General features: G+C 39.3%; 7 protein-coding genes, 3 long non-coding RNA genes, 3 other non-coding genes and 1 pseudogene across 50 annotated transcripts; 5 read left to right on the top strand and 9 right to left on the bottom strand.

Moving 5' to 3' along the window:
• Positions 1-19,968: 19,968 nt before the first annotated feature.
• On the top strand, positions 19,969-80,968 carry SLC7A2 (solute carrier family 7 member 2). Of its 5 annotated transcripts, none has more exons than XM_032468801.1 (13): positions 19,969-20,131; positions 59,369-59,759; positions 60,398-60,553; positions 62,754-62,919; positions 64,076-64,209; positions 65,163-65,385; positions 67,195-67,334; positions 70,317-70,419; positions 72,678-72,883; positions 73,898-74,064; positions 74,872-74,980; positions 75,463-75,683; positions 77,358-80,968. In XM_032468801.1, the coding sequence occupies exons 2-12, from the start codon at positions 59,384-59,386 to the stop codon at positions 75,657-75,659; spliced, it is 1,977 nt and encodes a 658-aa protein (XP_032324692.1). In that variant the 5' UTR covers positions 19,969-20,131; positions 59,369-59,383; the 3' UTR covers positions 75,660-75,683; positions 77,358-80,968. The 5 variants fall into 5 exon arrangements, with proteins under 5 accessions (XP_032324692.1, XP_032324691.1, XP_032324694.1 ...); XM_032468800.1 differs by adding an exon at positions 20,449-20,510 and having other exon boundaries at positions 75,463-80,965; XM_032468803.1 differs by lacking the exon at positions 67,195-67,334 and adding exons at positions 20,449-20,510; positions 67,569-67,705 and having other exon boundaries at positions 19,970-20,131; positions 75,463-80,965.
• On the bottom strand, positions 32,404-32,599 carry LOC116660101 (annotated as a pseudogene).
• An 874-nt stretch (positions 80,969-81,842) lies between the features above and the next one.
• On the top strand, positions 81,843-86,175 carry LOC116660052. The gene is made up of 3 exons (XR_004315406.1): positions 81,843-81,913; positions 83,844-83,971; positions 86,091-86,175. It is a non-coding gene; the product is annotated as an uncharacterized LOC116660052 (long non-coding RNA).
• Positions 86,176-87,948: 1,773 nt separating this feature from the next.
• On the top strand, positions 87,949-125,809 carry PDGFRL (platelet derived growth factor receptor like). Of its 3 annotated transcripts, none has more exons than XM_006192878.3 (6): positions 87,949-88,172; positions 94,629-94,926; positions 117,171-117,322; positions 121,283-121,576; positions 123,682-123,821; positions 125,268-125,809. In XM_006192878.3, exons 1-6 carry the CDS (start codon positions 88,118-88,120, stop codon positions 125,454-125,456), a joined length of 1,128 nt encoding a protein of 375 aa, XP_006192940.2. In that variant the 5' UTR covers positions 87,949-88,117; the 3' UTR covers positions 125,457-125,809. The 3 variants fall into 3 exon arrangements, with proteins under 3 accessions (XP_006192940.2, XP_032324526.1, XP_032324524.1); XM_032468635.1 differs by lacking the exon at positions 125,268-125,809 and adding an exon at positions 124,970-125,197 and having other exon boundaries at positions 87,960-88,172; positions 94,626-94,926; XM_032468633.1 differs by having other exon boundaries at positions 87,963-88,172; positions 94,626-94,926.
• Positions 125,810-128,015: 2,206 nt separating this feature from the next.
• MTUS1 (microtubule associated scaffold protein 1) lies at positions 128,016-273,788 on the bottom strand. 8 transcript variants are annotated; one of them, XM_032468627.1, is made up of 16 exons: positions 273,610-273,788; positions 270,411-270,562; positions 257,562-257,714; positions 219,651-221,886; positions 214,707-214,902; positions 187,238-187,372; positions 184,879-184,917; positions 159,745-159,959; positions 151,572-151,638; positions 136,988-137,202; positions 135,488-135,593; positions 134,403-134,476; positions 134,191-134,286; positions 131,704-131,820; positions 129,138-129,235; positions 128,016-128,626 (listed from the first exon to the last, which is right to left on the bottom strand). In XM_032468627.1, the coding sequence occupies exons 4-16, from the start codon at positions 221,730-221,732 to the stop codon at positions 128,413-128,415; spliced, it is 3,654 nt and encodes a 1,217-aa protein (XP_032324518.1). In that variant the 5' UTR covers positions 221,733-221,886; positions 257,562-257,714; positions 270,411-270,562; positions 273,610-273,788; the 3' UTR covers positions 128,016-128,412. The 8 variants fall into 8 exon arrangements, with proteins under 8 accessions (XP_032324518.1, XP_032324520.1, XP_032324521.1 ...); XM_032468629.1 differs by having other exon boundaries at positions 187,238-187,369; positions 273,610-273,752; XM_032468630.1 differs by having other exon boundaries at positions 151,572-151,635; positions 273,610-273,752.
• Positions 137,643-146,512, bottom strand: LOC116660050. The gene is made up of 3 exons (XR_004315404.1): positions 146,503-146,512; positions 144,331-144,333; positions 137,643-143,951 (listed from the first exon to the last, which is right to left on the bottom strand). It is a non-coding gene; the product is annotated as an uncharacterized LOC116660050 (long non-coding RNA).
• Positions 166,297-166,421, top strand: LOC116660119. Its single transcript, XR_004315504.1, has one exon. It is a non-coding gene; the product is annotated as a U6atac minor spliceosomal RNA (small nuclear RNA).
• On the bottom strand, positions 231,714-231,785 carry TRNAD-AUC. The gene has a single exon. It is a non-coding gene; the product is annotated as a tRNA-Asp (tRNA).
• Positions 273,789-276,605: 2,817 nt separating the features above from the next.
• Positions 276,606-276,678, bottom strand: TRNAG-ACC. Its single transcript has one exon. It is a non-coding gene; the product is annotated as a tRNA-Gly (tRNA).
• Positions 276,679-283,703: 7,025 nt separating this feature from the next.
• Positions 283,704-319,563, bottom strand: FGL1 (fibrinogen like 1). 3 transcript variants are annotated; one of them, XM_014566149.2, is made up of 8 exons: positions 319,232-319,563; positions 300,346-300,425; positions 297,925-298,105; positions 291,949-292,108; positions 291,604-291,701; positions 288,203-288,291; positions 287,840-288,027; positions 283,704-284,071 (listed from the first exon to the last, which is right to left on the bottom strand). In XM_014566149.2, exons 1-8 carry the CDS (start codon positions 319,329-319,331, stop codon positions 283,912-283,914), a joined length of 1,056 nt encoding a protein of 351 aa, XP_014421635.1. In that variant the 5' UTR covers positions 319,332-319,563; the 3' UTR covers positions 283,704-283,911. The 3 variants fall into 3 exon arrangements, with proteins under 3 accessions (XP_014421635.1, XP_006192943.1, XP_032324527.1); XM_006192881.3 differs by lacking the exon at positions 319,232-319,563 and adding an exon at positions 310,801-310,910 and having other exon boundaries at positions 283,709-284,071; XM_032468636.1 differs by lacking the exon at positions 319,232-319,563 and adding an exon at positions 306,736-306,776 and having other exon boundaries at positions 283,709-284,071.
• Positions 319,564-319,731: 168 nt separating this feature from the next.
• On the top strand, positions 319,732-400,880 carry PCM1 (pericentriolar material 1). 22 transcript variants are annotated; one of them, XM_032468609.1, is made up of 44 exons: positions 319,732-320,130; positions 321,719-321,789; positions 322,269-322,365; positions 330,537-330,654; positions 332,244-332,489; positions 333,490-333,759; positions 334,454-334,624; positions 334,809-334,925; positions 336,380-336,568; positions 339,907-340,084; positions 340,251-340,340; positions 343,635-343,744; positions 345,343-345,559; positions 347,788-347,989; positions 348,923-349,096; positions 349,581-349,735; positions 349,855-350,090; positions 353,353-353,504; positions 353,648-353,777; positions 354,769-354,909; positions 355,446-355,636; positions 356,899-357,102; positions 358,426-358,645; positions 358,747-358,892; positions 359,405-359,595; positions 361,650-361,821; positions 364,345-364,703; positions 370,378-370,542; positions 372,816-372,872; positions 375,234-375,406; positions 375,756-375,887; positions 380,051-380,171; positions 381,655-381,834; positions 382,077-382,213; positions 387,262-387,396; positions 389,456-389,653; positions 391,278-391,340; positions 391,615-391,750; positions 392,050-392,210; positions 394,727-394,802; positions 395,347-395,603; positions 397,220-397,312; positions 397,404-397,521; positions 398,884-400,880. In XM_032468609.1, the coding sequence occupies exons 4-44, from the start codon at positions 330,559-330,561 to the stop codon at positions 398,907-398,909; spliced, it is 6,585 nt and encodes a 2,194-aa protein (XP_032324500.1). In that variant the 5' UTR covers positions 319,732-320,130; positions 321,719-321,789; positions 322,269-322,365; positions 330,537-330,558; the 3' UTR covers positions 398,910-400,880. The 22 variants fall into 22 exon arrangements, with proteins under 22 accessions (XP_032324500.1, XP_032324499.1, XP_032324508.1 ...); XM_032468608.1 differs by having other exon boundaries at positions 321,722-321,789; XM_032468617.1 differs by lacking the exon at positions 322,269-322,365 and having other exon boundaries at positions 321,722-321,789; positions 364,345-364,409; positions 364,494-364,703.
• LOC116660051 lies at positions 333,095-339,473 on the bottom strand. Its single transcript, XR_004315405.1, has 3 exons — positions 339,393-339,473; positions 337,979-337,988; positions 333,095-333,104 (listed from the first exon to the last, which is right to left on the bottom strand). It is a non-coding gene; the product is annotated as an uncharacterized LOC116660051 (long non-coding RNA).
• A 3,638-nt stretch (positions 400,881-404,518) lies between the features above and the next one.
• On the bottom strand, positions 404,519-453,627 carry ASAH1 (N-acylsphingosine amidohydrolase 1). 2 transcript variants are annotated; one of them, XM_032468721.1, is made up of 14 exons: positions 453,472-453,627; positions 438,440-438,486; positions 434,596-434,686; positions 434,111-434,197; positions 425,726-425,804; positions 422,657-422,731; positions 421,499-421,544; positions 420,787-420,931; positions 420,183-420,237; positions 419,973-420,054; positions 416,571-416,702; positions 416,341-416,464; positions 415,860-415,916; positions 404,519-407,100 (listed from the first exon to the last, which is right to left on the bottom strand). In XM_032468721.1, the coding sequence occupies exons 1-14, from the start codon at positions 453,547-453,549 to the stop codon at positions 407,017-407,019; spliced, it is 1,182 nt and encodes a 393-aa protein (XP_032324612.1). In that variant the 5' UTR covers positions 453,550-453,627; the 3' UTR covers positions 404,519-407,016. The 2 variants fall into 2 exon arrangements, with proteins under 2 accessions (XP_032324612.1, XP_032324611.1); XM_032468720.1 differs by lacking the exon at positions 404,519-407,100 and adding an exon at positions 413,070-414,645.
• A 15,149-nt stretch (positions 453,628-468,776) lies between these two features.
• On the bottom strand, positions 468,777-485,463 carry FRG1 (FSHD region gene 1). The gene is made up of 9 exons (XM_006192885.3): positions 485,151-485,463; positions 483,115-483,185; positions 477,877-478,002; positions 477,021-477,078; positions 476,579-476,693; positions 474,166-474,270; positions 470,533-470,624; positions 469,900-470,010; positions 468,777-468,873 (listed from the first exon to the last, which is right to left on the bottom strand). Exons 1-9 carry the CDS (start codon positions 485,210-485,212, stop codon positions 468,837-468,839), a joined length of 777 nt encoding a protein of 258 aa, XP_006192947.1. The 5' UTR covers positions 485,213-485,463; the 3' UTR covers positions 468,777-468,836.
• Positions 485,464-576,716: the final 91,253 nt, after the last annotated feature.

Here is a 576,716-nt window from a genome sequence, read left to right on the forward strand (position 1 = left end):
AAGTTTATTCCTAAATTTATACAGAAAGGGAAAAAGCCCTAGAATGGCCAAAACAATTTTGAGAAAGAAGAATATATTGGGAGGAACCACTGTTCCCAGGACGAAGGCTTTCTACATAGCTACAGTAACCAAGACTGTGGTCCTGGCAGATAGATAGACTCATATAAATCAGTGGAACAAAACAGAGACCCAGAAATAGATCTACACAAATATGGATTCAATTTATTTTTTACGAACGAGCAAAAGCAATTCAATGGAGGAGATATAAATCCAATAAATGATACTGGAGCAGTTGGACATCCAGAGGCAAAAGACAAACAAATGAAAAACAAGCATACAGAAAACCAATAACTTAAGCCTTATACTTTGTACAAAATTTAACTCATTAAGAATCATGGGGTTAACCGTAAAATGCAAAACTAAGACACTTCTAGAAAAAAAATATATAAGACAACCTTGGGAATGAGGACTAGACAAAGAATTCTAGACTTGATGAATAATGTATAACTCATAAAAAGAAAACTGATAAATTAGACTTTGTCAAAATTAAAATTTTTTCCTCTGTGAAAGACTGTCAAAGAGATGAAAAATAAAAATTACCAACTGGGAGAAAAGATTTGCAAATCACACATCCAACAAAGGACCTTCTCTAGAATAAATAACTCTCAAAACTGAACATGAAAAAAAATCCAATTAGAAAGTGGGCAAAAAACATAACTAGACATTTCACTAAAGAAGATACACAGATGACAAAGAAGCAATGAAAAATGTTCATGTATTACCCCCTAGAGAAATTAAACCGTAATGAGATATCACTGCACACTTACGAGAAAGGCTAAAAATGTAAAACGGTGAAAACACAAAATGCTGGCAAAGATGCAAAGAAACTGGATCACTCACACAACTGCTAATGGAAAAGTCACATGCCACAGCCACTTCGGAAAACAGTTTGGCAGTGTTTTGTAAAACTAATCATGCAAATACCCTACAAGCCAGCAACTGTAACTCTTCAGCCATTTGTTCCCAAGAATGAACTTATTTTCATGAAGAACTTTGTACACACATATTTACAGCAGCTTTATTCATAGCACTCAAAAGCTGGAAATTAACCAAATGTCCTTCGCTGAGTGAATGAGTAAACAAATTGGTACACGCATACCGTGAAATACTACTTGGCAATAAAAGGTATAAACTATTGATCAATGCAGCGAGTTGAATGAACTTCAAAGAAATTACGCAGAGTGGAAAAAAAAACTCAAAAGTATTGTAAGATTCTGCTTATGTAATGTTTGGGAAATAATACAACTGTAGAGATGGAGAACGGTTTAGTAGTCATCAGGGATTAGTGGTTGAGGAGGAAAGATGGGTGTAGCCAGAAGGGGGTAATAGGAGGGAGTCTTATTATAGCAAAGTATCTTTTTCATTGAAATGTAGTTGATGTACAGATACTAAAGTATCTTGTTTGTGGTGGTGGCGAAATGCAGCTACGCATGGAATCAAATTGTGTAGAGACACACTCATACACACACACACACACACACCCTGCATGTTTAACTGATGAATAAGCTTTGTGGATTGTATGAATGTCAGTTTCCTGGGTTTGATATTATATTAACACTCACTATGGTTACTCAAGATGTTAACATTGGAAGTTGGGTGAAGGCTGAACAGGACCTCTCTGTTCATTTCCTTGAAAATTCCTTTGAATCTTCAAATACTCCAAAATAATAATAATAATAATAATAATAATAATAATAATAATAATAATAATAATAATAATAATAATAGGCAAGATGGGCAAGAAATAAGCGTAACTGGTGCTCTCACACCTTTTTGAGGACAGTTTAAAGAAATACAAGCTTTTTGGAAAATACCTTGGCATACTTTTCCCCCTATTTTACCTAGAGGCCTCCCTTTTGGGACCTCTAAGGAGATCATCCTAAATAAGAAAAAACTATATGCAAAAAGAAATTTCTCATGGTGTGATTTCTGGTAATAGGAAAAATCAGGTGCAATCTAATTTTCCAGCACAAGTGAAAGAATTCATGACATCAGGACCTGTCATCTGCCCTGTCATTAACTGTGGTGGTTAAAAATACAAAGCAGCAAAAGGAAAAATGCATATGTTAACGAAAAGGATAATCAAAATGCCCAATCATACGCATTACATTTATGCAAAAAAGAGGGAATGAAGTATGTAAGTATGACGTGTATGTTATGATGAAAATTTGAGACTTTCTGCTTTTCTGAATTTTTCTATGCCTTTTAAACATAGTTTTCTTTTCTAGCTCAAACAAAACAAATAAAATCCCAACCCAGTGCAATGTTCAGAACATTTATCAGTTTGAGCAGGCTCGAGTGCACAGCTTTGGGACAACACAGGGCTTCGGGTGTTGGTGGGAGGAGTAGCAAGGCAAGCTAGAAAGTGCACCTGTCACACTTGCCTTTTTTGAACGCTGGTCTGGGATCAGCCCTAAATCAGAAGAAAGATACTCTGCCTTCTACTTTCTATTTAACTCGGCTCACAATTCAGTTTAGCTCTGTTAAAAATCATAATTCAGCTATGCTGTGGGTGATCTACACCATGTGAACTGGTCTGGGTCCCTAGTCATCACTCACTACATTGTTTCTGAGCTCTAAATCACCGCCAACAAAATTGGAAAGCCTCTTTGTAACACTGTTGGTGGGATGTGAAGTGGTGCAGCCACTATGGAAAACAGTACGGAGCTTCCTCAAAAATTAAAAATAAAACTACCATATGATCTAGCAATCCCTCTTTGGGTACATATCTTAGGGAGATGAAATCACTCTCTCGAAGAGATATCTGCTCCCCCATGTTCACTGCAGCATTATTTACAATAGCCAAGACATGGAAACCACCTAAACACCCAGCAGCAGAGGAATGGATAAAGAAAATGTGGCCTATACATACAACAAAATCTTATTCAGCCTTATGAAAAGAGGGAAATTTTGCCATTTGCAACAGTGTGGAGGACATTAAGGGAAATAAATCAGTCACAAGAGGACAAATACTGGCAATGCTGCTATATGAGGAATCTAAATAGTCCAACTCATAGAAGCAGAGAATAACGAAGTGGTTGCCAGGGGATGGGGCGAGGGAGGGGAAATGGGAAGTTGTCCAATGCGTATAAAGTTTTAGTTACATAAGAGTACATTCTGAATAATGTATGCCTATGGTTAACAGAACGGTGCTGTGCACTTAAAAACTTTTTAAGGTAGGTCTCTCTGCTAAGTGTTCTTACTACCACCAAAACCCCAAACCAAACCAAACCAAAACAAACAAACAAAAAAGACAAGCAAGAGGACACAAGAAAACAGTTGGAAGTGATGGCTATGTTTATTATCTTGGTTGTAGTGATGATATCACAAGTGTATGCCTATGTTCAAACTCATTGAAATGTATACATTAAATATGTGCAATTGTAACATATAAAGTGTACCTCAATAAATTGAAAAAAAAAAAAAGACAGAGCTCTGCGTTTGCTGGGCACCAAAATGTGACGGCTACAATCTGTCCTATATCAGCAAATCAGAATCTTGCTTATAGGATCTCCCTAGTGGAAGCAGATGTGTCACAGAATCTTCTGGAGGCAAATCTATTGGTGATTTGGCAAGTTTATAATAAATAAACATTAATGATAATGTTAGTCTCTCTTTATGTTAATGATTTGACATGGATCCCACACTCTTTTGTATTTGTTTTTATATGTCTGATAACTACAAGTATTGATCTCTCCCAACATCATAAAAATCAAACATGACTTGGAAGAATAACATGCATGTGACTGCAGCCAGAACCATAAAAATTCACTGGGTCTTGTGAATCCTGGTGTTTGCCTGGAAAATAAGGCAGCTGACTGGAATGGGTGTCTGGCAGTATCCCTGCTTACAGGACTCTACTTTTTCTTCCCAGAATGTTGCAATTTGTGAATACATCTTCATGTGTGTCACTGTTTAATGGCTCTCGCCCACTCGATTTGAAACCCCCAGAGAACACGGTCACATCCTTTTCCTTCACACCACTGTTCAAGTTACCCTAACAGACTGCCTAACTCCCAGTTGGTACCTGCTGAGTGTGAGCTGAGTAAATGAATTTGGCGGTACAGGTAGGTAAGGTGTTCCTCAGGTTATCAGAGTAGTGAGGAAAGCAACCTCCTATTTGTGAGAATCAAGTATGTGCTAGGCGCTGTGTACAATTCTTACTACAGTCCTCAAGCTAGCTACTATAATTGCATTTGAAATAACCAAATTGAAGTTCAGAGAGGTTGAACCATTTCCCCAAGGTTACACAGTTTAAGGTTGATTGAATACTTTGGTTTTTCTGTATCTCTCTGCCTCTTTAAGCCCTTCTGAGAGAAGAGGATGTAATGACAAAATTTCCTTCAGAAGGGACTGGAAAATAATTGTAGTGTCATCTGTGGAATAAGCTTAATGGAGAAAAGACACTAAACTAGTTAAGTATTTTATGAAGTCCTTGCTTACAAGGTCCACGTACCAGGGGACCGTTGCCTGTATGGAGGTGACTCCAGCCACCAGCAGGTAGATGAAGAAGTGACAGAGGAACCCACAGCCCTAGAAGCACTGTCTTTGGACAAGAACTTCTCTCAGGCGGTAACATGGGATGTGACTGATGCCGCAGGTAAAGATGTCCACTAGGTTTTTTTTTTTTATTGGGTGATTCTCCTGAATCCCATTTTGGTTATAACACAGCAGCCAGCACTGAAAGGTGACCTGAAGAACTTCTGATGATCTGAGCATTTAAAATATTTTAAATCTTCTGCAAAACCCAGGATCAGATTTACTGTTATATCTCTATGTTATCCCCAAGCATGTCTACTTAACACAAATTGATTGTCACGCCATTTATACCCCCTCAAGGAGCAAGGAACAAAGGGCAGGGTACCAGTCACCCCGACAAGACCAGCCCTACTCGTCGCTTCAACAGAGTCTTTTGTGATGGGTGTTGGAGGAACGCAAGGTTAAAGAACACAGTCACTGTTTTCATGGAGCCAACCCTTCAAGTAATAGTAAACAATAAACAAACTCTGACCAACATTCCTTGAATAAAAAAAGTCCAGCCAAGAACTAGGAATGAGACTTTCTTGACTCCATAGCTGACAAGCATTACTGTTTACATGACCAATTAGAGAGAAAAGTAGTCAGTTATTTTATGTTCCTTGAGGAGAGAACAGATTGCTCGAGGCAGGTCAGTTCCTTCTGTTTCCCTTGAAAAACAATGGAAGCAAAAAGGCAACGAGCAGAAGGGATAGTAAGGATTTCTCGGGCTAAACTTTCTGTACTGCTTGATCATTTCCAGTAGGTAGCCTAACAGGTACTAAACCACGTGCGAAATTCCTCAAAGAGTTTTAAAATAATTAAATAGTTAAATACAAACCTGACCCTGCCTTTGAGTTCTGTTTCATAAGGACAAAGTAGGAGTTAGAAGCTGCTCAGACTTCAAGAAGCTCCTCCAACGACATTTTGATGACTTGAGTGTAAGTGAATCAGAAACAGATGGAATTCGTTTGCTCTGTGAAGCCTGCGCGCTCAAAACCCAAGCACAACAGTGGTTCTCAAAACATGTCTGGGAAAAACTTGGTACAGTGTTTCTCTCAACCAAACCCAGTGAAATTCTTCGCATTTTGCGTCCTTAATGAATGCTAGTAAAAACTTGGCACGGTGTTGAATTTTATTTTTCTCTATTTTAATGTCTCATTTGAGGATATATAAAACATAAATAAATAAAATTTTATTTATATGAAGTCAACTATTGCGTTGAAAAAAGGAGGTTCAGGAATGTGGATTTTGCTCTGTTACCCCCAAGTTTGCTGAGCAGTTACATACCTGAATTTTACTCTACATATTGATTTCATTCACTATTCTTTCCAGGTGAAAGTTCTTACAAAGATTAAGATTTATTAAATGCCAAATATATGTTAACTGTGCTTCAAAGTAGCATACCATTACATTACCCTTTTCTATTAAATAAAATTTAATTTATTCTTAAAAAGAAACAAATCTGCCTGGGTATGTATCCTCTGTTATTTTTAGAAAGCTCTGCTTTTTTTTTCCAGGGAAGTGTAAAAGCACAATATTCTTTTTTTCCTTTTAGTTTTACTGAGCTATAACTGACATACAGCACTGTGTAATTTTAAGGTAGACAGCATAACGATGTGACTTATGTCATGGAATGATTTTCACAATGAGTTCCATGAACATCTATCTCACAAAGGCACAAAATTGCAGAAATAGGAAAAAATTATTTTTGTATTTAGAACTCTCAGGATTAACTCTCTTAACAACTTCCATATATATAACACAGCAGTGTTAGCTACATTTATCATGTTGTAAATTATATCAAAACACAATGTTCTCAAAATGATGTTTAGACCTTAATCTATGGTCACAGCAGATTAAACATAATTTTTATATACAGACCTTGTAGAGGTGTCATAGCATTCCCTTTTGTACCCATAAAATCAGTTTACTCGTATTAAGATTTAATTTAAGGAAAGCTGTTTGCCCCTTAAAAGTTTCCCTAATTATTTAATGTTAGCTGAACATTTATTTTCAGGATCCCATCAAACTACAGTGAATGGTATGAAGCAGAGAATTTGTCGTCAGTGTGTCCCTGAATAAGACAGCAGGTATCACCCTGCACCACCTCTTGACCATCTGCTGGTATGAAGTGTATTCAGTATGCGGAGAAAAACCAGACTAGTCTCTGGGCATTCCAGCTAGGAGACATTTCCAGTCTGTTTTTCACTTAGGTGTTTGCCTAAGAGCAGAAGTTTGAGCTAAGCTATCAAGAGAATTGCCCAAGCTTGTCAACCAGTTTTGACTCCTACGTCAACACCAGAGAGAAAGCAATGATTGCAGCTCTCCAGCTACACCCCCTCCACACCCCTCCACACCCCCCTAATCACTAATCACTCAGCTGCCAGATGGGACAAGTGAACAATCTAGCCTCGCCTTGTTTTCCCCAAAGTTATATTTAATGCTTTGCCTTTTGTATAATATTCTCTTTTAACTTCACCTCCCCATAGAGGCATAACCTCTCCTAACCACTGAGAAGACGTTCTTTTAATCCCTTAGGAGAAAAATTAAGCAGTAGATTAGAGACGGATAAAGCAATGTTTGAAAATTTGTCTTTTCTAATGATGTACTCCAAGTACTTTACCTTTTGCATTTGTACAGGTTTGTGACACATTTCGTCTAATTGACAAAAGGTTTTGACAAACACCTAGTCATTGTCTGGCTGTCTCTCTAACTACACTTCCGCTCACATCTCTGTTTGAAATCACAAGGTTACAGGACACATTGTCCTCAGTACTGAAATCCTCTATTTGTCTAGTGGTGAAGCACGTCTGAGGCAAGTACTACTCTCCTGCCAACTGCTTCAGCCTTGACCCACAGGACACCTGCCACCTTCGTTACGAGAGCAGTGATGCATTAGTGGTGGACCTCTCCTGACATTTGCATTCTTGCCTGGAATCAAGACACCCAGTTGACTGGGGAAATTCCAAAGAACTCTCCTATATAACACATGGGCACAGTCATGGGACTTGCTTTGAGAAGCAAAATGATAGTGGAAAAATGATAACATTCAGTCTAAGTATCTTCTCCCCAAGCTCTACCGCTAACTAGGGTTATGGCTTTAGGGAAAGACGTTTAAATCACCCAGGACCCCATTTCCTTTTGTGAAGGATGGAATAGCTGCTCTGGGTCATGCCAGAGACCCAGGCAGCTCTCGCTTTCAGTGGTTCCATGATGATAACAAGGTTTACCAATGGGCAGAAAGAACACTGAACAGCGAGAGTACAAATTCCAGGTTCTCCACTGTCCTATGACACCTTGGGTTGCCATTTGCTTCATTTTCTTGGAGGTAATAGTAGAACCATAGCATAAAAGTAATCGTAAGAAGTTATCTAACCCATGCTTGGAAAGATCCACTTATCTGTTCACATAGGCACACAAAGCATATGGAAAATGTTGCAAATTTCATTTGTTTGTTCATTGATCACACGGGAAGTTCAATGGGAGAGTATGGGACAGAAAAATGTGATGTGTGTATAGGTTTATCTTCTTTGATGATTATATTTCTTCTTACAATCAATCATAAAAATGAACTGATTTATTTAAAAGTAAAATAATTAAAACATCTAATTCCAAGTCATAAGTGTAGAAAGAGAACACAGTACATCAGCACAAATGGAGAATAACAACCAGTATGTGCTGGGGCAAATGAATCTGTAAACTGACTCTATACAAGGAGCTACAAAAGAGAAGTAAATAAGAAAGATACTGAAGAACATCTGAAAATGTTTTTATTGGATGAGCGATCCTGTCACCACTATCCCCAGGACACTGTTTATTATCAAATGTTGTCGGTGAGTGACAGAAAGCTGTGGACACTCTCATATCATTAGAAAAAAATGCAATGACCCTCCGGGTGAACCTATTTTTAGAACAAGCACAAAATAATAATACCTTCTGGTATAAAATTGATTAGTTTTATTGCTAAGGATGGAAAAGACCACAAAATACAAAGATTTTGAAAGCTGTACTTCTTAGAAAAAAATAGGTAAGCCTTACAGACATGTCAACTAGCTTAGCAAACTAGCTACAAAATTGAAGGCAAATACTATGTTCAGAGGGAAAACAGAATTATCTCCTCCCCAAATCGCTTTGCTAAATGACACTGGTGACGAGCAAATGTTACAAAGGCACTGGGTCTTATGCAGGGGATAGGTTAGCTAGGGGATCATGAGGCAAAGGAAAAGCATTCCGCTTGGAAATCTCTTAGGATGGTGTCCGGATGCCAAGGGTCTCCACGTAGGAGACAAACAATCTTATTTCAAGATCGCTTTTCCTCCAACACTGGGACAGATCATTACTTGGGTTGGCACTGGGTGAGTTATGGGTTGCCTTTAGAGACCATGTTGTATAAAGTGGATGTACCTTTGAACCACAGAGTCGTACTTGGTGTAGTGGGAGGACAGATCTGTGGGATGTGAGAGCCGCTAAGGAATGAAGCACAGATTCAGCCCCGTCTTGCGCTTAAATACGCTGAGCAGAAAGAAGAGCAGGTGGAACTGGACTATTTGAATTGTTTCTCTCTCTCTCACACACACATACACACTTTGGTCTGTGTATAGAGCTGAATACACCTAAATTAAATGAGCAAATGGTGTAACACTTTTACATCAATGTGTTTCAGAATGAAAGAACAACTCCTATGCATGTCTTCAGATGGATCACATTTCACTTTACAGTTAAACAGCGGATGCAGAGTCCCTGACGTGGATAAGGGAGTGTGTGAGGGGTATGTGCTTGACAACTTTGCTGCAGGAGAGTATACATTTTAGTTAAGCACTATTTTGTGAGCTAGATATCAACATGAAAAAAAAAATGTTTTGAAATTAGTGTTGCTACCAGCAGTATGTGCAGAAAAGAAAAAATTTTGCACCTGAAAGTTAATCCACTGATCTATTTATGGAGGAGGGTTGTTGATTCAAAAATGAAGACAACACAGACAGATGGAAAGATATACCATGTTCTTGAATTGGAAGAATCAATATTGTTAAAATGACCATACTACTCAAGGCAATCTACAGATTCAATGTAGTCCCTATCAAATTACCAATGGCATTTTTCACAGAAATAGAACAAAAATTTTTATAATTTGTATAGAAACATGAAAGACCCCAAATAACCAAAACAATCTTGAGAAAGAAGAACAGAGCTTTAAGAATTATGCCCCTTGACACACACTATACCACAAAGCTACAGTAATCAATACAGCATGGTACTGGCACAAAAACAGACACAGAGATCGATGGAATAGGGTAGAAAGCCCAGAAATAAAGCCATGCACTTATGGTAAGTTAATCTACAAGAAAAGGGGCAAGAATATACAACGGGGAAAAGACAGACTCTTCAAAAGAGTAGTTGGGCAAAAAAAAAAAAAGAACAAAATAGACTTCTGAATCTTTATCAGCTTGATGCTATTTCAAGCTCTTTCTATAATTCCAGTTTCTCAAGTCGCTCATCCCAGTGACATACTGAATATACCCAAACAGACAGAAGCTGCCTCTCACCTCCTGCTTGTGTCTCTGAACTTCCAGTGTAGGATACCAGCCCCTCCTTCCCTCAGGCTTGGACCTTAACTGCAATTCTGAGACAACAGGAAAAAATCCGCATAGCTGCAGCACCTGGCATTCCAGACATATGGCTGTTTTTAACAGCCATGAGTCCTAGTAGCTTAGTAGGCTCCGAAATGTAAGTCTCTGCGGCTGAATTTAACCTAAGCACCATCCATTGGACGGTGGGGGTGGGGACTGCAGTTGTAGCAAGTATTAGGTTTGAATAAAATAGTATTTAATTATATTGGCTTTTAGGTATTGGTGAGTTGAAAGATTCTGCCTATTTATGAGCAAGGAATGTATGCCAGGTCTATAAACTTCAGAGGCACTTAATTGTCCATGGGGTGGAGAACGCTAGCGTCTGGGGTTTGAGGTCATATTTCTCCCCTGAATTCCTTTCTTCTTTATATTGTTTTGATTACTTCTGGAGTAATCACCCCCACACATGGTCTCATTGGCTCTGGTTTGTTAATTTTATAAGCTGTAAGCATAGCTAGAGATTTCAGGGACGAAAACTATGGATTCACTTACAGAAAAGTGATGGATTTTAATCACAAACAAATAAAGAATAACAAGGAATGTTTCCTATCTTTTGGAGCTAAAGAGAAAATCATCTCAATTAATTTAAACCCCAAAGCTAAAAAAGAACTGTTAAACTGTAAGTATAGAAGTGTGTTTGGACCACTCAACCTCTGGAAATCAGATTGCTTTATAATCCAGATTGGTTTAAAAATATGTCTTGACCTTTAGATCAATACAGAAGCCATGAGATAATTATGGAAAAAATAATGGAAATTAAGTTTAGTTACACTATGTTTTTCCAATACTTTTTCCAATTTTATATTGCAAAAAATGTGTTAATTATAAAAATTCAATAAAATCCAAAGAAGAAAATTAAGAGTCCCCATAAGTTCTTATCACCCAGAAATAAGAAGAGCCAAAATTAAATAGTAAAGAGTAAATATAATTCTAGCATCCACTTCTACTGAAATAAAAAAGGAAGGAAGAGAGAAAAGAAAAAAAATTTTTAAAGGGATCATGGTGTATATGCTTTTTAAAAATTGACAGCATCAGTATAATTTTACTTTAATTCAACCAAAGAAAAACTTACCAAAGTAAAGCTGACAGAATTGATAAATTTGAGATTAATATATCTTTACAGGAAAACACGTCTCTTAATAATTGAGCAAAAATTCAGAAAAAGCTAAAATCTTTAAGAGGTTGAAACGATATTTAACATTATAATATTATGATATTCTTGGAAACTTTAGACTTCTTATTTATTCCTCATCATTATTACTTCTTTATTAATATGTATATACTTTAGATGCCTAATGATAATTTTAGGACCTAATTTTGAAAAATGATAACATTAGCACTAGTTCTCACTAGTAGTGAATAGTGTATCCATTCTAACAGCGTAGAACTAATGCTGGTCCATGTGGAAACCATGGTTACAGAATAGAATATGACTGACGTAAACCTTGACAGTATAAAAACATAATGCAGCGAATCAAAGGGAGCCTGTGGGGCGTTAAGTGTAAGTGCTAATGTTATCATCTACACTGTCTCCCAAAGGGCTATGCTCCACCTGTCAACATGACGCTTTGATAACACACCTTTTGTTAGCTTCATTCCCTTCCCTGGCTGAATTCCCTATTCCCTTATTCCTCCCAAATATCTTTCTTGCAGTCAAATCCTTGTCTCATGTTGGTTTCTGGGAAAATCCAAACTAAGAGTCCTTTAATATTGTTTTTCCTTTAAAGACATATTCATAATATTTAAAAACTACCATTGAAGTGGTCACCAGCCATGCACACTCCAAGACCCACTGAGGCGACATACACCACAGTGTTCTCATCATTTGCCTGCTTGTAATCATAACCCAAAGATACAAGAAAATTTCATCTGTATCGTCTCTTAAGGATCCAGGAAGTTGTACACTAATTAAATAAAAACATTTAAAATGCTTACTTACAATTATATACATAAGCACAGATATTTTAAATTTGGGTACTTCAGTGGACAAATTTCTGCTCTTTGAGAATGCAGCTTGTTTATTTCTTAAAACCTCAGTGAGGCTGCTTTAAGGCTGTGTAAATTGTACTCTGCCTAAACCCCAGGGATGCTTTCACACTGATGTCCACAAGAATGGCACCTCCTGTGGTCTTGCAGGGCACGGACTGGCCAGCCCTTATGGGGATAAAACATACAGTTGTAAAATGCATGTTTACCCCTTGGATATTACTGCCAAACTTCTTAAAAACAAAATGATGTGAAGCAGCCTATCAAATTGAAACCCACCCCAGGAAAAGGAAATGTTACATTGTGGATGTTGAAACTACTTTTATTCAGCGCGATGTTCTCTGTCCTGAGCTGCTTTATCTAATGCTGGAATGTACCCATTGACTCATATTTTAAACCGGTATCCTCTATAATTCTATATGAGCCTCAAAGTCTAATCACATTGGAACTAGATAAAGGCACACTGTCAAGTTCAATTTAGCCAAGATTACCTCCTCAACAATACTTCAAAGATTTTATTCACATAATTCATACAGGAGGATTAGAATATGCACTCAGTTAAAAAAAGATTACTCTGCTTTTCTGATGATCTTGCACAATCTTATTGCTAATAAACTCCTTTGTATAGTTTCCCACACGAACAAGTGGAGTTTCTCATGGGAAATATGCTTATGTAACTTTTTGAAAGAAATTTACACTAAACTTTTTATTTATTTGAAAAACAACAAATGTGAAACAGTTCCTTAAGGCAAGACCATACTAGAATAGGGCAGAAAATGGTATCTCCACTAAGCCTATAGTGAATGTGGTTTAAAAAAATAATTTTAACAAATAATTTCAATTGACTGCACAGTTATCTGAGTGACATTTAGTACAGATGTTGAAAATTGGCAGCCCTGCCTGGAGGCCTCATCCAGCCTGCATGTGTGCTCTGCCTGTCTGGCTCAGGGTTTAAATGTTTGCATTTGAATGCTTTCTCAGTTCTTGCAGCCTCCTTTCCCCTACTTCACTGTTGTCTGATGCTCTACTAGATTCGGGTTGTGGTGTTACCTGACTGGCGTTGCTGGGAGGCTGAGATCGCAGTGTTAGGAGTGGGTGTCCAGCAGATTTTCCTAAGACCCATCTTTAGACACATTTAATAACACATGCAAGCATATTTTTCTATACTTTTAACAATTATCACTTACCTCCAGAGGCTGTGACATGACAGAGAATTCAAAATTAAAATGTTGTAATTTCAAGATCTTGTTTCTTCTCGCCTATTTTCCTTCTGCTAGTTATTTTTCACACTAAGTTTCACTGAACTGTAAGGCTAGAAAGAAGTCGATTCACGGGGGCCAAGAGAAGGGGAAGTAGCATGACCAGCAAAATGAAGTCCTTTTAGCCAATTAACGGGTTACGGGTCACAGTCTGGGAATCACTGCTGCTGACATACCACACGGAAGATAGAACTGTTGTTGAAAGACTGTTGGACAGATCAATCTGGCTTAAAAGTGTCAGTTTTTTAAAAGACTTATTTCTTTTGCTTTAATGTAACAGTAAAGATAATGCTACATCACATGGTTTGTATGTATGACAGAATTGAGTCAGATTTTTAACTTTAAATTGCATTTGAAGAGGGGAGGGGATAGCTCTGTGGTAGAGCACATGCTTAGCATGCACAAGGTCCTGGGTTCAATCCCCAGTACCTCCATTAAGTACATAAGTTAATTATCTCCCCCCAAAATTAATCAAAAAATAAATTAAAAAATAAAATTAAATTGCATTTAGAACTGAGTTTTAGACGGATGGGGGTATGAACTGAGGCAAAACCTTAGTGAGTGATGGGGTCACAGTGTTTTAATTCACCTGTGTATCTCCTCACTATTTTTTGGAGAAGTATTATTAGCCTCATTACACAAGAAAAGAAAATTTTAAAAAAGCAATTGAAAACTCTTTGCTCAAAATCATGTATTTTGTTAAGTTAGGAACCAGTAGGATTAGTTTGTGGTTTCTTCCATCACACCTGTATGTAATTGTATCTTTTGAGTTCATGATCTCTCCTCCGGAATTAAATTTTGGGAAAGATCAAAAGGAAAACCTGCAGCGCCTCCCAGATGAGGCCAGGCTCCCGCTCAGGTTTAGCCTGTGCTGAGGAAGGCCTCTCTCCAGATCCACGTAACAGCACAAAAGGGCAAGTTTCCTCTAAAGTTTCTGGAGAAAGCGCCCAGGAGCCCTGCCTAGTGTGGTCAGCTTTGACAGTAGAGTCGAAGGAAAGAGCCATGGCCACGGGAGAGCCAGCACCTGGAACTCTTCTCTGGAGCCACGGGTAATTCCCAGGTGTTCTTCCCTGACTGAGTAAACCAGTGTTGACTTGTCTGAAGCAACTCAGCAGACCAGACTGCTCGTCATTAAACAGACTCCACCTCTCTGTCTAGCACACAAAAGGCAAAAAAGACCACTTAATTTGCTGAGAGGCATCAATTTGTGCCAATCCAAATATAAAAGCAAAACAGGTGGGAACTTTAGAACTATACTCTCTGAAGCTCTCATCCCCTGAGGTCTTTGGGACATGACACCAACTCATAGGGCTTTTTACAGGATAGATCTTTTAAGGGATGGAGCCCAAGCCAGACAGTAAGACATCAAAGTTGTGCTGAGCAAGGAACCAACAGTCTCTCTTGCTTCCCCCTACTGTCAGAGGTTAATTTGCTTTTCATTGCTTGATCTCAAAGAATTTAATTTTCTGATGAGGCTACAGAGAAGCCGTGGAAGGTGCTAGACAGTAATATTTTCCACATGAGTATTTTGAAACCCCTGTTTTGCACCTTGGAATTCACAGCACTGTGCAAGAAGTTGTGACTAAGTGGACACTGGAATTTAGATATTTTTTCAGACTTCTAGGTGGGGGATTCTACTCTAGCTAAGCTTTATGACTATATGGCATAGACGGTATGACCTGAAAGGTTTCAGTTCGATAACTTAAAAGTTTGACCCTATCACCTACGCACTCACCATTGCTGGCTTCATTCCTTTGGGACCAAGAGGCTTCTGAATCATGCAACGCTTTTACTTGGAGTTGAATTTTACTTGGAACTTGGAATTGAATCTGCTTTTCGAATTTCTCATCCAGGTGAAAGCAGTCAGGAAGTCATTCCAGAGGCGACTGAGCGCCTAGAGGCACAGGAGATGTGTAGACCCGCGTCCCTTCCAGTTCCAGCACGGCACTCACCCCACACAACGGCACACACATCGACCCCAAGCCTACTCAGTGCTTCCTACCTCCTCTGTCCCAGACTGCCTTTCTCTTCCTTCCACAGCTGCAGAAAAGTAATCTAGCTGTCCTTCAAGGATCTTCTGAAATTCCGCTTCTTCAGAAAAAGCATTCCTGACCTCTTCTCTCCTTTAAGCTAATTTTCTTCCTCACTCATTTGGTGTTTGCCTATTGGTTGCGTCAATAATTGATTTTCAATGTCTTACCCCTCTAGCAGGGTTGTAAAGGGGCGGGCTGAAGCTGGACTAGTCTTTTCTTTTTAAAAATCGGTTGCATCCTGCCTAGCTCAGAATAGGCTTATTAAATTGTCCAAAGCAGTGCTATCCAATAAAATATAAAGTAAGACACATTTATAATTTAAAATTTTCTAGCAAAATTATGGAAAGGAATATATATAATGTATAAATGAATCACTCTGCTGTACACTAGAAATTAACATTGTAAGTCAACTATACTTCAAAAAAAATTTTTTTCCAGCAGTCACACTGAAAAGTCAAAAGAAACAGATGAAAATACTTCTAATAATGTATATTACTTAGCCCAATATATACCAAATATCATATCAACATGTAATCAATGTGAAAAAATTATTAATGATACACTTTTGCATGGTTTTATTGTACTAAGTCTTTGTATTTCTTCAGCGTCTGTCTATTTTACTCTTCAGTATATCTCAATTCAGATGAGCCACGAATCAAGTGCTCGAGTCACATGTGGCAAGTGGCTGCCATATTGGACAGCACAGGTCGAAATGATGAATTGAGAAGAGGTACTGGTGGAGTCTTTACAAGATAGGAGGCGTTCACTTAGGGTCTATAATCAATGAGAAATGCCATGAGCTGTTGAGAAGACTACAATAACTTGTCTTAACACGATGAGGATAGAGACCGGGGAGAAGGAGATGAGAAAGCAAGAGGAAGGCTGGTTTCTGTGATGCAGAATCAATGGACCAAGAGCAGCAGGACTTTGTGACTGACGAAACATAAAAAAGTAAAGAAGAGACGAATAAACAACAGTTTAAGGTTATTACCAGGACAATATATAACTTAAGGAGTACCAGAAGAATAAGAAGAAGAAAGTTGGAGAGAGAGATCGGTCCAAGGAAGAGACGGAATTTTCTTCAACCACATAATTTCAGGCGCTTGCAAGTTCATCTCATCGGAGACACGGTTTGGAGCAAGGATGAAAGATAAGGTCTAGCAAAGCAGCTTTTGAGAGCAACGCCATCAAGTTGGTTGAGACTTGGGAATGGATGACAACTAAAATTGTCAAGGTGGATGAAAATAAGAATGATTCCAGAATTTGATCTTGGGAGTTCCAGAGTAAGCAATGCAGGACAAAAAAGTTGTAAGGTTGGTAGGAAGAAAAATTAAGAGATTGTGAAAGCCAAGAGAGAAAATGATTTCAAGACAGAAAGGGACAGAAAGCAGAAGACAATTTGAGGTAGCTGAAAACTGAGGAAAGTCCTCTGGACATGGTTAGGAAGCCATCTCAGGAGCAGCGAGAACCTTTTGTCAAGGCTGGAGGGAAAAGAAGGATTTCCCGAGCTCTCTCCTGACCCCATGGCTTTCAAGCCTTGGAGCAAGAGGCTGACTGAAGATGTCTGGACTGAGAAGCCTGACTTTTTCCAGCAAATACAGTCCCAGAAGGAATCCCAGCTGAAGGAAAGAGAGACAAACCAACACAGAACGGGTGGAGCTCTGGGCGATTCTTGATTAATGGCCAATGTAAAGAAAACCCAGAAATGAGCCAAGTGACAGGATGTAGGGAAATTCATAGGGAGAGTACACAGCACCGAAAACCATTGCGAAACCGTTATTTGGTCTTTGTTAGAAGACAAGCAGAAAAATGTGAATTAAAAAGATAATTTGTCTTATAAGAACTTGTATTTTTTCCAATATCTTATTTCTTACCTTAAGGGATGGGCAAGTATGGAATGTGTCCAGTGGAAAGTTGCCTTTAAGTTTTTGCATATTTTTGAAAGGGAAGCGGAGAACAGTGGCCTGAAAGCACTTGAAACTCAAGTAGCCTGAACTCTGATCCAATATTTTTTCTCCTTCAAGCCGACTTATTCCATTATAATACAAGCATCAATATGCAGTATCTAGTCATTTGGAAAAAAAATTGGGGGATTTTAGCTTTGTCTTTGCTGAAATAGCTTGGGGATAATGGAGTCAAAATTAAAACTAATAAGAGTTAAGTCATTCAGTTCTGATAGTTAAGTAAATACCTTATTCATGGACACAAGATTTACTTTGGGTTGTATCTGGCAACTGTCAGAGTACAGGGTGTGGAATTTATTCGGCTACAAAAGTCCCTTGAAATTCCCTGAAATTTCATAAAAACTTAGGAGTTCAGACATGCACAAATGTTTCTGAAATCTTTGGAAGACAATGACCTAGATTACTTCTTGGGCTGAAAATGACGAAGTTGGATTTTCTGTTTCATTCCTAAGGAGGAATTTGACCTATGAAAGTGAAAAGTGATTGGGGTGCTTCACAAAGGGTGAGGTAGAAGGTGAGTGAAAACATTACTTAACTGGGAAGAAGATGCTAATTCTGTTCGTGTGGCAGGAATAGAGTAGTGCCAAAGGAAATGCAAATGAAGATATCAAAATAGCTTAAACCACATCAACTATTTTATTTCTAAATGTTCTAAGTTCCTTTGTCTCTCATGGTCAGTCTTAGAGACTCATACTAGATCTGTCGATGTCCTCTTATCCTTTCTACACCTGGACACATTTTAACAGTTGAAAAATAAGCAAAGATGAGATATGAGATACACAGTTAATCAATAATTTCAAACAGGGAAAGGAATATGTAAGTCCAAGAGTCTAGTGTGTCAAGATATTCATCAGACATCATGCTTGTTAGAAACGGCTTGTTCGTTTTTATCTAGAGATGAAATAGCATTTATTATTCACACGTGTGGACACACATCTCGTTGTTTCAGGAAGTACCAAAATCAGACGGGCAGATTACTAGATAAACTCAAAGACTGGTATTCTGACTAAATTGGCAGTTTCTAAATGTCAAATAGATTAGTTTATCCCCAATCATTGTGGGGCAACCTAATCACAGGCTGTCCCTTCACATTGTTTAAATAAAAATATGTTGGGGGATAATCTCTTAAAGAATAGCAACCTCTAAAAAAAAAAAGGTAAAAAAATGTAGATTGGTTTCCTCACCCTTTGAAATTAGACAAAACCTTGAGTCTCCACTCCTGCACACAATGCCTCGTAGCCTTTGTGGGGCTGAATGAATTCGGTGTCAGAGTGGACACTTCTCATTTTCCTCAAAGCCAGTAGTAATTATTTGCACAAGGATTCTGTTTTATACTGTAAAAATAAGTTTATGTTGACAGAGTCTCTATTACTTAGGGCATTTACCAGAACAGATACTACCCTTGTAGCCATGGTGCTATTTAGGGTTCCAGTTCTTTAATGGGATTCTTAAGGGCTTCATGAGGTACCTGAACTTCGGAAACAGTCATTGAGATTTTGCGCGTGTACCATTTTCTGCAGCCAAACCCAAACCTTTAATCAGATTCTCCAGGGATCACGTCTTAAGAATGACTTAGCATCCCATTAAAAATGTACGTGTACTGCATCAATATTACCAGTAGATGAATAAAGATGTTTACCACAATATTAAACAAAATAAGGTAGATCTTTCCATCAAACAAAAACAATAATATACACTCACCGTTCAATTCAGTGCCAGTGTAAGCCTCCTTTCGGATTAAAATTAACAGTTTCACATTGTGTCTTTAGTCTTATCAGAGGCTCCCAAAGTCAACAGCAGCGCAGTATGGGAAACCTTGGTTGTGTAACTTCTGCTCTTACTCTCTTGGAAACAGCGAATGGCATTTTCTTGCAGCCCACCCCCCATCATCAGAACCACCTATTCGCATCACTGGGATTTTCGAAACAGCAACCAAACACCGTAATAAACGGTGTACGGTTTTTACCGGTGAGGTGGCACTTATTTGACAAAGCACGCCCGTCTGGGTTCTGTCTATCACGACCACTGTTGTATTTTACTGTCATTATTTTCTTATGTACAAATTCTTCTCAGAATAAAGAGTTAGTAAACCGAGGACAAAAATCCCACTTGGAGGAATTCCGCTTAGAAGCCGTCTGGGAGATGTCCCTGACGCCGGGTCCTCCGAGGAGAGCAAGAATCACCGACCCCGCGGTTCGCCCTGCGGCAGAGCCCGGCTCCCCTCGCCCCCGGAGCTGCCCGCCCGCGCCCACCGGCCGAGCCCCACGCCGAGCCCTGGGCGAGCGCACGCCCACGTGTGCCCGCGCTCCGGACAGTACACGGACCCCGCGGCGCTGCGGCCGGACGCCGCCCACCCCGAGGATTGGCCGGCGCAGCCCGGGCGGTCCGCGCGGGAGGAGGGCTCGGGTGGGGGTCGGCGAGCGCGGGGGGAGGGGAGGGGAGGGAAGGGAGGAGGTGAAGGGGGCGGCGCCACACGGCCCGGGCCGGCCCCGCCCCCGGCGCGGCTACACTAGCGGCGCCCACGTGCCCAGCCTGCCTTCTGCAGCGCAGCGACCCGGGCGCTCCTCTCCGCGCGCAGCAGCGAGGCGGCGGCCGCTCCCTCAGCCTCCCCGAGCCGCGGGCCCCGACGCGCTCCAGCCGCTCGCCCACCACCGCCCCCTCGGCGCGGCCCTCGCGCTGCCCCAGTAAGTTGCCAAGTGTCCGGCGGCGCGGCGGGGCCGGAGGGGGAGCGGTGGGGCGGGGGCGCCCAGGGCCGCGTCCAGCTGCGCGCAGCTGTCCGGAGGCCGCGCTCCGGCCCCTCGGAGACAGGGGAGTCCCCCGGGCTGCGCCTCGGCCCGTCTGGCCGCCGTGCTGGGTCGCGGGAGCTGGGTCGCTTTGGCCACGCTTGTCCTCAGGGGCCCAGGGCACCCCTCTGCAGAAGGGCTGGCAGGCTCCTGCCTCTGCACACTGGCGGGCCCCTGAAGTCGCCTGCCGCTCACTTGAGCTTCTTGGTTAAATATAGACCACCACTCGGAGCTCTGGAAGTCTTGTCACAGCGTGACCTGCCCGGGACTGGTGGGACAGGTAAAATGGCCCGTCGTGGTGTTTGAGGGTATTTTAAAGTAAATGGGTGCAGTTTTAACCCCCTTTGAGGTGGCTGTGCTTTTTAAAGCCTGTTTTGTGCAGTCTTCAGCCTTGAACTCCAAATGCCACTCTTGACTTTTAGGGAATCACTAAGCCCGTCAACCCCGGAACACCCGTTCCTCCGGAGAACTTTCTAACTTTTGTATATGCATATCCGATGCATGGAGTAATATAGTCAGAGACTGTAGCTGAAAGAGATTTAACAGAAATCCTCTCACGTAATAGATATAATTCCAAGTGGGAACAGAACCTAGATTTTAGGAGTAGAACGTTCAAATATTTCAAATACTCAAACTTTCAAATATGCGTGCAGAACTGTTTTTAAAAAGCATTTAGGTGACTCGTTTAGGTCTGGTAATAAGATTTATCTAGTCGTTTGTACAGAAACACTCATCCTTTTCATGAGGGGATATGGTCAGATTTTACTCAAGTTGAGTTTTCAGAATCCTGGCCGGGGACCTGAGATTCAAAGTTAGCATGTATGTGGCCTCTGAGTTGATACTTTTTCATTCTTGTCCCAGCCAGTCTTTAAAAATTCTGTCGCTTCTTTTCTCCCTCAGCATCAGTAATAATTAGCTGCTCAGGAAATTGCAAACATTTGTGCTTGTAGCGTTTTTTAAAGGATGTGCAGGGCAAGACTATGCTAATTATATACTTAGGGTTGCTTTCTCCCTTTTGTAATAGTAAAGCTTTTTTCTTTAAATCGCACAAAAGTTTAACATGAAATGATTTCTCAGTGCAGAAGAACATATGCATTTTTTGTTTCTCCCTTTACTGAAAAGTTACCCTGGGTAACTCCGGGAAGCCACATTATTTCTTAGAATTTGCCAAGCTTCTTCCTTTACCCCTCTCTTGGTTTCCACCCTGTGCCTTGATTAGGGGGATGTCATTTACCTTAAGGCATTTTAATCTTTTTGGATGTGCCGTGGCCTTGGAGCCCAGAGTAAAACTGTGTGGTATCTGCAAGGATTCAATTTGCAGAATCCTTGGCCTCGTTTAGCACGCCAGTAAAGCCCTTTTGATTCCAAAGCCTCTAATCCTTATCCCTGGATTTAGAGGCTGGAAGGAGAGAAATGGTAGCTGTTGGAGTTTAGAAAGTCTGAGAACACTGGAGTTTTTCACCTTGTATCCTCATATGTTTTTGTCATCTGGACATATGTGTCTGAGGGATTTTTAAGTTCCTGTTTCTTGGTTTCCCCTGCAGGCCCACTCACCTTCTCCAAGTAGGGGTGCCTGGTCTCCATTCTAGATGACCCACCTCATTCTCAGGCTTCCTGGCTAGTTTATCATTGTTTCTCCTGGAGCCCTTGTCTGTGGCCACTTCTGCTTTTTCAGCCCTACTTTTTTTCAAATGGACTTTCCTTTGTAATTTTCCCTTGGTGACTTCATGATTTAGCCTAGTTTCCATCTTTCCTCTGTTTTGTTACACTTGCTTGCTGTTTCATGTATCCATATCTATCTACCTGTTTATGTATTTTTTTTTTAGTGTTCAGAGCCATCTGCTGGTTTCTTTCTGATGCCCTTCAGAGACCAACTTTCAGAGCAGAACCTTGAAAACAACCCTATGTTGCTATTTGTTTCATTGTTTCTCCAGATACGAGCACACTGATTTCATGGACTGGCTTCTTGAGGACTGTTTACTGCATGTCAGACATTTACAACAAAAGCAACATTTTCCGTTGAATGTATTTTCTGAATATTCACATGCTTAGTACAGTGTGCCTATTTGAATGTTTTGTCATCCAACTGAATACTGAAAAACTCAGTTAACTGAGATTTCAGTTACTTGATACCACGTGTTTAAATGGTTTTGAAAATCTATATGGTTAACTCATTTCTACACCTTAAATCTGAATATTCAAAGCCATGTAGATTTAGCCTTGATAAGAAGAAAAATTATGACATTGTTCTTTTCATTGTCTTCTGTTTAATAGCTTTTCATTCTACCGCCTAACACAGTGTCTGGCACATAACATGTGCTCTTTATTGTTGAGTGAATGCCACTGATTTTAGTGATTTGAGAAAGAGCATCACGTCTGTCTTCAAAAGTCTATTCCTGCGTTGAAAATTACTGAGTACCTACTCTGTACCAGGCACTGGACATCCAAAAGTAATTTTGGAGAGGTTCTGCAGTCATTTTTATATTTGGGAAACCTTCCATTGATGGATTTTAGGAGTAGTTTTTTGTTTTGTTATTTTATATAAAGCAACAGCACCTATAAACAGATGACTTTAATACTGTCTACCCCAAAAAGCCAGCAAGGAACACATTGTCTAAAACATGAAGATGGTTCTACTTACTATTTCATCATCCAAAGCGCATGGGCTTGGTGTTTTTATTTTACTGGTAGTTGCTAATTTGTCCTGACTCTTCTTTTATTTTCTTTCAATGGCCCTGCTGGCTGTTTTTGAAAAAGTGGTGTCTGTGGCTCTGGAAATGTAGATGCTATGGACACAACCAAACCAACAGCCGGGGGTTTATTCCCACCAGGCTGTCACAGCTAAGATTATCAGAGCATGCTTTACCTATTTTTCTTGTCCAGTTTGGGAAAAGTAATTGTTATATGTTAATATGTAGAAGCAAGCAGCACACTATTATTTTTCATGTGCTTATGGGCTCTTTGCAACTTTAAGTTGTGAGAATGGTCTCTGCTGCCATCAAGTTAACCTTCTCATTGGTAAGTACAATTAGTATTGATTGGCTAAAGGTTTGAGTTAATGTGGTTTTTGTTTAAAAGTCTGGATTTGAATATGTGGGTCTTATCTCCTTTGTTTGTGTGTAGACTTTGGATGTTTCTCTTCTGAAAAGTCTCTGGTTCTCAGTTTTTCTGGTTGTTGTATGAATGTGAATACTTGTTGAAAGTTTCAACATTTCTTTCATTGAAGGTTGAATCATCAAGCTGGGGTGTCCTATGTGATGACTCAGTGTTGCACGTGTCATGCACGTTTTTAATTTTATGTCTTCTCCTTATCCTGCTACAAAAAATAAAAAGATTAAACCCATATGCCCACACCTATTCTAGTACTGCATACTAGCACCTCTCTTCAGAACTTGAGCATCGCCTGGGATTCAGCAATGAGGTGGATGATACAAGAATATTTCATAACCTTTCTTCCAGGAGTTTAAAAAAAAAGCCATGACTGTTGTATTCATTTTTGGAATATTTTGTGAATAATACACAACAAAGAACTTCTATGTTTCTTGTTGATTCTTGCTAGTTTTTCCCACAGTTGTGGAGAAAATTCTTTCCTTAGCCCACCCAGGCTTCATTAAGGCTCCCTAGGGCCTTCATACAGTTATACTCGATTCAATGCTGTTCGTGCCGTCAAAGCCTGCTTCCTTCCAGTGGAGACCTAGTGATCACAGAGCTTGATGTCACCACGGGATGTTGAATGATGCTGTAATGAAGATGTTCTCATTTTATACTTCTCCTGTTGCCCCCCCCCCTTTTTTTCTTTTGGTCAGATTTTAAGATAAGTGAATCTTTCCACTTAAAAGTTGATGCTTGTCTCTTCCAAAAGCCAAGTAATAACATAAACCTTCAAGCTCACTTTTTATTCATTCTACTCCTGTGTGGGCAGAAAGATGTTATGTGAGTTGGTGCCTTGATCCTAATTAGAAGAAAAAAGTTAGTTGGTTAGGGTCTTGTCTTGATTTGGCTCTAGATATCTAGCTGTCATCTTGTAAATGATGATAATGATGCTAGTCGCTAGTGTTTATATTGAACCGTAAGGAAAAACATGGGTTATCTTTGCATGTTCAGCCTTATTTGTTTACTCCCTGAATATGAACTCAGGGCAGATTTTCAGAATGCAATTCAATTTCTACTTTTAAAAAATCACACCAAAATCTCTAGAACTGGAAGTATATTTGAGTGGTAGGGGTGGAAGTCATCTCTGTATCACATGCAAAGTGTATTTTTTCAAAGCATATGAATTCTGTGGGTTGTCTTCCCCGCAACCCTGTTCATCCGGTCTGGTTTCTAAAAGAATGTATCCATTTGGTGGAAACAATTGAATTTGATTTTTGTGAATCTAGTATTCAGAATTTATAGTTTTTAGCAATTGTATGTGCAACCAAATTACTGAGTACTGTTTTGATGCATTGGGATTCCCTTGGAATAGGTAATGTGACTTTGATCTGAAGAATATCCTAGAAGATCATCTATTTGGAGTCTTCCATGATTGAAGGCTAGTTAATCCATTTTGGATGAATGTGTGTGTTGTAAATATAGATGGCCCAGATCTAGAGTCTGTGGAGAACCAAAAAATAAATCAGTGACTTGGTCCCTGTCCCCTCGGCACTGACCATCAACAAAAGGGTTGACGAGTGCACACGCCATGGGGAGAGAAGGATAAAGCTGCCGTCGGAGCCATACCCTGAGCTGAGGGATAGTAGCTGAGAGAGGACAGTCTGTACTAAACTTCTCTTTGTTTAAATGTGTGTTGTGTTCCTGACGTAGACTAAATGCCCTGTCAATCACCATCACAGTTACTGTTACTGCTATTAAAACCATGATCACCCTTCCTCCTCCAGTTGCTCTTTGCTGAAACTTGGATCACTTGGACTTAAATGCTGGCTGAGCTTTTATGCACCAGAACTTGCATTTGGGAGGGTGATAATACCTATTAATCATTTGGCAGAATTGCCTGTCATGTATTATCCTGGGACTCAAGAAAATTATGATGTTTAACTGCAAATTCAAACGATTCTGAAGGGTCTTAGAGGAAAGTAAAAACAAATTAGGAGATTATATTTTAGGTGAAAAATTTGAAGAATAAAGTCTTTCCAAAAATGCAGTCAAGTTAAGAACATGGGATTATCATAAACTCTCACTCTGACGGTTGTTACATTGGTTAAGCTTGATACATTTACACACACTTAATGAGTTTAAAACCCATCAGGGACCTTGTCAGGCATGGAAAGATCAGGAGAGGTCTTCAGCCATCCGTTCCACTTTCCCTTCTCCTACAAGAGTCCCTCTGAATATACGGAAAGCGGACCCCAGTCTAGCTGCAACACTAGTTTAATGTTGATTCCAGTCTTGGCCTTCAGCTTAGTAATGGACAAGAGACTGATTAAAAAAAAAAAAAAGCTGGTAACTGAAGAGATAATTTCTATTCCACTGTTAGAGAGGGAAGAGTCCTTTTGGAAGGAAACGCATTCAGTTCAGTGTCCTACCATTGACCTAGTGGAAGAAAAAATGTTTTAAAAGAAACTGTATAACTGAAAATATATTTACTGTCATGTTCAATTCTTGTCTCACTCAGCTCTCCTGTTATGCAAGTAAGGTTTCTGTGAAGACACAGAGCTGGGCACCACTGCTTCATCTTCCAGGTTTAGGGTCTTGTAAATGTACCTTTTGAAAAAACATCTGAGAATTGTTCCTGAGAGCCGGTGGATGTAGGGGAACAGGCAATTGATTTCCATCCTCAGTCTACTAGGCAAATCTATATTTAAAGGCACCCTGGGGTGAATCCATTTCTATGAGGGAAAATCACTTCGCAAGGTTTTTATTTAGTGGACCTCAGATGCTCAGAATTCCATTAACCATAATTCTTTATTTGCAGGACACTTTGTTATGCCATTATTGGCTCACATATGGCCAATAAATATTACCCATTTAAGATTCTTGGGCCGGGTGGTAGGTGGATATCATAGTATTATTTTAAAATAATATATGAATAAATGAAATTTAAAATAAATTTCCCCTAAATAAGTCAGTAAATAAATTTTTTACAAATTCTCTTTAATGTTTTTTCCTTTGAGGAGAGAATATCTGTATTGAATGAAGTTTTCCTTTCCTTCAGGAAGACAGCTTTCTTCAGTGATTTTTTTTTTTCTTCGTAAAATTCCATGATGTTCTGGGTCTCTTGAAGCAAAGGGTACTTATATTTTTGCAGGGGGCTCATAGTCCACAGGATGTTTGCAGTTTGCTTAGGTGCTTGTCCTGATAAAAATCCAAATGAAAACTTCCTGATAGTTTGGATCAACTTGAGTATGAATTCCTCTGGGAAAAGCCTGTGCCCCCCCCCCCCCAAAATTCAGGCTGCTCTATATAGACTTTCTATCTGCTTTAATGATCATATTAAACATAATACAATTTTATATTTGTGTTTGAATTCAACACCAAGTTTTAAGTGATTTCTTTAATTCTGTTGTAATTTGGGCAATTGTTTGGGAGACATTTTCATGAGACTGGGGTGAGCATTGACACCCTGTCCTGAGGGCTCTGGAACACTGTAAAGTGCTTGGGCCACAGTCAGAACTTACCTTTGTTCCCTGGCAGCCTGTGCAGGAAAACAAAGTCAAATTGACTGTGATTACTTAGGCAGAGTGAGATTGCTGTTTCAGTTTTTAGGTTTGACGGTTTTGCATTGATCTGGGCTTTTAGGAAGGGGTTGACAGAAGGGGTAACAACCTTCATCCAAGTTAAAACCTACGGAGAGTTCAGTGTTTTCATCCCTTTGAAATTACATGGCCCTGCTGAGCTTTTCCATGAGCCTCGGTGCCTGGAGTAAATACTGAGCACCAGCTCCACGCCCGGGGAGGCTGCGCCCGCAGTGGTGAGTGAGACGCTGGTGGGGCTCCCACTGTAGTCTCGAGCTTCATGGTGCTCAGAGTTACTGCTTTCCTCTCTTTGGCTTTCTAAAATCTGTATTGTTTACATAAACATATTTGGAGGAGAAAGTCAAGGTCATGTTCTTCTTCATAGAACATATTAATGTTAACAACATGAGGGCAGTGCTGACTGAGCAGTCTGGAAATTTAACTTTGCAACTCCTGAAAGACTGAACGAGTGACTCAACTGGGAGAATCCAACAGATTCAGGTTGAAAGAGAAAAGATTACATCGACTTACTGTCTTTTCTAATGAAAAGCTTCACGACAAGTTCATACAGTTCTGATCAACTGTATTTGAACTAATGGTACTTGTAGTTCTTTGATACACAGAGAAGGTACTCCTCCTCCTTTATTAGTCTTTTTATTCTGATAACATTTCTACTCAGTGGAAGAAAGAAGAACCACACATATGCATGTGACGTGCCCCCACCCCAATAATTTCTTGTAAATTTCTGGGAGTTCAAGGATCCCTGAATTCTAACCAATGGATGCCCAGGGTTTCTGGAACCCAGGATAAAAACCCTGCAATTCAGAAGCCAGCAACTGTTGGGACAGCTATCTTAGGAGGCAATCCTTTGGGGCAGGATGGGGCCTTCTTGGTCATACCTCTTTTCCTCTTGTTGATAAAAGATTGCTTTGGCCTCCAAGGAGGAGCTGAGAACAAGCTCAGGGGTAGGTGTGGTCCTAGGGAGCTCCAAGTTAAGGAGCTTGGACAATAAGGCAATGATGACTGTTCCCATTTGTGTACGGTGGAAGCAGTTCCCTGGCCTCAAAGGAACACGATGGACTTTAGTTGTCACCAGTGTCGAATTCCTCCAAAATTCCCAGAATTCTTTCCTCCAAATTCTGCTGTTCACAGATTTCAATGTCTACCTACGGACCAGGAAATCTGATTCTAAGTTTAGCTGAGATCATCTTAACTGAGTAATTATAAATATGCACACAGATGGGAAGGAAAAAAAAATAAGAATAATCAACGCTCTCTTTTCTTACCTAAAATTGGAGCATCTTTAGAGTGACATTTGAAATCCAGCCTTATGGCTCAATGTCATTCTGATGTGGATCCTCTTGTAGAAATCTCTGGAATTTCATAAACTTACATTTTAATAGAACTACAGAGATCATAGTAAAGACAGAAGCATCACTGCAGAGCCTTGTCAGTTTTCGTTAGTGTAGAGTAACTGAAAGCTTTCCCCTCTTACATGTCACGTCTTTGTGACCACGTGCCTGATGAGTAGCAGCAAGGCAAAGTGAAGGACTGTTAAGTTGGCTTCTGTACTGAAATTCCTATCTTTTGCAAAACTTGCTTTATAAGTGGCTAAGATCTGAAATGTTCTGTTGCAGAAAGCCCTCTTTTAAATGCATTACATTTGTGACCTCGTGGTTGTGTAGGTGGAGCGGGACTTGTGTATGCAGCGTTCATCCAGCAAATAGCACAAAGCACATTTACATGCCATGGAGAAACACAGTGGGCGTTGATAAAAATTTGTAGTACTAGAGCTTTGAAAACATATCCTGGGCTGGGGCCTGTTTTAAACTGTCCTGAAACTTAGAATTTCACCTTTAAAACAAAAATCACTTTTTCGCTAGATGATAATACATGGATAAGGCACAGCACCCTGGAAATTTGGTTAAAAATGGTGAGACACTTGTGATAGCTGGTTTTGTTTTCCATGCTGTAAACTTAACAGAACATGGAAATCTTCTCGTGGGCCATTTCTGAAGCTTTGGAAGCTTTCGCCTCCTCTTTTTATAGGGTAAGAAATTGAGATCTTAAGAGTCATAGCTCATCTGAGGGCAGACATCTAGGGGCAGAGTTAGGACTGGATTTCAAGCATTTTGACTTAGCCAAAGCACTGATTTATATCAGGCCATTCTGCTTTTGTGAAAGCAGGTCATAATCACTATAAAGCACTACTTACATGGTAGGCATTTTGTACGTGGGGCTCAAAATACAATTTTAACTTGAAAGTTTTTAAATTTTTAAGTTTCTTGGAAAGTAACGTATTTGAATAAGAAAGACATTTTAGTAATAGTGAAATGCATATGATATGAACAGTTTTATTAAATAGCATACTTTTCGCCCAAAAATGAAAAAAATGTAATCTTAGCCTATAAATAAAAAAGACTTTACACGTGGGTTCTAAGCCATCTAAAGTCCTTAGGATTTATAGCTGGTAAGTGGTGCTGTTAAACAAGGTGTTTGGAGTGCTGTTGTGCTATCTTTAGGAAAAAAGCTGAATTTTTACTTTTTTCTGATTATCATAGGTAACAGATGGTTTGCACTTAGTTCAGTGAACCAAACAAAAAAAGAACAGAGTTTGCATAAAATTTCTGTTGATAGTGCACTTTATCTCACTGAAATGGATCTTATGAACTTTCTGGATAATGAATAGCATATTTACATTATTCTGACCTTTTTTGCTACAGAGCACACAAAAAAATGTGAAGGACAAACAACCCAGCATTATCATTTTTAAAGTTGTTCTTGTGAGTTATTTAAGTTATTTTTCTCTTCTAACTGCATTGCTAACTCTGGGTATGTTGCGTGCTCTGACTGCTTCTAAAACTGATAAATTGTTTCAGTGACTTTCAAAGTGAAGACACTATTTATCTCCTTGAACTACTGGAAATAGTAGTAAATTAGTTTTTATAAAGATTTTAAACCTTAAAGCCTCAAGAACCCACATCATCTGGCTGATCCCAACTTTGAAAGAACTGAGTACAGTTGCAATCTAGTGTTTGATTGATTCCCCATCACCAGCCAGTTCAGAGTGGTTGGTTAATGCTGGTGTGTGGTGGCGAAAGGGGGAGTTGATGGTGGCATAAGGTGGGCAGGATGGTGTTACTGATGTGGCGGAAATTGACTAGTGATGAATAAAGGTGGCAGCTGTGGCAGTTGGTACTGATGGTAATTGAAGGTTCCAGCCTCTTCTGTTTTAGGGACGGGCCTTTGTCACATAGAATTTTAATTCACCACATAGTAGACCAGAGGAATCAGTAAAGTTGAGCTATATAATTTCACTTCTAACCTTGTATGTGTGAATCAGAATTCAGACTGTTTTCAGGAATTGGAAGAAAAATGCTCATTTTATTGAACTAAGTGTAATTTCTATTGAGTGAGATAAAAGGGGAAAAAAGAATGCAAAAATCTTTATTTTTTGCTTCCCCACCCCCCGCCAAAAAGATGTATGTAGAATAATGTTTAAGGCAAAGAAGGTAATTTTTCTCTAGTATTCTCTTTAACAGAACTTCTACTGCAGTTATTTCCTGAATTTTCCACATCTTTAAAGGTATAATATACGGGTTGCTAGTTTTAATAAATCATGAGATTCTAGGCTCAGAAGAAACCTATACATTTCATTTCAAGCAGAATCATGCCTAACCATTCCTCGTGGGTGTGGGTCACATGTAAGAGTGAGCTGGAGGTTGTATGTATGCTGACAGCTGCAGAGAAATCAAAATTTCCTAACTAGTATCATAAATGACAGTATTTTCTTTTTTTAATTGAGTTATATTCAGTTTACAATGTTGTGTCAGTTTCTGGTGTATAGCACAATTTTTCAGTCATCCATGAATATACATGTATTCATTTTCATATTCTTTTTCACCGTGAGCTACAAGATCTTGAATATATTTCCCTGTGCTATACAGTATAAACTTACATATCTATTCTATATAAGTATTTTCATATTTTAAAAAATATTGGGACTATAACTGTAGAAAACAATCAGCATTTTCTCCTTAACTTCTTGATCCCCAATACTAACTGTTGAGTTTTTTTTTCCCAACTCTTTATTTTAGTGCTTAGGAGAAGAGGAGCTTAGAGCATCAGAAGACCCCTTAAGTTCCTTTCCTGCTCTATAAGAAAAACAACAAGTAGCCCATTCTCAGTTATTTTTCCCTAGGTTTTCCCACCAAGAGCTTCTTGACATCTCTTCTGACCACACCCAGTGTGAAGCCACTCACAAATGCTAGAGGCCCTGATGTGTAGCTGAGAGGTCCTACGGTGGTGGCAGCTGGGGGCTGTTGAGGATAATGCAGTTTATAGTCCAGAGCATTTCTGGTAGGCTCCAGGTTTTCTCCTCCCTCCTCGCCCTCCTCTGCCTTCAGCTTCCTCCCTCCACCTCCTCCCTCCTTCTTATTTTTCTTCTTCTTTTACTGGGACGTGTGAATGGGCACACGATCTAGTTAAACCTGAGCCTAGTTTTCGCCAGAGACCCATCAGTCAAGGCGGACCACGCTCTGGTGTCTCCCTTAACTGGCTGTTGTCCTTGGCATGTATGTTGTTTTCTTCTTTGGACACGATCGGCCTTGAAGAGCACTGCTGCGTGCACCTGGCAAAGGCTTCAGGAGCACAGTGGGGGGTGTGTGTGTGTGTTGTAGAGGGTGGGGACCACTCATCGGCCTCTGCTTTGTGGCACAGGAGCGGAACCCTGCCTTCCTCCTGTCCCAAATCATCTCCCTACCCTCCCTTTCCCTCAGTCCTGACTCAGGATAATTGGCAACTGACTTTAGGATAATTGGCAACCTTCTCAGAACTATGAAAGCAAACCCAACAGTGGATACAGGGAGTAATTCTGTAACTTTTTAGAAAAAGCTGTGTCTTCGATTCATTTGTGGTGTCACGTTAATTTTGCGTGGAAGAGCACTTTGTAGTTACTCTGAAAGAGGGCCACTGTTGTGTTTTCTCAAGACGTCAGCCTCTCTGTTAGTCATCTCTTTTTAGTCATCGCTTTTCTGAGTAACTTTTAAATGGGGCTGGAAAGGGCTCAGTTCATAATCTGAATTAGAGTAACGGAGCTACTCCTTTTTGAAACCCTGTTGTTACCAGTTACTACATTTGTTAGTGTAAAAATTATTCACAGGGTAGAATTTGGTGACTTTGTAGTCAAGTAACACTATCTCTGAAGCATTAATCGTCATGTGTATATTAAAATTATTACACTTAAAAAAAATCTACAGGCAGGAGATATTTTAGATCAGCATTTTCAAGGATAATAACCATTTTATATGGACTTACTGTTTTTTCAAACAAAATTTAATATCTTTATATAAGCTATTAATACATACCTAAATACAGTATGTTTTTAAAATGAAATCATATGTGTATATAGCTGTATTCATAAAGTAAACTAATCAAAAATGATACAGCAGCGATAACAGCAAGTCCGAAAACAAATGAAGATATTCCTCTGAATTCCATGTTTCATTGAGCGTCAAAACCCACCAGCCTTTTAGTCCTTTTCTTGTACTTTGTCTCCACATTCTCTGCATCGGGTTGGATCCTGGATCTTACATCACTTTCTGTGTGACGTTCTCCACAAGTGTATATCATTGGTTGCTGCTTTGGTGGTCGAACATCCTGCTGGATGTCTGTTATCATTCCCACGTAGCACAGAGAAACTTTTATGCTTCCAAACAGATTCTGGCTCGCTGCACTGTCCTATGTGGGCTTAACTGTTAAAAGGTGCTAAACTGGGGGCATTACAAAGACTAAACAAGAACCCTCGTTGTTGAAAAAATTTTCCATTTGCAACTTAGGCTCTGAAAGTTAGAATTTAGAGAGTTGGAACCCATATTGGGGCCACCAAAGTTCATGTCAATCCACCTCTAGACAAACTGTGACATATGGCACCAATTATTTCACGGCATTGTTTGCCCTTAAGGAAACGAAATCTTTGGTTCATTGACCGAAAAATAAACTTTATAATTTTTACCGTTATTTCTTTGAAAATATGTGGCCACTCTAGTTATAGAATGCTCACTCGCCAGGTGCAGAACTTTTCTGTGTCCTTACAGACACAGATTTTTAAAAGGACATGTTCTTTGAGCTCTTGTAACTTACATTCTAGGTCAGGCTTATTGGTGTCTCTGTGCCTAGAGCAGAATAACAAGTGACATGACTTTTCAAAGTCCTACAGACATAAAATTCCAGTATCTGTCATTGAAAAGTACAGTCATCTTCGGTATCTGCAGGGGATTGGTTACAGGATGCACCTGGATACCAAAATCTACGGATGCTCAAGTCCCATAGTCAGGACTCTCCGTCCGAGACCCAGCAACCAACCGTGGATCGTGTAGTACTGTGGTATTGACTGAAATAATCCACGTGTAAGTGGATGCGTGCAGTTCAAAGCTGTGTTGTTCAAGAATCAACTGTAGAACCCCAAGTAGTTCTGGAGTTAAATATATATTGCCTTTCTCAACACTGTTAAAGTGTTGTTGTTTTTTTTTAATTAAAATTTTTTAAATTGTGGTAACTTACACAGAACAGAATTTACCATCTTAACCATTTTTAACTCTGCATTTCAGTGGTGATCATTCACATTGTTGTACCACCAATCTCTCACACTTTTTCATCTTGTAAAACTAAAACTCTGTACTCACTAAACACTGATTCCCCGTTTCCTTCTTTCCCCATCCAAGGCAACCATAACTCGATGAATGTGACTACTCTTAGATACCTCGTATAAATGGAATCATACAGTATTTGTCTTTTCATGACTAAGTTATTTCACTTAACATAATGTCTTCCTTTGTGTTGTAACATGTGTCCGAATTTCCTTCATTTTTAAGGTCAACCAATATTCCACTGTATGTGTACACTACGTTTTGTTTTTATCCATTCATTTGTTAAAGGATACTTGAGTTGCTTCCACCTCTTGGGTAATGCTGCAGTGAACGTGGGCGTGCAAATATCTGAGTCCTGCTTTTAATTCTTTTGGGTATATACCCAGAAATGGAATTGCTGGATCATATGGTCATTTTATGTTTAATTTTTAAAGGAATTCCTGTACTGTTTTCCATAGCAGCTGCACCATTTTATATTCCTTCCAACATTGCACAAGGGTTCCAGTCTCTCCACATCCTTGCCAACACTTACTATTTTCTGGTTGTTGTTTTTTTTAATAGCCTTCCTAACAGGTGTTAAAGTGTTTTTATAGTTTAAAGTTTGCTTTAAACTAAATAAAGCAAACAAACAAGCAAAAAACCAAAATGAGGTGTTTTAATTTCATTCACACAAAAAGAAATTTAAAACCTTGCCTGGTTATTTTTCTGAATTTTTAGAAGTTTCCCTTTGTCTCAGGATACATTGCCTTTTATGCACATCTGCATAATAGTGTAGGTCACAGAGGAAAATCCTGGGCTCATCTCACCTCACAAACAGCGTGTAGATAACAAAGACACTTAATAGTCTTGAGTCTTCCCTGCAGGACTACATGCTCTGCCCTTATGGGATTGCTTGGGAGCAGAAGTACTTGTGCACATGCGTGAGGCTTCCTTGACGTCACAGACTCTCCCACTGATTTTACCCCAGTTCTCTGGGTCCAAGCATGTGATACAAATGAATGAAACAGGTTAGTGCAAGGTAGTAAGGAATGGTGGGGAACTGTGGGCAACCAGAGAGTAATCCATTTTAAAAATACTATGTGCCCCAGAGCATACATTGGAAATTGGAATGAGGGACTGATAAAATAAAAACGTTTATAAAGAGCTCGGCAGAGTTCCTGACAATGTGAGAAAGTCCCATCTGTGGAATTAAGCTGCAGTCCAGAAAACCCGCATTTGTATTCTAGATCTCTTTAACTATGTCAGAACATCCTGGCATATAAAGTAATTCCAAATCTGTCCCTTCTTAAAAATACACGCGGCGAGGAAGAGGTTGGGAAATGGACATACAGCAGCTGGTGATGGGAGGTGACTCCCTGCAGCTCTCTCATTGCAGAATGACTTCAGTTTTCCAGATTCCCCGATTCTCTTAAAGATGCTCTGAGCAGAAGCAGGACTGACTCTTGGTGGAATGTCATTTCCCTGTTTCCTGATCCTACATTCACCTCTTAGGCTAGCTTCACCATCCTTTCCTTCAGCCAAAACTGTTGTCTTGTAACAAGGATCAACTGCAGCCTCGTCTCTGAACAGATTCTACTTCTTCAAATTATGAATCACAACTTCCCTAAGTGTTGGAAGCGGGCCAGTCATGAGGATAAAGGCAGTGGAGACTGACAAACTGCAGAAATGAGAAAGCTAAAAATCTCCTGTTTGTGTATCTGAGTATTCGCAGTATTTAACGCTGTCACAGTCTGGCTACGTGGGTGAATGAGAGAGCTTTGCTTTTCTGGTGCTGTGGGAGATTGTTTTCTGTATGATGGGGGGGCATACCAGGAGAGGTTGTTAATACCTGCTATTTAGAATTAAATATTCCATACCAGGGGTACAGGGAAAGGGGGAGAGAAAGAAATTACAGTTGTTAACACTAAAATAGACTTGTTGCATCAGGTGAACCTTTAAACTTAAGGAAAATTTACCAAATCAGTATTTAATTGATCTGAACAGTGTATAGATATGTAATGGTATAAAACCCCTGGACATTTTTTCCAAAGTCATCAATGTTACGATGACATACTTTGTGGGTTTTTTAATTTTCTAGTCACTGTAAACTTACATGATTATCACTTTTTTGAAAGATGAGGATGTTGAGTGGGGTGGGAGGTTTGGGCAGTATGGACTTTGGTGTAAATGACCTGCCTATTTTCTGACTACTGGTTTTTATTTATGCAGAGAATCATGAAAAATTTAGTTTATCAGCCACAAAAAAGAAATCGTATCGTTAAATCATAGAATCTGAGCTGGCAGATACTTTAGCTAATCCCTTTTGACTAAACCTGGTTCCCCAAATTTCTGAATCGTTCTGAATCACCTGTCCTCTGTGTACAATGACAGAAATCTGACACCTTTGTTAGCAGGCAGCTTCTAAGGGGTAGGAACCCTCTTTATTAGGGCGTTTTCTGTATTTTACTGGGTTGATATCTTACTCTTTTTTATTGAAGTATAGCTGCTGTACAATATATAAGTTACAGGTGTACAATGTAGTGATTCACAATTTTTAAAGGTTATTCTCCTTGTATAGTTATGAAATACTGGCCCTATTCCCTGTGTTGTACAATATATCCTTGGAGCTTATTTTAATATCTTACTCTTTCTGTATTATATCCTTTATTTGTAGTTTTGTCTTCTAGTATAAATAGGGATAGAGTCATTGTCTTCTTACCCCTTGCGATTCACATATTTGAAGACAGCTGTCATCTCTTCTGTAAGTCTTTTTCCCCTGAGAGTAAAAAGAAGCGAAAAATGTAGAAATATGACCAGCTTCTGTTTCTAAAGCCCTTTGCTATTTGCCCAACACTTTTCTTGTTAACTTAAACCCCTACATCACTTCTGTAAGTCTGTGTCAAAGATGGAAAGACCGAGAACCCCTTGACTTGCCCAGATCCATGGCTAGTCACTCTCAGAGCTTCCTGGCTGGGCTCCGAACAGGGTTCCCTCTCTGGGTCCCAGTTACATCCCTGCTTATTGTAGCTGAACACCTGCAATGTCTTTAACTGTCTTCAAGTCATGACATGGTTTCCAGACCCCTCTCCCTATCCTGGTCGCTCTTTGCTGGACGTACTTGGTCAGCATTTAAGAAAAAGAGGGCAGCTACAGCCAAGCATCCATCCACTCAGGAAATATCTGAGTGGGAATCCTCTTTCAGTTGTTTTTCTTTCTCCTCAGAGGATGGTCTCAAGTACTTTTTCCTTTTCCTTTTTCATTCTTTCTCCCCCCGCCCTGCCACAATATCCAACACTACAGGAACAGTATCCTGCAAGTCCATCGATTCTGTTTCTCTTCAGTTTGCTATATTGAGGCGGATGATGTAATCGCTCGCTAACGTTGGCTTTGAACCAAGCTGTGGCGACGGGCTTCTTTCCTTAAGGCGCACGCTGGATAGTATTTCATCTCAGTTTAGAATGTGGACTTCATAAGCAGACTATTTATTGGCAGACGACTGCCTGTGCTTTGCTTTCAGGATATGGTAGTTAACACTTTGCTCACCAGAGTGCTCTGTGTCCTCCAGCCGGGGTTCATCTCGGGAAACCTTGAGCTCGAGAAGACAGACAGACTTCATGCTTGTCTCTGTGGTGGCACAAACCGATAATAAAACTGCAGTGGCTGTTACAAGATAGAAACATTGTGAGACGATTCCATTGCTTCTGTGTCTTACTGTGGAAAGTCAGACAGACTTGACTTTGTATCCTGACTTTGATACACACTAGCTGATCCTTGTCCTCCTAAGCTTTGGTTTTCTCATCTGTAAACTAGAGATAGGAATAGGACCTGCCTCGTTGGGCTGTTGGGTAGTTTAGCTGGGCTAGTATAGGCAGTGCACTTAGCTCACCTCCCGAAACCTAGGATGCTCTTGACAAACGTGAACTCTCAGTAGTAGTGGCGGAAGTAAAAGTCATAGCGGTGATAGTATATTTGTGTATATTTTATGAACGTATCTCATTCCAGGAATTCCCAGAACTCTTCTTAAATTTTAAATTGACGATTGAATTTTCTTTAAGCGATATCACGGAAAGTCTCGCTCTTCTTTTGTATTCCTGCTGCGTTTTCTCTCCCCTGGGTAACTGCAAGTCTCTTGTCTCTGTATCCTGTTTCTTCCAGCTCTGCCCCCCCCAGGCTAGCCTCATCTGAGGAGTCAGCGGGCTCTTCTTTCGCCTCTGACGTCAGTGCTTGTTTCCGATTGCCTTGCAGCTCCTTAATCTTTGCTTCAGACCCTTCAGACTGTTTCTCTTACTTTCCCCCCTGCATCTCCATTCATTTCAAGGTCACTTAGAGAAAGAAGATGTGAGTCTCTCCAGGTCTTCTGAATAAGGGTGGCCAGATTTCTGAAACCAATGTTCACACTCAGTTTGCCAAGCTGACTCTTTCTGATTGCTTAAAATATTCTCTTCTCCATAAGGCCTTCTAGACTGATCCAAAAAGAGCCCCCCTCTTCCTCTTTTAAGAACCTTGGTAATGAATCCAGCATCACTGCCTCCCTGTGGAGCATTTGATAGATTGAAACATCTTATTCTTCAACAATGAATTGGGGGAAATGAGAGTTTTTCTCTAAGAAGGAATTGTTAGTGATTATCATAGTGAAACACATTGTTAGTGATTATCATAGTGAAACACATATATTAATGCTATATTATATTTCATTTTGAATGCTATTTGGTACTGATTTTAGAAATTGGGTTAGTGATAAATGCATTTTAAATCTTCAATGCATTTTGTGTAAAAAAATAGCAAATGTGTTTTAGGAAAGAGTCATCAATGATAGAAAGTTTCTTATTGTGGCATATGTCCCATCAAAGTATATTTCAAAGCAGAGTCATATCACACTTAGGGAGTCATGAGAATGTACTCTTGGCTCTAGTAAATCATGTATATGTATATATACACACACACACTGACATAGACTTTAATTCTTTAACTTGAAGTGTCAGTACTTTTTCACACAGAAATTACTTTCACCTCAAAAAAATTAAAACTATTTGAGCATCTTTTTCAGTTCAAGGAGTGTGTGGTAATTTCCAAAGGGGTCATATGAAGACACAAAGAACAAAGTTTCTGTCTCGCGGGCTTATCAATAACATACGTGTTGGGGACGAGGTGATAAGCCAGATACACATGGTGCCCAGCCCAGGGCAGAGGTGATGGACGCCATCCAGAAAGGTGTCAACAGAGTATTCAGGGCTCTCGAAAGACTGTTCACTTCTGTTTGAGGGGGTCACGAGGAAGTTTCATGGAGAAGGTAGGATGTGAAAAAGATCTTGAGAAAGGAGTAAAGGGTTAGAGACTGAGGTTTAAAAGACATTCTTGGTGGGGAAACAGCATGAGCAAAGGATTCTGAAAAGTATGAGACCCGTTGGCAAGAAAGCACACACTTCTCTTTGACCAAAGTATGGTGGAATGTGAGGGAATTGTTGGGGAGGGGGGAGGATGGGGAGGAGAAGAGGAGTAATAGTAATAACCCTCATTTATTGCGTACCTACTCTGTGCCAGACACTGTTTTAAGCACTTTACGTGCATTAACTGATTTCATCCTAAGGAAGAAAAAGGAGGAAACACAGTTTGGGTGAGAGCTTGGACTCTGAATGATAAGGTAAGGAGTTTGTAATTTGGTTTGCAGGGAGATGTCTGAGTTGCAGCGAAGAAAAGCTGAGCTCCTGTGACATGAGGACTGTGGGATGAACTGAGGTTACAGGAGTGAGAAGGGCGTTCACCGGAATTTTAAATTGAGGTCATTGGACATATTCGAAGTCCCCATGAGCAGTGGTGTTAGTGTTTTCATATTTGCAAATTCCAGGCCTTCAAAAAAGAGGACATATTGGATACATTTTTAACAGAGGAGCATGTTAGTTTATTCTATGCTCCACTATTGATCTGTGACCACAGAATTGCTATGTAAAACTTTTTTTTTAATTAAAAATTTTTTTATTGAGTTATGGTCAGTTTACAATGTTGTGTCAATTTCTGGCATACAGCACAATTTTTCAGTCATACATGAATATACATATATTCATAAACTTTTAAAGTATCTTAAAAGCAGGCCAATTCTGTGGCCTGCTTTAAAGTTACTTAAATTTTTTACCTCAAGCCAAAATGCATGTTCCTGAAATGACCTTCTGTGAACCTATTTCAGACTTAGCATTTTCTAGATACAATTTGATTTTGAAAGAAAACACACAGTCCCATAATGATATTTACTCCCACTGGTTTGTTGACGTCACTGATTAGGCTAATGTACGCGAGGTAACTACATTTTTTCCCTGTTCATCTTTTTTGAACTCCTTGCTCCTTTTTACGGTACTTGGCTTCCAGGAAAAAAATACTCAGAATATGAAATTGTATATTTTGATGGAGGAAAGTCAAAGACATGTTTACATTTCAGAAGAAAAAAAGCAGAGAAATCCTCATAGATTTTAGGCAAGATTTGGCATGTTTTGTGCTTTTCCCACACAAAAGAGCTTGGCCTGCGTTCATTCTTTGTGGTTCATGGACAGGGATGGGGAGACTGGAGGAATTTACGTCGGATTAATTTGACAGGATTCTGATGGCTTCTTGAAGTTTGATTGTCGGCACACTGTTTCCATCCTGTTTGTGTAAACTGCTTGGTTAAGAAATGGCACTGGGGGAGTTCTGCTGTCTGATCCACACTGACTTGCTGAGCCCCCGGTGCTTCTGGAATCCCGGGCCAGGCCTCTCTGTGAGGACAGCCCTGGCCACACTGAGCCTGGAGGAGGAGCCAGTAGCCCCAGAGAGGGACCCTTGCCTGGAAGAAGTGGAGCTGAGCTGTGGCCTTTTTTCAGCTTTTTGGCAGCACGTCTCTCGTCCGCACAGGGCGCAGGGATCCACCACCTGGCTAACTAGGAAAAGCTGAGGAGGAGCCTTGAAGAAAGCCTGGCTCTTTCCTCGTGTCTGCGCCTGGAATGATGCTCTGCTAGCCGGTAGCCAGTTATGAAAGGAAGGAACGCAACCCAAACGCGAGTGCACGTTTCTTAACGCTTTCATTTCCCGATTTAAAATGACCTTCTCTGGCAGCGTCTTTAAGGAGAGATGACCCGGTGGCCATGCTCAGGGATTGTGTTTGGGATTTCTTTTAGTGGAAGCTCCAGGATGTCACTGAGACTGTCCCCTAAAGACCCTAGTGGTTGCAGCCACACAGCCTCTTAGGCAAGGGGAGGAATATGGTCCAGGCCATACTTGGGGTCCAAGAGCTTAAACACCGCACTGGCCACAGAGCAGCAGGGCCGGGCGTGTGTCCTGGGACCTGATCGCCCGTGCACTTGTGTCACCACTCTGGTAGGGGGCGCAGGCGAGAGACTGGGCCGGATTCTTACAGTTTATCCCACGTTCTCAGATGGTGTAGTAGAGAGGGCTGTTTGTCCTCAACATCTGCTTCCGTTTTCACCTGGGTGTCTATGTGAGCACTTGAGATGAAGCCCAGGTTTCGGCTTCCCCTGAAGCATACTGTGGCCATGGGACTAATTCTAGCTGGTGGCAGGCAAAGAGAAGTGTCCTCTGTGACATCCAGGCAGGATCCTTTTCAAGGGTCCTCTCTTCACCCCTTCTGTTATGACAGAATGTGCCCCCCCACATTCACACGTTGAGAACCTAACCCCAAGGTGATGGTATTAAGAAGGGGAGCCTTTCAGAGGTGATGAGGTCATGGGGATGGTGCCCTCATGAATGGGATTAGTGCCCCGATAAAGAGACCTCAGAGAGCTCCCTTGCCCCTTCTGCCACGTGAGGACAAGAAGGCCGTTTATGAACCAGGAGGCAGGCCCTCACCAGGCATCGAAGCTGCCGGCGCCTTAATCTGGGACATCCCAGCCGGCAGACTGTGACAAAGAGATGTTTGTTGCGTAAGCCACCCGTCTATGGTATTTTTGTTACAGCTGCCCGAGCTGACTGGGACGCTTCTTACTTCCTGCTGCTCCCTGACTAGAACGCAGGTGTGGAGGCTGGAGTTTGATGGTTGGCTGTAGACCTTGAGGGAACTGCCATATAGTGAGGATGGCAGGGGAACAGCTTGACGGCCTGCACCCTGGACCCAGTGGAGCCCAGGCCAGTGGAGCTGCAAGATACTGTTCCTTCAGTTTTGGTTATTGGGTTGGGCGGGGAGAAAGAATGAAAAAGGAAAAGGAATAAGTCCTTGAGCCTATCCTCTGAGGACAAAAAAAAAGGAAACCCAATTGAGAGAGGATTCCCACTCAGATATTTCCTGAGTGGATGGATGCTTGGCTGTAGCCACATTCCCTCTCAGAGCAGCCACTGCTGGGCAGCGAGGGTGATCAAGAGCAGCTGGAGACAGAATTTCAGCGTGATGAGTCGCGCGGTGCCATCGACAGAGTGCTGGGCGGAAGGGGGAGGCCTGGATTCTGAGCCAGTCTTGCCAGCTGTCTGGGTGCCCAGAAGAAGTCCCTGGACCTCCGTTTCCTCCTTTAAATCTAGAGCACTGGGCTGGCAGTCTGTTTCATTCTTAATCTTGATTGCTATGTGTCTACAAATATTTTCAAATAGAAGTCAGTGGCTTTTATAAGTGGATTGCCTTTGGTGTTGTAAGACATGAGTGTCAAACACATGTCTTTGGGTCCTTCATTTATATTGTGATGATAAATTAACAGCAGCCCTGCCGTCCATGGAGGGCCTGCTCTGCCACGGGCACTTCACCTGCATTCTCTCATTGGACCCCAAAACCACCTTACAAGAGTATCTTCATTGTACCAGACAGAAGATGAGGGCTGAGAGGCAGACCCCCATCCGCCTGCCTCTGACACCCCAGGTTCATCCCGCCCTGGGTTTCTTTCAGAAATCTGCTTTTATCACTTAGATTTCAGGTCAAATGAGTTTGGATGGTGACATTATCCTTACACCTGATTCTCATTAGAGTTTTTAAACGTGTTTAATTTTGCACGGGGCAAAGCAATCTTAAATTCCTGTTTGATGCCTGGAAGGATGGAAATCATCATGGTTTTGTGGCTGTTGCCATTGAAAAGGGGCCAATGAAAAGCACTTTGTCTGCCCCGTCCCACCTCAGGAATGAGTGAAATAACTGGCTGACGTGTTTATGTATTTATGTCCGTAGTTGTGACTTTCACATCTCATGCTGACTTTTTTTTTTCCTGGTGTGTTTGGAGCAAGGAAAACTATAGAGCCACAACGTGCCCTCAGGAACAAGTTCTTAGCAAACACCATTTATTTCCCTGTGCTTCCTTGGCTGTGACTGGTGACAGCACTTTAACTTTTGGAAGTGGAGAAATTACCAAAAATTATTGATTGGGGCGAGAGTCAAAGGTGACTCAGAACTAGGCTCTATCCCTGCTTCGGGATGAAATTGTAATCTAACATGGAGACATCTTTCCACACGTCTTCTCTGTATTTTTGCTGCGTTTGTGTTCGTACCCTGTCAGCCCACTGGGGAAGTTTCCCTTGGCTTTTCACATTGAACAGCATCTTTCACAGGGAGTCTTAAATGTGCAAGGCTCTCGGCCTGCTCCTTTAGAAACAAGGTTTTGGTTATGAGTATTTCTCTATTTGGAGAAGAAAGAAGTGTTTAGAAGTCTCAAAAAAAAAAAAACCAAATAAACAAACACGCTCTAGAATATGAAACAAAGTGGCCCAGAATCATAGTTGTAATTATTAGTGTTTGTTGCATTTTTGTTCTGATTTGTCAGTAAATTATCTTTTCACTCACAGAAAGCTGTCCTACAAGAAGGACACTGCACAAATACGGGCCTGGAGAACTGCAGGAGTGGCAGGTCCTGGGGGAGGCACAAGTGATAATCCAGAAGGATTTATTTGCCAGGGTTTTAATTTGATGATGAGCCGTTTGCCTTTGAATCATCCTGCGCTTCGTGAGTGCTTGGGTACGAGTGAGCTCGCGCTCCGAGTCCGTTAAGCAATGCGACGACTGCTGGGGCCATGGATGATGAAACACTGTTTTGCTGCCTGCAAACAAGGACGTTCCTGCAAGTGGGATTTGTTGAAACCTTCCCGTGAAAGGTTCTTAAACAAACTCGGTCTTTGTTGACATAAGATAAATGAAATAGGGAGGCTGAGTAGTGAGCGATCAGGAGGTTCAAAGCATTTCCACAAGCTCTACTTTTTGGTAATATTCATAAGATGTTTGTCTTTGGGTGACAGGAGAATCACTTGCTTATACCTTAGAACATTCCCTGCTGACCAGCTAGCAGACTCAATCCACAGTCCCAAGTTTTTAAAAAGCAGACTTCTTTCTAAGTCCTCATAGAACATATGGCTCTAACTTCACGGACTGTATGTGACCCTCAAAGCTACTACCGTTCGGAAAGAAGAAACGACAAATACGGTCGGCCTTCAGTATCCACGGATGAGGAACTGGGAACAAGGCGCCCATGAACAGACTTGAGCATCTGTGGATCTCAGTATCCGCGGCAGGTCCTGGACCCAGTCTCCCACGGATACCCAGGGACGGCTCTACCATCAAAATCCTAGTCAGATGATGGATGCTCAGAGCGAGGAAGGAGAAGGGCGCACACCAGAGAGGCACATCGTGGCTGTCATGGGAATTCCTTTGAGGGGCTCTGACTTACAAGATGGAAGAATAAAGCATGAATCTGTGAAAAATAGCAAAGGAATGTTTGAGTTGAATCCTTATGAAATACTTAATTAGGAAGAAGGGGAAAAGGGGGACCTTAGTGTCGTAGCAATGGGTGACTGAGCGGAGGCAGAGCTACTTTTGTCTAAAGGAGAAGGGGGGCTCTCTGACTAGAAGGTCAGGACACATGACTGACGGGGAACCTGACTGGTGAGAGAGAACCTACTTGCTTCAAACCTCTTTGCAGTTTCAGGCCTGGGTGAATTAGCTCCCAATATTAAAATAATTTGTAGCTGCAAGTGTGGAGTGACCACCTGTCATATTGGAGGTGCCCTAAAGTACAAGACTGGGAGGAGCAGAAAGGAAGGAGGCAGTGACCTTTCTCCTGAAAACAGAGGCCAGTGGAGAGCCTGGAAACCACATGTCAGGGAGCCGGATACAGCTCGCCAGCAAAATTCTAGGAATGTGTGGTGTGTACTTGGAAAAGAAGTGACCAGTTCCGAAAAGGCATCCTGAGTTCACCACAGAAAGTTATGCCTAGCAAACGCCATGCCCTCTTTTTACTTGGGTATGAGACTGGTGGATTTCGGGAGTTTAAATATAATATATTAGCATTTTGGCAAAGCATTTCATACATGCATTGTGACAACTTTGGGATAAGCTGGAGAGAAATGTGAACCTCCAGTTGTTTGCATGATATACCCAAAGAGCAGATAAATGGGTCGATACCAGCTTGGAGGGACATTCTTGGTGGTGTGCCAGGGTCCTCTGTCCTTCACCCTGTTGCGTTTAACAGTCTTTATCACTTACTTGGATTGAATTTGCAGTGACGTGAAGATAGGTAGAATGGTTACTACACTGATGGGTGGACTTGTGGTACACATAATCCCAAAAAATATGAACTTAAAATTCAGAGTCTAGGTTTGAAAATAATCAGCGAAACAAAAGGAAGTCAACAAGACCAGTCAATATAGGGATCTTAGAGAAAGACCTGAGGGTTTACACTGACTACAGACCAAGTCTGAATCATTCATTCACTGAACAAAGGTGTCCTGCACTCCTGTGTTTCAGTCACTGTGAAGACACCGGGAATGCCACAAAGGAATAAAATACAGACCTTGCTTTCCAGAAACTTTTAGTGTCAAGGAATATTTTAGTTTCTGAGGGTTGCCATAAAAAAGTACCACAAATTGTGTGACCTAAAGTCACAAAAATGTATTGCCCTGCAGTTCTGAAACTAAAAGTCCCAGACGGAGGTGGCAGCCACGGTCCCCTGAAACCTGCAGGGGAGAACCCCTGCTTGCCTGCTCTGGCTTCTGGTGGTGGCTGCCAGTCTTTGGTGTTTCTTGGCTTGTGCTGCATCACTCCAGTTTCTGCTCCTGTCATCACATGGGATTCTTCCTGTGCATCTGTGTCTTTACACAGCATTTTCCTCTTCTTATAAGGGCACCAGTCATACTGAATTAAGACTCACCCTAATGACCTCTTCTTAATCTGATAACACCAGCAAAGAAAGATCCTGTATACAAATAAAGTCACCAAATAAGGTACCAGAGTTTAGGACTTCAGCATATCTCCCCGCCCCCTGCCAAATGGGTTGAGCACAGTTCGATCCATAACAAGGAGTAAGACATGTTCATCCAAGTAGTTGAGTATAATTACAATAAAGAAAAAGTGCCATAAAAATGTGCAGTGCTGTGAGAACAAGCAATAGTGACCTCATTTAGCTTGGGGGAGGGCGGCAGGGAGGGTTGGGAGCCATCCAGGCGAAGAGGAGAAAGAGTGACTCTCCAGGAAGAGGAAGCAGCTATGTAGGAAGCCTGGCAGCAGTAAGAGGCTTCGTGTCGTGAGGACGTTAAAAGGAGACCCGACCTAGCGCACAGGTCTGAGGAGGCAGGGGGAGATGCGGTAAGGATGCAGCCGGGAGCCAGATCCAGAAAGCTCTGTACACTGTGTGGAGATGGTTTGAGGTGACTATTCATAACAACAGAAGAGGGGGTGGGTACAGCTCATGCTTAGCGTGCACGAGGTCCTGGGTTCAATCCCCAGAACCTCCGTTAAAACAAACAAGACAAAACCAGGATCATGTGAAGTGTATAGGATGGAGGAAGATGATAAATTAGACCCAATACTTGTTTGAGCACTTGCAACGCTTTGTCCTGTTGGGAGTGTTGTATTTTAAGTTAATGTTTTCCCGTGTGGTCGTTGTACTTTGAGTTAGTGTCTGTATCTGAGTGGAGAGAAATCTCAGGATGATAGCCATTTGGAGTTATTTGAATGAGAAGATGTTCTGTCTCTGTTCTTAGGGCAGAATTAGACCAGTGGATAAGAGTTATAGGAGGGCTCCATGCAAGAAGGTTCTAGCAGTGTGAGCTACACAGGTAGAGGACAGGAGCCCTGAGCATGATTTGCCCGTGGAGGGTGGCCACCTGTCAGAGAGGACAGGGATTCTGCGGTAGAGGGGACGTGGGGCTGTTTTCCTCTGAAATCCCCCGTGCAGGAAGCCTGGAGGCAGTAAAGAGCTCGAGTTCTGGGGATGTTAAAAGGAAACCCAGCGAAATATCCACTAGGGGTTCAGGTGTGATATTAAGATTTCTAAAATACATTGACTCGTACTTTATAATTAAAAAGTAAGAGCATTACAAGGGCTTTAAAATTAAATGTCAGTAGGAGATTATTAAATAACTAAAGTCATTAGAAAATCTTTGTAATACAATGTTATATGTCAGTTATATCTCAATTAAATACAACTTGGCAGAATTATTTAGATGCGCTTGTCTTCCCCGACCCTCTGCTGTAACTGCAGCAGTCATCCTTAACCTCACATCTTGGGTGCAACTGTCTTGTTCCTTTTCCTGTTGCTTTCTCAGCCGCCCTTACTTGGTCTATCAAACTTGTTTCTAGGGATCAATTGCCAGTCATTTATGTTAAGCCAAGTAAATCCTATTTAGAAGGGATGGTATGGAAAAGTGTACATTTTGTTTTACACCAAACAAATCGTTTTACCTTCCCTGGTTGGGGGGAGGGCTGGAGGGCACACGGCCTAAACAAGCGTTCATCCTACCCAGGTGCCAGGGGACCAGACTCTTCGGGGGGGTTGGCTAGGGGGTCATATTCAAAGAACCCTGACCAGCCACCAGAAGTACATTTAAAGGGAATTTCTACATTCACTTGTATCTCTTGGAGGAGACCGGGCTTCTGTCCCACACCACTTCTCAGCCCCTCCCCCCTCTCCTCCCCACTTTTCTCTGCCAGGCGGGTTTTCTCTAGTCTCTTCTTTTGCCCCCAGGCCTTTATTATATAAATCAGTCTGCTGCTTCTTGGCTTTAACTTTGCTAAGTATATAGAGTTTGGGTTGTTTTTTTTTTTTTCCTTCTTTGAGTCAAAAGGAAAGCTCAGAAGCTGACAGGAAGGCAAGAAAGAACCTCCCGGCTGTCTCTGTGGCAGCTCAGAAGGCCGGGGAACCGAGCCTTCCAGAGAGGACAAGGGGGCGACCTGAGACAGGTCGATGAATCTTGTCCTTCTAGGTGTGGACAAGAAGGCAGTGTCCTAGGGGTAGTTGGTGGACCAACTGGACTATGATATTCCTGTGGAGAATAAAAACACGTAAGGCTAGGAAGGTAAGCTGAGGTCAGATGACAGAGGAGTGGTTTTAAAACCCACTGGTTAGAGTTGGAGACATTAGTGGGAAGCCTGTTAGATACGACAGATTAGATACAACAGATTCAAAGCATTAAAATTCAGCTCATTCTGCGTATTTCATAGTTCTGTTCCTTAGGGGTATGCTGATACTTATAAACATTTCCAAGCATATTTTAAAATTTCAGACACTAAACTCTGTTTGACCAAAATAATCCGTCTACAAATCTCTGCCCGGCATGGTTTCATTTAAAGTCAGGATTGGGAAATAACAGGGCTGGCTTCCTGGACATGGCAGGAATCAGAGCCCCGGATCGGAAACTTCTCTCTCTGCATCGTGGTGCCAGATACTCTAAGATCAGATGAAACGCTCTTTTCTTTGCAAAGAAGCAGCAGGACTGTGAGGACGAAGGGAGTTAATCTTTCTTCTTGCTATCTTCTTCTTGTAATACCGCGGGTGTACCACTGCCATCTTGTAATGCAGGGTCGTTACAGAGGTTTTAGAGGTGAGAAGGCCAAGTGACAGTTTTATTTTTGAGTAACAAAAAAATTTAAAATGAATGTTTTAAGTAAGCACTAGGGATGTGATGTACAACATAATTACTATATGAAGGTTGTTAAGAGAGTCAACCCTAAGCGTTCTCATCACAAGGAAAAAATGTTTTTTTCTTTTTCTTCAAAGAAAAAAAAGAAGTTTGAGAAACTTGATGTGTATACATATTTCACATTTCTGCTTAAATAGCAGCAGGTTTTTACAATGCTTTATACTTTCTGTTTTTATGAATCCTATTCCTGGTAGAGCCCACTCCTCACATATTATTTAAATACTTTGCTTAGAAAACTCTTATTGGTTGATGATTACAAAAATAGAGTTTTTAGAAGGTTATGAGATCATTTGAATTTTAAGTTATACAGTAACTTAAGATATTGCTATTCAAAGTTAAAAATCAAAATAGATGTTTCCAGGAACTTCTGATTAAGAATTTACAGATTTATATGATTATTTAAGAATTTGTTACTATTGATTATGGGAATAACTTCAGTTGATATTTTTATACAAAATTCAGTATCTTTTTCCAGGAAAAGTTTTTTTCTTCCAAATAAAGAAAAGGGTAAAAAGAACTTTTGAATAACTGATTTTAAGAAGTGGCTGATTGTATAAACTGTCAATTGAAAAATGAATGTTAAAGATTATGGATATTACTTCTTTCTTAGAAAACTTCAGTGTTGGTTTTCATACTTGTGTTCTTTGCCCTAAGGACGTGCTAAGCACTAGTCAGCCCCCCCTTTTTTTTTCCAAATGAATTCTGGATGAGAGAATGGATAAAGAATCAGATCAGTCATGGCTCCTGCCAGGAAGACGTCCCTGCTGACGCCCACCCCAGCGCCCTGAGCAGGGTGCCCCCTTCTGTGCGTTTTGGTAGTGCCCTGGGCTTCTCTTACCCACAAACACACTCTGATCATGGTCAGTTGTATGTCTTTTTCTCTCTGACCGTATCCCCCTGCCCCTGGAATTTTGTTTAGAAATTGCCTTTAGACCATTTCCTTTTTTTTTTTTTTTTTTGGAATTTCTAAGGCTTGATTTTTTTTTAGAGAAATTGACAGTTGATTAAGCAATTGATAGGTTGAATTCAGTTTATGCAATAATATAAAAACTAAGAAAAGGTCTGGTGAAAACTTAAGTCAGAGAAGTTCTTTGTAGTTATAACATTATTAATAAGTAGAATATAAATGTGACAAGAATGTCGGACTTCAGTTTTAAGGACCTTGCCATTTCAAGTTATTTTAGTTTTTAAAATTCTTCTTAGTTTGCATATCCTAAACTTAAATCTTAGAGGCTCTGGATCATGATGATGAAGAGCTGGCACTGTTGTAATTACTTTCCCTAGCACGCAATAGAAATGTTTTATTCAGATTTATTTGGAGCCAACATGAACTTCCAAACCTCTCAGCCAATAGCAGTGTTTCAACAATCTGCCAAGATGTGAAGGATAAAAATCTCTGGTGATACATTGTTTCTGTATTTTAAGAAATACAAAATCAGAACGGACTTTTCAAAACTGAAAATATAATTTCAAAAATGACCATTTCTTAAGAAATGGTTTCCAGCAAAATTATAAACCAAAAAGTACACTTGACGTGGTATCCATCTAAATTTCCTGAATTTGAATTAAAAACAAATGTGAAATTCTGGTTGAATTCCTTTTCTGCCACAGTTTGATGGAAGGAATTTTGCTTAGCATTGAAACAAAAGTGGTTGAATTCTAACAATTAAATTAGGTAGCTTTTTGAGGAGGGTGCGGAGTAAGTGAATGGAGAGGGTTACTGTGGCTCTGTTTGGAAGAGGAAAATGATGAGAAGAAATCAGAAGGTTCTAAAAGGACTTTTCAGTTCTCTGCCTTCAGGGAAAAAGAGCTTTCTTGTACTTTAATACGCCTCCTAGTCCAGGAATGTACTTCTAGCATCCTTAATTTGAAATTCAGCTACTAATCCAGAAATAAGTAAAAATAAACTTGTTGAGCAATGGCTTTTAGTCAACAAAAGTGTAGGTTCATCCAAGTCATCTGGATTTCCTTGGCCTCTTTGAGAATTTGTTCTAATTTATGTGGACAGTGGATTAAAATCAGAATTAAGGTAATACTGAATATTTGTTTGTTTTCAAAGCATTTCTGTTAGTATTCTTAAATAGTTATAGGTAAAACAGAATGAATCACCTTCTGGTAAGATGAGCAGCTTGTATGCCTGGTACCAGAGCAGATAGCCAATAAGATTCAGTAGCATTTCGGAGGACCACTGAGCAAGACTGTGGCAAGATTTGCTCAACAGTAGTCAAAGATTTACAGACTTGAACTTCAGTAATCTCGAGAGCCCGTTCACCTAGAATCCCTTGTTATTCCATGAAAATGTCATGCCAAAAATTGCCATGTTTCGTTTTCTGACAATTTAAATTGAGATTGACATGGAAACTTTAACTGTATTCTAGAAACATATCTTTAAAGTTCCTATGTGTTTATTTTTTGTGTTTAGAATGGGAGTGCAAGTTTTAAACAGCAAAAACAAAAGCAAAACAAAACCATCCTTGTACGCAGTCATTCTGACATTATTTGTTCAACCCCTTTTACTGCTAATCTATAAACTATGTGCCATATAAAGTTTGGATTTTAGGAGCTGGCCACTAGAATAAGCACTCAACAGTTTACCACCCAGCCTACAAACTGGTCTGCCCCGTCCCACCCTGTCCCCCTTTCGACTCTGAAGGTGGAGATGCCATTTCTCCTTCTACCTAATGGCAGCTTTTCACCCCAGCTCTAATCTCAGGTCTGCCTGTCTCAAAAACCTGGCTTTATCCATTCTCCCCTCTGGATTTTCAGCTTCTCTCTCCCTCCTGGCACTTTCTGATCAGTATCTAAACAGATTAAGTTCCTTTATCAAAGAAAGCTATCCCTCGATCCCATGGACACTTCACATCATTTGCTGGAAAAAACCACCCGAACATGTAGCTTTCATATCCTCACCTCTCATCAGTTTGCAGCCCATTGTGTCGAACTCCTACCCCCACCACCCACAGAAACCTCACCTGTCAAGTTCCCAAAATATGTCTTTGTCACGGAATCCCAAGATCTTACTTTTTTTCTTCATTTCAAGCACCATCTGATGCTCATGGCCTCACTTTCTTTTTTGAAAACTCACTCCCCCTTTGGGTTGGAACTTCTCCTGGTTCCTTCTACCACTCCTGCCTCCACTTTCCAGCTCCTGCACGGGGGAGGGGGTTGTTCCTCTCCTTGTCCTCCCCCTCTCCCTCCCTATTCCTTAAATATGTATACCTCTGATGTTTCATTTTCTTCCCTTTTCATGCAGTCTCTCCCTGGGTGATACTGTTTATTTAATTATCATCCCTGTGCTGATCAGTCCCGGATCTCCTGTCTTCTGTGCTCTCCTGAGTTTTGTTGAGGCCACAGGGCCATTCCACACATTCCTTAAAATCAGAGTGGTCCAAAGGGACCTCCTTCTCTGTTATTCCTTATTTAAATGAAGGGCACACACACCATCCAGCAGCTGTGGGTCCCAAGTCCACACAGTCACCAACTCCTATGTTCTCCACCGCCGAAACAGCTCTGTAGCGCATCCTATTTCTCTACACCCCACTACCCTGCCCTACAGCCAGTCCCAGTCCCTGGTCCCAGTCCCTGGTGCCTAGATTGTCAGTTGTCTGTTTACCTTTCTCCTTAACTCCAGTCTTGCTCTTTCTCATCCCTTCCCCATAATACAACCAGAGCAATAGTTGTCAAGTTGTATCTCTGGCTTAAAGTCCTTCAGTGATTCCTACAGCCCTCAGGGTCAAGTCCAAGCTCCTTGCACAGCCTGGGGGCCCCTCTGCTCACCCCTACTTCCCTCTAGCTCTTCCCCCAGCCCCGGAGCTCTACTTTCTGTGTCCTTGGCATTTGCCATTCCCTCTGCTCAGAGTACACGCCGGATTCCCCATCACTTCCCTCCCACTGCACATGCCGATGGCTAAATCCAACACATCCTTGAAGCAATCTGTCTCAGATTAGACATAGCTGTCTCCAAGAAAGCACCTTGGACCACCTGAAACCCAGTCAGAGTCTGGATTAGGAGCCCCTCTTGTGGGTCCCCCTCCTTCCCTTGTGCTCAAGCATTTGGTTCACTCTGTCGAGCTGGCCGTTGTCTGTGCCGCCCAGTCCACCGTAAGTGCCGTGAGCGGGGAGTTTGGCAGCCTGTTTGTTTCAGTGCCTAGCGATGTGCACCAAAGTATTTGTGGAACTAATAAAATTAGCAGAAGTACTTTTAGGAAAGTTGCACTTTTTAACAAAAAAATAAACCACTAACACTTAAGTCTTCAGGCAAGGGTGTTGGGAGACTTCTCTGACTCAGGAAACTCTAAAAAACCTTCTCCGGTCTGGTCAAATATTTCCAGCGCTTCCTTCACTATCTCTCCCCTCATTAGGTGGATAATTGCTCTACTACTGGCTTGCAAGTATAACTCATTGGTGAACAAAATATTGTAAATGTCTTTAGTAAATGCTAAAGAGCTCTCGTTTGCTGTTTCTGGGGCTTTGACGAGGTGGAGGATGCTTCTTGCCCAGTAATGGGCACTGGAGAAAGAGTGGTATCCAGCACCCAGGTCGGCTGTGTGTCTAAACAGAATAGATTTTTCTCTACCTTATATAAAGCCAGTCTTCTTTCAGGTGGAGGGTGTGTGTCTGGGTGTGTATAAAGGACAGGCCTAATACATGTTAAACTCTCTGATGCCTTGTTGGAGAAAAATCTTAACAAATTCAAGTGATTTCATCAGAACATCTGCTCTCAGAAGGAAGAAGAATGATCAGGACACCCAAGAGAAATGGCAGGAGGTGGCAGGAGACTTGCAGGGTTGAAACTGGGGGAGGAACTGGTGGGGTTGACCTTCCTGATACCACCTTAGCCTTCATCAGTTGCCTCTGGGTTCAAGGGACAGAGACACCACTCAGGATGGCTCAAGCGAACAGGAGGTTGGTTGAAAGGATGCTGAGGACTCTCACACACCCAGCATCAAGGACAGCAGAGCCTGACCAACTTAGTCGTGTTCTTCAGATTTTCAAGAATATTGAGCGACCATACCCAGCCTTTGGGTATTTAACCTAGAGTCGGGTGTCCGGTCCAGTTACCTGTGGCTTTGGGGGTGAAAGGACAGTGCTGTGAGGAGAGCAGCTTCTCTTCCAAGGTGGTCTGGGCCAGCAGGTGATGACGGGGCTTTCCAGCAAGGAGGCAGTACAGCCTGGTGGCTGTGAATAAAATCCCCAAGTCACACGTGCTGGGCTCACCCCTGGCTCCACATCTACCTGCGATATTGGCTGACCTTTCTGTGCCTCAGTTTCCTCACCTGTACTATAAGAGTTCTGATCTTACAGGGATGTGGTGAAGATTCATGAAAAGAATAAATTAAAAGGGCTTAGCAAGCACACAGTGAGTGCTCAACACTCGTTAGCCATTTTTATTAGCATAGCACTTTCTAGGGTAGTGACGGGCATGAAATAACTTTGGAAAGGGGATCTCTTGATGTTTGGAAGGGCATGTGTAGGGTGACTGGGCTTCCCAGAGGGCACTTCCTTCAGTGGTTGCGTGGGGAGTGGGGACAGGTGCTACCCTCTGGTATTTGGAGTGATTTATTAGCCAGAGATTGTGCAGACCTGATGGGAATGGGCATCAGCCTGGGGCTGAAGTGCCACCAGGACTCTTGCTGAGGGCGCAGGGCGCTGACCAGGCAGGGGCTCCGGTTACCGAGCTCCTGAAGGCTCTGCTTTCTTCTTTTCTTTTTCTTTTTTTTTTTTGACTTCCCCTCTTCTCCAACCCTAAAAACTAAAGTTGGGCACTTAAAATTTTAAGATGTTCTGCATCTGCTTGAATGAGACAGCTAGGTTGGCCTTATTCCTGTATTCCAGCCTTTAATAAAGTAACATGGGTTGACATGTTTTGAAGCACCAGCTGACTTTATAAGCTAGAATTCATCCATCAGCTGTTTGTGTTCTTGGATGTCCTTAGAAAAGAGGCTTGTCTGGGTCTAGATTCTGTGTCAGAAATTTTGAAATAGTTTAACTTCCTGGCAGTACCAGTTTGATATAAAAGGCGAAAAAATCTAAGTGTTGCTGCCGCAACATTTGTGACTTTATAGTGGCCTCAGTTGTATCTTTCACTTTTACTCATTTCTACACTTGTGTTCACCTGTAGAGAAAACTTTGGAGGAAGATGTTCAGACATTTTGACTGGGATAAAAGGATAAGTTTTGGACCAAATGTAAATGAAATGTATATGAAGGGATATTTTTGTTTTCCAGGAAAATAAAGATTTTAGGTTTGAATGCAAAAGTTTGTCGTTGTTTGTTTTTGTTTTTTACTAACCAAAGTGAACAGTTACCATTTGTGATTATCTTTTATGTTGCATTATGTTTTTGCTATATTTTTATGAGAATTAATCTCTTAAAAGTAAGAGGAATGAGAGAAAAGTTAGTAATTCCATGATATTATGTCCATATATTTTTCTCCTTTTCACTAAATTATTTAACCTACAGTAAAATTTGAAAATATGTCCTCGAACTTTAAAGTTATAGAGATGGAATTGATGTTGACTTTGGAGATTGCAAACCCGAAAGCTCTAGTGCAGAGAAAACACACATGCACACGATGGGGCAGAGTTCCCAGGTTTATTTGATTTAAGTCTTTTTCCCCTGTCAGTCCAAAAACAGAACGTGCAGATATCTCACCATGAGCCTAGCAACTCAAATGAGGAAGGAAAATTTGGTTATAATTTGGATGAGCTAATTTGTCGAGGATTTGTTGGAATGCCTACCCGCCCAGCTCCCTACAGCCAGTTTCTCCTGTAAGATTTATTGTCCGGGCCTGCGATACTGATACAGAGGATTATGTTTGAAATTTCAACCTTTATTTAGGGGAGGAGGGAAAAGATTCATTTCTGTGCAACTAAATGCTACATCAAACTTTTGAACCGTGAAAATCCAGGATCAACTTTCGGCCGTAATGAGCAGATTTTGAAAGATTTTTCTGGTTAGTTGAAAAGAGGTCTGCTCTGTGGTCTTGTCATATCATCAAGGCTAGGGATTTATTTGACCTAGAATTCTCTGTGGTCAAGTTTACAGCCTGGATTGAAGAGGTTTGAGAAGGAGATAATTCCATTTTGCTGAGGAAGGAATTTCACTCTTTGGCAAGAATTAATAGGGGCCACATCAGGGAGTTAGATATCTTGAAACTGCTGTACTTAGGGTTGGGGATGGGGAGAGGGGCCCCGGGAAGATCGGACTGTATCATCAGGCTCATTCAGTCCTGAGCTATTGCAGATCCCCCCATCCCCTCCGCTGGCTAATACAATTTCGGATCTCAGCTAATATGTGCATTTTTCACTCCTCAGTAGAGAGGCCACTGTCTTAGCAATTAGTACAATAACTGTTTATTAAAGAAAGATACATATCTGGTTTCTGATATCATCTGTGACCTCTTAAGAATGTTAGTTAGAGCTTTTATATTCTGAGGCTCAGGTCAAGGGTAGGAGTGTTGCCTGGGCCTCTTCCCGAAGTCTGGATCCTTGTCCTTTACTACAGTTATGTTGGTTTCATACTCAGGACCAATCCTTGGTCATGGTAGCAATAGCTGACAGTGGGTGTGATGGCATGGGTCGTTGTCTGCTCTCGGAAAAACAGTCTGTCCTCCAGAACAAATAGAATCACCTTCCAAATCCCTGCATATTCTCCCTGCATAGGTATTTGTTGATGGGACAACACACCAGAGCCCAGGCACGGACAGTAAATGCAGACCTGAGTCAAAGAATGAGTGGATTTTTTTCAGCAATGAAAGAACCTTGTGGAAATGAGCATAAGGTTGTCATAAACACTTTACATAAGGAGCATATCTTTTTAAATGCTTTAAAGGAAAAGTAATAAAACTTTTTAAGAAGTAATTATCAAGTTATACCACTCATATTAAACACAAATATCTTATTTTTTTCTCATCCCCCTCTACCTTCATATGTCAGTCTATCTCCACAAAAAAACATTGTACAAAAAAGCACAGGATTCTTCTTTCTTTATTGACTAAGCTCTGTATTCACCTGCTAGGATTTAATGAATATGTAACAATGATTCACTAAATTGACATAGTAGGTTTCTGCATTGCTTTTCTCCCATCCCATTATATTTCTGCAGAGTTGGTTTTGTGTCATAGCTTTTGCAATCAGTATTTTATCAGTTGTGCGTAGTTAAGGCTGTTTGCAAAGGATGTTGCATAACCTGTCAATTTGGAGAAGAGTTTCTGACGTCTGCTTTTCTGTCACTCAGAAGCAAATGAATGTTTCACAAATGGTAGCTTTGTCTTATTTCCTCAGGGCAACACAGAAAAACTGACCGTGAAACACTTCTCATTTTTAATAGGAAAGAGGCAGGAGGAATCAGATCTTATCTGATTAAAGCTATACATTTCTGGAAACAGTTCTGTTCCCCATGTAATCTGGAGTGAATTAAATTCCCTTTTATATTGATGTGATGAGGGTCACTCATTTATTCATTTTGGGTGACTGTTACTGTAAAAGTTTTCACTATTTTTAGCACTTCAAAGGTTTATTTTTTTCTTTTAAAAATTTTTTGTTGTTTTGTGTGTGTGTTGGGGAGGAGAGCTTAGAAATTTCAAAAACAACCACATGACCGTATTACTAGAAAAAAGGATTAAAAACACGAGAGCTCACCCACAGTCCTACCACTCTCCTTTCTTCTTAGTTTTTCTTACTTCCTTCCTTTGTAATAATTGTAGAATTTGTCTTTTATTCGTAAAATTTAAGGTTAATCAGTCACTTTATCAAGTGTTTTATGTATTTAATGTAGTAACTAACAGGTCTGCCTCATTTCACATATCAGTTATTCCCAAAGTTGTGTATGACAAGTCCCATTTTCACATGATCTTAAATCATTACTAAAATTCCGTGGGTCTTCATATTTCAACTGAGCATTTTTCAGTTGGCAGTTTTCCCTAATTCTTGATCTTTGCACGGCTCTGTTGTGTAAAAACGCTTAATGCTACTGAAGGTCAGCATTTAGTGAAGAGCTTCAGCCCGCCTCCCCCGACCTCAGTTGGCCTTTGTTTAACTCCAGCTTTTGACTTGATTCTTAAGCTGAACACTTTATTTCCTTATCTTGTAGATGAGTTATATGAGGAATAGCTACTTAAGGGCTAGATCAGGGTGGAAATTGATACATATTTGGTTTATGGAAGTACTGATAGATTTTGGCTTTGGAAGCACAAATACTGCAAAGTTGGAGGTGCCATCTGTATTTGCAAAATTTTCAGCAAGGATTTGTGAAGTGTCATGCTTGGCACTCTGTCAGGTGGTATGGAAGATACTGATGTGTAAAACTTTATTTTTACATTCAAGGAACTTTTCACTCATTGTCATTTTTCTTTTGGATTTTTTTCTGTATTCTTTGAATCAGCTGCTTGCAGCATTGATGACTTGCATTGACATTGATGTGTGAATGATGTTCGGTGAGTTACCTTTATCTATGAGGCTTAGTCTGAGACTGGAGGATTCATATCCCAGAAATGTCTTTCTCTTATGAGCAACAAGTCATTTAGATTCAGCATAGAACGTTTACTTTATGTATTATTTTTCAATAAAATAAGTTTTCATATTTAATAATAGTTTTCTTTTATAGAGATGAAGGTTGAAAAATGTTCAAGGGTGTATTTTATAGACTAGAAAGCTCTAAGTTCTTTAGAAAAGATGTCAAGCTGTGATCTAATGAGTTTAGGTTATATTATAATGAATATAATGACATTGAAGAGGATAACATTCAACGTCTGTAGATCATTGTGCAGTAGAAGTGGTAAATACGACTCTGACCTTCTAAAAGTTAAATACATTTAATTTTATTGACTGATAAGCTGCATATACTATTAAATTCCCTATTCCTCAGTTATCTTCTAGTCTGCTGAGTTTTATGTCTCTGTAGACAAGGCCATATAGGGACTTTTAATTTTTGTATTTCTTTTGCACATAGGTTGTACAAATTCATTGGAGACAAATTTTGAAACACATATTAGCAATATAATGCATATTACATGAAATACATAGAAAGATCTACTACCCACAGATCATTACTGTTAATATTTTGGTATATTTTGTTTCAGATTTTTTACTGTAATATGTCTATTTTTTTTCCTTATTAAAATCCATACTTTTTTTTTTTTTTCAGTGGTAAGTTGACTGGGCCTGTAAGGTATAGGAAGTGAGACTTTCTGAATACCTTCCTCATTCCATTTAAAAAAGAACATATCATACTTGGCATAGCCTTCAGGTTTATTTATTCATTCAGAAATCTCAAGATTGCATGTGTGTTTCATTCCAAATTCATACTTAAAGCATAATTCAGTAGCAGTTTTATTTAGGAAACTCCAAGCATGTTTTGGGGCAATTTTTTTTTTATTCTAAAAGGCTCCACATGAAAATGGAACAGAATGAAATGAAAACGGAGCTCACACATGTTTAATAAAGCTGCAGAATACATACTACTGGCGTCTTTACCTGCTAGACTGCAAGTCCCAGAAAGGGACAGGACAACCTGTGGTCCACGCCATTCTAGACATCATCTCAGCACAATCCCGGGCTGTCATAAGGCCTACAAAACATGAGCTAAATGAATAATTGAAGAAAGAGAGAGAGAGAGAACCAAAAAGATGAAGTGATTTAACCCCTTGCTTGCAGCTAGGACAAGTGAGCCATCTCTTGGAATGTATTTCCATTAGCATATCTTTAAAAATGGCAGTAACAAAAATGAACAAAAATGGCATGCTTTTTTAATCGCCCAAGCCTCCTATCTCTTTGCTTCCCAAATGAGCCATTTGTGGCAGTCCCTTCTAAAAGGCCGCGCAAGAGTGAGCTCTGAGAATTTCAAGCTTTGGCCGTGTTCACCCTCCCGACGGCTCCGGGCCACACTGCCGGTCACACAAGAAAACAGTTCAGGGGCCGCAGCTGGACCACTGTGGGGTTGACACACATCAGCTCTTACCCGCTCCCTTCTCGCCGGCAGGTTGCGGTCCCCAGGATGATTCCCTGCAGAGCGGCGCTGTCTTTTGCCCGATGTCTGATCCGGAGAAAAGTCGTCACTCTGGACAGCCTGGAGGATTCCAAACTCTGCCGCTGCTTATCCACCATGGACCTCATTGCCCTGGGGGTGGGAAGCACTCTGGGAGCTGGAGTCTACGTCCTCGCTGGGGAGGTGGCCAAGGCTGACTCTGGCCCCAGCATTGTGGTTTCCTTCCTCATCGCCGCCCTGGCGTCCGTGATGGCGGGTCTGTGCTATGCTGAATTCGGAGCCCGGGTTCCCAAGACTGGCTCTGCGTATTTGTATACTTACGTCACTGTCGGAGAACTGTGGGCCTTCATCACTGGCTGGAATCTCATTTTATCTTACGTGATAGGTATGTTTCCCAGTCAAGCTCATTGTATAGAATGGACAGAATGGTAGAAATAGCACCCCTGAGTCAGAGGCCTTAGAGTGCCGTTGCAGGTCCACATTAGCTAGTGACCTGGCACTCAGGGTGTCACTTGATCCCTGTGTCTCATTTTTCTCATCACTAAAATGTCTCCTTAAAAGTAATTGCAAAGTTCAGTGATTCTGCTTCATCCCTTAATGTGCCTCTTAGTGGGTTTGAAAAGCTGTTTCTTAAAAAAAGATAGTTTTTAAATGCAAATAAAGTTACCTGATTCCACAGTTATGGACTTGAGCATTTGATTACTGTTGTATAATTATACAATTATCAGAGCGGGGAAGGTATAGCTCAGTGGTAGAGTGTGTGCCTAACATGGATGAGGTCCTGGGTTCAGTCCCCAGTACCTCCATTAAAAATAAATAAATAAACCTAATTACTTCCCCTTCCCCCCAAATTATTTTTGTAATTATACAAGGCAGTTTTCAACAAGACAATTTTATATGTGATTAAAATGTTCGATTCTGTCTGAACTCACCCAGGTTTATCCCAGAATAGAGAAGCAAATTATGTTAAGTTAATTTTCTCCCGCTGACCTTGTATTCTCTGAACGTTCTGTGTTCTGGAAGGTACATCAAGTGTTGCCAGGGCCTGGAGTGGTACCTTTGATGAACTTCTCAGCAAGCAGATTGGTCAGTTTTTTAGGACGTACTTCAAAATGAATTACACAGGCCTTGCAGAGTATCCTGACTTCTTTGCTGTGTGCCTGATACTACTTCTAGCAGGTAAGAAAACCAGTTACATTTTTCCCTAAGATGAGCTGGACTAGTTGTCCCAGGTAAATAGGTTACCACTGAACTTGGGACCCGCCCCCAGGGCTAGGCAGCATATTTACACACATAAATTGCTGTCAGAGATCTGTGGGCCCCGTCACAAGCTGGGATCACATTTTCTGTCATGTAATGGTTATGTTTCAAAATAAATCTAAATTATTTGGATTTATAGAAATAGTACTTCTGAGTAAATGATACCTGGGATGCACTAAATAATCAGGTAAGGCATATCAATTTTATGATACTCACTGGAGATTTGCAGGAATGGCAGCGAAGTTTCAGTAAGGAAGAATGTAAAAATTTGGGCATTACTTCATCTTATTAGTTACAACTAAGGGTTTTTGCAAGCATACTGTTTCCAGAAGAAATTCTGTCTTTCTAATCATGCCTTTATAACTCAGGCATCTGGTTGAAAAGCAAGCATATTCAAACTGCCTGCCATTTTTTAAATGTAGACATTATGGAGACAAACCCACTTGATAGTAAAATTTTCCCATTTTCATATGTTTTGTAGTTTAGAAATGCAAAGGCATTCGAGTCAGAGTGACCGGGTTTTCAATTCTACTCTACCACTTCCTATCTTTGGAACACTGAGTGACATAATCTTTCCATTACTCAGTTTGCTTATCCATAAATCGGGAATGTCAGTGTCTACTTTCTACAGGCTTCTTGCTTGGTACATAGTAAGCACTTAGATGGCAGGCAGTTTCATTCTGTAGGCATAGTTAATCCCTGCTGTCCCTTCATATTGTCTGAATTATTTGAACATATTCTATTTTGATTGTCACCCCTACAAGCCCTCCTGTTTAAACCCATCAAGGACGGCACTAAGAATAAAGTCCATGTTTGTTCCTACTTCCTGCTTGATAGACCCTTGCTTTCCTGTGTGGTCATATCTCTCGCTACTTTCTCCCTGTCCTTCTGTAATGACATTTTCCCCCATAATATTACACTCTTAAAAAAAACTTTAACCTTTAAAAAGCTGTTAACTTAATGTTTTATATAGGGATAGGGTTAGGGACGTGAACAAAATTTATCAGTCCAAAATGTTTGGCATTTTCCTTCTAATGTCAAGGAAAACTACATCAGTTGTTTTTCAACAGGTGATAGGTTTTGTTTGTTTTGGTTTCTCAACAGCCTAGCTAACATTCAATTAGTTACATCATATTTTATTTAGGGGTGGTTTCAATAACCTTAAATATTCAGCTTTCATCCCTAAACAATGAGAAGCATGTAGCTATGACATAGTTACGATCATTAAATTCCATGGCAAGACTCAGGTGTTGGCCTGCATCGTGCATCCTGTGTTCATCGACCATCATGTCTTTACTTTAAATATAGGCTAAGATTACACGATAACTTTGTTCCAAGGAACTTTGAAGACAAAAAACCTCCTACTGTAATCCTTACTCATATTGCAATGCCAAGTGTCTTGTCAACTGAAGCTGTTGCTTTATTAAAGATACAAGGGAAGCGTGTGCAACATTAGATGAGGTAGTCGTTGGTCTTTAAACTCCTGGCGGGAGGTAGCAATCACAGAATGGAAAGTGCACCTGGGGTATTGGAAAACATTTATAAAACATGGCAATGGCTTTGTTATTTTCCACAGTGTATGGTGCCATTTACTGTATAGTGTATATTTCCAAGGTGTTTAGTGGCTCCTAATCTGACAGATAGTTACAGAGTCAATAATTGTACTGACCATCCAATATAAAATAAAGCTACTAAGATGCGAACTGATTTAACAAAATATGTTTTTGGCATGACAATGGAAGAATTATTTTGTTGAACATATTCAGTAAATATAAGGCAGACAATCTGACTGACCTTTTACTTTCAAAATTTTGCAACCATTAACCTTGAAATGGCTTTTTAGAACAGCATTTCATTCAAATTAAGTTACTTTCCCTCTACCTACCCATTGGTGCTAATGGCCAACGTTGCTAAATTTACTTATTTATTGGCAAGTGTAGGATCTCCTGACTTCTGAAACCACGTTGGTTTTATTCACAGTTAGGTAAGAACTCTCAGCAGAAAGGGATAAATGTCACTTAAACATATGAATGCTGGGGAAAAATATCACTGCCTCAAAATGCTGTTGCCTTTTCCTAAAGTTTAGCTAAAAATTAAAATACTCTTTTTTTCCCCATAGGTCTTTTATCTTTCGGAGTTAAAGAGTCTGCTTGGGTGAATAAAGTCTTCACAGCTGTCAACATCCTGGTTCTCCTCTTTGTTATGGTTGCTGGGTTTGTGAAAGGAAACGTCGCAAACTGGAAGATTAGTGAGGAGTTTCTCAAAAACATATCAGCAAGCGCCAGGTAGAATATTTGGCTTTTTTCCCTCCTATTTTGATTTTTTTTAAATTTACGTACTTTTGTTTTATGTTACCTTTTTCCTTTAGAATAGTGGTTCTCAAATATTTTGCTTCAGAGAACTTTCTGAAGGTCTGTCCTAGTCCAAGGCTGCCCCCGCAAACATGAATGTGTAGGTGTGCTTCCCATTGAACAGCCATTGAAAGCTGTGCAGCTGCTGGTTCTTAGCCTCAGTCTTGGCTCCAGGTTTAGGGGAAGAGCAAGGAGAGAGATCCTAACCATTGGAAGAATATTTTTCCTCCCAAAGGTTTGCCACCTCTAAGTGACAATATTTTTGAGTCACGGATCCTTTAATTCTTCCTTTGGGAACACCATTTGATTCCATTGCATTCTTTCAACCTTGTAGTAATTTTCAGGTCTTCTGGGTTTTTTGAGAATGTTACTGGTTGCCTAAGCAGAATTGTCTATGCATTTCACTTTAAACCTGACAATCTCAAAAATAATTATATATAGAAGGTTTCACCCTAAGATTTATTTCGGCATAATATTCCTATGTGTAAAGAAAAAGATTACAAAAATGTCTATTACATGAAGCGATATACATGTTTTTCTTTACGTACATTGATTTTAGTCATTCTGATGAGGCAAAAATTTAGTACCCTCTGGTTTTTACAATTTTTAACATGTAATAAAATATTCAACTTCAGTATTATTAATCAAGCCCAGAGAATTTTGTTTCACCTTGTCAAATGTCTTCTTAGTAAAATTTTAAAATATGCAGTCTTCCCAACTGTACATAAGAAGAGGAAAGTTTCCTGTCTTATTTCAGATCATGGCTTCATGTATGGTATGGGGGTCTCTGCTCTTGGAATCCTGCCGGGTTGTGAGCTCCAGCCAGAGTGGATCTGAGCCCCCTGCTTATGCTACTGATCAGCCTCCAGCTGAGTGTTAATAACCGGAGAGGTGCCATTGTTGGCAACACCACCACATCCTCTAGGATTAGGTGAAAAAAAAAATCAGAGTTTACTTTTAGTTTTGTACACATCAGTTTCAAAGAGCTGATGAACACATTCACCTTCCGAGGATGTGGTTTGAGACAAATCACTTGAAGAAGCAGTTTTCTATGAAAATGACTTTCCAATGTTCTTCTCCTCTTCCTTAGGGAGCCGCCTTCTGAAAATGGAACAAGTGTCTATGGGGCTGGTGGCTTTATGCCTTACGGCTTTGCGGGGACTTTGGCTGGAGCTGCAACCTGCTTTTATGCCTTCGTGGGATTTGACTGCATTGCCACAACTGGTAAAAACAGCCTTGGCCCTGTGTAGAAGGAAAAAGAGTAATATGGGCTGGTTCCAGAACCACCCGTGACACCTGCTGTATATGATAAAAAGAAACTTAGTGAAACTCTCTGAGCTTTGGTTTCCATATTGGTAAAATCGGGAGAGCAGTACCCACCCCTCAGATGTTACGAAGAGCACCTAAGATATAATGTGTTACTAAAAATGCTTTGAAATCTGTCAACGACTTTATAAATATTGGTCATAATTACTACCTTTAACCTTCCATTGGGAAGTTCTGTCACAGTGCATAGCAAATGATGATCATGCTCTTAAATTGTTTCTTCTTTAATTGGACAAACTGTATCAGTGGTAATTCTTTTCTCTTTATCCTGTACAACAAAGCATCCATGCCACAGTCCCTCTCGTAAGTGCTTCATCTTGGTTCACATTATTGCATGGCCTTATCATTGACCATATTTTGGGTGCTTCAAATGCCAAGTCTTACTAGAAAGATCCAAAGTGTACTGTTTTGTATTGAAACTGGAGTTTAATATAAATCGATGTGCTAGGTAGAACTTTCTCTTCGTAGATATGGAAGCCTTCATGTTTAAGGGCCTACAGGATGCATCATGTGCAGCCTCTGTGGATGAACCATTTTCCCAGTGGATGCAGACTGCTGTTCTACCCCTAAACATTTCATAGTGCTGATGTCTCATGTTTCTTCTTTCTGGAAACGGGACACTGAGTGTCATGATTTCTTGCTTTCTCTTCTTGCCTTTCTGGGCTTTGGATCTTTGTGTGACAACAGAGCACCCTCAGGAAGAGAGAAAACTTCACAGGGAATAGATGGAGCAAGCTGAGAAAATAGAAGGAACAGAAACAGAGCAGAATTACTAGGAAGGAGAAGAAGAATTCATGTCTTACCTGTTCATGTTTGGTTAAATATGGGAATTTGTGTTTATGTTTCCGTAGGTGAGGAAGTCCGGAATCCTCAGAAAGCCATTCCTATTGGGATTGTGACTTCTCTGCTTGTTTGCTTTATGGCCTATTTCGGGGTCTCGGCAGCTTTAACACTTATGATGCCATACTACCTCCTCGATGAGAAAAGCCCGCTTCCTGTAGCGTTTGAGTACGTTGGATGGGGTCCAGCCAAATACGTCGTTGCAGCAGGCTCCCTCTGTGCTTTGTCAACAAGGTACATTGCACTGCCTTTGGGGCAGGGCTGTCTGGGTTACTGCAAAGGTAGTCAGTGTCTAAAGAATTGCTTTTGTATGTTTTAAAAGTAATCCTAATAGGATGAACATGTTATAACAACTTATTTATTCTCTGAATAGTCTGCCCAGCATTGCCATCTCAAAATCCTAAGTGATGAAAACTTTTCCCGCATCAGTTAGAAGTCAGTTTTTCAAGATAGTGATGGTCAAGCTTCCATGGACATACATGGCATTTAAACACATATATACTTCATACATTTTTATGTATGTGTGTATTGTAAACTTTACAATGCTTATACTAGTATGTTTCCCTGCTGGCTTTGGTGTTAACTTGCAGTGCTGTAGACAGTTGAGACCTTAGGTGCAGACTTGACATCTTCTGCCGTCTTTTAAAATAATATCAGGTCTGCATGAGTGGAAGCTATGTGCGGTGGCATTGTTAAGTGCAATGTTCCTTTTACTATGGACCACTGAGACTTCTCCTCTTAGCATTGATCAAAGTGAACTTGGTCTAGAAATGGAAATTACTGTCCTCAAATTAGTGGTGGAAATTCATAGTATCTATGTGAAAAGAAAAGAGTAGTTGAACCTTGAGTGTTCAGATTTTCAGTAGCTACCTATTTTAGTATTTTACAATTAGTTTCTCAGGTTTCCTAAGCTACTCATATTTTAAATTAACATGTGGTCGTAAGATACTTCATTTGAGTTTTATACCGCGCTATACTGTAGATCATTCTTACCAAGGGAAAATTCATCTCTGCCTGATACTAATTTTTGAAGTGAAAATAATTTTCTAAATGTCTGAAATTGGAGACATTTTTTAATATAATTCATCAAAATCACTTTTGTTTTGTATTCAAGATAATATTAAGTAGCAATTAGAAATTACCCCCTTGATTTCTCAACCATCTGCCAGTGTTGAGTTTTATTCTGAATAGTTTCAAATAGTTTCCAAAAATCTGAATTGTGAAGATACCATGCTACCATGGTCTTAGAGAGAGATGGACAATGATTTATTTGTAGCAAAGTCAACCCAGCATTATTAAAAAATGAACAAGATGGATTTTTTAAATAAAATATTTTACTTATTTTCTCTTAAATGGTTATCTTTTTATAACTAATTCATGTATGGAATGATGAAACCAGTAAACACACAAGTAATTCAAGACATCAAAAGCAAAAATCATTCTCTTAAATTTCACTATTACTAACGTAATTGTGGCTACTTCTGAGTACTAAATTTACAGTGAGTTGACTTTTTTTTTGCCTTTTTCTATCTTGATTATCTTATGATGCTGAGAATTATTACTAATTTGATCAAAGATCATGTTATATAAGGAAAAATAAGTGGTAAAAAATATGAAAAATGTGTAATTGAGTAAATGGAGTGACTATACTATAAAATTGTTACTTAATCTTCAATTACATATTAATTTATGACTTTTACTTTCTGATTTATTGCCACTAAAAATGTCTTAATGATATCATTGGTTTTGGCTTCTCATTAAGTCATAATTATTTAGTTTTAATTCATAGGCCTGCACGAATTATTCACAGCGTTGTTCTTAGTCTGGTCATTGTACTGGGCAGGCATCTGTAACAATAATAAGTAGCACCATGGTTAATTGGCAAATACTTTTAAATGCTCAGTCATAATGTATTTTAGAAATAATAAGACTTCCTAATCACAGCTGTGAGGCTGAGTTTTATATGATCACTTAATCTCAGTTCTGGGTTATAATCCTGCATGAATGTGTTTGCCATACTGCATGTGTTTGCTTTTTATTCAGTCTTCTTGGATCCATTTTCCCAATGCCTCGTGTAATCTATGCTATGGCGGAGGATGGGTTGCTTTTCAAATGTCTAGCTCAAATCAATTCCAAAACGAAGACACCAATAATTGCTACTTTATCATCGGGTGCGGTGGCAGGTGAGAGAGAGTTGACTTTTATTAAGTAAAGGGGGATCTTTTTTATCAAGGATTCTGAAAAAAAAAAAAGAAGAAAAAGGAATTTTCTGTTTTGATATATATAAAGATCAATAGCTTTTTGAACTATTTTGAATTTTTTTGGCATAGGTTCTGTATTTCGTGTGTCCTGTATTTACCCATCTAGAATAAGAATTGTAATAACTCACATGTGGATTATGAATTTTTCTGTTCTAGTCTTCTGGGCTCTATGTTTCCTTTACCCCGAATTCTGTTTGCCATGGCCCGGGATGGTTTACTCTTTAGATTTCTTGCCAGAGTGAGTAGGAGGCAGTCACCAATTGCTGCCACATTGACTGCAGGGGTCATTTCTGGTAAGCTTTACAATCATAGGATTCTTCAACATTGGACTCGAGTGTTTTATGCTCATGCATGGACTTATAAAGAGGGTCTGCTTGCTGTGCATGTAAGTTAAGAACAAAATCACTGATAAATTAGGGTATGAACATTGGGATTACATCGGCAAATTGTGCTGGTGGTGGTGGTCTACTGAAATTCATAACTAACCCTTTGGGATTTTTTACTATTTCACTGTCTTAACCTTTGGGGCTTCTAACAAATGTGCAAAGGGTTGTAATGGTTCTTCACTATATGTCAGATATTAAATGCTTTTCAGATTGATGAACAAGCACATAAAATTATATTATTGACATGTAAAACGTTAATTAAAGAATAATTACTTAATTTTTGAACTATTAATTTAAAATAATGATTCAGTATTTTCTTTTATGTCCAGGATTTAAGTTGAATATTGCTAAAGGACTGTAGGAGTTTTGAAAAGCTGAAGTTTACCCATTCTTAATTACATATAAGAAGTGTCAAAGATAATTTATACTTAGTCATTGTTATCACTGCCCTTAGTTGGGTGGCCATCCCCACTTCCTGGGCCATCACGGCTCTCTAAGAGTTACTAACATCCATATCATCAGAAACCCCATTAGGAATCTATTTTTCCTTTCAGCAGTTTTGGTATTAAATCATGTTTTAAAAAAAAACCCAAACTGCAGATGCCTACCTCTTGGCATGTCGTAATATCCGTGTAAAATGCCTTTGGCCGGATTCTTACTCCATGCAGAAATTTCAAAGAAAGTTTGCAGATCGAGAGAATGGACTTAAAAGCCCTGTTACAGGGAGCAAGAGAAGGACTTTAGCAAACTATACAGACAAAACAATCACCACGCTTGGTAGTAGAAATTCAAACCAAAAATGGTAATTTTTTTGAGCCTCTGAATTGTTGGGAAATCAGAGTATACTAATACTTAATTATATATGAAACAGGATTCTTCCAGAGTCAGAATTTGCTCAAACACCTTCACTTCATAAATGGTTCTTAATAAATTTGGTACTTTATTAGATACATGTTGGGAGGTCAAGTCACTTATTTTCTCAGTGCTTAGGTTTTTGCCCCTATAAAATGAAGGTTGCTCTAGACAATTTAAAGCCCACTTCATGATTAAAAAGTGCACTAGGATATTAAAGATAGTTCATAAATTTTGTCAAAGGAGAACATACTTTACTCCATAAAAGCTTTTATTTTTTCCAGTAAGGTCTTGCCCACTAATTCTCTACTATGTATTCAGAATTTTTAAAATGTATCCTTCTTCCGTTAGGAAGATTTAATTTAGCAGCAAAATAAGATGTTGAAATTAATAGTTAAAAGAAGACAATTGTAGCATTTTTAATGCTCTAAAATATTACATTTTTGTTGTTTTGTTGTCTCGCATCTTGCTTTGCTAGTTTTTAACTTAGATCAGAGTGTTTGTCTGGATAATTAGTCATTTTCTTCTGTTTTGGCCACCTTGTCTTGGCTAGCTGTGATTCTTACAAAATATATTGAAAATTTAATCTGCCGTATAAGTATACTAGCAGTGGAGATTTTTCATAGTGAGGCATGAGGTATATTTAAAGAAACAATGTGGTATTTATGGAGGGAGTAAGGGCACGTTGATTCAGCTGGAACTCTGTTTCTACTTCGTAGTTGTAACCTTGCTAAAAGTTAGCCTGTCTATAAACAGAGGATAATAATCCTATGAGGTCAAACCGTGTGAAATTGCTGGGGTTTTGTTCAAAAACAGTCAAATATTGGCCATTTTACATAGCTGACCTAAATAATTTCCCCTGTCTCATAGAATTTTTGAACTGAAGATAAAATTGAGATCATAGAGATATAAAACTTGCTGAGTTATCTGGAATGCTCTCTGAGTGCAGTGTGGTGTTTTCTATTTACTGTGATAAGTGTCACTATTTGGTAAATTCAAGTTAATATTATCCCTATTTTGATGTCTCAGTGGAGGAAAAAAATTGCTAAGCTCAAGTTAACTATGTAAAGTATACTTTGCCTCTTGAGATTATTGAGACTTGGGGCAGACCACAGATTGATCGCTCAAATCTAGTCAGAGTATGTGGCTTTAATCAGAGAAGAATTCATTCACCTTCTATCAGAAACATAATTTAATTGGACGTTATTTTGTATACGATATAATTCAAAATGCAGATGGAAATTTAAATGATTATATAACATCCATAATGAAAGCTCTTCTGTTTGAATTCTTTTATGGTTTTTTTTTTTTTTAAAGGAGCCAGCCAGTATTTCTTGGCATTGTTTTCCTTCTGAAACATCAAAGGAGAGAAGTCTGTTGTACAACATTTTCACTCTTTGTCAGGCCACTGTTTCTTAAGTAATCAAAGTAGATGTGTTTTGTACTTGATAGATAGCTGAGGGTTTTTGAAGTTTTATTAGCAGTTTATAGGACCTGAGGAACATCTTATTAACTGTGAGAAATACACTAGCCATACTTTATTTGACTTATCATTGGTACGAAAACAGAAAAAAATGCACACCGCTTGTCCCTGACTTGAAAGTTATCAGTCATGTGGAACTTTGTCCCAGGCCACTGTCTTCCCTGCTCTTCCTCCTCCCAATAGCTGTGATGGCGTTCCTCTTTGACCTGAAGGCCCTTGTGGACATGATGTCCATCGGCACCCTTCTGGCTTACTCCCTGGTCGCAGCCTGTGTTCTCATCCTCCGGTGAGTTGTCCTCGTGGCCAGACGATTCTGAAGAGTGTGTGTCACATGGGGCCCAGGAATTAAATAAAATTAGGGCTCGCTGACCTTGCTTCCAAGGAGCTAGCAGAGTTCTTCACAGAGGTGAGAGGCCACGGATGTAAAAACATCAGTACAAAGTGTAATCAGTGCATACTTGGTCCTTAAGCAAAGAATCAAATACAGTTGATAATTAGCAATAGATTGGCCTAATCTCTGTGAACAAGTTCTCATAATGCTTAAAAACACTGGGAAATACTGTTTTTAGCCCCAGTGAGCCAACTCGCTAAACTTTCATACTAAAGATTTAATCAAAGAGGCACACACACATATAGGCAAAGGATGTTCATGGAAAAGGTTGTTTACAATAGTGAAAAAACTAAACTAAACTAAATATCAATAGTAGAATAGTTAACCCACTCCTGGGCATATATCCAGAGGGAACTGTAATTTGAAAAGATGCATGCACCCCAATGCTCTATATACAATAGCCAGGATGTGGAAGCAACCTAAATGTCCATTGACAGATGTCTAGATAAAGAAGTTGTGGTATCTATATACAATAGAATATTACTCAGTGATAAAAAAGAATAAAATAATGCCACTTGCAGCAACATGGATGGACCTGGAGATCATCATTCTAAGTGAAGTAAGCCAGAAAGAGAAAGAAAAATATCGTATATCACTTATATGTGGAATCTGAAAAAGAAAAAGGAAAAAGAGGACACTAATGAACTCATCTACAAAACAGAAACAGACTCACAGACATAGTAAACAGTCTTATGGTTACTGGGGAAAAGGGAGTGAAAAGGGATAAATTTGGGAGTTTGAGATTTGCAAATGATAACCACTATATATAAAAATAGATAAAAACAAATTTCTTCTGTCTAGCACAGTGAACTGTATTCAATATCTTGTAATAACCTTCAATGAGAAAGAATATGAAAATGAATATGTGTATGTATATATGCATGACTGGGACATTATGTTGTACACCAGAAATTGACACATTATAACTAATTCTATTTCAATTAAAAAAAATAGTAGAATAGTTAAATAAATGAGGGTACCTTTATTCAGTGGACTCTTCTACAGCAAATAGAAATGATATTTAATTATATGGAGAAATCTTTCAGTTTCTGGATGCAAAGCTTTATGTAGCATCTGAAATTATTTAAGTAATAACATAAATTTACATGAAGAAATGATTTTTGCATACACACACACACACACACACACACACACACACACACACACACATATGCATCTATGCCTGGCTGAATGCTAGCAGTGATTCACACTGGGCAGTGGTGTTATGGGTGGTTAATTTTCTTCTGTATACTTTTGTGTATTTTTTCCTCAGTGAGTGTGTTTCTTCTTTAAATGGAGGACAAATGTTAAATTTAAGCAAAGGCTTCCCAGAGGGAAAAGAGACCACGCTGGGGAGACCGGGGCAGATACTAGGAGGTGAGGCAGGCTGATGTCTTGAGGCCGGCTGAAGAGGAGAAGGATCAGTAACGAAGGCAAATGGAGTGACATTGGGACTGGACGTGCCAGTGCGGGCGACACTGGAGGACTCGGCTGGGAGAGTGGAGGGGAGGAGGCCAGGGAGGCAGGTTGCAGTGAGGCCCTCGAATGCCCCATGGAACACTGTTACTCTGTAGCTGATAGTTAATGTGGCTCTCTGTGCTGTTCTCATAAACTGTACCTCCTTTGGACATAGATATTTCCAGAATAATCATCCTGTGTTCACAGTTGCTTCACTTTAAAATGTGACTCTCTTCTGCATCTAATATACATAACTATCTTTTTTTTAACTCTTATTTTTTATTGAAGTGTAGTCAATTTACAATGTTAGTTTCAGGTGTACGGCAAAGTGATTCAGTTATACATAAACATACATTTTTTTTTCAGATTCTTTTCCATTACACCTCATTACAAGGTATTGAATATAGTTCCCTGTGCTATACAGTAGGTCCTTGTTGCTTATCTATTTTACATATAGTGATGTGTATTAATCCCCAAATTTGGTGGCTATCAGAGGAAATTCTGAGTTCCCCCAGATATTTCACTGAGTGGGTGTGTGGCCTGGCTCAGCGCCCCCTGGGGCTGCAGCCACGAGATGCGTGGATTTACTGCACAAGCTGTGAACGTTAATGTCTCCCTTCGAGTTTTAGGTGCTGGCGTCCTTTGAGCCACGTGTCTGTTTGAGAATTAAAACACAGACCTTTGTTTGGGGGTAGGTACCAGCCCGGCTTATCTTATGAGCAAACCAAATGTTGCCCTGGGAAAGAAGCTCTGGGATCGTGTGCCGACACTGCCTCCAAAAGCGAGTCCCAGGTCACTGTGCTGCCCCGACAGGGCTTCAGCCCCCGAGCCCTCTTCTGCCCCTCGCTCCTGCCCACACGACAATCCGCTTCTCTCGTGAGCTTTCTCGTAGGATTTCTGGGTAAGTCCCCTTCACCGCGCACATGACAAACACCCAGCGGGTGTGGGAGGTGAAGCAGGTGCCATGTACAAGAGGACAGGAGGACATGGTACCACTACCCTGAGTCCTGGGATTTGCACCTGATGGGTCACTAGGCGTTGAGGTCATCTTTATAATAGCAGGATAAATTAATCGTCTCTTGGGAATTGAAGAAGAAGGGAAGAAATTCCGCAAGGTGAGAGCGGCAGAAGTACAGAACTGGTACATTTCATCCGCTGTGAGGGTGCTTTGTGTGGGAAGCAAAGTGCACCTGCCAGTAACTGAGCCAGGACCCGAGGAGACTGGGAGGCAATGTAGCAAATCCCGTTTGCTCACCCACGGTTATGTCATCATTCATGTTTTCTGCAGCATTTGTTGAGGGTCATCAATGTGCCAGGAACTCTGCGGGGCCCTTGGGATAGCGAGGGAGATGGTTCTTGCTCTCACTGGGCTTTACAGATCAGGATGGTTGGTGGCAAACTAAGCACAGTACAGCTTCCTCTGAGAGCACACTGGAGGGACCCCTAATGCAGACTTGATGTGCAGAGAGAGGGCGGGTGGGCGGTGATGTCACTCTCTGAAATAGGGAGGAACGATGCACATCCCATGTTGTTTGTTTCCATTGACGGTCAGTGTTTACAGCAACTGAACATGAACAAACTTGCTATGTCCCATCTGACAAAAGGGAAATATCCACCCCTGACAACAGCCCACCAATCCACGTGACAGCATCTCAGACAGGAGCAAGTAGGGAAGAAAAAGCATGATGGTCGTGCTGGGGTGGGGTGGGGTGTCAGCTTCTAAGGAGGAGACGTTCATGAGAGAGCAAGAAACCAGGGGAAATCAGCCATTTCTTCCCAGAAGGAAAAATGAAAATCTTAGCATTTGGCAAAGTAGACAAGATAAGGAACTTGATGTCTTACCAGAACAGACTATGTGAACTGGGGAGTCTGGGCGCAAGGCGTGTGCTGACTTTGTTTTGCGAATGTCTCGCAGCATTTCTCATTCTGGGCCTGAGTGTTCTGACCACGTATGGGGTCCGCGCCGTGGCCCGGCTGGAAGCCTGGAGCCTGGCTCTTCTGGTGCTGCTCCTCGTCCTCTGCGTCGCCGTGGTGCTCGTCATCTGGAGGCAGCCCCAGAACCAGCAGAAAGTCGCCTTTATGGTAGGTGTAATGAGCACAAGAGACCCTACGTATTGTGCCCATTTCCTCTTGTTCATTAGTGTTTGTGAATTGTTTCTTTAAAAAGACACACGCACGCACACGCACACGCACATACACACACAAGCACTTCTGATGATGCCAACCAGTGAACAAGAGTGTCACCATTCCTTGAGACTCCTCTTTGTCTTGTACGTTCTCCCTACATCGGCTGTCTTCCTGCCCTTTTCGAAAACTTGAATGTCCCCCATCACATTAGTCTGTATGATAGTGAGCCAATTTCTCGTCCAGTACTCTCCAGTGTCAGAAGAATAAGGAGGATAGTTTATTTATCCCCTCTCAGGAAGATTATTTCCCCCAAAAGCCCTTCCCCTGCAAGTGAAATTGTCCTGTTTGAACTAAGAGTGGCATTCAGGTTGAAGAGGGCTTCCTGGAGGTACCCCCCTGAGAAGCCATGAGTATCCAGAGTTCAGAGGCCTGCCCTGCTGACGTCTGAACTGAACCACTAAGCTCGAAACTAAACTAAAACCTAAAACCAGTTGCATCTTGGTGATGATGCAGGAGTTAGCGGGCTGGGAAAAACCCTCTGTTGCTTTGGGCTGCAGTAAACAATGTAAAATACGGTGCCCCTTTCAGTATTCGCTAGATGAATGCTTTTTTTATTCAGGTTGTCCTTTTTTGTAAGAATATAAACTTGCTGACACAGTGTGAAAGTTGTATATGTCAAATTAGTTGCCACCATGTCAGAATAATTGGGGGAATGTGCCTTCAAACTTTGAGTATATTTAAGAAGATGTTTTCCTCTCTTAGGTTCCATTCTTACCGTTTTTGCCGGCCTTCAGCATCCTGGTGAACATTTACTTGATGGTCCAGTTGAGTGCAGACACCTGGGTCAGATTTAGTATTTGGATGGCACTTGGTAGGTGTCTTAATGTTTTCGCTTCCGGAACGTGGGCTCTCTCTTTCTGATGTCATGTGCTGTGGTTAGAGAAATGCGTCCCCTCCCCCTGCCTAGGAATAGTCTGTTTGCAGTTCCTTCCTCTGTGACCGTGATCATCCGCCGCTTGTAGTTAGGGTGTATTTGAGACTTTCCCTCACATACGCTTTTTGTAGTGTTGAGTTTTGAGAAAGTAAATATAATTTTTCTGCAACAGCTGAAAAACATTTATTGAGAGAAACATACACCTCTTTAAGATTAAGTGTTAAAAATGAAGATGCGCATTCTACTGGGAGAACGTTTATCAGAGACCTTTTTTCTGGGATACCCTGCCTTTGCATTGTGTCCTTCTAACGTAGCACAGAAAGAGAAGGCAAAAGGCCATTCTCTTCTATATCAAATTTTCCATACACAAAGTCATCCTTCAACACACCTAAAACATTGATTTTTTTTTTCTCTAACAGGTTTCCTGATTTACTTCGCCTATGGCATTAGACACAGCCTGGAGGGTAACTCGAGGGAGGACAAAGATGACGAAGATGATTATTCAGACAATCTTCATGCAGCAGCAGAGGAAAAATCTGCCATGCAAGCCAATGACCATCACCAAAGGAACCTCAGTTTACCTTTCATATTCCACGAAAAGACGAGCGAATGCTAGTGGCGGCTGGTCCCCCGGCTCCAAGTACGTATCCCACATGGAGTGAACAGTGACAGGATGTCATCTGCACGCTAGGCTGTCGTGGGTTTTGCTGCAGACATGCTTCACCAAGATTTATGCCTGCTCACATGGATGACATCTCCTCACAGGGTGAATTGTGCATCTGGGGAAGCCTGAGCTCTCTCCTCAGTGATGAATTTCCCCCAAATTGTGGGAGAGTGTGTATGTGTGTACGTGTATGTTGGAGGAATATCAATGTGAAAAGTTGTCGGTGTTTTACTGTCACTGCATTGCATTTTTCCGGCATTGTCATGAATTGGTGGCATATACTGCACATACTGAAAGGGAGGTAATCACCGAATAGAAAAGTACTTTTTTCTATGTGCCGTGTGTGGTTGGGGAAATAACTGTTGCTTTTCCTTATTGGGCTTTTGTTAATGTCAGTTAGAACCTGTTAAAAATGCATTTACCCATCCTGGTGTCTGTCGCTGGTTTGGAGTTAAGAGGGGGGCATAGGAAATGAGCCTTTTCTATAACTTAATAGATGCTAGCAGTGGATTTAGTGCAGATTTTTCTTCTGGAAGGTGGGACAGTTTGTGAAAACTTTAGCCAATAGAAGTGTGCGTGTCCGCTGGACCGCGCAGGTCAGGGGCGGCCTCCTGCATCACCACGTGACAGGCACCCCTTCTCTGAGCACAGTGGTCCTTAAATGTGAGGCCTTCACCTGCTGTGAATGATTTATCTGCCCCCCCCCCGCCCCCTGCCCGCAGTCCAGTGAGGGGCTCGAGAGAGGTGCTGTGATCTACTGGGGACCCTTTGTCCTAAAAAGTGTAAGTGGTCCCCAGGACCAGGAGCTCGTGTAAGTGGCAAAGGTGAGGGTATATTTGAAAGTCAGAGTAGACATATGCTTGGATAAGTAGACCCCAAGCATCCTTGTTTTAAAAGTCACTTAAAATAAGCCAGTAGAATCTCCTAGATCACACAGTTGGTGGCATGATTCATACTTTTCCCCGTTACTTCATAAATAATCACAGATTTTTTTTTCCTAACCTTGTCAGGCACAGAATTCATTTCTTTGCTTATACTATTATTTTGTCTTGTCCTAGATATGAGGAGCTATGGTAGCAAATTCTGTCTTTACTATATGCAAAAGAGGAAGAAAGTGAAGAGAAAACTCCCCTCTTCTAACTTTAAAGTGCCTATTAAGATATTAAAGGGCATTTGACCCAGTTTGAGGGGTTTGGATCTAATTTGCCTCTGACGTTCCTTTTGGAAACATTTAAGGGATGTTTTTCTCCCCCCGTCCCATAATTGATTTAGCACTTTTTACTTCCTTTATTTTTAAATGACCACACTAAAGCTATTAACACAAGCTCCAGTATCCTACAAAAACTCATCAGGAGTTGGGAAATAGAGTATTTTGGTAAAATACATGATTATTTAAAACGTCAAGCTGAAAAATTAACCAAAGTGAATTAAAGCCATATAAACACAGTAACCTTTGTATGAATAAATGATTTGTTTTTATATGTGAGATTCTCTAATTACTGTATTTTACTTTATAGGGTCTCTAATAGTGGACTATCTCTCCGCAGTGGGTTTTGCTTCTCATGAGTTATTTTTCTTACAAATAATTATGTGGTTCACTCAGTGAGACTAGCGACTAAACACTTATCTGCGTATGGGTTATATTTCCAGGATGAACATGATCGAGCCCAGGTGACCAGCTTAATCCAAAGGCAAGGAAAACATTGGTTTTTTGTCAGCTCTTCCAAGAGATCCGTCATTTTACTGATGTCATTAAAAAGCAAATTATAATCGTTTTGTCTAACTAAGAGTTTATTGTGATTAAATATCAAACAAACAGGTAGAAAGCCTGGGTTTCTGGCTGCTAGTGTTGTGGCATCGCTTAGAGCTCAGTATGAACATTCCACAATGTCCAGGGTGCACACGGTAAAATCTGAAGCCCAGAATTCTTTCAAGCTGCACGTTTTACTGGAGAGGAAGAGTTGGCTATGCAAGCGGTCACATATCTTTGTAAGCACTAATCGTAAGTCCTTGCTGTTACTGCAATACACTGAGAAGCCCTTTTCCTCTCTAATCAACCTAGAATAGTCCCTTCGCACCGGGAACAGGAAGACTTTCCTATGTGAATAGTAAACCTTTTACTGTAACAAAATCAAGAAGTTTGTTTAGAACGTGACAGGCAGCTAAAACCACTATGCCCGCTGTGTTCAATTAGGAGCAGGATTTAGTTAAAAATTCTTTTTCTGCCTTGAAACACTTTGCAAACACAAATGTCTATGAAAAAATGCTTTTGTTCATGACTATGCTTTTTTTGTGTGTGAAAACTCAAATGTATGTATGTATGCGTGAGTGTGTGTATATATATACACGTATATATTTGTATGTGTGTGTGTATTTCACATGTCAGTGTATGAGTCAGTTGGGTTATGGGGGGCTTTGGAAATGATATTGTTGTCTAGACTTAAAAAACCCAACTGGTGGAGAAAAAAATAATGTTTTATTTTGATAGGTTTGCTTATACAAAAACTTTAGGTTTTAAACTATTTTGTAATAGACAGCGATCTTATATGTATATTTTCTATAGATAGATTCTTTAAGAAAGATATATTTATAATGTTTCTAACATGAAATCACTGAAGTCTAGTGCATTATAACAGGTGCTTGATGATCTGCTGTGGAGCTGGGCTGGGCCTTAGGGAATTTCTGCTTACTTGCTTCTGTTCCATCTTTTCTGGCTTCTCTGTCTTGGTTTGTACTTACTAGGAAAAGCCAGGACTACCAGCTCTTTTACCACCTCTCTGTTCCTACATTTGAATTCATAACCTTTGGAACGAAATATTGTTTTTATTTTCTTGGGATGACCAGCATGTTCTGTATGGATTTGACTGGTCGTCAGTCACACTTACGTAATGTCCTTTCCAGAAATTGAAAGATGCATATACATTTTCTTAATTGTGTTTGAGTAAAAACCAGCTTAAATTACTTTTTTTTAACATTTATTTTATTGTCTTTTTTTTTTTTTTGTAATGGAGGCACTGGGGATTGAACCCAGGGCCTCGTGCAAGCTAAGCATGCGTTCTACCACTGAGCTGTTACCCTCCCCTTTAAGTTCCTTTTCTTGTTTGCACTAGAAAATATGCTCTCTGACCCAATTTCAGTGAGAAACTTCTTAGTATGGCACCTTTATTTTATACTCTTAAAAAAAGGAAGATTTGTGAATAACCACATATAGGCCACATCTGCCCAACATTTAACAAGGCAGCTATGAAAATTCAAGTTAAAAACTGTTTATTAGAAAACTTACATGAGAACTTTTGGTATAGACTGAAATACAAATGATGGCTCAATCACATTTTCCCCAGAGACGAACATCGGGTAAAAGTAAGACCAAAACATCATTTGAGGTATTTACATGAAAGAAAAACCTAACCTCGCCCTATATAAATCTTTGCTATTATCAACCACCGTTGGTAGAAAATATTTGTTGCAGAATTACCTTCCTTTAAAAGACTTCTTTTAATTTTTTCTGAATAAAGGACTTTTTAAACCTCTTTATTTTTAATATTTGCCAAAATATTTTCTAAGTCCTAAGTGTATACAGGGAGATGTTGAAGTCTTTCAAATTAGAATTTTTATTTACCAAATTATTTTCTGAACGTACTTGAATGTTTAGCACGGAGAGTAAGGAAAAGTGATCGCCCTCTAGTGCTGACAATGGCAGAGGGAGCAGATTAGTCTTATTTTTTTTTCCTCTTAGACAGCATATTCTGCGATTATGACCCACATGATAAAATTATGCCAAGATTCCAACTCCCTGTTCCCTGTGATGTTGTTCCGGATGTTTCTGCCTGATTTCTCCTGATGCATTTCAAGCGACAATACTAATCAATCCAAAAATACAATTTCCACAGAATTTTAAAGGATGGGGTTTAGAGTGTATGTCATGGAGTATTAAAAATTCACATGATTAGTGTGAATTTGGGGGGGGTGTAATTAACTGGGCTTTTTTGTGTGTTTTTGTTCTTTGGCTAGTGCCAAAATAGTGCCTTCTTTGTACATTTTCTCCTGAAATTTCCTAACTTGTCCTAAAACATCAAGGGAAAAAGTACCGAAGTTCATGTAGGAAATAATGCCAGCACAGGTCATTTTTCAGTCCCATAGGTGTGAGAGGAAGGTCGCTTGACTTTGTTGCTTGGCTGAGTTTTTTTTCTTTCCCCTCCTTGTATAATTATATTTAAACTTTTTTTTTTTAATTGAAGTATAGTCAGTGACAATGTGTCAGTTTCCAGTATACCATTTTTAAAATGACTTTCATGTTTCTGGATTTTGAGAGGCCTGATCTGTTATTGTTGTGGTTGTTGGTTCAGTGGTTGGTTTCACATTCATTATTGTTTGTGGGTAGATGGTGTAGTTTTGTCGATTTCCAATGCGTTTTTCTATCGCTCAACCCAATTGGCAACCCTGTTTGCTGGGAGCACTGCCTTAGCTTTTATTCACCATGGCTGAAGCCACTGCCACTGTCTCTGGTCTTAACAATCCCTCACTGACCACTGACAGCCCCATGGGGATCATAACCTGGACCCTGGGTCAGGAGCACTGCAAGATGTGAGCATCTCTAGCCATCCCTACTGGGTGGGGTCTGGGGATGACAGGGGAGGAGGTAAAGTGAAAAACTTCACATGAAAGGAAGGTAGTTTGGGGCCCTTAATATCAGCTCCAAATATCCCATGATCCATCAAGGTAAATGATAAGGACCAAGGAACCTCTCTGACTCTTGGAAAGGATGTCTGTTTCCTGGAGCTGGCACTGTAGGTCCTGGCTTACTGTGACATCGCACGAGCATTAACAGCCTTGGGGTGGGGAGTGCATGGGCCAGGGCTCAGTCGGTAAAGAACCTTGTATTGCCAGCAGGGTAGGTTTCTCCGGCCCGTGTCTGGGGTTAACAGGCTCTTCATCTTTGGTGCCCAGTTGTCTTATTGCTTTATTTTGTCATCATTGTACTTAACAGAAAGTGTCGATAGGGCCTAAAACCCTACAGAAATTCTATGTCTATAAAAGCCAACAGATACATTGGTCTTATGCTAATGTAGAGATTTTTGTTTAGTAGGTAATTTTAAATTTAAATGTTCTTCATGATGATCAGTGTCCCTTTTTACTTATAAAGTTGGATTATTTTTTAGAATTTATAATAAATAAAAACTATTGCTGCTTTACCACTGTAAAATATGCTTTCTAATGTGACCATGTATTTTTAAAATAAATTTTAATATGACTTATAATACTGTGGTATGCATGTGTATCATACTTACCTAAAGCATACATTTCACACATATCTAATTTAAACTGCTTTTTTATTTGGGAAGCTTTATAGCTCAGAAATATAGTACCATCTAAATGGAAACAATTATGTCATTAAGGACACTCACCTGGCAGCCTAGAGCCTACTGTATGACTGCCGAGTCCTACAAAATAAAAGAGATGTCTTCATGTATCCTCAGTCCTTGCAGCACATTACAAAAAGTCTCAGTTTCTCCTGCAGCATGCCACCCTGGAACCACACACATGGGGTCCCACCACTTCCACTGCCATTCAATGGACAAATCTCTTCGACATTGCTTTTGTCTGTAAGAAGCTCTTTGATATTCTTCTGACCAAATCATACCTTTTAGTAATTGGTGATCAGTTTGTATAACTAACAAATTTTTTATGGTATAGGGAATAAATATTTTCCAACTTCAGCCTTCTTTACCCTTTGATGGGGAGGGAGGAGTAAAAGAGTCTTCTGACGTGTCTCTAAGTTACTTAAAATTGCAACTCTCTTGAATTAGCTTGTTTAGTTTTGAAATGTCATTGTGTATACACTTAAGTCCTATTGATTCTTATAAATTGGAGGGAACACCATGCTGAATTAAATAAACTTTAGTATCAATTTAGCCTGCATTGAAAGTCAAGCTAAAACAGCAAAGTATTTCCCAAATGGAAACCTGAAACCAGATTTATCTAATTGTTGGCTTGATTAAGATTGTTAACTAGGTCTTGAGGCCCCACCTCTGCACTGGAACCACAGGATCACGTGAAGGAAAGTGATCCCTCGGAGCTGTGTCTGGGCGTTGGGTCCAGCCAGGAAGCCCTGGAGGTAGGAACACTATCTCTTTAGTGATTTTTAAAGAAGGCCACAGATAGACTTCCATTCCAGGAATCCAGTGTATTGCTGAGAAACTGTGCTGGTAAGTCCCCATCTGTCTGTCTGGAAAGAGAGATTCATTTCATCCCATAAACTATCTCCAAAAAATTGTTGAAGGACATACAAAAATGACCAGTGTCTCATTATCTTAACTTGCCTTTTAAAGTAGGGCAAAGTGTGGGTGAAATTGTCTAGAAAGAAAATCAGCTCAATACTGATTTACTCACTTGAAACTTTATTTTTAAAATTTATTTAATTTTAATTTTATTTTTTATTGAAGTGTAGTTGATTTACAATTTTAATTTCAGGTGTGCAGCAAAGTGATTCAGTTATATATATACATACATGTATATATTTTCTTTTCAGATTCTTTTCCATTACATGTTATTATAAGAAATTGAATATGGTTCCCTATGCTATACAGTAGGTCCTTATTTATCTATTTTATGTATAGTGGTGTGTCTGTTAATCTGAACTCCTAATCTATGCCCCACCTCCCACTGCCCTTTCCCCTTTGGTAACCGTTGTCACCTGAACCTTTCTTGTTAACAGTTTCATAGCCCACTGTTAAATACTTTAAGGTGCTGGAGATTTCAAATGTCATAATCCCTGGTAAAGAATCCTTGTCACTCTCTACTAACCCTGGAGCCGTCAAAGTGAAGATGGAAACCCAAGCTGGAGACTGCCCTGCCCAGGTGCACTACACAGCTCAGGGTGGGGCCGAATCTCCGGATGGGGAGCAAGCTCATTTCCAGGCTCCATGTTCCCTAACCCACAAGTACACTATCACCGAGATGATTCAGGTTTCGAGGGTCCCCCAATGGCTGAGTCTCCCGGTCTCCAGAATCTTCCCCCATCTGCTCATTCAGGCCTAATATTTCTTCCAGCAAAAACCGGCGGTTTCACCAAGTTGTAAATGGCTGATAGCAAATGATTTTCAGAAAGTGAGCAAATAGGCAGGAGAAAGCAAATGGCTCGGGAGAGTTGAAGCAGAAATGCAGGACACCGTTGAGCAAAGACAAAGCAAGGATGGGAGAGGATGGAAGTTTTAAGTCACTGATATTTCAGCTGAGAGTTGTCCCTCTTCCCAGAGGCGTTTGGAGGCTGTCATAACTAGCCAAGGGCTAGAACGTCTTGGCAGCATGCTGCATCCCAAAGCTGGGAGAGCCATTTCTGCCCATCTATTTTAAGTAGACCAAGATTCTGGGATCCTTGCCTTGCCCTCTAGGACCATAAAAAAGCTCTGGCATTTATTTTAGAATGAGAGTCTCGGTGCTATATTTAAAACCACTAAAGCTAGCTCCTACTCAAACCTTCAAACACTAATTTAAAAAAAATTCATCTTGATTGTATTTCTACAGTTAATGAAGACTAGTTAGAGAAGATGTCCTATTTTGGGCGAGAGGCAGTGGATGTCCAAAATATAGACCGACATTTTTTTCTTACCTAACAAATCCCGGATGTTATTCACCACCTTGAAGGGGGAGAAAAGTAGAGGGAGCAGAGTAGGGAGACTTTTCAGGACAAAGCAGTCATAAATGATGACCATTATTTAAGATTTATGATGAAAACGCTATGTATAAATAACTCACAAATGAATCATAATGGAAGCACTGAAATTTCTCTTTAGCCTTTGGAAACCGGGAGGGGTTGCTGATACTGCTGTTTACCATCCCTCAGAAACACAGTGTATATACCAGCTTGTGCTTCTGAAGAGAATGAGGAGAAATGTGCTTTTACAGACCTAAGTCTACATGTGCAGCCGGCTCCCCAGCTCCGGTCACACTCCCCCGTCCCCAGTCCCCCATTTCCTGGTTTTTGCTTCTCTCTGCTATTTTCTCTCCAAGTCTCCGTTTCTTATGCCGCCGATGCCACTGGCTGCTGCCCTTGCTCTCCAGACAATGCTGCACTCTCCCAAGTGTGACCGTGGTTCCCTGGACACTGTTTTTAAGAGGCTGTGTCTGTGTTGTCAGGCTCCCCTCTTCCCGCATCAGGAAGCAGCTGATGATTCGGGGGAGGCTTGGACCCTCTGATTTGTTTCATCCCTGAGCCACCACCATGCTTCATGAGGTTGGGGGTCAGTGGATTACAAACACTGAAGGTGAATGCAAGAGTGCGGTGGAGGGAGCAGAGGGTCAACAGCTAAGAAAGAAAAAGTGAGTCTTGCAGGTAATATGGTCATTTATCTAAAATCCCAAGAGATCAATTGAAAACTGTTTGGACTATACTAAGAGGGTCCACTAAGGTGACCAGATACAAGCATACAAAAATGAATCATGCTAGAAACCAGGCTTCATGTGGTGTCTGACTTAGAGCTGTAAGACAATACTTATTTTAATTGGCCATCATGACAGCAGTGGTTGGAGAAAGGATGGAAAAGATGAACACAGAGAATCTAATAATAAAATTCCTTCTCACCCTAGAGACAAGCAAATGGGTTTTTACAGTGAAACACAAGCAGTAAAAAATGCAACTTGGGCAGTTTTAGTTTTCCCGTTCAGAGTCATCCTGTCATGGTCTCATTTGAGGATAACAAGCCTCGTGCTTAATCAGCTACATTTCTTGGAATGCCCTTATATTTCTCGTAACCCTTGCTCCCATCCTAACAGACTGTACGTGTTCCCAGGGCTGCTGCAGTGAAGTGGCACAGAATTGGGTTTGCAGAACTCCAAAATTGTTGTCCTAATAACAACATTAACCAATTAAAAAATTATAATAGAGACACAACAGTAGACTGGAACAAATGGAAAGATATATAACATTATGGCACAATAATAATTAACATAAGATCAATGATAGGGGCATCCTTTGCCCAAACAAATAACTAAACATACTATAAATAAGCACCAATTCATGCAGGTGTGGTATTGTTATAGGTAAAGAGATCAACAGAATACAAGAACTGAAACAGACCCATGTACATATGTAATTTAATCCACACTAAAAGTCAATTTCAAATAGATGGAAAAGGACCAATCATTTAACAAATGATACTGTGCCACCAACCATCCAACTGGAAGCACATAAATTAGATTTCTAACTTGGCGATACCAAAAAAAAAAAAAAATGTATGGGTTGATTTAAAGACTAAACATGAATGGCAAAATTATAAAAGTTTTAGATGAAAATACAAAATATGTAGTTTGATAATTTGCAGCACAGAAGGCCTACCTAAGGAGATACAAAACCCAGAAGCCATGAAAAAAGTTACTGAAAAACGTAATTGCTAAACATTTGTTGTAATTGCTTGAAGCAAGGCACCGTTAGCAAAGCTAAAACACGAGCAAAGGATTAGAAGAAAATGTCTGCCATTTGTGTAACACCCGAGAACTTATTAGCCAGGACATATTAAGATTGTATTACATTACGACAATAATTAAAAAGAGCTCAATTTTCCAAAATTCTCAATTTACAAACGCAGATGGCTAATACAAATACGATGAAAAGCTTGTCCTTAATAAAAGGACTGGGAATTGAAAGAACATAACGAGACCCCCCTCCCCAGGTTGTAAAAATCAAATGGGTTCATCACATTTAGCACTGGTGGGTGTATGAAGAAACAGGTAGGCTCACGTGCTCCCGAAGAAAGTAGAACTGGCCATAAATAGGAACAGCTTTGTGGAACTGGCAGTATTAATCAGGAATGTTAAATATCACGGCCTTGCGATGAATAATTTCACTTCTAGGTGTCTATGTTACAGAGATAGTCATGGACATAGAAACATTTGGATAAGGACAGTTACCGCAATATTTTTTTGTAAGAGTTTAAAAAAACAAGCAAATTATCTATAAACAGCAAAATTTAAACGATGGTGCATCTACTATGAAATATTTAACGGCTAGAAGGAGGGGTCAGGAACATGAAAGGATATTTTTCTTACTTTTATCATCTCCTGTCCTATATAATTCTGTGATGGTTTAAACTATTTTTAAATGGATTAAGTACTTAAAAAGAAACCAGTTCTTTTTAAGACAAGGAAAGCACAGATGGAGTCACTGAGCACAGCTCTTGTTAACGCCAACCGCGTTCACCTGTGGGGCCGTCTGGTCTCCTGTGAACCAGCCGCAGGGGCTTGTGGGAAAAAGCTGCGGCGGGATTCCGGGCGCAGCGCGGCTCCGAGGCTCCCAGGGCATCTGCGCCTTCACGCCCGTCTGCGTTCGGCTTTTAAGAATTCATTAAAATTTTAGGTGTCTTCTCTTAATGGCTTGTTTTAACGCAGCCACCTACTCCTCCCCACTCCTGCAAACGGTGGGGCAGATTGTGTGTTCTCCCGGGAAGGCCTGGCAAGTCTGTGCATCTGGGCCCTTGGCCATCCTCGCTCTCTGCCGTCGAGCCTATGAGGTAAGTCACGAAGTGCTCGCCTCCAGTCTTGGGGGTTCGAGAGGGGCGGCTTTGTGGTCAGGCGGAGCCCTGTATGAAAGCTCTCGTGTGTAGTGATTCCAACAGCTCGTTTTAACAAGTAGAGTGAGGGTTCAACCCGGAGACGTGGGAGTCAGACAAAACCCACATTACAGCTTCCTACCAGTTTGACTTTAGGCGTCCTCATCCATAAAATGGGGTCGATATCAAACACACAGCCGACCCCCTAGGCTTTTTGTTGACAGGAACAACAAGAAATGCACGTTAAGGGTTTTATTGCTCTGCTTGGAACACAATAAGTTCCTAATAAATAATTATTACTTTCCAGAAACAGGTGTTAGGATACAAAATTTAGTAAGACCCATTTCCTGCCCTTGAACTCAGGACTGTGCAGAAGCACAGCCAGACTGACAGCTACGTTCCTCATTTTGTGATAGCTGCTCCCGTGAAGCATTCTACTAGGAAACTGCTTAGCCCAGCTGGGAGGCGGTGAGGTCTGAGCTAAGCCTTGCAGGATGAGTTAGGCCAGGGATGGGGCTGGGGAGGGGTGGCGAGAGGGCAGGCAGGTGGTGAAAGGAGGGACTATTGGGGGTGGAGGGAGCAGGGGAGCAGTGGACTCCCATGGTGGCTGGGTGGGTGGGGGGTGGGCAGGGGGAGTGTGTCATGTGTGTGGAGGACAGGACAAGGAGCCGCTACTGAGAGAGGAAGCAGGAGACGCCAGCAAGGCTGGAGAACTGTTGTGAACCTCATTGGAGAGCCTTTGAAAGGTTTTAATCGGGTTGGATTATTTTAGAGTTGCATCTGAAGATGAATCTGATTGCTGGGGAAAGAAGGATTGAGGTGGACGGCGGGGCAGGGAGGCCCCCTAGAAGGCTGTGGCCACTTGCTGATGAAGATAACAGCCTGAGCAGGAGCAGTGAGGCCCGGGATGATGGTGAAGAGGGGTGGACTTGATGCATGGTCAGCAGGTAGACCTGGCCGGACTGGGCCACCATGTGGAGGGAGGGGCAGGAGGTGTAGACTTAAACCCTAGGCTCCAACAGAGTGAGAGCAAAGTTGTCAGCTTCATGAAGTCAGGAGCTGGTGTGGATGCAGCTACTTGGGTTTGTTTTCTGGCACAATCCCTCCTGAACACCCAGTTGACTCTTACGTAAGGCAGTGGGACTTCGGAATAAAAGAGAAAAGGGGAAGTTTCTCCAAAACCGGACACTGGGGAAGGAGCTGCCTGCAGGACCCTCTGAAGGCACAGCAGCCTCCGGATTTGGAAGCCCCAGGGCCCTAACGTCTCAGCTGCAAGGGAGACGCCAGTGTCCAGCAGGCACACGGCTGAGTGCAAAGCCAGAAAAACTGGGGGCAGTGGTCTCGTGAGTGAGCGCAAGTGAGAGACCTTCTGGGAATGAAGACAAATACTTAAGGGGTATTTTTTACAGATTATTAAGGCTGTACCTGAGCAGGTGGGAAAAGCGCTGGTGACATTTGGACAATTATGATCAATTGTGATCCAATCAGTACCCCCAGGATTAGGCTGGGCCTTCTTGAAGTTGGTAAACTTGGTAAAACGCCTAGAACTGGAGAAGTTCGAAGACTGACTTTTAATTGACATTTCACCCTCATCCCTTGCTCTGTGCCTGGAAAAAGCACTGCGCCTCACGGCTCCGCCAGGGGGCAGGAGAGGTCACATTACACAGAATTAAAAAAAAAAAAAAAAAAAAGCCCAAACTTTTCCCCCAAATCTGTGTTCTTCCTTATGAAACCGAATCCTCCAGCTGTGGCGTCCCAGGCGCCCGCCCCTCGCCCGCCGCCTCCCCTGGCGCCCCTGTCCTCACCCTGCGCTGTCCGTGCACCGCGGACCCGCTGTCCCCAGCGCCTCTGCCCCTTGCCTTGAAGATGAAGGTTTGGCTGCTGCTGGGTCTTCTGCTGGTGCACGAAGCGCTGGAGGATGGTGAGTGACTCTGGGTGCGGGTGCTACCCGGCTTGTGCCCTGACTTGATCCCCGATCCCCCCAGCCCTCGGCGCCCTCCAGTTCTTCCTGTAACTTCTGACCTTCCGAGGCCCGGCCCTGGAGCCACTCCCTGCCCCGTGCACCTGCCCTCTCTTAATAGGGTCTCCTTGCGTCCCTCTCTCCACCTCCCCTCGGAGCCCCTGGGACGCTGGCAGCTGCCCCGGCCCTTAGGCTCCCCACCAGAACCGCTCCAGCGCTCCGGTAAAGCCCTCGGCAGCGGGCAAACCGAGCACCCCCAGGCAGCGCCTGGTCCAGCCCCCAGTGTCAACGTGTCGGTCTGGGAGGCGGCGCGGGCTCGCGGATCGCTGCCACCTCCCTGCGATTTTCGCCCCGGGATTAGGATCTCTGCTTCTGAGGGTGGTGCCGCCGAGGCTGATTCCTTTGCAAAATTCGAAGTGTCCCCCTCCCCTATTTGCAGTCCTAGATTTGTTTCGTGTATCAACTTGGGCTTGAATCCTGCAAGATGTACCTAAGTCTTAGACTAGATATTTCTGTATTAAACCTTTTCAAAACGACTCAAAACCCCACAGCTCTTACACTTCTTCTATAATTGGAGGGGAAAATGAAGAAAATGATGTTCGTACAGTGGATGGGGGCCCTTGTGCCGCTACAGTTTTTTTTTAATGTGTGCCGGTCCTGGGTCCAGCCTGTTGTGTAGACTCAAACCACAGGGCCAGGCTCTTGTGTATGTGCGTGTATTGTTATATTTCTATTATCTGTATTTCTGTTGGCATTTTAATTCTTTTGTTGGCTGCATTATTTATGCGATTGGTGGTACATTTGTACAGGTATGCTTTGCATCTGGTACATCCTGGCATCCTGAAATCTTCCTTGGAATTCCACAGGTCCAGCCACTATTTCTGCTTAGTTTTGGTTGAAAACTAGCTTTTACCGTTATGCAACCTCACGCTGGAGCCAGCTCAACCTGGCCCACATTTTCATCCACTACTCAGTCCTGACCAGTTCCTTTCTTCCCCATGAAACTAGAAGCATTTGCCAGAAAAATACCACATTCTGGTTTGCAGAGTCCAAAGCAGTTGGGGGACTTGCAGCTGAGCATGTGGATCCTGAAGCTCGGAGCCCTGCTGAATACCATATAGGCAGTGCTTCTGCAGGGGGAGAACAGGTCCTCTTCACCCAGAGTTGGCATGAGTTTACGTTGTAAAATGCAATATTAAATTGCTCCTGGCAGGTCCTTGTATGTGACCCGCTGAAGGGACAGAAATGTAGCATTTGGTATCATTTTTTGAATAGGACAAGAGATGGTCAGACAAAATAATTTCAAATGGCCCATTTACTTGCTTATCCAGTTCACCCAAGATGACTGCCTCAGGGGCTCAGGAGGCGGCCTCAACCTCTGCCTCCTTGATCTTCCCTGGCCAATGTGTGCCCAGGCCGTGGGAATGATTACAAACATCTGCCTGAATCAATTGGCATCTGTTTAAGTCTCAAATATAATTCATACAAACAATAAATATTTATGAGACAATGAGAGAAAGTTAAGACAAACTTTCTGGGGGCTGTTTTAATAGTCTGGGTCGAAGTGGATGTCAGGAGAAGAGCCTGGGTTTGGGGTCTGTTTTGAAGGTGAAGCAAAGAGTATTTGCTGCTGGACGTGGCTTTGGAGAGAAAGAAAAGAATCATGTGTGACCTGGAGGTTTTTGTCCTGAGCAACTAGGCGAAGAGAGTTGCATTTACTTGATAAGGGGACACCAGGGAAGGAGCTGATTTGAAAGGGCATTTAGAGGTCAGTGTGGACACGTCCAATTTGAGATGCTTGCTAGCCTTCCAAGCGGCAGTGCTGAGTAAGCAACAGGATATTCAGGTCTGGAGTTTAGACGCAAAGCCAGGACAGGAACTGGGCCGTGCTCAGCACAGAATTGCTGTTAGCGCCAAGCGGCCTGGGTGAGGCCACTTGGAGACTGAGTGTAGGAGACTGAGAGGAGCTGTGAGGATTCAGCCCTTCAGACTCAGCTCAGGCAGGGAAGGAAGATGACAAAGGCCGCCAAACTGACCAAGAAGGAGTTGACAGGGACGTAGGAGGAAAACCAAGACAGCGTCATGCCTGGGAGCCAAGCAAATAAAGTGTTTCAAGAAGAGAGGGGTCGTTTTACAATATATACAAATACAGAATAGTATCTTGTACACCTGCAACTAATATGTCAATTGAGCTGTCAGTTACATCTCAGTTTAAAAAAGCATGATGAACTGTGTTCTAAAAATGTTTGTTTGAGGTCTTTATCCTGAAATAGAAGTATCTAATGCTTAGAAGTTGCTCTTTTAAGAAAATGGCCATTGAAGCCGTTGGGGGGGCGGTTATGGAAGGGAGAAAGGGAAGGAAAGCCTCTCATTGTTGGATGTTTTCATCTCCCTACTGTCACTGCTGCCTCGGCTTCACAGACTGGCTCTTGGGAAAGTGTGTGTGTTCCTGTGGGGTGCTGGTGTTTTGTGAGGAATGGAAGAAATGAAAGAGGGGCACGTTACTCAGTCTGAGGAGCCCCTGAGCTACTCAGCACATTCATAGTGTGGTTTTGATGCGGCTCTTGAGTCAGGTCTTTTGCCTTAACTGCTCACAGGGAGGGAAAAAATGAACAGCTCCAGGTCTTTGATGTTAATGGCTGTGTTTACATGGAGTCCTCATCTCAGCAGCTGCCAGTGAGTCTTCTAATGAATTAATTTTCTCCTCCCGCACAATCTGACAGAATTAGAGAGGTTAATAGTCAGATCACCTTTGTTCAATAAGGATTGTTTGCAGTCCATCCTCAGCTGATGCTGAAGAGTTAAGAGCCCCTTATCCTGATTACTTTTCTGGCTGGGTAACACTTACTCATTCCTTTTGGAGACATGTTTGACCAGCGTCTCCTCACTTGGGGATTCTAATATGTGCCTTGGAAAAGCATTGCCAGCCCTTCCAGGAAGGCTGTGCCCTCATCCTGGGCATCAAGTTCTGTTTGACTTGGAACTCCTCGCCGGAGCCTGGGCCGGCCACACTTAGACAATGGTCCTGTGTGTGAGATTCATGCCAGTGAAGGGCGGCGCTAATCTCTCGGTGAACTGAAAGCAGCAACACGGACCAGAGAAGGCTCCAGACCTGGGTTTCCCCTGCCTTCTTAGTAACCTGGGGCGAGCCACTTGGCACCCGTGGTTTCCATTTCTTTTTCACCTGTAAGTTAGGAAGAACAGTTGCTTTGCCTCCATCAAAACTTTATCGTAGAGATGACCGTGAGACTTCATGGGACAACACAAAGCGATCAGCAGCCGCCCACTAGTGCTTATACTGGTGGGTCAGACACTAGTCTCAGAGTTTTAAGCATGTTAACTGACTTCATCCCCATGACAACCCACGAGACAATCATGAGGACCACGTGATTCTCAACTGACAGATGAGGAAATAGAGAAGGGACATCACTTCCCAAGGTCGCACAGTAAGTCAGTAATGACTTTCTATTCAGGACCTCAGGTCCATACTGATGTTTAATGGTTTGTGGATTTTGCCACCTATTTCTCCATAAAATATTCTGTGCCATAATCTCAAAAATGCAATGGTAATGGACTTTCACTTTTATGTCTACAAGACAAGTTCACATATTTTTAGGCCTTTGGGGAAAAAAAATTTACTTAGTCAAACTGAAGCATCATATTCTTTTAAAAAGTTAGACATGGGATTTGGAAATCGCTTAGTCCTGATGTCATGGGGGGCCACTAATCTGGCTCCTCTAATTTAGTGTCATTGCCATCAATCCATGGGCAAGTCCACCATATGGCAGCTGGACTAATTTATAGTTAAATCAGCTGATGGGCCTGTTTGGTCAAATGATTTTGCACAAGCTGGAAGGCATAACATCCGTAATTAGGTAGTCGATTGTTCTGGAGTAGCATCACCACACAGAATCTGAGGGCTTAGAAGTCAGGCAAGTTGCACGGGCGGTCTAAATTCCCCAGGATTTACAAACAGTTGTCATTGCCGATAGCTTGCATGATAAAGAACACACACCAAATTAGACATCAGTTCGGAGGTCCGTGACTCTCATAGGCACCGTGGGAATAAAATGCTTGCAGGGCACGGATGACTCGCAGGGCTCATGGTTAGGCTTTTATTTTCTGCCTCAGGAAAGAGACAGTGACTTATACTCCGTTGCAACACTGAGGCTTCTGCTTCACAACCGATGTTGCTAGATTAGTATATTTCTGTTCCCAGCGGTTACAACGCCTTCCCTTCTGGGAAGTTGGGGAAATGTGTGTGTGGGCGCCAATGCCCACCCCCATCTGTCGTTAGAACCCTGGGGGTAAATACTTGTGCAGGGCTGGGGGAAGTCTTCACGAAGGGCAGGTTCAGCAGCGGGCATCGGGGACTTGCCTTGGAGGCTGATGCTGGAGGACACAGCCCTGCTCCCTGGAGGGACTGAGAAAGATCAGCAGAGCCTGTGAGCGGGAGGGACCAGAGAGGGGGAAGGATGGGCAGGAAGGAGGTCACAGATGGACCTGGAGTCGTGGGAGGGATAGCTGGGCTCAGGGGGCAAGGCCGCTGACCCCAAAGGAGGCAGCCAGTGAAGGAGTTGAGTGGGGGCTCAGTGGGATGGGTTCCAGAGTCTGGGCCAGGCTGAACCAAGGGTAGAGGCCAAATGGCTTCCATTTCCAAGGGAAACGCGCCCAGGAAGCCACAATTACTCATTGCACTGAGTTGCGTCCTCACCAGTTCAATTTCTGGTACAAATCTTAAGTCTGGCTCCGTGAAATGCTCACACACTGCACCCATGTGACCAGCCCAGATCAAGGCCAGCGATCCCTCTCCTGTCCCCTCCTGGTCATCCCCACCTGCCAAAGAAAACCACCACCTGACTCTTAGCCTCAGAGATTCAGACCTGAAGTTTCTAAAAAATCAAGTTTCTGGTCTAGATAAGTCAGGAGACCTGCGTTTCCACCATCCTCTGAGAAAGCATCTCCTGTAACCCTGGGCATGTGCTCCCCAAAGGCAGCCATCCCTTCGGGAGGGCGCTGGCCACTGCAGGCCCAGCTGGCTCACCCCGTTTCACCGCCTGCCTGGCCCGCTGGTCTAAGAGCTTACAACGCTTACCTGTTTCTATCTCTTGATCCCAATTCAGTGTCTTTGTACTTTTGATCACCCCAAGCCCTTTATACACCAAGGTAATACTAGATAATCAATACGAATGTCAAAGAGGAAAAAAATTATTTCCTTCCAATTTTTCAGTTCCCCATTTTATACAAATGCCCTTTAATTCCCTCAGTTGGCCAAGGCTTGTGTAGTTATCTATTCAAAATATCTACAGGCTGTTTATGTGCATGGAGTGAAATGGGAGTCAGGAGAAATGAGTTTTACTCCCTCATTCTGCCACTAACCAGCTTTGTGCAATTTATTTAACTTCTAAGGCCTCCTTTTTTTTTTTTTTTAAATCTACAACGTGAGAACTTAAACGATCTCTCAGGATCCTGTCAGCTGGGACGTTGTGTAACTCTGGGCTCACATCTAGGTCGCCTTTGGGCTGGTGCAGACAGCAGGGCAGACGAATCCTCCCCTTGGCTTCTCATCCTTGCTGGGTGGACACAGCGCGCGGCCATGCCGGCGGGTGGACAGTGGAGATGTCTGGAGCCCAGAGGCATTCCCATGGCAGGACAGCGTTGTGTAGAGAAGGGGGAAAACAGCAGGAAGAAAATGGACTTGAAGTAGGTCAGTCCATTCCTATTTATCACCATTTGCCAGCAATTCTCAACAGTACTGGTGACACAACACTCCTGCTCCTGGTGCATTTTAAGTTCTAAACCATTGCTACAGTTACCACTGAGTTTGAGTGACGAATATGTGGCTTTAAATGAGCACAGGATTCGGACTTATTTCTTCGTAAGCCTGTGTCCTACATGGATGCTATCAGCCCTGACACAGACGACACTGTGCGCACTCATCCGGGAGGAAGTTCGTGATGGTTGGAAATCTTCTGAGTGTGCTTGCAGCGTCGCTGTGTCTCCACTCCCTGAAGACTACATATTCCTGCATTTAAACAGTAGTTTCAACATGAGTAATGACAGTACTGAGATTGCAAGGACCAGAAACAGACCTTGAGAGGCTTTGGTTCTGCCAACCTGGTGGCCACTTTAGAGCTTGTGAGTCTGAGTGTGCAGCACAAGGAAAAGCAGTTTTGTTTGGGAAGCGTGAATTCATAAAATATTTTGCTGAATTTGAACAAAATCTTTGAAGCTGAAATCTGTTCTCTTTCAGTTACTAACTGGTTTAAAGAATGAACCAAGGAAATATTGATTATACCTGAGAATAATTTTGACATAAGGGGAGAAGGGTATTGAAAAGTGATCTGTTTTAGAGGTTGAACACTCTGGGTGTGTTAACCTCCAAAGCTCATTTTCCTCTCCTCACGTTTGTAGCAGTCACTGGCCAACATCTTCCCAAGAACAAGCGTCCAAAGGAGCCAGGAGAGAACAGAATCAAGCCTGCCAACAAAAAGGTGAAACCCAAAATTCCTAAAATAAAGGACAGGCTCTCAGTGGATTCAACGCCAAAGACACCATCTATAATGATGCAAATGATGGATAAAGGACGCTTCCAGAAGCCCGCTGCCACCCTGAGTCTGACGGCGGGGCAAACGCTAGAGCTTCGATGTAAAGGGAATAAAATCGGATGGAGCTATCCCGCCTACCTTGACACCTTCAAGGACACTCGCCTCAGGTAAGCTTGTTTGGGGTTTTTTTTTTTTTTTTTTTTTTTTTTTGACTTGTGTTGGATCAAGGGTTTGGTTTGCTCCTTCGTGGAACATCGCTTGGTTTCTGACATCTACCATTTTGCTCTAGTAGCTTATACAAGTGGAAGCTCAGTGAGCAAAAGCTCTCGATTTTATTTCCTCACCTAGTTAAAAATAATTATTGCAAATCCTACCAACATTGGTTAAACCAGTGAATTTTTATAGGAAGCTGTATGACAGGTAATTGAAACAGTGGTGCACGGAGATAGAAATTTCAGAATTTATTTTGTAAATAATAACAGACTCGATGCTCTATGTTAATTTTTTAAGTAATTGTAATGAAAACTGAAATGACCTACCAGGAGGTTCCTGTGGCCAGAGACCAACTTAAACTGTGTTTGACCTTTTCAACTGCTTCTGATTCATTGTACTTCCCCAAGTATATAACTTTTATATTCTGAGGCATCTATTGGTAAGAAGGCCAAAGATTTCTCCTATCTGAATAAGTACCTTCAGGAAGCACAGTTTTTGTTCAGGAAAAGTGCTTAAGATGATGATCATGAAAACTATGAAAGGCAGGGAAACAGCGCGTTTCAGAGGGTGCCAGGGAGGGCGAGGGGGCTGTGAGGCATGTGTATCTTTGGGGAAGCCCCCTTCACTCCCTGAAGAATGAAGGGAATTGGACAGTGTGCTTCCTAAGATTCTTTCCAGACCTTTTGTCACATGATACGGGACAGAGAAAAAGAGGAGATGGTCTGCTTGGGGTGAATGGAGTGGGAGAAAGAAAGAACGTGGCTCTCAGACATCCATCCCAAACTCTGCATGTTCAAAATACCTTCCTATTTCCACACAAACACCACCTCCACAGATCTCCATCCGCTTTGAGGACACTACCATCCGCTCAGTTGCTCAGCCTGAAAACTGGGGAGCATCCTTGCCACCTTCCTCCCTCTCTCCCTCCCTACATCCAATCAGTCACCAAGTTCAGTTACTTCAGCTTTCTTAAGAGCTGTAAACCTGTCCTCTTTACATCTCTGGTGTCGCTACCCCAGCCCCAGACGTGGTATCACCATTATTGCATTAACCACACGCAGGCTGGTCCCCCTCCATCCTCCTCCGCAGCTGGAGCCAAGTTTAAAAGGTGCACGTCTGATGGTGTCACCCGCCTACTCAACACTCAGTGGGTGACAAGGTCTAACATCCTCACACGACTCTTCAAGACCTTCCCTGATCCTGTCTCTCTGGAGTCACCCCTATGCCTAGGTTAGTGTCTCTGCTTTCACTGGCCTGGGTCCCCGTGACATCGTCAGACACACCAAGCTCTTGGAGGCCTAAACCCTGCTGCTTTCATTATCTGGACCACTCTGGGCCCTCTTCACCTGGCTGACTTCAGCCTCAGGGTCAGTTTCTCTGGGAAGCTCGTGCCAGGCTTCCCTCGGTTTGCGTCCTCATGGCCCCCTGCGCATCCTCTGTTGAGCATCCTTCATACCTGTAACTCCTTTGTTTTGTTTTTTAAACCTGTTTTTTCACTGGAACTTAGTTGAGTGCTTGGCATTTAGCTTTATCTGCTGAATGATTGGATGACAGACCCCCTGCTGCTTTGTCACACACACACGCCTTGGAGAATAAATAAGTTAATATATTTGTATAAGTAGTACCCCTCTATCTTTCTAACCTCTTGTGTTAAGTCCTCTTTCACATTTTATTCTGAAGATGCCCTTCTGGCTCCATGTGATGACAGTGTAGCGTTTTTTCTGAAGGGTCATCGGGCTGGATGAGGAGTAGCGGGTAGGAGAATGAGACTGTTTTTCCCATTTTTATCTCCACCCTTGATGTTTGTGTGTGTGTGTGTGTGGGGGGGTGTATCTATTGCTTGGGTCAAACCTAGCTGGATTTACTACCAGGTCCCTTTTAAATGACTTAATTTACCAAAGTCAAATTTACATTTTTTTTTTTTTTAAAAAAAAACCAGAGTTGAGCTGATTTAAGTTATTTGGAACAGTTAGTCATTGAATTATACAAACTATCCTAAACCTAAATGATTTGGCCCTTGAAGATTTCGTATTTTCTAGGAGTATTTTCAAAGTTACATTGGCCAAAATATGTTAAAAAAAAAAATCTTAAGGACTCGAAGTGAAGTGAACATGAGTCTGAATTGAAGAGAAATGTCCCAGAGCTGAAAAAACCAGTTTTGACTTAGCATTAAATAGTATTCATTCAAAGCACAGTTAGGGCTTTATAAGAAAGTAAAGACAGATGTGGGACCCCAAGGACTTGATGGAAAAATGTGAAAAATGTGGAAAACATCTAGTCATGACTCCATATCAAACAACGACAAAAATCACGATTTATTCGACACCAGAGATTCAACAAATCGGCCCTTGACAGCCTTCCCGGAACACGGGGCCTTCGGATAGAGCAGTATTCATCCTGTGTTTTCTTTTCCCGTGGAATGAGTTCTTTCCAGTGTTCTGATGGTGTTCTGAAAGTCTGCTCATTTTAAGCAATTTGGGTAGCTTTCCAGAACTAAGCTCGCCTGCTGCCACATTTGTCCACATTTAACCTTCTGACCAGAAGAGGGGCGTGCTAGGGGGCAGAGGTCAGGCTGAGGCACGGCTGTGTGGGAACCCAGCTGCTACCACTGACCTGCAGGGTGATCATTGATCAGTAATCTCCCTAGAACCCAGTTTCCTCACCTGGAGTATGGAGATAATATTATCTCCAGTAAGCGTTGCCTGGCCCATGGCAAATGTTCAATAAACTAACTAACTGTTACTGGGCAACATGTATTTCTCAAGGACAGTAATCCAAGTGATCTTTGGGGACAGTTAATTCTGACCGGGAGTCACACACATGAGGGAACTGTGCACAGCCAGCGTGTCCTCTGATGTGGAAGGTCCAAGAACGTTTGCACCTCCCTTTCGCACTTTCATTTAACTGAGCATGTCTTTGCCATCTGGGCCTGTGTTCCTCTGCCCTCCTGAAAGTGTAAGCCCCTTGAGGGCAAATACCCCATCTGATTGGTTCAGGCTCAGACTCCAGCACCCAGAACAGGGCCTGACATCCACCAGAAGTCAGGACATTTTTTTTTGGTTTTCCCCAAGGGTTTAGTGGCCACATCAGAAGTGTGTTTCTAGTCATGCATTCATTCAGCATTAAAGGTTGTTATACTTAGAGTGAACGTGTGTGCTGTGTGCTGTGGGAAGAGGCAATGGCAAAGCATGGCTGTACCTGGCAGGGGGCTGTGCCCCAGGATCCTGCCCCGTTATCCCCCGCCTTTGTTGCGCGTTGACCTCCAGGAGCCATTAGTCAGTTGACCCCCTCAACCTTCTCCCTCTTTACCCACCTGCCTCCTTCTGTCTCCACTTCTTCCTCTCTTCATCTCAGACTCCAGAGTCTGTCATTTCTCCTGAACTCTTTTTGTCTGTCTGTTTTGCTGGGGGGAGTAATTAGGTTTATTTATTTATTATTTTGTTAATGGAGGTACTGGGGATTGAACCCAGGGCCTCGTGCATGCTAAGGACGTGCTCTACCACGGAGCTGTACCCTCCCCACTCTCCTGAACTCTTAAATGCATCCTAAGTTATTTTGCCCTCTCTTTTCCCTTCATTCCCTCTTGGAAATGCCCAACCCCACACGAGCCTCATTGCCGACCATCCCCGGTCAGCATGTGGACCCTGAGCCCCACCGGAGGAAAGCGTGCAGCTGGCAGGATGGTGCCCGGGGTCTGTGGTCGCCTCCTGGGCGCCTTGCCAAGAAGAACCTGCTGCTCTAGTGAGCTTAATTCTCTCTTCTTGGCCCTCTGACCTGCCCCATCTCTCACTCTCAGCTGTTGAAACTAGCACCCAGTTCACTGAGACGCTAGGGCCCTAGCCCTGCCTGAATGCCCTCATCACATCTCCCGGCCTCCCTGCTCTCACAGCTGCGGTGGAGGGAGGCTGTGGCATCTTGACGGAGGCCAGATCTCCATCTGTGCCCTGGATCTCATCCTGTAGGCCTCCTCAGGAACCTTAAGAATCAGGTACTACCTCCCTGTTCTGCATCTTCAACCCCCCCTTCGCAGTGAGCTCCTTTCCCTAAGTCTCCGTGCTGAGAAACGTCACGTGGTCCCACGTCCCCTCCAGCTGCCCTCCCTTCTCGTACCTTCCCAGCCAGGCCCCTCAGAGGAGTCCCTTTAGTCTCAGTGTCTCCAATCCTCCTATTCACTCTGCAATCATCCACCTGGCCTCTGCCCCACAACTCCACATGCGTTTTATCACCAAGGTCAAGGTCACTCAGTGCAGAGTTCTTTCAGTTCCTTGTGGCTGGCCCACCAGGTCCATCTAGCGGACGGGATCGCCTTCTTGGCTTCCACAAGCCACATCCTGCCATCTTCCTCCGCCTCACTGGCCCTCCTTGCAGTTTCCCTTGCTGGCTCGGACCCTCTCCTCTCCCAGACGTGAAATTCTGGTCCCGGGCCTCTTACCACCACATCCCTCCATTTATCTCCTATTAGAGTAAATGCTTCTCCTGAGCTCGGGATCCCCAATGCCTCTCACCTGCCTGGAGCTTTCATGAGTCTCTCTTGAAACATAGGCACCTAAAACTGAGCCCATGACCTTCCTGCACACCTGGTCATCCCCCTGTGTCCTTCGCTTCAGGGAAGGGCACTCACTCCATCCGGTTGCCCTTGACCAGAGGCCTCGGAATCACCTTGGACTCTTCCCTTTTACGTCCACCTCCCGTCAACCCCCGTGCCCTGCCGACGCCACTGCTCCATGATTACTTCCAGCACCTCAGCACCACCCGTCTGTCTTCCAGCAGTAGTCACAGATCCGGCATCTCTGTACCCGATCTCGAACCCGACCTCAGTTCTCCCCATGGCAGTCAGATCCTTCACAGAAGCACGTCTGGCTGTGCAGCGTTCCTGCTGCAGGCCCTTCGGGAGAGCCATTCCTCTCAGAATACCATTGATGCTCCTCCCGTGGCCCACAGGCCCAGGCATATCCCGTCCTGTTTCTCCCTCCGCTCCCCAACCCTCTTTACCTCACTCACTTGCTGTCCACACTCCAGGCTCCACGGGCTTTTCTGATGCCCGGACGATCCAAACCCCATCCTTCCTGGGGCCTTGGCCCATTTGGGTCCTCCAGCCTGTCTTGCCCTCACTGGAATAGCTGCACCCCGTCCTTCAGATGCGGGCCTGTCACATCCTCAGGGAGCCTTCCTGGCCGTCGGCCCCCAGCGTCCACCAGGCCCCAGTTACACGTTCTCCCTGACACACTTGCCATCAGTGGTGGGATGACTGTTTCCTTGGTCATCTGTGTTACGTGTGTGTCCCTGGCTCGGCTGTAGGCTTGGCAGAGATGGTGTCTGTACGTTCACTGTTGTTTCTGCAGCACTGTGCCTGGCTCCCCGTAGCTCCTCCCTGAGTACTTCAGTGAGAGGAGGGGCTGGGGCAGGGAGCCTGCAGGGGACGTGAGTCAGGGCCCTGTGATCACGATACCTGTGACTGTGGGAACAAGCTTGCTGAACTTCAGAGCCCAAAGCAGTCTTACTGGTTTTCACACATGAGCCCCTCTTTGTAACAGATGAGGAAACTGGCAGTCAAAGGCGGTATATGACTGGTCCAGAGTGATAGACTGGTGGGATGGCAGCCTGAGTCTAAACCCGGGCCTCCCGGTTCCCGATGTAGAGCTGCTGCAGTGTTCACCTGCAGTTCTCAGAAGCATGTCTGGGGGGAGACGTTGAGACTGAAGGACATTCTAGACTTAATGAAGTGGAAGCTTCAGGGAAGACAGATCTGTTGTCTACTTTCCTCCTTCCTTCTTGCCTGCCTTCCTTCTTTTTTAGCTCTTTGGATGCTACATAACAAATCTGATTTATAAGGTTAAGATTCAAAACAGAAATGAAAAGGATATGCTCTTCCAGACTGCTGCATTGATTTCTTGCTGGGGTAGCTTTGAGTAGAAAGTGGTTGAAATTTCACATTGATTTAGGATGACTTTTTGGATATGAGAATGTTAAAACATTACACTGGGCTGTTTGGAAAGGAGAACTCTGTCAGAGGCCCGTAAATGATCCTCCATCCTGAAAGGCGGACTTGGACCACACCAGAGGAGGGAGCCAAGATGACCTGTGCTCTCTGGTGGCTCCTACGGGGCTCCCTTAGAATTGGCAGGTGCATGTCATAGGAAGGTCCACTAGATGGCAGCCTTAAGCTGCGCTACGATTGTCACCCTTTCACCAGTTAAAGAAACACTTCAAATGAGGATGGACTGGGTGAAATAATTGCACACTTTGTGCTTTCGCACAAATTCTTTCATCCTTTTAGGCAACTCGGTGGTCACAGTTTCAAGTTACATCTTCAACAATGAAGAATTCAGTTTCCTAACAAATAGGTAAAAAGAAGGGTGGGCGTGTGTGAGCCTGTGCCCACATGAGGATAAATTCACTGAAGGCTCTGAGTCCTTCTGAGTTGGAGGAATGAGCTGAAGGTTCTGTATGTCCAGGTGCTGAGACCGATTCTGATTTTAATTCCTGACTCAGTCCATCCCAATCATGGGGATCGCCACTCTCTTTTGAGACCAGAAACAGCAAAGACTTTTTTTTTCTTGACAAGAGTTGTTACCACCTTGCCGTTTCCTGACTCCTCTGCTCCCCCTCCTTCCTGTTCTGCTTTTTGTCCATCTTCTCGCCTCTGCCCTCCCTTCATCAGTTCTGTTCCTCTCTTCCAACAACTTTTTTTTTTTTTTTGTATCCATGATATTCAAGCCCTGGGCTGGGCAGAAGCTGGAGATATGATGGTGAGTGAGACACAACCTCTGAACCCACAGAGCTCTCAGCCTTGTGGGAAGACAGGCTACTTAGCAAGCAGTGTTAATAGGCAGCGGTGTGAGTGCCTTGCCAGCAGAAGTACAGGTTCCGGGAGGAGAAGACTCACGCTAACAGGTGAAGGCTGAGAGTTAGCCAGGTAACACAGGGAGAGGAGTGTCGGAAACTTCCACAAGGAAGGACCGGCATGAGGAGCTGAGAGAGTGTAGCCCCTGGAGTACTGAGAGTTGGTTGGGGAGAGATATGGGTGGCTCCTGGCAGGGGAGGAGAAAGGAGGTGACCAAGGAGAGAGGATGCTGGAAGGTGAGCGGGAGTCAGATCAGGGATGATGGCCTTGTCCGCCATGCGGAGGAATTTTAGGATTTAGAAATCTAAGGGCAACTGTGCGTGGTTGACTTAACGCCTTTATAAATAGATACACTTGGGAGGTACAGAGGGATCCACTCCCCACCCCTCAGTGTGAGGGCTGGTCCTCTTCACTGCCTTTAGGAAAAGATACCACTTCCTGGCCTCAGGTGGACCACTCTCCCTCCACGCACCTTAGACCCATTTCCCGCAAACCAGGGTCGATAGATATTCTTGGACCTAAGATTTCTTTGCAAAATATGTATTTAAAATTTTTTGTTTTTATTTTGTTGATAATATAAAAAGCATTAATATAAGAACGTTCTGGACCATGGGCTCAACCCCTGGTGAGTGATCAACACCATCCATTTCTGTCTTCCCTGGAAACACTCTGTTTCTTCAGACTCATCATAACACACTTCCAGAGTTTAGAGCAGAGGAATTCTTGGCACAACACTGAGCCAAGGGAGGACACAAGAAACAGCTTAGCACAAGTGGCCTCGATGATGGCTTAAATATAAATCAGCGCCGGGTAAGAACAGGGAGACGCTGGAGACTGAAGCTAGATTGTTAGCAACGTCACCACTAAAAACACACTGGCTGAGACGGTCATAAAGAAAGCCTGGGCTGCTCCCTGGAAAATCAGGTCCAGGCATCGCCTTTCAGGATGTTTCTGTGGTGTCTGGTCGGATGTTAGCATTTTTCGGTGGAGAACTGTAAGTTCGGAGGAGTGGGTGGAGCCCAGGAGGTCTCTTTGATGGCTGGTTCCTCTGAAAACAATAAATAGCTTCTAGAGAGGAGGGGAGGGCATCTGGGTTTTCGTTTGGCCGAAGCTGGCAACAGCTTACTCCCCCCCAGACAACACAAAGGAGGGTGGGCCAGGAAGCCGCCAGCGGGCGCCGGGCCAGGCTAACCCTGCCTCCCAGCATCATGGAGCAGTGGATGGGGGACGTTTGCAGAGAAGAAGAGAAAGAAGAGAAAGATGTTGAGAAGTGTTGCTAAACAGAAGCAGCTCACTGTTGGGGAAGAATCTGCATGGACTTCGGTCAATATTGTTGGTCATGCTCTGTTTTTCCTTCCATTTATTTTACTTTAGTTTGGTTCCCCCCACCCCCAATTTATTTTATTTTATGTTTACCAAACATAATTTTATATTTGTTAAACACAGCATTTACCATTTTAACCATTTTTAAGTATACAGTTGGGTGGTGCTGAGTACAGTTCATACCGCGGGACAGGTGTCTTTTTAATTCAATCTCACTTTCCTTCAAAGCTCATTTTACTTCACTTTTCTGAGCAGAACAAATGACAATGATGAGGTTCTGTGGAAATCCTGGCTGCTTCCCTTTCGCTTTCGTACTTATCCGGAGGTGCCTTTTGGGTCCAATTTGCTCTGGGAAAATGAAAGTCTGCTTCAGCCAAACTCTGATATTTACCTTCAAATGGATTTCTTCCCCAGAAAACAGTCGTTTTAAAAATAAACAGCGTATCCTTCCCTGAAGGTAGAGCTCTCTCTTCCCAGACTCAGTGGCACCAGGGCCAGGGCGCAGGCATCTCCCCAGAGATGGCTTGGTGGGCGGGGCAGGATACACGACTTCTCCGGGTACTGGATGTTCCGACAGACAGCGTGCAGGGTGCAGAAGTAATCAGAACAGGAACCAGCCTCATAGCTATCAGGATAGAATGAGCTCACACAAGTCGAGCATTGGCACACACACACTAAGCCACCTCAACAGACATGAGCTATTTTTGTTCACAAGACTGTACCCACAGAAGGTAAATTCCAAGAAAACAGCCAGGCTCTCAGGGGTTTTGTTTTTAAAAATTGTTTCAGACACGTATCTCAGTCTCCTACAAACTCTAAATGCCCATGGCGCTGTGGAGTGCTCGCCTCCACGCTCGTGGTCCTGCGATCTGAGCTCCGGCTGTCCCCAGGCTACTCGTCCTCAGGACGGGGCAGTGGCTTGTAGCACGTTATTCAGTTTGAAGGGGGGGGGGGTGTTTTCCCCTCTCATTTTGAAGGAATGTTTCGTTAACCAAAACGTTTAATTTCTTGAGCATTCTACTTGAGTCCAGGTTTGATTATCTCAAGTGTGTTGCACTGCATTAAAATATAGTAAGACGGTGATGATAAAGTCAGGTTAACGCATCAAAGACACCGCAGATAATTTTTTATGATAAATTTGAACTGTTGCAAAATGGAACATTGTGTACAGTATAACAGGAAGTGGTTGCGTGTATTTTATGAGTGAAACCCTGCTTTAAAAAATGTGTACATATGTAGGTGAGGTCTGGGATTTAATTCACAAAAATGAAAACGGGCTGTTAACTGTAGCATGATAATTTGGCTGCAACTCTTTAAATATGCAAAATGTCAATAAAACCATTTTGGAAGGTATGTCAGAGGAGGAAGCAAGAAAAGAGGAATAGAGGAGAAGATATAAAATAGGAAATTTCGTGTCCCCCGGTATATAGCCCTATGGAATGGCACGTTGTAGGAAAACAAAACAAAACAAAACAGCAAAACTGAGATGTCAGAGCTTTGCCTCCAGTTTCTGGGCTTGGCTCCCTCAACAGCAACAGCCACCCACACGGCCGGTTCTAGAGGGGACAGTGCAAAGTCACTGCCCTTGGGAATCTGCCAGAGCTTTGCGTGTCGCCTCCCAGCCTACATTCCCAGCCTGCTCGCTCTGCCCCGGGGCCTCAGGATCCTGAGATCTCATCATGTTTGGTGCTTGTTTAGCCAGAGCCCCTGCTCAGATTGCTTTTCGGACTGGACCCGGGCTTGCCCTGGACCCTGCCTTTCAGAGCAGGTCCTGCTGCCTGAAGCCCGATGCACAACCCCACCCGCCTCTCAGCACGCAGGTCCCCTCTGGTGTCCCACTCGCCATGGAGGGGAGATCACACAGTGAAAGCTGGCCCTTTCCTGTAACAACCTTCTCCCCTTTATGAACTTGACTTAGTCGCTGGGACAAGGCCGGGCTAGGGGACCCTGTGCACCAACCAAAGTTGACACAAGAGAACAGGCTCTCATACCTTGAGTTTACACAAGTGGCTCATGGGATGGCTTGTGATGTGGCATCAGCTGGTGGGCATCTGGGGGAAGAGGCAGAGGACAGGAGCTTTCCATATCCATGCAGATGGGGCGACGGCAGGACGTGTCCCAACTTGAGATGAACAGGCGGAATAACTGTTAGCTTACTTTACACATAAAGTCGGCCCACTAAGTCAGAAAGGTATATGTGAAAAAGAACAGAAGTGGTCCCGACCACAAGTGCCTTACGAGCTGGAGGAATAAATGGCACACACACCAGCCACAGTCACAGAGCAATAACGGATGGCTTGCGGTCAAGTGCGAGTGTGCGGAGCGGTGGGGGGAGAGAGGGGGAGGACAGCATGGGCTGGAAAGGCAGCCTGATTCACTGAGTGATGGGTTACTGACTGTAGGAGACCAGACCTGGAGGAGAAGGTGAGAGATGTGGAGAGAAGAGCCAAGCAGAGGAGCGTAAAACCTCCCCGAGGACTGTGACGTGCAGTCAGCTCGGGGGACCCCCGATCTGGCCTGGACCTTATGTTTTACAAGCAATTAGGTTAGACCCCCAGTGAGGGGCTTTCTCAAGTTGGCACAGCTTTTAGTGAAAGTAAATTAGACTTGAACTTAGTTCCCAGCACCCCTCTGTTCTCTCCACCGAGAAAGCTGTCTATTTCTTAGGTATCTGATGTTTGCTCAGAAGATACACCATGCAAGGGGGCGTCGGTATGGGTGGGCGCCTTGAATATGTGGACAAGGTGGGAGGTTTGGCGCATCGCTCTCTGCTGTGAATTCGTTGTGCTAGGTACGAATGGGGCCGGCCTGCGGCCTGTGCATTCACTATTATAGCTGGGCCACAATACACTCACTGTGGCCGAATGCCAGCCCGTTAGTGCCCACAGCTTGTTTTCCTGACGAGGGTGGTGGCGGCTGGCTCCATTGTCTTCGGTCACTCCTCCTCCGGGGCCTGTTCTTCCCTGGAGATGTGGCCGTGAGCACTCAGCTAAGCAGAGCTGGGGAAAGTTTTTCTCATGTGACCACCCCACCTCCCCAGAGAATGGCTGATGGCCTTACTCTATACAGCGACATTAGAATTGCCAGAAATGTAATAATATGAGTCGTTAACATAAATAACTCCTATACATCAGAATCCTATGGCGGCCAAGTTTAAAAGATGACCTCGTCAAAATTAAATGACAGCAGTGGCAGTGATTCAGTTGTTATTTCTGTGAGTGTGTCTACGTGGCAAGCGCACGCCTGCTAAGTTACCTCTTGCCATCACTCGCAGACTTCCTCCGGGTCACTGATTTGTGCAGGATTTGGTTATGTGTTTGAAACAGTGGACACATGCTTCCTTCTAATGCACCGTGGGAAGCCTGTCAGACTCCTTTCTAGCCCCCGCGGGGATTCCCTTCCCAGCTCTGACTCTAACTGGCCGTGTGACCTTGGGTGAGTCACCTGATCTCTGTGAAATGCAGGATCCAACCAGCTGATCTGTAAGGTCCCTTCTGGGTTCAAAATGATCCTTGTCACTTGTGCTTAATTTGTATTAGATGACGTGGGGGCCAAGGAGCAATACCCCCTTGGACAAGTTATTCAACTCAGTTTCATTGGTTGAATTCTATTCTGTTCTGCACACAGTCACCTAGAACTGCAGTCTGCATCACATTATGCCATGTGGCAGGCGGTGGGGTGGGGGGATACAGGCAAGCATGAGACACATTTCTGACACCAGCTTAGAGAGGGATCATTTCACTAGAGAAATATAAGAGGGAGTTGAAAGGTTGCACACTACAAAGCAGTGTACACACACACACACACACACACAGTGATAAGGGCATTAAGTGCAGGGTGTGAGAAGGAGCTTAGACCAGTGTGTACTAGGGCAGCCCCAACAGCACCTTCACAGATGAGCACTGATCTATGCCAGCATCCGTCTAGGACCTTGTCCATTTATTAACGAACTTAATTCTCATAACCACCCTAGAAGGTAGGGACGATTATTATCTCCCTGTCTCAGATGAGGAAACTGAACACAATAAAATTAAGTAACTTGCTCAAGGTCATAGAGCCAGTAAGTGGTGGAGGCAGTATTTGAACCAAGGAAATCTAACTTCTGAGTGCATGGTCTTAACCATCATTTTACAAGTACCACCAAACATCAAAGATCTTCCTATGAATAGAACTCAGAAGAATAACCAGGTTTAGGTCTGATGGAAAAAGAAGAGAACCTTTCAGAGGCAGAGATGGCTGGAGGGCTAGGGTTGAGATGAGCTGGTATGTCTGGAGTCGGTGAGGAGCTGAATTGGATGGAGAGGAGGGTCCACGATGGAGGTATTGGGAGAGCGTGGGAGTCTGGAATGCCAAAGATGGCGTCATTCAATTCTGTGCACACTGGTCACTGCTCATGTAAAGCTGGAGGCAATAATATGATGGTTTTTAGGAAAGTACTTTTTTTTTAATTGAATGAAAGATTCCTTCAATTTTTTGGTGCTTTACAATTTTCAAAAGTTTCACACACACCATTTCATATAATCCCATAATAACCCTTTTTTTTAATCCCTTACTCCCCTATATTGTCTCCCCTCCCCTCTCCCTGCTGGTAACCACTTGTTTGTTCTCTGTATCTGTGAATCTGTTTTTTTGTTTTATTCACTAGTTTGATGTACTTTTTAGATTCCTCATAGAGGTAATAACATACAATATTTGTCTTTCTCTGTCTAACTTATTTCACTTAGCATAATACCCTCCAAATCCATCCATGTTGCTGCCAAAGGCAAAATTTAATTCTTTTTTATGGCTGAATGGTATTCCATTGTCTATGTCTACCATATCTTCTTTATCGACTCATATGTTGATGGACATTTAGGTTGCTTCCATACCTTGGCAATGTAAATAATGCTACTATGAACATTGGGGTGCATATATCTTTTTGAATTAGCATTTTTTAAAGATACACACCCAGGAGTGGAATTTCTGGGTCATATGGTAGTTCTATTTTTAGTTTTTTGGGAAAACTCCATACTGTTTTCTACAGTGGATGCACCAGTTTACATTCCCTTTTTCTCACATCCTCACCATTATTTACTTGTGTTTTCTGGGGGTTTTTTGATGATAGCCATTCTGACAGGTGTGAGGTAATATTTCATTGTGGTTTGATTTGCACTTCCCTGGTGATTAGTGATGTTGAGCATCTTTTCATGTGCCTGTTGGCCATCTGCATGTCCTCTTTGGAAAAATGTCTATTCAGTTTTTCTGCCCATTTTTTAATCAGGTTTTTTAAAAATGTTGTATGAGCTGGTTATGTATGTTGCATATTGACCCCTTCTGGGTCATATCATTTATGCAAATATCTTCTCCCATTCGGTAGGTTGTCTTTGCATTTTGTTGATAGTTTCCTTTGCTGTGCAAAAGCTTTTATGTTTAATTAGGTCCTTTTTGGTTTTTGTTTTGCTTTTATTTCTTTTGCTTTAGGAGACAGATCCAGAAAAATACTGTTGTGAATTATGTCAAGGAGTGTTTAGCCTATGTTTTCCTCTAGGAGTTTTGTATCATCTGGTCTTACATTTAGGTCTTTAATCCATTTTGAGTTTATTTTTGAATGTGGTGTTAGAGAATGTTCTAATGTCAGTCTTTTACAGGCAGCTGTCCAGTTTCCCCAGCACCATTTATTGAAGAGACTGTCTTTTCTCCATTGTATCTTCTTTGTCATAGATTAATTGACCATAAGAGTGTGGGTTTATTTCTGGGTTCTCTATTCTGTTCCATCGAGTCATGTGTCTGGTTTTGTGCCAATACTGTGCTATTTTGATTACTGTGGCTTTGTAGTATAGTCTGAAGCCAGGGAGCATAATTCCTTCAGCTCTGTTCTTCTTTTTCAGGATTGTTTTGGCTATTCAGGTTCTTTTGTGTTTCTGTACAAATTTTAAAATTATTTGTTCTAGTAGGGAGAATATAGCTCAAGTAGTAGAGCACATGCTTAGTGTGCATGAGGTTCTGGGTTCAATCCCCAGTACCTTCCCTAAGAATAAACAAACCTAATTACCTCCCCCCACCAAAAAAAATAAAATAGCAAAAGTAAAATTACTTGTTCTAGCTCTGTTGAAAATGCTGTTGGTATTTTAATACAGATCGCATTGAATCTGTAGATTACTTCATAGTATAATCATTTAAACTATATTAACACTTCCAATCCAACAGCATACCTTATATCTGTTGGTATCATCTTCAGTTTCTTTCATCAGTGTCTTATAGGTTTCTGAATACAGGTATTTCGATGTTTTTGTAGAGCATTTGAAGGGAATGGAGGAGACTTTTTTCTAGAAGGATCAGCTTATAGGCTGATAGAACGTGAGGAATGAAAAAGAGACGTCGTGTCGATGTTGAGATCAAGATCTAGATAAAACTGGAAGATCCCTCACTGCAGTGTTGACAGGGTATCTTAGAATTTCCAGTGACCTTTTTGTTTTTAAACTGATCTATAGAGTTTCTAACTTTCTAAATTAAATGAGCAAATATTATTTTTGTCATAAGAAAAACTATGAGAAAAGCAAAATGAGTTAAATCACTTACAAAACTGCAGAATGGATGCCCTGTAAATGTATAATCAGGGATGGCTCACTTGTACTTGAAAAATCTGGAGGTGACTTTTATATTGTGTTGCCTTTTTAGCACGTGGATTTACAAACAGCAGGACCAGCAGAAATTCGAGGTTCAGCATAGTGGCAGGTGGAGCTGTGGCTCCATGATGAGGAATAGGGAGGTCCAGCACTGGGGACCAGGTGAGAGGGAGCTGAATGAAACCCAGGGCTAAGCTCAGGGGGTGGCGCAGCCCGGGCAGGGAAGGGCAGGTTTGAGAACAAGGTCACTGCATTCAGTTTTTTATGTTATTTTTTACACTCCAAATGGCAGTATTTTTATTAATCAGAGCAAAATAATATACTAAATTTTTAGACCTCCAGAATTGCTGCTGGTCCTGCCTTTTCAAAATCCACATTCTAAAAAGACAGCACAATAAAAAACTCACCTCCAGATTTTTAAAGTACAAATGAGGCATTCATGGTACACATCTGTCCTGCAGTTTTGTAAGTGGTTTAACTCATTTTGCTTTTCTGATGGTTCTTGTTTACTTTATGAAATAACACATGCTCGTGTAATTTTAAAAGTTAGAATCTTTACAGGTCAAGTACAAAGAAGGAAGAGGTCACAGAAAATTCCCGAGGTATGCTGTCAGCACTGTAGAATAGTTTTCCAGTTTTACTTTTTTTTCCTTAAGGTAATTAGATTTAAAAAAAATTTTTTAATGGAAGTACTATAGATTGAACCCAGGACCTCATTCAAGCTCAGCACATAGTGTACCACTGAGCTATACCCTTCCCCCAGTTTTACTTTTATATATTAAAAAATTGAATCAAAATGTACAAGCTCTTTATTGATTAATTTTTCCCTAATATATCATGAATATTTTTCAATATTATGGCTGTAATACCACAATATGCTTAATTAAGTCTCTATTGTTGAAATCTTAGATTATTTCCCATTTTTTACCGTCACAGTCATGGCTGCAGTAAACATCTAGGTAGCAATGATTTATACCTATAAATGGAATTGTTGGGTGACAGGCTCTGCACATCTTAAGGCCGTTATCCTAGGTGGCCTGACGGGGTGTTCTGTTTCGTTAATCTCTGCTGCATCAGGCCTGGTTTGGGCTTGTGGTGTCAAAGAGACATCCGTGCCTCATTTTCCCAGGATCTGAGAAATCTCTGAAGGAGGAAGATCCTTTGTAAGGAAGCCAGATGGGTTGGCCAGAGAGGCAAAAAGAAGGGATGCTGTTAGCAGGCTGGAAGAGGTGGAGTGAGAAGAGGAAGGGAACATTCTAGTACAGTGGTCAGAGTGCGGTCAGGGTCCAGAAAAGGACCTGGAGGGAGAGAGGCTGGCGGGGCTGAAGGGACATCATGTATGTGAGCTCCTGTGGAAGAGCTGAAAAATGCCTACAGTGAGGTCTTTTTAAACAACACAGAAGAATCTGGCATAAGTCATTGTCGTAGAAAAGACCCAGGTCACATTTCACATTCACTCACATAAACTGTTGTTGGGATAGAAATTCTGCAGTTATATTGCAAGGGTTTTGAGTAGGTCCTTGGATAGTATTCAAACATGGAAACAGATGATGGATGGATGGATGGGTAGGTAGGTAGGTAGGTAGGTAGATTGGTAGTTAGATACATAGGTAGATAAAGGAATTTCAGCTTAATTTCTGACACTGGAACTACATTCACTTTGAAGTTCCTCCATCTGCACATTTGTCTCTCCACTCATTCCTCATACATATTTCTTTTCATCTTCTTTTAAAATCATAAACTATGGACCTTTGATGTGTTTGAGCCAGGACTTGTACTCTGTCGATGTGGCCCCATTCCCGGCATCTGATGAGGCAGTTCTTTTCTGACACATTGTTAAAAGGGGCTTTAGAATAAACACAGGCACTGTACACACACTTGAAACATGACAAGCAAATATGAAATCTTTATCTCCCTGATGCTTGGCACCATTCCTTGTATGTGGTAGAAGCTAGAGAATTAACCTGTGCATGTGACACGAATGTTGAGTAAGGAGGGTGTGGGACCATCTTTCCCCCTCTCTCCTTACCTTTCTGTTGTACGCAATGGAATCATCAGAGTCTGGAATCACATACTTGGGTAGCCTTGGGAAAGTTATTTAAATCGGCCTTTACTTCTCCTGTGGCTTCAATATTTACTTGGAAGGCAGCTGTACTCACCACTATATCACCAACACCTCGTTACAACACTTCCTTGGGAAAGTTACCTAACCTCAGTTGGCTCATCTGAGACATGGGCATATAATGGCTCCCGCCTCTCAAGAGCTGTTACGAGGATCAAATCAGTCCAGACATGCAAAGGGCTTACAATCCCTTACCACATATTAAGCACTACTTAGATTTTAATTACTGGTAGTAGCTTCCTCACCACCGCCTCATGGGATTGAGAGGAAGCCACGTGCACCCTGGGTGCTGCCGGTATTTGGCGGATGCTTAATAACTGGTTGGCTTGCGGCCCTTGCCCTTGTTTTCCATCAGTCACTTGCTGAATGGCTAGGTGTCCATTCAAATAGAAAATGGGGTATTACAAAAAATACTGGGCTAATTTAGTCAGATCTTCTAGAGGTTTGTTTTTTGGGGGAGGTGGGACGGATGTACAACCATATTGAACAGGATTTATGAACTAGATAGAGGCAACATCTCAGTCAGAATTCCTTCTGTTCGTTTCATTTCGGTAGGATGGAAATTCATTCCTTTCCTTTTCATTTATAAACATCCATAACCTGAGTCTGTGAGACACCAGATTAGAAGCTCTACCATTTATAGTTGGGAGATGTTGGCTAAAGTACTTCTGTAAGTTTCGGTGTCTTCATCAGTAAAAGGGGAAAAATCGTACCTCCATCCTAATGTGGTTGTGAGGCCCATTGCAGTAACAGTGTCTGAAATGTGTTGAGCATGTACTCTGTGCGGTGTTCTAAGCCTTGAACTTCCTAGGAGAGCTTAGTGGAACGCCCAGCACTCTATGGTTGTTGTCCCTAGAGTCTGGAGGGGTAGGTTAGCCAGACTGGCAGGCGTGAGCTCTAGCTCAGGAGTCTGAAGGTTGTGGTGGAACTGGGATTTGAATCCTATCGGTGTGGTTCCAGCGTCCATGATCTTATGCCTTATGTGACCACTGCGTCTCACCATAGTCCTCTGCCCACCAGCCGTCCAGTCACACTCCCTTCATGATGCCCAGAACCTGCCTTTGGTCTCCTTTCAAGGGTCTCCTTCCCTTGGAGTGCATGTGCCCTGTCTGTGCGCCCTGAAACTCCCCCAGTCTCAAAGCTTTCCCTGCTTACCCTCCTTGGAACTCCCTGGGTGCTTTGTGTAGGGGAACCTGAGAGCAGGGAACTCTTTGGACATCATTGCGTCCCTGCCTCTCCACTCCAGAACCTCCCACTTGATTTGCACTAATTTAAGTATTTATGGAACCAGTGAACAGATTATCTTGGAACCCAGGGCTCACCTCCTGCGCTTGTCTTGTAGAGTCTGGGGGAAGGGCGGGAGCACGCCCCACCCCACCATTATCACCTGGTCACTGCCCCAGGTGAGATGCACAGTGGTCCCTGACTGTGGGAGCCATCAGTCCCCTCCTTGGTGCCATCCCATGACATAGTCCCCTCCAGGAGAGAGTGGGCTGGGTGACACACAGGAAGCTTCAGTCCTCCACTGATAGGAACTGACTCTGTGTTTGTAAAGGCCAGGAAGCCCACTGGAAGACACATATACACACAGTATTTTGGACACTCTTTGAAACCTGGACTTTTCCAGCAGAGTTCACCATGGGTCAGGTCTGGAAGTGCTGGTTTGGAAGAAGACCTGGGGTGAGCTGATGTGCTGGGGTGTTCAGAGCTGCCTCCAGTTGATGTAAATTCTGCTTAACTATACTTTTTTTTTTTCTTTTGGAGTGGTGTGCAATTTGTTGCAGCACTCTTTTTAAAAGCTCCACTCAAACTTTGCATTCTCCACTTCTTCCATCCCTGGGGATTTGTGAAGGAGTTACAGGAAAAGGGGAGGGGCTGTGGTCAAAGCACCTCTGGACAGGGCTCTGTGCTCTGCAGGGCTCAGTGAGTCCTCATCTGCATCTCCTGGTGCAAAGAGGCCTGACGTCACATTCCAACCCCTCTGACAGCTGGCTGCCTGGACCGTGTGAGGCCATCAGTGGAAATGGATGTTTTAAATCCAGGCATTTCAGCTGTAATCCTGCTAAATAATTTGTTTCCTGTTTTATATTGTTTGCATAGAAGAGGGGGTGGAAAAATCCAGAAATGTTTTCCAGTGCATTTCCTTCCTTCCACCCCCAATCCTGCTAAAGATACAGCCTGGTGGCAGGAGGGTTACCCCCAGTGCTACATTTTTATGTGCTCATAGAAGTTTCTTTCCTGGTAGGAACAGCATCATACACTTTCTGTCTCTACAGGGCTGGTAAATGCTGGGCCACGGAAGTTGCTCAGTACATTTATTATCGACTGACTTGAGCTCTGAGCTCTACAGGGAGTGTTGCCAGATCCTGTGGTCCAGCTGGGGAGATTTTCACCCTGTTTTCTCTCCACCTCTTTATCTTTTATTTCTGAGATCCAGCTCCCTCCTCACAGCTGAAATTGCTCTTTTAGTTGCCAAAGATGTTCGTTCTGCCAGATGAAGTGTGTGTGTGTGTGTGTGTGTGTCTGTGTGGTCATGAATCTCTCTTAAAGGCATCTGACACTGTTAACCAGCAATTTCTTGAGTCTTTCTCCTTGAAGTTCCCCTTTCCTGATTCGTCTTCTCCCCTCGCTCTACCTCTTCCTGCCCTGCTGGCCCCTAGTTTGGCTCCGGGTTTTGTGACAAGCCTTCTTTCTCGTCCACTTTTCCTTGTTGACATCATTGATTCTTTTAGCTTCTGCTTGCACAGCCTGTACACAACTCCCCTAGATACAAACCTAGAGCTGCTTGACCTCCTCTGTGCCAGGCCTTCCAACCACGCACAGGACGTCCATGCTGACAGGACCCACGTCGCATCACCAAGTCAGAATCTTCAGTAGTGATCTGTTTGGCCGACCCCAGTCTCTCCTTTCTCTTGTCAGCGATTCCATTTTAGTTAAAACCCCATTCTTTCCATCACTTGGAAGTACAGATTGAGTGGTCATTACTGATGTGTCTTTTCCCCACCTCTTCCACCCAACCTGTCATAAATCTTCCCTGAGAAAGCACGCCTTGTATTTGCTTCCACTCCACTGCCGGCGCCCCCGCCTGACCCCGGCGCTTGCTGTTCACCCTAGTGACAGCGACAACGGCCTCTCAGCCTCTCCCCTCCCTCCCCTGCCTGCCTGTTCTCAACACTTGGGCCCTGGCTGAGGTGGGCCCCTCGCCTCCCACCCCCAAAACTGAGGGTGGTCATCGCTGCCTGGTGAGTGAAACATGTACCCCTCTCGCTCTTCTCAGCCATTTGCCACGTGACTCCGACCCCTCCTCCACCTCATTCTGTACTTAACACATGAAGTCCCTGAGTCAGTGCTGAGTGGCTCTCCCCACCGGGGACACGGCCGGGAAGTGAGTGGGGCAGCTACCTCCAGGCGAGCCCACTGCCTCTCAGCCCCCACCTCCTCCTTGAAGCTGCCTTCAACCTCTTCAGCCCCAGCAGTGAATCCCTTTTGAGAATCCCCACTGCTCTTGGTGTAAGCATCACTTTACTTGTTCTCTGATCGTTTCAGGTGTATTCGTTTTAGCTCCTCAACTGGACTGGAATATCCTAGCAGTCCACTGGTTTTTATTTGCAGTGATGCAGCCACCCCTAAGGTTGGGGGTGTGTATCTGTCACTGGTGGTGTAGTATTTACAGTAACTGCTCCCAACCTGCAATTCCATGTCATTGAGGTATAATGAGGGTAATACAGTGAGCCAGGCGGGGCATGAAGCACTGTGCATTTTATCATCGAACAAGTTGGTACTCGGTACATACTTCACTGATTTGAGGAAGACACTTTTGCTCAGCTGTTCTCCAGCCGTGGGTCTCAGGGAAGTCACGTCTGCCTTCTGAGACCCCGGTTCCTCATTTGCAAAATTGGGAACTAGATTCCTGCTTTTTAAGTTTCTTTCCAGTTCCAACACTGTTCAATTTCATTCCAATCTATTCGTTTCTGGAGAATCTTTACTGTGTACTGTGCACAGATTTGTTGCTCAAGGGAATATCAAACAAATACGGCACAGCCCCTGCCCTCAAAGTCTTCACCATCCACTGTAATAACAGGAAGCCAGGAGTGTCCGAGGGGTGAGAACACAGAGCCACTGATGTCCCTGGGAGAAAGCGGGGAGGTATCTGAGTTGGTTCTAATTAGAAGCTTCCTGAAGGAGGAGAGATTTCCGTTCGGTTGAAAGGAGGCAGTTGACGGAGTGGGAGTACAGAGGCACCTCCTGGCAGACTGGTGGGCAGGGCAGCTATTCAGCAGTGAGCAGAACAGGCTGTGTTTAAGACCAGCCAGCCAGACGTTTTGCTGTGTGCTAAATTTAAAGTGGTGACCCTCCTGGGGTTACTGCAGCCTGCAACAGGAGATTCTCGACCACATCGGGAAAGCATGTGCATCCCAGAGGGGTGAAGATGCATCCTCAGATTAAAACTGGTTTGGCATCCTCACGCGCTGAGGCTCCTGGGGGTGGTTGTGGGGGGGATCTGTCCCAAGGACGACACATCTGGGTTCCTAACACAATATAATACAATGAACTACCATGATGATTGGTTAATACTGGTGTTCAGTAATAATAAATATTTATGTCTCCTCTCATGTCAAAAAGGATCTGAAGGGGTTTGCAAATACATTCACATCCAATGAGATTAAAAAGAAGAGAGAAACAGTGAGAAATAAAAGTAGAAATAATAGTGCGAGGCCAGAGGAGGAATTCAGGCGCCCCAAAGCTCTAAATACTTGGCCAGAGGTGGGCTGCATGACTGCGGCTCGGCATCCTGGTAACCAGTGCGTATTTCCCCCTAAAGGGATGTTTTTAACAGAATAATGTAGCATCTTGAAAGTTCCAGGCTTGTATTCAGAGACTTACCAGATCAAAGAGGTTTTGCATCCTGGGTAATGCTGTGTGCTTTCATTCCTCTTGCCTGCGGTTTAAATAAACTCTTTAGAAATGAGCACTGAAAGCAAAATGCCCGCCGAGGCTTTGTGGCTGAGTGTGGGGCTGAGTTGCAACACACCAGTGATCTGACTTAAGGAAACCCCAGTTCTGAGGTCCAAGAGAACGTCCTCTCTTTAGAAAACACACTTGTCATTTATTGCTTCCTCCTAGGAAAGGCTTTTCTCTCTGCCTCCCCCACCTCCCCTCCCCACACACTTCTGCCCCATGATACAGTCTTTGATGGGTTGGTGCACCGTGCCCGGGGCCACCGGGGCTCCATGCGTGCGGACAGGGGCAGGGGGGGCGGGCGCCAGGCCCCGGCCAGGAGCGACAGCTCTGCTCTCCCGACAGCGTGAAGCAGCACGAGCGCTACGGCCAGCTGACCCTAGTCAACTCCACCGCGGCCGACACCGGCGAGTTCAGCTGCTGGGGGCAGCTCTGCACCGGCTACGTGTGCAGGAGGGACGAGGCCAAGACCGGCTCCACCTACATCTTCTTTACAGGTAAAAGGTTTGCTCCCTAGCGGAACTCGTCACACTTCTGGGCTTGGCCCGTAGTAAAGGTTCCCACCATCTGCTGCCCATCAAGTAAGGACAATCAGGGCACTCTCTGTTGGCCAGTTATCTCACGTAAGTCTCTCGCTAGCCCTTCTGGGTAAGTAGAATATCATTTCCTTTTTTCCCTCCCAGTGGGAAAGCTGAGGTTTAGAAAGATGAAGTCAGTCTTTCAGGTCCTACTGCACGTAAATGGCTGTACTGTCTGAGTCCAGTCTGTGCCCACATTGTCCAGTATGGTAGCCACCATACCTGTGTGACTATTTGAATGTAAATGGGGATTAAGTGAAAATAAACGAAGTTAAAAACTCTGTTTCTCAGTGGCACTTGCCAAGTTTCGAGTGCCCTGTTGCCCCGTGCGGCCAGGGGCTAGCCCGCTGGACGGCACAGACAGAGGACATCACCATCATCCCAGAGCGCTCCACGGGACAGCACTGCTGCGGACCTTGTCACTACGGCTCAGAATCTAGGATGAGCTCCTTTCTGGAACCTTCATAGTCACAGACACCTGGCTAAAGGCTGCCTCGCATTTGTTTGCATGAGTGCAATTGGCCGGGACCCTTGTGGCTCCAGTCCTTGTCCCTGAGCCTAAGCGAGGTGCCCCTTTGAAGGCGTGCAGGTCAGAGGGGACTCTGCCCATCGCTGCAGGGCCAGGTCTGTGTTGGCCATGTTGAAGCTGCACTTGGAGAAACAGGCTCTGCAGAGTAGGCTGCCAGCCTCCTTCCTCCGCCTAGATGTCTCAGCTCTGAAGTTAGGGGGACGACGTTGTCCAACAAAGTTCAAAGGTCAGGAATCTTCCAAATATCACCTGCTGGTGCTGCCTTTGTCCAAGGCATTTCAGGTGAAGCCAGAAGGCGTTTTTAGTGTCTGGGCAGGGGTGGTCATGAGATTTGCCCAGATCCTGAATCCATCCACCTTTAGACCTTCAGTGACTGAGGCCTGTGACTCAGATGACCTGATGCCCTGGCCGTTAGTGAATGCCTTTGCCAGAGCTCATGCATCTTCTCTTCCTGCCCAGAGAGCAGAGCACTCTGCAATTCTGCAGGCACATCTGTCTCATTTCATTTCCATAACATCTGGAGGAAATAAGTAGAAGCTACTTAATTTTCTCTGTTTTCAAAATAATAATGCTGAGCTGAGATGCAGCAGGGCGAGGAGACTTGTTCCATGTTCCACGACTTGAAGTGTTGGGGTAAAGAGTCAAACCCTGTTTTTCTGATCCAGGGTCCAGTGCTCTTACTGTCTTGACCCATTTTTAAGACACGGTGATAGACAGATTGATAGACACGAGCTAGCAGACCTGGTGCTGTCAGAATTGCTGACGGCTGTTCACAGGCTGTTCTTTCTGAGCCTCATTCTGGAACGTGCCACCCAGAAGGGTCCACCTGACCTTAGTGTTACCCCAGCCCAGGAAGCAGCAGTGGGAGACGCAACTCGTTGAGACTGATGAGAGCCTGTTCTTCCAGGCAAGGACTGAGACCACATTTCAAATTGCAGAATGAAGACTCTTTGCCATGATTAGCGCTGTCATGTCTTCTCCAAATACCGGGTTTTGGAGCTGAGATTTTGAGCTGAAGACCTCCCCTCAGCGGGTCCCATTAGGGTTATAGGCTCTCTGAGTTCTGGAGGAGGATCCTCTTTCTTAATTTATGGAAGCCCTTTTGTGACTCAGAGGAAAGCTAAAGAATTAATACTTAATTGAACTTTCAAGAGACCTGGATCGGGATGTGACCTGACATACCATTTTATCATTCCTCGGCACTGAGTTAAGAGGCCAGTTGGAGTTTCAGTATAGGGTGGAGCAATTTGTCTTTTCAGGCATTGGATGAGTTTGGAAAACCAAGATGGGCTTTTACAGAGGCTGAGCTTCCTGCTATGAGCTCTGGATTCTTTCAGAGCATATGCTTCCCTCAACCCACACAGAGAAATGTATGTTTCCTGGAATTTGACCGCAAACACTAAAGCTTCTTTTGACTGTTGTTAATTTGTGCAATTTTGGATTAAGCAACTGCCACATTATATTTGCTCTTTATCCAGGAGGCTCTCAGATGGTTCCCCCCATAAATTTTTATTAAAGTATAACACATACAAAGGAAAATACAGAAATCAATTCTACAGCTCAGTAAATTATCCTCAAGTGAACGTACACATGTAACCAGCACCCATGCCAAGGAGGACATGACGGTAGGGCTTCCTCAAGGTCAAAGGCATGGGCTCCAATTCATGTATGTGGTAAAACCACAGTAACGGGCACTTTACTAGATGTGGACTCTTATAATTTGGATTTTAGCTTTTAGCCTACTAACGCTAATGCTTCTTGAAATATACGTTTCCATGGGTTTTGTTTTCTTAATGCTGTCATGCATCTGGGTAGATATAAGCATAATTGCAGGGGGCATATATAATCTATAATTTAAAAAATAAACTTGAGCAAACTTATTCTTGGATAGATGAAAACTACTGATTGCAAATACATATTCTTTTCTGTTTGTTAAAGCAACTGGTATGGTCACTTCTTTCAAGGTATGGATTATAGGGCAGGAAGTAAGACCTTGTTTTTCATGTTCTGAAATTCAGATTGTTCACTTATTCTACTGACTTTGCTCATTGGTTCAGATTCCTCTACAAAACCCTAAAACAAAATTTGCTTCTGAATCTGACAATGAGAAGTTCCTTAGATTTAGTGTTTGCTAAAAAGAGATCTTGAATACCATCTACTCCAGAGTCTCCTCTTTACAAATGAGGATGTGGAAGCACAGAGAGACTACATGATTCACTCAAGGGCGCTTGGACTTTGTGTGAACCAGGGGGTGTGAGGTACAACGTTGATCAAGGTGCCCTTGCCCAAACCTGAACGTCACTTTAAGTGGCACAAATCACCTGGCCTGATGTAAAGTCTTACAAAAGACGGAGACTCACTGAGCTGTGATTCTGTGTTAGCAAACGTGGCACTCAGAGCCAGAGAGCTCTGGCCCATGAAGACATTTGCTGCCATGTCCAGGAATCCTGTCCCCAACCCAAAACATCATATGGCACAAAGAAAGCTTGTGAAGGAGGAAGCCAAGAATTGTTTCAGGAACATTGTAAGAAAAACAAGGGAGACAATTTAAGAAATGCTGGGGTGTGATTCAGTTCAAAGATTTCTCTCAGCCACTACTGTCATCTCTCACAGGATGACTGAGAAAACAAACTACTTAATACGCCACGTCCAAAACAAAGAACAACACCCCCAAAACCCAATCCAGAGCCCCTCGACTGTCCTGAGGAAAGCGTGGGTAACCCAGTCCTCATGTCTCTAAGACACAAGTGTCATCATTGACAGCTTGAAGAACGAGCAGGTGATTTCAAAATACGTAGGAGAAGGGTAAGAAACGGGCTGAAGGGCCCCAGCCCAGGGGCGGCCCAGCAGAGCCCAGAACCCGAGACAAGCAGGTTCCTCGTCTGTCCCTGCTTGACTCCCTTCCCATTGCCCTGGCCGGAACAGGGTCCTCAGGGCTGTGAGGATGCCAGCAGCCCCAGGGCCCGGTCTTGGCAGAGCTCTGCTGAGCTGGCCATCCCTCCCGACGGGCAGTTACTGAGCGCGGGCCATGGGGCTGACTTCTCTAGAGACACGGCAGATTGTCGACAGGTTTTACAACAGCTCTGACCACAGGGCAGTCGGTCTCCTTCCCTGCTTCCTTGGTGGGTAATTATGAGCCCGATTTGGGCTTGAACTAATTAATACCTATTTTGTTTCCTTTAAGAAGCTGGAAGGGAGTGTCCTTCTTCCAAAAAAGCAAAAGCATTTTAAAAAGTAGCCTTTTCAATTCATGAGACTCAGGACTCTGAGGATTTTACCAACCCTCTCGTCTCTGGGCCCTGAATGTTTCTCCCGTGTAAATAAGTAAGCCTGTGTCTTTCCTCTTGCAGAGAAAGGAGAAATCTTTGTACCTTCTCCCAGTTACTTTGATGTTGTCTACTTGAACCCGGACAGACAGGCTGTGGTTCCTTGTCGAGTGACCGTCCTGTCAGCCAGAGTCACGCTCCACAGAGAGTTCCCGGCCAAGGAGATCCCAGCCAATGGGACGGACATCGTTTATGACGTCAAGAGAGGCTTTGTGTACTTGCAACCTCACTCCGACCACCAGGGGGTGGTCTACTGCAAGGCGGAGGCTGGGGGCAAGTCTCAGATCTCCGTCAAGTACCAGCTGCTCTACGCGGAAGGTAAGCCTGCTCCCCCTTAGGGCCTAGACTTCAGTCGCTTCCCGCTGGTCAGGATCAGGGACTGCTGCCTATCACTGTGGAAGTTAGGAGGCACAGAGTGCTGTTCTTAAAGGCTTGTTTACAGCACTGCCATTTCTCGAATGTTCTGCATCCTTGCCCATGACCCCAACCCAACACCCCTGAGTGCCCTCCATATCCCTTCCAACGTTCCCTCTGTTACCGCCTCTGTGTGATGAACCAGCAATGGTCCAGTGCCCCCAGCCTCTTCTCAGAACATCCTCTCAGATGAGAATATCATGTTTTAAACAAAATCTGCTCTCTCCTCAGGCCACACTTCCTTCCCCACCGTGGCAGGTCAGAGGTGGGGTTGGTCCCCCTGCCCGACCCTCAGTCTCTCACCCTGTTTCCTCTGCTCCCCTGAGGTCTGTGGCTTCACCAGTGGTCTCATCTCCCCTCCTGTCACCCCCTCCCGGGGTCCTTGTCGTCTTTGCTGCTTCATCTTCAGGGTGATGTCTCCATCCACCTGGGGCCCCCTGGCCTGGATCGCCCGCCACCTCGTCCACTCCACCCAGACACCCCCTCCCTTTCACACGCCTCCCAGCTTTGTCACCCCAGCGCCACCAAAGCAGCTTTGGCTAAAGGACCTCCCAGGCCACTAAATCCAGCAGACTCATATCTGTCCCCATCCTTCTAGACTCTGCCTCGCCCACATGAAACCCCCTCTTCCCTTGCCCCATTTTTTCCTGCTTCCCCAGAGCCTTCCCATGAGCCCTGGCCCCTCTCTGCCTCTCCCAGGTTTTCCAGGTTGGAGTCCCTCAGCCACCTTTCTCCATCCTCAGTCTCGTCCTGGGCTGCTCCGCCATGTGCACGCTCCGCTGTGTGTCTGGTCACTCATTATTCCTGGGGTGTGGGGGAGGCGTGTCCCCAATCTGGGAGTGGCAGCTCCCCATGTCCAACTGTCTACCTCACATCTGCACTGAGATGCTCCATGGGCCTGTCCCTGACCCCTGGGCCTTCCTCGTCCCAGGGAGGGCCCTGCAGCTCCCGGCTCCTCCAGCCCTTCTGACTTCTTCCATCTAGTCACCCAAATCCTGCTGTTTCTCTCCCTCCTGCTGCAGAAAGAGTTCAGCTGTCTTCTCTGCCTTGGACCCATATGCACACCTTTCCAAGTGGTGTCTTCTTCCCCATCTTTTCTCTCTCCATCTTCCACACTGTAGCTGATTATAATTCCAGTTAAGCCCATTCAGTGGTTTTTCTTAGAACCAAAGTCAGAATCTCCTGTGTGGCCTGAAAGGCCTCGCATGCCTCCCCACCCCCCCCCCTCCCTGCAGCGTCTCCCCTCCCCCGAGCCTTTAGGTTTTAGTGCAAACATCCTTAGGGAAGCCCTTCCTGCTTCTCAGACCATCCTGAGCTTCCTGAGCACTCCGGGCTTCTCCTTCAGGCTTGACCAGCACTCAGGTTTTAAATTAACCACAGGATGACATGCTGAGGGGCGACCTCCCCGCCAAGAACAGAGGCCACGGGGCTCAGAGACCACCTGTCTCTTTCGCTGCTGCAGCCTCGGCTCCCGGCACGAGGTTGCTTTGCCGTCAAAGTGACTTGAGTCCACTGAGCACAGTGAAGACTCTGGGCTCCGAAATGCGGGGAAGCACAGGCCCGCCCGCCACCGTCCCTCCGCCGGGGGATTCAGACTTTCCCTTCCTTCTGAGGCCGCACAGTCACGTCCCTGTCTGCTCACCTTCACCCCTTCGGCCGCCCTCCCTTCCTTTCTCTTGCTCTGCCCCCCAAGTACCTTCTCCCTCGACCTGTTCCTTCCCTTCACGTGAGCTCCGGGCAGACCTTTTGGGCTCGTCTCCCAGTCACAGGCGTCACGGCTGGACTGGGGGGATCCGGGTGGCCACCCCGCTCTGGGCCGCCGAGGCGGGGTGGAGGCGTCTCAGGAGACCCCGAGTGGCGGACGGGGTGGGCCTGATGCTCGCCGGGACGCTGCAAGAACGGCAGGAGAGTTCCGCGTGTGCCCAAAGCGGGGAACACCACGCCTGCTGGCCTGTCTCTGCCGTGGGCTCACCGCGTTCACCCTCGTTCCGTCTCCTGCTCACTTCCAGTTCCCAGGGGCCCCCCGTCCACAACCATCTCGGCGTCGGCCAACAAAGTGAAAGGTGGGGATGACGTCAGCGTCCTCTGCACTGTCCTTGGGGAGCCGGACGTCGAGGTGGAGTTCAGGTGGATCTACCCAGGGCAGAAGGTAGGCGAGCCCGGTCTCGGTGGCTTCAGTTCCGGGCTCTTACCCCCCGCCCCCCGCCCCTGCGGTGATATGGACCGTAACTTAGCAAGTGTGAGAAAGGTGTGGGGCTAGGGTAGGGCCCGGGCTTGTTTTCTCATGAGATGCTTCAGTGTATCTACAAACAGCTTTTTTTTTTTTAACAGGACAGGAAAAAAGTGACTGGGTTCCATTACGCAATTCAGTCGACATACCCTCTTCATAACCCTTAGGGAAGGGGACGGGGCAGGGGGGGGTGCTCCTTTCTTCACCTGCAGCCTCAATCTCCAATCTTAATTCTGGGTTGCTTGGAGGCCAATCCAGCCTCCTTCTGGAACCTTCAGTGTTCTCTCTCCCCACAAGCTGGACCCTGGGGCTAGGAGCTCTGAGCCGATACTCACCAAGTGGGCATATAAGCCCAGGCCTTCAAAAAGGTGCTGTGAGGCCAGAGATCATTTTAAAATAGACTTTCCATGAAAAACAACTCCACCACATTTAGCCCCTGTGCCTTCTCATGAAAATAAACTGCTTGCTACCGGCATGGAATAGTCCGTTTGTTGCCAGAAGAGATTTGGCCTCCTAAGATGTACTCAGTAGCCAACACACTTCTGGTTTAAGGGCTGGGATTGGTGGAAAATCTCTCCCTGGAGGATGGTACTTTCCTGGTACTAGGTACTTGTTTTCAAAGTGTCCCGTTTAGAAGACATTAATAATTTTTAGTGGAGGCTTTTTTTTTCCCACATTGTTAATTATGAGAAGCAGAAAGGGTATTATTAAGTAATACTATAAATATTACAATTATGTTAAACTAATCCAGAAAACACTACGTTCCAATAGTCAAAGTTGGAAAAAGCATCTCAAAAGTGACTTACTTTCTAGAAATAGGGGTTATGTCACCCAGCGTATCATGTTATCTGTCCTCGGTACAGCCAGAGTCCATGGCACACTGGACTAATCGTGTGTCTCCCTCTCCCAAGTCTGAATAATTGGGAGGTCTTACTCATTTACGGTGAGTGCTAGGCGCCTCTTCTTGACTTTAAGTTTTGTGGATAAGAACCATTGAGCATAGGGGTGGGCAGTGTCAACAGGAGAGCAGTGGAAAATGTTATCCATCTTTTTATGTCTCATACCAGTCCCACATTCTTGGAGTTCCAAAAGAATAAAATGTATATATTAAGTAGAAACTTACTGAGGAAAATGGCAGCGCGAGAGAGCCACACAGCATAATGAAATTCAAGCCCCTGCTTGGAAAAAAATGCAGCCTCCACGGACGAGACAGTGGCAGGCCTCCCACGAGCTGCGCATACCAAGCAGTCCTTTAGAAGCATGTGTTTTTCACGTTGAAAGGGACACTCAGCAGCGTTCAGTGAATGGGAGCTGTTGAGAGTGGCTTGTGGTCTGCACTTCAGCCTGTGTGGTGTCGTTCGACAGGATGAAAGGCCCGTGACGATTCAAGACACTTGGCGGCTGATCCACCGAGGACGCGGACACACCACCAGGATCTCCCAGAGTGTCCTGACTGTCGAGGACCTGGAAACCATCGACGCCGGCGATTACATCTGCACGGCTCAGAACCCCCGAGGACAGACGACAGTAGCTACCACTGTTGAGTTTTCCTGACTCGGGAAGTGAAGTCTAACGGACTGATGCAAAGCCCACGTGTGCACACAACTAGCTCCGGGGTTCCTCTGACTTCTGCTTTGCCTGAGGCCGATGTCCAGTGCCAAACCCCAGGTCCTGCCTTGTGAGTCAGACCCAGACATCTGAGCTAAACGGAAGTCACCGGGTCTAGTAACAGAAGTGTTAACTCCTCTAACAGAAAGCATGTATTCTGATTGCTGACCTACGTATATGCACTTCTAGTTTTTATACTAAGAAGGCATATATGTAAACAATGTCATATAATCATTTCTATTAAATGAGCAAGTTTTGTAAAAAATAAAAAATGGGCCAAGGGCTCGTTTTTAAAGTTGGCTTGATGCACATCCAGGAGGACTTGTTGGCAGCAACATTTGCATCAATACCTAATATTCTGTTCGATACAACAGCCACAGTGCATGAGAATCTAAAAATGCAGTTATATGTAGTCCAATAATATATGGACTTTGTATCGTATGAAGCTATCAAAAACATGTCAACTTTTTCTTAAACCGCTGTACTCAAAAGTAGTTCTAGATCAGACATTCAGTAAGAACCAGAGCATGTGTTTTTAAAAGGTTAACTTTCAAGGTAAAATTAGATGCACCAATCAAGGAAGAGTCAGCCTCATTTAGGTTTTTTTTTTCTTTACGATCTTCAGAAGTATTTAGACTGTAGCTATTCCAATTCTCTTACCTTGTACAGCAGAAATGATACACGTAGCTTCGAATTTAGAAAAGAAAACCTGAATCTAGCTCCGTGAGCCAAATTTCAGCCCAGGACCAATGCTGTGGTTGCCTTGGGAATTCTTGGGCAGTGGGTTAAGAGGCGGCGTGACGTTGGTTCCTGTGCTGTGAGAAGGGCTCCATGCTGGGTAACACTTCGGAGAGTGACGTACGTCAGAGGAGGCAGATCTCATGTTGAATATTCCAGCATTATTTATTTGATCAGAGTAAAATACACTTTCCATCACTACAAACTGAGCACAACTACAGTTGTTTACACATCCGTATTTTTATGACGTGCCCACATTTTGCAACCTAAGTGAGACATTTGGTTTGAAAATAATCTTAACATTCTGTTTTGTTTCCTATCTTCTCTCCTGTTGTCTCCCATTCTCTGAAGACATTTTATATTAATTGTGTAAGAATGATTTCCCCAGACACCTCAGTGGCACGGAGGACAGCAGGGAAAGTACCATGCTTAAGGGATGGATGGCAAACCCAACTCTGGCCAGTGACGTGGAGAACAACCTGGAAGGGTAAGCAGAGAGAGAGAGATTCCAGGGGGTGGCAGTGAACCTACGTTCCCATTTATCAGAAACAGACATGGAAGGTTACACACATAATAAACTGGTGAAGGTTAAGGACTTCAGACACAATCACTAGTAGAACAAAAACATTCATCAGGACTGTCAGTCTGCTACGTAGTGTACATGTAAGTGATGGCTCGAAGATCCACCTCTGGTGTCCTGAGTCTGTCCTTACTACAGGGGTTGTCTGTACAGCCGTCGAACGTCAGCAACGCCGAGTAGTAAATACTGAGCACAAGGTTGACACACGCAGGCAGAGGAAGAAAAAGCCATGGTTCTTCCTCCCTCCCCCCACCTCCCTGGAGTATGAGAACTGGGGGAGGGAATAAATGAAGTTTTGGAAAGAAACTGAAATGCAACTTGGAGAAGAGTTGTATAAGCCACATTTCCCCTCGTCGGCTGACCACTCCGCCACCTTCCCAAGGACAGGAGGACTGTGTCAAGGTGCACGGTAACTTAGTCTTATCTCGCCAGACTTGCTGTTCTGTTATCAAGGTGACCCTGCTCCTCAGTAAGCACTGAACCCTGTCTTTCTCAGTTCTGCCAGCCAGTGACGACTCCTCATTCTTCCATCTCTCTAGGGTTTCCCAAAATTTGCACTATTGGATCCAGGCCTTGGTTTATTTGGAACGTGGCTCAGCACCCTGAAGATGCGCTGGCTCCGGAAAAGCATGTTCCTTGTCCCCGAGAAAAGCTGGAAGGAGGTAGAAGGTTGGCTTTTGTGGCACTGGAGGGGGGAGAAAGGAAAAGACAGGAAATGGGAATAGTGGGAGAGAAGACAGTTTAAATCACTGAGGATAGCTCAGATCAAGGTAAAAATAAGGCAGAAGGAATACCGTTGGTACTGCCCTTTCTTTATACAGATTTTTAACAGCAAAATTAGGATTCTACATATGCTTATAGCCTGAAGAAATGGACTGTAGTATTTTAGGTTCACATGGTAAGTTAAAAAAAAAAATCTAGCTAGTTTCAACTGACATGGCTGGACACTGAGAGGCTGCCAACAAGTTACTCCAAAAGGACGCAGAGGTGTAAAGTCAGAGCTCGCCCACGTCCACGGGCCGAGCCGAGGTGGTGGTAGAAAATCCTCATTCCAGCAACTACTGCTCTTCCCTCTATGGCTTTTGCAGAGATGCAGACACGGATTCTCACTGGACCAGCACATCTCCAGAGGTTCTCAGCTCCTGACTCAATACCCAGCAAAAGAGGCAGCATCAGACACGTGACACTCGGTTACACCCATTTCATTCACACATCCCCAGTCAGACCAAAATACACATCACAAGAAGGTGTCTGTGGTGAGGAACATTACAAAGGTTATATAAATCTTTTAACAGGCCCCTGAGAGTTTTCCCCTTTACGCGTAGGTGAAAAAGGCAACGAACAAGATCTCGTTCCGTAAGTGCTTTGTGCATCAGCGTCGGTCTGCGTAGATCCGTTCCGGCGACATTTTTCGGGCAGGGTCTCCCGGACCGAGTCCGGAGCCTCGCTCCTGAGTTCGGGTCTGTCTCAGAAGGAGCGGGTCCGGCCATGACGTTCCAGTTCCAGGGCGGGTGGGCGGGCGGGGCGCGTGGGCGAAGGGAGCTCAGCTTCCGCGCTGGCGAGGGGTCAGTCTGTCTCCAGGCGTCATCTGGGTGAGACGCTGGGGCTGGGGAAGGAGCCGGAGTTCCTCGGCGACTGGAAGGGGATGGCGGGGGACGTGGGCGACCTCTTGGGGCTGCACAGGTCCCCGTTGTGCAGTTTCCAGAGCAGCTCCTCATTCTCCATGGACAGCCGTTTGTTGACCTTGGACTCCTTCTCCAGCGACTCCTGCAGGACCGCCTGCTCGGTGGAAAGCTGCCTGGAAGACAGGAGAGGAGAGCCAGAAGCCACGTGGATATGAGGGTTTGTTTTTTCTTAAGTTCAAAAAATTCTATTTTAAATTTGAAAGTCCAAAAAATGACCCCTTTGGAAGGAAAGAAGCTTCAGGGTGTGGGTTCTGGGCAGAGACCCTGTCAAGTGTAACCTGGAGCCAAAGAAACAGCTGCCCTTTGGGATAATTTCACAGGAGGCTGCGTGGGGCATCCGCAGATGTCCTGCAGGTCTTACGACTGTCCTGTGTGTGGGGCTGTTTCCCGAAAAGCATCACAAGACCGCTCCCAGCCTCCATCAGCCGGAACCGCCGGGCAGGCTTGCCCACTTAGGACTCAGCCTCTGGTCCAGGCCACGCTGCTGAGGGCAGCAGGTTTTCCAGACTGAAACCAGAACCTCTTTAACCACCAGCTTCAAGCGCACTTCCAGGGGTGTGGTGAGAAAGGCGCACCCCGATGTTCGAGGTGAGGAGGAGCTCGGGGAAGAAGTTTTATTTTTACCTTGAAATTGCCATGTGCTTGTCCATCCGAGCTTTTAATTCTTCGTTCTCCTGCTGGAATCGCTTCAGTTTGTCGACCAACGCCGTGTTGTTGTCCACCTTGGCGTAAACGAGAGCGCCCACATTTATACGTTAAGAATTAGATAAAGCCCCTCATTTCCTAAGGTAGCTTCCTGCTGCAGGTACGAGCCAGGGAGATTTAATGAAGGGAAGTTTAATGGTATGTTGACCGTCTCTACGCTGATGCACTGCAAAAAGCATCTCCTGCAGGGCAACAGAGCACCTGGAGCCAGGCCACTTGGAAATGGACACAGCCAGGGGGTACCTGACTCATTCCAGGTCACATGGTTTTAGGGTTCCCTCTGAGAATGGGTGCCGTGCCTTTCAGTTTCAAGGTGAAAAAACACAGCAGCAAGGCAGCCAGTGTTATATCAGGGGGTCAGCACAATAGCTACTTACAGAATTTTTTGCCAAACAAAATACCCACATTTGATAAAAACTCACAGGCTAACAGTTCACAGTTCTTGGCAATGTTTAACATGACCTTGGACATGGTTTCCTGGTTACTGTTCAGCACTTACCTCCAGTGGCCACACAGAGCAATCTATGCAGCTCTATAGAGCGTCAAAATAAAGATGTGACCGTCCAGAAAGCCTCCCTCCTCAGCTGAACTAAAGATACATTTGCTGGCCCGCCCAGGCTAAACTTGGAAGGGAAACAGACTGATTGGTTGAGAGATTAAAGGACAAAATCCCAGAAGACATTAAATCGGTTGGATGAAGGGATGATTACGTCCCAGCTCACTTCCCACAGGTCAGATCTTCTTATTGGTTGGGAGGTGACATCACGGCTGTCGGCATTCGTTCCAAGGCCCTGCTGTTGCCACAGGTGACTAAGCTCCTTTCACTCTGGCTCTTAATTTGTGGTCCCACTGTTCCTTAAAGTCTTACCATCCAGAAAATGCTTAGGACAAGCCAATCAGGTGAAACAAGTGTCCAAAAAATGTAAGCAGAGTGTAAGAAAAGGGGGGGGGGTGCCTTGGAGTTTCCAGGAACTAATGGAATTCACGATAAAACTTGAGGTGGGAAAATCCGGAATTAGACTGGGCAGTGATTGGCCTAAACATGTTACCTCGTCCAATTTTACAGGAGAGGAAATTAGCTCCGTGGCTTCACCAGGGCTAGTTATCAGCAGAGCAAGTTTTGATACAGAAGCTTTCTGCGCGTCTTACTTTCTACAACAGCCTGGAGCTTACAGATAAACAAGGTAACAGTGGCTTGACCTGCCATCCTGTCAACACATTCTTCTGCATACACACCATACAGCGCTGACTAATATCATGACACCTCTCGGGCAGGGCAAGGCACAGAAATACTTGCGGACCAGCAAAAATTCAGACGTGTGAGTAATTTTACAGCAGAGTCTGTTCTTAGTGCACAGGATGATTTGAAAAGTTCTGATGCGTGAATGGCATAGGGGGCAACAAATTATTAACAGGATTATCTGTTGCATTACTGACGGCCAGGTTGGCCATTATCAGACCTGATATCACAGGATGACCTTTGGCCCGAAATGGTATAGATGCTAGGTTGGGCCCATTAATGGTTCATGAGTTCCTTTCCTTTGAATTACCCAAAACTTCCGGGTAATTCAAAGTGCGCATATACATCCACAAGGGGGCTTAGCTCTTCCCTCCCTTAAGAGAGGTAAACAGTCTCCTATCTAGAAGAAAACCCAACTGAATACCAAAACCCAGACAGACAGACAGACACAACTAATGAAGAGCGCCTTCCAAGGGCCCTGTCATCCAGGGCTGGCTGGGGCTGGAATGAGGCACTTCTCAACCCTGAGTCACTCAGAATCAGGGGGCGAAGGGACAAGCAGTGGGAGCGGCTGGCACAGTCCAGAGCGGTGTACAGAGTACGGCAGGGGCTGCTGTGGCAAACCCTGCCCGCTTGGTTAGACCCGGGCTATTAGCAGGCAGATGTGTCCCAGGGCTGGGCCGAGACTCACAGGCACACGGGGCTTGCCGCTCCCACGCCAACATCAGGCCTCTGCCCAGCGGCCGCAACTAAACCTTAGTCATAACGCTGGCTGCCTGTCCGGCTGGATTGATTTTATTAAGGCGCAATTCTCTTATTGCAGTCTAATTCCCAAGAAGCAAGATGAATTTAGACAGCAAGAGTGAATTGCTCCAGTGGGATTGATTAATTTACTGTTTTGAGCATAAGGAACCCACCTAGAGTTGGTGGTATATTAAAGAGCTGGTTTTACATTATTTAAAAATTCTTATGCAAGTGAATATTGACAGACCATGGAAATTGGAAAAATGACAACAAAGGTCTCCCAACACAGAATGCTGTATGTTCTTTGGGAAGAAAAAGTTCTACAAGGCAACAATAGATAAGCCTTAAGCCAACACAGAATAGAAAATGTAACCTTTTACCTTTCATATGTTTCTAAACACCTATAAATACCAGTTACAACAACTCCACGCTTCTAGTTCAGAGGCCGGGTCCCGTGTCACAGGTATCAGCCCCTGCGGGACGGCCCTGGAGGGAACATACCAGCTTCTCCATTTTCATTAACTTGACGTCCTGTTGGTGCAGTTTCTCATTCTTGATCTCTAACACAGCCTTGAGGCTTTCTAACTCTTGCTCCAGATACATCATCTGAGGGTTTTTCTGGAAAAGACACAGCAGGATATAACTCTGATCACTTAACACAATTACCTAGTTCATTGCTTACTACGAAGAAATCTCAGATTAGACTTAGAAATTAGACAAGGAGCAAGAGACTTCCACCTTCTGACGGCAGTTTTCAAAGAGGTGAAAAGGTTAAGATGTCTTTTATTTCATTCTTATGACCAAAGACTTTGAGATATTTGAAACCAAATATTTCACTCATTTATCCATAACTTAATAATGGAAAAATATTAGAAGCACCAAAGATTTTATTCAAAGAGAAAAGCCACCATAGCTTAGAATACAAAACAGAACCCTGGCTAGAGATTAGGCAATTCCAAGTCCTTCGCTGGTGCCTGGAGGGAGAAAAGGGACCAACAGCCTGCTCTCTCCACCATCAGGAACTGATCAGGAGGGAGAAGGCAGTGCGTTTACAGGACTCTCTGGGAAACAGCAGAAGCAGCAGTCACGTCCTGAGTCTTCTGGGCTTTTTCTGTGATGGGACTCTGTGGGCCTGGCCAGACCTCTAGGGCCATAGTAACACCCCATCATTTTATTTGGTGACAATAAAATGGACACCTACATGGCATAGAGCACATGCACTATGAAGATCCTACCCCAGAGAAATACTGCGTAAAGGGAGAGCACCCTCCGAGTGACCACCACCAGGGTGGCCTCCCTGCCTCCTGGCTTTAATTATGGAAATTCAAGTGAACAGTCCAAAAATGTATGATAAGGGGTAACAGCACAAGAGCCACTGAAATGATGTTTAATGAGGGAGTTTCTCAGACAAGATGTGTAGATTATCAAAACATCCTCCTGGGTGGTGGTTAACGCTCTGGACCACCCTTAGGGAGAGTCAGGGAAGAAGCCATTGGGGAATCAGTGAATCAAACCCCTCACCTCGCAGAAGGAGACAGAGATCCACAGCTCAGGCCACCTCCTCAGGGAGCGGGAAGGTGCTCTAACCAACCCCCAGATCCTCACCTCCAGGGTTCTTCCAGAATCTTCAGAAGTGTCATATTCTGTTATCCTTTTACATATGATTTTTTTTAACCCTAAAAGTAGCAAATCCTATCTCTATTGTTTTTGTTAAAACAGCATAATTTACCAATTTAAAAAAATCAGAGCACACACAGCCTTTTCCTTTTGCACCTTTTCCTTTCCTCTGCCCCCACCCCTCTCCCCCCAGGCAGGCTTAGCCGGGGTGAGGCATCGGATATTCCTGCCTTCCTCAACCTTCCTTCTGCAGTTTTTCAGGAGCGGCTACAGTACCAGGAGGTGCTGTAAAAGCTTTCCCTGAACCACTAAGAAGGTTTACATCCTGCATGAAAAGTCTTACGGATTTCTTTTGCAATCACTGACTTCTTCTAAGACTCTTTTGGAATAAATAGCTTTGAAATTTCACTGACTAGGATCTCACCTAATTGTAGTCAAGTGTCTGGAGGGTCCCCCAGTGACAGTATCAGCAAGAGAGCTCACCGAGAGACCCAGGTATTTGATCTTAAACGGCAAAAAAAAAAAGCCTGACTTCTGCAGCCCAGGCACAAATGTATGGAATGAGAAGACAGAAGCAGCAAAACAAATCCCTTTAAAAAGGGGTTGGGGACTGTGCAGGAGGGAGTAAGGATACAAGTTGCAGGGGACAGTTTTTACAGGAGAAATTCGTACTTTTCAAGAGCGAGGGTTACCCATACAATGAAATATTGTTTGGCCATAAAAAGGAATGTTGTACCTGTACCTGCTACACTAGGCATGAACCTTAAGAACAGAAGCTGAGGAAAGAAGCCAGACACAAAAGGCCCCATACAGCACGATTCCATTTAAACAAAAGGTCCAGAACAGGCACATTCACAGCAACGGGAAGGAGACCGGTTCCCTTGGGCTGGGGAGCTTGGTAAGGAAATGGGGAATGACTGCTAATGGGTGCAGGGTTCCTTTTGGGGTGATAAAAATATTCTGGAATTAGATCCTGGTGACCAAGGCACAACCTGTGAACCGCTCAATTGTTCATTTTAAAAGGGTGAATATTGTGGTAAATTACATCTCCATATAGCAAGTTAATTTTTTTTAAAAAAGTCTTCACATAAAACCCTGATCTTATTGATAGTTTTCTTGTCTTCCTGTAGGTTTTAGCTTAGAACACTTGCAATATATCGGGCTTCATTCATCGGTTACATCAGTTTTTAAGATTTAAAAAAAAAGACATCAGTAAACAAAGAAGCCACTATGTACAGTTAAAACCACACTCCAAGATATGAAGAGGACTGCAAACCCACAATTTCTCTCGCTGCTGAACGCTTCACTGACTAACAGGACAGCTGAGCAGGAGGAGAATTCGGCAGGGAGGGAGAAGCAACTGCCACTTACCAAATTTGCTTTCTCTCTTGATATTCTTTTTTGTTCTTCTGATTTCAGCTTTTCATTTAAAGCATCATTTTCACTCTTCAGATCACTGATTTGTTTCTAAAACACAAACATGAAATGTGGAACATAAGTGAACAAGCAGCCACCAGAACCACACAAACCTCAGAATGACGATTCTGGGCCGGGGAGAAGGGGGGTTCCTGTGTTTCACCTACCTCTAGTGATTCCTGCTGCTCGTAAAGCGAATCCTCAAGTGATTTCTTTTCTATTTCATGGGTTTTCTTGATTTCTGGAAAGAAGTGATCAGTTTTGTGAGGCACTGAATTCTGCAGTCGTTCAAGCGTGTAGACATGAGGGTGGCTGGTGAAGCACTGTGATCACGGTGCTTGTGTGTGTTTGGCACTTTTATATACATCAAACCACGTGTTCTCAAATTAGCCCCATGAGGACAGTCGGGCAGATACTCCCATTTTATGAGTGAGAACACTGAGGCCCACAGAGCATGCCTCCCAGGGGGGGGGGGCCTGGAACACTGGCCTTGGCCGCCTGGCCCACAGCCCCTGTATTCCTTCCAGCTGCTCTTCACGAACCAAACAGAAGTCTCAGACTAAACCCACCTCTAGCAGGAAGGAGGAACACTGTTTACCAGATGTCCACCCTGGGCCAGTCACCTCGACACGTTATCACTCTGACTTCACAAGGCAAGTGTTTTTCTGATGAGAAGGCCCTTGACAAAGGCCACAGAGCAGGTCTCAGCACACGTCCGCCCGCGTCTCTGCAGACGCCCTGGGTTCATGGGCACCTCCAGCTACGTGGGCAGTCACGTTCTGAGAAAAACGGCTTCTTACTCTCTTCCTTCTACTTCAACCCTGCCCCTCGTGATAGAATAACAACAAAGATTTTTTTTTTTATGAAGTACTGTCCTCATGTCACAGCGTGTCACTGTGTGAGAGTGTCAGGGGGCTCCTTCCCCGGGGTCAGGATGTGAGCTGCCACTCTCAACTTCCCAGGACCTCCCTGAAGTAGTCAGGCGTGACTACTACCAAAAAAGAAGGCCTGTAAGTTCCTTAAAAGTTCATCCTATTTCCTAGAAGGCTGGCATTTATAACAATTACTTGCATCCTTGGGGGAAAGGGCACCTGCTCGCAATGAACCAATGCAAAAAGAACCCCAGACCCTCCACGCTGAACACCAAAGGGACTCCTCCAGAGCGAGATGTTATGAATCATTTCCGCTTCAAAACATAGCACGCTGTTCCATGAGATCTCACTCTATTTCAATACCAAAAAACCATTCTTGCCTGAAAGGGAAGTTTCATAGACTTTCTTTAGCAATTCTATTTTCTCCGAGTGGCTCGCTTCAATCTCCAACTTAGAGGTTTCATGGGCAGCGTTTAAGTTGTCAAACTATGAGAAAAAAAAACAAACAACAAAAGTTTACCAATAAAATCAGAAGTCCTAATAAGGTGACTCACAAGCAGCACCACTGGGAGATCTGACGCATGAGCTCGAGTTCACGTTTAAGGGCTATTGGGCACGTGTGAAGAACAACCCGACCGGGGGCTGCCAGTGCCACTGCTCCACCTCGTCCCCTTCAGGAACACAAACACACGAGCTCTCCGGGGTTCACTGATGGAAGCGGCCACATCCCTCGTACGGAATGAGGATACGTTCCACAGTGACAGGTTGTGATGGCCCCTATATTCTCGGTCGTCACTGGCATCTAGTAGGCACTGTGTAAATATTTGCTAAATGAAGAGCTGATTTTAAAAGGGAGCAAGGAAATTAAAGAGAGATTTAAGATATACTATTAATTGAAAAATATGAGTTATTAAACAAATGCCATTTTAAAAAAGAAAAAGAATTGCAAACCATTTGTTTTAGCAGCACACCACCAGGAAGCTTGCAAAGGGCTTATTTCTAGGTAGTAGGATAAAGGGTGGTTTTTTTTTTTTTTTTTAATATATCCAAAAAAGCAAAAACACTAATTTCAAAAGATACATGCACCCAATGTTCACTTCAGCATTATTTACAATTGCCAAGATATGGAAGCAAAGTGTCCACTGACAGATGAATGGATAAAGATTTGATATGTATGATACACACACACAATGGAATACTGCTCAGTCATAAGTGGTTGAAATGCTACTATATGCAGCAACATGGATGGACTTGGAGGGCATTACGCTGAGTGAAATGAGTCATGCAGAAGACAAATACTGTATGTTATCACTTTTATGTGGAATCTAAAAAATACAACAAACTAGTGAAGATAACAAAAAAAGTAGACTCACAAAGAACAAACCAGTGGCTCCCAGTGAGGGGAGGGAAGGGGGACGGGCTATGTAGGGGTGGGGGGTACTAAAAGGTACAAAATATTAGGTATAAACTAAGCTCTAAGGAGATACTCTACAGCAGGGGGAATATAGCCAATATTTTATAATAACTATAAATGGAGTATAACCTTTAACAATTGTGAATCACTATATTATACACCTGTAACTGATATAATATTGCACAGCAACAATCCTTCAATTAAAGAGATCTTTTTAAAGGGTTGTTTTAAATTTTATCTTTCTTTTTTCTTCCCATCTTTTGCTCAACATACGTATATTGCTTTGAGCATTAAAAAAAAAAGTACTTTAAAAAGTATTCATGTATTTAAATTATAAGAAAGTCTATCAAGGGATATCCAAAAAAGAGGTCATCCAAGGAAGCTTGTCATCGGACAATTGGGCAACGGTTAGAATTCAAAATAACAGCCACAGCCAAGAACACGCTCAGGTCCCGAAAGCACCAACCTGCTCCTGCAGCTGGGTTTTGTACTTCTCTGCTTCTTCGATGTAGATGTTCTGAAGCTTTTCGCACTCCCCAGTATAAAAGTCTTTAAGCCGGTTCTCCAGCTCTGTTAGATCAGTCTGGTGCTGCTGGTTTAGCTTCTGGACAAATCCTTCATAAGCTATTTGCAGCTCATTCCTGGCTTTTTCTAACTTCTCACAGGTGGTTGAAGCAGTGACTGAAAAGAGATGAAAAACAAAAAGGGAAGAGGACACTTAACCTGCTAACTGTTGTAAATTCATAACATTCGCACGCAGCTGTGATAACTCTGGAAGCATGTACACAGGGCTCTCAGGGTACTCAGTTCTCTTGGGACCACATTTTCAAATGCAATAGTACAGAAGTGAACGGTAACAGGGAACGAGAGGAAATGCTCTCTAGCAGCAAAAAACCCCCAACTGTCTAGCAAGCAGTAAGAGAGGTCCTTGAGCAGAGCCTGATACTGAAGTGAAGAGCACCCTTTTGCATGGTGACCAATCAATGCAGGGGCCATAAGGAGAGGAGGCTCTGATTGGCGGAGGCATCTCTAAGGCGGGCCCGCCAGTAGGGTGGCAGCTACAATACAGACCGAACAGGTAGAGAACCACAGAGAGGAAGTAAATGGACTTGAAGCTTGTACTTAACTGGAGCCAATGTCAACTTGTTATTCAAAAATAAGGTCATAACAACTAAATATTAGAATATAATTAACACAAATCACCAAAACAGAAAAACTTTAGGAAAAACACATTTGAAAAGCTACAGTATAATGAGAATATATTGGAACGCTAATATTTTAAAAAGGCAAAGTAATTTGATAAACATAATTTGAAATGAGAGCATCCCACCTCTTCACCACCACCACTACCAAAAAAGAATTACTAACAACACCTTACAGAACTTGCACCTAAATACATACCCACACATGCCGTAACAAATCCTGAAAGAGCCCTGTCATTTCTCAGGAGCTTGACTTTGGACTTTTTCTAGTCTTCCTTTCCTGATGTGGGTTAGATGGGGTAAAAGGTGCCACTGTATCTGTGAGGAGGATGCATGTTCTCAACATCCCAGAGTGCCCATGGACTCGTATGAAATGGGCACAGTAATCCTTACCTCTCTTTTGGTAAGAAATCTGTATTTCTGGAGTTTTGGAAGGAAAAAGATTTTTGAGGGCAGAGAAAAGAAGTTTAGATCAATGATTATTTTACCTAAGTAATGGGAAACTGGCTGGTTCCTGGGGTGAATTCAGGCAATGATGAAGACATATTTTCTTGGGACTATGCCACATGGCAGTAGAAAAACCAGTCCCTTGTCCCACATGGGTATTCCTTCAGAGGGAAAATAAGCCACACAGAAATAATGACAAGCACAGTGTTTGCTAAAAGTGGAACCCTTAAAATTCAAATACACACACAAATATTTATCGAAGGGGGAAAGGAACTAACATTAAAAGCAAGAACTACTATGATATTGAGGGTGAAAACTGTATCCCACCATGAGCAGCAGTGGGACACTGGACTGTGAGCCTTGAGAACTGGACCATTCACATGGAGAGAAGACTCACACAGGCAGGTGGAGGACAGGGAGCAGCTGACAACTCAGGCCTTTGGGATGAAATTTGGGAAGTTACTTTTTTTCTTTAAAAAATATTTAGTAAAAGATGATGGCCATGCTGAATGCTACAGAGGACCTTCTTCACATCACTATTTATCAAAAGAGGAAAGAGGGAGTAAACACGTCCACTTCCGCTGACTTTCCAAAATAACACAAATAAAATGATGGGGCCACAAGCCTCCTTGTGTGAATTCCACGTGAGAGCTCTCTATCTGAAAGTATGCGATAGAAAGATGTTTTGCATTCAATAAAGGCATCAAAATAGCTATCCTAGTCAGAGAAATCTTGATTTCACACAGCCTTTCGACTTCATTCCCTTGGAATTTTCAGAGTTCAGCAAAGTGAAAAACAAAAATTCTAGCTTATCTGAATGCTCGTATCAGAGATAAAATGTCTAATTGAACCACAAACCAGGAGAGGCTCTGAGTGGACGTTAACAGTCCACAACACCTGCTGAATTTCCAGCACATCTGCTTGTAATCCAACAACTGTCAGTTTGAATGTGGAACTGTGGTGCATCCAACTTTAAAATCAAATAGGATATATGGAAATCCTCTCATTAGCCACTGGACAGGGTGTTTCCTCTTTAAAAAAAAAAAAAGCAGCAACTTAAATAGTGTTTAGTTCTGTTGGCCACTGTGGGTGAGGTGAAGCAGGGACAGGAGGGGAGGAAGGGAAAGAGGAAAAACTGGGTGGGGCGGGTCGGAGGAGCGGGGGTCCCCGCGGTTAGTACAGCAGTGCGCAGGCAGTGCAGCCGGCCCCAGATGGTGACATCAGCGTGCAGCTGTGGGGAACAGCTGGGCCGAAGCGATGCCTCACACAAAGGGCTCTCCTTTGAGTTAATTGGCCTGCACTCCTGGGGAAACATTTATTTGGCATAAAGACTCATGAAGCACTTTTGGAAAGAACACACATGTCAACACCGTGTCAAGGGTTCTCAGGACCCCTGTTGAGTGGACACACTCGGTTGGGGGTGGGGGGGACGGGGCATCAGCCCGTGGTCTCAGTCCCGGACTTCTCCTTGTACTTAATTACAATTCAGGAGAGGTTTCTATGCCACCCGCACTCGCTCTTACTCCTGTTCTCAGTCTTGTCTCTTCCTTGCTTGTTCTCCAGAGTTCCACTCACTTTCAGTCAATTAATCAGACATGCAACACAGCCAAAGCCAAACATAAATCTTTCAGAATTTGGACTGCGCAAGCGAGGAGTTTTTGCACAGTGTTAGGCGATACTGTTTTCAAGAAGTGATTGCACAACTGCAGGATCCACAGAACAAAGCAGGCCTTCCGTCCTTGTTTTAATCATTCCTTGGGCGACTTTTAAAAAGCATGTCTGTGATTAAGGGCACCAAGAGGACCACCACTGCCTGTAGACGAATTGATGGATTATAATTTTTGCGCACATGTTGGTAAACCGCAGAAGCTGTCTTCAGCAATCTACTAATTCAAGTTGGAGAGTTCTCAGAATTAGGAAACAAACGAAAGAAACCAACTCATTTACAAGATCAGCCCAAAACAGAAGGCTTCATCACAAGCTGGAACTGGACATTTTCACCCTGAGATGTGCCAGGTCTGAGAGGAACTCGAGGCCAGTGACAGAACAGGAAAAACAGAGAGACACTCCCTGATGGTTTAAAACATGGATAACTGAGCCAGGAAAAAATACTTCAGAAGAAGTGATGGGAAGCTCGAAATTTTTCCTTTTCACCTATTTGGATGATATCTAGAGAAGGTCCAGAGCCAGAGTCAAACAGAACCTGGAAAAACAGAACCGGCTTCATCCTGGGTCGTTCAGCAGTTTTCCCTGAGGAGTGAAGTACAGCCATCACCTGTTTTGCATAACTGGCCTTTTCTAAGAGGAAGAAGTCAGATTTTTATTACTTCCATCCTTGGAGACTAATTTCCCATTGGTGACTGATAAACGTGCTGTTTACAGAGAAAAGCATTACACAACTGTGGCCCTAGATTGTTACTGTTGTTTTGAAGTGATGCAGGGCTTTCTTAATCTCTATCTGAGCCGCAGTCTTCATCATGAAACAACTAGAAATATTTTAATTCTTAGGAACATAAATAGATGCCTTAATAGAACAGCGCTAAATACTTAGGCTTAAATCTCAACCACACCACTTACCAGTTAAGTGATTTGAGCAAATTATTTAAGCTTTTCTAAGCCTGAATTACCTTACTTTGAAAATGGAGTTAATACTAGTGCCTTCCCTGAGGAATTAAATAAAATACATGTGGAAAAAAAAAAAAAAAAAAAACCATGTGACGTACCTGGCCAGGTGCCTGACCAGCATAAGTTACACAAGCAGTGTTACTGTTACTACACTGAGCTTCGCCGAAGTCCACCAATTCAAATGTGTTTGAAGAGTCTTCAAAGACATGCTTGGGGGGGGGGGCCTATGACAACATGTGACAGTTAAAAAGAAGTGTTGCTTATCTAATATTCAAAGAAGATAAACGCACACATAAACATGTGGACAGAGGACACACCCACCTCAAATTTTCACTTTCTACTACTCTTGTTCTGGACATTATATGCAATAGAATTTCCCCAACTTTTAGGTAAGTTTATCTAAATTGGACATAAAATACGAAAAAGAAAACTGGGGAGGTAAGGTCACTCAGAAGCTCATGCAGAGTTTCGTGATGCCGTACAAGAGATGGTGACAGAGAGCAAAGGGAAACAGGAAAACACAATGACCTCAGCCCCCAGCTGCACACCCACGCCGTCCCCAGACGCGCCCAGCAGGCCGGCCCTGGGTGACAGCCCTTCCTTGAGCAGAGCGCCCTTCTCCCCACCCTCCGCGTGGGAAACGAGATGCCTGGTCCAGCTCTTCCTGCTGCTCTGCGCCCCCTCAACCTCTCCCTGGCCCCCTGGCCTGCTTTTAGTTCTGGGCGCCTTCCACTCCTTTCTTCAACAGCACACCCTTTGCAGGGTAGACGTGCTTAAAAACAATACTTATAATTGTGGAATAAATTTAGATCAACAGAAAAGGTACAAAGAGAAAGTACCAGGAGCTCCTGCACACCCTTCACCTAGCTTCCCCAAACGTTACCACGCGTCAAAACTACGGTTGTAACATCGGAACAATACTGTTAATACTCTACTACAGACACTTCACTCAGATGTCACCAGTCTTTCCACTAATGACCTTTTTTAAAGAATAAACTTTTTAAGAATAATTTTAGATTTTCAGAGAAGTTGCAAGGATAGAATAGTTCCCAGACACCTCTCAGCCAGTTTCCCCAGTGCTGATACCACAGATTACGATGGGGTATTTGTCAAAACTAAGAAACCCACACTGGCATGTTATTATTAGCGAAACTCCAAACTTTGTCCTCTTTTTTTCTGTTCCAGGCTCCAACCCAAGACAGCACACCACTTAGTCATCACATCTTCATCTTCTCTGATCTGGGAGTGTATCTTCCCTTGCTTTTCATCATCTTGACAATCTTGAACAGTCAGGTATTTTATGGGATATCCCTCAGTTTGGGCTCGTCTGATACTTTCTCTGCGTATTCCTTTGACCCAGCAATTCTACTAATAAGAATCTGTCTTACAGATTTACTCCCACACATATAAAATGAGGGACATACAAAAATGTTCCAGTGAACAGCCTCATAACAGCAGCCATTTCTAATGTAAAACATTAGAAATAACCTACTGTCTATCTAGAAGGAACTGGTTATATTCATTATGGTATATCTATATAATGGAATAGTTTCCAAAAACTAAAATAATTTTACAGCTGCTTAAAATAAAATAGCAAGGAAGTTCTTTGTGTGTTGACCTTTACGACATGTTGAACAGAAAACAAGGTGCAGAAGAGCTGCCAACTGTGTGTAAAAGGGAAGGGAAAACAAGTGTATCTCATCTTACTTCCCCGGTACCCCAGCGCCAGAGCCACGAATGGGGACACAACCTCCCACTGCAGGAGTGTGATTATTTCATAACACTATTCTACAAAGGGAAATCTGCTCCAGACACACTCCCCCGGCAAGTGACCCTCTCTTGTTGGTTGCTCTCTTAAACTGGGGTCTAAGTTGCTTGAAACTGGTGATCATAATATACCTGAACAAAGTAACTAAGAGGCCATTTATTAAAAAGTAAATTGCTACTTGGTGGAGAGGCAGGGAGCCTACCAAAGAATGACAAACGGGTCAGATGCAGCCCACCTGACAGCAGGCATCTGCAGCCTCCTGCATGTCAGTTTCCCGATCCGCCGGGTAGGACTGAATACTGCCCGCTCTGGGGACCTTAAGGGCCGTGAGATACGGTGAAACGGTGCTCTATTTTGTAGAGCGAGTCTTCACAGACTGTCTGTGGGATGATCGTCTATTCATAAGAGCCTCAGGTTTTCTTTCCCAAAAGGTACTACTTTTCATAAGACTAAGAAATTTGGCAGACATGTGGGAGAGACAAAGGTCTTTTTCTAAATTTCAAAATGAGCTACAAATAGATTAGTCTTGGGAATTACAAGAACTGACATGAGCTGATTCAGTCACAACTTAATTAGGAATTTAAGTACTTTCACAGAACGCTTGCACTGTTACATCCATTCTCCCATAAATGATACCACCTTACCTTTAAAACTCAGTTCAGACTTTACGAAGTGCACATTTATTATTTCATGTAATATAATATAATCGTGTCTTGAGTTAATGACTCGGGCATTATCTTAAATCTCACTTTACTAGAGAGGGAATGGACGTGGCAGAACCGGGTCTAGAGAGCCAGCCGCTCGGCCTTTCTCGATGAGGGTTCTACAGCACTGATCACGGAACCTGATCTGAGTGCCTGTTTCCTCAACTTGAGATGCATTAAGAGAGAAGTTAATTCATTCATACAATGGATACCTCAGGGTCCTAGGGCTTAATTCCCCTGTGGAAGCTAGAGAGACCGCAGGGTAAGGCAGGTAAACAATGCTCTTTTTTCCCCTATGAAAAATATTTCCTGGTGAAATCTTATTGGCACGTGGGATGACAGTCTGACTCAGGCACAGATCTTTGCGCAGAGGTGCCAGCTGGGCCTCCAAGGAGCCTCGGGTTCTCCCTGCCAATAAAAGTCAGCAAAGGCTTTGCTGTTCCTCAGCTTTCTCACTGGCCAGCAACGCACTGCAGAACAGACGCTCTGCCCATCACAGCAGCACGCATCCCGCGGACAAGCAAAACAGTTAGGCTTGTAAGGGGAGCTGAGTCAAAAGTCTGGCTGAATAACTGACACAAATGTTCTAAGGTTCCGGGCTGAAGAAAATAAGTTAGGACTTTAAAGAAGTCACATTTCAATCCAAAGAATAAATTTAATGTTAATAAAAAGGTGAGGACAAATCTTATACTATTCTGCCTCTCCTCCCTGAGGATTCATTTTTAGGGAGCAAGGTTCATGGGGGCAGGTAAATTTGCTGGTGTGCATACGACCTGGAAGCCTGTGTATAGGAATGGACTCAATTCAGTTGGCACTATTTGGTATTATTCTCTTACTGTGCTTATGTGAGTCTTAACATGCACACACACACACACACACATTTTTTTTTTTACATAAAAGAAACAATATTCTGGACAGCTAGTGCCATGTCAAAGTATAGTCCAGGGAGCACCTGCATCAGAATCACCTGGATGATCATTAAAAATGGACTCCTGAATAAGTCAGGCAGAGAAAGAGACATACTATATGATATTGCTTATATGTGGAATCCAAAAACTACAACAGACTAGTGAATATAACATAAAAGAAGCAGGCTCACAGATACAGAGAACAAACTAGTGGTTACCAGCGGCGGTGGGGGACAATACAGGGATGGGGGAGTGGGAGGTGCAGGCTATCGGGTGTGAGACAGGCCACAAGGTTCCACTGTACAACACAGGGAATTTAGCCAATATTTTGTAATAACTGTAAGTGGAAAGTAACCTTTACAAATTGTGTAAAAATAAGAAAATTTAAAAATACTTTTTAAAAAAAGTGAATTTCTGGACTCCAGCCCAAGCTACCTGGGTCAGAACTGGGAATCTGCTTTTTATTCTGGCCTATTTTATCACACAATGAAGTTGGAGGACCATCGTTCTGGACAAATGACATGCAATCAGGAAAAACTGAACTTATCAAAACTGGACAAGTGAGGAAGAAGAGCAGGACGAGGAAGAAGACTCAAAAGGCGTTCAGAACAGACATGTTTGGAAATACTGTGCATCTATACTGGCGAGAGAACATGGCCTTTCACACACACATACAGCAGCCAAAATCTAAATTGAGGACAGACAGACATGGATAGAAAAAAAATGAGCCAAGCCTAGGGTGGAATCGACCCCATCTTCAATCAGCTCAGTGAGACAGGGAATTCTGTCCTGGCACACAGTTGGTTTTCATTATGTTAATAGATGTTTCATTAAAGTCCATTTCAAAAATCATTTCTGGAATCCTGCAACTCGAAAGTGACTTGACTAGGCAGAGTTTTAATGTTACTCTAAATATACAACCTTGTTAAACCACACTGTACACAAAACCAGTGACAGAATTAACACGTCCCATCAAGGTGTGTGGAAGCCTCAAGTTCACAGACACGGTGAAGTGTTGATTAGATGGTGTGCACACTGCCTTTTCCCTAGGAGATAATAACAAGATGTTTTAGTCTAGTAATGCTTCTTGAACTCTTGATTCGAATAAAAAGATCCCAGAAGTAGTCATCAATGCAAACTAGTCTTTATACCAAATGATTCCCCGGTCTTTCAAACCGTTTCACGATGCTTTCCCTTTTGTGATCAGCAGTTTGGTGGTCTAGTCCGCCTGGATTTTTATCCAGGTGCTCTGCTTACTAGCTTACTGACCTTAAGAAGGTAACATAACTTTTAGGTCTTGATTTCTTTCTTTCCTCTCTTTTCTCTTCTCTTTTCTCTTTCTTCCTTAAATAAAATACAAACCAAGAGACTTAGAGATGAACCCTGATGTTAGGAAAGAGGAGGCACTCAATGAACGTGACCGCCATACTCATCATTTTTACACACAGAGCGCAAAATCAACTAGGTTTTTACATCATTATTATGGGAATTCCAGGAATTTCTGGTGAATTAAGGGTTAAAATCTCTTTTGTATCAGGACATAGAAACAATCAAGACAAATATATATACATATAAATATGAGTTAGCTATTGATTACTTTTTAAATTATTTTACTTTTAATTTTTTTTGGTGGGGGGAGGTAATTAGGTTCATTTAATTTTGGAGGAGGTACTGGGGATTGAACCCAGGACCTTGTGTATGCTAAGCATGTGCTCTACCACTTGAGCTATACCCTCCCCCCCAGCTATTAATTCTGATGGCCAAAAAAAAAATTGTGGAATACAAACTACTTTTTTCTCCATTAATTTAGATGAAAAAATGTGATCCCGATGATTAAGATTAATTTAAAAACAATAGGAACCCCTAAAGAACATAATTATGGCTCTCTGTTACACCAGCTTGACTCTAGAAAGAATCAGAATGACACATTTATCCCCTATCTCTGAGGCCAAATGTTTGCTGTGGGTTATGTGACCATTAAATTGAACTGTAATTTATTTCAAGAGCTGACATTTTCAAAATGACCTGATTAACTGGGATTGTCAGGCATCACGGAAAATGTTTCCAAGAGAATTACAGCTCATCTTACTTTATTACTTATTTTGAGCAGTTTATAGGGAAATATCTGTGCACAGAAACCACCAAGTATTAGCATATTACAAGGATAAAGCCAACTTTCCCTAGCTACTTTCCCCAGCACTCAAGCCACTCACTCATGTTCTGAAGAACCAAGCACCAGCTGGCAGAGCTACAAAGATGAGCACACCGGCCTTGCCCTGGGAGCACTCCCAGCTCTGGACGGTGAGAAGGGGTCTATAAACAAACACTGGGAAGAGCAGGGGACCTTGAAGGGTGTAGCAGGAGGTGCCGGTAACTTGCTTGAAAGATTTGGGTGAAACAGCTGAACAAGGTGTTTTATCTAGGGCTTTAAAAATGAGTAATGAAGAGCCTGAGAGGCAAAAATCAGAAAGGAAGTGGGAAGAGGAGGGAGCCTTTCAGACAGACAGGACCACGGGTGTCACAGAGCACAGATGAGCCCATGGCTGGGATGCGGGGAGGGGAAAGGAACGAGGCTCAGACATCATGAAGCCACACTGTGACGTCAGGGCCTTCTGGAGTTAACAATCCAAAGGAGGGACAGACAAACAGGAAACTGCGATATAATCAGCTGAGTACAATATAAGAGATACAAGAAAAGAAGCAAATGGACAGGCATAAAGAAATAGCTTCTTCACTTCTGAGCCCCTCCTTGGGCAGAACTGTGAGGGTGATGAGGCTGGTTATCAGAGTTGCTGCCTCCCAACGGTCTGTCCTAGGACACTGGTGTGCTGCTTCTGTTCCTAGTGTTCTTGGAAGCTCTCCGTTATCTACCTCTTCCCTAAACTCTGCACAGTGCACATTTATTGACCCCACTAGATAAGAGATGGATATGGTTTCATATCCTCTGACTTTATTATAATAAATATAAAATTATTAAATTAGAAGGAGAAAAACCCACCACATCATACATGGTGGCTTTAGTATGTCTGGACTTCTTCCCAAAGCCAACACGGAGTCACCCATGTTTGTCAAAAACATCCAGTAGAGGACACACGTGGGGCTTATTACAGGGACAGCCCTGGTAGCGTGTGGATCGGAGAGAAGCAGGCCTGGAGGCGAGGGGACCCCTGGGAGGCATTCCCGGTGAGAAACCACAGGACTCAGAACAGTAGCCTCCAGAATGCTGAGGAGGGAGGGATCTGAGCGGTATTCAGAACACAGACTGGTGTCCTGTGGAGGATGGAGGAAGGGGATGTGATCTCAGTGGGTAGCCTGGGTGGTAAGTGAGTAACACCACCACTGAGTCAGGAAGGCCTGACGACACTGGACTGGCGTGTCTGGACGCCACTCTTCACTGGGAAGAACGTACCTCCATCTTGGGAGGGAGCGGTCTAGCAAAGCAAGTCTGTGAGTCCTCATCCCAGAGGCTGTGGTTGAAACCATGGGGACAGATGGGGAAACAGCTGACAGTGAAACCCTTACTGGAACATTATTTCAGGGCAAGAGAAATTATGCTACATCCACTAGGGAGACTTTCCCAAGTTATTCAACTTGCCCATAGGAAGACTATGAGGCAAGATGGAAAAGTGCTTGACGTAGTTTAAAAGCCAGAGTACACACAATAACATGGAAAGATCGCCAAAGCATGACGTGTGAAAGAAGCCAGACACAGAAAGAATTTATTGTATGTTTCCATTCATGTCACATTCCAGAACAGGCAAAACTAACCTCCAGGGATAAAAATCAGATCAGTGTTTGCTTCTACAGGGAGAGGGTCTACTGGAAACCTAACTTAAAGGTGCAGGTTATATGACTGTATGTGTTTGTCAAAACAGATGGTATATAGTCATATAAACAAAGGAATGTGCAAAAATGAGTTACGTCAGGGTAATGGAGCTATGGGCTATTTCCCTCTCACTCCACAATTTGAGTTAATCTTCACACATTGTTCTTACATAAAAGTTACTTTAAAACCTAAAATGCCCATAAAGGGGAGGGTGTAGCTCAGAGGTAGAGCACATGCTTAGTATGCACGAGGTCCTGGGCTCAATTTCCAGTACCTCCTCTAAAAATAAACAAATAAATAAATCTAATTACCTTCCCTCTCCCTCCAAATAAAATAATTTAAAGAAGTAGAATAAAATGTCGTAAGTATTTATCAATTACCCATGAAAATGGAAATCATATTATACTTTTTTTTCCCCACAGGAGGCAGGGAAGAATCTGTGCAATTAAAGAGCTTACTATCTAATCTAAAGATGAAGGAAAAACACAAGATAAAATAAATGCAGGAAAAAGTAACAAGTGCTCACTGGAGCCTTGTGGTTTTGTTCTGAGGAGACCAAGAGGGGGCTTTAAAGAGTTTTTGCAGAAACAAATGGTGAGTCACTCGGCTTGTGAGGGTTAACAAGTGAGAAGACAGTGGGAAAGTCAGTGGAGGGGACAATTTTGGAGGCAGTTAGACGTGAAGATCGAAAGTGCAGACTTGGAGGGAGGATATAGCTCAGTGGCAGAGCATGTGCTTATTAGCAAGCACGAGGTCCTGGGTTCAATCCCGAGCACCTCCATTAAAAAATGTAAATAAATAAATCAATGTAATTAACCCCCCCCAAAAAAGAATTAAAGAAAAATTTTTAAAAAATTTTAAAAACTGCAGACTTTACTTGGGTTTCAGTGCCTGAGATGATGATTTGTCCTTTACTCTTTGGGGAACCTTGTCTCAATTTTCATAGAGAAGGTAAAGAAAAATTAGTGGGAAAGTGACACCAGCGATTCCCCATCACGTCGTGGGGGAAAGGGGGAAGCCTGGATGGCACTGACAGGGGCAGCTCTCTTCTCTTGCGTTGCCTGGGCTGGACAGGGCTATACTGCTGCTCCGTATGCATCACTGTCTTACTCAAGCTTCATAACAATCCGACGAGATACATACTAACTTTGTATCACCAGTGAGGAAACTATACTCAGAGAAATTAGGTAACTTCTAACCAGGAGCAGATGGACAGTGCAGCCCAAGCACTTCTCATGTTTCAGGAAGGGGCCCTCATGGCTCACTTTTCCATTCAAGTGGGAAGAGAAAAAACAGCCTGTCCCGGGGGACTTCTAATAATATTTAATAGTCTAATATTAATAGTCCAGTTACTATTCCTTTCTGCAGTACAGTCTATGCCTTCACAAAACAGCAAGTGCGATTACTACGCAGCTGTAAACTGAACACATCTTAACACCTACCATTTGGTAGCAGTTAATATTTGGTGGCAGACGCTTTGCAATGCATTACCTCATGTCATCCTCGTGGCCACCCTCGAGGCAGACAGTGACTACTGCCATTTTACAGCGAATGGAACTGGGACAGAAGACGTGCAGTACGACTTGCCCTACGTAGGTCACCCGGCTACCGAAAATGTGAACCTGGACAGTGTGACCACACAGTCAAACCACTTGGTACCACTGCCTCAGATGTTAAAACTGAGCTGTAAATGTTGCTACCTAAATCTGTTTATCTCCATGTCTGCCCATACGACAGTCAATCAAGCTGGCAGCTTTGAGAGCATTCTTCCTGGACTGTTTCATCAGAAGAACAATTTAAAGGGCTTCTCTCCTCTTCCCTCATGGAACCAAAACCCTTCCCAAGACACTGTGCACAGTTACTTGAGCCATTCGATCTGATTGCACAGCAGTAAGGACACCCCTCCTGAGAGTCTAGCCGTGGGTGACTGAAGGGTTCGGACAGGCCAACCGCTGCATCCTGGCACTGACCGCGCAGCAGTGAAGCCACACCGGGCACCCTCTCCTTATCACAGACGGGAAGGTAAGACTGGGCACAAACTGCTACGGCGATTTCCTGTCGGGCTTAAAAGCGACCAAGAGGAGGTGCTAAGTACCCTGGGTCCAGCTGAAATCACTGGACCGCGCTCTCCACTATGAGAGCATCCCCCATTCAGACAGATTGAATGAGAAGTGTGTTCCCTCTGCGTGCTTCTGCCTTCTTTCGGGGAGAGGCTGAAACGTGAACCTCCAGGTGGACTCAGCTCCACCTCCACCAGGTTATAGTGAACCGAGAAACACACAAAAAAGGCCTCTTTCCTGATCTGCTAACCCTATATCCGTTACATTATTTAAGGTACAGACAAAAGCAAAGGAAGTTGGCCACTTGGGTAATCAAAAGGGCGGCAGTCAAGTGAAGTAACCTGGCAGGGAGCCTTGCAGACTCTGAGAGCCGGGCTGTTTCTTATCTGTGGTTTCCCTGAACTGTTTTCCTGGAACTCTCAAGTCTTTGGGGTCCTGAGGTTCCATCTGTCTTAAAATTACTTTTCCATAAAGAGTCCTTCATCAGGTCGGCAGACCGTGGTGCCCCAGCCTGGGTATCACGAATCTGGAGGGGGAGCTGGGAGTTTGGCATCACCCCCATCAGGAGGTGAAAAGAGAAGACGGATCAAGAGACAAGTCCTGACTCCACATTCACTGCTATTTGACTTTGCCCTGAGGGGAAACAACTTAAAAGAGCTCAAGTTCAGCAAATTATACTGACAGTGTTTAAACTCTGGTGTTGTCCAAAGTAAAATGAGCAGTTTCTCCTAGAACTAGAGGAACACGGATCTCATCTCTGGCTGTTGCGTTTGCGTTGTTTACACACATGCCTACACTCACTTTCAGCACAGACAGAAAGCCACAGAGAGCAAGGAACTCAGCCTTCCAGTGAACTGCCCAGCACCTGGCTGCGGGCGGGCTCCCAGGCAGCACTCCCTCCAGCACGGTGGCACCTTCCTGTTGCATGAACCTAGGACTCCTTCAAGGAGAGACAAGAACCAGAACAGAGTTTGGCACCGGGTGGCGGGTGCCACAGACATCAGAAGCACGTGGCTCTCTGTGGAACTGGGTCCTCACTCCCCATCAGGCCCAGTTCTAAGATGAGCACAGAACGTGCCTTCTTCAGGCAGTTACCCCTTCCAGTTTTGTACTCACTACTCACAAACCACCCCAAGGAAGCATCAGATAATTACTGCTGTCACACAGGGCATCTTCCCACCACCCATTGATATGAAAAATGGTTCAGGAAAAAAAAAATTAACGGGAATCCACACAATTACAAAAACCATTCTGCCCCTCTCTTCAGGAAGAGAAACGTTTTGGTCATCAGAAGCTCTGCTGGGCTTACTCAGATCAGTGCCTGGAATTCTGTGAACTTGAGGGCAAGCTGTCAGGGTTCAAAAGCCACGTCCACAGTAAGTGTTTGCACAGATACTGGAGTGAGACAGCGTGCAACTCCAGCCACCATGCAGAGAGGAAAACCAAACTATCCAATTTTCCCCTCGTCCCATAAAACTTAACAAAACAAACAAACAAAAAAGACTCTTACCTAGCTCTCCCCGGAGGTTAACAAGTTCTTGAGATAGGGTTTTGTGTTGTCTCAGTGCTTCCTCCTGCTGCGGAAAACACACATCAAGTTACTCATGTTTTCAAGAGGGTCCCTTTCAGTAAAACACACGTTCGTTATCACCAGGAAAATGAGACTCAGGATCTAGAAGCCAAGATATGAATCACTTAGGCTAACAGTCTGTGTTGTTAAAAAACACAGATGTCCCCTAGTTGTTAAGGAAATTCACGTTTCAAAAATCTGTCTTTTCTCAGGTCCTTGTGAAACTTTCACTGGAGGCACTGAACAGCCCATTTAAAAATATTTACTTTGAGCCAGGCTTCAATGCCGATCCCAGAACCTTCCAGCTACTGCATACTGCATTTAAGACGTAATGCATTCTCCCCCTCCAAGGGCAATAAAGGCCTATCAGTTTAAGATAAATATTTAATGTTCTACACATATGCACTTATATGCACTTTGTCCTGTATCTGCAAATAAAAAAGTTTCCTTACGAGGCCAAGCCTTTACTTCTAAAAGAAAGATGCAAAGTCTGTCACAAAGCCACGGCGAAAAAAAAATAATCCTTTAAAGACAAAATGAAATTAATTGTCCTCAGCTCCACATTATTTTCTAAGGATGATAATATGTTGGATCAGGTATAATTCTAAGGAGGTGTTAGAGAAACGAATCAAAGAAAACCAGGCAGCTGTTTCAGAATCAAAAAAGCAACTAGCAAAAGAGAACAATTTCCAAGTTACCAGCAACTCACAGCAAGCCCACATACACACACGAAGACAAATACAGCGATTAGATACAATTTTTTAAATGCAGATTCCCTACCACCGGGTTGTAAGGAAGGAAAAGGGCAGAATTCAAAGCTCTCTGGAAATGCCCTCCCTGGGGTCACCCAAGACGGAGCTCCCGCCGCATCCTGATCCAGCGTTGCAGAGATCCTGAGGCCGGCCTTTGCAGGCAAGAGTTGCTTGTCATTCAGAGCACTTCCCCCTAACGCCAGACATCCTCCGCCTTAGTCCCTGACATTCTTCCAGAAAAGGACTATAAGCAAATACGAATTACCCTGGTTGCCGCACACGGAGAATAGAGGCACATTTTGCTGCCGGAGCAGCCCATTTTCCAGCTTCTGTCTCCAACTCCCCCCGCCCCCCGCACCGGCCGAGAAGTGCACAGGTGGCCGCGCCACCCACCAGTCCGGTCCGGCTACATTCGCAGCGCGGCCAGGAGGCGCGCCATTGGCCCCGGGCTCGCCCTCCTCCGTCCTGCAGGTTACCGTTTGCCTCCGACGTCCCTCCGCACAGGAGCTGATGCTGCAGCTTCTGCCTCTGGCACCGGCGGCCTGCGATTACTTAAAGCCACAGCCCTTCATTTATGAAAAAAGAGAGCCAGGCATGCGACTGATCGATTGCCACTTACTTAAGTATCAGCTGGTACAGTGGAAGGAAAAACCGACCTCCTCAACGTGGATAATGGAGTTATTTTTAGATTTGTCAGCCTTTTTATTCCCTTCTCTAATTGAGGTCATTAGATTATCATACCTGCTAACAGAAGAGGGAAATTTGTTCTCCAAAACAAATTGAAGTGAGTTATGAACGAGGTGAAAAATGGGGAAAGTGTGGGTTGTGACTTAGAATTTAAAATGACATTGTAAAACAAATGGTGTTTCCCGGAAAACCTAATTGGAATGCTTAGAACGTGGTCCACTGGCGTTTTAAGAAGTGGTGTGACGTGCTGATTGGAAAGTTGGCGATCAGATACGTATTTTATGATTTTTACTTTTTATTTTGCAGTAACCTCTCACTAAAGAGCTAAAGGAGTTAGTGACACACTGGACTGTCATGTGGACATTTAACAGTGACTGGAATTTAAGAAACACTTTCTCAATGGGTACATTTTGGCCTTAATGGTATTCAAAATGCTTGATTCTTAAAATGCAGTGTTAAGTTGTTCTGAAATCACAAATCAGAGAGTCCAGGTTTCTAAAGTGATTAAGTAATGAGTTTTCTAATGTAGAAATTAAAGTTTGGATAAAAAGTTTACTTAAATGCAGTAGCTACTGGATAAAACCGGACGAATATCAAATAAACATACATATGCTATATACTTCCTCTTAATCTCAAATTTAAGCGTCAATTTTGTCTCCTTAATAATCTAGTTCAAGTAAGTACTGGCAAGTTTTGTCACTAAAGTAACAAGAAACCAGAAGTCAGCTTTACTAGATACCCACAGGTGGCCTTGTGACACATTCGGTGACCTTGCTTAAATTCACTCTTTTCCAATAGTAAGCAGCTAAATTGCTAATAGAAGGAAAAGTTGGCAAGAAGATAAATCGTTTTTCAAATTTCCACAAATTTGAAAAATAAGAATTAAAAAATTATGTAGGTATATAATTTCCAGGAGTAATTTTATGAAAACCTTTACATTCTATCACAAATACCTACCAGGTGATCTTCCTGCTTATTAAAGGGCCTTTCAGGACAAGCAATTTCAGTACAATCAAAACCCAAGGTTGACTGAACCTGTGCTGCGGAGCCCGGGGCAGGCAAGGCCCACTGTACTACACCATTTTATGTGAGGGACTTGTGCCTCCATGGATTTTGGTATATGTTGTGGGGGGCGGTGGTTCTGGAACCAATCCCCCACAGATCCCAAGGGACTACTGTGCCCACATGGACATTTCCCTCAGCTCTACTGCCCTCAGCCTTCCTTGATGCCCAGAAGCCATCGATATCTTCCAACCTCTGTCAATGCCAGTGACAGTAACAGGAAAACCGTGAGGTCAGTTTGTGCTCGTCTTCATCTAAATGATTATGCCAAAGTCGGTCAGCTCTCCCTTCCTCACATGTCTTGAATCCATTGCACTTTTTCTATGAGTGCTGCCTCTGCCCTGGTCCTGATACTTGCCAACCCTCCACATTATGGAAAGCCTCCCTCCACACCATCCTGCACAGGGCTGGTAGATTTTTATCCCATATTCTTGCCCTTCATCTGAGTGCAGTCTTCCACTGAGTGCATAAACAATAAACTTCCATGAATCTCAATCATCCAGCTCCTGTTTCGACTCCCAACTCCTCTTCTGTCCAAGTTGCTCGCCATGCATGTCACACTTCCCCAAGCTGGAATGCCTGGTCTTCTGTACCTGACCCATTTTACATACCTTCAGGGAACGCTAACTGTCAATCACAGATATTATCCCCTTTCCCCAGATGCCAAGGCAGGGCATTTATCCTTCTGAGTTGGTTGCCAAGTTATTACCAACCAAAGTACCATTTAACCAAGAACCATTCCAGATGCTGGGAAAAATATGGAAAAAATTTAAGACATGTTTCTTGCTTCAAGAAGCTTGGGACCTGGGTAGAATTAAAACATCCAGGCCAATAACTGAAGGCAGATTACCTCATCTGAGGGGAAGCAGTACAGGATAATGGGAAAACCAAGGGCTTTAAACACAATCCTCTGTGAAATGCTGACCACGGTCCCCATACCATGCACACACGCAGCGTTCCTTTCTACCTGACTCCTGGTAGCTTGCCCTGTAAGACATTTACCCTTTATCTGCAGACGACAAAATGCATTTTGTCACTCAGATATTGATTGCCTGTTTCTTTTTATTTAGCTGCTCCTCTATCAGTGTTTCTGTCTTAGATGATAAACTCTCTATTGTCCAGATAACAAGTTTATTTAATTCTCTTTGTTTATTTAATTCCCTTTGTGTTGTAACATGCAGAATTCCATACAATGTGAAAAAAGAGGGAGGTGGGAATCTGGATGGAAAAATGCTTTTATCCTCATGCATTAAATGTAGGAAGTGCCCCAAGGGGGGAAAAAAAAAGGATTCACCATAATTTAATTAGGAATCCCTGGGACACAGGCACTTAGTCTCTGGCTGTCGTCCCATCAGTGGGCCTGAACTGCCAGCTACCAAAGGGCATCAGCAGCACAGGGGATTATGCAGAAGAGAGCCACGTCAGGTGGCTCAGATGTGCGCCATCTCGGACCTCCTCCCCACCACCACGCAGTGAATCACAGCCACTGTTTTGGTTGTGAGACATTTTTACTTGTAACAGACTGCTAATGTCATTCAAAATTCATCTTTGTTTAGGTGCTACTTTAGGTTAGATTCCACTTTCAAAAACAGAATTGGAGGCTCACTGAATAATTAGTCAGAGGTTTGGGGTGAGCGGTGACCTTGGTCCTGCTCACGTGTACCTAGAAATTCACCCACAGACACTTTTATGAAGAAATTGGGTATTGCCTCCATCAACACTGTCCTTCACTTGGTCTGTCTGTACAGAACACTGTACAATTATGCAAGGATAAGCCAAGAATTAGAACAAACTAAAACCAACAGTCGTGTGTCTTTTGAGAAACAGTCTGGTATTGGTTTCCAGATGCATGAGACACTCATCAGAACTTCTGCTATGTAATGAATGCCATCTGCCGCTACAGTGGGAAAGTTGTAGTTATTAAATGGACTCACAACCAAAGGATAAGTGAGAGTGGCTGGATTTCCTATAACCAACCATTTTTACCCATGATTTAATGCTCGGAAACCATTTAGAAAAAGTCAGCAACAATAAGATCTTTATGTATATATAGATCAGTCTACATCTATAATCTACATTCTACCTGTCTATGTGTCTGTCTATCACTTCTGTAATGAGTATGCAAGAACCAAAGGGTTAAGTAAAAATTTGGAGGAAAAAAAAAAAAGGCCTAACTTTCCTCCTGGTTATGTCTTTCCTTTCCAACTGTTTTATAACCGTGCCCTGCATACATGAGGCAATCAGTAAATATTTGCCAATTGGTTATAAAGAGCAAAGAACATCGACATAAAGACTTTACATGCTCGTCTTACATCTGGGACCCCATCCCCCTCACCCGTCCGTGTGTTCACTGGGATACACTCTGTCTGACTGTCACGTATAAGGCACCGCCATGGCAGCCGGGGCGCCTTCCTAGGAACACACCAGACGCAGATCCTGCTCTCATGGAGCTTCCTGTCCTAAAGACTAAGAACAAGTGCGAAACGGCAATCTCCAAGGTAGAGGGTCAGAGAAATAAAAGTGCTCCTAGAACCCCGAGAGCAGACAGAACATAGAGCTAGAAGGACCAGGGAAGACTTCTTTTTAGAGCATTTGCAAGCTGAATTTTAAGAAATCCAATGGAGTCACAATTGCATGGGCCTTAGGACCTAAACTGAGTGTAAGATGAAATCCCCATGCAGTCCAAATACCCAAAAACTCATTGAGAGTTTGCCCTGCTGTGGACTGAAAAATCTTCTCTCAGTATGCCCAACTCGATGAATGTTTTTCTCTAGTGTTGGACCTAATCTTTCTCCAACTGAGCACCTGATAAAATGTTTGGCTTGTCGTTAGGGGCCAAGTTGTATGGGAGGAAAGTATCTTTAAACACTAGGACCACATGGAGCGTGGAAGGGTCATGCCACGTGAGGTCCTGAGGGCCTGGGAACACAGCTGCAGGAAGAAGTCTCCTGTCCTCCACCCCACACCCACTCCCGGGCCTTTGCTCACTGAGAGGCATGGAAGGCAAGACTGCCTCATCTATTTAATTTGCATTTTTAACTTTGATGGTTTGTATAATGGATCCATGTAAATTAAATCCAGGTAGTACTGTGATGCAACTACGAGAAAGATGTGAACATGTAGGTATTAGGGAGAGGGGTGGTAATAGTATTTGTAGCAGGAAGTTTGTAGGGGATTTTGAGTTCGTAATGTCCTAGACCTGGGTTCAAGTTCTGGTCCTCCTCTTATCAGCTGTCTGATGATAGTCAAGCCCAGTGCTATGCCTCAATTTCCTTATTTGTAAATTGTAACTTGTGTTTTTGGAGAGGATTTTATTGTAAGTAAGAACGTCTGGTACTTAGTAAATATTTCAACAAATGGTAAATCCCTCCTGCTTCTCCTCCATCTTCCTGATGACAGAGTCGGAGCATCTGGGCAGGGAGGCGACGGTTAAAAGGGGCAATTGGTGCCAAATTACAGAGAGTCTTATATTCCAAGTGACATACCAGAGTCATCCAAAACAAATATCATGTGAACCATGTATGGAATTTTAATTTCCTAGTAGCCACACTTCTTAAGTGCAAAAGATTAAACTAATTTAATAATATATTTTATTTAATCCCATATATCCAAATGGTCATTTCAACATCTAGTCAATAGGAAAATTAACAAGATAATTTTACATCCTTTTTTCCACACTGTCTTCAAAATCCACGCGTATTTTACACTAATTGCATATCTCAGTTCAGCCTGATGACACGCAAATGCTCAATAGCTTTGTAAGGCCAGTGGTTGCCAAACTGGACAGATCAGATGTGGACAATGGAGAACCACTGAAGGTTTTAATCAGTAGAGTGGATGCTTTGGAAATGTGAATCTTAGCGGGGCTTGGGATGGATTATGGGGAAGAGGATGCAAGCCTGAAGACTGGTTAAGAAGTTATCATCAGAATCTAGTAGACAGTTACCCAGGGTTTGAACATGGTTGGCATCAGTAGAAATGGAAAAGAGGGTGTGGATAAAGAGGAGAGACACTGGGATGCGGACTCACCAGACATGACTGCTTTCATGTGGGAGATCAGGGAGGGAGAAGAGGCTAGACACAGTCAAATAAATAACTGGTTTGTTACTAAATAGACAAATTAGTTGTTCCCTACACTTGATATTATGTAGTTTCCAATTTACCTTGCTTGGTCATCTTAACCAACTCTCAGATTCCTTTCTTACATATTAAAGAAAAACAAAACTACTGTATCCTACTGTCATTTAAAAACAAGGTAAATGTCTCCATCTCCCTCACAAAAGAACATATTTGGACAAAGCTGTAAAATGTTCACCATATACTGATTCAAACTGTCTGCTAGCTTGGTAGCTCGTCAAAGGCACAGACCAAGTCTCATTCACCAGACAGGCAACCATATCAGAGCAGCCTCTGGAAGAAATGAATAGGTTTCTTGGATGGAACTCAGCTACAGAACAAACACACTGAGATGTCATGTACCCTTATCTTTCAAACGGCGATTAAAAAATACCTCAAGAGTTCAAGTTGTATTCTCATCTCGGTATTTCCTCTTAAATAATTATGATTTTTATTGCTTTGCCAGTAGCACAAGTTCATAGAAACTCGGTTTTCTCAATGAATTCTAACTAGTTCCTGAATTAACATCCCTGTAGAGTATCAGGGAAGAGTAAGTAAACAGAGAAAATCTGTTTTGTGTTTGGTGGACAACAGACTACGTTAGGAACAGATGGAATCCCCAGACCTGTGCTGGCAGTTACCTCACAAGTGTTCTTTGACCCATAAATATCATCAACCTCATTTTTTTCAAAGCATTAAACTATGTGTGACATGGAAAGCTACATAAAGTTTGACCAAAAAATTAAGTGAAAATGTTGATACTGTGAAATAAAATTTTTATTTTATGCCAAGACAAAAAAAATTTAAACACGAAAAAAATTTTCTCTGCCCTCTGGCTCCACTCATCCCTCTGCTATCCATTATGTATCTGGGTGATGCACTGACCTCCCCGTGGGCAGAAATACCTACTCAACCATAAACAGCAACGTTCTTCCAGCATCGGTAAGGCAACTCCTTAAAAGATAACATTCCTTCCTGAGCCTGTAAGAGGTCATATGACCCACCGCTTCATACCTCCAGTGTAAACTGTCAATAACATGTCATCTAGCACACAGCCCTCAGTCTCAAAAACCTTATACAACTGTGCCTTGACTTCTTAATGGGTGGAACATTTTCTGCAATTTTCTGACATGCTGTTCCCAGGTTATAATCCTCAATTTGGCTCGAATAAAATTTTCCATTTCTTTCTTAGATCATGTGATTAACTTTTCGTTGACGTGTATGGAAGTTTAACAGACGATTATCTTTTCACTGTTGTTGGTCAGAGAGACTCCAGAGGGGAAAGGGGAGGCACTAAGAAACGTTTCAACCCCAAATGTCTAGAGAGTGACTCGGGTGTCAAGTGAGTTAACAAAAGCACAACTGGATGAATTATCTGTGATCTAAACAATCGTTAACTTAAAGACAGTCACAAGACAGGTGCGTAAGCACCCCCACCCCCGACCCGCCCTGCCCCACCTTAGTGAGAAGACGGTTTAGAGGGCATGTGTCCTTACCTCAGACAGCAGGTGCTGGATCACCACTGTTAACGCTTCCAACTTGGTATTACCACAGGAGAGAAGCTGCTTGAGCTGCACAATAAATCCACTTTGGTTTTCACATTTTGTTTTATACCGAGCCAACTCAAGTGTTTTTTCAGAGGACAGCACATCTGGAGACGTCTGGGTCTGGATACATAAACTCCTGGGATTCTTCTGCCTGCCCTTTTCAACTGCAAAAGGAATTAATATAGGTAGGAAAATATGTGACTTTGACTTTTATAATCACCACCATCTGGGTTCACAAACGACTAGATAAGCCACAGAAATGCACTTAAGTTATGTTTACGTAAGGAAAGCACATGGATGAGAACGGGGATTACTCAAACATCTAGATGTCTGGAATCCATAAACACAGACGATGGCCTGAGCTCTGACTTATGAAGATTTATAGGGGGCAGAGTACTGGGGGCATGCAACAGATTTACTAATTCAGAAACATGAAAATTGTGTGCAAAGTAATGTGGATCTCACAGTTGTTAACTTTCCAGGTAGACTGACACAGAAACCGGATGGTGACAGGTACCCTGACTCTATCTTCCAATCACAGAGGCTGAAAAGCCACACAAATGATTGGACTTTAAGTGCCTTTCCCTCTTCCTACACTTTTCCTACCAACTTCCCATCCTTTTCCTGCCGATGGCCTGGTCCTTACAAACATTTATACTATGGGTGAGTCATTTCCTAATCTCTAACAGATCATCACACGTACACTGAAGATCTACTCACATTTCACCCCCGATCTCTAATTTCATTGCTAAGAGCATGATACTCTTGACAATACTATTCTGTTTTCTATCAAACACAAGCTTTGTTGTTTCTTCCCCTCCTTAAAGCAACACGGCTTTAAAATTTTTTGTTGTTTTTGTTTTAAGCACATGCTGATACTCCTGATCTATCTAAGATGCCACGCTAAGTGACTATTCCCTTTCTATGTCGTTGGTGCCCTGGGAATCACTCTGCTCTATATTAAATGGGAAAATGGTTCTGTTTTGGAACCATTCCAAATGTCTCAGTCACTTTAAATATCAACAGAATTGGAAAAACAGGAAACAAGCTGCTTAGCTTCTTGAAATAAGTAGGCTAAACAAGCAAAACAAATCTCGATCTGAAGGGGGGAAAAAAACTACAAGAAACTAAAAAAAATAAATGTTTCTTTATTCTCACAGGCATTCCCCATGGCATCCACATTCTGTGGTGACAAGCAAACCAAGGACAACTTTATAAACAGTAATTATTTTCTCTAATTTTTTAGGAGGAAGAAAATAGTGATTTCTTAAAGCAAAGGAAAGAGACCTCAGCATTTGCGTTCTAAGATACAATGGCAAAATACACTCAATACAGACCTCCTGTTAAAAAAAAAGGAAAAAGGCTCTCATCTTCTATGGTAGCTCTCCATGGTTAAACAACTCATATTTGTATTCAAACTTGATAATTTTCAGTTCTAAGATGGCTTAATGAAAGGAGAAACTGTTTCACAACAATCGCCACTTCCAAAGCAGACAGAGATAGTAACCAAGTTCACAGGCATAATATTAAAGTCCTGAAAGGAGAATGGCTTTATAGTCATGTATTAATGAAAAATAATCTACCTATTTTACAATTTACCCAAATATCTGAGATTAGTATTCCTTTATGTCATTTTCTAAAATTTTAAATGTTCCCAGGAATTATATTTGTCAGAGGACATATCATAATGACACGGTGTTTTACTGTTTATAGTGTTTTCTCACTTCCCCTCTCTGCGACCCTCCCGGTCACCCTCGGTAGGGAAGGTGGGGCCCAGGGATGGGAAGAGGCTACAAAGTCTCTGGGACAGACTCAGAGTCAGAACCGAGGCTTTGTTTCCACCCATCCGGAAACTGGAGATGGGGTGGGGATGTGGTAACTAACTATAAACTTTTATGCAATACGCTTAACAAAATGTTACTTTAATTTATCTAAGCCTCTTATCTGATAACTTCATTTCAATAAACCTATATATGGATAAATACCTACATTTTATATATTTTATATAACTTGTGTGCAAACAGAAGAGCAAAAACCATCTTAACTCTTTAACTCTATCTAGAATGTACTGCAGCATAAACAGATTTAAGGTGACCTTCCTGACTGATACCACTGTTACATGTCCTACCAATACTTACTGAAATCTGTATTCATTTATTCTTCGTTTCTCTGAGTTTACCATGTCTTTAATTCTTATCAACATTTCATTCTCTTTCTAGAATTTCTATGCAAATCAATTGGATTATTTAGCCCAGTATCAGTTTTTAAACTGTAAGGTTCTAATTATTTACAAAATCTGAGAGACGAATCTTCTATACGAACATTTTTGGAGAAACCATCCTTTAAGATTCTTGCCTACTTAGCCTCTCAGATGAAATTTAGTATTAACTAGTCACATTCTGTAAGTTATTTCTAAGGCAATAAATTAAACATAAATTAACTTAGTAAACACTGTTTTTTACACTCAGGTTCAGAATATAGGTACTTTTCCTGTAACACCAAAAATTTTTCATCAAATTATCTCTGATGCCAAAGTTAGGCAGTAACTAAGTATGTTTGGCTCCTCTGTAAACTAAATTTTTTCACTGTATTACCAAGACTTTTTGAACTTACAAGGCTATAGGAAAGTATCTGGTTAGTAATACTGTTTGGCTAAATTCCTTGATTACATGTATCTAATACACCCTCCTTTATATTTTATTTATCCATTTTTCTTATTGAATGGTTAATTCCATCTCTAACATTATCTTAAAGATAGGGAGATAGCCTTTTTTTTTTTTTCTTGGTTTAAGGAGATTAACTCTAGTGTTTCTCAATTGGCAGAAAGTAGATTTTAAAATAACATATTTACATAACGCTAAGAATCTTTCAAAACTTTTTTTTTAAGTGTTTAAAAATTAAGAGTTGAATTAGGGTTGCAGCTAAGTGTTGGGGTGTCACCTCCGTCTAACTGGAGAAGTCAGGGAGGGAAAGCTACTGCTTCAGTAAAACCCAGACTGTCCGTGCGCCGCTGCCTCTCCTCTCAAGCTTTCTTCATGGCTGGAGAACTGGAATTTCAGGAGTGGGGCCCCCCACACATCAGTATGGGTTCCTGTGCGTCCAGCTATGAAAAGCCCAGACACCACACCCAGAACTCAAACACCGCTTGGCCTCAGGATGTAACAGAAGCCATCAGATCTGTACGTCAGGGTGCAGTTTTCAGTGCTACAGGTGGAGACTGTCCTCCAAACATTTAAAACAATTCTGATGATGCCTGTCTGCACAGTGTCATAGACTCAAATTGCTCTTTAAGAACATAATACTTGGTGATACGCCTTCTCTAGCACACCCTAGCACACACTGTTGAATTCATAGCTGGTAAGCAAAAATGTATTCTATTATGAATCCCACACGGGAATGAAATGACCCCTATAGAAGGGGTTCCGTTGCAAACTTGTCTGCAAAGAAAAGATTAAAAAAAAAAAAAATCCCAACTGTCCGTAAGTGGAGATCTGGTTAAATAAGTGTACACAGTGGGGTATCACGCTGAACATGGAGGCAGGAAGCTCTCTGCAGTGAACGGAGAAAGCACAGGGAAGGGCCATGTGGATGGCGTGTCCACTGTATATTAGAGCTTTCTTCTGCTTATAAATTCGTAACAAAATTATCACATAATACGTATGGAAGTACTAACAATGTTTACCTTTTCAGAGAAGAGAACAAAAACCAGACAGATGTAAGGTGTTCTAATGCATTTTTAAATACTTTTTAACCACAGGGTAAATACATTACCTATTCAAAATTAAAATATAACATTTTTGCAATGTGGTTAAAGTGAATTCTGAGCACTTCAATCTTTGACACTTAGCCATCAAGCAAACATAGTCAATCCATGTTTCTTCCATGGGAAATCAAGACAGAAATCTAAGTAACACAGCTTCTGTTGTAAATACTCAAAACAGACTCATACTTAAGGAGAAAAGAAAACATTGACATTATTTCTCTAAGAGTACATGTCTTAAATTTTAACCTAAGAGCAAATAAGCCAACAGACTGCCCTTTACCTAAAGCTAGAAGAGCAAGCTGTGACCTCAATCTTCCGCTCCATATACTGTGCTCCCCGAGGACAAACTGTACCACGTGGAGGCTGATGACCCAGTTTGAGCATCCCTTCCTTTCTCCTCACTCCCAGCTCAACAGATCAGAGATGATGTAAAAAATCTCCAATGATGTTCAGAGCCCTAATGCTCACAAATAAACTACTTCACAATGCAAAAAAAAAAAAGTTTCCCTTAAATCCTACAGGATTCATTATTTATAGGAAATTAGCTTCGTACAAACCCAGCTTTCCCTTATGTTCCTTTTATTAACATGTTACCATTCTGATAATGCAGCTTTATTTAAAAGTGTCAAATACTCTGTTCCATTAACAGGACGTCTGATTTCCAAGAATCAATTTACTCACTAAACTTAAAATTAAATGTTAACTTGTACATAGGTTCCGATGCATGTGGACAAGATAATTGCCACTGTCAGGTCTGATCTGACCCTCCTGGGATTCATTCCAATGACACTGGAACCTCCATCAGGAAAACAGAAGCCCTGAATCCATGACATCTGCTCACTTGAGAAACAGCTGGGTAACCCTGTTGGCCATCTTTGCTGTTTCTACTCAGAAACCTCAATTTAATAACATTTAAAACTAGCCTAATAAACTTATTTGTCATCTTAAAGAAAGTAGTTGGGGAAAGACTAGGCCCGTGTTTCAGGCTCAAGTCATGCAGGCACACAGACCCCCAGCTCAAGGCCAAACAGTTTTTGAAAGAGACACTTAACCATTCAGACAGGGACTCACCTATCAGCCGCTGAGGACACACCCATCCCAAGGCAAAACAAACCACTTACTGAATCTGTTCGAATATTATAATCAAGGAAGAGACAAGACCTAGAGAGTTTGCCTTGACTTAATGAAACACATGACTAGACATAGTATTCAGTAACTAACGTTTGTCTAGCTTTTTGTATACCTATTGGCCTATTCATTCACTCACCAAATACTTATCAAAACCTACCACGTGGCTTTGCTGTGGGGCTGGCGGACCTGCCTGGTATGTTGAGGGCGGCAGAAGCAGGTAGAAGAGGGGAGTGCTCTACAGGGAGGCGTGAAGACACCGGGGATGTCCGGGGAACCAGGTTTCTATGGTGTCAATCTCTTCCTGCTCACTCTCACACAGCCATGTATCTGTAAAGATGACCGACACTGGCTGCTATGTGCTTTCCACTACATATGGCATTGAAAATTAATGCTCAACAAATGGGTTAACTAAACGTAGATAATGAACTCACAGGCTCTATTAGCGGCCTGGACAAGAAAACTGATTTCTGTCTTTCTGCCTTAGCCTGAAGCTACACACCCAAAACCCTTCCTAGGGACACCTATCTCTATACAGGTCCCTTCAGTCGGTGTTTCCTCAGCATTTGATGATGGGTGTTTACCGTGAGATATTCTGTGAAAGCAAAGCCTTATGTGAACTACCAGGAAATAAGTGTTCTGATGGGAGGGGCTGTCAAGTTATGAAACGATCACCCAAATAACCACTGGTCATTCAGTGTTGCTGGATGTGCTTCTAACCAACTTGTCCTTAAGGAGCGTTGACGCAGCAGAGACAGAAATTGGCCATCACCAATGGCAATATGATCTGATAATCAGGTAACAGAATTCTGTGCATGGTGTGGTGAGAGGAAAGGTGGAGACACACAGAGATCTGGGGTCACCAAGAAAGGGTCCTAGAGGTCGAGTCTGGATGAACATTTGCACACTTGGCAGGTAAATGAGCAGCAAAGGGCAGAAAACACAAAGGCATCAGGGTCTGGGAGGCCCTGGAGGTACCCCATGCTGAAGCAAAGCACTGTTCAAAGTCAAGCAAGATGAAGCAGCTAGAAACACAAATGGGGGCAAGACACGTGTGCCACACAAGGCTTTCTCTCCAGGGGCACAGAGGATGCTGAGCGGGGCCTGGAAGCCCCAGGAAAGGAGATCTGGGGGCCAAGCAGGGTGGTGCGGAAGGCTGGGGAGGGGAGCTCAGGGGTCAGCAGCAGTGAGAACCGGCAGCAAGGGATTAAAGTGTTTATGAGGCAGATCAGGAAGAGACCGGGAGACCAGATGATCAGGAGGATCCGGGTAAGTCACGGTTTCCAGTAACAGAGAAGAGCAGGTCAGCGTGTGACCTGGGCGCGAGGACTGTGCAGCGCGGGACCGGGAGGCAGGTGTCCTAGCCTCGGCTCCTTCCTCTCCACAAGGAGTCTATTCTAACCTCGCCGGCTCCATCCCGTGGTCCACATGTAATGGTCGGCCTGGGTCACTTTCCCAGGAGCCAGTCAGCTCTATATCTACTTCCCGTCGTCCTGAATGCTGCCCCTGACGCAAGCCTGTTAACACACACTTTTCCGGCTTAATCAACTGAACAGAAAACCCTTGGAAGTCTGGACAATCTTACCAAGATTTTTAAAAATTATTATTCAGTGTGGTACGAAAGGAGAGAAAGTTAGCAGTCCTCTAGACAAGGATGGAAGAGGCCCTCGGGTCGGACAACATACGTATGGTTAAGGTGCTGACACTTCTTTTGTGGCATCTCCCCATCATTTGCATCTATGTGCATGTGTGTATGTGCATGTGGGTATATAAACTTGCGTCATCAAGTATTAGTCTCAATCTATATACACCTTTCCAGTGTTCCTCTCATTACGTGTTTGCTCTAGAAGAGTTAATAGAAATCATCACTTAGAAACCACATATAATATTTCTCTACTTCTAGTGGGTGTGACATTTACTTACTATGGAAAATTTCAAGCTCAGCAAAGCACAGTGTTTTGACTTTTAAAGTTACCCAAGCTAATTCTTTTGGAGGTGGGAGCTGGTGGGTAGTGCCTTAAGACACCAATTAAATTTTTACATTTCTGTATTGTTAGAATTTGCTGCAATAGCTTGTATTCTACGTAAAATGGTCTTACTTTTTTAATTTCAGAAGTCAATTACAGAATAGAAGGCATATTCATATTAAACACTCCTACTTCAGGATAATTATTGCTTAGACAATTTTTCCTGAAAAACAATCCAATCTTGACCTGAAATATTTTCCATGTGGTTGGCGGGATGAAAAGCAGATTTCTCACGTACTTAAAATGGACTTTAGAGAAAAGTTAACAGAAATTCATTACATTCAGAAATAATTTTAAGGAGGTATCACTTCCTTCAGTTTGATGGTTTTCTAAATAACCTAAAACTCCACCTTAATATGTTAAGTTTATGTATTTGTTTCAGGACTGAAAGAGCATATTATAAAAATGGAACACAACAAAAATTTGCAAGTAATACAATCTTAGGGCTCTAACATTGGAAATTCTGAAGGTGCCCGGGGGTACAGCTCAGTGGTAGGGCGCATGTTTAGCATGCATGAAGTCCCGAGTTCAATCCCCAGTACTTCTACTTAAAAAAAAAAAATTATGAAGATGCCAAATGAAAATACTTCTATTTTAATCATCTAACAAGCAAAAATTTCATTAAAACATGAATTTAAGTAGAGAAAAAAATCCGAAATTTTGCATCAATTTAAAATAGGAAACAAGTATCTTCTGTTATACTTGTTGACACTGTGTAAGAAAAAATTGGATACGTCTTTTCTCAGAGCACAAGGAAAGGGATAAAATATATACGGACCAAGTTCCCCCTAATGTGACTGAGGTGCTGTTTCACCAGACAGCAGCCCAGGATGGGCTTTTTTCCCTTTGTTATTGAGCAAGTTACCTAAAATACTTAGTACTAGCCTTCATGTGGACTTTCGTTTTTTTGTTAGTTTGTTTTTGCTTTTATCATGGAGATCATTCTGGCTTAACCAATTTAACAGGTACCTAAAAAGATGCTTGGCATGACAAAGCCTGCTTATACCAAGCAGTGTTTTTGATTCCAGTGATGACGTACACCAAGGTGTCCCTTTCAGTCTGTCGCAGAGAAGAACACAGCACCAAGAGCAACATTCTGTCCCCACTAGAACCGATTCCAAAACAAGAACAGAAGTCTACCAGCCCTTCTCCCTGCCGTACCTACTTCAAGCACATTTATTCTTCCAGAATTTTAAAGGCTGTGTCTTCTGTGACTTTTCCACCCTGAACAAGCCAGCTCAGATGATGCCACCACAGTGCCAGTGAGGCAGGCCCTGTGGGTCAGGGCGCCACAGACACCAGCAGTGTCCCTACACTCCACGGCCACGCTGCAGTCACAGGCTCTTTGCCAAACAGGGCCCCCGGCAAAGCGGCAGGGCTGAATCAACGCACATGCAGACACAAGATCCGAGTGAAGGGAGGAGTCCCCAAAGTGTGCCAAAGTGGGTCAAAAATCTCCTTACTGTATTAGAGATAATAGACTATCTTACAATAGAAACAAAAACTAGAACGGCCGATGAAAACATTCAACATTAGGAACTTCTATGACACAAATAATCAACAAAAAGAGAATGTCATTCTCAAAATACCAACCAGATAAGAAAAAGCCATTCATTGGAGAGAAAGATGCCTAAAACTTAGGTCACCAGCGAATAGCAGGAAAAAGCCCAGCCTCTCACCCAAAAGAAAGCTCTGTTTGTCTTAATTTCCCCCAGAGCTATGTAATTGATGCTTTTTAGAAACAGGACCCTCATGAGCTAAAATAACTTGAAGTATCGTCTAAGCCAAATACAGAAAAATGATGTTCAATTTTGGATACACTTAAAATGTTGTCTTTTTACCTTAAAAAAAAACCAGTAATATGCATATACTATTAGTAGAACATTATCTTTAGTTCTAAAATATGTGTTAGAGCTACCAAAAATATCATAATCTACATTATTCCATTTATAGGGTGAGTCTCTACTATTCAAAACTCAAAACAGCCAGAATATTTCAATGGTTCTAATTAAGTAAGCATTTACTATGTATCACTTGCTATATTCCTCCCGTTTCTCCTGATGAAAAACACTGCTTTAGTTCCCATCCCAAATCCAAATCCAAACCATAAAGTGTGGTTTATTTTCCATGTCTGTGTGAAAACAGCTACTACATAAAAACAGTTTGGCACAGTAAAACTTCAGCTATCTGAAACTCGTGAGATTAAGATACACCAGCTTTCTCTTTCAACAACTAACTTTTAAAAACTTACAGAAATATTATCTAAGTGAAAATTCATTTCGCACGTCACTGCTTTCTTAAACGGACTGCTACAGCTACGAAAGGGTACTTTTTAATGTCACAGCACAGCTGGAGCTGTAGGACTGCCACAGCTACAGGGGCTGATTAACAGTCTATGAGAGCACGCTGTTAGCATAATGCCGTTCACAACGTCAGCTCTTAGTAAACGCCTAGCCACGTGGCAAGTGTGCTTTCAAGGAAGCTGAAAAGACGCATGTGGATTCACAGTGAGATAACAAAGGGGTAGTGGAAGGGTACATCTCTCATCTGTTATCCTTCAACTTGGCTCTTCTGACGGCTTCTGCATTCTGCAAATGATCAAGTATTTTAACTTTTTACAAAGAATCCTAATTAGTAACACACAGTACTTTAATGGAAGCTTTCTAAAATGCTTTCACTGGCTTCTATGTTTTATAATGTGACAGAAACACAAGAGAAATTATAACTTGTTAAGCATCACCTTAATGCATGAATAGGATCCCTACCATAAATGCACTATTAGTAAAATATTTATCTTTTGTTAACACATTTTAAAGATATAAAAACCACATTTAAAGTTGAGAACAGTCTTTTTCAGTGTATTATTGTACAACTGAAAATTAATTCATTTAGGAGATCAAAATCAAATATTAACTTATACGTCCAAACAGAATGACTTGAAAGTGTTTAACTGAAATATTTACAAAATAGATAACCACTACCCAAAAAAGTTCATATCATTAAAGAGAAAAAATGAGGTCTGTTTTCAAGATTCAACTTGTTAAGTGATATACTTCCCTCATCTGTAAGTGGCCAGTAACAACTTTTGTTGAGAAATAACTGTTGTGCCTCCTATGTGGCAGACGCTATAAAAGGACTCTAATCTGTCTTGTACCTGCATGCACTACCGAGACCGGAGAAGTCAAACACTCAATTTCCCAGCTTCCCCTGCAGGTAGAAAGAGCCATGTGACTGGAATCTAGCCAATGAGATGTAAGCATTAGTGATGTGGCACCACCCCTTCCCTGGGTCTTGGTTTTTCCTGCCTGCAGCAGCCATTGTGAGATCATGAGGCAACACTCATGAGGAAATGGCTAAGAAAACAGCACAAGTGTTTATCCTGACATTGCTGGGCCACTGAACAACATCAGAGCTGCTCCTTTTTCAGGTGAGGCAAACAAGCTCCTTCTTAGTTACGCTGTCTTAACAAACTGCAGCTAAAAGCAAGTTCTACTTTACAGTGTCGAAAATGAATACCAAACTTAGGAACATAATTTGATGACTTCCGTTCTAATTAAACACACTTATTCACATTCTGCCTCACTATTACGAAGTATCTAGTCAAAATGGTTCTCTTTAGTGTGGCTTGAAGTAAATGAAAATATTGTGTTCTATTAATACTTCTCCTGCCTTTTCTCAAAATACGTGGACATACACCCCCTCCTCTTTGCTGTAGTAACTGCTTTTCTTCTTCCTAGCCCAGCAAAAAGAACTCTCTTAGTACAGTGAGCTGCCTTCACTGGAATCAATAAGAATATTAACTCTGAGGTTCAAAATGGCACTTTCCATAATAATAATTACAAGTATCTCATCTCCAGCTTCATAGAAAACCCGAGTTCTAATAAAACTGGTGGCAAGGAAAATTTCTACATGGAGGATTCTTTCCCCTCCACTGACACATAAAGTGGAAACTAACACATTGAGGCAAAATTCTGTACTGGACTGAACTGAATGCTTCGGCAAGAGAGACCACTGCCAGCACTTTGGCAAGTCGGCGAAATCACTCCCAGACTTCTTGGAAGATGTTAGCGCTTCCCTAATGCTGAGATCTTCACCCTTGCCTGACGCTCTGGAACATCACCCAAACCCTGACAAATTCACTCTCTTTCCTTGCCCCTACTTGCAGAGGAAATGGCATCCTGGGTGGGACAAGACACTTTGTCAGTGGGTGCCACGCAGTCACAGGGCACTACTGTGCCCGGTCCCCATGCAGGGTGCAGAGAAAGGGCCCGTCTATCTGGCTCCCTGGAACCACTACCCCACTGCAGGCACCTCTCTGTCCGCATTCTACACTCAGACATATGAAAATTCTTCCGCTTCCTTGAAGGAACCAAACTCTCCCTCACCTCCAGGCTTTCACACGCTGATTTCTCTGCCTGGGACACTTTTTGTTTCTTGGCTAATTCCTCATATCCCGGGGTCCCAGCTTAAATGGTACTTGTTCTGGAAGACCTGGATAAAGTTAGCCTCAGCCACCAGGAGCTGCCTGGGCACCTGGTCCCTGTCCTTCCACGACTGCAGGATGTTCTGGGTCTGTCTCCCTGTTAAACTGTGGGCTGTGTGAAGGCGGGGGTCACGTGGGACTTAGTCCTGGCTGAATTTTCAGCACCTAGCATTGGACCTGCCACACAGTCCACGTCTAATGCATATTTATTTATGAAATGAATGAATGAATCCTGCAATGTGAAAGATAGTTTGGAAGCAGGGGAAAGGTTGGTGGCAAAGACCAAAAATATTAAATCCTTCAAAGAACCCCAGAGTATTAGATTGGGTGACACAGCACTGTCAGTATTTGACCATTTTTTTTTACTTCTAAGAAGAGCAATTTCAAATGCTTCAACTTGCTAATAAAGCCTGAATGAGAGTAGACAGAGGGTAGAAACAAACAGATTTCAAAGGATAGAGTCTTAGATTCTTGCAACCAATTCGTTGTGGATAAATGAGGAAAAAGAAGGATTCAAAGGTGACTAAGGTTTGACAAGAGAATAAGGGGCAAAGAATGGTGTTGTGAGAATGAACTCAGGGGTATTAACTGAGCTTGGGAAATTAGGCAAGAACTTGTTTATATAAGATGAATTTTCAGGTGTCAGTAATACACCCAGGGTTTTGTTTTTTTTTTTTTTTTTTTCATCAGTAGACAGAAAATTCACAGAATTTGAAGTTGAAGGGACCCTGGAAATCACCTCGTCTGACCCCTTTATTTCATAGCCCTGTGTGGTTAAATGGCCAGGGTCATTTACTTGGTTACTAGCAGAACCCAAGGCTACAACCCCGGGCTCTTGGAATGCTGGCCAACATCACTGCCACTACAGCAACCAACATCAGGACCACTTCTTTTACTAACAACACAAACACAAGCAACTACTCGCAGGCCATGTGGATAAGGGTAAATGCAGCGACTTCAATGGCCATTTTACTGGAAGAGTTCTCAGACCTTGGAGTTATGTAATATGGATAAGCTCTCAAAAGATTCTTACTGGGGTAAGTAGAATTAAATTCTTTGCCTAATCTTAAAATGCTCCCCACACACAAAACTTTTTTTTTTTTCATCACTGCTATTCACTAGATCTAACAGAATTACAGCAAAATCCACAGCTGGGAAAATCTACAAACCAAAAATTCTTTATAGAGGTCCCTGATTTTAGTCCCATCTCTGCCACTGACTGTGTGCCTTTGGGCAAATTCATCATTTCTCTGGGCGTCCTCCAACTTCCTGGTGTAAAATCAGGTAAACTAGATCAGCTCTGAGTACACTCTAGCTCTAAAAATGATGACTGCAATCGCATGAATGTTTCAAAATATTTTTATGTAAATTCAAAAAATAAAATGTACCCAAAATATCACTATTAGTCAAGTTCTGGTAATAAAAGCCTTGTGTTTTTTGCTTAAGCAGCCTTGAAAAACTGCCTGCTTCACAAAAATAAACAACCTAAAACGTTCACTAATAGAAGACTGGTTAAGTACATAATGGCTCGCCCAACAAAGGGATGTTACCTGACTACTAAAAGCAAAGAGGTAGATAACTATGTTAACATGAAAATCTGCGACATATTAATGTTAAAAAGTGAGCTATAGAAGAGTATGTAAGATATGCTTCCACTTCTGTAAAGTAAAACAAAACAAAAAATCTACACAGGCTTACACAGAGAATCACAAAAGGATATAAGAACACCCAGGAAAGTGGCTGCCTCTGTGGGGAGGACACGGGCCTGGGTAAGAAAGGGGCTCACTTGCAACTGGACCACCTTCTGTGCTGTTTTAATTTTCTTTTTACCTTGGAGAGTGGGTTGATTTTTTTTTAAGTTAAAATTAAAAGCCATTTGGAGCTATCTTAGATTACACAGAATATTGCAACTATGAGGCATCCTTTTATTTTTATTTTTTCACCTTTTTATTCTTTATGGTTGAAAAACTGACAGTGGCATTGAAGCTGGGAGAGGCAGAGCCACTGCTTTCCTCCTCACTTACTTCACCTTCAGCTGTCAGCTCAGACCAACAGGGCAAGGCTGGCAGACTCCAGTGATGGGTCACGGGGAGTTATGAAACAGGACGAGGTGCTGGAAAAAGTGAGAGTTATCCCCCAGGGAAGGCAGAGCCTCTGGGAAAACTAAAAGCAGTCAGCTAGAAGAAAAAAAAATCACTGGGGACAGAGATGGAAAACAAAATCCAAAAGGGCTGGCAGGCGTGTGAAACGAGAACACATCTTCTATTTACACACTCGATCCTATTACCGTTAACACGAACCAGTCCAAACCCAGCATAACAGCACTTCTGTTCTTACAGCATAACATTAACTTAATTTACTATAGCTGCAATTATATCTAAATAAGAGGTGGCAACAGGGGGCAGGTGAATCCCCTAAAAGTGAGCTGGCAGGTCTACATGGCCCTAAAGTACACCCTGCACTTGCGTCCCCCACAGGCACAAAAGATAAAAAGCATATCCAAGCACACACATCGGAGGCAGCCTTTTGTAACTGCAAGTATTTTCACTAGGAAGCTTGGGAAACTTCACGTGTGGTTCATTTACTACCTCTCCACGACCATCAGGACGTTTCACTTCCAGAAACCTTCAAAATCCAGATATTTTTCCCTGCATCACACCAACCCATCACCATCGCACTAAAAAACAACAGAAACCCTCTTTTCATCTCCTTCTCTTTTCCGGGAAAGAGAATTTACCTGTGTCCTAGTTCTAAAATCATGTGAAGCAAAATACCATTTAACAGGTGTTGAATTTGACCGAATTTGTCCCAGCAGAGACAGGGACACCAAGGTGGTGGCTCCACTTCCCACAAAAGACCTGTACATTCCGGCGGACACACACTCACGTGCGGAGACACGAGAGAAACTGCTTTTAAAAAAAAAAAAATTATACCTAGTTCTCTCAGTAGAGACAGCATTCTTTCCCCAATTATCTACCACCTGAGAACACGCCCTCTAAGCCTCTGCAAGTTAATCACGACGTCCCCACTCCACAGTCAACAGAGATCTGGGTGAGACAAACCTGTGTGGAAAATAACGGTGCTTTTCCTAAACCCTGAAGGAAGTCGGAGGTTTCGAAGCAGTCCTTTGGCAGTCAGCCGCACGTGAATGGTGGACAAGGAGAATTTGGGAGACAACAGCATGTCTTCGAGCAGGTGGAGAGATCTCACACACAGAAGGACAGCTCCTCTGGGCTCTCACATACTGTCTGCTTAAACTCAGCACTCTTCTTCGAGGCCAAGAGACGCGGCGACAGAAAACATGCCTACATGGCAGATGTCACCCCCGCCACATGCATGAAAAGAAAAAAGCCCGGAGCGGTCCAAGTGCTCCTGGCTTCCGTTTCCACTCCCAGATGTTGCCAAAACAAAGCTCTTCCTCCGAGTAAAATCTCCCCTCGGCAGACCCAGCCGCAGCAGCTCCGAATGACATCACACTGTACGTGCTGAACGGCTTGTTGTGGTTTTCATCAGAGATGGTGAAGGGGAGGAGCAAGTGGGTGGTCTTAGGAGCTTAATATAACCGCCAGTAACGCCAGCGACTGCAGTGCCTGGGCGGATGGCGAAGGGGAAGGAACTACCTCCAGTGCCTAATGTCCGCTCAGTCGTTAGAAGAAATGAGATTTCATTAAAGTAGCCTGTGTTCTGATTTTAGAAACTTTTAATTATATTTACCCCAATATCACTGGGCATTTCTTCAGGTATTTTATATGTAAAACTATACATAAACCGAATACCTTAGCATGAAAAAAATGTTAATGACTTCAAGCAATAAATGTTCCCAATTACAATTTTCAGTAAAATTTCTACTCTAATATCCAGAATCCAACATAGTGTTTTAGGTCAACTATACTTCAAAAAATTTTTTACTATAATATATTAATGACAGATTGATAGAAGGTTGAAGTTCAGCTTTAACATTCAGCATTCTGAGGACCTCACTAATAACCAACAATAAAAGGTTAATGCAACTTCTCTACCAGGTGTAATATAAGAGTTCCAGAGGAATAAAAATTAGTCAGACAGGCAGTATTTTAAGGACTACACTTATTGCCTGACTGAGTGCATTTATAGAGACAATCAGATGACCTCTCAAAACAGTGATGTTTTGAGACTAGGGCATCAGGAATATGCAATTGTTTATCCTTTACTGGGATCTATTAATTTTAGTAGAGTTATTGTAAAAGTACATTATAATATGATGGCAAACACCAAAAGAGGTTGGAAGATAAAAGACATGGATGTAAGAAAATTATACTTGCAAAATGCTAACTAGTATTGTTAAAGCGGGAATAGCCCTAACTTTTAACATTTTTTCATTTTAAAAAGTACAAGACAACAATGTGTAAAAAATGATCTATGTGTGTTCCCAAGATTTCCTTAAAAAAAGCAAAGACAGCTCTATAACAGAAGTCAGTACAGAAACCGTTAACCGTAAGTAAAGACTAAATGCTGTGAGAATGTGCAGGAAGCAGTTACTCTCTCAGAAACTCTACAGAGCATTTAGGGAGTGAAGAGGGTAGAAGGCCAGCAGGAAGGAAAGTTTGAATAATTCCTTCTCCTTCTTCCCTCAGCCCCCAGCCTATCATCTTAGGGGGTTGTCAATGAGAGACCAGCCCGACAGCCTGCCGTGGGAAAGCTATGGCCTGTTCACACACAGACAAGGGGTCTTGTAAACACTGTGCCCATGGATGGCTACGGAAGCACAAACCACCACGGAATTAAATTCTAGAAAAGCTGCATTTAGGTACTGCCTTTTCGTTGTATCCCAGTTTAGTATTATTTAAAAAACAACCACCTTTTTTCCAGATCTGCAAACTAATGTGCCCAAACCACTTCTCTCTGCTCCTCCACACACACACACACACACACACACACAAAACTAACTTGTAAAAGCCAAGATACTTATTAGCATTAAAATTACAAATAGAAGACTAAAGTTAAACCCTGATATTATCAAAAATAGACGTGACACCATCCTATATAGGATTTTTTTTATTAGTTAAGTAACAGTAAACTCTAAACTATCCTGGTGAAAAGGGAACTCCTTTACCCTAGACTACCCAAAGGAAGAAATTAGCACCATGCCACCAAATCGTCACGGTCATTAACATGTTTACTTGAACTACACTAAGCTATGCCAAATACGTGAGAATGTAATGCTGCTAAGGGTCTTTTTAAACAGAGCAAGACTCTTGCTTCTCCCTGTGAGTGACCCCATGAGGCCCTGTGTGGTTTGCAGTGGCTCCCACCCTCTGGGGAACTCCTCTATCTAAGGCCAAAAACAAACAAAACAAGCCAAAAAACAGCAGAGCAAGGAACTGCAAGAAAAAAGAGAAGCAGTGCCAGGGAGAAGGAAGAATCAGAATTTAGAAGTAGTTCCTGTTTGTACAGCAACGTGTGTATATATACACACACAACACACACACGCGCATGCACGGTGCATGAGATGAAAACCTGACACGACAGCTGAAGGGAGATTTCAATTCTTCCCCAAACACAGTCTGCCCCCTGGTGGCAACTGAGCACAAGTGTGCCAAAGCAAAGGGACAGCCCTGACAATCCATTAACAGCCAACTCATACAATATACTATGTGCCAGGCACACTCCTAAACACTATGTATGCACCCTTTGAATAATTGAGTAAGCAGTTACTGTAGAGTTACAATGATTTTTACATAATATGTATACTTTGGGGGGTTGGGGGAGCACAGATTTAAAAACTGGCTCCGAAAGGTTCTTTGATTAAATATCTGATCAGCTGTGACCACTGGTACATAGTTTCTAAAGTTACATTAAATATAGGAGAAGTACCTAAATATAAAAAAGTGTTCATCTTTGTTATTATACAAAGTCTTAATTTGATTTAAGAGACCATAAGGATCACCAGGGACAGTAAGGAAAAAATTTAAGGAAATTTTGGTACCCAAGATAGAGCAATGTAATTACAGCTATAAAAATGAGCAATAAGATGAGCTTTTATGAAGTACAGCAAAGCCTGTGTTAGGATGTCAAGTTGAAAAACAAAACCGTGATTTAAATTTGTATGTATAGTAGGATCCCACCTTTAAACAAAAAGAGTAACAAATATGGAAGCAAACAAACCAAAATGTGAGCAATGCTCTGGGAGCTGGGGTAGGCATGCTCTTAAAGAGCTGAGTTTCTACTAATGACACCAATAATGAAAAATAATCACATAAGATCTATAGTAAGACTTAAAAAACTAAAGATCTGTCATGGCTGATACAAGTGTTTGGCAGATCAATGTGTTATAGATTCAAACAAGAATCAGATTCCACTGCAATCTGTGTAGAAGTGTGTGTTTCATCAGTGATCTGGTTTTAGAAAACAATGATGTTATGAGTCTAGTGCATGCTGTTCAGGGTTACTTAGATGCTAGGAAATGCATCCAAACTAGGACAGCTTTATTTGTTGTTGTTAATGATCATCAAAAATCTGGAGATGAATATTTAAACCAGTGATTCAAGCATCTCTCTCCAACCGATCTGCCCTAAACTCCAACACAGAGCAGCAAGCTTCACGCTTCTCATTTCCTTATCCCTAACACAACACTAATGGCCACAATTTTCTTTCTTTTTATGCCTTATAATTTTTACCCTCTTTTATGTTCAAATCTCTATTCCAGTTGTAGAAAGTTCAACTCAGGGTCCAACTTTTCCATAACATCCTCTTCCTTAGTAGAAGAATGTCTATAAGATGTATTGTGCATAACTGTCAAAAAATTCACATCTCCAGCCACCCATAAGATTATAAATTCCCAAGATCAGTGGCATTGCCTTTTATTTCTACGGTCTCCCAAAATAAGAGCATTAATATTTTATCCATGTACAATGCTCATTTTTAAAAACTAAGGGGGGAAGAAAAGCACATTCAATGTAGAATTTTTTTAAAATAAAAGTTAAATTACTTGTACATCATACTGCTCTGTAACCAGCTTTTTATTAAACTTAAAAATTTCACATTTATCTTTCTATGGCATTAAATAAGCCTCTATACTGTTATTTTAATGGCTTCAAAAGTGTCATTAAAATGTCAATGAACATAATTTGAACAAAATCCATTGTCTAAATCATTCAGGTTTTTTCCAGTTTTTCCCCCTTCTAAGCAATTCTGAAAAGCAATAAATAATTAAATCAATTATTTTCCTAGAATCAATTTTGATAAATGGAATTCCAGGGTAGAAAGCTTTTTTATATGTCACCAAAGTGCCTCCACCCAGAAAGGTAGTAGTAATTTACAGCCCTCAGTAGCAGGTATGGGGCACCAAGTCCTCACAAATTCACCAACACTGGGTAATATTCTTAAAAACAGACAAGAACTGATAGCACATTACCATCTGTAAAATGTTTTCACGTTTCTTTGCTCTCTATATTCCTTTTTTTGTCTATCCACTTACTTTTTTCTTGTTTTTACCACTTAAAACATTGAAGTATAGTTGATTTGCAATGTTACAGTAACTTCAGGTGTGCAAACATAGTGATTTGATATTTTTACAGATTATATTCCACTTAAAGTTCTTATAAAATATTAGCTATATTCCCTGTGCTGTACATTAATTACATCCTTGTGTCTTATTTTATACCTAATAGTTTGTACCCCTTACTCCTCCTTCCCCTATCTTGCCTCTCCCACACCCTTCTCTCCACTGGTAACCCACTAGTTTGTTCTGTATCTGTGAGTCTGTTTCTTTTTTGTTATATTCATTTTATTTTTTACATTCAGCATGTAAGTGAAGATATACGGTATCTGTCTTTCTCTGTCTGACTTACTTCACTAAGCATAAAACCCTCCATGTGTATCTATGTTGTTGCAAGTGGCAAATTTTCATTTTTTATGGCTGAGTAGTATTCTATTTTATACATATACCACATCTTCTTTATATATTCATCTGTTGATGGACGCTTAAGTTGCTCCCAGATCTCAGCTACTGTAAATCCTGCTGCAGTGAATTCAAATGAAGTCTTTACATTTTCTTCAGATATATACCCAGGAGTGGAATTGCTGGATGATACAGTTAGTCTATTTTTAATTTTTTGAGGAAACCCCAAACTTTCCTAGTGGCTGCACCAATTTACACTCCTACCAACAATGTACGAGGGTTCCCTTTTCTCCACATCCTCGCCCTTATTATTTGTTGTCTTTGATGATGGCCATGCTGACAGGTGTGAGGTGACGTCTCTCTGCAGTTTTCATTTGTGTTTCTCTGATGCTTTTCCTTCCTACGTGCAGCTGTCTTCATCCTGTGGATCTTACAGACCCTTTTTCAGAGTAAACAGGTCACAGATGCTGTCCTGATTTGTTGTTTGATTGTTAATATTGTTTCTTTTTAATTGAGATACAACTGACATATGACATTATGTGCAACAAGGACTGGATACAGGCATAACCTTGTCTCACTGTGCTTCACAGACACTGCATTTTTAACAAACTGAAGGCTCGTGGCAACCCTGCGTCGGGCAAGTCTATCACTGCCATTTTTCCAACAGCATCTGCTCACTTCATGCAACTATGTCACGTGTCATCTATGTAGTAATTCCTGCAATATCTCAAACCTTTTTATTATTACTATATTTGTTATGGTGACTGGGTATCTTCGATGTTACTACTGTAATTGTTTTTTGTATTTTTAAATTAGGATATGTACCTTTTTTTTCAGATACAATGGTATCTAAAAAATAGATTACAGTATAGTGTAAACATAATTTTCACATATACTGAGAAACCAGAAAATTCATGTGGCTCACATTACCATGTGATCTGGAATTGAACCCACAGTGCCTCTGGGGTCTACCTGTATTTGTCCATAATGTGGACTGATCACCAAAACAAGTCTAGTTATGGTTAACATCCATCACCATGTTTGTAATGTTTTTGACAAAGGGGAGGTCTAAAACTTTTGTTTTCATAATTATTAATTTTTTCTTTTACACCAATGTTCCTGGAAAGGTCTTTTCTATCCAAGTTTATGCTCTGATTTCTGTTTTCAACTTTTATCAGTCTGGAATATATTTGTATGTAGTATGTGGAGTAGGAATCTAGCTCCTGCTGAAAAGATAGTCTTTGTCCCAGCAAGATTTACTAAATAATCCATGCTTTTCCCTGATTTGAACACCACGTATAACATGTGCCAAAACAGCATAGGACTTTTAAGTCAGAGAGGAAAGTTATCCTCATAAACCAACACAGAAAGATAGCCTCATACTGACTCTCATCAGAGGAAATGCAGGCCACTCTGGTACGACCTCGTCAGAGCAAGCTTGCAACTCTCACCCGTTTCCCAGCACCTGGAGAAGTGGGTACAGAAAGCAACCCTACCCTCCTGTGCTGTATTTAGCAAGGGGCTGTGGAAGGGGCAGTGCACTTCCCACTTCCCAGGGCAGACACCACAGGCACCCAAGACTGATGATCTTGTGTAAAATAATCAGGGGGCTGGATAGATACAACTCTGCTGCTTTGACATCCCGAACAGCTTTAATGTGCAGTAGAACCACGGTAATAATAGCGCGTGGTATGTGTGACATCTTCCTCATAAACCAAGTTTTATTTAGAGTCAACGTTGGCTAGAATCTTACAGCATCATAATCTTTAAATATATTACAACAGCCAGACCCCATGAGGATGGTTCTTGACTGTCAGAGGTTTTTACTGCTTGCCTTGAGGATTGAAAGTAACTCAACTTCCTGGGAAAGAACTCTACAAGCCAGCACCAGAGTGGCAAGAACAATGACAGGGATTATCCTCAGCCCGTCCCTGGCAGCAGAAAGCAGCTATCACGCGAGAGCTTTTAATACAACAGTTCCATGAGGCCCAAATTATTTCTGTACTGGGAGTTATTCCCCAGTGTTCTTGTCCTCCCAAGTGAGAAAAGTGAGGCTTCGGAGAGGCTTAGCAACTAGCCCAAGGTCAGGACACACGTGCCATGTGGCAGTCCTGAGACTTAAACCAGTACTCAGTGCCTGAAAAGCTCCTTCTTTCTTCTCCTCTTCATGGTCTTACCTGGTAAGGGAACTGTCTTTGAAATAATTGATAGAAGGCTGGAACTAAAACAACTACATAGAATTTTCAACTATTACACTAGTCAAAATTAAAAAAAAAATAATATCCAAGGTTGAGCAGAATATAGTGAGGCCTGCACTCTCTTATGTTGTCAATCATGGTATAAATGGATATGAAGTTTTTGGAAAGCAGTTTGGTTATTTGAGTGAAGTGGCTATAAATATGCATATGTTTTATTTATACTACTTTTAAGAATCTATCACAAAAAAACTTCCCCAAACTTTGAAAGTGATCATTGTACAGATGCTCATCATGAATCCTTTGTGAATGTGATAAGAAGCACCCCGAATATTCAAGAGGAGTGGTTAAATGTTGCTGCATATGCTAAATGTAACTGTCATTAAAAGTGATTACTTATGCTAAGTGACAAAACAGGGTATAAAGTTATCTAATTTTATTTAAAATCACAATTTAAAATTTAAACTAAAGGGTGATTTCTAAACCTTCACATGCGAACATTTAGAACTTAGCAAACTGCTATAATTAAAATTAATTGACTTCTGTCCTAAATTTAAAAGATACAAAGTTGGTCAACTTTAATCTTCACCACTGTTGGTTGCTTAAAAAAAAAAAAAAACTATCTGAAAGCATAAAACTTAATGCTCAGAAGAACATGTCTATATGTGGAGCCAGTGTCTCCTGCACCATCTAAAAGATGATCCCACTGCCAGCAGAACATGAAGAAAGTCAAGGTGCCCTGCGGTCACAGGCTACAGGGCAGGGAGAAACCTTAGTGATCAGTCATTTCAGTTACACAGAAAAGAAAACTAGTATCAAAGAGGTTACATGAGGCACCCAAAGTCACTGGCTGCTGGACACCACTTCTTAGCATCAAAGCTGTTACTCCAAGAGCCAACACACCACGACTTTTCCTCAGCGGACTTATCATAGTACTAGGTTAGTCTCAGGTCATGATAACAACTAACCAGCAACTAGAAAAACCTGAAAAAGTCAAGTTTATGATTTTTGGAACATACATGTCCATACCACATAATCTAGATTAAATCACGATGTTGACCCCTTAAAATACATCTTTTTCCCACTTGCAATTATTAGAGCATTGATTCTCCAGGTGAATGGAAGGCAGGCATCCTCAAACTCTGTCATAAACCCTATTTCCGCTCCATGGTTAGAGGCTTTGCCAAACAAAACCGAAACACAATTCATACTATCCATTTCTCATCTCACTCAATCAGTTGTTAATTTGCCATTCTGATAACCTTTCCTATCAAGGCCACTGGTATGTCAAGGACCAGTGATAGGCTTTGGAAACAAGACATGAAGTCAGTCCAACAATGTGACCAGGGAAAATGACTAACAGTTTCTCTGTGTGTAGAAAGAAGATACATATTGGAGATTATTATTTACTATACCTGTGAAAAGAAACATCTTTTACAATGGTTTATGTAATCACAGACTTGAGACATAAATTAAGGCTGCCTTTCCAAGTTGCATAGAACAGGCATATTTTATTTTATTTAACCAGCCCCTTTACAGTGACCAGTATCAACGGCAGCTTCCAAAGTATAGAAATGTTACACAGATACTTCCCAAACTTTCATTTTGAAAACTACAAAAAATTGTTGAAAGAAGTTAAAGACCTAACTAAAAGGGAAGCCACCCTAAACCCATGAATAAAAATCCTTAATATTGTAAAGATGGCAATACTTCAGAAATTCTACAGATTCAATGCAATCTATCAAAATGTCAGCTGACATCTTTGCAGAAATTGACAAGCTGACCCTAAAGCTCATACAGAAATTCAAGGGACCCAGAATAGCCAAAACAATCTTGAAAAAGAACAAGTTACAGAACTCACACTTCTTGATTTCAGAACTTCTTACACCACAGTAATCAAGACAGTGTGCGCCTGGCAAGGACAGACAGCAAGATCCATGGAATAGATTAAAGAGTCCAGAAACAAATCCTAACATTTTAACAAAGGTGCCAAAACATTTCAGTGGGAGAAGGAACAGAATTTTCAACAAATGGCGCTGGGACAACTGGTAATCTGCATGCAGAAGAATTAAGTTGGACCCCCTACTTCATCATATACAAAAATTAACTCAAAAGGGATCTTTGATCTAAGTCTAAGAGCTAAAAGTATAAAACTCGTAGAAGAAAATATAGGCATAAATCTTCATGACCTGTATCAAGCAATGGCTTCTCAGATATAATGCCAAAAGGATAAATAATGTAAGAAAATAAAGGTAAGATGGACCTCATCTAGCTTTCAGATAAAGGTTATCTGAATTTCTAACATAAAGCCAATCTATAGTGTATTAGCAATCTTTTCTCCTGAATATTATATGAACTGGAAATGTAAAACAAAAGGAAATAAAAAGCTCAATGTGTGCAGAATAGTTTCTTTCGATTTTTAAATTAGCATTTGATGAACACATATATTCAAACTCAGGCTATAGGGAATCTTTAGAATTTAAATCACTCTATGTGGCTGGGTCTGCCCAGCTTTAAGAACCTACAGTAGGTCACACTTCCCTGCCTAATTAAGCTGAGGAAGCCAAACACATCATGGGAGCATCAAGAACTATTAGTCATTCCGTGTGCAATGTTTTGCACCCTATTTTCTTTAATTACTATCTATAAACAGGGGATCACCAACTTACAGCTCCTGCCCAGGTTTCCCTCACTAGATCATCGCCTTTAACAAAGCCTCTCCTAGGAACAAGCAACCCTCCTTCCTAAAACCTATTGCAATTGTGATTTTACATTTGTTTGTGCAATACTTGGACTTTCCTATGAGCTTCCTGAAGACAAGGCCCTTGTTCATTTCTGGTCCACCACTGGTATCCTTAGCACCCAATGCTGTCACAGTTTCCCTGATAAACTGCAGTCTGTGGGCTATAACAATACCTTTTCCCCTTTTGATTTGCTGTTCTAATCCTCAATGGACTTAGAAGCCACGTAACTTACAACTACATATTAAAGAAGAGAACTGAAGTAGTGTGTGGGGCGCTGCTCAGCTACAGATAGAATACAGAAACTGTAGCGGATACAGTTTGTGAAATCTTCTGTGGCTCATCAAGAGACAAAGTTTTCTGATGTCTAGTTCATGTTCAAAGGTTCAGTGGGTGAGGCTGCAGACTGTCTTAGAGATGTGAGTTTGGTAAAGTGGGAAAAATAGAAAAGAAATTTTTAAGCAGCTGAACTGTTAAATGGTGTTCAAACCTGTTATCGAGATTATTTAGCAATTAATGACTACCCAATTTTAAAATAGCATATTTCCTGGAAAAAGTATATTCTACACTTCTTTACATTTTAAATATTAAATATGCTCCACATTTTTCAAACATCATTATTTTAAAAAGTAAATTATCTATTATTAATAAAGTGTCCTTCTGGGTCAGATGGCTTGGCAATCATGCTCACCAAGTTTTAACCCTCTGCAGGCCAAGGTCATAAGCAGTTATGTTTATGCCACAAACCTGAAATTACATTGAGAAGCATACTACTGAAAAATCACTGCAAATAAATTTAAATACTTGTATTGATAACATAACTTTACAAAGATTCCTTTTCTCCATCTGTATTAAATGGTCACTTACCGGCATTAAAAGCTGTAAATAGACTTTTTCTTGAAGGACCTAAAATATAAGAGAAATATTTATAAAATATATATGTTTTATTTGAAATACCACATGAAAATAAACTATTTAAAAAAAAGGCTTCCCCCCCCAAAAAAAATCCATTAACAGCTAAATTTTAGGTTCAGATGGGAAATACTAGAGATTTAATCAACTGTATTAAGTACATTCTATGTTTAAAATGATATTCCAAGTAACATCAAAATGGTCATTTAAGGGTGGTATTACTCATCATCACGAATTAAATATGATAGGACAAACTACAGGATTTTTTCAGTTCAGTAACTGCTGAAATTCAAATTTTACCAGTACTGAATTATACATGTATTATACACTTGAAGCTACTCCACTGCTGAGAGAGCAGGAAGGGCCAGACTCCACGAAAGACAGCCACTAAGGTGTGATTTCTAAAATCACCAAGTATTAAACCCAGTTCCCTCGCTATTCAGCTATGAAGGAAAACCTATTTAAGCTTTTCCTCCAAACTGCTACAACATAAAATACAGCCAGGGGAATCTTTCCACAATGTTTATGTCTTTCAAATCATCAAATATACTATAATTTTATTTGTCGATTATATATCAATACAGCTGAAAATAAATACAAGCAGGAGTGGTAACAGGGACACAGCTACAAAGATAAGTCACTAGAAGAAAACTCTGAGCACTTGTACTCGGCATGATACAGTCATTTCCGGGGCATAATCACCGGCAGGGTGCTAGTTAGAACGGCTGCCACCTTCTATCTGCGGAATTCCAGACAGACGGTAATCTCTTCAAATATGTGGCTGTTATAAATGGAAAGCACTGATTCCCATTCAGGTAAAACCTCTGTGATACAAAAGCTCACCACAATTCAACAGCAAGGCATTTTAGAACAGTGGGGGTTTCTCTGTTCTGTAAAGGTATCAGTGGAATCACGCCATTCTAACTCTCTGAAAGTTATCTTAGTATCAAAGTTCAGTATTTCAGTTACTGGTGTATGTGTAGGTAAGGGGCTTTGTCACCATCAATAAAAACCAGATTCATATACCGATGTCGTCCCAGCAAGGGGTCAGAAACTTAAGACCCTGGGCAGATGAGAACCTGCAGGCATATGGAAGAATATTTTTGGCCAGTGTCTATGCCTGTTTTTTTCCTGAATTGAGTAGAAAGGGAAAAGTGTTGATAAACATTCACTGAGTAATTAACCTCAGGTTACCATGTGATTTTTTTTTTTACATACATGTGTGTCTCAAACACACACACACAAGGGTTGACAAGGACGCAGAGCAACAGACACACCACTTTGAGAGACTAACACCTTTCCGGAAAGTTATTTAGTAACATGTGATAACAATTTCACAAAGATTCATACAGTTTGACCCCGCAATTGCTCTTTTAGGGATATCCCATGGAAGCAACTAGAATCTGAAGCAATGTTCATGTTCACAAATGTTCGTCTCAGTTATCACGTGACACAGTGAAAGTCAAGAAACTGCCCAGGAACCAAGGAACTGGAAAACAGGAAGACGACTTCACGGCCATTCAAAATGCAGAAGCTCTCGTGACGTACTAGTCAATTAATAAAAAGCAAGACACAAGGGAGTGTACATGCTATGCCCTGAGTTTTCTTGAAACCAAAGCAAAACCTTATACACGCAGAGAGAGAGAAAAGGAGGAAGTGTGACAGTTATTCACTGGCTGATGGGATGAAGGAGGATTCCGTGTCTCTGGGCTTTTCAAACACTCACATAAACAGGGGTCACGTATTAGAGGTAAGGCCTCTCATTCACAATCACTCTTTCAGTTAAGCCATCTTTCAGCTCACTAAGCACCAGCTCCTAACGTGCTTCAGACCCACTGTGATAAAGCTGCTTGGAAACATCCCAAACGAAGTGTACACCACATGTGCTGTAGACCTGAAAGTTAACCTTCATAGCTTCAGCGATCACAGCGTGAGTGATACAGACAAGAGACAAAGAACAGAAGGGGAAAAAAGAACATGGTTGGACCAAAGGTGCAAAGTAAACCACACATTTCTGCCTCCTGTCTCTAGATCACCACCTTAGCATGACTTACCTCTAGAAGTCTTACTTACTTTCACCTTATGCCTTTGCTCTATCTGCTGATTTGTATGCATTAAGTTTTAGCTAAAGAACCTACGGAATCTCAGAACCAAAATAGCTCCCTCCGTGTAAAAATGTATTTTGTTTTTATCCAACACTTTTGTAAATAAACGTTCAATATGCCATGAACCTAATTGTCAAAATTTAACTTTGTCCCAGCCAAGGATTTAAAAAGTCTTGTCTTCCTTCCTCCTTCCCCAGTGAGGTCCATACCTTTTGGAGGAGTCTTCAGTAAGTGTGCATGAGCTCTGGGTACCAAGGGCTTCAAATATAAGGCTCCTGATGAACCATTCTGAAATGCTGCTTTTGGAGGTTTTTCCTCATACTTGACGACAGCAGCATTACCTGCTGAAACACAACAGAAAAGTACATTTTATTTTGCAGACAAACACAATATGAATCTTCCATGATCTGTCTTTCCTCCTTGAATCCACACGTGCTCAGTAAGCACCTACAATGGCCAGTCGTTACTGGATGCTGGGAATACAAAGACCGAGAGTCAGGGATGCAGGGAAAACCATAACCGGGGTGACCCCACATCCCAGCACAGCCTACATTTATGCCTCTTGTCCAGGTCAGCTTTCATCCCAGGTAAAAGCTGGGAGATATTCTAGTACCTGTGGGGGTCCTAGACCCATCTCCTGTGGACCCAAGGGGAGATGGTAAGGTGCAAACTCCTGGGTAGTTATAGAGAGGAGCTTAGGTTCTGACCCTCTCTGCCGCAGCAAGAAGCAGAAACGCCAACATCTGCCCTGGAACCAAGGTGCAGAAGCCGGAAAGCTAACGCATAAAAAGGAATTCCACCAAAATAATAAAAACCATCTTTCATATGACATATAAATCTTTCCTCTCTCACTCACATGGGGGTCAGCTCTTTTAGTTTCCAGGCACTAAAAGAATTGCTGACGAAAAGACTTTGGAAGAAAGTCTGATGCTAACCGACTGTGCCTGGGCTGTGATGTGACTGAGTCCACTCCAGGTAACTGGGCTACCGGGCCCCCACAGCAGCAGACCTGCACCACTTCCTGGGAACATCTCCCAGCGAAAGTGAGAGGGGAGAATTAATTGAGCAAATACTATACTTCAGGTATAACATGTCAGTGAGTCCTAGAAAGGGCATCTTTGATTTTGCTACTGTTTCTGACTTTGCTTCTGTTCCTCCACTGGGGACTCTAAAGACAGTCTTAGCACAGGGGAAGACAGTGACATCTTGAAATAAAAAACACAGCTGTAAAAATCTGTGATAATTTCTAACTTGCTGATTTCCTATCAGAACCCAAATCTGAAACCACAGAGAAGCATTTATGACCCAGCCTAAAGTCCATGTCTCACATACTCTTATTTCTTCTTTTGCCCAATAATGACCCAAAGCCCTTGGCATCAGAAAAAAAACTATCTTTCAGCTGTGTGAGACAACTGTGTAAACTATATTTATATGTAAGTTCTTCCAAAATTATGAGTTTCCTCTTCACGTTTATGGCTTTTCACTGGATTAAGAAAATAATTCAAATCTTCTACCGTATCCTTAAGGTTTGTATGGGGCCGGGGGAAAGGCGAAGGGAAAATAAAGGGCAGGGCCTGTTCCCTGCACCCTGAATCAGAATGAGGATGCATGTTCACACTCTGTTTTTGCTTCATGCGTGTCTGCTCCATACGGAGGTCCTTTGACATAGTGCACGTCAGCTGTGGCACGTACAGCTCAGTGGACTTTGGGCTACTTCAGGAATACAGCCACTATCACCATCCTTTATTGTGCTGTGTTCAGCTGAGGGGATCTACATTTTAAAATCTCATGAAGTATCAAAAATTTTAAAGGAAAGGTTTGAAAAAAAATAGTACCAGCATGTTAAGATAAACACCTAAAAAGCTGTTTCTAATTTTATTAAGTGGTAACAAAAAGAGGGAGCGAGGAGATCAGCAGCAATGACTTAATTAAAGGGAAAGACGTCAGTATTTCCTTAACAAAACATCCCAAATTTACACTTTTCCTTTTCGTTCTCCATCACTGAATAACCTTTGAAAAAAATACACTATCCAGAAGCTGAGCTCTTGCCAGGAATTTTAACAGCACTGCTTGGCTCTTCCTAAGGGATTCACGTGTTCCATGCCATGCTCAAGAATGCAGGCACCACACTTTGTCCTCTTCTCTCTGAATCTCAGCGGGGAGAAGAAATCCAAACAAAAAATACTTTGAAAGTCTTATGGTTCTCTGTTCCCATAAAAGTTAATCTTTTTACCCATCTCCTCTTGCAAACCACACAAACTACAGGCATGTGTATGTCACCATATAGTCCCTAGGCCAGAAGGGACATCTGGAGGTTCATTCATTCATCCACTATCTGGTCTCCAACCTTAATTTCCCCTCCAGTGACCCAGATTGGATTTTTTATTGCTTGATTCTATATAAATCTTCAACACCCAATTCTAACCATCCAATTCTATTCTAATACTCAACACTTAAAATCACGCATTTCTTTATTACCAACCTCAATCCTTCCTTCTAGATTCATAGAAAGAAGTGAGATGTCAACCTCATTTACAAATATTTATGAATTTGAAGACAGCTAGAAATGTGTCACTAGGCTAAACGATCCCAGCTCCTGCAACAGCGCTAACAGACGTCACATTCAGACCTTGTAAAGACAAGCTGTCACTCTCCCCTGATCTGTGTCAAGTCCCGCTACAATGGGCCATCTGTTTGATCTTCCTGTGCCCAGATAACACTTCCAACATTAGGTCAGATCAACACAGAGCCTTCCCTCCACTGAACACTTTCTGTCAATCTCTTTCTTTTCAATTCCCTCCTTCCACAGAACCTGGAGGCTTGGTTTTTCCAAGGCTGACAGGGAACTAATGTAAATGATAAAAACAGAAGATACCACTACTATAAAATGCAATGTAACTTTTTAAAGAACAAATGGGGAATTAATTCATAGTCTTTAAAAAAACAAAACCAAAATTTCATAGAGCATATTTTTTAAAAATATTTTCCTATAAAATGGATATTAGGTTTCAATCAACATTTTAACTTTTGCTAAGTCAAAAATCCAAGAAAGGAAGTAAATAATGTTATTAGTCTTAACCATGTACTACAACAATCTGGATTTGAGTCTCACTTTTCTTGACACATTTTACAAAGTATATTCAGCAGCAAATAAGTCACTTATTCAGATTTTTTTAAAAACTGAAATGAGTTTAACTTTCAGCTCTATTAAAAATTTATATGATCCTAAATTCACACTTTTCATCTCTAAGCTTTGAACACAAAGAGCTTCAGTTTCCAAAGAACTCAGTAAAAAGATGTCTCACTAAAGCAAAAGACACATTTCTCACAAGGCACAATACTCCTGTCTTGTTGGCTCTGTCACACGGAAAACAGGAGGTGTTGTCCTGGAAACAAAGTGTCTCGCTGCCAGTCTTCACACCCAATCTTGTTAGCACCAGATCTAGCATCAATCCGTAACACGCGAGGGTCAAAGATCCATATTTCAAGGAAAGAACTTCTGAGTGTGATGCAGGTACAAACACACACACATTTACATTTATATGTGACATATATACGTATATACATACACATACATATGCACACACTCACACACACTCTCTGATCATCAACCACACACACACCCCCACCCTCACTCCTCTCCACTTTACTAACGGTGGGGACAAACTGCAAAGCGGCACACACTTTCATGACCAACACTGACACATCTTTCTCTCAAGTCTCTGAATGCTCTGAGCTGGCCTATTGCCCTCTAGTGAACCCCAACTTGAAGGGTGTACCTCTCTGTGGGCATGATGCCCTTTGAGTATTTCTCCTGCCCTCGATTTCAGCTCCTGGCACGGTACCTGGCTGGGGTCCAGGTGGTATCTAAATTTTCTCTTGTCCAGAGTCACTATATTCAAATGATAAACTCTTCAGTGGCACAAGTTCCAACACAATAAGAGAGGCACATTAGTTTCAGGGAATGGACTGGCATCTATAATATCTGAGTTCTGGCCCTGACGGGGCCACCGCCTGGCTGTGCCGGACCACTTCTTCTCTCTAGGGGTGAGTGGGTGTGAACAGGCCGTATGCAAGCAGGGCATTCACTGTCATGGGGCCACTAACTGATTACGGTACTCGGTCCCACTGAGGCCAAATGCATGCCTAGAATTCTGCTAAATACAGCACTCCAGCGGCCACAACTAGTCAGTGACAGTCGGTCTATAGTCGATGTGTGGAACTGACGTGGTCACCCACGTCTCAGCCAGCTCTAATACACGGTGTTAAGATCGGCCCTGTGCTGTCGTCATCCTCAGTCCTAGCTGTCTCAGTTATGTCGGTATAACAGATGCTCTGGAATCCTTATTTTTCACTTCCACGTGGTCAAAACGTGGTTCGCGTGAAATAAGAGAGAGAGGGAGAAAGAGCGATGCCTGAGTCTAAGGAGAAAGCGAAGAGATTCCCACTGCAGCCCAAGCAGAAGGAAAGACTTCCCTGTTGGAGAAAGGCTTCGGGTTGTTCCCACTTTTATTTGCAAACTAACATTTCATTCTAGCATCTCATTAACATGAGTTTTTGTTTTGTTTATTAAAATACGTATTACACACAGAGCCAACCTTCTGCTCATTTCTTGAATTTTTGGTGGCTCAGTTGATCAGATGCTGCCAAATCATCTGCCCATCTGGCCTGAAATCAAACCACTCAAGTCGAAGCCTTCAAGTTCCAAAAGCAAAATTACCCGGCTTTGTAGTAACAAGAATGTCTCATTTATAGCCTACAAAAGCATTCAATGAATGAAAATAAAATGAATACCAGTCTGGATAGCAGTATTGTCTTATTAAGTATTCCATTCAGATGTGCATGAGTGTTAAGCCTGTCCTGTAGCACGGGGTCGGAGCACATACCGCCTGTCTCTCACCCACTCCATATCCCCGACAGGCATCACTAGTCAAGTACACACTTTTGCTCTGAACCTGGAATCAGCCGGAAAAACTTTCAACACTGTGCTCCGGGTGAGTCTCACCAACTGGCCAGTGTTGGCAGATGAGACAATACCCACTTGCCGTCCTGCAATAAGGCTGAGACTGGGAGTGAGTAAGGTTTTTCCTTCTCCCTGTCAGCTTCATCACTTCAGCAACTCAAAACACCCTCCTTCCAAACTGTTAGGCACCATTTTACTATCTCTTTGTGAAGAAAATAAAAGTGGTCAGGAACATCTGCTGCTGTAAAGATTTTGAAGATGATTGAGGTCTTCCTCCCCATTCATCAGGTGAGAACACTGAGGCTAAGAGTGTAAGATTGTCCAACTTCTATGAGTTTGTAATAACGCTAGGATGAGTGGAATGTCCTTTTCTACCTATCACACTGTCTTCATCAGAGCTGGCCATGAAGGTGAAGGCAGAGAATGCTCTGTTCCTGACAGAACACGTGGTGCATATACACACAATGGAATACTACTCGGCCATAAAAAAGAATGATGTCATACCACTTACAGCAACATGGATGGACCTAGAAATGATCATACTAAGTGAAGTCAGACAGAGAAAGACAAATCTCATATATCACTTACATATAGAATCTAAAAAAATGATACAAATGAGCTTATTTACAAAACAGAAACAGACTCACAGACATAAAAAAATAAACTTATGGTTACCAAAGAGGAAAGGGATACTTTAGGAGTTTGGGATTAACAGATACACACCACTAAATACAAAATAAATAACAAGGACCTACTGCATAGCACAGGGAACTATATATAATATCTTATAATAACCTATAATGGAAGAGAATTTGAAAAAGAATATATACACACGCACACATGAGTCACTCTGCTGTACACCTGAAACTAACACAACATTGTAAATCAGCTATATTTCAATTAAAAAAAAAAAAAAAGATGCTCTTGTTTCTTTAGTTAACATCGCCTGCTCTCCTATTTCAAAGATAGTGCCCATAGCTTTGGGAGGCACCTCTCACACTTCCCCTCACCATCTGTCTCTCAAAACTAAACGTGTTTAACATGTTTTTGTGGCTACACTGGTAGAAGGAAGCCCGTGGACTTCCTACTTGCTAATGTGGCAAAATTACAAGCTCTCCTGGGACTTCCCTCTCCACGGACACAACTTATTTTATCCAGTGATCGTAAAAACTGGACTTGGGCTATCTGAATGTGGAAGAGCTTATAACGTTTAACCTCTAAAAATGAGCACATTTGATACAGGAACAACTGTACAATGTTTCGTGCTAATATCCAAAAGAAAATCAATACTGTAACTTTAAATTTTTCTACGCTTAAAAGAACACACACAAAGAACCTGCTAAAACCCCCAAATAAGAAAGAGTTATTGACTTATCCGTCTTGATTCAGTCACTTTAAAACAGTGATGTTATTACTGTAGGATCCCTAAGTGCAGAGAACCAGATGCTAATTTTACAACAGCACTATGCAATCTCAGAAGTTCCTAAATGATGCCACTATATTACAGCAGCACATCACAAAGACATGAGCAGACCAAACAAGAGAGCATTCTTTAGAAGGGCTCAAATGTTTCACTCGATATGAATTCAAAACACTGGTCAAAAGACTTAAGTTATTTCCTAACATGACCCCTCATTACCAGAAATAGGAACATTTCAGCACAAAATGATTTTTTCCCATGTTTTAAGGTAATCTTTAAAAAAAGTGCACTTTTAGTATTTTCGGATAAAACATAATGAGTAAAATAATTTAAAATGTGATGTTTTCACTTTACTTCCAGGGAAGTATTTTTCTGTACTTGTACAATTAACTCATACATACACAAAAAACTACCAGTTATTTAATTAGAAATGAGACTATTAACTAGTTGGTCTTCGATAAAATAATTTCATGTGCCAAGAACATCGACAATGATGCTGAAATGCATTTAGTCAGATTCCCAAAACACCTAATGCATACAATAAATTGGTTCTATATAGAATCATTTACAATGTAAATATAAATATGCCCCAGAAATACTACAATTAACAAACTACAAGTTACAAAAATATCAAGAGACACTAAACCAATTTATTGAGTAAAATTTAAGCATGCTTACAAAGAAAATCAAACCAGAAATCGTCGACCTACTTCTTTTCCCAGTAAACGTGGCTAACAAAGGAGCTATGCAAAGGCTGTAGGATCCCAGGAGCAGCAGTGTCAGTAAGGTAGCGTCATAGTGCCTCTCAGAGCCAGCCGGCGGGGTGAGCGTGGAGTTGATAAATATTTTTGAAGAAGTATCCGTTTCTGTACAACTGCGAAATCCTCCTGGTATAGTCATTTAAAAGGATCAAAGCAAGCTTAAGCAGGAAAAACTGCAGCCATGTTCACCCTCCTATCCCTCATGCTTGCTCTGGGTGAATTGGAATGGAGGAAGAAAAAAAACCCCGTAAGCTCCAAGGCACTCCACAAAACAGATTAAACCAGCCAGCAAATCAAACTAAGAAAGACACTCCTTGATTTGAATGCTTAATCTGCGACAGGGACACACAGCCACTGGACAGGCTCTGTGGGTAAACGGGAAACTCCTTTGTTCGAAGACAAAAAGGGACTGACAAAAGCATTTCACACCCTCCTCGGTGTCAGCGGGTCCTAAGACGGTGGCCACGTCAACATGGCTGTCAACGGGGAAGGCAGGGCGGCGGCCCCAGCGAACGTGCCTCCCGCCAGGGTCACCGGTCCCAACGCCACCGGCCCTCTGAGAGCACAGTGGGGCTTCTGCTTCGGTAGAAATTCATATTATGAATGGAGAAAGCAGCAAGTGCAAGGACCTTAAAATAAATCACATGGGAACTACCTTTTCAGATGCAAAGGGCATCGTGGGTTACATGCAAACCCTTCTGATCTTCTGCCACAACCTCAAAACTCAAATAAGCAGCAGATAATTGTGCCGCTGAATTTTAAGTGACTTATTTCAGCGTTCCTGGATTCCCGGTATTCAGCTACTTACTATCCCAGGAGACCAGCTACTGTCGCTAAGTGCCCTCTGGGAAACGTGCTCATCGATTCAACGCCTCACCCTCCACAGAAACATTCTCAGTTCTGTCACCTGCTGGCTGGGCACCCTTGGACCAGTGACAACCTCTCTGAGCCACAATTACAGCACATATAAAATCAGGGTAACAGAGTTATTTGAGAGGGAAAAAAGGAAAGACTGTATGGTAATCCTACACAGTGTGCCACAACCGGAAGGTTTAATAACCATGACTCCATTTTGTCACTGTCCCCTCACCAGAAAGAAGAAACTGATCTCCCCTTAACCCAGAAAGAAGGGGGCCCCCCTTAGATCCTGTCTTATCTGCTATTCTGGTTATGCACGCAAATACCGTCTTTCTCCTCAACCACCTCTTAGATAAGGACCATTTCTTTTACCTAATATCCCTCAACTACAGCAGGCACTCCAAAATTGTTCAAATCAGTTAATCCATGAATTATGTTGTGAAAGAAATGAAAAAGGAAACGAGCAAATAAATGCTAAGACCAAACACATCTTTTGAATGAAAGGGTAACTTCATTAATTCACCCATTTTATACAAAAAACGGAATTCACATTAACTGAAAACTTCAAAAATATTCTGTTTAAATTACTTAAAACGAGGCTTCAGGTTATAATATATTACTCCTAATACCCTGAACCTAGCATCCACAGTATAATAGAAAAAAACACATCTACAAAACATAGCCTTTTACAGAGTAAATGAAACTCAAGTTCTTTCTTTTTTCCTGATTTCCAGTTGGGTTCCAATAGCCCTTAGATTGCTTTCTTTCCTTAAAAAACAAACCAAAAAAACAGCATCACATCAAATGGTACACTTTAGAATCCTTCATGAAAAAAAAAAAAGAAAAAGAAAAACAAAACCAAGTGCCTTAACTCATAAATATTTCAGTGTTTCATACATAGCACATTCATCAAAAGTGAATGTCACTGAAAGAATTTTTTCCTGCCAAACACGTAGAGGAATTCCAAGGGAGAAACAGGTTGCATATTTGCCGCTAAATCACAGAATCAAAAATTCTGATTATTTGTAGTGCATGGGATTTCTCTTATAACCAGTTTCAACAATCCCCAACGTCTGACATAAGACTGACTTACAATTATTGCCATAAGTGCTCAGATCACTGGGGGTGCTGGCAACAGAGGAGGTGCTTCCTGTCCTCCACAGCGCAGAACTTTTCAAAGACACTTTGGATTTAGGAAGAAAAGTCTAGGCAAAATCACCCAAAACGGCTGTGCAGTTTTCAAGGATACAGGTTTTCCTTCAGGGTTAAAATGAAAAAAAAAAAAAGGTTTCCACAGCTATTCACTCCAAAAGCTTTCAGCTTGTAATCTGAATTCCTACACTAACAAGCGAGTCAAAATATAAAATGAATATTCTGAATCTCACAAGAAGGGTTCCTATAATTCTATAACCTGAAGTAATTAACTCACATCTTCTGTGACAAAGACCAGAAGAGCCACACGAGAGAGAAGCTTTTGGCAAAGTTGAAATCAAGGAATAAACAACTTGATATGACCTCCCCCATCCTTTTGATTAAAAAGTAAACAAATTAGTGCATTCACACACCAGGCTACCATATAAAAAATAGGTGAACATTAAAAAAAAAAAAAGAAATAGGAAGAAAGAAAAAGTCAATTTGATGAGAAAAACTTCATTTTAAAATGCCTAATGCCTAACAGCAGGTGGTGCTATATTATTAGCATTCTTTTTTTTTTTCATCTTCCCTTTTCATCTTTACTCCCTATTTGCCAAACTTAAATGTTCTTCCCTCAAACTCTCAACTCTTGCTTGCAGCAAAAGTGTTTCTGCTTATTGACAAATCGACTAAATATATATATATGTATGCTCCCTGTTCTCTGGCATCTCTGGAACTGCATCATCTGGATGCTCACACCTGCTACCTGAATGCAAACATTTCCCAAGTTCACGCCTTTGCTCACAACTTCCTTTTCCCCCATTTCTCTAGGAGACCCTATTTTATTGACTGTCCTCTCACCACAGCCCTACATGCATGAATCCCAAATTCTCACCTGAGGCTTTCTCCTCTCGAATCCCAGTGCCACTCACACATTAAAATCCCTGTTGAACATTTCAACTTGGACAATTAGACAACTTCCTACCTACTGATGCTAATCATAACTAAGTTTTCCTTTTTCCCCAGCCTCAAAACGTTGCAGTCATCTTTTCCCCCCATCAGATTCCCATATAATCTAGCACCAAGTCTCTCAAGGCTACTAGGATCATGTAACTGAAGACTATCAAGAGTTGAAAAAGTACTTTGCTGAAAATGACAGTGTCACATGTCACTGAAGGTGCCATAAAGGGATAGTTTTCCCAAAAAGTAATGTTCACTGCTTTGTCCCAGTTATTTCACTTACACAATTCTCATTTTAATAGAGTGAAAGAGCTGAATGAAGCCCCTCAGGTCTGGCATACAGAGCTGCCCTGTCTGCAGCCTAAGCCCAGACTGTTCTTTCACACCCGCGTGCGCTCTGCTCCAGTCACCCCCGTTTTCTCTCTGACACCAGGATGCACTATTCCGATCCACCAGGCACATCATGTCTTTCCAAAGAGGTCTTCCTCCTCCCAATTCAAATCCTACAAATCCTTATCCACTCCTGTACATGTTGCCTGAGTAACTGCATTAGATCCTAACGTCCTGCCCTTCCATCCTTTCCCGTTCTATCGTGTTGATCTCGTGAACGTGAAAACTAAGGTCATGACCCAACCTGAGATCTGTGATTCCCCCGTGACCTGCAGGACGACATTATTTTCAACCCTCTTAATTAATATTTAATTTTAAGGACATAAAAGGCAGTCCTAGAGTTGATTCCTACCAACTTCCATCCCCTTATACTTCGACATGCCCCCCCTCGACACGAGCGCGTGTGCACACATGCACACACCCCTTTTCACTTTTCCCAGACCTTTCACTCTAGTCTTCTGCTGTGCTCATCCCTGTGACTGCAATGCCTCCTTTCCTCCGGTCCCCAAACTCCACCCAGTGAACACAAGGTTAGTTGATGATTCTCTTTTAAATCCTTGCTGCTTATTTGCGGCCCCACCCCAGACCCACAGAATCAAAGCCTCCCTTTTAAAAAGATCCCCAGGTCACTTAAATACACATTAAGTTTGAAAAGTACAGTTGGGAATCACACACTCTTTGTAAAGCCCTTCCTTCGAGGACACTCCCGTCTGAGTGCAACGGACCACACCTTCCTTGACGCTCAGACCAATACTTCCTTCTGTCACAGCACCCGTTTTCAGTATGTCTCTCAGACTAGTCTTTATGGTCCCTGAGAACAGGAGAGCCTGATTCAATTCCACCCCTGAGGACCTAGCAAAGTGTCTAGTGTGGAGTGAGACAATAAATGTTTGCTCAATGAATTTTCTTTTGAGGCCAAGAATTGCGTGGGGGGGAAATAGGGAGAGGCTGGAAAAGGGTACCAACTTCCAGCTCTCAGACGCATAGGGTCTGAGGATAATGGAAGGCACAGTGACCACAGCTGACACACAGCGTCATCGCTGTGTTGAACTGCCACAGGAGAAGGACAATGATCTCACACACACACACCCCAAAGATAAAGATGCAAGGTGATGCTGTGTTCATTAACTGCATGGTGGGAACCCTTTCACAATGTATATGTATATAAATAAAATTTAATACCTTAAAACTGTCAATTATACCTCAACAAAGCGAAAAAATGTAAAATTGTTATGATAGTAATAGTTATTTAAAAAATTTGTTAAAGGCCAAGAGTGAAAGGACAAATTTTGATAATGTCTTCTCTCATCATCTACATTGAAGCATTCAACACTTAACCAAATTTTTATAAGCTTATCCGTCCTTTGCTAACAGACTTTTCAGTCTATTAATTAAAGGGAGACATTTTTCTTTACATTTCTTATGTAATTAGCAAATAATAAATATTCAAATAGCCATTTGATTTTTTAATTTATATTTGGCCACTGGTTTTAACTGCTCTTGGAGGGAAAGATACACAGATTTTTTAGAATATAAATTTACCAAACTGTTGCTCCTTCAGCAAAATCATTCTGATGAGTCATCAACCATTGGAAACAGTAAGCAAGGCTGTGCAAGTAACAGATGAAAATTTCTGGGCCACAGACACAACGCAGTCACGGCTCAGCAAGTTTGGAAAATTAACTTATTTTTCAGAAAGGGATGTCCCACAGCTTTGTATCTGAAAGCATTGAAGGTTTACAGACATTTCTCAGTGTGCCTCGGAATTACTACACCCCTGTCCCCTCTCCTGTTCCAACACACAGACTGGCACCAGGAGCACACTTACCCCCAAGCCCAACCATCAGTGCCCTGACCTGCCCCCTCCCACTGCACAAGTCTCACTGTCACCCCCACCAGGCCTCCTCTTCCACCTAAGGCAAGTTGTAGGCCCAGCCTCTCTTCCTACCATCACCCTCGACTGGTGGGCACTGGGGGCCCAGGACCGTGCCTACTTCACCCACGGATTAGCTCCTCTGAAACTGAGGCTAACCCTCACAGCGCATTACTATTACTATCCTCAGTTTACAGAGGAGGAAACTACTTAAGTGGTTAAATGGCGCACGTGGGTCACACACCTTGAACCAGTGACAGAGAGGCCCAGAATGCAGGCAACTTTCCCTCTACTGTGCCCTGGACCAGAAGGGCCAGACTCGGGAGGCCAGCTCGACTCCTCCCCTTGCTAGGTAGCTGTTCCTACGGTGCAATGCTAAAATCGGTGGGGCCGCAGCAAAAGTACCACTGCTTTACCAACAGTCCTAATGTTTAACCTGACAGCAGAGCTGACCTAGAGGACCTGCAATTGGACCTCATATAAAGCAGCAGTAAAACATACAAATCATAAGCAACATTAAAAGCAAGGTATGGCAACACTGGGCTGAGCGTCTCTGAGAAGCCTAAATACCAAATTCTTCAACAGTGAAATCAATACAGGACTGTTCCGACTTCCAGCTCTGAAAAGGTGACACTTACCGGTTCACTTCACATTGTGTAGCTTATCCCACACGTGAACCGCAAAGGTTTAAGATCTACCTGCAGAGATACTATTGGCCTTCGTGGTTTATTTTAAGCTCATGCTGTTAGCATCAACCTGCAGAGAGACAACAGATTTGTCCTGATTCTGTAATTACAACCATCTTTTGTCTAGGGAAAAGTCTGGAAGGGGTAACATTTTCACTTTGCCTTAGAGAGTAACACAGAGAGTCTACTGGATTCGAAGCAAACCTTCATCAAACAACTTACCTGGAAAACCACCTCGAAAAATCCGATTAAATAGACTGTTACTCAATAACAAAAAATCGTTAAGGAATGACTTACAAAGCTGAAAATCCAAAAGAAAGATTTATCAAGAGGCAAAAAAAGGACAATGCTAATATTATCTTATTTCTTTTAAGTTTATACTTATCTATATACTGAAAAATTCCAGAAGGATAACAGCAGAATTTTCTGGGCCTCCTATGCAATACAGTGCAGAAGAGAAGGGGCAGGAAAGGGGAATTTTCCCTTCATACTTTTCCAAGTGAATTTTTTTTGTTAATAGTAAGCCTATTTTTATAATAAAAACTAAAAGAAATTATTAAAGTCAATGGATCAGATGAAAGATGGTCAAGACAAAGCAGATTAAAAAACTAAAAATGGATAAATTGGATCATTAAAAGTAAGTAGATTCTAATCATCTTTTTTATTCCTGTGCATCTGTAAGTCTTAGGTATTCTTTAATCCTTTTAATTTTACTAGGAAAGAAAAAAGAAGTCAATGTCTTCATTGATGCTTTTATATGGCTATGATGAAAACAGTCACTGCTATTTCCACTACTACTGGAAAATTCTTCACGATACCGTAATAGTATGTGTCCTCGGACTGGAAATTAAAGCCAGACAATGAAATCCTGAATGGTGCTCCTTTGTTCTGACACTCACATGAAATGACCTGCTCTCCCCAAGCCTTCATGAGTATAGACGGGAATCACTCAGCTCCAGTGTGGCCTTCTCCATCCTTAAGGAAAGGCCTGGGACACCGCTCAGAAAACACGATCTAAGTAACGAAAGTGGCTTCCAAAGCCACAGAAACGCCTACCAGTCAAAGCAAGTTCTCATCTCTGAACTCTCAATGAGACAAGAATGAATTCAGCTTTAATACTTTTTTCACAAGGCTATTCAGCATTGAAAAAATGACTCGCTGTTCTTCACATTTGGAAAAATTTATGGGTTTTGAAGATGTTTCAATTAGTTGACAGAACTTGACCACTGTACTAACCTATATCAGAAGACACAGATCCTCTTCACAAATATCTGAGCAATGGGCTCACATGAGGGGCTGTGTTACACAAGCATTCAGCAGTTGCTTATGCAGTGAGGTAACTGCAGGTGGTGAGGGTGCTGGAAACATCTGGCACCTCTGTAAATATCACTGCCAACTGTTCTCAGTAAAAATGATTAACTAATAGGGAATACACTGCATCTCATCATATTAAAATATTTTGTTCTGTGATTTGCATTGCTCGGTAGGAGCACAGGTGTCTTGGGGAAGAAAAAAGAAAATGAGGCTGGAGAAGTGGAGAGTTCATCGCTGGCGTTAAACAGTTTCCAGTTAAAGATGGCCCTAAATGGCGGGCTGAGAACTTTACACTGTAATTGTCGGAGGAGGGGTGCGGAGGGAAGTAGGAGCGGGAGAGGCACTGCAGCTTTCTGGGCATTTGCATCAGAACTGGCTTGTGTGGTACCAGGGTGAAGAGCTGACCCAAGGGAAGAGTTTACAATCAGAGGAGACAACTTCGGAGGCTAGTGCACCTGCCGGGCTGGAGGCCATGAGGATTTTAACTAGACGATGAAAAGAAGATTGCTGAGGACAGTCTGAATATATAGTGTACATATTAATATATGCAATTTAAAACATAAATTATTATATATTCTATGAAGTGTAATAAGTATTATTAAGGCATCCAAGGGCCATTAACTACTAGAGCCAGGAAGAAAGTGTGCCAAATAAACAACATAGGAAGTTAACATACAAAAAATGAGAGTATGTTTACAGATATAATTATAACTTAGGTTCTTTAAACACAACTATATAGAGGAAGTGACCTTCGGAGTAATTATCTACAGTAACTAGGAATTATAATAAAACTAAAGTAAGGTTACCCAAAGGGATAAAAAAGAAACCAACAATAAGTTATGGGAGAAATAAGTTACACATACTGTGAAACTATGGCTGCAGGTTCACTCTCAACTCAAAAGGACCAAGTTCTCTCATTAATACTCATGCAGATGTTACAAAATTTAGCTCCAGTGGTAGAGTATTGTTGTCTAGAAGCTATTTAAATAGACCTGATAATCTGCTTACAAAATACTGTACAGAAAGCAACAGCTTTCCCATGTACCAGGAAAGAAGAGATTTTCTTTGCTTTAGTAACAAAAAGTAGTTGGGCACACAGACATGTATGCGCACACACACTATTTCTATAAATACATGTGTCCAATACTGTTAGTATGATGAAAGAATTATAAAAATCAGGGGCATAAAATATTTGAGTAAGTGGGACATAAATGTTAATTCTTCTCTGAATACATTAATAGACTACTATTTCTATCTAAATCCGTATGTCGTTATTTTTAAAGGGGGAATTGGGAAAAAAAATTTAAAACAATTTAAACTAGTCTAGAGTAAGTAAGAATAGACAAAAAATTTTGGAACATAAAAATGAGGATTATAGCTCAATGCTACCAACAAAAAAAATTTGATTAAAAAATGGGCAAAGGACTTGAATAGACCTTTCTCCAAAGATATACATTGGTCAAGAGGCACATGAAAAATTGCTCAACATCATTAATCATTAGGGAAACGCAAATCAAAACCTACAGTAAGGTATCATTTTGCTTCTAATAGAATGGCTACTATAAAAATGACAGAAAATATCGTCATCAAGGATGTGCAGAAATTAGAATCCTGGGCATTGATCGTAGAAGAGTAAAATGGTGTAGATGCTGTGGAAAATGGTATGATGGGTTCCTCAAAAAATTAAAAATAGAACTACCTTCTGATCAAGCAATTCAACTTCTGGGTATTTACCCAAAACAACTGAAAGCAAGATCTTCAAGAGATACTTGTACACTCAAGGTCACAGCAATATTCACCATAGCCCAACAGTGAAAGTAACCCAAGTGTCTATGGACAGATGAATGAATAAACAAAATGCGGCATATACATACCACGAAATACTCAGCCTTAAAAAAGAAGGAGATTCTGACAGGCTGCAACATGGATGAATCTAAAGACATTATGCTAAGTGAAACAAGCCGGTCACAAAACGACAAATAACGTATGAGTCCTCTTACACAAGGTACCTCGAGTCATTAGATTCATGGAGGCAGAAAGGAGAATGGGGGCGCCAGGGGTTGAGGGAAGGGAGAAGGGGGAGGTAGCATCTAAGGGACAGAGTTTCAGCTGGAGAAGATGAAAAGTTGCAGTGTTGGTTGCACAACTCTGGAAATGGGCTTAACACCACCGGATTGTACACCAAGAAGTTATTAGAATGGTAAAATTTTTATATATATGTATATACATATATATTATTTTATATACATTTATATATGTTTTATATTTATATATTATATATTTTACAAAGTTTAAAAATAGAAAGAAGGAACTTGTGCTACTAGTTATTATAGGATATTATAAAACAGTACAATGGCCTATTAAATGGCATACAATTATATGGGCAGGTTAATAAACTGGTGTATCAATCTCAGAAATATAACAATTCAGAATAAAAGAGATTTCAAGTCAGTGAAGACATTTATTTGTGGTATTAAGATATTTGAATTTAAAAAAAAATTAAAATCTGAAAAGCACCATGGTGTAGTGGTTCAATGCTGACAGCTTAGAGCCAGACCGCCTAGGTTAAACGCAGCTCCGCCGCACACTGGCTGTGAGCAGGTTACCTAACCTCTCTGTGCCGTTTCCTCACATATAAGAATGCAGGTGATTACAGTGGTACTTACTCCACAGGTGCTTGTGAGAGTTAAAGGAGTTTATATTTTTAAATGCTTAGGACAGCAGCTGGCATATCGTGACATAAATATTAGCTACTAGTTTCTCAGCATGCACCAAAAAGTTACTAAAATTGGATCAAAAAGGAAAGGGTTAAAACAAAAGCATACAACTTCATCATAATTAAATACAGATCAGTCTTCTCCTTCAGTAGAGAAAGTCTTGTTAAGCATAAAAACATATGAAAAATAGAAGAAAAGATGTATGTGACTATAAAAAATGGGAAAATTTAAAAATCACCATAAGCAAAATAAGTCATATAGTAAAACACAAGACAAAGGACAATGTCAATTCAGTGACAAAGAATCACACATTTCCAAACAGTACAAGTGAGCAAAAGCTTTAAACAAAAGAGTAAATTAAAATAACCAGTACAATTTTATTTTCACTTTAACCTTTTTTCAATTTAACCTTTTTTTCCCTTCAGTTTAACCTCAACTTAACCTTTAAGTCTAACAGCTTTCCTGGCTCCCCAGCTGTCATTCCTAATCCCCATTTCTGTCTCGCATATCCTACGGAAGGGTTTAAAGAGCCAAATACTTGCATTCCTAACCTTTCTTCAAATTAGATCGCATGATCCAGTCTGTGCCAATAAGACTTAAAGGTGAGAGTGCTGGGGGGCAAAGAGCTGAGTGAGGTCTCTCCTCCCTGGTGAAGGTAGGCAGGCATGTCCGAGAAGGGCACTGTCTGGGACGCTGTCCATCCTTCGTCACAGCAGCAGGAGGACTTAGCACTTGGAACTCTAAGACTTTCTTAACAGTCGCTGACAAAAACAACGTGCCGAGGCAGGAGGGGCAGAAAGATGCCATTACTGGAACTGCCTACCTCTAGCTTGTTAAATAAACACATAACCTTCTGGTTTAAACCGAACTGCATCTTGATCTACCGTATTCTCCATCAACAGCATTTGATGCCGCTGAGTCCTCCTTTCTCCTTGAAAGGCTTTCTCTACTGGGAGAGAACCCCGCTCCTGACTGACTTCCCTCCTACCCTCCTGGCTGTCCCTTCTTGGTCGCCTTTGTGATTCCTCCTCGTCTCTCTAGCCCTTTAAAGCTTAGGACCCCAGAGGTACTTAGGAGTACTCCATGGAGGTCCTCAACATGCCCCTGACCTGTTCTCTTTCTACTCTTACTCTCTGGGCGATCTCATCCAGTCTAGCAGCTTTAAATACCATTGAAATGTTGATGAATCCCAGATTTACCTCCCTAGACCAGATTTCTCCTATGCCCTCTAGACTTGGATATCCAACTCTCTACTCCATGCCTTTGCTTATGTATGTATCTGTGATTCATCTCAACTTGGCGTCTCTACAACTGAGATCCTGATACCCACCTTCCAACATCCATGTTGCCATCATCCTTCTCCATCTCAGCTCATGGCAGCAGCATCCTCCCACTGCTCACACCAAAATGTTTAGAGCCATCTCTGACTCTTCTCTTCCTGTTCTCACCCTCACCCCATCAGCAAATCCTGTTGGCTTTATTTTCAACACATATTTCTAGAACCTGTAGCCCCTCCAACACTTCCACCTAACCCTCCCACAACCCTGGTCCAGGACACCACAATCTCCACCATGATTATAGAGATACCTCTGCATTTATCTTTCTGATCTGGCCCCCACTCCCATTCAGTGTATTCTTTGCACAGCTATTAGAGCAATTCTTTTAAAATAAGTCACTTTGGTTAAAAGCCAAAGTCCTTATAATTTTTCAAGACTGTACATGATCTGGCTCTCTACCACCTGTCAAGCCTCACTGCCTATTTCATGTTTCCTTACGTCATTCCTTGCTATTCCTAGAGTTATCAGTCCTGCTCCACCTCCGGGTCTGTCCAGCTGTTTACTCTGACAGGTACGGTTTTCTTCCAGATATTCATACTGCTAGCTTCCCTGGGCCTTTACTCAAGAGTTACCTCTCCCTCTCTCACCACCTCACACACCCCCACATTTCATATCCCCTCTTCTGTGCATTACTATTTTTTCTCTCTTTAGGACTACACACTGTCAACCATCCTATATCCTGTATTCCCCTGTGAATAGCCCCTCTCTCCCACCAGAATGTAACTTCAAGGAGGCATGTTTTGATCTTGTGTTCTGTACCTCAGCACTTCGACCTTTATATCTCACATGTTTCCAGCAAATATTTGGGCGCCAAGAATATGCCAATTGAAGGGGGTCAAAAAGGTACAAACTTGCAGTCATAAAATAAATCAAGAGGATGCAATGTAGAGTGTGGTAACTCGTTAATAATACTGTATCACATATTTGTAACTTGCTAAGAGAGTACATCTTAAAAGTTGTCACAAGAAAAAAAAATTTTTGGAACTGTCTATGGAAAAAAAATTAAAGAATATGCCAATTAAAATAAGATACCATCTTGTGCTTTCCCAAACAGTGAATATTTGGCAAGAGTGTTAAAAATGTCAACACATGGACTATAGCCAATATTTTATAATAACTATAAATGGAGTACAGCCTTCAAAAATTATGAATCACTATATTGTACATCTATAACATATAATATTATACAGTAACTATATTTTAACTTAAAAATATATATTGGCTAGGGTCATGGGAAACAGGCTTACATACTCGGAGTAGGAGCACAGACTTGTACGTGGTTTCTGACAGGCAACTTGGCAACATGTCTCAAAAGTCTTAAAAATGCTCACGCCCTCTGATTCCACCTAAAGGAATGTATCACAGTAACTTATCTGACCACTTAAGTACTTACATACAAAGTTCTTCAGGGTAGAGTTGTTTAACATACTGAAAAACACTGGAAACAACTTCAAGTTCAAAGAAGTTTGAAGAAATAAATCACAGCACATTCAGATGATGACACAGTCATTTTAAACCAAATTTTAAAAAGTTATTTAAAAATTCAAGAATCTAGGAAAATAGGCACCACACCTTTTAAGTGAAAAAGAAACTTCAATCAACTAATGAAGTGCCTACTGACTGTTGGGGATGGGGTTCCTAGAGCAGCAGGAACTGTTTGTCCCCCTTAGAAATATGTAAGCATATGTGCAAGAGAATATTCAAAAAGAAAAGGCAGTGGACCGGTAGAAATTATGAAGTTAAAGACTATGTGGCATTGGTGAGGTTAAGGGTGTGTTTTTCCCTCTTCTCATTTTTAAAGTGCTATACTTTTTAAACTGCCTACTGAAAAGGGGGCATTGGAAACCCAATGTGATGTCCAAATTAACTGGTTCAATTCAAGATACAAGAAGGTTTACCTTGCTTGGGACAATGCTCCCCACGTTCCTTTCTTGACATGGACAGACTTGGGCTGTGTCCAAACCTCTTCTCTTTGCTGATTGACAGAACACCAATGCCCAGCTTCCTAACTGCCCACCTGCCTTCCTCCATACGGCCATGCCTCCTGCACTGACTCTGTCCTCCGTCTGAACTCTAACTGTTCCTTCATCTCTACTTCCTAGTGTGCCAGCCAAGTCCTGAAAAATACCTTAATCCGTATGTATCCTTCTTATCTTTTATTCTTGGGTCTCAGTGGCAAAATTTAACAGCAGAAAGCATGAACATAAAGCAAGACTGGCCCTTATGTATGTAAGGGCGTACCTCTATTATATGAGAGAATTACCTACATTATTGCAAGAAAGAATGAACAAACTTCGATATTTGTAATCTTACCCTCTTCTGAAATGCTACAGCTCTTTTCTATGGTATTAAAAGGACAGATGTGATGAGGGACAAACTGGCCATCTCCACACCCTGGCTGACACCTTGAGGGCAAGAATCATGTCTCATCCAGCTCACGATTCCTCAGGCTCTGGGGTATAACTTGCAGAATATACACCTTCAAACTGTCTAAGTGAACAGATCTTCCAAAACGCAGAATTTCTGTAACACTTCACATTTATATATTGCAAATGGTGATTTTAGTATTCTGCATTCTTGAATTAGCTAAGGCAATATTCCATTAGTAGGGTACCAGAAACTGGACTCTGCATAACCACCACCATTTGCTTAAATGCAAGAGAAAACTCAAAAGCTAAAGTCACAGCAGTACAGGTGAGCCACAACGGAAACAGCAAGTCTTAAGAGGGCAGTCATTTGACAGAGAAACAAGAACATCCCATAAAACAAGGTTCTCATGATGGCTTGAAACCCAGAAGCACAGTGTTCGTGGGGATACTGTCAGTACCTGTTTCTGCAAGTATGTTCACAGCATGTTGCTGCTTCAGGGGCAGAGTAAACAAAAATAACTTCCTTATTCACGGGCCTGGGAACACGTGTCCCGAAACTGAGGGTGTAGTAAAGTCAAAGACTCGGGTTTTCCCAACTACCACAAAGACGGCGAAGAAGGGCCTTCATAGGTTCGTCCGCAGATCAGTCCGCGTGGTCGTGAACGGGCTCACCCGGCGATCACACCGAGCATCCTGACGCGAACAGAGCGCACGCGCGAGCCTCCTGCTCCGTAGAAGCCAAGGCTCACCAGCAGAGCTACCCTGGACCATCAGGTCACTGAGACTCAGAACTCAACGTTGTCTTCAGTTTGTTTCCCTTCCTAAGGCTACAAAAAAAAACGCCAGTCAAGAAAATCTGCACAAGTTCACCTGAAAGAATTCACCTAACCTCAAAAAAATTAGACAGAAAATACAAAAGAGGAAGCTGCCCGCTATCCATAGGGCTCCTCTCAATCTTCATGCTTCGTCCCCACAATTTAACCTCTAAGTGGATCTGCATCTACACACTTCTGCACTCCTTTATTTCAAGGACCTACTTGCCGGTGCGCTGGACACCTTCTGATGCTTCCCTGGCCTGGCTGGCTGTCACCCTGTGGCTCTCAACCTCGTCCGCTCTTTGACCGCAGGCGTCCTGACCCTCTGCACACTGGTGCTGTCTTAAACCTCAAACACGCGCACGCCCCGGGAGCTGCCTTCTCAGGCTTTAGGCCCTTCGAATTCAACAACCCCCAAACAAAACCCATCATTCTCCTGACTATTCCGCATGTCACTTCATGGCCACCTGGACAAGAAAGCCGAGGAGACACTGGGGACTGCTCACCAATGGAGCTCACCAGGCCCTCTTCCTCCAAAGCATATTTAATATACTCACTCTGCTTTCTCCCCAAAAGCACGTGACTCTCACACATTTGTGCCTAGATGATTAGGGCTGATCTGCTTCAACCTTCCTCAGGGCTCCCCTGTCGCTTGGCCCGACACACGGTCTGCTTGGAGCATGGTGCCCTGATGTCCCCCAACATGCTGTGCCCTGCAAACCTCTACCATTTGCACCCTGGGGAATGCCAGCCACCTCCCTTGCCTGGCAAAGCCCCACAGGCACATTCCAAGGCCAGTTCAATGTCACCACTGTTCCCCAGTCTTCCCTCGGGCTAGGTTAGTGGTGTTCCCTTTACTGTGGCCACAAAGTACTTCACACAAGTTTCCATTCAAGTCCAGCCAGACAGCATTTTTAAACACCTGTTGTGTAATAGGTACACTGTGCTGAGCACTGGAAAATATAAAAATAACTAAGACCTGGACTCTACCCTTATGGAGCTCACAGACATGTAAGAAAGTAATTATAGCACAGTGTAATAAATGCAAAGTACCACCGAGAACAGGACAGTTCGGCTGGGCGCTGAAGAATGAAGAGGCTGCATTCAAAGGATTTTCTGAAATGCCCCTTTTCACCTCATCCTCCAACCAATGAGCTCATTAAAAGGGCAAATTAATCATGTTAATATTCTCTGAATCTAGTGAACCGCCCAGCACACAGTAGGCACTCAGAACATTTCTTGAATGGATAAGTCAGACTGCAGAGTCACACACTAGCAGAGTTTAAGAGTCAGTCCATGAAGCAGTCTTCTCCAGAACTGCTTGCCAAGTGAGCAGAATTCTATGGAGTGCCTGCAAAATGATCAAGAATTCACAAGGAAGAAAAGAGAAGATGCTTGTCTCCTGGTACCACAAGGCCCTACTTGGTTGGCCTCATCCCCACTTCCTGCCCCACCGCACACACACATGACCTCACCCTGATCTTTGCACCTGCTGTTCCCTCCGCCTGGAAAGTCCTTCCCTCTGATAGCCCAGTGCTTCCCTCCTTCTTCTCTGACAGGGGTTGGCTCTAAAGTGTCACTCTGTGTAAAGATCTGACTCCCTTCCCTGCTTGGCTTTTCTCTTCGGCACTGACCATCATACACACTAAACATATGATCTCCCTTGTGTTGTAAGTGAGCGAGGGTGTAAGTGTGTCAGAAGGACTGAGTATGTGACGGACAAGGAGGCTTCGAGGCTAGACCGCCTGGCCTGAGTCCTGTCTCCGCCAATTACTAACTTGTAACTTTGGACAAGCTGCTTAAGCTTTCAAAACCTCAAAATCCCCATTTGTAGGATGGGAAAAATCATAGTATGTGTACCTCATGAGTTGTGAGGATTAAATGAAATTATGGATTTAGAAAGCTTGGAACAGCTTTCATTAGCGCTCAGAACACCTTACTACTATTATTTTTAAGGCAAGAAACCTTGAGATACATTCTTTAAAAAGTGGTTTAATTACATATAAAGACAGAAACATCTTTAAGCAACATACTAAAGTTCGCTTTTGGAATACAGGTGATCATTTCTGGCTTTTAATAATTAACTTCTGCAAATCTGAATACATTTCTAATACTTGCCTAGAAAAGGCCAAAATGATATAAAAGTAAATTGAAAAGATTTTAAATTCCCTTTAACACTACATAAACAAGAAACCAGTTTTCAAAAGCAACTGGGCAAGAAAGAAGAGAAACCTACAAAGGCAGGCGAGTCACTACAGGTCTGGGGTGTACTCCTGGTCTGCGAGGAATTTATTTCATTAACCCACAGTAAACCGAATTAAAACAAAGATTTTCCCTTTTGAAATGGTCTTTAGTTTTCTTCTGGAGAAAGAGAAACAACATCTTTCATGAGGCCTTTCTTCAGGTTCCTTATGATCACACAGGCCCCTGAACATTCTTTTCCTCCAAATCCTAAAGCACTTAAGGACCTTTTCCACACCCCTTACAGATCCCTCTGTGTCGCTCTGTGGTTGCTGCAAGATCCTGCGTTTGGCACCCCCACCCCTCGGGTAGTTTCAAAGGCTGGGAGTATGTTCTGTTCTATTTCCGTAACCCTGCCCGGCTCAGGCTGCTCACTGGCAGGGCACTTACGTGTGTGCACGAAGGAAATGAAGGAACACACCCATTTACAACCTAAAACCTGCTAAGAACTGGCGTTACCGCTCAAAGAGAGTGGCAAGCAGTCTGTGAAGGTGCCTGAGTAGCTCTCTGAGTATTTCCTCAGCAGTTATTCACTCAGCTGCATTAATTTGCAATAAGCATGTAAAATCATGAAGCTTTACATCATGGTAAAGTGATATAGAACGTTAAGCCAAGGGCCTTAACGCCACATTTTCTAAACCATTCAGCTGAGCAAAGAATTTAAACATCCTTTATTAAAATTAAAAATTCACTTTTCAAAACTCGTGGTCAGACTAATAGTGTTTCTTTAGACTAACAATGTGAAAGGGCAGAGCGTGGAGCCCAGAGCCCTGTCACCTGGTCTGCATCTACCTCGGCCACTTTCTAGCTGCATAACCTGGACAAATGACGTAACTTCTCTGTGAGGGCTTCCTCAACTGTAAAATGCGGAAAAGCCTCACAGAACTATTGTGAGGATTAAGTGAACTGACCGATGAAATGATAAAGACAGAGCCTGGAACCTGTAAACATTTAATAAGTGTGAGCTGTTATCACTGGTGTTACAATTATTACTCGAAACAGTTTTCCTTGCTTACCTTATTTAATTGAGTGGTTAAAACACATACATACTCCAAAGAAGCAGAGATAGTTTGCATATGGTATGTTATAATCCCTTACAATCTGGTTTTATCTAAATTTCCAGATTCTTACTTTTTAGTTTCCAGTTTTAATGAGATACCACTGACACACATCACTGTATACATTTAAGCATAATAGTTTGACTTACATGTTTTGTGAAGTGATGACCACAGCAAGTTTAGGTAGCGTCCTACCACCTCATATACACGAAACTGAAAAAACCTTTTTTTTTTCCTTGTAATGAGATTCACTCCTAGGATATACTCCCTTAATAACTTTTCTATGTATCACGCAGCCGTGTTAACTACAGTCACATGCTGTATATTCCAGTGTCTAGACTTTGACAGATGAAATGGAAAAGTTCCACTGGGTTTAATTATAATTCTCATACTCATTTTACAGCTTCAAGAAAAAGGCTATTTCAACCCCAGGTCTGGTTTTCTACTTAGTTCTCTGAAAAGATTTATTGAAAACCCCAAATTGGCTGGAACATTCCTGCTGGTTACCTTTCAGTAGAGTAACTATGTATGTGTACAGAGGATGTCCATTTGGTTTCAATTTTCTGAGACACAAACGCTTCATTGTACAGTAAATGGTAACACGCTGTCCATGATCCAAAGGCACATTGTTTTTTGCTTCTTGATTTTCTGTTCTACTTTTAACTCTGTGGTGATTAAGTTTCCTGTCCCCCACAACCAACGCCTCTCAATTTATTGTGAGCATGCAAACAAGTTAGTTGCTATTAATTTTTTAAAAACATAGCATAGCATAATCCAGTGAGTCCGCCAACCATTAAAATGAAAAAAAAAAAAAAAAAAAAAACTCAAGTGCAAATCCAGAAAATTTCTGGTTACACTATTTTTTTTTCCATTTATATATGGAAAACCACCAGGTTAAATATAATTCAGTTTTTAACTTGGATTGGAAACTCTGAATGCGTGACTTAGAGCTTATTTACACAGGTTCATAGAAGCTCAATAAATTTCCTGTCTTCAGTAAGACTAAGCAGACCTACTTTTCTCTCTTTAAGGCACTGCATTCTGTAGCATACAGAGAAGGGACTTTAAAACTGTGTCACTCCTTGGTGGGATCGCCTACATAAAAGAATCCCATCTTTTAAAATACATCCTGGGCACTGGCCTCATTTCGTAAAAGGGTGCGCGCCTCAGCTTTTCTGGGATTTGAGCACCATGTGGTCCACAAAATCACACCAGTAGCAGCCACTACTCAGAAGATGAGGTGAGCTTCAAACTGCCCCTTAGAAAGCTAAGGGCTGCCAAAGCTGACAGGGCTGCCCCCCCTCAAACCCTCACACTTCACAGAAGCCCAGGGAGGATGAACGACTTGCATAGGTAGCTCTCTGGCACCCCGGCTGCACTAGAAACCAGGGCTCCTCTCAACCAGCCAGCTTGCCAGTGGCCACGGCCCTGCGAGCCCCCAGGTCCCAGGAGCTGCGGACACGGAGCAGGAAGAGGCGCCTCATCCATCGGAAAGTCCCCGAGTGGCAGCATCAGTAAGAACCAGAGTTTTTATCTCACTTGTGCCTCCGCTCCCCAAACTGCGGCGACTTCCCAAATAAAGACTGCTGCTTCTCTCAACGTCTTTAGCACCTCTCCTCTTCCTCCCAAAGGATGAACGCTTCAAGCTGACAAATTCCGCTTTCCCACTCCGCTCCTCGGGGGACAGAAATGGGAAGGCGTGCAGATCCCTCCTCCTCCAGCCACACCTCTTCCTGGGCTTGCTCCTCAGGACCCTCAAGACCTGACGCACGAGGCCTGACCCTAAATAAGTCACCCTTAAAACACATCTGCATGCTATGAGCTTCTCACCAGGGAGCTTCGTGATCGAAAATACTAAGGTGTAGACCAGTAAAGAGGTTCCCCTGGGATTTAGCTGGGTTTGTTAGTTTCTGCAAAATGTTCTCACATGTGCGGAAACATAACTCTTGAGGCACCTTTCCCCCCAGACCATTCAATAGCAGTCACTATTTTTATAAGGGAACCTACTTCTAAATCTATCTGACATGCCTTTAATTTGCTCAGCCTTGTACCTGCTAACATGAGGGTGTTCCCTGCAGAGTGTTCTCAGTCATCGGAAATGGCCAGCAGGCGTTCTGTCTTAGTCCCTGTGAAATGGGCTGACCTTCCCATTTCCTGTCCTGATATGTAACAGAGAGGAATCTGAACCTCTGCCAAACTTCAGAAGACACTGAACAGCTACTCTGGAAGCTCTCGAATTTATAAACCTAATATGACTTCATTACTTCTAATATACAAACCAACATAAATAAAAGTTCCTATTAGAAAAGTTTAACTTTTTAGTCGCCCTTCTATTGCTGAAAATTCGTAATACATCTTTCAGTAAAATTCAAGAAAAAACTAGTCTTCATACGTGATGAGGGCACATTATGAAACTAGTGTATAACACCAGAATAATTAAGCACTTAATCACTGGTAAAACATTTAAAAATGACATAACGTGTATATATACCAGATGTGTATTTATATGCACATGCTTCTGGATAGACTTTAAATTGGTTTATGCACACATCTTTCTCCTCAATCAGCCTTTTCATGGTTCAAGGACAGGGCTCTGTCTCTGACTTCTTTGTCTATCTTCCCTCTGCAGGGTGCTGGCCCACAAAAGGCTAAATGCTTTAGTGACATAATGCGTTAGTGTTCTGTCATCAAAATCTGCCATTCTGCTTCCTGATAGAACAAATTTTACATTCGAGTAATTCATAAGCTGCTCTAAAGCACAGCTGAATTATTTGATTCTTACCAGAACTGGACACCCGCCTGATCCTCTGGGGAGATACGGCTCGATCAGAGTTGAGATTTCTGTTGTCACTGCTCCGCCTCAAACAGGAAACAGAAGACCCCACTTTGGCTTTTGGACCAGGTGTTTTCCTCAAAATGGAGGCGCTGGGCTTGGCTATATTCCTCCCAGAGGTGGTGGCAGTTTTTGAAGCAGAACCCTGTGGGAAAAATAGTTCAGATTTCAGTCCAGATCACACCTTCCCCACACCGCTTCCTGGTGGGGTCAGATATGTGAAAGAAACAACGTCTGTCTAAGCAGATACACCACATGGAGATTTAATGCTCATTTTCACGATGAAGACATTTAAACTCTTCATAGTTTACTCTTCGATTCATCAAGATCTGCCTTTTTGTCCCCATCAGGGAACCTGTTCCACAAGTTAAACTCAAGCTACGGCTCTCAGCCCTTTTCCTGGAGGTCCTCTCTGTGGCCTCCAGCGCCGATGTCTCCATCTTTCTTTGGTGTCTCCATCAGAGCTCTGTCCTGGTACTCCTTCCATCTGTCCGATTATTCCTTCTCTAGACCCCATTCTTCTGTACTTTTAAATGCTGGTCATCGCAAGGGCTCTGTTCTCTTTCCTCACCACATACTCTCCCTAGATGGTCTTGCCCACTGTTTCAACCGCCACCCATACACTCTTGTATCCAAAGTCCTCATGTGCAAACCAGCACTCTCTCAGGTTTCCTATATATTTAGTGTCTTCCTTCATCTGCCCACAAAGCATCCTTCAGGCACCTCTACCCACGATGTTGACAACAATCATATTATTGCTGTTTTTACTGACAAACATATAGCCCTTACAGGATGAACAATACCACTCTGAGTTCGAAATGCACCTATCAACTCATTTAATCCTAATAACCCTACAAGGTTGATACTGTCATCGTATTTCATTTCACAGCAGGAGAACACAAAGCAGTGTCTAAAATCAAACTACTTTTACCCATCCATCTCAAAATTTACCTCTTCTCACATTTACCACCACATGCCCGGGCACCCACCTTACACAATGAAAGCTACTCCCAGGAGCTTCCTTTCTCACCTCCCAAACCCCTCCTGCTAGCATCCCCTCCCTTCTCCCTCCGCCTCAGTACAGGGGCATCGTTCCCCAGGTGCCTGGAACCATGTCCTGGTCTCACCAGCCCCCGGTCCATCAGCCACTCCACTGCTAAGGCAACCTCTCCAACGTCCACACTGGGCTCGGAGGCGTCCCTGTGTCTCCCAGATGTCGACTCTCCTGAACAAGGCACAACGAGCCCTTTTGGATGTGGCAGCCCTGCCACCCTCTTGTTCCTTACTGTCCGTGCTTCCGCACTCCCAGCTCCTGTCATACTCACTACCCGGAGTCTCCTAAATGAAAATATCTTCTCATGTTTCTCCCTCTTTGTACGTATTATTCCTTCCACCCAACACCCTTCCAATTCACAGCTGATCCTGAAGCTTCAGCTAATGAGTAACATGGCATCCCCCCGAGAAGCACCCCCTGACAAGGCTCCCCATGGGCACCGCCCTACTCTGATTGGGGCAGAGCAGTCTACACATGCTCTAACCTGGTGTTCAACAGGCCCCTTTTGCTGACCTTCTAACATGACCCCCCGCACTAGGCACTGGGTGTGGCCAGGGGCTGGGTCTGTCTATCCCAACAATCACCATCACACAGAGCACACAGTAGGCACCCAATAAATGTTCCCACTCTAGATGTAGCAAATGAGAGCCTGAGCCTTTCTCAAAGAACAAATTTCAACATGGTAAGCTATAATTTGTATTCTCCTGTTACATAAAGACAAACTGACCCTGCTGGAGACTAAGTAACTTGTCTGAGGTCACTCTGCCAGTGAATGGATGGAGCTACAATGTGAAACCACATCAAACTCCAACAGCCCGGCTCTTAACCTCTATGCTACACGCTCCCCACGAGCACCCTCATTTCTCAGCTCAGTAAGTCATAAGTGGGTAACTTCCAGCAGAGATACATAAAGCCCCATGCCGAACAGTTGCATTCATACATGAGATGATTTAAAAACTTACATAGGGCAATATCCTAAGAGAACACTGAAAACAACGCAAAATTGGCCAAGAAAGGCAGGTGACTGTACACAAACTAACACAGTTTAGGTTTTTTTTTTTCCACCATAAAACTGGCCAAAGTAATCTCCCAGAGAAAATCTTTTAAGAAGTAAACTAAGCTTTTAACCAACTTACAAAGTGAATCTTCAACAAATCAGACTTGCTCTGCCTTTCAGAGCCAACATTCCACAAAATTTTGAAACTCTGAAGCCTAAGGAGCAGAAAGGGCCAGGATTCAAGTCAGGGAACCTGAGTCTGAATCTCAACTTTACAGCCTACTAGCTGTGTGTTTTAAGTAACCTCTGTGAAGTTTTAAAATACAATGACAATGTATAAAACACTCGAACATTTCTGGGAAAATTAAATGACATAATAAACAGAAGACAGCTGAGCAAAGTGTTTGGCCCAGAGCAGGCAGCAAAAAAAAAAAAAAAAAAAATCAATTTCCTTTTATAGAATTGACCATCCCCTTCACCTAACACACTATCACCAGTACAAACCTCTGTAATGGGCAGCTACACTCAACCTGCATCAAATTAAAATCGAATTATTCCTTCTCCCACAGGAGACCCTTCCTGCAGTTTCAGATAAACCCTGACCAACCTGCTGTGAGGTGGTGGACAACCTAAGGATTCAATCAACTCAAGGCCTAATGCAGGTCAAGACGAACAGAGCACGCTGCAAACACAGTCCTACAGCGGCATCTCATCCCAGACCCAGGGCACATTCAGAGGCGTCAGGTACTGCCGAAGTGACCAAGAAACCCAGGGGTCTGCGCGAAACATGCAGCAAACGCTCACTCACACCACCCTCCACAATAAGCACAAACCCTGTGGCTTGTGATGGTTTGCCCTGCCCCTCGCCCATGACACAGGGAGACGTGGAAGAGGTGAATGGTGAGATTAGAGGGGACTGCACAGAAAACATCATCATGGGAAAAGATGAGTTTTAAATACCAATCAATAAATAAAAGTGTCAGTGCTGAGAATGTGGAAATCCTAACTGCAAGGGTCCTAAGATGAAAAGTGCTTCCTCTCGGAGGGGTGGGTGCAGCTCAGTGGTAAAGTACATGCATAGCATGCATGAGGTCCTGGGTTCGATCCCCAGCATCTCCGTTAAAATAAATAAACCTAATTGCCCCCTCCTCCAAAAAAATAATAAAATGAAAAAAAAAAAAAAGGATCATCTCACTTCCTTTAAAAAATCTTTTTTAAAAAGTGCTTCCTCTCCAAGATGTACTGGGTTCCATTTCAACATAATTCTGTCACTTCACTTCAATATCACATCATGAGCCTTTGAAAAACAGGCCTTCACTCTGTGCATGGAAAATAGAAAGCTAAGACTTACTCAATGTATACATCAGAAAAGCTTATAATTTCAGAATTACATAACCACTTTATATTCAAGACAACTCTTAAAGAAACTTCATGCTAGTTTTTCTGGCAGTTGGAGATCAATACACAATAAAAGTCTCCCATAAGTCAAGGAGAAATAAATGTATTGTTTTCATGGATAATTATCTATAAACACCCAACTAAGAATGTTGCTTAGAATTACCAGAGGTTATAATTTAATTTAGCAAAATATCTAATTAAAAATTATATGAAAAGAACTTCCTAAGTTTGACTTCGAAAGAACTTAAAAATAAAAATCTGAGTTTTGAAATAAAGGGCAGCCTCAGTAGTTCAGATATCCCTGTGGGGTACCATTCTTCCTAAAAAGGAGATTTATTACAAAAGTCAAAGCGTCTTGAAACTGATCTAGCTCAAGAACTATCTCCTTAAAGGACCTAACAATTCCCTATGCAGCCTGAAAGCACCTAAAAGAGCCCTGTAACACGTCACCAAACTCCGGATTTCCTTCCTCTCAGACCTGAGCCCTCCGCACAGAACACTCACACCTGCCTTCCGACCCAGGCGCCTACCTCCACTCTTGGCCCAGAGGACAGAAGCCCCAGGAGAGCCTATGAGAGGCTGAAAATGCATGTAAGTCTCCACTGCCCAAAACAGGGCTGGGGACGAACACACGGAGCCCAGGAGTAACCTGCCACATGTTTCTAAAACTCACGCTGTTGTCAAAAATGTATGCATGTTTCAAGAAAAACAATCTTTGAACTGCACGTGAATTCTTGCTGAAATGGAATCCCCCAATATCTGACAGATGCTGTAGAGAACATGCTGCTTTTTGTATATACATGAAGAGAATGAGTTTTGTTTATTTTAGTACCAGGAAATCAGTACGTCAGGGCTCCGAGAGAACTTACACATCCGCTAGTCCAATCTTTCACGTCTAGGTCTCAAAAAGTCACTTGCCCAAGGTCACACTAGCCGATCAGAGGCAGAACCCAGAACGCTCCTGTTCACAGGAGAGGGCTCCACATCTCCCAGCAGCTTCCTCAACGAGACACTAGGAGTTATTTTTAGGTTAATACTGTTTACCAGCACTCCCTAGCAATTTTTTAAATGTGGTTCAACACATTCGAGTTCATAAACAACAGGGTTTTCTCCCACAGAAATAAAACATAATAAGGTATTTAACTTCAAATAACTAATTACACTAAAATATTAACTTGTTCTTTTAGCTTACTAGTAAAAGCAACATTGCTACTCAGTACAAAGGGTTTTTTTTTTCCCAATATGCAGGTTTCCTATATTGTAACCAATGAACATTCTAAAATGTACTGGCTGACAAGACAAAGAACTACTGAATAACATATCACTACCTGAAGGCAGATCTACACAGCAAGTTCAGCAATATTACTATTATTGGATCACCAATTGCTAATACGTCTCTCCATTTCCACCACCACTCCCTGAAGCAGGCAACAATTTCACTTACCAAAAACAGAGAACTGTAGTCAAAGGTCTCATTCATAATCTCCTTTTTCAGCTCTTGTTTGCCCGCCAGTGTCTCATTTTGTTTTTCACCCTTCTTTTCAGGGCTAATTCTCTCAATGTTGGAAGGACAGGTCATTTCCAAACATTCCGTGTTTTCCATTTTAGCAGGGAGTTCACCTTGGATCTTTTGAAAAAACTCAGCCACGGACCCAGTCTCACATGCCGAATTAGACGAACTTGCTTTGTCAACATCCTCCTGATTCGATTTCATGGCAGACGTTGTTCTTGGAACCTTGTGTGAAGCATTTTTAGAATGAGTTGTAACATGCACAGCCTGGCTCGTGACGAGTTTATTAAAGTGCTGCTTATGTGTTTTGTTAATTAGGATTTCTGCTTTTGTGTCGGCATTCAACTCAGATGTTGGTGTTTTGTTCAAAGTTGTCAACTGTCTTGTGGAGGCCGCTGCCAGGGGTGGTGAGGCGCTGGTTAACTGAGGTCTGGGTGCAGCCTTCGACAGAGCAGGGTCCTTGGACGGCAACACTGGTCTGGAGATCACTTTTGCTTTGACATTCTTGAAGTTTGGTCTTGGGTAACTTATAATTTCACTTTTTCTAACTCTGCTACCTAGAGGGGTATTCATTTTGGTTGTTGATTTTCCTAGATTGGGTTTAGACATGTTCATAGGTGCCCCCTTCAAGTTCGATAAATTTCTAAGCTCTCGATGACTCTTCTGCGCTTTACTACATTTCTCCGTCGCTTCAATAGGTGAAATAGAAAAGGTGGCATTTGTGGGCTCCAGGATTGGCGTGGACATGCAAGCTACGTTGTTTGTACTAAAGATCATGTCATCTGCATCCCAAGTCAGGTCAAGTGATGAAGCCATCCTTTCTCCTGGCGGGCTATTCACTATCAATTCTATGGTACGATTTTGGGTTCCCAAATCCTTTTCATTGTTGGCAATTGATGTGTCTTTAGCCACAGTGACTTGATGTTCAGGGTTCAGCACTTGGGTTTTACTGTTATCAAAAGCTGGCACCAGTAAAGGGCATTCATCATCTGTAAGACAAATGGACACTGTTTCTCTTAGATTTTGGCCCATTTCCTTTTGCCCACATGAGCTCTGTGAATGTGTCTCACTATTTGGTTCATCTCTAGATGAACAAAAGAACTCTTGTAATACAGACCCATTGGGAACATCCATGCCATCAGAAACTGGTGTCAGAGCTTGTACGTCCTTTTCTCTGACCAGTCTTTGCTGTGCCCCATCTGGGTACTCAATGGTGACCTTTCCCGAAGAACAGTGACACTGATTTCCAATATCTGGAACAACAGCATCAGTTTGCATCAGCACATCCGAAAATGCTGCGTTGGTTGTGTCTTGGGGCTCTGATGCTGCAGCTTGAGGGTTTTCAAAGCTGTCTCTGTCATCACTCATTTCTCTCTCAAGGGAAGATGTAAGAACGGAGCAAGATAAAGACGTCCTTCCACCTCTCACGCCAGTTGGTTGCAGGCTTACAGTGGTCTGCAAAGACTGACACTCTCCGACGGTGTGATGCGTTATAAAGGTACAGTTAACGTTATCCACCTTCATGTCAAATGTTTGGTTTAGCTCCAAGGCAGTAGGGCTGTCTGTATAGTTCAAATCATCATCAGTAGGTTTCCACACAAAAGGTAGAGATGTCTCAACATCCTGGTCCTGAAATGATTCTAGGGAATGACCATTGTTATGCAAATACTTGGGTTCCTCTGTATTTACAACATGCGCAAAAGACTGACATGTGGAATCCTTATGCATGTCGAACACCTCCTTTCTAATGAGATCACTTGAAGACTTTTGGTGATCAAGTACTTCAACACACTGAGGGTTTAAAGAAATATTTTCACCAACGTCCACAGCAGAGTTGGTTTCATAATCAACCACCATGTCATCTGGCTTGGCAGAATTCCAACTCACATTAGTGGTTGAAGAGTTTTGTGTAGGTGGTGATTTTTGGTTATATGCATGTGTGTTTCCATCTTTTTCACTGATAAATAAGGACTGCAGATCATCTTCTGTCTTGTCATCTGAATTATCATCATTCATCCTGAATATTAACTTTAAACCTCTGCCATTTTATTTCTTCTCTGAATCCTTTCAAATGAGAGGGAGGGAAAATTTGTCCATCTCCTAAATTTTTTAGTACAGTTGAAAGTTCCTCAGTCTAAGAGGCTTTGAAATTGAAATGATTTGTTGTTCCCTGGAAGAAATAAAATGTTTTGCTCAAGTAAATACTAGAAAAATTAACAAGTCATCACTTAATCAACTTCAACCGCTTTATTGGTACATTTAGAACCTACAACTATGGATATGGGTAATTAAGACATTAGCTAAAGAATCATCCTCTTTTTAAACATACTTTTTCATTTGACGGAATGGGCAGAATGGAAGACAGAGACACTGCTAAAACTGCCCCCTCCCATCTGAGATGCCTCCTCCCTTACTTGCCAGAAGAGGGAAGGAAGCTAAATCTGCCAGAAGCCTTCCCTTCTTTTTAGTTGACAGAGAGATCATTGGTCCTAATTTGCCTAGGACAGCCCCAGTTTATGCCTGCTGTCCCAGCATAATTAGAAATAATGCCCTTTTCTTCTTCAGAAGGGTCCCCTATTGTATCCGTGAGTGAGTACCAGACACATGGAGGGCAGGCACAGCAAATGAGCTAAAGATCAATGAAGATTTAGGGCACTAGCATTTTCTTTTCCTGTTTCCACCCACTATCTCAAACATACTTCATTTCAAAGGTGTTGATTCTTAACGTGCTACTCTGTTGGAAGTTCCTAAAAAAGTTAAACAGAGTTACTATATGACACAGCAATTCTACTCTCAGGTATCTACTCAAGAGAAATGAAAACATACATCTAAACAAAAACATGTACACAAATGTACGTGATTCTTACTAGAAGCATTATTCATAAAAGTCCAAAAATAGAAGCAACCCCAATGTCCATTAACTGGTAAATAGAAAAATGTTGTATACCCATACCACAGAATATATTTTTCAGCAAGACAAAGGAATTGAGTATTGATACATGCTACAAGATGGATACAATGTTACAACTTAAAAATATTATAGATACAAGAATATTATAAGCAAAAGTAAAAAATATATAAGTAAAAAGCCAGTCACAAAAAGACTACATATTATGTGATACTATTTACATTAAATGTCCAGAATATGTCAATCAACAGAGACAGAAAGGAGGTGAGTGGCTCTCTGGGGCTGAGAAGGGGCTGGAGGGAAGGGAATGAGGAATGACTGCTAACTGGAATGTGTTTGTTTTGAGAGTAATGAAAATGCTCTGAAGATTATGGTGATTGCTGCATAATGCTCTAAATATACTGAAACTACTCAACTGCACACTTCAAGAAAAATCATTGAAAACAACCCATGAAAGCTTTCAAATCCAAGGATTTTTGCAAATAACTAAAATTTTATTATGCTTTTATAGTTAAATTGGAGTGCTTTAACAAAAAGAAGACATATCCACAATATTTAAACTACAAATTTAGTTCTAAAGTCAAAATCAGAGCAGTTGAACAAAAATCATCAGCATGTGTTATTGATATATGTTGATATATTCATAAATCTCTACCTCCTATTAAAACCATCCAAGGTAACTAAATAGTTTTACCCCTAAGTGTCATCATAACTACTTACTTTCACAATTCGGGGTTAAATTCTTTAATTAGCTGCTGCTGACAAATTAGATACTTTTCACAAAATCAACCTCCTGAAGCACTGAGTTTAGTAGAGGACATCCCGCACCCAGGAACCAAGTACAAGCATACTTAGTTGTTGGTTTCCTAAGAACATAACAATCTCCAGTGAAGCCATTTAAATAGGAAAAAAAAAATCTAGAATTCGTTTAATGAATTTCAAAATGAAGGCTATGGAAGTTCCACAACAAAGCTGAACTTTCAACTGGGCCTCTTCTGAAAAAAAAAAAAAAATGCAGATTGGTTCAGTAGGTCAGGGGAGAGCCTTAAGATTTCAGCATTTCTATCCGTCTCCCTGGTGATGCGGAGGCTTTTGGCCCATGGTCCATCCTTGGAGTGGCAAGGATGCAGCAGAGCACTGAGAAAGCGCTGCCCATCTAGCCAACCAGGTCAATCCAGTAACCGGACTGTCAGAGCCAGTTATTCTCACGCCCAGCTTCATAATTTGTTACTCAACTGGGAACAGACTTTCCTCACTTTTGAACCCTTATTAATTTAAGCTCTTGCACTTTCCTCTCAGACAGCTAATACCACCTCTATAGAAAGTAACTGGAAATTTGTTTATGGTCATGGAGAATTGCTTCTAAATCCCACTCAAGTTTACTCCTTCCATGTGGAGAGAGTTCAGTTAGTGCAATATTTCTGCCATTTTCTGTCCTTTTACTCATTCCATCCAGAAGCAAGAAAGTGATTTAAGAGGATTCTGAATATTTAGGAAGGACTAGGTGGGCAAGGACTAAGGTGAAGCGAGGGTGGCATTCGCCCCGGGCACTAAATTTAAGACAGACTCAGTAACAGTGCCCCGTGGAGCCCACTGGGGCCTGAGGAAAGGGGAAAGTCAGTAATACTGACCCTGTCTTTATTGTGAATGTTTCATATTTTGTTCAATGTGGATTTTTTTAAACATTTCTGATTTTTAAAAATAGTGCATTAAATATTATTTATCTTGATCACTGAAGGATTTCCGGCCTCACGCGCTTCAGACTAGTCCCAGCCCCGCTGTCCTCAGAGAACACGAGCTCTACTCTATTCCCCCGAAGGAACAGACACTGTCCCTGCAGCAGAGAGGGGTGGAGAGGGGGAGGGGGGCGGGGGTGAGGCCCACCCTGCTTCTACACTGTAGTAACCGGTGGGTAGGTGTCTCTCAAACGCAGTTCTGTCCGTCAAACTCACTTTCCTCTATAACCCATCTATCATTATAGATGAAATTCTATAATTATAGAGTTGGCAATTATAATTCATCTATAATAATCTATCCACCTTACTCTGTGTCTTATTTCTCAAATGATTGATAACCAGATAGAGGAGAAAGGCAAGAATAATGCCCAAGAGTCAACAGGCAATCCTGACCATGTGTTGGCCACACTCTGGACAGAGTCCTGGAGCCACAGCCCCTGGTAGCCAGGCATTTACCTTCAGTTGCTGGATCCGGGGAGATGCAAAAGAGTCCCCAGGAAAGGCTGCAGTGCCTGTGGCCACCCAAGGAAGCACATGGGGCTATGGGCCATGGCTTTTCACAAACTACTGCAGGAGAATGTCTGTACTTTAACCACCAGCTTAGCCACTCTGAACAGCAGTCTGGAAAAGGAGGTATTATTTACTGGGCCCTCTCAAAACTGGAAATATGTTACCCTAGGCAACAAACCATGTGGAATAAACAAAGGGTAAAGTGTGCAGGAGCAAAACACACAGTGGGCAACTGGGGCTTCTGCCATGGCTAAGGAGGACGGCACTGAGGTTCAAAGCATCGGTCAGCGGGTTGATCGCATTGGTAGTTTGTGGCCTCTATCCTGTAATCCAGCTCCCTTTTTCAGCTGGGATGTTGGTTTTACATAACACAGACTGGGCAAGAGGCTTTAAGCCTAAGACTATAGCTTCTTTTGACCTGAGTAAGAAACTCCAGCTCAAGGCAGCTGCACCCTTGGGTGAGTGGCTGTTTCCATGGAAGGAGGGCTGCACAGGTCTGCAGCCTGAAGAAGACAGGCCTGGGCTGCACATCTGACACAAAGCCACCTGGGCCTGGCACTCCTGGTTTCCACAATCCTCCCTATTGATTCTGAAATAAATTATCATATGATAAAGTTATCCTTTAGTATAAATCGTGCTAGCATTAGTTTACTTTTGAGCAAAATAAAAAGCCTAATTAATTGTGACTTTAGAGGCATTTTAAGAATAGTTGACACTGGGTGTCCACTTAGTGAATCTCTGTCAATAAGTTCAGATTTTGCATAGCTGTGGAAACCATAAAACCGGAAGTACATTCTATTAGCAAAAACAGATCTTATCAGTATCAGTCCAATTTTAAGGACAAGATCAGAAACTTAGCAACTGATGAGTAATTCAGTGCTCACAGAGTACCACATGCAAGTACACCCAGTACACAAGTAACCACCAACCTTGATTAGATTCTGAAGAAAAGGGAAAATGTATCAATCCCACCCATCCCAAAGGCCACATACTAGTTCCATCCCTTCACTGGGTCTCTTCCTACTGCTGTAGTCTTTCCTGGGCTCCTGTGCCTCCAAATGTCTATAACTATTAATCTTATAGCAGCCACTAGTAGGTGCTTACTGATTACTCATCCCACTCTTCTTCCCTGCTAGCAGAAACCTGAGTTTGTACAGGTGTCCACCTTGTCCCGTGTAACTTAGGGAAAGATGCCATCCTAGCTCAGGAGTAAATGCTGACTGGTCTAAGCCAGTCGTGGAGGTCCTGATTTTCCATGGAGTCTAGAAAAATCAGTAGATGACCTGAGTCTTTAAGATTTATTGTGTTTGCATTACTATATATAAAACAGATAAATAACAAAGACCTACTGTATGGCACAGGGAACTGTATTCAGTTTCCTGTAATAATGTATAGTGGAAGAGAATCTCAAAAGAAAAAATACTTACGTATAACTGAACTGCTTAACTGTATACCTGAAACTAACATGGTAAATCAACTACACTTCAATAAAAAAATTTTTAAAGTTAAAGAAAGAAGATTGTGTCTGCATGGTAACTAGATGTACTGTGGTGATCATCTTGAAATGTACAGAAAAACTGAATTGCTATGTTGTGTATCAGGAACTAACATAGCGTTGTAGGTCAATTATACTTCAAAAACAAACACATTCATAGAAAAGAGATCAGATGTGTGGTCACGTAGACACGAGGGTGGGCGTGGGGAGGAAGGAGGTTGGATGACTGGATGAAGGTGGTCAAAAGGTACAAACTTTCAGTTATAAGATAAAGTAGTACTAGGGATGTAATGTACAGCATGATAAACATAATTAATGCTGCAGCATGTAACATATGAAAGCTGCTGGGATTTACTCTCACTATGCTTGTACATCTTGAAATTATACAATGCTGCATGTAAACCATAACTCAATAAAAGAAAAAATAAAATAAATAAGATTTATTGTATTTGCAAGAATGTGTTTTAGCATCTCAGTTTAGAATTTCAATGGGTATAAATTTAACAATAACAGAAATCAAAAGAATAGACTCCTACTTAGGCTCAAAGTTTCAATAAAGTCTTTTTATTTGAAACTCACACACAGCTATGAAAGATTCAAATGCCAAATTTAACCCTATGGATGATGCTAGTTTAGGGAAAGCAATGGACACGCACTGTCACACAGAAGTGACACAGAGAGTTGTGACAAAAATGCCAATGAACACAACAGCCCTGCCAAGAATGTTTCATTCTGGAACTAAAAATGGACAGGAACACCTCTCCTTAGTCTCCCTAAAACACAAAGGTCACCCTTGCACATAAAGACTTACAACTTCAGTACAGCATGCTTACTCTTCTCCTCACTTGAGATCACTATCATCAATTTTTTAAAATATTTGTTCACTTGCATAGGAAAAAAATAAGAACAAGAAACAAACCAGAACATCAATACTACGTGACACTTTAATCACAAACCTCAGTATCTGAAGGCAGAAACGACTCATTAGAGTACAGGGAGGTCAAACAAGGTTGCGGAGAACACAGCACACGGTGCAAGGCGGGGCGGGCAGCAGAACCCCAGAATGACCCAGGTATTAGACACGCAAACAGCAGAAGGCGGAGAGAGGGGGGCCTTGAGACAGGGAGACCGCCTGTAATTCCCTGTAAGTACCCACTGAACACCTCCTCCCTCCAGGTACCTACCAACACCCTGCACATTTAGACAACTACCCCCAGACTCAGGAAACAGCTATAAAATCTCAGAAGAAATTGGTGAGACGCTCCAAATTTAGAGCTACCAGGCCACCACAAGAAGGCTGAGGGCGAGGCTTGGGGGTGCAAACAGGGAAATTTAGTGGAATTCTACATACTGGGTGGTGGGACTCCCTGTGCTTGGCCTCATGATAAGCTGATAATCACCAGGCTTATAGGCCCCAGGCAAATCATGAGAGGACTGCTCTTTGCAGAAACTAAATGAAGTCCAGAGCCAAGACCTATAGGCCCTGACAGTAGGGGTCTCACATAGCCCTGCTGCCCACTGGCTGGTAGATCCTGCCCCCAACACAGAGCTTTCCTTAGCTTTTCAGATGCTCAGCCTTAAACAGGAAGCCAAGCATCAACCCAATATTTGGGGACATTCTCTGACATAAAACAGAAAAGGAAAACAAATAAGAAAAAAAAATTCTCAGAGGAAATGGAGGAAATGCAGACAAAACAAAAATTAGAAAATCTATAATAGCCTGAAAGAAATTTCATATTCATGCAAAAACGTGCAATTTTTAAAAATACAAGCAAAAAATAAGAATGTTCAGAAAGTAGTGTGAAGGCCATAATTAAATTTTTTTAGAAGATTAAAGTTTAAGAAACTAGCTCAGTAATTTAAAGCAAAAGACACACATATACAAAGAAGAAGTGAAAAAGAAGAATTTTCTTTTTTAATTAAGGATTCATCCAGGTGACCCAGCATTCAACTTATACAGTTATCAGAAAAAAATTTCTGGTAAAAAACAGTCGAAGAAATAATACGAAACCTTCCTAGAGCTGACAGACAAGTCTCTAGACTGAAGCGGTGCACCGATTGTTCTACACAACAAATGAAGAAGATTTGACCCTTGTATGTCACTGCGAGGTTTAGAATATAGCTAGATTACAGTGACGAATAGCACCCAACATGCACAAAGAGCTGTGCTGAGAGCTTTCCATGACTTCTCATATAACCCACAAACGGCCGTTCAGAGGTACAAAGTACTATTATCCTCATTTTACACATGAGGAAACTGAGGCACATAGAGTGAAATACTCTGCCAGTTGCGTAGCTAGAAGGCAGAAATGCTAGGATGTCTGGTTTGAGGCCCATCTTTTAACAACTATGCTAAAAAAAAAAAAAAAAAAACAGAGGCAAAGAAAGAAAAAAAAAAAGGACTTACAAAAGACCAGCCATTAGGACGACAGGCTTTATTGATACTCAAAGCTAGAAGACAATGAAGCAAATCTCTGCAAGAAAAGTATTTCAAACTCCAATTCCAATCCTGCCAAACCATGAATCGAACATGAGTGCAGATAAAGGCGTTCTTAGGCACGGAAAGCCTCCAACTTGCTGCTCCTACTTGCTTTCCTGGGCATCTACAAGAGGAGGAAAGCCACCAACATGAGGAATGAAACCAAGGAGGAGTATCATCTCGGAGACGGAGGCTCCAAGAGGAAGGAATCCCCGGGGATGCCTGGGTGAGGCTGAGCCCCTCACAGCAGCAGGAAGCAGGAGGTCCGACAAGGACGACTCTGGGGAAAACACAGAACTAGTCAACGCTGGAAAGTCTCAGCCAACTGAAAACCTGAACTGAGAGAAATCCGAGAGTGCTTTTGAAGGATGTGAGCTGTTTCTGCCAGATATTTTTTTTAAGTAAACAGAAAAAAATAGTTGTTCAATAAAGAAACATCATAATACGCCACTTGGATCACAGAAGTATTCACGTAGTCATATTTCGATTTAAAACATGGAACTAAATAAACAGTGAAGAGAAAAGACACATGACCGCCTCTGAGGACAGAGTGGGCTGCTCTCTTCTATAACCATTTTGCCACTACTTAACTTAAACTCTGAGCTATGATAAAAATGAAGGAATTATGGAAAAATATTATTTTGAACCTTGACTATCTATGTTGTTTTCTTCTTCCATTAAGAAAGTCTTACCAAATGAGGCTGGCTATCTTAGTTCCTTTTAAAACCCTCAACGGCTTAGCTCTTCTTGGGTTGGGCCTTTAGAGAAGCCCATGAGACTACAGACAGGGCTCCACTAAGAAACAAACTTGAGCTGTTCCTGAACCCAAAACTAGTGACTTTTTCAGCTGCTGCTCCATCCATCCTATTTGTCCTGCTTGGCTACTAGACCCGGCTTGCTTAAGCCAGTATTCATCCTTCAACATTTTCCTGCTAACTCTGGCCACTTTGAAGGATGCCTATGGACCATCAAGGTCAAATATCAAATTCTGCTGTTAAGTATATGTCAAAGCTAAGAGGCCTTCTTGTAAAATATGTCATCATATCAGAAACATTAAAAAGTGAAAGCATGTATCTTAGAAATGATGAAATACCGTAATTTATCAAGGCAAAGCTCAGGACTTCAAAGTCACTGACTCTCAGGGTTACAAGAAACCTCAGAAGTGATCTATGTAATCTTAACACTAATCCAACATTTAAATCCTCTTAGACTATAATCAACTAAATCTCCAGCCCTCCAGAGAATGGCACCACGTGCTAGGCAGTTCCTACTACCCCTGTCTAGACACACTCTGTCCAGAGTGCCTTACCAGAGGAAAGATGGGTGTACAACAGAGGTAATGAACAGCCCACAACAGAGAGATTCGCCTGCCTGGGGAAGTCAGGGGAAATTTCACGCAGAAATGGAAAGAGAGGCAATGCAGCCAGAAGGGACCCCACTAGCTCTGAAGTGTGAAGGGGCTGGGATGACTGGGAGGTGCTGGAAGGGTAAGAAGCTCAGAGTGGCCGAGGGAGGGTAAAGGGCAGCCGTCGGGTTCGCTCCAGAGTCTGGATTCTATTCTGGGAACTGCGGGAGTCTGCCAAAGCTGTCAAGATGGATGCTAACACTTTGGCTTAGCTGAAGGGTGGAAGACGTCCCAGTGAGGAAAGACCGACGGCAGGAAATTATTCGGATGGATCTGAACTAACACAACAGTGTTGAGATGGAAAGGAGACGAAAAGCCAGATGGAGCTTTAAAAGGTTCACCTCTGTGTTTTCTGCAGAGAGCTTGGCACGTAGTAACTGCCCAATGCATGACCATTGAAATAAACATTATTTTAAAAGACTCCTTCATTTATATTCATATTTTAAGATGGAAGCTACAGCCAATAGGATAGAAAATCTGCACAAATAATTACATACTAAGTAGGAGTTTTAAAATATTCTTTTTCTTCAAACTAATACGTGAGTTTAGGATACGAATTCTGGGCATACTAAGTGCTAAAAGGTTTTTTAACCATTCCAAGCAACAAAGAAAAGGGAGATTCAAAAAATGAATAAGAGATCTAGGTTAAAATGAATCACATATTAAGCACAGAGACATATTGTTTAACCACCAAAGAAAAGGAATTCACTTCTTCATAAAATATCCCAACTTTTAGAGTTTTTAAGTGAAAAAACTACTCAACAATAAACACTATCAGAGCAACTTTGTTTACGCCATGATAAAACAAAATGAGCTCAACAAAAACATATCACCCTCTTCCCCAACCCATGCCCAAAACCGTGTGATGTTTGTATTTAAGATATCTCTAAGACTCTACATTTCACTGGAGTACATTTATAGGAATAATCAAGTATTTCCAAGTGTCCTAAAAGGACCTTACAAAAAACCCCCCAGTTATAAGACCATCAGCAGGTAACAGGGAGTAGCACTGGACAGATGGCAACCAAAGTACTCAAAGCTGGTATAAAACACACAGCAAAAATAAAAGGAGCGTCCAAAGGAAAATAACCATTTTTTGCACTCATAAATAAAGATTAAATAATTAACAGATACTCCCTTTAAACCTCATAGTTAAATAATTTTAAACCTATGGTCACATCTTAATGAGAAGTGACAGTTAAAAAATCATTCCGTTACTAATACAATACAGTTGGCCTTTTCTATTCATGAGTTCTAAATCCATGGATGCAATCAACAGTAGATAAAAACCATTGGAGGAAATAAATTCCAGAAAGTTCCAAAAAAGCAAAACTTGAATGTGTTGCACAGCAGCAACTTTTTACATAGCATTAACATTCTATTTACAACTATTTACATACCACTTACTCTGTATTAGGTATTATACATAATCTAGGTTTTTTTTTTTAATTATTATTTCTTTAATGGAGGTACTAGGGATTGAACCCAGGACCTCCTGCATGATAAGCATGTGCTCTACCACTGAGCTATACCCACCCCCCGTATTATACATAATCTAGAGATGATTTAAAGTATATGGGAGGATGTGCATAGGTTATATCCAAATACTACACCATTTTATATAAGTAATTTAGCATCCACAGATTTTGGTATCTACAGGGGTCCTGGAACTAGTCGCCTCAGATACGGAGGGACCAACGCAAGTCAGTCATTTTTAGATAATTCACACTTGCAATTAAAAGCCTTTCAGGGGAGCAGAGAAATTGAGGCTCTGGCTGACTGGGACAAGGACGGCACCACTGAAGGGGAATCTGCTAGAAGATTCAACACAAAGCCCATTAATGACCTACTGAGGTTCAAGAATTCTGACCTTTGGACTTTATTCCAAAAAATACACTTTTACTCCAAGATTTTCTGACTTAAGAATTTCCAAAAGCCTCAAAACCAGCATGTGGAAGACCCCACACACTCACAAGCTCTTAAACTGCATTCCTGAAAGCTTAGGCAGGAATTCTACCAAGTGAAATGTTTTTAACACTTTCCTTTTACAAGTAACTGTGTTTCAGGACATCCTATACTCTTTACACGTATCACAAAACAGCATAAACAACAAAGTTGTGCTCCTGCTGTCCGCCTACCTTGTTACTAAGACAGCGTGAAAGTCAAATTGCCAGGTTAAACATGCTTAGAGCATTTTAAATCATAAACATGCCAGTAGTTCTAGGCTTCTTCCACCCCTCCCTCCCGCTCTGCCTCATTCACTAACTCTGTTCACTCACACACACACACACCCTCCTGATGCTACAACCAGAATCACAATGCAAAGTTGACCAAATAACCAAGGATCTAGGCACTTGAGATGATAGGGTAACTCAAGCATATATGGAATCATTTCCTACCACACTCTATGCTATTGTACATGTAACCATAAAGTGACCATGGTCAGTTGTGACAATATATATAAATTTCACATGTTGTCTAGTCAGAGGTTTTATATTTAACAACTTAAAAGCAAAACACAGCACCACACTAAACTCTTTTTCTTTCTAAAAAGTGGTCAGAGTATATTCACATTTGTTCATAATGCATAATCTTTGTGTTTCACACATTTGAGAATTTATCCTGAAATAGGAGTATTTCAAGACCAAATACCACAAAATGTAAGGAGATGAAAAGTATATATGACTTCAAAGGAATTTTAAAAAAAAGTATTCCCTTCGAAACGTAATTAACGCTAGCATTTTTGCTTAACTTAAATGCCCCAAATTGACTATGTCGAAGTAACTTACCTACATTTCTCAGAAATCAAAATCAACAGCTATCAATATAAGCAAGCGATGTCTTATTCAAGTTATTTGTCAAAAAAAAACCCCAAAAAACAAAAACCTGCTCCTGGTTGTACCTTAGGGATTGTTTTTTTCATACAGCAATGCAGAAACTTCAACTAAACTAAAAGAAATCCGAACACCAGACTGTACAATGAATCCTCTTAAGAGACCACAGTTATTCAAAGACCAGCTCAGCCTTGCAGCAGTAATACAGCTGAGCGTCATGACTTTATTTTTTTTTCCCAAACCAAAGAATTTCCCTTGGAATCTCTGCCAACAAAACATCACAGACTTTTCTAAGTCTTCGAGGTGGAAAACTTGCACGCAGATGTGTCTTCGTTACACTGTACCTCACTTAACAGTAAAACTCAAAACAAAAATGAAATGTTCCGTAAAGTAAGTAACTTATGATACGGTCTATCCAGACCTTCTCTGAAAACAGGAGGGACTTTTGCTTGTCAGATTAAATCAGCATTCACTGTTGCTGGGTGACTGCTCCTGGATTAAAGGAACCAGAATACCCCAGTGACTTAGATAACAAAAAAGGAAAACAAAACAAAACAAAACAAAAAAAACCTGAAGCAAAGATGTTAAGCAAGCATCTACATCTAGGAAAACTCAGACTTAAGGTATAATCTTTATTATTCTATCTACTTTTATTTCTCATTTCCTATACTAATAAATTCTTAGGTGTTTCACATCCTTTAAATGTAGGAAGTTGAGTGCTCAGAAATTCTCAACTTAATCATATCTGTGTCAGGGAAAGTTCTAGAAAGCTAAGTACTATACCATTACAATAGTTCATCACCATCCCCTCAGGAAGGGATGGCAGAAGTGTGGGTTGTGGTGGAGAGACCTTCAAGTTATAAATTTGCTTTACACATTTATTTTATTGTTTAAATATTTATACTTAGAATTACTTTTGGGATTTTATTTCAATACCAAAATATTAAAGGTATATTTATGCTCCATCAGAATAAAACACCTTCTTGATGGATTGTACTTTTTTGATCAACACTTCTTTCATATAAACTGAAATTAAAAGATCTGGAAGTCATTTATTCAGAATCTTGGACCAGCGTACCTGCTCTTCGTGACATGAATAACTACTATCATCGAAGATGCCACAGATCTTCCTCAACTTACAGGGTTACGTCTTGATAGATCCATCGTAAACTGGAAGTAGCATTGAGTTCAAAAAGTTTTTTATACACCTAACCTACTGAACATCAAAGTTTCGCTTAGACTACATTAAATGTGCTAAAAACACTTCCATTAGTCTATAATTGGGTAAAAATGTCTAACACAAAGTAAGATCCCATGTAAATGACCAAAAACTGTAGTGAAAGTGAACAACAGAACAGTTGTCTGGGTACAGAAAGGCTGCAAGCATATCGGTTGTTCCCCCTTGATTGTGGCTGATGGGGAGCCGCCATGGCTGCTGCCCGGCCTCATGAGAAAGGCCTGTACCGCCCTTCACTAGCCCAGGGAAAAAAAGCTCAAAATTTGAAATATAGTTTCTAATAAATGCATAGTATTTTTGCACCATCGTCAAACAGCCACTGAGTCAAGGAACATCTGTACTTTATAAAATAGTCAATGTAGTCCCTAAATAAACGTCATTCAAATTCCAACAACAGATTGTCCAACTCAGTCACCTGAAATACATTCCAAGAAGTCTTGCAGCAGGCAGTCTACATGTGAAGACAAAACACTACTCTTATTAACAAAGATAATTTTACTATTCTGCAAATGGAGCCCATTCATGGAAGAGGGGTTGACTAACACTAGTGATCAGCTCATCTTTCATTGCTTAAAGTGTCTGAGTTCGGTGAATCCAACCTACTTCTTCTACATGTAAGAAAACTGCGGTCTAGAGAAAGTAAGTTATGACTCCTAGCAGAGCCTGTATTGTGTAACTTTAGGAGTCACCACTCACACCACATTCTGTGAAAAAGAAACCCTGGGGGTACCAGTTATATTCAAGATGGTGGTAATGGTGCGCTGAGAATCATGCAGTGTAGCAGCCCTGACGACTTCCAAGTTCATACAACTATTTAGAGGCAGAACCAAGATTAGAAACTCTTATCTCCAGTGCCTTTGGCTCACCACCATCTTGCCTCAAAAAAGCGTGGGGCCGGGGGAGCAAAATTTAATGGTGCATTTAGGATAAAACCCTATCCTAGACTGTTATCCTCTTTAACACTATTTAACCACCTTAGGTGAAATGGCACAAGTACCACAAACGAATCCTGTGTTAAGAACATCAAATATACTTTTTTTTAAAAAAAGAAAAAAGCCTGCAGAAACTAGACACAAGACTAAAGAATAAAACATTTTGTAAAAAATACTTAAAAGATGTTCTACACCAGTGTAACGTATTGAGTGAATTGTCTGTATCCCAAAGCTATGGGTGAAAGCAAGAGTAAGTATTTCACGTGTATCATCCAAACCTGAATCCCTATTGTTCTCAAGCTCCCACCGACTACACCAAAGAGGAGGTAAGCAAAGGGACTCCTAATTACAACTGTCCTGCACACCTGCTAAAACAGAATGATCTGGTCCTGCTTCCTAGTAGAAGAGGCCAGTTCCGCCTGTACTGATGTCATACCAAGGAAGTACTTTTGGCTACAATTGCTGATGCCAATTAAGATAAGAAAACCAGTACATTCAGTACTGGTCTCAGAAGCAGATTAAATTTTTCTACAAAGAGAAACTAGGCCAAAACCAAATACCATATGTTCACCTCTTTTCTAATCCAGTATGACTCAATGATAAAGAAGATCCAGGACAAAGTTAAAACATTTCACATCGTTATTTACTGAATAACCAGAGTAGTTCTTCCAGGTTCTGAAACTGCACAGCCACCTGTGAGGCATCACCAGGAAACAGAGGGACAAGAGGTAGGGAGAAACGAAATGGACATAAATCTATGAAAAAGTAGTGGCTTAGGAACCTCATGAAGACTATTTAATCCATGTAAGAAAATCAAAAAGATTAAACCTCCAAAGATATGTTCCTAAGAAAGAGAAACTACCCACTATGAACTGAATTATCCTATCCTACCAGTTTGCGAGCGTGTGCAACAAACACGCACACATAACTTTTCCCTCCTTTCCCCGACTTGATTTGAAAAGATAACTTAGGCTGAAAAAAATTCTTTCTTTTTGTTCCCTGAGACACCAGTAAGGCTCTAAGAGAAATAAAGGTATACAGTTATAGGGGAACAAAATTGGCCAGCCCCAAATGTCTTTTTGGCATGCAGATTATTTCAAGCTGAAAACAATCAAAACCCAAAAGAATCAAAACCTCAGGAAGAAACTGTGACCTTCCCCCCAACTGCCTAAAGGAACAGAGAGAGCGGACCTGTTGCAGGAAGGGAGCATCAGCATGGATAATCTAGTATGAACTACGTGTGCAGATGGGAAAGAACACAGCAAAGTCTGTTTGTTAAAATTCCTCTCTATGTCCCATTATCTGTGCCCAGCAAACATTTATTTACCAAACTACCAAACGTTTGCTTTTCCACCTCCATGTCAATTGCCTTCCTCCCCTCTGAGGTTCCAAACCATTCTCCCCAATACCTTCTTTTGTCTTCAGCTGAAGCAGGTGTTTACAGCGAGGGTTTCAGCCATTTGGGTGAGTTACTGAGATTGCTGGGTCTCTCAGACGTATCCATGTTATAAACTTCTGTGTGATTTTCTCCTGTGAACCTGTCTCGTCTCAATTTAATTCTCAGGCCAGCCAGAAGAACCCAGAAGGGTAGAGGGAAATTTATTCCTCCTCGTATTTTATACAGGAAGACTAGAAATCAGATCCCAAGGGGAAAAAATAATGAATTAAACATTACTGGAAATTAATGTCTCTGAACCCAAACTTTTAAAACATTTTGTGATGCCTCAGGTCACTGAACCCAAATGCAACAGTAGGGAAGAGTCTGCAAGAGCCGAGCCAGGCACACAGTCAGCAGAGACAGCCTCAGGTGCTCTGGGGTTGCTGGAGGCTACTCAGAAAGCCCAGGTCTGCAACAGTGGCCTTTGTGCGCAGACTCAGGGTAAGAAGGTGCACTTGGATGGAGCACTGAAACCCAGCAGGGCAGGGACTTCCCAGGAAGAACTGTCTCACGTCTCTCTCAGCACCTCTGTATTTGACAACCGGCACACAGACATCACACCTAAGCATGCCTGTATCAGCAGCTAGCATTTCCAAAGCGGGAACTCGGGCTCAAAGCACACAACAGGTAAGTGGGACTCAGACGTACGCCTGCTCATTCCAGAGCCAGTGCTCTTACCCTGTGTCCCTGCGCACACACCCCTCCTTCAGCTCCACTCACCTCATCACACAACCTTCAGCTACTCTGCTGGAACAGGCAGTTCTCAAACTATAAGCAGCTTATCTTTTCCAGTTCATTTGGAAATTCGTTTTAACTCAAAGCTAATTTTCCTAGAGTGATGCTATTAATGGCGGCTAAGTTCCTAGGCTGGCCCCCAAACTGATACCCATTTAACTTACAATGTAGGTACTAATAGTTCAGAAAGATCTACTTAGCCCTTAACTTAAGTATGAAGACCAAGAAGCTGAACACACGTTAGGGTATTGCTTCAACGGGAAAAAACGCATTCCAAGTCAGTAGACAGAATCAAAGAAGTTACTTTCTCTACTTGACTCTGGCTACCACCTTCAGTCTCAGGCCTGAGAAGAGAGTTGGGGCTGGAGGAAACAAAAATTGGAGAAAGTTTTCTCCCTTTCTAAAACATAAACAAAAGGACAGAGGGAATCTCATTCTCCATCCTGCCCCCTCCCTTTACAATCCTAAGTAGGGGAAAAGGCCTCAGGCCTTCCTCGCTTTAGTCAGGCAGGTGGAGTGGCCCTCGTGCTCTGTGTGTACAAGAGCCAACTTGAAGATCCTAAGAGCAAATTTCTACTTCAAGAGATAAAACCTGTAATATTTCAACATCGTCCACCAAAACAGAGAAAAGCTTCCCCCCCACTTTCAATCCAACCTTCTTAAGAATACATACATACATGTAAGAGAGCTAAAATACAGGACCGTGAAACAAAGCTAAGGAGCAGAAAACTTAACTCAAAAGATAACCCCATATGAGCAAAGGACTTGGAAGAGGCATTTCTCCAAAGAAGATATGCAAATGGCCAATGAAAGGATGTTTAACATTATCAATCTTCTGGGAAATGCAAGTCAAAACTATGAGATATCATATCACATGCATTAGTGTGGCCACTGTCAAAATGTTGGCAAGGATGCGAAGAAACTGGAACCCTCTTGCATTGCTGAGGGGGATGTAAGATGGTGCAGCAGCTGTGGAAAACAGTTCGGTGGTTCTTCAAAAAGTTAAACACAGAATCACCATACAACCTTGCATTCCACTCCTAGGTATATAATCAAGAGGAATATCAGGGACTCTAACAGATATCTGTACGCCCATGTTCACATCAGTATTATCCACAGTAACTGAAAGGTGGAAGCACCCAAGGTTCCATCGACAGATGACTGGACACACTAAATGTGACAGATAAAAACAATGGAATATTATTTGGCCATAAAAAGAAGTAATATTTTAATACTAATTAATGCTATAAAGAGACCTTGAACACATGCTAAATGAAATAAACCAGACACAAAAGGACAAATCTGGTATGATTCCTCTTACATGAGGTACCTAGAATAGGCAAATTCAGGGACAGAAGGTAGAATAGAGGTTACCAGGAGCTGGTGAGAACACTGAATGGGAAATTATTCCTTAATGATTTCAAAGTTTCTGTTTGGGATGATGAAGAATTCTGGAACTAGACAGTGGTGATGGTTACACAACATTGTGAATGTCCCTAAAATGTCACTGAATCATATATTTTAAAATGGTTAAAATGGTAAATTGTGTTATGTACATTTTACCATATTAATTAAAAAAAAAAAAAAAGGACAACACCACAAACTAGAAGAACCAGAGCTAACAGCTTAAGTTCATTGCTATCTCAACTTTCCCAAGCTACAGAATAGGAGAAAGGTACTACACCACGTACCTTAGACCTTCGGGCTGCCAAATCTGAAACGTTAAATCCACAATGGAGGGGTCTACACTACAGCGCTCTCCACCACACCAACCACTGTGCCCCCCCACAGCTGCCCAGTAGTTCTTCCGAGCCTGACAGTCACAGAGAAAGTAGCCATTTGTACCTATAAAGAGATACTCTTAGTTTGCAAGCTCTGTTGTTAAAATCTTCATTTAAATTCTCACTCTAGCCACATTAGAGTCATAAAAGAGATACATGATTTCAGAGAAGGGTAAAATTATGATAGTAACCAGGGCACAGCTGCTGACAAAGATTTTTAGATGAGGTTGTTCGAGATGCAGACGGCGGCAACCAGGACAGACATGCAGACCCACAGCCAACAGACACTGGGCAGGTCCCTGGAGAGCTCAGGTGTGGACTCCAGGTGAGCAGCCTGACCAACCTCGGGGACTCCAGCCAGGGCCTAAAGCTCACAGTGAGCACAAGACACACAACCCGACACTGGTCATGAAACTTAGGAACAGTCCTCTCGGCAGACCTTTCAGACTTAAATCCGGGTGCTCAGGTTCCTACTGGGGCCCCCAACCATCCAGCACCAGTGTCAATACTGTTTCCAGACAAAGGCAGACGCAACTACCTCTACGTGGAGTACTCCCACTCAAAGCCCATGGGATAAGCCACTCCTTCTCTGCGGTTAAAATAATTTCAACTTGACTCCATGTTTCTGAGAATAAGCACTTCCAATAAATTTCATTGTATTTTAAAGAAGTCTGGGGTACCATGCTTACACAAACAAAGCAAGTATTCAATAAACATTGACTGTAAGTCAGATTTTCTCAGCTGTTCATTAAATATCCCTCATAGGTAATGGAGCAAAACAAAGAAGTGGTAAATAATGATCTTTAATATCTAAACAATATAAAAAACAGATATGTGTACCATCCCCACGGACCCCTCCTCTTTTAAGATGTAAATGTAATTGCTCTCTTTGGACAGTAATTTCAACAGTCCTAAAAATGCCCTTTATGTAACCTTACTTAAAATGGAAAACCTTAAGGGTGGGCTCAAGTCACCCCCTTTCTCTGACCACAGCCCCTTTTACTCCCTGGGGTGGCTCCACTATATGAACTAGCCCTGGTGTAGACGCCTACCTCAAATGGGGTCAGATTCTCTCTCCCTAGCATTTGGATTCAAAAGAGACACCTCCTTCACGTGGCTTCAGAGGCACTATCTTTATCCTCCGAAACTCACAGGCTGCATCTTGGCAAATGCCTCTGCTGGATTCTTCCCTGACCAGCCTCCAATGTGGGGAGCAAGGCAGAGCTCAGCCCTTAACCCCTTCTCTTCCTAACTCGTTGTCTCATTATAAATACACTCTGAGAACAACTCCCACAAGCATATCTCTAGCCCTGATCTTTCCCTAAAGCTCCATATTTTAATATCCAACTGTCAATTCAACACCCATATGTGCATGTACCTAATAGGTACCTCAAACCTCCTGCACCTGGAAGAGAACTCTGGGCTTCTAGACCCCACCAGCTTCCTTCTTGCCCCAGTGCTCCTTACTCTCTGTGAAAGACACCACGAGGCACCCACAACCCAGCTGTCAGCCTGTTGCTTCCTCGCTTTCCCTCTCAACCCAGCAGCTCCTACATAGGGGCTACCTTCAAAACACATCCCAAATGCAACCGTTTCTCACCTAGGTCCCAGCCACTACTGTCTCCCCGCTGAAGAACTAATTGAGCCAATTAGCCTCTTGCCTCCTTACCGTACATTCGCCACATTGCAACCAGAATGACCCTTCTGAGTGTAAGTGAGCTCATGCAACAACCCTCATAGCCCTCTGATCTCTCATCACACTTAGGAGGACAAAAACAGACCTACTGGTCTAGAACAACAATTAGCAACAAATTAGCCTTTGTGCTAAAAGTGACAAGAAATATCTTCATAGGCAAGGGTGTTCTCGCCGTCACCTCCGAATCAGACGATGGTGCTTAAATTTAACAGTCAACTCCGAGGTGCAGTGAAAGAATCCTTGAAAATAAATGACTGCCCATTTCTCAATCAATGAGCATGTGATCAAACAAAATACTCTCCACCCCTCAGCCACTTGGACCTCCACAACCACCTGAAGGCTGGGAGGGAAAAGAGCGCTTTTGGCCTTGTGATCACTGATTGTTTAAAATTTCTAATATAAATAGAGAACCAGAAGTCCCTAAAATAAACATTAAGTTTTGAATAGGTTATACCCAAACAGAAGACAGCCACCTTTCTGAAGAGATTCTTTTGTGTCTGACTTTGAGCCTGAAGTTTCTTCCAGCCCACATAATTTCAACATAAAATGTGCACCATATGTATCCAAAGAGTTATTAATAAGTGTGTTAAACAATGCTCCCAGGGCTTTGTTTGAATGACCTGTTGTCGGCAAGTTTTCGAACAACGCCTCCCTTTGTGCTCCCAGGCAGTATAGTAAACAAGGGCCGTTACTGTTTCCATTCCTCACACCTACCATGGCTCACAGTAAATACAAAATATTTTCTTGCACATTAGAAACATCTAGACGTATATCCCACCAAGCCTCATAAAAAGAATAATCTCCAATATTTACTTCTACTGTTTCTAAGGTTTTCAGAAAGTCAATCACTGAAATTGTTACCTTCCCCTCCATAAGCCGGGAAGAAAATCCTCAGGCCCCCTCCCCTGTTCACACCTGCCTTCAGACACAGCTTCCTCACAGGACTGCCTCCTTTGGCAGCGGACAGCCTCGCAGAGGCCATGGGCCATTTGGGCCCTCCTCCTAAACTGAGACTATTTTTAGGTCAGTGGCCCCTCTCTGATTGCAAACTTGGCCCTGGATCATCATGAGGCAATCTTTAGAGAGAAACCCTTCAGAAGCCAGGCAAGTCTCAGAAGGATTAGCAACACTCCTCTGCTAACACAGCAAGAATCTGCCAAGGGCTGCGAAGCAGAATGCCCTTCAAGGACAGGGGGGTCAAAACCTTCATGGTGCAACCCACAGTGCCCGTGGTTTCATCAGGTTAAAAAAATTTTTTTGAAACATTTCCTACTCTTATGAGAATTTTAACCCATGTGCCAGGATACTTTAAACAACTCTGGGATGACATTTTTTTTTCCTGGAATATGTCCAGCAGCAACTTTGAGATTTCAGATTTGTGTTGTAAAGAGGTAAGTATTCATAAAAAGAAAAATTCAAAGAAAATTTTAGTCACCTTTCAAAAAAAGAACAGCATACCAAGTCAGTGTAGTAAGTTAAATATCCCCTAGTGCTATTTATAAAAATAACCATACTATACTATAACTTCTGTAATTGGAACAGGCCCACCAGAAACACTAAATATATCCTATGTCAAAAGTCTGCACCATCTACTGCTACACCTCTATAAAAGACAACTATAGTAACAGGAATTTCAAGTTAAATGTTTGATTGGTTTTTCCATCTCACCACTCAAACGTAGCATAAGAATCTCAAACCAGATTTGAATGTTTTAACAACTGAGTAAATATCAAGGGAGAGCACATATCAAAAATACAGGGGAAAATAATTTGCATATTTCGTCTTACACCTTTCCTCCAAAGACATCACGCCAAATCAAAACTGACCTCTTTCATCCATCCCCAACTTGGATTTTGTAAAGAACTGTTCAAATGTTTTCTGAACCAACAAGTTTACAGCGTCAAAAATATTTGCTCTCCAGGCTTCTACTGATAACATTAAATGAAGACCTCATGAAAATGTTGAGTATCACGTAGGCTCCAGTATTTGAAAAGACAAGTTGGCTTGACTCAGAGCTGCAGATTCAAGGAATAAAGAAAATTCACTCAGTGGTCCTGGTCGTATCAATTAGCATCTGCTTACTGGGAGCCCCCATCCCCGGAAGGCGAGTACCTCTCAGCCAGGTAACCTCCCCTCCATCCACTCTGCAGCTTCAGGAAGGCAAAGGAATACAACGTGGAGCTCAGGCAGCAAGAAATCATCCAACTCCTCTCCTTTACCCTCGTAAGCAGAACAAAACCTCACTCCTCCAAAACTGGCTATTTTTTGTATTTCTCAGATAGGAGTGTAGGAAGAGGAAGTCTGTGGGATCTTAGACTCTTTCCTCAAAAGACTTGGCGGAATAGATGGTGTATTAAAAAAAAAAAAAGACACTGAATATGATTATTGTTGTACTATAGAAGAACTTGGAAATCCACAAATTGGGCTCCTATAGCTTTATATTTCTAAGGCTAACGTGCTTAATGCCAAGTTTTTAGCTCCATGAAAATGGCCTAAATCTGGCTCCTAATTGAATGACAGCCTGACTGTGACAGTCTTTAAAATCATTTGTTTATGAAAGTCAGTCAATTATATATAAAACAGATAAACAACAAGGTCCTATTGTATAGCACAGGGAACTATATTCAATACATTATAGTAGCCTATAATGAAAAAGTATGTGAAAAGGAATACACACACACACACACACAATGTTTCCCACTCTCTAGGAAGATGGAGGAGGACCAGAGAGAAAGCCATAGGCAAAAGGAAGTGCTGAGACTGCCAACGGATCAGGAAAGGCCCGGGACACATCGAGGAAGGGTCAGTGTATGCTTGACCCCTCCCCTGAAGTGGAAACAGACCACAGAAGCCAGCACACACTAACAGCCCCCTGGGATACACATGCCAGAGGCACCTGAAGACCAGCCGTGATGAGCAGCCTCAGCAGAAGCTCTGGAAGGCAGCACCTGGCCCAGACCACCCTCACCCACTGCTATGATGGTATGATGCTTACAAAGCTCCTCCAGGACCCGGGAACCATCCCAGAAGTGGTACACAGGGCAGGGAGGAAGACAGTCTGAGAGAACAGCCCTGGAGAGGACGTTTGAACTGACCAAACGTAACCACACACAGTGGGGACGGCTCATCTTCGGGAACACGGGAAGCATGCGAGGAGAATTCAGCGCAGCCTACCACACGTCACCACAGCTCTTGGCATTACTTAGGGACTCACCTACCTCAAAACAGTGCAACCCATTTCATATCAAGGTCCACTTTTCAGAAAGAAAATCGAAATAGAATTCTATTTAAAGACTCTTTCCTAATAAAATTGACAAGTGTCGTGGAGCGACACTGACCTAATACCTAAAAAACTATCTGAGGCTTCTGAATGTCAAAAAGACATTAGAGATACAACATTGTAAAATGACTATAACTCGATTAAAAAATGTTAAAAAAAAAAAAAAAGGTGTTAGAGACAAAACACTGTGTAAACACAGTATTCAGTGCACCTAGACACTGACAAGGCGGGGGCTGCTGTCAGGTCCCAAATGCCTGCCCAGTCAGCCAGTGCGAGGGGCCAGGATGGGGAAACGCACCGTGACCCCTTCCACAGACACGGACAACATCAGCACATAGCACTTCAAAGCCCACGAAGTGTACTCACTGTCATCCTCCCTAGGGGACAGACAGGTCCCAAGACAGCCACCTTCCTCCCCTTTTAGATGCTAAACCCGATGTTTCCAGAAATTCGGTACCTTATCCAAGAAACAGAGTTAATAAATTGCAATGGACATTAACCCAGTTCAACTCTCCTCTTCACAGGAACGAAATCAGCTACCATCTGGTGGCTCTACACAGCTACAGACCCACGGCTGCCCGGGCACAGAGGGCAGGCATTACTCACGGAGCTCCCGCATTTACTCGGGAACTGGGTTACCCACCTTGCGCCAGCCCAAAATATTCCTGGCCTCATTTTTCTCATATATATAACAGTAACATTCCATCCCATAGGATTGTTTTCAGACTTACATGAAATTTGGGGGAAGTTTCTAGCTCACACACAACTGTTAGTTGCGATTGCAGTACTGTCGTGTAAAACGAGCATGATTATAACCCTCACTTTACTGCTGACCAACGCTAGCAACTTGTTCACATGATTGAGAGAACTTTTCTGGACATGTTATTACACAGATGCATATTTGTCAAAACTCGTAACTGTGCACTTAGGCGAAAGGCATTTCATGGTACTTAATTTTATCTCAAATTTTTTTCCCGCAGATCACGTGGCCTATAAACAGCAGTATGTATTCCAGAACACATCCATTAATTCAGGCTGGAACCTAAAGCTGTTTTTCCTGGTTTTTGTTCTGTAATCCACTTTCCAACTAAACCTTCCTACCCAGCTGAAAACATCCGTGGTGACTACACCCACTACCATTTTTGTCTGATCTCATGGATATCAAACCTGCTCTACTTACTTGGATTTTTACATTTTACTGTTACCTTCTGAGTATATTTACCTAGACCGTCCTAGAGGAGTAAGTGTCTGGCCATGACCCTACAGGGCACTATAGCCCCAGACCTAAATAGTCACCTTGAAAAGTAGGTCAGGACCATGTACTGGGAGCCTACAACCCAAACCAATAGACTCTCGAGAATCTAAAATATTCTCTTGGTCTGAGTCAGCATTTCTTCAACTTTTTGGAGCAATTAAATATAAAGCACTCTTCTAGGTCTTTCTGGATAAGGGAAGTGAACAAAATTAAATTCTTGCTTCTGTGGATATTATATCACATTGTAGATAATTTTCAGAATTCCATTAAAAAGTAAGACTTCTCATGAAAATCAGTTAAAGAGAGAGAGAATCACAACAGTGAGACTAAGTTCCAGGATGGCACTGAGCCAACACCGAAAAGACTGTCTCCATGAAGGCAAACAACTAAAACCAAACCACCATTTACACGCCATGCCTGTCAAAGGCCACTGTCAAGTTTGTACAATTGGGCTAAAGAAATGGTCTGATATAAAAACTCTGCATTCTTTTTGTTTATAAATGATGTACAGCTACTTAAAGAAATTATCCAAAAAGCAGCCGGGGTTCTTTGAGGGAAATGGTGATAGACCAGGTGCGCAGCGCAGAGTTCAAAGCTAAAATAAAATCTTTTCCTGAAGGTGTAAAATGACCATGAGCAGCTCCTTGTTCAGTATCTTTCAGACACTTGCCATCTCTCTCCAAAGTCCATCTGGCTAAAAGGAAATAATTTTCCATTTGAATCATGCCAAGACCAAATGAAAAATGTTACTATGTATGTGTGGTTATGCAAGTTGGCACCTCACAGTGTATCTCCCAACCTTCATTAAACATCAACTTCCTGTAACCTTTACTTAAGAATGATTATCTACGTTAGGCTTTCCACTAGCAAATAAGGATGTCTTAACAGAAGGCCCATGGAGGTACATATCTAACTCATAGGGGCAGCCCAAGAAGAGTCACACACCTTAAAGAAGCCTACTTTCTAAGTCTTAACACCATATATTCCTTAGAAGTCACTTCGGTAATAAGAACCATTGACCCTTAGGGCTAGAAACCATTGCTGATACCCAGGGTGTAACTGTGGTTTTATGCAACATTCTCTTCCCAGTTGTGACTGACAAGAGGCCTCACCTCCAAGTTAAATTTCTACCTGGGATAAAGTCCATCTGCCCAAGAACTACCTGCCTCCATGAAGCCTAAAATAAGGAAACAGGATTCAAAATTTCCACAGGAAATGTTTCAGAACAACAAATATTAGTCCTTATTCAACATGCATGACCTTGGACTACTATCTGTAAAATGGGTACATTTTACAATGTATTGTACAACCAAATGATTCAGATGATTGTTCAAAGGCATCTTATTAGGTTCTTTTTGAAAAAGCAGTCTGAAAACAATTAATTCTTACAGAAATGTAATATACCATGGTAATGATCTGTAACTGTCAATTTTCCAGTTTTGCTACTAATCACAATGCTTTACAAGATTTAACATTCTGTTTTATGCTCTGTGGTTAGAAAATGGGAAAACAACAAACCATAATTCTAAGCTAAGTCATCTGAAATTTTAAATGTCCAAACTACTGCATACCTTTGATCCCGTCTCAGCACCACTGTGAAGAAATCCCTACCAACAGTAATTTATTATTGCTTATGGCATTAGAAGTAGTCAAGCAACAGCATCATATCTGGGGTAGGGGATGGACGAAGAGGGAAGACCTGGGTCCCACTCCTGGTACCTTAACTTACTCATCAGAATATGAAACATTTATCCAGAGAGTTCTGGCCCTCAATTTCCTCATGTATAAAATAGAACTCTCACGAGACCTGCCCTGTCCACCCTACAGGGTTGATGTGATCATTGAATGAAAATGTCCTTAATGTCATACTTACAAGGCAGTTTCCAGACACATATGGTGTTATTATTTCACCTGGTCTGAAAGATGAAAATTCAGAATTGCCATCATCATCATCATCATCATCATCATCATCATCATAATATACATATACATATATATATGAATGGTAACATTTTAAAACCAAAACTCTTAAACATGAATGTTGTTGCACTAAGTTACAGGTTGAAAATTAGAACAGAAAATGGCAATACTTTAAAATCCACAAGTGCTTTACTGGTTCAAAGTGATGACTCAATTCTGAGTGCTTTTAGAATGTGCTGACAACGAACTGGCAACATAATTTACTGACTTCAGTGAAGAAGGAAGTATCTAATTTAAAAAAAAATATGGCTCAAATATAACAAAACATCAGCAACTCAACTAAATGCACAAGAAAACCAAGAGGTGACAAAAGTGGAGTCAAAGAATAAATCTCAACTGGTATAAACCAATTCTTTAAGGATGAGGGAAAGTTAGCAGGATCCTGCACCTGGAATTTGGTTCCTGACAGAGCACCAGAGGATCCAAGCAACACTCCTGAAGTTGAGTGGAGAAAATTAATGAAACTTCCTATCCCTGAATCAGAAGAGGTTTAAAACAAGAAACAAGGAAGATGATTAGCATTTACGTATACCTTGCATAACTTTGGCACTGTGGCAGAATACCTCCAGGAGACAGGACCCCCACTGTCCTGAGGAGGCAACTGGGTTGCAAAGGCAAGGACATAACTTATCCAAAGCCTCGCAGCTAACACTGAAGAGCTCAGACACGAACTCAGCTTGGTCCAACTTCAAAGTCCACGTGCTCTCTACTGCATTCTGTACCAAATGCTCTGGATACCAGTAACATTTTCTCCAGTTCTACGGCTAAGTATGCCCCCAAGGTTTCATAATGGACCTCAGGGTAAACAAAATCTAGCTCAAGGTTGAAATACTTCTATTTGTTTTATTATTTCCATTTTTTAAAAAAGTTGGAGGAAGGAGAGGAAAAAAAGCAATATCCTGCCTTGGAGGCTTCTACTTATACCGCATAAGTAGAAAGTAATTTTCATTTGATTGAGTACCTGTAAGAATATACATTTTAAATGTTTAGCAGAAGATATAAACAACATTTTCTAACATAATAGTCACATCTGCAATATAAAATCATTTAAAGTTTTTTCAGAAAAAGAAAAATACAGAATTTCTCCACTCCCTAGACACACTCTTCTTATACTGGAATTAAAATAAATTAGTAAATCCCTCTTCATAGCTGTCATTGCATATCTCCATAAAGAAACATCAGAAAGTTTCAAGCATTAAACAAAAAGTCAATACTTGAGGGTATTTAATCAAATCCAATAACCAGCAATCCGAGTGAATCATCAAAAAGTTCTACAGAAATGCAAAACTACTCTGAAACAAATCTTATTAAGTGTAATAAGAGAAAGAACAATTCCCGACTGAAAAGTCATCTAAATCCCTTTACAATGTAAATAAATATTTCTCCAGACAAGAAACAGCCCGTCTCTATTCATGAGAAATTGTCGACTTGTGACTGTCTGCCCAAATGGAGAATGTAATAATTAAAAAAAAAAAATCACAAGTGGAATTAATTCTGTACAAGTACTTGCACATGGGCACACCAGATGAATGGCACTTCATAACAAGACAGAATTCTAACTCCAAAGGAGCCTCACACCTTCCAGCTCTGTTAACCTAACTCCTAAAGGCACCAGCTTCCAGACAGACACGAGGCCACGGGCTGAGCTGCTTGCTTAGTACATCACAATGGATGGTGGGGAGGGAGCACGAGAAGAGGACAAGGGGAAACGCAGTAAGGAAACTAACATCTCTGGCTTAAAAGACCTTCCAGTAGCCGTGACTAACTGAAGAAGGAATTTCAAACTCCCCTGCCATCACAGCTCTGGATGACTTATTCCAGACTACACCTGGTACAAACAATTATTAAAAGTACAAACGTAGCAGCATCGTAAGGTTTAGACCCCATCCTTAAGAAGCTCACAAGATGTAACAAAAAGATATGGGAAAAGGTCATTTAAAAGATTACCCAGAGAAAGCAAGTGAAACCACAGACTGCAGTGCCAAGTATCTTGCTTCTCAATTCCTTTGCTGAGAAGGAAAAAAGTAAGAGTGATTAAGGATCAGGAGACTTGAAAGAACCAAAAATGTTAAGAAGGCTTTATGTCTAGCAAAGTTTGGTGAAGGTAGTGGGCAGAATTCCCAATGTGTAGCACCATGATAATGACCTAGGAGAATATTTCTAGCAGCCTGAACACTTAACATTTCCAAAACTGTACACTTTCTTCATAACAGTTAAGGCTTTTCTGGCTGACTCCCTGGAGAACCTGGGAGAAATTTTTCCCATTAACTGTGCCCTTCCACCTTGCATAGTTTTTGGCTCATAGGAAATGCTCAATATATGGTATGAGGTGGATAAAAATTAAACAAGGTCCCAACAGCAAGGAGTGTTTGCTATACATGCCTTTTATTTACCATTTAACAAAAAAACATAAGCCTAACTATACACCCTGTATAAATGGCTTGGTTCAACATACGGGGTCTAGGTGGAGGAGCCAATACAAGTGTGTTTCTCTTGGTAAGTAGAAAATGTTACCCTTTGTAACACATTTCTCCAATCACTTCTACTCTCACCAGCAAGCGAGACTTCCAAAATCCTCATCTGAATTGTAGACTATTAAGTTAGGTTAGTAGAAATGTACAAATATGGCTTAATTCTACAATGTGCCTAAGAATGAGATGACTATTGTGTAGACGTTTAAATGTATAACAGAAAACGGACTCTTCATAGCACAAGGAGATTTAACTGGTAGTTATTCAGGTAAATACAACTCAGTCAACATGACACAGAGGTAGGGGAACTGAGTGAGCCATGAATGAATGTCATCTCTTGGACTGCTTGAATCTATACTGGCTTCCATTTCTGATCCACGAAGCTAGCCAAGGGAACTGTTTTAATAGGACATGCAGTTTTGACTTGGTATCATTAATTGTTACCAACCATCAAAACAATCTACAAGATAAACATAAAAGAGAATTTCTCATTTGTCACTGAACACTGCTAAGCACATCATATGACCTGCTTATCTGAAATAAGATGAGAAAATACTGGCTTTTCCTTCAGAACTGGTACCCATGTAAGTGATGCCTGAGTTAAATATTACCAAGTTTCCAATGCAGAAAAAGCATAGAAAAGCCACCAACTAACAAACATGAACATTGCCATAAACATCAACTAAGCTATATGTTATTTACACAAGAATATATTTTTACACCTCTCCTTCCTACTCTTTTGATAAATGTGACACTCTCCCAGAGGGACTCCTTCCACAATGCCAATGTTGGACCCAAAATGTCCTGAAAGGTTTTAGTTAACTGCAGAGGATCAGGGTAATCATGAATGACTGGCCCTCAGACTAAGGACTATCTTTTCTTTGTATTGAACTTAAAGATAAACTGACATGTTATAGATATTTTAAAGTATTTAAAAGCATGATGAAGCAACTGAATGGTGTTAAACCCTCCTTCCATGGCACTTTATCTAGAAGATGGATCTGTTCCCAGCTGTTTTCTTCCCAGTCTCCACTCTTCCTTTTGCTGTGTGCACACAGTGGGAGGCTAGCCCGGCCTGCCCTTCTGCTCAACCCAGCTCTTACTGAAATGTGGAATCAGTACAACTTCAGGCAAAATTATACTGCCTGGAAGTGGTTTCCTCACAACCACTTTGCTCTTTCCAGATTACGACCCACACTTCATCTTCCTTCACTGCCCAAAAAGAATCTATTCAACCCCATTAAAAAAAGGTAAATAGGTTTCCTTAAAAGAAACTTCAATTGACTTTAAAACTATCTTTACATAATTTTTACAACTTCACAATGAAATAAAACTTTCAGGTTAGACTAAAGATGGTTATACCTGTGTACGTATATATATATATACACACACACGTGTAACTGAATCACTTTATTGTATACCTGAAACATTGTAAATCTACTATACTTCCATTAAAAAAATCAAATCACACAATAAAAAATAAAGGTAGGATTGTTATTTTTTTTTCCACTTTTACTCATATAAGTAATGTGCACACAAAAACACTCATTAATTAGATCTGGGCCTATTAGCAAAACTCAAACACAGCTTATCTTTAAGTAAATACATTTTTATTTCTCGTCAACATGGAGCTTAAATTGAAGGCTAAGGAATATCTATTAGTTTTATGGAACAAATAAGGTTGTTTTGGAATCAAAGATTTATATGCAAATATGTACTCCTAAATGATTAAAAGCTATTTACTTAAGCAAAACACTGCTAGGTTCAATCTTATTTACACTCCAAATTTGTTGAGCAAACTCTTTTTTTCTCTTGGTTGTGTAAAAGACACCAGGGGAGTGAACAAATGGCAAATTTGCTTATAGTATATATGAAAATGAAGTTTTATTGTATCCATCTACATAGTAAAGATTAGCCCCCAAATCTTTCAGCCCTGAAATGGAAAAGTCTTTTTCATCTTGAGCCAAGTGAACAAGAAAAAGTCATTCATTTATATAATGAATAACTATCCATATAAAAGAGTAGTAACTGCTGATTTCAAAGAATATTGTAGTCATTAAAAAAAAAAAAACTACCATGAGGATAATCTTTTACAAAATTTGTTTAGAAATAAGTTTTTAGAAGTTGCCAGCAAAACTCAGTTCTTGGTTATACTGGGCTGTCCCAAGCCAAGTATAGAGAACCGTGCTCAAAGTAGGCTTTTCTGAATGACATTTTAGGCTGGCTAAGGTCACACCAAACATCCAATTCTTCTTTTCCTGCTGGGCAGGATCACTCATTCTTGGTCAATCTCTGCCTCTTGTGGAGGCCACAAGTCACTGCTGCCAAAGTACCTGCCAGCGAAGTGGTGGTGGTCGCCTCTCATAGGCTCACCTGCCTCCAGAGAGTCTGGACCTGTTACCAAGTGCCTCCAAACACACCCAGCAAGTACCAAGCTCCTCCTCACGGCTCATATGTGGTCCCAAGGCGTATTCTTAGGCTCTAAAAGATGGGGAGTGAAAGGCAGGGACTCCTCATCCAGGCTGCTACGGAGAGCACTTTTAGGGAGGTCTTTAAACATCCTCAGGGTCTATTTAAGTTTCCATAGTGTGGAAAGATAACCCAAGTCTGAGAAATCAGGAAGACTTTTTTTTCCCTTCTTTAATAGTTTTATCTATGAGTAGTGTTGAAAATTAATTTGGGAAAAATTTTAAACTGCATATACATCTGACCAGACATCAAGAAAAGACTCATATCAACAATTCAGTATGAAACTACAATAATGAATATAAGAATTGTGACAAAACAATAGCACAAATGAACTACTAAAGACACATAAATTGTGAGCCTAGTTTATATAATCACAGAACAGATCTGAAAGACTCACTGTCTGAGATTTAAAACTTTCTGTTCTGACTTCAAAGAACATTGTTCCTAATGTTACATACCATGTGCAACTATCTCTCAACAACAATGCACTCTGCTTTGCAACAGTCTCTGTTCCAGGATATGGAGGTTCTTATAATGGATTTGCAAAGAATTCTGAATTTTGGAAGGAAATTCCTTTAAAAGTCATCTTGTGCCATTGTCATATATAATTCTTAGGCTATGACCCAGAAGTGTTAAAATTTTTGTTTTTGAGAAAGTCAACAGATTTGGCTAAAGTATAAAACTTCTATAAGTCAAAACCATTATAAACATGTGCTAAGTGTTTGTCTTTATAAGACAAAGACAAAATGGGGGGGTGGGGAATATCTGCATTATGACAGGCAAAAGTTTTACTATCAATCCATAGAAGGCTCTTATGAATTAACAGACAAATACTAATATCCCAGGAGAAAAATTCAGCACGACATTCAATAAAAAGGGAATTAAAAAATGGAAAATAACTAGAGATTTTTTATATTCAACATCACTTGTTATCAAAGAAATGAAATTAAAATACTGAGATAGTGCTGCTCACCTATATGACTGACAAGAATTATTTTCCCTTTTAAGGATGATTTCCCTTATTTACAAAATTACAGTGATACAGATAATCTCAGAGTGGGAACAAACTTTGGTAAAACATTTTTTGGAAAGCAGTGGTCAATCTCTATCAAGAGATCTTTGAACCATCAACTGTATTCCAGAGGACTCCATCCTAAGGAAATATGCACTGCAGATAAAGTTTTATAAAGAATATTTGTTGCATCAGTATATACTTAATAATAGTAGTTGGAAATAAATGTAAAGTTCACCTATAAGGAAATGGCTAAATAAATTGTTATATCTGTACAATGTAATATTATATAGCCACTAATATTATGTAGAACCATAATGACATGGGAACTTTTTCATATGTTAAGTGGAAAAAAATCAGCATGCAACAATACAACTACAGTTATACAGTTTTATATAAACTACATAATTGTAATAAATAAATCCATTTGTAACATACTAAGAAGTATAAAGAAAACATTGTGAATATCTTTGGATGGTGGCGTTATTTAACTCATACACTTTTTCTGGTTCTACCAATTTTTATACAGCAAGAATGCATTACTTTGAAATCGTAACAAACAAGGCCAACAGAACAAGGCTATTAAGTGACATGCTTTTTAAATGCTAAGGTCTAATAACTGCAGTTTCATTTCCAAGAAATACTGAAAGAAATCTGGAATTTTATAATCCTTTGAATTATTGATATGTAAGTTAAAGATGCAGGTCTTCCTCAGCACTATTTGCTCCACATAATGCTGATTTTAAAAAATAGGTGGAAAAGTTGGTGCAAGTTAAATAATTGTATTATTTTAAACAAAATTCCACTCCTAAGCATTTTTTAAAGGGTAAGTAAGTACTTCTAATCATTTCTTTGCATAACTTTCCTTATGGAACATTGTACTTGAGAAAAAAAAATCAATAAAAGCTCTTTATACATTGTAAAGCACTATACAAACAAGGCATCATTGTTTCAGTTTAAGTTGTCCATCATTTCCTGCCCTAATTATCCCTGAAAAAGAAGTTTGTCTACAGAATTGCAATTCCAACCGTGCAGTTCCTTTTAGGGTTAACCACACACTGTTATCAGAGTGTATCTCAACTCCTTAAGGAGGTCATAGGTTCCCAGGAAGCAGTGACTATTTTTTTTTTTAATTCCTCTTGCTCTTAGATTGTCTTCCTCCTCCCCTCCACTCTCAACATCTCCACCCCCACCCTCCAGCCCAAGGCTGAAGATTTAGTGTGAAGGTGATTGAATTCCTATCACCTGGCAAAACGCAAACGCTTTCATCTCCCCTGTTTTGCCTAAGACTTTATTCAAACAAACAAAACACACTGATTTCCTTTCCTAGTACACCGACTACTTTAAAGAAATAGTAGTTAATAGAGCATGTGAAACTTCGTACAACCTAAATGAAGAATTAATCTCTTCATTCCTACTTCAAAGTAATTTAGTCCAAGTCAAAATCAACAACGAAAACTTAGTAGAAAATACGTCTGGGAAAGAAGACGAAGATTTATTTAAGGTAAGTAAACACACTAAGTCCACTAATTACTACAGAGTAATCAATCAGGTGACTTTAGTTGAGAGCGGATTTTTCTAAAGAGCTAGAAAAAGCACCAGCGAACCGCAGGAAGTAACAAGACACGGACGAGAGGGCCTTGGGAATTGCAGCAACCCCATTAATGCCATATTTTCAGCCCTGCCTGCTTATGCTGAGAATGGGCCCAGGCGAACCGCCCAGCGGGAAGGCTGACTGCTGGGCCCAGGCGGGTCAACTGTCCGGTGGGCGGCTTCCGGCTGAGGGTACATGTTTACATGTTTGTCAGTTTGCGTAACTGACTCTAAACCCCTTCGGTCACTTTCAAGGTGACAGCTACGAGAACCGCATCGGTCCCTTCCGCACGCGCTGCGCTGCCCCCACGTGACACCTACCCTCCGCAGCCTCTCCATCTCTTCCCCAACTTTGGCACCCAAGGTCCCAGAATACCCGCCCCCTCCCTTAAAGACAGTCCAGTCACTCTGTGACTGTCGCGTTCACCCTGTCCTCTCCCCACCCTCACCCAAGATCCCACCGCACACAGGCTGGGCAGGGGCAATCGACTCAACTCCGCACTTACCCGCAGCGCCTCCAAGCCAACCTGGATCTTTCTGGGGAGCCAAGACGCAGAGCAGGCCGACATGCGCTCCGAGCCCGGGCGCCCTTTGGACCCTCGGCAGCGGCGCGCCAGGCCCACCCCTGAGGCCCGGGGTGCAAGCAATGCCAGCCCGGCAGCGCCCGCACCCGGGGTGATGGCTCGTCCCCCACCCCAACCCCACCCGCAAGCCGGCCGCCAGGCGGGAACCCGGAGTCCCGGGCACCCCAGCTCCCCGCCTCTCGAGCCGCCGGGGGTGGAGCCAGGGCGGGGAGTTCAGGAAACTTGTAAATAGCAAAGCTGGGCCGCCTTTGCCCCCCTCGCCCGCCGCCGCCCCTGACTGGCGGCCCCAGCCTGCGCCTCGCAGCGGGAGACAAAGGCCAGGGGGCGGCCGGGGGGCTGCGCCCGGAGAAACTTGAAAGACGCGCGACGCTGTACCTCGGGACGCCAGCCCCCGAGGCTCCCGCCGCCCTCCGTTCGTGCGCTGCTCGCCCGTCGACTCCCTCTCCTCGCGCGCGCGGATCCCGATCCCGAAGCTGCGCGCGCTCGCGGGCTAAGTGCCGACCCGCCCCACGCCCCTGGCGTTTGCTCCGGGCTGCTATGCACCTGTTGCCACGTGCGACTGGGCGCTCCGGGCTGCAGCCTGCGCACCTGGCTGACCCGCACGTCCCAGACCACAGAGGTCTCTGCGGGAAACCGGAGCTCGGCAGTGCCTAGAGCTGGGGCCCCAAACCTGGCCGGCTGCCGAGTGGATCTGCCTCCTACTCCCCTCTAGCCACCTGTGTTCTCCGCGAGCGCTTTCTGGCTTCTCGTAAGCCTAGCCGTCGGGCAGGGCCGTGAGGGCGGGCCAGGGTGGGGGCAGGGAGTGGGAAGGTGCCAGAATTCTCTGGGCGGAGGTTTGTAAGGAACCAGTGATTGTTTCTTTACAGTGTCCGACTCCCGCGCTGTGTTACCGTCCTGCTTCTAAGAGGTTTACTAGCAAACACCTATTAAAGGTTAAAGAAATGAGCTCCAGCTGTTAGATCTGCGAATACAAAGTGGAAAGGAGACGACCACCAGGGAGAGAAACGAGGCCCGACCCACTTTTCTCTAAACACAAATTAAGTCCTTCCTCTGCTAAACTGAACAAATTTCAATCTTAGCTGTCTATTAGGCCTATAAAATACTTTCTTCTATAGACATACTTTTACTACAAACGTTTTGCAAAGCTGCTAGTCCACCTTTGAGAGATATAACATTATTGAACCATTAAATGTCAGGCAACCTGAGTCCAATTTTTTTTTTTAATGTTTAATTACCTGGTTTGGATTTGCTAAAAGCTTTTGAAGAGAAGTAAGCTTTTTTCTGAGAATTAAGCCGAGGATGTTGTAATTGACAAAGTTTTATATACTATCAATATCAGATCAACTAACAGGTATATTGCCACTTACAGTTGTAAAGGCTTTTCACGTGCACAATGTTCCATTACTTCCTCATCTAGACCCAGAGGTATACAGGTCAGATTATTACCTCCATTTTTCAAGTGAGGAAATAGAATCTCAGAAAGGTCACGCGTGACTTGCGTAAGGTCAAAACTTGAGAGGGGCAAGTGCAAACCCAACCCAGCAGACCTAACTCCTAATCTTTTCTTTTTATTTCGTTATATGAGGACAATTGTTTGTGATTATTTTTAAAGAGATGCAGCATTAAACATTGAATGGTTCTCCCTTATGTGAAAGCACCAAAACACAAAACAAAACAAAGCACTGACATTGTTTCTGCAAGTCATGAGGCAAATACGCTAATTAGCACCATGCCTCTTCCCAGAGCAGAATGCTCCTAGTGTTAAACATATCATTTAATCTTTATAACCCTCAGGTGACCCAGGTGACTTGGTCCAACCCCTCTACCACAGTTCTATTGCGTGGCTTAGTTATATCTATAAATATAGAACCTGTTTTACTTCATTTTTCCATGGTATAGATTGAAAGGGGGAAAAATAACCCAAACCTCTCCTTAGTATTTAGAGGCAACTTTTGCCACCATTAGGGAATCTGAAACTTAGCTTCTAATTTCATTCGCATAAATACAGAAGTTACCTTGTAGGGACATTATCTGGGACTCCGTCAAGGCAAATATGCTTGAAATGGGGCCTGCTGAGTTTTCCTTCCATCTTGGTTCTGGGCAGGTTGCCATGTTCTCGATCTCTGAACTCTCATGTTGACCTGCTGCAGACTCCAGGAACAAAAGAACTAAAAAAAAAAAAAAAAAAAGTTTCCAGATTTTTTTTTCCATTAGAAAGATGCAAATTAAAACTACATTGAGAAATCATTTTTTCACTTATCAGATTGACAAAGTTTAGAAAGTTTGGTAACCACCATGTGTTGGCAAAAGGGTGGAGAAACAGGCAGTCACAATGCAGAAATGAATGTAAATTAGAATGACATCTGTCCAGGGTAATTCACAATACCTAAAAAAAAATTATAAAGGCACATATCCATTGAGCCAGTAAGTCTTCCTGTAAGAATTTACCTTGCAACACACATGAGAAATGGCAAGTGTGTATAAGCTTGTCCATGTCAGCACTGTTTGTAACAAAAGATTGGAAAAAGGTATACTGATTAATAAAATACTGGTAAATTATGATATGGCCATAAAATGTCATCCTATGAAGGCTTAAAAAAAAGAATGAGAAAGCTCTTTGTACTTTTGTGAAATGATCGCCAAGATACATTATGGGCACAGCTTTAAAAAATGTTAAACAATTATGTAAGTGCGTTATATTTTCTATTAAAAGGAGAAATTATATAGAGTTGTATGTATACATATATACGTATGTTTTGTTTGTAGAAGCATAAAATGCCTCTGTAAAGATACACCAGAAATTGGTAAGATTGGTTGCTTCTTGGGAAGGGAGCTGGACAGTTGGAGGGCAGGGTTTGAAGATAAACTTTGCCCTAGATATAATTTTGTATTTTTTGAATTTCGAACCATGTAAATAATAGTACACATTCCAGAACTTAAAATTTTTCACCACCTGAAGTTTTGCCATCAGGAATGGCTCAGATTCCCTCCCTAATAATTTCACTTATGGATGAAATGAATGGTCAGAATTCTCATGCATTAAGAGGGGAAAAAAGCAAAATGCTCAACAGATGCTTTCAAGTTCTCTATTCTCTAGTTTATCAAAAAAGGAAGACTTTAGTACATAAAACTCTAACTATGCTGTGATTATGGTGAAAATGGTGAGTTAGCAAATTTCTTAGAATTTTATTAACATTGACATCTCCCTGGGGCAGAGCTTCCAGCTAATTTTCCCAAAGTACATTTAATCAGAAGAAGAAAAAAAAAAGGATTCCAGGCTTAATTCCCAAGAGAGAAACTCTAGTACCATTGATTTGTGAAGGGAGGAAGTAATTCCATGGGAATCCCATGGAGTTGTTTATTTTATTCCCAAACTTGATCTCTCTCTCTTTTTTAATTTGGTATTGACATATACTTATACCACCACTTCACTAAACAAAGGATATGAGCAACTCAGAAAGACATGCACAGTAAATTTTTTAAATATTTAAAAATAGAATCCAAGTATAAAATAGAATCCAAGCAAAAAGCATACAGGTAAGAGTACACATACCACTGAGTAACAAATTAAACCAGTCAGCCTCTTGGTAGCCAAACGCCCCAACCTGTTACATAACTGCCATTTTCCAAAAGGGGCTGATAGTTCCTTAAAGGAAGCAAAAACTTTTCCTAGCGCCAAATTCAAAGAAATAATTTTTTCACTCATTTTTCCAGCCAAGACTACTGAATGGAAAACAATATATTGCTGATAATACTGTCAGGTAAACTTTACATGGTTGTTTTTCATAGTGGCTTTGAATAAAAACCCGAAGTATTATAATAAAACTCAGGTTGATGAAGGTATTCACTCAGTCAGAGACCAGGCCAACATCAATCAAACCATGTAACAGCCTAGTGCGAGCTGAGTTGACTATAAATAGATGTGAATGGCTAACAGTTCCTTCATATATCCTTCAGAAAGTTAAATATGCTCATGGTAAAATTCTAACATCTCTACAAATCCCTGACCTCAGAGATAGAAGCAGTTGCTTTATACAACATTTCAGAAATTTTCTAGTCAGCCAGCTATTTGCTATGTGCTGAAGAGTTGTTAGAAGTGTCAGAGACCCAGAATGCTAGCATTCTGTGATACTGTTGATGACCTTTTTCCTATTTTTGTTAAGAGAAAATGTGTATTACAAATAACCATATGACTTTTGTTAGTTGTATCCCAAGATGGTGAGACAGGCATGATCAATCAAATGCATAAACTGACCCACTGTAGTACTGATGACATAGCAATAAAACAGCATCAGAGCAGTGAATGGTCTTGATTTATTCACAAATAATTCCTGGGTCTCTAATTATCCGTTCTTCTTAGTGGACTTGGAGACTCAAGTGGACTGTCCTCTCAATGTTTCAGAATGGTGACTATCAGAGTAGGGTTATTCTTAGGCAGAAGTCTGCAGATTTGTAAACAAAGTATCTCAAGAAAGAAAGTTTCTTCTAATTCAGAGCAGTAGCATTTATAATAAGGAAATATTGCTTCCTCTTATCAAAGTGACCTGAGAACATCTGAGTTCTTCCATTCCCCGCACTGTAGAAGGCATCTTCTGCAGTCCCTCTATTCCATTTATAGACTCTGTAGAAGGAATCATTCTTACACCATGATGCCAAAATTATTTTAGCTCACACACAAACAAGTTGTTCTGTAGTTCTGCTTTGACCACTTCATATTAGGAAGAAATTAAAAAATATATAGGCACCAGCAGTTTGTTATGAAACCACTTTGAAAATGTTTACGTTGACTGCTTCAAATGTCATGACTAAAGAAACTACTGTTCTGCATAATCCACTCTTGACAGTGAATCATAAGTGTGTCACACTTGGACTTGCTTAGCCTTTGCTCTGACCTGATGGAGTCTTCCCTTAAAAGGGGGATGTATATTCAATTTCAAAGTATTTATTGCTTCATGACAAGTATAATAACAAGTCTGTGGCTTTGGCGTCTCATATCTTTGAGATTATCACAGTCTGCTTAGAATTTTTGAATTTGCTTTTAATTTATGCCTCTGGCCTTGTTTTCTTTGCCAAATGTCTCTCTTTAGAGAGCTGGAGGCAGCCTTCCAACTTCCCCCCATACCTCTTGGGCCTTGCTAATTGATCAGTGATCACCTTAAGAGTTCAAAGACTACAAACCTCTGGAGTTTAATGGGTTCAGTGATGCTGCACTGTGACTGGAACCCCGCATCCAGGCCTAGTCTACAGACTGATTTTTGGTTCAGTCCTTTTACAACTTTTGGTCTTGATTCAGAGTTACTGATTCACACTTGACTCTGAGATCCTCCCTCCTTGCAAATGACATATAGTCAAATGGGCCTAGTGCTCTAAGTTCTAACAAATGTTTGCAAATCATAATGATGTAGGAAGAGCTGTATACTAAATGAATAAGAGCAATTAGCCCTCATGCTGTTAGATAAGCGTTCCTCAAAATATAATCACTCTTCTAAACATAGGTTGGCAATTTAGGAAAAGAGCCACTGAAAATATCATCATTATTTCCTCCATACACAGAGTACAACTAACACTACGTGTGCTTAAATCCCATTGTCGTGTGCAGACATTGTTAAGTCAGTGCCTGGTTAGTGATCAGAAAGTAAGATAATCTTCACTTTGGGTTTCTAGAACACTGAGAAGTCAGGTTAGCTAATCCAGGAGAGTAACTGAACACCACTAAAAGTTATCCAGCTTGGATGAGTACACTTCTGATCTCTTTTTGAGTACCTATGAAATTATGGTTAATATCCTCTAATTTACAGTATGATTCCAAAAATACTATATACTATATATATATAGAGAGAGAGAGTATATAATTTGTTTTTTAATCCAGGAAAAAAATTTTTTCACTGTCTGCAAATCTTAGATAGGATTACAAACAGCAAAAGGTATCCATTATCACTCCAAAATCAGGGGCACAAATTGGAGTTAGAAGATTTAGCTTTGACACCTAGATATGTTTTCATTGATTTGATCTGTTTAGATCTCAGTTTCTCTTTTATAAAATTAGTTTGTTAGCTCTCATGGGGTTGTTGTGAGGGCAAAATAGAGGATACTATTACTCACGTTCTTATGATTGGTGTGTGAGCTCATGTTTGCAACTGCTGATATCACTCAATTCCCTTCCCACTGGCCTGTGAACTTGAGGCCAGGGAAAGACTTACTTTCCCAAAACATCATTCCCTCGGTCCACCAAGGCCTGCCATCCCTCCTCATGTCAGCCTTTCAGTTCACACCTGAACTGTTCGATGAGCTGATCAGTGATCTCTCAACCATTCCACTTGTAATCCCCTATCTATTAAAAAAATTGAGTATGCATGCCTAACATTTATTATAAATTATATATATATGTATCTCATCAGAGTGCTGATACATTACAATAAACTATACACAAAATTAGAAAAGGATAAGATTTTAAAATAGACAGAGAGCTAGATAGAAGTTCTCATTTCTTTTCCCCGTACCCCACCACATCCCCTCTGGTGCCAAGAAACAACCCCATTCCTCTTAGTGGTCTTTAGTGTAAAAGAATTTTCTATTGCTGAAAAGTTAAAAGGCAAAAATAAGTGCCACTTTTATGTACATACCTAGAGTTGCCTATTTTAACGATTTGGCCTTCTAGGTAAAGTATAAGGTTTCCATTGAAATGCATGTAACCTGGAAGCAACCCTTTAAATATTGATTTAACTGGTTCATTTCATCCAGAAGGATATGGATGAATTTTTTTTAACCATCTACAATGTGCTTTTTCCAACAGAAGCAATTTAATTCTCAGTGAACAATGACTGGATGTCTTACAAATTTAACTCAGTTCTTGGTGTCAGACCCCAGAGGCTGAGCGCTCAGTCTCACAATGCCTCCCCCATTTTGGATGCCAAACTCAGGTCCAGGATGTTACCTGTGTTTCTGACCAACCGCCTATAAATTGGAGGTTCCCACGACTCCCTCGTTGGGTTTGATTAATTCACTAGAGAGGTTCACAGAACTCAGGGAAATATTTACTTATGTTTATCAGTTTATTATAAGGTTAGGTTATAAAACTCTTTTAAATGCAAAGGATGACATAGCTAAAAATAAAAAGCATAGGAAAATTTTATTTACTAAGATGTAAAAGTAGTGGATTTAATAATAGAGATGTTACCATCAAAGCAGGCAATTCAGAAAATATAGAAAAAGACCCTTGAGAGGTTACTGATTAAACAGCAAAAAAATGTTAGCTTGATAGGTAGCATGGATTCCAGAATTTCTTGGTTAAAATTCTGAGTCATTAAAATTAATTATGATGATTATAAAAATAATAATACCAAACCCTGATTATATACTATGCACTGTTGTAGGCATTTGATATTTTACATGTTATTTAATTACTCATAACAACCGTGTTAAGTAGGTATTATTTTACCCATTTTATAAATGAAAAATTGAAACCCAGTCTGGTTATAAATATGCCCAGTGGCACACAGCTAATAAAAAGCAGTATTAGGTCAATCTGACCTCCAAGCACCAAACAACTGTACCTTTGTAACTCTTCATAATTCTTTGTTAGACTTACTTTTGTGTTCCAACCCCAGACGTGTAGCTCAAAGGTAATACACAACTGTAAAACTAAAGGTAAGTTTTAAATGAAAAGGATCAGGAATAATTTTATAATCTGTTGTTCAAGATCTCTTAAGGAAGAAACACTAGAGTCAGGTCACACTTTAGTCAATTTACTTTAAAAAAAAAAAAAACAGAAACATAATGAGGTAATTCTGTTACCATATCACTAAGTAGAGAATGTAAACAAGTCTACATTTGCATATTATAGGATGCACGCTTAAAATTTCAATAGAATCAAATAAAAATTAGTTATCATATACAACTAGAAAACAGCATTCATTATATCAACAAATGCATTAAATACCTAGAAGTAAATTTAATTGAAACATGGTCTTTTATGATTAAATCCTAATGGGAAAAAAATTAAAAACAAAACTAAAGAACTAGGCCAAGTGTTTTTTCAGAGAGACTAAATAAAGACATCAATATTTTTTATTTTAATACATAGATTTGTTACAGTACAACTAAAATTCCTGTGAGAAGTGGTAGTGAAAAATAAATGGATCACAGTATCAGAACATTTTCATAGGTAATAAGGGTGGATTCAGCCCAGCAAATTTGGAAAACTAAATGCACTGCAACAATGATCAAAATCATATGGTAGTCTGAAATATGAACCTGACCTATAACAGAGACAAAATAAATACAGGGCAAGAAATAACCACTTAATACTTTGTCTCTCAAATAGTTGGAGAACAAGTTGGAAGGAATCAACTTAGATAAACACATGAGACCCAAACACTACAATAAATTCCAGCTGTATCAAAGAGTAAAACAGTATTTTAAAAACTGAAGAGTAGCTTATTTATCCCAGATGTGGAGAGAACATGCACTTCTACTCACTAGAGAAATGAAGGTTGTTATCAGGAATAAGACAGTTGGTTGAATATGCAACAAAATGTGAAATTAAAATTATAAAAGAACACTTCTAATACATAGAATAGATCTGTTACATAATCTGATTATAGATTTCTCTCAAAAATATATGAGGAAATAAATGATTCTGTAAGTTAACAGTTGCTTTCCACTTGATAAATGGTCAAAAAGTATATAGTCAAGAAAATATAGACTAAATCATATTTTTTTTTAAAAAAAATCACAGTTGTATTAAAAGTGAAATTTTAAAAAAAAGACAAATCCAGCCAACTTGATGTTTCTCTTACAGACATATTAAACTGGAAGAAATTTAAAAATTCTAAAACTTTATCTTGCCAAGTCTCTGGGGAGAGGCAGAAGGTAAACTTTATACATTAATGGTAGAAATATATGGTAAAATACTTAGATCTTCCTGGAGGGCAATCTATAACATGCTCTTTGACCCATTACCCATTCCCTCTCTTTGAGAGGGGTAAACTAAGTTATATTGAAATTTTCAGTGCAGCATTAACTACAATAGGGAAAGTTAGCAACAGTTCAAATGCCCCAAAATATTTAAATGATAAGTGAGTAAATCATGGTGTATTATGATATACAAATTAAAATGACAAGTGGAAGATGTAATAGTGGACATGTTTATGTGAAATAAATAAAACAACTGAACCCAAGATCATATTACAAAATTATATAGTAATGTATGAATATAATTGATCTAGATCAGAAAAGAATTTTGATGGATATAAATGGCATAACACTGTTCATTAGATTTTTTTAAGAAAATGCAATTATAGTTATGATGTAACATTTATAGAATACTTGCTATGTGCTAGGCAGTGTTCTAAGTGTTTTATGTGTATTTATCTCATTTGATCTTTGCAACAACCCTTTGTGCTTGGTACTATTTTTAAGTTACATTCTATAGACGGAGGAATTGAGATACAAAGTATTCAAGTAGATTACTCTAGGTTTCACAGCTTAGCTTAACTGTTCCAAAGTGATAGTGTCTTCAGAAGAGCTTAGATGACTTCTATTAGCTAATTGCTTTAACTTGCCCCCCAGTCTTGGGCCTTACATCCCTTGTCAATAACCCCATTCGTAAGAACTGAAAATCTCTAAGAGTATTCCAGTAAGTCAAAACAATAAATTATTGAATATAGAATTGGAAAGGAGAAAATAGAACCAAACCCCCAAAAATTAATTTAGAGGACTAAAAATAATAATGATATAGTAAACATATTCTAGGATTCAAATGAGAGCCTTTTCCATAGCCACCTCCCCTACACACACACACACACACACACACACACACCCCAACCCTTCATTCCCTGACTCAAAGACTTGTACAGACACACCCACTGGACCCCGATAATTCTAAGGCTTTGAGAAATCAAGTGGCTCCCTCTGAGGAAGAGGTTAGGACCTCCAGCAAAAAAAAAAAAAAAAATCCTAATGGAATAAAAGGACTGGCCATTTCATCTCTGAGGAATGGACTAAAAAATCCATTGCTTTTAAAGGGCAAAATTTCCCCCATTAGATTGATTTCAAACTTTCTTGTAGGTTGACTGTTTCCAGGTAAGCCACCCATCAGACTTCTTTGTTGCTGCTTGACTGTATTTTTCTGTATCTTTCAGAGACCAAGGTGAAACGGTAACTGGGAAGTCTCTGAAGTGATTTTTTTTTAAATACTGTAGACTGTTTTTATGTCTTCTGTTTTGTACCCCAGGTAAAAATGCTAAGCCAAGGGAAAGAAATAAGGTAAATTCAATCTTAGACTCCTGGACCCAATTTGGGTAACTATAAGTATGCATTATCTGCGTGCATGTGGTGAAGCTCTGCAGACCATGAAGAGAGAGGATTCATAACAGACCCATGAGTAGCATTTCAGGACAACAGCCATAAAGCAGAGACTTAAAAGTTCCATCATTAGACTAATTGTAATTCACTCGATCCTCCAGTGTAACAGAACCCTTCTATCTGCTTTCCCAAACCATTATTCCTTCCATTCAGCATATTGGTTTGTCTATCATTAAATATTCATTTGCTACAGAGCTTTTTTGGAAGGCAAACAAAGCAGTCACTTTACTGCTTTGTATTGATTCCTGCCTGAGTTGTCCTTGGAAAAAGCTTTCAAATAGGTTCAATCGCTTTGAAAGGTATTTAGGTTGACTCTGTGATTGGTAAATATATTTTGTTCTTAACCTCGAAAATGGAATCTGAGAACTTAGAGCTTTATTTTTTCATCTACTCTATTCTCTCATTATTAATGAAGATCTTAAATGATACTGAACTGTGACTAAACTCTATCTATTACAGTGTTATAGTAGAAGACAGCACCATTTGCATGCTTTTACCAGACATGATTTTAATTGTTTTAAAAGGAAGCTGTGCAACTAGTGAAGAATTTAGCCTTCCGGGAGGCCTGAAGCTAAGGGCTTCAGGTGTATTTTTGCCTTCTTTGGGGAAGAACCAAATAGTTTCATTTAACTGAGAAGACCCTTTACCAAGATTTACTTACAGCTGTTTTAAACCTGAGCCTGTGATTTATAGAAGCTTTCCAAGAGGCCTCAGTGCCTTTTTACAGGACAGTTATTGCAGATTTATCTACGTTCTGATCAGACTCTTCTTTGGCTTGAGTGTGTAAGGTCTTATCTTCCACAAAGTAGATTTAAATAAAATAGTCTTATTTTATGTTCATTACATATTCGATGTGGTAAACATTTAAGAGGGGCCAATTATTATGGAAAAAAAATACATGGATACATGTAATAGTCATTTTCTTTTTTCCCTAGCTTTGTTGAGATATAATTGATACATAACATTGTATGAGTTTAATGTGTGCCATTTCCTTTTTATTACAGCGAATCCAAAGATATTTATTAAATAGACATTATGTTCTCCATGCGCTTTACCATGTGCAGATACTCTAAAAGATCCACTGTACAAAGTAAAAAACAATGTACAAAATGTAGTTCCTGTCCTAAAAGAGTTAACAGGTTATCATTATTTGAAATTCATATAAAACATTTTCTCCCATTTCTTTATTACTTTAATTTGCTGTTTTGTTATTTAGACTTATTTAGAGTGGCTGGTTTATATGGGTTACACACAATGAATACGAATTCAATGACTCTCTCCTCCCCTCACTCCCACTTGCATGCAGACTTTATAAGGTCAGCATCCTTGTCTGCTCTGCTCATTGTTTTAGCCCTGGTATTTGCACAATTAGTAGCAGATGCTGAATCAATATTGGTTGAGTTAATAAGTGATTTGGGGCAATTTGCTTAGCCTCTCCAGGCCTCAGCCAGTGTTGCAACTTTATGCTTCCCAACTTTTTCAATAGAAATAGTACCAACTTCAGAAGAGAAAATAAGTTAGCCCCTAGAAGTCTAGGGTCGACTTTCTCTGGAGTTTCTTTGAAATTTCAAAACCAGGCAGGACCCTGAGGGGCCCTCCTGGGTACAAAATCCCTTCCACGTCCCCTTTTTCTTGTTTGTAGAAAAAGGCTCTAGACTCCTAGGCCTTCTCTGAGTTCCAAAGAGCAGACTGAAGCAGTTACTAATTAGGGAAGTGAGGGAATGCAGAAACAAAAGAAAAGCAGCTAAGCAAGAAAAGTAATGATAACTTCAACAATAATCAGCAGCGATAAAACAGAGTCCTAGTTCCTCCTCAAGGAATAGACAGAACAATCTGATGCATATCTTTGAGTTGTTCTGCAGAGACTAAGATCCCCTCCCAGGTAGAGGATGGTGACTACATACTGACCCCAGACTGGTTAGAACAAGAAGGTTGATGATTAAGGTTCCCAAAACATCACCCTGTTACCTCACCACCAACCAATCAGAAGAAAGTCCATGAGCTGCAACCCTTACCCCTAACATTGCCTTTTAGAAACCCTCCCCTGAAAGCCACTGGGGAGTTTGGGTCCTTTTTTTTCCCCCTAAGGCTTTTTCGTTTGTTTATTTTTTGTTTTTTATGTTGTATTAGTTTGTGGTGTACAGTATAGTGATTCAGTTATACATATTCTTTTTCATCATAGGTTACTATAAGCCATTGAGTATAGTTCTCTGTGCTATACAGTAGGACCTTGTTGTTTATCTATTCTGTACATAGTAGTTTGTATCAGCCAATGGAGTTTGGGTCTTTTGACCATGAGCTGCCTATTCTCCTTGCTTGGTGCCCTGCAAGTAAGTGCTGTACTTCCCTTCACCACAACCCAGTGTCAGTAGATTAGCTTTGCTGTGTGGCAGGTGAGCAGACCCAAGTTCAGTTCAGTAACAGTTTCACATGTCATCGTAGAAACTTGTTTCCAGTTTCATCTTAAAACTAGTTTAAATTTTGTATTCCATACCATTATATATCGGCACTTATTTAAAACTAAAGTAATTTTATCTCAACTCTTCTAATGAAAATGAAGGCACTGCGCCCATTACCCACTAGACCATACAAACCTCAAAACTTCTGAGAAACACAAGTATTCATTAAGGGATCTATAAGGCTCCTGTCTTGCTCAAAGTGTTATCATTCTTTAATTATAACAAGTCAAACAACTAATATTTACTGAGCTCCTTTCCTGTTCAAGTCACAGAGGGAGAATACAAGAAACAATCAGATAAACTGCTTTTAAGGAGACTGAGCTGTCACTATAAATCACACGCATGTAAAGAGATAGTATTATGAGGTAGTATAGAGTGAGTGTAAAGTGAGTGGAGAATCTTGTCAGTGCAGAAGAGTTCAAAAGAACGATTAAGCCCTCTAAGCCTCAATTTCCTCATTTGTAACACAGGATAATAATGCTCACACCTTTTATCTCAGAGGGCAGTTGTAAAAATAAGATAAAATATGCCCATTTACGAATAAGAAATAGCATCATTAAGAGATCAGGGGCATCTCAGTGGCTTGGTAGAAACTTGATATATGGGTTGCAAATAGGTTGAAAAGCTAGCATAGGAAATGGCCTTCATGAGGTCGTGGAAGGGGAAATACACCACAAAGATACAGGAAACTAAAAATAACATAATCTTTATTGAGCTGAAAGCTCAATTAAGGGAGATGTCTCTGAAAAAGCAGAATATTGCAGGCCTTGAATTCTAAGCTAGGGAATTTAGAATCATTCCTGTAAACTTCATTTTAAAAAGATAAGCCCCTTGGTATAATTTGGTTCATATTTTGAGATAGCTGGAAACATTTTGGCATAGACCAAAGGGCTACTTCAAATGTTTCAACTCCTTTAAAGAATATTAAAAGAAGAATTGAAGAAAGCAGATAATTGCTTGCAGAGATCAAATGCCAGGATTGCAATATTCCTAAAAGAATAAAGAAGGAGAGTATGGTTGTATTTTTTTAGTCAAAAGTGAACTGGCATTATGCCAAGTGTGGAAGAACAGAATAAAAGTAAATTCAAAAAGGAGTTTCAATATAACTCTTGATGGGAGGCTAAAAGCAAGTGGCCTCCAGGATAATTTGGAATAAATTCCAGCATTATTGAATGAATAACACATGGTTCAAATCTTAATCTGAAAACCCAATCAGTTATATGTGATGAAACCTTGACATCTGTAGAAGGCTGAGCTTTTGGGGCATGATGTAAGGGAAACAGTACCTGGTGATGATGATAATTCTATTTGATCATTTAAACAGGATATTTGAAAATCAAGTAAAAAGAAAAGACATTGTTAGTATACAGCATTAGAGTTTGTTTAATGGAAGCATGTGAATGCAAAACACATCCCTATTTTAAGAAGTTTCTATAGAGCATACCTTCTTTTGCAAAATTTAGAAAAGGCCACAAAACTTAATATTGGAGTCATATACATTTGAGTGCAGTCCCACACTTCGTATAGAAAAAAATGACAAAAGAATATACCTATTTGCTGGTGTATATATATATAAGATAACTCTGGAAGCATACAAAACAAACTGTTAATCTTGCTCTGCCTCTAGGGCACAGGAGTAAAGGGGAGAAAATTTTTGTATGCCCTTTTACAGTCTCTACTTTTACACCAATGGTAGTGAACCTTACACAGTTACACATTTTTGCTTTTATCACATCCCATATCTCTAGGGTCATTACATATAGAGCTGCCTGATGATGATGATGATGATGATGACGATGATGATGATGATGATGATGTAATGCAGGTACTGGGGATTTAGTCCAGGACCTCATGCACTCTACCATGCAGCTACACCCATCCCTTTTTGTATGCCTTTTTGTATTTTAAAAATTTGATTCATGTTCATTATGTAGTCCAATAAGCAGACAGACAAATCAAATGACTGCAAAGAAAGTGGTTATCTTTGATATAGTTTCTGAAGATTTGACGGTCAACGTATTAATAAATAAGTCAACTTACATCATACAGTCAGACAGGTAAGACAGTGCTCCTTCTCCAGTGTATTTTTCCCAAGCTTTAGCATGCATCAGAATACCTTCGCTCAACACGGAACTGACACGGTAGTATTACACTTGACCCATGGTGTTATGTGCAATGCATCCGCGGGACATCTGGGGGAGAATAATGAATAACTTAATATGCAATGAATATGCCTTCTGTTGAGTAATGCTCGCCTCTGATTGCTTTAAATCTGTGACTCAGAAACTGGAGGAGGAGGGAGTGGAATCATTCCCTCCCTTTTCTCCCACACGGCGCCCCTTACTAACCGCAAATTCTTGGCTCTGACTCTTATTAGGGGTTTTCTGTCAGACTTTATGGTTTTCCACACTCTAAAATACAAGTTGTAGAAATAAATGACACATGCTTCAGGCCCGCAGATGCCTTTAGATGTTTCCAAGATTCCCTGTGGGTCCGTTCTCCTCCTTCCTTCATAATGGAACACAGATTGGGCATTTGGACTTGAATTAGAGGCAACAATTGAATTTTCACTCTGTACGTTCACTTGCCCATTGTTGTATTGGTTCTGGGTGGGGTTTGATTACGGCATAGCCCACAGGATTGCAATAAACAAAGTCTCAGAAACTCTGTGAGAGGTCCCATCTACCAAAGTAAAATTTTCTATGATGTCTCTATGAATACTGACAGTATGTTGGTGTGTCATGTGCTTCATTCTGTGAAGCTACCCTGGACTGTATGGCAGGTAACTGGTAAAGGTAGGATTCAAGCAGCTCCTACCCTCAGGTTCAAGGATACACTCTGCCAGGTAGGCAGAAGGGAGAGGCTGAAGTCTCTGCATAGCAGCATAGATTAAGGTACAATAAAGAATATTTGTAAGCTCTTCCCCTTCTCAACTCTGACGGTACCAAATTTAAGGGGAGAGAAATATCTAGGGTCCAGAGAAAGACTGAGCATCACGTGATCTTTGTATACAGCTGGTGCCGATTCATGCTTCTATTTTGGAACAGTATTTTGAGACTGTAAATATTCCTCCACTGCTCACTTCCATTAATGATGTGAAAGACATAACGTTTTCTAACTGCTGTCAGTCTGAGGATGCCTGAATCCTCCTTCATCCTGCCTGAGTTTGGGCTTTGACACATGATTAAGAGATGCTTTCTCCCCTTTGTCTCTGTAGAGAGGAGAAAAGGGGATCCTTTCTGGCTTTTATCATCGGGAGGTTGGGTCAGATTCACAGGTCCAAATGCCAAGTGGCTGAAAGACATTCAGAAGTCAATTTGTTATAATGATTTCTAATGAGGAGAATTAGAAATGTGCTAAGAAAACTTTTCCATTTTTCCTGATTGTAAATAAAATATTCATGTATAACAGTTATCTACCTTTTTTTAAAAGTAGAATTTAGGGAACTGAAATTGTTAGGTCATTTTCCCCTAGGCGTTTTCTTTACACACTTCCTTCTATCCTCTAATACTCATTTTTTCCTTCTTCGCCTAGAGGCATAGGCGTTACACAGGCATTAAGTGTGTGAATTCAACAGCCAGAGTACTTGGGTTTGAGTCCAAGCTCATTGCCTATTAGCTGTGTGATCTTAGGCATTATTACTTAACCTCTCTGTGGCTATGTTTATTCATTCATCAAAAGAGAATGATTTTTATAAAACCTAGCTCATAGGGTTGTTGGGAGAGCTAATGAGCAAAGATGAAGCACCAAGAACAATGTCCAAGTCTCTTCCAGAAGTGGTGCTGGGAGAGTCAGGCAGCTGCATCTAAATTAGTGAAATTGGAACACTCCCTCACACCACACATAAAACTAAGCTCAAAATGGCTTAAAGACTGAAACATAAGACACCATAAACCTCCTAGAAGAGAACACAGTCAAAACATTCTCTGATACAAATTGTGGCAATGTTCTCCTAGGCCTAGCTTACTGAGGCAATAGGAATAAAAGTAAAAGAAAAAAACAAATGGAACCTAATTAAACTTACAAGCTTTTGCACAGCAAAGGAAACCATAAACAAAACAAAGAGACAACCTATGGAATGGAAGGAAATATTTGCAAATGATGGGACTGACAAGGGCTTCATTTCCAGAATATATAAACTGTTCATGCAACTCAATAACAATAACAAAAAACAAAACAAACAAACAAAAACCAACCCAATCCAAAAATAGGCAGAAGACTGAAACAAACATTTCTCCAATGAAGATACACAAATGGCCAATACGCACATGAAAACACGCTCAATATTGCTAATTATCAGATAAATGCAAATCAAAACTACAATGAGGTATCACCTCACACCAGTCAGAATGGCCATCATTAAAAAGTCCATAAATGATAAACACTGGAGAGGGTGTGGAAAAAGAGGAACCCTTCCACACCGTCGGTGGGAATGTAGTTTGGTGCAGCACTATGGAAAACAGTATGGAGATTCTTTAAAAAACTGAAAATAGACTTACCCTAGGATCCAGCAATCCCACTCCTGGGCATTTATCCAAAGGGAACTCTAATTCAAAAGGTACATGTACCCCAATGTTCATAGCGGCCCTATTTGCAATAGCTAAGACATGAAGGTAACCTAAATGTCCATTGACAGATGACTGGATAAAGAAGTTGTGGTATATACATATAGCAGACTCAGCCATAAAAAAAAAATTATAAAATAATGCCATTTGCAGCAACATGGATGGACCTGGAAATCATCATTCTAAGTGAGGTAAGCCAGAAAGAGAAAGAAAAATACCATATGATTTCATTTATATGTGGAATCCAAAAAAAGAAAAAAAAAGAATAAAAGGAAGAGAAGAGGACACAAATGAACTTATTTACAAAACAGAGACAGACTCACAGACATAGAAAACAAACTTATGGTTACCAGGGGGGAAAGGAGTGGGGAGGGATAAATTGGGAGTTTGGGATTTGTAGATACTAACTATTATATATAAAATAGATAAACAACAAGTTCTATAGGAATGGCCTATAATGAAAAATATGAAAAGGAATATATATATTTTATATATATATATAAATGAATCATTATGCTGTACACCAGAAATTAACACAACATTGTAAATCAACTATACTTCAATGAAAAAAAAAAAACTCCACCCCCCAAAACAAGAATAGTGTCTAGCTCTTGGTTAAATATCACCTTAAGTGTGAGCTGTATTCCTGTTCTGGTCAAGGGACATTCTTGTACCTTTTGCTCCATGGTTTGCTTCTTTGTGATGCTGCTTTTCTCCTAGTCTTAACTCTTGCCTTCACTCTGCATCAACTTGCTGACTTCATTTGTTTGTTTCTTGGTGTAGATTTTCTCCAACAGTGAAGAATCATAAGATTCCCCTGGTGGTAGAGAATGACTTTTGTTATTGGTATAGACTAATACAGACTGTCACTTGCTAAGTGATTCATTTATCACCCACTACTGTCATGCACTGGTCATAAGACAATCCAAAGGCACAGATTATAAGAACACTCATCTACTTTGTTATGTTTTGGAAATAATGTGTAACATTAAAACACAACTCCAAATCGTACAATCCAAGATTTGGGAGAGACCAAAGAGATCACTTAGTTAACTACCCAGATGATGCTTGTGTGCATTTGCAGTATTTTCTAAAAAAAATTCCAGCCTCAGTTAAACCCTGAGATGATAATCTTATCAACTCAAGGCAGCTTATATTATCTTTTAGGTAGCTCCAATTCTTGGGAGAGTCTTCCTAATTTAGTCAAAATTAACATATATGCAGTTTGCATCCATCACACATTTAATTTATTTATTTTGCTCTTGAAGTCTTGTGGAATAAATATAATACATCTTTCTACAAAAACATTTCCGGTATTTGCTGACTGTTAGCATGTTTCTCTGGGAGTTCTCTCTGGGTATCCCAGTTGAGCTAAATATTACTCATGTTGTCCACTGTGAACAGTCTTTTCTGAATGAACTTACGGTTTCTTAATATCCTTTTAATTTTGATCCCAAATTGAACCCAGTATTCCATATGTAGCTAGATAAGTCCAAAGTAGTTATTACCTATATTTACTATTCTGCATTCTAGATATTGTACTTCTACAAATGGACCCCAAGATCTTATTAAGCTTATTTTTGGTAGCTACATCATCTTTGTGAAAAATATTGTATTAATTCTGTCAAACTAACTGTCCCAATACAGATCTAACTAGCAGCAGCTCATTCTTTGGAGTTTCCATGGCATTTTGTGTAGACTGCAATTATAAGATAAAGTGCAAAGATATTCTAGTTATTTTATTAGGTCTTGAGTCTAATTGCTTCTAATTATTTTATTGTGCTCTTGCATTTGACTATGAACTCTGCATAGGTTAATTTTTCATCATTTTGTTGTAGTAACTCATAACTTATCTGTTACTCAAAACATGTTTGTCGAATAAATGTTGCATTCATCTTTTTATAGTGCTTTAAAAAGGCACCTGTAATTAACAATGATCATTGTACTATAAAGTCACATGAAAATTTTGATAGAAGAGGCCCACAGACATTAATAAACTCATTTCTTTTCCTAGACGCCTGCTTATACCAAACATGCAGGTGTATAACTTGAGTCTAATGAACATCAGGAAAAGGGATTATTAAACTCAATAGCTTAGCCAAGTGTCTGCCTTATGCATGCCTCCAACTGTCCAACCATTGGAAACACCGTGTAAGATAAGAACAGATTACTATGCAGAGTCAGCACCTACTATGGCAAAGTAATCAGCTCCAGAAGACTGAAGGCATGAGTAAACCTGTTCCAAGGAAATCTGATGCTGGAAACTTCCAGTGAATTCTGCTGCCTTGGCAGTTATATGACATCCAACGGTTTGGACCAAGAAAAGTTATTTAGAGAACAGCATGCCTTTCAGGAGATTGCAATGACTCTGACCTTAAACCAAACATAGGGGCCTGGAAGATTATGGTCTATTTCTGTTGTTTGTGTTTTTATATGTCTTTCATATCCTTTCTTAATTGGCCTTTGGTTAATACACATTCTTTGTTAACAGCTGCTCTACTGAACAGAGGGACAGCTCCCTCAAGACCTTAAATTCTACCGGATTTTTACAAACTTGATATACAATTTCCAGATTAGCATTGATAGCAACGTTTCCAAGTGATAACTGACAGAAAATGTTGGAGTAGGGTCTCCTGGCAGTGAGGCCCTAAGTGCACTGAGGACATGTGGAACACTGAAAAAGCAGGTGTCCGTGTCTCTGATGTGATGATTTACAGGGGGCATCCAGTCGCAGCTCCCTTCCTTTCTGTCCAGAAATTCCCATCAGAAGTTACCACCAAAATAAATAAAGCTGTTGCTTGACTACTGAAGGGCATTTCCATTGCCTGAGAAGGGACAGGCATTCTAGCCCTTCCTTGTTAGCGCCTCAGAGGCCCTGGTGAATCAACACCTGAGAAGATAAAACAGAGGACATACCTGAGGGACTAGGTGCCCCACAATCAGTTCCCTGTGACCCAGTCCATCCCCAGGCCCACACTCAGTCTCTCTCTGAAGACCCTGAGCAGCCCACAGCAGAGAATGCCAAGCAGCAGTAAGGCGTGAAGGCCTCGGGTCAATGTCTAGGGAGTTTACTGGGCTGGTGTCTTAGGGAGGAAGGACTAATGACAGGAGGGGAAAAAGCCTGGATTTCCCTAGGATTCGATCTGTGAAGAAAGTTGTCTGTGGTGGTGCCCTTTGCCTCTATTAACTGTGCAGGGTAAGCAAAGCCACGTTCTGAATTCACAGTACCATCCAGCCCAGGAAGTGGACCCACAGAGCTGCCTGTGAGCAGGTAGATGGGGGCAGTCACTCTGCAGAACGCACCCTGGGCAGGCAGGGAGCAGAGGCCTGACCTGCAGGCCATTCCACAGACAGGGGCCACAGTGTCTCACCAAGAAGACGGAACGCAGGTCACAGCTGCCCTGCGAAGGGCCTCGGGTCGGGTATGCCTACTCCTGCCAAACGTATAAGCACAGGAGAGTCTCCATATCCCGCCACTGCTGGATCTTTTTCCACCGACCACTTCACAAAACCCCCTCCTAAGGCGGAAGGAGGCTTCCTGTGTTTTCTGTTACTTTAGGAAGTTTGAACAAAATGTTTTCCAGGTAAAATATTTAAATTTTTATATCCTATGGGTTTTTTTTTGGGGGGGGGGTGATTAGGTTTTTATGTATTTATTTATTATCTTTAATGGAGGTACTGGGTATTGAACCCAGGACCTCGTGCATGGTAGGCACACACTCTACCACTGAGCTATACTCTCCCCACTAAACTGTTATATTTTAAAGCACTTTCTGGCCCCGAAAGTATTTTGAACTGTCTTGTCAACATCTTAGAATGGAAGGCTGTGTTTTGGCAGGCTTTATTTTTGGATATAAGGGGGAAAAAAGAGTAACTGAAGTTGGTCAAGTAGACTGCTTCACACTTTGCAAAATAAATAAATAAATAAATAAATAAATAAATAAATAAATAAATAAATAAATAATTTTTTTTTTTCTTTTTTGCTCTGGGCTTGTGTCCAGAATGGGAAAGTTTTAGTCTCTAAACAGACTTTTTTCAGGAAGTTTTGGATGACAGTGAAGGGTGATATAAAGAGAAGTGGTATGACACCCTAACTGCTGCCCTGATGCATATTTTCTTATGCAAAAACTGCAGTGACCAAAGGGCTCCAGGGATCAGTACTTTGTTAAATCATGAAACAAAGAGACAGCTGGCACTCACGCCCCTTTGGCAGGTAGTCTGGTCCAGGCTTGCTGATTGAAGGAATGAGTGTGGGGAGTGCACCAAACTGTTTAAGCATCCTGGCTCGGGACATCTGATCCTCAAGAGGCTCAGGAAGGATCTCAGGAGACCCCTGATAGCCACCTGTGTGCTGTGATCATCACTAAGGGGCTGCTTTCTTGCTTTGTTTCAGAAACTGGACGAGACTATAGGGTTGAACTTTTCACATACACTTTTACCATGTTGAGGTTCATCCTGGAAGCTTATCTTTGAACTAAAACTAAGATGTCAAAGGGGGAGGAGTATAGCTCAGTGGTAGAGCACATGGCTGGCAGGCACGAGGTCCTGGGTTCAATCCCCAGTACTTCCATCAAAAACAAAAAAGAAAGAAAGAAAGAAAGAAAAACTAAGATAGCAAACTGCTTAGCTTCTCTGAATGACAAGAGTATTGAGGAGCCACACCAAGGACCTTTAAACCTCGCGGTGAATTAGATTTGTTTACATAACTTGTTAAAAAGTAAGTGGCCCAGGCCAACAGCTTGATATTAAAAACAGCCTTGAAAGTAAAACACATGGTCCTTCCAAACTCCTAGTTCCTCGGAGTTACACACCCTACTACATGCTGACTCACATACAAACAATACGCAGATGTTCTTTGAACCTAGATTTCAAAAGATCTCTTTTTAGAAAAAGTTTTTAATCATATTCACCAAATTCCTTATATATTCTGAAAGTTTTCAGAATTTTTTCTCCTGGTGCTACTGGTCTCTGAGTCAACATGGAACTCCTGTTAATATTTCATTCTAATTTGTCATTATTTTGCATAATCATTGCCTAGATAAAAGTCTATCAGCTTTTGATTTTTCAGAAAGTTTTTTTTTTTTTTGAAGTATGTGATTTCCTGCCTCTTCAACATGAGTGAATACAGGAGGATATAATACTCTTACAAACCACAACTGTTAGAATAGGACAAAAGTTGCAACGGAATGATGATTTTCCACCAGTGAGCCAATTAGCATTCTTTCAGATTTAACTTTCTCCTAACTAGGGAAACATTAGTTATTTTTAATCTTTTTTTTTAAATTAGTGATTAAAAAGCTGATATTATCTCTAAAGGGCCTTCTTTGCAGAGTATGGGATTCCTAAGAATCTCAATTAGTTAGCTGGTCACCAGAAAAGGACAGAGAAGCCTTTGTAACTAGCTGACTTTTCTGAGGTTTCATTTTACATTTCAAGAGCTGTGTTCTAGCATCACTCAACTGAAAAGAGATACGGTAGGTGTAATTAAAGGAGAAGAGTGAAAGAGATGAAACAGCTGGCATATGGCAGCCACCTTTAAGAGCTGCAAAACTACCTGGTCTTCCAAAGAATTATGACCTGCATGGTCATTCCTAAGGGTATAATCATTCCTTCAGGAGAGAAGCCACAGAAGAAGCCAGAGTGAGCTAGTATCCAACAAAAGGGTATCTGTTTAGCACCCTGAAGGAAAAAAAAAATCAAATTACCCCTAAATCTAAACTGTTTAGTAAGGTCATCTTCCAATAAACTAAAAAGCCTAGTACTTCTAAGGTACGCTCCTGGCCCCATTCCAATTGCTATATGACCTTGGAGAAACCTCTTTTGAAGTTTTCTGTGTCTGTAAAACCTGGATAATAGTACTGTCTGTCCCAGATGGTTGGAATTGTGTGAATTAATTAGTTCAAGCTGGAAAGGTCTTTGATAATGCTAAGTGCTGAATATTGTTATTGTTAGAGGTGCAGGTGGAGGCAATGTTATACAGCACATCTATGATTAGAAAGGCCTAGAAACTGCGAATGGTGCCAACACCCCAGGAGTTAAGGATACAATACCCTGTATCATTTTCTGCATGAGACAAAGTTGGCTTGTTCCGACAGAATGCCTAATTCCCTCTGTTATTCCCTTCGTAAGGTTGCAGCTCTTCGTGAATTTGCCCACCATGGAGCATAGTTTTTACTGGGTGCACAGGCTTTTTAAGGCAGGGTGCTAAATAAAGTGCTGACATTCATTAGAACACAAGGTACAGTCTTGGGTTTAAAATGCTTGTTTATTCATCTGAGTCAAGGGAGTAAAGAAGTCCTTCCCCAGAAATACCTGTCCTCTGAAAAATGCAGAAAATGTCTTCATCTACAAAATGAAGAGGTCTAAACCATCTTTTAGAGATGAAAAGCTTTCTTCCCCCCCCCCAAACAAAAACATAACACATAGCAAATTGTTATATGGAACCCAAATACATAAAATAGATTAAAAAAACAGCTGTGTCAAGTGAAAAGACAGGGGAAAGCTCCCTGTTCCCCACAGTGACCCTGAGGCATGTCATCAGGCTCCCCAGAGCCCATTTAGAGAGCATGGGACCAGACTGTCTGGAAACCAGGTTTCATTCTCTAATTTTTTAGTATTTTCAAATCCAGTAATATTAAGAACCTGGACTACGGAGCTCTTAAACAAAGCGTATCCAGAGTCATAATTCATTTTATCCGTTATCTTGCCTGGAAAACCTTCTCTGACCGTCTGCCTGCTCACACCTTCAGCCCTCGGTGAACATCACGCAGCACTCCAATTCCCCATTATCACGTGCCCTTTTTACCCCTGCTTCTTCATCAGCACCACCACTGCCAACATCGAATATTCACGCAGCACTTAGTATGCACCAAGCACAGTATTATCTCATTTAATCCTCAAAACACCACAATAGAATAGCTATATTATTATTCATATTTTAGAGATGAGAACGCAGCACAGAGATGTAAAGTAATTTGTCGTCTAAAAAAATGCAAAAATAACATTTAAACTCCAGCTAGTCAGACTGCTGTCTTCTTGGGCAATAGCTAAACATTAAACCATCTTGTCTATCGTTTGGTACTGAGTAACTGCCTATATGTCGTCTTGTCTTTCTCCCCAACTAATTTTGTGCTGGCCAAACAATAGATTATGGGCTGTATGCTTGGATCTTGGCTTTCATGATTTGCATCCTCTCTGAAACTGTAGATCTTTGGAAGTTCTGTGAAGTTGGTACTTTCAGGAACAACCCCCCGCCTTTTCTTAACAATACCATTTGTCTCTTGGTAGAAACCTCTTCTGTAACGATGTCAGATATTAAACATTCTTGCATCTTCTTTATATTTTGCTTTTCCTCCACCCTTAATGGAGGTACTGGGGGTTGAACTCAGGACTACCACTGAGCTATTACCCTACCCCCACGTTTTCTTTATATTTTGTTTTATTTTTTAGAAAAAGGACTCATGAGTTTGTTGGGAATAATGCATAATCACTTAATATAAATTAAAAGTATATTTGCATTTTAAAAAGTGGTAAAGCCTGAAAAATAACTCTCTAATGGTAAAATTTAAGAGGGATTTGTTTCAACTGGGTCTTCCGGATGTTGTGACTTCAGGTAAACTAGTCCAATTTCCCTCTCTCACATCTAAACTCCTCCAATGACCTATCTATTCTCTCCAACTGCTTTTATTTCCTGCACAGCTATTCTCCCCACTAGCCCACTGAAGTGGGCTTAAGGACACAAAAATCATTATTACTAAATCCAAAGGTCTTTCATTAGAACTCTTTTTCTTCCATATTTTTATGGCATTAAAATTCTTTTTTCATTCTTTCTGCATTGAAAAACTATTTTATGAAGATTCATGTAATGCTATACTGTGTAGCTCCCCTCCCATTTCTCTGTAAAATCACTTTTCTCCTTTAAAAGCTTTTCTTCTTTTGATCTAATTGCATGAGGTCTTCATGCTACTACTTGAGCAAATAATACCCATATTTAAAATTGCCACTGGTGCCCCATTATCTCTACCTTCCCAAAGTGTGATCTATGGAACTATTCCCACAAGATTACATTATTTTAAAAGTTCAGAAACCATGGCAAACACTTTTCTCACCTGTACATTCTAGAGACTATAAAATTAAGTATTTTTGTTCATAACCTTCCAGATAGAATAACTACATGACATATTTCTGGCCAATAAGGCATAAATGAAGCCTATTGACCCTTCACCATTCTTCCTGCTTTCAACATGGACTCAGAGCAGGAGCTGCAGCAGACAATGTGTGATTTTGAAGGAAGGGCAAAGTGAGTTGCAGAGATATCAGCTTCCACACAGCAGAGGACTGAACCTAGGCCAACAAACTCCCGCCTCCTGAGTTCTTGTTGCATAAGATGAACAAATCCCTATTCATCTGGACTTCCATAATCAGGTGATTTACATCTTACAGCTGAACACACTCCTAACCAGATCTAAAAATGCAACACTGGCTCCCCCCAATCTGTGGGGAATATGTTCAAAGACCCTCAGTGGATGCCTGAAACTGCCGACAGTACCGAACCCTGTATTATACTGTGTTTTTTTCCTATACATACATACATACCTACGACAAAGTTTAATTTATAAATCAGGCACAATAAGAGATTAACAATAACTTAAAGTAAAATAACAACACAGTGTAATAAAAGTTATGTGAACGTTGGCTCTCCATCTCTCAAAATATTTTACCGTACACGTTTAATGCCTTTTCCATCTTTACTAAGCACACACCATGCGCTGTGGCTGTAACTTTTGCAATCTGAGGTGTGACAGCAAAACACAAATTTCTTTTTACTTTTTCACTATTTCACGGAAAGGAGACATGTTCTTACCGTGGGTCTTATTAACCTCAGCATATGATTTTTCTCCTTTCCTCATTAAGTCCAGCGCTTTCACCTTTTTACGGTCTCTTTGGTGTATCTGAATTGCCAGCGTCGCCACTCTTGAGCTCCAGAGCCATTATTAAGTAAAATAAGGGTCGCCTGAATTGCAGCACAAGCATTGCGGTGCAGTACACAGAGAGTTGATCTGATACTGAGGTGGCTACTAAGTAACAGGTGGGATACAACGGATAAAGGGAAGATTTACATCCGGTGCGGGTCGGAGCAGGTGCTCGCGAGATTTCACCACGCTACTCCAAAGTTGTGTAATTTAAAACTTACTTGTTCACTTCTGAAATTTCCTATTTAAAATTTTCAGACCATGGTTGACCGAGGGTAACTGAAACCTCTGAAAGGGAAACTGCAGATATGAGGCGGAGGTGGGGTGGGGAATTCTCTCTTGGAACTTAAGAATGCACGTAAGAATATAAAAGGACCCAAGACATACTCGAGAGAAGAAATCTGTTGAATTTTGTTTACCACATCATCTCCTAAACTCATTTGATCAAGGAGCGCTTTTCTTCCTGTATTAACTATTAATATCCCCAGAAGTACAGTTCCCTACATGCTTATTTTTCGAAGTGTGAGCTCTAGACCAGCAATATCTGCATCATCTGGAACGTGTTAAACTAGACTCTTAGGCCCCACTCCAGAATCATTTTAACAAGATGCCCCGGTGATTTGTATGACATTAAAGTTTGAGAAACACTGCTTTGGGAAACACTGTTTAGAGGTTAAAGTACAACTAGCCTTAATATCTTTATGTGACTCATTGTTTCAAGACATCTACTATAATTGCCCCTTAATGCCAATTCACTCATAATTGCAGCAAGTTCTTATTGACTGCTTACTTTGTGCAAGGCATTATTCTAAGTACTTTACTCATATAATCCTTCAACCCAACCCCATGAGGCAGGTGCTATTATAATCTTTTTACAGATGAGATTACTGAGGCTCAGAGAAGTTAAGTCGCCTACCCAAGGTCACACAGCTGTTAAGTTGCAGAATCCTTGGTTTAAGGATTGAAGGATCACTAAACTTTATTACCCCTCTAAACTGTTTTTGTTTTCATGCACTTTCCTGCTCTGTGTATTTTACACAAGGGTTTCCCTCTGCCTGCAATGATTTCCCACATACACCTAGTTAAAAGATTTCAGCTCAAGAAGTTCTTCCAGGAAACTTCTCTGATCTTCTTCCCCCAAGACAGGTGAGGTCCCGCTCTACATCCTGCAGGCACATATTTTTCCTTCATACTTACCAGCTTTTAGAATTATTTATTTTTGTGATTTTCATGGTTAGTGTATGTCATTATCCAAAAAACTGAGCTTCGTGTGGGCTTGGAGTGTGTCCTCTGTGCCTGACACATGCCAAAGGAAGCTGTAGCATGGGTGCAAAACATCTGATTGAGCATCAGAAGACTTGGATCTGAGTCCTTGTTATCCTACCTACTAGCTTTGTCACTTTCAGCAGTCACGAAATCTCAGCTCCACAGATTCTCAGCCCGGGGTTCTCATTCTAGGACAGCTATGACAATTAAAATGTGGCTTCTGAAAGAAGTGTATAATCTACATAAACAACCTAAAAATAAGAGATAGTGTTTTATAGTGATTAAGGTCCTAGGTTGTATTTAAGAGTTCCAGCTCTGCAGTGAGAGACCTGACTTCATTTCCAACTCATAATACAGTTGATTTAGCAATCCACTATCTGCTGGATTTTTTCATGTGTTTTTTACAACTGCATTCATACTCAATTTATTATGCATGTATGCTGTATTATCTCCCAAGTCATGAATGTACTCTATGCTTTTTAATTTTAGTTCGAACATAATCTCTCATCATAGCCCTTTGCACACAGGAATCTGATAAATATTAACATAATCTATATTTATTTGGTGAGTATCACATATTTGCTGTGCTGGAAGTACATTAAGTAATAAAGGCAAGTAAGACTGAAAAGCAGTTCATGTACCATTTGTCGTCATCACACATGTAAGTGTTCAGAATTACTATTTCTCTAATCACTAAAGCCAAGATGAATTGCAGAAGCAAAAGCCCAACAGGGACAATTAAACAACATTTGGAACAAAATCATTTGGCCTAATTTTCATAACCACAGATTTCAAAGAATACCACCATCCATGCCAGGTGTGCCAGACAACGCCATTGTCCGTGTTAGCTGTGTAGGGGCCGCTGTGGTATAAACCATTCAGGTTTGCAGAGTGACACCTAGTGGGAGGAAAAATAAACACAGAACAATCAGACTAGAAAAACATCCTTCGAAACGCTTTTATTTTGCTAGCAAATGATTGAAAACCTTTTCACTATGAAACTCTGCCATTTCTAGAAAAGGGGATATTTATCAGTTTACAGAAGCCACGAGATTTCTACAACAGATGAGTTTGTTAAACTGGTGGGTTTCGGTGCCATAACTCTCAGGACACAACCCAGGTCACTTGTACACTATTGACAAAGAAGCAGTTCTATTCTTAACAGCCTTTAAACAAAGAAAGAAGAAAAAAAGAGAGAAAAGCAAGCAAACAAAATCCCGGCTTGTAACCCCGAGCCTTGGCAGCGTGGTGCGGGTGACGGGGCCCAGGCGTGGCACTCTGCTCAGGGGCCGGCTTCCCCGGGTCATTTACCCTCATAGTGTTCACCCCTCTGCTGCCACGACTTAGCTTCCGTCATTCAAACTCCTTCCCTCCCCTCTTAAAAATCACTAGCATATCAATTATCTGAACCTCAAGGATAAGAAAACAAAACATAAACCATCATTTAAAGTCTTGCCAGCCATCAACCAATAATCATTTGTCTGAGTGGCTGAGTTAATTTTTTACATATACTGCTCCCATCTAGATAACGGCTAGGTTAACCCATGGTTATGTTCTCATACATTTTTAAATGGCATCTTTCCTCCTTTGGAATCTGTAAATTTTGTCCCTGATATGTATAAAGTAAGAGTAGGTGATAATTTTCTGCGTACTGTTGTGAAAGGACTTACTATTTCTCTACTGATTTTTTTTTTATTGCTATAACTAACAAAAAGATGTCAGGCATTAGTACAGAAGGAGAACATTCACAAGGCTCAGTTCTGAAAAATCTATGGAAAGCACCTAAATTATTGAATTTAAAAAAGAGTATAATTTACCCATAAAAGCTGAGTGGTTGGCTTGAATCACTTACCAGCCGAGTGATTCTCTCCTGCTAACCATCCTGCCAGTCCTTTTAACTAATCGAAAGCATGCATGCTGAATCTGCAAGTGTTAAGAACCTACTGTATTTTTTAAATTGCATGGAAAGTAACATGAAAAGAGAAAACACCCTAAATTGGGCCTCCAGAATATATATTCTGACATATCACTGTCTTACTAGAGTCATCTATTACATACGAATCCCATTAGGAAACTGACTCTGGTCAACGTAGGAAGCATTAGCAATTCTAACACCAATCTTCCAGCATCTTCCAGGCTCTAGAACAGCCTGGACTTGAAGCTAGACTAGGGGATGACTGGGGCGCCCTTGGTGAAGAAGGATCTGTGAGCATGCATATAAGATGCTGCACCAGCAGAGAAGAGACGACATCAACACTCAGTGATTGGGGTTTGCTGTGTGGAGAAACACCTTCGTAGGTGGGTAATATTTATGAGATGCCAAGATTTCACGTAAACTGAAAGAACTATGGTACGGAAGAAAAAATAATGAGGAGGAAGAGGATGACCAAGGTAAACTACAGTAGTAGCAGGCATGGTAGAAGCAGCACTGAGCCTCTGGAACAATTGACTTTTTTTCCCTAGATTTTCTGATTTTTTCCAACTGCACAGCCTTAACGTTTTCCTTGACTCCAAGGATGATGCAGGCTTCCTGGGTGGCTCCATCTACTGAATTGCCTTTCTTTGTCCTCCATGAAACCCTGACTTTAAAGTCAAGTAAATCACTTAAATTTCCCAATGTTAATATGTGTACTGTTGTTATTCAACTGGGTAGGTTCATGGTTTTGATCTGGTAATATGAACCAATGTGGTTGTTATTTCTGTATGTGGAATTGTGTTCCAAACCAAACATTAAGGGGGGCTTGCAACTTTGTGAATTATAGATAAGTTTTACCTAATGCTGATAGTTTTTACAAATGCTAACTTAGAAGGACAGGGGAAGAAAAAGGAAGAGGATGAGAAGGTGATGAAGATGGCTTTTTTTTTTTTTTTTTTTAATATAACAAACCCTTGTGTCGAGGGCTGACTTTCAATAGGAAGATGGCTTTTAAGAGAACAGGAAAACCTCTAGGGAAGACTGTCACCATCTTTGATTTGCTAGTAGAAAAGATCATACCCTTTCTCTGTCCTCTCTCACTGCTGTATGTGCTCCACTTCCCTGACAAATTACCAAAAATTAAATGAACTCAAACTGCAAAAAACAAAACCCAGAGAAGACAGTATTTTTAGAACGAGTTAGATTCAACCTCACACACCACACTACATACAGATAGCTCTATCTCCATCAAAGCTACAGCTGTAAAATCAGCGTATCACATTAATGGACGATGGTCATAGTGAGGGGTCTCATCATTTTAGGGAAAATAGACAGATGTCTGGTATACCTCCACTTAATACAATAGAGGATTCTTAAGTGCCCTAAAAGTACTTATATAATTTAAAAAATGTTAAAATTTGGATTGTGGAATTTAAATAATTAGTCCACAATTACATGGAAAACTCGGCACTCCAGAAATACTCGTTAAAGATTATGTAATGGAAATTTAAATATCCTGCTATTTTGAGGTGGTCCCTGCCTGCTAAGGAAAGGGGAAGATGTTCAAAGCTCATGCACTGCCTAATGGTTTGAACACATCTGTTTTGCAGACACAGCAGGCTTCTCAGGTTATTTTTAAGAAAGACTGTATGAATTTTCCATTCCTGCCTTTATTTTGTGACTGCAACCAAGGGAGCTGTCTGGAAACCACCTTGGGTGGAGAACTAACTAGGAAAGAGCACTACCCAGCCTTGAGAAGAGAAAGTATTGAGGAATAATACAATAAGCATCTTCTCATCCAGCGCCTGAAGAGTTATGTTGAAAAGGAATCACAATTACTCTGCAGCTACTGAGGGGAAAAAAAAAACCAAACTGGGAAGTATTAAGAAGGCAGATTTCAGGTTAATAAAAGGAAAAACTTGGTGCAATCAAAAACGGATTGAGCTTGCTGATAAAGTAACACTGAAGTATTCAATCAGAAGGTGGGGTTAGGTTTCAGGAATGTTGTAGAAGAAATTGGAGGAGCTTGGATTCAATTATTTAATAAAAGTCACAGTACTTGAAAAACAGTATTACACAGAAAAATTTACAATAACACGGCCATTTCATATGCTGGGAGAAGGTGAAGAGCTTCACCCTCCGTACCCTGGAAGGCTGAAACTGATGTTTATCTTCAACAAATTTGCCCTTGATAAGTGGTTTTTCAGTTGTTTATTTTAAATGACATCAATCTTACACATATGAATAAAGACGTTAACTCCACAGGACATTTTAGGGTTAAATTATTAAGATGATCATTCTTTTAGTAGTGTCATATTTGCAAATTTTTTAAAGTTTTGTGTTTTTTTTAAGTTTTGGCCTTTAATTTTAAATGACTGATTTTAAAGTGCTGACTGAATAAACCCTTGAATAAGAACAAAATATATTTTTTAAAACGTCAAAAATGCTCTCTATTTCTTTGTGTCAATTTGTTAACCCACTATGTATGAGAACTCACCATAATTCAGTTTGCAAACAATCTTTGTAAAAGCAGTAATTTGATTTATGTCTGTGATATGTCTTTCAGGCTTTACTAATGTACACAATGAACAAATCTTCAAAACTACTTCATCACTGAAGAATTCTAATAAGGATGATTACTTAATAATACCAGTATTACAAAGAAGACCTCATTACCTCATATATTATAATTCATGCCCATCAGTGAGATATCATCAATGCCATTACAATTATGTTTGTAAAACGTCAAACCTGTTAAACCACCAGCCGGACTGATCCTCTTTCGCACAGTTCCCTTCGTAGTTGTCATTATCTCTGTCCCATGTGCTGAATTTCATTCTTTGGTGACTAGCCCACCATTGCACCTCGGGATGAAAATTCCCTGCAAGGGAGTCTCCAGCTGTTCCAGAATATTCCCCAAAATGCAACTCATAGGAATTCTAAAGGAAAACAGGCGACTTCCGTTATCAGTTGTCACCATTTTTAAAACAGATTTATTTATTTTAAACAAAAAAATAGGTTCTATTGTGCACTTTTGTTTCCACTGACTTCAGGTCTTATATTGTACGTTTTACACATTAATTCATGGTGTTACTTATTTGAAATTTTTAGTACCTTTTCATCTCCAACTTTGAAATTTTTATATTGTGCATAACGACTATTTCTTTCAAAATCTGCAAGGTCAATTTTTAACGTGTAGTCTCCTGAAAAAACAAACAAGAAATCATAGTTTTTTTGGTTTTTTTTTTAACATATGAGATAAAATTGATTCACTGAGGCTTAAAAACAATCTATGGTTCTATTTTACTTAGACCATTTCCTTCTGCCATGAATCAGTTTTCAAAGAATAAACAGTGACTCCACTATATTTACAACAAGAAAATGTTATTGTGTATTTTACTTGAAAAAAAATTAAGGATGCAATATTAAAGACAGAAAATTTCTACAGGATCCATCATAGGTTAAAAATTAGTGTCATTCACTTGGCAAAGAACAACAGAAAACAAGTCATTATTTACTTAACAGATTAAGAAATCTAATAATAAAAGAACAGAAGTTTTAATAAGTTTAAATATTTATCCTCTTTTTCTTACATTTGATTAAGAATGTTGATCTTAAATATAAATGACTGAAATAGTTGAATCGTTAAATAATCATCTTTTCTTCATTGTCCCATCATTTGCAAATAACAAAGATTATTTTTTTCAAAAACAGAACTATCGTCAGGAACATAAAAAGTTACAAATCAAACTAAATGTTAGATAATATATGTTGTATCCTCCTCCTTTGATAAATAAAATTTCACAGTGACCTGTAAGACCAGATTTGAATTTAGAGTCTCAGTTTCCTTCTAGCTGCAAGCTGGCACGTGGAGGCCCATCACGCAGGCCTAGTCTGTGATCTGCCCCTCTTCTCTTCCCACCCCCATATCATCACACACAGCAAGGGGCCTTGTCCGCATTTGTAGACATTCCAGGCTGTACACTCACGTGCTGTTAGGAGTGGTGGGGTTTTTTTTTGTTTTTTTTTTAATTGGAGGTACTGGGGATTGAACCCAGGATGTAGTGCATGCTAGGCACACATTCTGTCACTGAGCTATACCTACCCCAACCCAAGCTCTGTTTACACCCCCAATAAAAGCTGTTCCTTCACCTCCCCTCAGACTTAGGGGCACATACTCCAGCTGCACAACTTTCCCACAGGGGGACAGATGAAGAAGAGGCATGAACTGGTCCTGGAGACAAGCTCAAGGCATCTTGAGCAGGGAATGCTAGATTCCCCATCACTGGAGAGAGTCTAGGAGGGCTGTGGGCTCCTGTTGGCCCTGACACTTTGGTCCCACAGATTCCTTGTTTCACAGAACTCTCTAAAGTGGAGTTCCAAGGAAGAGGTATCCTTAATCTGATCAAAAGATAGTAAAGGTTATGTGAGCTAAGGCTGTGAAGTGGATGGAAGCAGTACATAGAGATAGACTAAGTCAACACTCCTAAAAAGTACTTTGTATTATAGAAGAGATTCAAAGTTCTAGGTAACTATCTAAATAGCTCTTTGGTCAAAGAATAAATAAAAATGCAATTACAGACCATTTCTAAATTAACTTTATTGCAAACACTTCCAGCCAAAATTCATATAATGGGGATAAAGCTATTTTCAGAGGCAATTCCTTCCTTAAATGCTCTCTTGATTAAAGAATGCAGAGACAAAGGGACTGTTTTTCCTTGGGATTATGTGATATGCAGTTGTGAAGCCTGGAACTGATGAATGCATTTTTGCTACCATGACAGTAGCCAGCCTGAAACACCAATCAAAACATGAAGGGGAAGCGGATGTTTTGGCAAAGCATCTGGGTGAATAAACAATAATAATTTGAAAAATAATAAGTTTGAATTTTGTATGTTTAGGAGAAGTCAAAGGTTACTTCCTGGGGTTTTCATAGTTTCAGTAGGAAACCAGATGCATCTTAATGTGTGAAAGAAACAGAAGCTGGTATGGTAAATGTTATACATCTACCATAAAACACTTCAAAGTAGGATAATAAATACATTGAAATTCAGAGAACATTGATCACAAGAAGGGCAAAGACAGCATTAGACTCCTAGAGATATCTATTCTCTCTACTTTACTACTCTAGTTTCTCAAAGATTTCTATAATTATACTTCTACTGACTACTATGAATATAGAAACACTAATCATTTTCCTTAGCTTGGATGGAACAAATAAATCTTTGCTGTTACATTTAGTGCCTTTTCAGTGTGATATAGCATGCTTTCTTGAGCAATACAACTGCCTTTTATGAAACATTAAGAATCAGATTTGAGTGGAACTCTCTACAATTTCAAATAGCAACTGAAGTAAGGAAGGGAATGGATTGGAGCAAAAGAACATGGGAAAGAGAAGCTTGGAAAATCTGTTAGTGAACTAACGATATTTCAGATAAATACTGAACTCTAGTTAAAGATATCCATGCAAAAGCACATGGGGGAATTGTACAGTGTCTGCAGTTTACTTTGAAATGTGTCCAAAAACAGTAGATTGATGATGGATAGATGGATAGATAAGCAACTAAAATGTGAATGTAAAATCTAGGTGGTAGGTTAAAATTTCTTCCAGTTTTGCTGTATCTTGGAAATTTTTCCATACAAAATTTGGAAGGGGAAGGGAACAAAAACCTTTAGTATATTATGGTATTTGATTGCAAAATCAGCCCTAATGCCCCAGAGCTCTTCTCCTTTCCCTTTGCAACATGACTTTGTAACTAACTCCCTCCCACTAAGTCTATTTCCTTTCCCCTTACATCTGAGCTAGTCCTGTGACTTACTTTCTCCAATAGAAGGCAGTGAAAATTACTGTGTGCCAGTTCTGAGTCTGGGTCTCAAGAAAGTTATGTGCTTCCACCCTCTTTCTTGAAACTCTGCCTCTGCTTTAAGAAGTCCAGACTAGCTAGCTGGAAGAGGAGAGACCGTGTGGAGCAGAGCTGAGCCATTCTATCTGAGGCCAACCTAAAATAGTCAGCTTCCAGTTGACTGGGAAGTTGATCATGAACCCATGAGCAAGCCCAGCCAAGATCAGCAGAGCCCATCCCTGATAAGCAAAACCACCTACCCAATGTGTAGAATTTGTGAAAAATAATAAATGGTTGTTTTAAGCCACTACATTTTTAAGTGGCTTGTTACACAGTATTATTGTGCCAATAGATAACTGATGCAATATATATGTTTTGAGGCAGTCAAGGCATTAAAAAAAAGGATAATTATGACATTAGATTTCCATCCTAGAAATAGAAAAAATATGTATGAGAAATCCTCTACCCACAACCCAGGTCTAGTTTCCTTTCCTCCATTCCTAGTTTTAAGCAGCCACATTTTACAAAGGGGATTATTGACCAAAAGGGATCACAGCCACCTGTAAATCATAGTAATTGCCAAATTAGATACATTGCCTAGAATTCAGTGAAAAACATTTTAATGTTCTTTTTATCATATTTCAAATGAACTTGATATCAGGCAAACCTTACCTTGTGTGGTCAGTAAGTGAAGATTCTTATTACCCAGCCAATATTCACCATTTTTTTGGACAAAATTTCCAAAACCATTTTCATAGTCATTCCAGTCTCTAAAAAATTTAAAGTGAAAGCTGACTTTAATGAAATCCAAATGCACCTTTGCAGTACCCAACGTGAGCATCCCCCACTCCCATCCCTACCCCCAATATTTTCTTGATTAGTTAATGTACTTTCACTATTCTTATTTAGAGTGAAATTCTGTCTAATTAATAGACTTCAAGATATAAGAAGGCTTTAACTTAGTACAAATCTCACATTTCCTACTCCAAATAAGTCCTTATGTTATAATTAGCATACCTGTTAAAGTTCTCACTGCCATCAGATCGCCTTTGAATCACAGTCCATCCTCCTCCATCAGACATGTCACAATAAACAGAGAATTCCACTGGGCTCTGGAGAGGTTTGATTTTGTAAAATCCACTCTGCTTATATCCATCATTGAAAATCTCTGAACAATCTGTTTCCAAAACAAGGTAATGTGAAATTTGTCATGTCTTTTTTTTTTAATAGGAGTCTCTGCCTGAGATTACTCAGTACTAATGGAGACAGATAAAACACATGATGCAGATAATCAGCTTTTTGAAACTGAATCTCGTACGTCTTCCAGTGGATATTAGGAAATTCTTATCTGTTTTTCTAGCATTTAGTATTTAATTATCATCTGAGTTCTTGAAATGATCATGGGGGGAAGAAAGGAGGGAAATAGGTATCTGGTTCCTCATTTCTGATTTTTGAAGAAAACATTTAAAGATATCTATGTTTCAGTTAATCACAGAATATTTAAGTGGAAATTACAGCTTTATTAGACAGAACAGTGGAACTTTTCTCTCCTATGAAGCTAAAATGAAAGTAGAAATATAACAGCAAACAATTTAATATGGATTGTCTTTACTTAGAACATTATAAATCATTCTGAACATCTGGAAATGAACTCAAAATAGTAATCTTGTTAGATTCTTATAACCTCCCAGGCTCAGCAGATTTTTTTTACTAACCCACTGAAATTTCTAACAGTCCATGCATTCTTAAATGTTTTTGTTAAGAACTGCAAGCTTCTACTATTTGACCCCACAGTCTTCTTTCCCGTGGTATTTCTTTAACCACTGAAGCAAACATAGCTACCAATTTGTCACCAAAGAGTAGTATTTGTTTCTTAAACCACTTGAGGCTGGGATAAATTAATACCCACTGGGTCTCATCTGGGCTGATCTATACAGACTTAGAGAATATGGCAGGTATGGACTCACTGCTATTTAGTGTCCAGGAAGCTCTGTTTTAGGGTGGTTGAATTCGTGGCCACTATAAAGAGAGAGCTGCAAGGATACTCAGTCACAGCCTTTTGAATAAAAACACTATAATTTAACATCATTAACTTTCAAATTTTACCCATATCGTTTCGTTCATTTCCTTCCTTTTTAAAAAAAAATATTTTCTACAATTCTATAACCAGGTATGGTGATGGATGTTAACTAGAATTACTGTGGTGATCACTTCACAATATACAAATATCAAATCATTATGTTGTATACCAGAAACTAATATAACGTTGTATGTTCAATTATACCTAATAAAAAATTTCTCTTCCTGATTGGATAATTCCATTCTTTTAGCCTATTTTTGAGTTTTTTCTTCAATTTCATTGTTTTGATACCAAATTGCCTATAACAATTTTGTTACAAATAAAACATACTCCACATTAGATTGAATAGGCAACAGGAATTACAAGAGAAAAGAAAATAAAGAACCATAGTCATTTTCTAAACTTACCAAGCTGAGACCAATCATATACTACTGCTTTGGTGAGATGTTCATCTTACTAATGATTTAGGCTTTATTCATACATTTATTTTTGAGATTTAGAAGCCAAAGAGTTCTTTATATATGCTGGATTACTTTTTTTTTTTAAAAAATCCTATTTTGGCCATTAAACAAGAAGAAAAACAATAGGAAAATGATTCTAAAATTAGTTCCATGCTGTTCAAAAGCTTACATCTTACGGTCAATTGTACTGCACACTTTTTCATTAAAGTAAGCCCATTTTAACCTTGTTAGGAAAGGAGCTCTTTGCTTGCATTTAATCACCCACCAAAGAGCTGAACGGTACAAACTCAAAGGTTCAGACAAGCAAATGTGGAAAAGATTAGCTATAACATTTGCCTCTGGAAAACTCCGTGAATATGGAGTTTTCAGCCAACATTTACTACTTGTTTTTATTTTATGCCAACTCCAAGTTCGTTTCAGTTTTTAAAAAAATTTTCTTCATCCCAGAGGAAAATGCCAAACACAACTCAAGATCCAGCAGAAAGCTTTCAACTGAAAAAACAAAAACAAAAACCCGACAAATAAATATCAAAAAAGTGCCAGTAGCTCAATTGCTTATAGCAAATAAGTAGAGAAACGCGCCTTGGGTAAATGTGACTTACAGTGTGATAGAAACTTCAAGCAATGTAGGGTTTACAATATCAACTAGATAGTTAAAACTATGATTTTTCAAAATGTTTTGACCCACTCACCCCCTGGAGAATAGGCAGGAGAGGAGCAGGGTTAGAGAGCCCTAGGTTCACGGGAATTAAAAAAAAAGAGAGGGGGGGGATTTTTGGATACTTACATAATGCTAGAGTGAGGCCAAGGCTTCCTGCTCTCTGATGGACAAAGACTGTGCTGAACTGGATACGTGAATACTATCCCTGATCATGCAGGAAGCAAGTCACATTGGAAGGCCCAATGTTGACGCTTCATAAAATGAAATGACAGCCTGCCAAATGAGCTTTTTCTTCCTGTTTCAGAATGGTAGCTGAGCCCAAGGCTGAGAACCAAAGGCACTCGGTCCCCTACACTCTAAACTCAAGAGAAAGGCCAGCCTGAGTGCAGTTGCCACTCCACAGAGCATCCTGGGAAATGCCAGAATCAGCCCTACCACTGCCATCCTTACCCTCAGGCAACATAAGATGAAACTTTAAGAGGAGAGAGAGGAAGTTGCAGTATTCTTGTAGGGTAGGGTAGGGTAGGTGGGGATCTCTCTGAAAACAAGGGAGAGAAGGTATATGATAATGTAGGTAGAGGGCTGATGTTCATTGAGCTATAAATATGAAATGCTTCTGTAATCATGTTACATGTGTTAACTCATTTGATCTTTACAACAAAGAAACAGTCACTCTTAACTTTCCCATTTTACAGATGAGGAATATGAGGCACACAGAGGTCAAGTAACTTTCTCAAGGGCCATGGCTAGCAAGACGGACAGCTGGACTTTGAACCCAGGCTTCAGACTCTTGACCTTAACCACTACACATACTGCCTTGAGAAACAGTCTTATAAACACTGGGAGCTCCTGCAGAAGGGAACGTGGTTAAACGAGTGGTCTTGGCAGAGCAGATGTGATGCCAAAGGCTATTGTGATTGTCACCAATTGTGAATTCGGTACTGTAATCTTTCAATGTAGGCACGTAATTCCATCACACCCAAAAGCTTTAAAAGTATATTTAATTACATGTTGCATAAAAATCATGTGATTTATGCATTGTTTTCAAAAATTGCTAGGTTGTACGTAATTAGGTGTTTTCTACCATGAGTTGAATTTGAATGCAGAAAATAACTGATTTAGTAATAATACATAACTTGTAAATAAGAAATTTATTTCTATAGACATAGACATGAATATTTAATTTTTTTTAAATTTACGGAGACCAAAAACATACACTTCGGTGTGAGCAAATTTTTACGTATTTTATGTAACATTATATATTATGTTAAATATGTTTTTTTTAGAATTTATTTTATATATTTTATTTATAGAGTGTTTGGCCTTGGTAGGCTCTCTAGCACTATTTTCCTATATGCTGAAAAATAAAGTACAATTGAACTGTATCTTGGGGGGACACAATTCAGCCTATAAGAGTGATCAATCAAAAGGCCTTTTGACCAAGCTGTTTACCCTCTTCTCTGTGTATCACTTCTGTCCTCCACAATGACCGACCAAACTAACCCACTGAGATCCTACCCTCCAATATGTGTCTTACTGATACTTTCTGCAGTCTCAGGATGGGTACCTGGAGCCTCCTGGGTGGATATCTGAATACATGACAACCAGGTCCCAAACACCCAATAAAAAGGATACCAAACCGGCCCAGGATCCCACCTCCTACCTGAAAAGTAATAAAGCCTCCACTATGTGACCTCAGGGGACCTTGGACTTTTTCAGCCTGCGGGAAGAAATTTGGTGAGAAGCCTGGTCTGGTTCTGGTCTTGAGCAATCTCATCCATACCTGCAGGGAAAGCACAAATCCTTTCCCCCCACTGGAGGCATTACAACTTAATTGGTCTGGAGTGGAACCGAGGGACTGTTTGTAGAGTTTTCCATGGGTCATTTGCATTTCTGCACATTTTGCAAACAGAGCTTATGTTTCGGGGATTTTTATCGAGGATGTTTGCATCGTGAACAGCTTTGAGAAGACAGAGATAGTGGCTTCGCTCGGAGCAGATGGAAGGTTTGTTTGCTGTCCACTATATTAAAGATAACTTCTCCCTCTGGGAGAAGGCTGGGCAGATTTGCTCATAACTTATCACAAGAGACTGAGGTTTCCTAAGCTCAGGGCTCCTCAGTTGTGACATAGCTCACTGCCTGCACATTTTCCACCTGGATTATTCCACACCGCTCCCTTGGCATTTGCAGGCAGTGGACACTGGTGAACCATGAAGCTCACATCTCTGACTCAGGAGTCTGTTGTCTTCTGCCAGCATCCATGAAACTTTGGCAGCCCATCAGCATTTTTAAAGGTCACCAGGTGATTCTTCTGAGAATCACTGTCTTCAAGGAATCACTACTGATTCTCTTCCTGCTCAATTGCTTTCCTGAGCTTTCTTTCACTGTCTTGCCTAATCTTCCCTAATTCTCATCTTAGGTTCCATTTCTTGATTCTCTGCCCCGTGATTGCTTCGGTTATTCATTTCTCAAGCCCATTTTTAACCTGAGCAGTTCTTGGTTCCTCTCTTTCCATGCTCCAGAGCCACAGGCCATCCTCACTTGTATCCAATCCCACTGCTGCAGGACAGTGGCTCTGGACTCCTGTTCCCTAAAGGTGGGAAGGACTGTTGGACTCTAAGGATCAAGGGCAAAGGATCAAGTTGCTGGACAACAGAGAGTCAGGAACCCAGGGCAAAGAGTCTGAGCAAAGAGAGATTAGGATCTCGGTAAAGAGAGAAAAAGGGAGCATCTTACTGAAGCATAGGTTCTAAGATTCTCACAAGTCTGATATGTAACACTGGTAAGTATATTTAGAAACACAAAATAAAGATGCTTTTATTTTCATCGGCTTGGCATCTCTTTAGCCTCTACAGGTCCTCAACTATAGTCAGATATAGTTCGCAATTTAGAGTTACTTACCTTGCTATTCCTATCTCCATTATTACCTTACTTTCATTCATAAATATGAGGGTCTACTATATCCCATGCACTCTGATGGGCAATAAGGAGGAGAGACTGCATCAGACATCATCCCAGACCTTATTTAAAAAGTATCCAGTTGACTGACCAAGATAGACTCATAAACAGGGAAATCTTAATACATCCTGGTAGTGGCTACAGTAGACACACATGAACAAAGTGCTCCAGATGTCATTCTCACTACTTCTGACAACTGTTTCTTTACTTTAAATGATGCCTGGAGGAAGTCAGGTGGATAGTTTTCTATAGGGAATAATGATACATGCAGTGATAAGTGCAATGTGTTAACAGTTTAAGATCATTTCTTTTTTCTAGGAAGAAACATTGGCCTAATCAAAGGGAAAATGGCCAAACCATACAATATACACATACAACAGCTCTTTCATCTTCCTAAATAATTCTGTTTCTTTCCTGTGACCTGCCCTTTTATTCTATTATCTTATTTACTATCTTAACCACACATTAGGGTTTCAGAAGGGAAAAACATATAAATGTAACAAGATACGATGCACAAAAACAAAACTCAGCTATAAAATTTCACAAATAGAATCTGCCATTTGCACACTAATATTTAAACAATCCATTGTCGTCATCTCATTAAACTACGGAAATTCTCAGATACCTAGCATTGCTATTAAATGCCCCCTGCAGAGATAATAGAAAAAAGTAAAATATAGGAGGAGACATTTAAATTTGGTTTAATTCTTCATGTTGCTTGTTACTGGGATAGGAAAGCTCTTTAACAAAACCGCAAGTGATGAAATAACTGGCACCGTCATTGCACATGGCTACATAAGTCACTGAGACCCTTAGGAAAAATAGACTCTGACCTGCGTATTGCCTCTTGCCTCCAAGGTCAATGACACTGTTCTCCTCTCCTTTATCGAAGAACTGGAGTTCCTTCTCATGCAAAAGCTGCGCGATCTTGACCTGTTGCTGTTTGACCCGGGTCTCAAGCAGGTACACCTGGGTTCTGAGCCGCGCCTGCTCCTGAAGGCAGTTCTCGAGAGCCTGCAAAGTAATGCGTGTCTCATTCTTACAGAAAATAAACACACTGCATAACTTGGATAAATTAATGATTCAATTTTGTCCCCAACTCCCATTTCAGAATATTATTCTAACCAGAGTGGTTTGTAAGTTCTATACTAGTTGTTATTTGAAGGATAAGAAATTATGCTATGGTAAAATACTTGAACTAAAAAAATGATATAATCTGAATGACTATGCTAAGAGCTTTAGAGTCGTTGTCTCATTTGATCCTCACAATGGGCAAGAGGAGTCAAGGTTCAAGCTCCTGCTCTCAATTTCTACATGACACCACCTAAGTGCTTCTTTCTTTCTTTCTTTCTGCAGGGAGAGGTAATTAGGCTGGCTGGCTGGCTGGCTGGCTGGCTGGCTGGCTTGCTTGCTTGCTTGCTTGCTTGCTTATTTATTTATTTATTTATTTATTTATTTATTTATTTATTTATTTATTTATTTATTTATTTATTTATTTTATTTAGATGGAGATCCTGGGGATTGAACATAAGCTATATCCTCCCCCCCTAAGTCCTTTCTTAATAGTAAAGTATTTTATGGCATCATTCTGCATCATTAGTGTGTCAGTCTCTAAAATAAACAAGGCTTTCAATGACCTTTTGGTATTAATATGTTTAAAAAATATACTTGAATATTATAATCTGATGACATAAGCTCACCTTTTCAAGGGATTCTGCTTTAGACATGAGATGCCTGAGTATCTCATCCATTTACCTGTTGCTGGAAATTCTACTGGAGCCACTTTAACTTTTTGCTTATTTATCATTTTTCTCTCAGTTACTTCAAAAAGGGATGGAGAAGCCTGAGTCTTCCAGGTAAATAATTTACTTTCTCTAAAAAGGCAAGTAATCTGAAGTGGCATTTAACTGAGCACATCTCTCCAGAGATAAAGCAAATGAGGTGAATTGGGAAGGGGACTGGCAGAGGCGGGTCTCCGGGGAAGAGCTACTGAGACCAAGAAACTGCAATACAGGCTCTTAAGTACTCAGTGCTGGGAGAGTTACTAGGGGTAGCGAAAAAAGGGCCAAGACAAATTTCTGGCATTTTCCCATTATCACCCCAACAACTCTGTTTGCAGTTCATGTCACAATCTCATGTGATATGTTTGCTGAGAAATTATGAATTTTAATGTGTAATTGCCTTATATTACTTCAATACATTTTATTTCCTAAAATAGCCATTAGGTTACAGTCAGATGTTATTTCCCAATGAATATTTACATAACTTCCTGTTCCTATCTTTATGTGCTACCTTGTATTCATTCCATAAATATGAGGACCTAACTGTGTTCCAGGCGCTCTGCTAGGCAGTCTAACAGCATAGAGAACCTATCAGGGGCAAAGGAAAGAGGTACACTGCCTTCCTATGAAGGACTATAATTTTGTATATATAGAAATTCAGCCTGAAAACTGAAAGTCCTAAGCAAGAGAATGGAGAAATGATAGAAGAGGCCCCTCCCTCCCATCTCTTGGCGCAAGTCACTGAGTCTCTCCCAGCTCTCTCTCTAGGACCATTTCTTATTTGCCCTTGGTACTCTCGCCTCATCACTCTTTGATTTATCCTCTCTGAACAAGTTATTTGCTTAGCCCCGAGCCAGCCTGTCTGAAAAATAAACAGAAAGACATTCCATGGCGTCTGCAGTCTGGTGTTGCTTTCTAATAGTGGGAAATTGGTTGTGATATTGTTTAATATAGTGGACTACACAGGGCAAATATGCTCAATCTTTATGAGATTACATATACAGTGTCAGTAAGCTTATTTAAAACTTAGGGGTTTTCTTTCTCCCTGAACTTTGAGCAAATGTGTGTTTTCTCCTTTTTACTCACAAACGGCGGAAGGCACAGGTTCATTGTAATGACTTTCAAATAATCTGTTTATTTTACATTGACAGTGTCCAATATTGGAAAGGTCAATTTGAAAGGACAGTTTTACATTTTTAATATCATGTAACCACCCAAATAACTCCAGCAAATTCAAAAAGATTTTACTTAGTGAGAATACTGACTTTTACTTTTTAAAAGTTTTAAGCACTTTAAAAGAATTTTTAAGCACTTAGTAAGTGCCTATTTTGTGGAAGGTGCTTCCACAAACCTTTTTCACTTTTCTCCCTTAGTTGTTTCTTCAGTCACAAGTTACTATAGTCTCTGCAAAATAAAAGAAACTTCAGATTAAAGAAGGAATTAAAAAGACAATATTGTTTGTAATGAGCTTACCCAGGTTGCCTTGCCCATTACCAGGGTAGTGGTGACAAGGATGAAACCGAACATCTTCACCATTTTTCCCATTGGAAGAACTGCAAGAATGAAAAGAATTTCATAAACTTAATTTACTGTGAATTTTTCATGAGACCAGATCTGGAGCTTCGGACTCAGTGGGTTCCAGGAGGTCAGATGCAGTTCAAGGCCATGTCTAACCTGAGAGTAGCCAAGGAAATTCTCCTGGACTTTCCCAGGCTTCCTCTAACAAAAGGATGCTCACTGTTACCTTGTATAGAATTGAAGCAATTTGACAGCAAACATACAGGTGGGACTCTGGCTTTTTGGAATGTGGAAAAGGCACAGGCTTTTTAAGCACAAAGACCTGGGTCCATATTTTGGCCTAGCCACTTCCCAGTTGTGTGACCTTAGGCAACTTACTATCAGATGCTCCTGATCTGTAAAATAGACATCACAATTCTTACTTCATAAGACTGTGGCCATCTTGATGTAACATTTTCAGACAACTTGGCCTATGATAAGTGCTAGATGAACTCATTTTGTATGTGGGGGACTTTTTATTTTGGAAAAAAGGAATAAAGAAAAAAAAAGTTACAAGTGGGAAGTGACATGTATTGTTTTTCTTAATGTCTTAATGGATAGGCAAGCTACCAACACAATATAAAACTTTAAGCCCTCTTTAAAGTTGTAGAAAAAAATTAACTTTATCACTTCTTGAGAATATTTTAAAAATCAATCTTGAAGTCGTGAGTCTTGATGAAAAATTTTGCTCATCCTTAAAATAACTTCTCTGTGCTGCCAGTGGTGAATTTTCATAAATTTTAGAAGCTAAGGAGCCTAGGACAGAAATGTGCATAATCTTCAAACAAATTTTATACCTATGGTTTCTGCTAAAAAAAAAAAAAAAAGAACTGGAATCAACTGAATTATTTATCTGTCAGCCTAATTTTATTCTTATAAAACCTATGACTACTAGGTCCTTTTCACGTGTCTCTTTCTCAATTTTTATGTAACTAGAAGAATGGTTCCTGGGAGGAAGGGTATAGCTCAAGTGGTAGAGCACATGCTTAACATGCATGAGGTCCTGGGTTCAATCCCCAGGACCTCCTCTACAAATAAATAAATAAATAGATCTAATTACCTCCCCCCTCTAAAAAAAAAAAAAAAACACTAAAAAAAAAGTTCCTAAGCATTGCTACCCATTGGCTCACTTGGGGAGCTTTAAAAAATGTCCATGCCCAGGAACTGAATCAAAAGTCTAAAGGCGGCAGTCAGGTCTTGGAATTTTTAAGACTCCCAGCTGATTCCAAAGTTCAGCAAAGTTTGAGAAGCAATGATTTAAAGATTTAATAGACAAAATTGTTTTCAGTCTATGCTAACAAAGTAGGCAGTTCTCAGTCCTTCTTGGGCCAACAAAAACAGTTTCAGAATGGAAGGGGCATTATTTAAATTCAGTGACAAACAGCATGGCATGGGCATCTTCGGAAGCACTGTAAAATATAATGTGAATTCTTAAAATATGTGAAATTTGTGCATTACAGAGAATAATAAAGAGTCTACTAGATAAAACTGCACAATTTTACTTCACACTTTTTCACCTCTAGCTGACTTTTTTTTTTTAACTACATACCTAAAACATAGGTATATATTAAATAAATATGGAGTACCTGTGGCATGCATTTTATGAGCATCTTGTTTAATCCTCAAATAATTCTGTCACATAAGTACTATCACACAAATGGTTAGATCAGAGAGGTTGAGTCGCTGAAGACCCAGCAGTTAAGCTGGGAGGGCTTTCCACCATGACCCCTGACCTGTACTTTGCATGGCCTTCCTCTCTCTATACATCTATGCCTGCTCTACATAGGGACCAGGCTGCACAGAAGTATAGAGGCCCTGCTACCTGGTCTTCCCCAGTGAACTTCTTACTCTCTCTTGAACATGGCTGCAACTTTCTTGTTCCTAAGTCACGTGCTTCTGCAAGGGAATATTAGGGCACCTCGGCAGGAGAGAAGACAGCTGCACTAAACAAAGAATGGTGGCATCAGCCAGCATTACTGGTTATCAGCTATCTGCTCAGCCCTGTGCCGTAGGCTGTGGGAGAATAAAGCACAGCTGCCTCATCAAGGCAATGTTTTGGGGAAGAAATAAAAATAAATATTAAAATGAAAGTTAAGTTCAATGTAAATTTAGTATTCGTGAAAATCATATGTAATTAAATATAAAAACTAAACTTTTCCAGATGGCCTCTCAAGACAAAATTAATGACTTCCTCCACTGCGCTCTCATACCATGTTTACAGACCATCATATAGCATTCATTCACTCAGTAAACACTGCTTGCAAGCCTGCTATGTCTCAGGCACTGAGCCAGGTGGTGAAATTATCATTTGGTTGGTTTTTTATGTCTCTCTCCAACTGCTTCCCTTTGTCCATGTTATTTGGCTTAGAACAGGATTTTTGAAGGCAAAGTCCACACTTGCTAATTGTTGTGTCCCTAGCATCTAACTTACTGTGGCAACCCCAGTAAAAGTTTATTTACTGCCTCTGTGGAAAACTTTCCCCAAGAGGAGAAATCCTTCTCAGAGGGGAGAATGTAATTTCCTTGCCGTAAAACTAGTCTGTTTGCATTGACATACTTCCTCCCCTATGCTTATCCTGGTCAAGGGGAAAACAATGGGTTAAGTATATTTTTGAAAATAAGTGTTAGGAAGGAGTTAGGGAGGGACCTTGGGTTGGATTGAACATGTACATTTATTTTTTTCTTTCTTTCTCAAAACTGAATAGAAAAGGAGTAAAGAAAAACGGAAAAGACATGGATTGACAAGGTGGAAGAAAAAGAGGGGAAAACATATGGTACGCATTGTCAATAAGATGACAAAAAGCACATGGGGGAGCTGGCAGAGATGCTAAAACTGAATAGCAAGCAGCAGCAGAGGGAGTAAGTACCACAAGGAGCCAGCAAGGCTGCACTGCAGCGTCCCACACAGCTGTGGGGTTGGAGGTGACTGCTAGCTTGGAAGGCAGGGTGCAGTGACGGGCTGACACCCAGATCCTCACCTAAACCCTGAGCAGCTGGGTGAATCCAGCTTCTCCTACCTCATCAGAAAACGAGAGGCTTACTGTCTTTCAGGGTTGAACCAGAGAGACCCCAGGTAGCACGACCGCAGGCGCAATGGAGGTCAGAGGAGAGACATTGTTCTGTTAAGTATGAGACCTCCCCAGGCGACTCCTACCCTGGCAGCTTGGCCGCCAGGCAGCCAGGTCTATACTTCCCCCATCTCTCCAGGCCAGAGCATGTGGGATTCCTCTCTGGAGGAATGAACAGCCTCAGAGAATAGATCTTCAGATACTGACATTGGAGGATTCCCCAACTAAAGAGCCACGTTCTTGCCTGATCTTTTTTCGAAGAAGCCCACTGGCTGGCAAGTTTTTTCCGTGCAGACAGGAAAGGTACAGGCACAATATTTTGCTTCTTTCTTTCAAAGGCATTTTTCTGTCTGAAGGGAGGCTTATTTTAAATTTCATTCTGTGTCCATATTTAATTAATAGTTGAAAGAAACAAAGTCCAAATGTTCTATATGACAACTGTGCAGAAATCCATATGATACCAATTAATTTACCATGAAAATGTATCATTTACCTATCATGATTGAACCCTTTTACCCACCATTGTAAACCAAATAACCAAAATGTACAGAAGGAAGTAAAGTGCTGAGTAAATTACACAGCTAAGTGGGCAAAGGAAATTAGATAAAACAAAAACATATACACTGGAATTTGACACAACATTGTAAAATGATTATAAATCAATAAAAAATGTTAAAAAAAACATATACAATTTTTCAGTACAGAAAGGTTCTGATGAGAATTCATAGACTCCCTTTTTTTTTTAAGTAAGTCATCCTTTTATACATTCATATGATATAATTTGTAGCAACAGTTTAGGAAAACTGGTATTTTACTCTTTCTATTATTTTAGTAACTATTTTTCTTTAAAATTCAAGCACACACTGGGTACCTGCTTTATGCCAGGTGCTATGTATACTAGATGCTAATATATAGAGCTTATTTTAAACACATTTAATTATATAAAAATATTACCTTATATTAAGATATAGAGAAAATTAAGTTTAATTATGGCACTTAAAATGTCTTCCAGTGTAAAACAGAGATCCCGTCTGTGGGCTTTGAGAGGGGCTAGAAGTGAGGTGAGAAGTGAGGTGAGAAGTGCAAACAAACAGAAGCATGAACAAACTCAGAAGAAACAGGAATAGGCTTGCTATCAATTAGTATTTTCTAATCGATAAAATAATCTTGGAATTATATACAAATTTTCCTAGGTAGCTTTTATTTTTGCCATAAAAGATAAAGTCAGAGCCCATTTATAATGCAGTAGTCTCCTAAACTTTGCATTTGCAGATGTTGTGGTCAAACCTACAAATTTAGCAAAATTTCAGACTGAAGTGAATGCTGTAAACCAAGACATCTGATGTTATAAACAAACACATTTGCATCCGGATCCTGGGGGTAATGTTTCTTTTGTCTGGGAGTTCTTGGAAGGATCTGACATTATTAACATTGGCCACCTGTCAAGATTCCATTTGTGAAGAAAGAGTCTTCAGAAGAATAAATTATCACTGCAATTACCATAATTTACTTTAGGTATGTATGGAACGAAGCTAATTCTACCTTTCCTGTTAGGCAAGCAATCAAACACTGTTACAATAAGATTTATTTTCTTTAGATTTAGCTATACCAGTGGTCTAACCTTGTTCATTTAAACATAATTATATGCAGTTAAGGCCTAATAAAATACAACAAATCTCTGAAACATGGGCCTCTTCCTCCATCAGAATGAAAGATAGAAAAAAAAAATTGGAGGGAAAAAAAAAGAAAGAATTCAATTGCTTTCAATGTTTATACTCCATGAATCACATTTGAAAAAAAATATAAAGGTTGTCAATGCATCTACTATCGTCTGTACTAAACGTCAATAATATTGAGTAGTATTTCATTGGAAACTTAAGGTTAATCTTTTCTAAGAAAAGCTGAGACGGTGAGTATTGCTCTCCAAAGATCACCAATGAGGAATAGTTCTCAATTTGTCTTATTTGTTTATAAATAATATGTAGTGTTTTTCTACTTGAATCATAAATATCTCCAAGGTCAATGTTTGCTGCTACATTGACCAGCTTCTGAATAGGTTCTCCTTTTTCAAAATAGAAAAGGCAAGTATCCTTAGACTTTAATGCTATTGCTAATTCTCTCAGTTAACATATTTTTCAATACTACATAAAATTGGGTTTTAAAAATTCTAATGAAAAAAAACCAAACCTCCATAACGTAAAAAAAAAAAAAAAGGCAGATATAATTGACAGTGGGATTTGAACACAAATATCTGTTTACGAATGTTTACAGCAGCATCATTCTCAATAGCCAAATGGTAGAAACAACCCTAATGTCCATCAACAGATGAATGGATGAACAGAGTATTTATATAGACAATGAAATATTAACCTTGAAGACATTATGCCAGTGACATAAGCCAGACACAAAAGGACAAATGTTGTGTGATTCATTTCAGATGAAGTACCTAGAGTAATCAAATTCATAGAAACAGGAAGTAGAACGTGGTTGCCAGGGACTGGGGGAGAGGGCAAAGAGTAGTCATTGATTAATGGGTACAGAGTTTCATTGTGGGAAGAAGAAAAAGTGCTGGAGATGAAATGGTGGTGAAGGTTGCATAGCAGTGTGAGTGTACTTAAGGCCACTGAAGTATATATTTTTAAATGGTAAAAACAGTAAATTTTATGTTATGTATATTTCACCACCAATGAAATTAAAAATTATCTAGTATCTTTCAACTGCTAAATCAGAACAAAAATTATCCCTTATTAATTGTGGCTGAATGTTTTTAAACATTAAGTAGTGCAAAGGGTTAGATCAGTTATAAATCAGTAGTCAGAGATTTTATTAAGAAGCAATAACCATCCATTTAAACTAAATTACAGCAGGAAAAGTCTATTTTTAAGGAAGATTTCAGAAAAAAACAGTAACAGGAACAAATGGACTAGAATGAGGAAGTTTCAGCACACAGTTTCTAACTACTCTTGGAAATTCTGAAAATTTTAAAAATCTAGTGGCCTCTAGTCTTCTAATCTCTATTACCAGAAAATTACAGACTACAGCATGCTTTAGTATCTTTCTTCACAATTATGAGAACAGTATTTTAATAATGGCAGAGAAAAATTCCTGAGTGGCCCTTTTGGGACAATTGCTCCACTCCCAGCAAGATGCCAAGCAGCATGTGTGGCTGGGGGCACCGCACAGAACAGCAGATTGGTGCCACATGGAGTACACCTCTACCAGGCTGTAGATCACTTACATTGGGGAGAAGGGTGCACCTCCATAAAGTCAGCATGCCGGCTGCAAGGAGCAAAACAGTCATTTGTAACCATATTATTGTATTTGTGTCTGAGGATCATGAAACATTCAACCAAAATACAATCGGTTACTGTATTTTATTTCATAGGCCTGATCCCAAAAAGAAGAAATAAACACAGGGGTGTCTAGTGACTTGCCAAAAACCATGCAGCCTCCAAGGCCCCCTTAAGCCTCCTGAGCGTCTTTCTTTACTGCCTAGTTGATCCTTTCTTAATATATTAGGTTGAACTATAAGAGATGGCACATGTTTTAACATTTTTGACCTATACAAATGGCAATTTCATATGCTTCAAATTAACACATATTAGTTAGCTGGATAGAGCATACTTAAATCACTGTAGCCTTTTATACTAAAACGAGTGCCAAAAGACACAGGTTAGAAATAAAATATTTGTAGCTTATTTAACAAGAGAGAAAATAATTTAGCAACAACACAATTTTATATGAATACTGCCTCCATGTTAATACATTAATATGCACTAATTAAAATATGTTAAAAAATTGCTAACATGTAGTCAACACATGGAATCTCATAGTTCTGCCATAAACTAATTTTAGGATGCCTTTAGAAGAGAAATGACAATATTTATTTTTAACTAAAGGACGTTAAAGTAGAGAAGCAAAATCACTTTTCCAAGGAGTGGCTCCACATTCAAAATTAATGTAACATCCAACCACCACTTACCACTCTGTTGTTACCATCTGGTCCAAGCCACCACTGGAAGATTCCAGTGTAAAAAACCATAACAATTTTGAGAATAATACTGGGACAATGGTCTAAACTGAGCCTTTTCTGGGCAAACTGGGATAGTGGTCACCCACCTACAAGGCTTTACATAATCTGCAAACCCTACTCACTCACACCTCCTCTCCCCCCACTCTCCCCTAGTCCCCTTTGCTATGGTCACATCCACCTCTTTAAAAGTGTTCCTTGAGTAACGGTTATATTCACAAGTAATGGGAGTTAGAATTGAATATATCACTTTGGGGGACACAATTCAACACACTACAGGTACTTAATAAAATAGCCGTTGAATGAATGAGAAGAAAATTTGTGAACCTAAGTTCAAATTTAAAGCTTCCCAGTATCTGTTTTCACAATTTTACAGTTGTTTACTAGAGACCAAATTCTTTTACGTCTGTTTGCTGAATTTATTGGATGTTCCTATGATTCCCTTCATGATCTCCTGCTCCCAGCAGTGACTCAGAACCCTTAATAAACTGTGCCTTTCACAAAGTTTTTATTTATTTGCATACATGACATTGTGGTGTGTGACAGCTTAAAAAGATGTATTTTTAAAAGAGATTATTTAGATTTATAAAATCCTCAAAGAAAAAAAATAACTAAAAACTATATTTAAAACTTGGCTCTTAATAGGTTAAAGCCATTATCATAGCTATCTCATGATAAATTATTAGTTTGACTCATGTTTTCAGTTGATAACAGATATATTTCTTGAGTAAAATTACAACAGCTTTGCTGCTATTTTAAAAAAATCTCGTATGTACCCTTATGGTCATTTATTATTTAAACTTAAAATTTATCATGAAGTTCAAGTAGTTAAAAAGTAAAACAAAACAGCACAAAAAGCCCTCCACATAGTGGAGGTTTCTTAACATGTAATCAATTACATGGTCACAAACACAAAATTTTTTAAGGTTACAGAAAAGAAGAAGGAAGAATAATTGTGTTGCTTGCAAGCAAAATAAAATAGAGATAGAAAATAGAAAATGTTTTCTTAAAACACATAAAAGAGATTGTAGAAGTAGAAATTATTATCCCATGAGGCTAGAACACATGGTCAAATATAATTAAAGGAAGTGAGATCACCCAGTCAAACATCATAAACACTTGAAGAAACAAGGTTCAGAATGGGAACATCATTTGCCTAAAGAAATAAAACAGACTTTCACTAAGTAAATTCACATTAATATGGGAGATTAGTATAAAAATATAATACCATTTTTTTGTGGATGTGATTCAAAATGTTCTGACTGAAAAGAACCAGTGTGGTTAATGGATTACTGATTAAGCTTTTCCCTTTCTTTCCAGGAATAAAAATAATCTCATTTTTCTTATATGATAGCAACCAGCTCTTCATTACTTTAATCCACTTCCAACAACTATCAGATAAAATATTCAGGCGTCAAGAATTAAGTCATGCAAGTTTTTGCCTTTCACATTTTGCTTTAACGCTATCTGTTGAAATTATTGTATTTTTGTTTAGTTCATCAAGTTCCCTTTTTTGTGTAGTCAGGTATTTTATTTCAGAAATAAATAAATTAGCTTAAAATTGTGTTCTTATATCTATATCTGAATCTAGCTCTTGCATAAGTGAAAGTGTGTGTTGAATGTGCCCTGGGAGATACTGGGAAATTATATAACATGTATACAGATTGCAATGCATTAAATTTGGTAGCAAATAAAGGACCAATGAAAAGCTTTGGAAGGTCTCTGTCTCTTGGTGTCCTGAAATTCCCAACTCATTGCATTCAAATAATCAACTCTGGTCTTTCCCAGAGACAGGAGGCAGCCCCTAGTCTGTCAGGTCCTTAAACTATAAGGCATTTCAAAATGTTATATATATTTTAAGAGTCATTATATTAATTTGATCATCTTTAGAATAATTCCTGAGAATATCTTAAGTCCTCTAAAATTCCCCTCTGCCCTCATTAGTAATTCCAACCATCTTCTACAATATTGAAGAAATATCTATGTATTTGAAAAACACTCTATGCTTTAAAAATCTGACCTCCACCATTCATCACAGTAAACCATTATTATTTTACAAATCTGGCTTATGGTAAAGTTATATCATACTATTTAGTTCCTCACTACATAATTAGTTGTATTTCTTTTACAATGTTTTTGCTTTGGGCTGCTTCAAAACTCCTAATTATTATAAAATTAAAATAGTTTTCAAGTGGCCATTCTTTGGCGTACTATATTATTTCACATAAATTGTTCTACGTCTATAAAATCCAATTTCTTCCCTACTAAAAATGTTTTAAGTTAGCTGATTATAGTAAATTAAATTTAACGGCAAAAATATTGTTTGGAACTGAAAAGTTCTACAGTTCTACAGCTGACATATAACTTTTGAAAATACAATTACCAGACAAAAGTACATTATTAGCATGTAAAATTTTAAAAAATGATATGTTTTAAGTGAGCTATTATGAAAGGATACAAGATAAAAGAAATATAAAAAGAAGAAAAAGTTATTGAAGGAAGCATATTTTTTTTGGGGGGGTAGGTAATTGGGGTTTTATTTATTTACTTATTTTTAATGGAGGCACTGGGGATTGAACCCAGGACCTTGTGCTTGCTAGGCATGCGCTCTACCACTGAGCTATACCCTCCCCCATGAAGGAAGCATATTTAATAAGTTAGCATTCATTACACCCTAAACTAACACAACACTGTAAATCAACTATACTTCAATTAAAAAAAAGTAAGCATTCACAAATAGTAATGTGTAAGATACAATAAGGTGCTTCACATTAATGTAAGACAGTTAAAAAATTACCCATAAATGCAGACTTAGAAACTCTTTTTAAGTTATTTTATTCTAATTTTTCTCCCTTTTCCGGTCCTGGAATATAACTATATCTTTATTATTTATCTCAAGAATTTATACTCAATGAGTTTTAAAAAGCCAAAGAAGCTTGATTCCCAAAAGACAGACATAAAGAACATTTCTGAAGTATTTACTTCTGAAATGGAAATTATAGCATGGTCTATTTTACTTTCCATGTTGTATATTAAAACTGCAAATCTTATTATTTACATCAAATTCTCATCCAGTTCATTCAAAATGTACCAAGAATGGAAAGGAGGTGTAATTCTAAATCTCTTTTCCAAGTGGCAGAAGCAGCCATCTCTCTAATCAACCTGACCTCTCCCAATAGCCAATGGTTGTTCCTTGAGTTATGCTTAATATCATACCTGTGAAATAAACTAGCACTGCTACAATTATAACAAAAATGCAGAGAGGTTAAATACCTTGCCTAAAGCCAGAAACGAGTCAGAGACACAGCTTAGATGAGGACCAGTCACTCTGCCTCCCAGGATCCTCTAACAGCATTCAGAATTTGTAATTGCTTCTCCGTTATCTGATTAGAAATAGGGACAATGTTGGTTCTGGCTTCAGCCCAGAAGCAAATATATGAGGAAATCAGTTTAACTGGAAGGAAAACTAAAAGAGGAGAGTCAAGGACAAATCCCAATACTCCGATTTTTTTTTCCTCCTATATGTCTGAATGTTTACAAAAATCCATTATCTTTATAAAAACATATTTTTGATTTTTTAACTTATTACTATGCTCATCCAGAGAATTTCTGTATTTTTATTAACTTTAGTAATGGTCACTTGAAGATTAAGTAAAACCAGAGTTCAGTCAAAATTTTGCTTTATAGTACTAATGATAATAAAATTTTACCTATAAAGATACGGACTAAAATGTCATTTCAACTACTGTATGGACAGAAGCCAAATTTTTCTTAGTTATAAATAATGTGGCAAGTTAATAATTGCCAAGATGAAATGGTCAGTTTATTTGATCTTGAAGAAAAGTAAAAGTATTCTCTGGGGTACAAAATTGAGAAATTTATCTGTAAGCATCAATTATCCTCTGAACAAGTTGTTCCTTTTGTTTTAAACCCTAGAGTATTTTCTAATGTGTAAGAGGCGATGTTAGCTCCATTAATCATATTGCATAAGAGTTTCAGACCGGAATCCCAGGTTCATCATTTCTTTCTTCATTCTGATGTAACTCAACCTTTTGTTTGCCATTTGTTCTATTTATTAACTCAGATTCCAGTAAAAGACTGGGGATGTGTTTTCTCTCTGTTCTGTTCTTTGCTGTGTTCTGGACTGGGGTACTGCTGGAGTTTGGCCTTCCTGTTAAGCATTTTCCTATCATTGACTCAGAAATTTTCAGGTTTATTAAGCAAAAGGTAATCCTCATGATTTACTGGAAAGAGAACCAGTCAGTTAGGTTGAAGTGGTTTACACACACAGGAGAAGTGGAAATTAGAGTAAATTCAAGCTGCTAACATTAAATTTCAAAAGCAAAGGTATGGGGTTATTTGGCCGATTTGATAATTACCTCTGTGGTAAAATGCAACATTTTGAAATACAATCCTATTTTTTTCCCTCTTTGTATCCCTTTTGCCTCCTCCCCATTCAATCACTGAATAAGCCCTGCACTCACTTCCTCAGAGCGGGGACAATCAGCGATAACAGTAGCTGTCATGTGCAGCTCACGTATGTACCACGCATGGTAAATGTATTAACTCATTCGGCCTCAACAGCCCAAAAAGCAGGTAATCTTAGTATCTCCATTTCACAAATGAGAAAACTGAGGCAGAGAGGTTTAAGACAAGGTCACATGATTAGCAAGAGGTAAAGCTAGGATTCAAAGGCAGTCTGGTTCAGAATCTGTGCTCTTTACCATTAAAGATAGTGAATACTGTCAATCAAGGATTTGACCAGCATCGTTGCCTCAGGAGAAACCAGGAAAAAGCTAATCAGACAATAAGGACAGAATCTAGGGTCGATGTTCTGCTAAGGCATGCCAGCAATTGGATTTGCCGGGAGGAAAATTATTACTGTAGTCCATGGATGTATTGTCAGAATATGGTGGAAGAGCTGTCATCGGGAAAGGTCAAATTTGTCTTTGCACAACTGTACCAAAGCTATGAATGAGAATGAAACTTGAGGTCACTGGCTGACAGAAGTGTGAGAGAACACCCATATGAGAGGATCTAGTAGGATGCAGTGTCTAAGGAGATGGACCAGAAACAGAAGGGTGGGGGTGCTTACCGTAAGGCACAGCTTCTTACAGGGGCTTCAGTGAACAGAACAGGGAACTCCTTGGGTTTATATCTTAGCTTGACTAGAAGTTGGATTTTACATATTTACCCTGAGTGGCTGTTTTCTGGAGAGCGGACTCACACTTAACAGTTTCTCAAGGAATACATAAAACAGAAAAGTGAACATACTAATTTAGGAAAAAAGAATTGCCTGGTAGTATAACCCCTTTAGGTATTTGCATAGAGGACATCCTTATGGTGGACAGAATCATTTTAGAGCAAATCAGGCAAAAGGAATTTTGATGAACAAAGAACATGAATAAAGAGCATTGGATTTAGGGGCTTTTTTTTTCCTTCAAAGTAAAGTAATTAGATATACTTTTCTTCTCTGGCCTGAGAATGTTTCCATTGGCTAACAGGTACAGTTGCACCAAGATCAGATCACTCTGGCTCCTGGACAAGATTAGATGAGCACTGACAAATTCTTTCCTTCTCCCCTGGAAGACCATACTCAGAGAACTCTCTCAATTAATATACCAGTTATAGCACAATTGTCATCCAAACCCTCTGCAATCTGTATTGTGTCTGCCCATTACCTGATACCTGACCCAGTCCCAGTGGGAAGGTTGAATTCCAGGTCTCCCCGTCTCCAGTTCGCTCCAGCCTGCACCACTGAACATGTCTGTCTCAGCCCCATCATGAACTAGACTCAGACAACTGATCATATATCTTTTAGTGTATTCTACAAGCATACATTTCTGATGGTTATACTTTCCAACCTTGACTCCCAATTCAGGGGAAGAAACCCTTTGTGGAACTTATAAAATCCTGTGCTCTGAATACAGTGATGACATTTTAAACTTAAAACGTGCCTCATCAAAATATTCAGAATGGAGCATATTGCAAGTATCAAGGAAAGAGGTCATCAAGAATAGTTTTCATTTCAGGCACCTAACAGAGCCTCCTCAGGGGGAGTTTATAAAACTCCTTCCTAAAATGTTAGTTTAAATGTCATCTCACATGGAGTCCTGAACAAATATAAAACATTCTCATGTGGCTTAAATCTGAGGAATTAATATGGAAAAGCATGTTAAAATTTAGTAAAACTAAACCAATTTTACTAGTGAATCACCTACCTATTCCTATTGTCTATGTAACTAGTGAGTTTAAATTAATATATGCTCAATTAATGGGTCTGGAATTAATTAATCCATGTCATGTCAATATGAATGGTATAGTCAAATGATTCAGAATACTTTATTGAAGACTGAAAGAACTGCATTGATTCCCAAGCTCCATGATGGCTCATGACATGCCACTGAGGAATTCACTGCTCCTCTCTGAAACTCAATTTTCTCCTCTATTAAAAAAAAAAGTTATTGGATCAAATGGACCCTACGATCCACTCCAACTTTTAAATTCTTCTCTTTGCTTATTTACCCACAAGAAACCTTCTGAGGACGTGGTATGAAAGAGGATTAAAGTTTTATACCAAAATTAGGAAAGTTCATGGATAACTAGGCAACACTGGTAAGTATGTGTAATGGATGAGTCAACTAAGCTGGAGCTGAGACTTGGATACAGAGTCTTGTGGAATTAGGGATCCCCTTTATAGTCCCTCTGGTGCTCAAAGCAGACATTGACAAAGCTGCTGTAATTATCCGGTTAGAAAATCCATATTCTTATCTAAAAAATCCAGTTGCTTTGCTCTGTTCCTGGCCAGCTCCTGGAGTTCTGGGACCATGGTGGTCTTGAAATGCTGCTCTTGCTGCCAGGTAGTTTTCAAAATGGAGGTGGTAGTTGTTGGAAAAGGCCACTTTCTCCTCCCCTAATCTAATGTAAACTTGGACACAAGCCCCTTCATCAAATCCCAACATAAGCATTTAATAGGCTGTGATGTTTGCAAAACTTCTGAAATTTGGGGAATAACAGAAGAAAATGACAATGCAGAAAAGAAAAATGTAAACAGGAATATTAGCTATGAGTATTCTCTTCTCCATAGAGGCCCCCCAGGGGCCATCTTTCCCCTTTTCCATGGACCAATCCTTGAATTAAGGAACATGGAGGTCATTGGAGATGGTGACAAGGTCAGTTTCAGTGGAGTGGTGGAGTGATAGTCTGGTTAGAGTCAGTTGAAGAGAGAACGGGAGGGGAGAAATTGGAGATAGCTGAAAAGGGGTACGATTGCTATAAACGGAAGGGGGGCAAACAAAAGGTATTTTTGTTTTCTGTTTTTTTAAGATGGGTGGGGATATTTGCAGAAGAAAACCTCCCCTAAACTATATTTAGTATTATCAGGGAAACAGTAATAGAATGCAGTATTTTTTTTTTTAAAGGGACAATTAGCACAAGGCAGAAAGAGCTCCAAGAAATTAAATAAAATAGTTGAAATTAAAAACAAATAAACTTCACTGAATGGATTAGAATATGCAATCAAAGAAACCTCCCAGAAAGCAGAATAAAAAGACAAGGATATTAAAAATTGGAGAGAAAAGATAAGAAAATTAGAGGTTTAATTTAGGAAGTCAAGCATGCACCCAACAGAACTTTCAAAGAGGAGATAGGACACAACAGAGAGAGAATTATCAGAGAAACAACAGAAAAATAATTCCCAGAACTGAAGGAGATAAAGTTGAAAAAGTCTATTCAGTGCCCAGCACAATGAATTTAAAAACAAGACAAAAAGCACCCACTCCTTGGGTATATCACGATAAAATTTTGAGCAACACTTTAGTGAACAGTTGCAAAAAGCTTTCAGAAGGAGTGAAATCACATAAAAAGTACTGAGGTTCAGAATAGCATCCTACTTCTTCACAGAAAGAATGCCTTAAAAATTCTGAGACTGGAAAAATCTGGACTCTACACAGCCAAGCTAGCAATCAAATGCGAAGGTAGAATAAAGACATTCCAGACGTGCAAGAACTAAGAAAAAACAAATCTACTTTCACGGCGCCTTTCTGAGAAAGAGTTAGACAATGTGATCCAGAAGAAGGGTGAAGATGGATAAAGAGGAAGACAACGAAAAGGAATCAAGGAGAAGAGTGTGTGTGTGTGTGTGTGTATTGGTTTGGGTGGGGGGTGGCTAAACTGTATTTCCTGAAGTCCCTTTCCTCTGTTTCCCTTCAGGGTCAGCCTCAGTTTAGATGTGTGGGAGATTTGGAGGGCATAGGTGAAGCAGCAGGCTTTGTGGCTCTCACAGGTTGCCACCTATCTGTTGGCTTATCTCGTGGCATATGATCTCTGCCCCTGCTTCCCTGAGATCTTCCATCAGCATGGGACGAAGGGTCCAGCTCCTGAAGGACATCCACATCACCAAAGTCAGAGGTAATGAGAACTGACAGGGGTTTCAGTCCGTCCTCGTGGGCTCCAGCCCCTGCTCCCTGTACAGCCATCTATCCTTCTCACTAAACCTACCAGGTATCCTTGGAGCCCCGGCACCATATGTCAAGAAAAGGGCCTTTCAGAGACTACTTAACCAGCTCCCACAGTAGAAGAAGGTTCTTCCTTAAATATCCTAGAGGCTCTGCCTCTCTGATTGAACTCTGCTATATACAGGATCCCAAACAGGAAAACTAGATGCCAGAGAAGAAATCGTCCAAATGCACGGTTTCCCGGAGGCCTCCCTGCCAGAGCCCTCTGTTCTTTTGCTTAGACCTGGACTGTAGGCCCTCTTGCCGTGCTCCATGAAATATGTAAGAAGCTACCTTGACAAACATTTGACAGATCTCCCAAAACATATTAACTTTAGGTTCCACGAAACCTGAATCCTCCCCTGCCTCCCAGTTAAGAGAAAATGAAATGCGTATTCAGTACTCTTTTTTTCAGAGGTTTCTTGCCTATCTGGAATTTTTTCCCTCTAGCCAAGTCTACATTAGTTGCTTAACAGGCAAAGTGCAAAAGATGTTTTCTTATTTTATTTATTTTCCCTGCAAAGAATAAAAAGAGCTCTGGCTAAGGAATGTTTGTTTTTCTTTCAATGTATATGCCAGGACTTCAGAACTGCATATATTTTATGCTTCTGAACAATAACATCTTTATTATTAAAGAAGAATCTCATAAGATCATGTCATTAAAAAACATGCAACCAAATAAATGTTATATTCTAATAGAAAACAGATTTTTTTTACACTAAACACATAAAGAAGAAGTTCAGCTATATTGTGTAAAAACATGTGGGGGAAAAAAGAAAACAAGAGCTCATGTTAAGTAAAACCACATTTTAAAATCTGTCTCTAGACATAAGGAAGATGCTTCTGCGCTTTTGCCCATGTTCTTCATTCAGCCTGCAGAAAGGTTTTCTCGAAAAGCGTGTGATAGCCAACTCTGACCTACATGTCAGAAGAGAGCAAAATGCCAACAATTTTCCTATTCTTAGACAATTTCATTCAGCATCTTTTTATTCCACCGCTAAAGCCTATTTCAATTTATTCCCATATTTTTCAGTTTGTCCTTTATTACATTATACATATGACAGCCAAGGATTCTTGTGCATTCTAGATTATAATAAGGTCTTTATGGTTACTCACTTCTCTTGAGTGTTTCTTTTATTATTGTACTTTACAATTTACATAAATGTCATACTTTTTTAGTATCAAAAGTCATAATTAAAAAAAAAATCTTAAATTCAATTGTAATAGCACTATAGTGGTCACTGACGGTTTTTCCTTTAAGTACTACTGCCAGCTTCCGGTTAAAACTAGGTACTGCAAAACTGTCTTCAAAGACCAAATTAATGAACACCAAAATACATGAATTCTACAGGGCATTTGGGATATAAAGCAGCACAAAAGACAAGGTGTCTGCCCTAGCCATGCTTAAAATCCATCTGTGGATAACGAACATGCAGAATTCATTAAGAGATAAACAATATAGCACAAAATGTTATATTTTGAGTGCCCTTTGGTCAGTGTCACCCTAAATATCAAATAACATAAACAAATGATATTTAACACACTTACCATAAGAATCCAACTCCTTGACTTGATTCATTCTGCTACGACTATAGACCAGGCCTTAATTACTTCATGCCAGTTACCACCTGTTCTTTGTCTCGCTCCTCTGCTCTCCCTAGTCTGCTCTAAACATTGCCACCAGATTAAAGCCTTAAAATAACTACTTTATTATATCATTGCCTCTTCCAAAACCTCAACTGGTTTCATACTATCTATAGTGTATACCATTCTTCTATTACTCAATATACCACTGAGGTATACCCTCCCTGCAAGACCCCATTTTAATGCAAATATTTCTCAGACTCCTCTCACTACCAAACAGACAAAACAGTACTGACATTTTTTAGGGTCTGTAAGTTCAAAAAACATAATGACCATAATGATTTCAGGAATGCATTCGAATTCATTTGAATTGTTTTAATGATAACAGTTTCTACATATTCAAAAATAATATATGCATAAAGCATACATGCATGATGATATGATGATAGTTTATATTTTTGGGGCCTTACCATATATCAGTACTTTTTTCCCATGCATTTTCTTGATCAAAAAATCACTCCAAGTGGGGAGAGTATAGTTCAGTGGAGGTCCTGGGTTCAGCCCCTACACTTCTATTTAAATAAGTAAGTCTAATTACCTCCTCCATCAAAAACAAACAAAAAAATCCCTCTAAGGAGTCAGTAGACCTCAGTTTAAACCCAGGCTCTCCCACTTGGAGCTGTCTGAAATTTGGCGATTTATTTAATCCTCTTACCTAGTAAAACTGAACGGATGCAGAACCAATCTTTCCCGGATAGTTGTGAGAATCAAGAAATTCATAATAGATAAAATGCTTAACCCTGTGCCTGGTACAAAATAAACATTACTTAAAAAAAATCCTTCCAAGGTAGACAGTATTAGTTTCTCCCCATCATTTCACAGATGGGACAATTCAGAAAGATTAAGTAACTTGCCCAAGATCTTAAAGCTAGCGCCTGGTGGAATTAGAATGGGGCCTAGGGCTCACTGGACTACAGTAAAAACCTAATCCATTTGTTGCTATGTGCTCTGAGTTCCCACAACATTGTTTTCTTACAAAAAGTGTATTTACATCACATCTTATTTCCTCATCACTCACTAAAATATGCTCTTAAAGGGCAGGGACTGTGTTTTTATCACCTAAGTAATTAGCAGTGTTAGACACACAAAGTACTTAAAAATGTATGACAAATAAATAGTGTCAAAGATCATGGCACTGAAACTGAACCTGGATTCAGCTGCAAATTACAAAAGCAGGAAGGACTTTTTGAATATGTATTGAGATGCAGTTATTTTAATTGGTTTTGCGAACAATTTCTATTGGGAATTGAGAACAATTTGTGGATGGAATCCAGATGCCCTTTCTTCATTCCTCCTACCGTTATTCTGCTTAAAACAAAGTTATCCCACAACTACAAACTGTCTAAAAATGGAATGCCTGTCCACGCAACTAACTTGACCAGTGTTTAAACCTTTCAGGTAGCCACACCGAAGGTCTTAATTGTCACTTCATCGCCATTTTAGAGGTTTAAGAGAGAACCTGTCGATATACTAACCTTACCAGAGCTGCTGCTGAAAGAAGAGAGTAAAAAAAGGAATACAGATTTAAAGAAAATTTCTCAACATTAAATCTTGGTGAAAATCACCTGGTTGGTCTGAAGAAAAAGTACGGCATTCACCCAAGATGGCGTTAACGACTAGTATTTGTGATTCTCTCACTGACCAGCTGTATGGTGTTTGGCTCATTAACTCGCGTGCATTTTCCTCTCCTTACGTGTAAAACTAGGACCAGACTGTGAAGGTTCTTTTCTTTCTATCCCATCGTGACAGGGATGTCGGTGGATAGGGAACAGGAAAGCGACTCCCGTCTTTAGTCTTTTCTAGTCTTTTCTCCTCGTTCCGGCAGCGGCCGGAGTAGATAGCCGCCACGGGAAAACGAAAACGCGCCTCCGCTGTTTCTGCAGAGGCCCAAGGCGCGGTGTCAATCCGCTTCCGCACAGGCCACGCACTCCTCACGGGGCGAGCGGCGCCGGGGCGCACAGCATGCTGGGACTTGTAGCCGTTTCCCCCATGGAGGATTAACAGGCGGCATAACCCGAGGTCGAGTTGGCATTCTGGGATATGTAGTCTCAGCTGGTTTGTTTGTGTAATCGGCGCCCGGCTCCAAAGCCTGAGGTGACACCACAGACTCCTTGCGAGTCACATGACTCCAGTCTAGCGCGTAGATCGCACTGCGGCTCCCGCCCGGGCGAGTTTTGCCTCCGCGCGGCCGTTGCCGAGGAGACGGCGCATGTCTCGCCGCGCGTCGCCCCTCTGCAGTCCCCCCGCCCCTCTTCTCCCACCACAATGAGATCCTAAGATGGCGGTGGCTGCGGCGGTTGGCGCCGAGTAGCTGAGGTAGACAAGGCGGCCATTGGGCCTTAGGCAGCCCGGGAACCCGGGGACTCTCCCTGCTGCGGTCTCTAAGGGAGGACCGCTGCCGGTGGCGGGTCGTGGGGGCTGACCGCTACTCAGTCCTTGGCAGGAGCGGCTGCTTCGTTTACAGGTAATGCCTGCGCGTCCCCAGCCCCTGGCAACCGAGGGCAGCGCGGCGCCGAGGCGGGAGAGCAACGGCCGTGGGACACTTGACCCTGTGGGGCCCAACGTCTGGCCCACGCCTCTGTCTTGGCTCTTGGGTCTTTTTGCTGCCTGCTTCCCGTCCGCAAGGCAGGCAGGCCGCCCCCTCCCCGGGACCCACCGACGCTATCTCGGGGTGAGCATCTGGGGACGCGTTCTCAACTGCAGAACTCCCTTCTGGCCTCCCCGCCCCTCTCTTTTTCTGGCCCCGGGGAGGAGGCCGCCCTGCAACTGGGGAGCTACAGGAATGTCCCTTGCGAGCGGAGGAAACGGAGTGGGGGCCTGCAGTTTGATTGCCAGGGCCGGGGGTTCTGGTTTTTTATAGCATGGGGCCCTAGTGGTCATAGTCTCCGTCATTGCGCCCTTTTCCTAGGCCACCCCCCAAATTCCATTCTGTGGGGCGCTCGACGCCAGAATTTGGGACGGAGAAGGGCAGGTGAGGAGCGACGTGACTTTGGGGTTGGGCTGTGAGCAATGGGATTGTGGAGCAGAAGGGCAGGGGGAGGCGGTCTTGACTTTGGGAGTTTGTACTTGCTAAAGGGAATATTAATTTAATAGCTCTCCCCCTCCCCTCCCATTGCTCTCCTTCTCCATGCCTGACTGCAGGGCCAGTTAGGAGGGGCCCAGGGTGGGGAAAACCAAATGCCAAATGGGGTTCGGGAAACGTTGCTTGCTTTGCAGAAAAGGGTGTTTGGGGATTAGGTAATAGGCCCGACTAGGGAGGCGGGTCGTCCAAACTTTTCATCCTGCGGCCCACTCATTAAGAGCTCGCTTTGTCTGGGAAAATAAATTTTTTTTTGACTGATTTGAGGTCTGTGTCCTGTGCTGTACGGGTGCTGGGTCTTGTTTTGGCGCTGGAAGAAGCAGACTTTCTGGGCTCCCCTACCACCCCCGCCCAAAACTGCTTTCCAGACTCCTCCTCCTGGTATTCTCTGGTTACTGGAGTGGGTGTTGTAAAGCTTCGAGTGCACCTGCTCCTTTCTTTCCTTATCACCTTCCCAGTGAGAGCCGCTGGAAATTATTATAATTCTGAGTTCTTGAACTGTAAGTAAACCTCGTGTTTATGTAGTGACAGGGTTTTTTGTTTTTTTTTTTTAATGAAGTAGCTAGCTTTTAAATAAACTTTTTCTCATTCTCAGATATACAAAGTTCCGGAGTAGTTTTGAGCGACAAGAAGTTAATGATTTGATCACTCTGCAGAGTAAACTTTGGCATGAATCTTTACATGATAATTACATTATAATTTTTTTACATTACAATTTCACTATATTCCAAAGTAGTTATTAAGGTGCCACATTGTTTGGATCTTACAGATTTGGAGGATTTAAACGCTTATGTATATCACATTGTTTTCAAAAAGAATTAAAGTAACTTGAGTTTAAAATATTGATAAACCGCATGTTTCCTTTTCTGTTGTTTTGTAAACATACACTAGGTTATAAATATATTTGTTATCCTATATTTCATAGTGTAAGTAAAGAATTTACTGAAGTTTCTTTTTTTTTTTTAATCATAAGCAGACAACAGCTTTGAAGTGTGAAGCAGGAAAGGAACCGTTTCTAAGCTGCAAAAACTAGTTTCTAAACAGGTAATTTGACATCATTATATATGTTATTGTCCTTTGTATTATAGTTGAAGACTTTATGATGGAGACTGCTATCAAAATACCAGGGCATGGTTGAGGGCCCTCTCTGTAACAAACAAATGTTCTGGATTTGCTGCTCTTTTTGCCTTGTATTTTGCCATGCCATCTTGGTCTGTCTTTGCACTTTTGTTAGAAAAGAGCCATGTCATTCCTGATTATCAAATGCTGGCATAGAGTATGCAATACTTTTTGAAATGTCTTTGTCTTCACAGAATCTCTTCAGACCATTTAAGTTTGAACTTGTCGTGTAACAATTATTTGGGTGGCTTCTTCTTCCAGATTCATTTAATCTTAAGTCATTTTCTTCTACAACTTTTCTGTTAATTGGATTTTTGAATTTTTTAACACAAACGCCTACCTTTTGACCTTGTTACAAATACTATCTATTGATTGAAATTTTGTTTTTTTTTTTTCTCTTTCAGGTGTCTAAAATTATTTGAAACATTAGTTTATGTGCACAGTGCATTGTCAAATGCTGGTTGTGTAAAGATATTCTCTGACCAGCAGAAAAAAGTCAATGTGAGTTCATGGACAGAAAGTTAAGTAATTGTTTGCTAAGGACAATTTAGAAATTAAATGACTAATGGATGAGGATTAGAAGAAATTTTTGCTAAAAGCATTTTAGCAATAATTACTCTTAAAAAAACCTCAAAATTTAATTCTACTGTTACAGTTTTAAGACAAATCATTTTCAAAATATGTTTGATACATCTTTGTTTTCTAGGAAAGGAGAAAAATTGTCAGCTTCCTTATGAAATAAGCTATCATGAGAAAATATGATTTATGTCTTAATTATAATTTTCAGTATTTTTTTCAATTGAAAGACTGTAACAGAATAAGTTAAGAAAAATGAAACTCAGGGAAAATGTCAAAAATGAATTGGAGTATTAGAGTTCTTAACACTGGAATATATAATAGGCATTTAGTAAATTAAAAAGTTACAAAATCAGTTATAAAATAATTTTCCTTTTAACACACTAGGGAGGATGGGTAAAATGGAATAAAAATATAGGCCAATTGAGTTAAACTGACTTTGGAAGACCTTGGTTCTCTCAATGTGGGAGTTGGCCGTTTGTTTATAAAGGAGGCATGTATATCTGAGACTTGGAAAGAATGGAAAAGGATTGAAATAATCACACTGGGGAATTTATTAAGATGCCAATAAGGAGTACATAGCAGCACATTCATCTTACAGATTTGATTGCTTACTTAATGGCTAAAAAGTACTAGAGATATGCAGTAAGCAAAACAGATAGGGTTCCTTACCCATGGAGTAAACTTAACATTTTGAAACTGTGAATGTATAGTATAATGTAGTATACCTTAATAGTTGACTCAGTCAGTGCCATTTTATAACTGTTTTACTTTTACAGTTTGAGAGTAGAAGCAGAAAGAATAGGTAGTGGAGTATATCCAGAATTGAGTCAATAAAATGGGCAAATGGGTGAGAAAATGAAGGATGCTAGCAGGGCATTTTTGGAATGGCTTACTTGGGTTTGTGTTTGGCGTTTAGTAAGGAAGTGAGAGATTAATGGATTCCTAGAAAGAGAAATGGTTGAGGGACTGCACGTATTCAGCAGGACCAGCAGTAGATTTAGCAGGAATGATCAAGTGAGAGAAGTAGAATGCAAGGAATTAAGTTCAGAAGGAGGGGTTTTAGAAATTTAGCATCTTAAACAAATTACCTGTTCAGAGGAAAACAGTATTGGAATGGAGAAGATGAACTGGATGTTGGAACTGAGTCCAGGGTCTTAGAAAAATCCTTATAAATGTTCAAATAATGAAAGCAGAGAATGAGGTGGAGAGTAAAACCACGAGTCAGTTGTTACCAAGAAAAGTGCAAGATTGTCTTGGGCTGGCAGTAGGAAATGGTACCCAAGATAGGGAGAGTGATATTTTTAATGGCTAATTTGTTTATAAGAGGAAGATTAAGTATTGTTAAGTAAGAATGGTCTGCAAATGGTATTATTTCCGTTTGAATTTGAGAGACTAGAAAGAGTAGCATCTCTTTTCAGAAGGGATTTCTAAGGAAATAGTGCTTTTAGAACAATCTGGGGTTTTACTGAAACCAAAGAAGTAGGAGTGTTAGGGGACAGATGAAGGATGTATAGGGAGTTATTTGTGATGGTCTGGTAAGAGGGTATCACGGGAAGAGCTGTTAACATTAGTGAGTATGGAATGGCTTGGCAGTGAAGGTTGGGATTGGTCATAGCAGGACCTGCAGATTTGTCTAGGGAGGAATATGTAATCAATGAAAAGGAAGTTACAGATTTTGAATATAAATTGTAGGGAGGGAGAGGTTTTAGCAAGCAGAATTTAATTGACCTCAGGGTTCTCACTTGCTTATGTACCAAGCAAGGATATATTAAAATTTCTTGGTGGAGAAATGTTCTATCCTGAATAACTATGATAGACCCAGTGCAATACTTGCTTCGTAGTGAGATGGAATCAAAATTTTGTTGATTCAGTTTGACTATTATATTGCAATCTGTTGTTGCAATTTATTTATCCCTCTACATCAATACCTTCAGAATTTTTTTTTAATTTGACGAGTGTAATTAATGAGAGATATCTTGTATTCTAGAAAATCACTAAAATTTTTAGAAAGTCTTGAAAGAGCTATAGAAAGATCCTGTATTTTTAGGTACAGAGAAGAAACTGAGAAATTGCTTAAATGAAACTAAACAATACATAATGCCAAATACTTAGGCCTTTTCTTCTCAGTTTCCATTACAAGTGCTTAGCACAGTTGTGCACTCTATTAAGACTTTTCAAAACAGTATACTGGATATTTCCTTTATATAATTAGTAAAAGAAATATTCCAAATAATTTAACCTTTTAAAAACTTGTGCAGATAACATAAAATAACAACTTTGGTTATTTTGTGACTCTTAAGTAAATCTTTAGGAAAAAAACCTGTACTTTCTACATTATTTTATTTGGACATCTATGTCTAAAACCTTCATTTACAGCTGTCAGTTGAGAAGTAAGGTATTTCCAGGGATGGTTATGAGTGATATAATACCATTTGAGAAATAATATTTGAATTCTAAAGGTTCTAGGAAGAATGGTCTTTTCTTCTTTAGATTAATTTATTCTTTACTTTGTATTCTTATTTTAAAGAGTCAGTCATAGGTATTTTCATGAAAATTAATACTGTGATAGTCTCCTTAGGTATATATCATATTACTTTATAGTAAGGATCCTACAAGAGGATTTTCTTCAGAAAGATCAGTCACTGAAAATACCTTATAAATTGCTGTGGTATTTTTGTAGTTCATATCTTTGTGAGATAAGGGAGCCAAATAAGGCTGTCAAAAATGGAAAAATGAAATATATAAATAATAATTTCAACTTAGTTTAGTAGGTCATAGGATGGCTAGAAGTTCTTGTTTAAAGTAGAAGAATTTTACTTTTATCCCCATTCAGCTTCACATACTATCATCCATCACTTGCACTAATTGTTTTCCAATGGCTTTAACTTTTCCATCTCATTGTCTTCCATTAAGCCTGCTTGGCAAAATTCCAACCTTGGATGGATTCAATGGAGTGTTTATACCGAAGCTGATGAGCATTGGTGGGGAAAAAATGCACAGTGCAGATTAGTTGTGTGTTAGTGATTGTCAGTGAATGTTCTTTGCTCTCACCTGAATTCTTAGTGCTGCCCACAGTCATTCTCTTTCACTCTTCCCCAGCCTCTGAGACACTGTCATTTTATCCTTGCACATTTAGTGACAGTCCTTTTTTCTACTTCACTTACAAACTCCCTCAACTTCATGCTACCACCACGTCTGATAACCAGCCTGTATCCAAGTCCATCCTTTCTTTTGTTTCCATGAAAGAAGTATTCCTCTGCATGTGTAAAAACCGTTTTTCTTACTCATTGGATCCTAGCCACTCCCACTTTTTCAGAGACCACACGCTATTTATCTTTCTTCCATCTTCAGTATCTCCCTTTGTGAGCTCTATCCCGACAAATTTTAAATGTGCTCAAGATACCTCCCTTTTAATGAAACTTTCTTCTCGACCATTTCTGCCTGCTTCCTTTCACAGACTGATTCTTTGGTGAAAAAAATCACCTAATGACTTCCTTTATTTTTTTCCCCTTCCTGTCAATAAATGCATTTCAGTTATGGAATTAACTCTTACCAAGGTTGTCAGTAAACTCCTTGTTGCTAAATCCAGGTGGACACTTCTCAGTATTTTTTTTTTTCATTTTTTAATTAAAAAATTTTTTGTTGCTGGGGGGGTGTGTGATTAGATTTATTTATTTATTTAAAAAATGTTTAATAGATTGCACCCAGGACCTTGTGCATGCTAAGCACTAACTCTACTACTGAGCTATATACCCTCTTCCCTCAGTACTTTTCTTATATGACAAAGTAACTTCTGGCATTCTTATCAGACCTGCCTTCTTTATATAGTTCTCCCACTTTTTAGCACATTCTCTTGGTTTCCCTCCTGTCTTTCTGTACCTTCTCAGTATTCTTTTCCTCTCTTAAATATTAGTGTCCTTCAAGGTTCAGTCTTTCTCTCTTACTCTTCATCTTCTCACTGAGCTTACTGTTCACTTCAAGTGCTTTTATGAGTGGATGAGTCACAAATCACTTTCCAGCCTAGATTTCACTTCTGAGAGATCGATACTTGCCCATTGGACAAATTTAATTGGGTGTTCAACAGGCATCTCAAACTCAACATTTCTAAAACTGAACTCATTATCTTTTCTCAACAATGGAAACTTGTTTCTTTTCAAATTTGAATGTATCATCATATACCCTGTTGTTCCCTAGAAACCTAGGACTTACTCTTTAGCTTCTTCCTCACTGCCTTATCCCCCACATCATGGTGGCCACCAAGCCCTGTTGATTCTGCCATAGAAATCATGTTGCACTGGTTCGCGTACATATCTGGTATTTTGATTATTGAAACTTGTATACAAATAATTAATAATAAACTGTATAAATAATAATTTATATTAGTGTATTTATAGAATAAAATTTAGAAGGTAGAGTGAGAGCTGTAGAGGTTGGCATAAAAAAGAAAGAAATGACTTGCCTTTATTTTCTACCTTTTATAGGGTCGTTTATCTCCCTTAGATCAGCTGAATGTTAATTGATTGAGACTTGATCCACATGCAGTTATTTCCTTAGCTTCACACTGATAATTTTACTTCTATAGGAGTGTGCATTTTAAACCATTTGGTTTCATTATTACTAAGTTATTAAATATTCTTTCTCATCAATCACAATAAAAAAGTAGTACAAAATTGTTTACTTTATAAACTAATGGACTTTATTTAGTAAGTGGTCTTTTAAAAAAGATTTTTTAAAAATTTGATGTATTTTTCCCAAACTAATTTTAACGTACCCTTTTAAGTTGTTTTAGGAACTTATTTTAATAGTGTTCAAAGTCACTGGCCTATGAATAGATCCTTGAGAAGAGGTCTTCATTTTAGGGAAATTTATCATAATAAAAATTACAATATAAAACATTTCTCTGAATATACTCTTACTGTATTTATCTTAAACTAAATTTACTTTATTACTCTACTGATAGAAAATGTAACATGCTCTATGAAGAAAATTGGTATGTAAGAATTTTTACTTAAAATACCTTAATTTTCCATTGTAATTTACGTTTTAAGATAATTTTGCTTTTAGTAATGTTAAATGTGGTATCACCTCTATTGCTTATGTATTTTTTGAGCTCCTGTTCTTTAATATTACAAATTATATTAGCACACCTAGAAAAAGGTAGTTGTAAAATGTTTCATTTAAATGAATCACTGGACATACCTCTCCATGGGTATCAATTATTTTGTAAAGTTCTTAAATATATTTCTAGTGTAAGAAATAATGTAAAATATTGCTTAAAATATGTAAGACAGAGAAAAGAGCAAAAATCATTACACTCTTACCCCTGTCACCAACAGTTGCTTTCATGCAAGCATTTTTGTATATAGCAGAGATATTAACTGTATACTTCATACATCTTTCAGATTTTTTTCCCAATTTGTCACGTACTGTTCTCAGCTTACTTAGGATTTGCTTTTATGTGACTAAAATTGAATGTTTTCCTTTCTATTTCTGCATTCCAAATTAGTAAGATCTCTTTTTAAAGTTCATTCTTTTTTCTTGTTTGTGTGTTACTTAATTTTTTAGTCTTATTTATCTATTTTTAATCTACTTACTATCTTGGTGTTATGGTATAAGGAAGCCTTTTACAGCTGAGAGAGAATTAAGGTCTAGTACTCTAAGGCATCTGTTGCTTACTGTGAATTAATTCCTCTTCTGTGTGTCTGGAATGGTACTGGGTATGTACCATCCTTGGGAGAAATGAGAAAATGGTCACTCAAAGTATTTTTCTGTGTTTGAGATGAAGAATCCTAGTTTAGAAAGGCTGTTAAAGCTCTAAAGAAATCTTTTTCAAAATTGTTAGCAAATTGTCCCATCAACTGAATAATCCTACATCATAGAATCGTTGTGAGGATTATATGATATAATGCACGTAATATACTTAGCATGGTGCTTGGCCATATAGTGAACAAGATAGATGTTAATTATAATTAATTTTTGTCATTAAATTTTTCTAATTGGGTGTATTTGAGGATTTTCTTTTTGGGCTGGTGCTAATTTAACCATATAGGTACCCAATGTGGTTGAATATCTTGGGACTAGTTTTCTACCCTCCTGACCTCTATTGCTACTCTTATTTTATTTTTCAGATAGTTTTTTTCTCTGACTTGTTTTTTCTTTAAGATGGTTTTTAGAATCATTCTGTCTGATTCCAAGAAGAATCCCAGTAGGATTTTTCTTGGTATTTCATTGTCTGTACATTTAGAAAAAATGATGTTTATAATATTTAGTCTTCTCATCAAGGAAGATTGTTTTTTCTACTTACTTAAATTTTTTCTTACATTGTTTTATAAAGTTTAATAGTGCTTCTTCACATAGAGCAAAATTACATTATTCCTAGATTTTTTTGTCACTATTACAAGTGATGTCCTTTCCACCCAGTGTATTTTCTATCTGGTTATTAGTGATATTTTGAAGTTCTCTAGGTTTTTGAATTCATATTCTTTAAGAATACCACCTTTTCTCTTTTCAATATTTCTATTTCTGTTTCATATTTTTTGTAGAAACAATTTCAAAACTGCTAAATATATGTGGTGGCTTGTTTTGCTCTTTTAATGGAGATGTCTTATTTTGAGATTTTTGGCTATTGGTTTAAAATACACTTTTTAACTCTTTAGAAAATTATTAAAGTAATATACGCTTACTGAGTATAATTTTCAAAAATTATTAATTACTACGTTCTGTATTTGAAAATTATATAATATTGTACATCAACTATACCTCAGTAATAAAAATTTTTTAAAGTAATACTGAAAAAGTAGTATAAAAATACATAAAACTGTAAGGAAGTGCCAATGTATTTGTACTTTTTACGATTTTTTTCAAATTAATTGTTGAATTTTATATCACTTGTTATTTTGAGATGATAAAACTTAACCTATTATATACTCTGTTTAATGTAATATTTTATTCTGCTATATATCCTAGTGTTAAAATATCCATGGGATAAATCCTACTTGTAATGGGTGATGATAGTCCTTCTAATATTATACTCTAGTGAATGGGAGAAGTTAGGATCTTACAGTCAGAGGAACTTGGATTTGTATTCTGTTTTGACATTTTTAGCTGAATGACCTTGGCAGAATTATCTAATTAACTCCTTTGAATATTACCGTTTGTAAAATGAGAAACTTATTATAATCTTGACTGCTAATGGCTTTCCCTGCTCCCTGAATTGTAGATGAAGTTATCTCAGCATCTCCTCTTTCACCTAGTCCCCTTCTAACCTGCACAGTTCCAAACCTAGTGGAAATCCAAAGTCCTCCAGAAGGTCATATAAAAATCTTACTTTCTCCTGATTATCTCTGCTTCTGAACCTTTGCTTACACCATTGCTTCTTCCATTTCTCAGCTCTTTGACCCAGGTGTGAAATTTAGTTCTTTCCTTGATTTTCAAAAAATCCCCACTTTTTTTAGTAAACTGTATCAAGACTTAGGGAAAACTGTGAAGTAGCAGCAGTATAATTTAAAATAGGGTGGTAGGCATCACTTCTTAAAAAGGTTTCAGTCACTGTATTCATGACTTTTACTGGCCATTCACCAGCCTGTCCTGTTTGTTGCTGCTTTCTTTTCATCTTGCTTACCATTAGCTTCCTTCCCATTAAAACCAAACTTTTCCATGTTGCATGCAGAGCAGTTCTACCCTCTCTGAATCTTTGACATAAAACAAATGCCTAGTTTGGGGGTTTTAGTTTCTTTTTGAAGAGCAGTTTTGGTTCTGGCTATTAATAAAACTTTTCCCTTTTTCCCTTCATTATTACTGTATGTTTTAGGACTGTGTTGAATAAGTTGAATTGAATAACCTTTAAGCATGCAGATCAGCACACATAGTTTTTCCTTCCCCATCACTCCATCTACTTACTTAATACATGTTAATCTTACTATGCCAGTGGCAGCTAAATCATTTTGTCTGATTTGTGGTTGACAGTGCCTCTTTTTATTTCATAAACTCAACTTTTCTGAGATTCCTTTATATTACTAAGCTTCATGGAATGATTTAAATATTAAGAGTTTGTTTTTATGTGTTAAGAAGGTTAATTTTTATTTGTTTTGCAGAAAATTAATTATAAAAGCCAGTATGGCCACAGGAGGAGGTCCTTTTGAAGAAGGCATGAATGACCAGGATTTACCAAGCTGGAGCAATGAGAGTGTTGATGACCGACTCAACAATATGGTAAGATGTCTTATTATTGATTGTGTGTTGTTAACTACTAATGTTAAAATGCAACTTTTCTCTGATTTAGCCAAGTGGAACTCATTGAAACCCGTTGTTAAGTTTTTTTTGCTGGGCAAGAAATTCAGTGGCCCTGGGCTGTTTATTATATTAGTTGGAGAAATTTTTGTTTGCAGGTAACATATCAACTTGAGTTACCTTAAGCCAAAAAGAAGATTTATAATAATAAGGATATAGAAATGTTTTACTGAAAACAAGTTAAAGGAATGTAGCTGGGTTTTACAGAGAGGTTAGAAAAAGAAACCAGAAAGTTGTCAAGAATTACTTTTTCACTTTGCTTCTGAGTGCCTCTGCTTCACACAACTTTCTTTTCACAGACCAGTGTTCTCTCTTCTCTGGTCCACATGGCGTACTATGACAGGTCACCCCTTAATTCTAATGTCTTCAGTTATAGCTGCAATCATGTACTGACTAGTTATCTCATAGTTCCAATTTGAAATTTTAAAGTTTGATTATCACAGTTTGGATGAGATACGTATCTCTTTTCCAGTCAGCTATGGCCAGGATTGGGTGGGAAAGTAGAATATGGGGCTTTGGCAGGAACACCCACACAAGGACTGGGGTGGAGGGACAGTTTATAGAGAAGGGAGTTTTGTTATAAATAAGGAAAATATCCCAAAAGGTTTTACTATAGTAAAACTAAAAGATTGTCCCAGTATGGATAAGGTGGGAATTTATCGACCTTTTTGTTGAATGTATTAGGTTATGTGGGTATAACTAAGTAAACAAAATTCTTTCTTTTTAAAACATTAAAAAGGGGAGGGTATAACTCAAGTGGTAGAGTGCATGCTTAGCATTCATGAAGTCCTAGGCTTAATACCCAGGACCTCCTCTAAGAATAAATAAATCTAACTACTTCCCCCACCAGGGGGGAGAAAAAAACCTAAAAGAAAAAAGAAATAAAATTAAGCATTTTTTTGTTATTTCATATCAGATCTTATGTAGTACATGGTTACTGATAATAATAGTTACATTTATTGCTTACTACATTTGCTAAATGTTCTATATATGTTATTTTTTCTCATGTTTTAAATATGGCACTATTTTGGAGATTAGGAAACTGAGATTTTGGGGAAGTTAAATAAATTGCCTGGGGTCACACAGTGGAGCATTTCTTCAGATAACAGTAATTGTTTTAGATCCTAGCGTGGTTCCAGATCTGTCTATACATACTGACTTTACAGGAGGCCAGCAAAGGTATCTGTAATTAATTTCACTGTTCAATTTATAAACAGTAAGGGACCATTTTTTAAAATGCTTTTGAAAATATTCAAACTGATGCTAGGATTAGAATTTAGGTACTTGTATTTGTTAATGATGTATGATAGGAAAGTAATGTATTTGGAAATTTATGCTAGATGTAGTGGAGGGAAAATGGGTTAGAACAGGTAAATAATTGTCTCTGAGACTATGCATCAGTGTGAAAAATGTTTTGTCATTTTTAAGACTGACAAAAATTTTTAAGCATACCAAATTATTTTCCTGATTTGGTAGAGGCCAGGTTAACTGTTCCCTTTACTTTTTTAAAGGATTGGGGTGGCCAGCAGAAGAAGGCAAATAGATCATCAGAAAAGAATAAAAAGAAGTTTGGTGTAGAAAGTGATAAAAGAGTAACTAATGATATTTCTCCGGAATCATCACCGGGAATGGGAAGGCGAAGAACAAAGACTCCACATACGTTTCCACACAGCAGATACATGACTCAGATGTCTGTCCCCGAGCAGGCGGAATTAGAGAAACTGAAACAGCGGATAAACTTCAGTGATTTAGATCAGGTTGGTAAATTATTTTAAAAATTGAGTTATGACTATGAGAAATGTTTATAATTAAATAATTTGTCTTAATCAAAATTGAGCTATTTCCTTTTTCTTAGTTTCTGTGCACTTGGAAAGAATTTTAATCATGGTAATGGTGCTGTGTTCTTTGGAGGGCAGCAAAGTCTTTATTTCTAAATTTGCTAAGGATATGTCTTTAGGGACTTTATTATTACATTATATGACTAACTTAAATGATTTCATTTTGAAACTTAATTTCGCATGCTAGTAATTGAGTAAAATTGCTGTTAAGCAAAAGGGAAGGTCCAGTTTAGAATATTTATCATTGGCTAAGTGTGGAATGTGCTGTTACCTCAAGTTTAGAATAAAACTATTGTTTGTATTTATAATCACTTAAAGTTAGAACTGAAAGCAAGTAGAAATGATAATGACCTGATAATATTTTACTGTCACATCTGTACTTGGTAGAGATAAGGTTTCCAAATATGCATAAAGGTAGATTCAAGTCTGATATGATGATGGTGATGATCATGTATCATTTAGTTAACCTATATACTAGTTATTGAACACTTAACTGTATGTCAGACACTGAGCTGAGTACTTTATCAGACAGTGCTTTGTACTGACACATCTTTATGTTGATGGTCATATTAACATTGATGCATTGGATCCAAAGCCTGTGTTAGATTCTGTAATCAAGTATGACTAGCAGTATGAGTTATAATATGGCTCATAATCCTGCCACTTCATTTACACTAATCTTACTCCTATTCATCAGTTGAATTGTCTCTGACAAAATGAGGAATAGGACATGTTAATCAAATTTTGATATTTTACTAAAAGAATTTTGAATGTTTGAAGCTCTTTGAGTCTTAGAACAAAGCTGTTTATATATACCTCCTGAATTGATATATGATGGTGAAACTGGCTTAAGAACATCAGAGTTTTTTTAATTTTGGAAGATTAATGTTTGTGGGTTTTTTTTCTTTTTCATATATAGAGAAGTATTGGAAGTGATTCTCAAGGTAGAGCAACAGCTGCTAACAACAAACGTCAGCTTAGTGAAAACCGAAAGCCCTTCAACTTTTTGCCTATGCAGATTAATACTAACAAAGGCAAAGATGCTGCTCCCAGTCCTCAAAAGAGAGAAATGGTAGGATCAGCACAGTGTAAAGAGTTGTTTGCTTCTGCTTTGAGTAATGACCTTTTGCAAAACTGTCAAGTCTCTGAAGAAGATGGGAGAGGAGAACCTACAATGGAGAGCAGCCAGGTGATAAAATTTCTTTCTTTTGCTCTTTGTTTTCATAAACCTCAGAGTAGAAACATTAAGTTTAAAAAAAAATTATACTGGGTTATGCACCTAGAAATTTTAGTTAGGTAGAATTAAAGTACTTCTCTGACCTTCCTTATTAATCAGTTTTATTCAAAATATAAATTTCTTCTTACCCTAAATGATTGTAGAAGTGGCATATTCAGGCAAATTAAGATTTCTTTTTATTTGCCAAATGCTATATTGGTAAATTTTAGTACAGAGGAATTGGGAGCAATGTGATTAATAGATAGTTATGGGAATTTTTTTAAATGGTGAAACAATTCTTTTAAAAAGAACTTTCAAAAGTGTAGTTCTTTTAATTTATAAAGAAATATATAAACATCAGAAAAATTTATATAAATGGTTTGGTATGCAGTTTTATAAAGTTTTTCAAGTAATGTAAATTAAAAATAACTTTGAAATTTCTAAATTAATTGTAGTTGGAGTTATTATTGCCTGTTACATTTTGATTAAATTCTAAATTTGAATCAGATATTTGCATGTATGAATTCACACAATAAGCCTAGAAGTATTTTTGGTTATATTTGAAATTTAAAAATTTAAAATGTGTAAAATTGTTGCTGTTCAATAAATTATACTCAGTTTTATTTATTTTCATGCTTTTTCCCCCTCCCAAATATTTCCCCTGCAGATTGTAAGCAGGCTTGTTCAGATTCGTGACTATATTACTAAAGCTAGTTCCATGCGGGAAGATCTTGTAGAGAAAAATGAGAGATCTGCTAATGTTGAGCGCCTTACACATCTAATAGATCACCTTAAGGAACAAGAAAAGTCATATATGAAATTTCTCCAAAAAATCCTTGTAAGTTTCAGATTTTTTAAATAATGTATTGAGTTATTTTTGTAGTACATCAGTGTACATATACTGATGATATTCTGATGCCACCCCAGAGGAGTTAATATATTTTCAAAGATCGTGCCATCCATTATAACATTTTATTGCCCTTTTTAATAGTTGTATGATTTATACCACTAAAATATTTCAGGCTAGAGAAAATGAGGAGGAGGATGTTCGGACTGTAGATTCAGCTGTGGGATCTGGTTCTGTAGCTGAGAGCACATCGCTAAACATAGATGTGCAGTCTGAGGCTTCAGATACCACGGTAAGCAGCTTTTTGGTAATTAAAGTGCTGGAAATGAAGATTTAAACTTTTCCCCCGTTTTTCAAGATGATATTTTATAGGCATTCTTTAATGAAAAGTTTATTTCAGGGAAGAAACCCTCAAATTGTTAATGCTGTATATATTATTTTTAAACATGGAAGTTTAAAAGTTTTATTTATTAACATTAAAAATAGTTTTATGGCTGAGTACATCTAATAATTTTTGATTTTCAGCTTGCGGAAACCTGGTTTTTCTAGTATATTTCGTTAAGCACAGCTTTACTTATTTTAAGAACCAATGGGACAGTTAAATTCATCATGGATATAAGAGCTACAAGTGCAGAGTGTCATTGCTTAGCATGTCTTCCTTGGAAAGGTCTCCAAGTTCCTTTGCCATTGAGTACTCATTTTAGGGCTGTTAGGATTTTCATTTCTCAAGCTAGCCTAGAACTAAAGCAAAACCAGAAGACTGATAAATGGAGACGAAAATGGGACAGGGTAGCATTTACACTGATTTATTATTCCAGTGAGAAAAATCCTGTAACTTCTGACTGCAAAATGAAATGCATCAAAATACTGTATTTTGGAAAAGTAATCAGGAATTTACAGAACTCTGAGGAAAGATTTGTTAAATAAACTTAGTTATTAGAAGTTAGTATGAAACTAGTATGCTTTAAAGCACTTTAAACAGGTGCATCTATAACCATGGATTAGTAAACTTAAAAAACTGTTACCAGTAATGCCTTTCTCGTGAAAGGATAACCATGTATATCTTTTGTTCCAAAATACCATTCAGCATGAGGAATTTGAGGGTTTGTTTCCTTTTGGTATTGACCTGCGTAGTTTTCTTATATGCCTCCTTTCTCTTCCCTGCCCTTCCTGATTTGAAGAGGAAATTTGAATTTTTTTCTCTCTCCATTATTTTTACCAGGAGATGCTCAGAGGGCTTGATCCAAACGGTTGTTGAAGAATGGATTCTACTGTGGGGAAATTGTTTTTCTATTTACAGTGGTGCTGGAAATAATTTCTTTCTCACATTTCATTCCAGCAGAAAGGGAAGGGTTGGGGCATGTGGGTAAAGGAATTCTGTTGGGGAGGGATGGGAAATGGTATAGTTGATTACTGTAATTTATATCTTAGCATATATAGTGTTCACCATGATGAGAATTTCTTTTATAATATAAAATCATGACATGAAAGTTAATAACATAGAATAAATGTTAAAATATGCTTCAGGAGTTGTTGTATAGATTGGAAATTGCTGAGGATATGATACTCAATTATAATAAGCCAATAGTCTAGTCTTCAGAAATTTAAAAGTCTTAAGTTTTATTGTCACTCGGGGGAGGGTGGATAGATGGGGCGGGTAAATTTTTGTATTTATTTATAAGGCTGGCTTGTATGTTAAACAGGAGTTTGTGTTAAGAAATTAATATGCTACACTATTTAATAAAGGAGGCATCTTTTAGTCTGAGAATTCGGCCGTGCATTGAGGACAAACTAGGGAATTCAGCTTCACAAGAACAGGTTTCAGACATTGACGTTACTACAAGTCCAAAAGGGAAAGGTGACAGACCTCCTCAGAATTGCAGGGAACTGAGGCCTGATAGGAAATATAGCCGAAAACGTGGATTTCCCTCAAAGGTATACTTCATCATGTTAACTTGGGAAGTCTCTAAATGAGCACCTCTTTTGTTCGTATTTCCTCTTCCTTCTTTGCTTTTCTGTTGTTGCTATTGCTTTCAAATATGTGAGTTATTAACCTGGTTAATTTTACTGTAATTTGCATTAATAAAATGCTGTCCCTTAGTGTTTTTCTTCTTTTCTACTTCTTAACTCTCTTTTCCATGGATTATATGTGACAGCTATTTTTAACTTACATTAACAAAAAACTTAAAACTTAATTCATTTCCTGTTTTTTTGCTATTGAGAGCTCAAAATATAACACGTTCTTAAACCTTGACCATTAGTTGCCATTTGTTTCTGATATTTGTGTTCATGGATTAAGATGGTTAAGTTTTGTCTTAGCCCCTGTGGTCATTCGTTAAAAAAAAGAGAAAACAGAGCAAGCTACTAGCTTTCCTGTTTTTGTAAGAATGAAGTATTTTATATTATTTTTTGGTGTATATTTTTGTTCCCATTGGAAGCCCCTTCCATTTTTTTTTTTTTAAGAAAGATATTTAATTATTCAGTTGACTTGTTTGCTGATATTTTTGCTATTTTTTTCTCCGGTGTTTGCTCTAAGTGTTCTTCCTTTTAATGTTCTTGTAGTATGCTTAAAGGCACTCAGGAAAGGTTTAAAGACAGCTACTTGTGTAGTTCCACTTAAAACAGTTTTTAAAAAAAGTAACATTTGTAAAAGTGCTTATATCCATTTGGCAAGAGTAAAGTACTGTTTCAATAATTGAATATAGATAAGATCAATTTCATATGTTTTATTACTAGCTTATTACCTAGGATTAGGCATTCTTTTCTGTTAGGCACATAGTTTACATTTTCTGTGGTTGTTTAAAAATGGCAACACTTAATCTCTAGGTATTTAAGTTTTGTTTTTTGGCACCTTGGCTCCCAGGAGGGTTTGAAGATACTGTTTGAAATCAGCTATAGTGATCTTGCTATAAAATGTTAAGCAAAAGGTGTCCCATTTCAATAGAAGAGTAAACAAAGTAGCTGATTATTTTTAAAACTAGTTAACATTGAAGAACAGAAAGTGAATGGGGGAAAATAGATGTCCTTTGGAACTTAATACTCCTCTCATAAGTCTTCTGAATGGTGACAAACAGAACCTAAGAGTTGTTAATTACCACAGCATAATACCTGCCAGTTCTACTTTTTTCCCTGTAGCATTATACTTTTTAAAAACCACCTGTTTTTAAGTTTCTTTGAATAATATCCTTTTAAATGAGTATTATTTTCTCTAAGACATCTTTTTTAGTCTAATTTGATTCTTTTTAATCTTTGATTCTTATGGCCATCCTAAGGTAGTTCTATCAGTATTCTGTTCATAAAATGATTTCAGTTTCTTAGAAAAAACCCTAATTCCCACTGACTGACTGTTCTTTCGCTGCTACGTAGAATCTGTTTTTCTCCCCACCCCACCTTCATTCCTTCCTTAACATCCTTTTAAAATATGGTATTCTGTTAGAAGACTAGGGGAAAAAGTTGAGGTCCTGAAGAGATTTCTCTGAGTCATTCCATTAAGATCTATAACTATTTGGGTCTGGCTTTACATTTTACCAATGACTTTGATGTAATTTAATTATTTTGGACCAAATCTGAGATAGCTAGCTATTGGTAGTTATCTCTCACCCTTCAAAAATTTTTTTCAAGATGTAAACAGTCTTGAAATGAGCCAAAACTAGGAAGATGAATTTTCATAGGAATGAATGTAAATGGTAACAAGGTAACTCCACTTGTATAGGATGGGCGAGAACTGAGTAAATCATAGTTGATTTGAAAAGGGCTTTAGTTTATGGGAATATCTCCAATAAATAGTAACTTAACCAAGATACATTATTTTTCTTCTGTGTTCATGAAGTCTACTCAGTCAGTCCAGGATATATAGAGCAGTCATCTGGATTCTCTGATAGGTACATCAGATATTCTAACTGTATGTAGTCTTCTGCTTCCTATTTGATCTTTTCTTTGAGTGCTTCATTTTGAGCTGTGTATTTATTTTTATGATTGCCAAGTCATAGTTTCTCATTCACAGAACTGATGAGTTCTACTTGGGGAGGTAAAGAGAAAGGGTTTTGGCATAGTATTGATAAGAAATATCACCCAGAAAGGAATTTCTCTGAAGCCGTCTGTGTTCTCCATTATTTCTCCTGGAATCAAATATACATAGAGAAAGTAGATCAGTGAGTGCATTTTTACTTTCAAAAGAAATTATTGAACTTCTTTATTTTCCTTGTCATCTTTGGTCAGGGCCAGGGGAGATCATCCATTTAAAATCTGTGTAACACCAACAAAAATATGATAGCAATGCAAATTTTAAATTGACTTAAATATTTCTAAGTTAATAGTAGTATTTTATGTAAATATTAGGTAAAATGATTAAACTTCTAAAATACAAAATTTTTAAAAAGGTAAATCAGTGATGAAAAACTCCATTATGATATATGTTTCATAATTTGATTTATAATTTGTTTCCTAGTTGTATTTACATTTGTCTCTTTGATTAATTGAGTTATTTTTTCTGGTTGGGTTACATTTGAGTAGTTTTAAGATTAACATTTGAAATTTTATAATTTCTTATAAGTGGCACCTATTTAATCTGCTCCTCCTTTAGGCAAAATGAAATTTCACCGTAATTTATGTCCTCAAACTCAGCTAAATGAGCATATTTTAAAAGAAAGAATAGTGATGATAACTTTGATACAAAGTGTTTCTTTTGCCTTATTATATACTTACATGATACAAGTGAAAATTAAAGCCTTTCACATCATATTATCAAATAAAAATGTACTTTTAAAATTTCTGTCCTTGGTTAAGAAATAGTTGGTTTGTTTTTGTTTTGTCGGTTTTTAACATCACTTCTAGGAATGGGACACAATACTTTTTAGACTGGTCTTTTTCAGGGGCATGTTTAGGGCATTAACCTGGTATGATCTGCTTTTCCTTTTCTGTTAGGCTTGGATCCCTCATTCCTGTGTGTGTGTGTGTACCTCCGTTTGCCCCCTCGGCCTTCCTGTCTCCCTTTTTGTATTCCTTTCCTTTACTTTCCTTTTGTTAATTTCTCTTCATGCTAAGCCTCTGCTTGTGGTCTTTTACCTTGAAATTACCTAACTACCTAATTCTTAACATGGCAGTGTATTGCTATGTCACCTTATTATTCTTATTCTTTTTCCTTCAAGTCTGTATCTAGGGTTGTGTATTTAACACTAATTTATTATCTGTATATGTTCTTTGCCATTGGTAGTTGAAACAGGAACATGGATTTTTAATAGCCAGATATAAGCGGTGTTGGTCTTACTTTTCAGGCCAGAGATCCTCAGCAGGAACCTATGGAAGAGATAGAAAATTTGAAGAAACAGCATGATTTGTTAAAAAGGATGTTGCAGCAGCAGGAGCAACTGAGAGCTCTGCAGGGACGACAAGCTGCTCTTCTTGCTCTGCAGCATAAAGCAGAGCAAGCTATTGCTGTGATGGATGACTCTGGTATGCCACCATCTTGGAATGTTGTGTCTATAAGCAAGGCTCGATAAATAATGATAAAACTGCAGGGTGGATGCTGGTTATTATATAATCAGATTTTGATTGTTGTCTAGTTTAGAAACCTTCATGTGAGCCTTACCCTTTCCTGTGCTTTTCTCTGGTTATGCAGAAAAAGTTGCAGGGACAACTCCTGGCCATCATTCTGTGCCGTGCAGACAGCCAGCTCGCTCTCCTTTTCATCAGAGAGTACCCTTAAGAGGTAAAAGGGACAGGCTGTAGTTCTGTTTTTCTACCTCAGACTGATAGGGCTTTTGTTGCTTTTATTTCTATCTTTTATACTTTATTCAACTTGGATTGCTGTATTTTGCTTGCGTATCAAGGAAGGGTTAAACCTTAAGTGAGACAGTGAATAAATTTAAACTTATTTAGCTTCTGACATGAGTAATAGCTCTGTTACTCCAGTGAGGTATCCAGTTATATACACTAGTTCCTGAACTGTATTTGTGTGCTGTCCAGTCTTCCTCAAACTCAGAATGTTCTTTTCTTTCTTCTTCCTTCCCTCAACCGTGTATTGCTTAGATGGAAATTATATTGAATTCTTTGGTACTGAGTCTAACTTTATAGTTTGTCTCATTACCTTCAGACCTATGTGTTTAATTTCTCATTAAGTTGAAAACAAATTATTACTTATTAAAACTCGATAAAACTAAGGTGTATTTTCTAGTAGTCTGCCATCCCAGTCTAATAATAGTTTATCTCCTGTGGGCTCTCCATTTTAGATTCTTAACTGAGGTTACCCTGTTGTTACTCAATTTATCATGCTGTCCACACCTAGCGCACTGGCTCAGCCCTCTGATCACTGTTACACGTAATTTAATTTTGCATTTTCATAAGAAACTTTGACTTGCAAGTAACTTACTCTTTTGTAATAATGATTTAGTTTATATAATATATTGTGTAGTATATAATACTAATTATACAAATTTTTATCCCCATTTTTCTCTTGTGAAATTCAAAGTATCATTAGCTTTTACATTTATTTTAGGAAAAAACAAACTATTTTAACAACGACTAGTACTAGTTTGGTTAGTGACCAACCTTTTAAATATTTTTCCAGATTGGAGTATTAGGTTTCAGAGATTTTCCTATGATACGTTGTTTCAAATAGTTACATTTATATCATCTCATTTGATCATCACAAAATTGTAGGTTAATTGCCAGAGCTTTTTAAAAAATTCTCATTTTATAGAGGATGAACTCTAACACAGAGTTCATGACCTGCCTAGGCTTTTATGGAATTTTAGTAGAATCAGATGTCTTGAGTTGTAGGTCAGGGGTCTTCCATTTCTAAGTATAAACCTTTATTTATTTTTTTCCAAAGAGAAACATTTATTTATTTGACCACTTAGCAGTTTTTTCATCATAAAATATCATAAACAAATTAAAAGGAAAATGATAAATTAGAAAATGGCAGGAAAAAAAATCTCATCATCCTTATAAATAAAGCACTCTTCGTTTAATCTACATGAGCAAGACAATTGAAAATATAGACAAAGGATAATGGAAAAGCAATTCACAGAAAAATAAATTCAGATGAACACTAAGTATATGAAAAACTATTCAACCACATTTAAAATTATGGAATTACACATCATAACAAAAGCAGGAAATTTTTTTTTGTATTTCATGGTGGCCAAAATTAATGAATATATATTCAGCCCCAGAACTGACTAAGGCAGGGTTGGCAGACACAAAGCACATGTGCTTCTATACTTCCACCCCTCATTGAGGCTAAACACTGACTGATCTTAGCATTCTTTGCTGCTGGACCCAGATGTGGCCTTGCCATCCTTCCCATCAAGGAGTACCAGGTTACCGCTGCTACATAATTGATGCTGGTACTCCAGGTGAAATGTGTTTGCCATTCCTAAAGTTTGATGAAAGTGGGGCTGTCTACATGGTTAGTCCTTGGCAGCCTAATTCCATAATACTGTTTTTTTAAGGTATGATAATCATAGTCTTTAGCTAGGAATCCTTTTTAAGGCGCTAATCAGAGATGAGGACACTCATTTATGTACAAGGCTGGAATTTACAATACTAATTCCAAAAGTGAAGTGTTGGGAATATTGGAAACAATTTTAACACAATTAGATTGGTTAGATAAAGCATATTAAATACATAAAAAGAAAATTTACATAATGCTTATGTTTTCAAAAATTAATACTATAAAAATAATACATCCTGTTAAATTGAGAGGGGAGAGGCAAAAAACACATTGTAAACCTTTATTTTTAAGTAAGCAGGTAATCTTTGTGTGTGTGTGTGTGTGTGTGTGTGTAGTACGTACTATCATGAGTTAGGGACCAGGAGTAGAATGAACAGGAGTTTAAATTTGTATTTATTTTATATACTAATTCAAAAAGATTCTTTGGTTAGTAATTTAAAAATAGATTTTGTCTTGTATTTATGAGGTTTTGTTGGAGAATATTGATTAAAAAACAGGTTTAAGAGTATTTAATCTGGTATATAAGAGGCAAAATAATTGTCATGGGGAAGCGTTCCTTTCATCATTTAACTAGCATTTTGTATGTTATCTAGACAGTAACTTCTTTTTTTCACATAGTTTGGACTGGGTATGTGGGATTCTATCCAGCTCTGAAATTCTAACTTCTCCTTGAAAAAGCTAGTATTTTCCTTTAAAAGAGAAGCAAATTTATAGCCAGTGTTTCTTCTGGAGCTGGAGAGAATAAGCATGGGTTGGTTGGCTAGGAGAGCAGTAACTTACAGAATTGTCATCAGAATACTGCCTTAGGAATACTTTCGTAGGAAGATAAAAACTATGGTCTTTTAGTATAACTTCTATCACAAGTAGCTGCCTCAGTAAATTATCTGTTCTACAGCAGGGGTCAGCAAACTGGCCAGATGGATTAGGCCCAATACCTGAAATAAAGTTTTGTGAGACACAGCCACGTCCATTTGTTTATATATGGTACATAGTTGGTTTTGTCTTACAATGGCAGGAGTTGGGTAGTTGAGACAAGAACTGTATTCCCACAAGGCCTAGCATATTTACCATCTGAATCTTTAAGGAAAACTTGCCGGCCCCTGTACTAGAGCACTGATTCTGTTGGGGGAGGTGGGTTTGAGAGCTGTCAGAATCAGCTGTGCTTTTTCTTACTAACCACTTTCCCTGCCACACTCCTCCAACCTAACCTGATAGACCTGCCCGCACCCCTACTCTGTTGAGTCACTTTTCTTAATCGGGACGTAGTAGTATCCCTCCTTGAATGTTGGGACAGAAAAAGATGAACCACCATACTGGAGTTTAGTGGGTGTCCCTTTATTTTTAGATTAGATGGAAACTTCTAATAAAACGATTGGTTGGCAGATAAATCTGAAGGTTAGCTAGTTTCAAGTTATGGTAGGTGGTTTTTTTTTTTTTTTTTTTTAAGTTCCTTTTTTTCCTCCAAACTTATTTTTAGCTTCTCATAAACTGAAAAAGTGTTGATTTTAATTATTTGCTTTAATGAATAGTTGTTAATTTTCTTTTCAGTTGTAACAGAAACTACAGGTAGCCTATCTGGAGTTAGTATCACATCTGAGCTAAATGAAGAATTGAATGATTTAATTCAGCGTTTTCATAATCAGCTTCGTGATTCTCAGGTAGCTTAATTTTTTTTTTTTTTTTTTTTTTTTAGTATACTGGGTTTAAAAATCACATTAATTAAGACAGTGCTTCTTAAACTTTACTGAGCATAAGTATCACTTGGCATGATTGTTAAAAATTGTAGATTTTTGGTCAGTAGGGTTCCCCCACCTCCAAAGTTATGATTTATCCATTTGGGGTGGACATCCCCCCATGTGATTCCAGTGCTGGTAGTCTGGGCACTATACTTTAGGAAACACTTAATTAGAGGAAAAATTCACTTTGAATGAAGTAGTCTGATTAGTGAAATTTCCTGTTTGCATGCTCCTAGATGACACGTTCTCATTTCATCTCAAAAATTGTTAACAGTCATAGTTGTTAAGTTTGTGTGAATCTATATTTCTGCAAAATTTTAGTAACAATTTTAAGAAAGTTCTTAAGTTTAATTTCAGAGTTAGTAAGTGTTATAATTTGATGATCTTTGTAAATAATGATATAAATGCAAAATTTCCATCTGTGGGCCTTGAGCAAGAAAGGGTGAATTAATACCTCTCCACTGGAAATGAGTATAATTGAAGATGCTTTACCTCCTGTCTGCTGACCAAGTTAAAATAAAAGGATCCAGCTACTTTGGAGAGTTATTTAGCAATATCTAGTACATTTTTTCTAGTGCCCTGCAGTGGCCCACCTTGGAGAAACTGTCACATGTTCATAGGGAGATAGGCACAAGAATGTTCATGGCAGCGTTTTGTTAATAGCAAACCAGAAACAACCTAAATGTCCATGAACAGGAAAATGGATTAATGAATGATGATATACACATGGAGTGAAACCCTATAACCAGTTGCAGTAAATAAACCAGAGCTAATGAATGAAAATGCAAGTTTAAGAAGGATGCCACTTAGCTTATCTTTTAAAATGTATGAAGAGTGTATATTTTTTATGGATACATACATAGGCATTACAAAATGAAAACATGTATGAGAATGGTAGATGTCTAATTCCAGATTGTGGTTCCCTCTTGAGGGAGTAATGGGATTGGGGATGGGTTCATAGAGAGCTATAGCCACATCTGTAATGCTATATGTTTTTTCCTAAAAAAAAGAATTGCAGATGTGGCAAAATGTTAATATTTGACTAAGCTCAGTGGTGGTTATCCATTATGTGATTCCCTAATCCTTAATGGAGTTTTGAAGTATTTCATAAAGAAATTTTTTTAATGGGAAAGAAGTGGTAGGGAAAACGGATAAGTTAAGAAGTTAACATTGATGGTGGTGGTTCTAAAAAGATGGCAAGGGAGAGAATGAGATTTTTGAAGGTTTATTCTATATAAAATGTGGCATTTCTAGCATTTAATTTAGATCCAGGTAGTAATAATGTCCAGTGATTCAGTGTAGTTATGGGTGTCCATAAAACCGTAGATTTCTGTATATGTGTATGTTACAGTGGCACATCAGGAAATGGTATGTAATTTGGGAGTAGTAAAGACATACAGTTACCCACCAGCACACCTAGACAAGTATTTATCTCTTTTTATAAATAATACTTATGTATTTTAAAAATAAGAATGCAATGTTTAATTGCTTTAATCTTTATTCTTCTTTTTTCAAATAAGCCTCCAGCTGTTCCAGACAATAGAAGACAGGCAGAAAGTCTTTCATTAACTAGGGAGGTTTCTCGGAGCAGAAGTCCATCAGTTTCAGAACAGTTACCTGATGAGAAAGTCCAACTTTTTAGCAAAATGAGAGTGTTACAAGAAAAGAAACAAAAAATGGACAAACTGCTTGGAGAACTTCATACACTTCGAGATCAGCATCTGAACAATTCGTCATGTAAGTAAATCTGGCTCAGCAGTATTAGGTAGGGGACACATAAGTATTTATGCCAGCATGTAAAAATTATTTAGTAAGTATTTGGTGAATGAATAAACACATAGTTACTCCAGAAAATTAAAATTTTTGGCGGGAAAATGGGACTTGGAAGTGAAAAGTTTTTAAGTGGCAAGGCAATGTATAATAAAAGCCAAATGGTAGATCTGTTCTGTAAAATACAGAAAAGGAAAAGAATAAATTTGGGCCTTGAAAAATTGGTAGGATTTTAATAAGGGGAAAGTATACGAGAAGGTAACTATTAGGTACTTTGACATAGTAATACTGTACTTTTTAGTATATCTAAATTTTTCCCTTAAAGAAAAACTAATCCAAATTGGTATTTTGGTTTAAAAACTAAAACAGATTTTTAAAATATTTACACACAAAAAAGTGAGAGATGAAAAACTTTTTTAATATAGGAAGTCCCAAACACATCATTTCTTAAAATACAGAAATAGTCATCTCAGGTGGGAATAGAAAACGCTTATGGTTATACTAGTTACACAGCTATCCCTCTATTCATGGAGATTGGTTCCAGCACCACCCCCACACGTCCTACAGAGACCAAAATCTGAGGGTGCTCTCGTATCTTCTGTAAAGTGGCATAGTGTTTGCCTGTAACCTACACATATCCTCCCGTATACTTTAGGTCATCTCTAGGTCACTTATCATACTTAAATACAATGTAAATGCTGTGTAAATAGTTGTCAGCTGCAGCAAATTCAAGTTTTACTTTTGGGAACTTTGTGGAATTTTTTTTTTCCCTGAATATTTTGTATCTGCTGCTGGTTGAATCTGCAGATGAGAAACTCGGGTTCAGAGAGCCAGCTGCCTAGTTATATAGGAAAGGCAATAGTCATCTTAGCTGTACTGTAGGATCTGTTTTTCCTGCTCTGCAGATGTTTTAATTGCCTTTGTTAAATTTACGTCAGTTACTAGTCCTCACTTAACGATCCTCATACCTTCCCAAGCCTGATCCCTGCCTCTTACCCAAACAGATGATGATAGGAGCTGTAGTGCTGGAAATTTGTGTCAGTAGGATCAGCACTAACTGGCCATTATTCTTCAGCATTCCATTTGCAGTCTTACTACAGAAAACATCATCTCTGGATCCCTGTTTCTTGTTCTTCACTCATCTCTTCATTCTCTGCCACCCCCAAAGAACCATACTATTTCTGCTCTGAGACATAGTCCTGTCCTTTCCCTGACTTCTACTCTCCTCCTCCTCTAGAGTATAATCTAATCCCAGTGCTTATTTTTCCTAAACACAACTAAAGGAAACTTAAAATTTGGAAGTTGTACTCACAAGTCTTGTGTTCAGTTTTATACACATAAAGCAAGTAGCACTCTGATGACTAAAAAAATCATTTTTTCCCCCTGGGAAACAGTGTGAAAGCAGCAGCAAAAGATAAAACGGTAAGGAATAGAGAGACTATTGGAAACCAGCTGTAGCAATTGGTAATGTGAGCAACAAATTAAGAGATAAATGGATGATGGTTTTAAAGTGGTAGGAAAGAGAGAAGTGTAAAGATTCTGAGTCTTCATTCATTGCCCTTGAAGGCATAAATACTGTTGTCTGACCTGTGTGGTTGGAAAAGTAATTAAAATGTATTTCAAGAGATACAGAGGATTAGCCATCACCTGATTAGAAAATTTTATTACTGGTTATTATTTTATGGTATTATGTACCACAGTCACTTTAACAATTTTGCTTTATCTTTTGGAACAAGAAAAATTCCATCTTGGAGACCAGATAGAATTCCTCTGAACCGTGCGTTTGGAACACTCCAGGGACCTAATCCGTTAGGGCTGCCCTGTAAAGATCTGTAGATGGTACACTGCACATCATAACCAGTGGCCTTATTTGACTTAACTTAGAACCAAGTTTATCAGAGAAGTACTCTTTTACCTTTTCAAGGTAGAGTATTATAAGTCTTGTCAGTTTCGATCTTTTCTTTCCTTAGTCTTTCCTTTCTGTTTTAACTCTCGGTTGAGAGACAGATTAATAAATAAGTGGCCTAAATGTTGTATCCTAAAGTTTCTAAAATTTAAAGCTGCAAAATTTAAGATATTAATGACTTACTTTTTAATCTTTCTGTATTCAAGTAAACTATGAATATGTATTGTTTGTTGATGTATATTAGTTTGTTTATGGTAAGTGGGTTTTTTTTTTTTTTTTTTTTTGGTAGTTGTGCCTTCTTCAGCCTCTCCACAAAGGAGCGTGGATCAGAGAAGTACAACCTCAGCTCCCTCTGCTCCTGTAGGCTTAACACCAGTTGTCAATGGAGAATCCAATAGCCTCACGTCATCTGTTCCTTTTCCTGCTACTTCTCTAGTTTCTCAGAATCAGAGTGAAAATGAAGGCCACCTAAATCCAACTGAAAAACTCCAGTAAAACATTTTTACAAACATTATTTACATAGATTAGAATTGAATAATGGGGATAAATTTTGGGGTGTTTTGCCTTTTGTTGAAAATTCTGGAAGACTTGAATTTATTTAATATGATAAGCATTCTTAAGTGATACAGGGGTAGAGGTGTCTGTTATATGTGCCTTCTTTGAGTTGTTTTAAGAGGAATGTGACATTGTAATACAGGTAATTCTGTGAACTAATGTATTCCTATTTTCCAAATAAAAGGACTACAGTTAAAAGATTTTTATACTCAAATGGTTTAGAGCCCAGGCTCTAGGGTCAGAAAGCCCTGAAATTATATCTCACAAGCCTTTGTGGCTGTGGACAAGTAACACCCTCACTGAGCCTCTGTTTCTTCATCTGGGATAATAATATATTTGTCCACAGAGATGTTTTAAGGATTAAAAAACATTGGCATAGTTCCTGGGATTCAGTAAAAACTCAGCAAACCTAATTATTATTTTTGGTAAACATACTATATACTTTATAGATCTCTATATATTGTGGACAATATAAGAACCTTCTATAAATGCTCAATAATGCGTGCGTACCTGATTTGCCTGAGGTACTGTTTAAATGGAATATTTAGTAATTAACATTGTTGATACTTATTAAGAAATGTGGGGATATTTTTGACATTTGAGTTTTAGGCTGTAAACTTTAATGCCAGCTTAGGTAAACACTTAAAATGGGATTTCTTATGCTTTTGTTCCTAAAACAGCATAAGAATAAAGTGATGAGATTTTGCATAAGTTGTACTTGAAATTGATTTCATTACTTTATAGTCACACCCCCTGGATGTTGACTATGTTTAAATTTTGTTTGTGCTGGCTGCTATTTGAAAATAATGCATGCTTTGTTTTGCTAAACTAAGTATTAATGTTATGCATATATTTTTGTTGTTTATCAGGAAGTTAAATGAAGTTCGAAAGAGATTGAATGAACTAAGAGAATTAGTTCATTATTATGAACAGACATCAGATATGATGACAGATGCTGTAAATGAAAACACGAAAGATGAAGAAACTGAAGAGTCAGAATATGATTCTGAGCATGAAAATTCTGAACCTGTTACTAACATTAGGTAAGAACTTTTTTTAAGTTTGTTTTTCTAACATGTTCATCCTAATAATACTTTTAATATGGAACAAAAAACCTCAGTAGAGTGCCTGCCATTGCCATTTATTTAAGCTTTTCTCTTGTAAGTGTGCTGTTTTGTTCAGTATGATCTTACTTGTCCTGTAAAGAAAAATGGGGAAATATTGGAACAGAAGTTTAGTAAATTTGCTGTTTGTTAGATCAAATACAAGTTAATCATAAGAAGTATCTAACTTTTCATTTTCCTACTTTGTTTTTAGATGTAATCTTGATTTTTCAAATGTTTATCAAAATATCAGACGTTGGTGAAAAGCAAGAGCCAATTATTTAGAAAACGAATTTAAATGGGGAATAGCCAATGATGTTCATAGTTTGGGATTATTTTATCAGCAGTTCTAGAACTTTGATTTTTTAATTATTTGTGTATATTTTTTACCATAAATAACTTCAGATTGTTTTCTTTCTTTTAGAAATCCACAAGTAGCTGCCAACTGGAATGAAGTAAATAGTAATTCTAATGCACAGTGTCTTTCTAATAATAGAGATGGTAGATCAGTTAATTCTAATTGTGAAATTAACAACAGATCAGCCAACATAAGGGCTCTAAATGTGGCTCCGTCTTTAGGTATGATTGCTTGTATTCAGAGATAGTTTTATGTATTATTCTTGGGAAGTGAATTTTCTTTCATTAGTACTCTTCGTAAGTTTATTAACATTACTGATTTCATTGATCTATGTTTTCAGCAGATTGTAGATATAATAGAGAAGGAAAACAAGGGATTCATGTGGCACAAGGTGAAGATGATGAAGAAGAGGAAGAAGCAGAAGATGAGGCTGCCAGTGGAGCCTCATTATCCAGTCATAGGAGTAGTCTGGTGGATGAGACTCCTGAAGATGCTGAATTTGAACAGAAGATCAATAGACTTATGGCTGCAAAACAGAAACTTAGACAGTTACAAGATCTTGTTGCTATGGTACAGGTAAGTATGGCTTGCATCTATACTCCTGTTGAGCTTTTTGAACATCTTTACCATTGTTACTCTAAACTTTTTCTCTGATAAATTGCCTATCTCCTATCACTTATTTCTTCTTCAGGGATTTTACCTGTGCCTTGGTCTGAAAGATACTCCTCTGCTGCCTCATATTCTCTATATTTGGAGAGGTGGCCCCCTGTGGGAGACGTCCTGTGCATCCCAGCAGTGCACTCCTTTCTTGTCACCCAAGGGCCAGGGTCCACCCGGTCCCAGGGTAGAGTCTGACCTGTGTTTGTAGACTCCTTCCACAGGCTTTGGGATTGTTGTTTTCTTATTTCTGGTATCTGCCCCCCTGGTGGATGAGGCTAGACTAGAGGCTTATGCAGGTTCCTTGGCAGGAGAAATTGGTGCCTGCCTACTGCTGGGTGGAACTTGGTCCTGGTCCTCTGGTGGCTAGGGGCGTGACTAAGGGCTTGTCTAGAGGTGTTTGTGGCTCAGGAAGTCTGCTGATGGCTGGGGCTGCGTTCCCACCCAGTATGTTCTTTGGCCTGAGGCTTCCCAGCCCTTAAGCCTACAGGCTGTTGGGTGGGGCTAGGTCTTGGTGCTAATGATCCAATCAAGATGTCAGCCTCCAGGAAAGCTCATATGGATGAACACTCCAGGAATGTCTTCCACCAGCTTTTATGTCCCCTGGGTGAGCCTCAGCTGCCCCCTACCTCCCATGGAGACCTTCCAAAACTAGCAGGCAGGTCTGGCTCAGGTTCCTATGCAATCACTGCCTCTGCCCTTGATCTGGTGCACGCAAGATTCTGAGTACGTTTCCTAAGAGAATGAAGTTTCTGTTTCTCCCAGTACTGTGGGGCTCCTGAAGTTAAGCCTCACTGGCCTTCAAAACCAGATGTCCTGGAGTCTCCTCCTCCCAATGCTGGAACCCCAGCCTGAGGAGCCTGACATGGGGCTCAGAACTCTCACTCCTGTGGGAGGGCCTCTGCGACTTAATTTTTCTTCAGCTTGTGGGTCACCCACCTGGAGGGTATGGGGCCTGATTATATCATGAACTCGCCCCTCCTGCTGTCCTGCTGTGGCTCCCTCTTATGTTTCCCATTGAAGAAGACCTTTTTTGCTAGGTTCCAGTCTTTTTTTTGATGGTTGTTTAGCAGTCAGTTGTGGTTTTGTTGTAGTCGTGGGGAGAGATGAGCTCAGGGTCCTACTACTCCACCATCTTCAGTCTAACATCCTTTTGATGTATACTTTTGTTGTTTCCAGTTTTTCACTATTTGGAAACAACACTCCAGTGAACATTCTTGTACAAGCTTTGTGATGCATTTGTGTTTTTCAAGAGCAGGTATGAAGAAGTGGAATTGTTTTGTCATGCTCATTTTAATTTTAATGAACACTGCTGAACTGTTCTCCAGAATGTCTGTATTAATTGATATCTGGGCAGTGGTAATGGATTCATTTCCTTATACCCTTGATTACATTTTATTATATTGACATGCTGTATAGCTTGCTTAATCATTACTGGAATTATCTTGGCTTTTTCAAGGTTTTCCTATTATAAAAAGGGCTTTTGGGGGGAAAAAGGAGCATAAACGTATATAAAAACAAAGGTGTTTAAACACACAGATGTATTTTTGCTTATGTATTCAAAGTATATCTGTAGAAGGATACATAAACTGATAACATTGGTTACCCATGAAGAATGGCATCAGTTGGGAGATAGTGAAGGAAAGGAGACTTTTATAAATGTCTTTTACATTCTGAACTTTGATCGTATATCATTACTATTTGAACAAATTAAAACAGCTTCTAAAGCAAATAACAATAATAGGTTGTGCTGTCTTTGAACGTCATTGGAGTTGTTAATTACGTTCTCATTTTTTCGCTAAGATTCTTTTCCTCAGGTGTATTATACAGAGTGGGAATAATAGATCAGAAATACAAATAATTTGGTGGCTTATGGATGAATTAGCTTAATTTCAGGCTATGTTAAATGAAGCTCTTTTGCTTCAGGGAGTGCTTTAAGATCTGAAATACATAAATGAGAATTGAGACAGGTGCATCCCAGAGGGATTAAGGGGCCTTGTCCTGAAGGAGAGCTATAAAAAAAATGATCCCAAACTTTCATGTTTTTATATGTTTAAGATCTATACATTTTTCTTACTTTATTTAGGGTAGAACCTTTACCTGTTAGGTCCTCTTTCCCATGAGACTCAGAGGACGGTCTAACACTTACATAGTTAGGATTGTGTAAAACTACTAGTATTCTTCTTGATTAGATTAGCTTGGACAGCTATATGGCCCTTATGAAACCTTGTGTCTTTTAGGCCTCCAGGTGTCCATCTTTTAGATCTTCAGTCTGTGATGCAACGTGTGTTAAAACAATAGTTCTTCCGTCAGTTACTTTCTGTTAGTGTTGGAGTTTATGTCAGTTGTTTAGGCACCTCATGCTACCATCTGCAGCTTCAGGCAGTTTTTTTTTCCCCCCACATTTTTTCCCTCATCTTTATTGTGTGAAAATGTCTCATGATTCAGTTTCTCTGTTCTTGAGTCCCAACTCAATTTCTTTCTAATCTTACCCATTTTAGTAATAAATTAGGTTCATTTATAGATTGAGAGAATACCATTGTCTACAAACTTAAAAGTAATTATAGACAGTTTTATAATTAAGAGTCAGCTCTGTTTAAGGTTTTATTAAAATGATATTTCCAAATGTTGAAGTTTCAGTTGAAGTCTTCAGAGGAAGCATGAATAAATATATATAAAATCTATAGTGGTAAATATTTTAAAGAAGATACCAAGATTACCCCCAGCCTCCCATTTTAATAAGCATGTTTGTTAATTTCAACAGAAGATATGGATCTACTGTTAGGAAGATAGGAACTTCAGTTGTTTTTCCAGTAGTCATGACAGATTTTGGTACATTCTCATTAGTTTTTGAATTGTGAGCTGTTGGCACTTGTTTGGCAAACTGAAAAACCAATGTGAGGAAATATAAAATTTTAAGTGAACAAGTGATAATGGACATTGTTTATTGTTAATGTAAAAGTTACATCTTAAGAAAAATTATCTAATATCAAGAGTTCCTAGTTCCAGTTATTTCCTACCATTGGTAGAGGATGAACTTCATTTCTCTCTAAAAAGCATGTATTTTCTCTTTTGCTTTAAAGTTTATGTAAATTTTATAGCCTAGTGATACTTACTGTGGTGTGAATTGGATACTGTCTTTAGCTATCACAATTATTTTAATATACTAATGCTATTTTAGGATGATGATGCAGCAGATCAAGGAGTTATCTCTGCCAATACTTCAAATTTGGATGATTTCTATCCAGAAGAAGACACCAAACAAAATGCAAATAACACTAGAGGCAATGCCAATAAAATACAGAAAGATGCTGGAGTAAATGAAAAGGCAAGGTATGTGAGGCTTATGTCTTTCATGTCATTAAAATTCAGTCCCTATGAGAGAGAAGGTACTCTGCTAGGTACTATGTTACATCATGCTTAATGGTATTACCAGATTTACTGGAGTCCACAGTATAATGTCATTTTAATTATAGAGAGAAATTTTATGAGGCTAAACTACAGCAGCAACAGAGAGAGCTCAAACAGTTGCAGGAAGAAAGGAAGAAACTGATTGAGATTCAAGAGAAAATTCAAGCATTGCAAAAGGCATGTCCTGACCTGCAGGTAATTAGGAAATTCTTTTCATATGTCAGAAGGAAGCTATTTCAGACCTAATGTCAATTGAAAGTATTGTCTTTTTTTGGTAGTGACTTGATGGATTTGTATTTATTACATTTATGATTAATGAAACAGATGAACTAATGAAATGACTTAGGGATATTCATTTACACTGTGAAAGATAGCATGTAATAATTGACTCTCACTTATTGGGCTAACTAGCTATAGATTTAGAACATGAGTATAGCTGTTTATTATGTTAAAATATTCTGGTTTGAACTTTGCACTTAAGAGACAAGCATTTCCATTTTTTTTACTGGACTACAACTACATAGTAAAGATGCTAAACCATCATGAGTTTTCCAGGGAAATTATTTAAAATACTTTATTTATAGTTCAAATATTAAATGTATATACCTTTACTTATTAAATAGTACCCTATGCATGGGTCTCTGAGATTGAACAGAGAGTGAGCAGTCTTTGTCCATGTCAGGTAATCAGGAGTAGGGTTTTATTGAGAGGGAATATAAATTCTTTTTGAGATTTTTCCCTACAATTTATTGGTTGGCTTTATTCTTCAGTCAGGTTTATTTTCAAAGAAAGGGAAACATCAAGTGGTATTTCTCATATAACTTTATTTTCTAGACACCTAACCTTTTTTACTCTATCTAATCTTTTTTTCTTGTCTTCAACCTAAATAATGTCCAGATGAATAAATGCATGGGTTGGGTTGAATATATGAAATTTTCCATAATAACATTTTGTCCTTCATATCTCTTGTTCTGTAGAGGGGTTACTTTTGGTCTAATTTTTAGCCTGTGTTTTTATCTTTGTTTCTTTATGTGGAGTTTTCTTTGGATCATGGTAGCAATTGAGGTCTGGTAATAACAAATTAAATACTGTACTAGAGCACTAGAGAAGTAATAAATAATTGCTTTTATGAAGTTGACATAATTGCTTTAATTCCTTGTAACAGTTTTTACTAACCCTTTTTTAGCTATCAGCCACTAGTGCAGGTAATTGTCCCACAAAAAAATATATGCCAGCTGTTACTTCAACCCCAGCTGTTAATGAAAATGAAACCAGTACCAGCAAATCTGTTTTTGAGCCTGAAGATTCTTCAGTAGTCGATAATGAGGTATTGTACTTTGCTGTTCTTGAGTCTTAAGTCACATCTTAAGGAGGAAAATTGAATATCGGTGAAACATGTTTTTAAATGTAACCTGTTTTTTTGTCTTTTAGTTGTTGGAAGAAATAATTTTTTCCAAAAAGTAATTGAGATCTTTTCAAAATAGTTTAGCTCTTTATTAGCAAATATGTGGCAGAGTTGTATGTAAGGGACAGTTATAGCAAATAGTAATCATTTCAATTAGAAAGACCTATATCCTTTGGAATTTTATTTATATATGATTTGTAGAAAACATTGTAACTTTCTTTTAATTGTTGGTAAAGTATATTTGGGTGCTAGTTGTTTTCATTAGGAATCTGTGATTGCCCAATTTTTGCTTAGTCATTTCTAAAATGCTACTTTAGTCTTCATAGGTATCTCAGGATAAAAGGATAGAGTGAAAATAGATACTTTTAGTGGTATTGACAGTAGTATTACCCTCTTGTTTTTGGCTAAAACAAATCCAAACGTCTGCACTAACTTGGCTCTAATTTTTAAAATAACAGTTGTGGTCAGAAATGCGAAGACATGAAATGTTAAGGGAAGAGCTGCGACAGAGGAGAAAGCAGCTTGAAGCTTTGATGGCTGAACATCAGAGGAGGCAAGGCCTAGCTGAAACTGCATCTCCAGTGGCTGTTTCATTGAGAAGTGATGGATCTGAGAACCTGTGTACACCTCAACAAAGTAGAACAGAAAAGTAAGAGTGCTGTATAAATCATTTTTTGAAACATCACCTGGGTACCCTCATTTCCCCTCTGCATCACAGCACGAACCTGCTGTTTCTGCGAGGCTCATGTTTAAGCATCACTTTTGTGACTCAGTTTAAATCCAGCTACTTTGTCTTCTAACTTCTTATAGCATCAGCTTTCTCTCTCTCTTTTTTAATTACTAAGGTACTTGATCAAACAATGATACAGATTTTCTTGAGTATATAGGCCTTATTTTCTTAGTTAAGTTTTAAGCTTACAAAAGGAAGATGGTTGATGCTTTGTAGTGCTTTTCTGTCAGGCCAGAAATAAGCTTTTTTTTTTTTTTTTTTTCTTAAATCAAGCACGTACTATTTGTAAGTTTTCTAAGAATTTTAAAACATTTTATTACGTAAAACATTTAGTTTTTAGGATTTACGTTTGAAATACTTAGACTATTTGTAAAAGAATTGTCATCTATAAAATCAGTTAATTAACTATTTAGTAGTATTCAGATCTAAAATTTTGAATCCACATTTGTTTTGATCTTACTTTTTGCTGTCCTCAGATGGCATTTATGGAACATTCTACCAAACCTCACTCTCTTTCTTCCTCTTAAAAGAACTTTTCCTGTTCTTCGAGTGCCAGTATGCATTTTATTGATCGAATTGTATCTACAACATTTTATTCTGTTCTGAGTACCACACATTTGTACCTTTAAAAGTTTCTTTAGATAGCTTTGATAAGCATCTAGGTTTGAGAACAATGGGCCTGGGATTGTGCTTTCCAGTGTGGCAACCAGTAGATATAGGTGGCTCTTTAAATTTAAAATAAATTAAGTTAAAAATTCATTTTCTCTGTCACACCAGCCACATTTTAGGTGCTCGATAGTCATGTGTACTTAATGGCTACAATATTGGACAGCACAGATACAGATCATTATTGCAGAAAGTTCTGTTGGACAGCTCTGATCTAGAAAGCTCTCCATCAAGGAAAATTGAAAGTTGAGAGGGGTTTAGTTTAGGAGAAGGTCCCAGGGGATAGGATTACTATTTTAATTAAATAATTGTTTTGTGGAAGGCAGAGTATATGTATCCATATAATAGCTGTTGGAGGGTACCACCCATCTCATAGTTACTATGACTAAACGAAATTTTATGTACACACATTTTATATACATGTATTTTTGTTACAATATGTGGCACATAGTAGGTGGTAAAGTATTTAGCTCATTTCTGGAATGATCTCATGTTTTTTGTTTCTTAATCTCTAGAACAATGGCAACTTGGGGAGGTTCTACCCAGTGTGCACTAGATGAAGAAGGAGATGAAGATGGTTACCTTTCTGAAGGGGTTGTTCGAACAGATGAGGAGGAGGAAGAGGAAGAACAAGATGCCAGTTCCAATGATAACTTCTCTATGTATCCTCCTAACGGTGCAAATCGTAACTCTTACAATGTAAAGGAAACTAAAAATAGGTTAGTTTCACTGTTTTAATTTTTTGCTTGATTTGAAGGGTCTCAATGTCTTTCTGACACCAAAGAATTCAATTATCTGAACTAACTGGGTGTCTTACAGTGTAACTCAATTCTTACGCTGACTAGAGTTAAGGTAGACCCCACAAGTTAAGAGGCTCAGTCCCACAAGGCTGCCCCCATTTCAGATGTCACTTTTAAGTCTCAAGTCTTCAGGGTACCCACACTTCTGTCTGACTTGGCTGCAAATTTGAGGGTTCTCACAACCCCTTTCCATGTTCCATACTCTGCTAAAACCACTCACAGAACTCAGGAAAACACTTGGTTTTACTGACTTCTTATAAAAGCTACAACTCAGAAACAGCCAAATGGAAGAGATGTGAAGGGCATGGTATAGGTTGGGGGCAGGTGCCCTCTTTTGGCACATCATCCTCCTAGCACCTCAGTGTCACAGTCCAGAACCTTTCCTAACCGCCTTGTTTGGGGGATTTTATGGAGGTTACGTTAAGTAGGCATAGTTGATTAAATCATTGGCCGCTGACAATTAAGCTCAGTCTCCCACTCCTCCCTTCCCTGGACATTGGGGGACGGGGCTGAAAGTTCCAACTCTCTAATCACCTGATTGGTTTTTTTGGCAACCAGCCCCCATCATGAAGCTACCTAGGGTCTGCTAAGAAGCGGGGGATCATTATAGATAACAAAAGATAATCTTCACTCAGGAGATGCCAAGAGTTTTAGGATCTCTGTGCTGGGAACGTGGGACAAAGAATAGATGTATTACTTAATTTTATCACAAGAGTATTGCCATGTCATTGAGATAGATCCCAGCTAGACTGCATCAAGATTCATAAGCTTTGATCTTTGTTCTTCTTTTGGTGAATTAAGCAAAAATTAAAAATTATAGATAGTGAAAAAGGTCTGTCAACAAGAATATTCATTACATTGTTATTTGTAACTGAAAGATGTTTCATGATTAAAAGATAGCTAGGTAGTTCCACTTGATAGATTGTTATGTGGCTAAGCTTAAAGCATGAAGAATGGAAAAATGTTTGTGATACAGTAACTATTTTCATTTTGCAGAATACAGAATTATGTAGACATATCCTTGTAAAACATGAATGAAAAAATACTGGAAAAGAGTAAAAAATAAGATACTTTACAAGGCTGGAAGTCCAAAATATTTCCCTCTCTATTTTCCATACTTGTTAAGTCCTGTGAACTTAAAAAGAGAATATGGGCCTGTGGACAGAGTATAAGGGTTTATTGCCAGATTTTAAAAAACCAGATAATTACATACGTTGACCAAAGCTTTAAATTTTGTGTTAGGTGGAAGAACAATCGCCCATTTTCAGCAGATGGACATTATCGTCCTCTAACTAAGACAAGGCAACAGAATATCAGCATGCAACGTCAGGAGAACCTTCGTTGGGTGTCAGAGCTCTCTTATGTAGAAGAGAAAGAACAGTGGCAAGAACAAATTAATCAGCTAAAGAAACAACTTGATTTCAGTGTTAATATTTGTCAGACTTTGATGCAAGACCAGCAGGTAAAGTTTACTATGGAAGTAAATTTTTTTTTTATCCCGTTTTCGAACACATTTTTCTCAAGTCTTCGGTGCCTGTTATGAAAAAATTTTTCTTTCCACAGACTCTGTCTTGTCTGCTGCAAACCCTTCTCACAGGCCCCTACAGTGTCATGCCCAGCAACGTTGCATCTCCTCAAGTACACCTGATAATGCACCAGCTGAACCAGTGCTATACCCAGCTAACGTGGCAACAGAATAACGTCCAAAGGTAATCTGATTCTTAGAAGTGGTGAGACTGTATAGTAAGTGCTGAAACTGAGCAGGAGTTTTGTTACCTCTAGAAAAAGGCATGAGCCACATAGCATATTTGAATATTCTCTGTCACCTGGGAATTTTATAAGCAGTGATTTGCCCAGTATTCCTTTTTAATAATATGGACCTGACTTGCTTTTAAAAATTTGTAATATTCAACTTTACACTTACATTAGGTAAGTTGTATAGTGTGTAAATTAGACCTCAGTAAAGCTGTAAACAACAATAAAAATGAGTTAGTTATGATTATTTGTACTGTCTGATAGAAGTGCTACCTAAGTGCAGTTCTCGTTCCAAAGAGTAGGTTATTGAATTGAGCCTGTAGGACAAGCAAATATTTGTTGTAGTAAACATCAGAGCAGTCAGTTTGTTCTGCATACTGTTGAGTCATGTGTTCTTTCTGAAGGTACTTTGAATAGATGGTAATATAATTGATCTTTAAATTACTAACTACTTAAATTTTTATAGGTTGAAACAAATGCTCAATGAACTTATGCGCCAGCAAAATCAGCATCCAGAAAAGCCTGGAAGCAAGGACAGAGGCAGTGGTGCATCACACCCTCCTTCTCCTGGGTTATTTTGTCCTTTCAGCTTCCCAGCACAGCCTGTAAATCTGTTTAACCTGCCAGGGTTTACTAATTTTTCATCGTTTGCACCAGGTAAGTGGCTGAAAATGTAAGTGGAGAATAAATAAATGCAAAGTGTTTGAGAGTATCACTTGTCTATTACATAGATTTTTTTCATTAGTCCCTTTTGAAATGGTAGGACATGTTTGCAAAGAAAGTTACAAACTCTTTTTCACATCGTTTCTTTATAGTGAACACTTAATATGGTCATTAATGAAATTAAGTAAATTATAAATGATTGCTTAGTCTCATACCTTCGAATTATTCAACAACTATTTATCAAGGAGAAAGGGAATTAACCTGTCTACTGGCTGCTGTGCGTCAGGTACTGTGTAAAGCATTAGGAGAGGAGAGTTGAATAAGATGACACTCTTGTAGAGGAACTTCATGTCTTCTTGGTAGGGAGATACACCACTACACTAAAGGTGAGTGCTTGGTTTAGGTTTATATGTAATTTTATTTAGTTTAGGCTTTTATTCAGACTTTTTCCTGTACCCATCATGTGCCAGACACTAATGTAAATGATTAGGATTCAAAGATGAGTAAGGCTCATGCTTAAGGAATTTAGAGTCTTGTGAAGAAGCTAAGAACATGAGTAAATGTTTGGTGCAGGGCTGTGGGTGCTTTAGCAGTGGTACAAATGAGGTGAGTGGCCTGTTTTTCCTTAGGCCAAGAGATTGTCAGCAAATTGTTTTTTCCCATAAAAAGTGGTATCAAAGTTAAAGAATGAATAGAATTTATTTCCAGGGAGATTAGAAGGGAAAGGGGTTCCTGATCAGTGGGCACACCTAGAGTTACAAAGCAGTGAAGCAGTATATCACTTGGAGAATGTGGTCACCAAGTGTGGCTAGAGTGCAGGGCCGTGGTGGGGGAAGAGCAGGTGATGTGGCCGGAGAGCCCAGGGGCCTTTGCGCTCTGCAGAGAAGCTTAGACTTTCTGGTGCTGACTAGTGGGGCCATTGAAGGACTTGAGCAGGGGGTAGCATGAGATTTATATCTTAGAAAGTTTGCACTAGTGGTAGTGTTGCGGAATTGGAGGGAAAGAGCTCAGTGTGTAGATGGTGAATAGGAGGCTGGTGCAGTAATATCTGGGAAGGAATGACGGCTTGACCTCAGGCATTTGGCAGTAGTGGTACAGAAAAAGGAGTAATGTAAATGATATTCTGGGTATAGAATAAATTAAGTGGTGAAGAGGGAGGAGTTGAAGGTGTTTGCCAGGGAATACAGAGGGAGAAAAAGGGTTGAGAGGTCTTCGTGAGTATAAATATCCATATATCAGCGTGTATAAAAAATAACAGGATTATATAAGCAATGGCGTTAAACAATTTCACGAGCTTTTTAGTTCACTAGTGTAGATTAATATTGGCTGCAAATGTTTTTTGAGTAGGCTTTTAAGTAAGAAATAATATAAGAAATTGCATATGCAGTTCCTTTTCATCATCATATGCCTCATACCCATGCCAACCCTGTAGTAAGATTGTTCATTCTTCACAATCTAGTTCAACTTTGTGAAACCTTCCCTGATCCCCTTCTCCCCCAAGTTATTAGTGGCCCTTTGCAAATACCTCTGACACAGCATTATATGGTAAGTATTTAATTATATTTTACTTCCCAATTAAAGTCAAGTGGAAAGAACATAAGCTTTGGAGTCATGCAGACCCAAGATCTAACCAGCTCTTTCATTTACTAGGTAGGCATTTGACCCCTAAGCCCATTTTCTCACTGGTAAAATGAACATAATTTCTGTTTCATAGTGTTTTGAGCACTAAATGAAGTAACATGTAAAGGGCCTACAATAGACTCCTGCATCCAGTAATATTTTGGTAAATGTCAGGTACTATTATTTCTAACTTTTAGCTCTTAAGTGGGTAGAGATCAATATTTATCTTCGTATCATCAATGCTGAAAACATAGTGGACTGAGCTGTAAGAACAGTAATTGAATAGATGAGTGTTAGTTTATTTTAATTAACAATTTTTTGTTTTGGTGGATTTGAAGCACACATTTAATTAAAACTATCTTTTAATTTTGTGTTAAGGCTAAAGGTGCTTGTTTATTGTTGTCTTGCCCATTGTTTTTATTTGTTAGGTATGAATTTCAGCCCTTTATTTCCTTCTAATTTTGGAGATTTTTCTCAGAATACTTCTACACCCACTGAACAGCAGCAACCATTAGCCCAGAATCCTTCAGGGAAAACAGAATACGTGGCTTTTCCAAAACCTTTTGAAAGCAGTTCTTCTGTTGGAGCAGAAAAACAAAGGTACTTGATTGTGAACATAATCCATTATTTGCTTTAAACATCACTTTGTGATTACATCTGATTATATGTAATTTGAAAATGTAATTAGGGAGGATGTTTGTGGTTGTTTGGCTTAATAACATTGGCAATCTGAAGCTTTGGCACCTCATATTGATGTCTCTCACACATATACCTGCTGCTAACCCTGGTACGAGGGAAGTTCAGAGTTTCGGTCCGGGTGCCCTGTGAGATTCATTTTGAAAGGATATGACCTAACCCAAAGAGTGCCTTTGGCTTTGATTTGGTATCTATCTTTAAGGTTTTACCAGTTCACTGACTGAGAACTAGAAACTGATATTAACTGCTGGAGGATAGTTGTTATAAAGTGATGGCTCTTTTATTTGATTCATAGCCCATGATTAGATTAAGTTCCGAAGGTCCATCCAGATGCAGTGTGGAGTGCTGTTAGATTGTAAAAGCGACTCTTGTCAAGGAAGTTTTAGCGATACATGTTACCAGTCATAGTAAGGATTTCTTTTCCTCTGTTTCTCATATTTATTTTTTAATATGATAATCCTCCCAGTTACAATTTTTGACTCAAGTAGTATGAAAGACTTATTGAATTGGCTCAGGTTAATCATTCTCTAAACATTTTTTATAGCTCAATAAGAAATGTTTTTAATGATTGTTTTAATCCAGAAGGTGATTTTGATAGCCAGCTGGTAAAAATATGATAGCCTTTTTATCGTTAGTATTATTTTCTTCAGAAAAAATCTTTAAAAAGATGAAAAATTGGAGTTCACTGGAGCCTAATGTTCAGTCAGAAGTTTCTCTGTGATTTTGTCTTTCCTAGCCCTTTATTAATATATAATTATTTTCATTATTTTCCCCTTTAGTTTATGTGTTTGGGCCTGTCTCAGGTTCTTAAATTAGCATTTTGACAGTTTAATTGTTAAATCATGAGCTTTTTGGTTTTGGTTTCTTACTTGATTAACTGAAACTTCTTAGAATTCAACTTTGTATTCGCCTCTAGGAACCCTATGGTAGACCTCCCTAACCTTGTTGACTCCTTGTTGCTCCATGAAAATACTCTATCATAAGAGCCTAAGAAGGGATTTAGTGCACAGTTGCCATTCAGAAATGATGTTTGAATGAATCTCCATCATAAGCAAGAAACACTTACTCAAAACTTCAGTGAATAGCTTTCTCTTGGAAGGTCCCTACTTTCTTATTACCCATATTTTGTATATAATATGATAGTAAAAAAAAAATTGGATTTGGTTATCTAATGTTACTTTAGATACTTGACCTACTTCAGATTAGACCTTATTTCTTTCCTAAATCTCAACTATTATAGGTTCCCTGAATTAAATGGCTGGAGGTAGCAGGAGGTCAGATGAAACACTGTAGTCTTGAGCTGAAGTCAGAGAATTTTCCCTGAAAGGGCCTAGATAGTAAATATTGCAGGCCATAGTGTCTGTCACAACCATTTCTCTCTGCCATTTTTGCCCAGAAGCAGTCGTATATGTAAACAGATGAGTTGCTGTGCTCTAATGACACTTGATTTATGGGCAGTGAAATTTGAATTTTATATAAATTTCATGTGTCACAAACTGTTTTTCTCCTTTTAATTTTTTCAACCATTTAAGAATAAAGTATATATATATATATATATAAATCATTTATAGCTCCCAGGCAATACAAAAATAGGCAGCAGGCTGAATTTGGCCTGCAAACTATAGGTTTGCTGATCTTCGTCTTGAGCTGCTCCCTATAGGTCAGTGTCTCCCAAGTTATACACATTCTTAGCATGCTGTTGTCATGTCAGGTTCTGGAATAAAAAGTTTTGGACATTTTATTTGCCATGTTACCTTCTAAGACATTTATAAAGCACATTGGCATATTAAAAGTTCTGAGAAGTACTGCAGACCCATTTAACTTTGTTTTACCTATTTTTTCCCCAAATTTAGATAACTGGTGATTACTTATTAACACATTAACGGGTGCCAATGTTGAGTGGATAAAATTTGGAAAGTGACCGTAGACTAACAGAATTAAACTAGACTTAAATGTTCAGAGAAATAAATTACTAGTTGCATGGCCAATTGTTTTCAACAAATTCTGGTTATATTTGAACTGCTTTAGGTGACACGGATCCATGTATGTTCCCAAACTCTACTACGGTTCCTTCTCAGCTGTTCCTATTAAGCTTTTTGAGTTTTTTCCTTGTATGTCCCATCCTCCCTTGATTCCCCTCTACTTCTGCTCTTATCCCTCATGAATGTTTGATCTTTGGTTAGGAACTTCCACTAGTGAAAATGGTTTGGTGAGAGAGGTCCAGAATTAAAGTTTAAAGTACTTTAGTACATTAGCCTATATAATATTACATGTTTAATGCATGTTTTGTGGGAATATTTTTGTAGCCTGTTGATACTTTTATTTACTTGAATCTACTCGTAGACAATAAATTAAGTATATCTGGGGTTTTCAGTAGACTTAGAAATCTACCATTGTAATATATGAAACCTTATTTTCATTGGTAAGGAATCAAAAACAGCCTGAAGAGGAGGTGGAGAACAGTAGGACACCGTGGTTATATGACCAAGAAGGTGAAGTAGAAAAACCATTTGTTAAGACTGGATTTACAGTGTCTGTAGAGAAAACAACAAATAGTAATCGCAAAAATCAATTAGATACCAGCAGGAGAAGACGCCAGTTTGATGAAGAGTCATTAGAAAGCTTTAGCAGTATGCCTGATCCAGTAGATTCAACAACAGTAACTAAAACATTCAAGACAAGAAAAGCATCTGCACAGGCCAGCCTGGCATCTAAAGATAAAACTCCCAAAGCAAAGAGTAAGAAGAGGCATTCTACTCAGCTGAAAAGCAGAGTTAAAAATATTGGTAAGTATTGAAATTTGTTAAATATTGATCAGCATAAATGTTGGTAACCTTACTCTCACATGTTGACATATTTAATTTCAGTGTGGCTAGATGCATAGATACTTTTCTAGGCCTACTTGAACAGAGTCATTTTTAGTTACCGTTGAAAAATTTTTTAAATAAAATTTATCAAATAGGGCTTAATGTTGTAGATGTTTTAAAATATGGCATTTATTAATACTTTTTGTCCTTAAAACTTGTATTTCTTATATATATGGTTCCTGTGAGCTCAGAAGTTTTACTGTTCTCTTATTTAATATTAATGCAACACTTTTTTCATAACTTCTGGCTGGATCTTTGATGGATTCATTTTAAAAAGTGGGCCTCTAACTACATTGCAATCTTTGAATAGCATACGGATGAAACCACTTTTTTAAAGTTTGCTCTTAGTCCTTCAGGAATTCAACCTTAGTTAATATGGTAGAATATTAACCTGTATTTTATTGAATCTTGCCATTGAGTATCATATCAAAGTTCTCTTTATAGTGTTAACTGCATGCCGCTTTTTAAAAAAAAGTTTTTTTTTAATGATCCTTGAACTTACTGAAGTCTAACAATAGGTTAAAAATAGTTTTGTTGGCTAAAATCTAGAATATTATAGCTAAAGGAGGCTCCTTCAGGTTTGCAGGAGATACTTTTTTTGTCTGTGGCCTTGAAAGATTGTTCTGTGTTCAAGGAAACAGTATTTACTTAAGAACAAAATATTCTAGACATGTAATCAGAAAAGTGAATAATAACTGCACTAGGCTAATTCCTTTTCTTGGAAGCTCAACAACACATGTAAGTACAGTAAAGGTCCTGGGAAACTGCAGTAAAAAAATCCACTTGTAAACTTCTATGGCGTTCATCTCAACCAATTTTGGGTAATGGAACCCTTGAAAACTCTGATGAAAACGATAGATGTAAAAAAGAACACATGCTTTTTTTTTTTTTTTTTTTTAAGTGCTTCATGTATCCTAAAGTCCTTGGCCTCCTACCCCTACTCCCATGTGGAGAGTCTGATTTGATGGTTAAACAAGCACATTTGAACAGGGGTAACAGTTTTTCAGCTTATACATTATCATCTTTGAGATAATTTTTCAGTTATGTAGATTTGGGAGGATCTCATTTACTTAGTAGATTATCAAGGATCTGAAACCATTCAGATGAATGAAATACAACTACTGTGCCTTCTCCGTGATCACTCTTGATGCCACTAGAGAACGTTTAAATAGATAATGACCATTTTGAAAGAGGCCTTTTGGGTAACTCATTGAACTTTTTATTCCCTATTATCAGACCCCACAAAAATGCTTTTTGTCATATGAATAAATGAAGAAAAACTAACATTTGTTATCCCAGCATTCTCTTAGTAAGCTAGTTAATTTGAGTACACTAGGGCAATGCTTCTTAAACTTTAATGTTTAATACAGATTTCTTTGGGAATCTTGTTTAAAGTCAGATTCTGATTCAGTCAGTCTGAAGAGGGACCTGACAGTCTGCGTTTTTGACAAGCTCCCAAGTATTGCTGATCAGTACTGACAGTGTAGTCTGTGGACCACACTGTAAGCAGCAGGGTCTCAGAAGACTCTTTGCTAGCATGTGGCCGTGTCTACCTGAGCCTAGAGATTCTGTTGTGTTTGCAGTTTTGAAGCCCTTTTATTCTGAAGAATTATGGTCCCAGATATACACTTCAGCTTTTTTTACGTCAGGGCAAAGATTTATATTGTAATCTATTTGGTCTTCCCTCATATTTAAATATAAAAATACCTGCCGTAAAACACGCATTCACATCTGTTCAAGAGGCATTCAAGACCATCTGTCAGTGAGAGCCCTGCTTAAGGTGCACACACAAAAATGAAAGGCCTGAAAGCAGAACCCAACCAGTATATGCAGACTCAGACTAATATGTAGCAAAATCAGATTAGCTAAATCCTCGCTATTCAAGATGTGACCCATGGCAGGCTGCACGGCATTATCTGGGAGCTTATAGAGATGGAGATTCTTGGGTCCCACTTTATACCAACTGAATCAGAATGCATTCTTTTTCATTGTGCATGCTAGTGAGATTCCAGATGTTTTAGTATGAATATATGTACATTAAACTCTGGGAAATGCTGAGCTAGACTGCTAATTTATGTTGCTTTTGTTCTCTTTATAGGATAGGAATAGCTGTGATTTCTTAGAAAAAAAGAGTATTTACTCTGCCTTGAAGGAAGTAGGAATGGAGGTCAATAGAAGATTGGAAAGCATTCCAAATTGTAGTAACAGTAAGAAAAGTAGTACAGAGTCAGGATAAAGCAAGAAGAGATGAGAGAGCTGGGGAAGGACATAGGATATGACAAATAGACCAGCACAGTGAGACTTAAGTTGCTGTCCTGAGAGATCATACAGTCAGTTATACTGTCCTGAATTTACTAGACTGAACTGTTCAGTATCTGTTTTTTGAGCATGTTGACAATCATTCAGAAGTGGCATGCTAAATCTTCATTTAACTTTGCTTCCCATGATAGTAATGTACCAGTGATGGTACGCTTTAGAAGGTCTTTGTATGCAAAGTAGGATTTTTCAAGTTACGTAATAATCATCTTTTAAACTTCAGTTCAAATTCGGGCTTTATGAGTTGAGCGTGATTTCTTGCCTTATTGGGCGTTTCAGTTGTCAGACCATAACTTGGTTATACTCTGCCAGGCCCCCTCTCTCTTTAGACGAGTAGGAGCATATAGTCTAGATGGTCCTTGTTCTTTCCTTGGGAAGTTGGGTAGGACTGTTAATGTACTAACTTCTGGGTTCTACCCAGCTCTGAATCTTTTCATTTCTTCCCTCCTCCACTCTTACTGCTCACTAATGAAGACTGAGATAAAATGAATGTCAAACCTTGGGCAAGTCAAGGCCTGACAGATGTGACCAGTAAAGAAACAGCCTTTTTTAGATTGAGGCTTACAAAGGCAGAGAAAGGAAGAGTAGCCAAAGGTGCTAGCTCCATGTGTCCCATGTTCTACTGACCATAAGGGCGGCACTGAAACAGAACAGACCAGATGACAGTTGCAGCCTGAGTGGCGGGACACCCTATAGCTGAGGAGCCAGTGCTGTATTACAGCTAAGCCACTGTGTAGAATGGAGATTTACCATTGGGGTGAGGCAGAAAGGTCTCATATTTCATCAGAGCCTGGGAGGAGATGAGAAATTCTCTCATGACTGCCTTCCAGGGGAGGTGGGAAACCCCTGGGTTTCATGTTCCAGGAGGCTCATAAGGCCTCCTGCCAAGACTTTGATTCAGTTATGGTTCAGTCCTTACCTGTGTGGCCTGTGTGGATACATGGAAAGTCTCCAGGGTACCATGGCTGGGCCATTTCCCTACAGTGGAGACACAACTAAACTTTCTTCTAGTGATGTCAGCCACTTGTGCTGAGGAAAACAGAATGGGGGCACGGGAAGGAATGATGGAGTGAGGTGACTCCCGTACAGTAATGAACATCATCTATTGTTGATGTTGTTACACCAGCTGGCCTCACCAGTGTTACTCTGAAGTATTATTAATGCCTATTAAATTGCCTTCTCTCCCTGGAGGATTACTAGTAAAGTGCCTAAAAGAAAAACAGAGGTAAAATCGAGAGGGAAACGATTAGAGGCTTAAGGACAAATCTCAGAGATTGTTTATAACGTAAACAAGTAAAAGAAAGTGAAATAACACTCATCCATGGACAAAAAAGGACTACAACTCAAGAATCCTGTTCTCAGACAAGAGATTCTTCACTTGTCAAGATGAAAAGCTTTTGGTGTAGCTTACTCAAAGAAAACTGTAGAAACAACGTAGGAGTTAGTTTAGAGACCTTTGTGTAGGGGAAGGTGAAAAGGAGAGGTAGCAAACAGTTCCGTAAAGAAAGCAGTGATTTAATCTCAGTTATTAATATATATTTAAAAGTAAAACATTAGCAATTTTGCCAGTATATCAAAAAAGAATGTTAGACTGTTGTCAGTAGGGTTTATTAGAGAAATGTAATAGTGATTTAGTATCAGGAAATCTTCAACATGATTTATGATATCAAGCACATTAGGACAGAAATCACATAATTATAGCAGTAGATTCGACAAAATTTTAAGTCATTCTTAATAAAAATATACCTGGAAGAAGAAAGCAGTTATTTAAATATAATAAAGACTATTAGCTAATGTCAATCACAGGCACCACTGTAAAATACTCCAAAGCTAGTTCTATCAAAATTAGGACGTAAACAGGGATTCCCTGTCTACCACCAACATTAGGTAGCATTGTTTGGAAAGTACTATGATAAGCAATTAAATAATTGGAATAAATACTTGAAAGGGAAGGAAACAAATTTTGTTATTTTTTTTTTAAGAGAGTCCAAGAAGACACTGGAAAACAGCTATCTAGCTAAGCTATTAACTAAGTAGAGTAGTTACTGTTTAGTAACTGAGTTAGCTATTTAAAGTGGTTGTGAAATAAGTGTGCAGATGTTTTTCTTTACCAGAGTAATACCCATTAGAAATGGAATTGGGGGCAAGTGGAATATTCTTTTCATAGTAATATCCAAAGCTATTGGGGCATAAAAATCCTTAGGAATAAATTTAACAAGAAGTACTAGATCCATAAAAAATTTTTGAAGAACACGAAACAAGATTGAACAAATACAAAAACCATGTTTTTAAATGAGAATGTATAAAATTACTAAATATCAGTTCTCTTTAAATTAATAAATACTTTTAATGTTACTACATTTTGAATCCCTATGGATTATTTTTGAAATTGGAGGAAAAATTCTCAAAGCTTATAATGGAAAGACAAGTGTCCAAGAGTAGCCAAGAAAAGAAGCTGGGTAGGACTTGCCTTACCAGATGTTTAAACACACTGTAAAATTTATGTGGCTAAAAGAGTGAAAATGGCATTGGATGGAATAGATAAGTTAAAAAATGGGATGCCTAGAAATAACGCCTAATAAATATGGAGATTTAATATATTGACAAAGGTTGTATTTTAATTCAATGGAAAAGGGTAGGTATTATCAACTTTCCACGTGAAACAAAATACAGTTGAGTTCCTACGTTGTGCTTTACACCAAAAAGTAAATGTAGAAAAATTAATAACAAAACAGAGAAAATTTAGTAGAATATACACATAACCTATGGGTGGGTATGACTTTTTAAACCGTGTTACACAAAAAGTACATGAAAGCAGACATTTGATTATTTAATACCCCTTACTCTCTGTTATGAACATAACGATTAGATGTGATTCTTATATTTCCTAATACTGAAGAATTGTTAACTTGGAGTCTAATAGAGAATCAGGTTATAGAAGGCCTACCACATACATAGTTTGAGTTGGGATGTGTTTATTGAGATGAATATCAAAGGACAGTGAAGTGTGAGAATTTATTACTGTTACCCTGTACCTCCACAGGTATTGCAAGATTATTTCCAAGACACATTATTTACTGTTTGATTTCTGTTTATACCAGGCCTTCACAGCATTCTTTTTTTTTTTTTTTAACATTTTTTATTGATTTATAATCATTTTACAATGTTGTGCAGCATTCTAAATTGAGTTATCTCTATTATTTCACTGTGGAAGTCAATTTCCCTTTCAGTTTGAGTTAGTTGCAGCTGATAACAGTTGTTACTTTTCTTACTCAAGGGTATGAAAGTGCCAGTATGTCTAGCACATGTGAACCTTGCAAAAGTAGGAACAGACATTCAGCCCAGACTGAAGAGCCTGTTCAAGCAAAAGTGTTCAGCAGAAAGAATCATGAACAGCTGGAAAAAGTAATAAAATACAGTAGGTCTACAGAAATATCTTCAGGTATGTTCTTTGGTTTGTTTTCATTTAAGGACTTCATCTTAGATTTGAAAAGCTGTATTAAAACAAGTTTTAAAATTGATCTTTTACATTTCTCTATCATCTGTAAGGTTTTATAGTAGAGATTACAGTACACAATTCTTGATATCAAGAAATGTAAGTTAGAAATTTTTTTTTGGTTGTACTACTCTCCTTTGACACATTTTGACAAAATTCTGAACAAAGTATAGTTGACATTAATTTGATACTCCTAATTTGAAATTCTGAAAATCTTACCTGAATAAGAATTTGATACAAAATCATGTCATTCCCCTTCTTAAAACCTCTGGCCTTCACCATGCCTGCAGGAGAAAGTCCAGATGCCTTAATGTAACATATATGGCCAGCAGAGATTTAGTTCCTTCCTGCCTCTCCAGACGGATTCTCGCTACCCTCTACCTTGAACTTGACTCTCAGTGGCACCCAACTGAAGTTTTCCCGTATCCATTGTGTTGTTTCTCCCCTCAGCATCTGTCTTTTCTGCCTTAAGTCCTTTTTTGCTCTTTGTAAGACGTTTTCGCTGCTGGACTCTTAAATAAAATCTTAATTCTGCAACTCTGGAATTGCATCCAAATTCTCTCTGGGCTGAGACAGCATTTCTCCTTTTTGTTTTCTGGTATAGCCTGTGTAAACCTCTTTTGTTTCCTGTATCGCATTAAATAGTGTTTACCTGTTTAAGTGTGTATCACCTTTTTGAGTCCCTTAGTAGCAGATAACATCTTTTCATATTTATATATTGAATGTTAACACGGGACCTGACACATGGTAGGCACTTAGTGAATGTTTATTGAGTGAATGGAGTCATATGTATTTGTCACTTGTTTTAGTTTAAGTAAATACTGGCACTTTCCTGGTTTATAAAGAATAAGTATATCTCAAAGAAATATGGGGAGGGAGGCAATAAATATAGACTCAGTTTTCAGCTGTCAATAAGACCTCTGATGAAAATGATAATAGCAGCTACAGTTTGTATTATGCTGTACTGTTTTCAAATTAAACAAATACCTCATTTGAACCTCATAATCCTGTTAATTGGTTTTATTTTCATTTTGCAGATGAGGAAACATGGTCAGAGGGGGTACCTGTTTTTTCCCAGTTCTTATAAAGGGCCAGTAGTATAAACTAGTGCAATTTTTCTGGAAAGCTTCAAAAATCATGCCCTTGACCCAGTAATTTTATTGGTAGGCATCCATCCTAAGGAAACAAAAGTAGTAAAAATAAATTGGGGTTTAGTATTGACTGAACAGCATGAGTCCAACTATGTTTAAACAAAAATCTGGATGAAAAAAGACTGGAAGAAAATTTATCAAAATATTAATAGTGGTTTTATCATCTTTGAACTCCTCTATATTTTCTAAAACTTATGAGTATTTATTACTTTTGTAATCATAAAAGAAACATCACATTTTATTCATATTTTGAAATGATTTCCTCAGGCTCATATTGCTTGAAAATGGTAGATCTCAAGTTTCAGTCCTGGTCTCCTGTTAAGTCCAGCATCCTTCAGTCAAATACATCATTTCTATTGTCCTGACCCGAGCATTTTTTCAGAATTTTGTAATTTCTTTAACTTTATCAAATAGTGATATCTTCAAACAGTAAACAGTTGGGTGGAGGTTGGGGAAGGGCATTAAGTTGACAGCTTAATAAGTTGGATATCAGTTATCTAAATAATTGATGGTGGGTCAACAGTACTTCAGACTTTATTACTGTCACTTAGAAAAATATAACCATCAAATTTTGGTGAACTGAAAAATGTTTGAATAATATAAAAATACCTTTGTGTGTATTTACATATTCACTTTCTAAAAAGACTCAATTTTGGTTTTAACCATTACCCTGAAGTTCTTCATAGCATGTAATGGTGGTTTTTGTTAAACGATCATTGGATTGTAGCGTATATGGCTGCTAGTACTGAACTGTGCAGTCCTATTCTCCCTCGGGAATTGTAGGAGGTTCACCTTGTTGAGTGTGCTTCTAAGAGTGAATGGTGGGAGTTGATTGTAATTATCATCAGTCACATCAATACAACTTTATAGCAAACCTTTTGATATTTTCCCTGATGAGATGATTTTTAAATAGAGAATAAACCATACCTTGTGATAACATTTCAGTTCAGGCAAATGATTTTTAAAAATTTGCTTATTTCTTTTTCATTCATTTATTCATATTATAGACCCTGTCTTTACTATTCATACACATTTTATGTTCATCCTTATGTCTGCCCTTTCCTACAGCACATGCTAGGAGAATACTACAGCAGTCTAACAGAAATGCATGCAATGAAGCGCCAGGTAACAATCTGCTTAGTTTTGGTGTACACCTTTTGTTAATTTTTTCCATTGGTCCTAAAATCCTTAGTTTTATTGTTCTGGGTTTTTTTTTTTTTAGATTTAGCTTAGTATATATATGTAATTTGACTTATAAAAGTGAAAGAATTCATACTCATAAATTCAGAAACTTTTCGTTTATAATTCTTGGTTGGTAAAATTGGCTGCTTTTCTTGTTTTCATTTTCCATTAGTAGATGTAACGTAACCAACACATTCATATAGGTAATGGAAAAAACCTTTTTATAATTTGGCATTTTATTTGAAGTTATTTATTTTGTGTTCTTTAAATGATAAAGAGCATTAATATTTTTATAAAACAAAAATAGTTATTTTTATTCCTAGCTCTGATTTATAGTGTTAAATATTATGTATGACTTCGATTGTAGTTGCTTGTTTTTTCCTTTGCCAGTCAACATTTATGAAAAAGTAAACCATTGAGCAAAAAACAATTGTGACATGCAAAGATCATGATAAAGATCATGGAAAATTACAAAGGTTGCAGAATGCTATTTTAGTTTTAAAACTGTATTTTTGTTAGATATGGTTCTGTGTGATTTAGAAATGTAAATACTCTTTAATGCCTCCTGTGCTGTACATGAGCAAAAAAGAGAAGCCTGTTATGGGCCTTTAGGATAATTTAAAGAAAAAAAACAAGGACTTCACACAAAGCTAAATATATCAATGGCACTTCCTTAAGAAAAAAACTGTGAATGTAGGGTGAAAACAAGATAGAATCAGAGAAATCTGACTGATTCAAGTCAAGGACTGCTTACCTAAACTATACATTTTAGTCCAGGAGGAGAAACTGGCAAAAAATTTCTACTTCTCTATTGTAGGTGGGAGGGATGAGGCATATGTTTGGCATAATTCATTATTTGGGAATAATTTAATCTTTGATACATAATTTAGAGTGATAATTTTATCATATACAGAGGTATGAAAGATGTCATTAAATATTGCTTTGTTCTTAACATTTTTGAAATAAACACTTTCTAAAACAACTGATCAAACATACTACATACTACAGTACAGTATATAAATTGGGAAATTTGCATGGTGTCATATCTTCTTATCTGGATTTTTTCCTACAAATAGACTTCCTACAGAAATAGTTTTGGTTCCTGCTTATAATAAATATTTTTGTAGTAATGTATCACATTTAGACATTTTAAAACTACTTAGAGAATTTTAGTGCATCTCTTCATTTTATACTCATATCTGAGTCAAGATATGCATATTTATTATCATTATTTTATAGTTGTAGAAATTGAGACATGAAGATACTGATTTACTTAGTAAAATAGTAGAAAGTTATTTCATTAGACCACATTTGCTTTGCATTTTTAAATTTTTCTTGCAAAAAGTGAATTAAGTCTTAATATCTTTGCTTATATATTTGAAAGCACAGTATATTGAAACACTCAACATTTCAAATTCTCTTTTTGAGAAACATGTCACTGATTTCTGTGGAACTTGAATGTTTAACTATTTGTGGTTCTACTGTTGCTCTAGAGGGTTTATAGAATTTGATCATTAGAAGAGCACTTGGAGATTTTTTTTTCTCAGAGAACTCAAAATGGGTACAGTTCCTAATTTGTACTTTTAAAAATAAAGGTGTGACTGTATACCTCTTAAGGGTGATAATTCTTTGTTACCAACAAATATGTGTAGCAAGGTTTTTGCTAAATGACAAGAGTGATGCCTACATTCTGTGAAACTGAAAGCTTCATTTGGTCACTGTCTGCTCCAGCTTATACTGAGTATGTCAGTAAGACACTATAGTAAAACTGAATTATTATATTACAGTTACAAATTCAATTTTTCATCAATACAGCATCATAGCAGAGATTCAAGAATTAGTGGACCTAACTAGATAAAACTTAAAATAGTAGCTTTCCTTGGCAGCATTTAGTTTGTTCTCAATATTAACAAAACAAACTAATTTCCTTTCCTGTAACAAAATTCATATTAGCAAAAAAAGGCACTTAGCTCATTTCATTTAAGTACTAAAAGATTTCCATTGATTATTCCTAAGAAATATGTAAAAATTTTCAGATTTTTTTTATTGTGAAATAAGTTTGGTCTAAGTTGCTAAGGAATATTATTTATACATTTAAATATTTCTTATGTAGTATATATCTTGATATTTTTAAGATTATTTTTATCTTGGTAATTTTAAGATTCTTTTTCTACTTTACAAGCCCTAAAATAGAATTAAGTGTATTCTGAGTTTAAAGTAATTTAAAGTTGAGAGTAATGATACAAGCTAATAGAAACAGGAACATATTTCAACATTAACTTCCTGATCTTTTATATCTTCCAGAAACGGGGAGTGATTTTTCCATGTTTGAAGCTTTGCGTGATACCATTTATTCTGAAGTAGCTACGCTGATTTCTCAAAATGAGTCTCGTCCACATTTTCTTATTGAGCTCTTCCATGAGCTTCAGCTACTTAATACGGACTACTTGAGACAGAGGGCTTTATATGCATTGCAGGTATCTGGTACCTAACATTCTTGTTTGTACTCTGTCTGATACTGCCATTCTTCACAGTTATATCTGGTTACTTTCTCTGACTGAAGCATGTCCTTGTTCCATAAATATTTTGATCTGCTTTCTACGTGCTTTCATGCCACTTTATTTAAATCTTCTTACACAGCTTAAGTAGCTTTCAGATAGTCTTTTTCTGAGCAGTTTTTCAGTGTTTTGTGTTTAATGTTATTTCTTCTTCACAGTTAAGCTGTGAGGTGAAAAGTATTGCATTTGTTCTTCTATCTGCTTTTGTTTTTAACTTCGTGTTTAAACAAATGTTTTTCATAAATATCTATCTTATTTCCTTATTTAGGACATAGTATCCAGACATATTTCTGAGAACCATGAAAAAGAAGGGGAAAATGGAAAGTCGGTGAATTCTGGAACTTGGATAGCATCCAACTCAGAACTTACTCCCAGTGAAAGCCTTGCTACAACTGACGATGTAAGCTGATATGATTAATGAGGGGTAGACGTAATTTCAGTAGGCAGCAAGCAAAAGTTAAGTAGGTTGTTTTAAACTGTGAGTATACCTAATATATATGGTTTTTAGCTTTTTTAAAAAGCTAGGTGTAATGTATTACTTTATTTGAGGTGAGGTATAAAAATAGGGCAGCAGCACCAAAAATTATATATAAATGGTTATAAGGTCTAAAATAGCCATAGTTAGATCTCCTTTGCCCAACATAGGAGTTGACTCTTACGGCAATTCAGTAAAATTTGTTGTATTCATTCAAGATACTGAGTAAACCAGACAGCAGTTAGATCACAAGAGCCCTTGAGTAAATAAATACCAAGTAAATCATGTCTTTGGGTTAGAAAAGAAGCCTAGACAAAGGAAAGCCAGGAAGAAAATGTAATTTAATGTATTAAAATTGATGAAGAAAATTTTGAATAAAGTGAAAAAGACTTGGACATGGAAAATAGTGGTAAGGAAAGTGTATTTTCAATAGACTGTGTCCTCTAAATGATGCCTACCTCGCACATAGGAGTTTGAATGACGATGACTAACTGCTAGGATACGGAGGTGATAATGTGCTGGGTACTTGGAAATCAGCTTTGTAAAGGTTCAGATCCTTATTCTGTTGTAAAAGATGATATGTGGTCCTGGGATAGCAAGTACATTCTTATACCAGTTTCAACACATGGATATCTATGGATAGGAGTGCCATAATTGATTAGCAAATATCTGCCATAGATGGAGAGTTGGAAGCGTATTACTGTGTTTCTGCCCATTGTTGATACAATAATAATATACATTTTTATGAAAAGATAGCTTTCTCAAAAGACCATCTTCTTTGAATATATAGTAATTTCCTTATAACTGTTGAGAAGTTTTTCTGAATTTTTGCTCTGGTTTTACTCGTGTTTAAAACAGTACTTTCCCAAGTTATCTTTTCTGCTTAAAACCTTTCTTCACTAGGCTCCAACTCCTATATTACTATGAATGTAAACCAGTGTCCAAAAACTACATGATTTTGACTTCTTAATATCAAATATAAATGAATGTAACTAATTGCCACTTGGGATTAATTGTTATTATAACTAATTGAAAATTGTGTTCTCTTTTTTGTGGGAAATGAAAAGTGGTCCAGCCATATACACAAAAAATAGGAGATACTAGGTTATATTAAATTTTATTAGGCATTGAAATAACTTACTGAGAGAGCATGAAGAGTGTCTTTTCTTAGAAATCTTCTTTAGTAATTTTATTTCCTTAAGTCCAGTGCCTTTCTTTTTATCCAAAATTCATATAAGCAGCATTGCTTCTAGGATTTGAGTATATTGGTTTGCACCATCAACAGCAGATTTTGAAAATTGAGCTAGAATGTATGATAAAATTAACCTGACAAGGTTTAAAAGTCGAATAAAATTTAAAGATACAATAGTACTTAATAAGTAGGTGTCTTAGCTCTGGCTGGTACAACAAAATACTGTAGACTAGACGACTTAAACAACAGACGTCCATTTCTCATGGTCCTGGAGGCTGGGAAGTCCAAGATCATTGTGCCAGCAGTTTTAGTTCTTGGTGCACGCAGGCCCTCTTCCTGGCTTGCAGATGGCCACTTTCTCCCTGTATCCTCACATGGCAGTGATAGGAGGCTCAGGTGTCTCTTCCTCTTACAAGGGCCATAATGGGGACTCCACCCTCAAGACCTCATCTAAATCTGACTATCTCACAAAGGCCCTACCTCCTAATATTATTAAAACATCAGCATGTAAATTTGGGAGGGGAGATGCAAAAATTCAGTCCATAACTGTAGGGATCTGGCATAAATATTAATACTTAGTATTACTTTTACTTTTTACAATTTAATTTAAAATTTTTAATGGAGGTATTGGGCATTGAACCAAGGACTTTGTGCATGCTAAGCATGCGCTCTACCACTGAACTATACCTTACCCCCCAGTATTACTTTTAAATAACTAAATCAGTTCTTTAATTTTTTTCATCAAACTTAAATTTAGCATTAATGTCAACATTTTCCATTTATTAATTAATGTCAGTTAATCATTAGCAGCGGCACAGCATCCAGTGTTCATACCCACAGATCTAGAGCAGTGCTGTCCAGTAGAACTTTGTATAGTGATGGAACTGTCTTATAATCTGCATTGTCTAATTTAGTACCCATTCACCACATATGGCTATTGAGCACTTGAAATATGGCTAGTGGGATGGAGGAGGTAAATTTTTAATTTTATTTGCTTTAAATAGCCATATGGCTAGTGGTTACCAAATTGGGTGGATATAGTCTTATTCTTCATGTTTCTAGGCCAAGGTCCTTTGAGTTCCATTAATGCAGCTTTTACACATACCTTTTAGAGCATGTGAAAGAACCTTCATGCCATGAAAGAGAGAATTAAAGTAGACATCTAAGGATTATAAGTCAGGGATGATGAGCAACTGAGGTTTCAGAATAGAAAGAAACAATTTGAATCTTCTACTCCAGGTGCTATAAAATGACAAAGGCATATCTACTTTCAAGTCTGACTTGAAGGAGCAATAAAATGGTTCCACTTCCTAAAACATGTTCCCTAATGCCTGAATTTCCTTTAACCAGGGGCATACCTTTCATTTCATAATTTAGGAGAGAACTTTAACAGATCAGTAGCTAGGAGAAAGAACACAATTGTGAAATGAGTTACAATCAAAATATAATTGAGACCCCTCCTAATCACAGTATACACAAAAATTAATCTGAAATTACTTACAGTCCTGAAAAAGCTAAAACTGAAAAACTAACAGAAAACTAAATCTTCATGATTTGGACATAAGCAAAGATTTCATAGGACATAGCACTACGTATGAAAGATAAAATCGATAAATTGGACTTCATAAAAATAAAACTCTTCTGCTTTTCAAAGGTACTATTAGGAGAAAATAATCTCAGTACATGTATCTGGCGCATGACTATGAAAGATAAATCCCAACTATATAAAAAACTTCTACAACTCAATTGTAAGACAAACAACTTAATAAAAAGTGGATAAGAGATTTGAACATGTGCTTCACAAAAGAAGTACAGTGTGCAAATTAAAACCACATGAAATATGACCTCACACCCACTAGAAAGGCTGAAATTAAAAGATTGACAGTAAGAAGTACTGGTGTGAATTTGGAGCAATTGGAACTCTCACGCTGGTTGTGGGATTGTAAAATTGTTCAACCATTTTGGAAAGCAGTTTGGCGGTTTCTTATAAAGTTAAGCATAAATTTGGCACGTGACCCAGCAATTTCTCTTCTAAGTGTTCATCCAAGAGAAATGAAAACATGTCCACAAATAATTGTATAGTAATGTTCATAGCATTATTAGTCATGATAGCTACAAACTGGAACATTAACAGATAAATGGATAAACAGACTTTGGTTTGTTTGGAATACTATTCAGCCATTAAAAATAATGAACTTCTGAAACACACAACATGGTGGATTAATTTTAGAAACATGCTGAGCAAAAGAAGCCAGACGTTGAAGAGCACATATTGAATGGTTCTACTTATATGAAGTTCTAGAGCCAGCAAAACTAATCTGTGGTGATAGAAATCATGAGTGGGGTGTAGTGGAGATTGACTGTAGAGGATACAAAGGCACTCTAGGCTGATGGAAATGGTCTTTATCTTTAGGAAGGGTGGTGGTGGTGGTGCGTATGTTTTTCGAAACTCATCAAACTGTACACTCAGTGGGTGCATTGTTGTATATAAATAATATTTAAATAAAGTTGACTTAAAAATATGAATAATGCTGTCATGTTTTTCTTCTGGTACGAGACAACCAAATATAGTAAGGTACTAGGCAATCTTATAGTTTGGAGATAGGAGAATTTCCCTGAGGGTGTAGAAGTAATGTTAACTTCTCCAAGTTAGAATTTAATTAGTAGCTGGCTCTGTGTATTTTCATGTACATAATGACAAGTGTTCTGCAGGGGTACTTAATACTTTAATGTTGTCTGTGACTCTATTCAACCTTTTATAACTTTGGTTATATCTCAATTTTAAGTGCATAGTTTTATTCATATACTTAGTTTCTATGTTAAATTTTTAATATTAATCCTAAAAATTTTTAAAGAAATGTTAGTAATTTTATTTGTTTTTTAAACTATAACTTAGGAAACTTTTGAGAAGAACTTTGAGAGAGAAACGCATAAAATAAGTGAGCAAAATGATGCTGATAATGCTAGCGTCATGTCTGTATCTTCAAATTTTGAGCCTTTTGCGACAGATGATCTAGGTAAGCAGAATGTTTTAAAATCTTAGAACATGACATTTTAATACAGCCTTTAAATTGCATTGATAAGGAAACAAAAGTCTAGAAGGTAAGCTGTGGTGGAAGAACATAGACCTAAAAGTCTATCCATCCATCAGTCTAAATTCTAGAATCTCTTCACTTTTAGCTCTTTGACCTCGGGCAAGTCATTGAACCTTTCTGACTCTTTGCATATACTAAGGAAATGGGAATTTACTTACCTTGCTTGCTGTGTTCTTGTGAAAAACATACAGAACTCTCTAGCATGCATAATAGGAGTTCAGAGAATGTTAATTCCTTTCCCTTAAGGGAAAGGTCATCCGTTAAGATCTTCCAGTTAATCAGCAGGAAAAATTCAGAGGTAGCAATGCCTCATCCAATCACATTTTCAATAACAATGTTAATAATTTGAAGTAAGAACTGAAATTTCTTAGCGTATACAATCTTTGTGAGAAACCCAGGTGACTCTAAGGCATGGTCGCCAATAGTACACCAAAAGCTTAGAGTGTTGAGTAGGTGCAAGGGAGAGAAAATACCCAAGTCCTAAATTTGGAAGGGAGATTAGAGAAGAGAAAGATGTCTATGTACCTGATTCATTTTCCAGGCTGTAGCATTTCAAAATATACCTGAAGATTCACTCATTCTGATCTCTGAGGCACTTAGTTGATAGAATAATCTAATGTCCCATAATTCTAGTGTTTATGTGATAACAAGATTTAGATGATTTCAAAGAGTTTTTCTACTACAAAGAAAAAGGCCAAGCCCTGCTCTATCATTGGGTATCTAGCTTTTAGCAAGCAGTAAGTCTTCCTTATGCCTTATCTTAATTACAGAGGATTTGAAGCCCTAGCTCCCTCCTGTCAGGTCTGGACTGAGCTCATCCCACTATAGACAGAAAAATCACTCTGTGGCCTGGCCTACCCCCCTTAATTGTCCCCACTTTCTGAGTTGCCAAGTGATTTTGAGTCCTACCTGTTTAGTTTTATTAATTGATGGCTTTCTCACAATCCTTCCCCCTACTTTTGAAGTAGACAGAAGAGAATTGGGAAATGTTATTCTGAGGTCTTTTCCTTACCTTAATTACTTGTGTTAGGTTGAATTGTTTGCACCAGAATTTGCACGACGTTTTGGAATTAATTTTTGTTGTACTGTTTAAGGGAAGCAACATGATATAGTGAAATAAATACGGACTTCAGAGTGTAAGAGATCTGGGTTCAAATCCCTAATTCTACATTTAAGTGGCTGTGGAAACCATAGGCAGTTACTTAAGCTCTCTGAAAATGAGGGTACTATCATCTACTTCATAGCGTTATTTTAAGGACTAAACAAATGTGATAATGTATGCTAAGTAACCAACTAGTACAATGTCAGGAACTTGTTAAGCTAGTTTTTCTTCCCTATGTTCAGACATATTTTTACTAATACATTTTACGGACTACATGAAAAAATTTACTTTCATATCTTCTAGAAATATTTGTTCCATATACAGGTAACACTGTGATTCACTTAGATCAAGCATTAGCCAGGATGAGAGAATATGAGCGTATGAAGACTGAGGCTGAAAGTAACACAAATATCAGATGTACCTGCAGGATTATTGAGGATGAAGATGGTGCTGCTGCTACAACTACGGTTAATAATTTAGAAGGTGTGTTCTGGAATTGATTAAAAATCATAGCTCCATATGTGAAAAATTAAGAGCCCCACTTGATCTATAATGACTTTGTTTGCCTTCTTTTAATTACTAGGGGTACTAGAACTTCATAGATGTTCCTTTGTGTTATTTTAATATAAAACCATCAGAATTTAATATTCTTTAGAATTTTGTATAAATACATACAATGTCATAGACGTTAGTTTGCTAATACAGCATTTTCATTTTTAAATTAGAAACTCCTAATCCTGAAAATCATAGTTCACAACAACCTGTAAGTGAAGTTTCTACCATCCCTTGTCCCAGAATTGATACTCAGCAGCTGGACCGGCAGATTAAAGCAATTATGAAAGAAGTCATTCCTTTTTTGAAGGTAAGCAATAACTTCTAAAAATAAATAAACATTCTGTGTTTTGTTCTTCTTAATTCAGATAAAAGACTCCATTGTACTAAATTCAGGAAATACAGGTAAACAAAAGAAAAAACTAAAAATCTCCCATAATTTTGTCACCCAGTGATAGTCCCTATCAACGTTTTGTGAACCTTTCTGTAATATCTCGTCCATATATAAGTGCATTCTGCTTTTATATCTTATACCATATACATCTTTCTACATCACTGTTTTTCTATTGTGTATTTTTTAGTGCTGACACCATTTATTATTCATTCAAACATATTTGTAGAATACTTACATTATGCCAGGCTTTGTGGACATAGTAGTAAACAAGTCAAGGCCTTTGCTCTCATGCAACTTGAGTGCTAGGATGAGAATATGGACCCCCCAAAAAGTGAATTTAGAACATATAAGTAAATGTGTATCAGGTATATATGTGCTATGTAGAGAGTTAAAGTATGGTGATGTGATGATGTCTCTTTTTGACAGGATAGTCAGGGAAGGCTTCTCGAAGAGGGAACATTTAAGCAGAGATGTGAATAAAGAGCCAGGTTAAGCTGAGATCATCCAGACAGAAAGGTCTTAAGGTAGAAGCTAGCTTGGCATGTTGAAGGAGCTGGAGGAAGGACCTGTGTGGCTATAGGAAATTTGTGTGAGATAATGTTAGAGGAGGAGGAAGGGCCAGTTCTGTACATCATCATAAGCATGATTAGGAGTTTGGATTTTATTTAACATTCGAAGGGAAACTCTTAGAGGATTTTAAGTAAGATACAAAATCTGATTTGTTTGTGGAAAGTTAAACATAGGAGTCAGAAATAACAGTGAGATCAAGTGAGAAATGATAATGGCTTAGATAAGGGTCTGGGGCTATAGAAAGGGAGAAGTAGGCAGTTGGGATATATGTGGGAAATCAGCAGGTCCTAGTGGTAGAAGATGGGTCACCTAAAACATGGCACTAGGTAAGAGAAGGGGACCTAAAGCTGGGGCCCAGGACCCAGTGAGCAACACCTGGTTTCCAACAACATTTGGAAGATGTGCAAAAGAGGAAGAGCTAGGGGTGACCAGGCCAGACTGCAGTAGTGAGCCCTGTGGATTGCTGCTGTGACGGCTGAGTATTGGTGGAATAGAACTGCCTGTTTGTTATTTTATCAGTTCTTGTTGTTAAACATTAATGTTTATTCTGGTTTCTTTTTTACTGTTATGAACAATACTTACATGACTTAGATAAATTTAGATATCCAATTTTTCTTTCCTTAGAAATAATTCTTAGACATAGAATTTCTAGCTTTGAGGGTATGAATGTTTTTAAGACTTTTGAGACATACTAAATTGTCCCTCAGAAAGGTTAACAATTTATATTGCTGCCAACAGTGGGAGTATGAGACTAGTAAGTAGTACTGTTTATTTTGTTTAATAACAGTGAAAAGGGGAGAGAAAGAAGCGTGCAAGACAGGACTTTCTTCTGAGATGGTACTCTTACATTTTAATTTAAAGTGGAAATTTTCAAAATTAGAAGTGAAGACAATCTTTTCACTCAGATAGGGGAAACTGCAAAACATGTTGTCAAGGAGTTCATCTCTTACATCCTTGTACTTGCCAGTGTGTAAGTCATTGACAGTAGGAAGTTGTTTCCATGCGCTTGTATTCCTCCCCTCAGTGGAGGTAATTGCTTTCTTTGGAATATTCTGAGAGAAGAGAGATCTTTGAAAAGGCAGTTACAGAAGCTGCTTCCTCGTAAGAGACACTATAGCTAAGAGGAGAAAAGATCATCTGTCTGTGCCCAAATTATTCCATGTAAAAAACTGAGTGACGTAGCCTTTTCCTGGGCAACTGCAGCAGCTCCAGAATGGCCCCTCTGCTTCCTCTTCTAATCTTTCAACTCTCCTGCTAGTGTTACTAGCACTTGCTGATACTTCTGCCTGGCATGCTCTTCCTTCACATGCCGGCATGGCTTTTCCCTTGAATCCTTCAGGTCTTTAGTTAACTGTGTCCTCTTTGGTGAGCAGATCTCCTCCAACTCCTTACCTACTTTTCTTAATCTCAGTAGTGCTTGTCACCTTTGACCTATTTAATCTTTGCTTATTTCTTTATTTTTTTTGTCTTCCCTGTTAAGTGTTAAGTTCCATGAAGTAATGGGAGATTTACATCAGAGATGTTAATCTGTTGTGGTCACTGTCTTACCAGTGCCAAGAATAGTACCTGCATATAGTAGGCAGTCAGTAAATACTTACTGAATAATGAATTAGTAAGTGAATGGCTCCACCAAACCTCGACTATCGTTTTCAGACTGATCAAATATAGTTTGAAGTACAGTTTGAAAACAGTTGGCCTGTAGGATCCAGATCAGATTCAGCATCACTCATAAAACTTTTTACAACCTGGTCCCAGCCTCATAACTGTTCCTTCTGACATATCTTGTATTAGACTTGACAGTTTTCAAAAAAGCACATTGCCCATGCTTCTTCCTCTGCTTAGAATGCCCTTTCACCCTTTCTCTGTCAGGCTTATCCTTCAGGACCCAGCTGAAATATTTTTGCATGTATTTGCAGGTAGGATTTCTCCTTCTCTTTACTCCTCCTGGGATACTTGGTACATGTCTTTATTAAAGCACTTATGACAAAGTGTCACAACTATTTGCATGTGCCTTCCTGTTAGAATAATGTCTTTCAATCTCTTAGTACTTTCACCCAAGAAAGACTTCAGAGACTGGATAAAGGGGATTTGAGGAGATAAGACAAATATATCAGTTTCATCAATTATTCTATGAATTTATCTCCTATTGCAAAATATGTATTTACCCCCTTAAATATTTACATACCTATAAATTATAAGAATATATATATATATATATATATATTCTTATGGATAGATAGGTGGATATTTATTTGAGTCTGAAACCATTCCCTCAAGTGAATTGACTTAAACTTTTAGGTTATCTTAGGCATAAATAACAAACCATTGCCTTTTTTCTTTTACATTTTTGTTGTATCATAATGCAATAAATACTTTTAAAACATGTCTTTTTTGGTTAAATTAGGTATATTGGTAGTGATATTTATTTGATATATACAATTACTTTCTAAGGGTTAAAGATATCTAAATATTTAGCTTTATGTGTGGGGAATGTAATCATCTCAGAAAATGTTACTGCATTTACAATTTTGTGTCTGACTTAAATAATATCCTTTCATAAGGATTCGCTTATTAAATTTAGTGTTTCAACCAATTTCTGAGGCCAACAAAATGAGTAGAACTAATGATCTGATTTTAACTTTTATTATTTCTTGTTTCACTTCAAGTCTTGACTTTCTGGGTGGGATTATAGAACATCTTTGTTATGTCAGCATTGTACTCAGTCACCTGAGCTAGACTTCTTAACTCTCTTACCCTCTTATCACCAGTGAGTCAAAAATTGATTTTTCCTCCTAAGTGCAGTCAGTTTTATTTCCTTCTCTCCAATAGCATAACCTTAATTCCTATCTTTGAAGTTGAGAGACCTCACCACTGCGTCTGTATCCTTTCCTAGCTTCATCCTCGCTGCTCTCTGTCCAGTATACACTCACTTCACATTCCTCTACATTTTCCATACCTACCATTTTCTTTTCACATATCAGCCCTTTCTACAAGTAGTCATCCTTGAAAATATAAAATCCCTTCACTCTTTTCTGCCTGGCTGAAGTACCTTTTCTTCAAAGATATTTCTTGTTACCTCTAATATGCTGCCACGGCTCCTCAGGGCACCTAGCGTGTGCTTCCTTTATGATACTTATTTGTTCAGCAAGTGCTGAGGGTCTCCTCTGAGCTAGCCACTGTGCTAGGTGGTATTGAATAAGGAACAGTCCCTGCTGTTTAAAAGTATCATCTACTAGTGGGGAGGGTATATAGCTCAGGGGTAGAGTGCCTGCTTAGCATGCACGAGGTTCTGGGTTCAATCCCCAGTACCTCAGTTAAAAAAATAAATAAGTAAACCTAATTGCAACCCCCCCCCCAAAAAAAACAAGAAAAAAATTAGTTTAAAAAAAAGAAAAAAATTTTTTAAAGTATCATCTACTGGACATTGCATAGCTTGTAGTGATTGATGTATGCATGTATCTGACTTCACTAGTATTTGATTCCTTGAAGATAAGGGAATATTGTCTTCTGTTTTAATTGTCTGTTTTGGCACATGAAGTTTTTAAAAATGAGCTTAGATTTAAGAGATCTTAGATATCATCTAGTTTGCTCACCTTGTTCTACACATTTGTAAAGAAGGAAGAGAAACCTCACAAATTAACCTGAGTCAAAGTTAGAGAACCTGCCCAAATGAGTTAAGCGGCAGAAAGGGGAATGGAACCTTGACATTACTTGATATGGATGTTTTATGGACTCACCTGAGAACGTTACCCGTGGTTTAGATTATTATGTAGCTTTCATATGCTTCTAAAAGAAGATTAAGGAGATGAAGAGAGTTGCCCAGAGTGGCTTGTTAAGAAAGTTAGGACGGAGGTTCTCAACGGGGCATGATTTTGACCCTAAAAACATTTTGTAATTTTTAGATACATTTTTAGTTGTCAGGACTTGGGAGAGTGGAGGATGCCATGGCATCTAGTGGGTAGAGGCCAGAGTGCTGCTGAACGAAGGATGTCAGCAGTGTCAAGGCTGAGAACAGTTAAAAGGTAAGATAGAGGAAATTGGGTGGAAAGTGAGTATGGTTGTAGGAGTAGTTGAAATGAACTGAGCTGCAAAAAGGAATACAGGCAATATGGAAACCATGGCATGGGTAGTGCTCCCCAGAGTACAGAAGGGAAGTGATGAAAAGTGTTGAATCAGCTAGTTTCTTTTACTGGCTGTTATCTGCTATGGTGAGTCAAAATTTGCAAAACTTTCAACCTGTGTAGAGGAGGAGTTTGGCTGTTCTTATGAATGAAATTTCTAAATGTGTCTTGACAGCTGAGAAGCATTTATGCAAGAAAAATAAAATCTCATATGGATTAATATTTTTTAAACAATAGGTAAGGTATTTTCTAACCGACTAGCATTTTTCTCAGGAGCACATGGATGAAGTATGTTCTTCTCAACTTCTAACCTCAGTAAGACGCATGGTTTTGACCCTTACCCAGCAAAACGATGAAAGCAAAGAGTTTGTAAAGTTCTTTCATAAACAACTTGGAAGTATATTACAGGTAAGAATTTCTTCTTGTATGACTTACCAGTACATACTATATGTTTAGGATTTTTGTTGTTATTTTCTGGCATTACACAATTTATTCAAGTAGATATGCATTCTAACATCCATTTGGGCTGACATTTTAATACTTTTTAAGAGGTTATTCCTTTAGTTAGTTAAAAAAATTATATTAGGGCACATGTCTTCATTTAACTTCATCATCTGTCTCTAAGGCCTGTCCCAGATCTAATAAAATTTTGTTTTGACTTTTCTCCTAACCAATAATTACACTTCAAGTTTGAAATGTTTAGGAACTATTCCATGATGTTGTCTAAAACAATTTTTTTTACCACTCTGGGAAATTTTAGAAACCAGAAACTAGCTATTGATTGGAGAGACTTCTTAAGCTGTAACAGTAATTCTAAATTACGTTACAGTAGTTGTTCGCAACTAGGGGCAATTTGCCTCCCAGGAGACATTTAGCATTGTCTGCAGACATTTTGTTTGTCACAGCAGGCAAGGAAGGACTGGTACTAGCATCTTGTGGAATGTTAATAGTGCCAAGGATGAGAACCCCTCTGTTAAGTATGGATACCTTAATTATTCCATGTAAATATCTTGAGAAATTTACCTGTATATTTTCCCATTGATATAGTTCCAGTTATGTATATTGTTGTTCCAAACTAGAAAATGTTTTTCTTTTTAATTTTACTATAGAATTTTCCTTTAAACTTTTCCTTGCTTCATATTCCTCTGTTTAAATTGGTTTTAGAGACAATATTATCACTTTGTCAATTTTTTTAAGACTCTAGTCTTTATTGCACATTTCCATCACTATAATTTTTCATTCTATTTTTAATAAAACTTAAGTATAAATTGTCCTGGCTGTCTTTAATCCAGTTGTACTAACACAGTTCATAAGGAATATAAGACATCTGCAGTTGTTATGCATTGTTTTAAAATGTTCAGGATAATTTTTAGATAAGTATATTTTTATAAATTTAACTAGCTAACTTATTCCTACAGAAAGAAGTAACTCCATTTTAGAATCAGGTTCAAAGAGAAACTATAATTTAAGTATTTTTGTTAATCAAGATGCATGTAGTCCTTTCTCCATTTGGCCTACTGTTGTCATAGTTGTGGGCAGATTCCAAACATTGATTTGAAAATAAGGGGTTTTTCCCTAAGTCTAAGAAAACCTGACTGCTTTTCTTTCATCCTATTTCTGACTTTTTTCACAAGACCAACGTGAACAATAAAAATTAGTTTACGTTAAATCTTGCCCAGGGTATTGAAACTTTTTCATGAGGTAGAGCTTATATTACTATCTTCTACTTTTTTCTCCTAGAAAACCTGTTCAGTGAGGTTTTTTTTCCACAAGGTGCTCAGTGTTTGTACTTCTTCCTGTGATTGTACTAGACAAGGTAGTTTTTTGGGAAAGAGGGAGCACCGGACATCATAGTAGTCTGCCTCCTCTCTTAATAGCACAGTCCATGTTTTTAGAAGGAAAGGAAAATAAGAGTGATTTTATTTAAAAAAAAATAGAATATAGCAGACTTGTTCATTTGTTGATCCTGTATCAGCTTCAGTAGAACTGAAGTTTACTTTTAGACTGATTTTGAAGAGGAAGTTTAAATAAGAATGGCTGGCGTACGTAAAAGGGGAAACTTCAAACGTATTCTAATGGTACAGTCTTCTCTCATGGCACTTCAGCTTATTACTGTAAATACACATATCCCCCAGTACTGTGTGGGAACTCTTGCGGTTAGGACTCCCCTGTCTTACGTATTTGTGGCAGAGCAGTTACGTTAAGTAGAGACTAATTCTAGGGATGGTCATGTGTTCTTCTTTTGTTTGCTCTTTTAAGCAGGATGGGCAAGATTCCTACTGGTAATGTTCTCTAGTAATATTAACCAATCTTAGTAATCTTAGCCATTAAGTTTTTCAGTACTAAAAGATAATAAAATTATTTTTACTTTGTTGAGTATTGTAATTTAAACCTGTCAATCATTCTGCTGTTCTACCCACAGAAGTTTACTATAATCTTAAAGTTTATTTGGTTTATTTTTGGATAGGATTCACTGGCAAAATTTGCTGGCAGAAAACTGAAAGATTGTGGAGAAGATCTTCTTGTAGAGATATCTGAAGTGTTATTTAATGAATTGGCCTTCTTTAAGCTCATGCAAGATTTGGATAATAATAGTATAACTGTTAAACAGAGATGCAAAAGGAAAATAGAAGCAGCTGGAGTGATACAGTCTTATGCCAAAGAGGTAAATGACATTCATTTTGATTTTAGGAGTTATAATTAGCATATAAATACAATTCTTGATCATTATTAATAACTAAAATCATACTTGACCTCAGCAAAAGTAATTGTTTTTTAGTCATATGTGTTAATCAGATTATAAATGAGTGCATATGCTAGCCACACTCTAAGTCTTAGGAGTAACAGCAGTGGATAAGTATCAGGAATGCAGACGGGAATGGATGGCAGGAATTGTCAGATATCCAGTTTGCATTATTGCCACTTATGCAGGTTTCCAGAGAAGAGAGGAGGACCAGGATTCAGTCCTTGACCAGCTGCCTGCCATGGCTGTTGCCAACCCCAGTAGATTCACCAGAAATATTTTATCTTCCCAGCCAACACACATGCTTGTTATTAGTTAGGACTTTGGTTATACATCCCTGTAGCTGCTAATACCCTGTTAAATTAGTCTTGATCACATAAGAAATTGGATGGTTTTTTTCCCTCAACTTGAGGCATACCAGCGAGCCTTTTCCCTAGACCAGCACCTGCTTCTTGACTCTAATCATGAGAGGGAAAGCAGGTCAAGACACAAAGCAGAAAGAGATAATGCTTCTTCCTGACATCTAAAGTAGATAAGCCATCTTCCTCACACAGTTTGTAGTGTTGCTTATTCTAGACAAAAAAATAAGTTTCACGTCATTTTAGCCATTGCCTGGAGCTTGAAGAAAATAAGACAGCATGGTAGTCTAATAAATGACAAGAAGGGCTGCTTTAGATAGTTGGAATCGCAACGCTCCTTCAAGGAGAGATGTGAGTTGAGCCGTGACAAGACAGGAGGTGTCTGTAATGAAGGTGAGAGGAAGAGCAGTCCAGGCAGAGAATACTGTTAAGTGCAGGACTGAGTGTTTTGGAGAAAGAGAAGGACAGGGAGGCAGAACACTTTAAATGAGGTGAGCGTGTAGGAGATGAGGTCCCAGAGGTAGGTAAGGCCAAATTATGGAGCCTTGGAAACTGTGGTAAGGGCTTTGTATTTTATTTTATTCTAAGCATGATGGAAACCTGTGGGAAAGTTTGAAATAGAAGAGTGACATAATCTCATGTACAGTTTAAGATTTGTCTGGATACCACATTGAACAGGAATTGTAGGAGAGTAGAGAGAGAATGAGAGAGACCAGTTACCATTTGTAAGGCTGTTGCAGTAGTCCAGCCTTAGCTTTGAGTGTGTGACAACAGACACATTTTGATGATTGAGTCAGTAATTCTTTCTGATAGTTTAGACGTGGATAACAAAAGTAAACTACAGGCTAGTTCCTAGTTTTCTGAGCTTGTGTATTTGGGTGAATGAAGGGCCATTTACTGAGATTGGGAAGACTGAAGGAAGATGAGGCTTTGAAAGGAAGGGAATCAAGATTTTTGATTGCATAAGTTTGTGTATCTCATATATCTAAGGAGATGTCAAGTAGGCAGTGTTGCTTTTTGTTTTGTTAATTTAAAAGATTTAAATGAAAGAGTTGAATTTATTTCTAAGAAAACAGTCAACTTTTTGGAGAAAGGTTAAAAAATGCAGCATTTGCTAAAGTTTACTGAATACTTAGTGTAATGATGAAAGACTACCACTAAATTCTGCTTAATTGTTTTGCTTATAGGCCAAAAGGATTCTTGAAGGAGATCATGGCTTACCTGCTGGAGAAATTGATGATGAAAACAAAGTATGTGCTAATTAATTTGTACCAAAAATAATACTTTTGAAGTAAAAGATTAAAGAATTTTGGCAGCTTTTACCTAAATGTTTGAGAGCAGAGTATATCATAAAATGGTCTTTCTTCTGACAAACTTTTATTTTCTTTTAAAGACAAAATTAAATTCAAAAATGATTCTTTGCATTTTTGCTGGATAATGACATTAATTTTTATGATAGATTTACCATATACCTTTAAAAAATGTACTTTAAGGAATTAATTGCTCAAATTTATTTGTGACTAGGACAAGGATAAGACTGAAACAGTTAAGCAGACTCAAACATCTGAGGTTTATGATGGTGACGGTCCCAAAAATGTGAGATCTGATGTTTCTGATCAAGAGGAAGATGAAGAAAGTGAAGAGTGTCCAGTGTCTATTAGTAAGTCTACAGGCTCTCAGCTAGGTTTATACATTAGTTCTTTATAGATCACTTATTGAAACGTTTTGGTGGAGTGGAATGAATACAGAATTAGGTGTCCAGCAACTCTGATTTGAATTCCAGAGTGACCCTGACTAAATTACCTGTCCTCTGTGCTCACAGTTCTCTAGTACTTACTGTTTTGAAGATTTCAGATACTGTGTGTAAAGCCCTTGCTCATGCAGGAATGCAATTAATGGTAACTATTATTAAAACTAACTGCTGAAATTTTACTAAAAATCGTGTATTAATCAACTTAGATTTATCCAAAGCTGAAACTCAGGCTTTGACTAATTATGGAAGTGGAGAAGATGAGAATGAAGATGAGGAAATAGAAGAGTTTGAAGAGGGACCTGTAGATGTCCAGACTTCACTTCAGGCTAACACTGAAACCACAGAAGAAAATGAGCACGACGACCAGGTATTGCAGCGCGACTAACACACCTTCCCCCAGTCTTACTGTAACTACTAAAAGCAGATTCTTTTCAGGGATGTTACAATTTACAGCTTTCCCCAGTCTCATTTTCATGAATATAAACTTCTTTAATGTCCTTACTGAAATCTCAAACGGTTTACATTTAAAGAATTTTAATTTTTTTTTTTTTTGGTAATGAGTCCTTAAAAAACTATGTGATTACTTCAGAAGATCTGGATTTTTAATTTATGTTTATATTTTTTTAGTCATAAACAGAGATAGTACGTAACAAAATAAAAGTCATTCCCTTTCCTACCTCCACCTCATGCTGCCCCGGAGGCAACACTTTGTATGATTTCATCTCCTGTTTACCTCCTTGTATCTGGTCCGTATGTGTGTGTGTTTTTTCATTTTTGTATTAGACGTTACCTCTTTACTTCCTGTTATAGCAGGTGAAGATTTTTAGGTCACTTGTGACTCATTTAATTATATTAATCCTGTCTACCTCATGTAATTATATCTTTGGTTAAATCTATATTTAACCAAATATTTAGATTTAACCAAATTATGTAAATATTACTGACTGTTGAACTAAGCAAATATTGTTTATTGCTTAGTCTTGTGTATTTTTTCCACCTGAATTTAATAATTGTCTCAATTTTTAATTTACTTAATTATCTTTCATCATATACTTGAGTCTTTGCTATGCCCACCAATAGCTATATAATCCTCTCAATTTTCTACATGAACCAGTCTTGGTTTTGCCCTTCCGGGAGTGTTCCACCTTCTTGCTCTGTTCTGGGTTTGGCTTTTCTTTGGGCCTGTAAATATTCCAGCCTGGGAATCTCCTCTGTTGTTCTGTATCAGATCTCAGTTTCTAGAATCAAGTCTTGTCCTTTTCTTGGTTTATTACCTCATTTTGGTGGAGCACATCTAAGAAAGAGTGCATAAAAGATAAAATATTTTGAGACTCTGTGTCTAAGAAAACATAATGCTTCCATGTTGAAAATTATTTTCCCTCAGGTCTTTGAAGGTACTGCTTCTTTGTCTTCTAGTTTTCAGTATCGCTGTTGAGGTCGGGGCTTCCTTAGTTCTGATTCTTTGTATTATATCCTTTTTTCTTTCTAGCTCTGTAAGCTTTTTACCCTTGGAGTTCTGAAATTTTACAGTGATGCACATTGTTGCAGGTTTTTTTTTCATTCACTACACTGTTACACTTTATCAGGTTCTTCAGTTTGGTAAATTTTATTTTCTTAATTTCTTCCTCACCATTTTCTCTTCTCTTTCCTTCTGGAATGAATGTTATCAGGCATTATTAGCCCTCATAGGGTCTAATAATAATTATTACCTAATAATAATTTTCTCTTCTCTTTTATTGTCCCATTGTCCTTTCTGTTTTACTTTCTGGGAGATTCCTTTGATCTTAATACCTATATGAAATTATTTTTATTTCAACTTGTTTATTTTTTATTTCTAAATACTTTTTTTCCCCTGATTGTTATGTTTTTGTAGCACCCTATTACTTCATGGAAGCAGTATCTTCTCTTACCTACTTGGAGGCTTTCTTCAAATATCCACTGTACCGTTGGTGCTTATATTAAAGAATAATATACCAAAAACCCAGTTTGATTTCTTTTGGGCTTCACTGTAGGTCAGTTCAGGTAGATAACTTTTTGATAGAAAATCCCAAATGTCGATTCCTGTGCATCTTTTCTCTGGGGTTTAATTTCACCAAAGTAAGGAGGGTCCTCCAGTCTCCTGCCTAAGATCAGGTTTATCTCCTTGGCTAATGGTATTCTGGAACTAGATGTAGGATTCGGGCTGAGGGTCCCACCATTATATAAACTTGCACTAGATCCTTCTGTTTCAGCATGATACTTTATCCTGTCCTCATTTGTTCTTTTTGTAGCCTACCTCTACCCTAGTGGCCCTCAGGTCTGAGGCTCACTAGTTTGGTTTCTCCAAAATATAATCTGTTGAGGTTGGGGGAGGGAACCTAGATGTCCACATTTTCCTTAAGCAGCTTTAAACAACCACCAGTGCTACCACCTTGTTGTCACCAACTCCCACCCCACCACTGTATTCCTTCCTTCCTAGAATTGGGTACTTCCAGTTATGAGGTGAATGTTCTTTTCTCTCCTGCTGCAGAAGGCACTTGACTTTGTTCATGTCCCTCTCCTCCCGGTCAGTTCTTCTCCCTTTCACTTCGTATCTACATATAAACAAGTGTCTTTTAGTTTCATTTAAGATAGAGTCTGGTCTGAAAAAAAAAATTAATTTAAAAAAAAGTATAATTCATAATATTCCAGTTCTTGTATTATTGAGGTTAAGAAAAGGAGACCTTTTTTAGCCACTTGAAATTGCAACCACAGCCTCCTTTTCTGAAACACTTTTACAAGATATTTTAAAATTCCCTTGTATGAAGTTCTCAAGATTGGACAAAAACCACATATACCAACTATCTCTGGTACAGTGACTGTATATTTAGGCCTTACTTCAAGATAATCACTTTTTTCTTCTAGGTTCCACAACATGACTTTGAAGAATCAACAGAAAGCAAAAATGTCCCATCAGAACAAGAACCCACTACTAGTAAAGGTAAGAAATCTAAGTAAGTTCCAATTTCAAGATTATCTGAAGTGTCCTTAATGTGCTTAATAACAAAACAAAACAAATTAAATTCTTAGTTAATGGAAGTTCAGAGATACTTTGGAACTGATGTATGTCTCTTTTCTCTCACTAAATCCTTTGTAAAAAACATGAGGACTTTGTTTCTGCAAACAGCTATTAAAGAAAAGTTGACAGATACTTAAACACAGAGACAAATTCTGCAAAGATACCTTTAGATACAAATGTGGAACCTTTTAAAAAATACCCATTCCTGGGCTTTACATCTGAAAATCCCACTTCATTAGAAAGCAGGTGGATTTCAGGAATCTGATTTTTAAAACATCCCCATATGAATCTGGTCAGCTAAATTTGGGAACCAGTGATACAGATAATTTCTAGTTGCCTTTTCTTTGGGGTCTTAAGCGTTTGATTATTCTCATTCATACATATTTAGTCTTTATTTGGTGTAATAGTAAAAATTTTATGACAGTTGCATTATACTACTAATGTTAATACTTTCTTTTGATGACAGATGACCAGGATAGCACTCCTGTGAAACCCTGTTACCTCAATATCGTGGAAAATGAGCAACATTTAAATAGTGCTGTCCAAAAGGACTCACTCACTACCATCGATGCATCTAAACAGCCTAACCCTTTACCTTTACCTTTAACTGAAATTGAAACCTTGGTGCCTAGAGTCAAAGAAGTTAAATCTGCTCAGGAGACTCCTGAAAGCTCTTTGGCTGGAAGTCCTGATACTGAATCTCCAGTGTTAGTGAATGACTATGTATGTATATTTCATTTTTGTGCATATTTCTTCATTTGCAGGTTAACATTTTCAGCATACAAACCAACTCCACTTTGTGGGTAGGTTTAGAAACTGTCAGAACATTTTTATTTCTTATTCAAACTAATTTTAAACTTGAGCAGAAGGGTGATAATGAATTAAGATGACTATCACAAAACCTAAAATTCTACTTTTTATAATTTTGAGAGCCAAAAAAAAAAAGGTTTTATGTGGCAGCCTTGAGAGAGTTCAAGTTGAGATCTGAAGGAACAGTGATATGTGATTCTGTCTCTTACACACTCCTGATACTTAACTTCTCAGCAGTCCGAAACATTTCATAAATCTTTGATAAACCTGAAAGTTTACATGTGATGGGAAATAAAACAATTTGGCAGCATCAGAGTCCTTCTCTCTATACAGTGAATGACAGAAAAGTAAGCTAGCAAATCTGCATTTGTGAAGTAAATAAGTTAGTTAAGTTTTACTTCTTGACCTTTGTTTCAATTTAATTTTATACGATATAGTTTATTTTTTTGATCCTTGGGTTATGTATGTTTTATATATAACTTTATCTTGTCTGTAAAAATGAAGAGATTTTTAATAATGTACCTTTAGGTCTAAGGAATGTGTTTCACTTAATTTTAATTAATATCAGTTTTCTTCCCAAAGATACACTTGCAGTTATGATTTCATAATTTTTCAGCAAGGGGCTTATAGTATTTCAAAGACATTAGTAGAAAGAGTAACTCTTTTAACTCTTTTGTTTGGTTTACTACCAGTAAAATTATGCATTTAAAACTCTGAAAGTTACCTGTTAATTTGTTGTTGTTATCATTTGATAAGTTTGTATAGTTGCTATAGGAGGCATTCAGTCTAAATTAACTCAAAGTTAGCATGCCCGGCTAGCTCAGTTGGTAGAGCATGAAACTCTTAAATTAACTCAAAGTTAGATCATACAGGGTCTTGAATTTGAATTTTAGTCAGGGGACATTACTGAAGGTCTTTGCACAAGAAAGTGAAATGGTCAAAGTCATGGTTTTTGAAGATAAATCTGATGCTTCAAGTTTCGGGAAAACAGTATAAGGTGTTTTTTAGTAACTTTAGTTAAGTTTCTTAATTTATACCTCGTCTTTCTATTTGAGCTTCTAGAGTTGATATTTTGAAAGTCTGTAAATGTTTACTTATATTCTGCTGAATATAGCTCTGATGCGTTCTGTAGATCTACCAAGAAATAAGAGTCGTTCTAATTTTTAGCCCTTAGTGTAATTACTACTACTTCTTCCTTTATCCTGTATAAACTGACTCTTTGTTTTATAAAATGGGAACAGAAAAGCCCAAATATATGCCTGAGGTTGCATGTGTATAGCCCTTCCTATAAACTCTCTATTTCTGTTCTATTCATGGAGCTGAATATAGAAAAAAAGCAAATATGATAGAATTACTGATATGTATATGTATATGTGTGTGTGTTTGTGTGTGTGTGTTTGTATACACACACACACACACACACTCTCTTATATATTAGAATCCACTTTCTCTTCTGCATGGATGACTTTGGTTTTGATCCAGAGGTAGAATGGTTTGCCTCCATTAAATATAATTTGTTAATCTTATAGGAAGCAGAATCTGGTAACCTAAGTCAAAAATCTGATGAAGAAGACTTCGTGAAAGTTGAAGATTTACCGCTTAAACTGACAATATATTCTGAGGTATCTGGCTCTCTTTAATTAAACTTGTCTTTAAATAACAGATATTGTTAAGATGAAAAATGACTTTGTATTTTTAATTTTCACTTCAAAGGCAGATCTAAGGAAGAAAATGGTAGAAGAAGAACAGAAAAACCATTTATCTGGTGAAATATTATGTCAAATGCAGACTGAAGAATTAGCTGGGAATTCTCAGACTCTAAAAGAACCAGGTAAGAGTTACCAGTTTTAACCATATCATATTGAAAAATTACTGAATCTTGATACCAATATTTTGTTTTATTTTTTTAATGTGTTGCTAGTACCTGTTAAGATTTAAGCCAAACTTTAGAAAGGAACTGTATTTCTGTAAAAATTTTAGTTTAGCTGCCTAATTTATAAAATAGTAGTATCATATAATGTTGTTTTCTATTTTAAAAATCTTCAGTTTTAACGAAGTAACATATGCACAAGTTAAAGAAAGGTACAAAAGAGTTAATGTTTATGATTGACAAGAGTCCTTTTCTTTTAATTATTGGTTTTCAGTTCTTTTGGAACAGACCCTCTATGTCTCTAAATAGTCATCTTATAATTTTCTTAAGTTTAAAAATTAAGTAACACCTCTTGTCTCTCAAGTGCAAAGTATTTAGTTACCTCTCCTTTTAGTGTTCATATTATTTTTGATTTTTATGTTCCCTTTGTTCTTAGACACATTTTCTAGTCCATTAACTTTTGTCATTACCCAACTATCACTCTTCCCCTTTTCCATCTGCCTTCTCTGTTAAGTTTTTCTTATATTCTTACATTATTAAGGTTATTAAGGTAACCATACTTAACATTTTATTTTTGTAACTGTAATAATTAAATCTTCTATACTTTCCTGAAGATAATTCTGTATAAATATGATTCTTTCCAGAGCCAAGTGAGTCTCAGGTTTCTTTCTTTAAGAGTATAATAGCACAACTTAGGGGCCACTCAGGGCAATGTTTTTTGCATCAAGGTCAAGAATTTCCTTTTTGTTATTCTCTGTCAATTTATCAGTTGATTAAATCATAGAAAAGTTTTGTTTTTTTAAGAAATGGGATAAAGGAAAGGGCAAACCAAATATCAAACATTCAATTAATTTTCCAGTCTTCAGCCCATTTCTACCTGTAAGGTCCGTCGTTGGTACCCATGTCCACTGCCATCTTTCCTAGTATGTTTAGGCTGCAGCTTCCCCCACTCTTCACTATGCCCCCACCTGCTTTGAGCATGCTGGGAATTTGTTGATGTCTCCTGGCCTCTGTTCTCTCACAACCACTCTTCTTTTGTTGGTCTGAATTTATTCATTTTTATAGTTCTTTTTTTTTTTTTTTTTTTTTTTGAGAGATAGGAACTATCTGCTCAGTCTGCCATCTTAAAACAGAACTCTTATCTATGCTTTTTAAACTCTTACTATATTATCAGGAAATCATTATAGCAAACTAAGTTTCTTTTGCAATAACTATGTTAAAAGTATAAGTTTTAATGGAAGAGAGCAATATTAAACTAAATTCTAATAAGGTCTTAATTCAGTAAATAATTTGTAAGGCATTAATTATTATTCTGTTTTTCAGAAACAGTGGGAGCCCACAGTATATGAGATGTCTTCAGAGGCTCATCTAACTCTCTCTTTACATAGTCAATGCGTATATGAAAATGGCACTAAATAAAACGTGTTCTGATCTGTATAAAAATGTAAATTAGTTTGACACTGCATTTTTGATAGGTGTGCTAATCTCTGCCCATGGCAGTTTAAAACATCAAAAATTGAATTCTGGACAGATTCCAGCCTTGATACACTGTGGGTTTTTTTGTTTTTCTTTCATTTTTTTAAGTCTGGATTTTTTTTTTCCCCATTGCGATGTTTGGTAACGTTAAATTTAAAATGTAGTTTCAAATAAAGTTTGGACTTACCTGTAAAGTATCCTTTTTGGAAATTATGTTGAATTCTATACAGCAAGTCACTGTTCTGTGTAATTAGGCTATTCAGAGAAGAGCAGTGGTCAAGAGTTAGAGAAATATACTATTTATTATAAAGCCCAGCCTTTAGGCCAGGCTTCCAGTTAATGCCAGTGTTGCTGCTATTTGGCCTAATGTTCTTTTAGATACGTGCATGTCTTATTCCTGCACAAGGAAAGGGCAGGTTATGAAGATATCCAGGATATCAGTGAAGTTACTATAGAATGTATATTAATATTCTATTCAAATTTGATAATACGTTTAGAATACTTGTCCTTAGTATCTAGAACTTACATAATTATCTATTAGAGAAATATTTTCCGGAATTTCAATTCATATCTATGTTGTCTCAGTCTAAAAGTAAGTTTTATATAATTAGTATTTCTGCACAGACAAGTAAAGTGACATTGTGATTAATTTTAAATGAAAAACCAGGCTCTTTAGAGATTTAATAGAACTAGGTTTATGTACCAGAATGTTAAGGTTCTGTATGCCTTTGGAGAGCCTTGCCTTTTGAGATGATAGTTTAGACCAAAGCCTAGTAGTTGCTTCTGTGTGTAGTGAGAGAGCAGCAGGTTCGCAGATGAAGTGATGAGTAATGAAACTGTGCAGCTTCATCGCTAAATAAAATAGCTTTTCAAAGTTCCCATACTTGCTGTATACCCAGTAAGGCTTCACAGAGCCAGTTAACAGTTAAGTCAACCTTACCGATTCCTCCTTGAATAAAATATGAAGAATTGTTCCAAATAGTCTTTTAAATTTGTCCAGCAATTGACTGAAGTGTACCCCTTAAGAAAAGACTTGGTTGACATTCCTTTGTAATTCTTGTCTGTTACCTCAGTGTAAGACTGTAATGTCCAGTCAGGGAACATTAAATGAGGATTTCCTTATGAGGTCGTTTACTGTATTGCTACTTAGTTTAAATTATGAGAGACATATATCTCCAACTTTAATAAAACCTGTTAAGAAAACTATCACTCCAGAAACAGGTATTCTTACTCAGCTGGCTTGACTTAGGGAGGTTGAAGCACAAGTTACATTAAATGTGTACTTGAGTTCTATATTCGTTTTCCAGACTGTACAGGGAGGGGGAGAAACTTCATTCTGGTACTCAAGCCAAGCCTTACATATTAAGACTGTCTCTCTCTCTCTGCATGCATGTTAAAGGTTGATACAGTGGAAGAGTTGTACTTATATCCTAGTTACCATGGTAGTACCTGTGAACCTCATCGGACTGGCTTATTTGACTTACGTTACAATAGCTGCTATAATCTGGTCTGTTGTTTTCTATTTTAGTAGATAATTTAGTTTTAAAATACTTAGGACTTGAGAGCAGCAGATAACTTGTTTTAATATATTTTTTCTAGTAGCTGTTGCTGAAGGGTTAGACATTAAATATTATTGTCTGTCTTAATTTTAAGTTACAAATTTTGTTAGAGGTAAAAGAGGAAGTAAAGGGCAGAATGAGTGAGAGAGAGAACCCTACTACGCAGGTTGAAATAATGCCTGAAATAGTGAGCTCGCCGGACCGTGCAGGTACTCTTTGTATTTTGTAGCATTCACTTTGCGTAAGCGCTTTTACACGGTTAATAAATGTATATCCTGCATACAACCCTGAATTGCATTTTCATTTAAATTGACAAACTCATTTTTGCTTTAGAATTTATTACAGAATTCTTACTTGTGGCTTACTTGACAATTTAAAATGTGTTTAAAAAAAATCAATACATGAAAAGTAATGACATATCAATTAGCCAGAGAGAGGATATATTAAACTTAAGATGTTTTTCTTACAGTATAGCTGTGCTGTACTATTTTTTAGTTATATGTATTTTATATGCTATGTACAGAACATTCTCATATTTACTCAAAATTAGATTGGCATGTTGCTTTTTTCCCCCATTTTTAAAATTGAAGTATAATCAGTTTACAGTGGTTGTGTCAGTTTCTGGTGTACAGCATAGTGTTTCGGTCATGCCTATTCATTCATACATTGTCACTATAGGTTACTAGAAGATATTGACTATAGTTCCCTGTGCCATACAGTATACACTTGTTTATCTATTTTATATATAGTAGTATCTGCAAATCCCAAACCCCCAATTTATCCCTTCCCACCACTTTTCCCCCTTGGTAACCTTACGTTTGTTTTCTGTAGATGGGCATGTTTCTTGCTCAACTTTCTTTAGTGCAAAGAACTCATTTTTTATCTGCCAAAGAAATAATTGGCTCTGGATTTCACTTATTTCACTGTACAAATATGGTTGTCCAGTCACCTTGCCTGGAAGAACCAGCATTTCTTGTTCTCGCTGCACTAGTCTTACTGTTACTTTAACGTGTACTGCCTTTACATGTCTAGTTTTTCCCTCATATTAGCTAGTGTCTCTAGCTGGCTCATTTTCCATTAAAGAACAGAGGGAAATCCATGCCTACAAATGACTATGATTCTTATGTAAACAGAGATTCACTTATCTTACCAGTTCATTTCATCTGCCCAGACACATAAATATCCACAACAGAACACCCTTCGGGCCAGCAGTTTATAACCAAAAGCTGTTGATTTGGCTATTTTGAAAACTAATCACAGGATAATATTTCAGTGTAACAGAGTTCTTTTCTCTCACATGCTTAATGTATTTCTTGCATTGTAACTTTTCCTACATATAGTTAGTTATCCCCAGTATATAGATCTAGGAAACCATGTATAATTAATTTGAAATAATGTAGTTGTAAATATTAAGATATTAATTTGAAATTTTATTTAGAAATATTAATTAGCATTATTAATTAGAAATCTTCACCTTTAGTGAACTGTATCTCCCAGAGTACAGCTGCCTTTTTAAGGCCATCCTGTTAATCAAATGACATCATGAAAAGGCTTTGAAAAATACAAAGTGCTGTACCAGTTCACAGTTCTAGCGTTCAGGATTTGTGTTAAACCGCACTTTCAGTGACACTATGTCCATATACATTTAGGGTTCTCTTCCATTTCCATTGCTCCTTCACCTGTTGCCTCACAGTTGATACTCAGTATATTCCTAGAAGGGGACAAGGCATGAGTTACTCTGTCAAATGAAGCAGTGGTCATGGAAATGCTTTGATGACAAGTGCTATATAAATGTAAGCACTCATGTGTATATCCACTGGAGAAAAGAAAGGCCCCGGAAAAGAAGGGCTAAGATTCTCCTTAAACTCACATAACTCAGTAGTAAAGTTTTTGCGTACTTTTCAGGGTTCTCACCGACAAATTTATTTGTATTTCTAAGACAGTTTTTAAAACTATCTACCAGAATCCATAGTTGCTTTCCTGTGTTCTTTGCTTAACATTCTTTTCTAACATGTCCTGGCTATATACACTTTTTGTAGTTTTTCCCTCTTTAGGTAAGGAGGCAAAATCTAAAGAGCCTTCATTGTAATGAATTTTAGATGTGGAGTTTTCCCACGGTGTCACTTTGACCATTCTAGATATCTTCCTTCTATTTCACTTTATTTCTTCTTTTCATTCCCTCACTCTTTCTACCCCCACATTCCCCCCAGGTATTTAAGACATAGGTACAGTAATAGAATTAATGCTACACAATTAGTATTTCAGATAGCTTGTTTTTTGTTGTTTATTGAATCATAGTTGATTTACAGCATTAGTTTCAGGTGTACAACATAGTGATTCACTTATTTTCATAGATTATACTCCATTAAGTTATTATAAAATGTTGGCTGTATTCCCTGTGCTGTATAATATATCCTTGCGGCTTATTTATTTTATACATAGTAGTTTGTATCTCTTAATCCCCTACCCCTGGCTTGCCCCTTCCTCCCTTTCTTCTCCCCACAGGCAACAGCTAGTTTGTTTTCTGTCTGTGAATCTGCTTCTGTTTTATTGTATTCATTTAATTTTTAGATTCCACATAGAAATGAGAACCAGTATTTGTCTTTCTCTTATTTCATTTAGCATTATACCCTCCAGGTCTGTCCATGTTGTTGCAAATGGCAGTATTTCATTGTTTTTAATGGCTGGGGAATATTCTGTGTGTGTGCGTGCGTGCGTGCGTGCGTAGCACGTCTTTACCCATTCATCTGTTGATGGGCATTTAGGTTACTTCTGTATCTTGGCTATTATAAATAATGCTGCTGTGAACATAAAGCTGCATGTATCATTTTCAAATTAGTGTTTTCATTTTCTTCAGGTATGTATCCAGAAGCGGAATTGCTGGATCATATGGTGGTTCTGTTTTTAGTTTTCTGAGAAACCTCCATATTGTTTTCCATAGTGGCTGCACCAGTTTGCATCCCCACTAACACTGTACAAGGGTTCTTTTTTCTCCACATCCTCACCAACACTTGTTATTTGTCTTTTGGATAATAGCCATTCTGACAGGTGTGGGGTGATACCTCGTGGTGGTTTTGATTTGCATTTCCCTGATGGTTAGTGATGCTGAGCATCTTTTCATGTGCCTATTTGCCATCTGTATATCTTCTTTGGAGAAATACCTGTTTCAGTCCTCTGCCCATTTTTTATTGGGGTTTTTTTTTTTGATAATTGAGTTCTCTGAGATGTTTGTATATTTTTGGAAATGAACCCCTTTTCAGTTGCACTGTTTGCAAATACTTTATCCCAGTCAGTAGGCTGTCTTTTTGTTTTGTGTATGGTTTCCTTTGCTGTGCAAAAGCTTGTAAGTTTAATTATATTCCATTTGTTTATCTTTGCTTTTATTTCTGTTGCCTTGGAAGACTGATCTAAGGAAATACTGCTGTTATTTATGTCAGGGAATGTTTTGCCTATGTTCTCTTCTAGGAGTTTATGGTGTCATGTCTTATATTTAGGTCTTTAAACCATGTTGAATTTATTTCTGTATGTGGTGTGAGGGAGTGTTCTAATTTGATTGATTTACATGAGGCTGTCCAGCTTTCCCAACACTACTTGCTGAAGAGACTTTTTCTCTGTTGTATATTCTTGCCTCCATTTTTGAAGATTAATTGACTGTAGCTTTGTGGGTTTGTTTTGAACCCAGTGCTGACTCTTCAGAGGAGAGCTAATAAGCTTTTCTAAGAGCACAGAAATGGTTAACAGTCTATGAATAGTGACCAGAGAATTCTGTTCTATTCCAAATAGCAACAAAGTCTATCTTCAAGCTCTTGGATCACTTAACTCTAGCAGCCCTTGCCTACTTGAGGATTGAGTAAATCCTTTTCGATGCTAAGTTTCCTCCTGTGACATTACAGTCACTGTAGAGGGAGTGTGCGTGGCCAGGAGTGGAAGTTGAGGAAGGATTCTTTAATGTCTTAAGCTTTATGTAGAAGTTGAGGAAGGATTCTTTAATGTCTTAAGCTTTATGTAGACGGAGACCTTGCCTTTTCTTTTTTGCTATACATTGTATCCCCAATATCTGGCACACGACATTCTTTGTGTTGAATGTGCTCCCAGTATATTTTTAACAACCTTATTGTCAACTATAAAGTATACAGTTTGCTAAGTTTTAACATATATGTGTGTGTATATACATATACACACACATATATAATATATACACACATACCTATATGTATACACACACACTCGTGACACCCTTACCACAATCAAGATAATAAACATACATATCATCCCCCAGAGTTTCCTGAGGCTCCTTGGGAGTCCTTCCCACTCACCTCTCTCCCCCACCTCACTTCATCTCCAGGTGACCACTGATTTGCTGTCACTATTGATTAGTTTGCATTTTCTAGAAATTTGTGTAAATGCAAGTATACAGCCTGTATCTTTGGCTTTCTTCACTCAGCATATTATTTTTGAGATTCATTCATGTGTAGCATGTATCAGTAGTTCATCCCTTTGTATTGCTGAATAATACTCCATTTTATGGTCATACCACCATTTGTTTATCCACTAGTCTGTTGATGCACATTTGGATTGTTTCTGGTTTGGAGCCCTTTCAAGTAAAGCTGTTATAAAAATTTATGTGCAGTTTTTTTGCGTGAACATGTACTTTAGTTTTCCTTGGATAAATACCTAGGAGTGGAACAGCTGCATCATATAAGTGTATGTTTAACTTTATTAGAAACCACCATGTGTTTTCCATAGTGGTTGTACCATTTTACATTCCTCCTCCATTACACACACACAGTTCCCACTTGCTCCACTTCCCGGCCAACTCTTGGTATTATCATTGTCACTTTTAGACACTGTAATGTGCATGTAGTGGTATCTCATTCTGGTTTGACCTACATAGCCCTAGTAACTAATGATCTTGAACATCTTTTCATGTATATATTTGCCATCCATATGTTGTCTTTGAAGTGTCTTCAAATATCTTGCCTATTATATAAATTGGGTTGTTGGATTTCTTAGTTTTTAGTTGTAAGTTACATATTGCAGACAGTTTATCAGATCAGTGGTTTTTTTCCCTAGGCTTTTTTTTTTTTTTTTTTTTTTTTTAGTGTCTACTGAACAGAAGTTTTCAAATATGGTGAATGCCGATTATTTTTTTTCTCTTATGCATCATGCATGTAGCATCATATCTAAGAAATTTTTCCCTAACTTGAGGTCATAAAAATGTTTTCTTCTGGAGATTTTAGTTTTAGAGTTTTACATTTCAGTCATTATCATTTTGAATTAATTTTATATGTGGTGAGAGGTGTGTATTCAGTGTTCCTTTATTTGCATATTAGTATCCAATTGCTCCAGCACCATTTGTTAAAAATACACTCCATTTTCTACAGAACTGCATTTGCAGCTATTCAGTGAGTAAATGATAATTTGCTAAGTTCATTTCCTCATTTAGCTGCAGGAAGTAAGGATATAGAGAAGGGAGCCAGACCTGTGTATACTTACGATACAGTGTAATTGTGATAAAAGCACTTCCTTGATACACCCTCATGAGAGCCTTCCAAGCAGAGCACCATGCCAAAAATCACTTATAAACTCAAGTATTGCCCTTGTGAATAAGACCAGGGGTCTCTTCAGCCTGGTTCTCTCTCTGAGCAGTGACCTCAGAGCAGGCATTGTGAGAGGAGAGAATAGAATCTGTTTCTTATTCCAGTGCTGAAATAAGTTATTGTCCCAAAGGCTTCTGGAATTCAGTGACTCAGCAACCAAAAGGGCTGGATGGTAGGTAAGTTGGTATTTCCCAAATGACTTCATTTAAGAAACGGTAATCATAGAGTCCCTGGATACATCTGTCTCCCTTTCTAGCCTTGTGTTGTTGCTGCAAACACTACAACGTGCAGTTCCCCAAACTGCTCAAACCCTTTCTTGCATTGATGCTCCAAATACACTTTTTTTTTTAAATACACTCTTGTCTCTCACTTAAGTATTTCCTGCCTTCATCTAATTCCTACCCTTTAAAACTTAGTTCTTCTGCAACCCTCCCTTTCTGATGGCAAGTTCTCATTTGTGTTCACCTCTTACAAGTTCACATCATCTGCCAATCACAGGTGATTTACTTTCCTGGCTTCCCTCTCAGGCTTTAAGATCTTTGAGGGAAGAGACTGTGTCTCATCCAACCTTGTATGTTGCCTGGCACACATCTGGTGCCAAGTGTTGAACTTGTTGACTTCATAGGGAAGTGCTTCCATCACAAGCTGTTGACTGTGAAGGTGGGCAGTAGTTTATTAGAATGTAGGGCTGCGGCTCAGAGTCACTGTTCCTTTATTTTTTCCCACCCTTTCGGATCCAGTTTTCTAGGTGTACAGGGTCCTCCATAGGCTCTCCCTTCTCTTTTCAGTTGCTGCTGTCACAGGCTCCTGTTTGTCAGTACTCATAGTGGACTCTGCCAGATTGCAGTTGCAGTCTGCTTCACCCCATCTCCCCAGGAATGTGTTGGCAGGATGCCCCAGAGATTCTGTGGAAATGAACCCAGCAATGGAAATAGAGTAGCTGTACACTTATTCTTAGCAGTGTGCTCATTGATGGCATTAGACAATAATTACTGTTTGAATGTCTTGTGAAAAGGCATCCTGCCCACTGCTGGTGGATGTGTATAAAGATTCAAACATTCCAGAAGGTGTATCATGAAGAAGTGTACACCTAACCTAACCTCTGTTCAGTCTCTGTCCTGCTCTGTAAACAAAGTATAGTCACCACAGCATTAATTATAATTGCAAAACCATGAAAACAAACTGAATGTCCACAAAATGTATTTTAGAATCCTACAAAGCATTTTAAAAGGGTAGCAAAAATTAACAGTGACATGGAAAGGGCTCCATACTGTTAAATGAAAAACAAAATGAGCATGGGACACAACACAGAGTATTATGATGGGCTACCCCCAGGAAAGGGGGGGAACTGGAGAGTGAAATAGGGACTTTGTTTCTTTTCGTTAAAACAAATTTTAACCAAACGATAAATTACTGTATTGTTTGTATATTTTTAAAAATACTGATAACCTAACCCAGTGTCTTCTTATACAGAAGCCATCAAGTAGCTCAGAGGTATAACTGAGAAAAGTAGCTCTAACACAGACTCAGTGTGGTGTCTCTGCACACAGACAAAATTTTTTATTTTACTATACCTGGGTCACATAACTTTTATTTTTAAAATTACCATGAAAACCTTGTAGCAGTACCTAAAGCAGAACATGAAAAGAGAAAACATTCCTTCTAAATCAATTTGTCATTAATACCACTTGGTAAGTGAGAGGGAGGGTATAGCTCAGTGGTAGGGCATGTGCTTAGCATGCACAAGGTCATGGGTTCAATCCCCGGTACCTCCACCGAAGAGATATATATTTATATATATATATATATATAAATAAATTTGATTACCTCAAAAAACCCCAGCTCTTTCACATATAGCAAAGGAAACTATAAGCAAAACAAAACAAAACTACGGAATGGAAGAATACTCACAAAAGATGATACTGACAAGGGCTTAATTTCTAGAATCTATAAACAGCTCATACAACTTAATAAAATCTAACAATGGGTAGAAAACCTAAAAAAGTAATTCTCCAATGAAGACATACAAATGGCCAATAGGCACATGAAAAATGCTCAGTATCACTAATTATCAGAGAAATGCAAATCAAAAATGAGGTATCACCTCATCAGTCAGAATGGCTCTCTCTCACAAGCCCACAAATGATAAATGCTGGAGAGGGTGTGGAGAAAAGGGAACCCTCCTACACTGATGGTGGGAATGTAGTCTAGTGCAGTGATTATGGAAAACAGTGTGGAGATTCCTCAAAAAACTAAAGATAGACTTACCATATGATCCATCAATCCCACTCCTGGGCATACATCCAGAAGGAACCTTAATTCAAAAGGATACATACACCCCAGAGTTCACAGCAGCACTATACACAATAGCCAAGACATGGAAGCAAACTAAATGTCCACTGACAGATGACTGCATAAGTAAGTAGTAGGTTTCTACAATGGAATACTACTCAGTCATAAAAAAGAATAAAATGCCATTTGCAGCAACATGGATGGATCTGGAGATTATCATACTAAGTGAAATAAGTCAGAAAGACAAATACCATATGATATCACTTACATGTGGAATCTTAAAAAAAAATGACCAATGAACTTATTTACAGAAAAGAAACAGACTCAAAAACATAGAAACAAACTTAGGGTTACCAGGGGGACAGGGGGATGGATAAACTGGGAGTTTGAGATTTGCAGATACTAACATATATATAACAGATAAACAAGTTCATACTGTATGGCACAGGGAACTATATTTGGTATCTTGTAGTAATGGTGAAAAATATGAAAACAAATATATGTATGTTCATGTATGACTGAAGCATTATGCTGTACACCATCAACTGACACATTATAAACTGACTATACTTCAATGAATACATATATATATAAATTATATAAAATTTTAATTTAAAAATAAAGTGGACCAAAAACAAAATCACTTGATAAAAAATTGCACCTTCCAGTTTTTCTATGCTGAACTCTGTAAAACATTAACTCTGTAAAACTGTTGTTCACAGTGCTAAAAGTTTTACATTTGTTTTAATTTGAAGCGGGGGGAGTTGCTCTATATGAAATCTCATGAAACTATCAAAAATAAAATTATAATTTCAGTAAAACACTTACAACTACCTTGGCAAATCTGCAACTGGTAATTTTCAAATTTTACTTCAAAGTATTTACACAAAATGTTACACCAGAGGACAACTGCTTTGGTTATATAATTCTAATAAACCACTTGACAAATTTATTAGCTCTTCTCTGTGTTTTTAATGCTGAATTTGTCACATTTAAGTAGTTGCACTGAAAAAAAAAAAAAAAGCAAGAGTGCCTGTAACTGAAGAGCACCTGTACTCAGCCCTCGAAGTCTAGGGTCAGTGGGGAGGGTACAGCTCAAGTGGTAGAGCTCATGCTTAGCATGCATGAGGTCCTGGGTTTAATCCCCAGTACCTCCTCTAAGAATAAACAAACTTAATTACCTTCCCTCACCAAGAAAACAAACAAAACAAAAACAAAAACAAAAAAAGAGTGTAGCTGGATAGTCCATCAATTCTATGATTTAAAAAAAACTTAAAAAAAAAAACATAGAAGCTATAATCTCTTTTCCCAAACAATCACTTAAGATTTAAAAAAATCCATCATATTAGCTCTTGGCATATAGAGAGCTTACGGAGGTGACAGAAAAATATTTTCAATATTAGATTATTTTGGCCATGGTAGATTTTCAATGTGGTAATGATTTGAGAAATATAAAACTACCTTGCCTCAAAGACAACAGTATTGTTCAGTATATATTGATTTGTTATATATTGCCTTATTCTTTTGATTATGAAAACAGCCAAACATCATTCCTTTGTCATCTGCACTAAAAAGTGTGCAAATATCAAAGATCTTCCATCAGGCCTTTTCACATTTTAAATACAGGAAAACTAAGTGGCAGAACCAAGACTAGAACCGAAGTCTCTCAGTGCCAATCCCTACATGACACCATTGCTCATTGGCAATGAAAGCTTTAACTTGGAAACCAGTGCATATATAGTATGAACTCAGTACCTTATCAAAGGCAAAGAGAAGTGAAAATTTTGCACATTTATTCCATCTAGCAACTGTAAATTAACAAAAAATATTAAATATTGAAAATCGATTTTCTTTCTAAAGACAATTCTCTACTGATAATGACAGAGCCAGTCATTAGGCGTTAGGTACACAAGGAAATATTTATTATCAGTAACTAAGATGAAAAATCTTACTTATTCCATTTGGCGACATGGTTCATTTTACCTGAGTATGTGAAAAACAAACTGTTATTAGCATCAAGTTATTTCTCCTTAGTCATAACTCCAGCGTGTAATGAGATTTCTCTCACCCACACACACCTGGGTATGCATGGCCTTGCAGCTGACTTGTTAGAACTCCTCTCATGTTTTGAAATAACGCTGTCAACCCAGTCTCTTATCTGTATGTGTGAGAGTTGTACTGTTTAGCCCACTGGGCTACTGTAGGGCATAACTTGAGTTATGTTTCCTGAGATTCAAGTAGGGTGGGCACTGAACTCAGGTGCTACCTATTTTCAAAATTAAGCATTCTTACTGTCAGAGTCTGTGTGTGTCAGGTATACCTATGTATTGCACAAATGTTACCCATGTATAAACATAATGTCCATGTGCAACTGATGGGCTAACTGGAGGCGTCCAAAGCTAGCTGCCCACAATTGCTTTAATAATATATGTGCTTTCTGCAGATTAGAGTGTCATCATTATTTTGAAATACTTGATAAGAAAACTTTGATTAAATTTACCCATTCAAGTCTGTGAATAGTAAATACTACAGTGGTTCTAACAGGTCCAACACCACCTGGGTTTTTGGCTGCTACCAAACTGCCTGCTAACCTGAGATGCAGTTTAAATCTGGGTTCATAAAGCTAAAGGAAACCTTGGAGAAAACGGGTTAAACCCACACGTGGCAGAGGCAGACCTGAAGGTGCAGAAAGGCTCGGAGGCTTGTCCCAGGGCACACAACTGGGTGATGAAGGAGTCGGAACCAGGGCTCCGGGTTCACCTCCGTCCAGACTTCGGGGACGGGGCTTTCCAACCTTTTTTCGTACACACCATGCCACACGCAGGAAATGACAATGCTTGTAAGGCTTGCTGAAGTAAACTTTTGTGAAAAATTTGTGAAAAATTCATGACATTTTCCTATTTAAAAATTATGAAATGTGTAAATTATGAACAAAAGTATCAGGGAAGCTAGGACAAAATATTTAAAACTATAAACTTCTCTTAATATGGTTTATAGCCTATTTGAAGTTGCTACAAAAAAGAATTTATGATGATCTCTTCACATTTTTGGAAATCATTGAGGATACATAATTGGGTCATACACTTAAACCTATACTTTACAACCATCAAGAATTGACAGCAGTTGAAATTATATTTGAAGATAAATAACTTCTTTTCCTCTTTCATTGTTAAATGTAATACTGAAATATCTTGGGAAATGGATTCTGTCTGTGGTGGAGCTGCATGCTGGGCTTCCCGGTACCTGAACAGAAACCCCTCCAGCCTGAGACCCTTTGTTGCCTGGGCTGTACTGAGATCTGCACACGGCCAGGTGCTCAGGCACCCACTTGGTCTTGCTCTACCCATCTAGGGGGGAAGCAAGTTCCAAAAGTTTTCGCTACCAGTGAGGACAAGGGCCACCAAGATAGGTTTGGGTTCTGGTGGAAAAAAAACGGGCAGGAGGCCACTCAGTGAGGGCTGAATGGCTAGATATCTTTACATTGATTCTGGATTTGATAGGCAAAATCTAGTTGGCCCAGGTCTCCTCTGGTCTGCAGAGCCAGCAATCTAGCACCAAACCTGCCCTTGGCCTTGCACACACACCTCCTTCCCCAGCCTGAGGAGACCACGGGGAGATGCAGTCAACTCCTCTCTACCCACGCCTGCTCTTCGTGGAGCCCCAAGGAAGCCGGTGCTGTGGGAGGCTGAGAGATCAGTGTCTCCAGGCACACGTGTCATCCAGGCGCAACACACCATCACCAACCACGAAAGGCCTGAGATTTTACCCTACCGGCAAGCAAATGAGGTAGTCTGCCACCACTGCATGGACACTGATGGGCTCCCGGGTCAGAGGTGAAAGGCTTTACTCCTCCCTGCAACACCAGGCAGCATGAGTTCGGGTTCACATGGATCCCCCGCCTCCCCCGTCCCAAGTCCCACAGAGCTAACGAGAACAGCCCAAGTAGATGGTGCACATGCCACATCTGCATCACAGCTGAGGAAGTGAGCTGAGGAGCCCCTGGTGACGGCAGGGGCTGCTCTGCTTAGCCAGCTGTCCAACCTTCGCCCTGCAGGCAGGCAGTGGTCTTTCTTATCCTAGTCAGGAAACAAGTCTTTCCTCTGCCACAAGGGGAGACCCTATTTCTATCTTCAAGGCAGTTTGCTAGACAAGCATGTTTGGAATAACAGTCTGGGGCAAAAGCTGTCACAGGATGTGTAGAAATGCCACGGACTAAAGCTAGGTGGGGAAATAACAGCCCAAGGTTTGTATCCAACTTGCCCCTTAATTTTATCCAGTATTTTTAAAAATACAGTCTCATTAACATCCTCTCCAAATTAAAACAGCATTTAACACCACTATCCTGGAGGAACCATTGTCAGTGTTTTGGTAAACATCCTCCTAGTCGTCTCTCTGTTCTAGATGTGTATCTAGTTATGCATAAGTACGTGTATAAAGTATTACATACATAGGTTTATACTATATATCCTCTTTTATAAACTGCTTTTAACCACTAAACAGTACTACCTGAAATTTTAATACCACTTGTTATTTCCTCCAAATGCTTTGATTCAGTCCTAACGGAGGAATCAGTCTGAGACAATTAGCCTCTCACCTCTTTATTCTCATGTATATCAAAGACTGCTACTTTAGGAAAAAATACAAGTTTATGTCACTTCATTTTTATAAGATGAGCAAAATCCAAAGTAAAGTTTTTGTAATTCATCGAATCCCGTTTGAACACAAGTCCTTTTGTAATTCTCCTTGCTTCACTAAGCTAACGCTGGCATCACCGCAGTTTTGCGGACGCACCTCCTATCTGGGAGGAAAAGCTGTCTCTGGACACCTCCACACTGGATTGATACCACTGGGTTAAGAGGTGATAAGGGTTAGTCATGTTAGACTGTGACCATTTAGTCATAAGTTGAATAGGCCACTTACATAACCTAATTTAATTCAAATACATTCATCTTGGATTTCTCCATCACCCCCACCCTCAAACCAACACGTAGGTTTACCGTCAGTCAGCATACAAGACTGCTTGCTGACTGACACTTCTTCTAATGACTGCTTATTGAATGACATGAATACAGCTGACATTACACAGAAATGAAGTGGCTGCAGGTCTTACCCAACTGGCCTACATTTCACAATTCACTGTGAAAGTTTGAAAGGTTAACAAGTTTCTCATAAATAGATTGATTTCTGAAAAACATTTTTAGTAACTAGAGCTTAGTTTAAAAAAATACATATTGATCAGAAGGACAAACTAAAAATTTATTTATTAAATGAATGATACTTATGAGAGTTTAAAATAATGGCTCACCTCCTATTTTCCACAAATCTTTGATCTGCTTCTTTAACCCTGATTCACAGAACCTAAGACTGTCTTTGAAATTAACTTCCTGGGGTTACTGGGAGGTAGGCTAAATATGAAAAAGGAGACACTTCAAATCTAACTATAAAAGACTGCCCTGCAGACTGATTACTTCATGAACCCCCTCAAGAGTACTTTTCAGAGTCAAAAGCTCACGTGATGCCCATTAAGAGAAACATACAGTTGAGTTCCTGTCTTATCCTCCTCCAATCAAAATTAGTGAAATACATTGCTGTCACAGACAGCGAAACAATGGTATATTAGTTTTAATAGTAGTTAGAACCAGGAAGAAAGGGCTGAAAAACACAAATGTGAGATAAAAGTGAAAAACTGAATAATGTGGACTATTAACTATTACTCACACAGGTGTACAGGATTCAGTGCTCACAGAGAATCCTGCTTTTATTCCATGGAGGGGGGTCTCACAGTAGTTTTACTGTCCGTTCCCAAATGTCAGAGTGAAATGAAACACAGTAAATTCTGGATGACTGGCATATTTCACTAAAAGAAGTTATTTGTATGTAAGAATGATCAACCGTTTCAGCAAAAAAAGCCTGTGAGTTGTAAACATACCAAGAAAGACAAGCTCACGCCTCAAAGAGAACCTGCCCTGAGTCTCTGGAAGGAGATCAGACACGGCTGCACTGCTCAGCCACGTGGGGGCTCCCGTCTTGACATCATAGAAGGCGCATCCTGTAGGCCAGGTGTGTGCTCACCAACCTATACAGGGGTCTGGGCAGTCCCGCAGGTATGTCTCAAAGTGACCTTTGGTAACATCTATCAGGGTTGTGTATACCGTCAGCTGAAAGAGAAGTTATTTTTACTTAAAAGGATGTGTTCAGTTCTAAGATGACCTGACTCATATTGGCATTTCTTTACTTGTGGAATTGCTTATGAAGTTACTTAATACTAAATAATATATAATACTGTATCTGTAAAGGTAAAAAGAAGTATTACATAATATAAAGGTCCAAGGAATTAATAAATAAATAATAAGTCAATAATAAAACAACTGACTTCAACAGAACCATTATTCCAAGGCATGAACATGAACAGCCTTGGGCTTTCTCTCCCAAGCCTTGGTCTTAATTCTGAGCAGTACATCACTTCACCGCAAAGGCTTTACGACTCACTTAACCCTCCTCAATGCGTAATTTGCAAAGACTAATGGTGTACTGCGGGGTGTGAACAGTTTAGCTTTGGCTACCCTTACCCTTACCCTTAAAGCATTTCTAGTGCGGTGAGGGAAACTACGCAGGCAGGCAGGTTACAAGGTATACACCCAAACTCAGAATCTGTAAGTCACCCAACTGTGCGCTCACATGAAGATGGCGTGGGCCAAGTGAGACGGACGGTCAGTGAAGTAAGGAAGGCTTCCCTCAGGAGCCAGGTTCTGATCCACATGCTAACGGGCAGGACAATTTGTTCCAGCAAAGGTGCTGGAGGCACACTGACTCCAGGGAGGGTTAAGGAAAAGGACCAAGGAAAGGAAGAGAAGGAACAAATGGGAGAATCCGGGGAATCGGAAATACACAAGGGGGTGAACTATTAGCAAAATGGGTGATTAGAAACTTTGGCGTATTTTAGCCACAGTGTCAGGAAAAGAAAAAGAAAAAGAGATGTAATAGAATTTAAGAGAAACCCTAACCCACTAAGACGCAAAGCTGTCTGAAAACAGACTTCTGACTTTGTTTTGTCAAGTCTTAGGTGTTAGTTGCAATGCACAGTGTTCGATTCCTCATAGACAAAGAAGTCAAGACTAACACGCTAGACTCAATTCAACTGCCAAGTAAGTAAAACTGGAAACAATACTCTGGCCAAACTGGACATCAAGCTGCAGTGACCAACATCTCTGTCACCTCCCAAGAGTTATGGTTTTAGTCACACAAAAACATTTTAAAAAGCAGCCTTAAGGTGAACATTACTTGGCATCCTAGCTCTGATCCAAGACAACAGGGAGCGGTAAAACATGGGATCAAATTCTTTCCCAAAGTGAATGTCTAAATATTTAAATACCTTGTTGAGGACAGGTTTTGTTGACAGGACATCATACATAGTTGCAAACGAGATATTCTAAAATACAAAAAAATAGTTTTGTTCAGTACATTACAGATATTGGCAGCCTTATCCACACAAATGGGTCAACACAACAAGACATCCTTCAATCAACCTCTCTCAAACCCCATAGAAGAATTTCCCTCGGGGTCACTGTTAGAGGCAATGATTCTGATATATCACTTTTTCTTTCTTTCCCTTCCTCCGCTCTTGAATTCTTGCCACCCAACTCTACAGAATGGTGTCCAGCATTAAATAAGAAAGGGGAAAGTACGGCAAAAGTTTGCTCTTTACATTAAAAACAAAACAAAACAAAACAAATTCACTGGGGATTGTCCAGACACTTAATAATAGGAGGTTTATAAATTGTTCAAAGACCAGAGAAAAATGCCAGAATAGAGATCATCTTTAATGGTTGCCATAGATGACACTGCAAATGTACCTCTTGGGTTGTCCGGTTTAGACACATCTTTGCAGGTGTTCTGCGATCATCAAGGAAGAAGGGATTTTTCCAACGGTCATAATTTGTTTGTAACACATACCATCTACCCTGCTTGGGGTCAAGTCTAGACACAAAAAGAGAGATTCCTTTTAGGCTTCATGCCTTAAACATGTACATATATTAGTCTATGCTTCAGTTTCTATTTATTCTGCTTTAACAAATGCACTTACTCGTATATATCCAAAGACCGTGTTCTGTCTCGTGTAATCACACAACCCTCCCCAGACTTGTTGCCTCCAAGGATAAAGTATGCTGGGGCCAGGATCTTGGTTTTTGTCAATATATTCTTGGCTTCTTCATAACTACACAAACATTTTAAAAAAAGAAACATTTTTAGTTGACTTGGAATGGAAATTTTTTAGGTGTGGAAACTAAGGAAAAACAAGTATCTGAGGAACATGAACCCAGGGAGAAACAATCTCTGACTCCTATGTGGTGAAACACTGAGCTCTGAAATGTTCCCTCTAGCCTGAAGGACAAACAAAATGGCCTCAAGAGACCATCTCCCACCCTTATAATCACTGCCTTTCACCCAAAAACAGAATTCAGGAAAATAATATAAATTACTATATGTAAGACTTAGGAATAGAAAGTAAACTTCTTGGAAATTAGTGCTATTAAAAATGGAAATGAATTTTCAAAGAAGACTACTAAACGTTATGCCCTGGAAATCATTAAAAATTGGATTGATGCCCATTTATTCTAGGTCATTTGGATGCAGTGCTGGCTAAAGGCAGTTTTGCTACTGTAAGATTTCTGCACCAGCGTAGAATACAACTTCTAAGTTAACAGGTATTATGATTTAAATGAAGATTTTATTGCATAAATTTTTCCTTTCTGTATGGGTGATTTTTTTTTTTGTACACCAATAAAAATTCATAGATGCCCTTCATAGTGGCACTATCCCTGGCACTTTTTAAATAAATCATTTCATTTCCTTGCTATAAATATACACACAAAATATGAAGAATTCCATATGAGTGTCAAAGGTTCACCTAAGAAATTCTGAAATAATTCCTCAATGGAAGATAAAGCTGGGAAATATTTTTGTATTTTAATATGAGTAATTTAAAATAAACTACAATACATTAAGAGGAACCACACACCATGATTCAAGGATAGTTCCATATCCACAAATCAATCAGTGTGATACACCAATTAACAAAATGAAGGATAAAAATCATATTATCATCTCAACAGATGCAGGAAAAGCATTTGATGAAATTCAACATCCGTATATGATTAAAAACTTTCCAAAAAGTGGGTATAGAGGGAACTTACCTCAACATAACAGAAGCCATATATTATAAGCCCACAGTTAACATCATACTCAGTAATGAAAGGCTGAAAGCTTTTTCTCTAAGATTAGGAACAGGACAGAGTTGCCTACTCTGGTCATTTTTATTCAATACAGTATTGGCAGCATTACCCAGAGCAATTAGGCAAGAAAAAGAAATAAAAGGTATCCAAGTCAGAAACGAAGAAGTGAAGTTGTCACTATTTACAGATGACATATTATACATAGAAATCTCTAAAGACTCCACCGAAAAAAACCTGTTATGACTAATAAATTCAGTAAAGACACAGGACCAAAACTGGTATGCAAAAGTCAGTTGTGTTTCTATACACTAATAATGAATTCTCAGAAAGAGAAATTAAGAAAACAATCCCATTTACAATTATGTTAAAAAGAATAAAATCCATGGGAATAAATTTAACCAAGGAGGTGAAAGATCTGTACACTGAGAGCTGTAAGACACTGATAAAGAAATGGAAGACACAAATAAATGGAAAGACATTCCAAGGTCATGGACTGGAAGAATTAATGTTGTTAAAATGTCCATACTACTCCAAAGCAATCTATAGATTCAGTGAAGTCCCTATGGAAATTCCAATGCCATTTTTTCAAAGAAATAAAACAAACAATCCTAAAATTTGTATGGAATCACAAAAGGCCCTGAATAGCCAAAGCAATCTTGAAAAAGAATAACTATATTTCAAACTATATTATAAAACCTCAGTAATCAAAACAGTGATACTGGAATAAAAACAGACACATGGATCAGTGGAACAGAATAGCCCAGAAACAAACCCATTTTTATATGGTCAATTAATTTACAAAAAAGGAACCAAGAATGTACGTTGGGGAAGGACAGCCTCTTCAATAAACGGTGTTTGGAAAACTGGACAGCTACATGCAAAAGAATGAAACTGAACCACTATCTTACACCATACACAAAAATCAACTCAGACTAGATTAAAGATTTGAACCTAAGACCCGAAACCATGAAACTCCTAAAAGAAAACCATAGGTGGTAGGCTCCTTGACATGAGTCTTGGTAATGATCTTTTGGATTTGACACCAAAGCAAGTAAAACAAAAATAAACAAGTGGACTATATCAAACTAAAAAGCTTCTAAACAGCACACAAAACCATCAACAAAATGAAAAGGAAACCTACTGAATGGGAGAAAATATTTGCAAATCATGTGTCTGATAAAGGGGTTAATACCCAAAATATATATAGAACTCACACAACTCAATAGCAAAAACAATCTGATTAAAAAATGGGCAGAGATGCTGAACAGACATTTTTCCAAAGATGAGATACAGAAGGTCAACAGGTGTATGACAAGGTGCTCAACATCACTGACCATCAGGGAAATGCAAATCAAAACCACAATGAGGTGTCACCTCACACCTGTCAGACAGGCTGTTACGAAAAAGACAAGAGGTAACAAGTGTTGGCAAGGATGTGAAGAGAAGGGGACCATGTGCATGCACTGCCAGTGGGAATATTAACTGGTGCAGCCACTGTGGAAAACAAAAACTAAAATACCATACGATATGGAATTCCACTTCTAAGTATTTATGTGAAGGAAGTGAAAACACTAACTCAAAAATGTATGTGCCCCCCCGTGTTTGCTGCAGTACTATTCGTAATAGCCAAGATATGGAAACAACCTAAGTGTCCACCTAAGGATGAATGGATAAAGAAAATGTGGTATATATACAATATTATTTAGCCATTAAAAAGAATGAAATCTTGCCATTTGTGACAATATGGATGGACCTTGAGGACATTTTGCTAAATGAAATAAGTCAGAGAAAGACATATCATATGATCACACTTATATGTGGAATCTAAAAAAAAAAGAAAAAGAAAAACTCAATTCATAAATACAGAGAAGAGATTAGTAGTTGTCGGAGGTCGGAGGTGAGGGATGGGTGAAATGAGTGAAGGGGGTCAAAAGGTACGAACTTCTGGTGATAAACTAAGTCAGTCTTGGGAATGTAATGTACAGCATGGTGATTATAGCTAATAACATTGTAGTACGTATTTGAAAGTTCCAAGAAAGTAGAAGTTATCACAAGGAAAAAAAACTTGTAAATATGTGTTGATGTATGGTAACCAGACTTTTTATGGTGATCATTTTGCCATATATACAAAAATCAAAATATTTTATACTACATGTAAACTAATATAATGTTATATGTCAATTATATCTCAAGAAAAAATAAAATGATAAAATAAATATTAAAGCTCATAATAAAGCAACTAAACAGGTTACCTTGTACTATTTTCCAGAACTGATCTAAGGATAAACCCTGTCCACTTGGCATCTTTCTTTCCCAAAATCCATTCTAGGACACCTGGAAGAAATCAAACACACACAGTGTCATAGCACCTGGAAGAGATTAGACCATTAACCAGAAGGCATAGTCCAGCCCTCCTCTGAGACATCTATGAAACTCCCCTTTCACTTAGGAACTCTGCTCACCTATATAACCGCCATTTGTACTGAACCGTTCATTCAGCGTGAGACTAAACAGTCCCTGAAAAGAAAACAAAGCAATGAAGTCTGAAACCTCAGCCATCCTGTTTAAGGCCCTCTCACTGTGCTACCATGTATACTGTTATATCAGGGCCTGGATTGGGGAACTGGCAGAGGGGGTGCAAAGATAAATCTAAACCATGACACTATCACCTTCTATTAACAAAGCTGTTTTAGAAGCTCAAAGCATTTTCACAGCTCGTATGTGAGAAACATAGGTGAGATGTTATTGGCTACACTTTTCTGACAAGGAAACTGAAGTGCAGAGACTTAATGCCTAACTTGCCTGAGGGGCAGACCCAAGATAGATTCCAGATTTACATCCCCAGCCCTTGCCAGCCAGCCACATGCTTCCTCTCCACAAAAGGCTCAGAAACCTTCATCTCCTTCCTACTCTTCTCTACCATATGGGCTCACACCTATGAAGGAAGGTGACAAGAAGTGCAAAGGGATGAACTGGGGCTTCCTATTCTCTTTAGGTCCTCACTTCCTTAGACTCCACCTTTCACAGAGAGCTACCTGTACAACTGTGTAGCAACTGATTCCTTACTGGTTTGAATCCTGTTAGCATGCCCACATAGCCAGCAAAGCTTGACGCCTTAAAGACAGTTTGATTGTTTCTTTGGAAGTCCAAGTTCACTGTTAAAGGTTTCAGTTCCTCAGTTACGACCCAGGTATTATTATTAGCATTCCACCTACAAAAGACAAATTGTAGTGACCTTTAGGAACAGCAGTAACAATGATGAATATGATCGTGCTGGTCAAGGATTATCCTAGGTCCTTCATCTACCTAATCCCTAATGATCAATCTCCCCAATACTTTTTCAGTATGGCTGGTTTTACCCTCCATTTTCTACATGATAAAACTGAGGCTCAGAGAAGTTAAGTAACTCTCCTAACATAACACAGCCTATAAATAACAAACCACAGATTAATATTTAGGTCTCTATACAAAGCCCTGTTTTTTTGTTTTTTCAGAAAGGTCAAGAACACACATGAAACAGAATGCTACTCTTCCTTCCAAGCAACAAACTGGACGTGCATCCAGAGCCTTCAAGCACGCTCCAGACTTCTGTTCACAGGTGCGACTCAGCTACAAACTCTTGTATCACTGAATAAGAGTGTGCCATCTTGTTTCAAAACTAAAGAATCTAGGATCTTCACTTCTGGTCCTATTCTGAGAGTGATTTGGGACTTACTTTTTATCAATGAAACACAATCAACTCTTCTTAGGGACTGACAGACACCACATTCTTTCTTACCCAAGAAATATTCCAAAATCCATGTTTCGCCCATGTAGTAGATGACCTAAATGAAAGTAAACAGAAAAGACATGTTAATAGCAATTATCACAGTATGACTGATTCTAAATCAAAGCTGGACACTTAATTTTGGCTAAGTGATAGTCAGTCACAACTGTTCTATCCGACAATAAGAATTAAGCAGCATCTGATATCATAAGCCTTAAACTTGTGGTTGCCAAGGGGGTAGGGGGTAGGAAGGGACAGACTGGGATTTCAAAATGTAGAATAGATAAACAAGATTATACTGTATAGCACAGGGAAATAGATACAAGATCTTACGGTAGCTCACAGCGAAAAAAAAATGTGACAGTGAATATATATATGCTCACGTATAACTGAAAAATTGTGCTCTACACTGGAATTTGACACAACATTGTAAAATGACTGTAACTCAATAAAAAAAAGTTAAAAAAAAACAATAAGCCTTAACAAGAGCAAACCGTTGCCCCTGTCACAGTGGCCAGATCCTCCTGCAATACCTGAGAACACAGGATTGCAGGTACGATTAGAACATGGGAAAAGGATCAGTCATTATTTTTTGGTCCACTATGACCAATTCCTACCCACTTAGCTATCTCAGCCTCACCTAATGTGACTTACCAACATGCTCCCCTCCAGGCATTGTCACCTACAGCTATATGCAGAATACAGGTCAAAAGTAAGAGTGAATCAGGGTACATCATCCTGTACTTTGTACTCTGGGGACCAGTCAAGACACACATGGAAAAGCAAAGCTGGTCCACACAGGGCTCCTTGGCTGGGAAATGATGGAAGAAAGTTTGTTCTGCCCCTGTGAGTACTTACTATCAAATCATAAATACAGGTACAATTTGACTAGGAGGAAGGGTAAGAGTGTATTTAGTCCTGAAACACTTCTTCCAAGATTTGTGCATACCTTAATTAAACTTTAATAGGCATTACAAGTGGTCTTAAAAATAAGAAAAGTTTTCAATTCATTTTCAAAATCTTAACCAAGATCTATAAAACCATATGCAATATGCATAGTATTTGCACAGTAAGCCCGTATTTTACAGGTTCTAATTTCATTTATTTCAAGATTTTTCTTTTACCTCGTACTTTGCTCCGCCCACCCTCCCTCAGCATACATTTATTTACCTTCTTTGTCTTCTGCTATTATTGACGTACAAATGGTAAAAAATTCGTAGAAAATATTGAATGAAATAATCTCTCCTAAGAGAAAAGACAGGAAATTCTGGGGTCAACATACAGAACCATGACAGTGTTAGAAAATTCTTTCTTAAGAAAAGGTTTAAGTATCGTCACTGGGTGAGGCTTTGCTCTGGCACACCTGCGTGTCTGAGGACAGTCTGAGTGGGCCTGAACAGCTGGCCTGCGGGAGGTGTCTCACTAGCCTGTACTCTCTGCAGATTCGAGATAAAACGAGTCCCGAGAGAGGCAGCTACTGGGCAAGGTGAACACTGGGCATTTTGGGATTATACTACAACATAACGTACACATTTTTTATCAATATGCTTTTTGGTTTTCTTTAGAGGGCTCAAATACGATTATTTAATATATCTGGCTGTATGCTGAAAGTGTACTGTGTCCAGGTTTTTAGAGTGTGACTAATATTTATAAGGTGAGAAAAGAGATAAGGCACTAGTAATAGAATAAGGACAGAGCTTATCAAGACAGTCTATTGCAAAACATTTCAATTTTTGAATATTTTTCCTAATTTGTATAATAATAATATCATATAGCATTTAATTTGAAGGTATACAACACACTTCTCTGTTTCATTTTATGTTAACATGTTGAGCTTCACATGCTTTTTCCTACCTTAATCTAATATTTATTTTATAGCCATTTGATTTTTACTTTGGTCAAGTTTCACTCTTATTTTGTTAATCTTCTCAACCCATTTTTCTCTTGAGATATTTATATGTGGTATTCATTTGCTAGAGTTCTTTACAATAAAGGAATTAAAGACATTTCTCATATAGGCTGCAAGTGAGTATTTCGAGTATGTTAATTATCTTTTTAAAGAAGCCAACCCCCCCCAAAAAATTCAGCCACTTTCGTTGATAAATACTATTGATTTTCAGTAATTCTCAATCTTTTGTAAAACCAAGGTATATACAGGCTTCATAAAATAACAACTCTATTTAACTTTGGTAGCTTAAAAATAAAACTTTCCAGAGGTCTTTTTCATTAAATTAAGTGCTATAAATTAGAAATAGAAAATTTAAAAATAGCTTCCAAAAACATCAATACTTAAGGATATGACAAATATGAAAAACATGGTAAATGATGTAACAAAGGATATGATGAATGAATGATATGCAAAACCTCTTCCCTGAAAATGAAAAATACTGCTCAGAGAATCAATTTCCCAAATAAATGTTGAAACCTCATACACCAAGTTCATGGACGGGAAAACTCAGTATTATAATCCCACTGAAAACATCAGCAGGCTCTTCTGTCAAAGTTGACAGGCTGATTCTAAAATGTATATGGAAATGCAAAGGGTCCAGAATAGCTAAGAGAATTTTAAAGAAAAACCAAGTTAGAAAACTTACACTACACGATACTAAGACTTACAATGAAGCTTTAGCAACTACAGCAGCATGGTGCTGGAGTAAGGAAAGACAAACAGACAAATGAAACTAAACAGAGAAGTCCCCAAATACAATCAGACATATGCAATCACTCGATCTATATCAAAGGCACCACTGCAATTTACTGAGGGAAGATAGTCTTTTTTTATGTCTTTTATTTTTATTTTTTTAGGAAAGTCTTTTTGGGTGAGGGTGTAGCTCAAATGGTAGAGCGCATGCCTAGCATGCACGTGGTCCTGGTTGCAATCCCCAGTACCTCCATTTAAAAAATACATAAAAATAATAAACAAATAAATAGATCTAATGGCCTCCCCCAACAAAAAATATAAACAATTTAGGATAGTCCTTTTAATAAATGCTGTTGTCACTTGGACATTCCATATGGAAAAAATCTGAATCTTGATTCCTAACTCATGCCATACACAAAAGTTAATTCAAGATACATCATGGATCTAAATAAATCTACCTTTACTTAAAAGAAAAAAAATACACCTCGTGGGCCTTTACGTAAAAAGTAAATCAAAACATACAGAAGAAAACATAGAAGAATATGTTTGAGAGTAAGCAGAGATCACTTAAATAGGCACAAAAAGCACTACCCATTAAAAAAAAAAATGGGAAAACTGGACTTCACTAAAATTAAGAATTTCTGTTCATCAAAAGACACCAATAAGAGGACAAAAATGCAAGCTACAGAGTGGGAGAAGATATTCATAATACATGTATCTGATGAAGAACTTGTACTGGTGTGTAGGTTATGTATGCATGTGTGTGTGTGTGTATTCCATGTATGAGTGTGTGTGTGTGTGTGTATACATATACGTGTGTGTATATATATATATATATGAAGAATTCCTTCAAGCCAATAAAAATGGGCATTAGATTTAACAAGGAGACGGAAGGGAGAAAGGGAGGAGGGAAGGAAGGAAGGAAAAGGTCAATAAATTATTCAATCTCATTAGTCGTGAGGGAAATGCAAATTAAACAGTAATGGGTGAATATAACACACAACAAAATGGCTCAAATTAAAAAGACCGACACTATCAAGCGGAGAAAATGAAAACTCTTGTACTATGCTGTCAGCGGATACAACACTGGAGAACTGGCTGGCAGAATCAAGGCTAAACAGACAGCCACCCTGTAACACAGTGCATGTCCTAGGGAAAGGAGGGCATAGGCCCATCAAGGGACATGTACAGAATGTTCAAAACTGCTTTATTCTGAATATCCTGAATCTGGAAACAACAAAAATCCTATTCACGCAATAGCCTACTACCTAGAATGGTAAGTGCAAGACACCAGACACAACAGCTCATACTGTTCAGCTCTATCTGTATGACGTTCAAGAGGCAAAATGAATCTATGGTGAAGTCAGAATCGTGGTTGCCTGAGGACTTGGAATTGTCTGGGAAGGGGCAGGATGGAGGCAGGCTAGATTGCCAGAATTTTCTGCATCTTCCCCTGAGCTGTGATTACATGCATGCATGCATTTTTAAAGCTATTGAGCTGTACATTTAATATCTGTACACTTTACTGCATGCATATCATACTTCAATAAAAAATTTTAAGTACTAAATTTTTTTAAAAGTTGTAAAGTGAACTTTACCTAAAGGTATGTTAGTAACAGCTGCAATTCCCTTCATTTCCTCCTCGTAAGGGCCAGGAAAGTTGCCAAGCAGACCAGGCTGAAAAACAAATGAACAACTGTTCAACCTAAAATGTTGCTTTGAGGTTTGGTTCTTTCACACATCATTTGTTCTAGCTATTGCTGCCGCAATATGTGACCATAGCTTCTTTTTGAAAGCACTTCCACATCATGAAATTTCTAAAAGATTCTATGTAATGTTTGGCCCCTATAACTCTTGCTTTTGTACCTTTAAGCTCATCTGCTCTCAGGTATCATGCAGAGACCTATGATTCTCAGATTGTTTTTTCCTGCCTTATATTTCACCCTATTCTCCACAGAGAGGGACCCGGAATAATTCCACTTGGATGCCCTAAGCTTAACTCACAGAACAAGAACATCACAACAAGCACCACTTACCTCTCTACTCAAATTTGCCCTCTAGTCTCTGGCATCACACCCTCATTACAGTCTTTCTCCCTTATCTGTGGTTTCCTTTTCTGCAGCTTTATTTACCTGCAGTCAACCACAGCCCAAAAAATATTAAACGGAAAATTACATAAGTAAACAATTCATAGGTTTTAAGTTGCAGGCCGTGTTGGGTAGTGTGATGAAATCTCACACTGTCCCACTGTATCCCACCTGAGGGCTGGATCCTCAGGCATCGACCTCGTCTGCTCCTCACATCCAACTATCAGTATCATCATGGCTTGAGGATCCAGGATCAAACAAAGCAGAGGATCCTCTTTCTATAGTCACGTCAGGTCAGCAGTAGCCTAATGCTACCTCACAATGCCTATGTCAATCACCTGACTTCATCCCCTCATGGAAGCATTTAATCATCTCACATTATCACAAGAAGAAGGGTGGGAACAGGACAATATTTTGAGAGAGAAAGCACATTTATGTAACTTTTATTATTGTTATAACTGTTCCATTTTATTATGATTAGTTGTTAATCTCCTACTGTGCCTAGCTCATAAATTAAACTTTATCATAGGTATGTATGTATAGGAAAAAACATAGCACATACAGGGTTCAACACTATCCACAGCTTCAGCATCTACTGGCGTCTTGGAATGTATCTTCTGATAAGGGGAACTGTGGTACTATTTCCTTCCCACAGCAACAAATTACATCTAGTCATTCACAAAACATCTGTCATAGTTAACAGCTGATTTGGGGCTAAGATGCATTACTGCATCCTGAGAGCAAACAATGGACACATGAGCAAATTCAATGGTGGACATACATATTTTGTTTTTGCATAATGATTTGATTTATACACATCTTGAAATGATTATCACAGTAAGTTCAATGAACACCCATCATCTTCTATAAATACAAAATAAACGAAAAAGAAAAGAAAATTTTTTCCTTGTGATGTGAACTTCTTCAAAGGAAAACGAAAAAAATGTTTTCCCTTGGGATGTGAACTCAGGATTTACTCTCTTAATAAACTTTCATATAGAACATACAGCAATGTTAATTATGTTATATAATTATACATTTTTATATATATATAATTATATTTATAATTGTAAATATGTGCATTAGACCCTAGTATTCATTTATCTTTTACTGGAAGTTTGTACATTTTGACCACCTTCATCCAATTCCCCGTCCCCCACTCCCTACTTCTGGTAACCACAAATCCAATCTCTTTTTCTGTGAGTTTGTTTTTGAAGTATAATTGATCTATAATACTATGTTAGATCCTGCTGCTTCAATATTTCTATTCAGTTCAAAGTGATCACCACTATAAGTCTAGTTACATCTGTCACCGTACAAAGATGTTCCATCATTACTGACAATATTCCCCACGTTGTACACTTCATACCTGTGACTCATTTATTTGTAACTAAAAGTCTGTACCTCTTAATCTCCCTAACCTCTCTCCTCTCCCTACACTCCTCTCCTCTGGCAGCCACCTGTTTGTTCTCTGTATATGACTGTTTCTGTTTTGCTATGTTCATTCATTTTTTTTTTAATTTCAAAGATAAGTAAAATCATACAGTATCTATCTTTCTCTGTCTAATTTATTTCACTTAGATCCTTCCATGTTGTTGCAAATGGCAGGGTTTCATTCTTTTTTAAGGCTGAGTAATATTCCATTGCACGTATATGTGAACCACATCTTCTTTATCCATTCATATATACTTTTATCCTCAATTGAAACTATTTACTAGCAATGAGATCAAGATTTAAGCTCACAGCTTTTTGCTAAGATAATGTGTTTAAGATTCACAAGTTTCATTTTTCACCAACTTGGCATTTATATGTAATGGGACATAAGCGTATCATCCTTTTCATCTAGGAATTCAAAGCATTGCACAAGTGGAATATTCCTGCCAATTTAACAAGCAAAAATGACTTATTGCACATATATTAACCACTTATAACATCTATACACTGGGCTTTACATTGTTATGTCATTTAATCCTTACAATCACCATATGAAATATGAATTATTAGTAAATTCTCCCTGATGAGAGATCTGAAGTTTTTAAGTTGAGAAACTTGTCAATATGAAGAAACAGGATCAGCACAGAGACAGGCTGTCAATGCTCGTGACTACATCAAAACCACACTGACTGCTAAACAACCATTGGGGGAAAAAAAAAAGACTAGAATCAGCAAAAAATGTCTTCACCTGAAAACATAAAGAGGGAACCACAGCAGGATGGTAGGAGGGGTGGGCTCATGATATAATTGGGCCACATATCCCCCAGGTGGGCAACCCACAAGTTGGAGAGTAAGTCGCAGAGCCCCTCCCACAGGAGTGAGTTCTGAGCCCCATGCCAGACTCCCTGGCCCGGGGTTCTGGCACTGGGAGGAGGAGACCCCCGGACATTTGGTTTTGAAGGCCAGTGAGGCTTAATTCCACAAGCCCCACAGTACTTGGGGAAATAGAGACTTCATTCTCTTGGGAAGCGTACACAGAATCTTGTGTGCACCAGATCCAAGGGCAGAGGCAATAATTTCATAGGAACCTGGGCCAGATCTGCCTGCTGGTTTTGTAAGGTCTCCTAGGGAGGTAGGCAACAGATACCGCTCACTCTAGGGACATAAAAGCTGGTGGCAAATATTTTGGGAGTGTTCATCTACATGAGCTTTCCTGGAGGCTGACAACTTGATTGCATCATTAGCACCAAGACCTAGCCCCAGCCAACAGCCTATAGGCTTAAGGGCTGGGAAGCCTCAGGCCAAACAACATACTGGGTGGGAATACAGCCCCACCCATCGGCAAACTTCCTGAGCCACAAACACTCCAGACATAGCCCTACCCGCCAGAGGACCAGGACCAAGCTCCATGCAGCAGTGGGCAGGCACCAATTTCTCCAGCCAGGAAACCTGCATAATCCCCTAGTCCAGCCTCATCCACCAGGGGACAGATACCAGAAATAAGAAAACAACAATCCCAAAGCCTGTGGAAGGAATCTGCAAATGCAGGCCAGACTCTACCCTGGGACTGGCTGGACCCTGGCCCTTGGGTGACAAGAGAGGAGTGTACTGCTGGGACGCACAGGATGTCTCCCACAGGGGGCCACTTCTCCAAGGTCAGAGAAACATAACTAACCTACCTAAAAATACAAACATAAAGAAAGACAACATGAAGTGGTAGAGGAATACCTTCCAGGCCAAGGAACAAGATAAAATCCCAGAAGAAGAAATAAACGATGAGGAGACGGACAATCTATCCGAGAAAGAGTTTAGAGTAATGATGGTGAAGATGTTCAGAGAACTCAGAAGAAGTATAGATGCACAGGGGGATGTTTTTAGCGAAGAGTTAGAAAATATAAAGAACACCCAGAGATGAAGAATAAAATTTTCGAAATGAGTAACACACTAGAAGGAACCAACAACAGGCTAAATGAGGCAGGAGAATGGATCAGTAAACTAGAAGACAGATCAGTGGAAATTACTACTGCAAAAAGGGAAAAATAAAAAAGGATTAAAAGAAATGAGGATAGTTTAAGAGAACTCTGGGACAATATGAAGCACACTAATATTCGCATTATAGGGGTCCCAGAAAGAAGAGAGAAAGGACCTGAGGAAATTTTTGAAGAGATAATAACTGAAAACTTCCCTGACTTGGGAAAGGAAACAGTCACCCAAGTCCAAGAAGTGCAGAGAGTCCCACACAGAATCAACTGAAAGAGGAACACACCGAGGCACATAGTAATCAAATTGATAAAAATTCAAGGATGAGGAGAAAATATTAAAATCAGCAAGAGAAAAGCAACAAATAACATACAAGGAAACTTCCATAAAGTTAACAGCTGACTTTTCAGCAGAAACTCTACAGGTCAGAAGGGAATGGCACAATATATTCAAAGTGATGAAAGGGAAAAACTTACAACAAAGAATATTCTATCCAGCAAGGCTCTCGTTCAGATTTGATAGAGAAATCAAAAGCTTCACAGATAAACAAAAGCTAAAAGAATTCAGCACCACCAAACCAGCTTTATAACAAATGTTAAAGGAACTTCTCTAGCCAACAAACCACAAGAAAAGAGAACAAAAAGAAGAAAGAGAGAGAGAGAGAAAAAAAAAAGACCTACAAAAACAAATCCAAAACAATGAACAAAATGGCGATAAGAACATATGTATTGATAATTACCTTAAATGTAAATGAATTAAACGCTCCAACCAAAAGACAGACTGGCTGACTGGATACAAAAACAAGACCCATATATATGCTGTCTTCAAGAGACCCATTTCAGAGCTAGAGACACATGTAGGCTGAAAGTGTAAGGGGGTGGAAAAAGATATTCTACGTAAATGGAAACCAAAAGAAAGATGGAGTAGCAATACTTAGACAATATAGATTCTATTTTTTTATCTTTTGTTTTTGTTTTTTTGGGGGGGTAATTATGTTCATTTATTTATTATTATCATTTTGTATTTAATGCAGGTATTGGGAATCAAACCCATGACCTCGGGCATGCTAAGCATGGTCTATACCACTGAGCTATACCCTCCCCCTCCAAAATAGATTTTAAAATAAAGACTGTTACAAAAGACAAAGAAGGACACTACATAATACTCAAAGGATCAATCCAAGAAGAGGATATAACAATTATAAATATATACACACCCAACATCGGAGCATCTCACTATACAAGGCAATTGTTAACGGACATAAAAGGAGAAATCGACAATAACACAATAATAGTGGGGGACCTTAACGCCCTACTTATGTCAATGGGCACATCATCCAGACAGCAAATCAATAAGGAAATGGCACATTAGACCAGATGGACTTAACTGGTATTCATAGAGCATTCCATCCTAAAGCAACAGAATACACATTCTTCGCAAATGCATGTGGAACATTCTCCAGAATCAATCACATGCTGGCCTACAAAGCAAGCCTCAGTAAATTTAAAAAAACTGAAGTTGTACCAAGCATATTTTCTGACCCCAACACTGTAAGGTTAGAAATCAACTACAGGAAAAAACTGCAAAAACTGCAAACATGTGGAGGCTAAACAATATGCCACTAAACAACCAATGCATCACTGAAGAAACCAAAGAGGAAATCTAAAAATACTCTGAGACAAATGAAAATGAAAACACAATGATCCAAAACCTCTGGGACGCAGCAAAAGCAGTTCTAGGAGGGAAGTTTACAGCAATACAAGCCCACCTCAGGCAACAAGAAAAATCTCAAGTAAATAACCTAACCGTACACCAAAGCAGCTAGAGAAAAACAAACAAAACCCAAAGTTAGTAGACAAAAAGAAATCATAAAGATTAGAGCATAAATAAATGAAAGATACTAAAAAAAATAGAAAAGATCAATGAAACTAAAAGCTGATTCTTTGAAAAGATAAACAAAATTGATAAACCTTTAGTCAGACTCACCAAAAAAAAAAAAGGGGGGCAGGGAGAAGGCCCAAATTAATAAATTCAGAAATGAGAAAAAAGTTACAACCGACAGCATGGAAATTCAAGGGATCATAAGAGGCTACCGTGAGCAACTATACGCCAACAAAAAGGAGAATTTCGAAGAAATGGACAATTTCCTAGAAAGGTACAATTTGCCAAGAGTGAACCAGGAACAAATAGAAAATATGAACAGACCAATTACCAGTACTGAAATTGTATAAATAATTTAAAAACTTCCAACAAACAAAAGTCCAGGATCAGATGACCTCACAGGTGAATTCTACCAAACATTTAGAGAACAGTTAACACCTATCCTGAAACTATTCGAAAAACTGCAGAGGAAGGAACACTTCCAAACTCATTGTATGAGGCCATCATTACCCTGATACCAAAACCAGACAAAGATTTCACAAAAAAAAGATTATAGGCCAGTATCACTTATGAATACAGATGCAAAAATTCTCAATAAAACACTAGTAAATTGACTCCAACTATGCATTGAAAGTATCATACACCATGATCAAGTGGGATTTATCCCAGGAATGCAAGGATTTTTCAATATCCGCAAATCAATCAATGTGATACACCACATTAACTAATTGAAGAATAAAAACCATGATTATCTCAAAAGATGTAGGTAAAGCTTCTGATAAAATTCAACATCCATTTATGATTAAAACTCTCCAGAGAGTGGGCATAGACAGAATATATCTCAACATAATAAAGGCCATATATGAAAAACCCACAGCTAACATCATACTCAATGGGGAAAAACTGAAATCATTTCCTCTAAGATCAGGAATAAGACAAGGATGCCCACTCTTGCCCCTTTTATTCAACATAGTTTTGGAAATCCTAGCCACAGCAATCAGACAAGAAAAGGAAATAAAAGGAATCCAAATCGGAAATGAAGAAGTCAAACTATCACTGTTTGCAGATGACATGATACTATACATAGAAAATACTAAAGAAGCAATGGGAAGGGATAAACTGGGAATTTGAAATATGCATCTCTTGGGGAGTGTTAGAAATGTTAGCTATCTTGATTACAGTGGTGGTTCCATGGGTGTATACATCTATCAGAATTCATCAAATTGTATGCCTAAAATATGCGTAGTTGACTGTACAGGAACCACACCACGATAAAGTTGTTTTAAAAAAATGGTTTCATACTGTTAAAAAAAAAAGGAAAGAAACTTATCGAAGGCTACCCAGTACATGGCTACTCCTACCTTAAAACCCAATGTTTAAATATGTTTAAACCTCCAATGTTGTCTGACTGCAAAGCCTGGGCACCTAAACCCTTTGCCTGTTGCCCTTCCTGCTGACTTGCAGGTTTAGGGGGATTAGGACACAAGGGGCTTGTGGGGGCCTCTTTTGCTGCTACTCCTGCCAACATTTGTATTTTGGGGAAGTCTGGTTGGTATGAACACAAAGAATAGCCTTAATCAAAGGCTCTGAGAACATAAACATGAGTGACAAGAGATTTGGTGGTTGGCAGGTGCAAGTGTCGTGGGGGTGGTACACCCTGAATCTCCAGCTTCTAGGAGTGATTCTCAACCAGGGATGGTTTCCTCCCCAGGGGAGATTTACTGATGTCTAGATTTTTGGTTGTCACAACTGAAGGGGTGCTACTGCCATTCAGTGGGTCAAGGCCAGGGATACTGCTTAACATCCTACAGTGCATAGACAGTGCCCACAACAAAATATCATCCAATCTCCAATGTCATTACTGTTGAGGTTAAAACACCTGCCCTAAGGCCTTGGTGTCCTCTCCAATCTTTTACACCCTGCAGCCCAGTGAGGGCCCCAAAGCAAAGACTAAACAAGGGTGATAAGGATCTCTCTGGGAGCTCAAGGGGCCAGGACCTAGATTTTCCACTGGTTCCACCTCAATAAAAAAAGAGGCCAAGAAATGGAGTCTTCCAGCATGATCAGGAGCAAACAAATGGTTCGGTCAATGCATAGTCATAAGAAACACAAAATGGGCAGAGCTGAGGAACTCCAGAAACTACAAGGCTGGGATAAAGCATGCCATTTGGTCCTATCTAGAAAAACTCTCAGTGCCCTGAGATACTCAGGCAAAGTACTTAAGAAAAAATCCAAATTTTCAAAAGTGAACTTGGAAACCTAAGTATATGTAACAGAAGGAAATGCTGTATTTCCAGATGAAATATGGGTATTTGCGTACTGCTCTATAAAATAGGACACACTTGTAATAAAACATTAAAGAGCAGTTAACTGACCAAATTTGCCATGCTACTTTATGTCCTGTTACTCTAATATTATTGTCCCAGAATTTTAAGTCCCTCTGAAGTTTTGACAATGGTCTGGAATGAAAGCAAACTTGTCCAAGCTCCTTAAAAGAGGCTGTCAAATTATGCCTTTAAATAAATACCAGAGTCTTTGCTGAACTCTTGTGTGTACATATGTATGTGTTTAAAATTTATTGTGGGAAATAATATTTCTTACCAACTTTTGATCCACTATCTGCATAATTTTTCCACTTGGCACAAATGCATTTACTACGTTCTTCAAAGAATTCACTATAACTTTTAGCTGAAAAATAAATTAAAAAATTAGTAAGAGACATAAATTATTGACATTCAAGAGTAATACTGGTATGAAAACAGACACAGACCTCTTAACATACCCATATGTAGTTAAATAAGAGTACTATTTGATAATATGCATGTAAACACATCTTTAACATGACACTTGATTAAATATTTAGATGACAGTAGATGATACAAGATAAAGAAAGGCAAGGGCTAGTAAAAAGAGCAAGAGATGACATGAGATGACATCTTTTCCTCTACTATCATTTATTGTAAATGGCAGAGAAGCATGGAAAACAGATTCTTAATATACTTGGTACATGATATCATGAAGTGTTCTTTTAAATGCAATTATCTTCAGTAAAGTCAGAAGTAGAAGGTTTAATCATCATAGCATACCGCTGGTGCTTTGTCAACCATCAGTTCATGCCATCTTTTATATGGTGGTAGATCGAGATTTATGGTGTACCATGGAACTGGACCCCTGTAGCTGTAATAAAAGGTGTATCAACTTGAAATGTTAAAAGCAGTTTTCTGATGAAGGTTAGACAGTTACATCGATATGGATATGTTAGAGACATAGTCTTAATAACAATATAGAAATTGGTACTCAAACTAGAATTTGCCAAAAAAAGGTAATTTTCTACCCAATGTCTGCTCTATGTTGTATACACAATCACTAGTCACTTTAGGAATCCTAGAACAGGTTACATTCTAGAAGGTTAATGTGAACTGGTGACAGGTAAAATAATCAATTTTGGCTCAAGAGCTATATGTAATCTGAACAACACTGCCAAGAAATTATCTGCCCTTTTTTCCCTTCCTAAATATCTGCAAAGATTTAGTCTAGGCTCTGGACACTTCTCCAATTGGTTTCCCAGTCTCAAAATTCCCTCTTGGTCTGTTACTGTGAAATAACTGTCTCTGGTGTTAGTTTCAGCAAGGTCACCTTTTAAGCCCTCAGAGTGCAAACATACGCTATTAGCTTCCCATGGCTGGTTTCAAGAACCTTCACGATGCCCTCAGCCATTCTACCCTTCTCACAGTACTTCTCTCTTGTCATTCTCCTGTAGTTAAGTCCAAGCTCATGCACTGTTCAGTCGTACCCATTCCCAGACGCCCTACTCTTCCATTTACCTACAGCAGTTTCTACTAAGAGGATATAGCAACGCCCACTCCCTTATTATGGACTGGGCAATATTTCTGGTAGACGAACTCCATTAACTCTTCTCTGTCACTACAGAAATATTATTCTCTGGCACTTGTCACTGAACTGAAATAGCTTCTAAGGGTGTGCCATTCAGTGACTTATCAGCTTAAAATTGTCTAAAAGTAGGCAGCATTTGCTCCCTTACTGCACTGCTCCAGAGTGTGTGCTACAGTGTTGCCAGGCTCTTTAATAACTGCTATCCAGACTGTTTATAGCGGGGATGGGTTAAGCCAGGGTGGGTTAGTTCCTGTAAGTGAAGAGTTAGGATTCTATTTATACTTCTATTGTCATAAATAATTATTTGCTTCTCTATATAGTGCCTCTGAGCTTGGGGTCTAGGTATATGTATAAGGTTTCATGAAACTGTTTACCAGCAGGAAAGGAAAAGGAAAAGCACACACAATTTTGAGAACACACTTTAAACCAAATCACAATGAATGAATTTTTTTTTCAAAGCACTTTGAAACCCCCATTTCCTTAGTAGCTGATAACTGTATTAAATACTGTAATACTTAAATCCCAGAAAAAAAGTCTTTACATAAAAACAAGTGAATTCAGCTTCCAACTAATCATAATTTCACATGCAAAATTCTGTCCCACAATTCAAGAAAATAATTATTGTCCCTCCTGTTACAGGCAGGTGCTCCTAACCTCTTCCCCTCCCTACCAGCGTGCATTTGGATCTCAGTGTCTAGGAGCAATAGTAAATCAGTGGCCCACTGGAGCCACACACATTGGTGGCACTGTCATAAGACACATGTTCTACCTGTGAAATCCAATCAGCTGCTTCTCTCCTCATAATATCCAACAAAACCCAAACCAGTCCCCTAGATCTGCCTTAAACTCCTGATTCTTTTTCAGCCAAGGATTCCAAAGAAGAAATGAAGAGGAGATGAACGCATTACAGCAGAGGTTTATAATTAAGTGGGGATGGGAACACCCCAGAAATCTCTCTACAGTAAAACCTCCACTCATCAGAATTCTCTGACAGAACTGTTACTAATCTTACTAACAAAATTATTATAATAGCTAAAGCTTACTATGATTATGGCTAACCATAATGCCACATTTCACTTCTCATTCAACGTTTTTCTAAAATATTTCAGTATTCAACATCTGCACCTCAATTTCCTAGAGAAATAAAGAATGTATTTTATGAGGGCAGTAAGGGTTGTGTGAAATATGCAAAAAATACTTAGCAGCAGTGGCATTCAATCAATAGTGACTAACACAGGATATTTTCCTACTTGACTACAAACAACAAACTTCATGAAATTATTTTTGAGATTTAGCAGTTTCTGTGCCCAAGTCACCATAATCAGTATTAGTCACTGACTGAACCCACTTGGCTCCCCAGGTAGCTTGGAAATCAGTCCAAGTAACACAACACGCACATACACAAATAAGACAGTGGATGATAAGCACCAGTGAGTAGTAGAAAAGAAATGCTAATGGGACTCAGATGAACACAGGGGTGCTCCGGCTGTCAGTCCCTCCATCTCCAGGGTTGATCTGACTGGTCAAGCTGGATAAACAGGTGTTTCCCTCCTCTCTCACAGCTGCCCATGCATATCTCCAGAATCTATGCACTTGACTGAAAAGGATGGCCTTATACGTACAGGAGGAAGCGTTGTCACTGAAAGGTATATGAACACCACACTTCTCTCCCAGATCCCAAGATCCATTTATAGTTTAGAGAGGATAAGTGGAGCTGAGGACTTTTGTGCAGGGAACAAGCTGGCAAGGTAGGAAGAAATTCACCAGAAATACCAGGGCAAAAATATTTACATTATATAGACGTATAAATAAAGGAAAAATGTTTTTATTTGTGTGTGTGTGTGTGTACACATACTCACAGACACACAGCAACGTGGAATCAGTTAAATGCTCAAGCAGGGATAGTTTAAAGAGCAATCAATTCATAGATACGTAAGGTACACATAAAAAGGAGTAGGAAAAAAAAGCCTTAAACGTGGAAGGTACTCAGTAAATGTTCAATGAATTGGGGCAGAAAGACTAGCCATGGGATGCTTGCAATCTATAAGGCAATGAAGACCAACATGGTGCCAGGAGAGCAAGCCACTGGAGAGGGCTGCAGTGTGCACTGGCTTTAGAATAACACAGAAACTGATAGCTTCTAAATTACTTCCTGTCAAATATTTGCTTCTTTCTACATAAAGGTGAGTACATCAAAAGAATTTAGTTTATTACAGTCTCACTGGAATACAGAGCCTATTTAGAAACAGAATTCAGACAACTGCATATAATACTACAGGCTTGGAGTGTTACAAAAACTGCAATGTTACCTTCATATTACTGGTTAGAGTCTTACATACTTTGCCTTCCCTTACCTGCTCCAGGCTACTTTCAGTGAGAGGGCAGAACCGGACAAAGAAGATTACCCTTCCTGACTTCTCTTCCTTCTTTTCCACATCTGTACCCTCTGGGCTACTCTTACGTCTTCCCCAAAGGCCTATTTAGCAACATAGGATCTGAAAAGGCCAAAACCCTAGACTAAAAATATTAATGTGAAACACACTAAAACACGATAATGGCCCTTCCCTTATGTTTTCCAATCCTGTTTTGTCCCCAGTAGTTTTGATTACCATGCCAGGGTTTTTTTTTTAATGTTTCACATGAAATTCTGCACTTTTTTTGTTCCAGTATGATGGGGAACATATACACTCAGGCACCACAGAAAATCACAGAACAGCTGTGGGATGACGCATTTGTCAGGGAGAATAAAATGCTTAGTGGCAGACAGAAGAACTGAGTGGAGAATGGAAAACCTTTTGTTTTCCCTATGATTTTGATAGGCCTGAAAATGATAGGACATTTTCATCACAGGGTATTTTCATATTTGCCCAGGGTCTTGGTCAAGTGCATAATACACAAACCTGAGGAAACAAATTTGTCTCATTACAGAAGATGGGACTTCAGTTTTTATTCACTGTTGTCACTTTTATGAGATCATTGCATGGGGGGAAACCTCCACAAGCTCAGAGGGAGTTCTACCATCAGGTATTTACTCACGTCGGTCCAGAAGGAGGATAGGTTGATTTTCTGCAGTCTTCTGTCCACTAAATAACAAAGACAATGAAAAGTTTCAGAAAACAACAAATGGAACAGGCAATCTGCAGAAACAGCTGAAGTTCGTGGAGACAAAAATTAAGTACAATTCGCCCTTTTAGCCCATTTCAATGTCTCTTAAAAGTCTTTTCCTCCCATGAAGACGTGTAACATCTCAAACTTCAGTGCATTTTCAGCCTCAATTCAATTTGCACAATTTGCCAGGTATTGTAATTTGGCTTTACTAATGCAAATACACTGAGTAAAGAGGAAATGTAAAAAAGTAGATGGAAAATGTTTATGACAGCTAGGTTGATTTACCACTAAAAGGAAGTAACTTGATAGGATGTGATATTACTTGAACTTAGGAGCCAATTCTTTTGTAAGAGATTTGCATCCTAAACCAAATTTTCAGGGCACACTGTGCAGGGCCCTCCATAATCTGGCTGTAAATCACCACCACCGCCTCCTCTCCTGCCACTCCCCTATTATGTGCAGCCACACACAACTACATCCAATGATCTCTCATTCTTTCATGTCTGTGCATGTGTCTCCTGTTCCCTCTGCCTAGAATGCCTTTCTCCACCTCGTGAACCTTTGGCTGCAACTTCTAGGATCCAGTTTAAATACTGTCTTTTTTGTGAAGTCTTTACTTCCCACAGGAAACTAGCCACCCTCTCCTCTATACTCCCACAGTATCTATATACATGTCCACTGCTATATTTAGGACGCTGCACGGTAATTATCTGCTTGTCTCTCTCTTCACGACCAGACTCTGTGTTCCTTGAGGCAAGGACAGCCCACAGAACTGAGGATCAATCAATGAGACTGTTTTAGGGAGTGTTGTTCAAGTTTAGCAGTAAAACAGAATTAGCTCTTAACATAAAATAATCAAAAAAGTACACATTGATTTATCATTCTTTTATTACTAGTTCAAGATGCCTGGCACATTTATCTCCTTTCTGCTATATATAGTAAATATAATAATACATAGTAAAAGTTAAAAAAAAAACTTTTTCAAGAAGTATAAATCCACAATAACAGGAAGATAAGTAGGGAAGAAAACTATTAGACCTGTAGTTTTAATTCAGAAAATACACCTGCATCAAATTTTTGTGGGAATGGAAATCTCACATGCTGTTTTAACTTTAGTTCATATGGAAAGTGTACAAGGTAGTGTGCACTACCTGAGATTCAAACATTGTCAAAATACTACAGTATGTTTCTCATGTAAGTATTTTTTTGCCTTGTAATTTTACATTGAATTCATTAGAAAACAGCTTGATCAAGTGTAAACCTAAATTATCAAAAGCTCATTTAATCATTAGAATTTAAATTCTATTTCTAAATTATTAGAATATAAAATATTAGATATTAATTAATATCAATTTGATAATCCAGTATCAAATTAGCAAGAGCTAATTTCCAAAGTCATTCAGTGTTCTATAATAGTAACTGAGGGTGGATCTCTTTGTTGAGAAAAATTTTAGTCTCAGCCCTGAGTTCAAAAGTTGCAGTAAAACTTTACCACTGCTACTTGGAGACCTGCTTTGGATGCAGGCATTTTACTTTTTAAAATTTGTGAACAAATTCTGTTGTGATGAGATACTCTGCTTTATACTTTGTTTTTCTGATCACTTTTCCCCTATGATTTGGGAATATTGTGATAACTGCTTAATCTTGTAACATCAACATACACTGTATTCTTTTAGCATAACTCTAGGTAATCATTCCGTAACACAATGCTTTGCCGTATGATTCAGTAACAAGATAATCCCTACCCTGCTTGGCCTCAAGAGCACAACATTTGAACACAAGAGCACATTTTCTCGTCTTTTCTTGTTTTGATGTGACAGGTTTAGACTAGGAATTTTCTTAAAGATTAAAATAACATGCTGCATTGATACATGTGGTACTTAAAATGTTACTGAGTTGTAAATGCACGAGCATCATTTGAAGTGCACAGAGCAGCAATAAAAGCCATGAGTGCACTGCATACCAGCTCTTCTGGAATAACCCAACTGCTGTGCTGAAACAGCCACAGACAAAACACAAACAAACAAGTGTGGCTGTGCTCGAATACAACTCTATGGACACGGATGGGTCAATTTCATATAATTCTGACATGTCACGAAATATTAATCTTCTTTTGATCCCCCCCCACAACATTTAAAAGATGTACAAAACTTCTAGCTCACAGGCCTTACAAAAACAGGTGGCAGCCTGGATTAGGCCTGCTGGCTATAGTCTGCCAACCATCACCATCAATCAATTTTGAGTTTACTTAAACTCTTTACTATTAAGTGACTGCAAGGACTCAAAGTTCACCTCCCACACATTCTCTAAGAAGTGACTTCAAGATGTACTCTTGCAAAACAAGGGCATAAACTAGGACAAAGATAGGACAGGATCCAGAAAAGAATGGCTCCAACTTATACAGAGTAATAAAGGAAATTCTTAGGATGACAGCTAGTCAATAGACCTAGAAAGCAATGGTGCAACATTATATCAAAGAGACAGGTGTCCTAAAAAGGAGGATTCCATAGAATAAACTGTACAGCTGAGGGGCTGGAAGAACTTGAGAATATGAAAGAGGCAGAGAGTGTAAGAAAAAAAAAAACAGAAATTATAGGGGAAAACTGTAATATTGGAAAAGAATGGTCCAAATAAAAAGAAAATGATCTGAACTAGAACAGGAACTTAGTATGTCTAAAGAAGAATAGAAGAAAATGCAGAGGATTTGACAGAAGTTGAAAAATATACAAGATACAGTGATGATAGCATAGGTTTGGTTTCTTTTTCTAATGAGAAAAAAAAAAAAGAAAGAAATTAGAAACCACAAGGAAAAATTCTGTACAAGAAGGCATGGTATAAATATGAAATAAACTGAAATAAGTATGAGCATTTGGCATGAATATGGGTATTTGGTAGAGAATATATTTGAATATTCTTTCAGTGACTTTGGAGTTTTGGCTTCAGAATTATAGAAAAGGAAATGTATTGACAGCACATTGAGCAATGACCAATGTTTTCAAGCCATACTTCTTTAAACATTGTTTATTGTTTTCATTCTTTGAAAGGAGACATACAGACAAAGCATGGATGACTCAATTATAGTTGTAAGTACAGTATCAAAGCAGGAGCAAAAGCATTCAGAACTGAAGAAAAAAGGGAGTAAAAGGTAGGGGGTCAAGGAGTCTGCTCACACCACTTCATACTGTGTTTGAGGATCTAGCCATGACAATTAGACAAGAAAATGAAATAAAAGGCATCCAGACTGGAAAATAAGTAAAACTGTCTCATTTTCAGATGACACAATCTTCTATAGAAACCCCATAAGAATCCACTAAATTTTTTAAAGAGTAATAAAACAAGTTCAACAAAGTTGCAGGTTACAAGATTAATACACAAAAACCAACTGCATTTCTATACAGTAGTAATGAGCAAACTGAAAATGAAATTAAGAAACAACTTCACTTACAACCGCATCAATAAGAATACAATACTTAAGAATAAAATTTAACCAACGATGTGTAAGACTTGTATACTGAAAACTACAAAACATTTCAGAAAGAAATTAAAGACCAAAATAAATGGAAAGATGTACACATTCATAGACTGAAAGACTTAGTATTGTTAAGATGGCCATACTTAAATTGACCTACAGATTCAATGCAATACCTATCAAAATCCCAGCTGGCTTCTCTGCAGTAGACAAGTGATCCTAAAATTTGTATGGAAATTCAAGGGACCCAGAACATCCAAAACAAGCTTGAAAAATAGCAAAGTTAGAGAACTGATACTTTCTGATTTTAAAACTTACTATCAAAGCTAAAGTAATTAAGATAGTGCAGTACCAGCATAGACAGATACAAATCAATGGAAAAGAACTGAGAGCCCAGAAATAAATACTTACATTTATGCCAATTATAAATCATAAATCTGATCAAAGACTTCTATCTAGAATGTGTAAAAACTTTACAACTCAATAGTAAAAAGACAATTCAATTAAGAAATAGGCAAAGGATCTGAACAGACATTTCTCCAAAGAAGATATAACTCAATACGCACATGAAAAGTTGCTTAACAACATTTGCCAAAAGAGAAATACAAATCAAAACCACAGTGAGATACCACTTCACATCCACTAGGATGGCAACAATAAAAATAAAATAGTGTTCAGCATGCAAAACAATGAAGCTAGAACACTCCCTTACAACATACACAAAAAATCAACTCAAAATGGATCAAAGACTTAAACATAAGACAAGATACAATAAACCTCCTAGAGGAAAACATAGGCAAAATAGTATCTGACATACATTTCAAAAATTTTCTTCTAGTAGAAATAAAAGCAAGAATAAATAAATGGGACCTAATGAAACTTACAAGCTTCTGCACAGCAAAGGAAACCAGAAGTAAAACAAGAAGACAACCTACGGAATGGGAGAAAATTTTTGCAAATGAAACCGACAAAGGCTTGATCTCCAGAATATATAAGCAGCTCATATGACACAGTAAGAAAAAAATAAACAACCCAATCCAAAAATGGGCAGAAGACCTAAACAAGCAGTTCTCCAAGGAAGACATACAAATGATCAAAAGGTACATGAAAGAATGTTCAATATCACTAATTATCAGAGAAATGCAAATCAAAACTACAATGAGGTATCACCTCACACCAGTCAGAATGGCCGTCATTCAAAAATCCACAAATGACAAATGCTGGAGAGGCTGTGGAGAAAGGGGAACCCTCCTACACTGCTGGTGGGAATGCAGTTTGGTGCAGCCACTATGGAAAATAGTGTGGAGATTCCTCAAAAGACTAGGAATAGACTTACCATATGACCCAGGAATCCCACTCCTGGGCTTGTATCCAGAAGGAACCCTACTTCAGGGTGACACCTGCATCCCACTGTTCATAGCAGCACTATTTACAATAGCCAAAACATGGAAACAGCCTAAATGTCCATCAACAGGTGACTGGATAAAGAAGATGTGGTATATTTATACAATGGAATACTACTCAGCCATAAAAACCGACAACATAACGCCATTTGCAGCAACATGGATGCTCCTGGAAAACGTCATTCTAAGTGAAGTAAGCCAGAAAGAGAAAGAAAAATACCATATGAGATTACTCATATGTGGAATCTAAAAAACAAACAAACAAACAAACAAAAACAAAGTGTAAATACAGGACAGAAATAGACTCATAGACAGAGAATACAGACTTGTGGTTGCCAGGGGGGTGGAGGGTGGGAAGGGATAGACTGGGATTTCAAAATTGTAGAATAGATAAACAAGATTATACTGTATAGCACAGGGAAATATACACAAAACGTTATGGTAGCTCACAGAGAAAAAAATGTGACAATGAGTGTGTATATGTCCATGTATGACTGAAAAATTGTGCTGAACACTGGAATTTGACACAACATTGTAAAATGATTATAAATCAATAAAAAATGTTTAAAAAATAAAATAAAATAGTTGGCATGGAGAAATTGGAACTCTCATACACTGCCAGTGGGAATATAAAATCTGCACTATTTTATATTCTCTGGAAACAGTCTGACAGTTCCTCAAACTGTTACAAAGAGTTTTCACGTGACCCAGCAATTCCTCTCCTAGGTATATACCTAAGAGGTATGAAAACATGTGTCCACACACACACACACACAAAACTGTACACAAAAGTTCATAGCAGCATTACTCACAATAACTAAGAGTGGAAACAGCCCAAATGTCCACTGACTGATGAATGAACAAAATGTGGTAGATCCGTAAGTGGAATATTATTCAGTCATAAAAAGGAATGAAGTATTGATACATGCTACAATGTGGATTAACCTTGAAAACATGCTATGTGAAAGAAGGAAGCCACAAAGGACCCTATGTTATATGATGCCCTTTAGATAAAATGTCCAGAATAGGCAAATCTATGGAGACAGAAAATAGATTACTGGTTGCCTAAGAATGAAGGGTAGGTTTCAGGGTAATGGCTAAGGGACGAGGGGCTTCTTGGTGGGGGGGCTGAAAATGTTCTAAAATTGACTGTAGTGTTAGTTGTACAACTCTCTGAAATATGCTGAAGCCATTAAGTTGTGTACTTTCAGTGGGTGAATTGTATGGTATGAATTGTATCTCAATAAAACTGTTAAAAAAGTAAAAAGGAAGGTGTAAGGAAGATTGTTAAAGTAAGCTAAATTTTTATTCATCATCGAGACGGATATGTCTGAGAGCAGACAATGCCTAAAGCGGATTCAGACAAATTTAGCATAAACGTATTACCAACAGTAGTACTCATAGAGATAACCAGAGGTAATATTCAAAACTTTAGCACCCAACTTGGCATCAACACCAATTAATCAAAATAGACTGAGCTGCAAGCAACCAGGAGGACAGTAGAGGTGGGTTCTGGCTGAATATGGCCCAAGTATAAAGGGTTAAAAGTGGCTGCTTCTAGAGAAAGGGGATGCAGTAGAAGAAATGAGCTTTTCATCATAAGCCTGTCTATATTATTTGATTTTCTTTTAGTATATCCACTCAGACACACATTTTTAAATATCAAATTTAAAAACTGCATGATTTCATTGACATTATGTGATGGATTTTCAGAAAGTGATTCTCAGACATAATGTTGACTGTTTTAAACTTTCATTGCTAAAGTTATTTTAAAATAACAACATTTGACTGCAGTGCAGGACAGGGTACTCTAAATTCATGAGTCCTTGCTCAGTGAAGTTGGAAATGGACACCAAAAAGTAGCACTCTACTTAAGAAAGTCTTAATTTAAAACTATGAATTTTCCAAACATATCATTTAATAGGAAAGGCAATTATTAACTTTAGAAATGGAACTCTTAATTCATTCTAACTTATTCACTGTAAGATTCTTCTAAATATCAGAACTTTTTGTGAGCTTAAAATGTGATCTGATTCACAAAAATCCTATTTATGTACTTTTACTGAATTTCCAATTTTCAGGAAGTTTAGGGTCATGTTCTAGATGCAAGGTCCAACTCCACTAGTGACCAGAAGGTTAAACAGCTGATTAGAGCCCCAGTCCAGAAAAGGAAAGTCAAACAAACAAAAAAACCTCAGTATCTTTTAAAATCACATCAAAAATAAAATAAAATACTTAGGAATAAAACTGACCAAGGAGATGAAAGACTCATATGCTAAGAACTATGAAACACTGATGAAGGAAATTAAAGATGATTTAAAAATAACAGAAAGATATAACACACTCTTGGTTTGGAAGAATTAATATTGTTAAAATGGCCATATAACCCAAAGTAATCTAAAGATTTAATGTGATCCCTATCCAATTATGCAGGACATTTTTCACAAAAATAGAACAAATAATCCTAAAATTTATATGGAATCACAAAAGATCCAGAATTGCCAAAGCAATACTGAAGAAAAAGAATGAAGCTGGAGACATAACCCTCCCAGACTTCAGACAATACTACAGAGCTATAGTAATTAAAATAGCATGGTGTTGGCACAAAAACAGACATATGGATCAATGGACCAGAATAGAGAGCTCAGAAATAAACCTACACACCTATGGTCAATTAATCTTTAACAAAGAAGGCAAGAATATACACTGGAGAAAATTTAGTCTCTTCAGCAAATGGTGTTGGGAAAGCGGGACTAGTGCATGTATATCAATAAAGTTAGAACATTACCTCATACCACACATAAAAATAAATTCAAAATGGTTTAAAGATATAAACATAAGACAAGACACTATAAATCTCCTAGAAGAGAACATAGGCAAAACATTCTCTGATATAAACTGTAGCAATGTTTTCCTAGGTCAGTCTACCAAGGCAAATATAAAAGCAAAACAAACAAATGGGACCGAATTAAACTTGAAGGTTTTGCACAGCAAAGGAAACCATAAACAAAATGAAAAGATAACCTACAGACTGGGAGAAAATATTTGCAAATGATGTGACTGACAAGGGCTTAACTTTCAGAATATAAAACCACTCATGTAACTTAGTAACAAAAAAATAACCCCAAACAACCCAATCAAAAAATGGGCAGAAGACCTAAACAGACATTTCTCCAAAGATGACATACAGATGGGCAACAGGCACATGAAAAAATGCTCAAAATTGTTGTCAGAGAAATGCAAATCAAAATTATAATGAGGTATTACCTCACACAGATCAGAATGGCCATCATTAAAAAGTACACAAACAATAAATGCTGGAGAGGGTGTGAAGAACAGGGAATCCTACATTGTTGGTGGGAATGTAATTTGGTGTAGTCACTATGGGGAATGGCATGGAAATTCCTTAAAAAACTAAAAAACTAAACTAAAAAAACAGACTTACCATATGATTTAGCAATTCCACTCCTGGGTATATATCCAAAGAAAACTCCAATTCAAAAAGATACATGCACCCCAATGTTCATAGTCAAGACACTATATACAATAGTCAAGACATGGAAGCAACCGAAATGACCATTGAGAGATGCCTGGATAAAGAAGTTGTGGTATATTTATACAATGGAATACTACTCAGCCATAAAAAAGAATGAAATAATCCCATTTGCAGCAACATGGATGAACCTAGAATTTCTCATACTAAGTGAATTCAGAGAAAGACAAATATCATATGATATCCACTTATATGTGGAATCCAAGAAGAACACAAATGAGTTTACTTACAGAACAGAAACAGACTCACAGACATAGAAAACAAATTATGGTTACCAAAGGGGAAAGGGGGAGAAGGGATAAATCAGGAGTTTGGGATTAGCAGATACAAACTACTACACACAGACTATATAAACAACAAAGTCCTACTGTATAGCACAGAGAAACTATATTCAATAGCTTGTAATAACTATAATGAAAAAGAATATACATAAGTATAACTGAATCACTGTGCTGCACACCAGAAACTAACACAACACTGTAAACCAACTAAACTTCGATTAAAAAAAAAAAAAAACTGGTGGGGAAAAAAACCCCAAGCTACAAGGCATATTTCTTACAACCATGAGGGAAGTTACAAGAGCTCTGTTGGGTATTAGGAGAGCATTCAACCGACCTCAGAGGTTAAGAGAACAACGCAGCCATCATACATGCAGGAGTCCGAAGTTTACAATGACATTTTACTATGATAATCCTGGCAGCAACAAATAACTATGAAATACACAGACATGAGTCTGCATAGAATTTGACTGTAAGAGTAAAGGGTAAATGTGATTGTAATTTTTAAAGGTAGCAGCCATAAGACCAGGGTATTTCAGGTGTCCGTAAGATACTGACACTAAAGTCATTTTACTTTTACATGTTTTAAAATTATTTTTCATTAATTTTCTTAATGAGGTAGAGTTGATTTACAGTATTACTTTCAGGTGTACAGCAGAGTGACTCAAATTTTTATAAATTATACTCCATTTAAAGTTACTATAAAATTTTGGCTATATTCCCTGGGCTTTACAATATATCCTTCCAGCTTATTTATTTTATACATAGTAGTCTGCATTCTTTTTATCCTCTTCCCCTAACTTGCCCCTATCCTCCTTCCCTCTGCCCACTGGTAACCACTAGTTTGTTCTCTGTATCTGCGAGTCTGTTTCTGTTTTGCTATATTCATTCATTTCATTTTTTAGATTCCGCATCTAAGTGATAACATACAGTATTTATCTCTGACTTACTTCACTAAGCATAATACCCTCTAACAACAGTTATTTTAAACAAAAAGTTTAGATCTGGGGTAGAGTGGACAGTCACTTTCAAGGAAGACTCTACAAGGAAAGATAGCTTCAAAAATCTATGTATAGACTTGAAATGCAATTACAGTGAGCTCATTCGTTATTTAAAGATTCTTACTATCTTCAAATCTAACTATACATGGTTTTAACATTAGACAACCATATCAAAACATGTAAAAATTTAAATAGATGATAGGTAAGGATTGTAAATAGCTGACAGGGGGAGATATGTTCTCTGCTTGGTGTACTGTTCTACTTTGTCCAAGGGTGAAAAAGTACAACCAACTTAACATCTCAATCCCTCTCTCATATGTGCTTCCTAAGGCCATAGAAAGTGGTGAAAATCTCTGTAAAATGTTTTGGAAGTATTCCCTGTGTCGGTGAATTCTCTAATTATTCTGATTATTTGATAGGAACTTGAACTTCTTTGAAAGTAATCAGTCTTTATGTCCTCCCCACTCACAAAGAAAAATTAACCACAGAGATACTGGACATAATTACATTTAGGAAAGTAACATATAAAGTGAAAATTCTATTAGTGACCCAAATGCTCCATGCTTAAGAGAAATGACATAATTTGTCCAGCTCCTTAAAATACTTGAGTCCTGCAGAATTAATGAGAACCTAATGAAACGTATGCTTCTAAGACTGTACAAGAGTTCAGAAAGCCCTCATGTTTGTCTTATTCACATAATCAGAAAAAGGCAGTGAAAGGTAATTTAAAGAAATATGTAGCTCACACCAGTGTTCACATCATCAGAAAAGCTGAACAATTCCAGCAAGACAATCTTAATTCAATTCACCAACGGCTATTTTCTAAACAAAATTTGTTTCCTAAAGTGTTCCCTATGTACAATAGAGCAGGCACACATCTATTGATTGAGAAAAGGCATATACAACAAATCCAAAAGAGCATGCAAAGTTTTTCACTTATTTTCTAATCTTTGATGCAATGGCACCCTACTAAACAAGGGAGATTTAGGTAAAAAGATCGTGAATAAACTCTCCATCAAGGCAGAGAACTTTCTGCCTTGTTCACTGACCCGTTCCCGGCATCTGGAACAGAGTCAGGCACAGAGTCAGCATGCAGTATTTGTGCGCTAAGTGAGCAGATGGTCCCTGTGTGTTCTTTCCTTTGGAGTACCAGGGAAAGCAAATGCAGTACAATAAAGCTGGCCAGGCCAGATGGTGTTGATGTGATTTTTGAAAACTTTGTGGAAATCATTGCTAAAAGCTGATTCAGCAGCTCATGTCAACAATGTTATTACTCACTTGAGAAGCTGATGCATAAAAGTCAGTTTGATTCAGCAATTCATGACTGAGCCATTGTGTTTAATTTTCACACATTTTAGGAATCTGCTCAGATTTATTGCTCTCTCCCCCTCTGATTCCTTTTCTTCTGATCACTTCACAGACTACTACAGTCTATTTTCTGCTCCCAACAGTGCTCTGGCTAAGGCAACCAATGACCTCCAGGTGCCAAGCACAACGGACACCTGACATCTCAACGGCATTCAACAGAGTTGACTTGTCCTACTCTCTCTTAAACTTCCTTAAAACTCACTCTCCCATTCTGACTGATTTAACTTTGCCGGTTCTTCTCTATCTGACACATACATGTGTGGGTCCCTGAGCCTTTGTCTATACTTCTTCTTTTCTCCACTTTCTGTATTTTTTATCCACTCAATCTTCACCTGCTCTGGCGGGCTGTAAATAATATGCCTATGACTCCCAATATCCTCTTCTGAGCTCCAGTCCCAAAGTCCTGCTGGGTATCTCAGTGCCACCTGAGATTCGACATAACCAGAATGAAAATCACCTTCATTCTTCCCTCCCCATGTTCCCTGGTAAGTGATGCCACCATTCACCCAGCTGAGCACTTTAGAAAGGATGTCCCTTATCCAATCTTTCCTTCTGCTTATTCTAACCCTGAATTTTCTCTGAAACCATCCAATTCCTTCCCTCTGGGCACCACCCCCCTAGAAGTCACCCTCTTTTCTCCCCTAGACTCCTCATATCCACCCTTGCTCCTTTCCAATCCAAACTGATCTTCTGAAAGTGAAAAATTTATCATATCTTGTTTAAAAGTATTCAATGGCCTCCTGTTGCTTTTAGGATAATTCCCAAAATCCTTAACAAAGTCCACAGAGTCCAGAATGATGCCTTCTCTGTCTCCCTCCCTAGACCTTTCTTGCACCTTTCTTGTCACCAGCATCTTTTTCTTTTTGAATATTTTTCAAATTTATTTTTTATTGAGGTAATACTGGTTTATAACATTATATAAGTTTCAAGTGTAAACCATTATAGGTCTACTTCTGTATACATTACAGTATGCTCAGCATAAAAATTTAGTTTCCATCTGTCACCATACTGTTAATCCCCTTTACCCATTTTACCCTTCCCCCGCCCCTTCCTCTCTGGTAACCACTACTCTGTTCTCTGTATCTATGTACTTCTTTTTGTTTGGTTTGTCCATTCATTTTGTTTGTTTTTTATATTCCACATTTGAGTAAACCACATGGTATTTGTCTTTCTCTAGTTTATTTCACTTAATACCTTCAAGATCCACACATGTCACATATGGCAAGATTTCATCTTTTTTATGGTTGAGTAGTATTCATATATATATTCATATATATATCATATACATATAAAAACCTATAGGTGTGTGTGTGCGTATGTCCCATCTTCTTTAACCATTCATCCATTCACAGGTACTTAGGTTGTTTCCGTATCTTGGCTATTGTAAACAATGCTGCAGTGAACATGGGGGTGCAGATATCTTTTGAATTAATGCTTTTGTTTTCTTTGGATAAATACCTAGATGTGGCATAGCTTGTTACCACCATCCCTTAACAGAACCAATAAGAATCAATAATAAAGAATGACTCAAGATCTTAAAATATGCCATATTCTGAAAAGCCTCAAAAACAAAACAGAACAAAACAAAATCCAGACATTCCAAATCCAATGATTTCTGTTTGTAATTTAAAGCCAGACTTCATTATTTATATATATCAAAAGTAGTTTTGAAATATCTTTTGTTAGTATGTGGCTACAGTTTTTCATAGAATGATTCAAAATGAAAAACTGCTTATTCTCATCAAAGGATGAGTTCACAGAACTTCTGTGAAGTTCTAAAAATTCTTTTAGTCAGTGGCTTCCAGAATTTTCCAGATCAGTTAAAAAATTAGCAGGGGCCCAGCACAGGGGAGTCTCAATTTTCATTCTCCCAAATAGAGATGTTAAAACAAAACAAAACCCATACACATAAAAGAAAGGACATTTTAACAAAAAACAATGGAAGACCATGAAAATCAGAATAAAAGCTAACATTTTGAATTAATAATTTTAGTTTTATGCCCTCATTTTTCTCATTTCATAAAAGACTTGTGAAAGCAGCTTCCCAAACTGATACCAGAGGCCAGACTAGATTTTGACAACCACTGTTATAGATAAGAACTATTAAATTCATAGATGGGCTGTTGATTCTTCTTGTTCTAAAAATACCTTTTAAACTACCCTTGCTTGAAAAAATAAAGCATTGAGAAAGGTGGAAAAAAAGCAAATATTAAGGTTAATCTGAGACATGATCAAATGAGGCAAAGCAAGGCCACTTCATGTTTCTAAGCCAGATTAAAAACAAGGGTACTGTGCAACCCACAAAATACCAAACGCCCCTTTCTTTTGCCAAATGACTGTATCTTCTTTACCTAATCACACTGTGGTCTAACTTTCTACAAGTATCCAATCTAGAGTAAACCCTCGATTCCAAAAAACTCATCCCCTGAATCACACAACCAAAGTCCAAATTATAGAACAGGTTTTTCCTAATGCCCTTTTACTAAGAGATCCCACATGTGCCTATAGTATGCATTCTTCTTCACCACAAAGAGTAATAAACTCAGTTTCTTCAACTACAGGTGTGTTTCCTGGGGTCTTTGGCTGAAGAGCACCGACAGTATTAAAGTATAAAATTCTTTAAAAAGCCCCATAATCCCAGCCATTTTAAAGCAAATTAATTCCCTACCCACACTAAAGCAAACAAATTTTATTTTTCCTTATACCCTTCCAATCCTTGTCCACATGTATATACTGTGTATTTTTCTGTTACTGAAATCACTGTGAATATTATTTTGTATTCTGCTTTTATTTGCTTTACATTATATCAATTCTGAATGGGCCAGGGGAGGGGACAGCTCAGTGGTAGAAGTGTGTGCCTAGTATGCACAAAGTCCTGGGTTCAATTCCCAGTACCTCCACTTAAAAAATAAGTAAATAAATAAACCTAATTACCTCCTCCCCATCATGATTTTATTCTTAAAGCATTTCTCCTTAGAGAAATAAAAGAATAAAAGGGGAGAAAGCACATCTTGCTCCCACTGTCAATATCCTACCTAAACTATTCAAGATTAACCTCATTTAGTCTCAGGTCACATGTAGCCAAGTTCCTATTTATCTGATCTACTTGCAAAGAAAAAATAGTCCCGTTGCCTTTAAAAAAGAGAATTATGCAAGAGCACTAGCCTGGGCGTCCAGAGACTTGAGCTTAGACACGTTCAGGAAATAGTGTGACCTCTGGCTAGACACTTTCTCAGTCGAAGTCTACTTCCTGCCCTCTAAAGTAGGAGTCAAACTGGTCCCTCTCTGTCTTTTGTAGTTATCAAGTCTGTGTCCCTGCTACTTCCCTGAGGGGGAAAGAGCCCTGAGAGCAGGAGTTCACATGTCTCTAGGGTAAAGGCCAACGCAGCTACATCGGGGCCGGCTTGGGCTACTCCCACTGCCCGGACTGGGGACGCCTCGCCCTTTCCCAGAGATCTCAGGATCCTTAGCTGCTACTTCTCCTTCTGCACCTCGTCACGGGGTAGAGGATGCCAAAGTCCTCGGGCAGTTCGTCGCTTAAGTGAGTTATGCACACAAGTCAACTGGAACTTCTCTTGTAGTTCAGGATGCGCGAGCCTGGCACTGGTAGAACAGGTGCAATTACTCAAATTTGAGGGTGTGCAAATCACAACCACTATTCGGCAGAGATTAGGATTTCCCTTAAAGGTTTCCTCGTTCCAGCTTGTATGGAACCCGGGGAGGGGCTCGCCAGACCGCTCCGCACCCACACCCCTGCCAGAAAGACAGACCCCAGTAAAGATTCCGCCTGGACCAGGCGTCCCTCACGCCCCGCCAGCCCCACACCTGCTCCCCAACCCCCGTGCTCCCGCGCGCCCCTCTCCGTGCCCGCGGCTCCAGCTCACCCACCGGCGGCGCGTGCTGCGCCACAGCGCAGGTGACGGCCACGCTCAGAAAGACGAAGGTGAGACGATCCCAGCCCAGCATCCTCCCAGCCGCTAACGCCGCTGCGAGAGACGTGAGTGGAGGCCGCTCCAAGCACCACCTGGGCTCGGAGCAGGCCGCGCCCCCGCGGTCGCGTGACCCACGAGCCGGACCGCACCACTCAAGGCGGGGGGTGGTTGTGTGGAACGGGCGCTCAGGAGGTGGGGCAGGAAGGAGAGGACGAGGCTTTTGGCGGCCCGGCAGGAAGACAGAAGCTTCCTGAGGGAGGACGAACCCGCAGGATGCAGGTCAGCCCTCGCGTTAGGACCGTGGCTTGGTCGCGCCTCCCCTCCCCCCCCCGCCCCTCCGCCTGCAGTGGTTGCGCCCGAGCCCCAGCCCCGCCCCGGCGGCGCGGCTGAGGAACTTTTCCCCCGGGCCGCGCCCATCTCCGGAGTCCGGGGTAAGGGCTTTGTCCCACTCCTTCCCAGGCTCGGTGCCACCGCAAGGCATTCCCAGACGGCCCAGGTCGAGGTCTGTGCTCGGGCCGCTCGGTGCCAAATGCCCACGAAACGGACCCGACTCACAAGAGTTTCAAAACGCGGCGTAACACGCGGCCGCCACACACTTTTGCGCTCTGAGGAGAGCAGGGCCCAAGTGAGTGAGGTGATTCGTCCTGCCTGTGGGGTCAGCGACAGGTGTCTGGGCCGGGAGGGCGATAATTAAACCCTCACGGGTTCTCCCGGGTGTGAGGTAACGCAGCCGAGCTGACAGGTCACAGAATTCAGGCTTCATTTACCTGCACTTAGACATCAGGTGGAACGTCCAGGTAGAACCTAGAACCTTCCTTCAGGAGCTGGGCGCTTTCACCCAGCCCAGCAAAGGCTTTGGGTTGGCAGAGCCCAGGAGAACCTGGGAGGATAGGTAGTCAGTGTCTGCTTAGTCTGCACCTGAAAAACAGCATAAAAAAATGTATTTGCTTGCCTTTTGCACTTTCTGTGGACGCTGCCGTCCTGGTAAAACGAGTTACTTAAAAGTCGAACGGAATCCTACCCTCTGCGTTCCGCTTTCTGATTCCGCCTCTTGACATCCAACTAGCTTTTTTTTTTTTTTTTTTGAATGCTTCAGTAAAACTCAGAATACTGTAACTAAAATCTACATGTATTTTCTTTTTTCTTGTATGTATGGATTGCAGTTTTACCCATTTGTATTACTTTTTTAGAAAAAGGGAACAATCTTTTTGTTGGAGATAGGGAAATGAAATTTGATCTTTGGGTTTTTCCCACATAGTTTCTGTTTGTCCTTTTGGTAGATGACAGCGTTCCTCTGAAGAGGAAGGCTGACTTATGAAACACATCACATGCTTAAAGTGGCTCCTGATTCAGCAGTAAGCAAGTAGATAATAGAAATGGTCGTTAATTCAAAAATTATTTACTGTCCACCTACAATGTGCCAAGCATTTCTCCAGACACTGGGGATAAGCTGGGAACAAGACAGAATGTTCTTCCCTCATGAGGCTTCTTTATTCCAGATGATAAGTAGACGTGAACGTCATATATAACAAAATTTATGTAAGAATGTTAGAAGGTGATAAATATTATAGAGAAAAAGCAGAGTAAGGGGGATCAAGGGTAGGGAGAGTTGCAATGTTAAAAATAAGAAGAACAGGACAAGCATTATTGAGAAAATGATGTTTGAGCAAAGATTTGAAGGAGCTGAGGAAGTTAGTTTTGTAAATGCCTAGTAAAGAGTATTCCAGGCAGAGGGAGCAGCTGGGGCATTAACTGAATATCTGGCATGTTTGGCGACAGCAAGGAAGTCAGGAAGGAAGGAAGGAAGGAGCAGAAGAAAGAGAGGTAAAGAAGTAGATGAAGTCTGAGAGGTAAGAGGGGTAGGACGGATTACATAGGGCATAAGGAGTCATAGTAAAGACCTGGGCTTCACTCTACAAATGTGGAATGTCTAAATAGATTGAATTATTCTGGACCTTAAAATAAGTGAAAAAAAGAGGATTCCCCGCCTCCTTTTTTTAAAATATAAATATCTATTTCGTTTCAAGGTCATTCATCTTAAATACTACTGAGACCACTTTAAACATGTCACCAAACACATTCTTTACCTACGAGAATATATTAATTACTGTTTAGGTGGTCTGGCAAAATCAGAATCTTTAAGCAGAAAACTTAACGTCAATTGGCATAATATTCTTAGACAAATTTCATATAATTTTGCGTTTAACTTTCAAAGCCCTATTATATACTGTTGATTCTACTTTCAGACAAATTAAAATTTAAATATACTTCCCCAAAATTCTGCATTTTTTTCTTACACATGCATCTTTTTTCTTAACCTACTTGATTCTTCAATACTAGAAATGTACAGAAGGCCACGGGGAAGCATGTGGCCATGGGAAACTTTGCTGTGATTTGTGGCACACTGACATATTCATAGAAATGGTATTTAAATGTACAAATGAATGATTATGTCAGTGGGGAGGGTGATTCAAATACTATCTTCACAGCAGCCACCAAGTATAAGACCTGGATAACCTGTTTAGTTTGTAAGAGTCAGCATCTGTAATCAAATTGTTTATCAGAATAGCTGAAATTCTTGGACCTTTTCTAATCTATTACCTCACATTCCTGGGTTCCTGAGGTGGTGCCTTGATTTAAAATCATTGCAGCCTAAGCACTCCACCCAGAATGAAATTATCACACATAACACAGTACCCAGAACAGGTATGGCTTGATTTAATAAAACTGAATATTCAAAGATTTGCACTAAAAAAGCAAGAAATATGGAAATAACGTTTCAGTTCAAAAAATAAACATTTTACCAGAAATATTTACCAATGAGTTGTTTAATTTTAAAAGAGGCTTAGTATATCTAAAATGTAACCTGAGTTTCAAAGCTTTGATTTTTGTCCGTCTTTTCAGGAAGGAATATAGAGAGTGAAGGATGAAAAAAAATGGAAAATCAGAAGTCATGCAAAATTGTTACACAATTCTTGTCCTCCAGGAGCTTTATCACACTAGGAAAGATTATTTCCTTTATGTTTTACTTTTATATAGAAAAATAAGTTAAATCATTATCTTTGGCTCAAAGTATGTGATACTTTATTCTGTTACAAAACTGCCAATTTAGTGCTAACATTTAATCTAATTGCCCCCATATAATGTCAAATAAAATAGTTATTTTAATTATCCTTTACATCGCACTCACCTGTTTCTTTGTGAAACATTTTGATGTCTTCTTGAACTCCTGACACCCTAGACATGTAAGAGTTTGAAGAGCCACTTTTTAATATAAAATTCTTTTGTCCTGTTTCCACTTTCTTTAATAAGACACATTGCTCTGACTTGAAAATTATTTGTCAATTCAGTTCAAATCCAATAATCTCAAAATCTTTTTTTTCTGTTGTTCTGACTTCATGTTCCTGCATAGTTCCACTTTTCATAAGCCATTATAATGACTTATTTAATGCTCTGACCAGCTGTTTCTGATTAAGTTTGTGGTAAATTCATTTATTCTCTCAGTAAACACTGAGCACTTACTCTAGGTGCTGGGTAACTAGTGAACAAATGGTCCCTGCCTTGGGGCTTTCAGTCTCCTGAGAGGGAAAAATGAAGATGGGGGAAATGTAAATCAAACGAATATCTTGTAAAATATCAATAGATTTAGTCCATTATTCCATGCTCTAGCTTCTGGTTTAATATTGCGATGTTTCACCAACCTCAGTAGTTCCACTCCTCCATTATGCAGCAGCAATGAGATCTGGATGCGCCATATCCTTATCATTGGCCTCTTCTCTGGAGGTGGGCCCTGGTTGGTCTGACATTCATTACCCTAGTCCTCTTGCCTCCGTGCTTGGCCTTGGCCTTAGTCACTCAGACTTGAATCCAGTAGGCCATGGTTTGAATCTCAGAGCTTTTGCTGTATGATTGAAGCAATTGTCCTTTCTCTTCTAACAGGAAACAGTAAACTATTAGTCCCCATTGTTGCTGGCATTCACGCTGTAAACTTGAAGGGAGCTGCCTAAAGATGGGTAGGTACTGTGGACAGCACGGCAGAGAGATGGAAAGAAACTGAATCATTATGACATAGTTAAGCTGCTAGATCAATCAACCATGGAACCTGTCCAACAACTGGACTCCTCGTTACGGTGAGCCAGTATTCTTTATTATTTAAGCCAGCTCAGGCTGGTTTGCTTGCAAGTGGAATTATTGTATCCAATAGCATCGTTACTGATGTACACATAAAAATAGGTATGTCTTCCTTCGCAGGAGCAGAGGAGGATTTACAAAGCTATATATTTATTAAGCTATGATGCTTAAGTTTTCAGGCCCTTCACCTTCCAAACCTTCTATCTAATTTTACACTTGTCATTTTATATTCTTTCCCTTAAAGAAGAACATCCAAATTGTATAAGCTTTAGACCTAACACCGTCAGGTGTTTTGGGGAGAACATTTTTACCTTTCTCCCCAACTCTTTAACTCATGTTTCGCTAGGGGAAGAGTGACTTACCTAATGGTAAATAGCTGAATGGGTCACTGCACATGTGTGGCCTGACTTTTTTAGCTCTCTCATTCAAATCTGTCTGCCTACAGTAGTAAGCCTTGTATGACAGGAGTGGAAAGGAAAGTAGTTGCTGCCTTTGACCACATCTTCCAAAACTGGCACCCATCCAACAGATTTTTAGAGTACTATGTTAACACAATGGCTATGAAGACTGAAGGAAAAGCATCATGAAAGAATGGCTCTGGGAGACATGGAGAAAAGGTTGTAAAAAATGGAGCCTTTTGTAACTATTTTCATCTGCTGCCCCCATCCTAGCCTCACCTTGCCCTCAGGTTACTCCCTGCCGTGTTAGAAACTAGCTGTGCCCCTGGGAAGCAGTTTGCATTTATCAAATGACTGAGTGCATAAATTCATTCCAGAGGAGAAGGAGTTGGCATCCCATCTTGGCCTAAGGTCCAATCTATTTTCCCTATTCCAGTTTAATCAGCAGTTAAAGTTGATACTGATTCCCGTCTGATGCCTGTGAATATTTCTTGGTTGTTTCTCAACTAGGAAAGGTGAGGAGAATGATTATCACCCTGAAATGACAACAGAAGCCAGCAATGGCAATTATAGTAATATGCGTACAAGTACTAAATGACCAGCTGAAAGTTCCGAGCAAATCGCTAGTTGCTATGAAAGATACACATGCAGTGAAATAGGAATTCCTGATCAAAGGGAATTTACAACTGAAAAAGAAAATACCGCTAACATAAATATATATCAACTTAGGAAGCCAACCACAATTCAAACATATTTTATGTATGTTCAGTTCTGTTGGGTGGAACCATATGAAGTTGTCATTTTAGGTTTTGTTTATCCTGTAAAATTTTTTTTTGTTTCTTATTTCAGTATTTTCTACCATTCGTTTTTTCTCCTTTCTACTTCCTTTGAATTTGTTTTGATTTTACCCCTACTTTGTAAGTTGGATGTTTAGCTCATTAATTTAGAATATTTTTCTTTGCTACTATAAGCATAAAGGGCTATACAGTTAATTTAATTAACTTTATTAAGTTAGTATTTACTGCTTTTGCTACCTCCCTAATGTCTTGATATGTAGCATTTTCATTACAATAATTAGGGTTATTTCATCATTTTAATTTGATTTATTCTTTGAGCTGAGTTTTTAAAAGTGGATGTTTAAAATTTGTTTCCAAATGTATAAAACTTTATATATTTCAAGCACACATGGACTTTCTATCTCCCTTAGCTCTGTGATAATTTCTGTAATATAAATTCAAGATAGAGCAATTTTTGCATTTTGATAGTTTTCTCTGTATAGCATGTATCTCTTTTGTGGTAAATATATTGGAGAATGGTAGAGAAATTAATTCTCTTTTATAAATACCAAAGGAGGTAATTCTATGTGGAAAAGAGGCATCACTCACAAAGTATCAGTTAACTTTGTAAATTATCTTTTGTTCTGGTTTCTAAATAATTCATTGCATTTTGCAGAATATATGATCTTTGTTTTTTATTTTTGGAGGCTAACTTTATGGCTAAGCATGGAGTCAATATTTGTATATGTTCCATGCCTGAAAGAATATGAGTCCTTTTATGTGAAATGTTCTTTACATATCCTTTAGGTCACACTTCATGATTATGCTATTCAATTTTCTGAGTTTGTCTGCTTAATTTATTAATTATTGAGGGAGGTATGCCATGGTAGATGTGCCAGTTTCTCCTTGTAGATTTAAGTTTTTGTTTATATATTTTGCAGTTGTTATTAGATGCATACAAGTTTAGAATTATTTTATCTTTGTAGTGAAATGACTCTTAAATTTTTAAAAAATATAAGTATAGTTGATTTATGTTGTGTTAGTTTCTGGTGTATAGCAAAATGTTTCAGTTATGTATATATGTGTGTGTATATATATTCTTTTTCATATTCTTTTCCATTATAGTTTATTACAGGATATTAAATATAGTTCCCTGTGCTATACAGTAGGACCTTGTTATTTTAGATATATATATAGAGTTTGTATTTGCTAATCCCAAACTCCTATTTTATCCCTCTCCTAGCCCATTTCCCCTTTGGTAATCATGGTTTGTTCCTTTGTGTCTGTGAGTCTGTTTCTGTTTTGTAAATAAATTCATTTGTATCATATTTCAGATTCCACATATAAGTGATATTATGTGATATTTGTCTTTCTCAGTCTGACTTACTTCACTTAGCAAGATAGTCTCTAGGTCCATCCATGTTTATGTAAATGGCATTATTTTATTCTTTTTTATGGCTGAGTAGTATTCCACTGTATGTATGTATACTACATCTTCATTCATCTGTGGATGGACATTTAAGTTGCTTCCAATGCCTTGGCTTTTGTGAATAGTGCTGCTATAATACCATGCTATGAACATTGGGGTGTGTGTATCTTTCCAAATTAGAGTTGAAATGACTCTTTAATCATTATATAGTAACCTGTTTTACCTCTAATAATTCCTTTTGTTTTAAATTTATAACATAGCTATAATGCTTTTTTTTTAGAATGTTTTTTTTTTCCATTCATTGACTTTCTGAATTCTGTGTCTCTTTAAACAATTTTTGCTTGATATTTTAAAATCCAATTGAAAAAATTTGGAGCATTTGGCTCATTTACATTCACTGTGATGAATAATATTTTTACATTTATTTCTGCCATTATATTATGCTCTTCCCTCCTATTTTCCTTTCCTTTTTTCCTTTGTGTCTTCTTTTAGTGGTTACCATAAGTATTTTAATTTGTCTGCTTAACAGAGTCTAAAGTTAATCTACATTTTTTCCCCTCTCCTTTTGAACAAATTTAGGACCTTGTAATAGTTTAAGTCCAATCTCCCTCTCTCTGCCAGGTATATGCTATTTTTGTTTAATATTTTAGTTTTAACACCCCTTCCACAAATTAAGCATTATTGTTCTTTTTAAAAATACAGTCAGTTTTGCTTAGCTTTACCCATTATTATCTTCAGTATCTTTGCTTAACATTTCTTGTTACATCTCTGACCTTCTCTCTGGGATCATTTTCATTCAGTCTAGAATTTTTCTCTTAATGGTGATCAATTGTTGATTTATTATCTCAATTTTTATCTGCCAGTGATGTCTTTATTTTGCATTAGTGCTCTTTTCTTATTCTTGAAAGATAGTTTCATAGAGTTTAGTGTTCTAGGTTGACAATTACTTTCTCTCAGCTCACAGAAGATACTCTTCTGTTTTTTGGCTTCATATTTGCTAGTGAAAAGCCAGCAATCAGCTAAACTGTTGAACTTTTTGGGTGATCACTCTTTTCTTTCTAGCTGCTTTTAAGATGAAACTTCTATGTAGTTCTGCCATTTTACCATAATGTGCTTAAGTATGTGTCTTTAATTACCATGTTTGGGATTCACTAGGATTTTAAGATCTGTTATCTGAAAAATTCTCAGTTGTTACCTCTATTACCTCTTTCCCATTCTTTCTCTTCCCTGCTTTTGTACCTGAAGTAGGCATACATTATACATTCTCATCCTGTTCTCTGTCTCTTGACATTTATTTCACTGTATAGTGCATCTCCTTGTCTCTGAACGCTGTATTTGGGATCAGTTATTCAGTTACATTCTAGTTCATTAAGTCTCTTTGCCTTTGTTTAATCTGATACTTAATCCATCCACTGAATTTCTAATATGTTTATTTTTTTAAAGTTCTTATTTTTTCTTTCAAATCTGCTTAGTATTTTGTAATTTATTTATTTCCTGCTTATGTTCCAGTTTAAGTTTTATTTCTTTAAACATGTCAAGTATAGTTGTTTAATATTCTACATTTGATGATTAAACTTTGTTTCTCCTGATTTTCACTGAAGGTGCTTTCTTTCTCTGTATTTTTGACTTTGAGCTGGTTTTTTTTCTTTTTTCTTTTTTTCTTTATCTTTTTTTAGTTTTTAGTTGCTTATTTTCTTTGAAAAAATTTTTTGGTAGGATTTAAGATCATAAAGGCAGAGCCAAATGAGACAATTTTTAATGGAATTCTCTCCTTGAATTTTTTTTTCTTTTAAAATCAGAGGTAGTGTGATTTTGAGTCACAGACCTGCCTGAAGCCAGCTTACGCTTACATCTCAGGGAATATATTTTTTCTTTCCCTTCTACTCAATGCCAAGCAGAAGAAAAAATTTGTTACTCACCACTGTGCAATAAAATTTATTTCTCATTCACTGTTATCCTTGAAGGAATAGTCCTTTGTAGTCATAGATTCCCTCCTGTGTGAGTCCAGGCTCTTATCTCCTGTATCTTGGGCACTTGTCAAAACAAAAGCTCAGAGTCTCCAGGATTTGGCAGAAACTTTCAGATGAGAGTGAGCTTTGGTACTTACTCACCTCTGAGGGTTCCTGTTTTTGTTTGTTTGTTTGATATCTATAGATTCCTTTCTTTTGTGTGGACGAGTGGTGTTTAAAAAGGTATTTTAAAATATTTTATTCAGTGTGTTAGTTGTTTTAATAAGGAGTACCATTCATGGTATCGAGTCTACTATACCACTTACAGTGGAAGCCCTGGCTTTATAAAGGTGAAGCTCCCCCACTTTTCCTGGGTTTGATATGAGTGAGATGAGAAATCCCAGGAAAGAAGGAAATCAGCGTATAGTACTTATTAGTTTGTGATTCTGTGTATTTAAATGGTAGGTCTATCAGTACCATAGCTGCCAACTCTGTTATAACAGTAAGGGTGAGGGTGAGAACAGAAGGAAGAATAGTAAATGTATTCTTGGACATGTAAAATGACTTTTCTTCCTTCACTTCTTATTTACACCATATGGTCAATTGATCAATAATTTTCTAATTTTAAAGAGAAAACTGAGGGTTCTGACTATAGTTGGAATTGAGCAAAATGTGGAATTTCTTAGAGGTAATGTATTTGTTATATAAGAAGATATTAGTATTGGTTTGAAAAATGATACTTTATATTCTATGAATTCACAACTATAAAACAATGTATTAAAAAGCAAATAATTTATTAGATTTAGAAATAAACACTAACTGCAAGAAAATTAATTGTAATAATAACAGAGCAGGCTTGGAACTGAGAAAATGTATTTCAAAACTTTTATAAATGAAAAGTACACTGGTAAAGAAATGAACAGCCATGATCCTGAAGGATCAGAGTTAGAGATAAGGATTTCCAGTCTAGGAAGAAGCAAAAAATGTATGTAACCAAGTTGGTCTATAGTTAATTTAAGGTGGAGTAGAAGATCAGCTGAGCATAGATGACAAGATTTTTAAGGCAGTTGAATGAAAGGCCACAACAGTGTCAGTGCTGAAGTCAATGAAACCAAGGATGGGAGGCTCAGTGAAGAGAAAGACTGTGAACCAGCGCCAGGTTCGAGGACGCTGATGAAGAGCGATGCAGAATTGCTGTGGTAATGAGTTTGATGATGTGTGCTTCTAGGCCTGAGGTGATGGGTGGGGATAATGAGAAGTTTCAAAACTGGTACATGGGGCCATGGTATATGATTCTCCAACCCTGGGTGCACTGGAATGAAAGCTGAATTCAGCTTCGAAAAAGTCAGAAGGGGCATTTTCTTGGGAAAGTCAAGAGGAAATTTGTGTATTAGAATTTTTGTTTTCCCTTCTTCAGAATGCTTAAGTCTTTGTCCATTTTTCTGTTTTATGGAAAGATCATACTGGTGTGGAATGAGGCTATGGTAGCAAAAGGAACATGGAAAAAGAAAAGTTGGTAATCATAGGTGGAGAGGTGGTGATGGATATATACAAGGCCTTCTAGAGAGGATTTTTGGGCTGAAAATGAAGAACAAGGATGCATGTGAGAAGGTTCTGTTTCTGTAGGCAATTGGGGAAGAAATTATTTTCCTAAACAACAACAAGAAGGGATACATTTAAACAATTTCTGTGCTGCTGTACTTCAAAATTGATCTAAACTAGGACTTAGGGCTCAGGAGCTATACAACAGCCTAGGTTGGCCTGAGGTCTACTGGCCATTTCCAAACAAGTCACTACACTTTAGAAGGCCATTCTACATACACAGGTAACATCATACTGAATGAATGTTGATGGTCTGCTAAACTATTATCCTAAGTTCTCCCTGTTTTTTTTCTGGTATTAGTTGCAGAAAAAAAAAAAAAAACAACTTTGGGGGGAATATATGTAGCAGCAGGATAAGAAAACAGGGAGTAATACTTACACATGCATGAAAGATAATAAAGAAAAAGAATGACATTAGAAGCTTGAAGCGTTGCCTATTCCCCCCGCCCCCACAAGTGATCGACTGCAGCTGTCCAACTTAATTTGTCAGGTGGCAGTTCCAGAACTCAAATTAGAAGTCATGACTTGCTTCCTTACCTTGCAGTCTACTTATATTTGTTTCCACCTTTCTAAAGGAGTAAAGAGACATGCTTTGTTTTCTTTGTTCTCTTCCTCATGATTCCACTTTGTGTCTAAGGACCAGAATTAGGAAATAGCATGATGAAAAAATAAACACTAGTAAGTAGTGCTACACCCTGTTTTCTCTACTAGCAGCACTCAGAACAGCATTGCAAAACCTCATTAGGTTTGTGGAACACTGTAAGGAAAGTGAACACCTGCAGATTTTCATTTGCAAGTCCTTGCTATGCACTCTGAAAAGAAAATATTTTTTATGAAATACAAAGGCGGGGTTGAAACACAAGGCCAAATAGAAAGAAGGCTTTTTGTTTCTGTATCATGGAAAATAAATTTTAGTAATGTTTTAAGAGAAGTAGTCCAGTGGCAAAAAGTTAAACAGAAATACACCAAATAGGGCCAGAGATTTTCCTGGGGTAAAGTATACAGGAAATGTCATAACCTGTCTTATGAAATATGCACTTAAAAAAATCAAGTTTCCTTAATGAAATATGCACTTTAAAAAAACACCAGTAATAGGTGGTTGAGGAAATGGGAAATAAAGGTATGAAATTATTTTCTTATTTTGTTTCTAATCTTTTTATTAAATGAAATGACTTTCAAGATGAGTGAGCCGCAAAAAATTATCGTGGAGATTACCTGAATTAAGCCCCTTAGGCTAATACTGATTATGACAACACCATAAAAGAACAGTATCTTGAAAAGAGTCATTTTTGATGTTTTTATCCCCGTTATGAAAGGTATCATGTCCTAATAATTTGGTGAATAAAATGATATTAAGCTAGCATATTTTAATATATTCTTCTGTGTCATAAGAGTTTAGAATAACTGAGTAAATGTTAAGTCCTGCAATAGGGAATTGAGAATGTGGACTCATTAGTGTCTACACTAGAGATGACCCAGGAACTCCATAGCATTCGGGTGGGTAGTGGGTCACCTGGTATTCTGAGTCCATTTTAGGAACTCAGGCCTATTTTAAGATGTATGAATGTATTCCTTTATTTTAATGATTTCTTCATTAACTTCTTTCTATAGGATGTTAAGAGTTTTCTACCTGTATCTAGGCAAGTCCAGGCAGGTCCTTAATTTGGGGAAGAGAAGACAAGGAACTAGTACGAGTTTGAGCAGGTCATGGTGGAGTAGCTTGTACTAGACTAACCCTCTCACACACATTAAACTTAAACTTTGGACAGAATATTAAAAATTATCTAAAGGTAATGGATAGTGACCAAAAATATGGAGTAACTTGAGCGGAGTTAATTCTAGTAAGAAAGGAACCATATTTTTAACATCTTTTTGACTTAGGGCAGGCCCCAGGCAGTGCCACTAAGAGTAATTAAAACTCCTATAGAAACCTTAAGTCCTATTAGTTTAGGAATCTGAGACAGGATTCAGAGTAACCAAAGAATCCGGAAAGTAAGGAGGAAATGCTGAAAAAGGAAAAAGCCACAGAAGGCAGCCACACTACCCAAATCTCTCACTGATCTTGAAGCTCCACATTCTTGGGGCAGAATTCAAGCAGCCCAACTAAAACTAAAACCGAATGGAGATTTCAGCTGTTGCCTGCTGTGGGGAGAGAATTTGGAGCTTGTGATCAACCAATTAACTGCATACTAAATGAAAAAATAATAATTCTTCAATTTTCTAAATTTCAGTTAGACAAAACAGCATCCACAATTTCTCCAATGCATTATTCACAATGTCCAGATACAATCTAACTATATCAGACATATCAAGAAACATACTAAAAAAAAAAAGGCAATCAGTGGAGACTGATTCCAAGATGACCCAGATGTTGGAATTAGTAGATAAGGATTTTTAAGGTAGCTATTTATAACTGCCTAAAAATAAACTGCTCCCCAATACACTTGTAATGAATGGACAGGATATTTCAGCAGAGAAAAAGAAATTATAATAGCAATTACAACAGGATCAAATGGATTCTAGAAGTGAAAAATATTGTCTGAGATTAAAAAAACAACCAGATGTGTTTAACAGCAGTTTGGAGATGATAAAACAGTGAACTAGAAGACAGAAAAATTTTAAATATCTAATCTGAAAAATATGAGCACTCAAAACTGGGTGTGGGGAGCTTTTCTGGTGTGCTTTTATTGTATAAAACCTTCCTTTTGATAAGATTAGACTAGTAAATCAGGGAAATGCTCAGCCAGAATGTATCTTGATTTTGATAGTGCTTTAAACACAATTTCTCGATATGCTTATGTACAAGATAGAAAAATGTGGAACACAAGACTATATTTAGATGCATTCATTCTTGACCTCTGCCACTCTCCCAGATTAACTTCAGAGCTTTAATGGGGGTTGTAATAAAATGCAATGCTAGAAATAGGGAAGGAACATTTACATATTACCTTAATTTTTTAATCTTTAAAAGGTTACTTTCCATTTAGTTATTACAAAATGTTGGCTATCTTCCTGTGCTGTACAATACATCCTTGAGTCAATCGTACACTCAACAGTTTGTACCTCCCACTCCCCTACCCCTATATTGCTCTTCCCTGCCCTTCCCATTGGTAACTAGTTTGATCTCTAAATCTGTGAATCTGCTACTTTTTTGGTGTATGTACTAGTTTGTTGTATTTCTTAGATTCCATATATCATACAGCATTTATCTTTCTGACTTACTTCATTTAGCAGTATAATGCCCTACAAGTCCATCTATATTGCTGCAAATGGCAAAATTTCATTCTTTTTTATGGCTGAATAGTACTCCATTGTATATATAGATCACATCTTCTTTATCCATTCATCTATTGATGGATACTTAGGTTGGCAATTGTAAATAATGCTATTATGAACATTGGGGTGCATGTATCCTTTCAAATTAGTGTTTTTGGTTTTTTTTGGACACATACTCAGGAGTGGAATTGCAGGGTCATATCATAGTTTTTAGTTTTTTGAGAAACCTCCATACTGTTTTCCACAGTGATTGCACCAATTTACATTTCCACCAACACTACACAAAATTTCCCTTTTCTCATCATCATTTTTATTCGTGTTCTTTATGATAATAGCCATTCTGACAGGTGTGAAGTGGTATCTCATTGTGGTTTTGATTGCATTTCCCTGCTGATTAGTGAGCATCTTTTCATGTGTCTGTTGGCCATCTTACCTTTATCTTATTTATTGTCCTCCTTCACTAGTGTATCAACTTCATGAGGGCAGGCAATGCCTATTTTTAATCTGTATCTTCTTGGTTGCCAGGACCTGTAAGTAGTCTTGCTCCCTGGAAAGGGGACAGGAATTGGGTAAACAAGAGGGTGGGTATAGTGACAAGAAATCTGGAACATACTATGTTCAGAAATTCAGGCAGATAGAATGTGTGTTCCAGGGAAATCAGTCTTTTGGCAGATGATCTCCAGTACTAAGCTATTGTTGTAAGCTTCAGTCTCGTGAGGGTAGTGTTTCCCAAAGTGTGGTTCTGATCACTTACTCCTGATTTACCTGGAGTACTTGTTAAAATGTCAGTTTTGGGGACCAATCCTAAATTTGCTAAGCTTGCATCTCTAAGGGTGGGTCTTAGAAATCTATAGCTACCCTAGGCAATTCTTATGTATATAAATGTGAACTATTTATGTTTAGGGGTTGGGGAGCTGATGAAAGCAAGGAATAGTCTAAGACCTGGGGCAGGTTTCACAATCTTGGCATTGTTGGCATTTTGGCTGGATAATTCTTTGTTGTTGGGGGCTGCTGTCCTGTGCATTGTAGGATGTTTAGCAGCATCCCTAGTCTCTAACGCTCTAGAGACCAGAGCACCCCCTCCTCCCAGTTGTCACAACCAAAAATGTCTCCAGACATTCCAGAATGTCCCCTGGGAGAGAAAATAGCCTTTGGTTGAGAACCACTACTTTGGGGGATCAGGGTAGTAAGTACCCAAGGATCAGAAGAAAGAGAACACAATATGGGAGAACATCCAGCTATTGGAAACGGAATGCCAAGTTAGGGCCAGATCTAGAGCAGGAGCTCCTTTTTAAGGTCAATGCTGGTAGCTTAGCTACCTTGCTGTAGAAGGACCACGTAACTCTAGAGTTGGTGACAGATGGAATATAAACGCTGAGAACTAGACAGGGTGTGGCATCACTGTTTCTTAGAGTAGCATCTCATGCTTTATGACAGGAAATCCAGAAAAAAATTCTGTGGCACTTTAAGTGGTGTTTCATTTCCATGTGAAATACTGCAATTAACTAAAAAGTACATCTGTGAAGTATGTTAGGTTTGTTGTCTTGGAAGCTCTGGAATTTCTTTCTGTTAAAAAAAATCTTTCTTGAAAAACACCTCAAATTTTGATTATACGTGTTTACCGATGAACTCAATTAAACTTGATTAAATCTAGCTACTGGTTCAGCAGTAATTCCATAATAGTACAATAATTCTGTAAAAACATTTCCACTGATTTTTTTTTTATTCAGAAAAAAAGAAGACAGAAACAAAAGTTGTGGTCATTTGCAGTATCTATCAGCTTTCAATTTGGCTCTCCTGTTTAAACAAAACAAATAATAAAAGTTAATCTACATGAAATATGTCATATAGTCAACTGCTACTAAACATAAACTCATGCTTAGAAATTGTGCTTTCAATTTTGGTTATTATATTACCACACTGCTTATAGTAAAATATTTTAATTAAAATTTTATTTTGAATTTTATGTTTCATACTAAATGGATTTTATTCTTACAAAAATCTTTTCCTAATCTTTAATACATGTTGCCTAAGAGCTTTTTTAATCCATCATAAGCAATTTTAATTGCCTCTGAATTTAAGCATGCCCTAAACGTTTATTTAATAAGGTGGCAATGCTGTATTTTCATAAGTGATAAAAGTTATATGACATAGACTGTATTCTTCTTTTGAGTCTACATCCTGACTATTTTTTATATTTCATTCTTGATTTCTTAAAAATAGGCACATGCTAATTTTTCTCAGCTGGAAAAAATTACTGCGTTATTTCTGACTTTAGGTAACCCACTTGATCAGCTGGTTGATAGCAAATATAAGATAAAGCATTGTCTTTTATTAAGTAGTGTAAAGACGCATCTTAAGGCTAATTTTGCAACATACGACTTGAATGAGTGGCAGGAGATTACCAAATTCTCTTTTGATCTGGCACTTACTTGATTTATACTTGTAAGCTCATAGCTAAACCTCTCTGACCATATTTTTGTTGTAAATCTAGGACATTACTTACCTAAACAGGAACAGTAATAAGTAAATAGTAATAATGTACTAAGACAAATATCCTGCACACTTCTGAATTCAGCTTAATTAAGTGCTTCAATTTTATTTCAGTCGAATCTGAATTTCTCACAACAAAAATAAAAACTTGGACTCTGGCTATTTTCAGATACTCTTTCTTTGTGATCTTTTCCTCGACTTATAATGTCCTTTTTAGGTAATATTACAACATTGAAAAATTTAAAATTACAATAATTAAGAAAAGAACATGGGTTTATATACACCACTTCTACTGGCTACTGAAAACAGTACGAATAAAAATATACCTACCTGTCCAGAAGTGTTTCATGCAAAAATCCATCTTTCCGGGCCTTTTTAAGAATTTTACTGTCTTCTTTACTTATTTTAAGTTTGTGGTCTTGGAAGCTCTGGAATTTCTTTCTGTTAGGAAGAAAATATCTTTCCTGAAAAGCATCTCAAACTGTGGCTATACCATACTCACTGATGGGCTTACAGGTATTTTAAAGGTTTTTCATTTATTTAAAAAAAAACTAACTGTATTTCTTAAATAACATACAGCTTTCCAACTACAAAAATGACCTTCATACCCCACCATCAATAGGGCAGTTGTTTGGGAAGCCCTGCAGACTCAACATTCAGGAATGTTGGCTGGAGTCTCTTGTATCCCAGCTGTGGGACAGCATTTGGTTAGCATCATGTACTGGTAATTAGAGCCACTCCATCGAGTAGGGAGAACAGACCAACCCAGGTGACTTGAGCTTTGAAAGCTAACAGGATAACTAGGAAAACTGAAGCCTTAAGAGAAGGCTTCTTCTGCTTAGTGCTCTGTCCTAGAATCTACATTATGCTGCCTCTTTTTGTCCTTCAGGTATTTTATTTTAGGTGCATTGAGAAGCACTTCACTGCCAAATCTATAGTTTCAAAAAGAAAAAAAATACGTACACATAATTGATTTCACACTGCTTAACATTTCCTTTGTCTTCTTCTGGAATATCATCTTTTTTCTTAGTCTCTCTTTCAGCACAGGATCTAATCTGGATTTTGGAGATGAGACCCCAACAGGTTATACATTTATTGTCCCCCTTCTCCACTTTACTTACTACACAATAGCATTCTAGGTGATTCCTTACGTGAAAGAAGGAAACAATTAACTGAACAATTAGATTCAGAAAAAGACAGGTTCTAGATAAGTTTCTTTATTTATAACTGCAATTTATATAAATAGTTGTTATTATATATTTCTCTAAGAGCCCTTATATCAGAAACACTAAAGAAAAAAATCTGTAAAGCATTTTACAGGTCAGATCCCACTAAGTAAATTAGGCAAAATTTAACTAGTTATTTGGCCTCAAAAGAAATACAATAGGATCAAATTATCCTGCTATTTAGTGCTCATTTTATAACACTGAACGTTTAAGATAATAGCTGTTTTACTTTGCATAGGATATTACTAAATACATTAAAACTTGTAACATAATACAATGTTTTTACCTAATTAGAACCCACCCCTTTTAAATCCTCCTTATATCCTCAAAAGTTTTGACAGATATTTACTATCATATGCCATAAATTAACCGACACAGACATAGCAACTCGGACCAACTGAGTGTGGCAAGAAGGGGATAGGAGTAGAATTCAGGGCTGTGGAACTGGCAGTTTGCAACCCAAAGGACCCACATCTCCAAAGTGATCTCTGTGGCTCAGAGCATAAGAAAGATTGCTTAGATTGCTTAGAAAGTGATGACCAATAATGTGTGTGAGAGTAACATGTGTGGTTAGAGGGGTCCTAAAAGACCTGGGGAAATTCCTGACTAGGCCTATGACACAATACTGCTTTTGGCAGGAGGGAACGTATTCTGGTAGATAAAGCCATGCCATAAAAGTGGATGTTGACACAGACTAGCAGAGTCTGCAGTGTAAAAGGCAAGGTAGAAAGACTTCTGGATTATCAGAGCTCCCAGGTACCTGACTAACCAAACAGACCCAGGGAAATCTGACAGGTACTTTATATAAAAATGGTTGTAATTAATGATAAATTAGCATAGTGTTTTTTTTCTATAGATGTGCAAAGTACAGCACATATCTGCACTGTTTGTCTTCAATAATCATGCTTTTATAATGTAATCCAGATAAAAAATAATTTAAACATGATACAATAAAATTAAATGAAAGTAAATAAATAAAATTAAAAATAGATGAGTCAGAAATCCATCGGCACTTTTCTCATGACCTGCTTCCTGAGAAGTGGTATGGTGTGGAATGTAATTTCTATAGTCAGTTGGGCCTGGGTACACCCTCTGTCTCTGCCTTATCGAGCTATGTGACTTTTTCATGAAGTGACTGATCCAAACAGTGAGGATGTAAGGAGGGTAAAAGACTGTTTCCTGTTCTGTAAAGTTAATAATAACCACCTCACTGGAATGTTATGAAGATTAAAGACAACAATGCATATGCCACATTCAGCAGAGTACCTGCAGCCTCTTGCTTTAGTTTTGTTCGTGTAATTGAACAATATTATGACTGACACTTTTCAAATTACAACGGAAGAATATCTAGGTTTCATATTTAAATTATTTGAGACTTTGGCAGTGAAAATGATTTTTGAGAAAACTATGAAAATATACAGAAATTTCTAATTCCTAAGCTGTCTAGAATGGCATTTCTTTCTCCATTAATCAACTACAAATGATGAATAAAGTTACTGGTATTAGCATTCTTGTTTAGAAAGATCAGCAATATTTTTCAAGGTAAAAAGAATACTGGAAGAGTAAAAATGAGTATTTTGAAAATCGAGAACATTTTAAAAATAAAATCAAATATATGACACGGAATTTAACATAAAGCATATTCAGATACTTGATGTTTTTAAATTATGCTGATAGTAGAGAAAATGTAATGTGAATTTTTATGCTTTATTTGTAAAGATTAAGCCCCCCCACCCCATTTCTTTGAGCCTTCCACTCTGGCCCTCACTGATGTATTTACACACAGTGAATTTGGATCAGACTAGCTGTAATCCATGATTTGCCAACAGAGACAAATTAGGCGAAGTTCAGAATGCTCAGTGCTGGGATGGAATGCCAAGAAAAAGGAAAACAATGCATCAACAAGGGTAGTTATTCTTTAGACTCATCTTGCTGTTATGTTTTTCATTAAAGATCAGGTGATTTTAGTAAGCCTAAAAAATTAAGCCTTAAAGGCCTTCATCAAAGTCCAGTTAATATAACTACCTGATTATCTACTTTACAGTTTTATTTAGTTAGACTTTCACCTTGATATGGAGATGCCTGTACAACTCTTAAAATGAAATAAAGAAAAGGATTAGGGAAGTTAGTCTGGGAGAAAGAAATTTCTAGCTTATTGTAGATACTGACAGACATATGCAGAATAGATAAACAAGATTATACTGTATAGCAACAGGGAAATATATACAAGATCTTGTGGTAGCTCACAGCAAAAAAAAAATGTGACAATGAATATATGTATGTTCATGTATAACTGAAAAATTGTGCTCTACACTGGAATTTGACACAACATTGTAAAATGACTATAACTCAATAAAAAATGTTAAAAAAAATTAAAACACACACACACACACGTTTTAGGTGCTTTGTGTTTCTGTTCATGTAAGGAAGACTTACTTATTCATTAAGAGATCCAGAATTTGAGGACTAAGGCTCTGAAAGTTCTGCTATGTTTATATATTTTATATAGTGACTAGCAACATGGATGCTCAAGTATTAAACTCATAACCTTCTCATACATGCCAGTGGGAGTTTAAATTAGTATAACTCCTAGGGAGGACAATTTGGCAGTATCTAACAAAATTACAAATGCATGTACCCTTGACCCTGTAATCCTGCCTCTGGAAGTTTATCCTCACATATACTTGCACACCTACAAAATAATGTGTATTCAAAGTTAAGTCCTGCGGCACTGCTTATAAGAATAAGAGACTGAAATCATCTAAATTTCGATTTATAAGGAACTGATTAAATTATGGAGCACACCTAAAATGGAGTCTTATATAGCTATTAAAAAGAGAGAAAACTTTCTAAATAATGATAACAAAAAATCTCTAAGATACAATGTAAAGGAAAAAATATCACGGTCTAAAAGAGTATGTACAGCAGGCTAACTTCAGGAGAGTAGAAAATTACAAACACTCATTTTTTATATAGAAACTCAAGAAGGCTACAGAAAGATGGGAGACATGCTTTACATGCTTGTATTTAAACAATTTTGAACCATGTGAACACATCATCTATTTAAAAAATTAAAATTTAAAAGGCAGGCAAGAAAGAAAAGAAGACATAGGCCTAAGAAGCATGTGGAACTAACTACTCAGAAAAAGATACTAATACATGGAGAGAATAACAAGGTAGCTCTTAGATGTATTTCTCTACCACATGGTGCAAACAGTCAGTGATGGGATTTATAATTAAAGTTTATTTGGAGACAGTATAAAAAGCTATGAATTTAAACCTTTAAAGTGATAATAAGTGATGCAACATTTAAGAGATGTAGTCACATCATATTGACATGTATTATTCCATAGAAAAATGCCATGATTACCTTTATCATTTCTTCTTCTCCTGCTGTTTTACTTTTTGCTTCTATATCACCTGCTTCATTGCATCTAATAAAGCAGCTATTTGAGGCCAGTAAAGCCATTTTCCCCTAAATAAAACAAAATAATAACAAAAAAATGAGTTATAAGAATACCTGCAAAAAATTCTTGAGACTAAATTATTTTTCCCCCTGATTATAGAAGTAGTCAGGAAAAAGAATTTGAAGACAACCTGGGAAAAAAAATATAGGAAAGAAAACTAAAATCACATATAATCTTACTACTCAAAGATAACCACATTAAATATTTTTAGTATATTCTAGTTATAGGACTAAATTCTAACTAGATGGAATAGAATTATTTCATTTGGCCTCAAAGATCTATTGAGGATGTAACGGATTTAGTTCAGTTAAAAAAAAAAAGCTATAAAGACAAAACAATTGTAATATATAATATTTTACTCAAATAGTAGTGTTTTAAGTAAAATTTCTCTGTAATTGGAAAATATAAAAATACATAATATAAAAGCTAGCCTTTGATGCCTTTTAAATTACTGCTCAGACTTTAAGAATCAATATCTGAGGGACTTGTGGGAAGAAACAGTCAAACTTAGTTGTTTAATGCTCAATGTGTTATAATATTGACTCTAATAAATAAAACTGTGAAAACTGATTTTCCTGTGTATCTAAACCTAGATTATAAATTTGATTAATTAAATTTCCTTAACAAACGTAAGATTTAATTATAACTTGTATATGGTTGATTCTTTTGGAAAACTCTGAATAACTTAAACATCAGACACTATTTTTATAAATATAATCGTTACAAAATGTATTAACAATCTTCTATCATATGCAGTTACAAAAGTGCTAATAACATAGAATTGATTTAATTTCTTATTCAAGGTGGCAAGGGCTGGGTTTTCTGTCATCTGGATGACTTCTGGTGAACCTGTATGTGGCTGTATAGTCCAAGGTGATTTAAATCTATGCTGCTGATCTTTTGGCTGGGACCCTTTTGGTAATAAAGTTTTTACTTATTATATCAGGGACTTTTAAGTCTCTTTTTCATTTAAATATAACATTTTTAAACTTACTGTCTTTCCCAAAAATAAGTGAAATGAAAATCCCTAAAGTTCTGTGTGAGTGGAAGTATCTGACTCATTATCCTGGCCTTATGATATGTTGGCCTCTTCTGTTGATATAATTTTTATTATAAGTATCTCATTATATTTGTAGAATCATCTAGAAGGGGCTGTAACCCCTCCTGGTTGCAGTGGTTTATGAAATCAGTCTAGTGGGTCCTGACCAGTACTGGGGGGAAGGGGAAAGACACAGAAAAAGAAGTGAAAGAATATAAAATATCAGAGTGTACAACACATAGATAAGTAAGTATTGTTAAGCACAACTCTTACTTCTGTTATACATATGTGTGTACCAGGCTGTAGTATGAAATGTTTTTCTCATTGGATTGGGCAAAAAGGCCTGAACAGACATTTTTCCAAAAGACATACAAATGGCCAATGAGTACATGAAAAGTGTTCAACATCACTAGCCATTAAGGTAATTAAAATCAGAACCATAGTGAGATACCACCTCATGCCATCATCAAAAGGACAAGAGATAACAAATCCTGGCAGGGATGTGGAGAAAAGGGAATCCTTGTGCACTCTCAGTGGCATTGCAAACTTGTACGGCCACTATGAAAAGTAGTATGGAGGATCCTAAAAATTAAAAATAGAACTAGCACGTGATTCAGCTATTCCATTTCTGGGATTATATCCAAAGTAAACAAAAACACTAACTCAGAAAGATATCTGTTCATGGCAGTATTATTTACAGTAGCCAAAATATAGAAGCAACCTTAGTGTGGATCAACAGATGAAAAGATAAAGAAGTTGTATATACATACATACATACACACACACACACGGGAATATTATTCAGCCATTAAAAAATGAGGACATCCTGCCATTTGTGGCAACGTGGATGGACCTTGAGGACATTATGCTAAGTGAAATTAAGTCAGACAGAGAAAAACTGATCTCACTTATAGGTGGAATCTAAATCACACACATTGTTTGCCCATTTTTAAACTGGATTATTTGGCTTTTCTGGCTACTGAGTTGTATGAGTTCTTCCTACATTTTGGATATTAACTCCGTATCAGATATATGGTTTGCAGATACTTTTTCCCAGTCTGTAGCTTATTTTTTCACTTTGTTGATTTTTTTTCTTTTTGCTGTGCTATACTATTTTTTGAGATCTTTTTAAGGTTATGAATTCATGTGGAGTTTTCCCAATTTAATGATTTATATTATTGCATTCTACATTTTTTTTTTTTAGAATATATGCTCTCATTGACTGTTAGAGACTTTCTTTTATATTGACAAACTTTTATAGACAAAATAGTACTTACATCTTGAAAGACTGGTTCCCATTGTTCTCTTGGTCCAATTGCATCTGAACGCCCAACAACAAGTCCATCTGAATTTATACCAAGATATTTTCCATAGCCAGATTTCAGAGCAATTCTTCAGATTAATAAAACAGATAAATGTTAAAAACTGAAAGAAAATTAAATATGCAACATAAAAAAATGTGTGTGTATAAAAATTCAGATTAACCATAGTTCATGTGTTCAAAAGCCATGTGTGGCTAGTGGCTACCACATTGGACACTAGTTCCATACATACAATTTAATATTCTATTTCCTTTAAATACAGTGTTATATGATACCTTATATTATATAGGAAACATTTTCCAAATTCATTATTCTTCAAATACACTACTTTTAATGGATATATAATATTTTAAGTAATGCATTATAATGTGTTAATTATAGTTCAATTCAAGCTTACCTGGAATCAGACAATTTGACAGCTGTAAACTGCTCTGGAGGACTAGGACCCTCATCAACTACAGGAGAAAAAATCATTTTAAAATAAATTTGACGTTTCTTATACATATACATATAAAGATATTCTTTAGCTTTAAAAAAGTAGCTTTTTCTCTTTTAAAATTGAATATAAGATTATGATATATTTGTAATACAGTATTCATAGTATCAAGAGCTACTTTATCTCCTATATAACTGAAGTGCTAGTTTTACATACGTAATAAGATAGGTCAGCATGATTCTTACTTATTTGGTCACTTCCAACACATTATCTGTGTTTTAAAATGCAGTCAGCACATAGACAAATAAGCACTTAATATTTAAAAAACTAAATGCTTTAATTTATTCAAGGGATGGCCATTCAGACCAAAACCTTCTGCTTTTGAATCTTTCAATTACTTTTATCTCATTAGTGCTTCTTCTATTGGGCTAAAAGTAATGAGAGAACCTCAAATTACTAACTATGCTCCAGGTTAGTTTTGGCAAAAAGTCTAAAGAACAAAGGAATTCAAACCTTTGCTCAAACAGGTTTCCTTTTTCTTTCCACTTATTATTTCAATTACTTATATTGTTTTTGATTCCCATAGATAACTCTTCTGGAACTAGACAGAATGTTTTCAAATGCTTACACTGGAAAGAGGGAGTTGGCAATCATTGGTAAATGGTGAGGAAGGAAAAAAGTGGGAGAGTCAAATAAATGGATTCTTTCCTTTGGAATATATCTGAGATTAGTCAGAATGTGGCGTAAGTGAATGAATATCATAAGATATATACTTTAAGTGGCCTTTTCCATTCCATTGCTTCTACCAGACACAAACCTTCTTTATGTGGCGCTCCCAGTGTAAAAAGTCCATTGTCAAGTGCATGTATGTAGGTTCCTTTATCCATTTCAATAGCTATGGTTCCTGAAATTTCACCAAAGTTTGTTACTGTCCACCAGATTCCTAAAAAATAAAATCAGTAATTTAAATTTATATTTTGGATTTGATAGAAGGTCCTTAGTTGTTGCTGTTGTTATAACTTACTTAAAATGTGTTTAGTTTGCATTTGTAAAAAATAATACAGGGAGATCTCATATACCCTTTACTCACTTTCTCCCAATGGTAACATCTTGCATGACTGTAGTACAGTATCAAGACCAGGAAACTGACATTGATACAATTCATGAAACTTACTCAGCTTTCATCAGTTTTACATGCACTCATTTGTATGTTTGTATGTGTGTGTGTAGATGTAGGTGACTACCACCATAGTCAAGATTAGGTTCTTTTAAAATATAAAACAGCAGAACACAGGAAGGCACAGAATGATTTACAGAGAACAGTCTCTCATTTCAGCCTCCAGCCATCCATGACTGCTTTCCAGAGGCAATGACTATAACCTGTTTCTTATGTATCCTTCCAGATTATAATTACAATTGCCAAGACTGATGTCAAGGAGCATATTGCCTATATTTTCCTTCTAGGAATTTTCTGGTTTCAGACCTTACATTTAAGTCTAATTCATTTTGAGTTGATTTTTGTGTATGGTACAAGATAGCGGTCCACTTTCATTCTTTTGCGTGTGGCTGTCCAGTTTTCCCAACATCATTTATTGAAGAGGATGTCCCTTCTTTACTGTATATTCCTAGCTCCTCTATTGTAAATTAATTGACTATATATGCATGGGTTTATTTCTGGGCTCTCTATTGTGTTCCATTGATCTAAGTATCTCTGTGTTTATGCCAATACCACCACTGTTTTGATTACTATTGCTTTATAATATAATTTAAATCAGGAAGTGTGATGCCTCCAGCCTTATTCTTCTTTCTGTGTATTCTTTATTTGGGATATTTTGTGGTTCCATACAAATTTTACAATTGTTTGTTCTACTTCTGTGAAAAATGCCATTGGAATTTTGATAGGCATTGCACTGAATGTGTAGATTGCTTTTGGGTAGTACAGACATTTTAACAATATTAATTCTTCCAAGTTCATTAGTATGGAGTATCTTTTCTGTGTGTCTTCTTCAATTCCTGTCATTAATGTCTTACAGTTTTCAGTGTACAGGTCTTTCACCTCCTTGGTTAAATTTATTCCTAGGTATTTTATTCTTATTGATGCAGTTGTAAATGGGACTATTTTCTTAATTTCACTTTCTGATGGTTCAGTATTAATGGATAGCAATGCAACAGATTTCTGTATATTCATTTTGTATTCTGCAACTTTATTGAACTCGTAGATCAGTTCTAACAGTTTTTTGGTGGACTCTTTAGGGTTTTCTATATATAATATCATGTCACCTGTAGATAGTGACATTTTTACTTCTTTTCTCATTTGGATGTCTTTTATTTCTTTTCCTTGCCTCATTGCTCTGCCTAGGACTTCTAACACTATGTTGAATAAAAGTCGCAAGTGTAGGCATCCTTGTCTTGTTCCCCGTCTTAGCGGAAAAGCTTTCAGCTTTTCACTGTTAAGTATGAACTTAAACTGTATCCAATTTTTGTTGGGTCTGATAATAATATATTATTATATTTTAAAAGAGTTCTTTCTCTCTTCTTCCTTCTGTTTCATAACTAATACAAATTAGTAAAAATTTTAGCTTACTTTCAGATCCTTGCATGGAATCAACAGAACAGCTTCACAAAATTAAAAAAGATTTTCCCCCTCCCCCAAAACAGGTATATTGTTACTTGTGTAGGAACCTTGGGAAACTGTGAATGTATGAGAAGGTGGGAGGACAAGGAGAAGAGGACAGAGTGACTTCCTTTTCTAGCCAAGACAGAGTGATCAGTATTGGACTTGCCCTCCCACTGTGAACAACTAGGAAACTGGACAGAGTATGTGAGAAAACCACTCTCTGGTACTGGAACACAAGTTAACAGGATTATGACTGTTGACAAAAGGGAAACACACGAGGTGAACATCACATTCATGTTAGCCTTCTGCCGAATGGCAGCTTCTCAACCACAGTGCAGGGAAGTGAAGCCCAAAAAGAGCAAGGCAGTCTCACTGAGCTGAGATCTGGCGTCCTGATGTGATCAGAATCTGCTGAGTAAGGTTCTAGAGAGGAGGGAACTGCACAGGGGCTGGGGCCCCAGAAGTATACGTGGGGACTCTCTGCAGGGCCTTGCCTGTGGGCTGGGCAGTATGTGTGCTGGAAAGACTTCACAAGGCCAAGCAGTGGAGCTGTGGCTGCTGAGAGCAGACTGAAGATGCCAGAGATCATGAGATGCTGGGAGACACTGGCATGGAGAGAGCGCAGAGTACCCTGGGCATTTCGTTGAGGCCCCTTGAGGAACCCTGCCTAGAATAAGGGCTACAATCTACATCTAAGGGCAAAACCAAATAGCTCTAATCATTAAAGATAAAAAACAAACAAAAAACAAGTCTGATAGGAGCAAAAGGCTCTTCAAATGATTTAACTAGACTTCAAGATAATGCCTACTGTCAGAAATAAAAATGGACATTTCATTAAACTGAAAGGAAGACATTGAAGTCCTAAATGTGGATGTACCTCATAACAGAGCTTCAATATACTTTAAACAGAAAATGATAAGATGTAAACAAATCCAGAATTATAGTTAGATATACTTTAACACAATCCTCTAATAAATGGTAGAATTAGTAAAGTCAGTAAAGACACAGAAGATTTGAAAGTCTACTCTGTCCACCAAATGACTTAACTGACATTTAGAGAGCAGCAAATCAATGCCTGCAGAATACACGTTCTTTTCAAGTGTAGATGGAAGTTCACCAAGAAAGTAACGTATGTTCTCTGACCACAGGAATTAGTAACAGTAAGATATCCACAGTATCTCCAAGCAAAGGAAATTAAATAGCACCCTTTTGAATAACCCATGGGTCAAAAAACCCCCCAAAAAAGATAAAACCAATGGACCAAGGAAGAAATCGCAAGGGAAACAAACTACTCTGAACTGAATGAAAATGAAAATAAGACATCAAAATCTGGAATATAGATAAAGTGGTGTGAAGGATATCTAAACGTCCACCTTAAGGAGCTATAAAATAAGAGCAAAGTAAGTTGAAAGTAAGTTAAAGGAAGGAAATGATAAAAACAGGAAAGAAATGAAATAGAAAATGAAAAACCAATAGAGAACATAAATGATATCAAAAGATGGGTCTTAAAAAGATTAACAAATTGGTAAACCTTTAGCTAGACTGATTGGTGCAGGAAAAAAAACCCAAAACACAAGTTATCAATATGAGGCATGAATGACAAGATTGCAATATAGATTCTACAGACATCATGAGGAGAATAAGAGGATATTCTGCACATTATGCTAATAAATTCAACAGCTTAGATGAAATGAAAATTTTCTAAAGAGACATGAATTACCAAAACTGACACAAAAGAAAATATGAAAATGTATCTTAAAGAAATTTAATTTGTAATTAAAAATATTCCCACAAAGAACAACAAACCAACACAAAAACCTTCTAGGCTCAGATTATTTCACTGGTGAAATATGTTGAAGAAGAAATACCAATCTTAAATAGCTATTTCCAAAAGTAAGGGAGGAGAGAGTACTTCCCAGCTCATTTTACGAGGCCAGTATTACCCTGATACCAAAACCAAATAAAGACATTACAAGAAAAGGATATAGAAGTTCAATGTCCTCATCAACACAGATGCAGAAATTCTTAAAACTATTAGGAGTCAAATCCAGCAATATACAAAGAATAACACATTGCAACCAGGTAGGGTTTATCTTAGGAATGTGAGGTTGGTTTAAAAGTTGAAAATGAATCAAATGTAATTCATTGGTGTACTAAAAGAAGAAAGCCATATAATCATCTCTACAGATGCAGAAAAAAAAAGTTAGAATTAGACACCTTTATGATTAAAAATTCCTAAAAAAAATGTTTAAAAAGAAACTTCTACATTTTGATAAAGGGTATCTATGAAAATCCTACAACTAACATCATACTATATGGTGGACTATTGAAAGCTTTCTGCTTAAGACTGGGAACAAGGCCATTAAGTCCACTCTTAACACTTTGATTAACATGGTAGAAGTCCTGGTAGTGCAATAAGGTAATAAAAAGAAATAAAGAAACAAAGATTGGAAAGGAAGAAGTATAACTGTATTTGCAGTAAATATGACTGCAGATTTCTTAGTTTTCTATATAAACAAACAAAAATAGTAAAACTAATGAATTTACTTGTATCTCAGACTACAGAGTCCATATACAAAAATCAATTATACATCTATGTTTTAACAGCAAACAATTGGAAAATAAGATTTAAAAATTCTCTTTACAAGTAATGTAAAATTATAAAATAATTTGTAATTTTAAAAAGATGTATATAATGAAAACTGCAAATTATTGAGAGTCAATGTTATTAAGAGGTTGATTCTCCCCAAATGACCTACATTCAATACAGTTCACCCGGACAATCCAAGATGATTTACTGTGGAAGGTAATATATTGATTGTGAAATTTGTATGGAAAAGCAAGGATCTAGAAGAGTCAAAGCAAGACTCACACCACTTGATTTCAAGACTTTATGAAATGACAGTAAACAAGATGAATATATCAAAAGAACAATAGACAAATCGATAGGACAGAGTCCAGAAACAGACCAATACATATAAAGTCAATTGATTTTTGACAAAGATACCAAAGCACTTTAATTTTAGAAAGGAAAGTGTATTCTACAGCAATGTTGGAACAACTGGATTGCAATATGAAAAAAAAAATTTGTAACCTATATTTGGTTATATAATATTTATCTATATCAGCCCTTTAAAATGATGTATCAGAATCGCTGGATTATTACAAAGTCTAATGATGGTACCTATTAAATCAGAGAGCTGTGTGTCCTCTCTCCTATGCTTTGTTCTAATAATGAAAAAGACATCAGTGACATCCATTGTGCTAGAGCATAAAAGCAATCTACAACTGTAAGTAATAGTTGAGCTCTTTAAGACAAATAGGGGTTAGTCATAAATTCCTTCCACTTTCTTTTCACTGATTATCCCTAACTAAGAAAATATTTTTAAAGGGATCTCAACTAATGTTCTCAGAATAAAGCACAGGGAACTGACTCACCAACAATATCAAGTTGAGTTTCTTCATCTTCGTCTCTTTTTCTCTTCTTCTCTTTGCTCTTTTTCTTCTTACTACAGGAGATAATTTTCATAGATGAGTTTAGATATGTTGATTTGCATGTTAAATATCATAAGATGGAATCTTAGAAGAATCTTTGAAGCTGAACATTGATATACAAATTGATTTAAAGTTGTATACACTCTAACTTCTAATATTGAGAAGTCACTTCTGATCCTGTACATACTGTGTTACAGTTAAGAGAACAGACCCTGGAGCCAGACTGCCTTTTAAAATCCTGATTCTGTCATTTCTTAGCTCTGTGATTTTTGGAAAATTTACTTCACCCCCTTTTAGTTAGTTTCCCCACCTATACAATGAGGATAATAATTAAATCCAACTCTTAAGGTTATTGTGAAGATTAAGAGTTAATGTGTAACTTGATATGCTGCTGCTGAGAATGTAAAATGGTGTAGCTGCTTTGGAAAATAGTTTTGGGTTCCTCAAAAAGTTAAACAGAGTTACTATATGACCTTACAACTCTCCTCTTAGGTATATACCCAAAGAAATGAAAACATATGTCTTCACAGAAGCTTGTATAAGAATAGTGATAGCAGAATTATTCTGCTGCCAAAAAGTGCAAACAACCCAAATGCTTATCAACTGATGAACAGATAAACCGTATGTTATATCTATACAACAGAATATTATTCACCCATAAAAGGAATGAGTAGTGACTAATACATGCTACAACATCGATGAACCCTGAGAATGTTATCCTAAGAACGTCGTATATTATATATTCTGTTTATATGAAATATTTAGAATAGGCAAACTGAAACAAACAGCGGATTAGTGGTTGTCAGGGACTAGAGGAAGGGCAAAATGGGAAGTGACTGCTAATGATTACGGGGTTTCCTTTTGAGATGATGAAAATGTTCAGCAATTCAACAGTGGTGAACTTTGTGAATATAGTAAAAACGACTGAATTCCACCTTAAAGGGATGAATTTTATAGTATATGTGTTATACCTCAATAATAATAAAAAACCTCAATAATAATTTTTTAAAAAGTTAATATGCAAAGTGGTTAGAACAGTTCTTGGCACATAGAAAGTGCTACGTATGTGTTAATTATGTTGACAGTTACAATGATTATAATACACACTTGTTTGCATTTTCATGATAAGCTTTCAGAAGCTAACTCTCCCCTCCATCCTATAAATTCAGACAGTAACAGTTTCAGATGTATTCAGGATAAATTCTTCAAGATGCCAGACCCCTAGGCAGAGTTCTCAAGGGTAGTGGCTTCAACTTGCTCCTTGAGGCTTTCTAACTCACCTAAAAGTACCAAAACCTCTATCACTGAGACCAGGATGAACTGCTCAACACTTGTATTAATAATCAAACCCGAGCAAATTTATCAGTTAAAAAAGACGTGGAGATATTAGTGGGCAGATTCCTTTTCCTGAAAGATCTAATAATCATAAAACACCACTTCCTTGCATTTGGCTCTACTTATTTACTGTAGATGTTATCTTATTTAATCCTCATAAGCCTTTTAAAGTATCACTAATCCCTCCCAATAAATTAGTAAATGGAAGCTGAAAGGTATTAACGAACCTGCCACAAATCATAAAATTAGTAATTGGTGGAGTCCAGGCTCGAGCTTATATCCTTTTCAAAATCCACATCTGCTTTAAAAAATTGATTAAAAATTTTAAAGGGGAGGGAGACAATGTTGAAAATAATTATCCCTAATAAAGGAAGTTATTGTTGTAACCTACGCATTCAGACTAACACATATCCACCAAGAGGAGGACTTGTGCCTCCTGGGCTGCTGGTCAGCCCAGTTCTGCGGCCTGTCCTTGCACGGACCCCGGGAACCGAGTCGCAGCTTCTGTCCATTCCGGCAAGAGGCCGGGCTGGGAACCTGAACCCGAGCGCCCCACGTCTTCCACGGGGCTGGCCGCGTGGAGGGAGGACGGAGGGCTGTCGAAAAAGACGGGAAGAGTCCGCCGCACAAACTCGCCGTCTTACCTCTTGGCCTTGGTTCCCTTGAGCACGAGTTTGGTGGACTTCACGTAGGAGTATTCGGCCATGGCTCCCCTGACGCTCCTGTAGTAAGAGCTGGGAGCTGGTTCAGGGCAAAATACGTCGACCGGAGCAGGGCCGGGCGAGGGACGCAAAAAACTGAGGGCTGACTCCTTCAGAAGTAAGCAGCAGCGGAGCGGACCTGACTCTCCCGAATCCCTAGGCTTTTTTTCACGCAAAGACCACCCCACCTCCCCCGTCCCAAATAGAGTCCGACTTCCTGTTTACAGCCTGGGGCTACGGCAGCCGCAGAGGGCCTAACCAGAGCGGCGTTCTTTTGCCGCGTCAGGAGAACTGAAGGGGCTCGTCGGAAGGAGGAAAGCAGAGGAGACGCGCCCTCTGCTGAGCAGGCGGATCTCACAGCCGAGCTTGGCCTGGTGAGTCACTGGAGAGAACCACCTGCCGGGTCTGGGGAGGAGACGATAATATGGTTAGAGGGTGGAGTGACTTAGTCAGCCCTCCAGGTTCTTCGCAGCGGACTGGTCCTGACGGTACCCCGCAGCGGGGGCGAGGCGACGGCGTTACCTGACCTTGGACGACTCCACAAGCCAGCTCAAGTCCATAAACGTTTATTGTATTATTTTAACTAGGGAGACTCTAGTAATGGAGAAGAAATGTCATAGTAAGTCCAAGCTCATTCTGCTTGACCTGGGAGAAGCCAATAAATCAAGAGAGGAGGTGTTGGGATGAGGAATAATGAATTTATTTGTAAAGCCAGCAGACGGAGAAAATAGCCAACTAATGTCCTAGAGGACCATCTCCCGAGTTTGAATTGAGGGGTAAAGTACTGGTTCTAGCCAGACTCGGAAGGGGTGGTGTTGATTTCTTACTGCCTGCAGCCATTCACAGGTGGGCCTGGTCAGGGTGTTTTCTGTGAGCTAAACAAAGGTAATTTAGCTTAACACTCTTTACCTGGGAGGCAGGATCCCTAGAGATGGGCCTTAGGTATAATTTAAGTTTATAGGCAACACCCCTTTAGTGATTAACAAGCAATAGAATACAAAGGAAGGTTAAAGTGAAAGAAACAGAACTAATATAGAGCCAGATTTTTTCTTCCCTATTACAGCATCAAATAGGGAATAATAATAAAAGACAATGACGTGTCAGCATCTGGGCAGATTTCACTAGTCCTGTAGGAATTTGAGTGGAGTTGGGGTGGGAGGGTGGTATTGAAAACTATTGTAGAGAGGTCTTTCTGTACAGGGTGGATCTTGAGAGGGATTTTGACAGCTTCAGTCACCTGAATATCTCTCCTGCCTGCTCCAGTCTCTTCAATAGTTTTATAACCCACCTCTCTGATTCCATTCTATACCCCTTCCAAACCATCTTCTATACATGCTGAGTGATCGTTCTAAAAAATGGCTGATTATTGTTCCCTTTTACCAAAAATCTATTAAATGCTGCTTCTTGCCTTCGGGAGGAAACATCCTAATATAACTTAATTGACTGATGACTGTCCTCTGATTCTCCACCACTGAACCCTTGCCACCTGTTTCAGTCACACAAAATGACTGGAAATGTTTGAATGCTCTGTGTTTGTTTCTGCTGCCTAAAATGCTTCCCTGTCTTCTTATCTACCCTCTTCATGTGGCCCCCATTTTTCAGCCTTTGAGACCAACTCAGGCCTCACTTCCTCCAAAAAGCCATCTTTGAATGACTTCCTGTAATTCCCCCACTATCCTTCATTTCTCATCCTATTGCTTAATTGTGTGCTTTTTAAGGGCAGGAACCATAGCTTATTTGTGCTTATTTCACCTACATCTTACCTAGTGCCTGCTTCACAGTAGACACTGTGTAAGTGTCTGCTAAATTATTATTAAGATTCTGAAGCCTGGTGTGGGATAATAAAGAGAGTGGAACAGTTAGTGTGACGACTAGATGGAAGGGGTTGTGGTAGAAAAAAAGAAGGAGAAAATTGGGTGGGTAAAGAATAGCAGGCCTTGGGAAGTCAGTTTCTTATTTATCAGACATTTCAGCAAAGATACCATGCTTGGTGATAAGAGGATACAAAAGATGCTTCCACTCAGGGCCTGATCTTAAGGGCCTTCATCTAAGTCACGTGCAGTGAGAGGCAGTATAGCATATAGTTAAGGGTGGAGCTTCTGGAGAGAGACTGCTTGGGTGGACAGACCTTGCTGTCTTTATAAGTTAGATGACTTTATAAGTTATTTAACCTCCCAATAACTATGTTTATTCAGCTACAAGGGTTCCCTTTTCTCCATATCCTTATCTTGTCTTCTTGATAATCGTCATTCTAACAGGTGTGAGGTGATACTGCATTGTGGTTTTTTTGGGGGGTGGGGTGGGAATTAGGTTTATTTGTTTATTTTAATGAAGATGCTGGGGATTGAACCCAGGACCTCATGCATGCTAAGTGTGCACTCTACTACTGAGCTATACCCTCCCCCCATCTCATTGTGGTTTTGATTTTCGTTTCCCTGATGGTTAGTGACATTGAGCATCATTTCATGTACCTGTTAGCCATTTGTATGTCTCCTTTGGAAAAATATCCATTCATTTCCTTTGTTTATTTTTAATTGTTTGTGGGGTTTTGTTTTTGGCTATTGAATGAGTTTCTTATATACTTGGGATATTAATCCCTTATCAGATATATGATTTGCAAATATTGTCTCCAACTCTACAGATTGCCTTTTAATTTTGTTGATGGTGTCTTTTGCTGTGCAGAAGCTTTTTATTTTGTTGTAGTCCCATTTAGGTATTTTGCTTTTGTCGCTTGTGCTTTTGGTGTCATATCCAAAAAATTATCACCAAGATGAATGTCTAGGAACTTTTTCTCTCTGTTTTCTTTTAGGAGTTTTATGTTTTCAGGTCTTATGTTTGAGTCTTAAATCATTGCCAAGAGAAATACTTAACGTTTCAGGAGTGTTATGAAGTCTATCATGAGCATATCTTCTAAGGACCTAAGCTGGGACATTCTGGACTGTACTCTATGGATTTACCACTGCAGCATGTTACGATGATGAATATACACAGAACATATATCACATAGAGTACAAGATGACAGGACTTCAGTTGGGATATATGACATTCTATCATTTTCTCACTTATCAAAGCCTCAAAGCATTTTTTTTTTTTTCTTTTTCTTTTCCTACTGACACATTTCCAAGCAAAGCCCTATTTACTTGTGCCTGGAAAGAGAACATTTACAAAAATGTCTTAGAGAGAGGGGATGTGAAGGAAGTAGTTTCAAATAGGCTAATGACATGAAGGGAGCTCTTTATAAAAGATGTTAATTAATCATGCCCACAATCTGGAGAACTTACCCCTATGAAGGAGTCCTGGAGTAGGGAAATAGCTTCTCGATTTTGCAACACAGGTTGGATGAGGAGAATAGGAGATCATTGATCAAGCATTGTCTTTAAGAAATAGAGTGGGTGGAAGCTACTTCAGCGAGTATGCTTTAGAGCATCAGTTCTCAAACTTTGGTGTCAGGACTCACTTATACTCTTAAAAATTATTGAGGACCCTAAAGAGCTTTTGCTTATGTGGATTATACCCATCTATATTTACCATATTAAAAACTAAAACTGAGAAATTTTTAAAAATTATTAGAAAATAGACCTATTGTGTTAATGTAAATAACATATTTTATTAAAACTGATGATGAGAAGAGTGGCATCATTTTATATTTTTGCATATGTCTTAAGTGTCTGGCTTAATAAAAGAGATCTTGGTCTCTTATTTGCTTCCATATTCAATTTCTTGTGATATCACACGCTGGCCAGGTAGCTTCCAGTGTATACTCAGGAGAGAATAGGGGTGGGAGAGGGAAATAACACCTAAGTATTATTATGGAAAGGGTTTTGACCTTGCAGCCTTCCTGAAAGGAACTCAAGACCTCCCAGGGTCACATGTGCACAGGGTAGAGGGTAAGTGCAGGTGAGAAAGCAGCTGTTTTGGGGGGTGAGGGGTTTGGGAGTATGGAGATAAAGGTTGTGCTCTTTCTTTTCCTTTCTGCTCTTGTTGCTGGAATTTACTTTTAGATTATGATATTGCCATAAATTAGGAATTATGTGAATAGATATCATTGATACTGCCCAATTAAAGACGTTTTTGGTCTGTCTTCTAAGTTTTTGGTACATTCAAAGAAGTCTTCTGTCTCATTTTTTCCCCACCTGAATGTGGATTTTGAAAAGCATTCTTGTAGCTATATTTAGATGATTTGTCTCCCTGAATACATTTTGGGATTATTTATAGATCTCTATAAGCAATGCTATTCTGTCCTTTAAATACAAATATGACACTATGTCTCTTGTAGAAAGGGCTACAACAAACCTAAAAAAAAAATGGTATTTTTAATATAACCTGATACTTGAGCAAAATGTATCCACTTTCTTGGTTGTCCACAAGGTGCTGCTGTTTCCCTTCTAATAACACAGGGCAGCTTATTCCAAGAACACAAGGTACTCTTAAAAAATTACCATAGTTCTTATTCCATAATTATTAAGTTTTCAGGGTGCAATTAGGTTTGTCCCAGAGAAGAACTGTGTAGAGTTTTTCTTTTTAAAACATAACTTTTTAGCAATGAGTTCAAACTTTGGCATTGTCAGAGTGAAGATTTCTCTTCTTTATGATTTCATTTATAATAATTATATTTTTTAGTGATACTGATGGTTTCATAAAAATATCATTATATTATATATCCAATGACTGTGAAATCATCTGCCTTGAAGCATAAGTGAAATCATTAATCAGCAAACTGGGTCTGAAATGGGACCGTTTTAAGAAAGCTATTTACACTGTAATTTGCAAGTTGTGTTCTTTTTTTGAAATTAAAACATATCTAAAATGTACTATGATTGTTTAAAAAAAAGTAATGGTTCTTTTTATGGTAAGGAAGTAAATTGAACCCTATGTGCTGGAAAGTGCAGAAAACAAATCAGCATTCTTTATAAATAGATTTTACTGCTGGTTTAGAAATTACCTTATGTGCTTTTAGATGATGGAAAAATGAAATCAGCTTCTGTTTGCACTGTGCATGCAGCATATTTGCTGTGACCCTTTCAAAAGGATTATGGAATGTTGGGAGGTCAGGAATCTTGAAAAGGAGAATTCTAAGAAGTGGCAAAATGAGAAAATGAAAATAAAGCAAGCCTGGTTGTTTAATATGCATACTGATGGAGTTGAGGGAAAACCCTAGACTGGGAGCCAGCAGATCATGTTCTGACTTTGACTGTCTTTGGTGGCCCCAGCAGGGCTGGTATTCAGTGAAGACCAAGGCTGACTGGGAGTCAGGCTGACTGGCATTGGAACAAGGAGAGAAGCCACTGGCCAGGGGTAATGGCCAAATGTTCAGTGTTCAGTGCTCAAAGCTAAGCAGCGCGTTAATGTACATCCTGAGGGCAGAGCTGACACCAGAATCTGGACTTTCCAGCTGAATCTGAGACCTTAGTCTGATGGGCAGGATTAAGTAGTCTCAAAGGCCCAACAGACGTTTGTTAAAAACAAAGCATACTTGATTATTCTCTGAAGATTTATTCCTTCTTACCCTATTACAGAATTTTTACACAATTACATACAGAAGACTTTTAACAGCTTAATCTGCAGTAGAAGGCTTTATAACATTGCAGGTAAAGGCATGTGCTTTGAAATCATACAGTAGAATTTATGAACAAACCCACACAAAACCCTATTGTTGGCTACTCTTAACTGTTTGAATTTTGCTGAGGTACTAAATTTGAGAGACTTGCCCAAGGTCACAGAATTATAAGTGATATAGCTGGGGTTTGAATCTAAGTCTACCCAAATCCGGGACCTGTTTACTGCTCTCCTACAATGCTTTTTAAGCTCCTGAGAACGCTAACATTCTTTCTTTTGAAATCTTACTTGTTTCCAAGTAGCAGCTTTATTAATCTGTGTAAAGGGTACCATAATGCAGACAAAAAATTCTTTGAAACCTTTAATGTTTTGGTGAGATGAGGAAGAGTTCTATGGTATTGTCAGTGGGTAAGCATCATTTGAAGGCTCTGCATATACCAGCTCTGTAAGAAGTAGAGACATTTCTGTTGGCCTGTGGAGGACAGAAAGCCCACAGCTTTTATCATACCTTCCCTTTTACTTCATCTCCAAGGAGATGGACTTCTATGGCTGGTCAAGTTTAGGGATCTCTTATGAGCCTCGGCTAGAGGTAGAACTTTCCTAACTCTAGGTTAAGATTTATGGGCAAGCTAGAGCGCTAAGGTGGTTTGTGACTACTCCTTTTGGGAGAAAGTGTAATCATTTCTTTTTTTGGAACCACCTTTGTTCCCCCAAATGCTGGGTAAGACATGTCTGCATTCTAATTCTTTGACAGCAGAGGATATCTGTTCTCTTCCACCAAACACACAAACAAAACCAAATAAGAAAACATAAGACAAATCCTAGGCAAGCTTCCCTGGCATCCTTGAGCCTGCGCTCTCTCTGGCTGCTTCCCTGGTCCTCCTCTCCGGACAAAGGTTCTGTGCCTTCCTCAGAAGGCAGTGGCCAGATCTAAGACTTGGGTTAGGGCTTCGGGAGAAGTAGGCGGGAGGGGTCTCTGGCTTGCTTTGGCATTAGACCGAGTTAGTAACAGAGTCCTTTCCTGCTTTAAGCTCAGCTCAGTAGACCTCTCTCTGTGTTTGCGGAAAATCTCCAGGTAGTAATAAAGTGTCATTTTCCTGTGCTTTGTTGTCTGTACATATGTATCTTTCTTAGGGACATCGTGAGGAGATTTTTTTTTCCCCCTGGCCAAACACCATCTTAATCACTTCCATTATAGCAAATTCCATTTCCCCTGTGGAATTGAAATCTAAGTGGAGACTCAGCAAAGAAGTATAGTGAGAGAATTATGTTATGAGGTAAATCCTTTATTGTCTTCTTAGGGACATTGTTTTCCCCCATGTTAATCAAGTTCCAGACTTGCATAAAAGTGATGTTTTGATCTGAGGCAAACTTCCTGAGTGGTTAGAAGTAAATTTGACCACTACTCTTAGGACTGCTGGGAATTATCTCTTGTCTCAATCAAAATTCCACTATTTAGAGACGTGAACATAGAAAGCTATTAATATTTATTGAGTACCTGCTTTGTGCTCAGCACTATGTGAAGCACTGGATGTATTAAATAATTTTGAATGTCTTCACATTCAACCCTTGCAATAATACTCCCATTTTAGAGTTGATAAAACCGAGGGTCAGATGGACCTAGAGATTATTATACTAAGTAAAGTAAGTCAGACAGAGAAAAACAAATATAATATCACTTACATGTGGAATCTAAAATATGATACAAATGAATTTACTTACAAAACAGAAGCAGACTCACAGATATAGAAAACAAACTTATATAAAAGGGGGGTGGGAGGGATAAATTAGAAGTTTGGGATTAGCAGATACAAACTACTATATATAAAATAGATAAACAAGGTCCTACTGTATAGCACAGGGAACTATATTCAACATCTTGTAATAACCTACAGTGAAAAAGAATATGAAAAAGAATATATACGTATAAATGAATCACTTTCCTATACACCACAATCTAACAACATTGTAAATCAACTATATTTCAATTAAAAATAAACAAACCCCTGAGATGAGGGTCAGTGAGACTAAGAATCTTGCAGCTAGGAAGAGATGGCGCTGAGATTTGCAGCAGTTCAAACTCTGGACCACCACATTTCTGCGGTCTCTTCACTAGAGAGTTCTTTCTTTGATTCCTCTAAGTCATTAGTCTTTAGGAATTAATCTTCAACTGTAGGTTTCACAGGGAGGAGCTGCTACTTTAAGCTTTGTGGCTGAAAGTGCAGATTTGGAATTTGGGGGAGAGGTGCAGGGGAGGGTTTTGTTGAGAAACTTCATGTAATTTGTGGGGCTGTGAAATACTGCCTCCAAATTCTCTGTCCTATTGGTTTTTCAAATGTCATGTGAGTCTCTCTTTTGGGTTAAATTGAGGAAAATTCCTATGAAAAGTTAAAAAAAAAAAAAAAAAAGGACTGAGAGAGATAAAAAGCTGATTCAGAGCTCACGCTTAGGTCTCAGAGTTTTGTTCATCCTAAACAGGCCTTGGTTCAATTTGAAGAAGGCAGAACAGTTTGGAAATCTAGCAAACCCATCTGTGTGCAGTGTTCACTAAACCATGAGTGAACATTCACTTGACAGATTTACTCAGTTAGTTTGTATGGTCCAAAGGCAAACAGACACAGGACTACTTAGTTTTGATGGGAACAAAAGAGAAGTCTGGGAACAGTGAACCTGGGCAGGGGATGGAGGAGGGTGGCACCAGGAGTCCAGGGAACTGGCCCCCTCTGAGTTGGCAGAAGATCACAAAAACCAGCTCTGCTTTCTTCGGATGCTGCCCACGCCTGTTGGAGTTAACAGAGCTCTGAGAAGGACCGCTCCGTGGTCTGAGCATGGGTCCCGAGCTGCCTTCCCTCATCAATATCTGGGCTGGTAGCCATGCAGTTGGGGGCAGTTTGCCCGGCTTTCTTGATCTACGCCAGCAAACTTGCTTTTGAAGTGGTTTGGAAAGCTCCAAAAGAGACGTGCTTCATGGTATTGGTATTGCTGCCAAAGAGAAAAGATTCTGCTTTTCATCAGCGGTGTACTTCAGCAGTCCTGTATCTCTCTAGAACCTACTGCCGATGGCCCTCTTGTGCTGACACACAGATGGTGTAGTTGAGGGGTGAGAACAGCCAAGGGTCTCCTGTTCCTCTCAACTCCAGGCTGGGCTAGAAACAGGCTTATGGTTGTTCCGATGCTTGAATGCAGGTAAGCTTGAGATATGTGGCAATTCTTATGACGTGAGGCTGGACATTCTTTACAGTTTCCCCAGACACAGGAATTGGCAGGATTTGAAAAAGAATCACTGGCAGGAAGTTCATTTTCTTTATTGCTACCTCCCCAGCCATAAAGCTAAAAGCTTTTTACCTAAATCATGTTTGCTATCTCATGGGAGTGGGAGATCATTTCCTTCAGAGTTTTGCCCCAGTTGGAGTTTAGTTCTAGGGATTTGATAGTTTTAATAGTCTGTTTGAATTTGAAAAGCTTTTCTAATTGATGTTTCTTATATTCTCTCCCTCCCCCAAAAGGCTTCTGATTTGGGGTTATTTGTGTTTTCCCCCTTTCCCTGCCAAATCTCAGATCACTGAAAGTAAAATCCTTTCATCTTGAACTTCATCATCTTTCAGGTAATTAGAACTTCATTCACCTATTGTGCGAGGTTTAATTTCACTCCTTCAAAATAACCTTCCTTTGTTTGAGTTTTCTCTAACTGTTTGATTCAGAGCTATTTAATTCTTGCAAATAAGCAGAAAAGAGAACCTCTCCTTGCTTCTGGTAATTTGTGTGACAAAACATTTTGAGGTGCCGACCCCCTGATTTGTTGTACTTTGTTGATGAATAAAAATCTTACTAAGAATTTTCTAGTTTACAAGATTTAAAACTAGAATAACTGATGTATCTAATTCAGTCTGCATTTCAGCGTGAAATAATGCCAGGAGCCCCGTTATCTAAAGCTGACAGTGGGACTAGCCCACTGTGTGACCTCAGGCAAACCACTTCATCTTTTTGCCCCTTCTTTCTTCGTATGTAAAACATAGATAACTTTGTCTGCCTCACTTAATTCATAGGGTGACTGTACTAGATCATGGACAACCAAGTTTAGTCGAAAAGCATAAAGCTCTGCGGTTAGGTACAACATTGCCTGTAATTTATAAGCTTCTGCATTCCTGCGACCATAGAGGAAATAACTCCCCTTCTGGTAAAAGGGTCCTCTACAGGATTTCTACAGAGTCCCTAGGTCTCTTCTTCTCCTGGCTTTTCAGGGATTCTGTTCATCGCTTTTCCATTTCTCACCTGCATCTTCAGTCTCTCTCCTTGATGTTTTCTGTCAGCATTTAATATAAATCTTTTCTTTAAAAAATTCTGTCTTCCACCTTAGAGAGCCCCGTTCCCTTGACTTTGTATGCCTTTCTAGCTACCAGGACATCTCTTCTCTCCCTTCATGGCCAGATTTTCCTCCAGAATATTCCACATTTGCTAGCTCCTCTTCCTCAATTTCACTCTTTACCTTGACCAGCTGGCTCTCACTTTTACCAAGTCCATTAAACCACTTTTGCTAGGGTCGCTGCATTAGCTTGTTAGGGCAGCCATAACATAGTATCATAGACCAGCTGGTGTAAACAACAGAAATTTATTTTCTCACAGTTCTGGAGGCTGGAAACCCAAACTCAAGAAGTTGGCAAGTTTGGTTTCTTCTGAGGCATCTTCTCGCTGTGTCCTCATGTGGTCATCTCTCTCTTTGTGTCCTAATCTCCTCTTCTTATAAGGACACCAGTCATATTAATTAGGGTCTACCTGCATGACCTCATTTAGCCTTAATTACCTTTTAAAAGTCCCAGTCTCCAAATATACTCACATTCTGAGGGTTGGGACTTCAACAGATGAATTTTGGGTGAACACAGCTGAGCCCATCAGAGTCTCCAATAGCCTTCCTATTTTTAAGTCCAATGGGATTGCAGGAATATTTTTATTTTTGGGGTCAATCAGAAGCTGTTGACTTTAGAATTTTACCTAAGGCTGACCTTTCAAAAGTTTTGGATTCCACAGAGGAGCGTGTGAAATCTATGACTAGTTTGATTTGATCTGAGCAAATAGAAAATTGCAAGACGTTCTGTTTGCTTTAACAGATTTTTGAGTCCACTCCAAAAAACCACTTTATGTAGTTGTTTTGTTTTGATTTGCCACATTATGACACCATAGGATAAATGCACAGCAGTGGTGAGTCCCAATCACTTTGGGTTTTCCAATATTTCATTGATCCATGGTTATGCATTGTAGAAAATCTGGCTAGAACACCTATTATTTAATGTAGTTTGATTCTAGTTTTCTTGCAAGTCAATTGTTCAGTGTTTTGTTGCAAACACTAGATGTTGCATTGTTGACTGATTGGTTTGTAGTTCCTGGAACCTTCTATAGATTCTGTCAGAAGCCCCGAAATAACATTATTGCAGATCTCTAGCACTTTACAAAGGACATGCAATGAGTCTTCAACCAATAAACTAAGCTATGGTTTGTGACTGAGTGATGAAAGAAAACACACTAATTAAAAGTAAACACCTTCGTTACTTACCTCTGAAAGCATTTCTAAGGTGTCATATGTGTATGCTTTACTTGTGAAATATTTTGTTGCTTCTATTGCCAAATATTTCAGGATTTTATGGTGCCAAAAGTATTTTATTAATTTAACTAGACAATTTGCTGGAGTTATTCAACAAACTAAAAGTGCTGCCAGAGCTGTCATTTTAAAGTATAATCCCATGTGATCCTTGAGCGTTACAGCTGCTCCTTGTTTAATAGTATAGCTGATGAGTACTTAATTTGAGAGGAAATCTGGGTGCAAGTGTAGTGCTATTTAGACTTAATGAAGGACACATTTGACCCCTGTTGCGTGATCTATAGGTAAAGAAAGAAGTTAAAATCAGCGCTATGTCAAATCTTCATAGTTTAAAACTTCACAGAGTATTTCTGGACATCGAGGGAGGAAGTTTAGTAGAAATCTAAGAGAATGAGAGAGGGACAAACATTTGTTCATTGCTTTCTATGGGGTACTCATCACATCCACCCTTTGAGAGAGGGGTTCTTTGTTCCGTTTTACCCAAATAAAAAACTGAGCTTCAGGTTCATGATTTTTCCCCCCTGGTTACACATTAAAATCATAGAAGTGGCATTAAAAAAACATGTTGTACACTCGTTAGGGATGGCTATTATTAAAAAAAAATGGAAAATAACATGTGTTGGCAAGGATGTGGCAAAACTGGGACCCTCATGCATGGCTGGTGGGAATGTAAAGTGGTGCAGCTGCTGTGGAAAACAGTATGCCATTCCTCAAAAATTTAAACAGAATTACCATATGAGCCAGTGATTCCACTCATAGTTGGTAATATAACCAAAATAATTGAAAGCAGGGACTCAAAGAGATACTTGTACATCCACGTTCATAGTTGTATTATACACAATATTCAAAAGGTGGAAATAACACAAAAGTCCATTGATAGATAAAGGAGTAAACAAAAGGTGGTATATACATATAATGGAATTTATTCAGCCATAAAAAGGAATGACATTCTGATATTCACTACAGCATGGATGAAACTTGAAAACATATGCTAAGTGAAGCACTATTTACAATAGCTAAGACATGGAAGCAACCTAAATGTCCCATCAACAGATGATTGGATAAAGAAGTTGTGGTATATATGTACAATGGAATACTACTCAGCTATAAAAAAGAATGAAATAATGCCATTTGCTGCAACATGGATAGACCTAGAGATTATCATACTAAATGAAGTCAGACAGAGAAAGACAAATATTGTATGATATCACTTATATGTGGAATTTTAAAAAAGACACAAGTGAACTTATCTATAAAATAGACACAGACTCACAGACATAGAAAACAAATTTACGATTACCAAAGGGGGAATGGGGAGGAGAGGGATAAACTAGGAGTTTGGGATTACAATATACACATTACTATATATAAAATAGATAAACAACAAGGACCTACTCTATAGCACAGGGAACTATATTTAATATCTTATAATAACCTACAGTGATAAAGAATATGAAAAGAGTGCTTCTTTTTAACTTGAACTTCTTTTAATCACTAGGCAAGCAGGTGAAGAGAAATTAGATTCCAGATTCTCACATCTGTCAAACTCAAGTATCTTCTCATTGATTTTTATCAAGGCTTTTCTTATATATTTTGCCACTAGTTGACTACTAAACTGCTTGGCCAATGGAATATAGTGTGGAATTGGTAGATGGGGATCAAATGTGCAATGCCCTGCTGGGGCTGATAATTAAATATTCAGGAATTTTGTGAGCTGATTGTTAAACTCTTGGTAGCTTGAAATCGACCGTGGTGGGAATATTTACACCATGGAAATTGAAGCTTCATTGCCCGACTCCACCCTCAGTGGTTAACCAGCACACCACTTTTATTTTTCTTGTAAATATTCAGAATTCCTGTAAATATTCATAGCTCCTCCTATACTCCCTGTCTCATTGAGAATAAGCTAAAATGCCTACAGTGTCCAATAAAGCCCTCAATGAGCTGACCCACCCCACTCTCTGACCCACTTCCTCCTATTCACCTCACTCCCAGTGTTGCTTTGCTTCTCCACATGGAGAGGCATGTTTTCTTTCAGTCAGGACATTTGCCCTGCTATTTGCCTTTTTCCTGAATTTACCCTTCCCCCAGATATCTGCAGACCTGGTTCCTCACCTCCTTTGTGTCTTTGCTCAAATGCCATCCTCTCAGTGAGATCATCCATGCTATATACAATATACCATATTTCTTACTACTGCTGTAATCAATCAGCACAAACTCAGTGGCTTAGAAGAACAGACATTCTCTCTCTGCAAGAATCCTGTTTTCTTTACCTTTTCCAGGTTCTAGAGGATGCTCACATTCTGTATCTCATGGCCTTCCTTCCGGCCAGCAATTGTATCATTCCAACCTCTGTCTTCATATCTCCTGCCTCTGACTCTCCTACCTGACTCTTTGCCTTATAAGGACCCTTGGGATTACTTTGGGCCCACCTGGATAATGCATGATACCCTCCCCATCTCATGAGCCTTTACTTAATCTCATCTGCAAAGTCCGTTTTGCCATATAAGGACATGGGCATGTTTGGAGGCCATTATTTTGCATACTACATCCTCCTCAACCATCCTATTTGACCTTGTACCTACTCACTGTCAGCATTACTAATCTCTCTTCCCTGCTGAATTTTTCTCTGTACACGTTATCATCTTCTAGAATATTATGTATTTTACGTATTTATTTTGTTGGTGGTCTGTCTTCATCCACTAGAATGTAATCTGGATGAGGGTAGATATTTTTATTTTATGTCATTGCTACATTTTCATTGCTTAAAACAATGCACAGCTCATAGTGAGAATCATATCTATATCTATATCTATCTGTATACACACACACACACACACATATATATATATAATGTGTATATACACATAAATGTATTTGTTTAAATGAATTAGGTGGAGGAGTTTGGTAAAAGAAACTGACATGACATGTGGGGTTCCCCAGTGATGGGAAAGGGCCATGTGGTAGAGCTTCTGGAGGAAACTGAAAAGCTCCAGAGATCTCCCAAGGCAGAATTGCTTTGTCTACATTGAAATACTTGCCCACATTCTGGTTTCTCATCTTTTCTCTCATGCTTGTTTTTGCTCTTTCTTTGAAATATTCTCAAAAATTTTGTGTTAGTTTCTGACTCTAGATTATAAACTGAAGCAGAGAAACCATTTCCCCCTCTTAGTTCTGTAACCCTTCTACTCTGTTTGCACAGTGCTAGATATCGGATATGTAGGTTCCTAGTGTTTACTTCTCTGATTTTTGACCTTTTATTTCATATAAATCAATTTGAAGGGAGAAAGGGGCTAATGCTCTCAATTGTCTGGGTTTTTTTTTTTTTTTTTTTTCTTTTTTTAAGGGGGTTGGAGGGACCTGTGAGGCCTTTACTTTTAGAAGAAAATTTCTTGGTGTGGGCAGTGTAGCTTTCCTAGTTTGGGCACAGTTGGAATTTGCAATCTAGAACGTACCTTCAGAAGTGGTCTTTCCATGTGAGATTTCTATGATTGATATTCTGATTTGTGTGAAACAATAGATTTAGATGTCTAAATCTAAACCATCACAGCCACAAACTTCATTCACTGTGCTACAACTTTTCTGTTAACTCTGGATAAAGATAAGGGTGATGGTATAAGAGGTAAATTTTACTTCAAAAAATTCTACTTGTTTATGTGAAGAATAGAAGGAGTTACTTTCCAATAATCTGTATTTTAAGATGTCAAGATATTTTTCTTGATACTTGTCTTCATCTGTTTGGGCTACTATAACAGAAATACCATAAATTGGGTGGCTTATAACCAAATATTTATTTCTCACATTTCTGGAGGCTGGAAAGTCCAAGATCATGGTTCTGGCAGATTCAGTGTCTGGTGGGGGACCTGATTCCTCACAGAAGTCATCTCACTGTAACCTCACATTGTGGGAGGGGTGAGAGACTTGTGTGGGGCTTCCTTCGTAAGGGCATTAATTCCATTCATGAGGGCTCCACGTTTCAAAGGCCCCACCTCAAAGTGCCATCATGTTAAGGATTAGGTTTTCAGCATATGAATTTTGGTGGAGCCGAGGGACGCAAACATTCAGGCCATAACAATATCTTTGGAGAAAATAGGATTCTTATTAGAATACTCAGCTCCAAGGTGAGAATAGATATTTTGATACTTGTCTTGCTGTCATCTGAAACTTAGAATCATGGATTAAGAGATCTTACTGCAGTCTACCCACAGGTTAGCAACTACACAGAAGCGTCAACATGAAAGCTTTATTGAGTGTTTCTTGTAGTTATATTTACTTTTTCCAGAGCAAAGTTAATATATGATAAGCAGTGGAATGTTTTCTGTTGCTGTCTTGGATATGATGACAAGAACCTTCCTTAGAAAAGCAATAGTGAGTTGTGAGGACACTATAACATTTTTTGCCTTCAAGGCATTATAAACAACTTGAATCAATCCAGTAACCTTATCAAACACAAGCAAACAGTAAAATGAAAACCATTTATCTGAAACAGCAGGTTGGAAACTTCAGTGGTACACTTTGAAGTCATCTCACTAATGCTGCCAAAGCTTTGCTCCACCAGAGCAGGGCATGAATTTTGCATTGCCCCAATAATCAAGGTCTTTAGAGTTTCATGGTGTTTTCTGTCTAACAGAACTAATATGTTGAGCATTGTTGACATTCTGCTTATGGTTGCCAAGAATAATATAAAAACACTTGCTTTGAATGATATTATATAAACACATTGAAAGAAATAAGTTGGCTGTAGGAACTAAAGTTGAACAATGTGCTTTCTATAAAGTCACTTAAGGTGGGAGGGGGCAACTTTTCAAACTGATTTTAGATAACAGATACAGACATTTATTGGATTTGTCTGGAAAAAAGTAAGGAAAACCCCCAAATTATCTGTTTGGGTTGACTTCTGTAAGACTTAACCCTGTCTGCCCCATCCACCCCTCACCACCCCTTCTTTAGATTCTTTTTCTTACTCTGACTTTGTGTATAGAGAAGAAACTCAAATGAGTCTCAAGTAGTAATCCTGGAAATTTACCAACTTATTCCCATGGTGCTACCATTGCTCATAAAACATTTTGAAGATTCTTCTATTGAATTGGTCTTCAGAGCTAGTGATAAGCCCTGTGATAAAGTCAGTCTCACTGGTTTAAGCTGTGTGTTAGGGTCACACATAGTGGAACTAACATGGAATTTGAAGTCTTGTAACTATTCAGAATCCAGGCTCTATTTTCAGTAGAGATGTGAAGTCTTGAACAGGTTATTTAAAGTCCTGAACCTCAGTTTTCGGGTACAACACCACATACCTTATAGGGTTGTTGTATGGATTAAATGTGGTCATGTGTATAAATGCAGTGCAGTGTCTTCTTTCCCTACTTCTCTCTTCCCTGCCCCTGATTTCTCATCAAGCCTTACTGTGAGGTCTGACTTCTTTTTTTTTTTTTTTTAACATTTTTAATTGAGCTATATTTTACAATATTGTGTCAAATTCCAGTGTAGAGCACAATTTTTCAGTTATACATGAACATATATATATTCATTGTCACATTTTTTTCACTGTGAGCTGCCATAAGATCTTGTATATATTTCCCTGTGCTATACAGTATAAACTTGTTTATCTATTCTACATTTTGAAATCCCAGTCTGTCCCTTCCCACCCCATCCCCTTGGCAACCTCAAGTTTGTATTCTATGTCTATGAGCCTGTTTCTGTTTTGTATTTCTGTTTTGTTTTTATTTTTTAGATTCCACATATGAGCAATCTCATATGGTATTTTTCTTTCTCTTTCTGGCTTACTTCACTTAGAATGACATTCTCCAGGGACATCCATGTTGCTGCAAATGGCGTTATGTTGTCATTTTTATGGCTGAATAGTATTCCATTGTATAAATATACCACATCTTCTTTATCCAGTCATCTATTGATGGACATTTAGGCTGTTTCCATGTCTTGGCTATTGTAAATAGTGCTTCTATGAACATTGGGGTGCAGGTGTCATTTTGAAGTAGAGTTCCTTCTGGATATATGCCCAGGAGTAGGGACTCCTGGGTCATATGGTAAGTCTATTCCTAGTCTTTTGAGGAATCTCCATACTGTTAGGTCTGATTTCTTAGAAGTTAGATACACAACCAAGCTTGATGCTTTCTAGAAAATGAGGAATTAGACTTGGGTGTTAGGAAACTGGGGAATGGTATCTGTGATGCTGGAAGCCCTTGTAAGGCCTAGGAGAAAAGTGAGGCAAGTCAGGAGAGTGGGAAGTGGTGCTCTTGAAGGCCCCCTTGGCAGTCACTGGTCACGGCATTATTAGTGCTGAGTTATTTGGACCTTGTGGTAGTGGCAGATATAAAAGATGGATGACAGTTATTGCCTTGTCAAGAGTCCAGTAACTTTAAGTCCAGTTTAACCCTAGCCAAATTCATGGCAATTAAAGTTCTTCCCACATTTCTGATCAGGTCTCTGTACCATCATTTCTCATCTGTAAGTCATCTTCTTTGGCAAATGGAAAAGTCTTAGTGCACCTGGAGCAGGGAGGGACCCAAACCTCTTCCTCTTCATTGTCTAAGGTGTGGGCTGCCAAGGTCAGGACAGAGCCTGGTTATAGCAGTTTGGCAATCATCTCCCTCACTTTGAAATAAATACACCCTTATACAGTTTCATCTCCCATTGACTTTATTTATTTAACTTGTTCATTTATTCAACACATTTATTTGTGGAGCAGTTGGCCTAGGAAGGAGACGGGACCATTCTTTAGCCATCAAGGGGGAAAGAAGAGAGAATGTACAGAGATATATGCTTGATTTTGTATGACTTTTGATAATTTCTAAAGTAAAACAAAATCTAACCTGGAAAGACAAGATCTGCTATCACTGAAAATATTAAAACATCTAAAACATCAATTCCAGAAGAACTTCCAAAATATTTTAAAAAATGATTAGCCATGTTGGAATGACTATGTAGCATTCTAAGGTTTTATGGTGTTCAACCAATATTAGTGTCTTCTGTGTGCCTGGTGCACGACAGTTGTAGTGAGAGTCACAAAATGAATGGGAAAGTCCCTGAGCACAGGCACTTAGTTATCATCTAAGTGTAGATACGTCAGAGAAAGGACCTCGTGATCTGGGCGAGAAGACGTGGTCAGCAAGTGTATCTGGTGAGAGGAACGGAGAGGGTGTTATGGAGAAGGCGCTATTTGAGTTAGTCCTGAAGAATGAGTAGGGTTTTATGAGGCAGATGTGAGAGGCGTTTTGTTAGCTACATGTCCTACCTTGGTACTTGTTAGGAACTTCTGTTTCATTTGCTCTTTAGGGATCAGTTCTTGGGAAACTCACATTTTGTATCTCAGAATAAGAAGAGAGGATCAATTCTTTTTGTGCAGTGTTTTTCACAGAATTTCTTTGTGTTGCCAAGCTTACTTGTAGCGCTGAAGCTTGTCAGAGTTCTCATAACAAATGCATGAGTGAACTAAATTACAACCCTTCACCTCTGGCTCCCGAGCCTTATGCTACCCTAATGCTTCCAGGGGGGATGGTCTGCCTTCTGTGATTTATTTATAGAACAAGTGATAACCAATAACAATTCCCAAGTTTAAACCTATAGCAGGGGTCAGAAATTGTTTAAATTTTGTGATTTGCACTAATAAATGCAGTCTTCCAGAACTGTTGTTTTCTAACATGCATAAATGTACCAGACCAGGTGCAGAGTTCTCTTAAATGTAGGGGGGAGGTTAATGAAAGTGCTTTGTAAAGTAAGCATAAATAATATAAAGTTATTATTATAGATATGCTTTACTAAATATTGGATAATTTTAGAAAGTAGAGGGATTATAATTGTGAAATTATTCTAAAGCATGTGGAAGAATTTTGGAATAATTTTTCTCTTTGGAACACCATGACTGGTTTTTAAACTCCCTTGATTTATACTTTGAGTATACTGTGGATTAACAATTGAGTGTATTAGTGTCTTTGTGATGTAGTAAGATTTTTGTATAAATTTTTAATCTATCAAGAAAAGTTTAGATAAATAAATAGGATCACATTTGTCTCATAGCTCATCATTCTGAAGGACTGATTTAAGACCATAGGAAATCTGACTCACCTTTTCCAAAGATGCAATTAATTTTTTTGTATTTTTAAATCCAAATTCATCCTGCCTACTTTTGATTAGTTGTAACAGTATGTTATCATAAACCTTAAAAGAAAAATTCTTCTTTTTCTTTTTTAGCCAGAAGAAAAATGTGAAATGTTTTGCTTTTTTGAGCTTGCTTTCTGTACCTCAACATCAGAAAACATTCTTGACACTTCTGTAATGTTCAGCTTCAATTTTTTTTGGCTTAAACAAAATGAAATTTTGTTTGATTGGAATCAAAATGAATTATCTGAACTTTCTCCTCCTCCTGTCCAAAATGGAACCCAGTTCATCCTTCTACACCCTCCCTGGGACTATTTCTTTTATTCCTGTAGTCTCTGTTACATCCACCTTGGTGTTCAGCTGTGAGTCGCCTTACTCCGCACCCTCTCCTGAACTCCTCCTTTCTGGTTTCTGTTTATTCTGCCTTCCAAAAATCTCTTAAGTCCATTTTGTTTCCATTTCCACAGCCACTATGTAGTTTAGGCCCTTATCACTTATTGTAAGAGATTCCTCCTGGTCTCCCTGCTTCTGCCCTTTCCCAATTTATCATCTTTCTAAAATGTGATGTGATGTGATGTGCTGTGATGTGCTGTGCTGTGATGTGATGTGATGTGATGTGATGTGATGTGATGATGTCATCACTCCCTTGCTAAGAAACTTTGCATGGGTCCCTGACACATAGAATCAAGTGCTAACTCTTTGATTTGTTTAGACAGTCCTCCTGTGTTCTGGCTCCCAATTATTTTCTCAGCCTTGGAAAAACACCTCATTCTCCAAAGTAATCAAGTAGCTTGTACCGTCCTGTCTCCTGTTGCAGACCTCCATCCCTTCCCCTCTACCCCTTGTCTGTCTCCCCCTTGTTCAAACTGATTGATTGACTGGTGCCTGACTGTTTTATTGAGCTTTGAATCTTATACCTGTTGTGTTTTCTGGTATTTGCATACTCCTGGTTTTTGTCTTTCTATCTGACTTCATCTGCCACTTGTCCTGCCTCTGGCTTATCTGCCTGATTCTGGTTGGTTGTGTTACTTACAAGCTTCATATCTACTTGTTCTCTCAGTTATTTTTTAGCCTCCTCAGACCAGGCTCCTTGCCTCTCTTCATCCAAGCCTCTGCTTAGTATTACCCTATCATTAGAGGAGTCTTTCTTGACCACTTCATTTAAAACGGTACCCCCACCATTCTCTTTTCCCTTATTTCACTTTATTCTTCTTCATGGCACCTCTTACGACCTGAGATATTTTATATACACGTTTAAAAATTTCCTTCCTGGTTGCTCCCCCTGTCCCTTATGTAAACCCCATGAGATCAGGGACTTAATTTTGTTTATTGCTGTATCTTCAGTTCTAAAAATAGTACTTGGCATATGGTAGGCACGCAGGTAAGTATTGCATGCATGAATGGGCATACTAGAGGTACAGTGAAACTATTTTGAAGGTTGTCTCAGTAGGCTTGGTGCTGAATATTTATTTGTGAAAAACAAACAAATAAATGATAGGTAGCCCAGATTCTTTTCAAAAGTTTTCCCTCAATCTTTGGGCTATCTTAGTACCCCCGAGTCTCTCGGTTTCTTGACTCTTAGTGACTCACTTACTGTGTCTCTGTCCCATTTATTTGATGATTGCCTTCTGCCCTGTGTTAGTGAATAACTTTTTATGTGCCGTCCATTCTTCCTAAGAAGACTACAAACTTCTTGAGGCTGGGGACTGAATCCTAAACTTACATTAGGTACAAAATGAGATTTTAACATACAAATTAAACCTGGCTTTATTAGAATCTATTTTAGTTATATTGTCAGTGCAAATGATTAAAGGTTAGGCCATTGTGTGGCTTTGGGTCCAAAAGTTGGAACAAAATAGAATTTAAAGAAGAAATCTGGAAAATAGCACACATAGCCCTAGTCTGAGCGTTCTTTGTTCTGTGTAGTAAATTCTGTATATGACAGTAAACCCTTGGCTTGTTGGAAGGTGATTGTAATAATATCAATACCAACCTTGATATCAACACTTAAATAGGTCCCAACTGACAAATAGTTGGGCAAGAGTGTTGAATATTCCATTTTAAGAGTATGAATGGAGGTTTAAATATTTTCCACACATTTTCAACACACGTTGGATAACACAGGTCTTTAGTACATGAAGAGAGGATGAGGAAAATGTACCTTAAAATGAAAAAATCTATAATTTTCTTTTATACCACAGAATATCCCCCAATCACATGTAATGCAAGACTTTAGATTTGGCTCATGGTAGAGTTTGCTTGATGTCTGTTGAAAGACTATTGCCACGTCCAAGTAAAGGTATTATAAAAATTTCCCCTAAATTTCATTTTGTCTTTTTATTGTCCTGTGTTTCCTGTAGAATTCTAAGAAATGTTATGTTTTCTTAAATATTTACTCTCTGTAGACATCTCTCCAAAGTCATTATTTAGGCAAATCATACAGATCTGATTTTTCAAATCTTTCCAAATAAATTATTCACAGAGGTATTTAATTCCTATTATTTTCTGCCTTCTAAATTTACTTTAATTTCCTGTATTTTTCCTACCAAAAGTCCTGAGAACCGAGCATAACACCTTGATGCTGACTCACTAGGTCCTTTTTGAGATGACCATATCACTTCTCAGTGGGACTAGGTGCCTGTGTTTATACCACCCACACCTCAGTCACTGTTTTTTTTTTTTAAGCTGTCATCACTCGTAGTAAATCCTGTTTTAGTTTCTTATAACAGTTCTATATCTCTTCTACTATTCTACTTTTACAAGGACCTTCCTTCCATTACAGAAAGGTGTTTTATAACATTCCCTACAGAGATATTACCTTACTAGGCTAGATCTTATTTTTATAACCTGCCTCCATTTCTAATCTGACTGTATTACTTGGTTTCATTTCTCAGCTCTGAATGTTAACAACACCGCACAGATGGATGTTGTGATTTGCTTGCAGAGGTTATTAAGATGCTATTTGCTTCTCCTCCCCAAAGTCATTAATAAAGATGTGGAAAGCCAGTTCAAAAGTAATCCCTGTGTTACAGCATTAGAAATTCTCCGCCACCCCAAAACAAATTGAATATGCCATTACTTAACCTTTCCTTTTGTTTTCGTTCAGTCAGTTGAATCCCTTTCACTATGCTCATGGCAAAAGAAACGTAGCCCAATTTTGTGAGTTGAATTAGATGAGTCCCTGATCTTTCATCATTTTAAAGTTGGGATTTAGGACATTTTCTTTTATGAATTAGTATTAACTACACCAAAAAAGCTTAATGAGACTCACCTGGCACAATTTGTAAGATGATTATTTTTCAGAATTTACTGAAAAAGAGAAGTCATTTGATTTGTTGTGCTTTGAAGGAGCAGAAAACAGCAACTGGGAAAGGATATTGAAAAGGGTTAAAGTGTGTTAAGGCCTGGTTGAGCTCTTTGCAACAGAATAGTGGGGATAATTTTATGTTCATGTTATACTGGTGTCGGCAGTCTAAACTAGACAGCACACAGAAAAGGCAAACAGAAGATGATTATTTAACAACCGAATACCCACCCCAGACACTGGGGTGGCAATGATGAATAAGATGGACACATTTATTGCTTTGTAGACATGTTATACTGGGGTTAACTGACAAGTGGAAAGACCATTTCAGTACAGGATGATCACTGCTCTTACCCATGAAGTTCAAGGTGGTGTAGGAATCCATTGGGGGAGAACCTACCTTCTTTAGAACTAACTGATGATGGACACTGTTAGTAGTTCCAATGGAACTGGAATGGAATTAAAAAAGTTGGATGAATCAACATAGAGTATTTATTTACTTGGGTTAGTTAGCATAGCATAATAATTTAGTTGTATCAGTTCCTATAAAAATAATTTGTAAGACCAAAGGAAGAAGAGCCATGGGAAGTTTTTAGCATTGCTATTTGAAAACACATATTGCACACTGTATAATTCTCATAAAAATGTGATAAGAACATGCATAAATGCAATGCAATATAAAGCTGTAGAAAGAATGCTATTGAATATTATTCACTGATTACTCTTCACAGCACAAGTAACTCTAGTACTATAGGTACTTAGTACACATTCATCTAGTTGGCAAATAGAATTAAGGAGAGGCAGAGGGGCAGAATTAGTTGAAACTGCAGTTAAGCATGCCTGTATCAGAGGGCAAACTTTATTTGGGTTATTTCTAATGACTGAGACAGAGGAGCTGTCCAAAGATTGTATCCCATGTGAGTTCCAAGTCAGAGAGTGGTGGGATGAGCCTGCCCCTTCCCTAATAGGAAAACAGGTTTCTTTCACCAGTAAAATTTAATAGATGCCCTTTAGGTTGATGCTTTTGGTCAGTCCCAGGATTGGAATCTATCATGCCATCCTGAAGCACTCAAAGATGTCTTTCCCTCCCAGGAAGGGTGCCAGCTGAGACAAACCAGGTAGTGCAGCCGTCCTGAACTAGCTATCCTGGCCTTGAAACTTGTGGAAATGCCCTTGGTACAGAGACAGTGCAGTCTGCTCTCTGGACCCAGCTTTGCCTGTAGCAGCGGAGCCCTCAAGGTTGTTAGCTTAAGAATCTTAGATGTAGGCTCTAACACACAAACGTCTTTGTTTATGTTCTTAAATTACATTTTTTCATACCTATTAAGTCTGTTCTGCTTTCCTCATGTTCTCTATTTTAAAATTTGCCGTGGTGCCAGAATCTCCTTGGTTCCATAAAGGTGGAATTACCTGGGTGGCTATTTATAACATTCCCCTTCTCCATCCTTGTCTTCTGCTCTGTTTGATAACCCATGTCTTCTACTCTATCAATTGGTGGTCTTGACTTTAAATTCTCCTGATATTAGAAGCTCAGAATAGAAAAATTTCTTTTCTTTTAAAACTTCCTCTAGTTGTCAATATCTCCCTAAAAAGTAAGTAAGGATGAGGATAGAATAACAGATTACAGAAGTGGAGAGCGGGAGACAGCAGCAGGGCCAAAAGCAAAGGAGCATATGGACTGTGGTTATCCCCTTTGCTGGGGACGCTAACATTTATCAGTCTTGGGACTTTGGTGGTTTCTGCCATTTTAAAAATGCTCCTGTTCTCTTGCCCTGACAATAATGTGCAGCTAGTATGGTCTGCTGAAAATAAGACTTGATTAAAAAAATTGCAGTTGTAATCTGGATCCTTCGAGATGGCAGATTATGAAAATGGATTTGAAAAATGGACACCTATTACACCTATTGTGAAAAATCACATTTGGGTGATAACTAAATACCTGAAAACCAGGCAAGACTTTGATGTCTTCCATTTACCACAGTGCAGCTGCCTGACAAGTGAAAAATAATAAATTATAAGGGATTCTTGTGGCAGTGGAACTACCTTGACTGTGGTGGTAGATGCATAAACCTACTCTGGTGATAAAATTGCACCAAACTTGATGAATGCACCCACACACACAAATGAAGACAAACTGGGGAAATCTGAATAAGATTACTGGATTGTATAATGTTAATTTTCTGGTTGTGATACTGTATTATAGTTTTGCAAAATGTTACCATTGGAACAAACTGGGAAAACTACACAAAGAATTTCTCTCTATTATTTCTTATAACTGCATGTTATAATTATCTCAATAATTATATATTGTATATATAATTATGGATAATTATCTCAATAAACATTTCTGTCAAAAAAAAGACAGTAAATCTGTCTGGTTTCATTATTATAGCACAATGGTTTTGCTTCTGGAAAAAATAAATCAGAACAAATTACTTTAAAACTTAGGGTGTAAGGATATAGTTCCAAAGGAAAAACATCTCTGGAAATTTCAGCTAACTAATTTGCTTATAAGAAGAATGATATCTTAATCTAACAGTTTCTTGTAAGGAGGTTTCTTTTAAAGTTTCAGAGTAATATAAGCAATTTGGAAATAGTGCACAAAAATTCACTTTTGGTGAATTTTTAAATCATGTGATACACATTTTCATATGTGAGGATTTAAATGAAAACAAATAGTGGTCACTATGATATAGTTACTTGCTTACTTAGAAAGTAGAATCTGTATTCACTATGTTTCACATTCTGTAAAAGATGAGTTCTTTCCCTACACATCCAGACTGTGACCTAAACACATAAAACTAAGTAGCAAGTCAAGTAATAAGAACACTAAGTTTACTGTTCCAGGTCATTGTTTGCCATTTGAATGTCTGTGTGTGTGTGAGACCTTGGGAAGCCACATACTTAGTCAAACTGTTCCCCTAGTCAAAGCATTCTCTGAACTTTCCTTTTGAAACAAGCTCTGGATTCTATGACACATTAGTTTGGATATCATTAGGGGAAGGAGTGTTTGTTTTTTAAGGAGGGTAAAAGCATCAAAAATCTACCAAGTCAAGTCTGGTAAATAAAATGGTACATAAGCTTGAATCATATTCTCTTGGGTCAAAAACAAGGGGTTACTGAAAAGCAATGCATTTGCTTTTTTGTGTGTGGTTTATTTATTGGTTCTGAAAAAAGCAAGAACTGTTTACAGTTTAAAGGCGTATGCCTTTAGGACACTCATTTATGTGTGTATGTTTGTCATAAAGTCAGTGTTACAACTCTGTGGGCAAATCTTATACATAATATGGTTTGACACACTTGGTATGTACCAATCAACCAAGACATATTTGTTGACTACCTACTGTATTCCAAATGATGAAGGAATTAAAAAAAGAATATTGGATATATTTTCTACCCAAAGAGACAACCCCGTTCCATCTGTTTTATTTACTCCCTATGCTTACTTATTAATGGACAGAACTGCCACTCTTGATCCATTTAATTGAGAGATTGGTGATTACTGCATCCTGGACTGTGTATCCAGAGTAGAGCACCTAGCAGTGTGCAAAACTGGATCCTTGAGGACCAGAGCTGCTGAGTGTGAGGAATCCTTGGTGACACTAAGCAGAAGGCATCCTGTGAACTCCTAGGATGAGTTGATAAGGAGTTTGGGGTAACATTTGCTCTGGACATTCCAGGGAGATTTCCGTGTTCACAGTAAGAGCTGAGACGTGCTTCTTGAGTCCTTTACCATGGGAGGCTATGCTCTCCTATTTCCCCTCTGAAGTTGCCCAGGCAAGTGCTGTGCTTCCTATAGTTCAATGGCAGTTCTAACCCAAGGTCAAGAAATCAGGGAATTCCCCAGGTGTTAATGTGTTGTGCTTGAGAATGAACCTTTAGACTCCGTGTAAATAGGAATTAAATCTTAGTTACATAAGGCCCTGTGAATTACTCAAAGGCTGCACTCTGGGCTCACTGATTGTGGGTTGTGATCAAGTTACTGAATATCCATATTGCTTCCCCAGTCAGCTTTGTTTCTGAGTGTTGATGTCTTTGATCAAGGATGCAAAGTGATTTTAATCTTCTTGCTTACATGTTGAAGAATGACTTCTTTGCCATCTCAAGTGAGTTACTCAAAAATTTAATTTAATGACCTGTTGAGGTCTATAGACTACAAAAATAAACATTCTATCAATATGAAAACAATGTATAGAAAAAAAAAATCTTAGTGAGGAGGGTATGGCTCAAGTGGTAGAGCACATAGCTAGCATACACAAGGTCCTGGGTTCAATCCCCATGGACCTCCTCCAAAAATAAACAAATAAATAAACCCAATTGCCTCCCAACCAAAAAAAAAAGTGGTAAAAAAATTCCTAACAAATATTTGGGTTACAGGTATCACAAAAGAAAGGCTTACTTTTAGAGGGAGAGGATACATAATATAGACAACTAGGTGTGTTAAAAAAAAAAAAAGGAGAAGGGAATCCCCCCAAAAGGGAGAATTGGAATAAATTGTATTTTTGAATTTTCATGTTTCTTTATCTCAAGGTTTTGTGGGATCCAGTTCCATGATAAGATTTTTCCTAGTCTTCTCCTGGTAGGCCTTGTAATTAGGGAAAATCTAAAAAGTGGGTCATCCCTTGCTGCATTTGTGTTGAGTAACCTTATTTTTTGATTCAGTCAGCATGAATATAAGACATATTCAAATCAAGCTTATAAAATAAAATATTCTTTCTTTCAAATTTGCCTCTGTAACCTCCGTCCCTCGTCAGATGTCAAGACTAATTCAGTCACAGTGGATACAAGGCTTATTCTTTACATAAGAAAGAGAGCACTGTTGTCCTACAAGTGAATAGAAACTGCTGAAAGATGGGGCCCCAGGACTGCGCTTTTATCTCGAGTTCCTGGGAGAGTCAAGGTGCTAAGAGATATTATCCATTCTCTTTCCAGATATTTTAAAGACCCCTAGGCCTCCCATGTGCTGGAAGGCGAGAGAGGATTTAAAGTCTTTCTGAGAATGATTCCTCACGTTACTGTGGTTTTCTGTTACTAATACAATACTTAACTTTCCCAGCATCTGTGACAGTTTTTTTTGTCCTCCAAGGCAATGAACACAGGTAACTTCTCTTAAGAAACAGAATAGCTGAGTATAACTACCAAATTGTTTACACTTAGCTTTGAGTGGTTCAAATTATTCATCCTCTGATATGCTTTTTGTTTTTCTAAGAAGAGTGCAGCTATAAGTTTATGAAGACTAAGGAAATTCAGCTTTGGAGAAGGATTGGAACATTTCAGCTGCTATAGCCTTTGTTACTATCTATTATTTATAAACAGGAGCTCTGATTTTCTCTCCTGGGTCTAGCTATTGTAAAGGGTGCAACAATGTCTCCTTGCTGCAGAAGCAGGAATGAATCCCTTTTGGCAGTAGAAGCCTGCTAAAATGTGGTATGTATGTTCCACGAGGAAAGAGATTTTTGCCTCTTTTGTTTGATGTCCTGTCCTGACAACTAGAATAGTGCTTGGTACAGAGTGGACATTCAGTAAATACTTAATGGAATGAACGACGGAATCCTCAAGAAAAACTGTGGGTTGTCAGTTTATTGGAGCTTGATCTCTAATGACCTTCACATGGGGAGAAAAATATTATCCGTTAGTTGCAATGATGCATTTTCTCCCCCTTTATCTTAGGAAAAGCTTGCCTCCCATTTTCTAGGCTTGATACCTGAGGCAGAACTCTGTGGCCTAGGTCACCAAACTCTGCAGCTTTTCAAGGGGCCACAGTTGAGAATTGGGAAGGTCTTGGAGTTTGCATCAACCTTGTAGAGAAATGCCAGTCGGCAGAGAGTCTGTTCCCAGGGCCACATGGCTGGCTGGGCTGGGTGCTGGCCAGATGTAGAAGCCTTTCCCAAACTCATCAAATGCATACCATAGACCTGGTTAATAAAGTATAAACCAGCAACCAATGATTATATTTTAGAGTTCTTATTTCATCACGAAAAAACTCAGTATGTGAAGATAGGTTGGAATGTGTAAAGAGAAGCTAAGAAAGCAGATTTCTGATAAGACCAGCATGTGACTTGTATAACAGCTCTGAATTACAGTCTGAAGGATTGAATGTTGACAGGTCTTTTTTTCTTATTGGTGATTGCTAGGATTTTATTTCCCCTTGTAACAGGTCATTTCTGAGCCAATCTCAGGATGAGAAAATGCTTTGAAGAATTATGCATGCTGTGGAGTATATCTCTCTTGTTATCATTGGGGGTTCCACTGTTTACAGGGTAGATGGAGATGATGCCCGTGTCTTTAGACATAATAGCTTTTGACAGACAGACCAAAATTCCTTTTTTAGCCGCACAGTTGTCGTAAGTCTGCTTAGTTGGTCATCCAAGTGATGACATTTAAGATATAGCTGATACACCGTTTATCTTAAGGAAACATTTTAAAATTAATTCGTCAGACCTGTGCAATATTTTATCTTTTCAGTTTAATACTATCCAAATGTGCTTTTGGTTGCTTTTGTGAAGCAAAAACACATGTGTGCTTCTTCATAAATCAATCAGTTAGCTTTGAAAACATAGTACATTTCAAGTATGTAACAAAGGCCTCAAAACACAATTTTTAAAGCAGCAATGAGGAGCTGAGTTTGCTTCAGTTTTGGATTTTTAATAGACTTCACTGTTACGTAGTGAAGACAGAAATATGCCATAGAAGTCACTGGCTAAGAGCCAAGACTTTTTCTCTTGTATTATTTTAGATCCTATTGTCTCTTTCTGATGCTCAGAAGGAAACGTACACATTCATACTGTTGGGTAAAGTCATTAGAAAACATAATTTCCGTAAACCTACTCTTTTGACTCTTTAGGTAAATATGGTGGCATATGAACTTGAAATTTCAAATTATGACCTTGTTAGAAATTTTCATGTACTACCAATGAAGGTGTTAGTATGCTTGTGTTCTTTGATTTATCATAAAATTACGTGAGACCTTCATATTTGTTGAAGTATAGTGTATTTCAATGTAACTTGAAAGTTATTTCAAAATGCACATCAAATCCATCATTTATTCTGTCAATTTTATCTCTGAATAATTCTTATGTTACTTCGTTTATTTACACTCCAACTCCTATCACCCCAGTCCAGATCACCATCATCTGCATCTCTTTATTATCTGAACTACTGGAATAGAATTCCCTCCCAAATGCCCTGGGATGGTTAATGACACAGGAAAGCACTTTGTGTTTTTTATGTAAAAACATAGAGTCCTAATTGAATATTCAAATCAATAGCAATGGAAACACACCAACATGTTAACACTGATAGAATTAGGGGTGTAACATTTTTCTCATAGTTTTTAATACTTTCTAAATGTTCTACAACAAGCATGAATTACTTTTAAAATATTTTACTGAGGTTCATTCTCATTTTAAAGATTTCAAGCAGTACAGAACGGTTAAGATGAGAACATATATCACCCTTACAACTTTGAAATAATAATCATCAGATTAGGTGAACACCAGATACCAAATCTGACTCTTTCCACATACATACTCACAGACACACAGACACACAGACATAAACAGGAAACAGGACAACTAGCCAAATAGTTAGACAGACAGGCAAAAAATAAAATTTTATAAATTCAGGATCAAACTATAGATTTTTTTAAGAAAGTCTTACACTTTATATTACCTTAATAATTTGTATCCCCTCTAATTAAGCCTTGTTAAAAATGCAAGGTGTCAGATACTGAAACAGAAACAACACATAACTGTAGCTTTTTACATTATGCATTTAAATACAGGCTGCATCAAGCTATGTTTCTGTTCTTCCCTTCTCCCTCTGTTCCTACGGCCCCATTATGTGTGTGATTTCAGAAGAAACATAGCTAACATACTAGTGCTTTAAAGTCAATATGGCTTATTGGGGAGGAAATGGAAAGTGTCCTTTCCACTTTGATGAATTCTCTGTCAGCCTTTTTCTTCTCAATTTTCTTGGACAATTTTTATATTCACTCACCAACCAGTGGGCTAGATCATTTCTTACCAAACACACTGAACAATTTGTGCAACCTTTCTGAAGGCAAAAAAAGAGTAAAAAAAGAATAAAATCTGAGTCTTCAAATTATAAAGACTAGACAAAATAAGTGGAATTTGCAGTTTAAAGATTTCTGGGTTCAATGGTCTATGAGTTTATAGCCCTTAAGAAATCAAACCAGATATATACTGAGAACCAGTTAATGGGACAATCAACTTGTTGCCTGGTTTTCATGGGACTTGCCCAGTACCACCTTCCCCACTGGAAAGCTGAAAACACTTTTGTCTCACATGGCAGTGTGCTGATGTTAGCTAGAGCCAAGTCTTTGCTAGTAGACAGAGCTGAGTTTGAAAGTTCTTTTTCTGCAAGTTAGTACTAGGTGTGACTCTGAGTATGTCACATAACCTCACTGCAATCTAGTTCCCCACTCTGTAATACAGAAATAATAAAATCTTACTCAGTGTCATAATTTTATATGAGAGTCTACCTTACAGTAGGTACTTGATAAGAGCTCATTCCCTTTTCTACCTTTTGTCATCTAATTTAGTGGGTTTTGGGGGGGTAAGGATTTGTATATTTCAAATATGTTGCTTAAAATAAGTTATTGTTAAATTAAAAATCAGATCTAAAGTTTTATTTTTAAATTAGTGATTTTGATGCATTTATATTTTTTATGGTTTCCTTTATAATCAGATTTATTTTCATCATCTGATTTTGTTCTTTGTATTTTTCCTACTTTTACTATGCTTTCCTTTTTTCTTCTTTTTTTTTTTTTTTGGACTAAATTTTGATTTAAAAAATTTCTCCTTTCTCCTCTGTTGGTTTGGAAGTTGTAACCTTTTTTTCTCTTCATTGCATTGCTATTCTTAATCTCAACGAAATCCCAAATTAATCTCTGTTCTCCTCCCTGGCAGTGCAGTACCCTAATTCTGATCAGTCTTCTCCTGTCTTACATAGTATTCTTGTACATTATTTAGATTTCATCTTTTTGTCCCATATATTTACATCATTGTTATTTTATATATTCAATGTCTGTTTATATTTACCAATTTCTTTATCATCATTTCTTTCATCCCAGACCTTTTCCTGAAATTATTTCACTTCTTTTGATGTATTTCCTTTAGCAATTCTTTTAGTGAGGATCTGATGATATGAAAAACAGATTTTTTGTTTCCCTAAAATGCATTTATTTTGCCCTGATTATTAAATGATGATTTGGCTGAATAACCAAGTTGAGATGAACATTATTTTCTTTCAGCAATTTGATGATAGTGTTTCATTGTGTTTTGGATTCATTGTTGCTCTTGAAAAAATTTTGTTTTTTGTGTAACTGTTATTCCATTGTAGGTAGACTTTTTCCCTCTATTTTTGAGATCTTTCCTTTTTTTTTTTTTTGATGTTCTGCAGTTTCACTATGTGCCTGTACCTAGATTAAAAAAAATTATTGTCTATTCTGCTTGGGAATATTCAGCTTTCCTTGTTTTCTCTATTCTCCCCTTCCAGATCCTAAATAAGACTTGGTTAAAACTTAACATGTTACTCTTCATGTAACTTGACCGCTCATATTCTGCATTTCCTCATGTCTCTGGGCTTCATTCCAGATAATTTCTTTATAAGTCACTATTACCTCAGCTCTGTGTAATTGTTTATCTGATCTATTGAATTTTTAACCTTAGTGACTGCATTTTTCATTTAAGAGGTTTTATTTGGTTCTTTTTCAAATACCCTGATTTTTAAAAATAGCATTTTGTTCCTAATTTGTGATTTCAATTTCCTTTTTTTGATAATTAAAAAATACTTATTTTATATCCTGTATTTCTAATATATGAAGTCCTTGATGGTTTAATTCTGCTGTTGGTTGTTTCTGCTAGCTCTTAAATATAGTTTTTCATATTTTGAATTGAACTCATGTGTAAATGCCTGGGCTTTATGTGAAGGAATCTTACAAAGTCTAAGCTGACAGTGCATCCCTCTGCAGAGAACTGGTGTTTGGGTTGCTTGGGCATTCCAAGGTGTAACCAACCCAGGGCTACTTAAAATCGTTTAATTTAAACCCAAACTTTGGAGTATGTCAACCCTGTGGTTATTGTCATGGAAAACTTCTATATATATTTTTTTCACCCTGCGTCCAGACCAAGAATGGTATTTTTCTTTGTTATCTCTTTTGGTCAGTAGATGCACATACTTTTAAAATTGACTTTGTGGACCCTGGCTTTATTTGTAGAGTTTAATTTTAACTACTTCTTTAGACTGATATCATGCCTTGCCTACTGTTTCCTATACAGCAGATAAAGCTCAAGCCCCTAGACCTAGAGGTTGTAGCAGATGCCTGATTACACCCCGACCTGCAGTGATGCTTACCACTCTGGATTTAAGTCCTCATTTCATTTTTTTGGCCTTTGAAAATTTCTACCTCCATTAAAGTTTTATATTATTATTTCTAATTCTGTTAAAAATTTAAAAGAATTTTAAAATAGTCTTTGGTATCTCTATATGTTTTATCTGATGAGAATTTTCCAGAACATTTAGTCTACTTTATATAATGAAAAATGGAACACACAATACCCTCTTAATTGGTTTCCTCTTTCTGCTTTAGCCTCTATCCAAATCCATTCTCTACCTAGTAGTCAATGTCATGTTAAAATGCAAATATGAGCGTCACTTCTTCAGTAAAAATCCTTCAGTAGCTTTCTGTTGTAGGTTGAAGCTTCTTGGTACCGTGTGACTGTGACCTTACTTGGAAATAGGGTGTTTGCAAATGCAATCAATGTAAAATGAGACCATACTGGATTAGAGTGGGCCCTAATCCATGGATTGGTGTCTTCCATAAGAGGGAGATTGGAAGACAGAGACAGACATACGGAGAGTAGTCATGTGGTGATCTGAGTTATGTTGCCACAAGCCGAGGAAGGCCAAGGATGGCTGGCAACCACCAGAAGCCAGAAGAGGCATATAGGATAGTTTCTCCCTGTGAGGCTCCAAGTAGGAACCACACGTGCTCTCAGCCTGATTTCAGACTTCTGGCCTCCAGAACTGCAAGAGAATAAATTTCTGCTGTTTTAAGCCACCCACTTCGTGATGGTTATGGTCTCCCTAGGAAACTAACATACCAGTAAACAGGTGGGCCAGTGAAAGCTAGTAACAGCAGACCGGAGGAGACTGAACACAAGTGTTTCCAGAGATGAAGCCTGGAAACAAGCTGCCTGACATTACGGGACAGACACTCCTCCTCTTATAATCAGTATGAAATAAAAGACCCTTAGCAGGGTCTGTTAGGCCCTTTTAATCTTTCCTGCTTCACTTTTCTAGCTTCATGTTGCTTCTGCAGCTTTCACTGGCCTGTTATGGTTCCTTGAATGAGCCAAGCTCTTGTCTGACTCGAGCATTTTGTATGTTCTGATCTCTCTGCCTAGGAAACCCTTTCTTCTCTGTTTTGCTTGGGTAACTTCTACTCATCCTTCATGTCTGGTAAAATGTCACTCCTCGAAGACCTCTTCCATAATATTTCCCCCTCATCAGCCATCGGAATTAGGTCTCTTAGTTGTATCTTCTCATGCACCTTTCTCCCCTTCCTAGCATTTATCACGGATTGTGACTAGGAATATGTACGTTATTTGTATGGTTGTTTTCTTAATGTCTGTCTTCTGCACTAGACCGTATGCTCCACTAGGCAGCAGCTGTATCAGTTTTACTCTCCTCTGTTTCCCTGGCTACCAGCATAGTGATGGGTATGCAATTAATATTTTTGAATGAATGAAAGCACATTTTAAAGCTTATAATACGATGGATGGCCACAAAGAGAAAAATATCCGTTTTTCAAATTGTTTTTATGAGGGCCAGAGTATTAGGTGAATTGTTTCAATCATTTTTACTTATGTAGCTATTCTGATGGGTTATTATAAACGTCATCATATTAAAAGAGCAACCACTCTTCATTCACTCAGAGATGCATTTTGAAATATATTTGAAAAGCCATATATTAGTATAATTAGTATTTTTCATTGGTTGCTTATAATAGGTACCATTTAGATATTTAAAATAAGTTGGTTCAGTGTTCCAACCCAGTACTCTGTTTATACCAAGATCACAGAAACACTCAGTGAAGATAGTATAAAACATGTACTTTCTTTTAAAAATTCATATAAACTTGTCATTTTGTGCTTAATTACAGGTAATATTTAAGATCACCTGGCACCTTCTATATAGCAATTCTCAAAATTCTTTCTAGACTGTGACTTATGAGGCCCATGTCACGGAATTCTCCACCTGCCTTGGTTTGGCAGAAGGCCAGCTTACTGACCCTTACAGCAGGCTGTGAACTCACCTTTTAAATGATACATATTTCCTGAGTGTTTTCTTTGTACTTGTGCCCTGAGACAGTTAAATTATGGAGGGCACAAGTTCTATACATTGAAATATATCACAAGTAAGTGTGGCCCTAGGACCCAAGGAATTCTTAGAAAATATAACAGAAGGTTCAATGAGGATGGTCAGCCCCAGCTACTCCATTAAAGAACAATCCACTCTTAACTAGCCTCAGGTAGTAAGTAAACTTTGAGACTGTTGAAGAAAGTAAGCAAGCGCATAGGAGCACCACATATGGAAATGCCGCTCTGCTGAAATGCCCCCTTGATCTATTCCAGCCCCTCAACCTGACATATAGGCCTAATTGTGTTACATTGTTGTCCAACTTCTGGCAATGTTATTACAGCCTAAATTTTCATTGTGAAAAATTGATGATTGCTTTTAATATAGAAATGATGATAATGGTTTGGTTGTATCTTGAAAATGTGCTACTGAAAGACAACGGAGGCATAGATCTACCTTTAGATTTACTAATGGATGTGGTAGCCGTGTATATGGTAGCAGGAAGTACCTGTTCAGAACTCCTTCCAGATAAGCAGGTGTGATTTGTGTTGTGTCTTCTTCTCTAGAGATGTCCTCTTTGACGCGATGGTCAGATGAGATTCGGAAATAAGGAGTCCATTGGTGTGAGTCCACATCTGACCTGAACAGGCCTGGATCCCTTCTGTATCTATAGGAACTTTAAGAGTCCAGGTGATGCCTGGAATCCTTTGGTGGTTTTGACATATAGACTCATAGGCTTTTAAAGTTAGAAGGGCTCTTTCCTTATGTGTTGCTCACCCCTTTCCCTTCATTTAAGAGATGAGGCCTAAAGAGGTTCCTTTTTCAGCCTGAAACAGTGCCTCTAGTTGAGGGTGAACCGGCGTTAGAACCCACATCCCCCGATGATCAGTGAGCTCACTGCTTTTGCACTGAACTGTGCTACATCTGAAAGGTGTCTTGTTCCCGACACTCACTGAAAAATGGCTTATGGCTTGGACAAAATTGGTGCATTTAAAATAAAAAGATGAACACAACAAAAACTTTCTTCTACCTAGAGACAGATGGGTCCTGTTAGTGCTATTTGATTTAGGATGCTTTGGGCTTGTCTGGGAAGTCGAGTCCATCATCCCCTAACAGGAGCAAGACCTCCTGAGATGTCAGTCTTTAAGGGGTACCATTGGTCAGGTCTACCAGCCTGCCTGCCAGAGCTTCATTGCCATTGGTCTAGATATCCTTAATAGGAATTCTTACTCCAGATCTGAAAAGGCAATAGAAGGATTGGTTGAGAATGAATGGATTTAACATATATAAGGAGAACTACATATACTTTTTTAAAATACAGGAAACATAAACATAAATTTGTAATGAACCAACTAAATATACTTATACATTATGGATATGGTACTAACTTTGAGCCCCTCTTTTTCTGGAATTCATGAAAATCAGATCCAGAACTGGTAAAGAGAGTTTGTCATCTAGATTATGTGTTACAGGATGATCTTCTCTTTGTCCCGTGTTGAGCTATAGAGGATTGTTTGCCTATATGTATCCCAGTGTTGAATACCAATTGTAGAGATTTTGTAGCTTTCTGAAAGCTTTCAAAGTTTATATTTAAATAAAGACAACTTCTTTTTTATCAACTTAATGGAGATATAATTTATATATAATAAAAGTTATACATTTTAGAGGTAGTTTTGATGAGCATATGTGACATAACCAACATGAAGAACATTTATGTCACCCCAAAAGTTCCCTCTTGCCCCACGTCAGTCAGTCACCTCTCCTCGATCATCTCTTAGCCCCAGGAAACCACTGATTTACTTTCTGTCACTGTGGATTAGCTTTACTTATTCTTAAGCTTCATATACATGGAATCATACAATATGTACACATTTGTGTCTGGCTTCTTTTGCTCAGTATAAAATAATTGCATATTTTATAAAATATTTCTAAAGATAAGGTGATTTCATTCAATATATCACACAAATTATCAGTTGACCATTTTATCTTGAAAATACCTCGAGCAAGGCTCTCCACTTGGTCTCCTGTCTGAACACCTTGCGACAGAGTCTGCTGCAGCTCTATGGGTTGTTGATTGTAGTGAGACTTTCAGAGGTCAAGGTCAACACTGAACTGAAAAAGAATTCCCCACCAGAAAATGTTCTATCATTTCCTATATATAATAGTTAAATACTACCGCGGCTGTGACTCTCTGAACTTTTTTTTTGATTTCCAGTTTCTTTCAAATGACTCCCTGAACTTTTAATGCTCCACTGTTTCATGGCTATTTGTAATGCTGGAAGCAACCAGGTCTCTTTTTCCAACTTGGTTACTTTGGGTCTGCCTAGGGAGATCCCTGGTAAAAACCGCAAAGCAGGAGAAATCAGTCTGTGGTGCTTTTCCAATGACCCTGCTTGTTTACTCTCTGTCCCGTGTGATCTGCATCAATCTTTCATACTCTAGCCATCTCCCACTGTCATTCCCACCTAGGACTGTCTTCCACATCTTTCCCTGCTAGCAGAGCCTTCCTTTTCAGGATCTTGTTCACCTGGCACTGCTCTCAGCTAGCTCCCATTTCAGCAAGATGGGCTGATGAAATGCGTCTTAAGTTATGGGATGCAGCCCTGTGCCCAGCACTACTAGGAGCTACGAGGGAGTAAGACATGATTCTTGTTCTCAGCGAGTCCAGAGTGTGGTGGGGGATGTTCAGACAACAATTCTAATCCCCGATCTTTTCTCTCCTTCTTAAGGTTCCCTGCAGTGTATTTGGGAAAGTGAGGAGATTTGGCCATTGCTCCTCCAAGTTGTGTTTCTCACCACGTGGTTGTGGGGCACTGTTCACTTCGTTCGTTGTGGCCTGGAATCCAAGGATATGAACCCTCTCGCAGCCATCGTGATACCACTGCATGAAAGGGAAGTGGGGGAGTTATGTATAAATAAGGGGTCAGTCTCTCTTCTCCTAATGGACCCTAGAGTCCTGTTCTCTCCCCACATTCAAAGTTACATGGAAAAACCAAGGAACCTGCAGTGCACATAGAAAGATTTAAAAAAAAAAACTCCTTATTATTAGTTCTTTTACTGTCCAAGAAAGTAGTGCCCAATTAGTTAAATATGTGTGTTCCTCCTACTATTAGTCAAAATGGTCTATTAAGAAAAATAGCTTGCTAAGAAGAGGTCTTTCCAAGACTATGGGACATTAAATTTCTGAGCTAATTGTATGAAAAGTCTGTTTCAAAATTAAATTTTTAAATAATTTTCTCCCAGAAGTAGGTTTTTAAAAGTGCAGTTTTGGAAATTGTAAAAAAGATGTATTAAAAAAATTTAAGTATACTCCTGTTATTTCTGGGGCCTCCAAATTAATATAACACTATCATTGTCAACCAAAATAGGAGAGAGTTAAGGAGCACTGCACAGAGCCATAGTTCAAGTGACTTGAAATTACCTTGATATGATTTTAAGCTTCTGGAATAGGGAGAAATTTAGAACTTAAGAATATATAAGGATATATTAACCTTTACTCAGAGGTTATATAGCAGATAAGAAGAGCTCCAAAAAATTTTCTGGCTCTAATGCACTGTATTCAGACAAATACCACCTCCAAAAAAGGCAGAATGAATAGATAGCCCAGGAAATTAAGGTTGAAAATGAACACTGCTGGAAATGATGAGTTTGGAAAATGAATGTGTTTTCACTGAGAAGTGAAGTGGAGGAAAAAGGAAAAGGGAATATGATTTATGAAGATTTTGTGATCTGGAACTAAACAAGGTGCACTAGCAAGGGTGATTCAGCCTCCAGATAGGTACTGTCATATTATGATTTACAGCTGGGGACCTGGGAGTGGATAAAGGATGCTATTTGCATTGATCGTGTAGTTCGTGTAGTCTTATTTCATCAGAATTCAGGTCTTTTAAAATAAATGGAAGGCATTGGATAACATTTGTATAGTAAATTGCAGAGAATTGATTACAAGTGATAAAATAAAAAGATGTGGAAAATGAACTGGTGAAAAAGATTAAAAAATTTAATTGCATGTGAAAGTAAAAGTGGCTTATTCAGCTCTGGGTCTGGGCTCTATTTTCTTATGGTTTGACAGGCAATTTAAACCACAAAATTAAACAGTAAAGGATATGGCTTTAAAAACAGATGAATTTAAAGTGCTACAATTTTTTAAATAAATCTCAGAAGAAATCCAAACTTCTAATAACAAACTTTGTTGTTCCAGTGTTCCTTTTATTTAGCAAAAGCTTTTGTTTGCAAGAGTTTGTAGTGAGTGACCAACATGGATTTATTCTAAGATTTTGCCACTGAAGAACAGCTTTAATGAAATAGTCAAAGACTTTATTTTAGCCCCAGATCTACCCTCACGAAGTTGTTCAAGTGATTGTCACTCACAAAACCTACTTTGGGATTAAAAAAAATTTTATTTGGTATTAGCATTTGTTATTTTTTATTTTATTTTTTTTTTATAAATGCTGACTATTTTTCTTGCCTATGTCCCCTCTCCCAGAGGCAAATAAAAGATGGGTTTCTGGGGATTTTACACAGTGATCACCAAAAAAGTTCCTATATTTAAGGGTCAGGAATGTGATTTTGCCCTAGACCTAGACCTAAGTCAGGGCTGACTTAGTGGGCATCTCCCAGTACACGTGCTCGGAAAGGTCCGGCACTTGATTTAAAGGTCTGCTGTCAAGGTCTTGAAATTCTTAATAATTTAGAACGAGGATCCTGCATTTTCATTTTGCACCAGGTCTCACAAATTATAGTGCCACTCTTGCTGATAGTAATATGATAGCTGACATTTATTGCATTCTTACTATGTACCAGGCATTGTTTTAAATTTCTCATATATATCAGTGCATTTAATGTTTATAAGAACCCTCTGAGTTAGGTATTATGGTTCCCATATCACAGAGGAGAAACTGAACCCAGAGAGGCTAAACAGGTAATATTAGTCAGCAGTGGAGCAGAGATTCTGGCCCAGATTGCCTGTGTAGAGTGGGTGCCCCTAACCACTAACCCTACTGCATCTGCTCCACATATTTTCTCTTCCAGTCCTCATAAAAATTCTCATTGCCTGTGGTGTGCTGAAACAGGCAACACCGATGGAACCCTGCGTAAAGTTTGCTTGCTGGGAATGCATGTGACGGATGCAACTTTGTGACCTGAAGAAGCCAAGCATAATTTGTTAATTTCGTCTGAGTGAACTAGCTGTTACCGTGGGCAGGTTTCTGAGGGAATGGAAGAAAGAAGGGAAATGAGTGAGGGAAAGAAGTTTAAAACAAAAAAATCAGTGAGGGCATGGACTACAGACACGCAGGGGCCCAGGCAGCCAGCTTGGGAGGACTTGGGCAGGCTGCTAGGGAGAGTAAAACATGAAGAAGTGCAATCTGTGTTGCCTATTTGGCAATTTAATTATGGTGGATGTTGGAGACAAACGCATATGGTTTTAGATTGTTTTAGGGGGACTGAGTGAGAACAACGTTTTTCTGATTTGCAGGTAGCTGGTGGGCGAGTGGCTGGAGGTGGCTAATGGAGACCAACTGCTGGGAAATGCAGTGAGATGCTTTCTTGCAGCTGAGGCTGGGCAGGGGATTTGCAGGCTAACTGGTTTCAGGCTACCCAATGGTAGCCTGCCCCTCAGATCACACTATCCAGGAAGTGGCACCTAGTAGGCGCTCAGTTAATATGTGAGCAATGAATGATGAATCTAGCCACTACCCACTGTGCTAGTGTTTAAGGCAGGCCCAGTGTTGAACAGGTTTTCTGACTGACTGGATCTACCAAGTTAACACTTCGTCATCCTTCTCCACCCCAGCCCTAATGTAATTCTTGGTGCACCCAGCAGGGCAGGGAGCAGGACCACTTATGTCTTGTTGGGTGTTGTTTTTCCAGTGCCCAGCCCAGTGCCTGGCACACACTAGGAGCTTAAATATTTCTTGAATAAATGATTGAATGTTGTTAGTGTGGGATAAAAATCAAAGTCAATCTTTGAGGTCCTCGGTTCCAAATTTCCCTCCTAGGCTAACTATAGTGACCCAGTGCACTGCGTTTTGATATCCTGAAGCAGCCTGTTCACTACTGATAGACTCAGATGAAGGCTCCTTGCTCTGAGTTATAGAGTGCTAACGGCTAATAAACTGGATGGATCCATTTGCTTTGAAGGGGAGTCAGCTATGATGAGGCTCTGAAGTATTTACCTTCCAGACAATGTCCTCCTTGGAAGATTTTTTTTTCTTTAATACCATCAAATGTAGAATTCAAAGAACTGACAGCCATGTGATTCTAGTTACTTATGTTAGATGTCTGTGCCATGCCTCAAATTTCCGTTTTGAAGCTGGCTCCATAATATACATCACAGCACTCCTAAATCTGCATTTATAACAAGGCAATTCTGGATATGTGCCTTCTTTCTAGAGATTTTACCATCTTCTCATCTTTTTTTTTTTTTTCAACCAGACCTGAATTTTTGATTCGAGAGGTTGAGGACTATTACTCATGTCATCTTTTCTTATTTTCATAGACAATTTCAGGGATATCCCATCACTAGATTGATCTAGTAATATTCTAGTGATAGAATATCTAGTGGGCCATCCTATCTAAATATTTTATCATTAAGGATGGCTCACTACTCATTTCTGGTAAAAAGGTGTTCTTTTAACTTTCAGATATTGATCTGAAAGGCTCACAGGATACATTAAATAAAAAGAAGTAAAATATTCTCAAATGCTAGGCATTTTTGAATCTCAGTTATGTGAAAACTGAAGAAATTGCATGACGTTTAATTTGTTTAAACATCTGCACACTCTGAAAATTCAGATATTTGGACTATGCGCTCTGTGTGAGCAGGAACTCTGACCATCTTGTTTATAGCTCACACCTGCCGCTAGCACTGTGCCTGGAATATTCTAGGAACTCAGCCTTTGTTGACTTCTTGTCAGCGTTCTGAAATCATTTTTGTGTTAAAAAGCGTTGATCTTGATTTTTGAAGATAATCAAAATTATAAATGGATAATTAATAAACTTATATATTATTATCCACTTCCTACTGTGTGTACTTGGAGTGATGGATTATTCCCCTAGGTATTGTGATCAGGGCTGCTGGATGCATTGAAGAAAGGCGAGAGGATAGAACTGAGAGGATAAGGATTGCTCTCACCTTTGGTTACCCACCTTTTCCCTGTTGAATATGGGGCTAGTGGAAGGTCTAGGGAGACGGCATTTCCAAGGGGAACATGTAGGATGACAGGGCATGTTCCGTTTAGGTGTGGTGTGACTTGTCTACCATCTAGTTATTTATCTCCTTCTCTGCTTAAGCAGCAGGGGAGAGTTGTCTGAGAGAACATCTTAGGAATGTAACGCAAAAAAAGGATGTGCATCTGGTCCACATGGGATTGTTCTCTGCAGATTAGTTTGGCAGATGGGAGTGCTTTGGAAAAACAGAATCCCGAGTCCTAGGAAATCATTTTCTCTTTCTGTAAGAAACCTTGAGAGGCTGTACACTTATCTCCCTGTTATTCAGTGGTATAATTCTAGGTGTCTATTAGAGGTTTAAAACCGATCAGGTGCAGAATATCCATATGGTTTCAGGGCACCAGGGAGAAAGTCACCCGTAGCTTCTATCAGTTCTAACAGTGTTGGCATCTGCTGTCTCTATAGGTAGCAGAGACTTTTACAAGCAGTCCTTCACTTCTTCAAGCATGCTAGAAAGGTAGAAATCCTTAAGAGAAATTCTAGATTTAGGGCGAGTTTGAAATTATGTTATAAATCACTTCTGCTAACTCCTTGTTGCCCGTGAGCCAGACTTTGAAATGGAACACATTTCACAAATTGGGCTTTCCCATCATTTCTTGCAGGGAAGCAGCTGTCCTATTTCCTCTAATAAGGTAATAAGCCTGAAAATGCAACGTAAACCTTCAGGATATGCGATTAGAGAGGCTTGCCCATGCAGACTGAATGCCTGGGAGCAATGTGACAACTCCTCCCCTCAATCATACAGCTCCTTTTCTGTGGTAAAGGGGGCTCTAGCCAATTCTGTTGTTTTTACTTGGAGGAAAGAAACCAGCAGATAGGGGTGTGAGGAATGTTGACTTCCAAGAACAGAACCAGACTGCTGCGAACCATTTTAGAATCTGCAGGAATGTCATACTAAAATACTTATTTCTGACCACACAGAGCAAATTCTAGAATGGAATTATAGAAGAGTTCTATACAGTCAACTATCTGTATCTATGGGTTCCACATCTGTGGATTCAGCCAACCTTGGATTCAAACCAAACAAGGATTGAAACTATGTGGGAAAAAAAGATTTCAGAAAGTTCTGAGAAGCAAAACTTAAATTTGCCGCATGCTGGCAACTATTTGCATCATATTTACACTGTATTTACAACTATTTGCATAGTGTTTATATTCTATTAGGTATTATAAGTAATCTAGAGATGATATAAAGTATGTGGGAGAATGTGCATAGGTTACATGCAAATACTATGCCATTTTACATATGGGACTTGAGAATCCTTGGGTTTTGGCATCTGAACCAATCCCTCGCATTTACCAAGGGGTGAGGTACAACTGTACTTGAAAACCAGATGGACTACTGCTTTTGTCTACTGGGATGGGGAAGGAATTCAGCCCTGAGAGCTTCTAAAAAGAGCAAGAATAAGGGAGGAGAAATGGCTCTAAGAGGAACTTGACTTTCCTTGGGCTTCTGACTTTTTTTCAGATTCAGTGGTCATGAAGAGTGAGATATTCTGCAGATTACAAGTGACTGCTGACTCCTCACTTGCACCCCAGCGAACTTCATAGACAACCCAGGGTAGAAGATCTTTTGTGACTATGGTTGCCTAGGAGGTTTGTCTTTAGTTAATGGGTATGGTAAAAACAATTTGCACAATATGGTAAGAATAGTAATATTCAGTTAGCAAGAGCTCCCTTTGTGTCAGGTAATGTTCTAAGTGCTTTAAAAAGAGGAGGTACCCCTTTTATAGCTTACCCTTGCCACGTGAGGGGGTAGGTATCATCACTTTCATTTTATTTTATTTTATTTTAACATTTTTTATTGATTTATAATCATTTTACAATGTTGTGTCAAATTCCAGTGTAGAGCACAATTTTTCTGTTATACATGAACATGTATATATTCATTGTCACATTTTTTTCTCTGTGAGCTACCATAAGATCTTGTGTATATTTCCCAGTGCTATACAGTATATGCTTTCATTTTAAAAATGAAAAAGTGGAGGCTTAGGGAGGTTGAGTATCTGGTCTAGGATCAAACACCTAGTAAGCTAGTAAGTGGTAGAACTGTGGTTTAAACTTAGATCAGTCTCACTCCAGAGCTTGTGCTTCTAACCACTGCCTCCAAGATGAAAATAAAAATGGGAAAGTACTACATAATATTTATACAGTATAGTGGTTTCAATCTGAGGGAAAATATTCCTCAGTGATTCCAATTTTTCCGTCTCTCTTCCCTGCCATGACCCATTGAGAACTACTGGTATTACACTTTATAGAGTTATAAAGGGCTTTCTTGTATATTTTCTCATTCACAAATTAGGACTTTTCCAGCTTTTCTATCCCTACAGCTCTCTTACTTCTTTTAATGATTGAGTAAGTTCTAAAATACAATGCAAATTGGAAGGGCATCTAGAGCAGATAAAATACAGGGCAGCCAGTTAAATTTGAATTTCAAGTAAATAATGAATAATTCAAAAAATTTTTACATATGTACTAAATATTGAATGGGATATACTTATACTAAAATACTATTGCTTGTTTTTTCAAAATTCAAATTTATCTAGACATTCTGTATTTTTATTTGCTATATCCAGCAGCCCTAAATTAAGTCAAGAGACTTGTGTACCAATAATGAAACTTAGGTTTGCTGTTTCCCGCCACTTTCTCAGCAGCCAAGGGAAAACTCATATGCAATGGGTAAAAAAGAAACTTTGGGGCAGCAATACTGAGTGCTTAGATCTACTTGCCTCATATAATTAGCCTTTTCATCAAAACTTGCTAATATCAAAAATAGTGTTTTCAGTCATTGATATTTTATGTAGCATGGAAATGATTAGAAGATTTATAAGGGTCATGTTCTCTTCATCAATAGTTCAGCTGAAGCTTTACCAAGGCAAGAGCCTCAATGCAAAACTTGTTTAATATTTTCCTGTTTTTCCTTTTACCTGAATGTACTGCAGGGCTCTTGAGGTTGGGAAAGAAGTCCTTCCATCAGTAGGGACATGAACTTGTTCAATTGGAAGCTGGCATTTGGAGAGCTAAGGTTGTCCCTTTATCCACTGATTCTCAGTGGTTGACCAGAGACAGCTCCTAATCGCTTTGACTCTGATTCAGAAAAGCTGCCTCTTTTAAATGGAATGAAACCATCAGTGCCTCCACAATGCCTGTCTTTCTGGGCAAAGGAAGCTACTTTAGTAATAATGTCTCAGCAGGAATCATGGTGGTAGTAGCGGTGGTGGTGATGGCAGTGGTGGTGTGTGTGTCTGGAGGGGTGAACAAAATGGGTGTGTGTTTCTTTTCTAGTGTGACTTTGACAGAAAAACTACTTGATTCTGGGCGTTTACTTGAAGAATATTTTAGAAATGTATCTGTTTGTTGAGCACTACATATTTTAAGCAACAAACCAACTTGTAAAACTGCACTGCAGCAACATTTATTAAAAAAAAAGTTGCACATGGTATAGTGGTGAACCATTAGTGGGACTTTGTGAAATGAAAGATATAAGGGAAAGCTTTATTTTCTGACAGTATTTATAGGTTTTTAAAGCCTTGATTGCCATTGCTTTCTTTCTGAGTTGCCTTCCCTCTGATTGATGATGTGTCCCAGATTTGGTTACTTCCCCCACATGTTAATTTCAGATGTTTTTCACTGGGTGAATATGGATTGATAATACACAGGAAAGTAAAAACACACAGAATTTCAATATATAATGAAAAGAAATTCTGTTGTAAGTGATCTGAGAGCTCAGTTCTTTTACCCACTCTCTGTTTTATTTAACAACTCCCAGTCTATTAAGACTTTGCTTCACTCAACGATTTCATGTTAATCATCTTTTGTTTTATAGCCCCTTATTTTCCTGCTGCAATCAATATCCCATCAACTTCACCGGCCATCTACTCTGTGATCTATGAGATGGCGCTGGTACAGGGCTGAATTTATACCAGAGCAATTTGCTTTAAATGTTACCAGCATTTTATCCAAAACATTTCTTCCAGTTTATTCTCATTATTTTACTACTTCTCACAAAGTTGCTTCCCTGCTTTTAGAGAATAGGGAGTGATAAATAAAATGTAAAATGCCTATACAGAGGATATAGAAGTCAGGCTCAGAAACACAAAAGTTAAGTCCATAAAATGATGTAGGTTAAGTGTTGGCTCTGTGTTCACACTGCATGTCTGTGGCAACACAAACTTGATGGATTCATTTCCACCTTGCTGACAAAACTGGATCTTTTCAGTGAGACTATTTTAAAGCGTTCTTGGATCCTACTGATATATTCAGATTGCCTTGACTCAAGCAAAATCAATCAATTTTGGCACCATGTAGATGCATCGTACTGATAATCTCAGATCCCTTTCCTTCCCTGCGCTTGCCTGCGTTTGGCTGGTGGCAGCTGTCCTTTACATCATTAGTATAAACCCAAGTCGCACACCACAGGGGGCTCTGAGTTCTTTGTGAAGATTAATTTAGAAATTAAAAGTGCATTATCCTCCTCTAAAAAATACATTATCCAGACTGTGATGCCAGCATTTTTAATAAAATAAATGATTAAGTTACCTCACTTAATCTTATCATCAAATGTAATTTTTTCTTTATCCTTGAGAAGTGGGCAATTAATTTGTTCTTAATGTCTGCTAAGATATTTTATCTCACAAAAGAATTTTTTTTTAATTTAAGTATAGTCAGTTACAATGTATAAATTTCTGGTGTACAGCACAATGTCCCAGGCATGCATATACATACATATATTTGTTTTCATATTCTTTTTCATTGAAGATTATTATAAGATATTGAACATAGTTCCCTGTGCTATACAGAAGAAGTTTGTTTTTTTTAATCTGTTTTTATATATAATGGCTAACATTTGCAAATCTCAAACTCCCAAATTTATCCCTTCCCCATTCCCTTTCCCCGGTAACCATAAGATTGTTTACTGTGTCTGCGAGTCTGTTTCTGTTTTGTAGATGAGTTCATAAGTGTCCTCTTTTTTCTTTTTTCTTTTTTTTTTGGATTCCACATTACCATATGATGTCACTCATATGTGGAATCTAAAAAAAAAAAGAATTTTAATGGTAGTGATGACACCTTATACTTTTCAATGATTATTATATTTGTTTTAGAAGATACTACTTTCTTCTTAAATCTCAAATCTAATTCCCAGTGTCTACATGAGGCAAATACATTTTAATTTGTTCCAAGGTATCTTTTTTGCATTCTGTTTTGAGTATATAATAAAACATAGCAAAAAAGCAAATTCAGTATGTGTGTAAATTCTCTTTCTTGCCGAAATTGCTTAGATATGGCCCTTTTAGGGGCAATTCCAACAGTGGCTTATTTTAGAGGCCTGATTCTAAGAATTAATTCTTCATCTGATATCCTCTTGGGACTGTTTGAGGAAAATGGGAAAATGATTAAAAAATAAAATGAGTGCACAAAGTCAGACTTATTTTAAAGAGAGTAAGACATATGAGGATTAAACAAGATAGAGTCCTTGTCAATATACATAATGTCCAGTTATGTTGTTGAAAATTATTTAAGAGTATGTTACTTATACTTTTACTAATGTCTTCTAAGTTCTCTCTCTCTCTCTATATATATATATATAATTTTCTTTTTCTGTAACTCTTTTTACATTTTGTCTCTATATAATAAATTCCCTTTTGTAGTTGCTGTCACCACCTTGACTCTGGAATTCTGAGATCACCTTTTACAGCTTATTGTGTCTGGTGGTCCCAAGCAGATGTTGCCTGACGTAGTAAATGGTAAATGACATCGAATTTTTTTGTGGGGCATCTGAGCACTCGAGGTGACCAGCATGGCCATACTGGGGGATAATCCCTTTCACGAGAAGTGAAGGTTGCTTTGTAAGAGGTTTTCTTTTTCCTTGGTGCATCAAATGGAGCTAGGCCAGGCCCAGCCCACAGGGTCCCTGCCACACTAATTCAGTTCTGATCTTGCGCCAACCTGTGTTCTCACAGACTTATGCTGAGAATGACTACCATCTGCAAATGAATGTATTTGCTGAGGATTCTTCCCTCACTAATAAGAAATGGAGAAAGTTAGAAGCATTTATTAGGCAGCAATGACTCAAAGGCAGTGTCATGCATTTATGGGAAAATTCTTGTAAATCTAAGGAAAAGTGATTTACTCACAGTGGGAAGAGATTTAACACATATTTAGAAACATCTTTTCCTCCTTTTCTGCTTTGTCTTTTGTATTTTAAAGGAGGTTATTACCCGCTCTGAAGTATTATTAATGTGTTTATTTTTACCAGCAAAAAGTAATTTTAGTCATGTAATGAAATGCCACCATTTGCTAACGATGTCTGCCTTTGAAGTAATAACTCTTTCCTTGCAGGCACAAATTATGTTATGAATGTGATACTGTGCTATATACATGTGAGTTTTTGACATGCTAATTTATATTGACTGGCAGATGAGAAAACCGTAGAGGAAAGACAAGACTGGAACTTGGACAACTAAAACGTGTAAGGGTGATGGATTCAAAGATCAGTTTTCAGGAAATAATTATTTTTAAAATATGTATTTAAATGTGAGTTAGCAGACCATGGTTCTTCTTTAGGGTTTATGAATGCAGAATGCCAGGACTGCCAAAAAAATGAGGTTAAGGATCAGGTGATTCGGGAGTTTGGACTGAACCGGATTCCACTCTGAACCCAGCAAGAAGGGACAGAGTATCCCAGGAAATGGTTATTAGCAGGGCTTCCAGGTATCGGGCTAATTTCCTCAGGTGGTCCCCCATGTTCCTCCTTTCTCTGCATGTGCTTGCCGCTCTTCATATCAAAAGACAAAAAATCAATCCCCTCTGCTTGAATCCAAGCTGGCCTTGTGACTGCTTTGACCCACAGAATCTGGTGAAAATGGCACTCTGGTACTTCTAAGCCCAAACCTTAAGAAGCTTCCACTTTCTTCCTCTTGGTATACTTGCTCTTGAAACCCTCACTCTTGGAAACCAGTTGCCATGCTGTGTAAAGCCCAAGCTGCATGGGGAGGCTGTGGAGAAGAGAATCAAAATGCTCTGGTATTGCTCCAGATGAACTCACAGCATCAATGCCACTCATATGAGTGAGCCATTTTGGATACTCCAACCCTGAGCCCCAGATGAACTGTAGTCCCAGCTGCTATCATATGTGACAGAAAACCCTGCCCGCTGAACCCAACAACCTACAGAGTCATGAAAGACTCTGCCCCAAAGGGTAACTTCTATTCCCAGAGGGGCCCTTGTATGTTGGGCATGGCCCTGAATGTTGGAGTGAACCAGTCACCAGATAAGTATTCTGTATACCTGCAATTTACCTGCCTGCAGAAGACTCATGCCTCCATAGTCTTCATCCTGTAGTAAAGTAGATTTTTGCATTTGAAATGGATGGTTGGAGTGTGCTGGGTTGATGCTAATTTAGGGGAGATATGATGCCAGGAAGGCTCTTGAGAGTGAGGTTGTAAGGTTGGAGAGAGAGCACTTCCCCAGTTCCTGGAGGACGATTTTGGTTGGAAAGTGACCGTGGGTAAACACTGGCTTTTATTTGAGAAAGTCTCATGAGATTTTGTCACAGACTTCTAAAGGAACCTTGATCACTTAAGCAGAAATACAGTGCTTTCATGTTCTAATCCATGTGGCAGAGAAATGTAAGCTTTGTCCAAGAGCTGTTTACATATTTATGCTTTGTGTATTCTACTTTTTAAGTGTATGTTATATTTTAGCTTTTTTGACATTATGTTTTAGCTTTTTCCCCCCTGATCAAATCAAGGCTCATGCTTTTATATATAAATCTGTGGTTTGTTTTTTAAATGTTTAATTTCCCCTTTAACTTTAATTTTTTTGGCTTCTTGTTAAAGATTATTTAAAAGCATTGTGAAGTTTATCTTATTTGTCCATGGAACAGTCTGATTTTTTTTCAGAAAGTGTAGGTCATGATAAAGACCAAAAAAAAAAAAAAAAAAAAAAAGAAAGTATACAATTTATGTAAGGAGAGAAGATTTAAACTATTTGAAAATAGTTTCAAGCTTATAGAAATGTTTTATGAATAGTACATAGGACATCTGATACCCTTTATCTAGATTAGCCTGTTGTTTACATTTTGTTCCGTTGCTTTCTCATTTGTTTTCTTTTCCCCCACTCTGTGTGTGTGTGTGTGTGTGTTGTGTGTATTTTAAATCATTTTTTCTTTCTTTGTCTTATACTTTTTTGAGAGTAGATTGCATTCATCAAGGCCCTAAAAATCTTTGGTGTATATTTCCAAAGAGTAAGGATAATCTCTTAAAGACAGTAGTTGTCAACTTTATTATATTTAATATTGCTACAATGAGTTTATCTCATCTACCATTCATATTCCAATTTTGTCCATTGACCCAATAATGTCCTTCATAGCCCCCCTTTTCCCTCAAGTACATGATCCAATTTAGAAACAGTTTGTCATGTGTCTTTAGTCATGGAACATTTCCACAGCCTATTTTTGCCTTTTATGACATTTTGAAGAATACAGTCCTTTTTTAAAGAAGAGAATATTTCTCATTTTGGGTTTTCCCAATGGTTCCTCATGGTTCCATTAAGGTATGCATTCCAGGTCAGAACTGATGTGTGTCCTTCTCTAGACATGATGGCCAACTGCCCCCAATGTTGATGTTAATTTTGATCACCTGGTAAAGATATTCTCCAGTTTGTCCCTATAATGTTTTTCCCTCACATTTGCAACTAATAAGCTGTCTGGGGAGACCACTGCACATGGAAATTTCCCTTGAGATTTGGCATCTCTTGGTGACTCATGTCTGAATTGAAGTTTAATAAGATGGCTGCAAAATGATGATTTTCTACATTCACCACTTCTTCCACATTTACCAATCAATGCTCAGCATTCTACCATAAGCAGGACACCTTTTTCCTTCCCACTAATTTAAAAAAATCTATTTATTACTTTTTGGACTCATTAACTCTATGTTTTCGATGGTCTGTACTTCATTACTGTCTTTAATTATTTTAGTGTTTAAATGATCCCAGATTAAGCCCATAAAAGCATCTTCCAGCTGCCTCCTGTGTCCTTGTGATACCCCCATTTTTAAAGCACATTCTTATTTTCTGACATAGAAGATATTCTTGGCTCATTTTGTATCCACTCTACCCTAGCCCTAAAATCAGCCATTTCTTTAAGGAGCCCTGGTTTCTTTTAGTAGGGGATGGTATTAGAGGCAAAGATCTCTGGGCACTAGTATGAAAGGAGAGTAACTTTTGTTTAAACTAGACTTAGAATACCTTTAACTCCAAATTTTGTTTAAAAGCTATGGCCAAAATGATGTCTATCTAACTTTAAAAAAGACAAATGACTAATTTTCTGCCTTACATTGAAAATTATATATAAATTCAACTGACTGCATCAGAATGAGGTACATATTTGAGGACATCATCTAGATAATTAACCCTCAAATCTATCTGCTCTTAAGGACGCATTATCATTTTCTTCTCTCTAGAATCTTTTATTATTAGCACTTAAAGTGAAAAATGAATATAATTAATACGTTTGCTCTATTCAAAGAACACAAACTATATTACTGAGTACAGATAAAATTTTGGCTGCATTCTTTCTTGATGTTTTAGAAATAGTCAGGGTTTGGTATGAATTCCTGTAATTTCATCGTGTGAAAATGATTTGTTTGTTTTTATGCTATTTGGAAAATTCTGAGATTCAGAGCATTTGGGGTGTTATGAAAAAAAGTGAAGAAAGCCTTAAGGTCCAATGCTAATGAGAATGTAACAGTTCAGGATCAGAATGTAAAAAATTAGGACCATAAGAAATCAGAATTAGAGAACGAATGTATGTATGTTCCTCTGTGACTGAAGTATTGTGCTGTACACCAGAAATTGACACAACACTGTAAACTGGCTGTACTTCAATTTAAAAAAAAGTGTGTGTGTATATATATATATTTCTTTATATATGTAAAGAAATCAGAATTAGAATCAAATCAAGATTGAGTGTATGCCTGGGGGACGTGTCATAAAACACCATCGCACAACACAGTTATCAGTGATACCATGATATTGAATGGAATATGTAATAGCATCTCCCATTTCTGAAGAGCAGTTATACCATGTGGCTGAGAGCAGCTGAGTGTGTGTTTTATGTGTTGTGTGTGTGTGTGTGTGTGTTGTTTGCATGTGTGTATCTGCATGTGTGGGGGAGTTATGATAGAGGGAAGGAATTTGCCAAGTTTCCCTGTGTTTGTGTGTGAGGATGAAGTGGATTTGCCATGTTTTCTTTTGTTATCTTTTACTTTCTTCATGTAGTGGGGATAATATTTGGAAATCTACCACTCTGCTTTTCTTTTTTTGTTCAGAGAAAATATTTTGCTTCAGTGTGCATTAAGATTATTACAGAAGCAATGTTTTACTTTTGATATCCAAAACAGGGTTTCTGAGTCTACCATAAGCCTTCCAAACCAGGGATTGGAGAGATAGAAATGGGTTTTCTAAATTTCTTTAGCTTCCATTAAGATTCCATTAAGATTTCTGTGATTTGACTTGATCAAAAGTTTTCCTATAAGCTGTGGGGCAGAGAGAATCAGAATATGACGTCAGAGAAGTTCCTGCTGTAGAAAAAGTGAGCCTTTGCCTCATGGCCTGGGGATGGCAGCAGGGGAGGGAGAGGGAGGCAGGACAAACAGGAGGCGAGGCACAGGTGTCATGGCTCCCGGCCTGGGGTGAAATGTCACAGCCATTAGCTAGTTGGAGGGGAAAGCTAAAGGCAGAGGGGCTTTTCTCTTGCTTACTATTTGAACTTTGATAGGGAGACCGAAGTGCAGGGCAACCCCCTAATAACATGGGGCTGCCACCACAGAGTCAAAGCAGCATGGTTGGGCAGAGGGAGCTGGAGCCAGCACTCTGGGTCCCTGTTTGCCATAAGGGGAAAGTAGATGGCCACTGGCTCTGTTGATAGCCAGGGCCTTGCTTCCAGGGGTCACCAATGTAAGTGGAGTAACCCTACTGCAAAGGCCATAGAGTAAACAGTCCTTCAGGAGACAGATGGTGGCCACGGATGAGACTGAGTTGAGGGGGAGAAGAATCAGCAGCCCTACCAGGCACTGACCAAAAGAGAACAAACCACAACCTCTCCAGGTGTATCTTAGCAGAAGCCATGTCAAGGGACCAGGGAACATGGCAGGCTGGTGGCTTTACAGCAGAAATCGGCAAAGATCCAAAGGGCCCGTGCGGACCCAAAGCCACTTCCTTAAACTGCACATTCCCGTCTCCACGAGCCACCACTGTGGATACTTGAAAGAATGAATATGTACTCCCAAAAGACAGACTCAGTTGCTGAGAGCTGTCACTTGAACTGTAAGAGACTGAGACACCACAAAATGGCACGTTGAAAGCGTTTCTCTGCTACTCCCCCTTGGTAACCCAGGATGATGGAGGTTTGAGAGAAAGATTCAATTAATCATAGAAGATGAAAATGCCGCATTTTCTTTGCTTGAGTAGAAATGTATATGACTTTTGATTCCATGACACACTCTTTGTCTGAGGGAGGGCAGAGATCATTCCAGAATCCTGGCAGGTGGTTTTTCTGACTGGACAAACCCTCTCCACTTGCTCTTATGGCTGCTCCCACTAATTTCACAAGCCTGCAAATTGAACTGCTATGCCTGTTGCCCACGCTGTGTTATGAGACTCCATAGAGAGTCCTGTGTATATATTTTGAGTTTTCCTGGGTAAGTTGTCCATAGTATTCAGTCATGTGTGAAATAGATTTGGTCCCAAACCATTTGAACTCAGGAGAATTAACTGTAATTGATTCTGGGAGATAAAATATGTTTCCCCAGGAGCTGATGATTTTGAAAGGGTAGTTTTTCTTTGGGGCCAGATAGACATGAACCATCAAATAGGTGTACAGTACAGTATCTTTGTTTCTGACCGCAGAATCCAGATGTAAGGCTCTGGCTAGTGGCTCCAGGTTTCTGGTCAGTCTCACTGGGTTGATAGTAATTACTAACATTTGGCTGGAGCTTCTAAGTGTTCACAGTGCCTTCACATGCATACTTCATGTTACATGGTGCTGCTGCTGGTGCTTGATTTGTGTCTTTACTTTCTGACCCACATACCCTGCTACAGGGTTTTGTCTCTTTTTAAGAATTTCTTCATGTAGTTGATTCAGTTACTCAAAGCTGTTTTAGAATAAGATGAAAATGAATAAGTAGAGAAACCCTTAGCCTTCCCTGCTCTCGGGGATCCAAGTTCCCTGTTTGTGGTTATAGAAAATAAACTTTTGTTGGTACGGGGAGGTGTTTTTCCTCTAGTTTGACCAGTTGCGTTTTTTTCTGTGACATGAAAATGAAGGCAAATATTATTGTTCTGATTAAAGATGTAAATATCCATAAACACAGAAGAGAGTAAATGACATATTTGAGGTCACTTTTCAAGAACAAGCAGTTGAGACTCTGGGGTTCAGCTTACTTTTTCAAATTGCCGGGAAGGATGTCTTTGAAAGCCTTGTAATCCATAGACCTTCTAAAAAGGGCTCAGTCTTAGTTGCTGGCCTTTATTTCCATAGGTAGCTAAAAATGATCAGAATTGGAAAGAGTCACAGTAATCAAATCTATTTTTAGAAGCACATTAGCATGTGGTTTTGCAAACTTCCATTTCATTCCTATAAAAACCGGCAAGCGCTGTCATAAAAATACTGTCAAGATATACTGCTTCTTCATGAGACCCAGAACTAAGCCAGAGGGACACCAGGCACCCTAGACCTACTTATAGCTGCTGCCTTGGAAACCCTACTCTGTAATTTGGTAAGTGCTTTAAAAAATTCAACTAAATGGCTACCACATGGTGGAAAATTAGCAATCTGGGACTGAAACTTTTGTGTGGTATTAAATCCACATATGGGAAAAATTAAATATCATCCTCAATGCCCTCCATGTGTTCAGTTGTATTAAATGAAATGCTTAAAAAGTGTGACATTGTTTAACTTTTATAAGGTTTGTCACATCTAGTAAAACTATTACTGTTCTTTTGAAAAGCTTCGTGCAGGTACCTTCTGAGCCGACATCAGTCTGGCTGTCCTGTAATATACATGTAAGTTGTGACTGGACATAGTACAAGGCAGTCCACAGAATTCCAGCCAGGGCAACTTGTACAGCACAGAATGCAGTCACTGGCGACAGGCAATGCTGCGGGAGGTTAGCCCATGGTAATCTTCTTTTCTATAGAAAGGATTTTATAAAACATACATGGCGAAGTATTTACCATAAATTGTTTTAAGAAAGTTTGACACTTTAAAATAATGACTCCAGGTATCTTACATTTCTGTAGAGTTAAACGGTTGTGCCATGTGACATTTTTAGTCTGCATCTGCTAATGTGCCTAGGTTGCTCAATAAACGCCATAATCCTATTCATAACACTGATAATAGGGATTTTTTTCAGGAAATTTGTCACCTTAACTCCATTTACTCTGGTGCAAGGAGATATTTCCTGAGCTTAAGGGCTAGCTGCTCTGTTTACTAGAGACTGACTAGTATGTTGGATGCTTAGAAACCCAGGTGTTCCCAGGAAACTACAGCTCTGTTTCAGCAGGTGTGGTTTACAGCCCATCAGTGTCAGAATCGCCTGGAGGATTTGTTCAACACATGAGATCTGGGCTTCATTCTAGGGATCTGCCGCAACTGCATGCATGTCAAGCTCTCCAGGTGATTCTTATTCATTCTAAAGTTGGAGACTGACAGTCCAAAGCCCTTTGGTTGTAGAGAGAAGACCAGAGCTGAGAAGTTTATCAAATGTCCCAACTATATACAGCCAGTGTATGCAGCATATAATGGTGCATGATTATCTAGCAATCCCTGAGGTTTACAAATGTGCAAATGTGGTCCACATAGAATTGGTTCCCTGGGATAAGGTGAATTGTTAAGGTGTACTGACTAAGGTGTACCTACCGCAATGGCAGTCCATGTTGGAAGGAGCCTCAGTGCATTCAGATTCTTAACTTGATGGACAGTGAACAGGGGAACTGTTTTTGCTGAGAAGTGACACCTCGAGGCCTCAAACTCTCTATACAATTTATGCAGTGTCCTTATATTTCCTACATTTAGATTCTAGTCCTGGAGAGTTAAAAGGAATTTTTTTTAAACCATGGGCCAAAAAAGTTTAACCTGTTCAAATTTGTAATAGATTAAACTCCCAGACAGTTTAAGAGGTGTACTTGGTTTCAAATAAAGCATAGCAAAATTTATCAAATCCAGTCCCTCCCTGGAAATAACAGGACAGAAGTCCGCTTTATGGCTTCATACTGTGAGGCAGCCTCTGCTGGGCGAACGCTCCAGGTTCTGGTTAAACAATCTTGCGTCCCAAGAAATACCTGGGCTCAAGTCGCACCTTAAGACAAGTCGGAGTCTATGACTATGTCTAAGGAAAAACAAATGAGGCGTTTTCCAAAGAGGATTTTGAGTTTTTCAGGCAAGATTATTCCTACCACCCCATGTTGCTGCTGTTCTCAGTGATAATGTCATCATGGCTTATGTTAACAATACCTTTGGCTGCCTGGCTCTAGATTTCCCCACGGAGCAGCAAACTGCTTGAGGCAGCTGGCATATGATCAAATGCTCAAAGAGCCGCTAAAAATGTAACTACCTGTAAATGTCAATGTTTTTCAAATAAGTGTTTTTTTTCCTTTTATTCCAAATTCTGTGCTGTACATTAATGTCACTCGGGAGCCTGCATGATGGTGTCTGATGAGAGCGCTCCTGCAGTTGCTTGTTCTGTTTCTATAGGGCTTCTTTATACAGCAATGGTGGAAGGCCATGAACTGTGTGGTTTCATCCCTTAAGTGTATCCTTTTTTGTTGTTGTCCGGAATATTCCTTCCTCTTGGGTCATCTATGAGGAGTGACTGTTAACTTCTCATGTTTAACTGCCTTTGAAGTTCCAACAGAATCATCAGAACTGAGAGATGATCCTTTTCTTTCTGACAATGGTTCAGGCTGAGTCTTGTGGTACAAAAATATTGTTTGTCATTTTTTTGCCACTATTGACAAAAAATGAGCATTTACCCACCAGCAGCCAAGAGTCACTAGTTTTCAAAGAGATTAGTGAAATACATGATTCCTTTGTTTATTTATATTTCTGGTTGAGAGTGCAGATGGATAACTCATGGATTTTGGAGTCAACTGCACTTTCTAATGAAATACGTGGTTGCAATTGCCAGGAATAGGAGAGTCAACCATTATCCAGTTTTGAATGTGACAGTCGGCCTCTTATTGCTTTGAGTCAATGAAGGGGAGATTATGGGGCTTGGGTCCCGTTGGAAAAGGGCTATGACTTCCTTCCCTCAACCAGGACTCTGGCATGACTGGATCTTGGCTTTCACTTGCCGGGGCAGTGTGTGTATTGAGCAGAGGGGAGCTGTTGTATTAAATGAAGCTTCGCCCCGTGGCAGGGCTGCCTTCTATCTGGCTTAGGGCCCCACAGAAAGTCTCCCTGACATCTGGCTCCAGTGAGGGCTGAAGAGGGGAGTGCTTCTGCTGCCTGAAACCCTAAGTCCATAGCCCAGATGAGATCTGCATGGACCACTGACAGTTTGTGACTCTTGAATGGAAGGGAAATCAAAAAACACAGACCTGCTTCTCCACCAACTTGAAGAGTATTGGTTAGGAGAACCATAAAATATTTCAGAAGTTATATGACAAGATTAAGATGGATCATTTGTTGATTAATTAATACAGTCAAAGTCAATTGACATGTAAAGTGTATGTGGTTGTGTGTGTATATATCTGTCTATATACATATGCATATGTATATTATAAATACATGTTATACACACATGTTATTTTAACTTAAAAAGTGCACACATATATTTGTTTGTCAATCTTTTGGTATAGGTCTAAGGCCTTTTTGTTACTTGTTGGTTGCCTGATTGGAATCCTGATTGTCTTTCTTCTAGAAAGCACCACAAGTCATTTTCCATTTCTTTAAAATGGAGTGGGAACTTGCAGAGCAACCCGAAGGCAGAATCCTTATGGAGTTTTACCTAATTTGATGACTCTTTTAAAAAGATGACTCATCTCTATTGAGCTATTCCAAAACAATCATCTCCATTTTTTTTTTAGGAACAATAATTCTCTTTTTGTACTCTTTGGCAATTTCAATAATAGTTCTTTAATTTAGGTAGTTAAAGATGTAACTAGTATAAAGGGTTTGGGAACAAACTATAGTCACCAAATAGCCCCTGGGGTGGGAGGGGAAGGAAGCAGGCACATTAGAGTGTAGCTAGAAGTGGCATCATTCAGCATGTTTTCCAGAGGACATGGAGAGTATTGATTAATAGATGGATTGGATTAAAGAAAAGTCATTTAAAAGAAATTCTATTGTATTTAAATGGAGGAGGTGGATACCTTTCACCTATCTCTGTGATGGAGCCAAAACTTAGAAAAGTGGTGAGCTAAGGACCTTTCTTAGGAATACATAGCCATGCTTCTAATTCTAACTTAGAACTAACTGTAAGCCCTGAGCATGCACAAGCTGTTGTAACTTCTTCGGCCGACATAAGCTGTCCAGGTAGGAGAGCACTAGTGGGTGGACTGGGTCAGGCTTCCCTTCTTGGATTTGTTTTGTCCAAGTCTTACTGGGAAAGTAGACCATAGAGTGCCATTGCCTTTCTACATATGAAAAAAATTGAGACTTGACAGCCACATTATAAAAGGATATTAGTTGAATAACAGAGCTGGGGAGAACAACATCTGGTTTTGGTAAAGTCTGGCCTTTGTGCCCAATTTTACAGCTAAGCTGACTGAAGTACCACAAGGTCATGACTCGTCTAGGGTCAGTTCGTCGGTCAATAGCTCAGTTGCCATCTGATCCCCAAACTCTCATAACTTTCAGCCCCATATTTTAACTATTAAGCCACGTGGCCTGCTACAGAATATGCCACAAAACATCCCAGATGTGCGCGGAGAGAAATCCTTCCGTGACCCAGCTAACATCAAGTACCCTCAGGACTTTCTGGTTATTGAATGTTCTTGGAGACCTCTCCTGCAGTATTAAGCGCATTAACCCGAATGTTATGAGGATTTCCCCACATGACAGTGTTATAAGATTTTCTTATGAGGTCACTTCCTAGGAAGGCAGGGATTTAAAAGCTGCCACAACCAGCGGTGAAGCGAGCAACATGTGGTTTGGCTTTCTGTCTGTCATTTTGAGCAAAGAAGAATTTATATAGATAAGATTTCTAAGACAGCTGATGTAGCTTTTTTTTATTTGTTTAGAGGCTTTGGTTTCACCTTGAAAACATCCTCCCTGAACATCAGAAGTGCATTTTATCCCTGAACGGCATATTAACTTCTAACATTTCTGGCTTCCAGTCATGAGGATTTCAAAACCAATTGCATATAGCACTGAGGCTTTTCACTTTTAATGGTGCATTGAGAAGACCACCTTTTTCCATTTTCTATGCTATCTTCATCCCATTAACTACTATCAGCTCTGATAGAAACCATCCCTTCTCCTTGAAAAAAATGAACCACATACTAAGTTACTTATTGTCTCTTAAAGAAAATATTCAGATCATGTAGGTAAACCATACTGAGACAGAATATGTTGACTGCTGGTGTGTATTTCCCCCCAAACCATCACTCAAACCAGTTTTTTAAAATTTCCATCAAGGTTGGCTGATGGATTTTAGCTTGGGCCCAAACAGTGAGACATAATACAGGGCATTTCTTCAGAAACATCATGGAACTTTTATGGGACATTCTATTGTTATAAAAAAAAATTCCCACCTAATTTGTTAATTTTTTCAAAAAAATTTATGAACTTGCTGAGATTTTTTTTTAAAAAACACAGACTCATTTCCCTACACCTTCCAACCCTGTACGTGATTGTCTGAAACATATTTCACAGAGTTTATTTAACAAAGAACTGCCTAAACCAAACTCTGTCATACTTTTTTTTGTTTGTTTTCCACATGTGTTTGCTAAATCTGTGTAATTTGGTATTTTATTTCTCTAGAACACACTGCCAATCTTGTGTAACCAGTAATCAGCAGCTGCAGGCCAAGTGGCACACAGAGACGAGGAACATGGCAGGAGGAATGTAGGAAGCCAGGCTATAGGATGGAGTGGGCCACCTCAGCAGGAGACCTCAGAACTAACAGCTTAAGCACATTCTTGCTCATGTGCTTCCCTTTTCCTGGGGTGGTTCTGAGAAAAGTCAGGATGTCATCAACAGCCTCCATCTCCACATCTAACGCAGGCTTCTTCATGGAGACCTAGTGGAGCCAAGGTGTGTTTGAGATACCGTCTATAAACCTCTTTTGTCACTGCTTCACTCTGAGGCTTTGGAAAACCAGTTTCTGTTTCTGTTTTGTCCTCTGGGTCATGTTCTGGAAAAAACATGACATAAGCTGAAATGATAGAAGTCAAATCTGAACCTTTCATAGAAATGGTGTAAGAGGGAATTATGCCGTTTTAATAAGAAACACAGCTTTTAATCCTTTCTTCTTCCCTCCCATTCTTCATTCTTTCCTTAAGAAATACTGAGAATCTGTTATGTGCAAGACGTGGAATACAGTGGGAAACAAGACATCAAATGTCTTATTTTAAATCATGTAGTATAAATCTGTAAAACTCAGTCATTAGCAATAATTATATTTAATTAAATAAGTTAATCAAAATATGTAATAAGAGTTCTTTTTAATCTCCATCAGTCGTACCTTGTTTTGATGATAACAGTTAATATGGTAAAAGAACACATCCAAACAGTAGCACAACTTAATCCTCAAAACATGTTTATTGAGTTGAATGACGGCCATGGGATTCAGAAGGATTTATTTCGAGAGTTTTAAAAGAAAAATATCATTTATGATTTTCCTGATTTCCAGAGTATTATTTTATTATAGAAAAATTTGAAAATTCCAGAAGACATGAGGAAGAAAATAAAAATCATTAATAATCCTGTTATCCAGAGCTAGCTAATACCATTGATATTTTAATATATTTCTTCTGGCTTTTGTATATGTGTGTTTATACACAAAGAAAAAAATGTTGTTATATATTTATATAAAATAAACTTGAGATCATATGGTCTATATTGATTTTAAACTTGTTTTAAAATTTTAGTATATCAAGCATTTCCCTTGGTTAATAAAGTTTTATAAAATAGGATTTTTAATAGACTACAGAATATGGTATCATATGAAAATGCATAAATTGGACTTTAAGATTATTTTAAAATTTTAGCTAGTATAAGTAAATGCTGATTTAAGTATCTTTATATGTAAATCTTAGTGTATGTCTTCAATCATTTCTAGGATAAATTCCTAGAAGAATTATGGAAGTTGCTAAGCCAAAAGAAATAATTGCTTTTTAAGACTCCTAGTTTCCCTCCACTGTATTTCAGTTAGCAATGATTGAGAATAATTATATCCTACATATTCTTAAATATATATCAAAATTTTAAATTATTGTTTTTTGGAAATATTTACATAGAAACTGTATTTAGATCATGGAAATGTCAATAGAAATAGTCTGAGAGAATGAATCTTGAAATATTTTTCAGTTAAATTTACGTGTTTTTCACTTTATTAGTTGTAGTGTGCAGTTACACAAACTGATCAAACCAGCTAAGTCATTGAGTCATAGAGACTGACTCTGAAAGCCTTAAAGATTACGTAGGCCAATCTTCTACCAAAATAAGACTCTCTTCTGTAATATTTCTTGTAGAGGGTTATTTAGTTTCTGCTTGAACACTTCCAGGGACTAGGAGTTCACAATTTCACTAGGTAACTCTCACCTCACAGTCGTTTATGTAGATCAGGCTTGTGTGCACACATCCGCCTTTGGGTCCTTGGAGGTGATCCAGACAGACTTTACAGCCAGAGACCTATGTTGTTGGCTTACATTTCACAGAAGTTTTGTGTGGTACATATTATCTTCATCCCATATTTAAAAATTTACCATGAACTAGGGACCGTCCTAAAAGAACCTAGCAAAATAATGGCACTAGATATAGGTCAGTTTCAAGTTACCTAATTATGGTGGTGTACATGGCTGTATTGGACTCTGTGCCTCTACCTCCTAGAATGATGAATTTGCTATTAAGGGGAATGTGTTAGACCATACACATTCCCTGCAATATAATCCTGCAATATAGACACAGGGGATTGTACCATGGAAGGTTTCCTGGATTGTAGAATTCTTGGAAGAAACAGTACATTTGTGTGGTTGGCAAACATAATGACTTCTTATTTATTATTTAGTGTTACCATGATAACAGTAACATTTATAGATTACTTTTTATTTACACATTTACATATTTTGCACATTATTTTTTTCTTTGAATTCCCAAATAATCCTGTGAGGTAAATAAAATAGTTATGTTATTGCCATTAGTATTATTAGGTATAATTATATTTTCTCCATCCATTTATGGATGAAGTCAATGTTTTGCCAAAAGTCACGTGGGCTAGTTAACTTGAACTGAAATCAGTGCTCAAATTTAGGAACAGAATTTCTGATTCCATATCTTGAGCTCCCTTCACCTCTTAATTAACTAAGTACTTGGATGGCTCTTTCTTTCTTTCTTTTTTTCTTTCTTTGTTTCTTTGTTTCTTTCTTTCTTTCTTTCAGCTGAAGTATAGTCAGTTCACAATGTGTCAGTTTCTGGTGTACAGCATAATGTTTCAGTCATATATATACATACATATTCATTTTCATATTCTTTTCCACTGTAGGTTACTACGTGGGTTCATTGTTTCTTAACGCTTATTGATTTTCGTGATTTTACTATGAAGTAAACACCTAAGAGTTCTCTATAGGTCTTAGGATTTCTTTAATTCGAGGATTATATTCAAAGCACCCTGTGGACTTGGGTCAGATAGAATATTTATTTTTTATTTTTAATATTGGAGAAGAAGTTTGCCTTTCTGTACCATGTCCACATGGCCAAAACTATCTTTTTTTTTTTTTCGGATTAGTACAAATTTTATCAGAAAGGGTGAATAAAGATCAAAATCTTTCTTGTTGGATTTGATTGCCTGTCACACTTATCAGAGAGGAAGTGAAAAACTAGAGAAGCCTGTGACTGGCAAGTGGTGAGTGTCTGGCTAATGTTGGACAACTTCACTGTTGAAGAAAGAGTGGGTCAAGTTGAAGAGGGCAAAGATGACCTCTTTTGTGTCTAATTAGTATTTATTTATATCCATTTGCTGTACATTTATAAACATTGGCATCTAGAAGGTAGAAGAGAGAATTTAGACTTCCTGAGCCAGGTATGACCTTTTGCTCCTTGAATGAGAAACACCGGAATGAAGATAAAGGTCATGTTGGAAGTGAAGTATCAAGACTTTCATCAGTCCATGAATCAGAATTTTATTTCAGACTAACTCTTCATGCTGGCACCCTCGGGTATAGTAAAACAGAGTTCTAATCAAAACAGCATAATGAAATATAATCTAAAAAGGAATAAGTTTATAGGTGAGCTTTCAAAACAGACAGGTGTTTTGTTACTTTAATAATAAAATTCTTTAACTGACAAGCTTCTTTTGCAAGTGAATTTGATCTGCAAGATGCACTTTTTTTCAGAGCTTCAAGCAATCCCATAATAAATAAGGCACTTAAAGGTCACATAAATAGAATGAAAATGGGGCTTTGAAAATCTTTCAGGTTGGAAGCATTGTAGGGCAGAGCTAATATGCACTTTCTTAGGCATCAGTATACATTTTTTTCTATGTAGATGAACTGATTGAACTCAATGAATTTGTTTATTCATTTAATCAGTAAATATTTATTGAGTGCTGGCTATGAGTCAAGAACATTATTAGATCTTGTACCTTACCTAGTCCTTTACTGCCAGAAGTGGAAAAGAATAGTTAGGGTATTTGTGAACTGAAGCAGAAATGCATCATATGATTGCATTAAGTTATTTGCATAATCCCGTGTTCTCAGCCCATTGCCTCCCAGGAAATATTTCAGCTGGGTTATAATTGTGGAGATTCAAGTCCCTAATTCAAGAATTATAAAGAAATTTGAGATTTAGATCCTATATTTCTCAATCTTTGTTCATGTTACTCAGCTTTTGAAAGCAAAGAACTGTCAGCAGATGTAGTCACTGTATCAGTGGACATTGTCTTATGGAACTGGTGTTTTTATTTTTTAAAAATTCTGTGACACCAACATTTAAAAGATAAACTGCTTTCGTAGATTAAAAGTGCATTAAATGTTGATAATTTTAAAAACTGGCAATAACATACATTTATTTATGCAAATTTATTTTGTATCTTGCAGTTTGATTCTAAACCTTTGTCACATTCCAAGTCTAGGGTTTCTCCTGAATCATTTTTAGTATCTGCAGTAATGCATAATATCATGATGACACATGGCTTCCTATAACCCACATTCCTCGTCTGGACCTCCTTACCACTTGGAGAGTTACTGGCTACTATACCTTTGAGACACATTGAAGAATACTATGTCTAAATTTGTTGTTTCACTCTTTCCTTATGTGATTCATAAATCTCTGAAAGGTAAACAACTTGTCACTTCTGATAGGTGGGTGTTTGGAGCCTGAGAGGATCCTTCATGGATTCACAGTAACTTTTCCTAGCTCTGAAACTTCTGTCATCTTTTCTAAGAGATTTGGCTACATTCATATAGGCAATAAAAAATTGTAACACTAGTTACAACAGTACCTTGCAGATGGCAAATTTCTTCGGACATAGATTGCAAAATTAATCTTTATTTATGAAATGTTAAACTATGAAGGATGTATGATCTTAGAAACAAGGAAATAGAGCAATTAAAATGGAGGTGGCCGTGTTGCTTCCTAGGAACTTGACTGCCTGGGCAGAAAAGCTGGTAAGTCTAGTTTGTTCCTGCATGGTATCTGATAACCTTTTAGCTACATTGATTTCTCTGAGGGTGTACTTGTGTTTGTGGTTGACTGCTTTGATATATTCCATTTTGATTTCAAAATACCACAAGCCAAGAGTGACTAAACTAATTTTAATCAATTGTTCACAAAAACACAGCAACCAAATGTGGGTCTAGCAAAAGAGTCAGATGTTTAAAGAAATTATGGTTTTCTGCTAACAATAATATTAAAGTAATAGCTTTGAAACAAAGCCAAAACACAGTTCTTTCTCTTCCTAGAGAAAATTCAATACTCACACTCAGAAGTTTAAAAAAATATGATGTTTATTAAATTAAAAGTATATTTAACTTTTTTACAGCTAATGGTATACTTCCAAAAGATATATCTATATATGTATCTATATCAATCTATATATATCTACCAAAATAATAAGAAAGAAAATCAACAGTCTTAATTCTAATTCTGAGTACAAATAATGTGTACATAGAACCAAATGTGGCTGGCTGATATTTTAGCAAAGACTAATTATCAGCATCAAGGAGGAGTTTTTATATAAACACATTTCTTATTGTTTGTACTCTAAAACTTAAAGGAAAGTTACAAGCATAATGAAAAGAATTTTCCTGATCCTTTTGAGAGCAAATTACTAATATGATGCCTGATCACTTGAATACTTCATGGCATATTTCCTATAAATAAGAACATTTTTCTACGTGTCCTTAATCAGAAATCATTTTCTACATGTCCAAAATCAGAAAATTAACATTGCTACATTACTACCATATAATTTGCAGACACCATTCAAGTTTGCTAATGGTCCTAATAATACTATTCCTCGTAACAAAAGGATCCAGTTCAGAATCTTATATTTGTCATACATTTTTTGTTTCCCTCAATTTGGGAAAGTTTCTCATTCTTGCCTTGACCTTCATTATCTTGAGACTTCTGAAGATTCCAGGCCAGTTATTATGTAGAATTTCCATCAATTTGGATTTGTCTGATATTTCCCCATGATTGCATTCAAGATACGCATTTTTGGCAGAAATATCAGACAAGTGACACTATTCTTCTCATTGCATCATATCAGGTGGTGCAAATTTCAATTTGTTCCTTATTAATAATGCTTATTTGGATCACTTGATTATGATAGTATCTGCCAGTCTTCACTAAGTTGCTCATTTGTCCTTAGGAAATAACAAATACTTTGTGGGGAGGTACTTTGAGACTTTGAAAATATCACATTCCCAATCAAACTTCAATCAATGTATTATTTATGTCAGGATGGATTTATGATTTTTTAATTTTATTCAGTTGATGATCATCTGTTACTATCATTTATTTGATGTTCCATTTTTTCCCCCTAGTTTTTGCTAGTGGGAGCCCCTTTGAATTGGCGTTTTTTCTTTTAACACATTTCTGTGTGGATACCATTTTCCCCTCACTTGGGATCTGGCACCTACATCAGGTTTCCCTCCTGCCCACCTCTTGGACACCTTCCTTCCCCCTACTCAGCTCCATCCCCACCCTCCTTGTCAGTGGTAAAGACTTCTTTCTTGCCCAGCCCCACCTAATGACTTTTTGATTGAATAGTTCAGGAAGGGACGAGGAAGGTGAATTTTCTCAATTTTGTCCTTCAGTGCCTCTTCTAGATCTCCATTAATTCATCTAAAAATGCCTTTTGATCAACGATATAGTGCTGGGTACTGTCTTGGGTCTATTATGGATGGAGATGATCATAGTTGTCCCATTTAGGGAGCACAGAATCTAGCAGGGAGGCTAAAACGTGGGTACAACCATCTGAGATCCGTAGTGCTGGTGTTCCAGTAGAGGCGGGAGAGAGGAGACACAACAGGGTCATTCTGCCCGCAGTGATGAGGGAGGCTTCAGAAAAGAGGTTGCGTTCAAACTAGTTGAGGACATTCTATGCTAGAATGAGGCAGAATAGATTGAAAATCTAATTAGCTTCTCCAAAGAAAATAAAAGTTCCGACCTGCAACCTTCGCTGAATTTCTGAGGTGTAAATAAGTCCGCCCACTTTCAAGCTCCCAACACCTCACGGCTGAACAGATTTTGGAAAAGATTAGCACAGTCTGCTGCCCCTGGGCAGTGCAAGCCAGTTCTCACACTGTCCTCGGGAAGGTGAAGAGGCTTTCTCTGAGGGAAAATGAAGCTAGAGTGAGTGTCTTACTTTGTTGGGGCTGCTCTAACAAAATATCATAGACTGAGTGGCTTAAACAACCTTTATTTCTCACAGTTCTGGAAGTGGGGATGTCTGAGATCAAGGCACCAGCAGATTCAGGTCTGGTGAGGGTCCGCCTCCAGATTCACGGGTAGCTCTCTTCTTGCTGTGTCCTTACGTGGCAGAAGGGGATGGGATTTCTCTAGGGTCTTTATAAATATAAGGGCGTTAATACCATTCGTGAGGGTTCTACCCTCATGACCTAATCAGCGACTAAAAGCCCCACCTCATCCTAATACTATCACTTTGGGGGTTAGGATTTTAACATATGAATTTTGGGGAGGCATAAACATTTAGTCCACTGCAGTGGTATTACAGGAAATGAGTCAAAACTGTGATTTTTATGGAACAAGTCAAACACCTACTCTGCACCAGAAGTAGCTGAGGCCATCAAGTAACGGATGGCATAGGAGAACCTGACCCAGGGAGGAGCAGGACAGAGTCCTGGTTCTGGTTACCTGGAGAGGAGATGGCGTGAATGGTAAGTTGTGCCCTTGAGGGAGGGCTTCCCTGAGAGCAGGCTGACAAAAATCAGGACCATGCAGTATTGCCCCGGAGGTATTTAGGGCAGCTGTGCTGAGCAAGGATAGAGCCCTGGTCAGGAGCTGCTACTGGGACAGGTTCACAGGTTCAGATCCACCAGCAGGCTAAGCACTCAGAGCCTCGCCGCTGGAGTGCTGAGCTATTGATTGCCTAAGGCCCTCAGAGGGATTTTTTTTTTTTTTATTTTAAACATTTATACTTGTTTCTCTGAAGGAAGGAAGGGCTACAAGCTTGAATTTGGGTTAAGGGAATGATAACAGCAAATCACAATGGGTAAAAATGAACCCTCATTATCTTACAGACTGTTCTAAATACTTGACATGTATTAACTCTTACACTGTCACTCATTCTATAGATGAGGAAATTCAAGCACAAAGAGATAAAGTAACTTGTTGAAGTCGCCTAGCTTGTGAAGGTACAGCAGCAGCCTGACTCCAGAGCCCGTGTTCTGCAGCACACCCACGCTGCTACACTGGGAAGAGGGGGAAATGCAGGGAGGACAAAATACTTAGTGCTCTCCCCACATGGAATCCACCTACATAACTTAGGTCAGTTCAAGACTAGCATTTAAGTGAAAACCTCTCTCACACCACTTAATCATTTTGGAATGAGTGTTTTATAGTATTATACTTCTGTCTTGCTTTTTAATTTTATGTATTTTAGAATTAAGATCGTCTTTGAGCAGTGTATTTTCCCAAGCAAGAATTTGAAATACTCCAGAAAAAATGCATTTCTTCATTTTGTCAAACGTTGTGCCAAATATGCTCCTGGACCAAGGAGCTCTTCTTTATCAATAGATTTAATTAGCTCAATTATTCATTTAGAATAGCTCTTTCTCTCTTGACTTATTTTGCTCTGAAGAATTTCTTACGAGGCTGGCCTGGCTATTACCATGGAGGGTTTCATGAGGTGACAGTCAGTGTTCCAAAAATCTGCCTTGATCTATGTGCCGTGTCCATATATCCTGCCTGACACAAGTGCTCTGGAATCTGTCTTTACCTTCCTCTGAGCTTATTGTATTAAGAAAGTCTCAAAAGTCTGCTTTTTTGGGAGAAGTCAATAATGCATTGTTGTGTCTCTATTGATGAGAGGCAGATCTTCCATTAAAAAAAAAAAGGACCTCTGCATTCTGAAAGACTGAATAGGTTGGCACTTAAAAGGGAATTCCAGCTGGTTAATTTAGGGTGCTAAGAAAAAGATCCAGCATAAGAATGCTATCTGGCAGTGGGCCCACAACATTTTCAGCTGATTGTGAACTGGAGGACTTTCGTCATGTTAGGGACTTTGCTTTTCAGTACTGTGTCCTTCTGACATGGGAGAATAAGTGAGGATACACAGACTGGCCGTGGTATCATGGCTACACTCAGTGAACACAATCAACGCCAGTTTTATCAGAACCAGAGATGGCCTCATGCTTGCTGACATACTTGAAGTAAAAAAAACTGAACAAAAATTTAGAAATATTTCCCCTAAAGATTTCTTTTTTTTTTTTTTGATCCTTGCCTTCTAATTTTCTTTCCTTTTGTATCTAAGAAGATATTTTGAAGATATGAAGAGATTTTACGTAAAAGAGAATTTTAGAAAGTTGTTGATTTCTGGTATTACTGTTTTATTCCCCCAGTGGCTTGGCACACAAATATATTTGTATGAATCCTCTGTAGGACTGGGCAACTTTCCAGGCCAGCTGTCATCCATGTGATGACTCAGCAATTCAGACTGCTGTAATCTTCTTGTTTACCAACTCCGTACAAGACCTCCACATCCTTGGAGGAAGAGAAAGAGAATCTAAGGGTTTTATAGGGGCTTTTCACGACTTCAGTCTGAAAGTGACTCATGGCACTTCTGCTCCCATTGCACTGGCTGCAGGTTTTCAGGTGGCCTTGTGAAACTGCAGCGAACTGGGAAGTACAATTTTCCATGTGCCCAGAAAGAGGAGAACTAGGTATTGGAGATCACTAATCACAGCTGCATAGACATGTTGTCTAATCAAGCTCACCAAACACCAGCAGAATCCAAATGGTATGTAGAGTCAATGAATATATATTAACCTCCTGAGTTTGCTGCCACCTGTAAAGGCTAACTAAGTCAGACTCCTCCCATTGTGAAGTCCATTTCTTGTTTCTGTAAAGCATCTGGGGCTCCCAAAATGAATTTCCCTTCCCACAGAAGTTTCTCCTTTCCCATTTTTCTCTTATTCTGTTGTTTCAACCAGAGGAATGTTGCTGAAGTCTTAGGGTCTGGATTCCTTTAGCAGCAGCTGTAGCCCCAAGGACTAATGTACTCGTCAACACTTCCAGACTTGAATTACTTCAGCCTGAATCTTCCACGCACTATTGTGAAGACATTTAGAGTTGTGTGAGGTGGTTGGCCTCAATACCACCAGGGCACATTTTCTGGTTTCCTCAGCCTGAGGGTAGGACTGGTTCTTTCCCCCACTGAGGTGACTGCTACTTAGCGTCCAAGAGAAATGAGAAATTCAGGGAATCCTGAAGGCAACCAGAAAATAAGAGACACATTTCTCTCCAGGCGTCACTTGTGGTTCTGAATATCTTGCAAAGGGAGGCAATGACTGCCCATTGTTGCAGACTGTCCATACAAGACTGTGTATAAAACAGCCTTATGAGATAGTGAGGGTGTCTTTTCAGAGCAGAAAGGAGGTTTGCTAACAGTCTTAGAAGATACAGTGTCTCTCTCCAGAATAAAAGGCAGATATGTTTACTGCTTATTATAAAAGATTTGTTTCCCCTAAGCTTAGGGTTCCTCTCCTATAATGCAAACCATCTGGGATCACTTGCATCACCACTGTATGACTTGGGGACAAGGGGAGCAGATGAAAATATGCCAGTGCTCATGTCTCTTTCTGCGCCATGAGTAATAAAGTTCTTTGTTTCTCACTCAGAAGTCTTATCTTCTACCAGCTCCTATGAACTTGTGGCAGGCTAAGTTTTTAGCTTGCGAGTAGAGTAAAATCCCAGACCCTTTATGGTTCTTTACAGTACGAAGATGTTGGAGTAGACTTCGCATCAGAAAACATGCAACACAGAGTACAATGAAGCAATATCTTGAAAGTGCTAAAAGAAAAAACTGTCAGCTGAGTGCTCTATTCCCTATAAGGATATCTTTCAAAAAATGGAGGTGATATAACGACTATCTCAGACAAGAACTGAGATAATTCATTGCCAACAGATCTACACTCTAAGAATATGATATGGAGTTCTCTAGAAAGAAGGAATATTATGCCAGACAGAAACTTGGATTTACACGAAGCCATGAAGAGTGTTAGAAATGGAATTAAAAAAAAATTAAATCCCTTGGGCACAAACACCTAATCATTCTAAATTTCTCATAATAAACTGAGATAAATAAAGCACAGAAAAGTTAAGTATCTTGGCTAATAAAGGCTAGGTTCGGATCATTCTGTTTATTCTAAGTAAGAACTCTTTCTCTTCTCATCAGTGCCTCTTTAATAAGAAATCAAATTACTTTCTATATTTCTTTGAAAAACAAAAATCAATTTGATCAACGGCTTTTGATTTTTAAAGCCAGGAAGCAGGGAAAGGGAGGAGAAGCTTTCATGGCAGGCTGTCTCTCTAAACCTAGAGCGTCCCAAGCCAGATTTTGAGTGAGTATAGCGTGAAAGTTCCTGGCCTTCCAAAGAGGATTCCAGGTGTGCCAGAGACACTTAATACTCTTTGACTCTCCATGTGCTCACTCACATGTCACAGCTCCCGTTCTGGTCCAGCTGGAGCTATGTCATTTATACTGGTTAAGTCATTGGTGTGAGTGCTGGGCTGAAGCTCAGCAGAGCGCCCACACTTGCTCTTCTGCTGCCTTGGCAATCGGGCCATGCGTTGAGCTGTGAGCGTGTCCCTCGCTCGGCTTCCTGAATAACTAGGTGGATCAGAGCCCCCACTGACCTACAATGGATTTGCGTGAGATACACACCTTTATTGTATTTTTTTTTTTTTTACTGTCTTATACATCTTTATGTAGCAAAGAATTCTATGAAATTTGAGAAGCAAAACTAGGACTGAGAATAAGTGGAGGTCAATAACTATGCGTATTCATCTCTAACTTAATTTAAAAAACTTTCAAATTATAATTTATTATAAAATAATGTAAAATTGTAAGCAGTTAGTATGAAATATACTGCTGTTTCAAACAAAGAGCTTGGTTTTTATGGACAAACCTCAGGGAAATAATCTGGTTCTCGTGCTTCAGCTCCTCTCTCAGATTATTTTTCTCCCATCAAGTGGATATCTTGGGACCCTTGTTGGATGACCCAAGGCATAATTACTTACCTGGTGTTAGCCCCCTGCATTGCAGGAATGTGCAGAGGAGAATCTAACCAGCCTTAAAGAGCATGCCTTATTAATTCAACCTAATTTTTAAGAGAAAATGCATAATTTCAGAAAAATATTTTTAAATGATTCAGGAAGTTCTGCTGCTTAGAATTTATTTCCCAGACTATTTCCATACTTCTACTACAGATAAGAATTTGGTGGGTTTGAAAAACAAGTGAAGGAAAAAGATTTCTTCTCTGTTGAAGGCTAGTCAGAAGTCCATTTCGCTGCCTTTCTATTTTACCAAGAGAGGATATAAGACGTTAAGTGTATTCCTATTTTGCAAATTTGCTGTAGAGTGAAATTTGGTGTTTGAAAGGTCTTCCCTGGGATTCCATCCAAAAGGTTGAGTGACTATTTTATTAAAAGAGACTCTTCTCTAAGGTCTTTTGAGTGGATCTTGAGAACAGTGGGGCATTGTGAGTCTCTTTTCATAAAAGTCCTGGATTGGCACACCTGTATTTTTCTACTTCTAAGGATTAACAGAAGTTTGAAAATAAGTCTTTGTCTAATGCAGACAAATATGCAAATGCACGTGCCGTTAAATTATAAGTAACACAAGAATGTTGCCTGGCTGTTTATGAAATTCTCCAGCAGGACTGACTGACGGTTTTACAATTTAAGAAGAGACGTGCCTATTATATATGTTGACTCAGGTAGATAAAAGGAAAGTTTAAATTTGTGTTTATGTATTATTCTCTGTGGTGAAATATTTCTTTCTAACATATGTTTGGTTGGTATTTGAAAATACTGGGTTTGTACAGTGCTATGTACTCAAGTCAGTACACCTTAAAAAAGTCATGCGTTATGTTACCATTTGCTCAAAAAGCACATGGACACAAGATGCTGCAAAAAAATACTGTCGGTTTTTGAAAGGTGATTTATCTGTCTTCATAATTATACGTATGTGCATGAATGACACCAAAGATGTAATGGTAATAATTTCTGTTTTCTAGCGCAAATGCCTGATGTTGCTGCCGTGGCATTGACGAGTAAATAAATCAGCACTAGCAAATCCAGAATCATTCTCCATGCAGGGATTCTACCAAATGTATCACCCTAGGAAACAAACAAACACACTACAAAGAGTAATGAGGAAACCTGTGAAATCTGGGGGAGGTGGGGGTTGCTTGTTGGGCAGCAGGGAAGGATACAGAATTGACACATGATACGTTACACATTATTAAACCTGGGAGACAGATCAAAGCTCCATTCCAGCCCAATTAGATCAAATAAGGTGCCATTTTTATTCATTTCTGAATAACAACTATGTTTATAGTGAAATATTTTTGTAATACGTTCTGGGAGACAGGATGCTGGATGTTGGCAAGGACTAAATTGTGGTAATATTACATTGTAGATCTTAGGCAAATTTTTTTTAATGCTATAATGAATTCAGGAAATAATAAAATAAGATATAAAGCAACTTATGGTGTGACTGGGTGAACAATACTTAAACAGTCCAAAGATGGGGGACGCAGAGCCAAGGATATGCCAAGAGATGGGGCATTTCTGCAGTTAAACATCATCTCTTCCACGGTTGTGCCAAAGGCAATTCTTCTCTCTCCTTTAGACCTGATGGTTTTATTTAGCTAGTTAGTTTACATTAAGGTGCTCAGCAGCAGCTTTTGGTAATGTATTCACATTCCCAACACAGGACGTAAATCCTGCAGGTTTTTTAAAATGTGTTTAGGACTGTAGGCTTACTTCTACCCAGATAAAAAAAATCCCTCTTCTGGTGCTTGTTTGCAGGCGTTCCCTCATCAGCTGATGCCACTGATTTTCATACTACCTTTCGGGATTTGAGGGATAACTTAGCTCAATCTACTGACTCTGTTTTATAACTCAGCCTGTCCAGCAGTGTGTGCTCCTAGAAGTTTGGCTGTGGTTGGGCCAAAGCAGCATTAGTGTCTTTTGGCAGCCCACTGGGCTGGAATTCTAGAACTGACTCTTTCTTGGGGTGAGTCAACTGGGCCAACGTTTCTTATATCTAAAGTAAGGGAACTGAACTATGTGCTCTTTAAGCTGCTTCTGGCACCTATAACCATGCTTACATCATAGAAGTGGCCTCTTATTCCCCCTATTTCTTAAGTACTTAGAAGTTCACACAATAGTGGTTTTAAGAGTGCAGGACTGGAAGGGACCCTGAGAAGAATCTAATTGCTTTTCCCAGCTGGATTTAAATAGTTCGGGTAGATGAAGAACTGATCACATTTGAAGGTAACCAGGGAGATAGAAGTTAACAAACATTTGTTGAGCATTCACCCTGGGACAGGCTAATCTGATACTCAGAACAGCCCTGGAGGAGGGGGTTATTGTTCTCTTTGGCAGCTAGGGATCTTGGGCTCAGAGTTGTGCAGGGTTATTTAGCTGGCAAGAGGCAGAGCTTGGGTTTGTGCCTAGCTTCGTCTAATTCTAAAGTCACAGCTCTTTGCCCAAAACAGCACCTTTAAAAAACACCAGTCGAAATAAGTCCTTCACAGTACCAAGAAGCTGCTAGTAAAAGCAATTCATTTGAATGACTATGAAGTGAAGAAAATGTGGGACTAATACTGTTTCCATTGGACAGATGTAGATACTGAGGCTTGGAAAGGCTATGATTTATCCCAGTCGTGAGTATGTCGGTGGCAGCATCAAGGGTAAAGCTCTAGATATTTTCCCCTTGACTTTCCTTTCTCCACCTTGTGTAGAAAAGTCATGTTGAGAGAGAGTCTAAAGTAGAGGTGAGATCATGCCTCTGGAGACCCAGCCAATGGGGGGTGAACGCTAGCATCCCTTTCTGTATGTGTGTTTTGAGACTGTTCTCTACGGTGTAAAACGTACGGAACAGTGTGCGCCTTAATACGTTGTGAATTTACCTGGGATGATTACCTGAGCAGGGAGGAGGCTCAGTAAATGTTGCTTTCCTCATCTTCTAAATGTACTGCGTTTGGATGAGAGCAGAAACCTGTGGCTTGTCCTTATAGTGACATTATTATGACTGGAGATTGGATACGCTGATTTTTCAGTGTTTTGAAAATAGAAGGCCTTCACAGAGCTGCGTTAAATTAATTAATTAATTATCACAGAGCTGCATTTTAGGTGTCCGGGCTGCTGCCGTTGTATGGGTGTGATCACTGAGACAAGATGTGATTCAAAATAATGAAAATAATTCCACCCCATTGAAATTTATGCATAAAGGCAACATTTAAAGAAAGCACTAGTTTCAAAAACAAACCCAAAATCTACAAACAACAAACACAGATAAATATCCTTAATGGTTTGTATAATGTTACTGAACTGTGACCTTGTGACCTGTGACCTATGACTTCAGCTCTTCTCACCTTAATGCTGAATGCTGGCATCTCCCACCTTTTTTTTTGACATACAATGGTGTTAATTATTTAACATTATAAATAAATGTCAATAGGTTTCTTTCACATTGACAAAAATTTTCTCTTAAGTATGTAAGAATTAATTGAAAGGAACAATTAAAATATTTTAAAAAAATCATTCCTTGATTTTAATAGTAATTTAGTTAGGTGTCGTGGAACGTGCACTGAATTATTCAGTCTGTCACAAGAATACCGGGCACGGATTAAGCTTTGTGTGCTCAAGATTGTTCATTTTAAGTAAAGTGCCCCCAGCCACGTATAGTTAGTTCACAGCACTTCTCAAAAATCCTCTAAAGAAAATGCAGAAATAGTCCTTAGCCTGGGCACCCAGCAGAGGACAGTAAAGTCCCAGTTTTCTTTGCTGAATGGTTTTCTTTTAGTTGACTGCAATTGTAGAATGTTCTGAAGCTCTCGGGCGGCTGACGTGTGATTGCAGACATTAAACATTTCTGGGGAGAAACATAAAATGTATTGTGAGGTCAATGAAATTCTTTATCAAGACTTCTTTGCGGATCTGACCCCTTAACATGACAGTGCAGAACTGGAAGGTACGTGCAGCACTCATTGACTTTTGTTATCAAGCATATAATGAACCTCATTGAGAAAACACTTGTGTTTTATTTTATTTAAGTAGCAACAGCTCTCTCTGCAACTGTGTTAGAGTACAATTTTACCTGGCTGTCTGTAAATGAATTATGTCATTTTCGTATTTTGTCCAATTACTTTTGAGATTCTATGTTCTCTTGAGCCACAGAGAACTGGGATTTTATAAGATGGAAGGAGGTTTATGTTCTTTCTCCCTAGCCCTCTGATCACTTTCCTCCCTTCAAATCTTTCTTAGGAATTATCTGGCAGTTTGGCTTACATGGAAAATGAAGCTCATTTTCTTTCTTTTGAGAGAAAGAAATGAATCCTCAAAGGGCTAAAGGAAAATAGAGGACCATGGTGGTGGTCTTTGGTGAATTCTCTCGTGTTTTGGGTGTTACTCCGTGATGTATGTGGATGGAAATGCTATGTACTCATCAAAGTGGTTGCTGCTTAATACAAGGGCCACAGTAAGCTATTTATATGGTTTAACTGGAATAAAATATTATGGGCATAAGTAGTTCAGAACCACTAATTCCTGTGCTTCTTTGGAGAAAATCATAAAAAATGTTGGGCAATAATAACACGGTATGGTAAACCACATTTTTATTTGTGCTCTCGGTAGTCACCCTACTGTTTGTGGTCTATGCTGGAGCTGAACAGTAGTCAGTCACATTATATACCATATCAAAGATCTAGTAAGCAAAAGGGGAAAAAAAATTACAAAAGACAAAATATATACGCTTAGCTTAGAAGCTCTGAAAATGACTTGATGTTGACTGTGTCTCCAACTCAGTGATCCAGTAGTTCTGTGACATCAGGAAACCCTTGAAGGCCAGGATTCAAGATTTCACTCTTCTTGGAGAGTTCCTGGAACAGGAATTCTTCAAAGCAGGCCACTTTGCTCACCTGATGAAAGAAACACCAGCACTTAGACCATTGTTTGTTCTCTACAGATACCTGTTGGTTGAATAAATGAAGTAGATTGTTATTTCTCAAAAAATCAGGACCAAATCAGTCTTTTTATTAGACATATGCAATCTAAATTTTCCTGTTACAAATTGAATTTTTTCCTATTAAAAATCTTATTTAGTTCATTTATTAACTTTTTCTTTTAGAAATAATTGAAACCTAGTCTTTTTGACATGAGTACATTATATATATTATGAACTTAGATGAAGTACCAATGTCTTTAATAGTTACCCACTATGCTAGGTATAGTGAGGTAAACAATGAAATGGGAAGACATATCCTTGTCCTTGATGTGTACAGTAGAACTAGGTGATGAGGCCAAACCACTTGAAAGTACCAAGAACAGTATAAGATATGTATCATTCAGAACTAGATTTCTTCGTTGCAGAATTAAGCGTATAATATAAATTAAGTGAAGAGAAATATCACTGGAGACAGATGTGGATTAGGGAAACTTCTTGGACGAGATAGGACTTGAACCAGGTACTGAAAATGGACTGCCATGGGGCAAAGAAGGTAAAAGGCGTTAATTCAAGATGTTAATTCTCTTTGGACCTTGAAATGGGTTTTGCCCTATGACATGGTTAGAGCATCTATTATATTCTGGTAGTTATTTATGTGGATGTCCCATCTCCCCTAATAGTGGTGTAAGCTACCGAGGGGCAAGGACCTTGTCTTACATATCTGGGAATCCTCCACTCTGCCTCACCCACAGTAGAAAGTCACTAAGTATTGGCTGAATAAAGGAGTGCAGGCTGAGAGCTGGAAATGAGCATGGCACTTGTGTGTAGGTATTGAATGAAGTGGAGAAGATGGGACTCAGTAAGGAAATGTCACAGTTGGAGCGGAGAGTTTGTGTTGAGAGTAGTAGAAACGAGTTTGAGATAGCTGATGGATATTACCATTAAGGAAATCATGGAAGAATTTTGATGAGATATGGCAGCAAAAGGAGATCACTTAAGCAGGGATGTGACATAAAGTTAATATCATAGGAAATCAATCTGGCTGTGATACACAAACTGTCATCAAAACTCTGAAGCAATGGAATTTGACAATACAAAGGCTTCTAAATCAGCCATTTTCCCCCTATAGCCTGTAATGATGGATATATGTGAATAAATTATTGGCGAACATAGTTTCACAAAGATGACTTCTTTATCTACAATCAGAAGAAAAAATGATCCCCAAAAGACAGCAATAAAACCAGAAGAGGTATCTTGAAACAATGTGGAACTTATTTCTTTAGCACATTCCAAGCAGCTTCTTACGACTTTGTGATTCCTAATTTTGGTGGTGAACAGGAGGATAACAAATGACAGCCATTAAAATACAATGAACAGACCTATGTGGAACATGGGAGAACTTCAGTTTGAAACAAGAGATGGTTATTCTATCAGGGTGTTGTCGAAAGTTCAGGGGAAAAGTCCCTTTAATGTGAATGGTCTTACTAGGAACAGCTCCTGCTGACTGGAGAACAGCATTTTTACAGAGAGCTGTGTTGAAAACAGGGAGTGTCAGAAAATGACGTTAGCAATTAATTGTGTAACTTGTGACACGGATCCGCGATGTTGCTCAAAATGAGCAAAGCAGCCAGGACTCTGGGCTTAGGGGCTGAAGTCGGCCTCCAACTGGGCCTCACCGGCAGTCCAACAGTTGGGGACTTCAGTGGAAAGACATGTGTTTGGTTGGCAAGGGGCTATTGGTTTAGCCTTTTCACCTCATTTGTAAATGTGGGAAAAAAATCATCATCCGAGGCATACTTGAGGTCTCTTCATTCTCTAAGGTCAATTCAAATATTCCGTCCCAGCTGTGGTTTTCTCTCTGCTGCCTTGACTGCCCCCATCCCTGTGTTCCTGCCTTATTTGTACTGATCATATTGTATTGTTAGCACATTTAATTGGCTATTTATATGTCTGTCTCCTCCCACTAGACTCTGATTTTCTTGAGAGGGGGATCCACATCTCATTGTCATTATTTTTGTATCTTGAGAACAGTTGTTACCCTGGGAAGGGACAAGAGCTACCACTGAGCTTTTGGCTCAGACAGATTTATGTTTAAATGTCAGTCCAGACAGGAGTTGAGAACTCAGGCAAATTACTGACATTTTTTGAGCCTTGGTTTTCTCCTCTGAGAAGTGTGGATGATGATATATAGTGCACAGGGTTGAAGAAGGATTAGAAGAGAGAGTGTGTGCCACTGCGAACGTGGGCCGCTGTCACGATCTCTAAGTTTATCAGAGCTTTCAGCGTTGACCAGAGATCCTCTGTCTCATTAATAGCATCTCTTTTCCATCCACTACAGTAGTATTTACTAGCCCACTGGTTATTTACAGGTAGGTGATATATATATGTATATATATATATATATATACACACACATACATATAAGACTCATATGTCTAACGTTGAGCTCCTTATCCTAAACCTATTCCGCTTCTTGTATCCTCTACTTCAGTAAATGAAACCACCATCACTTAGCAGGCAAATCTATGGATTTGGAATTTGTTCTGATTTTGTCCTCCTCTTTGCCGTCCACACCTCATTAACCACTAAACCTTGTCACTCCGTCCACTCCCTTGCTTACCCACTTCCACTCCCTAAGGCCATACTGTCAACATTTCTTGCCTCGTTCAACACAATCATCTATAAATGGTTATCCTGCCTCCACACCATGTCCCCCTTCTATCAATTCATGTATATAACACACAAACGCGAAGACGTCCAGACTATTCATGTCTGGGCCTTGTGAATCTCTCTAACCTTGCGTTTCCTTATCAGGGTAATTAAATCATGAGTATCATGAGCATCAAAGTATTTATCATGAATATTAGGACACGTGTTTGTAATTCTCCCTGTGAACTCCCTGAGGGAGGAAAGCATGCTTGCCTTAGTAGAACTGTAAACAAACATAGTAGGCGGTAGAGATGCCATAAATATTTATGGAAGGAAACAAGGAACAAAGCAACTAGCACAGCTACTGGAACTGAGTAACTCTTCCTTTTCATGCTCTTCCTTATTTTCCTTCTCTTCCTTTTCTTTTCACTCCTCCTTTTTCTTTTTCTCTTCTACTTAATATAGTTATTGGTTGTAATTGCCATAGTTATTTTAATCATGATCACCATGATACTTATAACCATCATCAGTCATCACCTGATATCACCTCTGTGATAGCAGGGAATTGCTGCTAGCAACAGCTAGAACCTGGATGGAGACCCAGCAGAAAGGGCCGCAGGGACACTGGGGAAAGCTACTCTGAAGACTTTAGGGAAAAGGAGGGCATCCAGGACCCTCCTCAGTCACTCATTTGAAGGCTTCTTTCAGAGGTGAGTAGCAGGTGCACTTCTCACACTGATGTACCTGGGGCATCAGCCTGACTGCTCTCAATGGAAACAGAAATGTCACCCCCATCTCTAGTGGCCTAGCCACTGGGCTCCAACTCAGGTGTCCACAAGGCCAGAGTTTTGAATGAATTAAACGAACTTCATTCTTCACTTCTTGTACTTGGTTCTCAGTTTTTCTCTTTCAGTGTCTTCTTGCTGTCTTTGTCCACAGGGACCCAGTACTCTCCTGTCTGGAAATCTTTAAACCTACACTCTTATTGCATAGAGGTAAAAATGAAGACGTATTGGGCAACTGCTGAAAGTCACAAACAACTAGTCATTTGCAGAACAGAGGCTAGAATTAGGGTTTTCTGAATTCTAGGCTAGAGTTTCTTCTACCATATTTATTTTCCTAATGTGGATTCACTGGCTGAAATATATAGTGAGTTTGGAAAGGAACAATACGAGATTGTGTGTATGAGTGTGTGTGTGAATGAGTGTGTGGGTATGTGTGTGTGTATTTTGGAGGTAAGCAAGTCTTTTTTGTTGCTTATTCTCTTCTTACTGCCCTCTGTCACCAACCTTACTCTCTTCATACTCTCCTCTTCCGTTTTCCTCTGATTTCTGCCATCAGTTGTTCCATTCACACTGCCTGTATTCTTCTCTCCTCATAAATTGCTCTTTTCCTAATGCCTTTTTCACTCCTTTCCAAATCCTTCCCCTTTTCTTCTTTTGCCTTCTTATTTCTCCTTCTCCTGACTCTGTAGCTCTGAAGGTTCAATGGGTCCCTAAAAAAATATGAAATGTTGGATTTTTAAGGGACATTAAAGATACATAATTCTGATTAATTTATACTATAGTCAGTTTTATAAGGACTATTTGATGTCCAATGAGCCTTTGAAAAGTCTTAAAAATTTTTTTCTGAAATAGTAATGTTACATTTTTTGAGTAAAATTAACTCCAACACTTGAAGACCAAATTTTGCAGGGGAACTTTATTTCTTTGCTCACAAAAGTTGTGCCTGTCCATCTTTGTAGTTATGAAAGCTGTATGAAATGAACCCTCTGAAAATTGTGAAGAAAGAGAAACTCTATAGTATGTACCTATGTGCTGCCTTGAGGGGCAATGGCAGGTTTGGGAGAGCAAAAGTTTGAACACAGATTAAATTAAGTAGACTGTTGTCAAGTTGAAGTCTGGCAATCATGGGACTTAGCTGAGAACAATCTGTAAAGGCAAGATTGCCAGATGGAGTGAAATTTAAAGCATAGCCCAAGGGCCTGGTACCTTTGTGGACCAATGGGCAGAGATCAAGGTTGGCGCAGCTGTGAGGCAGGCTATGGTGTTGAGATCTGGGATCAGCTATGAATAAGGCATTTTTCTCTGTTGGCACACAGGATCTCTTGCTGCCCCATCAACACAGGCAGCTCATGTCTTCCTCCACCCCTCATGCTCTGAGGTGAAGCCTTCTAAAGGGCCAGGCTTATAAAGGCAGGACTTGAACATCAGTGAAAGTGTCCTTATTTATGGTGGATAACTTGATTGTCCATGCTGGGTGGCCACACCTCCTAGGAAATGGATGCTCTAGGTCCTCATGTTCTCTTTTAGCAGCCCATCCATCCTAACCATCCAGGTGTTGATGTTCTCCTTTAGTAGTCCTCCTTCTTCTAGGGTTCAGTACTTTTTGGGAACTAGGAGTGAGGCCAGTGACAGGAAGCCCTTAATTTTCCCTCTATCTAGGTTTCCTCTTGGAAGGAGATTACAGTACTAGCCTTAGTGGGCTATCAGAGCATCTGAATTAGATGACACATGGTTGTGAGTGAACATCCTAGATGGGCCTCATATGTCTCCCAGTCTAGACAGTCTGGACTGCAAGTTTTCCTGTGGTATCCATTTATAAAATATAGAGATTAAGATCATAGATTAGGGAACCAGATTGCCTCACCACTTCTTGTGTGACCTTGCACATATTATTTGACCTCTCTGTTTCTTAGCTTCCTCAACTTTAAAATGGAAATAATAATAGTAAAGTAAGTGCATGTTAGTGTTGGCTATTGTATTTGTTGTGTTCATGGCTGGGGGTGTAGTTCTGGGTCCAGACTGGCACAGATGAGGAAGTCTTTGTGGAGTAGGACTACACTTGAGGCTGTTGGGAAAGTAATGCTTTTAAGTCTGTGTGGTAGATTAAGGAGGAGCACACATTCCTTCCTTCTACTGCACCTTCTTGTCCTGCAGAGGCTGCAAAGCCCAAAGATACATTTCTCAGACATCTTTCTGCCTGAGGTTCTGGATACAAATTGGCCTCACCAGATAGATTCTCTCAAGTAAGACTTGGAAGGCAGAAATGAGAAGGGGGGAGTCACTCTATAGGCAAGCTCAAGAGATGCAGAGATTTTTCTGTAGCTGTCTTTGAGAGTTGAGTCACCAGCTTCAGTGGGTATCAATTACTTCGTCTTTCCCCACCTTCCTAATTGGGCCACTCCCACTGGATGGCCATCTCTGCAAGTGTGGTCTGGGAGTCCTTCCTGGAGACCCAGCCCAGAGCTCACTCATCCTTTCAATGTTATTAGCACCCAGTTTCCTATTTCACACCCCTTTCTGCTGATTGGTTGTGGTTTGTGCTTTCTGCTACTGAACCTTGATTTTACAGTGTTGCAGATGAATATTTTAAGTCCAGAGAAGGCTAAAGGAAGAAGCAATCTTGTCTGATTTTCCACAGTCTCATTAGATTCCCTGCCTCTGCAAGTACTTGCCTAGGATTTCTCATTTACCAGACTGGGCTATGAGGACTTTCTGGGCCCTAATAAGCTATGTTTAGGGATTTTTCTGCATCTTACTCAATGTATTTTTCTCAAGTTGACTACAAGAGGGAGATCTGACTATCGGTAATGGTACTGATCTACCCTGTAATTATGTGATAGGACCTGGGAGTTATGTAATAAGTCACTTCAACAGTGAGATGATTAAGGTCCAATTGTTCGGCTGATAGAATATCTAGGATCCTGTCTAATATTTTAGAATTGCCACATTTAGAGAACTGAATGAATTCATAGTATGGCAAAGGAGGAGTCATTTAGATTGGGCCCATGTTTCTGTCCTCATATTTTGATATTCAGATCTTGAGGGGTGGGAAAGAGATTCTGCCAGACGGGTTAAATGAAATGATGTCCACAGTTGAAAATCTGGCTGAGGATGAAAATACCAGATAATATTTGAAAGGCAACTCCCACTGCGGGGTTCCCACACAATAGAACAAGGTGGGCACTGCTGTACTTGGGTAAAATTATCCACGCTGCCTCTGAGGAGGGTTCTCTCTCTACGGTGTATGTCACTGGTAGCTTGGAGTAGTTCGCATGTACAAGTTAAGCAATTAGCTTTCTTTGAATCCTCAAAAATCTAGGCTCTGTGGGAGTTCTGCATAAAATAAGGCCCCCAAAATGTTAAATGCTAGCCACTTGTCCAAGGGGAAGGAGGGGCTGAGCGTAGAGAACTGTGGTATGAAATTCCAGGAGCATCTCCGTAATCAAAAGGTGCTGTGGGTCTCCCTGTTGGGAGGGTAGTGAGTCTCTACAAGTGATGGGGAGGATCAGGTGCCCAAGAAGGTTAGTCATACACATTGGGGCTGGGTGGGGAGTTGCCAGGACCCAGCTTACGGCGGATTTGGACAGGCCCAACAGCTTTAAAATAACCCGTAGCTGTAGGCCTTTCACTTCCCCGCAGGGCTTCAATAGGATGAAGGTGGGCTCTGGAGAGTGGGGGCAGAGGTAGCTCCAAGCCAGGTTTCTGCTCTCTGTGCCCTGACTTCTTTTTTTTTTTGACCAAATCTTCCTCTTCTTCTTCTTCTTCTCCTTCTTCTTCTCCTCCCCCTCCCCTCCCCCTCCCCTCCCCCTCCTCCTCTTTTTTTGATTTTGGTCTCCCTCCCTTACTTCTTTTCTTCCTGCCTTCCTCTATTTTTTAATTTATTTTTTGCCAAAGCTACACATAGTTGGAAGAATCAAATAATTACAGTTGGTCTGTTATGAAAAATAATGTGCTACCCGTCTCCTCCTATTACCTCTTCCCTGGAGGCAGCGGTTTCAAACTGTTACTACCGCCCCCCACCAACCCCCCCCACCTCTTTTTGGATCTGTCACTACATTTAAAAATAACATGCTTTTATTGCTACTTCTCAAATTTTCTATTTTAAGTATTATTTATGGCAGTTAAGGATTTTTCTTTCTTTCCCCCTCCCCTCTCCACCTCCTCACACGCATCCTTCCCATTAGGCTATACTTTTTGTTAGATCAGTATTCACTGTTTCACGATTGTGACTGTGTGCCATTCACTGCTGGGCCTGCGGCAAACTGTGACTGCTCTTCTTCTCTTGTGTGAAAAAGAGGTTTTTATCTTCTTCCGATTAGTAACTGTTTTTCATTTGTTTATTTCTCCTTCTTCTTTTTTTTTTTCACTTATTCAACCCCAGACTCCTCACTCATCATTCAAGTCTCCTCTCTAAAGGTTCCCATCTGTTAGGTGTTCTGAGTCTTCCATCATCTTGAGTAATCTTTTCCAGAACCTTCAGACCTGATCCAATCCAGACTTTGCTTTCCTACCCAACAGTCAGCTGTGTGATCCCAAGCTTGCTCTTTACTATCATTATGGGGATTCCCTTTGCCCCTTTGCTTCTCTGTTTCCTGGATCTCAGTCTTCCTCCTATTTCAGATTCCTTCTTTTTTTTTTTTCTCAGTGATGCACATCGTCTAGGAGCTTACAGATAAAGGATGCTGGGGAGATCTTCAGTCAGAATTCAGATTGGGAACTGAAATTAAAGACTTCACGGAATATTTAGTAAAGACAATGTTTACAGAGGTGTGAGAGGCTGCAGTACCCTGGGGCCAAGGCTTCTTTTTCCAATATGCAGGTCTGCAGGGCATGGGGAGGAAGCAGCTACTGGAACCTGGGGAGAGAAAAGACATTTGCGGGATGCAATCAGCCCACGTTGATCCTGTAGGGATTTTGTTTCTTTTCCCTCATTCTGCAACTCCTGTTAGTCAGACGACAGTGGTCATCCTGGACTGACATTCTTTCCTTTTTTCTTTTTTATCTTTTAGACGCTGAAGGAGTTCAGTGCATGCCACACCAAATGTGCTGCTTTGATGCATTTATTATTTTACGCTGTAGGCACGTGAAATACAGCAATGCAGGTGGAGGTTTTCTCTGAACTCCATTTATCTGCCTTAAGACCAGTCCTCCAAAAGGAACTCAGTTGTCACAGATGCCCTCCCTGGGAGTCTCATCAACTATGGAAGATTGACTCTTGCCGCTAGAGAGACTAGAAATGACACCACACCCAGAGACACTTTGTCACAAAATATCACACTTCCCATGTATTCTTCTAAGGGGCCATTCTTCTTTCCTAAACATCATTTTCTCTCCCCTAAGAGACCCATGTCCCCCCTCCCCTTGCCCTATTAAGATGGTATTTAAGCCTGAATTTTAAGCCATCTCAGGGAGTTACTCATCTTTCCCTGGATATCTTTCATATATACATGAGGCATACCTATTAATAATCTTCTATTTGTTTTTGTTTTTTTTTTTAAACAGGTATTTCAGCCAAAAACTCAGAAGGGTAGAGGGGAAATTATTTTTCCTCCTCTACAGTCCTTTTTGATGGTTACCTTTGATCTTCTCAAAAGACTGAACTTCTAGTCTCCTGCTTGAGTTGGGATCTGGACATCTATCTCCTCAAACAGACTTCCTCCCACATCCAGAGCTATATGGTTCCCTGAACCTTTAGGGATCTTGCGGTTTCAGTCAGACTGGTGATTGGCTTTTCTTACCACTGGTGTTGCCTTTCTTTGGTCCACCCATCAATCACCACATGTCTTTCCACTTTCCAGCTGTGGGTTTTTTCCTCTCCCCACTCTCATTGTAGATCTATGCCTTAAAAATTTACAGGATGTTTTAGTGAAATTTTGCAAGGGAGTGAAATTAGATGTGTGGAATTCTTATCTCCTTCCTAAGACAGCTTCCCAGCCCTGAAAGGAGGGGGCTGCATCCTTCTCCATCCGAGAGGCTGCTTTCTTTCCTGGAGGATGTGGGGTTCATCAAGGGGTTTGGCTGCCTGTGGGTTAGTAAAGAATCAGGCCTTCGTTCATGGCTGTATTGTCCTCTGAGGCTTAGTCTACCTTCCAGGGACAAGGCAGCAGGCCCAATAACAGGGCCCTTGTGCTGATCGTTGGCATTGTCTCTCTCTCTCTCTCTTTTTTTTTTTTCAATATTCTACCCTCCATTTCTGTGACCACACATAGCACCAGTCAATACCCTGTCTCAGATGGTCCCGGTTGAATGCATGACTCCTTGAGGGGGCCAGAGCTCTTTTTCTGAAGGGCCTCACTGGGTCGAGAGCTCCAGAACTTTTCCTTTGCCTCTATCCTATTTCCCTTTCCTTTACTGCCCCACCACATGATGGGTTAGCCACTTTGTCAGACATATTTAAGAGACTAATAATGGCTTAATGCATTATACCTTAAAACCCTTTTGTTTCCAAGCAGTAACTCTCTTATGCTTATAGCCCGGGGAGTGCTAAAGGTGGAATATTCAGGCAATATTTTCGACTAAGAGGTTTTCCTCTAGAGTGCATTTATGTAGAACCACCCTGGGGGCACATCTTTGTGACTTTGCTCCCATTTGGAAGCTAAACTAGCTAAGTTTGTTGGAGTAAAGCAAAGTAGACCCTAGGAGTACAGAGTTTTTATGGCCAAAAGAGAAGAGGCTGCCTTGAAATTGTTCCTACAGTGTTTCGATGTACTGATATTCCAGTCTTGCAGAAATTGACTGGATTTCATGGAATTTGAAGTCAACTGAAAGACAATCTGTTGGAATCATTTCATGAATTCAGAGCATTCAGAGAAAAAGTGTTTGCTCAGCCACGGTGATGGAGAAATTGAAGGCAGCTAGAGTGCTATGTCATGCTTGGTTTTGTGCTGCTCTGATGCCAGGTTGGAATAAAAGCTGAACTTGGTTTTTGAAAGCCACCATGGAAAGTGGAAACATTGATTGTGGACGGCTGGGTGGTAGAGTATTGTTTATGTGTCCAGAAATAGAAGCCTTCTTGCCTCAGTGGGCTGTGGAGATGGCATCAATTCTCACTATTGCAGTAGAGCCCAGTTGCCTTCTTTTCTTTTTAATTTTGAAAGAGTAAATGTTTAAATAGGTAATCCAGAAAAGTTATTGCCAGTTTTCCTCTGTAGGCTACAGCCAGTTAGTAAAAAAAGAGAGTCAGGCAGAATGCACGGGTGGAGAAAAAAAATATTACAAGAATGACATGTAATCCTTTTAAAGCAAGAGCATCAGAATCCTTGATTCACAGTTGGCCAAATTGAGCAAACTTTTCTCTGAAAAGGCATTTTAAGGGAAAAAAAATTATGAATTTTCTTAAGCCCTGTGATTAGAGTGTAATGCGTATTTATAGTCCCCCCAGGCACCACACAATAAAAATGGTTAAAACCTTTAGTCCTTTTAGTAGTTCACAGTTTTATTGCCTAAGTTATTTTGTAGATTTTATGCTTAAAGCAAGGTCAGTGTATTGCACTGTATAAATTATTCTAAGTAATTGTTCAGTTATTTTATAGCTTAGTCACAGGATTTTTTCATTATTAAACGTAGCCTTTCCTTTAAAGTTAGGATGAGAAGGGCAGTATAAATCACAGGGCAGCTTGCCATTGGGGGTTTCAGCTTTACCTGTGATAAGGGTTTAATAACAGTCTGGCCCAGACACCAGTTCCCTCTCAATTACCTTTCCACATGGGCATTAGTTCACACTGTTTATTAAAAACTCCCCTTGTAGTTTTTAAATGGAGTGTTTCAGATTAATGGCCCCCATGGAGTTTAACTTCATTGCACTTCATTAAAACTAGATTGCACAAAAGGTTACTTCAATTAAATCCAGACCTTGACCTTAAATCTGTATAGATTTTTTTCAGAAAATGTGATAAAATTGTTCTGCCAATCCTTTGAGATTAACAAGGCAACATCCCTTTTAGTTACCGAAGTGCAAAACTTGTGAGCCTGTTCTGAATTTTCCTATAGCTAAGCATTTGGATTTTACAAAATTAGAAGCCAATTCGTGAAGAGAGCCTGAGGTTATAAGTGGATTGAGTTACTGGAGAGCAGACCCACCACACGAGACTCAAGAGTTTGTGAAACCTTTGTTACAACTAGAGTGGATGCAGTAAGTTGAGTACATTAGAAAAAATATTTTTGTTTCCTATATACTAAAAATATTTTTTTCTAAATAGCTTGGCCTATGTCTTCCAGCACAGAAAGTGATAAAAAATTTTCACTTTCCTAACAGTTTTTCTCGCTTGGCTACTTCAGTCTGCAAAGCATAGCTTGTGGCACTTCATAACCATTGTTTCCTCTGAAAATTATGATAATTGGAAGCATTAATTACTTATCCTACACCATGAGAATATGGCCTCATTATCTTCAGGCAATGTGTGAATTGATGCTCATTAACATCATAGCTCAATAGCTCAATTTTATCTTTTTGTGGGTTTCAAATGACTCAGTGAAACCAGGCCGGATTCTTTTTCTCTTCATTTTGGGTAGGTGAGATGTCAACATTGTGCCTTCTCACAACCCATACTTGTGTCTTGCTTATAATTCTAAGTGCTCTTACATTTTAAATAATTGTTAAATGCTTTCAATTTTTATTCTTAAGAAAAGTTGAAAATTTCTGTGTTTCTAAGGAACTGATACTACCATTGTTTGTCTTTGAAGATTAGTGTTGCAGCGTTGCTTCCTACATCTAAGTTTGTATTTATTTATTTATTTTGGTGGTTGTTCTTCGTTTCTGCTGGTATCTTTTGCTTATTACCTGGGTTTTGTCTATTTTTTTATGATTGAAAGTAGCACTTAGTAAGAGATGCAAAACAATCTAAGCATTTATTCAGCTATCTCACATATATACCTGACAATATTAACTGCATGCTTGTGCACAGAGTTAATATTAGCCAAAGAGAGAAGAGGGATGTAATATGAGGAAAGTGAAATAAAAGCCCTCCCACTGAATGCATTCATATATAAGTAATTTATTTGAGTGAAGGCATCGAGGACTTGAATTTAAATACAATAAAATATGTGTGAAGGATAGCTAAGTCATTAAATGAGTATCGCTAATTAACAGCTTAGTTCATTAAACTAGCTTGTTACCTATTTGGACCCTCGGGGAGTAATTGGAGAATGAATATATTTTGATTTAAAGAAATCAGCAAGTTGAGAACATGTGGTATACTAGAAAGAGATGTCCCACCTTAGTGTCACAGTGGAATAAAGGTTTCTGGACAAACAGAAGATAGCATGAGGACCCTGCATACTGGGTATTTGAAGTGCCAAAGTAATGGATAGGAATTAAAAATGAGTTGAAGGCAGACCTTATCTGTTTTAAAATTTGGGTTTGGGTTGTCCACACATACTGTAAGATAACTGTTCTCATCATGTGGTCTGGAGAACCTTGGAAGTTCCTGAGACACTTTCAGTGGATCCAAGAAGTCAAAACTATTTTCATGGTAATATCTAAACTTCATTTGTCTTTTTCATTCTCAGTCTCCTCCAAGTATACCGTGGAGTGATACTATAGCAGGCTGAACAGAGAAGATCCAGATGTCTTCTACTGAGTAAAATATTAAAGAAATGCAAAAAATGTGAAAATAATAGACTCCTTTCAGAATGTAGATTCGTTTTGTTTTGGAAAGTAGATAGGTTTTTGTAAAACATGTTATTTATGTTAACATGTGATGGATTTACTGTTTAAATTGAGTTAGTAAATATTTTTAAATTATTAGGTTTAATTTTTAATATGGTAAGCATCAATAAGTGTAAATCAAATAAACAAAAGCTCTTTGAGGTACTTAATAATTTTTGAGGGTAATGGGGTTCTGAGACCAAAATGTTTGGGAACTTCTGCTCTCAGTGGTGCATTAGTGGACTCTTGCACACTATAGTTTGTTATGTGTTCAAGAATTTCCTGTGCATAATGCTGGCACTTGGAATATGGAAGTCCTGGGAACATCTCTATGCATGTACTTCTCTGAATGCAGCTGGGGAGAAAGATTTTGCTGAACAATTTTCTCTCATTGGATAAAGATGCTTGTGCCTGGGGCTGTAGTAAGAAATATGAGCATTAAAGAAATTTGAAGATGTCAAAAACAGGCTTACTCATTACTTTCCTTTGGTGTAATAATTAGGATATTTAGCCACTGAAAAGATTTCAGAATGAAATACTAATTTATATCAGATTTAATTAACATTGAAAAATATTTTAATATTAAATAATATTTAATAAAAAATAAAATATTTAATAATGCCTCAAATGAGCATGAATGAGCAGTTGTAAGTTGTGACCTGCTAGTTGAGAACTGGAAGTAATTGGGATTCCTTGCACTGGGATGAGGCATGGAGGAGGGAGTTGTATAGTGATGTTGCAGAGTGACAGGAGCAAACAGCAAATGGAGCAAAACCAGCTCATACAATGGATGATTAGAGTTTAGCAATACCAGTGAGAAGCATTTCCCATATGAATAACTGCCTGATTCAAGAGTAACTACCAGATGATTTGCTTCACTTTCTGGTATGAATCAATTGAAAAATCCCACTGAAGGACTTGATTGCGTTGATTGGAATTATTTGCCCAATCCTTGACCAGTGAGCAGAAGCCAGGGATGGAGTAGCCATAAATCAGCTTCTACTAGAGGTTCTGATTCTTTGGATCTGATTTCATAATTTAATTCATGGAAAATGATATTTTAAAATTTATCTTTATTGTAATATAATTGGCATATAACATTGTGTAAGTTTAAAGCGTTCAACGTGTTGATTTGATACATTTATATATTGCAATATGATTACCACTGTAGTGTTAATTGCATCACATAATTATCATTTCTTATTTGCGGTGGGAATAATTAAGATCCAGTCTCTTAGCGACTTTGTTAGCAAGTTTATAACAGTATTGTTGTCAATAATCACTACTCTGTGCAGTAGATTTCCAGAAGTTATTTATCTATTGGTTGCAAATTCGTACTCTTCAACAACATCTTCCCAATTTCCCACCCCTAAACCAGCATT

The sequence above is a fragment of the Camelus ferus genome, chromosome 26 (assembly GCF_009834535.1).
Source record: "Camelus ferus isolate YT-003-E chromosome 26, BCGSAC_Cfer_1.0, whole genome shotgun sequence".
NCBI lineage: Eukaryota > Metazoa > Chordata > Mammalia > Artiodactyla > Camelidae > Camelus > Camelus ferus.

What these genes read in the sequence shown, in the direction of transcription:
- SLC7A2 (XM_032468801.1), top strand. Translation starts at nt 59,384, where the DNA reads ATGATTCCCTGCAGAGCGGCGCTGTCTTTTGCCCGATGTCTGATCCGG. An exon ending in AGCAGAAAGTCGCCTTTATG is followed by an intron (nt 74,065 to 74,871) that starts GTAGGTGTAATG and finishes TTCCTCTCTTAG; the next exon opens with GTTCCATTCTTACCGTTTTT. An exon ending in TAGTATTTGGATGGCACTTG is followed by an intron (nt 74,981 to 75,462) that starts GTAGGTGTCTTA and finishes TTTCTCTAACAG; the next exon opens with GTTTCCTGATTTACTTCGCC.
- PDGFRL (XM_032468633.1), top strand. Translation starts at nt 88,118, where the DNA reads ATGAAGGTTTGGCTGCTGCTGGGTCTTCTGCTGGTGCACGAAGCGCTG. An exon ending in TTCAAGGACACTCGCCTCAG is followed by an intron (nt 94,927 to 117,170) that starts GTAAGCTTGTTT and finishes CTCTCCCGACAG; the next exon opens with CGTGAAGCAGCACGAGCGCT. An exon ending in GGATCTACCCAGGGCAGAAG is followed by an intron (nt 123,822 to 125,267) that starts GTAGGCGAGCCC and finishes GTCGTTCGACAG; the next exon opens with GATGAAAGGCCCGTGACGAT.
- MTUS1 (XM_032468627.1), bottom strand. Translation starts at nt 221,732, where the DNA reads ATGAATGATGATAATTCAGATGACAAGACAGAAGATGATCTGCAGTCC. An exon ending in TAACCTCCGGGGAGAGCTAG is followed by an intron (nt 137,203 to 151,571) that starts GTAAGAGTCTTT and finishes ATCTCTTTTCAG; the next exon opens with TCACTGCTTCAACCACCTGT. An exon ending in CAAGAGAGAAAGCAAATTTG is followed by an intron (nt 131,821 to 134,190) that starts GTAAGTGGCAGT and finishes TGTCTTTTCCAG; the next exon opens with AAAAACCCTCAGATGATGTA.
- FGL1 (XM_014566149.2), bottom strand. Translation starts at nt 319,331, where the DNA reads ATGAGCCAAACACCATACAGCTGGTCAGTGAGAGAATCACAAATACTA. An exon ending in TTTTTCTTCAGACCAACCAG is followed by an intron (nt 300,426 to 319,231) that starts GTGATTTTCACC and finishes TCATTCTTGCAG; the next exon opens with TTCTTCCAATGGGAAAAATG. An exon ending in TCCGGCTGGTGGTTTAACAG is followed by an intron (nt 284,072 to 287,839) that starts GTTTGACGTTTT and finishes TCCTCCCACTAG; the next exon opens with GTGTCACTCTGCAAACCTGA.
- PCM1 (XM_032468609.1), top strand. Translation starts at nt 330,559, where the DNA reads ATGGCCACAGGAGGAGGTCCTTTTGAAGAAGGCATGAATGACCAGGAT. An exon ending in AACGTGGATTTCCCTCAAAG is followed by an intron (nt 336,569 to 339,906) that starts GTATACTTCATC and finishes CTTACTTTTCAG; the next exon opens with GCCAGAGATCCTCAGCAGGA. An exon ending in GGAGTAAATGAAAAGGCAAG is followed by an intron (nt 353,505 to 353,647) that starts GTATGTGAGGCT and finishes TTTTAATTATAG; the next exon opens with AGAGAAATTTTATGAGGCTA.
- ASAH1 (XM_032468720.1), bottom strand. Translation starts at nt 453,549, where the DNA reads ATGCTGGGCTGGGATCGTCTCACCTTCGTCTTTCTGAGCGTGGCCGTC. An exon ending in TACAAATGGCGGTTATATAG is followed by an intron (nt 420,055 to 420,182) that starts GTGAGCAGAGTT and finishes GATTTCTTCCAG; the next exon opens with GTGTCCTAGAATGGATTTTG. An exon ending in GTTCTGGAAAATAGTACAAG is followed by an intron (nt 416,703 to 419,972) that starts GTAACCTGTTTA and finishes ATGTTTGTGTAG; the next exon opens with TTATGAAGAAGCCAAGAATA.
- FRG1 (XM_006192885.3), bottom strand. Translation starts at nt 485,212, where the DNA reads ATGGCCGAATACTCCTACGTGAAGTCCACCAAACTCGTGCTCAAGGGA. An exon ending in GGGAGCGCCACATAAAGAAG is followed by an intron (nt 477,079 to 477,876) that starts GTTTGTGTCTGG and finishes TTTCTCCTGTAG; the next exon opens with TTGATGAGGGTCCTAGTCCT. An exon ending in GGGAACCAGTCTTTCAAGAT is followed by an intron (nt 474,271 to 476,578) that starts GTAAGTACTATT and finishes TGTTTTATTTAG; the next exon opens with GGGAAAATGGCTTTACTGGC.